This window comes from Bubalus kerabau, chromosome 3, assembly GCF_029407905.1.
Source record: "Bubalus kerabau isolate K-KA32 ecotype Philippines breed swamp buffalo chromosome 3, PCC_UOA_SB_1v2, whole genome shotgun sequence".
In the NCBI taxonomy this organism is placed as follows: Eukaryota; Metazoa; Chordata; class Mammalia; order Artiodactyla; family Bovidae; genus Bubalus; species Bubalus kerabau.
In genome coordinates, this window is record NC_073626.1 from 2841633 (window position 1) to 3412773 (window position 571141).

At 50.3% G+C, this 571141-nt stretch overlaps 4 protein-coding genes, 6 long non-coding RNA genes, 1 other non-coding gene and 1 pseudogene across 26 annotated transcripts; 3 read left to right on the forward strand and 9 right to left on the reverse strand.

Moving 5' to 3' along the window:
- Positions 1–5260: 5260 nt before the first annotated feature.
- On the reverse strand, positions 5261–10465 carry LOC129645391 (uncharacterized). Its single transcript, XR_008711304.1, has 3 exons — positions 10137–10465; positions 9683–9758; positions 5261–7488 (listed from the first exon to the last, which is right to left on the reverse strand). It is a non-coding gene; the product is annotated as an uncharacterized LOC129645391 (long non-coding RNA).
- A 128-nt stretch (positions 10466–10593) lies between these two features.
- Positions 10594–16651, forward strand: LOC129645392 (uncharacterized). The gene is made up of 3 exons (XR_008711305.1): positions 10594–10843; positions 10999–11683; positions 16514–16651. It is a non-coding gene; the product is annotated as an uncharacterized LOC129645392 (long non-coding RNA).
- Positions 16652–16723: 72 nt separating this feature from the next.
- RPP40 (ribonuclease P/MRP subunit p40) lies at positions 16724–26487 on the reverse strand. Of its 2 annotated transcripts, none has more exons than XM_055570508.1 (8): positions 25929–26487; positions 23975–24119; positions 22682–22750; positions 21922–22017; positions 21017–21142; positions 18617–18815; positions 18354–18488; positions 16724–17262 (listed from the first exon to the last, which is right to left on the reverse strand). In XM_055570508.1, exons 1-8 carry the CDS (start codon positions 26049–26051, stop codon positions 17064–17066), a joined length of 1092 nt encoding a protein of 363 aa, XP_055426483.1. In that variant the 5' UTR covers positions 26052–26487; the 3' UTR covers positions 16724–17063. The 2 variants fall into 2 exon arrangements, with proteins under 2 accessions (XP_055426483.1, XP_055426484.1); XM_055570509.1 differs by lacking the exon at positions 25929–26487 and adding an exon at positions 25063–25515.
- Positions 26488–49402: 22915 nt separating this feature from the next.
- Positions 49403–53106, forward strand: PPP1R3G (protein phosphatase 1 regulatory subunit 3G). The gene has a single exon (XM_055574520.1). It carries the CDS (start codon positions 50020–50022, stop codon positions 51055–51057), a length of 1038 nt encoding a protein of 345 aa, XP_055430495.1. The 5' UTR covers positions 49403–50019; the 3' UTR covers positions 51058–53106.
- A 10739-nt stretch (positions 53107–63845) lies between these two features.
- On the reverse strand, positions 63846–152794 carry LYRM4 (LYR motif containing 4). Of its 8 annotated transcripts, none has more exons than XM_055570519.1 (4): positions 152171–152765; positions 128645–128765; positions 72904–72998; positions 63846–64289 (listed from the first exon to the last, which is right to left on the reverse strand). In XM_055570519.1, the coding sequence occupies exons 1-4, from the start codon at positions 152254–152256 to the stop codon at positions 64115–64117; spliced, it is 477 nt and encodes a 158-aa protein (XP_055426494.1). In that variant the 5' UTR covers positions 152257–152765; the 3' UTR covers positions 63846–64114. The 8 variants fall into 8 exon arrangements, with proteins under 8 accessions (XP_055426494.1, XP_055426495.1, XP_055426498.1 ...); XM_055570520.1 differs by having other exon boundaries at positions 72904–72965; positions 152171–152764; XM_055570523.1 differs by lacking the exon at positions 72904–72998 and having other exon boundaries at positions 152171–152754.
- Positions 152795–153059: 265 nt separating this feature from the next.
- On the forward strand, positions 153060–464751 carry FARS2 (phenylalanyl-tRNA synthetase 2, mitochondrial). 8 transcript variants are annotated; one of them, XM_055570515.1, is made up of 10 exons: positions 153060–153111; positions 166805–166891; positions 172492–172596; positions 177026–177067; positions 201995–202614; positions 231803–231962; positions 241357–241488; positions 317761–317921; positions 351470–351621; positions 405739–405763. In XM_055570515.1, the coding sequence occupies exons 3-10, from the start codon at positions 172584–172586 to the stop codon at positions 405746–405748; spliced, it is 1290 nt and encodes a 429-aa protein (XP_055426490.1). In that variant the 5' UTR covers positions 153060–153111; positions 166805–166891; positions 172492–172583; the 3' UTR covers positions 405749–405763. The 8 variants fall into 8 exon arrangements, with proteins under 8 accessions (XP_055426490.1, XP_055426488.1, XP_055426487.1 ...); XM_055570513.1 differs by lacking the exon at positions 405739–405763 and adding an exon at positions 389106–392476; XM_055570512.1 differs by lacking the exon at positions 405739–405763 and adding an exon at positions 354411–354441.
- TRNAC-ACA (transfer RNA cysteine (anticodon ACA)) lies at positions 284912–284983 on the reverse strand. The gene has a single exon. It is a non-coding gene; the product is annotated as a tRNA-Cys (tRNA).
- On the reverse strand, positions 443668–445987 carry LOC129645395 (uncharacterized). Its single transcript, XR_008711306.1, has 3 exons — positions 445788–445987; positions 444673–445131; positions 443668–443814 (listed from the first exon to the last, which is right to left on the reverse strand). It is a non-coding gene; the product is annotated as an uncharacterized LOC129645395 (long non-coding RNA).
- Positions 464752–492622: 27871 nt separating the features above from the next.
- On the reverse strand, positions 492623–498029 carry LOC129647393 (uncharacterized). The gene is made up of 3 exons (XR_008712297.1): positions 497682–498029; positions 496927–497120; positions 492623–492937 (listed from the first exon to the last, which is right to left on the reverse strand). It is a non-coding gene; the product is annotated as an uncharacterized LOC129647393 (long non-coding RNA).
- Positions 498030–514260: 16231 nt separating this feature from the next.
- LOC129647394 (lymphokine-activated killer T-cell-originated protein kinase-like) lies at positions 514261–515906 on the reverse strand (annotated as a pseudogene).
- A 9486-nt stretch (positions 515907–525392) lies between these two features.
- On the reverse strand, positions 525393–527763 carry LOC129647395 (uncharacterized). Its single transcript, XR_008712298.1, has 3 exons — positions 527365–527763; positions 526425–526602; positions 525393–526006 (listed from the first exon to the last, which is right to left on the reverse strand). It is a non-coding gene; the product is annotated as an uncharacterized LOC129647395 (long non-coding RNA).
- Positions 527764–540093: 12330 nt separating this feature from the next.
- Positions 540094–543036, reverse strand: LOC129647396 (uncharacterized). The gene is made up of 4 exons (XR_008712299.1): positions 542954–543036; positions 542445–542587; positions 541931–542108; positions 540094–540291 (listed from the first exon to the last, which is right to left on the reverse strand). It is a non-coding gene; the product is annotated as an uncharacterized LOC129647396 (long non-coding RNA).
- Between the last annotated feature and the right edge of the window lie 28105 nt (positions 543037–571141).

A 571141-nucleotide genomic window follows, 5' to 3' on the forward strand; every position in this document is an offset into this window, starting at 1 on the left:
TATTTCTAGTAGGTACGAGGATCTCAACACTGGCGTAAGTGGTTTTAACTTTACGAGAATGTTTATGTAACTTTTTATAAAACACACGGGTTGGTAGAATGCTCCTTTTGTCCCCACGTCAAGAAGCATCAGCCAGGTTCCCAAAGGGGCCCAGCCTGAGTATTCAGAGACCGATGCCCCGGGACTTTTCTGGTGGTCCAGTGGCTAAGATCCACGTTCCCCAACGCAGAGGGCCCAGGTTCGATCCCCGGTCAGAGAACTAGATCCTACACGTCACAGCGAAAGTAGAAGATCCTTCCTGCCACAGCTAGGACCCGGCTCGGTCAAACAAATAAAAGTTAGAAACCGATGACCTCCGAGACGTGAGTACCAGCCTTGATCCCACTCAGGGCTCCGGTGCGACCTTCCTCAGCGCAGCCTCGGGTTTGCTGGGCTGGACCCTTTCATGTTAAGGCGGAAGCCACTCACGTACTGCAGTTTAGTTTTAGTATATGAGCCGCCGAAGCGAGTGCTGTACCGCATTTCAGATTTCCACCTGAAGCAGACAGTTCCCATCTCAGGCCCTGGGTGCCCTGGGCTGCACCACTGGGTGTCTGGGGGTTGGGTGGGGTCCCTTCTAGCATCTTCCTTGGGGCCTCAGCACTCCCCTTCCTCTTGCTCTGGAGCAGCCGCTCAGACAGTTGAGGGTTGCGCTGAGAGGATTTGGTCCTGGCGCGGGGAGCTGCCTGCCAGTCTGATCCTTTGCCAAAGACCCAAGCGGGCTGCCTCATGGCACCAGCAGTCCCAAACTTCTCGGCACCAGGCACCGGAAGACGATCCTCCCATGGACTGGGAGGATGGTTTCGGAATGATTCAAGTGCGTTACATGTACTGTGGACTTTATTATTATCGCATCAGCTTCACCTCAGATCATCAGGCGCTGGACCCCAGAGGTGGGGGACCCCTGTGTTAATCAACAGCAAGGTTGAGAGAACAGCTTAAATAGACCAGGCCACCTCAGGGCTCCTGGAGGGAATGTGAACCCTCTCCTGCAGCAGGTCGCTCATCAGTGACCCCCTAAAACACCTCTGCTAGACCCACACCGCTTCTGAGACCTGCGTGGTCTGGGTAAAATGAAGAAAATCAGCTGGGTTTACGCTTTGCTGCAAAGGTCTGTTAGTAGCATTCTGGGAGTTGTGACGGTTACCTCTGATTTCTTTGCCTCTAGAAAGCTTTATTACTTTGGAGCCTTACAGCCTCCGGGAGGGAGACGCTATCAGACAGACGCAGTCTGGGGAGGGGTCGCAGGCGAGGGGCCGCGCCCGCGGTTCCTGCCCACACAGGGTGCGGCTGTCGCGGCAGCAGCCCTCAGCTGCGCGGGACTCCGGCATGCTTTGTTCCCGTAGGGTTTTCACATTCAGCCCGCACCTCTCAACCCCCAGTTTTCTGGGGGAGGAGGCAGGAAGACCACCCCAGGGCCTGTGAGGAGGACAGGGATGTGGTCATGGGCCCTGCAGACGGTAGAGACCAAGTGGCCGGCTCCAGCGACCGCGTGTGTGGCAGTCGGGAAGAGGCAGACGTGGACTGCGCCTTTCGTTCCCGGACACGCAGCAGGCCCCTCCCGGGAATCCCGACACGGCGGTGGGTCAGCCGCCACACTGAAGCCCAGGACACTTCCAAGAACCATGGCTCTTGGACGTGACCAGTTTGCAGAGAGAAGCCTGCACCCAAGGGATCACAGTGTGACCTGAACCACTTCACGCAAACCACATGCATACGCGCCGCGTGCTCGGAGGTTTCACAGCTTCAAGGGGCGATTGTCACACAATCAGCTCCACGTTACAAGCGTAGGACTTGCTCTGTCCTGACACGTGTACAGGGGCACAGCACCGGCATAGTCAAGGGCAAACGTCCCCATCGCCGCGAGCTCCCCTGAGCCTTCGTAACCGCCCCCGGCGCCCCGCCCCGCCCCGCCTCTCCCCAGGCGCCCACAGACTGGCTTTTTGTCACAGGTCAGCTGATTTGCAAGTACTCATCCTACCAGCTCTGGGCCCAGCAGGCAAACGCGTTCTTTCTTGCGTTCTTTCTTTCCGGAGGCTGGGCCTTTCATAGTGCGTTTAACATTCGTAATTCCCAGAGAGCCGGAGAAACGGAGGAAAGGCAGGGGAAAGGCTGTCTGGGGCCACCTCCTGAGAGTCTCACCCTCACCCCAGTGCGGACTGCAGGACAGTCCGACCAGCCTCTGCCTGGTTGGCAGCGACCCTCACCTCCTTTCCCAGCCAGCTCTGGGGGACTCCGGACCCCCGGCTGCTTGGCCCCGGAACCTTCTCCCGCCTGCCTCACTCACCTGCTCCACAGCACGCCCCCCTCCTCCCTTGCCTCCTGGAACCCCCTCCTTGGGCTCTCTGCTGCACTTGCAGGGTTTTTCCTCCTCCTGCCAGGTTCGTTTTTGCCCACCGCCCAGCACCCTGACACATCAAGGTCTGCAGCAGAGAGAGGGTTTATTCAGGAAGCAGCGGAGCAGAGAGGCAAAACCCACCTCAAGCCTGCCTCCCGGGAGGCGAGGGGCTGGAGTGTTCCTGGGATGAAGAATCAAGGAGAGGGTTGGTCAAGGCTCATGGAGTGAAGGGAAAGGTGATCGGAAAAGGTGCGAACCCATCTCTGCACAGGCGCAGCTAAGGCTCAGAAGGGTGGAGAGCGGGCGCTCCCACAGGCCCAGGTGAGGCCTGGTGGTCCCTTCCAGTCTCAACCAGCTCAGCTCCAACGACACACAGGTGACTCCAAGACCCTGGAAAACACCTCAGGGCAACAGCTTGTTGAGGCTACGCGCCGCGTGGACATGTGAAAGCCTTGCAGAGACCTTGATTAGCCCTGGCAGGTGGCATGGATTTAACTCATCTCCCGGGGTTTCCCTCCTTTCCTATCCACGCAGCCCTGGAGCCCCCGGTCTATGTAAACAGACTCCGCTGGATCCTCATCTGCTTACAGAACAGTGTGTTTGATGTGGCTCTGCCCCCAGGACATCACCCCTTCTCCACGGGAGCCCCCCACCTGTGGGATGCAGACAGGGCTAGTGTGCATGCCCACCTGGCCCCCCACGGCCAGACCTCTCCAGTGCAGGAAGGCTGTCTGGAAGTCATGCAGGCACGGACAATGTCCAGCATTTGCTCCATGTCCTGCTTTGGACAAATGATGATAAAGATAATGTCTGCCCACAAAATAGACAATAACACCTGTGAAAGACCTAGTTCATTTCTGACAAAAATAAGCATCGAAAAAGTGGGGCTTAGTTCAGTTGCTCAGTCATATCTGACACTTTCAACCCCATGGATTGCAGCCCGTCAGGCTTCCCTGTCCATCACCAACTCCGAGAGTTTACTCAAACTCATGTCCATTGGTGATGCCTTCCAACCATCACATCCTCTGTCATGCCCTTCTCCTCCCGCCCTCAATCTTTCCCAGCATCAGGGTCTTTTTAAGTGAGTCAGCCCTTTGCATCAGGTGGCCAAAGTATTGGAGTTTCAGCTTCACCATCAGTCCTTCCAATGAATATTCAGGACTGATCTCCTTTAGGATGGACTGGTTGGATCTCCTTGCAGTCCAAGGGACTCTCAAGAGTCTTCTCCATCACCACAGTTCAAAAGCATCAATTCTTCGGCACTCAGCTTTCTTTATAGTCCAACTCTCACATCCATACATGACTACTGGAAAAACCATAGCTTTAATAGATGGACCTTTGTTGGCAAAGTAATGTCTCTGCTTTTTAATGTGCTATCTAGGTTAGTCATAGCTTTTCTTCCAAGCAGCAAGCGTCTTTTAATTTCATGGCTGCAGTAAAGTCTCTCACTGTTTCCATTGTTTCCCCATGTAATTGCCATGAAGTGATGGGACCAGATGCCATGATCTTAGTTTCCTGAATGTTGAGTTTTAAGCCAGCTTTTTCACTCTCTTCTTTCACTTTCATCAAGAGGCTCTTTAGTTCTTCTTCACTTTCTGCCATAAGGGTGGTGTCCTCTGGGCACATACAAATTTTTAAAACTTATCAGGACAGACAGGTAAGGATTTCTTCAGCAGAACACAAAAAAGAATAACCCAAAAGGAAAAGACCAATAAACATTTCTTTCTTCCCCCAGTTTTGTTGAGATATGACAGAGATATAACATCGTATACCCTTAGGGTACACACGCAACGATCTGATACAGTGAACGATCACGTTGTTACCATCCATCACCGCAGGTACAATCTTCTTTTTTTCTTGTGATGAGAATTTAGAAAATTTCTCTTGGGGCTTCCCTGGTGATCCAGTGGTTATGAATGCACCTTGCAATGCAGGGAAGGGGGTTCGATCCCTGGTCAGGGAACTAAGATTCCGCATGCCTTGGAGCAGCTAGGCCTGTGTGCTGGAACCAGAGTTGAAGCACTGCAACTAAAGATCCCGCCTGATGCGACGAAGATCCAGTGTGCCGCAACCAAGACCCGGGCCAGCCAAGTAAACAAACGTGAAAAATAATAATAGTTTGAAAAATCTCCTCTCTGAGCAGCTTTCCAATACAGCAACAGATGACAAGGTGGCCCACATTTTGTCATCTGTGAACTCAGAGGGGGAAGAGAGCACGCTCCTCACAGGACTGCATGGATGAAGGGAGACCCATCAGCCAGCCAGGTGCCCGGCACACAGGAGCTGCTCAGCACAGGACTTTGCAGCATGACTGTAACCATGACGACTAGATAGTGGTTCTCATCATGACCAGAGCACCTAGAATGTGATGGAGGCACCAAGACCAGCATGGGAATTCAGGGACCCCTTCCCACAGGAGATCTTAGAGGAAGAGCTTGAGAGGGTACAGCAGAAAAGCAAAGAGCGGTCGAGACAGCTGAGACAGCCAAGACAGTCCCAGACTGTGAGACAGTGGGTGAGATCGGGCAGCTCCTAGGGGCCCAGGAGGAGTGCGGAGCAGAGGAGAAGGGACCTGGGAGGGGTCCTGGAGGGCTCTGGTACCAAACCAAGGAGCTGGTGTTTCACCCTGGGACAGGGAAATGCTGATGGGATTTTTTCAAAATACCTTTGATGCGAAGTCAACAGGACTCGGTGTTGGGCTGGGGTTGAAGGAGAGAGGAGTCTGACAGCTGCCAGGCTTCTGGTTTGCAGAAGAGAGCAGTGGGCTTGGGAGGAACCAGGGGTGGTGGGAGAGGGCACCTGGGGACAGGAGGGGTCTGAGATGCCTTGGAACAATCCAGCAGATGTCCACTCAGCAGGTAGACACACCATCTAAGACTCAGGGAGACTGCAGAGCTGTGAGCTTGTGGGTGCGCCTAGCGCAGTGAGACAGCATGGAGCACAGGTCAGGGGAGAGGAGACAGTTACCTGGAGGCAGCTGGTGGCGATGTGTGCACAACGGTGAGAATGTGCCTCAGGCCACTGGCCTGGGCACGTGGGAATGGCTAAGATGGAAAGTTTTCAGTTCTGTGTATTTTGAAAAGTGAAAGTGTTAGTCGCTCAGTTATGTCCAACTCTTTGTGACCCCACGGACTGTAGCCCGCCAGGCTCCTCTGTCCGTGGGATTCTCCAGGCAAGAATACTGGAGTGGGTAGCCTTTTCCTTCTCCAGGGGATCTTCCCATCCCAGGGATCAAATCTGGGTCTCCCTCATTGCAGGCAGATTCTTTACTGTCTGAGCTACCAGGGAAGCCCTGTGTATTTTATGACGCAAACAGATATTTTAAAAAGACTTTTATAGAGTTCATTTTCCTCCTTGACATGCATATTTGAATCCTGGGGACAAAATATCTCTAGCACTCTGCATTAGCAAAATGTTTTTTAAAATGAGCAGGGACTCAGGGGAGCTGCGTCTAGGCAGTGAGATAACCTGGCTTTCCCGAAGCGCTCGGGAGGGTTGAGGAGCCTGCAGTTGGTGAAGCGGTTATTTTCAACGCAAACTCAGTTCAGTTGCCATCTACTGGGCACCTGTGGTGTGCCAGGGCTGGAAGCAGGGAGGAGGTTAGTGGCATCATTTGCATGTCTCCTGCTTTGCTTTTTCTCAGATGGTATATCTTGGTCCCTGGAAGGCAGCTGAGCGTCAGGGAGGCTGCACTTTGAGGCGCTGCCTGGCTCCCCCACATCCTCACCTCAAAGGTCTGAGGGCCCTCGGGTCTGAAGATGAAAGGCACAGGCCTCCTGCTGATGTCGCTGGAATTCCAGAAAACTAGGAACGAAACAGCACTTGCAAAGCGGAGTGGCTCTGCAAACTGCAGGTTCTCTGCCGGTGGGCTTGGGTTTGGGCAGGAAAAGTCGAAGATCTGCGGCTCAAGGATCCAAAGGGAGGCTGAGAAGGCGACGGGGAAGCCCAAGCGGGACCCCGGCTCTCCTGGCGCCCCCAACCTGGCCCCTCTGCCTCTGGCCCTGCTTGCTCTGACCCACGGAGCGCAGGCCCCTAACAGTTCTGGCAGGGCTGAGCAGGTCTGCTTCCAGCCGAACTCCGCGAACCGTGTCGTCCTGGGAGGACGGCTGCTCTTGGCTCCAGGGAGCCAGGCTTCCTCTCCCTCGTTTTGTCTCAGACGGGCCAGCAGACTGCTGTGAGCGCAGGGTCTGCGATGGAGCAGACTCCAGATGCAAATCAAGAATTTAAATGGATGTCTTCCCTCTCTGGTGGGTCCCATGCGTTGTTGCTTTTTTTTTTTTTAATTCAGGCTCCTTTACATATGCATTTTTTTCCCGTCCCCAGAGTGCTGGAGGCAGAGGGGTAGCTGCTCTGAAAGGCCTTAAAGAAGAAGGGGGCGGGTCCCCTCCAGTTCTGAAAGCGTGCTTGTGAGGGGCCAGCTCGTCCTGCGCTCCACTCGGGTCCATGCTGGGGCTGGAAGGCCGCGATCCAGATGGCTCGGGCGGTTTATCCCGAGGCCTCTGGCCTGGCCTTGTGGACACGCTTCCGCCTGCGTCCTCAGCCCTAATGTCGCTTTTTAACAAGAACCCGTTACCCATAAGATGTCCTTTGATTTTAATCACCTCTTTAAAGACCTGATCCCCAAATATATTCACCTCCTGAGCGGCGGGGTGGTGGCGGTGGTGGAGGTGACATATTAGGACTTGAGCTTGTGAATGTGGGGAGACATCACTCAGCCCTTAATAACCGACTCCTTCCAGTGACCTCTGCCCCAACACTGACTTCCTTACCATTGACCTTGACTACTTTGACAGGTGGTTTCTAAAAATACTATTCAAAATGCGGAAGGGTAAGACCAGACCCACTAGCATAACACATCAGCAAAAAATCAGCCAAAGCCTACAGGATTTTGCTGCCAGGAGCTCCCGCTTCAACTTAACTGCAAGTCACTTTTAAAAGGTCTTTACTCTTGGCTGTGTCCTCTGCTGTTGCTTCCTCAGCCCCCCGTGTGTGTTCGGCACCGGAGGAGGGGGTGTTCGAGGGGTGGAAGGAACGCAACTTCGGGGCCCAGCAGAGGCTCAAAGGCAGATCTGCAGGAGCGTGAGCTCGGCCAGGTGACGGCGCCTCCTCACCTGCAGAGACAACACCACCTGTCACTAAGGTTTACGTGTGTTAATAAGCTCTCACTAGACGACAGCACCTTGAAAGCAGGGAATGTTAAACTAATAAACGAAGAGACCAGTCACTGATCGTTTTGACAGCCTGAACATCATTATTCAAAATTTCAGCACTTACATGCAAAGGGCTGTAAACACAACATGTCATGCTAACTGGTGAGCTTTGCTATTAGCCTGGAAGGAAAATAAGGATGTTCTTCAGGCAAAAAAAAAAAAAAAAGAAAAAGATTGTATCCCACTGTGCCTATAGTCCATCTGTTACTGGTGACCCCCATCCCCACCCCAGTGAACCCCAGCTGCCAAGATCCACGCCCTGGTAGAGTGTCCCGCATTGACGCAGGGCTTGGGCACGAGACCAGCTTTGGCCACTGGGCGGTCAGCAGCTGTATGCAAAGTGCAGGTTTCATAAGCGCCGTCACAGTGGGGCTCGTCGTCCTGGGGAGACGAGAGAATGTGTGTGGGCGTTTTCACGCAGTCGTGTCCGATTCTTTGCAACCCCCTGGACTGTAGCCCACCAGCATCCTCTGTCCATGGAATTTTTCAGGCAAGAATACTGGAGGAGGTTGCCATTTCCCACCCCAGGGGATCTTCTCGAACCAAAGATCGAACCCACATCTCGTGTAGTGCCAGGCAGATCCTTCACCACCGAGCCAGCAGGGAAGCCCCCACATTACACTTGATCTTAGCCAAAAGGCCAAGGAGTAACGTCTTCTTGGAATGTTCCTTTTTAAAGGCCAGTTGCCATGCTCCGAGGAAGCCAAGCAGTCACACGAGCGGTCCATGTAGGACAGGACTGAGGTGAGGTGTCCAGCTGACAGCCAAGCCAGTGACCTGTGCTGACGGCCAGCCGTGGGAGTGACCATGCTGGAGCTTCCACCCCCCTCGCCATCAGGGCACAGAAGGCCTCCTGCAGGCTTTGGGGGTGATTAGTGACCTTGCAGTGGATGACTGAGACGGTTCCTTTTTGTTCTCCCAATCTCAAACGTGAATAAGGGAATTTGTTTAAAACCTCCAGCTACACAATCAAATATAACTTGCAATTTTGATTTCATGGCTTACTTAGCTACTGGCCTCAGGAAGATTACTTAATTTCTCTAGCCTTCCATGCAAAATGTGAGTAACACTTGCTTTAAGAGTCTTTAGTGGGCCAGACACAGAAAACAAACTCATGGTTACTAAAGGGTAAAGGTTTCTTGGGGGGAATGAATTAGGAGTTTGGGATTAACATACACACACTATTATATATACGATAACTAACAAAGATCTACTGTATAGCACAGGGAACTCTATTCAATCTTTTATAGTAACCTACAAGGGAAAAGAATCTGGGAAAAAAAGTATATGTGTATATATGTGTGTGTGTGTGTATGTATAAATAACGGAATCACTTTGCTGTACACCTGAAACTAACACCACATTGAAAATCAACTAGACTTCAATTTTTTAAAAGTCTTTAGTGAGCATCTGGGGATGGAACGTGTACAGAACGCTCAGCCTGCCTGAACACAGTGCATGGTGAATGTCAGCTCTTACTAGGAAATCAAATATACTGGCTGGTACTTTTACTCTGAGAACTTCGGAGTGGATTCGAAATGAAACAGGGGCAAAGCTGACTAACTGAGACAGAGAGACAAGTCTGGGGAGCTTGGAGCCTTCACCTGCCCACAACTTAGCCTCAGGAACAAAGATCGAACCTTGTTAGAGGCTAAAAAAAACCCCAAAGAACAAAACATGACAGACTCTGGCCGCTTGTGAACTAAGAGCCTGCCCTACATTCTTCTCAAGCCTCCCAACCTTGTCTGGGTCCTTTGCCTGAAGACTGTCAGGCAGTTTGGCCTAAAAACCAAGCGACTCAGTAAGATTTACAGGATAGGGGCCCGGAGGCGCCAACTGTTACCTGAAATGAGACCCAGCTGTGAGTGCTTCACCAGGAAAAGCAACGGGCTCCACTTACATCATTAGTTGAAAGAAACAAAGGAAATCTCCAGGAACATGCTTTTTCCTGCCTGTTGGCTCCTTGGAAGGAGCTCCTCCATCCACGGGATTTTCCAGGCAAGAGTACTGGAGTGGAGTGCCATTGCCTTCTCCATGAAGGAGCTCACGGAGCGATAACCGCGATTCCCAGAGCCCAGATTTCTCTCCATCTTACCTGCTCGCCGAGGCCTTCCTGCTGACGGTGCTCAGGTGCTGGGCAAGGATTTCAGCAGCTCCTCCCGCTCACACCCCTAAGGGGGATAAAAAGAGAAAGAATTCAGTCCTACCCCCTCTCCCTGTGAGTCCTCCCGTCCTAAACTAAGACGAGCCACTCCACTGCAGCTGCTGCTCAGCAAATGGGGCATGGGCCTGTTTAAGGCAACTGTTGTTTCTATAAAGCAGTGCTTTCTCCAGAGAAGAGTGTTCATTCCGGGAGGAAACCAGCTCCTATCAAGCTCTTTCCAAAGACAGCTGCTGTCCTGCCGGGCAGCGGCTTCACATGCTGGTCGGGGCACCCCGTGGGTGAGGGGCAGGAGAGCAGGCCCAGCAAAGCATCTGCAGGCTTCCGCCCTGGAGAAGGCCCCGGCTGACCAGAGACACCCTCCCGTTAGGCCATAGCACGCACTTACTGGGTCAGCTTGAGCCGAGAGCTGGTCGAGGCAGGGACAATCATCTTCCTTAAGTGTCTTTTCCTCAAAAGGAGAAGCCAAGTCATCGATTTCTTCTGTTCTCACAGCCTCCAGGGTTGCTGAGTCCAAGCTCCTACTGCTCACCACACCACAGGCTGGTAAAGCCAGAGAACAGGTGGTGGGGCAAGGGAGGACAAGTTTATTTGGAAAGCCAGAAGGCCGAGAGGACGGACTCATGCCCCAAAGAACCACCTTGCCTGTTAGAGTCGGGCTTCTGTGGGTGGGAGCAAAGTCGAGCATGTCCTGTTTTCCATCAGTCCCACTTCCTGTTTCCCGATGGCCCCTGGAAGGGATGGTTAAGCCCCTCCTCCCACCCACAGGTGGGCCTGGTTAGGATGTTTCCTGGGGGCTAAACAAAGGTATTTAACTGAACACTCATTACCTGGGAGGCAGGGTTCCCAGAGATGGGCCATTATGTATAATTTAAGCTTATGGGCATCATCCCTTTGGTGATTAACTTGTAGCAAAAACAAAACACAAGGGCTAAAGGAACAGAGCCAACAGAGTCAGATTTGATCTTCCTAAGCAGCACCAGTAACCACTGAGTGCAAGCCAGGTGCTCCAAAAGTATTACAACAGGCCACAGTAACCATACGAGTGTGAGAGTCAATTTATGCACCAACCAGACTGGATCATGGGGTATGAAGGTATTTGGCTAAATGTCGTCTCTGGGGGTGTCTGGGAAGGGGTTCCTAGGTGAGCTTAGCGTTTGGATCAGCAGACTCAGTAAAGCAGATTAACCTTCTCAGTGCGGGCATTGTTTAGTTGCTAAGTTGTGTCCGACTCTTTTGTGTTCCTACAGACTGACAGGCTCCCGTCCACGGGATTTCCCAGGCAAGAATACAGGAGTGGGTTGCCGTTTCCTCCTCCAGGGGAATCTTCCCAACCCAGGGATGGAACCTGCATCTCCTGCATTGATTGGCAGGCAGATTCTTTACCACTGAGCCACTAGGGAGGCTTAAAGGTGTGTGGGCCTTATCCCATCCCTGAAGGCCCGAATAGCACAAAAAAGCCAAGCAAGGAGCGGTTAGCACTCCGAGTGCTGAGCCGGGGTGTGGGTCTCTGCCCTCCCCTGGTCCCCGGGTCTTCGGACGTGGAAGGACCGCACCTGTTCTCCTGGGTCTACAGCCTGCAGACGCAGAAGCTGCAGGACTTCTCAGACCCCTAACTGCAGTAGCCAATTCATCACGGGAAAGTGGGTGGTCCCGCCGAGGTCTCAACTTAGGATTCTCCAACAGTACGATGGTGCGAAGGTGAAACACGCTCAGCAGAAACCACACTTTGAGTTTCGATCTTTTTCCGGGTGAGCAGTGTGCTCGCAGCAAGGGCATCTCTCGTGACGCCGGGCGGATCCCGGCCAGCCCCGCCACCGCGACGGTGAACCTCCGACACAGCGGCGCTCCTCCCAGCCCCTGTGCTTCCCACTTTCAGCACAGCACGTGATGAATGATACGCGGTCACAGCACCACTATAAAACAGGCTTTGTGGTAGGTAATTCTGCCTGACTGGGCTAGTTAAGCGTCCTGAGCATGTTTAAGGTAAGCTAGGGTAAGCTGTGATGTGTGTTTGGTGGGTGAGGTGTAGTAAATGCATTTTCAACTTAATTTCACATTATAATGGGCTTATCAGGATGTAACTCCATCATAAGTCAAAGAAGATCTGTATTAATAATATTCTTCATGTAGTTGTTCAGTCTAAGTTACGTTCAACCCTTTGAGACCCCATGGACTGCAACACACCAGGCTTCCCTGTCTTTCACTATCTCCCAGAATTTGCTCCAACTCCTGCCCATTGAGTCAATGATGCCATCCAACCATCTCATCCTCTGTTGTCCCCTTCTCCTCCTGCCTGCAATCTTTCCCAGCATCAGGGTCTTTTACAATGAGTTGGCTTTTCACATCAGGTGGCCAAAGTATTGAAGTTCCAGCTTCAACATCAGTCCTTCCAATGAATATTCAGGACTGATCTCCTTGCAGTCTAAGGGACCCTCAAGAGTCTTCTCTAGCACCACAATTCAAAATACTCTTCATAAATCAAACTATTTAGCAGGAAGCCAAGAGAGACCCACCCATTTCTGAAGAAATGACCAGAGATCAGAGATATTTGTTTTCATCTAATTGAAGAAATGTTTGTCTTGTTTTTCTACTGCCCAAGGTTGGAGTTTTTTTCTCCTGGTGTGTTGTCTCTAAACCCACGAGTCATTTTCACCACCACACTTCCTGGATTCTCCAAAGAGACAAAAGGATACACACACACACACACACACACACACACACACACTTATGGTACTGTTTTTATTTAGTACCTAAGGAGATCCAACCAGTCCCTCCTAAAGGAAATCAGTCCTGAATATTCATTGGAAGGACTGGTGTTGAAGCTGAAACTCCAATACTTTGGCCACCTGATGCGAAGAACCAACTCATTGGTAAAGACCCTGATGCTGGGAATGACTGAAGGCCAGAGGAGAAGGGGACGACAGGATGAGATGGTTGGATGGCATCACTGACTCAATGGACATGAGTTTGAGTAAACTCCGGGCATTGGTGATGGACAGGGAGGCCTGGCCTGCTGCAGTTCATGGGGTCACAGAGTCAGACACAACTGAGTGACTGAACTGAACTGAAGTCATGTCCAACTCTTTGCGACCCCTGTTATATAATTATTATATACTGTTTATTATAATTATATATTGTTTATTATGTATTATATTCATGATATATAAGACAAATATTTGTATTATATAATAAACATTATACATGACTATGTATTCACATATTTTACATATATATATATATATATATCCTTCTGATCGTCTCTGGAGAATCCAGGAGTTTGGTGGTAAAAATGACTCATGGGTTTACAGGCAACACAACAGGAGGGAAGAAACTTCAACCTCGGGCAACAGAAAAACAAGACAAACATTTCTTCAATTATAAGAGATGAAAATAAACATCTCTGATCTCTGGTCACTTCTGCAGAAATGGGTGGGTCACTCTTGGCTTCCTGCTAAATAATTTAGTTTGATTTATGAAGATCCAGATAGCAGTAACTTAGCACCCAAAGAAACCTTTTCCCTCTCATCTGGATTCTCAAGAATACGCTTGCAGGGGTCTTTCTGATCCCCAAGTCCTGGTAAATTACACTGAAAGAATTTGAGCACAATCTTAGCTCAGATAGGGACCTCTATAGCTTGGCTTTTTTGGCTGGTTGCCGTATTACCGACGCCCATGCTTCAAACTTAAGAAGACTGATTGGTAATTTGCTTGTTTCTTTCTTTCCAGAAACCTCCTGACATTTGTTTCTTAAAGATCTGTAAGTCTGTTTTCCTACTGACATAAATTCCTCCAGTCAAGCCTTTTAAAATCCCTTTTATACCAAATATTTAACTTTACATGGAAAATAGTTGAAAATGGTATTAACCAGCAGATACAGTTTGGAAAACCTAGTCAACCACAGATTATTCCAAAGAATTAACAGCAATAAATCTTATTTCCAGTGTTAACTACACGTGTGTGTGCTCAGTCATGTCTGACTCTTTGTGACCCCATGGACCACAGTCCATGTGGCTCCTCTGTCCATAGGATTTCCCAGGCAAGAAATTGGAGTGGGTTGCCATTTCCAACTCCAAGGGATCTCCTGAGTCTCCTACGTTGGCACCATCTGGGAAGCCCCCAACAACTAGCACCTCCTAAATTAAGTTCCTTATTACAACACTTCCTTTCTGACAGCAGGCATCCCTATAGATCACAATGGGACTCACTGAAAAACACCACCTCCTGACTTCCTGCTTGGACTGGTGGTGAAGTTCACGTTGAAGGAAGAAGACTGGGGCAGCTAGAGGCTTTGGGGTGCTGGATGGTCAAGTTCTAAAACAGCCCTGGAGGCTACTCTAGGTCCTTTGCAATTCTACAAAAATTTTAGAATCAGCTTGTCCATTTACATACAGAGTAGCCTGCTGGGGTTGTGCTGAATCTATGGTGAATCTGTATTTTGGAATGACAGCTTAACAATACTGAGTCTTCTTACCATGAATAAGGTATAAAACAGCACTGTTTACTTAGGTCTTTAATAGTTCTATGTCTAAGGCTTCCCTGGTGACTCAGAGGTGAAGAATCTGCCTGCTAGTGAAGGAGACAGGGGCTCAATCCCTGGGTGGGGAAGATGCCCTGGAGACGGAAATGGCAGCCCACTCCAGTATTCTTGCCTGGGGAATTCCGTGGACAGAGGAGCCTGGTGGGCTACCGTCCATGGGGTCGCAACAACTGGTCTTTCGCATTTTGTCCCTTTTCCAACTACCTTATTTTTTATGCTATTGTAAACGCTTTTCATTTCACTTTCTAACTGCTCGTTGCTAACGTATAGAAATGGAATTGATTTTTGCTTATTACTTTACATCCTGCAGCCTTGATACACTCCCTTATTAATTCTAATACCTTATAAATTTCATTGAATTTTCTACATAGATGATAATGTCATCTGTGAAAAAGAAAACAATTTTATTATTTTTTTCTTTCCAATTTGGATGTTCTTAATTCTGTTTCTTGTCTGGTTGCAGTCTAGAAACTCCAATACAATGATTAACAGAGACATCCCCGATTTCTCCCTGATACTGGGGGAAAGAATTCATTCCTTCACAATTAAGTTGGATGTGAGCTGTAGGGTTTCTTCAGGTGCCTTTTAATCAGATTGGGAAAAGTCCCTTTATTCCTAGTTTGCAGGATTTTTTACCAGAAGTAGATAGTGTGAGTCAAAGTGAAAAGTGTTAGTCACTCAGTCCTGTCCAACTCTTTGCAACAGTGGATTTTGTCAAATACCTTTCTAGTACTGATTGATTGCAACAATTATGTGAATCTTTAATGAACCCTGCATTCCTGGGATAAACCCTATGACCACGACATATTACATTTTTTTAGTCATATCATAGGTTTTAATTCACTAAACTTTTGCTTCAAGTTTTTGCACCTATGCTCATAAAGAATATTTGTTCGGTAGCTTTTTGTCAGGCCAGGATACCTAGGTTAAGTTTTAAACCAGGGTAACGCTGACCGCATAGAATGAGTGGTGGAATTTGTGTAGAAATGGTATTATTTCTTCAAACGTTTGCTAAAACTCACCACTGAAGTCACAGGGGTTTTAGAAAGGTTTTACCTATTTCTTCTTGGGGAGCTCTGGTAATTTATGTCCTTCAAGGAATTGATCAGTTTCACCTATGTTCCTAAATTCGTTCAAAGGTGCTCCAAACACTCCCTATTAATTGTCCATGGGGTCTTCAGTGATGCTGCCCTTCCCACTCCTCACATTGGCACCTGGTCTTTTCCCCTCACTGATCTGGCTGGAGGTTTATCAATTCTACTGATTTTCCCAGAGAACAAGCTTTTGGATTAATCTTTCTTTCACTTCACTGGTTGCCAGTTTGACCTCTATTATTCCTTTTCTTCTGCTTACGTAGGACTTACTCGTTTCACTGCTTCTTAAAGTGGGAACTGATGTCACTGATAGAAAACCTCTTTTTCTTTCTAATACAGACATTTAAAGCTACAAGTTACCCTCTAACTACTGCTTTAGCAAGAACCCACAAATTCTAGTTTTTTTTTAAATTCATTTCAAATTACATTCTAATTTCTCTTTAGATTTGTTCTTTGACTTGTGAGTTATTTCACTGACAAATATTTGGGGATATTGAAGGATCTTTCTTTATTGATTTCTAATTTAATTTCATGTGGCCAAATTGCTTAGCTTTTGAAAATTCTTAATTATTTTGCAGTTCATGGATACATTTTTAAAAACGGCTCTTGACAGGTATTGCTGGGGAAAAAAGTTCTTTCAACTTCTTCCTTTCTTTTTTTAAGTTTTTTGGCTGCTCCGTGTGGCACGTGGGACCTGAGTTCACAGATCAGGGATCAAACCTGCACGCCCTGCATTGGAAACGCAGCATCCTAATCATTTGGACTGCCAGAGAAATCCCATTTTTAAACAAAAACTGTAGTTCAGTTATGATGTCACTTTCATTTCAGGTATAAAGCACAGGGATTCAGGTATAAAGCACAGGGATTCAGTTTTACATATACACACACACATAGGCTCAGAGGGTAAAGAATCTGCCTGCAATGAGGAAGACCTGGGTTCAATCCCTGGGTTGGGAAGATCCCCTGGAGAAGGAAACGGCTACCCACTCCAGTACTCTGGCCTGGAGAATTCCATGGACAGAGGAGACTGGTGGGCTACAGTCCATGGGGTCGCACAGATTCGGACACGACTGAGCAACTAACACTTTCACTTTCCTCATAAATATGTATTATATATATGTTCTTTTCCAGATTCTCTTCCCTTGTAAGTTACTGCAACTTGCTCTTTAACCATGTACAGCATCTAAACATCCCTCCTCACCCAGAAGCAGGAACCAGCTGGCCTGAGGCCCAGTCCTGAACCCACAAGCAGGGTGACTTCAGCAGCTTATGCTCCCTCAAAGGACTGATGTGAGACTCAGGCGAAGTAACACATGAACAGCACTCAATGCAGGAACTGGCTCTGCTGAGTATGATGTAAGGACTGTCTGTTATTATTATGTGAGACAGCTAGTCACAGCGCACATCTTACCCAATGGTCCCAGAACCCCGGGTCCCTGGCCATCCTGGCCCAAGGCACCAGGCAGTCGCCCACCCCCTGGGCTCACATGGACGAGGAGACACCAGCTGCGAGCTTCCGCTGGACAGTAGGCCCGGCCGTGCACAGAGGAGGGGCCCAAGTCCAGAGCAGATGCTGGCAGGCGCTGACCTGAGAAACCTCATCCAAGGCTGAGCGAACAGTCCTCACGCCACCACGAACGATGACAAACATCGACAAGCGTGGTTGTAAATGCTGCACTTGTTACGGGGGACAGTCGTCGTTTGCCCCCACGGCCATCTGAAGCCAGTAGTCCCGATTATTAAAGATCACGAAGTTGTATAAGTGTTCTCCTCCTTTCTGAAAACCGTGTTCACTTTCTCTCCAGGAAACAGGGCTGTCTGCAAAGCCTTGAACGGACAGCGTCACCCACGGGGCCAACTTTGGTTCATCAAAGTAGCGACTGAAAAAGACAGACACTTCTTAACAAACAGGGAGACTTAGGGATGGTCACATTTATCTTCATTTTTACTTATTCAGGATCAATGGCATTTCAGATGCTCCTATGAAGCTTCCACCTAAGCTTTTATTCATAAAAATCAGAAGACAGAAATTCACCTGGTGCTATGCTGTGAATTCAGTAAAGTTTCATCACTATGCAGCGCATAGGACAAACTCTAGCGGCTCCTACCTTTACTGTGGGAGAACATATATGATTCAAAGAACAAAAAAACATCTCCACAAACTGTGTTAAGAACCCTTTCCCCTCTTTAAGAGTCCTGCTTTCGGGGGTTCTGTGGACTGAGACACTGCAGAACATCGGGTTTCTCTTTTAAAATTTTTGAAACTTCAACCTTAACTGAGAAAAATCAAAGCACAAAGCAAAAACGTGAAAAAGGGATGCTGGATTTAAAAAGGAAAAGCCTCAACAGCTACATCTTTGACATTTTCCAAGTGATGACTTCGAAGGTACCAGGCTCACTCTAGAGTCTTCTCAGTAGGGACTGGGGTGGCCTGACGCCGTTTACGTGACGCCTCCCGGAATGGAAACTCTGTGCTGCTTTACACCACGCAGCCCGGGGCGTGTCACTGGCGTCCAGGGACTCACGGATATTAGGGCTAGGCTGGCTCTTAGACGTGATGTGGATTCAGATGTGGTCAGCTCCTTTTCCCACCCATTTCAAAACGTGAAGCATTTTGCAGAACTCCAACACGTAAAACAGACCAGCATGTGATCCGTGGAGCTCCGCTGTTTTCTTACGTGATCCTGTAACTGACTGCGCTGAAACTGTCTGGGCGAGGCGGGTCAAGAAGAGCAAGCAGTCTGTTCTCAAGAAGCACAGTTCAGCTCTTCTCCTTCCGAAAGGACAAGGGTGCAGCAACATCACCAGGGATAACTAATTACATCACACAAGGTGATGACGTTACTGCACGGGAACCCAAGCAAGAGGGGAAAAGGACACGTGTGCAGGAGGACTGTGGGACCTGCATCACGAGCGCCACCCCCAGAACATCACGGAGGTGCAGACGCCAGGACAGAACGAGCGTTCTCACCACAGCTGCTCCAACAGGACACATATCCGCTCCGGGAGGAGGAAACCAGTGACAGAGCACAGGGATGCCTGGGCCACCACCGCGCTCGGCTGCGGACAGCAGTAGGTCGATACGAAATTATAAGGCTCGTTATTTCTGCAAGAAAAAGAAAAGAAAGAAGACGCCTTTATATCCATCACTCCATCACTTTCAGAGTACTAAACCCGTTAGAAATGAGAAGCCAGCCCCAGCCCGCCGGGACCTGGGAGCCCCCTCGTACGCACAGGTCTGCGTGACTGAAGACGGCGCCCAGCCAGTCGAAGAGCTCGTGGGCGCTGCAGGCCACCTCCGGCTCGCCCCCGAGCAGGCCGCTCCGCAGCACGGGGCACCGCAGGTCCGGCGTCGTGCTCAGTGCTATTTTTGGCTGATGCTCCTGAATTCCGTAACTGGAAAAGTATGACATCATCGTGGATCCTTCTGCACCTTCAGACACACCAAATAAGGCCGCTTGAAGAGTGTGAACACGCTCAGCGAGTCCCTGAGCCCACCCCGTTCCCGCCTGAGGGTTTCGGGAAGCTGGGAGGGTGAGGTCAGACCAGGGGGCGCTGTACAAAGCTTTACTCAAAGTAAAACCATTTAAGTTGCTTCCAGCTCCTAGAGCCAGTTATGTCAACATTTGTCTTCCTGGAAAATCCGAATGCTTTCAGATTCAACCCACACTGCTCTCATCATCTGCTCCACTAAGCAACTTTTGAGCTAGTAAGTAAAACCCAAAGCTTTGCTTATGCTTCAAAATTCGTGAACTCTACACACACACAGAAAGGAGCGTATCTTGCACACTCTGGAAACAGAAGACAGAAGAGGAGCCGAGTGGCAGAACCTCAGTCCAGCTTGCCTTCGATACCCAGTAAGACCCAGGGGGTCCTGAAGCATTTTCCGGTTGCCTTGGAAGACGGAAACAGTGACGCCCTGGAGCATGGGGCAGGCTTGCGAACAGTCCAGCATATTACAAAGAGTACCTCCCTCCCGCTTCTCTCCCTCCAGGGCAGAGATCAGCAGGCTCACTGCCCAGGATAAAAGGTCTGCACTCCTGAGGCTCCAGGCTGCCCTTGTGAACAGCTGCCCCCTGCTTGCACCAGTCACTGGCCTGAGCAGGCCCCCTGCAGGAACCGGGACCTGGTGAGCTGGTGCAAACGCTGATGCTCTGGCCGCTGAGACTGCTGGGAGTAATTCGGTCCTCTGCTTCTGACCCTGGGCATCTCGTGTCTCCCGCCAGTGACCAAGAGACGGCGCAGGCTAACCTCATAGCTTGCAAGTAGGGCAAAAGCCTCAGACCTTTCACAGGTCTCAACAAGCCCCTAAAATACCTAGGAGTCTTACAACACAGAGCTCTCCAGAACCCAACACACAGGAGGCCTTCCATAGACTCCAAGCCACTGAGATGCCGGCCTCTCGGCCCTGGGGCCACACCACACACACAGAAGCTGCACTGAGGTAATGCAGACCCAGGGTTCACGCTGGCAACCCTGCCGGACCCAAGGACCACGACCTTCCCAGGAAGAGCAGACAGAGGGGCCTACTTCCAAAACGGACCCAGGGCTTTCCTCTTCTCCAAGAGACAGAACCACACCACGGTAACTACGATGCTTTGATTCCTTATAATCTTGGTTTGGGCCAAAGATAACACTTCGCCAAAGAGTGAGGTGGTTGTAAACAGATCAGAATGTATGGTGAACAATGTATTGTTCCAATCAAGTAGAAGTTACAACAAATTTAATCTGACATTTAACAACATGCCTGATTATGACCCTGCAATGTCAAAGAAGAAGTTTGTATACATCACTAGAATTGTTACTTTAAAACATTCTGGCCAAGGCTGCTGGAGCTGAGCTGGAGGGAGGAAGGAGAGAAACGGGAAAGGTCAGCTGCTATGAGACCATCCTCAAGAGCTCTGGACGGACACGTAACCCAGGGAGACGAGGCAGCCGGCTGGACAATCCTGAACTATGCGGATGCCAGAGGGACCACACGGGTTCCTGAACAAAGTTTACAGGCTCCCTGCTGTCCCAAAGCACAGCGTCCCTGCCAAACCTTCCGTTAGTTCCAAATGGCACAAAGCGAAGAGGCAATCACCTTAAGACACAGCTTGCTAACAGATGCGTGAAATACATCAAGATAAAGCACAGATGCTTACAGACCCAGGTCAAAGCTCTGATGGCATGAGGATAAGACGCTGAGTGCGGTTCTGGGGGAGGGAGCCTGGGGGTGCGCTCTCCCTCCCGGGGTGCCCACCACCTCCACGGAAGTTCGCTGTGAGACACATGCTGAGCACTACTTTCACTTTTTTGGTAAACTTAAGTAATGTAAGGGTTTCCCTGCTGGCTTAGACAGTAAAGAATCTTTAGGGAGGGAGGCTTAGGTTCGATCCCTGGGTCAGGAAGATCCCCTGGAGAAGGGAATGGCTACCCACTCCAGTATTCTGGCCTGGAGAATCCTATGGAGAGAGGAGCCTGGCGGGCTATGGTCTGTGGGTGGCAAGGAAGAGGCCGACACCCATATCCATGTAGGTACGCAGCATCCCTGACCAGTAGGCTGAATCACCACGCCATTCTCACTGTGCCCCTGCAGCTAACAACTAGATTTCACCACCACTGTATCGTTATCACACAATTTATTTTTCATACCTGTTTGATGCCATGCCAAAAGAAAATCAAACTTCAACGGCTTCTTTTCTTTGAAGGCCCAAGACACTCTTTTATACTTCTTGGAGTCCAGGTTAGAGGATAAATCCATCAGATCAATGGAAACAACTTTAAAAAATGGAGAGGAATAAATAGTTCATGCATACACACTCAGCCTGCACTGTGCAATACATGCTGGATTAAAAACATCAGGAGTTTTGGAAAATTCATGGATGAAAAGAGTCACTTTGCCTCCCTTTGGTTTACCAAATCAAAACTCTGCTTGTGATGGGCATTTCAGGAACTGAGCTAATAACTGCTGCTGCTGCTGCTAAGTCGCTTCAGTCGTGTCTGACTCTGTGCGACTTCATAGACGGCAGCCCACCAGGCTCCCCCGTCCCTGGGATTCTCCAGGCAAGAACACTGGAGTGGGTTGCCATTTCCTCCTCCAATGCATGAAAGTGAAAAGTCAAAGTGAAATTGCTCAGTCGTGTCCGACTCCTAGTGACCCCATGGACTGTAGCCTACCAGGCTCCTCCGTCCATGGGATTTTCCAGGCAAGAGTACTGGAGTGGGGTGCCAGTGCCTTCTCCCGCAAATCAACCACGTTTAAATGCAAAATTTAAAAAACGAAGAACAAGTTGGGTTCATTACTTTGAACCTGTGACCTGAAACATAGGTTTCTAACAGACCAGGTCCACGTCTACGACCTTTATGAGATGCAGTTGCTAAAGTCACCATGCTGCACAGGAGGATCTCATCCTCTCTGATGAGGAATTTTAAAGACGAGACTAAGCCACACTGCTTCTACACAAAGAGAAGAGAAGCAGTTCAAACATGTAAATTCGAACTGCTACAGAAGACCACTACCTTTTGTTAGAAATTGATGGAGAGAGCACCAAACTTACTGAATCTCATGGTTTTCCTGCCAGAATACTGAGATGGACGGCCCTGAAGTCCAGTTTCTTCATAAGTGTCTTTATCCAGGGATAAAATTAATTTCCCTATAAATCAAATAATAATTCCCATAAAGAGACATTAAACATATAATGTGTTCTCATGTTTTTGGTGTTAAAAAATAAAATAAAAATATAACATGTTCTCTAAGAGAAAGCAAGGCAAATTGAGCAGTTAAATACCAGTGCACATAAAGATCTTTTTATAATACAAGTATATTATTTATCCATATATATCTTACTTATAAACAAGAGTATTATTTATAATTACATGTATAAAGACATTCTTTATTATAGTGAAACTAGAAATTAATCTTTTTATTAAAGAAAGAATAAACAAATTATGGTACACCTCTTTGGGATATTTTCAAGACATTAAAAATAGTAAATTAAAACTGTATGCACTGATATGGAAAGATGTCTAGGAGACAGACCTTGGGGAAAAAAAGATAATTGAGAAACAACAGAGTGTGATATAATACATGTTTTTTTAAAGAAAAGGAACAACCTGTATGTGTGATTTTAAATTCACAGAATGTGTCTAGAAGAATAAATACTGACCTGCTAGTAAGAGTGCCTGCTAAGAATGGAATGAGTTTGAGGGGAGCTGGATGAAGGGGTGGACCGTCACTTTACTCACACCTGTACGATTTTGACTTTTTCTTTTTTACAGTATGCATTTCCTTGAATGAAGGAAACTGAGTGTGCTTACCATTTGGCAGCAGGGCAACAGTATTATCCTCATCAATATTTGTGTTGTATGTCAGTGCATAGCACGAACCTGAAAGACAGCCCAGAGGAGAAATTAAGAAAAAAAATCTGCAAAAAGTTAGTGGATTAATTTAACATGATAACCAATCTTCCAGGTTACGGGTCCCGCTCACTCAATAACCCTAAACTGGCCAAAGTGAAGGTGGAGGACACACGAGGCCAGGCCCAGTTTGTTCACGTCCCCACCCAGGGCCGGTCTGTGCCAGCCGGCTGTCACGGCACAGCACACGCGTGCAGCTGTGCGGACGCTGCAGAGAGGCCCAGAGTGCAAGAGCAGGCGACGCACACGCCAGCCAGGCCGAGTTTCGGGTGGGACTCAAACCTGCCAAGAGCTTGTGTGACGTCAACAGAGCCACTCGGGCTCCCTGAGCCTTGATTTCCTCACCTGTAAAACAGGGGCTGCAGTCCATCTCACAGTGTCGTTGCTGGGTGACGTCGAGTCACCCAGGTAAAGTGCCTGCCGTGCCCGGGCCCACATCGTTAGCAATTAGAGCATCAGACTTTCTTTATTTTTTTTGGCTGCACCATGCATTTTGTGTCATCCTAGTTCCCTGACCAAGGATTGAACCCAGGCCCTGGGCAGTGAAAGCCTGGAGTCCTCACCACCGGACCGCCGGGGAATTCCTCAGCATCCAGTTTCAAAACCAACGAAAGGAATCAGGTCGGCGAGACCGACGACAAGAGGCCAGTGGCTCCTGTGCAGTGATGCCTGCAGTGAGGGCGGATCCTTAAAGACGCTGGAGTGGCTCCCGGGAAGTAACTGGAACAAGCCAGTCAACCCAGCAGACACAGATGGGACTGAGGGCCGCAGGGTCCAAGCGGAATAGGCTGGGCCCCTGTCAGCACCTGGCCGTGTAGACGGCAGTGTGGCTGCATCAGGAGACCAACATGCTGAGACGGCTGTTGCGGGCACTGCACGGAGCACAGCGGTCCTTGCAGCCACGCCCGACGGCAGCGCATCTGAGCACAAGGCCTGAAAGCTCTTCCTCTCCACGAGCCTTGTGTGACAACACCCCCACGGGACGCGTGCGGACCCGCGGAACCAGAAACCAAACCTGAGGATGCACAGAGCAGGCTGAGCTACTGAGGGGCGGAGGGCGGGCCGCACACGCCTGATCTCGCAGATGAGCTCCATCAGTCTGATTCGAACACGGCAGGAGCCCTGGAATTGCAATGTGGCCTCCCTGCCTTCCGCATCCCAGCATGTTCACAGACACTGTGTGGTTTTTCTTACCTTTCTTGACGAAAGTATTGATGAATTCGTGTGTGATTAACTCATAAAGAGGTAAACCCTTCACAAAGTAATAGGGTCCAAATCCCATGACCAGATCTTTCAGTTCTTTTGATAGTATCCCACATTCAGGAATCAGAAACGAAACCTATTGGAATATACAATATAAAAAACTTACTTTTTTTTATTAACAATAGAAGCATGGTTGACTTACAGTATTATACTAGTTTCATGTGTATAGCATGTGATTCAGTCTTTTTGCAGATTATACTCCATTATAGGTTTAAACAAGTTTTATTTTCACGAAGATCAACACCCAGGATTTAGTGATGATACAACATAATTAAGGCTACTAACCATTCCTCCACAACTTTCAACAAAACTCTGAAATTAATTTACTAATCTCAGGAAATGAGAAATCTAACAATTCAAGTTTTCCATTTCTGAATTCAAGTGCACAGTATAGGAAAATTGAATGAAAAAATAATTTTAATGGGAAACTCTTGCTTGCGTTTTATCTTTTGAAAATAAGCAATATATTTGATGTCCTGTTCCTCTCACTACATTAATTAATTTTTAGGGAAATAGAGTGGTAAAGAATCTGCCTGCCAATGCAAGAGACGTGGGTTTGATCCTTGGGTCAGGAAGATCCCCTGGGAAAGGAAATGGCAACCCACTCCAGTATTCTTGCCAGGGAAATCCCATGGACAGAGGAGCCTGGCGGGTTACAGTCTGTGGGGCCACAAAAAGTCAGACATGACTTAGGGACTCAACAAGTACACGTGAATATCCCCAAATCTGTGTATCCTGGTACCAGGCTGGAATCAGAGGAACTGTCCCTTAGGGCGTAAGGAATTTAGGGACACTGGTTAGTAAGAGGCTGCATGGAAGCAGAAGTCAGCTGGGTGTTCCCACTGCCTCGACAGAAAAGCTCTGCACGTGGCCTGGGGAGGACACGGTGCACCTCCCAGACGGCTGTCTGTGAACAGCTATCCATCCAGAGCAGAGACGTTCCACCCAACAGGTTTCCAGCGGTGCCCGGCTGCTCCACACCTTGAAAAAGGCCACTCTCCCAAAGCGGGGACACTAACCGGGGTCGCCACTTGTGTCTGAGACACTGGCCAGTGAGGCCTGAGTTGGGATTAGGCTGATCATCTTAAAAGTGTGAGGCTTCACGCGCTTCCATTTCAAGGTGTAGTCTGGAGCCCGCCCCACTTGCACGGGTCGGTGAAGCCTTCCCAGCAGACCCTGCCCGGGAGTCAGGGGGTGTCTCCTCCTCTCAGCAGGTCCAGTCACTAACCCCACTGACGCCTCAGCCGCGAAAAGGGCCCCGGGGCGGGCGACACTTCCAGGGAACACCAGCAAACATCGCTGCGGGCAAGGCCGCCGAGGCGAATTTCTGCCAAAAGCTGCCCAAACGCCTCCCTGGCGCCCTGGATGGACAAGGCGGAGAGCAGCGGGCAGAAGAAAAAGCTTTTCAGGGATCAAACTAGACGCCGTAAGCCGTTTAGAGGAGCAAGCAGCTCCCGGACGTGACTGGGCTCGCCGCTCCGGAGAGGCGCGCGGGCGCAAGAAGCCAGCGGCTGGGAAGGAGGGAGGCCGCCCCGCCCCGGCCCGTCCTGGCCCCGCCCCCTCCTCCCGGCCCCGCCCCTGGGGCGCAGCACGCCTGGGGCGGGGCCAGGCCACAGTAAGAGACTAGAGGCCCCGCGAACCCTGCCCCGCCCTCGACGGAGGAGCACCGCCCCGCCCCGGTGCACCCTGGGACCTGTGGTCCTGAAGCGAGCTAACACACGAGCCTGGAACCACGGAGAGACTACAGCTCCCAGCATGCCGAGCGAGGGCCCCGCCCCTCTGCGCGACGAGGACTGGCCCCCGGAGCAGAGCCCGGTTCTCCCCGAGCCTCCCGCGCTCGCGGGAGGGAGGGTGCGCGATTCGCGGACCCAGGGCCAGGACTCACCCTGTAATTGTAATAGTGCGTCTCCACGAGATGCCGGTGGCGCGACTTGTCATGGCCGAAGTTGGACTTCTCGCAGACCAGCAGGTGCCGGGGCACCTCTCGCAGCCGCCGCAGCGTGGCCATGCTCTCCCCGCGCAGACCCTCCAGGCTCGGCTCGCCCCGCCCCTTCCCTCGCCCCGCGGACGTGCGCGGTGCCGGCAGGGCGCACGTGCGGAGGCTGCCCGGATAGGGGCGGGGCTAGCTCTGGGGGCGGGGCTAGGCCTCCGGAACCTCAGCCGAAGCTCTCTGACGGATACAGGAAAGGTGCACTGTCCGGAATGAATTCTCTGGCCAGACTCCCTCCTCTGGGCCCCAGGTTTCCCCTTCCCAAACTGTCAAGGAGGTTTGTGTCTAATACCTTCAATAGGACTCCTTAAGACTCCTTCAGAACCACTTTTAAGATTCTTTTAAAAATACCCTTTTGGGGAATTCTCTAGCCATCCAGGGGTTAGTATTCAGTGCTGGAGCCAGGGTTCAATCCCTGGTTGGGGCAATGAAGATCCCAGAAGCCGGCGCAACCAAAAAAAAAAAAGAAAGAAAGAAAGAAAAATAGCCTTTTGGAACCGCTTTTAATAATTTGTTGCTATTTAAAGTTACAGTGATAATTCGTTTTTCCATCTAATCTTCTGACCAACTCCAAGTACTATACTACTACACACTTCTCAAACTGGAATCTGCACAGCCCAATTCTATGCAGAGAGAATGCAAAACAATAGAATATTTGTGGTACAACGTTCTGGAGCATCAATTTTACTATAAGATTTGGAAGAATAGAAGTTAAATAATTTAGAAGATGCATGGATGCGTGAGTACTCAGTCGTGTCCAACTCTTTTGCGACCCCATGGACTGTAGCCTGCCAGGCTCCTCTGTCTGTGGGATTTCCCAGTCAAGAATACTGGAGTGGCCATTGCTTTCTCCGGGGGATCTTCCTGACCCAGGGATCGAACCCACATCTCTTGAATTGTAGGTGGATTCTTTACCACTAAGCCACCTGGAAAGCCCAATTTAGAAGATAAGTATGTGCGAGTCTGGGCTTCCCAAGTGGTGCTAGTGCCAGTTTAACTTGGGTTTGCAGCAGACAGCAGGTGTTCAGCCCGAAGGCCTCGCTCCCCGTCTGCGCTCCAGTTCGTGAGGAGGGCAGAGGAGCCACGGCCCTCCTGTTGGGCCTGGATCAGGCTCCTCCTGAAGCTGGGGCTCTAGCCGTGTGTGCTCCGGGCCTGTAGGGCACAGCCCCTCGGGCTGGACAGGGCTCCGTCCAGGCTCAGCGATTCCAGCACTCTGGACAGCTCCATTTTCCTCCAGGTGTCGGGGGTGGAGTTTGGGATCAGGACCCTGTCCCGCGTGAGCAGAGGACTCGGGGGCCTGCAAACAAGCTGACTCCCAGGAGCTCTGAAGAGTGCTGCCCGCCGTGGCTGCTGGTCTCATCCCCCGACGGCTGACCTGTCGAGAGACATGGTCTCCAACCAGAGGCCACAGCCTGAGCCTGGGAGGCTGCAGAGCCGAGGTTTAGGGCAGAAGCTCACGGGCCGGGGAAGGATGCAGCCGTGGGTGGGTGGGCTGAGGGCGGGGGCTTCCCGTAGACGATGCAGCCCTCCAGCGGGGCTGTCCTGTGGCCCAGGAGCCTAGGTGGTCATCACTTGGTCAGGCTCGGGCCATCCGTGAGTCCTGGGCCGTTCCCACACGCAGCCCGTGCGCAATGCTGACCCAGTGTGCCGGCCCTTGGGGCTGGGGGGTGTCTCCTCTGGCTTTTGTTTGTCTGAGAAAGTGTATGTCCCTTCACTTTTGAGGGGTAATTTCACTGGATTCTAAGTGGAAGGGATTTTTCAGTTTTGCTTGCATGATTTGTGAGACATCAGGTGAAATTTTATCCCTGTCCCTGTAGGGTAAGGTGTTTGTTTCTTCTGCTTTCTTCAAGCGTTTCTTTGTCCTTGATTTTTCTGCAGTTAAGATATAACATGTCTTAGTGTAGGGTTTTTTTTGTTTGTTTGTTTGTTTGTTTGTTTGGTATTTGCCTGCATAGCGCTCTCTGAGCTTCATAGATCTGTGGTTTGGTGTTTATCATTAATTGGGGGAAATTCTCAGCCATTATTCAAATATTTCTTCTGCTCCTTTCTCTTTCCCTCTGGTTGTGCTGTTCTTTGCATGTTACACCTTTTGCCGTTGTCTCACAGTTACATTAGTTTTGACTTCAGGCATTCCTTTTGATTTTCTTTAGTTTCCATCTCTGCTTATATTACCCACCTGTTCTCACGAGGGGGCTTCCCTGATAGCTCAGACAGTAAAGAATCTGCCTGCAATGCAGGAGACCCCGGTTCCATTCCTGGGTCGGGAAGATCCACTGGAGAAGGGATAGGCTACTCACCCCAGTACTCTTGGGCTTCCCTTGTGGCTCAGCTGGTAAAGAATTAGCCTACAATGCGGTAGACCTGGGTTCGATCCCTGGGTTGGGAAGATCCCCTGGAGAAGGGAACAGCTGGCTACCCACTCCAGTATTCTGGCCTGGAGAATTCCGTGGACTACAGTCCATGGGGTTGCAAAGAGTCGGACACGACTGAGCAAGTTCTCTCAGGTCATCCACTTTCTCCATTAGGGCCCTTAGCATGTTAATCATAGTTATTTTAATTCCTGAGCCAATCATGCTGCAGTTTCCACCATATCTGAGTCTGGTTCTGAGCTTGCTCTTGTCTTTTCAAGCTGTGTTTTTTCCCTTTGTAGAACACTTTGTTACTTTTTGTTGAAAGATGGGATACTATGTCCTGGGTATAAGTAAATATGCTTTCAGTGTGAAGCTTGTTTGTATGGCTGGAAGTTAAGCTGTGTTTGCTCTCTGCTGTAGCAGGAGGTGTGGGAGGCTGAAATTCCCTCTGTGTCCTTGTTTCCCGTCCCTCTTCCTCTCTGGGTTCACCTAGTTTTTCTCTTATGAGGCTCTCAGTTCTTCCCACTGTCGTCTGTGCTTGACGTGGCGCCCTTCGATGTGGTGGAACGTCTGTTAGGCCTTTCAGCGGGGCTGTGGGTCTGTGAGCTGCTCCACCCACCCCCGTCCCAACTCAGGTGAGACCGGAGGGCTAGGAGGGGCTGCAGGGGGTACTTCCCCTCCCTCAGGACTGTGCTGCTGCTGCTGCTAAGTCGCTTCAGTCGTGTCCGACTCTGTGCGACCCCATAGATGGCAGCCCACCAGGCTCCCCCGTCCCCGGGATTCTCCAGGCAAGAACACTGGAGTGGGTTGCCATTTCCTTCTCCAATGCATGAAAGTGAAAAGTGAAAGTGAAGTCGCTCAGTTGTGTCCAACCCTCAGCGACCCCATGGACTGCAGCCCACCAGGCTCCTCCGTCCATGGGATTTTCAAGGCAAGAGTACTGGAGTGGGGTGCCATCGCCTTCTTGGGACTGTGAGGCTCTGATTATTCCCAGGGAGGCGAGGCTCCAGTGGAAGTTTCCTTGAGGCAGGGCTTTTGTGAAGCACAGAACTCTCTGGGCATATTTCCAAAGGCTACTTCTTCCTTCTCCTGTGGAAAGCAGGAGAGTTTTTCCTCTCTCCTGCGGGGCTCCTGTGAGGAGGCTCACGGAAGTGTGGGCTCTTTAGGCAAGACTGGTGTGTGTGCGTGTGCTCAGTCCTGTTTGACTCTGCAACCTCCTGGAGTGTAGCCCGCCAGGTTCCTGTCTGGGATTCTCCAGGCAAGAATACTGAAGTGGGTTGCCATTTCCTCTTCCGGGGATCTTCCTGACCCAGGGATAAGACCTACGTCTCCAGCACTGGCAGGTGGATTCTTCACCACTGAGCCACCTGGGAAGCCCAGGTAAGACTAAGTGCTCACTCAGTGGCTCAGTCATGTCCGACTCTTTGCGACCCCGTGGACTGTAGCCCGCCAGGCTCCTCTGTCCTTGGGATTCTCCAGGCAAGAATACTGGAGGGGGTTGCCATGCCCTTTTCCAGGGGATCTTCCCGACCCAGGGACTGAACCCACATCTCCCGTGTCTCCTTCACGGCAAGCAGATTCTTTACCACTAGCGCCACCTGGGGGCCAGGAAGTGAACATGCCTTCTAGAACATGGGTTATTATTTTTAAAAAATAGTAAAAAATGAAATCGTTCAGGAAGTTGAAGCTGGATTTTTTTTTAAAAAAGAGAGAAACCGTGAACTCAGGGCAGAATCAAGACTGGGAACCAGGCCAGTGAAATTCACTCCTGTGCCCTTTTCCCTGGGTGTGTCTCACTGTAGGTCCAGACCCAGAATGGCACCTGGGGTTTTGGTCACTGGGGCTTAAACCCTGTGATCAGGGGTGGGGAAGATGATTCAGATAGTGAAGAGGGTGGACCAGCTCTAAAGTTTTCCTCCAGTTCAGTAACCACCCATCTGTCTGCCTGCCGTGTACGCGGAGCCTGGCTATGAATACAATGTTTAGAGAAAAGAGAGAACCCCTGTCCTAGTGGGGCACAGAGGCTGGAAACCACTCACCATCAGAATCAAGTAGAGCACAGGTACAGGTGAGCACAGATACATGTGAGCACAGGCACAGGTGAGCACAGGCACAGATGAGCACAGGCACACGTGAGCACAGATACAGGTGAGCACAGGAACACGTGAGCACAGGCATAGGTGAGCACAGATATAGGTGAGCACAGGAACACATGAGCACAGGAACAGGTGAGCACAGGAACACGTGAGCACAGATACAAGTGAGCACAGGCACAGATGAGCACAGATATAGGTGAGCACAGGAACAGGTGAGCACAGGCACAGTGAGCACAGGTACAGGTGAGCACAGGAACACGGGAGCACAGGCACAGGTGAGCACAGGCACAGGTGAGCACAGGAACACGTGAGCACAGGCACAGGTGACCACAGGCACACGTGAGCACAGGCACAGGTGAGCACAGGCACACGTGAGCACAGGCACAGGTGAGCACAGGCACACGTGAGCACAGGCACAGGTGAGCACAGGCACACGTGAGCACAGGCACAGGTGAGCACAGGAACACGTGGGCACAGGCACAGGTGGGCACAGGCACACGTGGGCACAGGCACACGTGAGCACAGGAACAGGTAACCATAGGCACACGTGAGCACAGGCACAGGTGAGCACAGGCACAGGTGAGCACAGATATAGGTGAGCACAGGCACAGGTGAGCACAGGAACACGTGGGCACAGGCACACGTGGGCACAGGCACAGGTGAGCACAGGCACAGGTGAGCACAGATATAGGTGAGCACAGGCACAGGTGAGCACAGGAACACGTGAGCGCAGGCACAGGTGAGCACAGGGCCCTGTCTGGGATGTGAGGGGTGGGGAAGAGCGGTTGAGGGGCAGCTGCTAGAGGACACGGCATCAGAGTGGAGAAGCAGGATGGTGCCCAATCGGACGGCAGCCCGGGCCATCTCTGTGACAGCAGCCAAGTGGTTGGCCTCAGGACGACTGCTGCTTCTGCCCACGGGCCCGCCCGCTGCGGAAGCCCCACGCGAGGCAGCACACCTGGGCCCTCCTGGCGACCTCCCTGCCCGTGACTCCTGAGCTTTGTCTCCCCGTCTGGACCTGCGTCGCTCCAGGCTGCTGCTGTCCACCCAGGCGACACTTCTGGGTCCAAGGACTGGACTGCTCCGTCTCAAGCCCCAACACCAACCTGTCACCAATTCTGCTCCTTCAAAAGCTCCAGAACCAGAGGGCAGTGGCGGGAACACCCCTCAGGCAACAGAAGGTGCCCCTGTGCCAAGCAGAAGCTGCTAGCTATGATGCCCTGCGGGTCAGTGGTAGTCTTTCGGTTTTGGGGTAACACCTCAAGGGCATTCTCTTCCTTTTCCTGTACAAAAAGGAAACCGGGAATCAGATAACTGGAATGCCCAAGGGCAGGTGGGTTCAGCAAACTCTCCTTTAGGGTCTTAAAGTCTATGTAGTCCTATTCGTCCCATACAATTGGCCTGGGTTGTTATTCTTTAGTAAAACATACAGTTCAGTTCAGTCCAGTCGCTCAGTTGTGTCCAACTCTTTTCGACCATATGAACTGCAGCACGCCAGGACTCCCTGTCCATCACCAACTCCTGGAGTTCACTCAGACTCACATCCATCGAGTCAGTGATGCTATCCAGCCATCTCATCCTCTGTCGTCCCCTTCTCCTCCTGCCCCCAATCCCTCCCAGCATCAGAGTCTTTTCCAATGAGTCAACTCTTCGCATGAGGTGGCCAAAGGACTGGAGTTTCAGCTTTAGCATCATTCCTTCCAAAGAAATCCCAGGGCTCATCTCCTTCAGAATGGACTGGTTGGATCTCCTTGCAGTCCAAGGGACTCTCAAGAGTCTTCTCCAACACCACAGTTCAAAAGCATCAGTTCTTCGGGGCTCAGCTTTCTTCACAGTCCAACTCTCACATCCATACATGACCACTGGAAAAACCATAGCCTTGACTAGACAAACCTTTGTTGGCAAAGTAATGTCTCTGCTTTTCAATATGCTGTCTAGGCAGGTCATAACTTTTCTTCCAAGGAGTAAGCGTCTTTTAATTTCATGGCGGCAGTCACCATCTGCAGTGATTTTGGAGCCCCCCAAAATAAAGTCTGACACTTTCCACTGTTTCCCATGAAGTGATGGGACCAGATGCCATGATCTTCGTTTTCTGAATGTTGAGTTTTAAGCCAACTTTTTCACTCTCCTCTTTCACTTTCATCAAGAGGCTCTTTAGTTCCTCTTCACTTTCTGCCATAAGGGTGGTGTCATCTGCATATCTAAGGTTATTTCTCCCGGCAATCTTGATTCCAGCTTGTGCTTCTTCCAGCCCAGCATTTCTCATGATGTACTCTGCATAGAAGTTAAATAAGCAGGGTGACAATATACAGCCTTGACATACTCCTTTTCCTATTTGGAACCAGTCTGTTATTCCATGTCCAGTTCTAACTGTTGCTTCTTGACCTGCATACAAATTTCTCAAGAGGCAGGTCAGGTGGTCTGGTATCCCATCTCTTTCAGAATTTTCCACAGTTTATTGTGATCCACACAGTCAAAGGCTTTGGCATGCTCAATAAAGCAGAAATAGATGTTTTTCTGGAACTCTCTTGCTTTTTCCATGATCCAGAGGATGTTGGCAATTTGGTCTCTGGTTCCTCTGCCTTTTCTAAAACCAGCTTGAACATCTGGAAGTTCACGGTTCACGTATTGCTGAAGCCTGGCTTGGAGAATTTTGAACATTACTAGCGTGTGAGATGAGTGCAATTGTGCGGTAGTTTGAGTATTCTTTGGCACTGCCTTTCTTTGGGATTGAAATGAAAACTGACCTTTTCCAGTCCTGTGGCCACTGCTGAGTTTTCCAAATTTGCTGGCATATTGAGTGCAGCACTTTCACAGCATCATGTTTCAGGATTTGAAATAGCTCCACTGGAATTCCATCACCTCCACTAGCTTTGTTCGTAGTGATGCTTTCTAAGGCCCACTTGACTTCACATTCCAGGATGTCTGGCTCTAGGTCAGTGATCACACCATCGTGATTACCTGGGTCGTGAAGATCTTTTTTGTACAGTTCTTCTGTGTATTCTTGCCACCTCTTCTTAATATCTTCTGCTTCTGTTAGGTCCATACCATTTCTGTCCTTTGTCGAGCCCATCTTTGCATGAAATGTTCCCTTGGTATCTCTAATTTTCTTGAAGAGATCTCTAGTCTTTCCCATTCTGTTGTTTTCCTCTCTTTCTTTGCATTGCTCGCTGAGGAAGGCTTTCTTATCTGTTCTTGCTATTCTTGTTTGGCCAAAACAGAAATTTGGAATCCAGTTATAGCAATAACCAGCTAGCTCGAGAAAAACCTGACAGTTGGTGCTGAGTTTTGGGTTTGGGAAAACCTGGGACATTATGAAGTCTATCTGAACCTTGGTGGGGCTCTGGTTCTGATATCAGATGCCCTAAACATGGAATCTGGTTTTGGGCAAACTGCAATTTTTCTCGGACATTATGTCCCTTTAAGGCTAAAAGTCCTAGCGACTGGAGGCAGTCTTCCTGTACGGAGGTTTGAGAAGGAGAGCAGAGAGGCAACTTCACCCACATACTACAACACAGCAGAACTGCTGGGGAACCTGGTACTGAACAGGTCAGCCTCTAGGATTTGCCAGAAACGGGAAAACAGTAAATCCTGTGGCATTACTGTCCAGGTGAGTTGTTTTTCTTCCCAAGTAGAAGCAAAAAGGTACTTGCTAGGGACTTCCCTGGTGGTCCGGTGGCTAAGACTCCACACTCCCAATGCAGGGGGCCTGGGTTCAATCCCTGGTCAGGGAACTAGGTCTCACAGGCCACAGATAAGAGTTTGCAGGCTGCGACTAAAGAACCCTCATGCTGCAGTGACGGTCAAAGGTCCCGTGTGCGGCGACCTGGATCTGGTGCAGCGAGCTAGATCGAAAAGTATTCAACAAACAAACAACAAAAGCAGGCTTTGGGAAAGTCCTAGGAATGGCCTGATGACGTCACTGAGTGATTGACCAAGTCCGATCATGTAAGTTAATGGTCAAGTCTCCCAGTTGTAATCCTAGAGACCCTTCAGGATCTTGCCAGCTCGTGGCAGACTGAATGTGGAGCCTGGCTTCACTGACAAGCATGTGAACTAGCTGACATAAGCCTGAGAGATCAGGTGGATAGGTTTGCATGACTGTACGAGATTCCTCAGCAGATGTGTGAGTGCGGTCTTTGGTTACTTTAGGAAGGTCTTTGGCTGTGGCTCACAGCTGAGCTTTAAGTCCATGGAGCATAAAAACGGTGTTAGCTTCTGGGTCTTCAGAAGCTTAAGTTTAAAAGGACCAGTTTAGAGGAAAATGGAATGGGCAGAATTTCAGAGAAAAAGGGAAGCTGGACAAGAGAATGAGTGTGAGGGTATAGAGGAGGGCTGGGGGCAGGGACAGAGAGGAGGAGGACGGTGCTGGGGGCCGAGCTGAGACAAACAAGCCAGGAAGAGCCTTAGGCATCAGGAGCCGCTTTATCTTATTGTCTGTTTGCCTCAGTGAATCTTAACATCTCATTTTGCAGAGGGGCAGTTTTAGGCTCCTGACAACATTTGGAAGCCTCAAAATACCAATAGAAATAGGTGTTCCATTCAGTTCTGGAAATTTTAGAGGAATCGTTGTCCAATTGAGTTTTAAGAAAATAAGTTTGGCCTGGGGTAGGCCCCCAGGTCTGGGGCCACCATGGAGATGGCACCGGGCTGCCAGGGGCTGGGTCCCTGCTCCTGCTGTCCTCAATTGCTTCTGGTCAGGTGAGTCCATTTAGTTAGAAACGTGTATGAAGAAGGACAATGGTTTAAGACATAATATCAGACAGGCATTAGGAGGCTGTTAGTAGAAGGGCACTATTGGTAAGTGGCCTCCTTTCTTCCCAAGTAGCCTATTGGACACCTTCCAACCTGGGGGTGCTTATCTTTCGGTGTCATATCTTTTTGCCTTTTTATACTGTTCAAAGGGTTCTCGTGGCAAGAATACTGGAGTGGTTTGCCATTCTCTCCTCCAGCTAACTCACTGGCAAAGCCCTGATGCTAGGTAAGATTGAGGGCAAAAGGAAAAGAGGGCGGCAAAGGATGAGACGGTTGGATAGCATCATCAACTCAATGGACGTGAACTTGGGCAAACTCCGGGAGGTAGTGATGGACAGGGGAGCCTGGTGGGACAGAGTCCATGGGGTTGCAAAGAGTCGGACACAACTTATTGACTGAACAACAACAACAGCAAAACAGGAGGGAGGGGCACCCTCAAAATATTCAGATAACGAGGATCCAGTTCCTCAGAGGCGATTTTTGGTTCGTTTGGAAGAGAGGGGTAAGTGACTAACTTTATTTTTTTTCGCCGCTTGACTTGCAGGATCTCAGTCCCCCAGTGAGGGGTTGAACTTGGGCTCTTGGAAGAGAAAGCGCTGAATCCTAACCATTAGACCACCAGGGAACTCCTGAGAGTCATTTTCAAACAGGCTAAACAGCTCAAACAGCCCACAGGCCTAAGACTGGGAGTTCTAAGGGGGCAATCTGGTCCCAGAGGAGCCAGGGTGAAGGCGTGTTCCAAAGTCACGGTCGGAAGGCAAGCAGTGCCAGCTGGATGGGTTTGATCTCAAATCAGACCGAAGTGCCAAATGAGTCCTTGCACACAGAACAAGACCTTGACCAGAAAGGATAAAGCTTTAGCAAACGTCCTGACTAAAACCTGGAGAGCTTTAAAACTCGAAGGAGATGGGGCTCAGGAGAAAGACACACCTTCAAAATCCAGGGTCCTCAAGAAAAGCAGTGAGTGACGATGAGCTCAGGATGGGAACTGCACCTATCTGCTCAGCGGCCGGGGGGGTCTTCTCTGGACCCCGGACGGGCCACCCAAAGGTTGACCAAAAGTGGAAAGACTGCCAGGTATTTCCCAGCGAAGATGAGTCTACTCAACATCAGGAGAAAATTGCGGTTGCAGGTTTCAAGCCTGGTGGCCATGCACAAGCCCCGGCGGGCAGGGAAAGCAGTTTTTGTAGAGGGAAGAGGAAGGTGGGTGGGCTTAGTACACAGAGCCCCAGCTTCTCATTGGCTGGTCCTCACCAGACTGTCCACGTGTCCGCCTGGCCTTGCAGGGGTGAGAGCTCCCCCTGCTGGTCGCCCGACTGTTTAACTGAGGTTTCGGTTCGTGGATAACCCATATATTGTGTTTATTCACGGGTCAGCTGGTGGCCATCAGGGTTGCTTCCGCCGCGGGGCTACTATGAACGGTGGTGCTGCTTGGACATTCCTGTGCCAGGTTCTGTGTGGACACAGGTTCCCTTCTCTTGGGTGTCCTGTCATCTCTCAGTAAGACTAGTGATTAAGGTCATACATTTGCAGTTTTTCCTCCATATTAGGCTTTATCCTCCCAATCTACTCTTCAACCTAACACTAGAGTCTTTTAATTTACTAAAAAAAAAAATTTGGGGCCATGCTGCAAGGTATGTGGGATTTACTTCCCCAACCAGGGGTTGAACCCAGGCCCTGGAATTGGGAGTGATGAGTCTTAGCCCCTGGACCACTAGGGAAGTCCTAGAGTCTTTCAAAAATGTACATCTTTCAAGTGTGTAATTCAGATCATGCTGAGCCTGTATTTAAAACCTATCACTTTTTGCTGCATTGGGGAAAAAAAAAGACAGCAAAAACCTCAATGGGGCCTACCACTCCAACCTCACAGCTCAGGGTGGGCCTGGGTGGTTGCAAACACCCCTGGAGTTGTTTCCCCAACACGATCTTGGGCAAATTGAGGCTCCAGGCCCTCAGCATGTGCAGTTGCCATTGGTGCTTCTTTCCTGTCCCGAGCCTCTGCTCCGGAGCTCAGACAGAAGCCGCCAGGCCGCCGCCTCCTCTGGGGTCCTGCCTGAAAGCTCCAGCCACAGGAGCCCAGCCTGCTACGAGCTGAAAGGGGTCTCGGGGAGAGTCCCATTCCGTGATCCCCTGGGAGCAGGGTCTGCTGGGCATGCAGGGCATGGAGCTGAGTGGACAAGGCTCGTAGGGTGTGTTTTTCTTAGGGGAAGCACACTGATTGAAACCACCCACCCTGGCCAGGCCCCATAGTAACCATTTGCATGAGTTGTTTTACGACAGGAGGTCCTGGTAAGGAACACAGAACTAATAAGCCTCCACCAACCGGAAGAGTTTGGGAAAGGTCAAAAGGAGACACCACGTGTCCGACCACCTCCCAGAATCCTTCTCTCTGGCATCCATTTGGCTGAACAAGGCGCGCACCACCAGTAAGAACTCTGAGTCAGAATGATTGGCTAAAGACAACCTGGAAACTAATCCTATCACCATAAAACCCAAGATTGCGAGCCACGTGGCAGAGCTGTTCTTCTGGGTTCCCTTCCCCTCCTGCTCTCTGCCCGGGCGCCCTTTCCAATAAAATCTCTTGCTTTGTCAGCACATGTGTCTCCTCGGACAATTAATTTCTGAGTATTAGACAAGAGCCCAGTTTCGGGCCCTGGAAGGGGTCCCCCTTCCTGCAACATTTTTATTTTGTGAAACAAAAGGATCTCCTGCCATATCAATCAACAAGAAATGCCGCAAGAAATGTCGGGGATTTCTGGCCTCCAAGTGTGAATGAGGGCCCCCAAACTGCGATCCAGTGGCTGCTGCCGCCCCCACCCCACCCCCACCGTCAGGAGATTGCTGAGGAGCACGAAGGAGCCGGCGGCCACATCTGCCCGTCCCTAAGGTGGACGGGAAGCAGGATTTGGCCCCAGTAGCTGAGGTGCATGAGGTTCCGTGAGCCCAGAGGCTTGCATCGTCCCATACACAGGACACTAAATTCCTTAATTTGATACCTGATCATTGATGTTCAGACTGCGTGCTCCCTTTGTTGCAAACTTGTATATCACCTGAGTCTCCTTCCCACCTCTTTGGAGCAGTTTTCTCAGAGATACTGAGATGCCCTCTCCTGGGCTTGGAGTCCTGAACAGTCCCACCAACTAACTCTCTCCTTTCGGGTTGTGACTACATTTTTTGTCAACCAGTTTGAATAAAACCATTGAAAGAAAACTAGAATTTGAGGACAAATTGATTGAATCCAACCCTTTTCATGGGCAGAAGGGGAAACTGAGGCTAAGGCAACCCAAGCCCTCGCTGTTCCCAGCGGGAGCCAGGAAGCTGCTCCCACCCATGCGGGGGCCCAGTGCACCCCAGTCTCCCAGGACAGACGCCTGGGGCCAAGCTGGGCAGTTAGCCCAGCAAGGAACTCTGAGGCTGGAGAAAGAAAGAAAGATAGTGCTAAGTCGTGTCTGACTCTTGTGACCCCATGGACTGTGGCCCTCCAGGCTCCTCTGTCCATGGGTTGCCATTTGCGTCTCCAGGGGATCTTCCCAACCCAGGAATCAAACCCAAGTCTCCAGCATTGCAGGCAGATTCTTTACCAACTGAGCCACCCAGGAAGCCCACGGGAAGCCCCGAGAGGCAGGAGAGGGAGCAGTTAAAAGACAGATGGATAAACGCTCTAGAGACAGTCTGGCGCAAGCGTTGCGTCTGAGGTGGTAACAGACGGGGGGCTGCCCGTCGGGGCCCCGGGGGGCAGAGGGACCAGAGGGGACTCTCTCCCCGAGGACTTGCCCGCAGGCGCGGGCAGGAAGTGCCGCCCCCAGGCTGTCAGCACGCAGCGGCCACATGACCAGGCTCTCAGGGAAGCTGGGGGAGGGTCCCAGGAATGAAGTCGATGGAGAAGGAACAGACAGGGGACCCGCGAGAGAGAGCGCCCAGAGGGGCTCTGCCGACCCAGCCTGGGAGCAGCAGCGCTGCGGGATCCAGCTGCCACTTTTCAAGCCAATTAAGGAGCTGTGTTCCCGCCGGGAGGGAGCCTGTCTGTCTCTGCTGAGTCCGGGCTCAGACAGGAACCTCTGGGGACAGAACTGAAGGCTCTAATCCATGCCCTCAGAGTTAAAAATAAAAAGTAGCAGGCTTCTAAGACTGTGATTTTGGACTAGCGTGGGGTGTGGGTGTGGGGGAGCCGCAGTGTTTCCTCGGCAGCCCGCTCTTCTTTCCCTTTGTGCTGCCTCGGGCACGAGGCCCCCTGTCCCAAAGTTATCCATCGGTCCACCCATCTGCCAGAAGTAAGTGACACTGGGCGTGACGTTGCTGCTTTCCAAAACAGAGAAGCCCAGATCCCTCTGGCTGAGAGCCCTAGTTCCCCTTCTTAAGCCTGAAACTGTCTTTGGACAGTTAAGTCTTAAGTCTGTAGGATAAAGCAGAGAACTGAGCCACGCTACCCCCGCTGGTCCTTCTGCCATCCAGAGACCAAACCGCTGTCTGCTAGCTGTTGGCTTTCCATCCAGTTTGTTTGGCATCATGTAGATGTTTGCTCAGAAAACAGAGCCCACTTTCCGTGGAGCCTGACATCGGACAGGAGGTCAGGAAGGAGAGGAAATCTGAGCATTCCATGCCAGCCTTCTCGCCTCCCACAACATGAAAGCCAGGGATGCTTTGTCTGCTTTTCTATAAAAACTGGATAGCAGCCAGTTTGTCACTGGATAGAGTTTATGAAAACACATACCTCAATTCAATGTAGTCCTTATAAACACGGGGTCCCCAGGTGGCCTGGCATGGCGTCACCTTCCAAGAAGTAAGAGGCTAACATGAAAGTGCTTAAAACTCAACATCCAGGAAACTAAGATCCTGGCATCCGGCCCCATCGCCTCGTGGCAAGAGAGGGAGAAAAAGCGGAAACTGACAGATTTTATTTTCTTGGGCTCCAAAATCAATGCGGACAGTGACTGCAGCCACAAAAGTAAAAAGACGCTTACTCCTCAGAAGAAAAGCTACAACAAATCTAGACAGAATATTAATAAGCAGAGACGTCATTTTGCCGACAAAGGTCCAGCTAGTCAAGGCTATGGTTTTTCCAGTGGTCATGTATGGATGTGAGAGTTGGACTAAGAAGAAAGCTGAGCACCGAAGAATTGATGCTTTCGAGCTGTGGTGTTGGAGAAGATTCTTGAGAGTCCCTTGGACTCAAGGAGATCCAACCAGTCCATCCTAAAGGAAATCAGTCCTGAATATTCATTGGAAGGACTGATGTTGAAGCTGAAACTCCAATACTTTGGCCACCTGATGCGAAGAGCTGACTCATTTGAAAAGACCCTGATGCTGGGAAAGATTGAGGGCAGGAGGAGAAGGAGGCGACAGAAGATGAGATGGTTGGATGGCATCACTGACTTAATGGACATGAGTTTGAGCAAACTCTGGGAGATACTGAAGGCCAGGGAAGCCGAGCATGCTGCAGTCCATGGGGTTGCAGAGTCAGACACGACTGGGAGACTGAACAACAGCACCGTAAAAGTAGGATTGAAAGCAGTCCAAACTGGGAGGAAAATTTAAAGAGGAATTTTTTTTTTCTTAAAACCCAGGAAGACATCTGTGAGAAGCTGTATTTCCTCATCTCTCTCGGCCCTCATCCCCCACAGCCTGTATCACAGACTGCAGAGTGGAGGCCCCGGTGGCACTCGGGGGCTCTGACACAGGCGTGCACTGCTCTGCTTCAGCAACGTCATCCCCCAACAATTTCAGCGGTGAGGTCTAACCTCGGCTCAAGGAACCGGTTGTCTACCTACCTCTGGTGTCCATCAGAGGACACGCAGATAAACAAACACACGTTGGACTATTATGCAGCCTTTAAAAGGAAGGACCTTCTGACATGGGCAACAGTGTGGATGAACGTTGAAGATGTTATGCTGAGTGAGATAAGCCCGTCATAGCATGATTCCACTTATATGAAGCACCTAGATTCATCAGATTCATGGACGCCGGAAGTAGAATGGTTGTTGTCAGGGGCTGGGGAGTGGACGGAAGGAGGAGCCACTGTTTCATGAAGAGTCTCAGTTTGGGAAGATGGAGGGAGTCCACCTGGTGACGGTGCTCAACGCTGTGGGTGTTCTTGACGCCACTGAACTGCAGGCTTTAAAGAGGTTAAGATGGCAAGTTCATTCATGAAGTCTTCTTTTACCATCATTTTTTTAAAGAAAAAAATTTGTACATGTATAAGATATCCAGTATTCTTGGGCTTCCCTGGTGGCTCAGCTGATAAAGGATCTGCCTGTAATGCCGGAGACCTGGGTTTGATCCCTGTGTTGGGAAGATCCCCTGGAGAAGGGAGAGGCAACCCACTCCAGTATTCTGGCCTGGAGAATTCCATGGACTGTATAGTCCATGGGGTCTCAAAGAGTTGGACACGACTGAGTGCCTTTCACTTTCAAAATGTTGTAAACCATTGCTGTCTCAATACAATATTTTTAAGCAACAACAACAAAGTAATAAAATTATAAAGGAAGAAACTGGTGGCTGAAAACCACACTTTCTGACCATTTCTCATGCCTGTCAAGTTTGGTCGATTTCAGCTCCTATCACAGCAGCGTTCCCTACCGCCCCAGCACTTGCCCGCAGCACCGCCCCCGGGCAGGCAGGCTCGGAGAACTGGCCACAGGCAGCGTGCAGGAGCCAGGGGCCAGAGGAGGCAAGAAGGACCCCGCCCTCCATGAACAGGGCTCTGTGCTCTGATCAGCAGACCCAGAGCAAGCGAAAGCAAAACTCACTCAGTCATGTCTGACTCTTTGCGACCCCATGGACCATACAGTCCATGGAATTCTGCAGGCCAGAATATGGGAGTGGGTAGCCTTTCCCTTTTCCAGGGCATCTTCCCAACCCAGGGATTGAACCCAGGTCTTCCGCATTACAGGCGGATTCTTTACCAGCTGAGCCATAAGGGAAGCCCGCAGACCCAGAGATGGGCAGCATTTTTGCCACCTTCACCATCCTTGTTACATACCCTGCCTCTTCCAGCAGAAACAACTTCCAGAAAATTTAAAGAGCTGGTGCCTGGGACTTCCTTGGTGGTCCAGTGGCTAAGACTCAATGCAGGGAGCCAGGGTTTGATCCCTGGTAGGGAACTAGGTTATACTTTGGCCACCTGATGCGAATAGCTGACTTGTTGGAAAACACCCTGATACTGGGAAAGAGTGAAGGCAGGAGAAGAAGAGGGCGACAGAGGATGAGGTGGTTGGATGGCATCACCAGCTCGATGGACACGAACTTGGGCAAACTCCGGAGATGGTGAAAGACAGGGAAGCCTGGTGTGTTGCAGTCCATGGGGTCTCGAAGAGTCAGACAAGACTTGGCGACTGAACAACTATAACCAAAGATTAACAACTAAAGAGTCTGTCTGCTGCTACTGAAGATCCCAGCCGCCCCAGTGAAGATGGGAGATCTTGAGTGTTGCAGCCATGACCCGGTGCAGCCAAATACATTTTAAAAAAATCTTACGAAAAAGAACTGGTGCTTATTTTTAGATTCTGTTTTTTTCCCTCCTTTAAGTTTTTCTTTTTCCCCTTTTGGGAGTCAGACATTAAAGGATCAAAACATTCAAAAGAAACCATATATACAAAGCAATCAGAAAGTCACAGCACATACCTTGGCAAGGGTGCAGGCTCAGAAGAGGCCTGAGTAGACCTTAAGTTTTCCCCTCTGGTTGACTTCCAGCACAGAGATGCCCTACGGGGATAATTTAAAAGATTTCTTTAAACCGTTTTTAAATTGAAGGACAGCTGATTTACAGTGCTGCGTTAGTTTCAGATGCACAGCAAAATGCCTCAGATCTATCCGTTCTGTTTCAGACTCTTTTCCGTTACAGATTATTTCTGTTGAATGCAGTTCCCTGCGCTATTGTTCGTCCGTTTGATACACAGTGGCCCCCACATGTGACATCATACACGGGCTGTTTGGAAAATTCAGATTTACTGAGAAATGCAGATCTCCCAAACCTGGCGACCTGTCACCACCCGCTACCAAAAGTCCCATCAGAGAAGCCTGTCAGTGCTGGGAAGCTGTTGGTCCCACGGTAGATGCAGGCATTTCAAATTACCATTTTTCCTTCAAAGTTCAGATTTCAGGATTGGCAACGCATTCTTCCAGTTGCTTCCCTTGAAGTCAGAGATTTGCTTCAGTAATTTTAAAGAAAATGTCTATTCCACACCCGAATGTGAATGTCCATGGTTTATTCATCATTCCTTTAAGTAGAAATGATGTTTCATGAAAAAAAAAAAAGCTTCTGGCTCAGCTCACAACAATCTCCTGGGTGCCCTTCCCCAGAGCAGTCATCGCGTGTCAGGAGTAGAAGGGCTTTTTGCGTGTGGCCTATTTTGTCACATTGGATATTAAGGTCAGGGACTCAGTGTTGAGACTTAATAGTATAATTTTTAATGGTTTATCCAGGATATTCTTAAATGACGTGGGCACGGTTTTACTCACTACTGCTTCTGTGCAGTGCAGATGTCTGCAAAGTGGAAAAGGCAAGTGATATCTTAATTTCGCTCTGAAGATAGTTTTGACATAACATCCCAGGAGCCGAATGCTCAGTGACCCTGCTGTCCAGCCCACGGTAACTGAGAGCCTGGCACGTGCTTTAACCCAAAGGGGCAGCTCCAGCCTCCCCAGCCTCCCTGCACCTCCCCATTTGCCCTCTGTCCCAACCTTGGCACCAAAGAGGTCGGTGCGGGAGACCCAGGGGTGCTGCCTGATGCCCTCCTTGTCTCCATTCAGAGGTTTCAGGGACTTGCTCCCCTACATTAGGCTCCAATGCAATTATGACTCCTTTTCAAAAAATAGTTATTTATTTATTTGGCTGCACGGGGTCTTAGCTGCGGCACGAGGGATCTAGTTCCCTGACCCGGAGTCAAGCTTGGGATCCCTGCCCTGGAGTGTGGAGTCTTAGCCACTGGGCCACCAGGGAAGCTCCACGACTCCTCTATTGTGGTTCCAGTTTTCTAAGGTCCAGGTCTGCCTCGGAGTTCATGCCCCTGAAGAGTCTGACCGGGCTCTCTGCCTGCAGAGCGGAGGAGGCTGGAGTCCAGGGAGAAGCCTGGAGCCACACTTCTCTTGGCCCTGCGGGGTCAGCACTGGAAACAGGTCCTGCACGAGTGGTCTTGGATGCTGCCAGCTCTCTGCCCAGACCCACAGCTCACAACCCTCTGTGGGGATGCAGTCTAAGGACCCCGCCTTTAGTTCACACCCTACACTCAGCCCTGTTCCCCCAGCCCAGCCCCGGGGCCAGGGAGAGCTGGCCTGGACAAGGTCCTGCCCCTAGCCTGGACTCCCTCTGGTCTCGCCTTTTTCTGTTTCTGGGCCTTGCCGGGGCTCTGAGTAGCTCAGCTTCTAGGCATCCCTGGTGGGGGATTTGTGGGCACCTTGGGTCCAAGCTGTGGCCTCCACTGGGGACCCTGAGCTGTCTGCCTCCAGCTGTTACCTCTTCCTCTCTCTGTCTCAGTCCATTACTGTTATCATTCTTTTTTTTTTTTTTAATTATTTATTGGCTGTGCTGGGTCTTCTATGCTCAGTTCAGTCATTCAGTCATGTCCGACTCTTTGCGACCCCATGGACTGCAGCACGCCAGGCCTCCCTGTCCATCACCAACTCCCAGAGTCCACCCAAACCCATGTCCATTGAGTCGGTGATGCCATCCAACCATCTCATCTTCTGTTGCCCCCTTCTCCTCCTACCCCCAATCCCTCCCAGCATCAGGGTCTTTTCCAATGAGTCGGCTCTTCTCATAAGATGGCCAAAGTATTGGAGTTTCAGCTTCAGCATTAGTCCTTCCAGTGAATATTCAGGACTGATTTCCAACACCACAGTTCAAAAGCATCAGTGCTTCTATGCTGCAGGGGCTTTTTCTAGGTGTGGCCGGTGGGGGTTACTCTCTAGTTGCGGTGTGCAGGCTTCTCATTTCCATGGCTTCTCGTGCTGCGGAGCACAGGCTCTAGGGCTGGGGGCTCAGTAGTTGTGGCTCCGGGCTCCAGAGCACAGGCTCAGTAGTTGGGGCACACGGGCTTAGTTGCGCTGCGGCACGTGGGATCTTCCCAGGCCAGGGATCAAACCCGTGTCTCTTCCATCAGCAGGCGGGTTCTTTACTGCCCGAGCCACCAGGGAAGCCACCAGGGAAGTCCTGTTATTACTCTTGTTTGATGTGTTACACTTAGTTTTACAGTTCCGTGTCTCCGCACTATTTGAGTATATCAAATTGCTTCAAATGTCTGCTGTCTGTTTTCCTTTTTTTCTACTTTAATTTCTTTTAGGTTTATTCAAGGTAAAAATTCCTGCTCCCACCTTGTTTTCCTTGACTTTCCATTAACTGTTTTTCACTGGGAAAGTAACAATAGCCCATGACGGAAGTAGGACCCGACAAGAGGGGAGGGCTTCCCTTGTAGCTCAGTTGGTAAAGAATCTGCCTGCAGTGCAGGAGACCCGGGTTCGATCCCTGGGTCAGGAAGATCCCCTGGAGAAGGAAATGGCAACACAGTCTAATATGAAGGTTTAAAATTTGTATGAACTAATATGTTCATGCTTGGCTATGGGAATGCAGGAACAAATTGGCTTTCGCACATTTAACATCTCAGGAGAAGCCTACATAGATCACAGTGTAAGCAGACGCTCTAACCCTCATTCTTCCCTTTGAAAAAGACCCCACGTCCCCATCTTCCGCTTTGCTCTAGGCGTGGGCGCCTACCTCCCAACCCCGGGCCTTTGGTCAACTGCGGGCCTTTGGTCAACCGCGGGCCTTTGGTCAACCCCGGGCCTGTTGACAAGCAGGCATTTGCCCTGTGGTGCTGCTGTCTCTTGGCCCACACGCGAGGGAGATCCACGCCGGACTCTGGGATGTCAGAGTCCGGAGGGAGCGGAGGAGAGGTAAACAGCTTCTGCAGCAGAAACACGAGGCCAGGCCACACGGCTGGAGGCCGGCGCCCGGGGTCAGAAACTCGGGCCAGCCCGCGCCTCCCAGCCCCTCACCCCACACGGCCCGGTCCGCTGTAGACTGTCCTGACCTCACAGGGCAGCGAGCATTGATCCCCGAGGAATGCAAACTTGGCAGTACAAGCCTGCTCCTGAGAGGAAGACGCACCTCAAACCACCCGCGGTATCTCCCCAGGTCACGGGCGGGATGTCGTGTGGGCTCTGTTCTCCCGTGCAGCTGCCCTTTCCAGGCCTGCACCCTGGGCCGGTGCATGACGTCTACAGTGCCTGTCTTCAGAGTTTGGGCCCCACATTATACAATCTCATTGGAAACGGGATGTTGGGACTAAGAGAAAGTGGGGGATGGGAGGGTAGGGGAGAGAACTAGACTCAGTCAACTCGCCTAAGGAGTCTCTGCTCTCTGCAGGGCTTTGTATTTCCTATTGTTTAGTCACTCAGTCGTGTCCCAACTCTTTGTGACCCCGTGGGCTGTAGCCCACCAGGCTCCTCTGTCCATGGGATTTCCCAGGCAAGAATATGGAAGTGGGTTGCCATTTCCTTCTCCAGGGGATCTTCCTGGCCCAGGAATTGAACTTGCATCTCCTGAACTGACAAGTAGATTCTTTGCCACTGAGCCACCAGGGAAGCCCATATTTCCCACAGGCATCATTACAGGGATGCTGCATACTTTATTCATGTGTGTGTTGTTTCTCTCCCATCCTGATGCTAGAATGTGAGCTCCCAGGAGGCAGAGACTCACATTTTGTTGAGTGCTGTGTTCCCAGTACCTAGAAGTGTCTGGCACGGAGCAGGCATGCAATAAACATACGGTGAATTAATGGATGAACACGCTGTGCGGGCAGGTAATAACAGAAAACAGTCATTGTGCACCGAGGCCGTGGGCTTTTTGCAGAGCATGTCTCAGGCTTTGCTTCTTCAAGTGGGTGTGTACATGGTACACTTTACAGGTGAGACCACAGCTCAGAGAGGTCACAGAACCTGCAGAAAAGGCGGTACTGAAGTTTAAACTTGGCTATCCTGTCTCCCGGGTCTTTAGTTCAGACCACGCCTCCAATTCTACATCCTGGGAAAGTAAAAAAGACCAGTTAGACACAGTCCCTGCTCTGCAAGCAGAGATGTGCTAACTGGAGATAAAACTTGGAAACAAGTCAGAACGAGCCAGGGCAGGACTTGGTAAGAGGCCATCCCGGGGAAGCAGGCAATGATGCTGAGGGTTTGCAGAAGTGAACTCCCAATGCAGGGGGCCCAGGTTAGACCCCCTGGTCTAACACATGCCACAACGCAAGATCCCACACGGAGACCCGGTGCAGCTAAACAAATGAATAAAAATGCCTTCCTCTTAGGACACTGGTCTACAAGAGGCAGAAAGCTCCATCACGCTAACTGAACCAGAAGGTGGCATTTCACTCCATGTGGGAGGTGGTCCATGAGCTCTTGGTTCTCAGTGACAGTGGGGTCACACCACCCGCAGCTGGGGTGTCTGCAAACTGGGGCACGATTGCTGTGGCTGCTAACAACATTTGGAGGGTGGGCCTCCTGGAATGAAAGCCCTTAGTTTGCAGCAGATGGTCACAACAAAGAACTGTCCTGCCTAGAATGCCAGCAGCCTTCTCTGGAAACATCCCCTTAGCAGCTGGAGCACACGATGGCCTACAGGGCCCTGCGTTTCCCACGTGCAGAAACTGCCCCACTGCGGCCGTGGCAAGGCGGCCGTGACCTCAGCGTCCGTCTCCTCTAGGGAGAAAGGACACTTCCCTTGGCTGCTGCCTCTCAGATGCCCACCGCACATCCTACATCGCTCATTCCTGAGCCCGTCTGGGCAGGGAGGGGGCTCCTCCTGGACGAGACAGGTGCTGTTCTGGAGGAGAGAGGGGTCGGCCTCCCCCAGAAGGGGCCGTGTGGAGGAGGGCTGAGACAGGAACACAGGGGCCCGGTGTTGGGCACCCAGGCCCAGGCCGCTACGGTAGTCAGAGGCTGCCTTAAGGATCCTGGAAGGGGACCCCGCCTGCGGCCACTTTCGCAGGCGCCCCCCACCCCTCGACGTGGCTGAAACGTTCCTCCCAGGGTCCCTCCTGTTAACCCCACTCCCCTCCCTCACCAAGGCTCCTGGCCTCCCTAATGGGGTCGGAGCCGCCTTCTTCTATATCTACTTCCCTGACTTTCTGGTTAACCCCGACCTCCTCCCATATACCAGAGCACCCCACATTCCCACCAAAGAGTGGGACAGGACAGCTGGACCAGCCCACAGGCCCTGACAGCCAGGCCCCCTTAAGTTCTGCCTTCCTCCTGCCGCCCTGGAGGAGGGGTGGGGTGCTGGTGGGGGTGGAAGGCGGTGGTGGTGGTGGAGGGGTGGCGGGGAAGGGCTGATGAAGCAGAAGCCCAGGAGGGTCTCCACAGCCTCAAAGTCTCTGAGAAGTTGTATCTGATCTTTAAGATAGTTTGAAGACTTTGTATTTCACTCCCTAGCATGTCAGCGTTTAGTGGTGGTGGTGGTGGTTTAGTCGCTAAGTCGTGTCCAACTCTTGCGATCCGTGGACTGTAGCCCGCCAGGCTCCTTCCTCTGTCCATGGGATTCTCCAGGCAAGAATATTGGAGTGGGTTGCCATTTCCTTCTCCAGGGAACCTTCCTGATCCAGAATTCAAACTCGTCTCCTGGATTGCAGGCAGATGATTTACCAACTGAGCCATGAGGGAAGCCCTATGTCAGCGTTTGGGTAAATGTAAAAACAATGATCTTCCCCAAATCTTGTCTTTGTTTCAATAGATAGACACGCCAGGTATGTCTGGGGCCTCTTGTAAGTCCCCAGGTTGACAGGCAATCAAGGCGTTCCACGCCAGCGTGGGAGGCCACGAAGGAGCTCATGCATGTTCCTGAGAGAAATACTTTGCGGCCCCACCCCGGGCCTACAGACTGGAACCCTAGGGTGGGCCCAGTCCTGAGCTCGCACACCCCGGCCAGGTGACAGACGAGAGCCGACGCTTGGGAAACTCCGACCTACAGGCAGCCAAAGTTCGCCTTAAAAAGGAAACAAAGCGAAACCAACCAGAAGACGCTTTGGGCAGCACCCCCAGCACCCCTCCCCGCCTCGGTTCGCATCCCTGGGAAGGCCGGGACGCGCGGCGGGCCCCGCTCCAGGAGGCCGGGCAGTGACCCAGGTCCCCCTGCTCCGGCCGAGCGCGGCGGGCGGGGAGAGGGGCGGGGCGGGACGTGCGCCCGGGCCCCGCGCGAATGGCCTCCGGAGGCGCTCGGAAGCGGCCCCCGCCTGGTCCCCGGCCCCGCGCAGCCTCCGGCCCGGACCTGGTCCGGGTCCACAGGCGCCCGTGGGGCGATCGCGCCGGGCCGGGCCCGCTTCTGAGCGCATGAAACTTGGGGAGAAAGGAGAAGCCGATTCGCGAGGCCCGCCGCCGCCCAGCTGCCCCGCCGGCGAGTTTTGCGCCTTCTCGGCCGCTGCGACAACGCGCGGGAGACCGCGCCGCGACCCTCGGGAGGGCGGACCCGTCCGGACCCGCTGGGCCGACCTCGCGGTGAGAAGGACGACCGAGCTGAGCGCGCGCTAACTTCGGGGCTCGGGGGGCAGGACTGGGTGAGCCGGAGACCCAGCCCGCCCGGATTCCGCGCCCCTTGGGCGCGCCCTCTCCGCGGGCCGGCTCCAGTCCCTGCGGCCGCGCCCGGCCCGCGCCCTCCTCCCACCCCGCTCCGGGCCCCGCGGCCAAACCCCGAGCCTCCCAACTGGACCTGCCTTTTCCTCTCGGACCGAGGCGGGCGCTGCGCTCTCTCTGCACCTCCCCAGGCGTCAAGTGTCCTGAGGACAAGTCCCGGGCCAGGGCGTCATGGAGCCTCGAGGGGTGCTGCTAAGTGCGGAGGCATCGGAACCGGCGCCCTCGGAAGAGCCCTGGGCAGCCGGGGAGCCGCCCGCCGCGGGAGCGCCCCTCATGGAGGGCGGCTGCGTGGCGGCGGCCCCGAGACCCGACGCCGAGCGTGGGTCCTCGCAGGAGCGGGCCACCCCGCGGGAGCAGGAGGCGCAGCTGGAGAGCCGCCGCCGCGCGCGCTCCTTCTTGCTGCCCGCCGACACGATCTTGCAGGCGGCCCAGGTCCTGCGGCAGCGTCAGCCGCCTGCCCCGGGGCCGGAGGGCGGCGAGGCGGCCGAGGACGCGCCGCTCGGTCCGGGCGACTGCTGCGCCAAGTGCAAGAAGCGGGTTCAGTTCGCAGACGCGCTGGGGCTGAGCCTGGCCCGCGTGAAGCACTTCAGCGAGGCCGAGGAGCCGCAGGTGCCGCCCGCCGTGCTCTCCCGTCTGCGCAGCTTCCCGGCGCGCGCCGAGGACCTGGAGGGGCTCCCCAGCCTGCTGGCCGCGGTGGTGGCCGCGCCCCACCGCGCGCCGCCGCCGCCCGGGCTGCAGCCCCTTTTCGAACTGCCTGGGCCGAGCGCCGCGGCCGCGCGCCTGCGGAGACAGCGCGTGTACCTGGAGCGCGTGCAGTGCGCGGCGCCCGGCGGCGCGGAGGTGACCGGCTCGGGCCGGGTGCTGGGCTGCCCCGGGCCGCGCACCGTGGCCGTGCGCTACACCTTCACCGAGTGGCGCTCCTTCCTGGACGTGCCGGCCGAGCTGCGGCCCGAGCCGGGGAAGCCTCTGCCGCCGGACGCGCCGTCGGGGGAGCCAGGGGACGCCGAGGGGGAGCTCGACGCCGAGCGCTTCCATTTCGCGCTGTCCCTGCCCCCGGGCCTGCTGCCCAAGGAGGGGGAGGACGCGGACGCTCCGGGCCTCGCCGTCCACTTCGCCATCTGCTACCGCTGCGCCCAGGGCGAGTACTGGGACAACAACGCGGGGGCTAACTACACGCTGCGCTCGGGGCGCCCGCCCGACGCGCTCTGAGCCCGCGGGGCTGCGCTGATGGCGTGCGGCGCCCAGGCAGTCGGGCATCGTGCCCCCGGGGAGAGGGAGGCCCTCAGTGCAAGCTCCTTGGCACCCAGACAGATCCTGCCAGCAAGCACGGAGCCGGAGCCAAGCGCCCTGCCTTCCCAGCCGCTTTGGCCTTTGGAATTCTCGCCCCGCATCGAATGGGAAGAAGTCCTCAAGATTCCGAGCAGTGATTTTCTCCACGAATAAAAGACTCTTGAACGAGGCTGCAAATCTTTGGGATTTCTTTTTAACTGTGGACGCCCCCTCAGCTCTCAGGGAGAGGTGGAAGCATGGCACGGAGGGCTGGCATGGATAGTGGGTCCGCGGGAGCCTTCCCGTAGTCGCTGCCTTTTCTCTTAATTGGGATCTGGGAAGTGTTTGCGCTTGCATACAGATATCCTTTTGAAAATTTAAGGCCACCCCACTCCAGTACTCTTGCCTGGAAAATCCCATGGACGGAGGAGCCTGGGAGGCTGCAGTCCATGGGGTCGCTAAGAGTCCTACACACTGAGCGACTTCACTTTCACTTTCCACTTTCATGCATTGGAGAAGGAAATGGCAACCCACTCCAGTGCTCTTGCCTGGAGAATCCCAGGGACGGGGGAGCCTGGTGGGCTGCCGTCTATGGGGTCACACAGAGTCGGACACAACTGAAGCGACTTAGCAGCAGCAGTAGCAGCAGCATGTTTGCTACTTGATATTTCAGCTCCCGGCAGTTTGGGAGGCCTTGGCAGTTGGGCCATCTTCAGCGGATGCTGCTGCATCCATAGTGGGCTAGAGTGTTCTTAAAAATGTTTCGTATAAGTCGTTCTTTCCCCGGGCAGAAGAAGATGCTTGGTGAGTTGAAATGCCAGCGTGATCGTCAGGCCTTGGCTGTGAGCCGCCAGAGCCGGTCCCGGCCTCCAGCTCCTTTGTGCAGGCAAAGCACACGGTCGCTGCTGGACTTCTGGGCCATCAGCAGTCAGAGAAGCTGGCCTCTCAGTGGCTGGACTCCCCGGCGGGAGAAGAGGGAAGGAAAGAGCTTTCTGTGCCTCCTGGAGCCACAGTGGGGAGTGGTGACTTGAAGGATGAAGCCTGCCCACCAAGAAGATCCTGCTCTGAACCCACTGGGCACAGGCTACGGCTATGGGCACCAGTCTGGTTGGTGGTCTTCATTCACTGCTGATGGCCGTGGATGCCAGGATAAGGTGGCCATGCACGACCAGAGCCAGTGAGCCTCCTGAGGACTCGACTTCTTCAAATCTCTGTCATCCCTTGGTAATCTGTCTTTGGTTTTCACGTGTTCGGGCACATGGCTGGTATAGTCAGCTCCGTTTGCAATGCTAATCTTCAGGGACCGGTGGTTTCACTGCTGCTTTCTAAGAAGCAGGGTAGGCAACCTACAGCCCATGGGCCAAATGCAGCCTGAAGGCTGTTCTTGTAGGTCCTGAGAGCTAAGAATGTCTTTTACATTTTTAAATAGTTGGAAGAATTCAAAAGAATACTATTTTTGTGACACATAAGAAGTGTACAGAATTCAAATTTCCGTGCCTGTCAGTACAGGTTTGTAGGAACACAGCCATGCACATTCATGTATATGTTATCCACAATCATCTTCCTGCTACAAGTGCAGAGCTGAGTAGATGCAACAGAGACCTTATGGCAAATTCTAAAATATTTACTGTCTGGCCCGTTAGAGAAAGTCTGCCAACCCCTGCTCTAGAGAAGTAGTATTTTTTTTTTTTTTAACTGTATGTTGAGAGTTATACTTAACAAAGCACTTAAACTTTTAGTAAAAATTTGTCACTTGACATAAACCTCCTTTGGGTAAAGGTAAAACTGGTTGCCTTACTCTTGGTAATCTTGGTTGATTACAATAAACACTAAGACACCAAATAAGTATCTTAGTACACTTATAGGAATAAGTACAATTATTCCTATACTGGGGAGGGGACTCCATCTGCTTCTTCTAAGAAATAGCAGAGGGACTTCCCTCCCTGGTGGCCCAGTGGTTAAGAATGCAGGGAATGAGGGTTTGATCCCTGGCTGAGGAACTAAGATCCCCTCTGCCGCAGGGGAAAAAAAGAAGAAGAAAAAAAGAAATAATAGAAAGTCAAGACAGCTGACCTATGCTGCTGCTGCTGCTAAGTTGCTTCAGTCGTGTCCGACTCTGTGCGACCCCATAGACGGCAGCCCACCAGGCTCCCCCGTCCCTGGGATTCTCCAGGCAAGAACACTGGAGTGGGTTGCCATTTCCCTCTCCAATGCATGAAAGTGAAAAGTGAAAGTGAAGTCGCTCAGTCGTGTAGGACTCTTAGCGACCCCATGGACTGCAGCCTCCCAGGCTCCTCCGTCCATGGGATTTTCCAGGCAAGAGTACTGGAGTGGGGTGCCATTGCCTTCTCCATGACCTATGGCACCCCTCGGAATTAACGTCAAGCCACAAAAAACTGCCAGATATTTTCATGCCTCAAAATGGGATGTCTCAAGCTATAGAAATATTTAGTTTGAACTCTGGTTTGTAAAATATCCTTTTTGACTCTGGCAGTGTTTGCCAAAGGTAAACTGATCATGGAAAAAGTTTAAATACTGATTTATGAGTGGAAAGCCATCAGAAGTTAATGAATTACAAGTTACAGTTGGAGTAAAGCGGACTTTAAAAAATGGTCATGTGGATGACCTAATTCACATGTGCTTATAAGAAAATACTTTATAATGATAAAGTGGCCCAGCGGGTGTGGCCGCTGGACCTGGAAGCTGGCCGAGCTCTGGAGACACCGGGCAGCTCTGTGCGGGTGCCAGGACCATGGCTCGGGAGCCGTCCTGCAGCAGGGGCGGTGGCAGTGGTCATCCAGAGTCCGGCTGCAGGGCCTGGGGGACCGTCTCCGTACGGGTGTGCTGTGATTTCCCACCTGGCCACGCCCCCGCCTGCCGCACCCCTCCTGCCCTGACCAGGGGGAGGGCTTCCTGGGCGATGCTGTGGGTTTGAGCCACGCAGAGCCCGCTGCTTGTTTAATTTCTGGAGGTCTGTTTTGGACTCCTGGCGAATCATTTTATGAGTTTCCCATGTTTATGCTCTCTGGCACAGAGGTGTTTACATGTTTTAGTCTGCTCAGATTTCTCATTCCCTCACTCAGCTGCTTGTTTCTTAGGAGCATGTGGCTTGGAGCCACGTAGGGTATTGTGACCTATGTCATGTGTACTTTGTCAGGAGCGCAAGGAACAGCCTTCGGGAAGAAATGGGAGTTCTGCTCTTGTGTGACGTCACGGTACTGGGGTGCATTTCTGGCTCACATCATGGGACAGGTTTGTAGGTTAAAGGGGGCACCGTGCGTGCTGTAGCCTAGCAGGCAGCCCTGACAAACAGTGGGCTGTTTGCAGTCCAGCTTTGCCCGGCCAGCCCCCACGACGCCAGGCCTGGACGGTCTGCCAGCATGGGGGGTGTGCTTTGCGCAGTCACAGAGGCAAGGGGCTGAGCGGAAACTGGGCCCAGCCCAGTGACCCTCCTCTCCTCCTGCAGGGCCATCCTGGCCTTACTATCAGTAAGCGGGCCGGTGCCTGAAGCCCCTTTGGCAGAGGCCAACCCTGCTTCTCCTCGGGACTGGTGATGGATGGACACGCTCCACCAGGTGACCTGCCGTGTCTCCACGTCCTCTTCCAGGCTCCCTTCTGCTGATCAGCGGGCTGTCAGGACGCAGCCCTGCGTGGTCCTTTCAGCCTCCCAGGCTGGTGGCTGGACAGGTAAACACTCTAACTTTAGGCTCACTAGGACTGAAAGCCCTTTGAATCTTTTTGATGTAGTATTTGCATCCTGTAGAGTTAGTTCTTTGGCTTCACCCTCTGTGAACAGACACATTTTTGGTAAAGACAGAAATGAGTCACCTTTGGGCTGCGGGGAGATGGCAAAGATCAAGGACTCGCTGTTAAGGTGTGACAGTGAGACGTACCTGGTGAATCTAATAGAAGAGCGGAAGTTACGACGTCAGGAGTTCAGAGCCATTTCAACCCGGAAATCTTTAGACACACAAACATCTCTGGGAAAGCAAAGATGCTGTAGAGACACTTCCAGACATTTTGGAGAAATCAGACTTGTGTAATTACCCCTCCCATTGGTACTGCTGGCACTGCTCAGGTTCTCTGAAACTTGTTAACTCAAGTCATTGCTGAAGGAGAACCAGCAGCCTCCTAATGTGTCCAGAAATGGGAAACTCGGTCTGAAACTCTGAATGGAGTAAAGACTGAAAGCAGGTGTTTGGTGAACTGAGCTTGAAACATTTAACCTCCAGGTTGAAGAATTCCTGCGCAGTCCTGCAGAAGGCCTTTCTAGAAACAGCTACACGTGTTCTGTTGAGAAAACACCCACCTGAGCATGTGAGAAGTTCACGGTGGTGGGAAATTCATGGTCCTTAAAGGGCAGGGCTCTACGGTGTTTGTGGGTACAGCGCCTCCAGGGACGGCTCTGGGAGAAGAACTCCTGACATCAGGAGGTTGTTAGGATGCAGCTGAATCGGCATTTTTCATAACTGAACTGGGAGAAACAGGTGATATCTCTTGTAGGAAGTTAGGTTTTGTCTGATTTTTACATTACATAAAAAGAAATGTGCATTTACATTCAGAACCACTTTAAATGGCTTAGAGAATTCCATTTTGTATGTCCTTTTCAGCCTAGTTGAGGAGAATATGTTCTTTTGGAAAAAACAAAACCAGCCCACATTTAGATCTGGGATTCCCTTGCTTATTTTCCCATCCCAGAGCGTCTGAACCAGAGGTGCTTCTGTTAATGGCATTTGAGGCTTTGCTGGGTTTTTTTTTGTGTCATTTTTAATGACTTTCTGGGGACGTCCCTGGTGGTCCAGGTACTCAGACCCTGTGCTCCTAATGCAGGGGCTGGGGTTCGATCCCTGGCCAGGGAACTAGAGCTCACATGCCACAAGTAAAGACCCTGAATCTCTCAGCTAAGACGTGGCCAAATCCATAAATAAATATCTTAAAAGATTAACAACAACAAAAAAAATGGAATTTCTGTACTGATGTGACTGCCCTGAAAGACTAATTTTTCTGGCCGGGGAAACACTTTCAGAATGGCCTGCGAGGCCTTCGGTTCCGAGGCTGGGGGTTGCCCGGCCCTGCATGACCCGCCAACCCGGAGCCAGGAGCTGGTGCCGGGGAGAGGACGTGCCACGTGGGGCCTGGGCCCGCAGGTGGCGGGGCCTCCCTGCCCCGAGATCCTGGCCTGGGCACGGTGGGCTGCAGGCTGCTGTGAAGACCAGGGCAGGGCTCTGGGGCCTTGACCCGACAGCGTGCAGGCGGCTCAGGAGACCCCAGGGATGAGTCTGTTAAGCCAAGGGTTTCTAAAGCCATCGGCGCCATTCTCTGTAGGACAGACACCTGTGACCCGTTACCTGTACGTGACCGCGGAGGCTGGGGACGGTCCGGTAGCGGGACCCTGCTTCAGCATAGGGGCTCCCTTGTGTGAGCGATGGTCTGACTTCAGCCCGGTGTGGTTGAATCTGTGGCCACTGCGATGTCAGCAACTACCCACATCATTCCTTCAGGGTCTGAAAAGGCAACACAGCTCACCCTGGGGTATCTGGAAGCCCTGAGCTCTCAAGGGAGGCTGCTCCGGACAGCTCTGACTCACAGAGGAGTGGGGGCATGTCTCAGGGTCCAAGACGGCCGGGGCTGTGTGTGTGGGGGGCACACAGAGCCTGCCCTCCCAAGCTGGAGCTATGGGGGCCCGAGTGGTCCTTGTCGCCCAGCCTCCCAGACAGGATACTTTAATGTGCTTGTGAGGAATTCTGCAACAGTCCCTGCTAATAATGTGAGAGAAAGTAACCTCATTAACCTTCATTTTGACATTTGCCTGAGAAATGTGCCTGGTGGAAAGTCTGGCTTGAGTAACAGGTTTCTGTGAGCGTGATTCTGATACTGTTTAAACTCAGAACTACTGTAGTCCGAACCCAGCCCCTGTGTTTCTCCTCGATTTTTAAAAGGATGATTATATCTTTGTGGTTTGAAAATGTCTTTTCAGTTCTAAGGAATTTGGAGGAAGTTTTCTGTGAGCTTCTCTGCTGCTATGGTGATATTTCTGTATGTGCTACACTTGAAAAAAAGTGCTGAACCCAAAGTCCTAATTTGAATAAAGAATGTGAAGTGATTTTGGACCTTGAAAGCGGTCACTGAGTCTGGGAACGTTTTCGGGGCTCACCACTGCGGAGGGGGGCTCTGGACTGAGTGGGTCGAGGCCGTGGATGCTGTGGACATCCTGCAATACACACGCAGGCCCCCAGCGCGGCGGCCCCGAGACCTTAGCGCGAGGCTGAGACCCCGCGTCCGAGCATCGCTTTCCCGGTTCTGCCAGTGGGCCAAGGTTACAGGAGATACTATCGCTGGGCTAAGTTATGAGACGTGAACCCGGGAATTCTCTGCTTTTCTGCAAATACTTGTGAGTTTCAAACCATTTCAGATAAAAAGTTAATACCAACGCTAAACTTTTTTTTTAAAGAAAGAAAACCTGCTCCTGAGCAGCATGTGAAGCGTTGCCAGGCGCGGTGCTAGCAGAGAAGCGTGCTGGCTGCCTGTAGGTGGCCTCACGTGGGAGCGATGCACCCGCTCCAGGTGAGCCTGGCTGGCCGTGGACACGGCTCAGCCTCGCTGTCCCTGCGCTTTCAAACATGTCCCTTCCCTAGAGAGCGTGAGTTTTCACATCTGCCAAGCAGGGGCAGGATTCTTGCCTGACTACAAGGTTGTGAGCTTGAAGGGAGGCTCTCTGTGGCGCGCCAAGCACACACAATTTTTAAAAAAAGTTTTTGGCCACTCTGCATGTGGGATCTTAGTTCTCCGACCAGGGATTGACCCCACGCCCCCTGCAGTGGAAGCGTGGAGTCTTGACCACTGGACCGCCAGTAAGTCGTGTCTGACTCTTTGTGACCCCTTGGATTATAGCCCCCAGGCTCCTCTGTCCATAGGATTCTCCAGGTAACAACACTGGAGCGGGTTGTCATTTCCTGCTCCAGGGGAATCTTCCTGACCCAGGCATCGAACCTGGGTCTGTCTCCTGCATTGGCAGGTGGGTTCTTTGCTACTGAGCCCCTTGCGAAGCCCAGGAAGCTGCTGAAGAGCCAGGACTTCCTGCACCATCTCCGCTCCCTCTCACGGGGTGCCTGCCTTCCGATATGCCCTCCACCTCCTGACCCGAGTCTTCACACCCCTAGGCTACTCCAGCCCCAGGATCTCTGCGAGCTCCCTCTGCCCAGCCTGCTCTCTTCCTTGCGAACCCAAGCCACCGCTGGCTGGTTTTCTGGTTGTTCTCCAGGTGTTTAGTGGGGCTCCCCAGCCATGAAGCCAGACTCTCGGGGGTGGGGACCCCTGGCTGGTGTCAGCCTCTGCGCGCCTCAACCCCAAACTGAGCGCTCTGCCGAGTACATTCACAACTTCCTTTTGAACCTGCTGCGAAGACGTGTGAGGGGACAGTTACTGCTGGTGAGCAAGAAGCAGATGTCCCTTTTATTTCTCAACTGGGTTCAAATTCTCCTTGAGAAATCACAAAAGCAGCAGAAGCCAGGGAGAAAAAGTGCTCAGTTTAGAAGAAGCCGGAAACACACTTGTTGACTCAGTCTCTGAACTGCTGGCTGGGGAGGAACCCGAGGGGCCACGGGCCTCCCCCATGAGTTGGTTCTCTGTTGCCTCTGCAGGAGCCCAGCTGGCTTCACTGCCCAGTCCATCCCAAATCCATATTCCTGTGGGCCACGGGCTGGGCTGAGTGCTCTGGCTGGCCCCAAACAGCACCGAAGTTCCACACGAAGCTGGGGATGAATGCTGAAGATTTCTTGCTGATTGTGCCAAAAACTAGCATTCAGGGAACTCCTGGTGGTCCAGTGGTTGGGACTTGGTGTTCTCACTGCCAGGGTGAGGGTTCAACCCTGGCTGGGGAACTAAGACACCGCAAGCCACAAGGTATGGCCAAAGGAAAAACGAAAATGAGACTAGCATTCAGATGGTCTGCAGGATGGTTTCTTTCCTTTTGATTTAACCGGAATTGCAGGCTTTTAGAGCTGGAAAGGTCATTAGGGGTCTGGTCAGCCCTGGGAGAAGGAAATGGCAACCCACTCCAGTGTTCTTGCCTGGAGAATCCCAGGGACGGGGGAGCCTGGTGGGCTGTTGTCTCTGGGGTTGCACAGAGTGGGACACGACTGAAGCGACTTAGCAGCAGCAGCCCTGGGACCCTGGAACATGAAGGTGACGTTCATGAGCTGAACGTGAAATTAGACCCAAGTCTTTAGCTCTCCGCCTCAGTGGCTGGATTTTTTTCCACACCATTTGCATTCCTCCCACCACACCATATTCCTGTCTTCCAATTTTTTTTTTTTTTTAAGAAATGTTTTATTTATTTTTGCAGTCTGGGTTATTGATACATCGTTTTTCCTCTCTGAACAAGTTTCTGTTTGTAGAGTCCCACGAGGAAGTGAAAGGCTGTGTTTTTAGAAATAAAAATACATGCTAAAATCTGGCAAGTTAATAATCCTAAATATGCTCCATGGTTGAAGTGTGAGTGGAAGATGAGACTCTTAGCATTAATATTGGAGTCCTCGATCATGTATCCTAATGTGCTTCATAATCACATGCTGCTAAGTCACTTCAGTCGTGTCCGACTCTGCGACCCCATAGACGGCAGCCCACCAGGCTCCCCCGTCCCTGGGATTTCCAGGCAAGAACACTGGAGTGGGTTGCCATTTCCTTCTCCAATGCATGAAAGTGAAAAGTCAAAGTGAAGTTGCTCATTCGTGTCCGACTCTAGCGACCCCATGGACTGCAGCCCACCAGGCTCCTCCCTCCATGGGATTTTCCAGGCAAGAGGTGCACCTAAATGGAAAGTACTCCTTCCATGGAATAACAAATTCATTTTTCTAAGACCCTGTACAAATCTAAAAAAAGAAGAGTCACTATGCTGTACACTTGAAACCAACACAACATTTTAAGTCCACGTTACTTCAATAAATATTTTAAATGCAAAAAAAAAAAAATTACTCCTTTAAAAACTTAGAACCAGTTATGTTGTTATTAAACTGTCTCTGTGTTCAAGACAGACGTAGTCACCTGAATTCACTCAGTAACCGAAGGGAAGTTCTACTGAAATATTTTCACAATGTTTAACTTGACATTTATGAGGGGCTCCCTGTAACTTTCTGGCTGAGGGAAAAGGTCTCTAACTTCCTAGGAAAGCTCATCACTTTAGAAGGAAAAGGATTCGGGTCGTTTGTAGGAAGCCATTTTCCTGCTGAGCCGTGACCCCCGGAAGCCCAGCTCCTTGGGGAGGGGCGGCCCGCACGTCGGTGCCTGACACGGCCCTCGGGTGGGCGCAGGGCGCTGGGTCAGCGAGCACCGCGGTTCCAGCTCCGCTGGTGTCGTCTAACGTCAAGGCAACAGGCACCAGCTTTGTCTGCTGTAGGTGTTAGCGGCGGCGGTCCTCCCAGACTCATCTCGGAGGGCTCTGCTCTGAGGGTCTTTGGACTTAAAGCTTTGCCTTTGAGCATCTCCTGAGCAAAAGTATCTGTCTTACGCCCCATGTGGATCTCGACAGGAGAAGCCATTTTCATGAAAGTTTCCCTGCAGGACCAAGGGCTGCAGACAGACTGAGAAGGGAAGATCCTCTGTTCTCAGAGGTGAGGTGAGCCCTGCCCACAGACTCAGGGCAAACGGTCAGAGAAAAAGCCGGCTTTCTTTACCAAGGTTGAGTTTGCTCCAGATCCTCTGTAACAAAGAGACGCACCCCTGGGATCTGCGGAGCGCACGTCCTCGTGGGCTGCTCCCTTGGTTCCTAGGACCGAGCACCAGTGAGGGACCCCCCTTCGTCTGCTGACCTCCTCGGCTGTGTCCCTGCCCACGACCCATGTGCTGCTTCTCGTGGCTTTTGCGTCTCACAGAGGCCACTGTCGCGAGGCTACTGCAGTTTACCAGGCGACGGTTAAAACGTGGTCCCTACGGTTGTCTTCAGTCGAGTCTGGATCATCTGGGTTCTGACCGTGTCCATCAAGGCGCATTGTGTCCATGGCTGGGGGAGTCCAGGAGACGCCCTCCCAGTGCAGCCCAGGGAACCTGCTCCCTGGTGTGGGGAGTGCGTGCTTGTCGTCCCCTCCGAGGGTGGGGGGCACGCTAGTTCACTCAGATGAGGCCATGGGTGGAGGGAGACGGAGGGGACTCGCTTGGTGGCAGAGTCTCTGTGGACAGGGCTCACCTCACCTCTGAGAACAAATAGGATCTTCTTGTTTCAGTTGCTAAGTGAATTCAGCGGGAGGGGAAGGGCGGTGCGAGGCTCTGGAGGCTTCCTTCATGGAGTGACATCAGAGCTGACATCTGTTGGCGGCACCCTGGTCCCACGCAGTTGTTTCTGAGCGACCACACCCCTGCCTGGGCAGAGGGGAATGGGCCCCACAGCCACACACCCAGGCTGAGATGCTGCCCCCGGACAGCCAGCTGGGGCGGTGGGGAGGTTTGCCTCCCACCACGTCACCATCTGCTGAGTGGTGCTCTCACACCGTGGCCCTAAGACATGCAAAGATCTGGGTTTACAGGGGGAACAGACTTGGGGCTGAGCAGGGACGGGTCTCACGGGCACGCGCGGGCCAGAGCGTCCTGGAACAGTCGGTCAGGGCCAGACGTCACGAACCAAGTTGGGACCATTTGAATGCAGCGTCACACCACCATCTCCCATCCACAGACGAGGCGGGCAGACGCCGTCCTCACCAGGGCGGGACTCCCGTGCCCGTGAAAAGTAAAGTGACGCGGGGAGTGGCGCAGCGGCACGCCGGCGACAGTCACCACGTTAGGACCTGTGGCTATTTACACGAGCCTGTTGTGAACCCAAACACACGAGTAATAAAATCACTTAGTACTGTAGATGGAGGGAGGCGATAAGCAACAAAAAAACTGGTGTCCAAATAAACTTCCCCAGAAGTAGGTTAGTAATTCCTTCTTTTCCTGTTTTGAACTGATGTGTTTTCAAGGATAAATGCACACAAATATTGTTTCTACCTGTAACATACTCAAAGAGCAGAGTTTCCTGAACTGGCTAAACATTAAAAAGACCAGGAGAAATTTAAAAATTATAAATTATTGTTGGTGATTTGAACTATGGTTCCTCTGACTTAGAAAAGGCAGAGGAACCAGAGATCAAATTGCCAACATCTGCTGGATTATAGAAAATGCAAGGGAATTCCAAAAAGCCATCTACTTCTGCTTCATTGACTACACTAAAGCCTTTGACTGTGAGGATCACAACAAACTGGAAAATTCTTATAGAGATGGGAATACCAGACCACCTCACCTGTCTCCTGAGAACATATGCAGGTCAAGAAGCAACAGTTAGAACTGGACATGGAACAACAGACTGGTTCCAAATCAGGAAGGAGTACGTCAAGGCTGTATACTGTCACCCTGCTTATTTAACTTCTATGCAGAGTCCATCATGAGAAATGCCAGGCTGGATGAAGCACAAGCTGGAATCAAGATTGCCAGGAGAAATATCAATAACCTCAGATATGCAGATGATACCACCCTTATGGCAGAAAGTGAAGAGGAACTAAAGAGCCTCTTGATGAAAGTGAGAGAGGAGAGGGAAAAGGTGGCTTAAAACTCAACATCCAAAAAACTAAGATCATGGCATCAGGTTCCATCACTTCATGGCAAATAGATGGGGAAACAGTGACAGACTATTTTCTTGGGCTCCAAAATGATGCAGATGGTGACTGCAGCCATGAAATAAAAGACGCTTGCTCCTTGGAAGAAAAGCTATGACCAACCTAGACAGCATATTAAAAAGCAGAGACATTACTTTGCTGACAAAGGTCAGTTCAGTCAAAGCTATGGTTTTTCCAGTAATCATGTATGGATGTGAGAGCTGGACAATATAGAAGGCTGAGTGCTAAAGAATTGATGCTTTTGAACTGTGGTGTTGGAGAAGACTCTTGAGAGTTCTTTGAACAGCAGGGAGATCAAACCACTCAGTCCTAAACGAAATCAACCCTGAATATTCACTGGAAGCACTGATGCTGAAGCTGAAACTCCAATACTTTGGCCACCTGATGTGAAGAACTGACTCACTGGAACAGACCCTGATGCTGGAAAGACTGAAGGCAGGAGGAGAAGGGGATGACAAAGGATGAGATGGTTGGATGGCATCATTGACTCAATGGACATGAGTTTGGGTAAACTACAGGAGTTGGAAATGGACAGGGAGCCTGGCATGCTGCAGTCCATGGGGTTGCAAAGAAATGGACACGACTTAGCGACTGAACAACACAACAAATAAATAACTATACCTCTTCTTTCACTTATCAAGTCAGAATATGAAGTGCTAAGAAATTTCTTTTTAAAAACTCCCCTCTCTCCAGGTGACTGTGTCTCAGCGAGTGAGCTTTGGGACGCATGTTTCAGCGTACACTGGAGTCCCCTGGGGTGTGTCAGACTGAAGATTCTGATTAAAAACACGTTGGGGTGGGGCTGACGTCAGTCATCTTGAGACCACCCTGGGCATCGGGTTGTAGGACCGTCCCCAGGTGAGCAGCCACACACAGGGAACCTCTGTGGTCACACTGGGCCTGGGTCTCAGTGGTAGGATGCACCCTGCTCCCCTCCGTCCCTGGATCTCTTCCAGTGTGTGGACTTGCCTTTGCAGAGGGGACACTCGGCTCAGGGATGGACCCTCCCTGCTAGGCTCCCCACCGCCCTCTGCAGGCCCAGCACCAGCAGGACCCAAAAGCACGTTAGTCATGAAGACACGTGTGTCTGGCAGAGAAGGCCAGGGAGATGCTTCCATTTATTGTCAAGGACCGAGAAACACGGCTGGAAATGCTCTATACAGGTGCTGCGGAGCCACAGGGTGGGGTGGGGTGGACGAGACCACTGTACACGGCCTTCCCTCGCGGCACTCCAGCTCTTCATCCTGACGCTTGAACAGAGGACAGCCAGCGCCAGCCGACCTCTGTGACTAAGGCTGCAGAAGAGGGGACACGTCGCTCAGTTCCTCCGTCCCTGGAGGGCAGGCAGAGTGAGGCTATTTAAAGCTGGTGCGGAGGCCCCTCGAGGCCTGCTGGGGGCCCCATGGCAAGCGGGACGGTGCTGCCGGTGGTCCTGTTGCTGCTGGACGCTGGTCTCGGCTCCTAGGCCCGGGGCTTCTCTTGATTCTCAATGACAAGCTTGTCGGTTGAATACATTTGGCCAATGTGGACCTGGAGGCAAAGAGAACACAAAGATCAGGAATTCGGGCTCCGTTAGCTGTGAAAACTCAGAAAGAGCGTCTCCAGTGTGTCGGTGCAGACACGCATTGTTCTGGAGACCATGCTGCGGGCCGAGTGCAGTCACGGCTTTGCTTTGGCTGTGTCCTGGCACCGTACCCACCCCCCCACCAACCAGTTCCCCCGCCTTGGGGACAGTGCGAAGTTCCCATTCACACCTTCTCGCCCCTGGAACGGCCCCAGAGGCAGGCTATCCTGAGCTGGTGAGACCCAGGCCGCCTCATGCACGGTGACTCCGCACCCACAGGATTTCCGGCCCTTAGGACCGGTTCTTCCGTCAGGATGGAGTTTTACCATAAAGCGTGAGTGAGCCTCGTCCACACCGGGCAAAGCCTGGCTCTTCACGCACCTGTCTCACTGTAAGCCTGTCCTCTGGTCTCAGCATCCTCGTCTGTAAGAGAGCCCTGGCGGCTCCCAGCAGATCTTAACAGTCCTCTGCTTTGGACCCACAGCACCGTTGGTACCTACAGGGTGTGAGCGCCCCGGGACAGTCACATGTGTGCTGCGGTGTGGGCAGGTAACGGGCTTCCTGCCACCTCCCGAGGGGCCGGCTCTGCCTCCTAATGTTCCCCCAGCCGGCAGCAAACAGAGGGATGCTGGGAAGCCTGCTGCCCCCACCTGGCAGCCCACCTGGGCCACCGTCGAGGGCATGTGTCCATCCAGGTCTCCCGGGGAGCCCCTCAAAGGCAGGGCAGGTGACCCAGGCATGCTGTGGCCCTGGAGCCCCCAGTCCTATGACCACTGACAAGAGGACAAGAGAAGTAAGCGGAGATCAGAGGGCTTAGCCGCAGAGATGATTTAGGGGCATTTGTTGAGGGAAAGCCCCCAGGAGCCCTAGAGGAGGTGTGAAGGGCAGCCCAGTCCCAGACAAGACACAGATGAGTGGCGGGCACCTCCTGTACCAGGACTGTGCTCAGGGGAGACTGAGACTGATCCTGCTCTCAGGAAGCTCAGAGTCTGGGAGGGGAGACAGACAAGGAGGGAGGTAACTGTAACCTGATGGCTGGAGCACCTGCAGCCATTCTAGCACTAGGAGGTAGGTTTGGCTCATCACACTGAAGATGAGAGGCAGGAAGCAGACGCCTGGGGTTTTGATGACTGTGGAGCCACCAGCCACCTTAACTAGCTTACTGCCAACTTTTACGTGAGAGAAAATAAATCTCTGTATTTTTAAATGTGTTATTTGGGTTTTTTGTTATACACAAGTAAACCAAATCCTAACTGATATGAATGCATATTGTGAATTTTAATTGTAGACTATATGATGACTGATAAAAAAAGGTCACTGCAAAGAAGAAGGTGCGCCCAGGAGAAGTGGAGGCAATGTTACTATCACCTGGGGACGTGCCATTAACGGACAGTCGGAAAGTTTCTGAAGTTTGAACAAAGCCACACGGAGACTTAGACAGATCTCCTTTTGTCCCGCAATACCTGTTTTAGAGTGTGTGGCTATTAATATTTTAGCATTTTTTTGTCTAGTCTTTTTATTCACTTATACATTTAAAATGTATGCACATATATTGAAGCAGAATATTTAAATTTAGAATCATAACTTTTTAAAACTTAACTTTATATCCTTATGTCATGAAACAGTCTTTAAAAGGATATTTTTAATAATGGACAAAGCTGCATTGTGAAGAGGCATAATTTATTTAATCATTCTCATATGATGAATGTTTGTGGAGTTTTTGCTCAGTCTTGGGGTTACCATTCTCATGTATAAATCTTTTATAGTATCTCTGATTGTTTATAAAAGGTTTCTAAAAATGGGGTTATTGGGTAAATAGGTATGAATATTTTTATGGCTCTTGATGGATCTTGCAAAACTACTTTCTAAAAGTGAGCATTTGTTTGACAACTGACCCTCTGGACGGCCTGATGGTTTGGCAGAACCAACGCGTCTTTCCAGCTGGCCCACGGTGGACAGTGTGTGTGCCCACTGCCCTCGTGCCCAGCCTGGCCCTCCTAACAGACGCCCCGTCAGACAGTTCACGTGGTTCTTGTTTCTCAGAGCCAGCATCTACGGGGCTAGGTGCTGTCGCAAGAAATGCAGCCGTGTGAGGCAACCTGGTCCCGCTCAGCACCATGAAGGGCTCCAGAGAAGAGGGCAGAGCCAGGAACCAGGGGGCGCTCCAGAGAGTTCAGACTTGAGGAACGCTGCTGGGGTGAAGCAGGAGACCTGCTGGCTGGTGCCCACTGCACTCCCTGTCCTTCGGCCCCGGGGATGGGCGCAGAGCTGGCCCCGGGGGGACACTGGAGGCCGACCGTCTGCCGGCCAGCGGCCCCAAGTCCCCGGTGTGGGTGGGGAAGCTCTGCGAGGCGAAGGCCACCGGGGGGCAGGTCGGCACCCGCGGCTGCTGGAAGTGTTGCTGGAGGGGCTTCACCAAGCTTTCTTGGGAGTGGGCAGAACCCAGGATCACGTCAGCGCGAGAGCTGGCCCCTCCCCAGGGTGGTGACTTCAGGAGCCGGGCAAACCGCCAGAGAGAAGCCTGTGAGCGGTCACGCTGCCGCCCCTCGGGCCTGCACGCGGGTCCCAGGCCACCAGGGCACGCAGGCCCCAGGCCAGGCCAGGCCCAGGCAGCGCAAGAATCGGCCACGAGGTGAGGTGACCTGTGGCTGAAGTCCCAGGGCCGGTGCTGGGGCCAGCGGGTTCTGGCCTGCACCTTTACCCCCAGCCTGGGGAACGCTGTCCACACGTGTTCTCGGACAGTCAGGCCGCTCTGTGCTCTGCCATCCCTACAGGACCCCTTTTCCAGGGTCAGTGTGAACTGATTCAAATTAAAGAGCTGCTTTAGACAAACGTGAAAACGTCAGATAAAAAGACAAGTACTGAGGTAGGCGAAGGCTGGCTTCTGGAGGCCTGCCGCCGGGCCGTGCTCTGCAGGGTGCTGCTCTGCGCCTCACTGGACAAGGGCCACATGGGGCGCGGTCACGCACTGCTCCGCTTGGTTGTGAGTCCGACCGTGGGTTTGGGGTGCAGGGCGGTGACACCTGAGACGGCCGCACCAGGAGACTCACAACGTCCAGAGTGACGAACACAGCGGGTCCAGAGTTGGGGGCACGGCACCGGGTGTCCAGAGCACAACCCAGAGGCGCCCGGCAAGGCGGAAGGCTTGGGCTGTGAGGGTGCCCACCTCCTGGCTGGCCGGCCCAGTGTGGGCGTGATCGGCCAGGTGCTGAGAAGGCAGGAGTGAGCAGGTGCCCCCAGAGAAAAGGATGAGCACCCACCCTCTCCACCCCCCACCCCGGGCACTGCCCCCGGGACAGTCTCTCCAACCCCCACACCCAGCAGCTCCTGAGTGGATGCCATGCCCGGGGCAGGTGCCCACCTTGTTTCACGTGAGAAATGGTGGCAACAGCAGACACAGAAGGAGGAGGAACGAGCACGCCCACATCCCTACAGCCCGCCTCTCATACTCGGCACCCCTGGGTCAGGACACACACATCCCTCTGTCCTTCTTTTCAGCAGCGGCCTGCGCCCCTCAGCGCCCGCCCTGCCAGCACTGCTGTGCGAGACGCAGGGATGTGGGGACCGGCCGTCAGCCACAGCCGCAACTTCCCAGGGCTGGGAGCCTCCGGAAAAACCCTGGGGTGGATGTACCCTGGCACAGCTGAGTAATGGGGCTCCCTTCTCTCTTCCCCACCCTGAAGCCAGGCTGAAAGAACATGGCAGTGGACACCGAGAGACCACCTGATTGAAGGCACAGACCTCTGAACCCCCTGTGATGGGGGTGCTGCCCTGGTGAGTGACACACCTGCTCCCCGAACACCCTGCTGTTTGGGGGTGCCGGCATCAGGAAGCCCTACCTGTGCCTACGCCACCGTGGAGAGCACCAGGCTGCTGGGCCACAAGCTGCAGATGCCTGCTGGCGCTAAGCAGGGCCGGGACACGGGCTGTCCTCCCCGGGGCCAGCCTGCGCTTGCCCCAGAGCAGGACGGCTGCAGCGGCGGGGGACGCGGTGCCCGGGCCAGATCGCCCAGCGCAGCCTGCACCGGAGGACGGCAGCCGCTGGCACTGCTGCTGCCTGTCCCTGGGGGGGACCCTGTCCCTCTGTCACGTCCGGAACTGCAGCCATGCAGGGCAGGCTGACGACCAGACTCGAACACCAGAGAGACAACAGAAAATAACAACACACATAAGGAGTCAATCCAGTGGGCACGTATGGATGCGAGAGTTGGACTACAAACAAACCTGAGCGCTGAAGAGTTGCTGCTTTTGAACTGTGGGGCTGGAGAAGACTCTTGAGAGTCCCTTGGACTGCAAGGAGATCCAACCAGTCCATCCTAAAGGAGATCAGTCCTGAATATTCATTGGAAGGACTGATGCTGAAGCTGAAATTCCAACACTTTGGCCACCTGATGTGAAGAACTGATTCACTGGAAAAGACCCTGATGCTGGGAAAGATTGAAGACAGGAGGAGAAGGGGACGACAGAGGATGAGATGGTTGGATGGCATCACCGACTCCATGGACGTTGAGTTTGAGTAAACTCTGGAAGTTGGTGATGGACAGGGTGGCCTGGTGTGCTGCAGTCCATGGGGTTGCAAAGAGTCGGATACGACTGAGAGTCTGAAATGAACTGAACTGAAGGGAACCTAGGAGCCAGAGAGAAGGAACCTGACCTGAACGTCTGCCTGTAACAACGCTGCTGGGAGCAGCCAATGACAGGCAGTGTGGTCGGAGCGCTTAGACTCAGGGGGAAACACGCACGTAATGTACTTGTGAAATGTGCCCATGCGCGGGGACGGGGTCGCTCTGTGGGTCGGGAAGATCCCCTGGAGCAGAAAATAGCAACCCACTCCAGTATTCTTGCCTAGGAAATCCCATGGACAGAGGAGCCTGGCGGGCTACAGTCCACGGGATTGCACAATGTCATGCACAATCAGACATGACTGAGTGACTGAACACACAGGGAGATGGGATGTCTTGATGGGAAACCAAACATCCTTTGTCAAATAACAGTGAAAAGCGTACACATCTAAGTTTCCGCATTCACCTACAGGAGACAGTCACCAAAGATACAGAAGAGCAGAACAGAGTTCCCAGACCAACAAAGATCGAGAGGTGAAGAAGAGAAAACAAATCGTGATAAATAACAGGATGAGATGACAGGAACAAAGTCAGCCATATCAGCCCCTGTATGAAACAGGACCACAGGGGCAGATAACAAGACTCCAAAAGCAAAAGTATCTGATAAAGACTGAAAATCGAGGGATGAATTAAGATACACGAGGCACACTCAGGGTGAGGGGGGTCGGGGGGAATACCAGTTTACATTAACCTTAGACCAGGTAAAGTTGAGTCTAAAACACTAGATTGAATAATGAGCAACATTTACGAAAAAGCTGTAGCAGGCGTAGACCTGCGGCACCGGAGGAAGACCACGGCTGAGCACATAAAGCGGAGACTATCAGAAACCAAAGGAGAGATGGATAAAAGCAAGGTTACAGTGGGAGATTCTGATATCACTCCTCCAAAACAAAACAGAGCCAGACATTCAAGGACCTGGCCAAAGAAAATCTTAAAAAGTCTTCCATTTCTCAGGTTAATTTACTCTTGATTAGACTTTTGATTTAGTTGCCAGAGAGTTGCCCTTCACTTTCTCTTAAAGCGTATCCTCAATGTGCAGTCATTAAAAATGACATTGTAGAAGAATAGTTAATGACCTGGAGCATACAATTTGGGTGGAAAAGAAAAAGCACAATACAATCATAATTGAGAGGCAACCATCACACGTCCTGGCTTCACAACTCTGCCCCGAACTCAGAGCTGCTTCTTCGCACAGCCCTGGGCCCTCAGGGGGCAGGCCAGGACTGACCAGCAAGTGGGGGATTCTGACCTGGTTTCACCCCAAGGTTTCCATGACTGTGGCTTTCAGGACACCCCCAGGGTGAGCACAGGGGCGTTTCTGCATCTCACCCCGACCCTCCTCTGTGACCCCCGCCCCCCGCTTCACCTGCTGAGCAATCCATCATGAGGAAAGTCACATTTTCTGGGCAGGTACCAGGCTGAGTGGCCTAACTGCTTAGCTTCTCCCTTTTGTTGTTATCGTTCAGTCATTAAGTCGTGTCCGACTCTTTGCGATCCCATGGATTGCAACACACCAGGCCTCCCTGTCCTTCACTATCTCCTGGAGTTTGTTCAAACTCATGTCCATTCAGTCGGTGATGCCATCCAACCATCTCATCCTCTGTCGTCCCCTTCTCCTCCCGCCTTCAATCTTTCCCAGCATCAGGGTGTTTTCCAATGAGTCAGCTCTTTGCATCAGGTAGTCAAAGTATCGGAGCTTCAGCATCAGTCCTTCCAATTAATATTCAGGACTGATCTCCTTTAGGATGGACTGGCTGGATCTTCTTGCAGTCCTAGGGACTCTCTACAGTCTTCTCCAGCACCAGTTCAAAAGCATCAATTCTTCAGCGCTCAGCCTTCTTTATGGTCCAACTCTCACATCCATACATGACTACTGGAAGAACCATAGCTTTGGCTAGATGGACCCTTGTTGGCAACGTGACGTCTCTGCTTTTTAATATGCTGTCGAGGGTTTTCATAGCTTTCCTTCCAAGGATAAACCATCCTTTTAATTTCATTAAAAATGTCTTTTTAGTTTCTCCCTTAATTTTTACAAATATCCTATCACTACATGATACATACATCTTCTGGAGGAATAAAAGGAATCAGAAGAATTCAGTGACCTGCCTACACTTTCACAACTGGTACACGAATTATGGAGCTGACATAGTCCAACCCAGCCAGGTCTTCTGACTCCAAACCTATGGCCTTTCCAAATACATATATATCCGTAACAACACCTCGCTACTTTATCAGAGCTAAGCAAGCCTCTCAAGGGTCAGGGAATGGAGGGAGGAAACAGACAGCTCCTGGCCTGGAAAGGTGAGGAGAGGGGATCTGGGAAGACCAAACTCCATCATCTTTGTACTCCAGCACAAATCCTCTGAAAGTACTTCTGTCCCTTGTAATTAGTATTTTAAGCAGAAGCCCCACGTCATTCAAACAGAAGCACCCTCGGCCCCTCAGGCCAGGCTGCAGAGCTGAGGCAGGTGGAGAGAGCCCACCGCTGACAGTCACGTGCTGTACCCAGCAATGGCGCCGTCAAGCCCGGGGCCTGGTCACCCCCCCCATCAAAGGAAACCTCGCACCCCCAACAGTCAGCCCCCACCCCACCCCCAGCACCATGGATTTACTCGTGTCTCTCCGGGTCTCCTCATCTTGAATTATTTCCTAGAGACGGAACCGTACAGCGTGTGGCTTTGGGCCCGCTTCTTTCACTGGCGTGATGTTCTCAAGGTGTGATCAGGAACTTGCAGATCTCAAGGCTGATTTCTGCTGCATGCACACGTCCTCGTGTGTCCAGCCCTTTGCTTCAGGTGAAGGCTACTTGGGCTGTCTGCACCTCTGGCTGTTGTGAACAGTGTTGCTGTGGACATTGTTGCACAAGCTTCTGTTCAAATAACTGCTTCAGTTCTTCTGGAGTGGAAGTGCTGGGGGATGAGGTGACTTTTTGTCTAACTTCACCTAAAAACTGCCCGACTATCTCTGCACATGCCAGAGTTTCTTTTAAATTTCCCAGGTGAGTCTAGCATCTAGCTAAGTGTAAGTACCCGGCTGGTTAAGATCCAACTATCAACTTTTATATACGATAAATGACAAAATAAAGAGGCAACCAGCAAAACTCAAGACATGAGAACTGCTTCAGCAAATGACAAGGAAAAACAAGAGCGTGCGGAGGAGGATATGGGTGAACCCACAGGTAAGAGACATCATCTAAAACCTTATTTGGATCCTAAGTCAAACATACAAAGTTAAGAAAATTATATTCGTGAGATAATCTGGAAATTTAAACACTGTATATTTGATACAGAAAGAAATGGTAACACACTGCAGTACTCTTGCCTGGAAAATCCCATGGACGGAGGAGCCTGGTGGGCTACAGTCCATGGGGTCACAGAGTTGGACATGACTGAGCAACTGAACACACATACTTGATGATATTAAAAATTACTGTTAGTATGTTCATTATAATAATGGTATTGTAGTTATGTTTCACAAAATAATCTATATTTCCAAGCATGTACTAAAATAGTTTCACATAAAACATACATTTTCTCAAATAACATAGGTGGGCATATGCATTAGAATGCCGTTGGCCATGAAGATGTAATTACAAGAGGCGGGAGAAGGGCGATGGGTACTCGGAGCTCATTATACTGTTCTCTCTACTGTTGTCTTTGTTCATATTTTCAAATAAAACAAAGTGAATAATAAGCTGGTACAGGTTTATACTCGTGAAAATCAGAATGGAGGTTCCAAAACCATCAGAAACAGAACTGCTGTCTGATCCAGCATCCCCGTTTCTGGGTTTATACCCAAGGGGAATGGAACCAGTCCCGTGAAGAGATCTCTGCACGCCCACAGTCAGCGTTGCTTCTGACAGCCAGGAGACGGAAGCAACCAGTGTCTGTTGAAAGACGAATGGACAAAAGAGAATGCTGTGTATATGCGCATGCACGCACAAAGCAGTATTACTCACCCATAAAAAGGAGAAAAATCCCTCCATCTGTGAAAACGTGCATGGACCCGTAGGACACTGGGCTGGGACAGGCACAAAAGACAATATTGCACGATCTCGTGTGTATGTGGAGATAAAAAGAAAAAAAGCCAAACTCAGAGAGTACTAGGGTGAATGGTGTTTACCAGATGGGGGAGGGGACACAGATACTGATCAAAAGGTACAAACTCTGACTGATAAGATTAGACCGGTGTGGAGACCTAAGGGTGGCCATCTAATGGCGACTCCAGTTCATAAGGATGTTCTGCACACTTGCAATCTGCTAAGAGCAAATCGTGGTGTTCTCACCACACAAACAGTACCCAAAGGGGACTGTTTGCGGTTGGATTTTAGCCAGGCTGGCTGTGACAGTCATGTCGGCGTGTGTGGGTGTGAAAACACCATGCCACACACGTAAATATACACAACTTTTATTTGCATATCAAACCGTAATAAGGCCAGAAGGGAAACAAGAAACAAAAAAATCACGGGCATCGCAAACTAACACTGGCTGCAGATGGAAGCAGATGTCTGTCTGTTCAAGGGTCCTCTCTGCTCCTCACTGCCCTCTCCGAGCTAACTGCCTCCTGGGACTGTGAGCTGCGTGCCTGTCAGCCGCGTGTGCTTTCCAGGCACCGGAATCACCTCCCCAGGCGGGGTCCACTCGCGATGCCACGAGTCATGTCTCCTTCAAAGACAGGGACTTTCTTTTAAGTTTTCCTGCTGACTCCATTCAAAAAAGCTTCCCGGCTCTAGAATTTGAAACAAACCCAATACTTTCTTTTTTTTACGGTGGTAAAATATGCACAAAATAAATACGCCACTTGAGCCATTTTTAAATGTACAGTTCTGCGGCATTAAATACGTTCACACTTTTGTGTAGCCATTGCCACCATCCATCTTAACTTCCATCCATCTTAACTTTTTCAAATTCCGTGGTTGCCAGAGATAAAGCCTGAGAATTTAATCCCCAAAGAAGAGTAGTATTAATGTTCACCAAACGCCTACTAAGCTCCAGGCACTTCCAGTGGGCACGTAATACCCCGCACTGGACCTCCCGCCTTGTTAACATCCTGGGCAACAGGAGTGAACGTCTCTGCTACTGCAGGCTGAGAGGACAGGGGCCCGGGGTGGCGGGAGCCGGGGGGAGGCTGCTCTCAACGTGCAGCTGCCGAGCTGAGAGCTGACTCATCTGGGCTCCTGGCCCCAGCCCGAGGTCCGGGGAGAAGCAAAGTTCAACCCACCCCGTCAGCACGACTCTATAAACAGGGTTACTGCATCACGGCTACAGCTTCGATCAACAAGACACTTCCAAGTAAGGCTACAGAAACCAAGTTCAATTCACAGCACAGGTCACGCTGTATTTACAGAAACCACAGCCAGTGCTGGGGGCTGGCGGTTACGTAAAAGTGAATGTTGATTTTAAAATCGTACCTCTTTACTGGTTTTTTCATACTTTTGATATAATGGTGTTTAATATTACACATTTTTTTTAAAATAAAGTTTAAAATTTGACAAAATTTTAAAAATTTGTGGGGGGAGGGGAATTTATAAGCACATGACATGTACGTCCAAACCACACAAGCTTTAGTCTCGCAGGACACCTGCCTGCAGTTTCATGAGCTCAGCATCTCAGGGCAGCAAGGCTCCAGGCTGTTTGGATATTCCGAGCGGGTGGCCAAGGCCCTTCTCGGACCGTGGACTTGGCTCCGGAACAGCCCCTGGTGTGTCAACTGGCTTTGTACCTGTGGGCACGTAAGGCCTGGTGCTTCCTTGCTACTTAGGTTCTTATTCAGTCAATGCTGCTGCTGCTAAGTCGCTTCAGTCGTGGCCAACTCTGTGCGACCCCATGGACGGCAGCCCACCAGGCTCCTCCATCCATGGGACTTTCCAGGCAAGAGTACTGGAGTGGGGTGCCACTGCCTTCTCCTATTCAGTCAATAAGAGCCTGTTAAAAATCTAACACTGTGTACTTGAAAACAGTTTAGATGGTAAGCTTTGTAATGTGTATCTTACCAGAGTTTTATTTCAAACTTCCCAGTTTTTGCATCTAAAGGTTTCATATCTGAAAAATCTATACTTTATATAAAGTAACTGACCATTTTTCACATTTGTGGGATTGAAAACAAGACTGTCCAGGGCCCAGGCCCTTTGCAGGAAAGGGAGAGATGGGGAATGGGGGGCTGCGACCCAGTGCCCAAGCGGCTCCACATTTTCTATTAAAAGGACCAGTCTCACGTCTGTTCCACCCAACGCTCCACTCTCCCTTTCGCAGGTTAACGGTTAAAGGGAAACCCTGCCTGCTTTGTAGATTTTCCCTGCCCAAGTGAAACATGGCTTTCCCTCCATGACCTCACCGTTCTTCAAAGAGATAATGTTAACCCACAGCATCTTTCGGGGCTCACAGTCACGCCTGACGTCAAGAGCCAGGGACGCCTCAGCGACTCAGCCTGGAAAGAGAACGCGGTCGAGGCCCTGTGCCTGCCTGCCTCACGGCCGTGCAGCCCGCGGTCCAGCAGCCCAGTGGCTGCTGTATCCCTGCTCCAGGCCAAATCACCGCGCGGCTGCCCCAGCGGTCTTCGCCATCCAGCGCTCCGTGAGACTTCGAGGAGCTGAGACGCCCCGTGTACTGTCTCAGGGCAGGGTCTCCATCCAGCACTCTGGGAGGCTTCGAGGAGATGAGACGCCCCGTGTACTGTCTCAGGGCAGGGGAGACCTCACCAGTGCCCCTGCAGGTCCAGAAGGCCCGCGGGGAGGCTGAGGCGGCGCCTGAGACAGTCAAGCGCTCCGGGACCCCAGGGCCGTGCTGCAGATCGCCTGCGTGGTGCTGGCTGCTGCACGTCACTCAGGACACAGGGGCCATCTTGGACTGCGGTCCAACACCGACCCAGTAACCTTCACCTCTGACTTACACAGGGGAGGAAGCGACTCCTGCGGGCCGAGGGGCGTCCACCCGGGATCACGGGAGTCTGTGCTGACTTGCGGGCGGGTGTCACTGCTGAGACACTGACCCTTCCTGCTTCTTGGCGGTAATATGCTGGTGACCGTGATGGGCAGTGAGACAGACCGCTGCGGTCACAGGACCCTGTGCTTCCAGGGACGACTGAGCACCGAGGCGTCGGCCCGGTGAAAAGCCAAGCGAAGACACTGGCTCTGTCGTCTCTGCTCTGTCCCCACAGAGTTCTAAAGGGGCTGCAGTCCCTCCTGCAACCCTCAAACACGTGTCACCCCAGGAAAACCCCGTGCCCGAGGGTGTGAATGCGGAGGCCCAGGAGCAGTGAGATCCGGCAGTGTAATACCACGCTTCAGCAGCAGATGGCAACAGAGGACTTCGCGAGTGCTCGGGCAGCCTTCTGAAAACGGCTATTGTTTAAGTGATTTATGTGTTTGCATTCTGCTCAACCTTATATATGCATTGCTGAATAAAACATTCACAGCGTATTTTCCACCGGCAGCTGAGCTCCAATTCCAAGCTTCTGAATCCTAATTCCCAAGCCTCTGACAGCAGATTGCTTTCTCCAGAAGAACCATTCCAGTCCCACAAGAAGAAAAGCTTGGGGGGGGGGGGGGTGGGGCGGCACGGGGAGGTCTGGTGTGACAGCCTCACCGGAGTGGCTGACCATGTGTGTGCTGGGGGCCCCCTGCCCTCCACTGGGTCTCCCGCCTCCCCCATCCCTTGCTGCTCACTCAGCCGCATGAACCGATGAGTGGGGAGGAGAGGGTGGCCTTGGCCCGGCTCAGGCAAGGAGGGCAGAGCAGCTTGTGTGTAAGGAATGTGTCAGGTTTATAAGAAGGAAGAAATTCTCACACAGGGAATCAGATTTCCCCCCTGTCCTTCCCAGAGACCCCCTGCCCCAGCCCAGGCATGAGCAGCCTGGCGGGGAGGCCCAGAGGCGGAAGTGGCCCTTGTGAGGTGGGCGGCGGGCCGGCCCCGGCGGGCAGTGCCACCTGCCAGGTCGAGCACCAGGCGGGGCTGTCCTGGGCAGTGGTGGTCGCCAGCCCAGCATGGCATCTGCCCTGTGAGGCAGGCCCTTCCGGCCCAGCCTCAAGCTGCACTCCTCACCCGCCTTTGTCTCTATTTGAAGAGGAAAGGACATCCACTCTAATAAGTGGAGACAAGATGATTCTCATGTTCCAGGAGAGGAAAAGGAAGCTTGTAGAGATTAGGAGGGGGGCTCAGCCTCCCGCGGCCAGCATGCGCTTGCCCAGACCCGTGGGCAGTCTGTCCTGGGCTCTGCGCTCTGACAGCGAGGGCTCGGGCAGGGCTCCTCTGCCACAGCCGGGCTCTCCTGCCCCCCGAGGAACAGGCTCAGGAGAGTGGTAAGACCCTCGCCACCGGGGGTGGGGGCCCAGGCGAGGTGGCTGCCAAGGAGGAGAAACGCACGAACACTCCTCGCCTCACCCCTCTTGGTGCATGCTGGTGGGAAACAGCATCAGCCGTCGAGAGGCGCGCAGTCTGTCTGCACCAGACCGGCGCGCGGCCGCGTCCAGGGCTTCGTCACCGAGGCTGCCAAGTCCCTCCTGGGCCCCCAGAGCCGCGTGCTGGCTCCTTAAATGCCCGCTGGCTTTACCGGCTCCTCCCATTCCTGTCGTCACCACCCCCAGCCCTCGAAGGAGCTCCCGTGTGCACCACGCCTCCGACCCGGTCAATGCTCGCACACAACCGCGTCGGCCGTCACGGGAGACAGCCCAGTGTGCGGCACGTCACGTGACGGCGCACGTTCTCTGTGCGCCTGCGCGCACGCGGGGCTCGCCACCCGCTGCCCACGCCTGCCTCCTGCAGAAGGCGCGGGGCTCGCGCCGGGGGAGGGCGGTCACCCGTCTGCTGCCAGCCCGAGGGCCCTGCCGTCTGTGACCAGCGTCCGAGGAGGAGCGCGACCGCGCGGAATGCTGAGGGCCCTTCTCAAGCCCATCCCTGCGGGGACTCGACCTTGCTGGGAACCAAGACCAGGCCTGTGTGTTTTCTTACAGCTCAGGTCCTCTCCTGAGACAGGCACCGCCACCCTCATTCACCCGTGAGGAAAAAGCAGAGCTGTGAGATGCCGTGATTATCTGAGGCCGCAGAGCTGGTAAAAACGGCAAGGAGGAGTAAGTGATCGCTTAGCATGACCGATAGGTAGCACCTGGAACACGAGATAAACGCAGGGTCCTGGACGCAGGTACACAACTCCTTGGGCTGAAAGAACAGAAGACTAATTGGTTATGGAAAGAGAAAGTGTCACATCGCTGACAGGGGCTTTCCTCGTGGCCCAGTGGTAAGGAATCTGCCTGCAACGCAGGAGACATGGGTTCCATCCCTGGGTTGGGAAGATCCCCTGGAGGAGGGCATGGCTACCCACTCCAGTATTCTTGCCTGAAGAATCCCATGGACAGAGGAGCCTGGTGGGCTCCAGTCCATGAGGTCACACGCAGTCGGACGCGACCAAACGATTGAGGAAAACAAGAAACTCGACCCAGTGAGGAGACAGATACACATGAACTCGTGTGCACACGTGTGTGTACACACACACACTCGTTACAGCAAACAAGAAATCAACTCTCCCAACAATAATGATTGAAAATGACAGCCTCCTACTTAAAATCATTTTCCATTTATATGGAAGATATGTAATAAATGCTAATTAAATCTGTAAGTGTAAAGATCACCTCATTTATATTGTATTTCCAACTTTAAAATATGAGTTTTGGATTTTTTTTTTCTGGAGCTTGAGTTTAATTTTTAAATCATCTAGAATAGATCCTTTAACAAAATTTCATTTTTTTGACATGATGCTTATTTGGTACAACAAAACTGTGCTTTAAACTTGAAACTTTGTATTAACTGTTACACTTTTAAGGGTGGCAGGATGACACAATATTTCAGATAAGCGATTTGTTCAGTTGCTAAGTTGTGTGCGGATATTATTGTGACCCCTATGGTCTGCAGCCTTCCAGGCTCCTCTGTCCATGGAATTTTTCCCCACCGTCAGGAAGTGGGCTGCCATTTCCTTCTCCAGGGTATCTTCCTGCCCCAGATAAACCGCTGGGTGAGTAGTGGTTTGCCAGTTTAGCTTTCTGTTAGATGTACAGTCCTCAGTGCTTCGTAACAACTCAGTGAAACTTCACTAATATGTACAATATCAGAGAAAGAGGTACTAATGTGCTGATATGAAGCAATATTATGGGCATGTATTAAGCAAGGATAATAAAGTGAGGACCTGAAAGAAACCACACTCATATAGACACACTTGACCACAAGCTTTCCTATGAGAGGACCTGCAGTCCAAGACTCGGACGAGGAGCAGCTGACCGCCCAGCTCATCAGTTCTCCCAGGTCCTGGGGATGCAGCCACCAGGGGTGGTGTGGGGTTCATTACCACAGACACGGAGATGGAGGTGAGGGAGGGACAGCATGCTTGAGTGAGGTCACATAGCCAGTCACAGCAGCTCTCTTCGATGCTGGGTTTCAGAGCCGCAGCTCAAACCATCGCTGGGTGCTTCCTGCTTTTCTGGACATTCTCCAAGTGTCCTTCGTCGGGGCAGGGAGGAGAGAACCAGAAACTGCAAGGCCCACCTCAGCTGCCAGATTCACCTGATCTCTTTGGGTACTGGTTATCCCAGGGATCAGCAGGTGCGCTGAGGGTGGGGAAAAGCAGTCTAAAAATCTTATTATGTCTCATGGGAAAAAATACAGCCCCGAAGGCTTCCACTGCTGTGGAGATCAGGGCATCAGAGGGCTTCCTGGATCTCAGAATACAACTGGTGAGCGGTCAGAGCTCAAATAAGCTCCCTCCTGTCCCCTAAGCTATGCCTGGAAGAGTGAGACTACAAGATGAGTGCAAATTTGGAGTCAATGTTCCCCTAAAATTAAAAACAAACATTTGTAAATATAAAAACCTGATAAATCATATATGTGCAATGCAAATGTCTGCATGTGTGCAAACATACACACACACACACACACACACACACATGCGCGGCATATGAGCCATTTCAAGGATAGGTCATCTTATGCGCTCATCACGGTACTAAGTTGGTCGTTCCTGTAAATGATTTCCTACAAGTAAAACACCCATCACTTAAAAGCATGTCAATAACTCTAGGATACCTGTGAGCAAGCCGGCCAGCCTTCATGCACAGAAGCCTCCCCGAGCCCTTGCTGACTTTCAGCCGCTCGCCCTTCTTGCGGGCGGGACAGGCTGGGCACTGAGAGCCAGGCCTGGGCCACAGCTGTCTGTCCCACCGTGTGTGTGGACACGCCAGCACCTCCGGAGGAGGCTCCCAGCTGTGGGTGACTCCCAAGCTGTGAGTGACATCAACGGACGTTGGAAAAGCATGGGCTTTGAAATCACAAAAAGTTGTTTCTAAATCCTGGCTTGGTACTCCAGGTGCACAACCTCTGAGCCCTTATTTATAAAATGGGACACGAATGCTGACCTCACAGGATGAGTCCCTAGAGCACACCCAGAGACTAACTAAATACAAGTTTATCTTCCCTTGTCCTTAATTCTGCGTTCACCTTCACTTCCTCTGAGAATTACCTGTGCGGTATTTCCGCCCCCTGGATGGGGGGCTGCTGCAGGAGGGCAGGCCTTTGGGTGACACGTGGCTGGGGTCCCCGTGGCGGCTAGACCAGCCCTGCACACAGAGGATGACGCACACAAGCTGACTGAGTGCATGACCGTATGACTTTAATACTCTTGCCAATGCAAATCACTGGATATGAGAATAAGTGGACTTTAGAAATAAGTCACGAACTCAACCTCACTTTATAGACGAGGCCGCCAAAAGCCAGAGAAAGCGAGTGACTTGCCTGCGGTCAACATGCAAGTCAACAGACCTGCGGTCAACATGCAAGTCAACAGACCTACACACTGAGCTCTGAGCTCCTCCAACCACCGCGCTCCCCTAACGACATCGCTGGAAGGCAGGAGACGCCAGAAGTACTTATTAGGAGGACGTCCACCACCCAAGTAACTGATGCTGCTCGGGGAAGCATCCACCGGAAATGACCGACGCTGCTCGGGGAAGCATCCACCGGAAATGACCGACGCTGCTCGGGGAAGCATCCACCGGAAATGACCGACGCTGCTCGGGGAACCGTCCACCGGAAATGACCGACGCTGCTCGGGGAAGCACCCACCGGAAATGACCGACGCTGCTCGGGGAAGCACCCACCGGAAATGACCGACGCTGCTCGGGGAACCACCCACAGGAAATGAACAACTCGTAATCCGACGACGCACCTGTAGTAAGCACCGCAGCGCCAGGCGTGCCGGACTAAATGAGGGAGTGGAGCTGGTTTTTAATAACCCTTCCTCCTTCTAATCTATTATATAAAAAAAGCACATCCCACTGGATCTTCTTTGGTTAAAAAGACATACAAAAAGACACAAAAGAAAAACCCTGATAACTCCAAAAGAGATAACAGAGAGCTTGCTCCTCAGAAGTAGAATATCCCAGATGAAAACACTTAACTGCAGCAATTAAGCCTGAAAACACCCTCTATACGATCACAGGAAACACTCTGATTCTAAATCACTGGCTCTTCCTTAAATTCTACATAGAAGATTACCTGATAAATGTGATCATAAATGGTGTGCTGAATTTTTGCCTAAGTCATAGAATAATCAGTGGAAAAAAATCCTGTAAATGAGATAGTCTAAGTCTTTGAGCCACTAATTTGAATCACTGTCCGTCTGAAAGTCTTCAGTGGCTTCTGCTGAATGTCCACACCCCCATCAAGTATCAGAAATCCTGATCACACTCCACATGTTCAATCTCACAAGTTCATAAAACATTAGCCTATTAGGTTAACACAGAAGTGCAATTGAACGGAGTTAGATGTCATACAACGCCTGCAGACGGCGGGTAGATAAGGGAGGATTTTAATACATTCTGACACCTGCCTCCCTAGTCCCAGAGCCCTGGCTGGGATGGGAAGGGAGGTTACAAAGGGGGTGGCTTAGAGAGAGTTGAGTGGAGGACCTGAGACCATGTGGCACGTACAGGAAACATCAGAGAACAACTCCAGCACCTCACTCTACAGGCTGAAAAATCTGATTCACAACTGCAGTAACAACCCGAACTGCATACCGAGTGTCCGGCGAGGGGCTTCACAGTGCAGGTCCCGTCACCCCAGGGCTGGGAATGTTTACAATGTCACTCTCAGAGGATGGCTGGAAGGAACAAGAGGGATCCAGAAAGCTTTTTCCCATCAGAATCAGAGGACCCTGCACTGCCTGCCGCTAGACCGATTGCTGATAACACTGGAGAAACACACGACAGGTTTTCGGACTCTGTCTTCACGAGGCTTTTAATTTCTCAGCTACCAGGAACACACACACACAGAACAAATGATCGATGCTGATAAATTCTGTCATTTTTCAACAGCTGAGTCTACACAGGTGTGTCTGTGTTTGGGGCGGGAGGAAGCCATGCACACATCTGTCACTTAGTGATCTTACACCAGGATGTCTTACAACCTTCCAGGAAACGGGGATTCTAATTCTGGCTCTGCCATTACCTGCTGTTCAGTGTTAGGGCTGTTTCTCAGTAGTGAATGGTGAGTAAGCCTCCCCCAGCCACTCCCAGGTTATAATGGTAGTGCCTGCCTTGTTCAGTCGTGCAGCTGTGTCTTCGACTCTTTGCAACCCTGTGGACTGCAGCAAGCAAGGCTTCCCTATCCTTCACTGTCTCCTGGAGTTTGCTCAAACTCATGTCCATTGAGTTGATGATGCCATCTAACCATCTCATTCTCTGTTGCCCACTTCTCCTTCTGCCCTCAATCTTTCCCAGCATCAGGGTCTTTTCCAGTAAGTTGGCTCTTCGCATCAGGTGGCCAAAGTATTGGAGCTTCAGCATCAGTCCTTCCAATGAATATTCAGGGTTGCCTTCCTTTAAGATCGACTGGTTTGATCTCCTTGCTGTCCGAGGGACTCTCAAGAGTCTTCTCCCGCACTACGATTCGAAAGCATTAATTTTTGGCGCTCAGCCTTCTTTATAGTTCAATTCTCATATCCATACAGGTCTACTGGAAAAACCACAGCTTGGACTATATGGACCTTGTTGGCGAAGTGATGTCACTGGTTTTTAATATGCCGTCTAGGTTTGCGTGGGGGGGGGGCACTTAGAAGGCTGGAGAGCAGTGAGCAGGGGTCCTGGATCTGGTGCGGCCCTCAGGCTGGCTGCGCTCCAGGCCCATCACACGCCCCCTGAGGAACAAGCCCCAGTGGGCTCCGTGGCTCAGAGGACGGGGCCGAGGGCAAGGTCTCAGAGGTCTCTGGAGGCAGGCTAGGCAGGTCAGATGCTCTCTGCAGGTGACCGTGCGGGTTACAACCTCGGTCACTCAACACTGAGCTCTGTAGCACTATCGTCTGTCTTGGGCAGTGTCTGCCAAAACAGGAGGTGAAGGCAGACAACGAATAACCCTTCTCGGGTCCAAGATACCAGGTGCGCGGCCACTAGCTCTGAAGGGGAAGGCTGTCCTCTCAGGATGAGGCCCCAACCCCATCTCTGCCGAGGCTGGCGAGGCCCTGGAGCAGTGGGGCACCTGGGGAGCGGCCGGAACCCCAGGCCTCTGTGGGGCAAGGGGCAGGGACTCTGCCCGTAAGGACGGGACGTCCGAATGGAAGAGATCCGAGCGACTGTTTGAATAGGGACTCCAGTGAGCCTCGGGGCAGCAGAAAGAACACGCGGCGGGCAAAGAGGAGGTAGGAAGGGGACCGGTGGGCGCTCGTGGCCCAGAGGTGTCGTCTCCCTGGGTGTCCTCAGAATAAACCCCCACCGCCCCCGTCCACTCCACGCCACGGCACCTCGTCCCATCTGTTTCCTGCAGACAGGAAGGGCTCCACGCAGGGAGACATCTCGGGCCCCTTGGGAAGAGCACTCAGGCCTGCCGGGGGTGCCTGTGCGTCCCCACACAGCCAGCTCAGCGGCAGGGCCTCCTGCCACAGGCGCACCACGGAGGTGTTACAGCAGCGCCTCCCGCCCAGCCTGATTCCACCTTTTCCAGAGAAAGAAAAAAAGCGCCTTTCCTGCATTTTGAATTCCGCCTGATGAGTAACAGTAAAGTAATGCCCAGTCCACCTTCTAGAGCTCTCCGCTTATACTCAGATAAACAGCATAGAGTTGTAGGTTCAGAGGTTTCCAACCTTTACAAAACAGAGAAAGCATTCTCGCATGCTCTTAAAATCATATGGATATTCCCTCACTTATAAATAGATATTGAATGAAAGCCTGCAATATGGAAAAGCATCTTCCCATGAATCTTCAAGAATAAACTAATATGGCAAAAGTTACCCTTTTATTTTATGACTGATAATTTCCCTTTAAAAACAAACATTTAAGGGAACAAGGACTCAGGTATCTGCTGAGGACTAAGACGCAGAGCTCTGATAATCGGTGCTTTATTACCAGGCTCAGGCTGCCGCTTCCTTCACTCGCGAAAGTACAGACACAGCAACAATTTCTCACACGATTAGACACTCACAGCCAGTTAACATTATTAAGTGTTCTTGGTGGGAGCTCTGCAAACAGGAAGCAAGTAAATGGTGTCTACAGGTTTTTTTTAAGAATATTGAGATTTTATATTTACAAGAGTCTGCTTTAACTAAAGAAGAAATCCTGCAGGTTACTGTAAAATAGAAATAACACAGCTAAATTCCCAGAGGCGGTGTTTAGCAGTGAGATTTGCTTTTCATTTCACCTGGCTTAATCATGAAACCATGAGGGATAGCTCCTGTTTGCCCCAAGATCAACATATTAATCCATTTAAAGAAATGCCACAGGAGGCTGTTCCCACTTTTCTTCAGGAGACAAGGTTTTGTTTGTTCTTATTTAAAACTGAAGGCCTCTCTCCAGCTTAACGGTGCCTGAGCAGAGTAGGGTCACGGCTGGATTTAAATCAGGCTCATAAGCAAAGCCGCTGGTGAGAGGGGCCGGACTGGGGGCCCCGCCGTTGCCATGGCTCCTGGTGGAAAGGGGTGCGGGTCCCTGAAGAGGGGAGCTGCCCTGAATCCCAAGTCATCAGTAACACAGAGCGTGCCCCACTCCATTTATTCCTGGGCAAGACTCAGAGAAGGAAGGAAAAGCAGTCCCTACTCCCCCAAAGCTTTTACTTTGTATCTGTTTATCCATCTATCCATCTGTACGTACACATGTATGCACATGTGTGTATTTGTGTGTGTGTGTGTGAGCTCAGGAGTGTCTGACTCTCCTCCCCCAGCACTAACAACCTTCAATAGCTTACTGTGCTCAGTCCCTCCGGTTGTGTCCGACTCATGTGACCCTGTGGTCTGTGGCCCCACCAGGCTCCTCTGTCCATGGGGATTCTCCAGGTAAGAATCCTGGAGTGGGTTGCCATTTCCTTCTCCAGGCGGTCTTTCCGACTCAGGAGCTGAACCCACATCTCCTGTGTTTCCTGCACTGCAGGCGGATTCTTTACCCACTGAACCATCTAGGCTTCCCTGGTGGCTCAGACAGTAAAGAATCCTCCTGCAATGCAGGAGACTCCAGTTTGATCCCTGGGTCAGGAAGACCCCCTGGAGAATCCCCATCGACAGAGGAGCCTGGCGGGCCACAGTCCGTGGGGTTGAACTGCACAGAGTCGCACACGACCGTGAAGACTTTCACTTTCAAACAGCTTAGTAGATAAGTATAAAAATAGCCTTATGGTCAGCATTTGGAATAACTTTTGAAATCAGTTAAAGCCGTGTAATATAAAATATTAGAGTCCAGCACATCAATTAGTTTTGGTTACTGAAGAGGAAAGCAAATAAGATATCAATAACTGAGAGGAGCAGTTACAAAAGCTGCATGAATTATGTGCAAGTCCAGGCGATGCCCCCATTCGAGGGTGGTGTCCACGGTGGAGTTGAGACGTCAGCACAGCCAGCACCAGCGCTGTCTCACAGGGAGACGCTGACGGGCTGGGTGCTGTCCCAGCGCTGACCCGCCCGGGTGACGGTCACGACTGCATCTGTGTGATGGGGACGGGCAGGACAGAGGACAGAGGGATGCGCGGACTCAGGAGACGTCTTGGCCTGGAACCTCTCTGCCGGGCCAGCCCTTAGGAAGGGAGAGAATCCTGCTGGACAGGAAGTCTGCGAGCACCCGTCATTCTCTGGGCCACGTCCCCCTGGAGAGGAGCTGCTGGAAGAACAAGGGCCCCCCCCACTCCTCCCCCGTCAAGCCCAAACAGAGTCCAGAAGCTTCAGGCTAAGTGTGCCTGGACTCAGGGCCGCAGGGACCCCAGGCTGGGCGGCATGTCAGCGTACCCAGCGGGGTCCTGAGCCTCCTGGGGGCCAGGCTGCACGGAACCCAGGGGTCACGAGTCCATAGATTCTACCTCAGCAGTGTGAATTAGAGCAGAAGTCCTGTGTCAAGGTCGCACCCTACTGCGTTTACCTAAAAAAACAACCGTTAAATCGTAACTTCAAACATTTCCAAGCAGAGCACATGGCACGCCTCCTCACTCCATCTATCCTGCACTGATGTGTCCTTCTGTTGTTTCCCTAAAGATGATGCGAGTGACCAGCAGCAGTGAGCCTGGTGTGCGCACGTGTGTGTGTGTGCACGTGCGTGTGCAGCGGCGTGAGTTAGAGCTGGGGAGCAGGCGGCAGGGGGCATCTGTTTGCTCACATTTCATGCTAATGGAAAAGATAATTTCTCTTCAGGGTTATAAGTAAGCGTGAAGCCATCTGGAGTCTCCTGCTGTTGCATCCTTTAATCCTGCCTGCTTCCATGCCCGTGGCATCAAACACCATGCGCCCAAAACAGTAATGGTCAGAGGGCACCGTGGGCTGCCGTAACCACACCCCGCACTGGGCTCCATAGGTGAACCGCCACGGGCTGTTGGTACTGAAGAGGTGTCTGAATGTGAGTGGCATACACACTCCTATTGAAAGTAGAGAGAACCCCCTCCCAAAAGGGGGACCCCTCCACATCAGCCTGCCCCTGGACCCCACCTTTTGTGAAGTGAATGTTCACATTTTGCACCCATTTTTAAAAGCTGGTTCCAGTCCTTTAGGTATTCTCTTTTCAGACACTTTCTCCCATTCTGCTCTTTTATTCTCTTGTTGTTGCTCTTAATGCCACGATTTTAGTACAGCCCAATGTCTTTTTTTTCCTTTTCTTTAATGGCTCACATTTTTTGTGTCCTGTTTAAGAAATCTTTGCCTGTTTTGAAGGAATGCAGATGTTTTGTTTTCCTCTGTTGAAAACAAGATGACAGACCCCATATGGAGTTGACTGTACCAAGCCACAGGTCACCAAACTGAGACTTAATCACAGTTTTTGCCTCTCCCAGAAATGGAATCTTGAACCAGCCCATCAGGAATCACCTGATCAGCAGTCATTAGCTCATGGGCAAGCCCGTGGCCCCTAAGGAGAGGGACCCTGCGACCACATTTCTGCTCCTAGGCCCCAGCCTGGCCTGGGCCAGCCCCTCATTCTGCACAGCTCCTCAGAGCTCTTCCTCTCATCTACACGGAATGCTGCGTGATTCAGGAGTTGTTCAAAAAAGGAAGTACGATCTCCAAAATTTACTCAGTTGAATCTTGTTCTTTAATGGCTCTAAAACTTGTTTTTTCCTTTCCCACTTATATCTACAATCCACTTTTATGCATGAATGGGGAAGAGGTCAAGACACTCAACCCTCCAAACAGCTATGCACAGACTATACACCGTTGACCAAAAAGGCCAGCGCTCTGCAGCTACACATCTCTGCTCAAAGTCTGGTGGCTGTCTGTTGGTGGGTCTCCTCCTAGACTCTGCTCCACTGATCAGTTAGCCTAGCCGTGTACCAGTGCCAAACTACCTCAACTAACAGAGCTTCAGAAGAGGTTTTACGTGGGTAGTGGAAATATCCCCATTCTTTTTCTTTATGTATGCATTAGCTTTCTCTGGTCCTTTGGATTTCCATGTGAATTTTTAAATGACTATCTCAGTTTCTACAAAAAAAAAAAAAATACTGCTAGTAATATGATTGGGAATATATCACTTCTATATATGAATTTGAAGAACACCAACAGCTTTATAACATTGGGTATTCCATCTGTAAACATGAAATGTCCCTCATGGACAAATACACATAAAGGTACTCACCTTCACGAGTCAGTAGAGAAATTAAAATGAAAGTTTCCATAGCCACTAGAATGGTTAAAATGAAAAAAAAAAAAAAAAACACACACACACAAAAATACCAAGTACTGTAGAGAAAAACCAGTGGAATATACATTGCTGACGGACGGAACGCAGTCTGGTGCATCACTGTGGATGCTGGCAGCACCTTCTACAGCTGCACACACTCACACCAGTCAGCTGGCAGCTCCACCCCTGGAGTGCCATGTGCCTACAGACAAGTGTCTCAAAACAGCCCTGGAAATGGCCCACATGCCCACCAGCAGTAGAAATAAGACACATTTTGTGGTGCCTTCACAAGTGATTAAAAAAAAAAAAGCCTGGAGGAGGAGCCATGCACACCGGAATGCAACAGTATGAACAGATCTCAAGCAATGCTGGCAAGACTAGCTGGAGTCCATTACGGAAGGTGAAGAAGCAGGAAAGCCACTCCACGTGACGAGGCGGGGTACAGGTGATCCTGGTGGGGCAGGGTGACGGCAGGGGCACGAAGGGCCTCTGCTAAGATTCCTTTTATTGACCTGGGCTCTGAGTTAAGACATCTTCCGTAGATAAACCTGGGTCTTCCCAGGTGGCGCAGTGGTAAAAGAGTCTGCCTGCCAATGCAGGAGACGCAAGAGACGTGGATTCGATCCCTGGTTCGGGAAGATCCCCTGGAGGAGGGCGTGGCAACCCATTCCAGTGTTCCTGCCTGGAGAATCCCATGGACAGAGGAGCCTGGCGGGCTACAGTCCACGGGGTCACACAGAATTGGACACAGCTGAGAAGGCATACACAGCGGACAAAAATACACCGAGCTGTACTCCCATGATATGGCACTGTCTACATACACACACGTGTTTCAACAAAAATTATCTCCTTTTGAATATTTCCCCCTCCCACTCCCAGAGCATTTGCATGAACAATCTAGAGGGAGTTCTTTATTCTTGACGCTGAGGCTCAGCTGACCCACAGCACTGGTAGTTCCAGGCGTCCTACAGTGGTTGCTCCACAGAAGCTTTCAGATGTGGAAATCAGTCTAAATGCAGTACTTTGGGGGCATTTTTATCTTTCTTCTTTTTTTTTTTGGCTGTGTCGTGAATCTTTACTGAACCCAGGCCACGTCACCGAAAGCCTGGAATCCTAACCGCTAGGCCACCAGGGAACTCCCTGGGCATTTAATCATGCCGAACTCCATAAGCATCCAGTCAGAAGCACTTTCTTTCCCTTTATTTTGGATGTAAAAATGGAGAAATAAAAAGAATGAGGCACCACCACTTCCCGTTCACACGACCACTCCAGTGATTCGTCACGAGCTCTGCTAGACCACAAGCGTACGTCCATGTTTATTTTATGAAGAGACGAGGTCACGTCACCAAGAGTGAACAGCACCGGCGAGGAGCCCTTAGCTGTCATGATGCAGATCAGCTGTGCTAACGTCCGGCTGCCCTAATTTGTTTTCCTTTAGTGTCAATACTAACCGGTGGATCCAAGGACTGAGTCCCGGGACATTCATTTTTAGGTATGACGTAACAAAATCTCCCCAAAACTGGCAACAAGTGCTAGCTTGGTTCCTTTTTATCTATTATACCCAGAAAATATGCTATTAAATATGCTACTGTGATTGAGGCTCACATTTCTATAACCCACTAAATGAAAATTTAAAATGCAACTGAGAATTATGGAAAAGGCTGAAATTGTTAACAAAGGCAGTGAGCTGAAAGGCTAGATGGACAAATTCAAGTTTTTTTTTTTAATTATGAAATGATAATAAAATTATAATTCAAGTTTCAATAAAAATAACAGCAATCTTTATATCATGGAAGAAAACAAATTCTCATAGGCTGTAATATCAAGTGCTATGAAAGAGCAACCTAAAGAATATTTTGTTCAGCTTTGCTAACATACTAAACAAACAAATAAACAAGGATTTTAAAAGAAAACAACACAACCCCATCACTGCACAGCGGTTTGTGATGGTGCTGAAAGCTGTCTGTGGAAAAACTTCTCAAACCATATTAAATGCTTAAAGGCTTCACTAAAAAGCATGGAAGTTACCCAGGGGAATCGTCTTGTGACTCAACCGTGTGGCACTGAGGCAGGAAATGGTTGTTTCAAAAGCCGTGTGGTGGTTTTCTGGGTCAGTTTTCAAGCTGAACCCTGTTCAGTTTCAGAACAATCGCACAGCTGCTCCTCATTTCCCTCCAAGGGGTTCTCTCACCTCTGCTGACCCGGGCTGGTGGAGCAAGTGGGCTCTCCTGCTTGCCCGCTGTGTTCCAGGTTATAGGACAGACCGAGGAAGGGAGAGAAAAAGTTCTCTTTCCCCAGAAATGGCCCATCAGGATGCACGCTGGCTCATCAACCCGACCAGACTGAGGCGCGGGTGACGCAAGTGCTGGTCTGACCTTCAGAGCTTCTTGAATTTCCTCCTCACTTGTCCCTCTGCACCCCCCACCCTGAGACAACCAGATCGCTGTGTTAGGAGGGTCTGCGCCAGGCCTGCAGCAACACACACACACACAGACACACACACACACAGCTGTCGGTGCGAGGCTCGCCTCACCCTGTGCTCCCCTCCTCCGTTTATTCCTCTCACACTAGAAGGCCACTGCCCGGTGCTGGCTTGACTCTCCTTTCCATCGGGTCTCCTGTCCTCTGATATCCACCTGCACGGCGCTGGGCACGAAGTGGATCTTACCAGAGCATCGTTGGTGAGCGTCCTGTATCCCGAGTTATGCGCACACCTCACCCGCCTTTCTCTGCTGTCCTGGAAGATGCTTGTCACATGCTAGCAATGCTGAGTCAGAGGTTTCTTAATGGCCTACTCTTCCCCGAGAGGAAGGGCCTGTTTATTTGGGTTATTAGTTGCTGGGCTTTGATCCAGACATCCATTGCTGGAGAAATGCACTGCATTTTTTATTTTTAGCTATGAATGGAACATATAGTTTTTGTTTGCTTTTCAGAAATAGCTGGCCCTCCTGATAAGACAGAGCCATGGATAAAAAATAACAGGTGTTAATAACTGTGCCGTGTTCCCATGTCCGAGAGCAAGGCCATGCCCAGAGAGCAGCAGGCACCCATCACTGGGGGGAGCGCCTGGCCAGAGAGGGCTCCCGCCGACAGGGGTGGGGCCCTGTGAGCGCCCAGGACGCGGTAGTCACGCCACGGTGCCGTGAGTGCAAAAGAATCAGAGTCTGCGGTGATGCTCAGAAAGCGAGGGGAGGAGAGGGAGGGCCAGGTCATCCAGAGAGCGCCTGTGCAACCGCTGATGCAGGCGACCTCAGGCAGGGTCCTCAGGATCCAAAGGGGCTGGAAGACCGGAAGCCACCTCCTGGGCCTCACCACAGGAAGAAGGGTCTCAGATGACGAGCCTCAGCGACCCTGAGAGCGGGACAAGCACGCGGTGTGGGCCCCGCCCCACAGGCGGGCAGGCGGGCAGCCAGCACACAGCCTTCCTGACGGACATGCTTCCCTGGACCTCAGCAGGAGGGTGAAGAGCTCAGGACACCGTCCAAGACGGTTGGCTCGGCCTCATGAAGACCGCAGGAAGCTGGGGAGGGGCAGAGGGCGCTCTGGGTGCTGAACGGGAGGGGAGGGAGGGGTTGGCGCAGCGTGGTGCTGGGCTGCGTGTCACACCAGCGGGTACCGTCGCCGCGTTGATAACTGTCTCAGGTGTGACGCTGGCACTGTGCCTACGGTGGAGAACGTGCACGTTCTTAAGAAAGTGAAGTTGCTCAGTCGTGTCTGACTCTTTGCTACCCCATGGGCTGTAGCCTACCAGGCTCCTCCGTCCATGGGATTTTCCAGGCAAGCATACTGGAGTGGGTTGCCATTCCCTTCTCCAGGAGACCTTCCAGACCCAGGGATCCAACCCCAGTCTCCGGCGCTGCAGGCAGATTCTTTACCATCTGAGCCACCTGGGAAGCCCAGGTGTTCTTAGGAGACGTGCTGAGAAGTTTAGGGGCAAAGTGTTGTTGTGATTGTACTGGTGGGGGTTTCTACTGCTGGGTTGAAAAGAACGGTGCGAGTGGGCACCCTTCACTTGCTCCTGATCTTAAAGGAAAAGATTTCAAACCTTCTCCACTGAGTGTGGTGTTCACAGCAGGCTTATCACGTGTCTTATCATGCTGAAGTATGTTCTTTCTATGCCTAATCTGTTCAACTTTTATCAACAACAGATGCTGAGTTTTGTTAAATGCTTTTTCTGTTTCTTGACATGATTTTTTTTCTTTCTGTTAATAGTAATGTGAGGTATCACACTGATTGGCTTGCATATGGTGAACCATCCTTGCATCCTTGAAAAAGATTCCACTTGATCACGGTGAATGATCCTTTTAATGTGCTGCTGAATTTGGTTTGCTAGCATTTTAACGAGAATTTTCACATTCACGTTCACCATGGATATTTGTCTGATGAACCAATATCTTCATCTGGCTTTGGTATCAGAGTAACATTGGTCTTGTAAAATGAACTTGGGAGTGTCTGTCTTCTTCAAATTTTGGGAAGAGTTTGAGAAGGATTGGCATTAATTCTTCTTTTAATACCTTTCTTTTAAAGGGCAGGGTAAAATTCACCAGAGAAGCCATCTGGTCCTGGGCTTGTCTTTGTTGGGGTATTCTTTTGTTTGTTTTTGATAACTGAATATATTTGACTTCTGGATTCAATCTCACATATATTTGCATGAGTAATTAAAGTTGTCTCAAATGAGTAAATGTTCACAGTTGCTTGTGAGTCCAGTGGATCCCACTCTCATTCTTCATTTATGATCCCACCCTTACTCTGCTGTGTCACCAGAGAGGAGAGGTCCTTTCCTTACGGGACCATGGGGGGAAACTTACTGAGACGTGATCAGCCTCGAGTCCAGGACACACAAAGCACCACGCCCCTGGGACGGAGCCCTCAGATGTTCTGTGAGGACTCCCCAGCCAGGACCTCCACCAGCACCAGCAGCTCCAGGTCTCATACTACAGGAAAGTTGCACCTGCCCACTCCCCGAGGGGCTCTGGCGACCCATCGACTGTGTGAGTGCAGGCCCACCTGGAAGCCACAGGTTGGCCGCAGGTGGAAAAGGTGACAGGTGAAAACGTGCTACACCTCCAGGCGCCCCCACATTCTGGGAAAGCAGGCTGACGCTCGGGCTGGCCCTGCGGGCAGGAGCGGTCTGAAGGGCAGCAAGTTCAGAGCGCACAGAGAAAGGAAGTGCCAAGGGAGGGCACGGGCAGACACGGGGAGCCAGAGGAGGCCCGGACCCCCAGAGCAGGGATCCCAGCCCTGCCTACCCTCTAGTCCTTTGCTCTGAGGCAGGATCCATTCCATGGCCCCCTCCTGTTGCTCAGTGTGGGGTGCCCTAAGGAAGCCTCGCTCCCCAAGCACTGATCACCCCGGGATGCTGACATTTGGACCCGCAGGGCTGCTCGTCCCGCTCTGCAGGGTGGGGACCACACCGCAGGGCTGCACCTGGCCTAAAAGGTTCCCCGTCGTCTCACAGATACGCTGAGATCGTCACTCAGACAAGGAGTACACACCACAATCACTCTCGTGCTCACAAAGTCCAAATGCTGACGTATGTGTTAATTCTCAAGGACACGCTGAGGCCGGCCGCAAGGCTCAAATTACTTATTCATAGTTCACAAATTGGTTAGTTATTGATTTTTTTTTTAATGGGCTTTTGAGGGTCTTCAGAAATAAGACTTGGCCCTCTTCCCCGTCTCCCCGGAACCTATGGCTGACGCAGCGTGCGCTGCTGCTGTGAGCTCCCGGGCTGCAGCCCCGTTACCCGCCCTCCTCGGTGTTAGATCACGCGCTCCCCTCCCAGGTGACTGGAGCCGCCCACACAGCAGCTCCTCCACTGTCCATAAATCTGGTTTCTAATTACACGGGAAGACATGTTTGTCTTTGGACCTGATTACATTAAAAACACCAGAAGCATCATTGTTTTAATGTGCATTACAGACACATGACTCCCCAAGTGAGTCTGACCCATTAATAACACCTCTAACTACTGCCTAATGGTGTGCACAGACATGTAATGGAACGTTTTATGGCTGTTTTCAACCATCTGTCCTTTCTCTCAATATGCATTTGCCAGAGACGTAATGAGATTCCTGGTGATTTGTGCCGCTACATGTTTTTTTAATATGGCACAGCGGTTAGAAGTACCAACACTGCCACATGTTCTTCGTGGAGCTACGCTCTCCTAGGCATTGCTCAGAGAGATGGAACCTTCTGCAAGGGCCTCTGAGATGGCCCCGAGCCGGCCCAGGGTTCCCACCTCTGCGGCAGCACCACTGGGTAAGCAGACAGGGAGGGCTGAGGCACCACAGGTCTGAATCAGTCATAGAACACGAACAGCCAGCCGCATCATGGACGCTGGACTTGAGAGTTACAAGTGATCTTAGTAACTATAACCCTTTCCTTCAATTATATATCATATTTTGTTGTTGTTTAGTTGCTAAGTCATGTCCAATTCTTTGTGACCCCATGGAGTGCAGCACGCCAGGCTTGCTTGTCCTTCACCATCTCCCGGAGTTCACTCAAACTCATGTCCATAGAGTCGGTGATGCCATCCAACCATCTCATCCTCTGTTGTCCCCTTTCTCCTCCTCCCTTTAATCTTTCTCAGCATCAGGGTCTTTTCCAGGGAGTTGGCTCTTCACATTAGGTGGTCAAAGTATTGGAGCTTCAGCATCAGTCCTGCCAATGAATATTCAGGGTTGATTTCCTTTAGGATGGACTTGTTGGATCTCCTTGCAGTCCAAGGGACTCTCAAGAGCCTTGTCCAGCACCTTGATTTGAAAGCATCAATTCTTTGGCACTCAGCCTTCTTTGTGGTCCAACTCTCACATCTGTACATGACTACTGGAAAACCCATGGCTATTTTAAGCTTTTTTAATTTATAAATTTACTTTTTACTGAGTGCTTACTGTGGGCTAGTCACCTTCCATGGTCAGTTTTTCTGAGTGCAGGGCTCACATTTAAGTACATATGCCAAAGAGAAATCCATCTGGTGAAGAGGCAGATCGTAAAGCAAGGAACTAGCTCTCAAAACCCAACAGTCTGCTTCCAGAGCTGCTTTTAGCAGGAAGCTGTCCCAGGGGTGGTGGGCAGATCCCGGCAGGCCCGGGTTCCCTGAGGTAAGGAGGCCAGTCAACCGATACAGAAACTACAGATGGAAGGACCTGAGCCAAGGCGGGGGCGCGAGGGGGTCTGAAGAGGAGGCCGCATGACCACCGCCGGGGTCTGTAAGGGGAGAACTGGGACCCAGGATGCCCGACGCCCTGCCTCTCCAGAGCTCTACTGTCAGACACAAGGTTTTCCAGAGGAGAGTCGCTCTGATTTCTATGCTTCTCTCTCTCTCTTTTGTAAAAGGGAGGCCAAAGGAGAAATAGAGTCTCCCACAAGCAGCTGCCTGTGTTTAGACCTCACCATCTTTACGGGGAAGAAGGAAAGCTCTACAGCATATTGAAATCAACCATTAAAATTTTACCACCATCAAGAGACAACAACCAGTCTCACCCACTCCAGGGCCCCGGCCAAGGCACTAAGGGCAGCATCCCCTTCAAAATCAATTACTGTCACTAACAGGGGGCGGATATCCGTCTCTCCTGTGCCTGGCTCCCCCAGAGGGGATAACTGAAAGAACCCGAGAGGCTTGGCCTGCACAGGACGGTTACCACAAACCCGAGTCACAACCACGGGAATGAAGGTGGTCTGTGCTTCACACCGTGTGGCCAGGGCCCCAGGCCACCGCTTCTCGGGCGAGCGGGTCAGCTAGAAACTCAGCCAATGATACTGCTTCAAGGGCGGCAGGAGAGAGACAGACCTTCAGCCTGAGAGCCTGAACCCTTTTCCTGGTCTCTTTTCCTACACTTTAAAATTTGTCATTACAGTGATAATTAGTCATTATAAGGTCCCAAATACTAACCTGAACTATATACATAAACATACATGTATTTCTCCTGCCCCTATTTCAAACAGACATGCTTGGGACAAGTTTAAATTCTAACAAATATTGAGAAGAGCTGAGGATATGAAACACAAGCCAACCCTCCCCCTTCAGTTTTACCCAGCCCGGTGTGCTCCTCGCCGACTGGGGTCACGAGCATCGCACACTGAGCTCCTGCCCTGGGTGCGGCCACGCACCGCTGGCCGAGGCGGAGGAAGGCGGCCTTCTGTTCACTGAGAAGGACCCACACTCTCAGCCAGAGGCTCTGCAACCACTGCGTCAAGGTCGCAGTATCTGAAGGAGGGGCGCTACGGAACCCAGTGTGACGTGTGTGTGTGGTGTGATGGGCGACCTTGGGTACCGCCTTGTACCGCGGGCTCTGGCCTTTGAGGGGTTCACAGCCAGTGCAGACAAGAGCACAACCTGGAACCCTGGAGGATCCACAGGTCAAAATCAGATGCTGCCAAAGGGTTTGGCCGGCCCAGAGCAGGTGTTTAAAACAGGGTGAGTCAACATGAAAAACGCCATTTCCCATTCAAATGGGAGGATCCGAAAATGCAGACTTCATGGCACCTTCAGCTGGAACTAACAGCTGTCCCTCAAAATGTACCAGCTCCCCAGCCAGCCGAGGAGCCTGGCGCCTGAATGTTTCACCAACTTGGCCTTCTCGTCTCTGCCTGAGCCCTCGAGGTGCAGGTGGAGCTCCAGGCTCTCGGTCAAGAGCTGGCGCCGAGGGGAGAGTCAGACTACAATTAGAACACAATTCTTCTGAGGACTCCAGGACAAAGGGCTGTCTGTGAGTCATAGGCCTGCGGTTGTTTTAAAACAAGGCCACTGATTCTGTGACACTCCTGCCACTGAGAACTGGGGGCGGGGCGTGTCCCTCTCCCTTGAATCTGAACTTGTGTCCAATGGGGGCTGGGGACTTGCGAGGCAAAGTCCTCAGAGGCCAGGACGCTGTGTCCTGTTCTCTGCGGCTCTGAGCACGGGGGAAGAAGTGGAGCCAGGGTGCCCGGCCTCGTGGGGAACCCACAAGGAGCTGTTCTGTTTAAGGGCATGGCTGCTCCCGGCCGGGAAGAAGCCTCCAGGTGAGCCCATGACCAGTCACCTGCGCCATCCCCAGCTGCTTAACCTTTCCCGCTGGGGCTGGCGTCATGCGGCAGACACATCATTTGCACTTCACACTATCAGAATTTCCGAGTCACAGGAGCTGTGAATACCGTCAGAATGGTGGCTGTTTTCCACAGGTAACTTCTGGTGACGGCCACAGATCTTGGGAACCGGGCCGGGGGACCACTCAGGAAATCTCTGCCACGACTTCTTTTGTGCTGCAGGCCTGCCTGTCAGCGAGCCTCTGGTGGGTTCTGAACTGCGCCCCAGATTTTAAATTGAACACTCAACAGTCTGCTCTGTGTTCCTCTCTTCCCAGGAACCAATGGGAAGGAGCTTAACCAGGTGGTGTTCCGCCTTCACTCTAAGCAGTGCGGTTTAGAAACCAATCCTGGCTGTTCTGTGCCTGAGGGACGAAGCACAGAGGAAGTTCGCTTATGTTATGACCTGACAGATTTTCTCCTGAAAACGTGGTTTCCATCTTCACGCTGAAAACAAGGATGACGTCAGCTGACTACCTATCTCGCAGTGGCTCAAAGGCCTGGTCTGAATAAGGATCAGATTCCTGAGGGTGGGAGAATGACTTGGTCTGCATAGGTACGGGGGCAGAGGAATGATGCCTGGAACCTCCTGTGTATTTCCCCAGCTGCCCTTCACACAGTCACATCCAAGAGGGCTGTACATGAGCACATGCTTTTTTAGCGCTGCAGATGACATAGCGCAGCAGCACTCATTTTGTTTAGGGTTACTGTAAAATATCTTAAATATCCCCTACTGTGTAAATGCCAAAAATGTGTGCAAAACGAGAATGGCAACACGAAGGAGAAACATGGAAAAGTGTTAATTCAATAACTAGAGGAGGACTACCAAGATCTCCACGCCTTTGTGTGCTTGACAGGTGTGGCCGCTACGGAAATGCCAATTTCAGTAGCATTTTCAGAGAAGTTTACAAATTTTTCAACTTCATATTTCTCTGCTAGTTAATACACCTTCTTATGGCTTTCCTTAAATGGCATTGCTGATGTATTCTTAAGGAGATGAGAGAGTTTTCCTAGTAAAACAGGTCCTTGCTTGGAACTAAATCACCTGACCACAAAATCCCTGTTCCGTCTTCCTAGATGATTCCTTTTAAGTATCAATGGTCTGTGTGGCACGTGAGATCCCCAAACAGGGATCAAACCCGTGCCCCTGCATTCGGAGCCTGGAGCCTTAACCACTGGACCACCAGGGAAGTCCCCCAACCGCCTCTTTACGAGAACAGCTCAGGGGCTCTCTGGTGCCAACACAGTTACCATCCAAGTGAAGGACGCTTGTTAAGTTTAGCACGCTGTTTCTGCCCTACTGTTCTGACTCAAGGAATATTTTATTTCCGTCATTTTAGCCACAGCTGTCAAACACATCCTTATGGCACCCAGTTATTTAAATGACCAACAAAAATATAAAATCCAGCTAGAGCTCTAAGATGCTGTAATGCATCTTCTTTGATCAGTCTGTGGGGCTCAAGGCCAGGTCATCACACGAGAGCAGTTATCTGGTCCCTATTATTGCAAATATCCCAGGGGGCTTCCCAGGTGGCTCGGTGGTGAAGAATCCACCTGCAATGCAGGAGATGTGGGTTCCATCCCTGGGCTGGGAAGATCCCCTGGAGGAGGAAATGGCAACCCACTCCAGTATTCTTGACTGGAGAATCCCATGGACAGAGGAGGCTGGTTGCAAAGTGCCAGACACGACTGAGCACGAATGTAGGTGAGATGCATTTGTAAAGAGATGGTAAATGATTGTCAGGAAATGGAGTGTTCTCACATCTTCCTTAGGACTGTCATTCGGGGAGAGGATAATGCATTCTGGGACGAGGTCTCTGTTCAAAACCCTTCTGAGAGCCACTCCTCTCCTGGGCCCCTGCTCGACCACACCAGCCACCGCCGTTCACTGCATAGTTAATCATCTGTGAGAGCGTCTGTCTTCCGCTAAGATGGTCAGCAGCTTGACAGCGGGGATGGGAAGCGTCTCATCGCCTGTCCTGGGCATCCAGCAGGACACTTGGCAAGAGCAGGCGCTCAGTGTTTACTGAATGTTAGCTCAGGGGTCTTCTGCGTATCGTCTTTGTCGGCAGAGAGCCATCCTCTGAGGGTAGATTTACCTTTTGGAGACAGTTAAGTGAATCAGAGTCAAGGATGAAGAAAGAAGCTGAGACACAACTCAGTCTTCTCAGGAGCCCTAGAAACTGGAACCGAAGGCAGTTCTGCAGAAGGAAGCCTCGTGGAGCGAGCAGGCCCGGAGGGATTTCAGAGCAATGCTTGGATGGAGAGATCCACACGTGGTTCTTCACCCTTCAGGATTCCTCCGTGGAACTTTCTCAAAAGGCAGAGCTTCCGACAGCAGGCATGGCCAGCTCTGAGGGTGCGGCCGGGTGATACTCTGCCCAGGGACTGTGGGGGGGATCACCAGTGTGATTGAAAAGTAATGGCTGAAGTGGAGGTTTCCTTTTCAGAGTGTTTTCCCAGCAGAAGAAAGGGTGAGGTCGCTGCCTCTGCCCTTGGCCCTGCCGGGCCTGTCCAGGGGCGTCAGGCCTAACCCTGTTCTGGGTGGAAGGCACCAGAGGCCTAGCGCCCGTGGCCTGCCAGCTGTGCACTTATATGGCATCCTGGCTTTAAGAGGCTTTCTGCACAGTTACCTTTTTTGACTCAGAGAAGAGAAGAAATGAATAAAATGGGTGGAGCTGAAAAAGCTTCCTTTGGTTGTACCTCCCTGCTGCAAAGGGTTAAAACAGAATTCCTTTTCCTTAAGGGAGTCAGTTACTGGCAGCTCACACATGCTGCTAGAGAGGGAAATGGCAACCCACTCCAGTATTCTTGCCTAGCGAATCCTGTGGACAGAGGAGCCTGGTGGGCTGCTGTCCATGGAGCTGCACAGAGTCGGACACGACTGAAGCGACTTAGCATGCACGCATGCACACATGCTGTGCGGAAGCAGAATAAAGCATGTATTTGCATCTGTGGACACAAACACGCATGTGTCCACGGTTATACACTCGTGATTTAAAAATGATACACAAATCTCCCTCTTCTTGGCTTTTTTTCTCACCGAGAATTAAATGCTTAATTGAAAATAAAAAGGAGTGAAAAGCCCTTGGTAACTCAAAGTCAGGGTCTACGTTGGTTTTTCCTTTATTATGATAGAACATATGTAAAATCTACCATTTATACCATTTATTTAGAAGAATTTATTCTACTTTTATAAAATTGTGGTTATATCTAAAATTTATCATTTAAACTTTCCACCTTTCGGCTACTGCGAAGGATGGCGCTATGAACATGGGCATGAACAGCTCTTCCAGTCTCTGCTCGCAAGTTTTCTGGGCACAGAACCAGAAGTGGAATTGCTGGATTGTAAGGCATTTCTAGATTTAAATTTTTGGAAAAACAGCCGTGCAAGGTGAATTTTATAACACCGTGCTGCATTGTACTTGCGGCACGCTGCCGGCTACGGCTCTGCTGACAGGTAATTTCTTACGGCGCTTAATCACAGGACATGTGACGATGCCAGATGAAGTCTTATCATGCCAGCCACTCAGGCTCATCAGTTTTCTTTACTTCCAGCCTCACAGCACAGGTTCTTAGGTAGAAACACATGAGCTAAGTCTCAACACAAAGCCACAAATGGCAATTCAGCTACGTAAGCACAGCTGCTTACTGGGTTAGGCTGAGAAGGCCAGGGTCTCCCAGCAGACAGCTACTCATGGCTCTAAGGGCCTGTGGGCCCAGGGCCCCGTAAGCTCTGCATTGTGAGGTTTACGGGGCCTGCTCACCCCACTTTCCAGTGGCACCACGTACTGCAGGGCAGGAGTACAGGGGGACAGTCCCGACTTTCTCCCAGAGCTGCACCTGCGTCCTGACTGCCCTCTGCTGCTGTCCGGGGGGCCCGCGTGGTGTTCCTGTGCCCTTGCCCCGCTGCGGGCATCTGCAGGCCTGGCGGGGCCCGTGCTATCACCCTGGCTCACACACACCCCACGCTAACCCGTCTCCCTAACGTCCTCTGCCCTCGACCTCACCGCCAGCTCCAGGCCCCAGGCCGGATGCAGCTCCATCCTGCTTTTCTCCACCGTCAGCCCGAGCTCGCCCTCCATCTTCAGTGCAGCCTCCCGCTGATCGGCCCCTTCCGTTCCCACAGCCCAGCTGTGCTCCCACCTCAGGGCTGCCCCGCCCAGACGGAGCCTGGTGACCAGTCACCGTGGTGATGTCAGTGTGGGTACCCCCGCTTCACCTGCCGTCCACACTGCCTTCTTGCCGAGCCCAGCCTGGGGAAGACGGCACCAGCCTCTTCCCTTTGTGATCCTGAATGTGCTATTCGATGTTAAACTTGTCATCTCTGCACCTCTCCTCGTACCTATTTTCAACGCACCCCCTCATATTCTCTCAGTCTATGGTAACAGAGCCTGCCCAACTTTTCTCATCAGTTCAGTTCAGTCGCTCATTCGTGTCCAACTCTCTGTGACCCCATGAATGGCAGCACGCCAGGCCTCCCTGACCATCACCACCTCCCGGAGTTCACTCAGACTCACGTCCATCGAGTCAGTGATGCCATCCAGCCATCTCATCCTCTGTCGTCCCCTTCTCCTCCTGCCCCCAGTTCCTCCCAGCATCAGGGTCTTTTCCAATGAGTCGGCTCTTCGTTATCAGGTGGCCAGTTGGAGCTTTACCTTCAGCATCAGTCCTTCCAATGAATATTCAGGGTTGATTTCCTTTAGGATTAACTGGTTTGATCTTCTTGCTGTCTAAGGGACTCTCGAAAGCCTCTGCAGCCCCACAGTCTGAAGGCATTAACCCTTGGGCGCTCAGCCCTTCTTACCGCCCAGCTCTCACACCCATACGCAACTGCTGGAAAACCACAGCTTTCATTACACGGGCCTTTGCGGGCGGCAAAGTAATGTCTCTGCTTTTTAATACACTGTCTAGATTTGTCATTGCTTTTCATCCAAGGAGCAAGTGTCTTTTAATTTCATGGCTGCAGTCACCATCTGCAGTGATTTTGGAGCCCAAGAAAATAAAGTCACTGTTTCCATTGTTTCCCCATCTATTTGCCATGAAGTGACAGGACTGGATGCCATGATCTTAGTTTTCTGAACGCTGAGTTTTAAACCAGCTTTTTCACTGTCCTCTTTCACCTTCATCAAGAGGCCCTTTGGTTCCTCTTTGCTTTCTGTCATAAAGGTGGTGTCACCTGCATATCTGAGGTTATTGATATTTCTCCCCACAATCTTGATTCCAGCTTGTGTGCTTCATCCAGCCCAGCATTTTGCATGATGTGCTCTGCTGCTGTGCTGTGCTTAGTCGCTCAGTTGTGTCCGACTCTTCGCGACCCCATGGACTGTAGCTTGCCAGGCTCCTCCGTTCACGGGGATTCTCCAGACAAGAATACTGGAGTGGGCTGCCATGCCCTCCTCCAGGGTATCTTCCCAACCCAGGGGTCGAACCCAGATCTCCCACATTGCAGGAGGATTCTTTACTGTCTGAGGCACCTGTGCATATAAATTAAATAAGCAAAGTGACCTTGACATACTCCTTCCCCAATGTTGAACCAGTCCACTGTTCCATGTCTAGTTCTAACTGTTGCTTCTTGACCTGAATACAGGTTTCTCAGGAGACGGGTAAGGTAGTCTGGTATTCCCATCTCTCTAAGAATTTTCCACAGTTTATTGTGCTCCACGCAATCAAAGGCTTCAGTGTAGTCAATGAAACAGAAATAGATGTCTTTCTGAAATTCTCTAGCTTTTTCAATGATCCAATTGATGTTGGCAATTTGATCTCTGGTTCCTCCGCCTTTTCTAAATGCCGCTTGAACATGTGGAAGTTCTTGGTTCACGTTCTGCTGAAGCCTGGCTTGAAGAATTTTGAGCATTTCTTTGCTAGTGTGTGAGATGAGTGCAACTGTGCAGTAGTTTGAACATTCTTTGGTATTGCCCACATAATTATGCTTTTCTTTTTGAAGATGAATGACAAAGTAGGAAAAAGAAAACATGAGCCTCAGCTTCTTCTCTGCATCGGAACTGTCCTGCCCGTCTCTCGGTCTACCCTAGCCTCCCGCTCCTCCAGCAGCATGGGAGGCTCCTTCAGGAAAGCAGGCTCCCCCGGCTGCTCCAGGATCCGGCCCCACCCAGCCCCTCCTCCTCCGTGTGCAGGAGGCGCCTCCTCCAGCACTGGCCCCCTCCTCCTCGTCAGCAAACATAGTAAGACCCTTGCACCCTCACAGAAACCCCGGAGGGACCCGGTTCCTGCTCCCTGGCCCCTTCTGCCCTCACCGCCCGCCTTCTTCTCTGCAACTCGGTGCCTCTGCCTCTGGCCCTCGCCAGCCCTGCCCATTCCATCCTCTCCTGCAAAGCAGCTCTTGCTATGCCCAGTGGCCTCCCGCTGCCTCCTCCCGGAGGCCTCTTGCTGCTCTGAGTGTGGGACATGGGCACCCTTTCCCTCAGGCTCTGCCTGCTCCCAGGGCAACACGGCCCAGTCTCAGCGTTTCACCTCTTATCATACGCCTTCCAAACTCAGGCCTCCTGCTCCAAGAGGCCTTGGAGCTCTAGGACTGCGTTTTCACCTGTTTGCTGGATGAACCTAGACAATACCAAGCTGGCCGGCATCTCCCAGAGGACAATTCTTGCTTCACGTGAGTCCTCTTGGTTTCCTGTTGCTAACAGCATTCCTAGTGAGCAAAGCAACAGACACACACACACTCACACACACACTTGCACTGAAGCAACAAGTAAACTTTTACCCACCACAAGGCAGCTCGGACTGGTGACCAGTACTGCGAAAGGGCATCAGGGTATTCTTTTTATTGTTAAAACTGAGCAAGGTATTAATGTCACATTCGGAAACTCTAGGATGTTGTGTACAAACAGTGAAGATTTTAGTTAAACCAAACCTGTTGATATTTTATAATGGGTTTAGTAACTGGTTCTGTAAGGACTATTTTCTGTGTTGTTGCTACTTTTTAAGGTGTTTGAAGAATTTAAGAGAAGCCCCTATATGAAATTGAAAAGTGGGTTTTAATTTGGTTGAGGAAATATAATTTAGCTTTTAATCAATGTGCAAATGTTTAGCAAAAACCTATTTTCAAGTTTCAGTTACTCGATGTGTAAGATTAATGCAGTGACGACTAAACTGGGAATACACCTGTCCGTGGTCGGAAGCCCTGGGTATTCAAGGCTCCCTCCCTCACGGGCGTGCCGCGCACGTCTCTTTTGTCGGAAGGGTGGCTGGAGCCCAGGTGTGTCCAGGACGTCTTGCTCAGAGCTGCAGCCTGAGCACGTGTACTAGGGATGTGAGCCCACTGAGGAATCTCGGCTTAGGTTCTTTTGATCGTGCACAAAGCACAGTAAGCACTGTGGCCGAGTAACCCCTCAAATTACCAGTCAGATCGCCCTTTGCCCCCCATCAATGGACGATCTGTATTCTTTAGTTAAAATTCATCAGTTTTCAAGGAGGCCGTAACCCGACAGTGGGGAATATTCTATGTTATAGAGATTTTTATTGTAGCAAGATTTAGTCTGCATGTTATGTTTTATTTTTAAAATCTAGTATTGCCATGCACAGTTGTAGAAACTATAATGAAAGTGTAAATCTTCAACCTGAAGGGCGAGTGCCTGGGACACGTGTTAGTTCAGTACTGAAGGCTTCTCCTCCCTCCCTTCCTCGGTCTACACGTGTACCGACTCAGGAAGGCGTCCGCAAACCGCGCCTCTAGCTGGAAATCCAGGGCCTAAGGGCTAATGGCTACAGCCGAGAGAGCATCCAACATGCTGCTCTGTAGGCCCCCATTCCCTGGGATGCACGAAGAGGGCTCCCCGTGCGTCCCACCCAGACAGCACCCTCACTGCCCCGGGGCTGGGGCCTTGATGCTCAGCTGTGGCTGGCATGCACTGCTCCTGTTCAGTCTTAGTGAAAACAGGCTACACAAGTTTGTAAGAAGCAGAACGAAAGGTAGCGATTATTAGTATTAGTTATTATTACTATATTTGGAACTATTATATAGTAAAGAAAAGCTTTCTATCTAAAGATCAACAGGGATGTCCAGATGGTCCAGTGGTTAAGTCTCTATGCTTCCAGTTTAAGGGGCGCAGGTTCAATTCTTGGTTGGGGAACTAAGATCCCACATGCTGCTTGGTGCAGCCAAAAGAAAAAAGAAAATAAGGGCTCAACGTGTACCACTATGATGCCGCTGAGAGATCCTGGGTGCTGCAGTGACCCTGCTCGGCCCATAGAGTCTTCTGTCCCGAGCTGCGTGCCAGAGCTCACGTTCCCTCCCCCACCCCCCTTCTCCCTCTTCAGAGCTGCTAAATCAAGTGTGTGGTTAGAAGCGGTCATTTCTCATCTTCGGACTGTGAGAGGAGAAATAAACAGGAGGCAGGAAAACAAATCTGGCGACTAAGAAAGCCTGGATCTTGTTTAAAGCTCTGCTTGAGTTATTAAGAATAATAACCAAAAGTCTTATTTACTTAAGTATCAAAAGTGTTTACAGAAGGGACTAAGAGGGTAATCACATCCATTTTTGTTTTGTCCTCAGACTGGCTTGCATTGAAGACAAACGCTTTTTCGTGTATAGCCTTTTTTTTTTTTTTTTTAATTCAAGTACTTTATTTATTTGGCTGCGTGGCATGTGGGATCTTAGCCCCGCTGACCAGGGATCGAACCTGTGCCCCTGTGTGGGGAGTGAGACGTCTGAACCACTGGACTATCAGGGAAATCCTTGCATATATGCTCTTAAATGTCCACACTGTAGGGCAGTGTATTAAAATAAGCAAATTTCAAAGACTAAAGCAGGATGTGAGTGGCTTTTTGCCATTAAGGGGTCAAAGTTATAACTGGATAGTCTCTCCTCTTTCCTTTTTTTCTTGAAAGGATAAAAAGCTTTACTTTTATTTTTCCCTCTTAGAAGCCAACAGGTATTAGACAATCTGGTGTTCCTGCTTCTATTAAGGCTTGATTTTACTCTGTGGAGCTGCTGTAAAAATCCTGCCAAAACAAAAAGGACTTGCTTATATTTTATAAGGATCAACCTTATTACTATTTTAACAATTAATTTAAGCCATCTGGTGTTTGGAAAATGGGTCTGATTCTGTAGAGAAAATAAACAAGGTATAATTAGTTCTTGAGTTCATGCTTTTTTTTTTTTAAGGAAAAGGAGACCCTTGGATCACATCCCCTGCACTCTATTAATACATACTCGTTTGCCCACCAGCCCTGCTGGGCATGCGCTGTGGACCAGGCACTCACATTCTCGTGGTAAAGAGACAGCTTCTGCTCCCAGGTGCTTCCAGAGGGTGGCAGGGAGCTGCCCGGGTGCCAGTGAACAGCCACAGTCCTGTCCCAGCTCAGCTGGGCCTCAGGGCCCGCCCTCAGGACAAAGCCCACGTGTGGGATGCAAGCTCCTGGGACCCCCTGGCTCGTCTCTGACCCCTGCCCTCAGCCAGCAGTGCCCATGTGCTCCTTGGCTGGCGCTTCCGGGAGCACTGTCCCCTGCACCCGCCTCCTGCCCTGTGCCCCTCGTTACAACAGTCCCCCCACCAGCTGCTGGGGGCAGAGTCTATCTGACCACCTTGAGTTCCTAGGGCCCGGGAGGATCTGGCATGAGGGGGCTGACTGAGCCGGATAGCTGGCGTGGTGGAAGGCAAGGGGCCTGGCAGGGAGAATGGCCTCAAAGAGGATTTCCTGAGGACACAGCCTCCTTTTAGAGAGTTCTGGAGACATACCGACAGATACTGGGAAGGGGTGGGTTTTGGCTCAGATTGCTCTGGGTTGAAATAAAAAGTGAATCCAAACACATAACTCCTTTGTCAGAGACGAGCCACGTGAAATCCTCAGTCTAACACTCGACACAGAGAGAGCCCTCGGTAAGGCAAACTCTAGTCTAATATAAAATATGCTGTACCCAGTCTCCACCATGGAAACCCAAGGCCAGCAGGAGAGGCAGACCACGAGGAGGCTGGGAGACGAGCAGCAGCGCCCAAGGCCCCAGGCTGGAGAGCAGCGGCTCAGGGCTCACAGCAGGGCCCTCACTGCATTGTGTGTGCGCAGGAGGGTGTGATCGCTGAAGACACAGCTGGGAGTCGTCCTCAGGGGTCAGGGGGCGGGGCGGCGGTGATCCCAGGGAAGAGCAGGGCTGCAGCAAGGAGGAGGGGCAGGGGCTCGGAGGAGGAGTGCCCTTGAACACGGTCACAGGGTCAGACGCGCTGAGGCGCTCGGATGATGGTGGGCGGACGGGGGCTCCGGCAGTGAGGAGCCCGGGCCTCTGGAGGAGCTGCTCCAGAAAGCTGGGGTCCAGGCTGGAGCTGCGAGAGGAGGCAGGGCGTCCAGGGTGTTCTGGAGGCGGCACGATGGACTGTCTCACATGGCGAGGCCTGAAGCAGCAGGCTCCCGGGGAGCACAGGAGGCCTGAGCCAAGGCAGAGCCGTAACTGCTTCTTCACCAGGTAAAGGGAGGCTTGGAGGATCTTCTCGCCTGACAGGTTCCACGAAGACAGAAGTGTCTACTTCTTCAATAAACAGTACTGGGATAAGGGGTTATCATTTTGGAAAAAGTCCATTCTTAGGCCAAGATAAATTCTCAGTACGTCAAAAGTTAAAAATAAAAAAGCCATCTATAGAAGCGCCAGAAGAAAGTACAAGAGAACTTATCCTTCACTTGACCCATAACTAAAGAGATACTGTCCTTCACAAACTGGACTGATAAAGATGAAAACACCTGATGTTCTCAGGGCTGAAGGGTGAGGGTGAGGACAGGCTTCTGGAACGGTGAGCTGCTGGGCAGCGGGCGGATGGGGGTCTACGTTTTCAAGGCTCGCTCCCTCGGACTTTGTCCTACATAAAGACGTAGGTGCTAGGATGTCTACTCTGGCCCTGCTCATAATGGCAAAAAGCTGAGACCAATGTCATTTAAGCAGTAAGGGGCCAGAAAAATGACAACATGGTCATACCGTGGCACAGCATCAGTAGTTAAAAAGAATGCACACACCCATGACACACCACCTCGAACGCACAGGGAATTCTGGAAGGTGGCGCTGGAATCATACGTGCAAAGTCAGAGTTAGAGCCAGGAAAGCAGGATGAGGAGAGCAACTTTCTTTCTGCCTATACGTGTCTAATCTGGAAAATGCATCACTTTGATTGAAACAATGATAAGTAGGGGGTTTCCCTGGTGGTCCAGGGGCTAAGACTCTGCGTTCCCAATGCAGGGGGACTGGGTTCAACCCCTGGCCAGAGAACTAGATCCCACACATTGCAATTAAGACACAGCACAGTCCAACACACAAATCAATCAATATTTTTGAAAAAAGAAAAGTAATATAAATTTCAAAAAAGAAAACAAAACCAAAACCCCCTCCAAGTTATCTAGCCATTAAGTCACAAGATGCTTCTTGTTCCCCTTTTTTTAACACATGGTCACGAAAATCCTATCTACTGTGCTTTAAAGCCAGGTTCTCTGTCTGCCTCTCTGATTTAGGAGGGCAGGGCCACAGTGGGTATGCTAATGAACTGCCCTAAAAGGCAGTTTCCTCATCTCGAAGTATTGGCTCGAAGGCTAACCGAAAGGGTGCAGGTAAATCATTTATAGCACAGAGCCTGGTACAAAGTAAGTGCTCAAAAAAAAAAAAAAAAAAAATGTGATTTATTATCAGTATTAGAACTCTTCCACGTTACAGTCTTCCAGTGTCCTATTACATGTAATTATCACTTGACTCTGGACTTCTAGACTATAAAACATTATTATCCTATCCCCATCTCAACAGCCTTCTTTTTACTGAGTCTCAGAAAAATTAAGTAGCAAGCCTAAGATCACAACCTAGAATTTGATAGCAGATCTCTGACTTGAACAGTCTTTCCTTCTCAATCACAAGCATGGGAGGATCAATGAGCCCCTAAATTTTTACGTGAATTTATGTCAACTGTGAAGTTCCTGGCATTGTGCTCTGATGGTACCTTGGACAGAGCCAACCAAAGTGCTGCTTGTAACTCAGTTCTGTTGATGATCACATTTCTTAAAAAGATATTAAATTTTTCTACGACGGTTAGTGGTGACAGCACAGAGAGCTCAAAAAGCAGAAAAAAAAAAAAAACAAAAAACGCACAGAAGTGGCTAAATCACCTAAGAAATCAATATGTGCTTCATCTAATCTATGAATCTAATCACTGTTGTCCCCAGACTGAGGCATTTTCATTAGGGTGCTACTGTGTTCAATAATTCTTTACACAACAGAAGCTGCTCTGACCCAAAGAACGTTTTTCCTGGGCTAGAAGAGCAGACTGATACTGACATCACTGCTGACTAGACAGAGGCAAAGAGTTGACGTCCTCTGCCTGAGGTCCTCAGAGAGTTACGGCAGAACCAGACCTGAGTCCAGGCCCCTGCACGGTAATCTGCCTCAGATTCCACACAGAGGGAGCCCACTCTTCCTCGCTTTAATTTTTTCATAGGGTTTTCTAGAATCAGTTCTGAGTTTATCTTGGAATTATGAAGCATTATGCTAAGCACATGGAATAAGTATGTTGGAGTTGCAATAAATTCCTGAGTTGATGCAAAATAATTGATTTCCTTGAGTTTTTTTTTTTTTAAACAGTTTGGCTCAAACTACAAATCCTCAACACTTTTCAATAGCCTTGACGTTAAACGCTTTCCTTATATATAGATGAACTTTAGTGCAATGTAACACTAGGAAAAGTCCATTTAGAAGAAAATTCATTTGGTATCTGTAGTAGCGATGCCCCTGTTCTGAACTATCTTAAGGAGCAATGATCAGCTGAATGTGAAGGTTCGGACAGTCTCTGACACTTAAATTTAACTGAATGCTATTTAAAGTTGTCATTCAGTCCCTAAGTCGTGTCTGACTCTTTGCAACCCCACTGCCTGCAACATGCCAGGGTCCTCTGTCCTCCACTATTTCCCAGAGTTTGCTCACACTCGCATCCACTGAGTTGGTGAGGCCATCCAACCATCTCACCCTGTTGCCCCGTTCTCCTCCTGCCCCCAATCCTTCCCAGCATCAGGGTCTTTTCCAATGAGTCAGCTCTTTGCATCAGCTGGCCTAGTACTGGAGTTTCCGTTTCAGCATCAGTCCTTCCAATGAATACTCAGGGTTGATTTCCTTTAGGATTGACTGGTTTGATCTCCTTGCAGTCCAAGGGACTGTTAAGAATCTTTTCCAGCACCACAATTTGAAAACATCAATTCTTTGGTGCTCAGCCTTCTTAATGGTCCAACCCTCACATCCGTACACGACTACTGGAAAAAACAGCTTTGACTATACTTTGTCAGCCAAGTGATGTCTCTGCTTTTTAATACGCCACCTACGTTTGTCATAGCTTTTCTTCCAAGGAGCAAGTGTCTCTTAATTTCATGGCTACAGTCACTGACTGAAGTGATTTTGGAGCCCAGCAAAATAAAATCTGTCACAATCTCCACTTTTTCCCCTTCTGTTTGCCATGAAGTAAAGGGGCAGGATGCCAAGGATAGCATGATCTCATTTTTTTAACGCTAAGTTTCAAGCCAGCTTTTTAATTCTCTTTCACCTTCATCAAGAGGCTTTTCAGTTCCTCTTTGTTTTCTGCAATCAGAATCCTATCATCTGCATATCTGAGGTTGCTGATATTTCTCCCGGCAATCTTGATTCCAGCTTGTGATTCATTCAGCTCAGCATTTTGCAGGATGTCCTGTTTGTTGTTCTTGTTTAGTTACTAAGTTGTGTCCAACTCTTTTGTGACCCCATGGACTGTAGCCTGCCAGGCTCCTCTGTCTATGGGATTTCCCAGGCAAGAATACTGGAGTGGGTTGCCATTTCCTTCTCCAGGGATCTTTCCAACCCAGGGATCAAACCTGTGTCTCCTGCACTGGCATAAAGATTCTTTACCACTGGGCCGCCTGGAAAGCCCCTGTATATAAGTTAAATAAGCAGGCTGACAACATACAGCCTTGTTGTACTCCTTCCCCAATTTTAAACCAGTCCATTGTTCCACGACTGGTTCTAACTGTTGCTTCTTGACTCGCATACAGGTTTCTAGGAGAGAGGTGAGGTGGTCTGGGACTCCTATCTCTTGAAGAATTTCCCACAGACTGCTGTGACCTACACAGTCTTTAGTGTAGTTTATGAAGCAGAAGTAGATGTTTTTAAAATTACCACCCCCCCCCCCAGCAGAATACACACACATAAGCACCCATGTGTACGTGCACACAGCACGACAACCTGACCGCTTCTCACGTGACTGAGAACATCAGAGGCCAGAAAACATCATTTTGAAGTTAGTCCCCTTCCTCTGACACCTTTGGAAGCATTTTGGGTCAGACTCTTTCCTGGGACACAATTCAGTTAAAAAAAAAACAAAAACACAAACCTCCGTGCCAGGTCTCAGCCGCCTGCCAGTGTGCACTTGGAATGAATGGAGCAGACGGTGTCAGCTGCTGCCTCAGCGGCAGGGCAGAAGGGCAGCTATGGGCTTCACTGACCTCAAAACCCCCATCTTTTCCTCAATAAAAGAATTTACTGGCAAACATGTTCTATCCCAGCTGAAAGAAAGATTTAAAAAAAAAATCATCTGGGCTGCCGTCCCTGCCAGAGGATGTTCCTGGGCTGGAGTCCCAAGAGCAACGTCCAGGGCCCCGTGTCACGCTGAGCTCCAGGCCCACATGGAGGAGCCGGCTCAGAGCTGCGGCTTGATCAGTCACAGGCCTAACTACAGATACGTTACATCACAACAGCTGGACCAATGTACCTCTGAGAAGGGAAAATTCAAACCCCCAGTGCAGTTCTAGAACCGCCGTCACCCTCCGGTCACTCCTGTTCCGCTTCCGGGAGTACAAACGCGTGAACGACCGACTGTGGGTGGAGGGCTCCCCGTGTGCTGAGGTGGCAGAAGAGCTGCAGGAACCGGTTATGAACGTGAGACACCCCACCCTGCCCCTGAAAAATGGACCTCCACGCTGAGATCACACACATTGTGATCGACAAATAATGGAAAAACCCCTCGTCGTCTCACAGGTGCTCATCCGGATTAAAGCCGCGCCTGAAACCGCAGACTGAAGGGGCCAGAGGGGCCTCAGAGAGCTGCATGGGGAGGCGTCGGGCAGAAGCACCAGGCTTCGGCCGAGCGGACTGAAGCTTCTGAGCTCCGGCCCACGGCTCACCGAAGCCCAGAGACCTCTGTCTGCTCGAGGCAGGCACATTCTTGGGGGTGATACCACATATAAGGCATTATGCTTTTACCCTAAAACACAGGCAAACTTTGACCCGATAATCTTCATTTTAGAAGTTTGTCTTAAGAAAACAGCCAGGAATGTACGTGAAGGTTTTTACAGCCACAATGTCTCTAACAGGAGAGGGAGAAAAAGCAAACTGAATAAGTGTCAACATTTGGGAGATTAACACATCATGGTAAGCTCTAACATAAAATACTGGGAGTGATAAAAAGAAATCATGAGGCAAAAGAGACCCGAGTCACGTGAGATGCTGGCCAGACCTCAGGTGAAGAGGCCGGAAGCCCCGTGTGCGGCTGTGATCCCCAGGGAGCTATAAAGGCGAGCCCATGTCTCCACTTCGTTCACGTCCGAGTTCCAGGCAGGTTGAACAGCTGCCAACGGGCAGTTCACGGAAGCCCGGCCTTCTGACGTCAGGCTGATCTCCAGGCCTCCGGGAGAAACGGTGGAGCCATGTGACACCCGGGGCGGAACCTGACTCCAAGATAAACCCCCAGAGTGGGTCAGGAGGGAGCCCTCTGAGTCCTGGGCTAAGATCATGTGTTTGCTAAACTGGGAGAATCAAGACAGATGACTAAGAAACATACCTGACTGTAATTGAGGCTTACGGCCATTAAAAAGGGCCCCAAGTGATACGGAGAAGCCAAGGAGGTTATAAGAGAATTAGACAAGTCACCATCTTGCAACCACGAGGTAGTAACTGATTCAGGCAAGGCGCGTTAATGGGTCTGGAAATCACTGGGTCAAAGGCTGATGGGGAACCGTTGATTTATTAATCACGAAGAGAAATGGGATGTTTGTCATGGAAATATCTCACCTCCACTTTAACAAAGGATCAAACTGAGCACAAACCAATAACAGTTCCAGCAGCATTGTGGGCTACTGACGGCTGGAAAGGGAGAAGCCTTATCACCCACTCAGGGTTCCTGCCGAAGGGTTTGTTCCAAGTGTAATAACAGAGACACACCAACAGATTCAGACAGGCAATAGTCTAGACTAAATATGCCAATATCATGAAAAAAAAAAAAAAAAGGCAGAGGGTCTCTTCCTCATCAAAGGAGACTTGAGACGTGCCTACACCTCTTCCGTGAATGCACCTCTTGAGGCCTGAATGGGTTCTGGCTCGAGGCAGTTATAAAGGTGGGGCGGCTGGAGGTGTGAAAACGGACTGTGAGTCAGCCAGCACTCACTGATGCTCAGATCTGAGGTGTGAAAACAGTACCCTGAGACGGCAGACACATGTCCTTGTCCTAAGAAGACACCGCTGACATCTACAGAGATAGGGTTACGTCTGCAACCTAATGTCAACGTTGGTGAAATTAAGTGAAAGGCAAAATATTCATTCTTTTACATAAGCTGTTCAAGTTCCAGTAAAATAATTTTTTAAAGGAGAAAACCATCCAGAGAAGACTGATACGCTACTTTTCATTCAGAAAAAACAAGCCTGAGGGACGAGTTTTAACATCAGCCCGTGAGCTGTCTTAGGCGCCTACCCTGGCAGCTGAGTGGAGCGCGCACTTAGAAGGTGCACAGTGAACCTCTTCAAAGTTACATCTGCAAACGTCATCCATGCTGTCAGCAAGTACCACGGGTGTTATGAGATTAGAGCGAGGATTTTAACATATAGAAAAGTGTTGATCCCCGCCCCAACACTAATAAACCAAGAAGTCACTTCAGTCAAAACGCAGAGCTCATGGAAGCCTAACTTCACAGCCATGAGTGATAATGTCCACCTCTCAGACACGGTCTGTTTCCTTTGCTGAGTGAACAGGAGTTCGCTTCCCAAGGCCTTCAAATGAACGACATCTAAAGGGCATCACTTCTACCTGAACAGGACGGGTCAGGGGCCGTGAGGTGGGAGGGACAGCTCCAGGGGTGGGGAGCAAGGCCCAGGGGCGAGGCCTGGCCTTCAGATGTAAGGGCCTCGGGTGTTTGGGTACAGCTTCTGGTGGGAGACCTTAAGCTTTTTAAGTTGTTAATGTCACTAGCAAAAAAAGTTCATGCATGTAGCCTTAATGTATCTTTGTTTTTAAATTACCGACACGTGCTCCTGTGCTGCCATATGAGGCATGTTAAATTAACCTTCTTTTGCAGAGGGATGTTAGGAACACCACGAAAGCCCCCAGGAGGAGCCTCTCCTCACAAGGACCTCAGCTGGCCTCAGCCGGGATGTCTTCAGTGGTCTCAAGGGAAGGGCTGGGGGCTCACCTCTCAACATGGCTTGTTCATGTGCTGAACGGGTGTTTCACTGATTCACACGGTAACTTCCTTTCTTTCTAACACGGAATGTGAGCTTCACGGGGGAAGGGGCAGGGACAGGACCTGTCTCATTTATTATCATTTACTGCTGTATCCTACTGTCTGGAAGAGTGTCTAGCACATAAAGAGCTCAGGAATAACGGACAGAGATTGACTGGTTTTCAGAGCCCTCTTCTGCACACCTAGTTTGGCTTCACACTGAAACAACAGCAAACCCTCTAATACACACCCCACAAGCCCAGGACCACCGGAAGCACTGTTCCGCTTAACTCAATGAACCCTCAACAGCCTTACTAAGCAGGTATGGCCGTCACTTCCATTGTGACTGAGGACACGGGCACAAATGGCAGCCTAGTGACCTGCCCAGGGGCAGTGGCTGGTGGCTGACCCGGGACTTGCTGGGGACGGCGTGGCTGTGGGTCACAGCGGTGCCTCCCGCCAGGTCAGAGGACTGGCCTCGCTGCTTGATGCACAGATCCCAGGGCTAACCCTCCCGCAGGTGACAGGGGACAGACTTCCACACGCATCTTTTCCCAAGCCAGACATCCTGGAGCCTCTGGCTGCGTAACAGACACCGTGGAGTCGGTGCTCTGACACTGGGTCTCCCTCTTTGGGTTTGGTCGAGCTGGTCCCTAAAAGGCCAAGAGTCCAGCCATGGACGCCACCAGCTCTGGGGGTGAGACCCAGCCTCGCAGTCACCACTTGACTCGAGCAAGCTTCCTCTTCGGAAAATCGAGCTGATGATAACACGTCCTCCTTCCTGGAACATCCGCCACTGTTTGGTCCAACTCCCTTCCTCGGGCAGGGCCCTGGCACGCACGTCGCCCTCAGGGACTCACAGCATCACGGGCACGGTGACTCCAGGCAGCTTGACCGCAGTGCACCGCGCTGGACGGCCAGCCGTCCTGTGTTTCCGCTGGATGCTCCGCCTCTGCAGCTGGGTTTCACGCGGCGACACTGACTCAGTTCTGTCTCCTGCTGCACAGCTGCCCTTCTCGTAAGAGAAGAATGTCCTCATAGAAACAATGTATAGCACATCAAAATATTGACAGGAGCCTTAAGCCCTAATGTCTGAAGATAGCTGTGGGAATGACTTATCACAGAAGCTCCACTGTTTATAACCCGGTGATTAGGGAGTATTGACAGATGCAAACGCATTATTGATGTCAATTAGAGACGCACAGACTGATGAGGCTCCCGAAGAGCTCTGACACAGGCAGTTAGAACAGCGCCCGTCAACACACCTCGAAGCCCCGGAGGACCGGGGAAGGCGGGCGGCCAGGAAACAGAGGGCCTTCCATACTGGACGCGAGGCCACGTCAACTGAGACGCACTCGGGAGGGTATGACTGGCACGACACTGAGGCCGTGTGCACGAATGAAGGCTTGGGCGCGCATGCAGAGAAGGCGTGCACCCTGCACGGCCAGGATCTGAAACCAAACCGGGATGCGCCCCTGGGACGCCGGCACTGCAGCGCCTCCCACGGGTGGGGCCTGTGCCACTGCTCTGGCTCTTGCTGGATCTTCTTGTCCCGGCAGAGGGGGTCGCTTCCGCCTATCTGATAGAGCAGTCCATCAACAGAGGGGCGGCCGGCCATCAGCGAGCAGGACCCCTGCCAGCGGCCACGTTGCTGCCTAACGGCTCTCTAAACTGGCCAGCAGAGAACAAGCACGGTCGCTGGCCGAGAGGGAAACATGTGCTCCCTTTAAAACATGTTTTCAGTAAGAAAAGCACTTAATTATTAAGAAAAGCAGGGACAGCCACACACAATGCAGAGTACTAACCGCTATAAGATCATGGCAAGAAAAACACGGCGGCTACAGGGACAGCTGCAAACTTCACACAACAGCTGAGAGTCACTGAAAACGCGCGTGCTGAGCCTGCTTGGCTGAGACACATCGGGATCAGAGCCAGAGACAGGATCTGTGCTCTCTTCCAGTCTCCCCTCCTCACCCCACTCCTCCGGGGAGGCCTGTCCGGTCCGGTAAAGGATGTCTCCCTGGTGACGAGGTATCCGCGGTCTGTCACCTGTGTGAAGGGTGGCTTCTGTCACAGCTCACGGGTCCCCAAAAGCCGCCGTGATCCCCGCCACGTCCCTGCCATCACTTGGTGTTAAAAGCTTCTGTGAAGTGTAGCCAAGGGCTTTTCTGGACTTGGCCCCGAGGTCGCAGCCGACAGTGGGAACCACCGTTACATAACTCAGGCCGTGAGCCACGGCCCACGTCAACGCGACAGGCTGCCTGTGACACCTGGCAGCCAAGCTGTTTCAAGTCAGTTCAGTAAATGCAGAGGGTCAGTGGCAAACCTCACCTTGGTCAAAATCCAGCATTCACAGGTATGCTTCCGGGATCTAACTATCACCATCAATTACTTTCAGAATCAGAGAACATCAGGCATGGAGGGGGGCCTTGTACCCCTGCACGCCCGCGGGAGGAAGCTGGCCTCGACGGCCATCTGCAGTGGGCAGGGTCAGGAGCAGGCTGGCCTGCGCGCAGTGACGGGTGTGCACTGAGCTCTGAGGGCACATCCATGTATGTGCAGGAGACCCTGGGACACGCTCGGCTGAGTGAGTGCAGGTTAACACCGTGAAGGAAGCTCCACTCCAACCTCAACAAGGTGTGTTACAGAGAGCAGAGTCATAGAAGGAACTCCTGTGCTGTCAGGGTCTTGGAAAGCAAGGCACCCAACTCCTCACCTTTTCCAGATGAAGCCCACTGGCTCGTGAACTTGCTGGTGATGTTGCCTCAGGTTTTGACAGACTAGAAAGGCAATGCCAAAGAATGCTCAAACTACCACACAATTGCACTCATCTCACATGCTAGTAAAATAATGTTCAAAATTCTCCAAGCCAGGCTTCAATAGTACGTGAACAGTGAACTTCCAGATGTTCGAGCTGGTTTTAGAAAAGGCAGAGGAACCAGTGATCAAACTGCCAACATCTGTTGGATTATCGAAAAAGCAAGAGAGTTCCAGAAAAACATCTACTTCTGCTTTATTGACTATGCCAAAGCCTTTGTGTGGATCACAACAAACTCTGGAAAATTCTGAAAGAGATGGAAATACCAGACCATCTGACCTACCTCTTGAGAAATCTGTATGCAGGTCAAGAAGCAACAGTTAGAACAGGACATGGAATAATAGACTGGTTCCAAATTGGGAAGGGAGTACGTCAAGGCTGTATATTGTCACCCTGCTTCTTTAACTTATATGCAGAGTACATCATAAGAAACACTGGGCTGGATGAAGCACAAGCTGGAATCAAGATTGCTGGGAGAAATATCAATAACCTCAGACATGCAGATGACACCATTCTTATGGCAGAAAGCAAAGAAGAACTATAGAGCCTCTGGACGAAAGTGAAAGAGGAGAGTGAAAAAGTTGGCTTAAAACTCAACGTTCAGAAAACTAAGATCATGGCATCTGGTCCCATCACTTCATGGCAAATACATGGGGAAACAGTGGAAACAGTGACAGACTTTATTTTCTTGGGCTCCAAAATTACGGCAGATGGTGAAATTAAAAGCCAATTCACTGCAGCCATGAAATTAAAAGATGCTTGCTCCTTTGTTATGACCAACCTGCTGCTGTTGCTAAGTCGCTTCAGTCGTGTCCAACTCTGTGCGACCCCATAGACAGCAGCCCACCAGGCTCCGCCGTCCCTGGGATTCTCCAGGCAAGAACACTGGAGTGGGTTGCCATTGCCTTCTCCAACGCATGAAGGTGAAAAGTGAAAGTGAAGTCACTCAGTTGTGTCCGACTCTTCGTGACCCCATGGACTGCAGCCTACCAGGCTCCTCTGTCCATGGGATTTTCCAGGCAAGAGTACTGGAGTGGGGTGCCATTGCCTTCTCTGTGACCAACCTAGACAGCATATTAAAAAGCAGAGACATTACTTTGCCAGCAAAGGTCCGTCTAGTCAAAGCTATGGTTTTTCCAGTGGTCATGTATGGATGTGAGAGTTGGACTATAAAGAAAGCTGAGCACTGAAGAATTGATGCTTTTGAACTGTGGTGTTGGAGAAGACTCTTTAGAGTCCCTTGGACTGCAAGGAGATCCAACCAGTCTATCCTAAAGGAAATCAGTCCTGAATATTCATTGGAAGGACTGATGTTGAAGCTGAAACTCCAATAGTTTGGCCACCTGATGTGAAGAGCTGACTCATTGGAAAAGACCCTGATGCTGGGAAAGGCTGAAGGTGGGAGGAGAAGGGGACGAAAGAGGATGAGATGGTTGGATGGCATCACTGACTCGATGGATATGAGTTGGAATAAACTTTGGGAATTGGTGATGGACAGGGAGGCCTGGCATGCTGCAGTCCATGGGGTCGCAAAGAGTCGGACACGACTGAGTGACTGAAGTGAAGTGAAGGGGATTCTATGTGACTTCGGGCTGGTGGTTTTTACAACATTAAGGAGGCGAGATGGGGGGCGAGGAAAAGAGAAGCACTTGCTAGGCTCTATGAAGAGGACATGCTTGAAGAAGAAGAATCTATGTAAAAGACTAATTTAAACTGCACATCAGCATTATTGAATAAAGCTAAGATTATTATCAGGCCCCATTTCAGAGACTTTTTAGAGCCTTTCAATTATTTATAACTGACCAATCTATGAAATGACAGCCTTAATTACAAGGTTTGGGGATGAGAGAGCATTTGTGACATATCCCTTGGTTCTGGCATTTCACATACGCAGCAGGGACAAGACTAGCCTTCACTCACGAATGGTGTTCCCTGGGCTTCAGAAGACACTCTGAGTGACGATCAAGTCTTAAGAGTGATTAAATACCCTGACCGAGGAGAGAACGGGTTGATGAGGGTCAGGATTTGAATTTAGGTACATCTTGCTCGAAGCCTCTCCTCTTCCCTGCGACTCCTAGTTATGTCTCTGAGTGAAGAAACAGACACGTGACTGTGTGTGATCATCAGTGAAACCGCCCTTCACATACACGCAGGTAAAACCCACCAAAGGCAGATACCCAGCGCTGAGAAACGAGGCCCGCTTCTCACACTCGCGCTGGGCCAGGTCATTGGGTCGTCAGCTCGCCGCTGCCCGGAGAACATGGGACAGAAACACAGAGTGACATGCGCGGCCCCCCTGTCCCCTGCTCGGCGAGGGGCACCGTGCCCTGTGGGCTTGTGGGGAGCCTTGGTGCGAGCACAGGGCGGATGGACGATGATGGCGGCAAGGACGGTGGGGAGGAAGGCGACACGCGGGCTCCGCAGGAGGTCGGCAGGGCAACCGCTCAGGAAGCCCAATGGGGCTGCGGGCCCAGACCCGAGAGCAGGGGCTCTCACACAAGGCGGCCGACCTCGACCCTGCCCGACGGGGGCTCCGTGCTGCTCTTTCCCTTTGAAGGCGGACAGGCGAGAGTTTTCTGAGAAGTGAGCAAGGAGACCAGGCTGAGGGATAAGCTGTTCATGAGCCTACAGTGGAACTGCTGCCTTCCAGGGAGAGTGCTGAGAGCCAATGGAGGAGGAACGCACACCTGGCCGCCTCCTCCCACCTCCGGCCTTCGTTCACCTTTGGAGGAGATAAGGCCAGCCCGCGTGACCCCTCTTCTGAGAACTGCCCAACAGCCATGGGCTGTCCTCCTCCTAACTCTGTGTCCCCGGGAGAGCTATCCACACACACCCCGTCTGAACTTCCGCATCGAACACGGGATACCTCACAAGGCTGCTGGTGGACATTCTAAGCGCTCGGGTGAGACACGGTGTCCATCAGTGTCCAGGGAGGCGTGACGAACCCACACTGGTGACGAGCACCCACCACCGCCACCTTCACCGATAAAGCCAACCCCCCACAGACGCAGGACCCAAGGCAGCCCTCTCCGCCCGCCCAGGTCCCACAGTCAGTTACGGTCAGAGCGGAGATGAGCCCGTCCACCTCCTGCCTGTGAGGTCAGTGTTCTTTCTGCTCCAGAGCTGTTAGTATCTGCTTCCACTTAAGGCGCTTCACAACGAAACAGCTTCTCGTGGAATTCAAGAGTGAGCAGGTCTGGCCGACTAGACTAGGAGACTCATCGGCTAGACTCATCGGCTAAACGGGAGCAGGACAGACACCAAGATAAAAATTCCCAAGGGAAACTCATGCCACAGTTGTCTCCAAACAGCACTGCTGTGTGAGCTCTTGTGCGTTCACACATGCATGGGTGCAGAAAAGCCATTACTGTACGTAAAAAAGTCAGGGGTGAGACAGGCTTCCTCTTAAAGCATGTGGAGTCTTGTTCAGTGCGTGTCAACCCTGGAGGAGGGAAGCGAGTTTAATGAGTGATTTCCAACTGAGAGGCATTTGTTCTAGAAGAATGGCAACTGTGGGGAAACACGATGGCCCCAGACTTGAGGCATTTCTAGAAAAAGCCGAGAGAACACTGGTTTAAATTCTTGCATGAAGAAGTCTTTTTTTTTTTTTTTAAGCTGCTGCTGCTAAGTCACCCCAGTCATGTCCAACCCCACAGATGGCAGCCCACCAGGCTCCCCCGTCCCTGGGATTCTCCAGGCAAGAACACTGGAGTGGGTTGCCATTTCCTTCTCCAATGCATGAAAGTGAAAAAAAGTGAAGTCACTAAGTTGTGTCCAACTCCCAGTGACCCCACTGAATGCAGCCTGCCAGACTCCTCTGTCCATGGGATTTTCCAGGCAAGAGTACTGGAGGGGGTTGCCATTGCCTTCTCCTTTTAAGCTGCAGAGGAACTATATACTGAACAGGCTGAAAAAACTATAAAATAAACAAGCCTCTCACTGCTCTGCTTTCTGAAACCTTCTCAGAACGCTGGGGAACCTTTTATCCCTATAGAAACATTTCACCTTTCCAAAGACACAGGGTCCACTTAGGGGGCAATTCTGGTCATTGTTTATAAGTTTATGTAGACTTCCGGAGGACTTTATTCAAGTCCAAGACAGAGTATATAAATCTCCGTTGCCTCTGACTGCTTCATTGTTATTTTTTTTTTTAATATGTAGATTTAGCTTTTGATCTAATCTTAGTTTATCTACAGAAGCACAGGGTAAAGTACCCCTGGGCTACGCCTCTCAACTCCACGTTCCGTTCTGTGAAACGAGTGAACAGATTGTATCTGGAATGGAGAGGCCTGGCTTCCCTCCAGAAGCGTCAAAGTCAGCAAGAGCTTCTGTGAGGCTCTGACGGACCTCTTAATTCCATCCCAACTCTGCCTCTAAAAACTTACAAAATCAATTCATAATTATATGGCACAGAATGGGCGCTTGATAAACAGGGAAGGAAACGGGGGCCTGGAATAGCTAAAGTACAGTGTGTGTGTGATTTGTCTGGCAGAGAGGGATCAAAGTCCCGGAGACGCTGGCAGGGAGCAGGGAGGGGTCAATCAAACAGAAAGCAGCATCGGCCTGATGCTCCTGGGGGAGTGCTCCCATCCTTCTCCAGCCTGTGGGTGATAGCCTTACTGCTCTTCACTTGCTGCTGCCATCTTCATTGAAGGAAAACGTTCTCCTCAAAAATATGCTCAGTACCAGTGACATGTCTTTACCGGAAAGGAAGCTTAGCAGCAGAGGCACAAGCAACGCTAATTAAACAATCCTTTTTTTTTTTTTTTTTAAACTTTCTCTGTAGCGGAAAGTTCAGACCAGGAGAAGTTTTTGGAATTTATGATGGCACAAATACATGGCTGGCTTTCAACTTTGCTCACCTGGAACCTAAACTCTGGAGAGTTAAGATCCTGGTGAAAAATGGTCAAGGAAAGCTGGACAGACAGTAATTTACCCTGAAATGTATCCATAGCTTCCGCAAATACTCAAGAAGGGGACAGACACTGATGTGAAATGTTGAACCACGGCATTTCAGAACTGGAAGGAGCCTTGGAGCTACAGTATGATCCTTTGATTTTATAGACAAGAGACTGAAGGCTTGAAGTTCAAGCTCCAAAGGACCCTCAAATATCAGTCAGTGTCTGAAACACTTCCTTTTATTTTTCTCAATTAAGAAAAATTGATGGTTGGTTATAAAATTGGTTATAAAATTAGGAGAAGAGAGAATTTTTTTATTGTGAAAAAAATTAAGAATTTACTACCTTGACTAATTTTAAGTGTATATTAGTAATTCAATAGTGTTAAGCACATTCACATTGTTGTAAAACACATCTCTAGAACTTTTTTACCCTGAAAACCTGAGACTACACCCATTTAAACACTAACTCCCCTTTCCATGCCCCAGCCCCTGGCTGCCGCCACCACCTTCCTCCCCATCTCTGCGCCTGGCCCCGTGAGGACTCTCACACGAGGGGAATCAGGCAGTGCCGGTCCTTCTGCGTCTGGCTTAGCGCTCTGAGTGCAGGCTTGTAGGTCCATACACGTTGTAGCCTGTGTTAGTCTCCTTCTTTTTAAGACTGAATAATATTCCCCTGCACGTAAACACTACATTTTGTTGTTTATCCATCCGTCAGTGGGAATTTGGGTCGCTTCTACCTCTTGGATACTGTGAATGATGTGTAACTCTTTCTGTGTATTTTAAATGCCCCTCATCTACAGATCGGAGAAGGCAGGCACCCCACTCTAGTACTCCTGCCTGGAAAATCCCATGGGCGGAGGAGCCTGGTGGGCTGCAGTCCATGGGGTCACTAAGAGTCGGACAGGACCAAATGACTCCAGTTTCACTTTTCACTTTTATGCATTGGAGAAGGAAATGGCAACCCACTCCAGTGTTCTTGCCTGGAGAGTCCCAGGGATGGCGGAGCCTGGTGGGCTTCCGTCTATGGGGTCGCACAGAGTCGTACACGACTGAAGCGACTTAGCAGCAGCAGTAGCAGCATCTACAGATGACTTCCCTCTCCTCCATCAAAACGATTGCCAAATAAACTTTAGAGATTGGTCTGAGACTACCAGAACAGTGCTTCAGCTAAGAGTGAGCCAGAGGACAGGAAACGCGCAGTACTGCCCTTCCCACAAGACCTGTGGGCAAAACGCCCGCCTTCTCAGGCCGTCTGCAGGATGACATTCCGGTTAGCAAGCAGGCTGCCACCCATGTCATCAACCCCCTTCCCGGTATCTTCAGTGGCTGTGCAGAGCGTCCGCCCTGAATCGCGCACGGCAGCAGGTCCACAGTTCTGGGTCTGACACAGCCACTATCTGAATTGCTTCCTTAAAGAACATGAACAGCTAACGTGGTATGGAATCTTGTCATCACTAAACAGCTGCTGACAATAATGGTATAACTCCAACGTCTTGTTTTCCAGAATTAGAAGACAGGATATCCAGCTGACCTTCTCAGGTTGTAACTACAGCTTACAGTTAACAATCAGATCAGAGATCAGTCGCTCAGTCGTGTCCGACTCTTTGTGACCCCATGAACTGCAGCACGCCAGGCCTCCCTGTCCATCACCAACTCCCGGAGTTCACTCAGACTCATGTCCATCGAGTCAGTGATGCCATCCAGCCATCTCATCCTCTGTCGTCCTCTTCTCCTCTTGAGAACAATATATTAACAATATATGTCCTCATCTCAATACTTAAGTTACACAAACCCTGCTGAGCTGGACACATGAATACCGCATTACTGGCTCAGTAAGCAAACATCCTTTGGAAGTCCAGTGCTCAATCGCCAGCCTACACGCACGAGTGAGGGGCTGGGAACCTGTCAGCCCGCTCGGCTCGGAGCCCAGCAGAGCCGAAGGGGCGCTGTCCCAGGGCACACGCTGGTGAACGCTGAGAGCAGCACACAGCTGAACGCACCCCCAACCTTGGCACAGACATTTTAGTTTTCACCATGTTTGAACAAAAAGGTGATACACACTGAAGATTCAGCTGGATTCTCCTGAAGCCATAATCGTGACTCTCACACTCAAGGAAATCGCGGCCGAGTACAGGAACGCGGGCACGGGGCCTGCTCAGCCAGCGCTGTGGGAGGGGCTCCTGCTGCCGCTTCTCCCACAGGCGAGGGCTATCAGGCCAGGGACACAACTCTGCTTCAGAAAGCTGGGGAAATGCTTTCTCTGAGATTTCTCACAATCTCTGTGAGCTACCCAGTCTGGGCACCACCCTCCCTGCAGGCTACGGAGTACAGCAAACAGCCTTACAAAAGAAGGCTGGTTACTGCTGCTTACAGTCCTAAGGGTGCGGCATATCCTAGGGGCTTACAATCCTTAGAGCACGGAGCTCTAACTTGGGGGTGATGACAGTCTAATGAACGACTTACACAGAGGGATCAGAAGGAATAAACAGAACAGCAAAACGGAGAAAAGAACAAAGATGAAAGCAGAGTCTGGTTGACACTCTTGCTTCTCTGTCTGGCGTGAACCACCCAGATCTCTGCTGACGTCTCGGGCAGAACGTCCCCGTGACTTCTCCACGGCCCAGACGGTGAGAGCCGCGTGCCCGGGCCCCTCACTCGGCTGGCTTCCGCGCACCATCCTGGCGCCGCGGGCACCCACGCGAAGGGCCTCTCCCGCTTTTCTGACCTCACCTGAGAAGCGGACAGGGAAGCCAGGTTTAGCAGGGGCTAGTCCGGGACCTGCTTTCAGCAGAGGAAGAACTCACACAAGCTGCCAGGCTTAAGCTGTATTTATGAAACCATTTTATCTGGAAACAGAGTTTATAGAAAAGTGGGCAAATGTCTGTGCTGTACAGGATGTGAGAGGACACAGGCAGCTGGAGAGAGAGAGGGGCCTGGGGTTAGGGGAGAGGTGGTGGATAGAGAGGGGCCTGGGGTTAGGGGATAGGTGGTGGAGAGAGAGAGGCCTGGGGTTAGGGGGAGAGGTGGTCCACAACAGCGTGTCCACAACAAAGAATAAGCGGCGGCCGGCCGGCTTCCAGTCCGTGGGCCACAGTTACGGACAGTGAGGCAAAGGAGCCTGAGCTGCTTGTGCAGAGGAACTCTGCCCTGCACGTGCCTCCTGCGGTAAGAGTCACGCCTAGGGGCTGTGGGGAAGGAGAGTCACCCCAGGAGCTGTGGGGAAGAAGAGTCACGCCTCGGGGCTGTGGGGAAGGAGAGTCACCCCAGGAGCTGTGGGGAAGAAGAGTCACGCCTCGGGGCTGTGGGGAAGGAGAGTCACCCCTAGGAGCTGTGGGGAAAGAGAGTCACCCGTAGGGGCCGTGGGGAAAGAGAGTCACCCCTAGGGGCCGTGGGGAAGGCTGGTGTGAGCTGCTGATGCTGCTGGAATCCCTGGGGTGGCCACGTGAAGACTAAACATCTCGGCACACGAAGGAAAGATGACCTCTGAGGGCAGGATGGGCTAGGACGACACGGTCCTTAAATGTCTGGGGAACAACACTGGGAGAGGACTTGAAAGTATCTAGATCCTTCCATTCCTCCTGAAGCAGGAGCTCACGTCCTGGACCTTCTGAGTCTGCCCTCAGGAACGGAGGCCTGAGTGCGTGTCTGGCCAGGCGCCCCGAGACAGGGCATCCCGCCTTCTCGCACCTCGGATTCTCTGTGCCTAGACAAGAAATCTTTCCTCGGAGACTTCTGTCAAAACTGTAGAATCTCACCGTGTGACAGGGGTGTCATCAGCGTCAGAGCTGAGACCCTCTGCGAGGACGGGGGCAGGAGGCGGGCCGCGTCGGGAGGCCATCCCGGTCTGAGAGCCGCCCCACCGAGGTGCGCGCCTGGCGGCCGGTCTCCGTCCTAGTGGAGCGCCCCGTGGAGGCGCACGTGACGGGGGGGTCGCTGCGGCTCTGGGGGGGATGCCTCAGGTCACCGGGTCCCCTCCCTTCTCCCGCGGACCATCTGACGGCCCACGCGGGTTTGGGGCAGCCAGGGTGATAGCACGCTTCTGGTGGCACACGCCCTGGACTGAGGGCCACGGCCTCAGGCGACAAACGTTGTGGATTCATTCAGTCCCCAAACAGCGAGGAGCCGGGCTGGCCCTCCTGACTGAGCACCGTGGCTGCCTGAGGGCGTCGCCTGGTATCACCGACTGACTGACTCCCTGTGACTCAAGCCATCGGAGTGAAGCCCAGCGTGGCAAGGGGAGCCCAGCTCCGGGAAGGCCTGGGGAGCCCGCTCCACGCGAGGGGGACCGGGGCTCCAAGAGGGTCAGGTTGGGGGAGGGGGTGGCGGCAGGGGCAGCAAGGGCGTCACCCGGATGCTGCGGGTGGGGCAGACGACCCCTGGAGGGTCTCGGGTAGGCGTGTCACCTGCTCTGACTTCCCTTTCAGAGGCTCACCCGGCGGCCTGTGGAGAACAGAGCGCCTGGGGAAGGGAGGGAGGTGGGCCAGGTGGAGATACACAGATGCCACTTTCTCGACGGCCTCAAGGCCAAGGCCAGCCTGGCCGGCTCAGCGCCAGGCGGCTCAGGGAGACGCTGGCAGCTCGTAAGGTAACTCCGGTCAGCGTGACGCTGGGACTCGGCACAGTCTTGATGCGACAGGGAGGCCCCTGCTGCTCTGCAGGTTAACACAGAAGCCCTGTGCCCGGAAGCGGCTGCACGCCCCCTGCCCGCCCCGCATTAAGAACGGCGCCCCTGGCAACTGTCCTGGGGACCGCCCAGCCCGTGGCCCTAGGGTTTGAAACTGGTTTGTGCGGATTCACTGGGCATGTCTGGTGAGAGCCAGTCTATCCATTTTTTTTTAAATAAAGCATTTCAAACTGAGAAGTGACACAGACAATTATATAACAGAAGAAATGGTGGCAAGATTATGTACAGGCCCCTTTTCTCAGCAGTTCCTACTCTGAGCAACTTTACAGTAAAAGAGAAAACCAGTCTGTTTTGGAGGCGCCTGCCAACCTCTGTGTGGGAAAACGCCAAAAACTGCACCTTCCTGAATTTCTGCAAAATAAGGATGCAGGCTGCTTGTTTTTCCAAGTTCTGGTGCTAAAGGATCCCATAAAACTCCCCCACTGATGCCTCGGGAAGGCCATCCTAGAGTTTTCAAAAGGGCAACTCACTTCTCTGCCACTATCTGCATCCTTGGAAATCTGCAGACCAGCTTCTTTTTCTGACGATCCTATTATCTCTTCATGCCTTTATAGTCAAAGATCATTTCTTTAAAATGGCCGAGTTATTCTACTCCTAGATTACTGCAGAACTCAAAGAGAGCTATCAGAATCTGAAAGAAAGGTTATTATAGAAGGGATTGTTCTATGATGCAGGCAACATAACGAGACTATTAACTTTGACATAAGATGAACACCAGCCCTTAATACTGTTTGCTTTATGAATGGTGTAGAGTCAAGCATGAAGAAGAGTCAGAGATGTAAATATATATCCTGATACACATGTCACAAGTCATGATACGACATAACGTCAGCCAGGGTGGGATTTCCTGATGATGAGAAAGGAGCCCCTTCTAACACACTCACGGGTCTCAGGAAAATGTAAGGGTGTCCTTCCACAGCTAAACAAACTCACTGCGAGGAAGAGCGGAAAGCAAACGGAAGCAGAAATGGACCTTACGGTGGAACTCGTGCTGAATTAGAGAAAAACAGCGGAAAGGAAGGCTTTTCAGAGGGTGGGAAAACCAGCGAACAGCAGGCCGCTCCGCCTCTGGCGCTCTGATCGATTCTGCAGAGACAAGGACACGTCACTGCACCCGGAGGCCCGGCTGCGGCCCCGTCCACCTCGCAAGGAAGAGCAGAGTGAGAGGCCAAGGCGACCGCCGGCTCTCCTGCAAGAGGAAACAAAACCCTCGCCTGGTCCTTGGGGGTCGGCGCCCGCAGCTATGTTTCACACCTGCAGACATGCTGCCACGTGGCAACAAAACTCAGCTTCATCGCAATAATGCTGTCCTCAGGAAAAAGGCAGCATGGTCCTGAGTTATGATCTTAAAACACTAGGAAAAGTAGAATATATTTATACTCTGACATACGTCCGGGTTTCAATGTGTAATGCATCTAACAAAGAGATGAAATTTTAAAAAATTCTCCCATAGTTAAAGCACCATTGTTTAGTAAAGTGTGGGAACCCAGCTTCCCCAGAGGCCATGTGCTCTGGGAATTCGGAGAGCTGGCACTTCCTTCGCACACCCCTTGATTCAGTGACAGGACAGCTCGTCTCTGTCCACATGAGCAAGAGGAAGAGAGTCTCGTGATCCCGGGTGTGACTCACAAACACCAAAGCTGTGACATCCAATCACGGGAGACATGTGAAAGCTCAAGGCTCTTGGCCATCTTACCTGCCGACGGATTATGCCCAGGTCTCTTTTGGCTTTATTCACTAGGGCTTGAATTTCTACGGGATCCTTCACATTCTTGTTTTCTCTGAAGGCGTCTCTTATCCTCCGGATGGCGTAAGTTCTAAATGAATTCAGGGAAAAAGAGGAAAATCTGTCAGTGTGTCTGAAACAATGCTTTTAAATGAATTCACAAGAGTTTCCCTAGGAATCAGCTGTCTGCTGGGCCCCTGGGGAGAATCACCTTTGCTCGCTGCTCTGGGCACAGGCCCATCCATTCCTATGCTGGGATGATTGAGCAAGCAGATTTAGGGAGGTGAACTGACTCTGGACAAGTCACACGGAACTCCAGAAAACGCTCCTCACGTTATGGGCTCCTCAGAGCTGTTGGCGTCCGGCTTCCCTCCATTGACACAGACAACTGGCCCTCAACGTGCAGAGACAAGCAAGGACTGCGGTGCGGCTGGGCGCTGTACGAGCGGGCACAGGGGCACCGAGATGGCGACGGGTGCGGTCGCCGCCCCAGGGTCAGCTCTCCAGCCTTGCCCCACCCTCAGGCTGTTGCCTCCTCCTGTGGACCGCGACACGCGTGGTCCACACTGGGACCCCGCCACAGCTGAGAGTGGAGATGGCACCAAGAGGCCTGAGCGTCCATGGCGAGAGCGTGGACAAACGGGCTGAGCAGGCAGTTTAAGTTGGAATGGAAGAAAGCGTCTCAGAAGTGAGAACAATGAAGTAAGAGGGTTCATGGAGGTTTAATAACCAGACAACTATGCCAAGATATTTACTTATAAAACCCTGAACTCCAAGGTCAGAGGAAAAATACTTCCAGAAAGGATAAAAAAAGAACGCTAAGCTGGTAATAATGAATGCAACATAGGTAAGTACAACCTCAGATTTTTATTTTCAGAAATCTGCAAAGAAAACAGCTGTTTTCCAGTCATTTGCCGAACTGTACTGAGGGTCCAAAGGGACAAGAAATAACATCTACGAATCTAGGATGTGTGGCCCGGGAACCAGGCACAGGAGACTGTGCTCAGAATGGGATACACATTATCCGATTTAATACGCACAAACTACAACTCAGAGGTAATAATAATAAAAATGGCCAAGATCAAATGCCCAGTAAGTGGTAGAACTAGGTTCTGGAAACAGCTGAACAGAATCTGTGATTTTCAACTGTACCTGCTATAAGCCAAGTTGCTATCCATTCGCCAAGGCATTTAAAAGAACAAAAACTGACTGGCCTCACGAAGAGCAGAAAGATCATCTCGTCTCCTGACGGTACTTCAAGTCTTGCTACAAATAGTTCAGCTGCCAAGCAAGCCTTAGGAAGAGTGGCTGAGGGCGTTATGAAGGAAAGAGCTACTGACATAAGCAGTAAGCGTATGTGGAACAACAGCTTCATTATTTAAGGAGGAGGACACTGACCAGTGAGGAGGATATGGAGTGAGGAGGTAAAGTTACCGTCAGAAAAGCCACCCTGGAGACCAAAGGCTCTCAGTCTTGGGGGGAAGCTGCAAGTAAACCCATGACATGCTTCCCCTGCTGGTTTATTGTTACCATAAGGGTCAAATGCATTAGTGAGGACCGGGCACCCCTGTTCCTCAATCCCACCCGGCCAAGCACCATGTCCAGGAGGAGCCACCGACTCCCGCTACAAGGGAAGACCCGGAGTTTCCTGACGGCCGGCCTGCTCTTTCTCCACAGGGGGAGTGTCCTTCTCAGCCTGATTTCTTGGCTAACTCTTCCATGTCCTTAAAGACGTAACCAAGTTAGTAACAAATAAGACAAAAGATTAACATCCTGAGCACATGTAAATCAAACAGGAGAGAAGGACCGCAGTCAATGAGTGAGAGGTATGCACCAATAATTCACAAGGGAGCCTAGAGTGACTAAACTGAGAAGCATGAGATAAATATATGGATCCTCAGCCTCAGCTATAATCAAAGAAGCGTACATTTAAACAGGGCAGAATCTCCTGTCCATCAAATTAGCAGATTTTTTTTTTAAAGGGCATGTACAGCTTGATGGTGGGATATGAACTACACGTCCTGTGGGGAAAAGGGCATCATAATCTATAATAACGTTCATAATCCTTTATCCACTAATTCTACTCTTAGTGATCCTGTAGAAACAGCCTGTAGAAATAACAAAGCTGTATATAGAAAGATATTCACTACAGAACTGTTTATAAACATTAAAAATAGAAACAACCATAAATGTTCAACAACAAAGTGGCTACACAAATTATGACATCATGAAGCTTTTAAAAGAGATGCTTGCTACTGCTGCTGCTGCTAAGTCGCTTCAGTCGTGTCCGACTCTGTGCCACCCCATAGACGGCAGCCCACCAGGCTCCCCCGTCCCTGGGATTCTCCAGGCAAGAACGCTGGAGTGGGTTGCCATTTCCTCCTCCAATGCATGAAAGTGAAAAGTGAAAGTGAAGTCGCTCAGTCGTGTCCGACTCTTTGGGACTCCATGGACTGCAGCCCACCAGGCTCCTCCGTCCATGGGATTTTCCAGATCAGAGCACTGGAGTGGGCTGCCATTGCCTTCTCCAAAAGAGATGTTTCCAAACCCTTAAAGTCACAGGTACCAAAGTCCAAGGCCTAGCAAGGTGTGAGGAGAGTATTCAGCTTCCCGGCCCCGACACTCTGCTCGTTAGTTGCAGGTTCCTGTGAAGCCCCCGGAAGACACCGGGTTCACAGTCCACCCTCCACATGTATGTTCCTCTTCACAACAGTGGAGCTCTAAACACACTGTGTACCTCTACTTCCTGAACCACAATACATCATTTCCTATCAGTACAAACGAGCTGACCCACAGCACAGAGACCCACCATTAGTGGGCCCCTTACTTCCCTGGTGGCTCAGCTGGTAAAGAATCCACCTGCAATGCGGGAGACTTGGGTTCGATCCCTGGATTGGGAAGATCCCTGGAGGAGGGAAAGGCTACCCGCTCAAGTACTCTGGCCTGTATAGTCCACGGAGGCACAGAGTCGGACACGGCTGAGCGCCTCTCACTTCGATCGTTTCCCATCTTGCTGTGACAGCCAACATCCTTGTTTCCTGAAGCATCACGTGCGTGTGTGGTCAACTCACAGACATGGAGGTGGTAAGGAAAGGACAGGTGCATCTGTGGTTTTAACAAAATATCGCCCAAGTTCTCTCTGCAGAGGGACGAGCCCATGCTCCCCCAGCAACAAGTACACTGCTTGTTTCCAGCACCACTGCCAACGCGCGCGGTCAAACCCTCTGACCCCTGCGGACCTAACGGGTGAAAGACGGCCTCTCATTTCCCTTTACATTACATGTTGCTTGTTATGAGTACTGCCGACCAGTTTTTCACAAGCTTAAAGCCATTCGTGTCTCTGTTAATGCTCTCTGCCTTTTCTTAACCGAGTGATCTTTCTGATTGATTTGTAAGATGGTACTAAGGAAACTACCCCTTTCGGATGAGTCGTAAGTTCTCCCTGGACTGCCATCTGACTTTATGTTTGTGTGCTTTGTCGTGTACAAGTGTTCCGTTCCGTCAAGTGTATCACTTTTTATATTATGACTTCTGATTATACATCATAGGTACAAGTCTTCTCTACTGTGAGATCGCAACAAATACGCACCCATGTATTCCTGAGAACTTTTTTGGTCCATCTTTTTATGTTTAACTCTTTGATCTTTTTGGAATTAATTTTGGTGGAAGCTGTTGAATATGGAATCTAACTTTACCCTTTGATGTTAAGTTTTCTGAAATGAAAGATATTAAGTCTATATTCAGGATGATCTCAATTACGTTAAATACAGAAAAAAATACAAAAAGATAGCATGTTTCAAATTACTTCTGATGACTGGAGTTTATGCTTTCTAAACTTTTAAAATTTTTAAAAATTTATTTTTGGCTGTGTTGGGTTTTTGTTCCTGTGTGAGCTGTTCTCTGGTTGCAGCAAGCAGGGCTACTGCCGAGCTGCGCTGCGTGGGTCTCTCGCCGCAGTGGCTTCTGTCGCAGAAAGGAGGCTCTAGGGCAGGCTCAGCAGCTGTGGTGCATGGGCTTAGGTGCCCTGTGACACGTGGGATCTTCCTGGATCAGGGACGGAACCTTGTCTCCTGCGTTGGCAAGTGGATTCTTTATCACTAAGCCACCAGGGAAGCCCTGCTCTCTCAATTATTATAATAATTATTATTTATTAATAATTTAAAGTGCTGGTAATTTACCATAATAAAGAAAAATCAGAGAAGGTTCAACCTGTGAGAGAAGAGATTGGGGAAGGGAATATACTTAGACAAACACATATAGCCAGGAGTGCTTAGTATTAACAGATAACAACAAAAGGTTCTACAAGGATTTTTTTAAAGGCAATGCAGGGACAACAAGGCAGTTATGTCCAGCAGGCTACCAGAAACGTGGTTTTGGATCTCCGATGAGAAGGTCCAAGCTGGTAATAAACCTGAAAATCCTTGACAAAGAAGAATGAGGCAAGACGGTAGGGTAGTTAAGTCTGCTCTGGGGACAGCTGCAGAACCGGAAGAGCAGCCTGCCTGGGACACAGCCCGGGAGAAATGCCAATATTTAAAAACAAGCAAGGTGCCGAGGCAGGAAAGACGGAGACAAGGAGGCCCAGTTTAATAAGCAGGGAGGACACAGGAACACCACTTGTCCTAGAAAAGACAAGACGAAGCCTGGGAAGAGCCCCACTGGAGCGAGCAGTTAGAGCCGTCAGTAACTTCAGCAAGAACGCGTCGGCGTGTGCTCCGTGATGACGGTGCAGTACTCGCAGGAAGAGACATCCCGGATTTTCGGAAACACGCTTGTGAGTAACAACTGGGAGAAGGGAACAAAATTTGCCACATAGTAAGAAAATATTTTTAAAATAATGAAAAAGTCAATGCACAGAATCTTTGGAATGTAGTCAAAGCCATACTCAGATGACAATTAATGGCTTACCCAGCTTGATTATTAATAAAGTAAAAGCAGAGTTCAATAAATTAGAAATATTTCCTAACATTTTAGAGAGGCAGTAATATCCCATAGGAAAACGAGACAAATTATTTTAAAATGTGCCGAATCAATGAAAAGTGAAAAAAAAACCCCAGTGAAATTAGCTAAGACAATTGAGTTTGTTCTTTTCTGTTATGACTTCTGAAGTATACATCAGAAAGCAAAATTATAAGGAAAAAAAGAGTGAGGAGGATTGGAAGCTTGAGCAGAGGGGTTTAAAACAATTATTTCAGAAAAGGAGAGCCGGGACAGGCTTCCAGCAGTCGCTGTCCAACGAGAAGGCCAGTGGAGCTGGGCAGCAGCCAGTGCAGTGGGCCAGTCTGCCAAAGCGGGTGACTTTTCTCCAGCTGAGTTCAGGTGCCCAGGTGTGGCTATGGAAAAGAGAGATGTGTTAGTAAACCCACGGCTGCAGTTCTTACAGGTGAGTGGGCAGAAGGGCAGAGAGAGAGGAAGACCTAGGGCACAAAAGAGACGGTGCTGGGAATTCCTTCCCCCATGGTCACAGACTTCTGAAAGCCCAGTTCTGAGGACTCCGGCCAACCTCCTACTTAGTCCCCTTTGTGGAATTCAAACCCTGATCTAAATATCCAATAATAAACAATCAAAGAAATTACGGTAAATTTATGGCTTATAATAAGCATTAAATATTAAATATGAAAACTATGTACATCAAAAAAAAAAGTGTCCTCAAAATGTTATGACCTAAAAACCATTTTTACATAACTTCCGATTTTAGGCACAGTTCTATGGAGATTTTTTTTTAAAGTAACATTCTCTTAAAAAAAAAAAAAAGGAACTTCCCTGGTGGTCCAGTGGTTAAGACTCCACGCTTTCAATACAGGGGAACTAAGATCCCACAGGCCTCGCAGGGGCATGCCAAGAAGCACCCAGAAAAACACAAACACAAAACAAACAAAAAGCCCTCAATGAACAATGGAAAGAAAGGCACCCTAGTCCTGCAGCAGATGTCCCCTCAGGCCCTCGAGGAACAGTTTAGGAGCATTTCTATCCAGGCTTGCTTTCTGATGCTTAAAAACATTCAGGATCTTTAACTGACAATTCATCAAAATTAAACTTCCAGTTACCCCTTGGATCTATCCTCATTGCCACTGACATTTTGTTGCAAACAAGATTTTTCAGAACGTAAACCAATCTATCAGAGTAAAGGCCGCCTCTACAGTGCTGTCTGGCGCCATGGCAGAGAGGCGCACCTCCCTGCTTCTGGGTTTAGACACGGCCGTGCAGGAAGTGCGGTGCCCTGCAAGCTGGACTCGGAGAGCTCGGACCCATAGTGCCCGTCTCACCTGATCCTGGACCAAGAGGGGCGAGGGATCAACTGTCCTTCATCCATGGAGTCCTGCAAACACTCCTGTGGAGGTAACCAAGGCCCCACTCGAGCACTAACTATGTCTTCATGGAACTGGCCACGCTTCCTTTAAAAGCACCACCATGACATCAATGCGCCACAGGCAGGGATGGGATTTTCTGCCTTCTTCCCCCATGACGCCCTCATCTACCATGAACCTGACCTTGTACCAAAAAGGCAAACTCAAGCTTTCACTGTGTAATAAGAGCTAAAAGTTAGAAAACTACAGAATACAACTTTTGAAACTTTACTTTGAAATTATCCTGTGAACCGTGCCAATGTAAGACAGGGCCTTTAAATGATTTAAATTTAAAGAAGAATAACTATTTATGGTAGAATGTTCAATTACTTCTGGATTTTCCACTTTATGGGAGAAAATAAAGCATGAACAATAGAAATTCCTCTAGTAAACAACAGAAATAGAACAATTCCTCGTGGTCTAAACTCAAGTGTCATTAAAATATTCTAACAGCGCGTTAAAATGAAGCCAAATAAAGTGACTTCTGTTTATGTTATCCTCCTGCCATTACTCACCAGCAAGGATAAGTGAGCCAGGAAGAAAAGTGGACAGGGAACACAGATAAGTCACCGAGCTTGTGCTCAACACATCATTAAGGATAATTTACAGAGCAGAGAAGTGCAGAGTGGTACTTGCTCCCCCTTCCTAGGATGTGTGAAGTAGCAGAATACAGGCTGGGTTATTCAGAAGGAAAAAATAAAAACTACCTAAAAATATTCCAGAGATATAGTAATCATCTGTAAAACCAGAAACCAGGAGGTAAATATGGACGGTCTTGGGACTCAGAATTCTTGGCTGGGAAGGAAGGTCAATATCGTGGTGAGCATCCCAGGAGCATCCTGGGTTTGAAAGCACCTTGAGGGACCAGCTGGGCCTGGGTTCCCTCCATCCCTGAATAAGAAGTGAGTCCAGCACAGGGAGGCCATGAGCTACCTTTACTTTACCCACTAGGCATTGAAGGACTCTGACCTCCATATGTAAGTTTATGCAAAGAGGTGCAAAAATCACATCCCCCCGGCTTTACTCACAAAATCCAGAAGCACTTTCACCCTTCGGCGAGCTTTAATTTTGCTGTCATAGAGGAGACGCATCTCTAACATTCTGTCTGGTCTAACATTCTATGAATTTAAAGATGCAGTTAACCCCTGTGCCTCCCGGGATGTCACTGGCCGTGTGGGCATGGAAGACCCTGCATTGTCACAGGGGGATGGTTATCCCGACCTGAGTGCTGTTCTGCCTTGAGATGTTTGCTGGCTCGGTCGTTTATAGTACAAATAACCTGTAATCGGCTTCCCTGGTGGCTCAGATGGTAAAGAATCTGTTTGCATGGCCGGAGACCTCCCATTGTATCTTTCTTTCAAGTAGGTCAAAATATTTTCATGCATTACGTAATTTATTTCCATGACGTCTCTGTGAATCATCTAGTAGGTGTTTGGGTATTTCTGCGTTAAGATTTAATTTTATTTACAAAACTGGAAGACTGAAGAAAACTGAGCAAACATCTCATTTACAAGTTATTACTATTCATTTCACTATTAATACCGACTGAGTAACAGTGGAATGACACCTGGCCTGTACCTGTATACGTAACTGGTCAGACCCAAAGTGCAGCTGGAAACCCAGCCCTGATGATGAGCATAAACCCCTCTCCTCACGCTGCCCCAGCTGGCCTGCGAGTCTTCACCTGTGGGCACACTCCTCTCCCTTTGGGCCACGGTGTGGCTGAAGGATCCTGGCCACAGGCTGTCCCTGTGACCAACCATGGCACAGTCACTGCTTAGAGCTCCTGGGCCATTCTCAAAGGTGCTGCCTCTTCCTGGCCAAGTAAGCAGATCCTCAGTCACGTAAGAGCATCCTTGGTTAGAAGACACGGAAGCGACAGAGGTGCACAGCAGTGCCGGAGAGCATCTCCCTCAGCATCTGACAAGGTTCTGCTAACCGCGTAGGTCCAAGGTCCAGCTCCCCGCTCTCTGGATGTGGACCACAGCTGTGCAGACACCGGGTCTAACTGGTAAAGTCAGAAGGGCTTACTCCCTGCCACTTACATTTCAGCGGCAGTAACCTCAGGAACAGAAATCTGCAACACGCTTTCATTGTGAGGTGCATGAAGCTTTTACTACTTGGCTTAAATCCAAGTCCAACTTTTCAATACACTTAAGTGCTCAGAGCCAGGTGGTTTGGGCCTCATCACTGTCTGTAATTCCTCGATCCAACAGCCCCGTCCAGAATCAACAAAGGGCGCACTCTCAGTGGGTATGCAGCAGTCATTTTAATGTGGGGCAGACTCACTCCCAGCTTCTTTACCTACTGAAATATTCAAAATGTCCACTTTGCATCAAAAGCCACACAAGTGTGAAAAACTGCATTTACCAAAAAACTTAAAGGAAGAATTGTCAGTGGGCCCATGGTGGATACACAGAGGCACAGCGGGTAAGCTCTGCCCATTGCATTCTTCTGCAAAATGCAGGCTTCCTAGAAGAAAGGTGGTCTCGTGTATGATCGACGATGCAGGCAGAGAGGGTGACTCAGCAGATCTGGGGAGCCCTCCCGAGGTAAGGTGGTCTCGTGTACGATCGACAATGCAGGCAGAGGGTGACTCGGCAGATCTGGGGAGCCCTCCCGAGGTAAGGTGGTCTCGTGTATGATCAACAATGCAGGCAGAGAGGGTGACTCGGCAGATCTGGGGAGCCCTCCCACTGCCTGTGTGCTTTCGAGAGCCTCGGGTGAGTGGGAATCGGATGTGACACGTGGACGTCCGCCTCCCGGCATACACTGCGTGGCTGGGAAAGCCGCACGGAGCGTCTGCACGTTAAAGCAGAGAAGAGACCTGGAGACGAGGAAGCAGAGGGAGGCACCTGGGCTCCTTCAGAGTTTCCCTGCTCCACTAACACCCGTTACATTTTGGGAAATGCTGACCAAGACGAAACTTCTCGCCGGGCAGCCCCGTCAGGGCTAGAGGAGTCCCGGATGCTGCGCTGACAGTTTCCATGGGCAAGTCCTGCTCATTCCTCACAGGCTCTTTACAGACCGTCCCCTCACAGCCGCTCACGGACCCAGGACACCTGCTGCGCTTGTACCTCCTCCAGCCCTCCAGCAGCGCAGCCTCCGAGGCGCCTCAGCCGACCTCAGAGGCGCGAGTTCCATCAGCTACAGCGGAGACTGTCAGTACATTCCCCGCCCCTTCTTCCAGAAGGTCCCGACCATACAGACCCCACAGCCAAGTCCAAGGTCAAGTCGTGATGATGGGGAGCAGGACGTTCCACCCACAGATACACCACCCTGGCACTGGGTTATCTTGAGCTGAAGGCAAAGGAGAAATGATAGATGCGGAAAGCACTCTGTCCTGTCCTTTCTGCCAGAAGCGGGGCATAAGCTTCCCATGAGAAAGGTGTCCTCCTGGTACCAGGAAGGAAAGAACGTTCTTATCAGCAGACATGGGGAGCTGAGGCTGAGATGGGTCTGCACAAATCACACCCAAGTAATCCTTGTCTCCTGTCAGTTTCCCCGATGCATTTCCTAGCCAATTCCCAGTAACATCCTGTCCTTCGGTGCCCAAATCCTTTGTCTCGTCACCGTTCCACAACTTATGGCCCTTTGTAAAAATGGTATATAAACCTTAAGTCTAAGTGCTTTTTTGGGGTTGTCACTTTTCTATGAGGCACCCTTCATGTTATATAAAAATATTAACATGAAATAAAATGTGTACATGTTCCCTCCTGTTAGTCTTTGACAGTTTAATTTGCAGGCTCCAGACAGAGCACAAGAAGTAAGGTCTTCCTTCCCTAAAGTGGTCTGAGCCTCACTGCTCAGGACTGTGGGCAGTTCTGGCTCTGAGATGCTGACCCCAGATGGGGGGCCTGGTCTTGGCTGACTGGAAGAATTCTGGGGCCCGCCGTGGGCAGAGCGCTTGCGTGACGCCCCTGCCAGGAGGCTCTCTGATCAGGTCTGCTCTCACTGAGTTATATGCCCACTGGGGCTTTCCTTCCTTTGGGCGTTCAAGTCTGGTGCTAAAGCGGCAAGTTGCCGCTAAAAGCATGATCGCCACTTCAGTGTCTCCCCAGCTTAGAGACCACCTGTACGGAAGGCCGAGCTTGCTCAGTCTGGGAGGGAGGGACACAGAGCTCTGAACTCACGCACAGGACAGTGGGGCCGCCAGGAAGACTTGTTGAATCAATGCACGAGACACAGTTAGACCAGGACAGAGGGTCAGTGGCTTTTTCTGGCTCCAGTTTGGCTGTAAGGAACTCTTTTCTCATTTAATTTAGCATTTTGCTTCTTAATAAAGAGGAAAAAGGATTTTAAGAGCTGCTTGCATCCGTGTAAGTGATTTTTGGTCAACACATCACCACTTCTAGGGATTAGATGCAGGGGAGGGATAATTATACGGGAAAAATATTCGTATTTATCCTTAAAACATGGGCAGACAAAAAGAAATACATGAGAGCACTAAATGAACAACTGTGCTACAGAGTAGTATTTATCATTATAATGAATTGATCAATAAGTAACTTTGAATAAATAAGACCAAATGGAGGGGATATTAAATCTACTCAAAAAATTACCCCAGAAACAAAAGAATAAATATAAGGCTAATAGATACATTAATGACATCCAGTGAGGATAACAGCCAAGTAGTGAAGAAAACAAATAATTACTCGAAAAAAGAGTCAAATAATTGAACACCAAGGACTGATAAACTGGCACATTAGCAACATTAGTATGTAAAGGTACATAACTGGAAGAAAAGTGAGATGAACGTAGATTAACACCTATGACCAAAGAGATGCTTTAAAACTGAGCCTGAACCGTGCAGACGAGCTTCTGAGGCGACGGCCCTGCACCAAAGACGCTCCCGTCCGTCCCTGAGATGTGATGTCGCATTTCCAACAACTTCTTCCACTTACATTCTCCTGACCGAAGGTCACGTCATTCTCTCTAACCCAGCGTGTTCAACCAGCCACTGAGTCTGGCTAATCCTCAGTGTATCTCAAGACCATCCTCCCCTCCTCTGCTCTCACCACAGCTGCAGCCAGCCCTCACCATCATTCACTGCGTAACCCACCTCCAACTGGCCTCCGCGTCTTTAGCCTCCTTCTGCTTCAGGTGGTCCAGCTGGAAGGTGTTGTCTATGGTCTGTTCAGACGCCTGTGTGGCTGTCCACTGCCGGGGATGGCATCCAGCATCTCGGCGGGGCCCCCGAGGCTCTGCGTCCCTCCCCCTGCCCTGCTCCCACCGCCCCCAGGGGGGACTCCACACTGCTGGTAGCTCCACGCACTCAGCACCAGCTACACTGGTCCATCCCCACTGCTTCAGCCTCCCTCCTCCACCGAAGCCCTGCACAACCCTGACAGCCCAGGGCAGCCGCAGTTCCTTTCCTAACCTCTGGCCCTTCTGGGGCAGGCTGTGTTGCTCCCCTATCTGCCCCCACAACCCGCTGTTCATTCACTATCATGGCACCGCCTCTGCGTCTTCACAGAACCCTCAGTGAGAGAATTCCATGGACAGAGGAGCCTGGAGGGCTGCAGTCCTCGGGGTCACACAGAGTCAGACACGACTGAGCGACTACACTTTCTTTTTCTTTCAGTGAGTGCATTACTCTGTGCACTGAACCACAAGCCCCTCCTGGGAAAAGCTCACGCTGTTTGTCTCTGCACTTCCGCAGGAGCCCAGGGGCTGGCACATGGTGGGTCCCCAGCCAACGTCTGCTGAAGACTCAAGCCAACCTCATCAGAGACCACACGCTACAGTGATGGAGGTCTCTGGATGGTGAGGAAGCACCTGGTGCGGAGTGCGGCTCAACAGTTTAACTGAGTTCATTAAATGACTGCTAGCTACTATGAACTGAAAAGATTTGGCAGCTGGTCTACCAGTTTAACAGGTCCAGTGTTCTTGTCTGGAGAATCCCAGGGACAGGGGAGCCTGGTGGGCTGCCGTCTATGGGGTCGCACAGAGTCGGACATGACTGAAGAGACTTAGCAGCAGCAGCAGCAGTAATACTGGAGTGGCATGGCAACCCACTCCAGTATTCTTGTCTGGAGAGGCCCATGGACAGAAGAGCCTGGTGGGCTGCAGTCCCTGGGGTCGCACAGAGTCGGACATGACTGAAGCGACTTAGCACGCACACGTGTAGTCACTGGTTAACTTGTATCTATCTGCAGAAGGGATTCTGGAGCCCAACATTCAGCCAGAAGGTTCTGCAGCCTGTGCCTCTGAAAAGATGTGCCAGGGAGCAAATGCACTGAAGGTCAGAGCTGGGAGCTAGTTGACCTCGAACCTGGACCAAGGTTTCTTGATTCACAGCCCGGGAGCCTTCCTACATGAACACCACCTTGCTCGTGGCCCTCATTCAGAACACTGAAAACAACACGTAGAGCAAAATCAGTTCAGGAGTCACCGTATTTGGGAAAGAAGCAAGGGGGACGCGCTAGCGTCAAGTCACATGACCTTCATTTATCCCTTATTTGTCCGGAAAGATCATTTCCGTGAGCTGTTTGCTTTTAATTCCAAACTCCCTGAGTTTAAAAACAACAAAAAATTATCCTTTCAAATAGAACTGTAATAATCGGTTGCTATGAAGTCAAACAGATAATTAAAATGTCACAGTGATAATATTATTATGTTTCAACTTCAGCAATTTTAAATCTGCTTCTTAAAATAAGGGTGGCAGAGATCAGCTGAAGGAACCCTATTCAGGGTACTCCTATTATTAACCCAGACAAAAGCCAGGAGGACACTCATTAATTTAGCTGACTCCTGCTGAATCTAGAGATTCACAGGTTGGTTCATGCAATTTATCTAAGTTTATCACTTCATTTGGTTTCTAAAGGTTAGAATTTTTCTAAATTGGCTAGGTACCAGTTAGCTGAGAAAATAAACGCTAAGGCATATACAAACATCTGCCAGCTGATGAAGAGGGGTTCAGGCAGTCAGGAAGGGGGCCACGAAAGTACTAGGACAAGAAGTATCTTGCATCCACAGTAAGTGGACACACAGCTACTGATGTGAGGCCGCAAAACGCCATTTCCTATAATGTCCATTACAGCAATTTCCTAACAGAATGTCTTGTAAGTACAATTTGCATAAAAAAAAATACATTACCCTACTGCAAAACATTAATTTTAAGAGACTTTAAGGAAGTCCTATTGACTTATAAAACGAAGATCATTCAGAAAACGAAGATCATGGCATCTGCTCCCATCACTTCATGGGAAATAGATGGGGAAACAGTGGAAACAGTGTCAGACTTTATTTTCCTGGGCTCCAAAATCACTGCAGATGGTGATTGCAGCCATGAAATTAAAAGACGCTTACTCCGTGGAAGGAAAGTTATGACCAATCTAGATAGCATATTCAAAAGCAGAGACGTTACTTTGCCAACAAAGGTCCGTCTAGTCAAGGCTATGGTTTTTCCTGTGGTCTTGTATGGATGTGAGAGTTGGACTGTGAAGAAGGCTGAGCGCCGAAGAACTGATGCTTTTGAACTGGGATGTTGGAGAAGACTCTTGACAGTCCCTTGGACTGCAAGGAGATCCAACCAGTCCATTCTGAAGGAGATCAGCCCTGGGATTTCTTTGGAAGGAATGATGCTAAAGCTGAAACTCCAGTACTTTGGCCACCTCATGCGAAGAGTTGACTCACTGGAAAAGACTCTGATGCTGGGCGGGATTGGGGGCAAGAGGAGAAGGGGACGACAGAGGATGAGATGGCTGAATGGCATAACTGACTCGATGGACGTGAGTCTCAGTGAACTTCGGGAGTTGGTGATGGACAGGGAGGCCTGGTGTGCTGCGATTCATGGAGTCGCAGAGGGTCGGACATGACTGAGCGAGTGATCTGATTGACTTATAATTGCATTTTGTGGTCTAGCTTTACATCTCACTTTGTTATATTTTCTATCTTTATTTTCCCCTGGCCCTGATTCTCTCCTTTATTATTTTAAAATAATAACAATTATTTCATGCTACTACATTTTATGTATTCTTAACAGTTTTAAAAATGGTTTTAGGGGCCACTGTGCTTATTTGCTTGGTCATGTCTAACTCTTTGCGATACATGGACTGTAGCCCACCAGGCTTCTCTGTTCATGGGGATTCTGTAGGTAAGAATACTGGAATGGACTGCCATGCCCTCGCCAAGGGGATCTTCCCAACCCAGGGATCTAACCTAGGTCTCCCTCATTGCAGGTGGATTCTTTACCAGCTGAGCCACCAGGGAAGCCCCTTTGGTTAAGTATAAATAGAGGAAGTACAACTTGGAAACTTATAAATCAGCAACGACATTGATCTAATGATTCTTTTCAACACTTCCCTCCAAATTTAGGCTGCTGAATATCTTAAATGTATTCTTCCCTAAGTTAACTAGACAATTTTTTCTTACTTTTCAAAGCCATCATCACTTAAAGTGGCAGAGCTTAGCCATAAGAGAAAAAGAATTGGACAGGGAGGATTCCAAGTGTAATTAATGATAGTGAACAATCCATCTTTCAAAAGTCCACAAAATCGCTCTCCTTGGGTATAAGTAAACTGGCCGGAGTTCTATGGGGCCTGTGGGAGGGAGAGGTCAGCTGACAGTTCCATCAAAGGGCCCATTGGTATTAACTCAGAACACAGTTGAAGGCTTAATTTGGGAAGAAATTAGAAAATTTAATAGTTGTCTTTTTTCTCTTGTATTTCTCCCTACCTTCTCTGTGTTCTTGCATAGCCTGTAATAAACACAGTTAAAGCTGTTTTCATAGAGACATATGGCTTGTTCCACATTTTATTGTAGGCAAAACTAATTTTTTATATGATTATTTTTTATATATCAAAAATCTTATACAGTAGAACAGAGTTCCACCGTATCTCCGAATCCTCACAATATAAACAGGCATTTCATGACTTAAAAAGAGGGGAAACTTTGTACCGGGGGGGGAAACTCCTAATAATCTTGTCCTTGAGAATGCCAGGAAGCAAAATACTACATTTCACTGCTTCCCAGCCTGAGAGCCGTCCCAAGTGACATCTGGTCTGTGTGGCTCTAAACTGAGTTAAGGGATAAAAGGTGAAAAAGAACAAGAGGCTGGATTTTCTCACGTATCAGCAACTCCTGGTTAAAGGCATGTTTAAGTCTGAGGACAGAACAAAGATTTTCCTGGTGGGGAGGCTGGAGTTACACTTATTGAAATGAAGAACATATTGAAGGGTTTTAAGTTTCTAAAGGAGAAGAGACGTATACAGTTAAAACTGGACTGGCAGTCAGGCCGAGAGGCTGAAACGACGTCCATGGTGTCGCCTGCACAGGATATGTGCGGTGCTCTAATACCACAAATCCGCAGCGCCAGGGCATACTTCAACTTGCACGTTTCCTCTGTGAGTTTCCTGAGCTGCCCCCCGTGTCCCCATCACACGCCCATCATGAGAATATCCTGTAACAGCAGGGCCGCCCGGAGTTGGTCTTCCGTCTCCCCCAGGCCCTGGGGCAGTCATGTCCATGCTCTGGGTTCTCAGGGAGTACCCGCTCTGTTCTGGGGTGAAGGGACACTTGGCCCTGCGTTTTCTAGCCTGGCTGGCCCATTGCAGAAGGTGCTTGGAAAGGTGCTTGGATTGACACCCCACGCTGGCCTGGTGCTGTTCACCCCAGCCTTCTTCATCAGTCAGTGATCAGGGACACATGCAGCAAAAGAGGCCACCAGCGCAAAAACAAGCAGCAACAATGAACGCAGAACACGGGAGCGGAACCCTCTGCCGGGGTCCTGACTGCTCGACAAGGTCACGGCTCCAGGTGCTCAGCTCCCACTTCAAAAAGAAACCAGACTCCTAAATGGGGTCATTATCTAGTCCCTTCACCAGACTGCAAAGACTTCCACAGTGCTGCACTCGGTTGCGCAGTAGTAACTCAGAGTGGCACGCACCACCAGTTAGTAATTTAGCTCTCAGGGAACCAGAGAGCCTGTTGGGCTGCTGCAGTTGTAAGAAGAAACTGAAAATAAGCGTCTGCGGGCTCAGGTTTCTAAGACTTCTGGAGGCCGCGTCAGAGGACACCCAGGTTGTAGGGAGTTGGAACGGAACAGTGCGGAGTTGTGGAAAGCAGAGACCTGGAACTTCCCAGTCCCCATTCTGTGCTGAGCAGCCACGACCTCACCCGCTGCCCACCCTTCCAGGCATCTCCTTTCCCTCAGACCCCTTCTACTGCTCGCCAGCTAGTTCTCTCAGCTCTTGAGCATGAGCCCATCTGGGACGGAGCCCCGACCGGGGCATCCAGCACCACCTGCGGCTGGCTCCCAGTGCCCTGGGCACGTTGCCTCCTGCGCCTTGCTGGCGCACCTGGAGAGCCAGCCGCTCCCATCCACACGCCCATCCACGCAGAGGCCGGCCGCGGGCGAGCCAGCAGTCACTCCGGTGCTTTTCTCTGTCACCTTCTGCTGCAGAGGCTAGATGAGCTGCAACCTAGTTCCCCAGCCCCTGCTCAGCTAGTGTGGGAATGTAACTGAGTCCTGGTCAATAAGACCGAACCAGAAGTCTGCTGGAAAGCTTCCGGGAAAGTTGACCCTTTCCTCATGGAAGGGAAAGCCCATCCATGCCCCGCTGGCACTGCTCCTCTGTCTTGCCTTGAATAAGGATAGATTCGGAGCTTTAAGAGCTGTTTGCAACCATCAGGCATAAGCATGAGAGGAAACCTGAGACTCGAAATACCTTGACATCATGGAGCTGCTGAACCAGCTTGAGCAGCCTCATGCTCTGAACTTTTTCCGTGTGAGAAGGGCGACCCAACTGACTTATGCACCTTGTGCAGATTTCCTGCTCAGTCCAGTCGCGTCTGACTCTCTGCGACCCATGGACTGCAGCACGCCAGGCCTCCCTGTCCATCAACACCAGGAGCTTACTCAAACTCATGTCCATCAAGTCAGTGATGTGATCCAGCCATCTCATCCTCTGTCGTCCCCCTCTCCTCCTGCCCTCAATCATTCCCAGCAACAAGGTCTTTTCCAATGAGTCAGTTCTTTGCATCTGGTGGCCAAAGTACTGGAGCTTCAGCTTCAGCATCAGTCCTTCCAATGAATATTCAGGACTGATCTCCTTTAGGATGGACTGGTTGGATCTCCTTGCAGTCCAAGGGACTCTCAAGACTCTTCTTCAACACCACAGTTCAAAAGCATCAATTCTTTAGCACTCAGCTTTCTTTATACTCCAACTCTCACATCCATACATGACCACTGGAAAAACCATAGCCTTGACTAGATGGACCTTTGTTGGCAAAGTAATGTCTCTGCTTTTTAATATGCTGTCTAGGTTGGTCATAACTTTTCTTCCAAGGAGCAAGCGTCTTTTAATTTCATGGGTGCAGTCACCATCTGCAGTGATTTTGGAGCCCAAGAAAATAAAGTCTGTCACTGTTTCCATTGTTTCCCCATCTATTTGCCATTAAGTGATGGGACCAGATGCCATGATCTTAGTTTTCTGAATGTTGTTTTAAGCCAACTTTTTCACTCTCCTCTTTCACTATCAAGAGGCTCTTTAGTTCCTCTTTACTTTCTGCCATAAGGGTGGTGTCATCTGCATATCTGAGGTTATTGATATTTCTCCTGACAATCTTGATTCCAGCTTGTGCTTCATCCAGCCTGGCATTTCTCATGATGGACTCTGCATAGAAGTTAAATAAGCAGAGTGACAATATACAGCCTGGACGTACTCCTTTTCCTATTTGGAACCAGGCTGTTCCCTGTCCGGTACTAACTGTTGCTTCTTGACTTGCATACAGATTTCTCAGGAAAAGCACTCCTGATGAGATCTGCTTTCAAGGTGGCTCACACTTCTGACACCACTCACCACTCTACCCTTAATGTAAGGCTCATTCTGATTTGCAGCTCCCAACACAACACTTAGCGTGCAACAAGTATAATAGAGACTCAACCACTTAGTGAGAAGTAAGGAGTTCTGACACTCAGCTGGGTAAGCATTTGAGCATTACTCTTGCCTTCTCTCACATTTACAGCAATACATTTTTAATCAGTAGGGCTGAATGGCTGATGAAAATTACCTCTGAATACAATTCCCCCCTGCTTTTCAACAAGTATTTATAAGCACTGGGTAGGGAGGTATTGTGCTAAGCACTAGGAGTGCAGAGCTAAGATGGAATTTCTAGATTCAAGGGATAAACGGCAGAGACAAGTAGCATGGTGCACGTCATTAATGAGAACACACCACCTGAGCACCTTCCCCGTTATCCAGGAACAGGCTGCCGCACGGCACCAATCGCCTCAACTTCCCATCATCTTATATTCCAACTGAAATCCACTCCTTCTCTGATGGCAAAGGGAGTGTTCTTCCTCCTCCGTGATCAGGCCGCCACGTCCGCCGGCAGAGCTGGCGTTTGTCACTTGTGTGTGGCCTTTCTCTAGCAGTTCCCACACTCGCATATGTCAGCCAGGCTTCCTGGGGGAGGGGGTGGTGGTCTACACTCATGGTGAAGTTTTACTTCCTTCTGGTTCACTTCTCAGCGCCCCTCCCTGGGCTGTGTCCTAACCGCTTCATATGCTGCTCTGGGAAAGGTCCCCAGAGGTCCCTACGCTGGGGACACTTCTCTCTTCATCTACTGGACCTTGCTACAGCAAGTGGCCTGCTGCCCCCAGTCCCTGACTCCGGCGACACTGCTGTCTGCCTGCTTCCCGCTTCTCAGACACTCCAGCGGCCATCCAAGAGCAGCCCAGGGACTGCTGGGGCCTTGGAGATCTTTCAGGAGATCCATCAGGAAAAGGAATTTTTATCGTTTCAAACAGGCATTTGCCTTTTGCAGCCTGACTCTCTGTTAAGTGGATGGAGGAATTTCCCACGCTAGGCTGTGCGTGACCTAGCGGCGGCTCTAGGAGGAAACTAGAGCGCCTTCCACTCAGCCAAACACTCAAGAGCCCTGCAAAACAGGTCACACCGCAAAACTCTCACCGCTGGTTTTTTTTTTTTTTGGTGGGGGGAGAAAAATAGCTATTCTTCATAAAGGTGTTATTTATGTTAGCGTGCAAGGGGTTTCCCAGGGGGTTTCCCAGGTGGCGCTAGTGGTAAAGAACCCGCCTGCCCATGCAGGAGACATAAGAGACGTGGGTTCGAAACCTGGGTAGGGAAGATCCCCCAGAGGAGGGCATGGCAACCCACTCCAGTATTGCCTGGATTATCCCATGGACAGAGGAGCCTGGCGGGCCACAGTCCACTGGGTCACACAGTAGGACACAACTGAAGTGACTTAGCACGCTGAGGTTTTTCTGTTTACTTAGAAATAGAGAGGGAATGGCAAACCACTCCAGTATTCTTGCCTCAGGAACCCCATGAACAGTACCCAAAAGTAAATGCTTTAAAATGTTTGTTTTACTTTCTAATATAAATGTTGATAACTATGCCCCACATAAGCAAGGCTTTCAAGGCCCTCAGAAACATTTAAGGATGTAAAAGATTCCCGAGACCAATAAGTTGAGAACCATGTTCTTAGACTGATTTCTCTGCCTCCTTGCAGGGGAGCCAACACCTCAAATTTTTATGTTCTGTGGAACCACATCCTAAGCCCACTAATTTTCTCACCATAAACTAAGATTCCATAATCTTGGTACGACTGACATTCAGGGCCACAGAACTCTTTCTGTGGGGCACTGTGCCGAGCTTGGCAGGACCTCTGGTGGCTAACTACTAGAGGCCAGTGGCATCCTTCTGCCCACGTTGTGACAACCAAAAATGTCTCCAGACATGGCTGAATAAAACTGGCCCTGGCTGAGAACCACTGCTCTGAATACGCTTCCTGGAAATGTTGCTGCTGCTGCTAAGTTGCTTCAGTCGTGTCTGACTCTGTGCGACCCCACAGACGGCAGCCCACCAGGCTCCCCCGTCCCTGGGATTCTCCAGGCAAGAACACTGGAGTGGGTTGCCATTTCCTTCTGCAATGCATGAAAGTGAAAAGTGAAAGTGAAGTCGCTCAATCATGTCTGACTCTTAGCGACCCCATGGACTGCAGCCTACCAGGCTCCTTCAACCATGGGATTTTCCAGGCCAGAGTACTGGAGTGGGTTGCCGTTGCCTTCTCCACCTGGAAATGTTACCAAATATCAAATATCCCACCTATGATCAGAAATAACTGGACTTATTTGCTGCCTACTCTGCGCCAGGCACAATTCTGAGCACTTGATAAGTATTCATTCACTTAAACCTCATCTCCTGTGACACAGATAAGTCATTCCTCCACCTTCTAGATTAAGAAACTGAAGTACAGAGAGGTGCAGTGACTTGCCCAGCGTCACACAGCAAACGTGGTGATGGCAGCGCCAGGCCTGGCCGCTCCTCCGAGCTTTAGACTCTGGAGAATAACCGCCTCTGCTGGGGACCCCCCAGGTGACATTTACTCGAGTCCTCAAAACGAACTCAAAAGTCTCTGGTAGCTCAGCTGGTAAAGAATCTGCCTGCAACGCAGGAGACCCCGGTTCAACTCCTGGGTGGGGAAGATCTGCTGGAGAAGGGAAAGGCTACCCACTCCAGTATTCTTGGGTTTCCCTGGTGGCTCAGATGGTAAAGAATCTGTCTGCAATGTGGCAGACCTGGGTTCAATCCCTGGGTTAGGAAGATCCCCTGGAGAAGGGAACGACTACCCACTCTAGTATTCTGGCCTGGAGAATTTCATGGTCTGTATAGTCCATGGGGTCGCAAAGAGTTGGACATGACTGAGCAACTTTCACATCCACAAGACTAGCTATTTCTGTATTTCTTAAATTAGTTAATGGTACAGCTTTTACACTGACCCCTCTGTGCCTCACTTAGTAACCTGGGTGGTATTTCAGACTCTGCTTGGATTCTCTTCTTTATTCCTGAATCCAATCACTCATCGAGGTCTAACAGTTTTACCTTCTAATTATTAATCAAGTGTATCTTTCCCTGTATCTTCCGCTCCTCAGGCCCTCAGAAGGGCCCTGATCTCTCCTCAGCACCGCTGTAACCAACCCTCCTTTGGGGTCCTTGGGTCCAGCCCTCACAGTCATCCTTCCCCTGGCGCCAGCATGGTCTAGCTAAACAGCATGTCTGGCCGGGACACTTTCTGGCGTGAAGCTCTCTACTGGCCGCCTGGTAGCTGAGAATGAAGCCCCGGTTCCTCAGCACGGCCCTTGCGTGGCCCTTTCGACCCCAGCAGCTCACTTAACTCTCCAGCAGAATTCTGCTCGGTGGTGTCACCTGAGCGCACCAGGCTGCTTGGTGCCTGTGGTCCTGAGCTGTCTTCTGGGAAGCGCTTTGAGTCATCACCCCGTGCGGGCTGCCACGGCGTCACCAGTTTGTGAGAGTGATTCTACACTGCGTCCTACTGAGACCCGTCAAAGAGCCGCTGACGGTAGGTGCCTTGCTGAGCCCCATGCTCTCATCTTGCTATCCCCAGGGGCTGCGGTACCAGGAAAAGCAGTCTGGGGAGTGACTGGAAGCCCTGAAGTCAAAGACAGTAGCAATAGGACGTGTGTGGACCTGTGGGGAACACAGAGTGACGAGAACAAGGAAAACCTGCCCACAGTTACACTGGCTGAAGCTCAAAGCAAGCAGGGGAACTCAAGACAAAAGTGATTAAAGGGATGCCAGAGAGAGAGAAGTACAGGGGAGGCGTGATCCTTGCAATCCACAAGACACAGCCTTAAGATCAATACAAAACAAGGACATATTCTACAACCCATTTATTATCTTAGGGCATAATGGTGGGAATCTCAGGGTGTAGGTACACGACTGCAGGCAACAGTGAAAACTGATGACCAGATTCCTCTGGACAATGTATTCACATGTGGATAATATAAGTTTAGCTCAAAAGGATTACTCCAAGTATCATGTGAACCAATATTCTGTAAGTACGGTTACCATGTAATTTCCACTTTCTGCCTACAGAGTACAGCGCCGAGCGAATTTCCTGCATTTCTTGTTTATTAAGTAAATTACAAATTCTTCTTCCTGACTGTGGTGAAGAAGGTTCAACTTATTTACAAGCATATTTTGTTGGCTCCTTCAACAGACTTGGTTAAGTTCTTGGTACTAAGCATGGGTTAACTTTTTGTTTAAAATTCTAACAGTATATCTACTGTTTACGAACCTTAGCTGCCAAAGCCAAAGTCATTAAATGAAATAATGCACTCTCAGAAACGTTTTGTTTTTTTAATTAACTAGCTGACCAGTTGGACGTGACCTCATTCGTATGACCTAGACATTCTCAAAAGTATAGGATGACTACCTTTTCTATACAGCTGTGTAAAAATTAGGAAGTCACTGCTTGGGAGATTTAGTGTCTGTCTGGTAAACAAGCTGCACTGGGTCTACCCCTCAGCGTCCGCCAGCTCATCCACCCAGCCTGAGGCAGCTACCCAACCAGGCCTGCTCCAGGGATCCCAGATTCTGCTGCAAGGAAACCCAGTCTTCCGGCTGCTCAGTCATGGAAGGTGAGACCAGGTGTAAAGAGAAGAGCAGGTCCTACCAAATTCTTGCTTTGGGAATAAGGCTGAAACTCAGAGGACCAGGTAGTTAGTAGAAAATACCAAATGCACAAAGATGCAGAGAGAAAATCCATAAAGTACATACATTCGTGGTGAGTCAGAGGTTATAAGAGGAAGAAAAGGACAGCAGATGCTCTGAAGCAGACACAAGACGTCGAAAGAGAAAAAGGAACTCAAGAGCAGACATGAGAATGGGGCAGGCGTGCAAAAGCTATGCGCTCCAATGTGGATGGAAGAGCTTAGCCTCTCCTTCCCCTGCTGCTGAGGTCATGAAAGCTGGATCCCCGTCTGGGTCAACATTTCAGCTCCTGGAAGCCGGGCCCATCTTTCTCGGTTTACCGTTACCTGCGTGTCCTGCTCACAAACCCCGCCCCATGGCCGAGGACAACAGCAGAACGCACCCTGGCGAGCAAAGGGGCTAATGAAGACACCTCGGAGGTGCACGGAACGGCGTCTAGAGAGGGCCCTCGGTTGTGGGCCGTGGCTACTGCGGGGCGCTTCTACGGGCCAGGCTTGCGATACCACGAGGAGTTCTCACAGGTGCCCCAAGCTGGCAGGAACCCCTGCACCTCGGCGTCTGCCCTCGAAGCAGAGAGCGCCCCTACCGGAGGTGCCCGAGCAGAGGGTCCGACTCCGGGGAAAGGGACGAGCCTTTCCCGCCCCCGAGGGCGTCCCCCCGCTCACCGGTAGTTGTAGGCGCCGAAGCGCTTGCTCTCCCGCAGCATCGCGCGGTACAGGTCCAGCACCTGCGCGCGGCTGGACGCCGCCATCTTCAGCGCAACACGCAGAGGGTCCTCTCCGCCGAGGCCCCGAGTTTAAACTCGACCCGCGAAACCGCAGCCGCCGCCGCCGCGGGAAGCGCGGGCAGGACGCGGGCGCGGGGCTGCGCGCAGGGCGCGGCCCACACCCCGCCTCAGCGGGGCTCGAGCTCAGGGGCGCCCCGGCTGAGGGGAGGCTCTGGCCGCGCGCCCCGGACGAGGGGTCTCCGCCTCAGGGGGGCTCCGGCCGCGCGCCCCGGATGAAGGGTCTCTCCTCCAGGGGGCTCCGGCCGCGCGCCGCGGCGCAGGCGGGCTTCGGACAGCTAAGGGGGCGGCGCCTGCGGGAGGCGTTCCCGGCGGCCGCTCCGGGGTCCCGCGAGGCAGCCGCCCTCGGAGCACGCCGAGAGGCCGAGGCCGCACGGCGGGCAGCGGGCCGCTCTTCCTTAGGCGGAGGCGGGGGTCAGCGGGCGGCCGGGCGGGGGAGGCCGAGGCGCTCCGCGTCGCCAGGTTACCGAGCGCCCGCTCTATCCCCGCCCCTCCGCCCGGGCTGCCCTCGGCGCCGCCTGAGCCGCCGTGCGCGCTGCGCGGGCGCCGACTCCGCCGGCGCCTGGGTCGGGGTCGGGGTCGGGGGGCGGGACCCGGCCGCGCGGGGACGGGCCGCCGCGGGCGTGCGGGGCCGCGGGGCCACACCCCGGGGCTCCTCGGCGCTCCGGCTCCGCTGAGGGCGCCCGCCCGGGGCTTCCGGCGCGAGGCCCGCTTCCTGGGCAAGATGGCGGCGCCCAGGCGTCTGTGAGCGCCGCGCTGAGGAGCCCCGCGAGGCCCCGAGCCCTCCACCCCGGGCGGTCCCGCGTTTCCCAGGAGCGGCGGGTGAGTGCGCGCGGGGCGCGGCGGGCGGTCAGCTCTGCGTGCGCCCGCGGAGCTCTGTGGTCTGATGGAGAGGCGGCACCGGGCGGCCTGGGCTGGAGCCGGGGGGCTTGCGGGGTTAAGGACTCTGTTGGGACCGTGTCCGCCCCCCAGGCAAGAAGCGGAGCAAGTCTCCTCCTGAAGCTCTTCCCAGCTAAGTCCTCTGCTTTCTCTGAAGACGCCAACTTTCCTGATTCCCCTTATTATCCGGGTGGATGCGGTTTGCTCTGTTCGTGGAACGTAGAGCCCGGCGCGGGGAAGCCTCCGCTGGTTCTACTCAAAGTGTTTGCAAACCTCTTGTCTCGGTTTTGGAATCTCGGTCTGTAGCCAACGTTGGTGACAGCCAGAGTTCTCTCCTTCAACACGGTGCGAAGGGTAACTTACACGAGAGACACAAGTCTCCGTTCACATCTCTTTCTCCCACCACGCTGTTTATGATTGTGTTTACTTTATCTCATTTTGAAGTCACTCTGAGTCAATTTCAAAGTTTATCCTATTTTCAGAAACTTTAAGGGCAGACACTTCAGGGTACTTATAACCTAGGGTCCTTGCATATCTACATATACTTGTGTATTTGTTACGCTACCTGTTATAATGGCATTTTTCAAACGGCTCGGAAGAGAAAACACTTTTATTAAAAATCCTCTTATACTTCCCATTTGATTTTTGTTATGCTTCATAAGGCTCTGAGTCTCAAAATAAAGCTTTTTACAGAGTAGCCAAACTCCTGTTACTCCTGCAGGGTGATCAGTCATTGGGCATGCTTCGCTTTGGGTTAATTGAAAGCAGTTCTGATATTTTGAGTGTATCCTTTCGGTTCAGTTGCTGAGTCGTGTCCGACTCTTTGCGACCCCGTGGACTGCAGCGCACCACGCTTCCCTGTTCATCACCAACTCCCAGAGCCTGCTCAAACTACTTTGGCATTACTCAAATGATTCAAGACCAAGGGACTCGTACATTATTATAGAAGAAGATCCAGAGCTAGGGACTCGTACATTATTGTAGAAGATCCACAGCTGTTTTTCCTTACTGTGATAACACAGTTGAGTGCTGATGATATAAATTAGGAACGTGGCACTTGGGAAAACCACATGTTCGTGCAAGGTACAGATAGAGAAAGCTATCAAAGTTAGAAGAAAAAACATGAAGGTTATTTGGGCTTGTTTAAAAATAGTGCGGATTGCATTATCTTAATGTATTTTGCTTTCATGTAGAAAATGAAGTTGGAATAATTACAATATGCAGTTATTTGTCTCATAATCATTACCATATACAATTAACATGTCTGACTGACTTTAACTGTTGTTAAAGAAAACTTTCCAAATAAAGTCTTTGGAAAGTCAAAGAAAACTTTCCAAATAAATATATAAAGTTTAGTTTGGGTAGTCTAGTTGCCTATTAGTACAAGGAGTTAACTGAGGGAAGTGAGAACTTACCAGTTTCACAAAAAATAGTTTTTTTATAATTTTATTTTAAATAATTTGCCATTATGTTGACTATCATTGCTTTAAAAGACTAATAAAATCCAAGAGAGTGGCTGTAGGTACTTTTTTGATACTTTTTTTTTTTTTAATTTGCCAGAAAGGTATTGGATCAGAAGCAAGAAAGGTGCAGTGAAACTTGCTGAAGTTAAGGACCACCAACTTTAAACATTTGTTCTTAAAGTCAGATGATTTCCCAAATAACTTGTCCAGGATGTAAAGGGTGCTGGCAGTACCGAAGCTAAAATTTGTTTTTTTTTGTACTGGCAGATTATCAGAAATCCCATGTTTAGAAGTGAATGTGTTTAAGATTTGAGCGATGTTTTTGGACTTTTAAAAATTACATCTTTATATTTTGTAATTTATTCATAACTTGGAAGAGCACTGGTGTTTTCCCCGTGCGTAGCATTATTTAAATTTTTTTCAATAAAATCCCAGTATCACATCATCAGCTTTCACCCTCACTTTACGGCTTGTCCTTGTGCCCAGCCCACTGTGGATTGCCCCACAGAATAAGGAAGCCGAGCAGAGTAGGTAACTTGTGTGGTACGTTACATCTTGCTCTGTTTGTGCGAGAAGCCTAACTCTTTAAGAAGACTTTGTCTAAAGTTAGACTTTATGTGTAGTTAACTTCAAGTAAGCAGCCATTGATTTTTGACCCATTTTCAACTGTGATAGTAGATCCCTAAATGGGTGCAGTAATGACCATAACTCTGGAAGGTCAAAGGTTAGCCAGACTCTGACCCGGGTGTGTGATCTGTGACCTGATCACCTTTCCCTGCTTACCTCTTCTCTTCAGTCCAAAGCAGAAGGGAGATGAGCTGTACCCTCCCTACCTCTAGGGACTGTGCCAAGACCAGGAACGTCTTCTCTTGAGTTTGTGCCATAAGCTGAACGGTTGTGAAACTCTGCAGCTCACGCTGGGACTCTAACCCACGGCCTTTTAATTGTAATCACTCACCTGGTGTCTGGACTTACTGACGCCCAGGTTCTTTGTGTCTCAGCGCAAAAGGAATTCAGGGAGAGGGGAAGTGACAGGCAAGCAGTAGATTTATTAATACAGGCTTCTCGTGAGAGATGCAATGGCCGGGCGAGGGGGCTGCATTTTTATAATCCAAGGACAGTTGGGGAGGGAAGACCACGTGTTGAGTTCCTCCTTCACGTAGGGCTGGAGCGTCTCTGACTATGAGGTCATACTAGGAAGGTCATAGCACTTATTCAAATCAGCAGAAGGGTGGTAACATTTTTCCTTTCACTTAATGACCTGGGGCATAGGTCACGCTCTAGTTAAGCAGGCCTGCTTTGTTCTTGATGTTACGATAGGCTTTCTTGCCCTATCATTAGCTTACAGTGGTCTCCCAAAGTTCCCCTGGCTTCCCTCTCTATAATCCCCTACTGGGACTTCTGCAGCTCCCTGTATAACGATCCGGTTCCATCCCTGTCATCGGTAGTCCCCCACCCATTCCCCATCGCCCTGCAGCTCCAATAATATGTTGAGATCCTCACCCCCATGTGCTGTGTTAGGAGGTGGGCCTTGGGGAGGTGATTAGGTCATGGGAGCAGAGCCCCAGGATGAGATGCGTGTCCTTATAATAGGGACCACAGGGAGCCCCCTGGCCCCGCCTGCTGTGTGAGGACACAGTCTGTGATCCAGGAAGTGTGCTCTTGGCTGCTGCTGCTAAGTCGCTTCAGTCGTGTCCGACTCTGTTCGACCCCATAGACGGCAGCCCACCAGGCTCCCCCGTCCCTGGGATTCTCCAGGCAAGAACACTGGAGTGGGTTGCCATTTCCTTCTCCAATGCATGAAAGTGAAAAGTGAAAGTGAAGTCGCTCAGTCGTGTCCGACTTGTAGCAACCCCATGGACTGCAGCCCACCAGGCTCCTCCGTCCATGGGATTTTCTAGGCAAGAGTACTGGAGTGGCTTGCCATTGCCTTCTCCAAAGTATGCTCTTACCTGGCTCCAAATCTGCGGGCAGCCCGGGTCTTGGGCTTCCAGCCTCCAGAACTAATCAGTGACTGTTTGTAGCTTATCAACCCTCGGATCCGCGGTGTCTGAGCTGAGACGCTCTGTTCTGGTTTTCTGGAGAAACGGTGTGCAGGGGTTGTGGTCGCTGAGAGTGAACCAGGTCTGACGGGCACATAGGTTTTTTGATTGTTTCGTTTTTTGTGTTGCATTCACATAATATTCTAACACCAGAAGCTTATGCTTTCTGCAAAATAAAGGAAAATGAAGTTTTTTGTTTTTGTTTTTGTTTTTTTTACCAAGCTTTATCCAAAATGTTAATGGCATACTTTGAAAGAAACCTAATTTTAACTACTGACATATGTTTGGGTAGAAATGTCCCTTCCGGTGGGTGTTAGGGCCTGTGTGGACAGACTGCCTTCCTTAATGCTATCTCCGTAACCGTCCAACCTCACTGGGGTTTTCTGTTTACTTAGTTCTGTTATTGGCCTTTTTTTCATTAAGACAGAAAAATCAAAGCCTGACGTGATAAGCATAATGTCCACATTTGACTTACTTTGGTGTGAGAAGGCAGCCTTCCCCCCAGTCTCAGCCTTGCAGCTCATCCCAGCAGTGGAGGTTCTGTTCTTCTGTCCCCAGTGTGACTGGGGTGGGAAGGGGCTTCCTGGTGGGTGGCTCTGGCTGGACCAGGGGAGGCCAGATGCTGCTCTCCAGATGCCGCGGGCGCCCCAGAGGGCTCTGTGTAGAGGCCCCGGGCGAGCGTCCTGCAGGCCCTGGGAGCCCCTGTGACGATGCCGGGACCGTGAGAGGCACGGCCGCTTGGTTGTGAAGGAAGAGAAGGAAGCGAAGCCGGGAGAATGACGCAGTGTGTGATCGGGCCACTGAGTTGTGGGCAGAGATGTTCAAAGGCCTGGAGGGTGTGTGCAGCCCCCCAGCAGTGTGCTGTCTGCGGGGCAGTGACCCGGCGGAGGTGCCCGCCGCCTGGGAAAGGTCACCCCTCACCCACCCAGTGAGGCTCATCCTGGCAGCTGGGTCTTGCAGCTTGAGGTCAGGGTGAGCGGTCGGCCCCCAGCGGGAGCCTGTGGAAGCTGCTCAGCCTGAGATGGAGGTGTCTGCAGTGCCCATGTGGACACAGCCCGTTACGGCGCAGGGTCGCTCAGGAGCCTCACTTAGCCCCTTCCCTGCTAAGAAGTAACAAAGTCCATTGCTTCTGCCCACTCAGAAGTCTGTCCTTCCGGAAATGAAATGGCGGAAAGGCAGGTGATTTAGAGGACGAGGAACGGCTGAGGATTCTATATGGACTGCTGTCTAACTCCCCCCCCCCCCCGCCCCCCCGGAATAGATTTGGGTGTCAGTTCACGGCTTTGCTTGGTGTCTCAGGTCTGATGAGACAGGTGCAGAAGCACGAAAATCAGTTGCTGGAATGTGCAGACCCCCTCCCAGCTGAGCACATGGGTTCTTCAGCCCCTCTGTTTGGAAACTGTTTTCTTAAATGTCTTATCTTTCTGCTGCTGCTGCTGCTAAGTTGCGTCAGTCGTGTCCAACTCTGTGCGACCCCATAGACGGCAGCCCACCAGGCTCCCCCGTCCCTGGGATTCTCCAGGCAAGAACACTGGAGTGGGTTGCCATTTCCTTCTCCAATGTGTGAAAGCGAAAAGTGAAAGTGAAGTCGCTCAGTCGTGTCCAACTGTTAGCGACCCCATGGACTGCAGCCTACCAGGCTCCTCCATCCATGGGATCTTGGCTTAAAGGTGACTTCTTCAGCCAGCCCTCCCCGCCTGCTTACCTATAACTAAAAATAGTGTCTCCATTTGTATCTTGGGGTTTCTCTTTATCTCCTACTTAAATTGTTAGTTTTACTCACTGCCGTGCTGGACAGCTGGCGCCGGGCCTGTCGCATAGGTGGAGTTGAGCACACGTGTGTAAGGTGAGCGGACGGAAGCTGCTGTGGGTGCTTCAGGAAACGGCCCTTAGTGGCAGCGCAGCTCTTGTCCAGGAGACGTTCAGGGAAGATGGAAGTGTTTCTGTCTGCCTCGTCCACTGTGGCAGCCGCCACTCCCATGTGGCTCTTGAGCACTGGAAATGTGACTCTTGCAACTAAGGAGCTGAATTTTTAACTTTAGTTTTACATGGAAGTGTTAGTTAGTCGAAGTTGTGTCGGACTCTTTGTGACCCCATGGACTGTAACCCGCCAGCCTCCTCTGTCCGTGGGATTTCCCAGGTGAGAATACTGGAGGGGGTTGCCATTTCCTTCTCCAGGCGATCTTCCCGACCCAGGGATTGAACCCAGGTCTCCTGCATTGCAGGGGGATTCTTTACTGTCTGAGCCACCGGGGAAGCCCTGGTGTTTATGTAGCTGTATATAGATTAGCTGCTACTATATTGGACACCACAGTCTAGAGGATGTGATTTTATTGGCTTCTAACCTTGAAAAACATTACCACTGACTACAGACCCGTTGAGCACAGGTAATCTCACAGCCTTTGAGAAGGCCTGCTCCTGGCAGTGTGCGTGCAGCTTGTTTCACAGTGCACGACAGGCGTGTTTTATGGTCTGCTTGGGAAGCAGAAGAAGATCTGTGTCCTCGGTGGCCTTCCATGATTTAGGACTGTCGTTGCACTTTCCGCCCCTTCTTTATTTTTTTTAATTTTTAATATTTTAATTGCATTTTTTCCATAGTCCGGAGCCCTTCCGGGCTTTAGTTTGTGGGAGGATCCTTCAGGCACAAGGGCTGAGTTCTCTGCATTCCAGCCTTCTGCGGCTAACCACCGTCAGCTGCTACTTACGTAAGAATTGCTTTCTGACTACATGGCATGCACCTGACCTTGAAGGCCAAAAGCTTTTTAAGTGAGGAGTGGGATTAAAAAGGAGGAGGAAAATTAGCAGATTAAAATTTTATATGTTAGTACTTTCCAAGTGACTGTAGGGTTAGAAAAAGAATTATCAAGATAAACTTTAATAATTACTGCATTAGAGCCATAAGGTTTGCACTTTGTCTGTGTTGGTTTATTTGTCTGTGTTGTCTGCATTGGTGCTTTGTCTTGCCTTAGGTCTTGATACGAGAAAGAAAAACAACTAGTAGTTGCATCTTTTACTCATTAAAAATAAAATATTTAAAAGTCGTGTTTCATGGTGGATTTTAAAAAGTTGTGTTTATATGTTGACGTAATAAAGGTCAGCATCTTAGCCATTTTACTGTGTGCAGCAGTGGAGTGAGTGTCCTCACCGTCACTGCCAGCCTGTTGCTAGGGCTTTTCATCTTCCCAGACTCTGTTGAACCCTGACTGCCCCCTCTCCTCTCCCCTTGGCCCCTGGGAACAACTGTTTTACTTTTATTTCTATGAATTTGATGAGTTTTAAAATTCTTTTCCATAACTTATTGTCCAAACTAATATGTAATACTAATATCTACGTGTCTCCAGGAATCACCTCATTTAAGATGACCTTGGCCTACCTAATGCATAATTGCCTTACCTTGGGAAACGGCAGACACTTCTCATTAAGGACCCGAAATTATCCGCTTTAGTCCCTGCCCCCAGCCATCACTAACCTTAACATGCTCACCTCGAGAAAGATCATCTCGCTCATTTGAGAAAACAATAACTCTAGAGAATGACTTTTTAGTGACAGATGGTAAGATGGACTTCTTGAATATGTTTTTATGTACTTGGGATTCCAGACTTTTTACCAGTCTCCACTGAGAAAGGCAAAAAGAACCAAAAACAGTCACTTAGTATTTTTAATACCTCCCACCTTAGTATATAATGCTAAGTAAGAATTTACCTGCAATGCAGGAGACCTGGGTTCGATCCCTGGGTCAGAAAGATCCCCTGGAGGAGGGAATGACAACCCACTCCAGTGTTCTGGCCTGGAGAATCCCATGGACAGAGAAGCCTTTGTGTCCATGGGATCCACAGAGAGTTGGACAGGACCGAGTAACTAACGCACCTTAGTATAACATCACTGTGACCACTGGACACATCTGAATTGACGGGGTCAGGATGGCGTTTAGTCCCTTCGTGAGCACCAGGAATCTGGGGGATTTGAAGGGAAGCGTGTCCCTCACCAGATACTTTTTAGTTGCTTGGTCTGACTCTCTGTGACTCTATAGACCATAACCTACCAGGCTCCTCTGTCCATGGGGTTCTCCAGCGAGAATACTGGAGTGGGTTGCCATTTCCTTCTCCAGGGGATCTCCTGACCCGGGGACTGAACCCACGTCTCACATCTCCAGCATTGGCAGGCGGGTTCTTTAGCACCAGCACCGCCTGGAATGCCCAGAGCTGGGCACAGCGCATACGGTGCATGAGAGGAGGCGACTGTTCCGAGCGGAAGGCTCTAAAGCCTGTTCAGTTGCCCTGGGAGGATGCTGAGGGTTGTGTCGCTTGTGAGGGTGGGCAGGCAGGCTGGATGGCGGCGACTCTGTAGAGACAGTTCCGAGTCCCTGCTGACGGGCTGAAGGGGCGGGGGAAGATCGGGAGTGGTCTCAGGTCCCCAGGTTGTAACCCACATCGTGTGCCCTCAAGATCGTTTAGTGACTATGCTTGTTCATGCATCGTGTTGTGCCTGTGCAAGAAGTGAATCTTTAATTTACTGCAGGTGGAATTGTTGAATTAAATATGTGCCTTTTAAATGTCAATATGTTGTCAGACTTTCCTTTATAGATGTTTTACCGTTAATGCCCGTTTCTTAGACCCTTGTAATATGGTATCAACACACTCTTCCCCAGTCTGTAGATTTTCAAAAATCTAATTGTCGTTTTAATTTGCATTTCTTTGAGTTTGCACATCTTTCTATAACTTTCAGAGGTATTTCTGATTCCTTTCGGGGCACTTTGTGTCACTCTCTGATTGCCATTTCTCTATTCGGAAGTTGGACTTTCTGGCCTTCTTTCAGAGTTTCTCACATCACGATCCCAGAGTTTGGGTGGATATATTGGGATCTTATTAACGCAGTCGTTACCTGTTCCTATTTTAAGAGCTTGTCTTCATGAAGAGGGAGTGTCGTGTTTCTGCAGGTGCCTTCAGAGCATCTGGGGGCCGGTCATTTGGCTCTTCTCCACTGAGTGGGGGGTCAGCGAGTGGGCTGGGCCTCCCAGCCTGATTCTGTGCTCGGCAGCCCCCGCCGCCCCCCTGTGGCCTCGGTATCCTGTTCGCTCAGCACTTTCTGTTTGTGTGCCCTTCATTTGGGATAGTATTTGCATATCGTTTTAAGTGCATCTTATTCATCACTGAAACAGCTTCTGGAAGATGGAGAACTTTGTCGTGATTAAGTTACCTGACCCCTCATTTAGCCCCTGCAGTTTAGCTGTGGTGTTTCACACGTGACCAGTTTGCAGTTGCCTCCTTGAAGTGCTGCCCCCCTGTCTTAGCTTCGATGCTCAGAGCTGAGCTCTCCTCCCTCCAGGGGTGGGCTCTCCACGCACCCCCCTACCCCGTCCCGGGCCACCTCCCTTGACCTGCTCCTTCGCCTTGTGGCTTAGTCACCGAGGTGAACATCACTGAACGTGTCCATCTGCTTGTCCCGCCAGCCCCTGCAATAGTAGGTCTAAAATGATCGCATCCTTCACCCCACCCCAAGCCTGCTTCTCCACTCGACGTGCCCGCATCTGTTTGCAGTCACCCCTCATGTTTCCCTGGTGGTCCCGGCTGCGTCATGGGTGTGCCCCTGCCGCATGCCACCCAGAGAGCCTGGTGGCCTGGCGGGAGGGTGGGGACAAGAAGGGCAGGGGGCAGATGCGGACACCTCTTCACAGCCAGACGGTGGCTGCCCGTGCAGCTCAGAGTGTGCTTGGAGGGGAGGGGCGTCTGGAAGGATTATTACTCGGTCACTATGTCTCTGCAGAAAGAAAAGTTATTTAAAAGCAAAAATGAGCTGTTGAATTTTGTAATGAAGAGACCGGATTTCACTGTGTAAAGACTTGGATTACTTATAAGTCTTTAAACCCCAGTGGAGGAAAAGATATTACTTAATACTATCTTAGACATTCACTCTTAACTGAAAGAATCTCGGTAGAAGAAGACTTAGAAGCTTCAGGTGCTGCTTTTGCCTCTGCCGGAGGGTTGGGGCAAATGATATTCCTGTTCCGGGCGATTTGGAGCTTGAAGACGACAGCACTGTTGGAAGGTGAACTTGTAGAGCCGGCTTGGACCACAGCGGGGCGACCGGAAGGCCGAAGGTCAAGAGAATGATTGATTGGGTGATTGGAATTCCTTTTAAAACAAATCAGAGGTGGCAGGTTTGCCACTGGCGAAAAGTACTGCAAGGAATGAATCTCATCAGCATATAAAACTTCTTGGATCATCAAAAAAGGGTTTAAAATATAAGCACACACACGCACACGACCTGCATGGGAATCCTTGTTCGTGCTGTTTTGCAGTGTTGTGTTTAGCCTGCTTTTTCTGTTAAACAACATACAGTCACTCGACTGGGCATGTTTTTAGTTTTTACGTTAGTGGCTAGTACACTAAATGTTGCTGCTTCCCAGGTGGTGCAGTGGTGAGGAACCCACCCGCCAATGCAGGAGCGTAGAGAGGTGGGTTCAGTCCCTGAGTCTGAAGATCCCCTGGAGGGGGAAATGGCTACCCACCCCAGTATTCTTGCCTGGGGAATCCCATGGACAGAGGAGCCTGGAGGGCTACAGGCCATGGGATTGCAAAGAGTCGGACGCGACCGAGAGTCTGAGCACTAATGAACCTCAAGAGGTTCCTGTCGCTGAGCCCCAACCCTAAATGTTAAATGCATTTGTCAGCTCAGTTTATCCACTTTCTGGATTTGTCTTTATATTTGGGGTCTTCTAGGTGAGTGGATTTGTGGTCAGCCATTTGTGTTTGGGATCCCTGGCTTAGCAGAGGGGCAGGAGGAGCAGGACTGGTGTGTCAGAAGGAGGAGAAGATGGAGGGCAGAGGAGGGAGGGGGTGTGTGTGTGTGTGTGTGTGTGAAGTAAAATTTCTCAGGAGTGTCTCACATGTCACACACCGAGCTCTGCACTTTCATGTTGGTTATATCCTCACAATAACCCTGGCCTGGTAAGTATTGCAATTATTTGTAGTTTCAAAGAAAAAGAAGGAAAGCAGGTGAGAAGATACCAAAAAAGAACTAAGAGTAAAGTAGTAATGATGATAATAAGCTTCAATGTAACCATCCTGGTGTTCTTATTTCAGCCTTTTGGGGGAGCATGTTGAGTCTTAGGTAGTCAGAGAGGTTAAAGTTGGCTATGAAGTGGGATACACGGGGGCTAGTTAGGACTCTTCGCGACCTAATGGACTGCGGCCTACCAGGCTCCTCCGCCATGGTGGAGGAGCCTGGTAGGCCGCAGTCCATGGGGTCACTAAGAGTCGGACACGACTTCACTTTCACTTTCACTTTTCACTCTCATGCATTGGAGAAGGAAATGGCAACCCACTCCAGTGTTCTTGCCTGGAGAATCCCAGGGACAGGGGAGCCTGGTGGGCTGCCATCTGTGGGGTCGCACAGAGTCGGACACGACTGAAGTGACTTAGCAGCAGCAGCAGTTAGGTCTCCACCTTTGTAAATGCTTGAAAGTTTTCATAATGAAGTGACTTTTAAATGACGAAGCAAAGTAAAATAGTCTTGATTATGATTAAAGGAGAAAGAATTTTTATGAATATCAGGGCAACTTTTTTTCTCTTCTTCACTATGAGACCTGTGTGATAGCGTTAGCCTGTGAACCTATTTTTGAGGCAAAATTATTCACAAACAATTTAGGAAATAGACAAAATCATTTTTTTTTTTTTTTTTAATGTGGTCTCTCAGCTCTTATGTGTGAAGACTGCAGAAATTAGGTGGTTTCTTCATCTTCATCTGATGGCAGTGGGTTTGTCCCAGTACCAGAGCATCTGCCCTGGAAGGCGGCCCAGGGCTGGAGCTGCCCCACCGCACGAGGTGTACAAGCTCCGGGGGTGGGGAGTCAGAGTCTGGTCACTGAGCATCTGTTTCTGCAGAACCTGAAGTGGGGCCTGAAGGGGGTGCTCCAGAGACAGGAAAGGAAGAGAGAAGCTCGTATTTGGAGGAGGAAACGGCAGCCCACTCCAGTGTTCTTGCCTGGAGAATCCCAGGGACACAGGAGCCTGGTGGGCTGCTGTCTGTGGAGTTGGACATGACTGAAGTGACTCAGCAGCAGCTCGTATTCATGGAGGACCACCCTGTGCCCGACGCTCTAAACGCTTCATGGATGGCCAGTCCTCACGGCACATCTGTCAGTTAGCGGCTAGCCAATCTTGTTCATTTTCTTTTTTAAATTATGATAAAATTTATAAGACAAAAATACCATCTTAAACATTTTTAAACGTGCAATTCAGTGGCACTAAGTAAGTATAGTCACATTTTGGGTAAACCTTCACCACCATCCAACTCAGAACTTTTTCATTTCCCCAAACTGAATCTCAGTTCAGTTCAGCTCAGTTGCTCAGTCACGTCTGACTCTTTGCGACCCCATGGGCTGCAGAATGCCAGGCTTCCCTGTCCATCGCCAATTCCGAAGCTTGCTCAAACTCATGTCCATCGAGTTGGTGATGCCATCCAACCATCTCATCCTCTGTCACCCCCTTCTGCCCTCAATCTTTCCCAGCATCAGGGTCTTCATTGAGTCAGTTCTTCGCATCTGATGGCCAAAGTATTGGAGTTTTAGCTTCAGCATCAGTCCTTCCAATGAATATTCAGGACTGATTTCCTTTACGATTGACTGGTTGGATCTCCTTGCAGTCCAAGGGACTCTCAAGAGTCTTCTCCAATACCACAGTTCAAAAGCATCAATTCTCTGGTGCTCAGTTTTCTTTATAGTCCAACTCTCGCATCCATACATGACAACTGGAAAAACCATAGCCTTGACTAGACAGACCTTTGCTGGCAAAGTAATGTCTCTGCTTTTTAATATGCTGTCTAGGTTGGTCATAACTTTTCTTCCAAGGAGCAAGCGTCTTTTAATTTCATGGCTGCATCACCATCTGCAGTGATTTTGGAGCCCAAGAAAATAGTCTGTCACTGTTTCCTTTGTTTCCCCATCTATTTGCCATGAAGTGCTGTGACCAGATGCTATGATCTTAGTTTTTTGAATGTTGAGTTTTAAGCCAGCTTTTTCCCTCTCCTCTTTCACTTTCATCAAGAGGCTTTTTAGTTCCTCTTCGCTTTCTGCCATAAGGGTGGTATCATCTGCATATCTGAGGTTATTGATATTTCTCCTGGCAATCTTGATTCTAGCTTGTGCTTCATCCAGCCCTGCATTTCTCATGATGTACTCTGCATATAAGTTAAATAATGGTGAGAGTATACAGCCTTGACATACTCCTTTTCCAATTTGGAACCAGTTCGTTGTTCCATATCTGGTTCTAACTGTTGCTTCTTGACCTACATACAGATTGCTCAGGAGGCAGGTAAGGTGGTCTGGTATTCTCATCCCTTTAAGAATTTTCCAGTTTGTTGTGATCCACACAGCCAAAGGTTTTAGCGTAGTCAATGCAGCAGAAATAGATGTTTTTCTGGAATTCTCTTGCTTTTTCTATGATTCAACAGATGTTGGTGATTTGATCTCTGGTTCCTCTGCCTTTTCTAAATCCAGCTTGAGCATCTCGGTGTCCTCAGTTCACGTACTGTTGAAGCCTTGCTTGAAGAATTTTGAGCATTACTTTGCCAGCATGTGAGATTAGTATAATTGTGCAGTAGTTTGAACAGTGTTTGGCATTGCCTTTCTTTGGGATTGGAACGAAGAGTGACCTTTTCCAGTCCTGTGCCACTGCTGAGTTTTCCAGATTTGCTGGCATATTACGTGTAGTTCTCACCTCCGTCCTCACTGAACTCCTAATTCCCCAACCCTCCTCCGCAGCCCCTAGCAACCGCCATTCTCTCTGTTTCTGTGCGTACTCATATACATGAAGTCAAGCAGTGTTTTGTCTTTTCATAACTGGCTTATTTCACTTGGCATGGTTATCTTCAAGGTTCATCCACGTCAGAGCGTGTCAGAGTCCCCTTCCTTTTTAAGGGTGAGTAATACTTCACCGGGGGTGTGCACCGCATTCTGTCCATGGCTGTGTTGACGGGCACTTGGGCCGAGGCCCCATTTTGGCTGTTGTGAACATACTGCTGTGATCATGGGTGTCCAAATATCTGTCCCTCTGTCTGCTCACAGCTCTTTGGGGCATGTCCCAGTTGTGGCATTGCTGGACCCTGTGGTAATTCTGTGTTTGATATTTTTAGGGACCGCCAGACTGTTTGCCACAGCAGCTGCACCGCTGGCCATTCCCATCCGCTGTGCGCGAGGGTTCTGGTTTCTCCAGATCGGAGGTAGGTCCATTTCTTGTTCCAGGTCACGGGGGTGGGGGACCGGGCGCGGGGAGGTTACGTGTGCTCACACGGCTCACATGCAGACCCGAATCTGAGCCTGATGGTCTGATGGTCTGCCTCTAGAACCTCTGACGCAAACACGAGACGAGGTGCAGAGGCTCTGAGACGCAGTTCAGGGCATTGTGCATGGGTTCAAACCCAGGCCATCTGCTGTCAAAGCTCATGTTGTTAAACATCTTGGACTTAATATCTCTGTATGTTTTTTCCCCTGCCTTTCTAAATTTATGCTGTAAAATGTTCTCTTATTTAAACTATCTTTCAGGATGTATGCAGTATGTTTGATTTTATTTAAATTCTTGGGTCAAATTTTGCCTGTAAATGCTTTGAATAAATGCAAATTGATCCTGCCGAAGTTTTGTATATATCTCTGCTCTGCCTACCCCTGCCAGAAGTTTGCTTTCCAATAAAACTAAATAAAACTATCTAAGTTGAATTTAAATGGGGGGAGGGGGACTTGGAACAGATCAGTGGTAAACAGTGAGGACTTTAAAAAAAAAAACTCAGATAAAGTGAATTTTCCATCTTTATCAGTACAGGAGCAGCAGCTTGGAAATGTATCCGTTTCTTTGATCCTTGTGTGTGATTTGCTAAGAACATCTGCATCGTCCCTCACAAACTAAGTCATGCGGGGCCTGGTGGCGTCCTGAAACAAGCTCGTTCCCTGGGGGATGCTGGCTCAGCGGGGGCCAAGGGCCAGCTCCTGACGCGGCCTGGGCTCACAGCCCCCGACAGTGCTGCCGGGGAGGTGCCCCTTGCAAACGCCGACTGAGGGATTTTGCACCCCTCTCTTCCAGGCAGGCCCTCTGGGTGGGTAACCTCTCCTGTGCTGCGTTTGAATGGTGCATGTGTAGGGGGGAGCTGTGTGTGCGTGGCCACGAGCCCCTCCCAGGCCAGGGGTGAGTGGCTGGTCCATCATCGTAGGTGGTGGAAGTGGCCCACAGTCACACTCAAGCCGACTGTGCTCTGGACGGTGTCTGCAGAATCGTCCCGAATCCGGCGGCTCCCAGCCGTGGCCTGCACCGCAGTTCGCCTCCAGTGATCCTCCAGTCGCTGGCCTGGCGTGCGCGCTGGTCATGGGGGCTTTTAAAGAGCATCGCAGGTGGTTCCCAATGGTGCAGCCCAGGTGTGGAGGTGTTGCTATCATTTCTCTTGAGCACCTCATTCTTTGGGCTCTAATTAAGATTTTTCTCATCTCAAAAGCTACAGAACTATCTTCTCCGGAGTCCTTGTTAGCAGGGCTCCCTCTCACCCGCGGGACTCTCTTCTGTGTTGGAAGGTGGTGTTCACTCCTCACGGAAGCCGTCTCTCTGTTCCTGACTTGGCACCAGTGGCCGTAGGCGCTCGTCTCGCTCCCTCTGCGGAGTCTGGAGTTCGGGAATGCAGAGGAAGGGCAGGGAAGTGCTGGCCCAGATTTCTCTGCCGGCTCCGGGTCACTGCATCCAAGGGCAGTTTCGCCCCCGAGCTGAAGGCTCTGGTGGGCTTTGTAGGCACCCGTGTGGCCGCACCGCGGTGCCTGTTCTCTGCCTCAGCAGAGGTGACAGGTGGTTTCACCACCAAGCTGAAGGCTCTGGTGGGCTTCCTAGGCGCCCGTGTGGCCGCACCGCAGTGCCCGTTCTCTGCCTCAGCAGAGGTGACAGGTGGTCTCTCCCGCTCCCACTGTTAGGATGATGCATTTCTGGGCGCAGTCATTCCTCTTTGCTCCAGACGTGAAAATTGGAGCTTGCTTCCTTTCAATAAATGATCGAAGAGCCCAGTGTGACCCCCTATAAATCCGGTGAACAGATAACTAGGCTGGCAGCGCACATGGCGTGCCTGGGGAGTCCTCGGCCTCGTGGTGCTCGTAATGCGGGGGATTGACTGGGCTTAGCAGATGGGCGCCGATCGTATTTCCCTCCTTGCTGACAGGTGCGTGATGGCTGTGGGGGGCTCTCCTGGGCTGCGCTGCGCAGCCCTGCCCCCGGGACACCGAGCGCCCCGCCCCTCCCCCTGTGGAAGGGGGCAGCCAGGATCGCTGATGTGGACTTGTTCCCTTGTCCTCACAGTCAAGGCCTGCGTTCATTATTAGAAAGACTATCTTTGAAGGACGGAAGCTCAGACATAAGTCACGGAAAGGCAAGAAATAGGAGAAAACCCCCCTTTGCTGTCCTAAAGCAGTAGTATCGGTCTTGCTCCCGTGATTTTACACGGCTCTGCCTGTTGTTTCGCAGCTGCCTTTCCTCCCCCTGCTCTGCAGGCTTCGCCGTCACCTTTTAGTGGTCGCATACTTCCCTGTTGTGATTCCGTGCCACGGAGTCCTCGACTCTGTAGTTGACAAGTACCTTGCTCCCAACTCCTTGTGGCTGTTAATAACACCACAAGGCACATCTTTGTGCACGTAGCTATTTCCATATTTTCAATTAGTTTCTTATGATCGAGTCCCTAGTGGTATTATTAGGTCAGAGAATAGAACAGTTTTATGGCTTCTAAAACATGCTGCCAGATTGCTTTCCAGAGGAGTGGAACCAATTTACAGTGCCATCACAGACTCGTTTGTGTCCCAGACGGCCAGCCAGGATTAGGCGTGCAGCCTCTCACAGCCAGAGAGGAGGGGTGTGGGTATGCGTGTGTGTGCATTTGTGCACGTGTGTGCATGTGCTCTGTGTGTGTGTGTGAATCCTTCTGGTTTGTATGTGCACTGATTTAAGCCTCAGTGCTGTTATGCATTGTTCTTAGTAGGAATAGGCTCGGTATCCAGTTCCCATATAAGTTTTGTAGTTCAGAGTTTAATACACAGTGTGGTAGACATGGAGTTAGACTTTCCCGGTGGCTCAGCGGTAAAGAATCTGCCTGCAATGCAGGATTCGCAGGAGACTCAGGTTCAATCCCTGGGTCAGAAAGATCCCCTGGAGGAGGGCACAGCAACTCACTCCAGTATTCTCGCCTGGAGGATCCCTTGGACAGAGGAGCCTGGTGGGCTACAGTCTATGGGGTTGCAAAGAGTTGTACACGACTGAAGCAACTTAGCATATGTGCACACACAGACATGGAGTTAAGCAAGTATATATACATTTTCTATTTCCCTGGAATTTGAAATTTTAAAAAAGTTGGCAAAGGTGAATTGGCAAGCGCATTTAGCCATTGTGATGAGGTTCTGATTGGCCCCCTGCTTTTCAGGAATGCCTGACGGTTTGGGGGTAAAGGTGGACTTTGAGGAGCTTTGGGAAGCAGGAGGGGAGAGCCCTGGCAGTACCCGAGCACAAGCTCAGGAGCAAAGCTGACCTGGCTGCAGAGTTCACTGCCGAACAGTCTTAGGGTGCTTCAGTAGAGGGCTGAACTGAGGATCTGGGGTTCCGTCTAGGCTTTGTGGGAAAGGTACTGTGATTCATTAGCAGTTTGTTCTAGGTCTATGTCATTGCAATTTTCTTCAATTCTTTATATTTCCCATTGGATCGTAAGCATTTAGTGCCTTTAACTAGAGGCTGGACCTTTTGAAGTTGCCTTTCTGTCACTTCCCTGAAGGGTTGTGTATTATGCGTGCAGGCGATGGTTTTGTGCCTTCTGATTGAATGGTGAATGAATGAGTGAACGGATGAGTGAGGGACGTTAGTACTCCATCTGCATGGTTCCAGGAGAGGTTCTGAAGCCCGGCAGGCAGGCTGTGGGTCTGGGGTGTAGAGCCTGCAGTGAGTGCTCTCCAGGGTATGGGAACTTGATTTTGAGCTGAGAAATTTAGGAGAGGCAATGCTGGAAAAGACCGTAGAGGCATGTGTGCACGCTTCCAGGGCACCTGACAGGGCCTCCTCATTGGACGGGTGGGGACGCCGAGCCGGGAAGGCCATGTGTCCTGCCCAGGGGCGTCCCGGGTGGACGGCAGCCGGGCGCTCCGAGCTGCCTCCCGGCTCCCAGTGCAGCGCCCTTCACTGTGCTGTCTCAGGGAACTTGGGGAGCTTGTTTTGCCACGTCCACCCCCACCATGCCTTCACCTGATGTGTATTTGGGGTGCTCTTTGCTGTGGACCCACATTTCCCCTCCCTTGTGGCTGTGCAGATATGTGTGTGAGGCTTGTGACCTTGACACAGCAGTCAGACTGGGCTCCAGAGCGGTACAGGCCGAGAGATTTGTCCTGAGAGCCGAGAGAGGGCGCGGGATCAAAACTCAGTTTGGGACCAAATTAGAGCTTCGTGGTGTCTCTGAGTTTGAATATGAGCTCTTTTTTCTTTTGTAAGGGAAGACTGGTCTGTGTTAGTTGCGGTACATGATTTTAATGTACATTTGCCACAGCTGCGATCCTTGCAAAAGTCTCATCACGGTCCACATGCGCCGAGCAGAGACTGAAGGTCGTCAGGGAGCAGTGACCCTGGAGCCTGAGAGCAGAAGCCCTGTGGAGGGTGCTCTGCTCCCCCTCCAGCCCCCACTCCCCATCACTGACATGCTGAGGCTCAGGCTTTACTGGGAGGAAGCCCCCGAGGTGTCAGATGAGACGCGAGGACACAACGCAGGAGCGCCGTCAGCCGCAGGCTCCCTCAGCAGCCCCGTGGGGGCCGCCCGGGGGCTCGAGCGGCATGCCAAGGGGCTCGGCCGCGGCGGCCCCAGGCCCCCTGAAAGGGGCGACATTCAGCTGGCGAGCTCGGAGTGGTCCTGCTCCTGGGACTTGGGTTTGGGATTGGTGGGTGTTTACATTTCAGGAGAGCTTCTCCTCAGTTCCTATAACCTTGGCGCCCTGGGTGTGACTGCCGAGCTCTGCGGCGCTGGCTCAGTGTGTCCACCCCTTCCTCCCCGGGAGAGCACGGGGTCCTCTGGGCAGACCCGCCGCAGCCCTGTGCTCAGGGCGGTTTGTGTCCACAGCCCTGGAGACCAGCACCACCCTTCCATGCCGGAGCTGCTGACCTGGGTACTCAGCTCAGAGCAGAAAGGAGAGAGGGGCTGACCTGCCCAGGGCGTTTCGCTGTGACGTGCGGAGGTCAGCACCTCTTTACTCTGTCTGAACAGGATTAGTTGTTTCTATGATAGAAACTTGAAACTTCCACAATAAGGAGAAACTGAAAGGAGAGAAAACTTATTCAAAGTTCCTTCCATCTGAATGCCAACCACTCATAATATTAAAAAGTTTCCTTTCATTCTTTTCTGCTGTGTAATTTGTATGTGGCTCTTTTTAGACTGTTTATGAAACAGTCTAAACCTTTTTCTTTTATGTATCACATATGTTTTTCCTTGTTACTGTATAATTTCCTTTACAGAAATTCAATCTTTCATTGATTGGCCCAGACTGAGATGTATGCTTGTTCTGTTAACGTGGGGACTAGAGAGAGGCTCGCGCTTCTCCCCCAGTGAGATAGCGCTGGCTGACCCCAAGCGTTACTGTTTTTAACACAGCAGGGTTTTCTGTATTTGAGACTAGAGTGCTTTCTTTCCTTTTTAACTTCTGTGTATGAAAACATGTGCACATGTATGCAACCCTGATAAACATTACCAAGGGAAAAAATAGTTTATACAGAGTTTTCTTTATTTGTAGGTTGTTGTGTTAAACTCAGAGCCACTAATTTCTATGCCATCCTTTTTAGATTTGGGAAACTCTTTAAGATTGAGACTTTGTCAGCTTTTGACCGTGGTGGCTTAGCCAGCTAAGAAGAAGACCGTGAGCCTCTTTCTCAGTATGGGTGCGGAGGGTGAGTGAGAACCTAGAGTCTGTTGGTGATGGGGACACGGGGCTTGGGTCCCGCTGGCAGGAACAGGAGGCCAGCGCCCACCGCAGACTGTATGCTCCCGTCAGTGCGATGCATTTTTAATCCATGTTGATCTGATCTCTTCAGTGTGGCTTCCTGCGATTTACCCACTGTGGATTTGTTTGGGGGTGCAAGTTAGTAGAAATAACTTTGCATTATTGGCTCTAGTGAATGTTTTTGGGTTTTATGCATTATACATACATATTCACCCACAAACCAAGTTTAGGCGTGTAAAGCTCTTTGACTGCCAGTGAACGCTTACACGTGTGCAGCGTCTAAAGCCTGTGGGTAATTAGACACAAGCAGACAACTCGGGACCACCTTCTGGAAGTGGTTCAGATCATGAGCGACACTGCCGTCCTTCCAGAGGTGCCTTTTGAATTAAAGCACAGCGGTTTCACTCGTGGTATCCATCTGCCCAGAAGTTAAAGTTTACAATGCCAAGAAGCGTGTCTTCTGGGCTTTGCTTACTGTTACTCTGTAGTGAGTCTCGTAGCTTTTCTCTGTGGAGTGTTTGTGTGCGTTTCAGGTGCCTTCTCCCTCACACTTCGTAGCAGCCCTGGGAAGCAGCAGACGGGAGATGTCTTTATCACCTGAGGACTTAACTGTTTGACGTCTGAGGACAATGCTGCCAGCTTAGAAAAGACGTTAGCAGTGGTGCAGAATATTAGAGTGACCCCGCAGGGAGAGCCAAGGGAAATCAGGGCTTAAAGACTGGGCCCACGCCTGCAGCCGCTGGGGATGTGCTCACTGAGGAGGGTTTTGAAAAACTGGGTTATTCCCTGGATGGGGTCAGAAGTGAGGGGCTCCTTCTTCCTGTCCCCTGTTCTCGGCTGTTACTTCCTAAAGAGCTGTCACTCAAGATTTTCAAGAGCACAGTGCCCTTGACTGATGGTTGATTTATCAGTTTTAAAGGGGTCCAGCCTGGACTGCAGCAAGGAGATCAAACCAGTCCATCCTAAAGGAAACCAAGCCTGTATATTGATCAGAAGGACTGATGCTGAAGCTCCAATACTTTGGCCACCTGATGCAAAGAGACTCACTGGAAAAGACCTTGATGCTGGCGAAGACTGAGGGCAGGAGCAGAAGGGGACGACAGAGGATGAGGTGGTTGGAGGGCATCACCGATGCGATGGACTTGAGTTTGAACAAACTCCAGGAGATAGTGAAGAACAAGGAAACGGCACGCTGCGGTCCATGGGGTCACAGCGTCGGACGTGACTTAGCAGCTGAGCAACAGCAGGCCTGGACCTGAATGAGAAATCGGGTGCCCAGTGTGTTGCGACTGCTGTGAGTGCTGGGGGCCAGTGTTGGGCAGTGAAGTCTGTCCCTGTTGGCCCTGCTCCCGTGGCCTTGGGCTTAGTGGGGGAACTGAAGCTCAAGAGCAGACCCAGCACCGGGGCTCCTGTGTTGTAACGGGGGAGGTGCAAGCTGCCAGACAGCTCGAAAGCATGGCCTCTAACCTGCTCTGAGGGTTCTGGGGTTGGGGTGGGGAGTGTGAGTGTGCGTGTGTGTTGGGAGGGTGGTGGTGCCTGCAGAGTGCCTGTCACCGCCAGGCTTGTGACTCCATGGGTGTGGGGTATGCTGCGGCGTTGGCAGTTGTCAAGCTTCCCAGATCTCAGTGTAGCAAAACTTGGGCACCTCCAAGCCTTATAATGATACGTGCATATGGATTTTATCCACAGAATGTTTTTGGTATTAAGGAGCCACTGAAGGACAACCTAGACAGCATATTAAAAAGCAGAGACATTACTTCGCCAGCAAAGGTCCGTCTTGTCAAGGCTATGGTTTTTCCAATAGTCACGTATGGATGTGAGAGTTGGACTATACAGAAAGCTGAGTGCCGAAGAATTGATGCTTTTGAACTGTGGTGTTGGAGAAGACTCTTGAGAGTCCCTTGGACTGCAAGGAGATCCAACCAGTCCATCCTAAAGGAGATCAGTCCTGAATGTTCATTGGAAGGACTGATGTTGAACCTGAAATTCCAATACTTTGGCCACCTAATGCAAAGAGCTGACTCATTGGATAAGACCCTGATGCTGGGGAAGACTGAAGACAGGAGGAGAAGGGGACGACAGAGGATGAGATTGTTGGATGGCATCACCAACTCAATGGACGTGAGTTTGAGTAGACTCTGGGAGTCGGTGATGGCCAGGGAGGCTTGGCGTGCTGTGGTCCATGGGATCGCAAAGAGTCGGACACGACTGAGCGACTGAACTGAACTGAACTGAAGGACTTTAACCAGTAGAGTGGTTAAAGTTAGTTCACATGGCTCGGATTTCAGGAATAATCTTTTGGGATAAGGAATAGCCCACCTGGATGTTATTTAATCAACTAATATTGAGGGTCTCGGGCCGGTGTTATTAAGGGTTAGGAGCCCTCCCTGCCACGGAGCGCTGGATGCTGTCACCTTTACTTAGGTGCCGCCTGACCTTTGCCCTTTGCTGTACCTTTTGTGTAAAGCTGTCCCGTGTCTTTGCTGGCACGCAGAGCCTGCAGAGCTGCCTGTGAAGTCTAACCCTGTGTGTGACATCTTGGTCTGGGGCCATAAATACGGTTCTAAAGTCATAAATTATCTGTAATGAAATTCACTATAGATTTACCTAGGTAAATAAATGAATTTTGAAGCCAAAATCATAGAGGGAAGTGGTAAATTCACTTGAGTAAGAAAAAGGAACAAAGAGAAATGGTCATAATACAGTCTGGAAAGGAGAACCCACATCTGAAAAATAGACCTGCACATGAAGAATTTGCAGTGAAGGAATGCCTCTCCCCCGTCTTTCAAGGGAAGAATGACATAAGCAGCAAGAAAACACATTTCCCAAAGCACCACGGTATGTTGGTGTTAACACAATAGTATGGATTTTGAAATGGAACTGTTATTTTGAAGTGAATTTGTTTGCCTGATTTCTGAGGAGGAGACAGGTTTTCAGAGAATCGGGAAACAGCGGGCAGCAGAATCCCCAACACTGTCGTGATGGGCTGGTTGTGTATGTATGTTCAGAGGCGGGTGACCACGAAAAACTGCCAGACAGGAGCCTGCTTCATTTACAGGAGGTCGTTTCCCTCCTGCCGCCTCAACGTGGCGCCAGCCGTGAGTCGCGGGAGACAGGAGGCACTGTGTGCTGCTGAGGCTCAGCCGGTCGTCCTGCGAGGCCTCCCCACAGGAAGCGGTGCCGGGGGCTCTCCAGAGCTCCACTGGCCGCCCCGACTGACTGACGGAGCCGTGTCTCTGTTGGCTGACACCTGCTCTTAGACATTATTTGTAGAGAAAAGATCACTCATGGAAGCAGCCAGAGAGATTGTCAGAGGTCAGACATGCTGCTCCCAGGTTCATCGAGGGCGAGGGGCTCGACGGATCAGCTGCTTCTCTGAAGCGGGGTCTGTGCTGAGAGTGGTTTTCCTGTGAGTAAATAGTACGTTCAAATAACAGGTCATAAGCGACACGCCAGAAACAAGCGTAGATTCTTGAAGGTTTGAACGCTGTAAGCAAGACTTTAAAACCACCGAAACAACACAGTAAGAGACCAAAAAGACTGACAGGGAGACACTGAAGAGCTCGGGTGGCCACAGTCCTGTCGTCCCAGTAAGAAACCAAGCTTGCCAGGGTGACAGTCGGCACTTTTGTTGTTTTTCTCCTCCTCTACTATTTTTTTTCTTATTCTTCTTAAAAATTTTTCTCTTCATTTTTTTCCTTTTAAATGAACGGTCCACAGAGCTTCTCCAGCCTCCAGGGCCTGAGGCCTTGAATCACCCCAGTATCCTGAAGCTGTTTGACGTGACTGGCACCCGGGAGACACTCCTCCTGGTCGTGGAATGATGCTCGCCCCGCCGCTGGACCACGGCCGCTGAGGAGGAGGCCCGGGCAGATCCCGCCAGGTGGTGTCCGCCGGGCAGGCCTGGTGTGCGGCCACCAGGGGGTGGCGTCCTCGGGCCCCGAGCCGGGCCTCCTGCTCTCGGACATCGGCCTCGGCAGCGGCGCGGGCCGACTGTGGCCTCGCAGGGACGCCGGCTGACTGTGGCCTCAGCAGCGTTCTCCCTCAGCGGCCGGCCGGGCGCCTTCGTTCCTCTTTCCTTCCAGCTGTGTTCTCTGTTCTGCCACACACAACCGCGTTGTCCGTTTTCCTCGTGATGCTCTGTTGATTTTACAGTATTTCTAATCGCTGACGACAATGACTGTTTTCCCAATCGGATCAGAGACCCAAGACTTACATTATGGGAAAGGATCTTAGCGATTCCCCTTGTTTACATACTCACAGAGGTTATGTTACTTGCCTAAGGCCACAGCTAGTTGGTCAGAGAACTGGGTTTCAGAGGGCTGCATGAGCAGATATTGAGCGGAATATCCGACTTTTTTCCTTTGTGTTCATAGAGAGTGGAAACCTGCCTGATCACTTCCAGACCCTGGATCCAGGTGAGAGGCTTGTTAGGGGAAATCATGAGGGACCCCGAGGAGGGACTGGAACCTTACGTGGAGACACCTCCCTCCCCAACCACAGGGCCGGCAGACTGGGTCAGCGCTGTGCACGGGATCCCTTCAACTTAGAATCCAGTGAAATTACCCCTCAAAAGTGAAGGGACATACACTTTCTCAGACAAACAAAAGCCAGAGGAGACACCCCCCAGCCCCAGGGGCCGGCACACTGGGTCAGCGCTGCGCACGGGCTGCGTGTGGGAACGGCCCAGGACTCACTGATGGCCTGAGCCTGACCAAGTGAGGACCACCTAGGCTCCTGGGCCACAGGACAGCCCCGCTGGAGGGCTGCATCGTCTACGGGAAGCCCCCGCCCTCAGCCCACCCACCCACAGCTGCATCCTTCCCCGGCCCGTGAACTTGTGCCCTAAACCTCGGCTCTGCAGCCTCCCAGGCTCAGGCTGTGGCCTCTGGTTGGAGACCGTGTCTCTCGACAGGATAGCCGTGGGAGAGATGAGACCAGCAGCCACGGCGGGCAGCACTCTTCAGAGCTCCTGGGAGTCAGCTTGTTTGCAGGCCCCCGAGTCCTCTGCTCACGCGGGACAGGGTCCTGATCCCAAACTCCAGCCCCGACACCTGGAGGAAAATGGAGCTGTCCAGAGTGCTGGAATCGCTGAGCCTGGACGGAGCCCTGTCCAGCCCGAGGGGCTGGGCCCTACAGGCCTGGAGCACACAGGGCTAGAGCCCCAGCTTCAGGAGGAGCCTGATCCAGGCCCAACAGGAGGGCCGTGGCTCCTCTGCCCTCCTCACGAACTGGAGCGCAGACGGGGATCGAGGCCTTCGGGCTGAACATCTGCTGCAAACCCACCTTAAACTGGACCAGCCCCTCCCCCGGGCCAGTCCTCTATTCATGTGCAAGTTCATTTATCCAAGTAGTTGATATTTTGACTCCTGATGGAATGTTAGGATCTGGGTATGTAAATATGGGTAAGAAGTGTTTGTTAAACAACCATATTTGTGGGGCAGCTACCATGTGCTTGAATGATGCGAGAGCTGGAAAGATGAATAGAGTATGCCCCTTGTCCTTCAGGGGCAGTAACTGATTGGAGAGTTATTCACACGTATTTATTATGTGCCCAGAACCCAGCAAGTCATAAAGAAGCGTCTCTTTATTGTTAATCAGTGTATGGTGCGGACAGGTATAGAGGCGGAGCCCTGAACCCAGCCTGGGGAGGGGGGAGGTTGGGGGGTGGAGAAGGATGAGGATTGAGTGGGCCAGGGGGTGGAGGGGAAGGCAGGGAAGGAGGGGCAGAGACCCTCAGTGCCCCCTGCCCTGACAGAGCACAGGGTACCCAGCGGGAGGGCTTGGAGCCCAGAGCCTGGAGCCCTGCGCATGGTGGAAGCAGCCCTGTGTCCACCAGAAGGGCAGAGTGGCTGGGGGAAGCTCGAGGGCAGCGGAGGCCGATGGCTCACTCCACCTGCCTCCCTGGGCCGCCCAGAAGGTACACTCGAGCTGGGAAGGTTTCAGATGCACCAACTCCCTGCTTTCCAGATGTTCTGTAGGACTCAAGAAAGGCGCTTGGATGTTAATAGATAGGTCCCAGGATCTAGCTGGTGCAGAAAATGCCTGAGATTAGAGTCCACTCTGTCCCTTGGTCTGTGCCTGGCCCAGCAAATGCTGATTCACCAAATGCTTGCTTTTCTAGCTCCATGTCCATTGCCTTTCTCTCCTTTGACATCCTAAACCACTGCCCCTAACATCCTCCTTTGTCTTTAGCTCAAAGTGGCATTTCAGGGGCGGGCTTTGGCCATTTTGTTCAGTTACTCAGTTTTCCTGGGTCTCTCACGTGTTCCATGCTGTCAAACTTTTGATTCTCTTTGTTTTTCCCTCTATTAATCTGTTTCATGCCAATTTAATTTCTAGACCAGCCAGAAGAATCTAGAAGAGTAGAGGAAATTCACATCATAAGATGCGAAAATTCTGGAACTTTTTCCTCCAATCTGTAATATTATCCCTCTGAAGAAAGTTTTTTTTGTGTGTGTGTGTGTTTTCCCTTTTAAGTTCTATTATTTTAAAGCCCCACTGGGTCCCTGGAGCTGATATAGTTCTGGTGGACAGGACAGTGTTGCACTCAGCCTATCTTCATACCATCTTGGAATTGCCCTGCTCTGCCCACGAGGGATACCAGGGTTTAGCCATACAAAGATGGGGCTGCTTTTCCATTTTGATTTCAGAGATGCTCAAGACTTCCTCCTGCTTCCCTTATGCTCCAGATTATACAGGTAGCAAGTTACACGTACAAGTCATATACTTTTTACTGTGAGTCTCTGTTTTGAATATTTAGGGTGGAAAGCTGCTCTCCTCTGGATTCCTTCCAGGATTTTCTGCTGGCTCCCTGGGAGGATAGTGCGGAATGACCAGTTTGGTGATGGGCTCATCACTGCTGAGCCTTAGGGAGGAGCTGGCGGGAAGCTGGCCTCACCGAGGCCTTTCCCCACCTGCCCCCGGGTCTGCAGTGACAGCAGCTTCTGCTCTTGAGGGCCGAGACTCTGCTCAGAAAAGAGCGAGGATAACGCACGTACACGTTACCTGCTTGAAACTGATAGGCCGCTTACCTCGGATTTAGTCTCTCTACCAGTTAATTTATAATCCATTCCACCCTTCTCTTCCCTTACCTGTCAGTCACCACTCTTTTCAGGGATAATTGCAAGGAAGAAGAGACTATGGCTTTCCTTCAAAATGTGTGTCACGGTTTTACTCTGCTATTACGTGCAAAGGTGGACCACCCACCTCTCCACCACCTTTTCTTCCCTTTCTCAGTTCTTCTTCTGTTTCTTGTTTTTTGAACATGTTAGTGAAAGGCCATTTGTATAATTTTGGTGAAATGAATTTCCATTTGCCAATGTATGAAGAGCACACGTTCCGGGACCCAGATCATAGGTGCCTGATTGATTGTGTACAGAGTTTTGGAGAAAACGTGGCTGTTGGCCCTAACACTTGGATGAAGCGAAGGCTGGAATGCAGCCTTCCCCTGCCTTTCCGGGCTTGGCTGGCGGCCGCGGAGTGCTGGGAAGATGTGTGCTGAGGCTACGGGCTCAGTGGAAGGAGCATCGATAGGCTCTCCACCTGGAACACATCAGGAGTCCCCTTGTTCCTTCCCTGCCTCCTTAGACGGCCCTGTTGAGAGACGAGCCGTCCTGCTGCAGGAAGGCGCGTCAGCAGCGCTTCAAACACCTGAGTCCTTGTCTTTGCTGCAGCTCACGGGCGCAGAGCTGAGAAACTGGCGCATTTATCAGAAATGGCTTCCACCTCTCATGATACTCATTTTTAGTTTTGTTAATAAAGAATGTTTCTGTGTGGCTTGGCTGCTTCATAGATTAGTAACATATCAAGTCCTTTGGGACCTCTCATCCACCCGAAAGCTGGGAGCTCTGGGGGTGTTTTAAATTTTCCCCTCTGTCCCAGGGGAGAGGAATTGCTGACATACTGTGGGCCAGAGCCCCTAAAACAAACCTATTTCCGCCTTTTATACCAAAGCTAGGGGAGTTGCTGGCATGATGCGTTGTTGATTTTGCTTCCTGATGCTGAGTACACCTGACAGGTCTGCCGTCCGGCAGTGGGCGGGGACTCGTGGGTACTGGTGTGAGCCCAGCTGCTCTTCTGCTCCTGGGCAGGGACCAAGTTGAGCAGTGTCCACCCTGCAAACACGAGGATCGCTTCGTTGCTGAAGATCAGGGGCCACAAGCATCTCTGGTGGTCTGTCGTGGGACACATTACCTTCCTACGGCTCAGATAACAGATTTTAAAAGAGCCGTGTCAGGTAGAACTATTTTGCACACATTTTCAGGTTAGAAGTAAAAAGAACAAATTCCAGTTATTTACAAAGGTGCCTGTCACGACTTATGCTTTTTGATAAAATATTCCAAATAATCCACAATATTTTTCTTACTAAACACTATGAGAAAGATGAAAGGCAGATGACCAGATATTTCTATTATATGCAGTATACATATTGGATGAATTCCTTTAACACGGTCATCACTGTGGTAGTAAAATGTCAAGAATTTCAAGTTCAAGGGAAGAAGTCCGAAGTTTAATTAAAAAATGTGAAGCCGTTATAAACATCACTAGTAATCAGTGAAATGAATATAAAAGCGTGCATTTCTAAGCATCAGATTGGCAGAGGCGAGACGACAGTGCTCGGCGTCGGGGGGTGGGGGGGGAACGTGATTCTCGGGCGAGACGACAGCGCTCGGCGTGGGGGGAGGGGACGTGATTCTCGGGCACACCTGGTGAGTGTCGGCCGCTTGCCAGTGTATTGTGACGACTCAGGAGATGTGCGTGCTTTCTTGATGTGACAGTGACCGTCATCCACGATTGCTCAGTGCAGCTCCATTATTTCTTGTGACCATCAGTGGGGCGCTTCTCAGGCTCGGTGCCCCCGAGATGTGACTCACCGCACGGAGGGCTTGCACTTACCCCAGGGGAAGCCCAAGTTGCTGCGCTGGTGACTGAAAGGATGTTTATCCTGGATAGAACGAACACAGGCTCTAGAGCAGGGGTCTTGACGTGTTGTCAAAAGGAACACTTTTTCTTTTCCTTCTGTAAGTCATGAACATCTGCATGGGGCCATCCTGGCCAGCCAACTCACAAACAGGCTGGTAGAAGTTAACTTTCATTATCTGAGGTCGGCCAGCAAGTTTCTGTAGGATACTGATTTCCGAAATCATTCACGTTCTCCACCTCGTTCAGTTTTTCCCACCGTTGATGCTTCAAAATTGTGACCACCTGGAAGAGCTCGCCCGTGTCTCTTAATTGGCTGCAATTGCTGTCCTGCCCAGGAGAAGGCAATGGCACCCCACTCCAGTGTTCTTGCCTGGAGAATCCCAGGGACGGGCGAGCCTGGTGGGCTGCCATCTGTGGGCTCGCACAGAGTCGGACACGACTGAAGTGACTCAGCAGCAGCAGCAGCAGCAGCAGCTGTCCTGCCATCATTGATGTGCTTGTGAGCTGTTTTTGGTCATAACATTTTTGATACCAAATGCATTTTTTTTTTCCTTTCAAATTTTCCAGACACCAGCTGGGTGTCTTATAATTAAATTCTGTACTGACTACCCAGCGTTAGCTTAAACCCTGTAGGTAAAGGGCTAAGTCCCACCGGACTCCCCCACCTCCTTCAGATGCTAGTCACTCACCATCCGGGTCTCCATCTATACCTCTCACCACCCAGGTGGAAATTTTTGGTTTTAACAATGCCGTCCTCAGGTTCAACAATGTGCTAGATTGGCTCACAGAATGCAGACAGTGCTTTACTTGGGGGTTTACGGGTTTATGGTGAAAGATATAATTCAGGAACAGCTACCTAGGAGGATGCGTGGTTTGGGGGCCGGGTGGGAGCGCGGGGCCCCTCCACCCTCCTAGCACCTTGGTGTGCTTGCCACCGGAACACTCTCTGAACCCCATTGCTTAGGGATTTTTATGGAGGTTTTATCATATGTAGGTCTGATTACAACAAGTACAAGGATATTGTGGATTAGAAGAAAATCAGAAACATGTGGCATCAAAGAAATTTCATGTTCATTAACAGACCTCTTTGGACTATGCCTCCAGGCTTCCCCAGAGATATCTTCATTCATTAACTCCGACGGGATCATTAGATTTGAGTAGTTAGAACATGTGAGCATGTGAACATATGTACTTTGTAACTTCTAAAAGACTGTACAAATGTGAGTATTACTAGGTCAGTACTGTTGGTTGATCATCTTATTAAAGATTGCCAAATATTTTGGGGTCCATCATTTATTAGGAACTCTGAAGTTTTCAGGTCGCCTTTGGATAAAAGATTTAATTTTTTCTCTTGTATTGTTTGGTTGCATTAATCATGGCGGTCTGCATTTTAATGTCTCCTTTTTTAAAGTGTGTTTTTTGGACTGCTGAGTTGTCATTTTAAAGTGCTTTGTACATAGATACTCAGAATGAGAGGTTAGCCAGAGCCGTGTTCCCCGTCTTCTGGGAGCATTTAAATGTCTCCGCCTTCCCCACACCCAGCCCACCATGCACCTGCTCTGCCCCTTAGGATTTGCCAGTCACAGGTGCTTGGTGCTTTAGGCGCTCAGTCGTGTCTGACTCTTTGCGACCCCATGGACTGTAGCCCACCAGGATCCTCTGCCATGGGATTTCCCAGGCAAGAATACTGCAGTGGGTTGCCATTTCCTCCTTCAGGGAATCTTCCCGGCCCAGGGATCAAAGCCACGTCTCTTGCGTCTCCCCGCATTGGCAGGCGAATTCTTTACCACTAGCACCACCTGGAAAGTCCATATACCATAGGGGTCCAGGCCAATTTCAGAGAACACTGGCTGCTTCTCAGGGCCTGGTACTACCCCGCTATATATTGTGTTGGCCAAAAAGTTTGTTCAAGTTTTTCTGTAAGATGTTGTGGGTTTCACATCTTAAGGAAAAAGCGGGATGAACTTTTGGGCCAGCCAGTAGTCCCGGTCTTAAAGGGGACGTTGCTCTGAACCCGTTGTCCACTGTTCCTGTGTAACTCGTGTCAGGATGTCTGGGTGGTTCAGTGAAAATCACGTGCAGTTTCATCAGTCCTTATGTGCCAGCTCTTCCACAGTGACCTTACGTTATTTCTAGTTTTCACAGAAACTGTGAAATGGGTATTCCTCACCCCCATTTTTCAGAGAAGAAATTAAAGTCCTGAGAGGTAGCATGACTTGTCAGCCTCCAGGTTAGGTTTGGGAAGTTCGGGAGCCGGAAATCAAGCCCAGGGCTGCTTTGCTCTGGTTACCGAGGGACCTTGGGCACTCACAGTGCGGTGAGCCCTGGACGGGGACCAGGAATGCACAGAAAACTCCGCACCCCCCCACCCTCCTGAGGAGGGTGCTGCCTGTTCCTCATCAGGATGCCGAGGAGGTTCTAGAAGGACTTAATTGAAATCTCTGCATAAATGCATGACTTTATATTAGGTTGGCAGAGGTTTCCTGCCAATATATGAAATGCTGAGAATCAATAGGAAGAAGTTTACGGTTATAAAGTAGAAATGAGCAGAGCATGAAAGGCTAATTGGGACGTGTGGAATGTTAGAAGACCTGCAGATTTATGTATGTGAGGTTTGGAAGATGCTCCCCTAGCAGCTTCCTGCTGGTTTTGATAATGATGATGGACTGAAAGTAGCTGAGCTCCTCAGATGAGCCCAACGGCTTCATTTAAACGCATGCTCTCCCAGATTACCCTCCTCTCCTTGTACCTGAAGAGCATGCACCTGTGTTCCACTGGCTGTAAGATGATTTAGGGTCAGAGAGGAAGTGAAGAAAACAAGGCACTATTACGTGACTTCAACACTGTTTATCGGCGTCCTGCCCCTGAGGTTGTGCCTGAGCCCCTAGCGTGAATGGCAGGGGGGGGGTCAGTGCCCCCAGGGAAAGGTGCTCCCAGTCGTTACAAGGGAGTAAGACCACAGTGGTTCAGCAATGACAGCAGATCTAGACTCGCTTTCATTCAGCAAAGCGACTAATTCTGAGTTGAGTCGGCTGTCATGATTATAGGCCAAATGAAGAATGCTGTACTAACATTGAGTTTTTGATACAATTTTTAAAATGTAATCCAAAACACTTTTTTTTTGTATCAGTAACTTCTAAAATGTACCATTCTACTTTTTTAATTGTCTAGGCATTTTCTTCCATCAAATACTTTTTTTGTGCTGTTTCGATGGAATTCTGTCAGTGAAATGAAAGGAAACTAAGCCTATGAAGAACCAATATTTAAGTGATGCTGTTTATTTTTTTATTTTAGGCTATACCACACTGCACGTGGGATCTTAGTTCCTCGACCAGGGATCAAACCCACACCCTCTGTAGTGGAAATTCAGAATCTGAACCAGTGGGAAAACCAGGAAGTCCCAATGCCATATACTTTGATTTTACTTAAATAGGCGGGAAAGGAGAAGAAAGCACTTTGTGTGTGGAGCTCACACACTGTGTGCCGGCACCCTCCTAGATTCCACGTGTTTACATATATGTGTGTTGTATGTCTGTATACTGTTATACCACGTTGTCTGCCTAGTATTTATAACCATTTTGCAGATGACAAAACTGTGGTTTAAAGAGATCAAATGACTTGCTACTTAACATGGGTTTAGAATTTGAACCCAGGACTTTTTCTTTCAAAGCTCTTATTTTCGTTGGTATCTGTCTTGCGAAGACGAAACTGCAGTTATCAGAAGGTTACAGAACATGACATGGTGAAGCTGTAGCGTTGCTTTCGATCTAGTTGCTTTGAGCAGCCCGGTCTTGTTAAGTAGGTGTTTCATGAGGGTCCTAGGGTGAGTCTAGAGAATGTGTGAGGGGAGTCGGGCCTCCCTAGGGGTTGAGCGTTTTTCCAAGGATCTCATCCTCTAGAGCAGAGGAGGGTGCCTTTCTCAATTGCTGGTCTCTGGTTATAATTGATTTTTAGAAATTCTCTTTGGCAGCTGTCACTTCTGAAGCTGTGCTATTTGGCTACTGTTTTTCTTCACATGGGGCTTTCCTGGTAGCTCAGATGGTAAAAAAAAAAAATGCTCCTGCAATGTGGGAGACCTGAGTTTGATCCCTGGGTGGGGAAGATCCCCTGGAGAAGGGAATGGCAACCCACTTGTGTCCTGCCTGGAGAATCCTACGGACAGAGGAGCCTGGTGGGCTACAGCCCATGGGGTCACTTGTCCGACTTGGCCACTTAGTATTTTGAGCCGTGCCCAGCGAGCTGCCAGACCAGCAGCACAGCACCTACACGTCTGGTGTGACTTTGAGCTCGGCCCGCGCTCATCCGCCTGTGCGCCCTCTGCTGTGCCTTCCCTGGTCCTTGCTGGCTCTCCAGACTTAAGGCGTCCACCACTGACCATCCCCTCGGGGTCTCGCCTCTTCCGTGGACGCACGCCCCTCGTTCTCTGCGTTGGCCCCTCCTCCTGCACCTCTGCGGGACTCTGGCTGTCCTCTCGTCAGTGAGGCGCTCCCTTGTCAGCGTGTTTCTCTGTGTAAATCAGTACCGAGGTGCTCCAGCTTTATATATTTAAGGTCTTTGATGTTGGGGATGACTATTTGAACAACAGTATTTTACACAAAGTGGGAGTTAAAAACCCCTTTACAAATGATTTCAGTGTGACTTCATTTTAGTAAACTCACTGGCAGCATAGGGTTTGGTCAGGGACCGTATCACAAGGGGCACAGGAGGCCTGGCACTTGCACATCATTTGTGGGGCTGCCAACCAGGGCACTCCCGCTGGGAGATCCGATCGGCCCTCTCTGTTCAAGACGCGTAAACCGTTTGGCCTTGCAGTCCAGCTTGTAGGAGTTTGTCCTAAAAATGCTGTTATGTATATGCAACCATATGTGTACAAGGGCATTCTTTATAGATTTATTCATTTTAGCAAAATATTGGAAAAAGTTCAATGTTCAGTAGGGAAATGGCTGAATACATTGTGGGACACTCGTATGACGAAAGACTGCCCCGGGCAAAAGAATGGAATAGATCCACACGCACCTTCCCTGTGAATTCTTCACTGACAAGAATAAGGTGCAGAACAGACGCTAACATTTGTGTAAAGTTAAGTCTGACTCCGGAGAAGGCAGTGGCACCCCACTCCAGTACTCTTGCCTGGAAAATCCCATGGACGGAGGAGCCTGGTGGGCTGCAGTCCATGGGGTTGCTACAAGTCGGACATGACTGAGCGACTTCACTTTCACTTTTCACTTTCATGCATTGGAGCAGGAAATGGCAACCCACTCCAGTGTTCTTGCCTGGAGAATCCCGGGGACGGGGGAGCCTGGTGGGCTGCCATCTATGGGGTCGCACAGAGTCGGACACGACTGAAGCGACTTAGCAGCAGCAGCAGCAGCAGCAGCGAGTCTGACACAGTTGAAAAGACCCTGATGCTGGGAAAGATTGAGGGCAAGAGGAGAAGCGGACGACAGAGGATGAGATGGCTGGATGGCATCACTGTCTCAATGGACATGAGTTTGGGTAAACTCTGGGAGTTGGTGATGGATAGGGAGGCCTGGTGTGCTGTGATTCATGGGGTCGAAAAGAGTTGGACAGGACTGAGCGACTGAACTGAACCGAAGTCTGCAGGGGGGCGTGTGTGTGTGTGTGGGTGCATACAGCTCTACGGCGTGGAAACTTGCTTGTAGGGAGGTCGAGGAGGCAGTGGAATTTACTCTTCACTGCTTACCTTTTCATAACATTTCAATGTTATTATTATAATTTTTTCTATGAAAAATATCAGATTAATTTTTTAAAAGTCTGAAGTCTGACAGTTCAGACATATTCCCAAGTCTGTTGACTCAACAACAGTAGGTGAGATAATGTGTGTAAAGAGCTTAACATAGTTCCAGATCTAACAGCGTGTCTTCAGTAAATGAAGCTGAGTGGGGGCTGTGGCAGAGACGGTGGAGCTGGGTGAGGACGCCAGGACTTTACACCAGGAAGTCCTGGGGGCGAAGAACAACAGATGTCCTGTCCCCCAGGTCAGCCTCACCTGGGTATCTGGGTCCTCACAAAGAGATGGTCGGAAGTGTGAAATAGTTTATAGTTTTGGTGCGTTGGTTTAAAAGATAAAGTTAAGAAGTAATGTTTTTCTTTGTTCTTGTCTGCATTTTCATGTTTTTTTTTTTTTTTTTTTAACATAAAGTGATCGTGAATCACTTAATGTCAGAGAAAAAAATTAAAAGCTGTATGTGTCTCCTCAGGGCAAAAGCAAGTATTGAGTCAAACTTCGCAGCCTTGACAGATAAGCTGTGCTCTCTTGTGGTGTGGAGCCTTGGCCACCACTATCGAGCTCCTGGTGTGTCTAAGCCTGGTTTTGAGGAGCAGGCTCTCTGACTCTAAGGTTAGGATCTGATACTGCCATCTGAGGATGTCCATCGCGGGTTCACGCTTTCCGTGAAGCTGCTGGGGTGGGATCTGGCTTCTCACACGTGACCGTCTGCTGGGGCCTCTGACCTGTGAGAGCCCCGGTCCCTGGCGCAAGTGGCCACCAGCTGTGCTTGTCAGGAATTCCTGCGGCCAGTTCTGCGTCTGCACCTCGGGTGATGGTCAGTGACTCGCACACTTGCAGCTTCCTTGTCCGTTTCAGTTTTGCTCCACCCGACCCTCTGTGACGACCAAGGCCGGAGAGGGACAGGTATTCTCCTGGAAACCCTGCCAAGGGGAGGTGGGGATGACACGGAGAAGAGACCCCGGTGACCCACGGGCGACCACGGGTGTGCACGGTCCACGTTTCTTCTGAGTGTTACGGGTTTCTGGTTTGGTGGGCTGTGCTCAGAAGACCATTAATAGATGTGTTTTTAATCTTTGTGTCCTGCAGTTAGGTAATGATGTTATTTTGTGTTTTTACCAATATTAAAAAAAATCCATGCTGCTAAGTCGCTTCGGTCATGTCCAACTCTGTGCGACCCCATAGACAGCAGCCCACCAGGTTCCGCCATCCCTGGGATTCTCCAGGCAAGAACACTGGAGTGGGTTGCCATTTCCTTCTCCAATGCATGACAGTGAAAAGTGAAAGTGAAGTCCCTCAGTCATGCCCGACCCTCAGCGACCCCATGGACTGCAGCCTTCCAGGCTCCTCCGTCCATGGGATTTTCCAGGCAAGAGTACTGGAGTGGGGTGCCATTGCCTTCTCTGAAAAAAAATCCATAAGTGATTTAATTAAATGCACAGATGTCGTTCAGATAGAAAGGATTTCAAACCTTTCTTCTTCTGAACAGATATTCTTAGCTGAAAGAATAACATGTTTCTGATCAATTCGAAATTAGGAATAAATCATTTTTCTATAATATTTCAGCAGTGCTGTTGGGCGACATACAGTTACATTAGGTGATTCAGTGTGTAGAGATGTCATGAATTAGTTTTTCACTATTCCCATCAGAGATTTAAGTTTATGGAGAAATTGTGTGGTCAGTCATCAAAGAAAACATATATAACAAAGTAAAACGTTAAAAAAAAAAAACCTTAACATCTGGTATATAAACAGAGGGGCTTCCCAAATGGCTCAGTGGTAAAGAACCAGCCTGCCAGTGCAAGAGACGTAAGAGCTGCGGGTTCGACCCCTGGGTGGGGAAGATCCCCTGGAGTAGGAAAAGGCAACCCACTCCAGTATTCTTGCCTGGAGAATCCCATGGTCAGGGGAGCCTGGTGGGCTACAGTCCGAAAGAGTGTGACTGGACTGAGCTACGGAGCGCCCGTGTGTATAAACAAACATGGACTCTTACTTAGTGCCGTCGTCAAGGACTCTTACTTAGTGCCGTCGTCAAGGACTCTTACTTAGTGCCGTTGTCAAGTAGTCAGTGGCAGCGATTTTACCTACAGGGAGTGCAGTCGGCAGAGGGCGCCTGTGCCTTTAACTCCATTCTTTTCATACTTGGGGCAAGTGTTTTGCCTTTTGCAGAGAAGAGAGAGGCAGGAGAGGTGGTTTTTCGGGAGGTGCTGAACTCCGCGTTGCTGCTCCCACTGGCCGAGTGTCTTTCTAGCACAGACTTCAGGAAGCAGTGGGCCTAGCACTTCAGTACAGAGCTCCTGTGAGACTTCATAGGAAAATTACAGAGGCATAGATGGAATCGAACCATTCACTTTCACCCTTTTCCTCTATATCATTTTATTTTCATTGCCGACTAAAAATTGTCACTTACCATCCAGTTCCGTAAGAATGCAGTTGCTGGCCTCGATAGCTGCTGACCTTCACCAGCCCCTGCAGGAAGTGCAGGGTGCTGATCAGGAGCCAGGCACTCTGCTCCAGGAAAAACGGGAAGAACAGGCCTTCAGATAGTCAGACATTTTCAGGAGAAGATTGTATGAGCCCAGTTCTTGCAACTCTGTATCTAGAAAAGCACTAAAATCATGACTGCAGACACCTGTTCCTCATGACTAGCAGTGTGTGCGTGCACGCTAAGTCATGTCAGTCGTGTCCGACTCTTTGCAACCCAGTGGACTGCAGCCCGCCAGGCTCCTCTGCCCATAGAATTTCCCAGGCAAGAATACTGGAGTGGATTGCTCTGCGCCCCCTTCAGGGGATCTTCCAACCCAGGGATTGAACCTTCATTTCTTACATCTGCATTGGCAGGCAGGTTCTTTACCACTAGCGCCACCTGGGAAGCCCGTGACTAGCAGTAATGTTCTGCAAAAATACGTGTTTCATTGTATGTACCGCTTTTACCAGAATTACATATATGCTGACTGCCCTCCCCCCACCTCTTTGGAGCAGTTTCTCAGATCTATCATGAGAGGCTGTCTCCTGGGCTCATTTTGCTCCAGATAAAAACTCATAACTCCCAGGTTGTGCATTTTTTTCAATTGACATTATTTATCAGATCTATTTCCTTTGAGATTAAAACAACCTAAAAGATAAGGTAGTTCTTAGTAAGAAAGCTCATCGTGGAGGGAAACATATCTTAGTTCTAAATATTATATATCATTCTAGAGTTATAAAACAAGACGGGCTTTTTCTCTGAAAGAACAAAGATCTGGCAGTTGATGGTTTTTAAAAGTCAGAGAGACTTTATTTCATTCCTGTGTAACTGGAAGCTGGGAGTCTTCAAAGTGTTTCTAAAACCAAAGATATTTCTTCACATGTATGGCAACTCATAAATCTGTGGGCAAATAAACTGTTTTCAAAAGCCCAGATTTGTTTTTGAAATAAAATATACGCTTGTGTTTCCCAGATCTGTATTTAAAATGATGCGCAGAGCTATTTATGTGGTGTCAGACTCGAAAAGACCGCCAGCATTTCAAAGCTCTCAAGTAAACAGTGGCTGACTCTGTCACTCCCTGCAGAAATCTTTCCCAACTGTTTTTTAACCTTGCAAATTTTTTGATACTTGTAAATATCCAAAGATGGCTCAGTGGGTAAAGAATCCACCTACAGTGCAGGAGACAGGACACTCAGGCTTGATTCCCGGATCAGGAAGTTCCCCCGGAGAACTTGGCAACCTGGCAACCCCCTCTGTATTCCTGCCTGAAAAATCCCATGGACAGAGGAGCCTTGCGGGCTATAGTCCCTGGGGTCACAAAGAGTTGGACACTGGTGAATAAACACACACACAGTCTTACATTTTCGTGGGTCAAATATATGTATCATTTGTTTCTTTTATTTCCTTGTTAAACAGTCATTCCTAACCCCAGATCAGTTGAAGAATTACTCATATTTCTTCCATTTGCTTAAAAAAAATACTTTCAAAACATTACAGAACTTTCTCTTGTCTTGTTTTGGCATGTCAGATGAAGTGAAGATCAGATCATTTTTCTCCCAAATACTTAGTTTCTTAACACTTTCTTATATGAGCCATTTCTATCTTGATTAATGAAAATATAAAGTTTTTAGATATCTCTGAATGTATTTGCTCTTTCAGTTCTTGCACCAGTTTTTATTATTATTATTTTCCTATTAATTTTTCAAAAAATTCCTAGCTTCTATCACTTGTTTAATTTTTCAAATGAACATGGGGATTATTTTTATTTACTTTTTTATATACTTTATTTTATTTTTATATTTTCTTGGTCATGCTGTGTGGCATGTGGGGTCTTAGTTACCCAACCAAGGCTCAAACCCGCACCCCTTGAATTAGAAGGTTGGAGTCTCAACCACTGGACCAGGGCAGTCCTAGGGATCATTTTTAAAGTTGGAGAGTTGAACCATAAAGAAAACTGAGTGCCGAGGAACTGATGCTCTCGAACGGTGGCGCTAGACAAGACTCTTGAGAGTCCCTTGGACAGCAAGGAGATCAAACCAGTCAATCCTAAAGGAAACCAACCCTGAATATTCACTGGAAGGACTGACGCTGAAGCTCCAATACTTTGGCCGCCTGATGTGAACAACAGTGGACTCTGGGTTCGACCTGGGCTCTGGCTCTCACCAGGACCCCTGTTTTCCATGTGTTTGTACAGCCTCGTTTTCCTTTTCTACAAAGTATCAATCTTGAATTGTGCTGATGACTAGATGAGGGGATATCTGTGAAGTGCTCAGTGGCTCAAGAAATACTAGTCGTAATAATGCCGTGATTATTCTATTATTCATCTGTTCTTCCCCCAGACCTTTTGCAAGAGGTGGTGGTAAAACAATGAGCAACTTTTAGACCTTTTTCTCTTTGATCTCTTGTAAAGGTCGAAAATCTGTAAGGCAAATTGCTATTTTGATATTTTAAAGATAGCAGAAAAGCTGTGGTTTTTCCAGTAGTCACGTATGGATGTGAGAGTTGGACTATAAAGAAGGCTGAGTGCTGAAGAATTGATACTTTAGAATTGTGCTGGAGAAGACCCTTGAGAGTTCCTTGGACTGCAAGGAGATCAAACCAATCAACCCTAAAGGAGGTCAACTCTGAATACTCATTGGAAGGACTGATGCTAAAGCTGAAACTCCAATACTTTGGCCACCTGATGTGAAGAGCTGACTCATTAGAAAAGACCCTGATGCTGGGAAAGATGGAGGGCAAGAGGAGAAGGGGGCGACAGAGGATGAGATGACTAGATGACATCACTGACTCGATGGACATGAGTTTGAGTACGCTCCGGGAGTTGGTGATGGACAGGGAGGCCTGGCATGCTGCAGTCCATGGGGTCGCAAAGAGTCGGACATGACTTAGCACCTGAACAATAGCAAAGAAAGACCCAGGACTGCCGAGGCTGCAAAACTGCTAATTTACATGAGTATGTTCATCAGGACGGCGTAAATTAAATAAATGTAATTTGTTAAGTAAGGGGGCACCTTGACCTCTCCACTGCAAGGTCAGCATGGGGTTCCTTTCAGTTGCAGCATGCCCACAGCGCCTCAGACACACTGGCGCAGACGAGCGCACGTGTTCTGTGTTCAGAACAGGTGGTCAGGAAGTGGAGAGGGGAGGAATTCAGCTTTGTGCTTGAATTTTGTGTTTGAGACGGGCAGACAATTAAATGCCTAAAGCAGCACAGGAAAGCGGCTTGAACTTTAAGAATGTTCCTTCTCCTGCTTCGCCCTGAGATTTTCACATTTATATTAATTATCTTCACAGCTCGTATTAGGTTATACAATAGAATCTGAATTTCAGATAAATGTCAAAATCAGAAAACAGGCCTATTACCCTTCACAGGCAGCCAGGGAAGAAAACGCGCTTCTGTTCCTAAAGCGTGTTGTCCTGTGAAGCACCGACCTTATTTTTCAAATACCTTGTCACCAAAACAACCAGGAAATCTCATTAAAGAGTCCCCAGGGTGCTGGGGCTGTGGCGGGGCGTGGCCACGTGGAAGAGTGAGCCGTGGCTCCAAGGCTGGGCCTGCCCCCGCTGGCCCGGGATGCCCTGGGAGCCTCTCCCCGCTGGACCCAGGCCTCTCGTCCAGGGAGGGAGCACGTGCACCCGGCTGGTCTTCAGTGTCCTTTCAGGGTGTTCACTTCTCTGGGCGGACACGGGAGGCACCACTCTGCGTGTTTTTCCGAGCCGTTCCCAAGAGGTAGTGGCGCTTTGGTCCTCACTCAGGCTCACGGCGCTCATGTCGTTAAACTCATCCCCACCCTAGTGGTGTCTCTCCGTTGGTGTGTGTGTTTGTTTGCATCATTGTGAAACAGAGCAGGACCCTATGGTCCTTTTCCCCCAGGTCCTCAGCCTGCTGTTTGTCTCTGGACAAAGAATAAGTTCCATAAGAGACGTGAGACAATGCAGAAGCAAAGGATAACAGTCAAAGGAGACCAAATAATAGTAGCTCAGTCACTGAGCAGGGTCAAGGAGCTTGAGTTCCTCCTCCTGGGCTACAGGGAACATCCTGAGCCACATCCTGGGAGCTGTCCTCTGGATACTGAAACCCCCACCAGGTGGAAGAAGTCAGCTACATGACGACCAGCCTGTGGCTAAGACATAAGCTGCCACAGTCCTGAAAATTGGCCTCAGGGACACAAACTGGCCCTGTGTTTTCCTGAGGAGCAGTGGTTCAGCATCCACTGATTCCGTGCACTCAGAGATGTTCTAGATCAGAACTGCTGTGACTAACAGGAATTAACTGTGTATTATTTTCATTGTTTTCATGATTCAGGTATCTTGCAATTTGAATTAAATGCTTTCATGTACTAGCTAATCCTTAAAACTTACAAAACTTACAGAAAAATGCAGAACTATGTTTCCAGGGGGTTTAGCAGAAAGCTCAGGATGATCAGGACTGGTTGGGGCTGCTCAGGGCTGACGGAAGCTGATATGTGGACCTCAGTTTCACTCTCCATCTCGATGCAGTGTTCAGGCATGATCTAGCAGGTGTGTGGCTACCTTCTCTGAAATAAGAATTAAGGAGTGCTGCTTGATTTCCGTCCTTGTGAATGACTTGCTGAGAAACCTCAGTGCTGTGCTTTGGTTATTTTCATTAGGTCTGCTGTAGGGAGAGGACGGAGCAGTTGCGGTATCACTGTGAGTTTACGGATGGTGTCTCTTCTCAGTGAAACAGCAATTTGGAAATGCCTAACATGGGTATTCCTAGTGGGGGTTACTCCTTTGACCTGGGAAGAGGTTCTTTTTAAAGGACAGAAACATCATCCTGTTCCTCCAGGAGCTTAAAATCCAAGAGATGGGCCAGCGTCCTGATGGGTGGGCGCAGTGAGGGTTTCGTGGGCTTCTCAGGAAGAAAGAAGGGATGGGTCCTTTCTGTGTGGGCAGAGTATGAAGGATAAGACCTGGTGTCACAGAGGTGGAGCATCTCTGGGGTTACGGACCATGTCAACAGGAAGCTGTGTTTCGGTTTGAAAAGAAAACTCAAAAGGAAGTTACCGGGACTGTGTCTGTTGCAAAAGTGAGGTTGGCTGGCATTTATCAGGAGAGGACGAGCAGTGGGAACGTCAGGGGCAGCCTGGGACCAGGACCGGCCAGCCTGCCCTGACCTGGTGCTCCTTTCGGTCAGGAGGCTCGTGCGGGCCAGCCCAGCGGTGTCTGTCTGTCCTAGCGTGGCCAGGAGGAGCCAGGAAAGAGGAAGAAAGCAAAGGCTGCAGAGAAGGGCGGCACCAAGCCACCACCTGTAGGTCGAGAAGCGTTTCAGGCTGTTAGTGTTGGCCTGATGATTGCGGAGCTATCAACTGTACTTCAGGAAAATATAAAAAAGGAGATACAGCGTGGGGAGAGAGAAGGTGGGATGATTTGAGAGAGCAGCAGCATTGAAACATAACCGTTACCATGTGTAAAGTAGACAGCAGTGGGAATTTGCTGTGTGACACAGGGAACCCTAGGTTGGTGCTCTGTGACAACCTAGAGGGGTAGGCTGGGGAGGGAGGTGGGAGGCAGGTTCAGGAGGGAGGGGACATACGTATGCCTATGGCTGGTTCATGTTGATGTATGGCAGAAACCAACACAAGATTGTAACATAATTATCCTCCAATTAAAAATAAAATTAAAAAAGTACAGAAGCAGATAAAAAAAAAGTAATTATGGAGATACAAACTGGCAAAGACTCTTTCCTCCACTCTAGCCAAGACTCCAGGATTTTGTATGCAGCGACTTTATTTGGAGGATCTTAGATGAAATCAGTTTATTTAGAATATTTAGGAGAGAAGGATTTTTAACCTGGAGGCCATGTCTTCTGTGTAACAGTATTATTTCTAATTACCTAAAATAGTTTTTAATATGCAGTTTAGTGAGTTGATTTAAAACAAGTTTTAATTTTACTTGCCATAGCCATTCAGCTTGCTAATTATTTCTGGGTGAGCATGTTGGTCTTTTTCATTAGCTAAGTATTTTTTTTTTTATTTTGAGACTGTTCTGTACATGTGGGGTTATTACATTTTATTTGAGCACTGAATTTAGTGGATAATGAATTTTGCTGTCAGTCTCCAAATGTGTGCCATGTGGAACTAGTGTAAATAGCTTTCGTTAAAGACAAAAGTAAATGACGACTAGTTGATTGACCTAAGTTGAGATTAACTAGCAGTTTTGATGTTTCATTTGACTTTGATGAGACTGTGAAGAGCATTAAGGATGAATGTGGTATATTTGTTTTATGGTGTTTTACATATATATTTTTTATATGCATTGAGAAGAATTTTTTTCCCCTGGCATACTTAAGAAAGTATTCATACTAACGGGGACTAGTAATATGAACTTAATTTTAACTGATATTTTTCTCAAGTGAAAATTTGTGAAAGAGTGGTTGGGAGTTCAACTGCCATTCCAAACATGGTGACATCTTTAGATACTTATTAACCAGGCTTTAATTTTGCAGGGTCCTTCGTCTGCAGTCATTCCCTCATGTATTCGTTTAATTACAGATTTTCACCTTTTGACTTGTGAGAGCAAAACTGATTTCTCTTGGAACTGAGTCCAGTGATGTGTGTGTGTGTGTGTGTGTGTGTGTGTGTGTTTTAAAAAAACCTTTAAAAAGTTGTGTTTTTCCATTTGTCTGTGTCCATCACAAAATACTTTTCTCTTGAGGACTCCTCTATTCTTGAATAATTAAGAAGTTTCCAGCATGGCAGAACACTTTCCAATCTCTCATTCTTCAAAACACGGCATTTATGAGCAAAGAATGGTATTGCTAGTCATTTCTCCACTGAATTACAGTGATGAAAAGACATCTCTTCTGAATGGGAACGTGGCCTTGTGTATTCAGATAACCATTGTGTTTAGAATTGCCTTTGTTGCTCCTTTTTTTCTCCCCCCCTTAGACTTAATTTTAATAAAAGACGTTATCTACACACAAGGCGCCGATCACATACGAAGGCCATGCTGTCGGGGGTGTGGGGGGCTCTGATCTGTGTGCCTGGGCACCGCCTCTCCTCGGGCCTGCCCTCCGAGCGAGCTGCCAAGCTCTTGCGTAATTGTCTTGACAAGTGTGCACTCCTTCATGGAGCAGCTGGGCCTCTGCCAGCCCGCAGAAGCCAGGCACCCCAGGTGGCAGAGTCCAGTGCCACTTTCTTGCTGGTGGCTTTAAGCCATACCTTAAACATGTTGCTGAAACCAGTGGTGGATAGATAGTTATTTGAGGTAAGGATTGCATTCATTTGTTCTGGCGAGGTAAGAGCATTTGTGAATGGTAAAGGGTGGCTGGTGTTTCTGAGCTGCAGACACTCCTGTGTGCCGGAGCCTTCTCTTTCTGCCTTGGGGGCTCCCTTGTGCCACTTACATGCTCCAGAATCCATCGGAAAAACACATCTAGATGGTGCATCTTCAGAGGAGAGAGTTTGTATGCTTCATGCTGTCTGGTGTTAAAGGGCCTGAAGTAGAAAAGCAAGCAAGGTTGTTGAGCCAGTGCCCACGGCCACGTCTAGGAATTGGGCACACCAGATGCGGGGAAAATAGTCATGTCCAGACGGGAAGAGCTCAAGGAAGCAGTCCGGGCGCTCCTGGTGCCACTGTGTGTTCAGACGTTCTCCGGGGCGATCCGTGTTACTGCAAGTGAGTGACATCCAAACACGGTGTCCACCTGACCCTATACTGGTTATTTGCTGGAGGGAGACATGTCCATGTCCACAAATAGTTACCTCCAGTGGGTTCATTTGGCATGAAAAGTGCGACTCTTTCTGTTTCTGTTGGCTTCAACCAAGCCAGCAGGAGGCTGCCCAGTGAGTTCCAGAATCTGTGCAAACAGTATCTTCTCGTCTTTCTGCACATCTAGGCTGGACTCCCTGTGATTTTATTCTTTGTGTGTTGCATAAAAACCCTCCCCAAATAGCCCCCCGTTATTCTCCAGGGTGGAGCTCTCCTGATAACGTGCGGCCTTGTCCCCGGGGACAGACTTCATTTGCTCGTGGCCTTTCCCTTCTGGTCTTCCTCTCCCAGGGACGGAACTCTGCCTGCGTCCTGGTGACCCTTTGGTAAGATCTTTGCTTTATTTGAAAAGTTTCAGCTGTGTTCTTGGCTTCTTTAACTCCTTCAGTTTGGGTCATATGAACATTCTGTAACCCAATCTTGTTTGTTTCTCTAAAATGTATAAATGTCTTGATACAGATTTTCCTGAATTCAGAACTAGCTTCTACTAACACTGGAGTAGTTGTTGTTCAGTCGCTCACTCGTGTCTGACTCTTTGTAGCCCCATGGACTGTAGCCCGCCAGGCTTCCCTGCCCTTCATTATCTTCTGGAGTTTGCTCAAACTCATGTCCATTGAGTCGGTAATGCCATCCAACCATCTCATCCTCTGTCACCCCCTTCTTTTCCTGCCTTCAATCTTTCCCAGCATCAGGGTCTTTTCCAATGAGTTAGTTATTTGCATCAGGTAGCCAAAGTATTGGAGCTTCAGCTTTAGCATTAGTCCTTCCAGCAAATATTCAGGGTTGATTTCCTTTAGGATTGACTGGTTTGATCTCCTTGTAGTCCAAGGGACTCTTGAGTCTTCTCCAGCACCACAGTTCAAAAGCATCAATTATACTAACATAACATGATGTGTTTTATTTCTCTACACTATTTTATTACAGTTCCCTTCTGAGTAACATCACCTATGAGATAAGAGAGGTGAAAACACTTTAATTGAACCCATTTACTGTTTTGCCATGTAATTAAAATTCCAATAAGCCTGTTAATATGTCAAGCTGAAACTCCAGTCCTTTGGCCACCTCATGCGAAGAGTTGACTCATTGGAAAAGACTCTGATGTTGGGAGGGATTGGGGGCAGGAGGAGAAGGGGACGACAGAGGATGAGATGGCTGGATGGCATCACTGACTCGATGGACGTGAGTCTGAGTGAACTCCGGGAGTTGGTGATGGACAGGGAGGCCTGGCGTGCTGCTATTCATGGGGTCACAAAGAGTCGGACATGACTAAGCGACTGATCTGATCTGATCTGATTAATATATCAAAATTAAAGAAAATGCTATTTCTAGAAGTACCGAAAGGTCATTCCCTAACACACAGGTGCCTGAAAAAGTAAAACATGTTATTTGTCCTGAGAAGGAAGGCAAGGGGAGGCTAGAAAGGTAGCTGGGTCCCTCCAAAGCCATATGTGAATTTTCTGCTCAGCCATGAGAGTTTTTAAAGGGAAAAACTGAAGAAATAATAGCTAATCACTGAGATGGGGGAGCGGTTAGGCTGGTGTGCCAGCTGGTGGACTTCTTGTGATTTTTTTCTTTAGATGTTAGCTTGTTCTCATAATTTGTTCAAGAGATTACTGAAGGGGGTGCTAGGGAAGCAGTCTGGTCACCTGTTAATGACTTAGGCTTCATTTCTATTCCTCTGATCTATGGAAAGAACCAAAAGGTTCTTCGCATCAGGTGGCCAAAGTATTGGAGCTTCAGCTTCAGCATCAGTCCTTCCAGTGAATATTCAGGGTGGATTTCTCTGGACCACACAGTGCCTTGCCAGCAGGTTAGGCAAGGCGTTGTGTGGTCCGGAGATCTGAAAGGTGTGCTCGGGCTGGAGATGAATAGAACAGGGGGGTGTCTGGTTTCAGGTTAGTGACAAGACAAACAGGGTCCCCTCTTCAGAGCTCTTTCCTGCCAAAAGTTGCTCACGGCCTTACTTTTCAGCTTCTTGTGAAAAGCAGTATTTTGGACATTTGCCTACTCAACATTGTGACATCTGTCAAGGAGCCTGGTGACCATGGAGTTTGATGTCCCCCAAGGAATGAGTGTGAAGTCACTACAGAGTAAATGAAACTGATTACACAGTAGAATGAACAGATTCTTCCCGTTTCTGAAACCCGAAAGAGCTCAGCCTTGAAACCACTCTTTCTGCAGCAGCTAATTCTGGAACCGAGGCTGGTAAATCAACACCATGCAATGCCCGTCACTGACTCTGGACCACAGTGAGGTTTGACCGTGAACCTGGAGACGAGACACGGAAGGGTTTCATGTCACTAAAGGAGAGGTTATGCCACATGGCTCTTTTTCCGCCAGAAGCGGACCCAGCAGCGCAGTCGATAAGCTGGGTCCCACATCAAATGTGGGATTTGATGACGTGGCTCTGTCACCCGTACTTAACTTCAGCCCGCCCAGGTCGCTCCAGCTGCAGACACATGCGTGAAGTCATCTGGGCAAAATCCAGAATTCACCCTGTGTTCTCTGTCTCAGTGGGTGACTGTTTTTTTAACAGTCTGGGTTCTTTTTTTAACCTTTAATGGGCCATTTTTAACCTTTAATTTAACTTATATTGTGTCTTATACTGGCAATGAATTAAGTACATTATGAACAAGATCTTTTCCTAGGAGATAGGTACTGTTTTCTATGAGAAGCCTGAGGGCCAAAAGCAGTCAAAGGCTGTGTGCAGTGATAGCACCTTCCCCAGAAGGCTCCTGAGCATGCAGACAGCACACGCCTTTGGAGGGAAGAGGCTCTCTTGTGTCTCCCAAGGGCGCTGAGCTGGGTCGCTGACAACCCACCAGCGTGACTGAGTGCTGAGATGCATAAGGCGGCTCGGGCATATTTAAAATTTATATCCGCGGCGGTGACAAGCCCAAGCACTACGGAGGGGAAGACAGATTTCCGCTGAAGCTCAACCAAAAACACTTTCCACCACAACTCTGACAAAACAGTGCCATAAATGAACAAATCCAGAGAGTTTCTGGGTTCCATGAAAACTTCTTACGTGACGGCCGTCTCACACACCAGGTCTACGCCCAGGCGTCTAATAAGCCACCTCACAAGTGCACAGGCGTTTAATTCGGAGCTGGGTGTTCTCAGCTCCGTCATCCAGGTGGGCTGTGATGCCAGGGTGCACTCCTGGGGTGCTCTGGATGGTCACTTGGAGCAATGTTGTTCCCGTCTAATGCGTTATTATCATGAAATTAAGTGCTTTCTTGGTAGTATGATGGTCACTTGGAGCAATGTTGTTCCCGTCTAATGCGTTATTATCATGAAATTAAGTGCCTTCTTGGTAGTATGTAGAGCCTAGAAGTCAAATAACCCACCTACCTGTGGGCTTGATAGTAACTCAGTGGTAACTGCCAAGTTTTAGAAGATGGGTTTGGCTGATTTAAGCTCACGGCAATTGTTTTTTACCACCGTAGGGATTTGACATCTAAAGCTTGTCATGCCCGAGATCCCCGAGTCCGTTTAAAGCTGCTCGTGGGCCAGCGAGGGCATCCAGAACCCTCCGGTGTTGTCTTGCTGCTCCCAGCACCTTGGGTGTGGGCCCCTGCACTGGCTCTTTGTCACCTCACTTTTGATGCGCACAGCCTGTGCGAGGTGACTGCCGTGTGACTTCAGCTGTGAAGTCGGGTCCTCTTGTTAAATCCTGGGCATTAGGAAAAAGATCAGGCCACTCTCTGTGTCCCGACTGCTCTGTGTCTGTCCCCGGGTGAGGACGCCCTGCTCCTGGCTTCCCGTGGGTGTGCAGTGGAAACCTGCTCTTTTACCAAACAGACGTGTCATTGATGGGATCCTGCAATGGTATTAAGTGGGAGTGACATGACCAGATGTGAGGATAGAAGAGATTTGCATCTATAAAAATAGTTCCAGCTGTCCACTGGTGTGGTCTATCACTCTGTGTAATATTTCCTTAAGCTTTTCACTTCTGTTTTTTTAAAAAAATTACATAAAAATAACCATTACCTAAATTGGTGTATTTTATTTGAAACAGCCAAAAAAAAAAAAAAAGTGTTGTTCATGTCATCTTACAATATAGTGAACTATTCTGGAAGTCACCTTTTGGCAGAAGTGAGCAGAACTTGGTGATTATGAGGATGGAGTGGGGGGGATGGCAGTTCAAACATCCCTCCATCCTTCAGGGCCCGTTGGATGCAGTCATGGGCTTCCTTCAGGAATGACACCCCGAATGGACTCAGAATAAAAGGAGGTCGTCACATCCATAGGTTTGTTCCATGTGAGGGATCCAGGACATGACATGACATGAATAAAGGACATTTTCTTCAATTTCATTGTCTTGAGTGTCCAGGGAAGGACAACTGGAGATTGGGGATTCAAGCATGATGGTCATGATTCTCTTGATGTGTGTGTGGGGGGGTGCTGGTGGGAGACCAACTCTCCCTGATGAAAGGTGACTCTGCTGTGTGTATGTCCTCTTTCCAGAACCCGTGAAGGAAGCTGCTGCCATGGTCTGCTGGGCTCTCAGGAGAGTTGGTCTGGCGCGTGCCCACCTGGCCCGGAAGGCCAGCGGAGTCTGCCGGGGCCACGAGCATCAGCCTTTGGGCCAGAGGCCCTCTGCCCGGGGAGCCCCAGGCAGCGTGGTGGAGCTGCTGGGCAAGTCCTACCCCCAGGACGACTACAGCAACCTGACCCGCAAGGTCCTGTCCAAGGTGGGCCGGAACCTGCACAACCAGCCGCAGCACCCGCTCTGGCTGCTCAAGGAGCGCGTGAAGCAGCACTTCTACGCGCAGTACCCGGGCCGCGCGGGGACCCCGCTCTTCTCCGTGTATGACGACCTCTCCCCGGTGGTCACCACTTGGCAGAACTTCGACAGCCTGCTCATCCCGGCCGACCACCCCAGCCGGAAGAAGGGCGACAACTACTACCTGAACGCCAAGCACATGCTGCGCGCGCACACGTCGGCGCACCAGTGGGACCTGCTGCGCGCGGGGCTGGACGCCTTCCTGGTGGTGGGCGACGTGTACCGGCGCGACCAGATCGACGCGCAGCACTACCCCGTGTTCCACCAGCTGGAGGCCGTGCGCCTCTTCTCCCGCCACCAGGTGAGCCGGCCCCCGCTGCGCGGGGCTTCCCGGTTGGTCCCAGCGAGCCGTGCAGGGCCCTGGGCTTCCTCGGCGTCCGTGCGGCATCCGTCTTCGGCGGTGTGCTTGGTGCAGGCGGGGCTCCGGACATCCTGGCCGGCGTGCTGTGTTAGTAACGCAGGAACTGGCAGGCCTTCACTGCTTCTTGTCTGACTTTTGCCTTCCGGTCCCCACATGCCTGCCTCTGTTTCTCCGAATGAGTGAGCAGTCGGTGGCTCACACTTACCCTCCATCGCAGAGGGCTGGAGATGCAGGGCTGAGAATTGTGGCTGGGTTGCTCCAGTTCCCAGTGAGCAGAGGTTACCTGTACATGGTGTTTGACACCAGTGCATTTCTTAGGTAGCCCAGGGGCACTGGCACTCTCTGGCTGAGACTGTAAGGTGCCTTCTTGCCCCCAAGCTCTTTCCTCTGCGTCGCCTGCTGCACACTTGTGGCTGCTGTGCGTGTTTTTCTCTGTGAGAGGGCTTTGCTGTTCTATACCCAAGGTTTGTGTTTGGGTTCAGAGAGCTTTTTTAATCGGGAAATCTGATATTCTGGTCATTCTCAAAAGCACCCACCTCCTCGCATCTGGTAGCTGACATCCTAACATGTGCGAATCTTTTTTTTTTTTTTTGGCAATTTGCAAACATTCCTGAAAGCTTGAGTCTGTTTCCTAAAAGAGTGCAATGTCACTTGTCTTTCATTAACGTATTTTTAAACCATCTCTGTTTTTATGTAAGAAACAAATGGAATTAATGAGGTGCAGGAAATATCTTGTGTTACTCCCTTAGTGCTTCTTACAAACGTGTTCACTGAAACAGAAGGAATAATTATCAACAAAACTCCCTCCTGCAAGCATCAGGTCAGTGGGTTGTTGGAGTGAGCAGGAACAGTGTCAGCTCCTTGGGTTGTTGGAGTGAGCAGGAATGGTGTCGGCTCCTTGGGTTGTTGGAGTGAGCAGGAACGGTGTCTGCTTTTTAGGCTGATAAGTAATCATCGCTTGTTGTGTTAAATGAGTCACGTTGTAGGAGACCACTGCCTCAGGATGCTCAACTCTTCCTGGGAATCTGTGAAAATGCAGAAATAGGTATTAGCTTTGCACAAAAGTCTCCCTATGCTTGATCCCAGAACTGCTGAGATGAGCACTTTTCAATTTGGGAAAGCTGACTATTTTCTATGTTAACTGTTATAAGGATGCAGTTTTTTAGGAAACAGGTCAAAGTCTGGGGAATATGACCAAGTGGTGGAATGTCACCCGCAGTTACTGAGCCAGCAGAGGGGTGACATCAGGGAGCAGGTGTCCAGGTCACGGCAGCGGCAGGCGCTCAGCCCAGTTTATCACGTTACAAATATGAGAAAGGACAGTGCCCACTGGTTGGTGAGCCTACGAGCCATGGGAATGGCAGTGGAGGCTGTGAGACGCACGCTGGTGTTTTAATGGAGGAAGAACCCAGGGTCCCTGAGAAGGTGGGAAATGGGCGGAGAAGGAATTAACCTCTTCTTGTTTCACACTTCTGCGGGGTCCAGGCCAGGTTAGCGGGAGGCGGGCATGGCTGGTCTTCGGATGATGTGACTGTGTGTTCTGCCTTGTAGTCAGAAAGACTGCATGCACACACGTACACGTATGTATCAATACAGTAAGGTAGTTCCACACACCTTGTTTCATTTGCTCCTTGTCCTAAAACCCTGTGAGACGGGTTACTTCCACTGCAGCCACGGGCAGTCTGAAGCCCCAGCAGGTTTAGTGATGCCCAGGGTCACCCCGCCAGCTGGTGGCATCACCTGAGCATTACCCGTTCTGCCCTGTCGCTTTTCATGGAGGAGTTGCTTACGGCCCAGCCAGGGCTTCAGTTCCAGGCACAGTGTCACGGAGAGAGGACTGTGTTTTGTGGATTCCTGGCCTCAGCTGGTACCAAGTCTGATCTAACCTTAACAATCAAAAAGAGTTTTTTTCCTTCTTTCACTTTATTACTCTCTGAATAGGGTTTGTTTTTTTTTTAATCCCAATTGTTGTAATCATGCTACATACATAATTTAAAAAACTGTATGGTCATTCTTTAAAGCTTTCCTGTTATTTCATAATCTTGGTAATCATTTTATTCACTGCGTGGTGTATTTCAGGAAGAAGAGAGGTGAGTCATCAGATGTGGGGTAAAGGAAGTAAGAATAAGCATAGAAATGGGTATATGTTATTTAACTATTAGTTGTGAATAAAACCCGTTTGTGTCCCAGAAAAGGTATCAGTATTCACAAATTTAAATGTGTTAAATGTACCGATTTAAAGACATCCATCATCAGCTTGGACAGTTTTCAATCAGAGAATCCTGAACCGGAGTCACCAGAGGTTGAAAGTAAAGGGCAAGAAAAAGGCACATGGAGCAAACACTTGACAACAAAGCTGGTAACGCAACTACTAACACTGGATAGAGTACGTGGAAAAATCGTAATTATGAATAAAGGGGTAATACATGGACCGAGATGCTTGTATGACTTAGGAATTTTAATGTGCCTGACGTCATAGCCATAATACAGAAACCAAAACTGAAGAAATCCAAGTTTGAAATGTTCATTATGATAGTAGATTTTAAATGACTTCAGTCAAAGATTGATGAATTAGCAGACAAATGAGTAAAGATAGAACAAATCTGAAAAATATGATTAGCATGCTTGATTTGATTGTTTTTAACATTCTGTAACTATGTATGTGTGTTTTTGTTTGCACAGACACTCACACACACGTAAATTCTATACCCGAGTGTTAGACGTGTACAGTCACGTGGGAAAACCTAAATAAGTTGTCCATGTACTAGTTGACAGTTGAAGTTGTAAATAAATGTCAGAGACCCAATAACATTATTAGAACTGGGCCTGGCTGCAATGTAGTTGATGTGGAAAGCAATAAGAAAAGAATAATAAAGCTTTCCCTGTCACTAGCTATCTAAAAATTCACAGCTATAGATTCACGGGTTAAAGAGAAATATTAGAGTTATCAAAAGTTACTTATCACTAACTAGCAATGAAAACACTGACTTCAGACTGCTCAGGTGTGGCAAAGATAGTCACCCTACGATTCTGGTGGTAGCCCTGGCCACCGTGACCACTAACATCACAGAAGGAGGAGCAGCCAGACACATGTGTCTCCTATCGAGAGAATGCAAGGCCACCTGTAAGAAGTCCTGTCAAAAAAACCTGGACCTATATAAGCTCAACTTGCTGGATCTAACAGTCACATTTATAGAAACACAGAGGACAGAGAAGCACCTTAAACTGCATCCTTGGATGCAATGAACAAAATCCAGCCTGGGGAAATTCTCTAGCGATGCTACTCAAGGTGAGATCTGCCTAATGAAGAAAGTACAAGAATCAAAGTGAGCGATGAGAAATGATGAGGCGGTTGTATTCAAGGCTGTTTTCCGAGGATGTCTATGGGTCTGCACACAGTCTGCCAGGCCTTCCTCGATGCTCTTGGTGAGCTCTGTGCGTTCAGTCTGCGGGGTGGTTTTGCACAGCACCTGTATATCAGTTCCAGACCGATTAGAAACCTAAAACTGTCTTTGCCACAGACAGTTTGAGAAGCACTGCCCTTCAGGATAAATGATTCCCTTTCTTCAAATAAAAGCAAGGAAAAAACAATAGCTGGTGCCTATAGGTTAAAAAAAAACAAACAGATCTCAATCAATCACCACTTGCAGATCCTATCAAGGGAAAGCATCTTTCAAGAGAAAAAAGATGTGAGACTGTTGGAAACTTGAACACTAACTGAACATTTGAGTTTCAGGAGTTCTTTATTTTTAGTTTTTGAGTCTGACAGTGATATTATATTTTTATATAGTCATTCTCTCTCAGAGATACATATTGAAATACTGTGAACCAAAGGATGGATTTTCGTTAAAATAATGGGGGACAGGCATTTGGGGATGAATGTAAGAAGGTGGATCATGAATTGTCAGTAACTGAAGTCACTGAAGTGACTGTTGGATACATGATGAATCATTATCCTCTCAATTTTTGCATATGTTTGAAATTTTCCTAGTAAAAGTTTAAAGAAAAAGACTGAAGGAAAACACTTCAGGGATCAGTCAGGGATCAGTCAGTCTGTCAATCAAAAAAACTTTTTTTTCTGAACATGAACTGGGATCCAAGCTGTGAGAAGGTGTCAGAGAGAGAGAAACGGTATCAGACAGTCACGAGAAGGTTCCTGGTTTCATGGGAAAGTTAAAAATTTAGATTAAAAAGTAGCAGGAGGCCAGAAATATCACACTCTGGGGCATGAGCATAGATTATATTCAGTAGAAAACTGAAGTAGGTTAAAGCTGGAATTAATAGCCTTGCTTCCATCATTCTCAGATGATCTTACTGTGTTGTTGTTTTTCAGCCGTTAAGTTGTGTTCAACTCTTTGTGACCCCGTGGACACAGCCTGCCAGGTTCCCCTGTCCTTCTGGACTTTGCTCTGATTCATGTCCATTGAGTCAGTGATGCTATCCAACCATCTCATCCTCTGCCACCTCCTTCTCTTTTTGCTTTCAATCTTTCCCAGCATCAGGGTCTTTTCCAGTGAGTCGGCTCTTCACATCAGGTGCCCAAAATATTGGAACTTCATCTTCACATCAGTCCTTCCAATGCATATTCAGAGTCAATTTCCTTTAGGATGGACTGATTTGATCTCCTTGCAGTCCAAGGTCTCTCAAGAGTCTTCTCCAACACCATAGTTCAAAAGCATCAGTTCTTTGGTGCTCAGCCTTTTTTGTGGTCCAACTCTCACACCCGTACGTGACTACTGGAAAAACCATAGCTTTGACTAGATGGAGCTTTGTCAGCAAAGTAATGTCTCTACTGTTAAATATTCTGTCTAGGTTTGCCATAGCTTTTCTTCCAAGTAGCAATCATCTTTTAATTTCATGACTGCAGTCACTGTCCACAGTAATTTTGGAGCCCAAGAAAAGAAAATTAGTCACTGTTTCCCCATCTCTTTGCTATGAGATGATGAGACCAGATGCCATGATCTTCGTTTTTTGAATGTTGAGTTTTAAGTCATCTTTTTCACTCTCCTCTTTCACCCTCATGAAGAGCCTCTTTAGTTCTTCACTGTCTGTCCTTAGAGTGGTATCCTCTTCATATCTGAGGTCATTGATATTTCTCTTGGCAATCTTGATTCCGGCTTGTGCTTCATCCAGTCTGGCATTTTGCACGATATACTCTGCATATAAGTTAAATAAGCAGGATGACAGTATACAGGCTTGACGTACTTCTTTCCCAATTTAGAACCAGTCCATTGTTTCATGTCTGGTTCTAACTGTTGCTTCTTGACCTACATATGGGTTTCTCAGGAGGCAGGTAAGGTGATCTGGTATTCCCATCTCTTGAAGAGTTATCCACAATTTGTTGTTATACACACAGTTAAAGGCTTTAGCATAGTCAGTGAAGCAAAAGTAGATGTTTTCTGGAATTCCCTTGCTTTCTCTATGATCCAATGAATGTTGACAATTTGATCTCTAGTTCTTCTGCCTTTTCTAAACTCAGCTTGTATATCTGGAAGTTCTCAATTTATGTACTGCTGAAGCCTAACTTGAAGAAATTTGAGTATAACCTTGCTAGCAGGTAAAATAAGTGCAATTGTCCAGTAGTTTGAACATTCTTTGGCCTTGCCCTTTTTTGGGATTGGAATGAAAACTGATCTTTTCCAGTTTTGTGGCTACTGCTGAGTTTCTCAAATTTGCTGACATAATGAGTGCAGCACTTTGACAGCATCATCTTTCAGGATTTTGAATAGCTCAGTGGGAATTCCATCACCTCCAGTATCAAAAACAAGACCTGGAGCTGACTGTGGCTCAGATCATGAGCTCCTTATTGCAAAATTCAGGCTTAAATTGAAGAAAGTAGGGAAAAACCACTAGGCCATTCAGGTATGACCTAAATCAAATCCCTTATGATTTATATAGTGGAGGTGACAAATAGATTTAAGGGATTGGCTCTGGTAGACAGAGTGCCTGAAGAACTATGGAGGGAGGTTCGTAACATTGTACAGGAGGCAGTGGCCAAAACCATCCTCAAGAAAACAAAATACATGAAAGCAAAATGGTTGTCTGAGGAGGCCTTACAAATAGCTGAGGAAAGAAGAGAAGCAAAAGGCAAGGGAGAAAGGGAAAAATACACCTGAATGCAGAGTTCCAGAGAATAACAAGGAGAGATAAGCAGGTCTTTTTAAGTGAACAATGCAAGAAAATAGAGGAAAACAATAAATGGGAAAGACTGGAGATCTCTTCAAGCAAATTGGAGATATCAAGGGAACATTTCATGCAAGGATGGGCCATGATAAAGGACAGAAACAGTAAGGACCTCACAGAAGCAGAAGAGATTAAGAAGAGGTGGTAAGAATACACAGAAGAACCATACAAAAAAATTTCGTAATAACCTGGATAATCACAGTGGTGTGGTCACTCACCTAGGGCCAGAAATCCTGGAGTGTGAAGTCAAGTGGGCCTTAGGAAGCATTACTATAAACAGAGCTGGTAGAGGTGATCTTATTGTAAGGTTTTATGAAATTGGGAAGTCTTGTAGTCTTTCTCAAAAAATAGAAAAAGATGAACATATCAAGGTCATTTCATATTAGACTTGTTAATACAAATTAGGTATAAAAGACAATATCAGAGGTTTCATCTTTATGAACATAGTTTATTCTCATTTTTGATGAACAGGTAAAAATTATTAAATGAAATGTTTGCAGCTTTAGTTCACTGGCATGTTGTGCCCTTCCATGTGATCCCTGTGTGTGCACTGCATTACACCATCCTGACTGGTGTGAGTTAACGTGGTATAATTATTAAGGAAAAGCATGTGACCACCTTAATAGATGTAGGGAAACAAGTTGATGGCATTTAATGTTTTAGGACGTTAAAAAAGCATTTATCTTATGATAAAAACTTTTAGCAAGCTAGGAACAGAAGGGAACTTCCGTAACATGATAAATGGTATTTGTCAAGCACTCACAGCATACATCGTAATTAGTGGTGAATCATTAGAAACACTTCTATCAAATTAGCAACAGTTCAGGGTTATTTGCCATCAGTGTGTAGGAGGCACTGTTGCAATCTCTGTTCATCATTGTGTGGGAGGTCCTAGCTTACGCGGGAAACCAGAAAGAGAAAAGCAAGTCTAAGCTTTGGGGAACATGAGCTAAAGCTGCTTTATTTGTAAATGGCATGACGGGCTACCCAGGAAGTTGACTAGAATGTCCAGATCCATTATTAGCACTAATTAGACCATCCAGCAAAGCTGTGGGTACAAAGACAATACATACAAGAATCTGTTTCTTATCTATAGGTTATAACCAGTTAGCAAATATAATGAAATAAAGACTTCAATCATAACATCACCTGCAACTTTGAAGCATCTGGATATCATTGTTGCAGAAGATGTTCAAGGTACTTGTAGATAACATTATCAGATGTGATGGAAAGACATAAAGGAAGAGACGGAGGGCCAATACACCATGTTCGTAGATTCATGAAGATGGTAGCTCTCCCAAAATTGATCTATAAATTCATCGTAAATCTAATAAAAGCGTATTTTGGAGAAGCTGAAGAACCATTTTTCCTATTTGTAGGAAGAGCAAGTTTACCAATAGCCAGGAGAAACGCAAGCACGCCAGTGTAAGGGGCTGTGCCTTGCCAAGCACCCAGGCTCACCACGCTCTGGTCATTGGGGTGGTTTTGTGTTGGCACAAGTGTGGTCAAATAGAGAACTCTCAAAGACCTCTCCTCCTCTTTGGGAATTTGTTTTCACTATAGAATGGAACCGACTTTAAATAAGTGGGGAGCTGGTGGATTCCACAGGAGTCGCTCTTAGTTGCCCATAGAGGAAAAAAACGCCCGGTCTCTACCTCTCAGCACACACAGAATTCAACTCTAAATTGCTTCACAATCCATCGCGAATAGAAAGTCTTCCAGACTTAAGAGGAAGATGCAAGACATTACTGATATGACTGGGGGTAGAGTACAGCCTCTTGAACTGAGAATTCCTAAAAGAGAGGAATCCTTAATGGAAACAATGTTTTAAGTTGACTCTGAAGGTAAAACTTATATCTAATAAAAGAGTTATTAAAGGAAGTTAAAAGACAAGCAGTGGGCTGGGTGGGGAATCTGCTCCACACGTAAGTAACAGAGGATTTGTGTTGATCAGATGTAAAGGCCTCAGGGTGACACAATCTGGCAGGGGGAAATCTGACATACCGAGAGTTGGCTGGCATGTGAGGCAGTGAGAAGGCTCTGCGGGCGTTTGAAACCCGCGCCTGGAGTCCAGCTCCCAAGCCTATAGTTTAGACGCATCATGAGTGGTTACATCAGCAGGTAGTTAAGAATGTTCATAGCACTATGGATCTGGTATGGCATCCGTATGTCTGTGAGAATGAGTAAGTCACAACCAAATACATCAAGATGAATGAACATAGAAAGTAGCATTAGGCAAAGAGAGTTATCAAAGCTTAGATATTCTGATTGCATTTGTGTAACACTTAAGTCATGGGCAGAACTAACCTGATATATTATTTAGGGGTTCGTGCACATGTGGAAAAGTTCTGGAAAGCAAAGAAATAATTTAAACATCAGGTTTGTCGTTACTTGCACAAGGAGTGGCAGGGGATTGTAATCAGCAAGGGGCTGCAAAGTTTTTGGTACAATACTGTTCTCTCTTCTGAAAATGGGTGTCAGTGGTGAGCACAGGGCATATGCTCTTATTATTATTTAGAATGACATACGCTTTTTTTTTTAATTTTTTTTAAATTTTATTTTATTTTTAAACTTTACATAATTGTATTAGTTTATGGGCTTCCCCAGCGGCTCAGCGTTTAAGAATCTGCCTGCAATGCAGGAGTTGCAGGAGATGCTGGTTCGATCCCTGGGTCAGGGAGATCCCCTGGAGGAGGGCATGGCAACCCACTCCAGCATTCTTACCTAGAGAATCCCATGGACAGAGGAGCCTGGCAGGCTCGGACATGACTTAGCGACAAAGCACAGAGGAACCATGAATCTTACGCCCTGCTGTGTGGAGTGCATATAGTTGCCACCACTTTGTAGAGTTATTTGGTAGTTTTTCTTTTTTTCTTTTTCATTGTGTTCTCTATGTGGAGAAGGTGATGGCACCCCACTCCAGTACTCTTGCCTGGAAAATCCCATGGATGGAGGAACCTGGTAGGCTGCAGTCCATGGGGTCCCACAGAGTCGGACACGACTGAGCGACTTCACTTTCACTTTTCACTTTCATGCATTGGAGAAGGAAATGGCAGCCCACTCCAGTGTTCTTGCCTAGAGAATTCCAGGGATGGGAGAGCCTGGTGGGCTGCTGTCTATGGGGTCGCACAGAGTTGGACATGACTGAAGTGACTTAGCAGCAGCAGCAGCAGTGTTCTCTATGATCTGGCATTTTTCTTTTAAGTGTTAAAAAAAAGGGACAATGGACTATAATTGTACATTGAGTACTTTATAGCAAGTAACATAAATAAGCTAGATGTACCTATGTCAGCTTAGATGAGTTTTAGTAAAATATTGAGAGTAACAAATAAATTATGAGTGATACTAAGCTAGGACATCTTTTTAATAGCTCTTACAAAATACGCCCAGCAACGCCCAGCGGTGCTGTCAGTGTGTGCTTAGTCCAGGCTGTCTGTCTGTCTGTCTGTGTGTGTTTCACTTGCTTCTCAGCTCTTTCTCTCTCTCTCCACACACGCACACCTCAATCACACAGTTTTTTTTGGTTCCATAACTATATAGGTAGGTGTGAAAAAAGTACATGGGAAGAATAAGCACCCAAATCAAGACGGTGATTTCCCGTGAGGTGTAGACAAAGTGAGTGGTGGTGGCAGGTGCCGTCATTGTTTGCAAATGCATCGAGATCTCACGAATTTCTGGAGCGCACAGAAGGGTCTGTGAGATCAACAAGTTTGAGAGCCACTGTTCTATAGCTTCAAAACCAAATTTTTAAAAAACTTTAATTGAGACGTCTCTTTTGTAAAAAATAGCAGATTCCCTGCAGTTGCCAGACCCACCAGAGGGAGCCCATATGATCCCTGCATCTCTGTAATCTGATTTAAATATACTAATTCAGAGGAACGTGCCTGGACCAGCGCTCAAGGAAGCTCCACTCTCCGCTGGTCTCTGGAAATGCCCGTGCTGTCTCTCAGGCAGCGCCCTGTGCGGGGGGCTGGCGAGTGCTTGGGGTGGGGGGCGGCGGGGGGCAGACGCTCCAGGGTTTACCCTGCCCTCTTGGCTGCAGAGGCTTGGTTTCCTCCGGGTCTCTGCCCCGCTTTGAGGACTTCCCTGGGTCGGTGTTATCCAGGGTCTTCCTGTTACATACACTCCTGACAGCCATGGATGGCTCATGTGAGCCTTCCTTCCTGCCCAGTTCTGTCTTCATTCTTATCAAAGAAATTCTAAATGCTACTTTCCGTCTCCCTATCTCCCTTCCTCCCTCCCTCCCTTCCTCTTACTTTCTTTTCATTTTCAGAATGTGTATATTTTTCTTGCCTTTGCTTTCTTGGCTCGTAGTTCTCAAACCTGGGTGTATTAACAGTCCTGGTTCATGACCAAGTTTTGTCGATCTCGCAGGCACATTTAAACTTAAGAGCAAAGCAGCAGGTCTTGCAGACGCATGTTTGTCCACTTTAAAGGCCTCGCCCTTCCTACGGTGAAATCCTTGTACTTTCCTGAGTGTCAGTGTGTTCTTTCTCTTATGAAGTGATGGTCATAGTATTCAAAAATTTTACCTGTTTTGGCAAAATAAATTGTTGCCAACCTTTTCTTAGTGCCTTGACTTTTTTGAAGTTTTTGCTGGTCTATGGAATACAAAACTTTAAGTCTTAATAACTGAAGGTGTTGTTCTAGAGAAGTTGTAAGTATTTTATAATTATGTAGTTGATGAATATTCACATAGAAACAAAGGGGCATATTTTCATAGAAGACATGAATGAAGATATACAGAGAAGTAAGCTTTTGATATAATTTTGACCACCGTTATTGCTATATACTACTTCATTATGACCTCTGTGTCAAGCTCAGATTCCATCCCAGCCCCCTTTTTATTTTAGCTTTTTTTTTTTGCCATGCCGTGCAGCATGTGGGATCTTAGTTCCCCGACCAGGGATTGAACCTGTGCCCCCTGCAGTGGAGGCAAGGAGTCTTAACCACTGGATCACCAGGGAAGACCCCACCTCCCTTTTTAAAGTAACCCCTGTGACTCCCCATTTCCCCTGTAGGAGGCCAGATTGGGGCCCCTCCGTAGCCACGCACTTGTCTGCAATGACTTGATTCTGGTGGAGTGGACATCCTTCATTTAGCCTCCATCGTGGTCCACCCTTGTTAGAAAACCGCTCTCATTCATCATCAGAAAATTCCATTTTCCTCGCTTTGATGCTCTCTCCCACCTTGCAGATGGTTCATTAGAACCCTACTGTTCCTGGGCGGCTTTGCCGGGCCCCCCGCCGTCACTCGCACCGCGAGCCAAGGGTAGCCTCTTTATTCTTGCGCTCTCCCCCGAATCACTGTGCTGCCTTTCAGTGAATGACGGGTTTTATCCTCCACCATGTGGTTATTGGGTTTCCTTAATAGCCTCATGCGGCGGGGCTTTATTGAAGGAGTTTTCATTTGGCCTTGATAGATTATAGTCACCTTGTTTCCCTAATCTCTTCTTGAAAATCTTTTAGAGGAAGGACTCCCCCTGTCAGAGACACTTAAGCTGAAATGGCTTTTCTTTTTTAAAAAGTCTTTTTTTCTACCCAAATATTTACTTAGGTGTATCTCTTGACAGTGAAGCAGAAGGCAGCTGGTCACAGCCAGGACCCACCACACATTGAACTCGGTAACAGTTGGTTTCTGGGGGACGGACTGGGCCTTGGAGACCCATTTAAAGCGAGCCCAGTCTCTGTTTTCTGTGGCACTGAGCCCGTCAGAGGATTAGTTCTTGCTTCCCAGGTGATGTTAGTGGCAAAGAGCCCGCCTGCCAGTGCAGGAGACATAAAGATCCAGGTTCAATCCCTGAGTTGGGAAGACCCTTGGAGGAGGGCATGGCAACCCACTCCAGTGTTCTTGCTTGGAGAATCCCATGGACAGAGGATCCTGGTGGGCTATAGTCCATGGGGTCGCAAAGAGTTGGACATGACTAGAGTGACTTAGCACACATGCATGACAAGGTAGGAACTACGGTCTGATAGCCTGAGGTCCCAGTGCTGACCCCTGGCTTACTGCTCTTGACCTCCGGGAGCTCTCAGCACTTACTGCCCGGAGTTGAGGGTTGGTGCGTGTCTGGTTTCCCCAGCTGGCCAGTCAATGCCTTGAAGGTCTCTCTTCCTTGTGCCTGGTCCTGTCTCTAGCCCAGGGTCCTGCACCGAGAAGCAGTCAGTGGACGAGGCAGTCAGATGCCTCCCTTGTTCTCCAGACGTCCACCGTGTCAAGGATGGCCGCGCACAGCGTCAAGAACCTGGTGGGTCACCGTCCACTTTTCACTCCCAGAGAAGTTACTCCTGCCCCAGGCTTCCTGAGGAGGGCAGGGCTGGACTGCAAGGCAGAGGCTGACTGTGACTCGATCACGGAAAACTTAACATACGGAATTATGAAGTGTAACACAGGGAACTGGGTGGTGAGGGGCTGGCAAGTAAGACGAGAACCCTGGAGAGCATGGAAGTAATGGACCCGGGAGCAGCGGCCGCCCCCAGCCTGGGGCTGAGCCCCCAAAGGAGACCCCCACCCCCGACCACCACCCAGCCCTGGTCCCAGCTATGGCTCCCAGGATGGTGTAGTGGTCTCATGCTGATGGAGTTGCTGGATGTCTGCACTCTGGAAGTGACTGGGTATCTGCTTTCTGGGGTGCCAGGGAAGCTGTTTCAGGGAAGGGGTCTTACAGGAAGCCCTGTGCTGTGCCACTGCCTGAGATGGGTGCTGGGGGGACAGTCCGGGGCCAGGGCAGCGGGGCGGGGCTGCTGCACGGCAGAGCAAGCGAGGCCCAAGGTTTCGGCACGAAGCCCCGCGCAGCATCTCAGCGACCTCTACTGAGCTTAACACCGCACCAGCTGACGAGGACAAATGTTTCAAGAGCCCAACTTGGTTTTCGCGGAGCAGTCAATGAAGGACTGGCTTGTCGAGAGGCAGTGGATTGGTAACTGGCAGAGTCAGCTTGCTCCCTCTCCTGAGTGTCTAGAAGGCTTCAGGGAGGCAGGCTGTTATTCACCCAATGCAGGAGTGGCTGGGTAAAGTCACATTTAAGGAGGCAAAACAATTTGTCCTTGACGCTAGCTCAGGATTTCTGGGTATAGTTTCAGTAGTGGAGAAGTCCTCCAGTTCCTGGTCCTCAGAGCATGGAGTGTATGAAGGACGGAGGGTGGTTTGAAGGGTCAAAGCTCGTGCACCTGCGCCAACAGCATCCAGAGAGAATCGGGTGAGGTCTTCTGTCTCATTCCTCCAGGGTCTCAGGACAGTCATTGCCATGTCTGTTCCCCACTTGCTGTTGGAGACCAGCAGGGACCTTACTTGGTTTTACTGAATCTGCATAATTACAGTAACAGTATTTTTTGTACCAGCTCAAGTGTTGTGCGGAAGCAGCAGAAATATTTCCACAGTGATATTATGCTGTTTCACAGTAGACTTCACACCTCGCTAGAAACCACATTTCTTGGCCTGCTGCACATTCCTGAGAGCTATTGTGTGGCTGGTGGTGGAATTTCACGTCCTCAGCTTGGTGGGTGCAGGTGGGGTGGGGACAGGAGGGGGGTTCTTTGCCGGTCTTCGAGGGGCCAGCAGCCCCTGGCACTCGGGTCCCGTCAGACAGCCAGACACCCGAGTCTGCCCTTGGAAAGGTGAAGGGTGACACCTGCCGTTTAGCCAGCACCATGCCTCTTCCTTGGTACTTTAAATATCCTCTCTCTGAGGCTCTGCCCTGGAATCTGTTTTCTAGTGTCATCCTCTTGACTCAGCCTGGAGTAGGTCTCAGTGAAGTCATAAACTTGTCCATATGAATGGGTTTGGAAGATAAAATAGACTTTATTCAACTAGATATGTCATCCAAACACTGATTTTTTTTTCAGCATGTTGTTGTTCAGATGCTAAGCTCTGTCCAACTCTTTGTGACCCCATGAACTGCAGCATGCCAGGCTCCCCTGTCCTCCACGGTAACCTGGAGTTTGCTCCAACTTGTGTCCATTGAGTTAGTGATGCTATCTAACCATCTCATCCTCTTCTCATTAGGTGGCCCAGATATTGGAGCTTTGGCTTCAGCATCCGTCCTTCCAATGAATATTCAGGGTTTTCAGCTTTATTGAAACTTTGTACAATGTTGTATCTGACTGAGAGCATTTCATCAGAGCAGGGGTTTCTGACCTCCTTCTTTTACCATTTGAGACTGTGATGAGAGATTTGGACAACCTCCACAAATACACACATACTTTGTATATAGTCTAAGGGCTATTGTAGGCCCCTGGATTGGATGGTGAAATTAGAAGTCAGTGTCCAAGGAGCCATTTCAGTCTCCATGTTGCTAATTTCCAGCCTAAGTCTGTAGCAAGTTAGAAAAAACCTGTTTTCTAGTCTCGTAATAATTCTCTCTTCCCACTTCTGCTGTTTCTGTAATATTTCTCTTGGACCATGTTGCTGGGCTGGGATTGTGTTTGGTGGTGGATTTCATGGACAGACTAGTTAGAGTTAACTTAGCCGTAGGAGGGCGGAGAATGCTCCTATCTTGGGAATGACCAGATGTTAGCCGTCAGGTTGATTTGAGGATCGAGTTGAAGTCAGTTAAGGGTCAGAGGCCACCTAGGACTGGAGGGTGGGATGAGTGTATTTGGGGGATGCAAAGGGACAATTTCTGTGCAAATCTGAGAGCCTCTGTTGTGAGGCAGGGAACATTGCAGATCCAAAAAATGGAAGTAGTTCTGTGTTTAGAAAGCTGGTGAGGCCCTGGTGATTGGACTCAGGTACAGAGCTGAGAGTATGGATCTTGTAGGAAGCAGGTCTTACCACTCATCCGAGGAAAGGTGACTCCTGGAGGCCTATTACATGCTGGGGTTCAGTCATTTGCTGTATGTGTTAAGGTTCACGACCCAGGCTTAAGACAGGGAAGGGTTACACCAGACACATGGAACATGGAACAGACAGCTCTCATGAAAGGATCTTGAGTGAGAGATGGATTTTCAGAGGGAATTTGGGTTTCCACCTCCAGGGTGATCTTAGTATTTTTAGGACGTGGACTCTTAGACTGCCAAGGTCCAGCCCCGGCTGATCCAGGGTATTCGAAGCGGGGACGGCGTCGGCGAGGATAAGGATACAATAGCTTCAATTAGATATTAATTAGAGATGTAAAGAGTAATAGAATGAGGATAGCTCAGCAGGAAAATTCAGTGCAGAAAAGAGGCTGAGTAGCTTGGTTTACGCAGGAGACCAATAAAACTTCAAGACAAGAAGTTTGCACCACTTACGTAGGCCGCAGGTGTCCTTCCGTTCTCCCGAAGGAGAGGAGACACTGAGGCCTCCCCAGTCGGATCTTAGAAGCCCAGGCATAATTAGTAAGCATGGTGGGTTCCACACTCCAGGTGGAGACTCAGCCAGAGTTTGAGAGAGAGAGCAACATGGGGAGACCAGTATTTCGAGGAACTGATCCCAATTCTTTATTTTCCATGGTCTACTTTTATACACTGAGATGTTATGCAAAAGTCACGTGGGGTCAGCAGTCCTGACTTTTATCAAAGTCAGGTGCTTCATACAAATGTATACAGAGGTCTTAGGGGTGTTACATCATCTTCTGGCCAGGGGGCCTGCTGACAATTTATGACCCTCTCCTTGTGACAGCGGTCAGTCAACCAGGACACTTATTTTTCCAGGGGTGATTATTCTTAAAACAGACGCCACCCAAATAAAGTTACATTCCTATAGGATGAGGGTGTAGTGGGTTTTAGTTAAGGAAAGAATTTACTTAGCCTAAGGTCTAACGTGATTAATATCAAAGGTTAATACTTATTTCTTCTATATATTCATGAATGTGTGTAAGGGCAGGAGATGTGGAGACTTAGCAGCAAACATTGGCTCAACAAATGAAAAACCCTTCACCAATACAGTTTCTAATCAGCCCACTATACTTATACTAATGGTTTTCTAACTTTTCTAAGGAACCTGTTTTTAGAAGGTTTAAAGCATCCAGTGCCTCTCACGGTTGGGAGGCTGTGAGCAATCACATGTGGCCAGACAAGCCTGTCAGGCAGGCTAGAGAACCTTCAGAGGAGTTTGTAGGTTGAAACACTCCTATCACGCCCAGGAATTATTATTAACTGGAGCTCTAAGTTAACTCCTTCTCCGAAAGAAGTAGTGGGGCACAGCCCCCCGTAAAGTCAGAGGTGTAGGTGAGAGCACAAAGTAGTAAAGTAGGCAGGCTCTGGTTATGGGGTAGATGCTCGAGAATTTCCAGGGGGACTCCTGAGGCTCAATCCCACCTTTGCGTATGTCGAGCCTCCTTCCTCATGACCTTTGCCACGGGTGGAGTGCCTCATGCTGGCCCCCAACATTAGACGAGGTGAAAGACTCCTCGGTCGAGTTGGCCCAACTCTTTCACCTTTTCAGTGCAGAGAACTCTGTGGTAGTGATCACGTCTCACTTTGGAGGTTTGGCATCGCGTCCGTGTAGGATATGTATCCATCAGTTTTGGCAATAGTGGTGTAAATTATTCTTATTTGAACTACAGTGTCTTAAATATAATTTTAACATCTAGTTGTTAATGTTGATTCCATTATGTGTGAATATAGGCTATGCTAAGTCGCTTCAGTCGTGTCGGACTCTGTGCGACCCCATAGACAGCAGCCCACCAGGCTCCCCCGTCCCTGGGATTCTCCAGGCAAGAACACTGGACTGGGTTGCCATTTCCTTCTCCAGTGCGTGAAAGTGAAAAGTGAAAGTGAAGTCGCTCAGTTGTGTCCGACTCTGTGCGACCCCATGGACCACAGCCTACCAGGCTCCTCCGTCCATGGGATTTTCCAGGCAGGAGTACTGGAGTGGGGTGCCATTGCCTTCTCTGAATATAGGCTATAGTCTTTATTAAATAACCGGCAATAAATTCATCCATAAAATAACAATACAACCAATAATGATTTTTTGTTGAAAGGTTCCACCAGCACTCAGAATCCACAACCAACCACAACACCACTGAGGATGTAGGGGTGGTTTCCTTCTTGCAGTGATTTCAGCTTTTCAAACGTGTTCCAGGGCTTTTGGGTGTTGTCCATTTGCATAAATCACGATTTTGCAGAGGAGCAGAACCAATAGGGTGTGTGTGGGTGTGTGTGTATGTAGAGAGAGGGAGATGATGAGAGATGATTTATACAAAGAGATTAACTATAAGGAAGTGGCTCACTTGCTCTTGGAGGCAGATAAGTCCAGACCAAGGAGAACCGACGGGAGAGCTTCAGTCTGAATCCAAGTCTGAAGGCAGGAGGAGACCAGTGTCCCAGCTCAGAGACAGGCAGGCAGAAGGAAAGAATTCTTTCTTAGCCTTTATTCTATTCAGGTCTTCAGCAGACGGAATGAAGCCCACTCACACAGGGAGGGCCGTCTGCTGTGTTCCGTCAGCTGATTCAGATGTTAATCTTGTCTAGAGACAGGCTCATGGAAACACCCAGAAATAATGTCTAACCAAATGCCTGGTGACCCTGTGGCCCAGATAAGTGGACACAGGATGAACCGTCGCGCTCCTGGTCAGCCTGACCCTGTAGTGGACGCCGAGCGCCTCCAGGAGGTTCTGGTAACTCCTCACCTGTATCCTATGGATGCCACATTTCCGAAACTCCTCATACACTTAGTCAATTACTAGAAAATACTGAAAGTGTGCTTATACACGAGAGTGTTGGAAGTGTGCAACCACGCACTTCTCCCCTTCAGGGATGAGTTGAGGACCTGAGCTTTTGGGTCGTGTCTCTTGGAGCCCATCTACGGGTCTTAGCATCAGGCATGGGAAATGCTTCTGGGAGCAGTGCCTGTCTCCCGAAAATGACACCAGTGTGGGGGAGTCCAGTCCTGACCCTGCATCTCGCTGTCTGTGGCCTGAGACGAGCTCTTGGGCCACTCTGAGCCTCAGCTTTCTTCATTGTCCTTTGTGGACACAAGACCACTCCTGAGTGTGGCTGGAGAGCCTGGCTGGTGCCCGAGTCTGCTGTGCTCAGCAGGTATCTGCCCCCCCGCCATGTTTGTCTTAAACAGTGATGCTGGTTAAGCGTTCGTCTACCTGTGTATCATCAGCATGAATCAGCAATCTCGTGGGACCTACTTTTTAGGTCTGATGTACTTTCTTTTTTTAAGCCACTGCTGTCTTTTCTGTGGACTCATTAGTCATGTCTTATGTCACCTTCCTCGAGGGGAGGCAGTAGAATTTAGACGGAGCCTTGCTTGGTCCTGTTGCGTTTCACCCGCCGCTGACATCACCAATGAGCTGTCTAGCCGCCTGAAGAGGAAAATGCAGTCTCCTTCCCTGCATTATCTGTCACTGTGGCCGGGGAAGACAATGACAAGTATGATTTTCGTGGGCCCCACAATGGGTGACATTTTCTCCTCTGTTGCATGATGGTTGTCATGAGAACCGGTTCATGCCGGGTTGGGGTGTTTTTTTGTTGCTGTTACCATTGTGTTTTGCCTCAACGCATCCAGACATCTAAGTTCTCATTTAGTTTGTAGGTAACTTGCCTGCTTTGACATTTCGAAGTCCCTGATGTGTTCTCTGTATAGCCCAGAGCTTGGAGAATATTAATGTACATAAGTCTTCCTAAGGAAATGGTACCCTACTCCAGCGTTCTTGCCTGGAGAATCCCACGGACAGAGGAGCCTGGTGGGCTACAGTCCACTGGGTCGCCGGGAGTCGGACATGACCAAGCACGCACACACGCTTTTCCCACTGGAGCCCTTAGGAGAGCCCGAGAGAGAAAAGCGCCGACAGATGCCCTCCTCGAGACGTGTCCGAGTCCACCGTCCTTTGATGATGAAGCCCCAGGAGGCGGGGCCGCTCGCTGATGGCGCTCGCCACGGTTCTGCGGAGCCAGCCTCCCACGTGCCAGGGGCATGCCTCCAGGGAGGTGAACGCCGCGCCGTCCCCAGGCTCTTCCTGATGCTGGCGTCTGGGAACACGCGTCCGTCAGGAACCGAACCACCTCTCGGATAGGTTCAGCCTGAATCGTCGCTCATGGAGGCTGGAGTGAGGGGAGGTTTGGAAAGACCGCATCGTCCAGTGTGGACCTGTCTGAGTTTGCCGTGGAGGTCTAGGGTGGGGGCTCCCGAGAAAGCTTGGGCGGAAGCCACCTGGAGCTTTAGCTTCTCTACCTCGTGGTGCCCGGCAGCCAGTGCTGGGTCCCGCTGCCTGGCGGAAGTAGCTTCTCCACCTCCAAGGTGTTTTTGTAGCCTCGTTCGCCGCAGACGTTTTGGTTCCGCGTTTGTTCTCTTTACCGCCCTAGCACCAGCCTGGCGGCCGGGAGAGGGCACCAGGCAGCTAGGGAAGGTGCCGCGTGCCCTCCGCGGGGCTCAGCCTCGCCGCGTCCCCTCCCCTGCGCTCAGCCCCGCACCTTGATTAATCGGCATGTGCTGTGTCTCCAGAAATCGGGGGAGTGACAAACCCGATTCAATATCAATTAGCTAGAGCAGGAACGGACTTCCCACAGAAACCCCAGGACGGAGCTGTGCTTGGCGGGGCCCTTTCACTCACGAATTTCCCAAATAATGAAGGTCTCGCTCAGGGCCCAGTTGTTTGAAGAAATTAAAAACTGTGGAAATTAGCAGCCGAAATCCACTTGGATGAGCCTGCTATCCCTTTAATACGTCTGTCTGTTCATCTCACTAAGACATCCCAATCCTCCCTCCACAGTGATTTGAATACTTAATATTTGCTGAGATGCTTAAGTTGGATTTGAATAGTGTAATTGAATTTTTCCTGCTGCATTCAGAGGACAGGGAGGCTTGGGAGTCCCTATGGCAAGATATGTGAATGTGCTTATTTTTAGAAGTGATTCTTACATATTCCTCCGTCCCTGAGCCAAGAATTAATAAGCAGTGGGGCTGCCAGGTAGAGGAGACTGTATTCATCAGAATCCCGGCTTTATCTGTCCCTCTCCAGGTGAATGGCCTGTGCCTGGGGCCCAGAGCTGGTCTGGTCTGTGACGGGTTTGGGTTGAGCCAAACTGGGCATAGATCAGATGCCATGCAATCAGATCAGATCAGATCAGTCGCTCAGTCTTGTCCGACTCTTTGCGACCCCATGAATCACAGCACACCAGGCCTCCCTGTCCATCACCAACTCCTGGAGTTCACTCAGACTCACATCCATCGAGTCGGTGATGCCATCCAGCCATCTCATCCTCTGTCGTCCCCTTCTCCTCCTGCCCCCAATCCCTCCCAGCATCAGAGGCTTTTCCAATGAGTCAACTCTTCGCATGAGGTGGCCAAAGTACTGGAGTTTCAGCTTTAGCATCATTCCTTCCAAAGAAATCCCAGGGCTGATCTCCTTCAGAATGGACTCGTTGGATCTCCTCACAGTCCAAGGGACTCTCAAGAGTCTTCTCCAACACCACAGTTCAAAAGCATCAATTCTTCGGCGCTCAGCCTTCTTCACAGTCCAACTCTCACGTGCATACATGACCACAGGAAAAACCATAGCCTTGACTAGACGGACCTTTGTTGGCAAAGTAATGTCTCTGCTTTTGAATATGCTATCTAGGTTGGTCATAACTTTCCTTCCAAGGAGTAAGCGTCTTTTAATTTCATGGCTGCAGTCACCATCTGTAGTGATTTTGGAGCGCAGAAAAATAAAGTCTGAGACTGTTTCCACTGTTTCCCCATCTATTTCCCATGAAGTGATGGGACCGGATGCCATGATCTTTGTTTTCTGAATGTTGAGCTTTAAGCCAACTTTTTCACTCTCCACTTTCACTTTCATCAAGAGGCTTTTGAGTTCCTCTTCACTTTCTGCCATAAGGGTGGTGTCATGCGAAGCCCCTCCTAAACAGGATTGTTGTAAGGTCCTGGCCTTCGTGGACAGCTTAGTGAGAGAGGCAGGTAAATTGGATGGTCCACACCATCAGGTCAGCACCAGGAGAGAGACATGGCCATGGCACAGAAGGAAACCTGTATCCCTGGAGTAGTCAGAGAAGGCTTACGTAGCATCTTAGAGAGGACCTTGGAGCTCTCCAGGAGGGGCAGGCATAGTGCTCCAGGGAGCATCAGCAGTAGACAGGAAGGCAGGAGGACCCGGGCTGTGATGAGTCCTGGAGCAGCCCGGTCCCAGAGGAGCAGTGGGGAAGGGAGATTGACGGAGAGCTGTGAGCTGTTGGTGGAGGGCCTTCCATGTAGCCTTTTGGAGCGTTAGTTTAAAAAGAGTGAGGAGTCTTTAGTTTTAGTTTTTAAGCATAAGAGGGATGGCATCTGCAGACACAGAACAGACCCGTGGACGCTGGGAGAAGGAGAGGCCGGGACGAATCGAGAGCAGCATGGGAACATACACACCACGTGTTAGAGGGAGAGCCTGTGCTGTGTGATGCAGGGAGCTCAGCCTGTGCTCCGTGACAACCTAGAGGGGTGGGATGGGCTGGGAGGTGTGAGGGAGGCTCAAGAGGGAGGAGATATATGCATACCTATGACTGCTTCATGTTGATGTATGGCAGAAAGCAACACCTTATTGTAAAGCAATTATCCTCCAATTGAAAATAAATTAAAAAAAGAAGCAGCCAATGCAAAAAAAAAAAAAGGATGTCATTGGTTTAGAAAAATCTGCCAAATAGCTGGTGGAAATGGAGCAGGGTAGGGCAAGACTGGTTTTGAGGAGACTAGATTATTTATAATTATCTAAGAACCAAGGTGGGTCAAAGTCCCCAAAACAGGGGACAGCAGATCGGAAAGGGGAGACTCCAGGGGCAATGTGGGATTTACTGGATTTGGTGGCTGCATGCGGGGAAGTGAAGGAAAAGGAAAAACAGCTGAAAAGGAAGCCTGGACTGCTGCCTTGGGACCATTCCCAGAGTCAGGGGTCACAGAAGGAGAGGCGTTTGGGGTGGGGTCTGGAGAGCTAGTGGACTTGGGACACGTTTGCGTGGAGGTTCTGCCGGTGCGCGTGTCCAGCGGGCATGCGCGTCTTTGTGCGGGGGCTCCATCATGGGTGGTGGCTTGGCTGCGCCCATCTCAGGCAGAGTCTGCAGAGCAAGACAGGTACAAGCTGGAAAAGAGGCCTGCGGAGTAGAAATACTTAACGACCGGGAGGAAGGAGAGGAAGCCGTGAAGAGAACCACGGAAACGCGGCCAGTCTAACTGCGAAGAGAAGGGTGGTCGCAGCAGGAGAGGGGATGGAGGGCGTCTTGTTGGTTTTGCGGGCCGTTCTGTAAAGAGAATGGACCACGCTTACTGAGCAGAGAGAGCCAGGCAGAGGTCAAAGGTCCCGGGGACGTGGTGGTGGGAGGCAGTTTCCAGGTGAGAGCGGTGAGGACCGTGTCACTGCGGGGCGTTAGTGACACCTGCCGCCATCAGGAGAGGGCGTGCGTCTCGTTTCCTTGGTTTTTAATTGAAGGTGGGCCCGAAGATCCCGATTCTTTCTTCTCTGCGGCATGGGGCCAGCCCCCAGCCTGTGTCCTGGGCTCAGGCACCGCAGCAGGAGAGGTGGGGTGGTTTCCTCGGCACCATGGTCAAGCTGAGATGCAGTGAGCGTGTGCTCTTGGGCATCCCACGTGCCTAGCACATCCTCCTTGGGTTTCCTTGAGCGCCCTTGCGTGTTCAGAGCCCCCGGCCACATGGGTGTTATTTTGGTTATTCTATGCTCTGTCATCATCCTTCAGAGTTTCGTACGATGAGCAACATGACTAACCCATGTCTCTTCCTCCCGGAGGGTTTCTCCTGACCGCCTCTGGGTTTGAGCAGTGTCTCTTCCTCTTTCCCGCCTGCACGAGGATTATCGCTTTGCCTAAGTTCTCCAAGCATTTCTTTTTCTCGTTTCTCCCCCTTTTTCCTTTGCTTCCTTTGCTTTCCTTTGCTTCCTCTCCCTTCCTTGGATGAGGAGGGCAGGCTGAGATACCCCGTGTCAAGCACTGGTGTTGTGATAGGAGTCACTGGGTCACCAGCCTCCCTGTGCCTGGTGGTGCCCTCGACCTCCACGTGGCCTCCACCACCCAGCACCTCCCTGTTACTGGGGCAGCATCGCTGTAGCTCACGCGTGGTTCCAGAGCCGGCCTCCTCAAATAACCCAGCACCCTGAAGCACGTGCTCACTGGAAGATACTCAAAAAGCAGACTTAATTTTCATTCTTTGAAGGATCGATTGGCCCTTGTGCAACAATAATGATTTAGTTGGGATAAACTGTCAACTGTTTCATGGAAGGTGCCCACCGCCGCATCACCGTGTCAGGCACCACTGCTCCTCTCTGCTCAAGCCTTCTGTCCACTCCTTCATCCCATCCGTCTGACCATAGGCCCTCTGACCACTAAGCCAAGTTGACGATCATGTGTATGCTGTCAGGGGAATAAGAGTGGAGCCCAGAAGGTGGGATCAGGGGCCAGAGTTTGGTTTCAGTTCACGCTTCATCACTTGCTGTGTACCAATGGCTGGTTAACTTCTCAAAGTCTCAAGTTTCTTATATGAGAAATGGGGGAAGGAACAGGATTGTGAGAATTAAATGAACCCCTCAAGTAATAAGGTAAGCCCGCAGTAAGGTAGCAAATTAGTAAACGAGCAAGAACTGTTAGCCAAGAGCAGTCCATGCCGCTGCAGCAGCAAAGTCAGTTATAGGGTCCTCGCATCTGCCCAGGAATTCAGAGAGGCAGGCGGGGGCAGAGGGATGTTTGCATTAATATGTAACGTGGACTGTATGGATTAAACCAGTGATCAATGCATAATTTTAAAAGGTTGAATAGAAAAATGGCTGCCTTGGGAACCACAGAGCAGCCCTAAATAACTGCCTGGACTTTCGCTGTCATTCAAGCCCCATCTACCCTTGGCTGCCCATCGGATTTTGCATAGATGTATGCTATTCTTCTGACCGTTTGCCTTTTTATTTGTGTTTTAAATGTATGTTTAAAATCTGGGCCGTTTTGCAAAAATCCTTTGGCTTTCTAAATTTCAAGTTTATTTGGCTTTTGCAATCCATTTTTATTCTGAAGCCTGATTAGAATTAATTTCTGGCACCTATTCTTTTCTCATTTGTGAACTACCTGCCCTGGCTTCTGCAAGCAGTTCTAGTAGGGGTGGAATTTGTATTCTGGGTCACTGAGGCTTCTGAAAGGACACTTAAGAAAATGTCAGAGAAATAGAAGAAATCCTAGTGGAAAAACAAATGGCACAGTCTATTGTGTGCAGTTAATGGAAATCTAATTTAGTTTTATTGCCAGTGGATGTCTCTCAAACAGAAAGCTAAGTGAAAGGCAGCCACTTCAAGCTGCCTGGAATCAAGGGTGAGGTGAGTGGTTTCATCCCTGCGTGGTGATCGCTTGGCTAAGTGTCTCAGCTTCCCTGGGTCTGCACCTCTCCCGAGTCCGTTCCCTTACTGGAGGTTGGCTCGGCTGCTCTCTCATGTCCCTTCCAGCTCCAGTTTACTTTTCCTCTAGAAGTAAAAGTGCTGACTTGTTTACATGTTTGTTGTTGTTGTTTTTTTCTCCTGTGCTGTATTATGCTGATGGTATCATGAATTATTGCTTTTCCTTCTTTCAGAATTTTCCAAACTTTAGTCTTTATTGTATGTTATGAGTATTTTCTTTGTGCAGACACTGTAGATATTAGTTTTTAAAAAGTAGTAAAATATTAATGTGATTCCAAAAGTCAGAACTGTATAAACAATCTTACTTAAAAAAGGGTCCCTCCTGTCTCCGCCCCCTCCCCACCACCTCCTCTTCACTCTGCCTTGTTTCCCAGTTCCTTTTATTCTGCAGTCTGTTCCATTCCTCTTTCTAGTAGGCTGCTGCTGCTAAGTCGCTTCTGTGCGACCCCATGGACTGCAGCCCACCAGGCTCCTCCATCCATGGGATTTTCCGGGCAACAGTACTGGAGTGGGGTGCCATTGCCTTCTCCCTTCTAGCAGGGAGTCAGTCTCATTTCTATTTCATCATTCCAATGATGTTTGTTTATTTTTGTTTTATGCGAATGAACAGGTTCATTATATAGATATTAAATATATTCACTTGTATAGAATATATTTATTTAAATATACTTTGGCCACACCAAGTGGCTTGTGGGATCTTAGTTCCCCAATCAGGGATCAAACCCGGACCCTCAGCAGTGAAAGTGCAGAGTCCTAACTGGACTGCCAGGGAATTCTCAGATTCATGTATATTGTATTATTTTCTCTTCTTTCTTGCATGAAAAGTACCATAGTAAGATTGCTTTTTCCACATAGTGGGGCTTGGTAGTTCTAGTAGGGGTGGAATTTGATGATAGACGACATATCATTTCAGAGTGATTGTCTTCATATTTTAATTAATATTATGTCTTTTAAGTACTCCACAGTATGGATCAGTCAGTTCAGTTGCTCGGTCATGTCCGACTCTTTGCGACCCCATGGACTGCAGCACGCCAGGCTCCCCTGTCCATCATGAACTCCCAGAGCTTGCTCAAACTCATGTCCATTGAGTAGGTGATGCTGCCCAACCATCTTATCCTCTGTCGTCCCCTTCTCCTCCTGGCCCTCAATCTTTCCCAGCATCAGGGTCTTTTTCCAGTGAGTCAGTTCTTCACATCAGGTGGCCAAAGTACTGGAGTACTGTCTGGATAGCCAGACTTTATTTAACCTTTCTCTCTCTTTTTGTGTGTGGACATTTCTTTGGTTTTCAGTACTTTGTAATTTTAGATAATGCTACAGTGAAAACCTCGTTATGTATGTATTAATTCTGGAGATGTATTCAGGGCAAATAGCCAGAAGTAGAAGAACGAGGTCAGGAGATGAATGCAAATGCAGTTTTGTTGGATATTGCCAAATTTACCTCCAGAATGGTCCCCCCAGTTTTCACTTCCATCGGCAGTGTGTGAGAGTTCATCTTTTCCCAAGCCTCACCAAAAGAATGTTGTCTTGCTTTTTAATCTCTGCCAACGCATTGGCTGAAAAACAACGTGGCATTGCTGTTTTACTTTGCACTTCTCTGTCCTAATACCTCTTCACAGGTTTAAGGGTCGTTTTCTTTTTTTGGTGAATTATCTGTTCATGTATTTCTCCCATTTTTCTATGGAGTTTTCGGCCATTAAACCAATGAGTTTATTCCACTGCCACTCTCTCTTCTTCCTCTTTTGGGATACACTGTTTCTATTTTGTCGTGACATAGAAAAAAGAATTCATTAATAAGAAATTCCCTATGCTCTCGTATGTTTAAAGCTTTTACTATGGATTTGGTACTGAAAGCCCAGCGTTGCTGAATATGAAATTCTTGGTCCACGTATTTTTTTTTTTAAATTGAGTTGTTTGAATATGTGGCTTCACTGTTCCTCGTTTGTATGCTGTTTTGGAAGTCTGATGCGAGGCAGGTGGCTTTGCCTTTCCAAGACGTTTGATCTCTTTGCCTGGAGACCTTGAGGATTCTTTCATCGTTGAGGTCTCATGCTTCTGCTGGGACGCGTCTTCTATTTGGTCCTTCAGGGACCATCATCTGGTTCACATTTATCCTGCTCCACGGTCTTGTGTTTGCTCTTTTGCCGACTCCAGTTATATAAATGCTGTTTCTTCTTTGCCTGTCTTCCATTTCCACTACCTTCTCTCGGATTCTTCTTTGTCTCTTTGTCATCTTGGTTATTTCCTTGTTTTTCTTCAGGTCTTCTCTCTAAGTCTTCATTGAATCATTCCTTGTGTATCTTGTAATTTAGAGTTCAATTCTGAGATGATTTTCTTTTCCTTCTGTTTCTCTCTTGAGTTCACAGTTCTCTGTTTTTTGTTCATGTTTGTTCTAAACATCAAGCAATTATTTATATCCCAAAATGCTTGTTTGAGCACATCTAATTTCATTTTCAAGTATCATCTTACACTTTTCTTCTGCTTCTTGGATTTCTTTTATTGGGGAAGAGGGTCATCGGTTGAGCTGTTTTGAATGGTTTTTAAATTTTTAAAATTCTTTTGTGGTAATTTTCTTTTTTTTTTTTTGGTAATTTTCTATAGTTCTCTAGAATTATTTCTGTTCCTTTTTGTGGATTTTTGGTTTTACAGAAGGTTTTTCAGCTCTCTGGTGCCCTCTTCTGTTAGTGTAGCAAAGTGCAGAATCTTTAGTGGAATTTTTTTGTTTTAGAGGGAGGTGGGGAATGGTTTTATAAAGCCTCTAATTTTTTAGGTTTGTTTTATTTTGTGAAGCCCTAGACTTTCTCTTTGTTTCTTTTATGCCTCCTTACCTAATGGCCAAAAAAATATCTTTTACTTTCTTTTGCCCCTTTCTCTGCCATTGTAACCATGCCTTTCGAAAACTGTGGTTTCAAATTGAGCACACATTTGAATCTCTTTTCCGTGGTCTCTGATCAGATCCACCAGGACACTCTTAGGATTAGGACACTCGCTCCATCTGGCGCTGGTTTTCGGTCTCCTGGCCCCTCGCTAGTCCCTGTCTTCTCTCCCCTCCTCAGCTTGTGCTCGGTCACCTCTCTCTTGAGTCCGTCTCCCTCCCGGGCGAAGACCTGCTTTGTTGTTGAAGATGGGAGCATTTTATACGGTGGCTAAGCAGCTTCAGACCGGTGACAGCCGTGATTAGTGACTGGTGACCGTGAAGACAGTGTGTTTAGTCACTGCAATGTGCCAGGGGTTCCGTGCTTCTGCATTATTTTATTTAATTATCATAAAGTCTCTTTTCATCCCCACTTTCTGAGCCACGCCCTGAAACTTAGCTCCTGTATCACTTTTTGGAGTTTGAAAGTGAAAGTCTCTCAGTCGTGTCCGACTCTTTGCGACCCCATGGACTATACATGTCCATGGAATTCTCCAGGCCACAATACTGGAGTGGGTAGCCATTCCCTTCTCCAGGGGATCTTCCCAACGCAGGGATTGAACCCAGGTCTCCCACATTGCAGGCGGATTCTTTACCAGCTGAGCTACCAGGGAAACCTGAATTTGTTGTAGCTTATTGGACAGTAAATGGCAGAAACGCGTTTCCAGCCTTGTCCTGGCCTTTGGGGTCACAGGGCAACAAGTGCAGGGCACATCCGGCCTCAGAGGCTCCACAGGACTTCATGCCTAGACTGTCCTTTCTCACCTGGTCTCAGGTCACGTTGTAAGGACGGTGAAAACCCAGTTTGCTGGTATTTCCAGTGGCACGGAGGGTCCTGTGTCTTGTAAGGAAATGGCATGTGAATAAGTTGGTGCAAAAGGAAAAGAGGTGATCAGCACGATCAGAATGGTGTCTTTAATTTCCTAAAGACTGTCCATTACATGTGGCACAGGCCCTTGTTCAACGCTGATACCAAATGAATGTCAATTTCAGTATGTTCACGGATGAGAAGACTTCGGTTCAGTTCAGTTCAGTTGCTCAGTCGTGTCCAGCTCTTCGAGACCCCATGAATCACAGCACACCAGGCCTCCCTGTCCATCACCAACTCCTGGAGTTCACTCAGACTCAACGTCCATCGAGGCAGTGATGCCATCCAGCCATCTCATCCTCTGTCGTCCCCTTCTCCTCCTGCCCCCAATCCCTCCCAGCATCAGAGTCTTTTCCAATGAGTCAACTCTTCGCATGAGGTGGCCAAAGTACTGGAGTTTCAGCTTTAGCATCATTCCTTTCAAAGAAATCCCAGGGCTGATCTCCTTCAGAATGGACTGGTTGGATCTCCTTGCAAGCCAAGGGACTCTAAAGAGTCTTCTCCAACACCACAGTTCAAAAGCATCAATTCTTCGGCGCTCAGCCTTCTTCACAGTCCAACTCTCACATCCATACATGATCACTGGAAAAACCATGGCCTTGACTAGACGGACCTTTGTTGGCAAAGTAATGTCTCTGCTTTTGAATATGCTATCTAGGTTGGTCATAACTTTTCTTCCAAGGAGTAAGCGTCTTTAATTTCATGGCTGCAGTCACCATCTGCAGTGATTTTGGAGCCCAAAAAAATAAAGTTGATTTTAATAAAAAAAAAAATAAATAAAGATAATAAGACTTACTGAGTTTCATTTCCACATTGTGGTTTTTGATATAGACTGGTGAAGACACTGTTTTAATTTATTTGCATTATTCCTCTTGGTTTACAGTTATTTGCTGGCATAAAAGATGGAGAAAACCTGCAGCTTTTTGAACAGAGTTCCCGCTCTGCCCATAAACAAGAGACACATACACTGGAGGCCACGAAGCTCGTTGAGTTTGACCTTAAGCAAACACTTACCCGGCTTATGACACATATCTTTGGAGACGGTAGGTACTAAATGCCTTTGTCTTTGGGGGCTTAAATATTCAACAGTTATCATCTTCCTGAAATCATTAAGCCTACTTGTGTCTAGAGTTTTTGGTCTAAGTTGTAGTTAATGGTTTCAGTCCTTAGTGAGATAGAGCTTATGGATTTCCTGGTTCATTCCATGTGAGGAGCAGGAGGATATGAAAATGGAATTAGCTGGAGAAAGAAAAATGATTACAGCTTTTGATAAGAATGGTAATGAATTGAGATCAGTCTCATCAATGGAGAGGAAGTGAACAGGCTGATTAATGTCGGAATATTAATGTATTATCATTGGTCAGCCTTGATCGATGGGGCAGGATTCTCAGCTGTGTGAGCGAGCGCAGCGGAAGGTTTTCACGGACGTACTGATCATCACTGTCAGCAGCGAAATGCCCACAGTTGCTTGGAGGGAGAACAGTGTGTTTAAGATGTGGATTCTCACTTTAATCACTTGCCTTTCACTCTTTCTCTGAGAAATTGTAACGTTTCCATTTCCCCTCCAACTCTGTCTGATTTACTTGAGATAATATTTTTGTCTGTTTGTATAAAGACGTAAAGAAAAGGGGAGATTGTTCCTTAATTACGGCCTAATTTTTTTAAGGATTTTGTTCATTCGTTAGTTTGCTGTCGGCTCTGCCGGGTCTTTGTTGCTGCCGGGCCTTCTCTAGTTGCGGCGAGCGGCGGCCCCTCTGCTGCCAGTGCAGGCTGGCTTCTCGCCGCTGTGACCTCTCCGGCTGTGGCGCGCAGGCTCTCGGGCTCAGGGCTCAGCAGCTGGCTTCTTGCCACCGTGACCCCTCCGGCTGTGCAGCGCAGGCTCTCGGGCTCAGGGCTCAGTAGTTGGCTGCAGCCCGTGGGCTCGGTAGTTGGGGCTCACGGGCTCCGTTGCTCCCGTGGCAGGTGGCATCTTTCCAGATCAGGGCTCGAACCCATGTGTCCTACAGAGGCCGGCGACTCGTCACCACTGAGCACCGGGGAGACCCCTGGGATCTGCATTTAAAATGTTTAGAAAACAGGAGGCTTGCGTGGTTAGGGTCGTCTTTTATTCTCGTACTCTTGTGAGCTTTTTAAAAGAACAGGATCTTTATCGAAGTGTGATTGACAAAAAGTGAACTATATATATATCTAGAGTGTATAATCGGCTAAGTTTATATGCAACAAACAACACATTTACACAGTTTTATGAGTCTCGACATTTGTGCACACCCGTGAGACCACTGTGGCGTCAAGCTGATCAGTGGGTCCGTCCCCCAGGCCTCCTCTGGTGCCTCGTAGACGCGCCTTCTCACGTGTCCTGTGTCTCCTCACCCCGGGCAGCCGGTGACCTGCATTTTGCCACTGTGGTTAGTTTGCTTCTAGGTTTACACGGGTGAGGCCTGTGCTGCGTGTTCTCCCGCCCCTCCTGCCGGCACACTTCACGTAGCGCGATTATTTGCAGATTGATCCAGTGTTCCTGGCGTTACCTGTCCATCCACTGAGAGACATTTGGCTTGTCTCTAGTCTTTTGCTGTTACAGGTGAATCTGTGCATATTCACCTACACATCTTTGTCTGGACTAATGCGTTCATTTCTTTTTGTTAAGTGCCCAGGAGTACCATGGTTGGATCATTTGAGGTGAATTTTCACTTTCTAAGAAGCCACTAAGCTGTCCAGTAGCACATGGAAACTGCTTGTGCTCCGAGGTGGCCAGGCGCTGAAAGTTTAGCTATTCTGATAGGACAGGAGTGATTTGTCAAATAAACATTCGGTTACATAAGTAAGTCTTCCAAATGAACAAGGAAAAATCAACCTGTGAGAGAAACTGGTGATCATGAAGGCAACAGGTGACGTGGTTATTAGTAGAATGACTCTTGAATGTGTGAAGAGATGCTCACTCTCATTAGTAATCAGGAGAAGCACATGAAAGCTACCTGAGCCGCCCTTAGTCGCTCTTCATGTGTGAGAAAGCTGAAAACCCAGCAGCTGTGAGTATCGACATAGATATAAACATGGTCTACAGCACGCAGCCTGGGCCTTATCAGGCATCTGCAGCACTGTCCCCCTGGGAGCTTGGCCACTCGCTTGCTCCTCCTGTGCCCCTCACTTTCCCTACCTCTAGATTTCCCTACTTACGTGGGAGCTCAAATATGCTGTTAAAAAGAGTCTGATTATGATTTATTAAGCGAGGTTTCTTCAGATATCTTGACTGTTCATATTCTAGTTAAGAAACCACTAGGAACCCCATATATTGTGTGTATACATACTTTTTTTTAAAAAGTACATCAGTTTCATGCTACTGTCTTTTTCTAGGAGCAGAGAGCGGTACTACAGAGAAGGTCCAAACCGGGCTTTCAAGTATGTTCACAGGGTTCTACTAAAATAAAACAGAAATGCAGTTACATATGACAAAATGTGATGATTTGATAAAACTGAATAGCGAGTGTGTAGATGTTTGCTGTTTTCTCCTTCTGTCTCTTTGTTTGGAATATTTCGTGTTAAAATGGTATAATGTAATTGTGAGGCAGGTTTCAGATAGAGATTGCTGATGCAGAAATCTTTTTATAGCCAGCTTCTCTTTACTTTCGTGATAAAAGATAGGAATTGTGATATTTTTAGCAGTAATGTAATCCAGTGAACACTGGAATAATATAGGGAGATGGATTGTGCTATTCAGGGCATTTTCAAGGCAAGCAATGGTAAAGGAATTCTAACATCTCCTTGAATACAAGGAGATACAACCAGTCCATCCTAAGGGAAATCAGCCCTGAATTGCAAGGACTGATGTGAAGCTGAAGCTCCAATACTCTGGCCACCTGATGCGAAGAACTGACTCACTGGAAAAGACCCTGATTCTGGGAAAGATTGAAGGCAGGAGGAGAAGGGGAGGACAGAGCATGAGATGGTTGGATGGCATCACTGACTCGATGGACATGAGTTTGAGCAAGCTCCGGGAGATGGTGAAGGACAGAGAGGCCTGGTGTGCTGCATGCAGTGCGTGGGGTCGCAAAGAGTCAGACACAGCTGAGCGACTGAAGAGCAACAGTTCTAACATTTTAGGGAGATAGTAGCCTGTCTCAAATTGCTTTACAAAAAAATTCAGGATCATCTCAATTTTTCTGTTGTCAACCTATGAAGAAAATTGATTTTAAGCCCTCCTGATTTATGTCTTGCTACGCATTTCTATCATCACATGATCCCCCATTTGTGAGATTTGTTGTTGTTGTTAGTTGCTAAGTTGTGTCTAACTCTTTTCTGACCCCATGGGCCCCCACCAGGCTCCTCTGTCCATGCAATTCTCCAGGCAAGAATACTGGACTGGGTTGCCATTTCCTTCTCCAGGGGATCTTCTCAATCCAACCCAGGGATTGGACCCATGTCTCCTGTACTTGGCAGGTGAATTCGGATTCTTGACCGCTGAGCCACCAAGGAAACCCCTTGTGTGGTTTAGAAGCTGCCTTGCAGTTACACGGATAACCGAGTGGTTCTGAACTGGCGGATAGCTTCCTTTCTCTCACAGCTAGCATTCGTGTATCTCCTATTTCTTTATTATTTTTCATTCCTTTTGCCCCCCTCCCCTTGCTTACTTTCCTGGCCCCTCCACCTGGGTAATTCTCACTTACCTGTGATTTCACCTCCGGTGTCCTCCAGCCAGGAACTGTCCTGGAGTCTGTGCTGAACTCTGGGGAGCCGCCTCTCCTGAGCTCCTCTGAACTCCCTCGGGTGGGTTTCACTTGGCTGGATTTTCACCATGCTGCGGGCGTCCCACTACTGGGTACATGAGACACAGTCCCAGTCTTTGAGCAGCTGAGAGTGAAGTCCTCTCCTGGGGAGGCCCGAGTGTCAAGGGAGCGCGTAGGAAGGGCGCCTCCTCCGGGATCCGGCCAGGAGAGCTCCCGGTGGGGGACGTCTGAGCTGCCTTAGTCACTGAGAGAGAGCATGGAGCTGGACCATGTGAAGGATTGAAAAGAAGGAAAATATGGCCACTTGGAGATGGCCGCATAGAACCAGAGATATTACATTTAAGTTCTCTTTCCTCCACTTGCTCTGAAATCTTGAACTGGTCATTTAGTGCTTTAGGTCTTAGTATTTTTAAATACTAAGATAATAAATAGTACTGTTTCCCTTGAGAATAAAGTGAGATAACATATGTGAACAGGGCCCTTTAAGAAGATATTAAATGCATGTGTAAATATGAAAAAAAGGAATAAGGAAGGGCAGGAAAATGAAGGCAATTAATGGGGCCATACAATCAAAGAACAGTAGTTTCGTTGGCTGTCTTTGTTCTGCCTGGTAAGATGAGGTGTAAACTTGTGCCAGGCGACAGCACAGCAGTTCAGGCTGGCATTGATGGTGCCCTCAAACTCGTTCTGGGCTCCAGCAGGCAATTAAACAGGCATGCACGCCGCTCGACCTTGTATATGTTGTAAAGATGTTCCCAGGGGCCCTGAGGACATGCATGCCTCTGAACGTAGTCTTGAACTTTTCTTTGTCTCATTATTCTTTACATTTATATGTGAATAGCTTTCAAAACTGAGCATTGAGGTGAAAGTGTCCAGGTATCTGTTTTCCTTATAGAAAACCATTCCCGCAGTGTATGAGTTTTCTCATACACCTCTTATGCCCATGGCCAAGAATTAAGAATCTCAAGTTTTGAAACAGCAATGAAGTTGTGGCATCTCTATTTCAGGCAAGCATTTGCTTTATTTTTAAAATGCTACCGGCTTAGACTTTTAGGTTTTAGATTTCAGTACAGATCGGAGTTACTATTTCATAAATCTCCACACTTTCTTTTTTGTTTTGAGACCAGAGTCAGCAGAATAGTAGAGTGGCAATAAAGTAAAGTATCCACCTGCTCAGAGAGTACTTCTTGTCCCTGGCACTGAAGTTGGTCTGTGAAAAAGCCTTTTATTTTTTCTTTCCTTGGCAGCCTTTTATTTTTTCTTTCCTTCCAGCCATGCGATCATCCTTAACCCCATTCACACAGTTGCTGAACACCCCAAAAATCCTCCCGCACGCCTCATCTGCCCAGCCTCACCCAGCCTGGTGCACCTTTGCGGGGTATCGCTGAAGGGGTGTTGGGGCGTTTGTATCATCCGCTGAGATGCTTCTGGGGGGAGGGGAGGTGCCCCCGCCAGGCTCACGCTGTGAACTTGAAGGGTGAGGGGCTGTGTTACAGGGGGCGGGCTGTGTGCCCTCACGGCGCTCAGGGGGTGAGTGTTCGCAGCTCCCTGGGACCTGGCTGAAGGGATGCCACGCTCTGACTTCACGCATTTCAGGGGGTCATTTAGTTGTTTTATTTGGGGTAGGGGTGCTAGTTGCTGAGAAACGTCTCAGTAAACCGTCTGGGTACAAGCCGCCTGAACGTCTTTTAGAGCTGCAGTCCCCAGCCTTTTTGGTACTGGGGACGCGTTTTGTGGAAGACAGTTTTTCCACGGACTGGGCAGGGGCGGGGGGTGGTTTGGGGATGATTCAAGCGCATCACATCTGTTGTGCTCTTTATTTCTAATCTGGTGCCGCCACTCATCTGACGGGAGGTACCGATCCTCACCTGGAGGTTGGGCCCCTGGTTTAGAGTAATAGAGTACAGCCGTAGTAGTGATGATTACAGGAAGAGATAGTAGTTAACAGTGTCAGATGCTGCATTAAGCTCTCACAAGGACTTTCTTTGTTCTGACCTGCATCTGTGACGTAGGTGTGACTAATCTACGGTTTTAAGGTTTGGGAACCTGGACTCAGAGCAACGGAGTACCAAGTAACCACACGGCTCAGGAGTAACCTGAGGCCTGGTTTGAGCCTCTCAGATGGTCAAGAATATGCTTGCAATGCAGGAGGTCCAAGTTGGGAGGATCCCCTGGAGAAGGGAGTAGCTACCCCCTCCAGTATTCTTGCTTGGGAAATCCCATGGACAGAGCAGCCTGGTGGGCTACAGTCCACGGGGTTGCAAAGAGTCGGACACGACTGAGTGATTGACACTTTCACTTGAGTCCCCTAATTTTGACTTCTGAACCTGTGTTAGATGTTAGCTCTTTTGAAAGGAGAGAAAGACGTCATTTCAATATTATTTCTGACACTGATGTTTCCAAAAGCCATGATGTTAAAAAAAAAAAAATGGGGCCTCCTCCTGGGTGTTGCCCATGACTTTGTAGCTCTGACTCCCCTGTAGCTGCTCTGGATAAAGTCCTGCCCATGACAGCATATTCAGGTACCAAAGATCACTTAGAAACTTCAAATTCAGTCCTTCTTTAATCAGCTAATGAACAGGAACTGCCTGGGCAGGCCTCAGAATTATTCAGCAACTCTTTTTTTCATTTGTTTTTATGGTCCAAGTTTTTTACTGTTTTAAATTATTATGTTGTATTCCTTTGTTCTTGAAAAGCAAAATTAAAAATTACAACACACTATTTCCTTGTGGCAATTTGTTGTTATTACAGCTGCTTTAGTTTCAGGGTTGTTTTTTTTCCCCCACTCGCCAAAGCAGTTGATTATTTTCTGCTAACATTTCGATTGCACCAGCATCCTAAGGCTGTTATAAGAGAGGTTATCCGTTTAGAGTTGGAAAGAGAGAAAATAACCTGCAGACAGCTTTTATGCTCATGGAATTCCTGACATTTTTTAAACTTTGCTAAATTGTTTCCCTCCATCTTGTGACGTCTGTAGCAGATGGTTTCTTTAAGAGCAGCTCAGGTCGGGTGGAGAACTCCTCACATTGTGGTCTCATGTTCTGTCCTTCCGGGCTTCCAGCCCGTCTCCCTGCTGAAGGCTGACATTTCCCTGTAGGAAGCACGGGCCTCCCAGCACAGTTTAGACGAGTGCATCTGAAGAAGATGATCCCCTGTGACCCTCTGCTGCTGGCTAGATGCGTTGCTGGGGGCGAGTCACGTCTCTGTTTCGGAGTGGAGCAGGCTCGGCGTTGTCCGTGAGGCGCGCTCCCCGCTGCCTGTCCCGGGACCTAGCTGTGGGCGAGCGGTGTCTCTCAGAGCAGCCGCAGCAGTGACTCCCCGCCCGTGGGCATGCCCTTCCCAGTGCTGTCCGCACCCAAAGGCTAGCTGTGGCCGGAACCTGAAGGCCCAGCCTTTGGGGCCCAGCCCGGCGCTCCCTTCCGCCTCACTGCCCTGCTCCCCAGTTCTCAGGGGCTGCACGCTGGCCCCAGGGCCCCAAGCTCTCCAGACCTTCAGTCCAGGAGAGGTCTGGGGGCCTGTCGGGTGCACTCACACAGCCCTGATGGGGACGCGGCAGGTCTCGCACCCGGGGCTCGGCTCTCTCCAGGCCTATAGCTCCTCAGAGCCGCAGCCCCAGGCGTGCTGGTGGCGGCCTCCGTCCCCCTCCCTCTCCAGCAGGGAGCCTCTGCTGTCCCAGCACCTGACCACCTGACCGCAGGCCTCTGGCCTCGCTCGTATCCCAAGCCAGCAGCGCGTGTTCCTGCAGGTGGCGAGCTCCTGGCGGTTCTCCCGATTGTGGACCCCAAGCCCAGCAACGCGGAGCTTTGCCCTCTTTGCTCCTTTGCTTTTCCGGCCTGTGTCTGGCTGGGGGAAGTATTTCTCTCGTCTTTGATCACAGCCTGGCCTGAGCGGTTTTCTCTGTTCTATCATGCCTGTCGTGGTGTATGGGGAGCAGGAGGCTGACGGTGCGCTCTTGGCTGGTGGCGCTTGGCCTGGAAGCCGAGCAGGGTCCGTCTCCGTGGTCTGCCCAGGGGAGGGCAGCGGAAGGCCGTGCCGCCCGCTGTCTGGTGCAGATCGCATCTCGGCGTTTTCTAACTGTAAACGTCGAGGAAAGGTGTAAGCCGGCACGGTCCTGCATCTGTGAGACGGGAGCAGGGGTGATGATCGTGCCGTGTTCATGGCCGCCTGTCCTCAGCGTAAAGGCTGGATTGAAGGAGGCCCGTGAACCATCTCGTGTAGCAGCGCTGTAGTAAATAAACGATGGACGTCAGTGACCTTAGCGTGCACTTTAGGAATGTTTCTTTTTCTTCATATTTTTATGAAAACCCGAGAGAGAGTTTAGATCGTGGTCTGATTTGCAATGCATGCCTGTCGAAAATCACCCATTGAGTGTTTAAGTTTTTACACACTTAAAAAATTGTCACCAAAGCACTGCGAGATGAATGTTGTTCTTATTTTGACCAAGACCGAGGCAGGGAGAACTGAAGGAACGTGCCTGAGGCCCCTCGGCTTGAGGTGGTGGAGCTGGATTCGGTCGCGCGTCTGTGGTCGCTCTCTCTGCGCACGGGGGACCCACCCACGTCTCTGGGGCCAGACACGGAGGGTGGGGGGTGGGCCTCCATGGCACTGCATGAGAGCAGCGTGGTGTGGGATGACGTGGTGTTTCTGTGTAGAGGAGGGGAACGAGAGGTGCACGCGTGTGTTTGCTCATGTCTGTTAATAAAAAGGAAACCCTGAAAGTTTACCCAGTGGGATTCAAGGGGCGGAGGAGCCAGGAACCGGTATGCCGGTGCGGCTTGTAAACAATGCCTTATTTTTATTTCCGTTTGATTGATGTAACTGACACAGAACATTGTGTTAGTATAGGATGGAATGACTGGATATAGGTATATATTCAAAAGGATTGCCACGGTAAGTTTACTTAACTCCAGTCACCTCGCAAACTTAGAATGTTTTTCACTCATGGCCTGTTTATACAGGAAAATGTATTCTTTTTTCAGTGTTTCAATTTTGAACCCTGTGAATATATTACTTACTCAAAAAAATTTTTTTAAGAAAGCTATTAGAGCAGAGCAATATTGAGAAATGTGAAAAAAGGCCTGTCCACACGTGGTACAGATGCAGCTTAGAGGGCTGTGGGTCTGATTTAGATGTCGTTTGCTTTTATAGAAGCTAGCAGAAAGACCTGCTTTCCCGTGCGTGCGTGGTAAGTTGCTTCAGTCGTGTCCGACTGTTTGCGACCCTGTGGTCTGTAGGCCGCCAGGCTCCTCTGTCCATGGGACTCTCTAGGCAGAATACCGGAGCGGGTTGCCATTTCCTCCTCCAGGGGATCTTCCCAACCCAGGGATCAAACTTGCATCTCATGCATGCCTTGTGTCTCCTGCATTGGCAGGCGAGTTCTTTACTGCTAGCCCACCTGGGAAGCCCCCTTTCCTTGACTTAAATTCTCTCCTCTGCCAGGTGGCCACAGGGTTGACGGGTGATTGATTGAGTTTCAGAGGGTCCTGGAACTACACAAAGCGTTTCTCATATTGGATAAGATGTGCTCAGTTTTCCACAAGTTTTAAGATTTATTGCCTCCCCCTAAAGTGTTGCAAATTTATTTATTTGCTATTTATTTTACTGAGAAAATAGTCTTTTGGTGTCATCAGCCAATCTGCCATTAGCAGATTTGATCACGGCAAAGGCAAGACTGCCTGTAACTCTCCGTGTCTGTTTTTCTCCCGTGTCTTTGCAGGACTGGACGTCAGATGGGTGGACTGCTACTTCCCTTTCACTCATCCCTCCTTCGAGATGGAGATCAACTTCCACGGGGAATGGCTGGAGGTTCTGGGCTGCGGGGTGATGGAGCAGCAGCTGGTAAACTCAGGTACGGGAGGACCCTGCGTGTGGGCACAGCTCTCCTGAGACGCCCTCTTCCCAGGGAGCCCCACGTGCATGCTGCCTGCGTCCATATCTACACCCTCCTGCAGGGTTTGCCGCCCAGCCTCCGTGCTTGCATCACCGTCCGGACTTTATTGCGCTGCCCCTGGGAGAGCACCGTCTCTCTAGCCTGGTTTTGCGGGGGCTTCCTGCTCTGGGAGCTCTTCCTTGTCAGCGCCGGGTGTGGGTTTGCGCTTACGATGTCATGTTTGTTGATCAGCTGCTTTGGGATCGCCCACAAGCCTTTGAGGCATGTCCCACGAGAGCTGTCTGTCTTCCAGACTATTTAGGAACAACGCCAGCCTGTCGTCCCTTTTTTGGTTCCCGCTGCGTTTGGAACTGTGCCCCCGGTCCAGCAGGTGTTTTGTAAGCGCTGAGAGCACAGTGTAAGACACGTAGGCCCATATTGTTTGCTGGTTTGTCCTCGACCCTCACTGTTGGCTGGACCACCCAATGTGGGGGGAGTGGAAAATGGGGGCTCTGATGAAATTCTCGCTGGACTCTTTAGGTCTTCTCTGTAGGACCATTGTTTCATGAAATTGATTATTTCTAGGAATCCTCCAGGGGTCCATGGTTAGGACTTGCTCTCATTGCCAAGAGCCTCAGGTCAGGGAACTAGGATCCTACAAAGCCACAAGGTCCAACCCCTGCCCCCACCACCCCCCACCAAAAAAAAATTATTTCTAAACTTAATTTCAGAGCTGTGAATTGTTTTTTTTAAGTCACTGTCAGAATTTAAGTTTAAAAATGTTTTATCACATTGGGAATCCTCCAAGGGAAGTTGGCTAGGATTGGGCACCAGGGTAGGAGGGTCCATGCATGGGCAGGAGGAGGAGGAAGGGGGCTGATGCTGACAGCCTCCACCGCCCCCCAAGCCTCCTCCCCACGTAGAAGGACATGCCCTCTGTGGCCAGGGAGTGAGGCGGCTCGGGCTCAGGCTGGTCACGGGCTTCCTGCCACAGCAGACCGGAGGGGAGCGGGCCCTCTTGGGGACTCAGAGCTGAGGATGGACCCTGTGTTAAGGTCCAGGGGTGAGAAAATGAGGCTGGAGGGAGACAGGAGACGGGGAGTCGGCGCTGCCTGGCCTGGGCTGTGGGGCCCGCCCTGGGCTCAGACCCAGCCAGCTGTGGGGTTCCTCTCCACTCGGCCAGGCAAAGCTCACGGGAGAGCCCAGCTCTGGGCCACACCCTTCTTGGATGGTTCTCCAACGTTGAAGGTCTTTCCTGGAGACGAGGGAGCAGAGAGGTGGCCGCGGAGGGCCTGTGAGTGAACGTGGGAGGCGGGGCCGAGTGTCTGAAGCGCAGGAGTGCTGTCCGCCAAGGCTGTGTCTTCCTCAGCGCGTTGTCTAACCCCGCCAGTCTCCGGTTTTCACAGTTAAAATGAGCACAGAGATGCCTCCCTCCTAAGTTTCCTTCTGACGGTTTGTGGAGGCGAGATGAGCACAGGCTCTAGCAAGTAGCCAGTAAAAGTGCATGTCTGATATTATTAAACAGATGTTTTTTTTTTTTCCCCAAATGGTAAGAGCCACTTATTAACAGAGAGCCCCGTTAGTTAGAAATGTTTAAACAGAGGCTGTCCAGCATGTCATAGAGACAGTTTCTGGTCAGGCAGAACTAGATTTCCTCTGTGATCTTCGTATCCATGATACTAGATGGAGTGAATAACTTTAGAGGGAGAAAGAAGATTGAAAGTAGTAAGAAACACGAGAAGGAAAGATACGCATCTTAATAGAAAGCACAAAACACTGGGAGCAAATCTGTGAGCTGTGATCTCTTCTTGAGTCGGAGCTAACTTCAAAAAAAAAAAGGTGCCATTGTCTGTTTTGCTTTGTTTTTTAGACAAAAGATTTCCTGGATCCTAGGCTTCCTCCCAGGGGCACCTGGTGTCAGGGGCCAGCACTCAGAACGCAAAGCAGGGAGGGTCAGTTACGGATCGGTTGTCACTTCCTGAATCAGTTGTCACTTCCTCGAGCATTGCCAGTATCCTTGATAGGTTTTTATGAGGCTTATTCCCACAGTCATTGGCTGAATATCGTCTCTGAAACAGGTTTCCAAGTCGTTATTGTACATTAATGACACTGCTGTTCTACAATTAGAACTACCCTATCAGGTAATTCTTGGAGGAAATGGCAAAGTAGAAAAATAAAAGAAGACACCTGAGATGCAAATGTGTCTGATAGAGTCACAGGGTGGTGGGGGGTGCTTTCGGCCGTTGGGAAATGTACACATAAAATTTAAATACCTTGCGAGAGAGAGAGACGAAAGAGAAGGAAGAAGAGATGCTTGTATAAAAGAAATTCTGTGTGGGCTTTTCTGCTTGAACTTGAAGTTATTATGACAGTTCTGCTCCGTGCTGTCCGACGGGCTTGTGTTTTGACGTCTGTAGCCGTAACCCTCACACTGTGCGCCAGGCGGTCACTAGGCACGGACGGCGCGTGCAGGTACCGCCAGCTTTGTCTTCCGACGCGGCCCGGGGCTGGCGGGCTCTGGTCACACTGCCTCCGCTCACTTGGCCATTCTTGCTGTCTTTTCTCTGGCATTTCCCACCCCACCCCCGCCCCCCCAGCTTTTAAAAATAGAAGTTCCAACCAATGCTAAAATCAGTCGTTATAGGCTCCATCTTTACGGTTCTTACAGTTGTTCTTCAGTCACTAAACCTTGTCTGACTCTTTGCAACCCCATGGACTGCAGCACACCAGGCTTCCCTGTCCATTATCTCCCGGAGCTTGCTCAAACTCATGTCCATTGAGTTGGTGATGCCATCCAACCATCTCATCCTCTGTCGTCCCCTTCTCCTCCCGCCTTCAATCTTTCCCAGCATCAGGGTCTTTTCCAATGAGTCAGCTCTTCGCATCAGGTGGCCCAAGTATTGAAGCTTCAGCTTCAGCATCAGTCCTTCCAGTGAATATTCAGGGTTGATTTCCTTTAGAATGGACTGGTTGGATCTCCTTGTAGTCCAAGGGACTCTCAAGAGTCTTCTCCAACACCACAGTTCAAAAGCATCAATTCTTCAGTGCTCAGCTTTCTTTATAGTCCAACTCTTACATCCATACGTGACTACTGGAAAAACCATAGCCTTGACTAGATGGACCTTTGTTGACAAAGTGATGCCTCTGCTTTTGAATATGCTGTCTCGGTTGGCCATAGCTTTCCTTGAGGTGCTGCTGAATGCTGAAATACGTGGTGACCGAGGAGGTTGAGGGGGCAGTGACACCAGGAGGTGCCAGCAGCTCCCGAGATGCCCTGGAGGCTTGCTTCCGTGTGACCCTGCCAGCAAAGCTCGGGGTGGATGCTGTCACTCTCCCTCTTCTGGAGCCTCCGAAAGGTGATCAGCATTGAATGGCTGGCAGCACCCCTTGCCCAGATCTTGCTGACAATAGTCAGTTACTATATCTGCTGCCTGAGTAGTAAATGACATGATTTTGAAGTGGCTAGAAGTCCTTTCAAATAAATGATTCTGCTGAACATAGAATGAAGAGCTGGCACCAACCAGAGCAACAGCAAACAAAGCTCTGTTTGTCCTCTGGTTATTTATTACCCTTGCAGAGGGGCCCTGCCCCCGTGCGGGTTATCTCTGTGACCAAGTGCATTTAATTAAATGCACAGATTAGATTGCTAATTTGAACAGGCAGTGAAAACACTTCATGACACATTTAAGTTGACTGTGGCGTATGTGTGTTTGCGCACAGAGTAAGATTAGGCTCTTCCGGATAGCTGAGAGAATTTTATTTCTTCTCCCTTAAGTTACGGCGCCTTCACCGTTGCTTTCCGATCGCTGAGATCTGGTAATTGTGATGTGGGCGGCGACTGCTGTCCTGATGACTTCGTTGTTTTTCCCTTGAGGAGATGCTTTGAAGACAGCAGTGAGTCATGCGTCCAGATACTACACACGTACCTCCCTGTGGGCTGACTCAGGCCGCCGTCTTTCCAGGTACTACAGGGATCGGGAGCACGAAAACATCACTGGGTGACTGTGGCTGTCATCGTGCCTGGGAGGAATTCACCGTTTATTGAGAGATTTAGAAGACCGTACACAGGCCAGGGAGGAGAAGAGGCTCCGTCCCGGGAAGTAACTTTTTAAAAAAAACGGAACCACTTTCTTTACCTCTTCATTAAAATTTAAAACTTGACTTTTGGGGAAAAATACCTTATAAATATGCACATAAACGTTTTCTAGTTTTAAAGTCATTCTTTTGTCCATTTGTTTGTCAGGTATTTCTTGAATTTCTTCTAAGGCTGTAGAAGAGCAAAAAAGCATTCTCCTGGCCGTTGAAAACAGCGCGGCCCAGCCAGACACAGACATAAATGGTCAGAGTGCCACGTGGCGTGTGTTTGTAACAGAGGTGCCGTGGGCAGAGCTGGGGAAGGTGGTGCCAAGCCCTCGTCCTGATTACACGCAGGGTAGAAGGTAACCTCCGGTCACTTTGGGCTGCTCTGCAGTGTGACAGGAGCATCCCAGCATAAGTAAGCTTCCTGTTCGCAAGGGGTCATGTCCTTGATCTTTGCCTGGATGCGCAGTTGACACGCCTGATGCTTCTCTCTCTGTCTAGGTGTGACCCTGTTTTCAGTCTGTCCCTGTCTCTGGTAGACAGTCTCTAAGCTCCGCACACGGTTGTATCACGCAGTGTTACAGATCTAAGTTGGTGAGCTCCCAGGTGGCACAGACCAAGACCGCGCATCCCTGTGTCAGACGTGAGCAGACGTGCCACTCCTGTAATTGGCACCTTGTCTGCATGAGGCTCTGCAACAGACAAGCAGGAAGACACGGAAAATGGTGAGAGGTGACCTCTCCCGGTGAAACTCAGCCTGAGGTCGGGAAGCTGAGACTGTGTCATCAGAGCATGAACTCACGTGCCGTTTATGGGGATGCTGGGGTGTGTGAGGAGGGAGCTCTGTCCATCGGGTAGGCCAGTGGGGGTCTAACGTACAGCACCGCTCACTGAGGGGTCTCCGCCCCGCTGTCTAGAGTCAGCTGACCATAGACGTTTGCGTGTATCTCTGGACTGTCAGCTCTGTTCCGTTGGCCTGTGTTCCCATCCTCATGTCCTTACTGTTATTGTTTATTTATTTTTGCCTGTACTGGGTCTTCGTTGTTGTGGGCAGGCTTTCTCTAGCTGGAGAGCAGGGCTACTCTCTAGGTACCGCGTGCAGGCTTCTCTTGCTGCCGAGCAGAGGCTGCAGAGCACGCGCTCAGGAGTCGCTCACGGACTTAGTTGCCCTGCAGCACGTGGGATCTTCCTGGACCAGGGATCAAACCCGTGTCTCCTGCATCGGCAGGTGGATTCTCAGCCACTAGACCACCGGGGAAGTCCGAGGTCCACACTGTTTTGATCCCTTTAGCTTTGTAGTAACTTTTGAAATCAGGACGTGTGAGTCCGACTCTGTTCTTCCTCTCTTTGTTCTTTACTCTTAGCCATGACGTGCTCAAGTCTCCCTAATTAAAAATAATATTTTCCTTAAAGTTACCCTTTACTGAAAGACTTCATTCGGATACTTTGTCTGCCCTTCTGTTGTCTCTGTCTCTCTGTCTTCTAGTTCTTTACTGTATCAGCCAGTCCAGGGTCCATCACTCAGCTGAAGAGTTGGGACACCATACAGGTTGAAGCCCCCATGTGTCCCCTCCCTGTTAGCACTTCCCCCGCCCCGTGAGCATTCACTGTTCTGAATTTTGTGTTGTTACCTTGATTTTTCTCTGCATTTTGTAAACAAGTGAACTTTCCCTGGCTTTTGTGCTTTAACGAGTGGACTTGTGCTACCCGTCCTTCCCTGCGGTTCTTCACGGGGACTGTAGCTCTCCACGCGGTGCTGTGAGGCTCCGCTCTGCGGTCCTCTGTGGAGTTTCAGTTCATTCATTTTTCATGGCTCAGGTTCTAGTGGCTGAATGTGCCATAGTTTATCATCCATTCTTTAATGGACATTTGACTGTTTAAGATTTTTTTGTTGTTTCACATGCCACTTGTGCACACTTTTGTATTTCTTGCATGTATAGGACTAAGAGTTTCTTAGAGTTATGTTTTCTTTAGCTGTGGAATTGCTGAGTCAGCACTTCTGCACAGTTCGCGTGCGCTCCAAGTCACTTCAGCAGGGCCCTGCTCCCTGCAGCCCCCTGGACTGAGGCCGCCAGGCTCCTCTGTCCATGGGCTTCTCCAGACAATAATCCTGGAGTGGGTTGCTGTGTCCTTCTCCAGGGGACCTTCCGGGCCCAGGAGTTGAACCTGCGTCTCCCTGCAGCCCCGACATCGCAGGCTCTCTCTTTCCCGCTGAGCCACCAGGGGGCCCTCAGCATCTCAGCTTTGCTGGCATCACCAGGCTGCTTCCTGAGGAGCCGGGCCGGTTTCCACAGGAGCTCCTGTTGCTCCACACCCTCTCTAGCATGCGGCTTAGTTCAGTTTATTTGGCCAGTCTGGTGAGTCCAGAACAGTCTCTCACTGTGGTCTTGTTTACATGCAACTGCCATTGAGGTTGATCACATTTTAATATATTTATTTGACACATATAGTTTTTCTTTTGCTCATTTTGAGTGGGGCTCATTTTTTTCATCGTTTTTAATTGATTGGTAGGAATTCATTTATTTTGAAAGCTAATTATTTGTCACTTTTATACATTGCAATTATATTCTCTAGGTTGTGGCTTTTCTTTCTTTCTTTAAGTTGCTCTTTCAGAAATGGAATATCTGTAGTTTTTACTTGAGTTGCTTTAGGTTTCTTTCTATAACGTCTTTCTCCCAAAAAGTCGCTTTGTCGGGGAATGTGAGTGGGTGTAAGTTGACAAGTTCTGTAAAGATAACCCTTCTGCTCGTCCCGCTTGATGCTACTGGTTTAAGCCTCTGACATTATTGCTGTATCACTCCTAGTTTTCATGTGGGGCTTCTGAATACTGAATGACATCCAAGCGTCTTCCTTCTCTCTCCTAATGTTGTCAGGCTTGGTCCCGCCCTCTGTGACTGTTCTGGCGTTTGGAAGGCAGATTCTGGGACGCCCTTGTTTGACTGGGAGACACAGCTTGGAGCTTGCTTGAGCACTCCAGTTATATCATTTGCACAGAATTTGATTTGTTTCCTTGTATATTTGCAGTTCTTCCTGATCCTGCTTAGAATCCATGCCATCCCTTGCAATATTTCTGCTATTGTAACAAAAGCAAATATTTTGGTAACTTGATTCAAGCTGTAGTTTGTATATATGTTTGTGATGTTTTTGCAGCTGTAGTGTATGCTACATACCATCTGTGGCATCATTTCTGCCCATAGGAGACTTCTGGAAAGCAGAGACTCTGCCCTGTGTCTTATTTTCATCATCTAAGATCTTGGATATTTAGCAGATACAAAGCAGTTGTCCTACCTCCATCAATGCGGACTTAATTTTCTATTTTCAACCATTTTGAGGCCCTGCCATGTGCTGTGCTGGAAATCTTGGGCCAGTCCTGAGGGTCTCAGTTTCTTCATCTGTAAAATAAGGGTCTTAGATGATATAACCTCCAGATTTCCTTTTAGCTCTTGGATCCCATTATTTGGTCTCCTAAACAAACCAGTTGGTTTCCCTAGTGGCTCAGTTGGTAAAGAATCTGCCTGGAATGCAGGAGACCCAGATTTGATCCCTGGGATGGGAAGATCCCCTGGAGAAGGGAGGATCCCCACTCTAGTACTCTTGCCTGGAGAATCTCATGGACAGAGGAGCCGGGCAGGCTACAGTTGATGGGATTGCAAAGTCAGACACGACTGTGCAACTAACTAATAACTTTGAACTTGAAACAAGCCAGAGTGTGTAGTATTAATACAACCCACAGGGCAATGTGTTTTGTTTTAAAACACCATGTGGATGGAGTATTACTCAGCTATTATAAAGAATACATTTGAATCAATTCTAATGAGGTGGATGAAACTGGAGCCTATTATACAGAGTGAAGTAAGCCAGAAAGAAAAACATCAATACAGTATACTAACGCATATATATGGAATTTAGAAAGATGGTAACAATAACCCTGTATACGAGACAGCAAAAGAGACACTGATGTATAGAACAGTCTTTTGGACTCTGTGGGAGAGGGAGAGGGTGGGAAGATTTGGGAGAATGGCATTGAAATTTGTATAATATCATATATGAAATGAGCCGCCAGTCCAGATTCAATGCACGATGCTGGATGCTTGGGGCTGGTGCACTGGAACGACCCAGAGGGATGGTATGGGGAGGGAGGAGGGAGGAGGGTTCAGGATGGGGAACACATGTATGCCTGTGGTGGATTCATTTCGATATATGGCAGAACCAATACAATATTGTAAAGTTTAAAAATAAAATAAAATTAAAAAAAAAAAAAAGAAAACACCACGTGGAAAACTGCACCGAAGGACTGATGCTTTCAAACTGTGGTGCTGGAGAAGACTGTTGAGAGTCCCTTGGACAGCAAGGAGATCAAACCAGCCAATTTAAAGGAAATCAACACTGAATATTCACTGGAAGGACTGATGCTGAACTTGAAGCTTCAATATTTTGGCTAGCTGATGCCAAGAGCCGACTCATTGGATAAGACCCTGATGCTGGGAAAGATTGAAGGCAAAAGGAGAAGGAGGTGACAGAGGATGAGATGGTTAGATGGCATCACCCACTCAATGAGCATGAGTTTGCGCAAACTCCGGGAGAGAGTGGAGGACAGGGGAGCCTGCTGCACTGTAGCCCGTGGGATCGCAGAGTCAGACAGGACTTAGCGACTAAACGCCACCGATTGAAAGTTGCATAGCTCTGGCTTTTGGTATCTCTGGTTGGTTAATCAGGTCTCTTCCCCAGACCCTTTAAAGAAACTCTCTAAGACTGTCAAAAAAATTTTTAAAAGGTTGCTCATCTAATTGAATTTTATTTAAACTATTTATGAGCCGTGTGCTGCCTAGAGTCACTGCAGCTTTGCAGGCAGGCATGATGTGCTGCTGCTCGACGGCGCAGTTGTATTTTCTCCCCTGCAAAGAGGCAGTTTGGAAGTTTAGGAATTATTTATGGCACCGTGGGGATAAACACAATCTGCTAAGTTATTTTTTTAAGCTTCGTTTCTGCATTTTAGGCCGGAAGCAGTGTCTTCGTGCAGCAGCCATATTGTCATGCCCATGGATAAAAGGAAGTGACATTGTTAGGCAAAAATTTAGGCCAGATTCTCAAATTGTGTTTTTAATGGACGTAATTCAGGAGTTGGCCAAGTGTAGCATCTCTCAGACCATATGACTTAGAATGCTCATATTTATTAGGGGTTTCATAGGAAAAAGGAGGAAAAGGACATGGCAACCCACTCCAGTCCTCTAACCTGGGAAATTCCATGGATGGAGGAGCCTGGCCTGCTACAGTCCATGGATTTGCAAACAGTTGGACACGACTGAGCGACTGAACAACAAAACACAGGAAAAAGAAGACTTGATACTCAGCGAGGTGTGGGACAGAGTGAGTTGGGAAAGCCGTGTGTCTGTCTAGTGGACAGTGTCTCTGAGCTGGGCGAATGGGCAGAGCCCAGGCCTATGGGACTCAGAGTCCTGCCGGGAGAAGGTCCCTTGTGTAGGCTGCGTCCCCAGGACGCCTGGAGCGAGGCTTGTCCATCGGCTGCTGCCTGCCCGTGACCTGGGAGGCCTGCAGCGGTGTGGTTTGGGGCAGCGATGACAAAGCTCGGTCGGGTAGTTCTCTCAGTTTCAGCTTGAGCACTGCCTTCAGTGTGAAGGGAAGCAGCCAGTATCAGCGTTCATAATTGAGCACATCCGTCTGGTATTTTAAGCTATTTGTCTACAGAGTCCTAGAAATGGAGGGTTTGTGGGTTTTGAAGGCATTAGGAGGGGAAAGCTCTCAAACCCATTATTGGATGCTTCCAGGTATTAGATCAGCCTGTCCCTTCTCCGTCTGCTCCTTTAATACATGTTTGTGAAGTATCGGCCTGGCAGGCGCCACGCGAGGGGCCGTGGACACAGAGGGGTTTCCGCCCCCAGTCCGGTGTCGGGGACGGCTGGTCGTGAGCTGTGTCCCTGGGGCTGTGGGGACAGTCGGAGGAGGGGGAGGCTCCTCGAGAGACAGGCAAGGCTTTCCCAGGGCCATGACGCTGGCCCTGAGCTATGAAGGGGAGCAGGCTCTGTGATGGCGCAGTGAGGAGGGGATCCTTCCGGGGAAAGAGCTGGGCCTGGGCTGGACGCACGGGGGGGCGGCCACACTGCAGGTTCTGATACAGATCAGCGCGGAGCACTGGGAGAGCCCGGGCCGGGCACCACATTGAGGCCGGGTCTGCCCTGGAAGGGCATGGAGGGCAAGACAAGGACCTTCCATCTCACCTTGGTGGGAGCACACGGTTGAGATTGAAGCACTGTTGAGATTGAGTCCGAGAAATGCAGCTTCAACAGCAGGAGACCGGGCGCATGGTCTAGACGGAGTGTGGCGGCGCCATGGGGGAGGGAGGGGCCCCAGGGTCCCCTCCGGGTCCGTGAGCCCAGGGCCTGACCTCAGTGTGGTGGAGAGGGCATCCTGTGGGGGGCAGCGGGTCCTGCATGCAGCTTTCCCGGGCTTCGTCGACATGCAGAACATGGGTGTGCTCACCAGCGTGCGCCCTCCACAGGACCGCAGGGGGTTCCAGTGCCCACTCTCGCCCCCGCCTGCCCCGCTTTGGTACCTTCAGTTACCTTAGTAACCAGCATAGCTCCTTCCTTCATCTTGGAGGTTTGAAGAGGAGGCAGATCTCCTCGGAGGTTAAAGAGCTGACCTTTTACTCCTGTTTTAGAGAGAGCTCTTCTGGATGCTGTGGGCCGCCAGCCCTACGGAACCTGGGTTCCCGCCAAGAGGACGCGCACATGCTGGGGGCTCCGGATGGTGGCTCAGGCTCCCCTTGGCAGGCCTCCCGGGTCCTCCCTGCGCCCAGGCCTGTCTGCTTCCCGACAAGGAGTGGCATGACTGCATGCAGGAAGGGGTCTGCGGGGTCCTGGGATACAGAGACCTGTGCCTCCAAGGCCAGACCCAAAGGGGTCCTTGGGCTCGTCCTTTCTCCAGGCCTGTGGCCCTGACGCTGGTTCGTGCCATCAGGGCCCATCCTCCTTGGCCGTGGCTGGTGATTTCCGTGCCAGCCGTGGAGGGGCCTGGGCGCGGGAGCGTCTCGTTGGTTGCACGCCCCTCCTGCGTCCTGTCTTGGTGGAGCTGGAAGAGTGGCGTGGGGAGGACCCAGGGGGGAGGGGCAGAAAGACTCCCTCCTTCTGGCCTCCTGGCTGCGGCCTACTCTTCCCTCAACCGCTATGGGGAGGGTGTACACGTCCCTGCAGAAAATACCGGGAGCTTCAGACCAGAAAGAGGAATTTTCACTGACAAATCCGTTCATCTGTTACCGCCCCTGAATCCCAGTGCCTGATTTAGAAGATGGGAATAACAGCATGCACCTCACTGATCTGGGACGGAACAGATGAGCCCATGGGTGTAACGTGCTCAGCCCCGTGTCTTGGGCTCAGTCGCTCGGTCACATCCAACTCTTTGTGACCCATGGACTATAGTCCCCCAGGCTCCTCTGTCCATGGGATTCTCCAGGCAAGAATGCTGGAGTAGGTAGTCATTCCCTCCTCCAGGGGCTCTTCCTGACCCAGGGATTGAACCCGTGTCTCCTGTGTCTCTTGCACTGGCAGGCAGATTCTTTACCCACTGAGCCACCTCGGAAGCCCCAGCCGCGTGTCTGGTGTTCAGTAAATGATCAAAAAGTGTTGGATCCTTTCTCCTCTAACCTTACGCCTTCTGTCTTTTGGAGAGTAGTTAGGTTGGAAACGATTCCAGGCGTCATTCACTCCATGCGTCTCCTGAAGTTGCCCGTCCGTGTCTGCAGCTGCTTGTGTAAGGGCGGTTTCTTTCTGGGGTGGGTGCAGAGGAAGACACGAGATGCTCCCAGGCCTCCATGACTTGGAAAGGTTAGGGACCACCCGTGTCATCCAGTCCCCTGCCCTCACACAGGAGGGCTCAGGCTCGTGTGATGAGGCGGTTTGAGGGGTGTGCGGTAGAGAAGCAGACGCAAGTCTGCGTGAGGGCCTGGACCCATTCATGACTAATAATGCTGTCGCCTTGAGGACCTTATTCAGACAAGCAAAATTTGTTAGGTGAAGGCGCTTGTTCCCCAGGAGGGCAAAGCATTCGTCCCTAGTTTTTTGAGGAAAGGGCACAGGGAGCATCAGTTGGGAGGCTAGAGGCTTGGCAAGTGCAGATGGATGAGACAGCACCCCAGGCTTCGAAGAGCCAGTGGGCAAACGAGGGGTCCAGTCCCAAGCAGACCCCGAACCAGGTGGGTCATCAGGGCGGGGTCGGGGGTTGGCAGCCAGGGCTGTCGGGGGTCCTGTACCCCGCAGAGCTGCTGTCTGACCTTGATGTTGAAGGCTGCCCAGGACTCTGCCAGGACAGAGACGTGTCAGGCCTTCTCGCAGAGGGCGGCAGGTCACAGGGCTTCTGAACGGGGATATCTCTGAGGACAGCCCTGCGGTGTGACTGCGGGGGAGTTGTGGGTGGTGGGTCCAGAGGGCCCGGGGGCGATAGCCTTGGCTTACAGGTTAGGGAGGGTGGGCTTCAGGCCGGGGTCACTACGGCCAGGGGACGTCCTTGGGGGCCGAGGGGAAGATGAGTAGGAGACGACCGTCCATCTATGATGTGAGTTTATTTCTAGGTCGCTTCCTTGCTGTGTGTGCCTGTGTCTGCATGTATTCTCCCTTCTGCTGACTTCACTTTTTTTTTTTTTCTTTTTCTATTTGGATCCTTCTAGTTTATTTTTGGTTTTTTTTGGCCACACCTTGAGACTTGTGGAATCTTAGTTCCCTGACCGGTAATTGAACCCAGGCCCAGGGCAGTGGAAGCACCGAGTCTCCACACTGGACCAGCAGGGGATTCCCAGGTCCTTCCAGTGTTTAATGCAGAGGCAAACGTATGTTCATTTTCTTTCCTTCTTAATATAAAGGTGGCGTGCTAGACTGTATTTTTTTACATCTGTTTTTTTCCCCATGTCATTAAGCTTCTGGAGGTCTCTATGTTGGAGAGTCTGTCTCCATCACGTGTGTGAGCCATTCTGTATGTAACCGGTGCTAAGCTGACAGGCACTGTGTGGTTTCTGAGCTTGTCGTCCACAGCGGTGTCTCAGTGAATCGCTGTGGACGTGTCACGATCCGTGCGCCAGTCTCTGTGGGATTCGTCTCTAGAAGCGGACCTGGGGCTCCCCTGGTGGTCCAGTGGTTTCCAGGGCAGACGTGGACTTGTTCAAACAGTCACTCCACGGGTCTTCTTGGGCTGCCTCTTCCACTGTTTCTGCGCTTTTCTGAAAAGCTCCCAGGGATTTTCCTTGAAGGTGGTCGAGACACTGCCCTCACTTTGTCCGCCTCAGCTCCCCTTCAGGAAGGCCTTGGGACGAGTTTTGCTCCCCGACAGTCACGTTGTATTTTCGATGTGATTGGAGGTGCCGTCAGAACTTTCTGGGTCACTGCCGTTCTTAGATCTGCATTCAGAGTTTACTTTCATTCTGAGCTTCTTGTCTATTTCCTAGAAAGTTACTTTTGGATTAATTTACATATAAAAGGCCTATATTTTCATCTCGTGTTTATCCTGCCACTTCAGGTATAGTGAAATAAATGAAAACGTCTTCAGATGTTGACTTCTAAGGCTTTATTACCAGAGGCAGCTTCATTATGTTTGTGGAAATCCGGTGTGCTTTGAAGGAATTAATCTAGCCTTACTCGCAATCTGTATGTGTTTACATAGAATGAACAAACATTACATTGCGTTTCATGAAAATTCAATTATTCCCGTCTCCGAGACACACGCTCTGCCTCGTATTTAATTCTCAAGGAAGTCAGTGTGATGATTCTTGAACTGTCATGAGAACTGGGGCCCTCGAGCTCCCCGTTTTCTTTTCTATTCCATGGAGAAACGCCCAGTGGGCCCTCGTCACCCTGCAGCCCTGACCCTGTGTTTGGACCACATCTGTCTCCAGGGTATCAGGCTCCTGTGAGCTTAGCATTCCTGCTCGATTGTTCTTAGAATTGAGAGAAGCCCAGTGAAGGCTCACGTGGCCCATGATTAATGCAGTGGAATCCACTGTATCTGGGATCTGTTCGGAGGCTCACGTGGTCCATGGTTAACGCAGTGGAATCCACCGTATCTGGGATCTGTTTGGAGGCTCACGCGGTCCATGACTAACACAGTGGAATCCACCATATCTGGGATCTGTTCGGAGGCTCACGCGGTCCATGACTAATGAAGTGGAATCCACTGCATCTGGGATCTATCATGATTAACGCAGTGGGATCCACTGCATCTGGGATCTTAGAATTGAGAGAAGCCAAGTGAAGGCTCATGCAGCCCACGATTAATGCAGTGGGGTCCACTGTATCTGGGATCTATCATGATTAATGTAGTGGAGTCCACCGTATCTGGGGTCTGTTCGGAGGCTCACGCAGCCCATGATGAATGCAGTGGAGTCCACTGCATCTGGGATCTATCATGATTAACGCAGTGGGACCCACCGCATCTGGGGTCTGTTCGGAGTCCGCGTGCTAGTTACTCAGTTTGCCGGTTTCTCCCTGGGACCCTGGCCCCCTGGAGGGTGGGAGCCATGGTGAGTTCGTCCTGGTCGGCGACTGCAGTGTCACAGGTACTGAGCAGATGCTCTGCAGGTTTTCAGCGGGCGCAGGTGTCTGTGATGGAACCAGGACGGTTCAGCTCAGGTCGAGGGCCCAGGTGCTCAGCGTCCCTGAGGCGCAGGCACAGGGGGTGGTGCAGGGTTGGAAATGGAATGATCGGGAGGGCAGACAGGGCCATGGGGTGGACAGGGACGCTGGGGATTCCCAAAGAGGTCACGCAGAGAACTTGGTGGCCCCTCAGGTCCTTCCTGACCGGCCTTGGCTGCCCCTCCGGCCCCCACTCGCCCTGCTCTCCCCTGCAGACGCCCCTGCAGGGAGCCAGAGGTGCCATGCACACTCTGTCCAGGGCTCCTGGCGCTCGCGTGGCCTCTGGCGGAGGTTGGGTCCCGCTGTGCCTCCAGACTCTTCCTGAGCTGTTGTTTCTTTACCTCTCGGTCGCCCTGCTTCACACACGCCTCACCTCAGTAGGTGCTCAGTAGACGTTTGGGCTCCCGTGGAGGCTCAGATGATAGAGAATCCACCTGCAATGCTGAAAACCTGGGTTCGATCCCTGGGTCTGGAAGATCCCCTGGAGGAGGAAATGGCAACGCACTCCAGTGTTCTTGCCTGGAGAATCCCACGGACAGGGGAGCCTGCAGGGCTACAGTCCAGGGGGGTCACAAAGAGTCGGACATGACTGAGTGACACACTTCAGTAGATACCGAACGTGTGGATGGAGGAACGCATTTTGGTGCAGATTCCCCACGTCTGGACTGAAAGATGGATTGGATGGAGCAGGGATGGGAGGCAGTGAGTTGGCTGGGAGTGTCTTCCAGTTGCCTCGGAGAGAAATGTGAGAGTATGAGTTACATCCAAGGCAGCAAAAATCCAGGGAGGAAATGGATTCTGGTGGCTGGAGGAAGGAGAGCTGACGGCCCCGAGACGCACGAAGGAGACGGCGTCACGCAGAGTGGAGGCGCCGGGGGAAGCAGCAGAGGAGGCCCGGCGCCAGACGCGCCCCGCATCACGCCGCCCCCGGCTGCTCTTCTGGGGGGTGGGGAGGCCCTTCTGTGTAGGTTCGGTTGAAAATCACCTTATCTAAGGGTCCGCTGCCTTGGTTTGAGAAACCATGACCAAAGGTTCTACAGCAGAGTAAATAGGGGGATGCTGAAGCAGCCTGTGCCTAATTATTTGATTATTTAGATTTATTCGTAACAGTTCTACAAAGGCTGTGAGATAATAGTGACTTTTATAGAAAGAGAGTCAGCTGGTTAAAAATCCGAGGGAGAAAAGGGCAAAAGAAAACAAGAACAGGAAAATGAGGCCACTGGGCTAGGGCTGGGTCCGGGAAACACACGCTTGTCTCCATTGCTGTAAGGAGACATAAATCTGGCTCTCGCTACCTAGTGGGGAAACACAATTAGTTAACACAGTCTATAGGATAATATCTGCAAGACAAAAGCTGGCCCACCCCCCCTTTTTTTTAAGGGAAAGCACAATATTCTGGGCACAGAGAGCTGTGAGAAAATACCCCCACACCTGTGAGGCGTGACGCCTTTAACACAGTTGAATTTCATGTTTTTGTTTTTTTTTTTAATCCTTTGGTCTTTTTTCCTACTGGTGTGATACGATTTGCTCTGCTTAACATATAATGAAGTTAATTGTGAAAGATCTCTCTAACCCAAATCCACAGATTACTTCCAAATCCCCTTTTCTGTCTTTTACCAGTTGGCGACTTGACAAGTCCACACTGGCAAGCCCCCGCTGTGCAGGGCATGTCACCCAGTACCCCGGGGGGGGTACACGTGTGTGGGAATTCCCTGAGGAGCTCACAGTCCCAGTGGGCAGCCTAGGTGTACATACGTGGAAAGTGTGTTCCAGGCCATAGGCTGAGACCTTCAAGGCTGTCTGTCAGTTCAGCTGACGGAGAGGCTGGTGTGGGCTGGGGGCCCCACGGGGAGTCTGGGAAGAAGGAGTGATTAGCTTGTGATAGCCTCGATGTTTTTATTATTTAGTTTGTGCACTAAATTGGGAATTGAGTCATTAGTTGGCTCTTTAAACACTTTTTGATTTTCGGTGCAGTCTCTGGAAACATCATGTTCCCCAGTTTGTTTCTGGCATAGGAGTGTGCCTGTTAGCTCAGTCGGTGCCATTTGGGGTTACCAAGGACGCCCTCCGTTCCCCTGGCGCCTGGAAACCCTCGTGCCATCTCTCCTAAATGCTGCACAGACCGTCCCCATGTCCTAGTTTACATCCTTTTATGTCAAGCGGTTGGTACTGTTCTGCAAGCACAAACACTTGTTTTTTGAGAGATGATCTTTTAACAGTCAGGTCTTCGTCATTATAATCTCTTCGTAATCTTTGGATTTTCGATGCTTGGAGGGTGAAGTCCTGCTGGGCTCTGGTCCCGGCCGCCCCTCTGCCCCCACCAAGCCCGTCCCCGTGGCCCCTGGCGTTCCTGCCTCCCCGGCCTCTCAGTTCTTCCACGTGCCCACCCTTCTGCTGGGACCAGCCTGGCCTAGCAGGGGACCCCATGGGACATACCTGAAGCACCTGTGTACTTACTGGTCCTCAGGAGCATCCGTGTCACCATGGCAACGGACCGATGGTGATTGTGTCCCTGACTCAGCTCTTCCTGAAGACTAGGCACCGCGAGGACACAGCCCAGCATCCCCAGCCTCTCGCAGTGCCTGGTGTGGAGCCAGATCACAGATACTTTAGAGTGGTGGTGTCATCGAGAGGTTCCCTTCTCTGGTCTTGACTGAAGACTCTCTTGGTTATTGCTTATTCGTTATTTGTTTCTTACTCTGCAGATGGTTCCCAGGCAGCTTTTTGATTTTAAATCTCTGCAGAAGATTCCAAAAAGCCACTCCAAAGGTGACACAAGTCTCTATTTGTTGCCTTTCAAAACATATACACATTGGGTGCCAAGGGAAGCTTTCTGAAGCTTGGGTACGTGCTGGTCTCCAGGGAGCCAGCAGGCAGGGCCCGGTGGTGAGGGTGGTAGTCGAGGAACGTCTGATGTGGTTTGCAGAGCTGTTTCAAAGCAGAGTGATGGAGGCAGTCGCAGAAATTCTAGGCGGCAGAGCCGTGGAAGCACAGAACGCTGCTCTCCTTTCATTGGCCTGAAGTCAGAATGTCTCCCCACCCAGCTCCCTGCTGGTGTTTATTACCTTAATGTTCTGTGTCACGGAGGTTCGGTCTGTAAACTGCTGCTTTCTAATCTCGTTGCTCTCAATTATAAGGCTTTGAAAAAGTGGAAAACCGGGGGTGACTCGTGAGACAGTGTCGAGACCTTCACCCTCAGCGTCCAGAGACCGGGCGTGGTTGTGGTCTCAGCGCTGACGGAGGGGCTGCCTGGCCCCGGGGGTCCTGGGGCCCCTCCGTGTCCTCATCTGTCAGAGGAAGAGTCTGAGAGGACATTTGGGATTGTTCGCAGTCTCAGCTTTGTTCATTGAATGAATGTCTATTGTGCCCCTACTGTGTGCCAGCCACTCTCCCAGGCCCTCGGGGCCCCGCAGAGCACAGCCCAGCCAGCCCTCCGCCCCGCCACGGTCCGTGTTCTGGGCATTTGAAGGTGGAGTCGACTCCAGCTCCTCTGTGTGACGGGAGGGCCCCCTGGGCAGCAGGGCTGGAGAGCTGGCCTGTCCTGCGATGACCAGTGGACATCCCACCCCTGGGCCGAGGGGCCACCTCTCACGGCCGGAAGTGAGGGCCAGCGCCTTGGACTGGGTGGCCCTAGTCCTGCTCCCTGCCCCGTCCATCTCCATGTCCTGGCCAGCGTTCTGACTCACAGCACGGGAGATGAGGGGAGGCTGAGTGGCTCCCTCGCTGTGGCCTGAGTCTTCCTGCCACTGGTTTAAGCTCCAGTCATGGCACAAAAGTGCTCTGGGATCCCCCACCCGCTGCCCTACTGACCGCGAGCACCTGCTTTGCCAGCCGGGCCTCGAGCCACTGTCCTCGCCCTTCCCTCCCTGCCCTTGCTCATGGGGGCAGGTGCGAGCCCCCTTGCCCTGGCCGCTCACAGCTCCGGGTCCCCCTCTGCCGGCCGGTGTCTCCCCGTCAGACGTGGCTGCACCATCAGTTGGCTTGCCGGCTCCTCTGATGCTTGGGCCCCGGAGCCGCCTCCTCCTGCCCCGACCCCCGTCCGCCTGCACTGTCCACACCGTCCAGAGCAGGGCTGGCCCCCGTGTGCGGCTCCTCTGCGGCTTACCGGACTCCCTGAACATCCCCGACCCACAGGACTGGTTGCAGAGTGCACTGTGACTGGTTCTCCTTCTGTATTTCCCGGAGCTTACCTTCTGGTATCGTGTGAGGATTTTTGTGTTTAACCTTCTAGATCTGAGCTCCTTGACAGCAGGGCCTGTGTGTGTTTTATTTATTTATTTTTTAATCCCTTGAAGCACCCGGTTCCTGGACGTGATGAAAATTTAATGACTTGAAATAAATAGAATTGAATTCTTGGAGAGTTGGATTTGAGAGGTGGAAATAAGCCTATGGTTTTCCTTCCTATAAGAAGAAAGGAAAAAGAGTCAAAGAAAAATTTAAAAAACTCATGCGTGGACGTCTCAGCGAAGACCGGACATTGGGGTGTGTCGCCGAGAGTGGTAGAAGAACATGGTGGTTTTCAGGGCTTCCAGGCCTGTTCCTCCACATACAAGCATTTCCAGCCTCTTGCGCTTATCTGCTCTGCAGACTGAGCTCGACCTGCTGAAAAGCTCCCCGATGCTGATGGCGCTTGCTCTGGTGCCAGCGAAGCGCCCGAGTCACGATGGAGAGAGACTCGGGTCCTCTGCCGTGGCCTCTGCGTGGCTGTCATGGGTCCTCTGCCCATGGCCGTCGGTGAGGGCCGCTCAGTTCCAGGCACGGCTCGTGCATCTGCCCCCACGCCCCGGGCCCCTGGGGCCCTTCCGTTGGCCCTGGTTCGGCTCGACTCAGCCTCCCGCTCCTTGGGCCTGTCTGGGTGTTATCCTTCCTGAGCATGGCGAGTGAGGGTTGCCCAAGCTGGAGAGGGTTTTGCCCTGCTGTGTCTACAACACCTGCGGCTGTGCAGGGAGGCAGGCAGCCCAGGCGGACAAAGCTGGCCTTCCTGCCCGGGGCCCTGGAGCCCTACCCTCTGGGCAGGGAGCGCTCTCTCTCTGATGCCCGGGGCCCTGGAGCCCTGCTTTCTGGGCAGGGAGCATTGTCTCTCTGACTGTGGCTAGCCTTCCTGCCCGGGGCCCTGGAGCCCTACCCTCTGGGCAGGGAGCACTCTCTCTCTGATGCCCGGGGCCCTGGACCCCTACCCTCTGGGCAGGGAGCACTCTCTCTCTGATGCCCGGGGTCCTGGAGCCCCGCTCTCTGGGTGGGGAGCACTGTCTCTCTGACTGTGGCTAGCCTTCCTGCCCGGGGCCCTGGAGCCCTACCCTCTGGGCAGGGAGTACTTTCTGACTGTGGCTGGACCACCACCCTCCATAGTCTGAAATGCACAGAAACTCACAAATGCAGAGAGCTGGATGCGATCTGAATTTCTCCCCTCTCCCAAATAACTGCTAATAGTTGTGAGTTACCAGCAGCATACCCCGGGGATCTTCTTTCCCACGTGGGGCTCACGCCCGTCAGCCTGGGACAGCTCTGCGACCCACCGGGTCCACTGAAGCCGCTCCAGTGCACGTTTTCACCGTGTCTTCTGCCTAGTCAGGGTGTTTGTGGTTTCTTATTCCTGAGAAGGGCAGGGAGTAAAGGATTATTTATTTCCCTTGGTATTTTTCATTTTAAGAATCAACACGGGCAGATTTATAGTGTTCGCAAGCATGCTGGTAGCAGTTTGATTGCGGGAACAATGAAATTTCGCTCAGGCAAGCACAAATGTATCTGTTGTGGGGAGAAGCGCCACGCCTGTATACATGGCACAGTTCTACCCCGAAGATAAATTTTAACAGAGGCGCTGGTTGTGGCTTTTATTCTTTTGTTCCCTCAGCTGCATTAGATTAAAAATTAAAGGATCAAATGTATTAATTTGACTGAATGGAACCGTTGAGCTGGACGTGTTGCTTTGTGAAACTGCTGCATTGGCTGCGCCACTCGCGGAGGCGCACGTCCCGCTGGAGACGGGCGCGAGCAGCCTGCAGGGACGCGCGCCTCCCCTGCAGGCCGTCGTCCGAGCCGTTCCTCAGACCCGCTCTGCTGCCAAGAAGAAGACATCAGTTCTCTGTATTTTTGGAAACCGTGGCTCTTGGATACTTCAGAAACAAATTTGAATTTAGGAAAGCTAATTAACCTTTAGCTCAGAACGTTGGTCTTTTCACAGCTGTTTTTAGATAGAGACAGTTGCTAGTGGTTGCCTCCAACTTATTTCAGATTCTTTCTCTCTAAAAACCGATCTATGATTTTTAATTTGACCCCCCGGTGTTCTGAAATGTCGCTTTTGTATCTGATCTTTTCCTATCGCTGTAACTACAGTTTTATTTGAACTTGTCCTTCTTTTGTGCTTTTGGTTTGCGGTGACCCGGGTGGCTCTCTGGGCCCGAGAGTGAGGGGGAAGCGCCCAGTGAGTGCCGCCCGTGCTGGTGGGCCCGGAGCTGCTGTCTGTCCCCAGGGCCCAGGGCACGAGTCACGTACATCTGTACCCGCTGGGCCTCAGCCGTGGAGTGGTGGGAGAGTCCAGACCGCTTCTTTTTCTTCCTTTTGAAGATTTTTCTTTTTGTTAAAGGTTATTCACTGTGTAGTTTAGGGGTCAGATAGCTGAGCCAGGATGAGGACAAACCCCCAGCATCTCCACCCTCTGCCCCTCGCACTGCGCCCCCGCCTCCTCCCTTGGAGGCAGCCAGGTTCCTGACATCTGCTCCATCTCCAAGTAACACACCCACGTCACTACTTCCTGGTTTCTTTCCACGTTAGTCTCTCCTTTAACTGTATGATATGAAATAAGAGGATTTAGCCATCTCTGCCCCACCCTGCTGGTGGCTCAGAAGGTGAAGAATCATCCTGCAGTCAACCCAGGTTCGATCCCTGGGTCAGGAACATCCCCTGGAGGAGAGCATGGGTATTTTTGCCTGGAGAATCCCATGGACAGAGGAGCCTGAGTGACTAACACTTTCACTTTTCAATGATCGGAACAGGTGCTCTTCCAGTCTCCCAAAGGTCCCCGTAGTTGGAGTGTGGCCAGGGATAGGTCAGCGCTCTGCACTGGGAGATCATGACAAGCTAAATGCCATCCACTGGTGCAGTAGCAAACTAGGATTCTCTTCTCTATCCCACACAGCTTTTTATGCAGCTGTCTTTGCTTATTTCTCTCTATATTTTTTGGTGGCTCAGAGGGTAAAGCGTCTGTCTGCAATGCAGGAGATCTGGGTTCGATCCCTGGGTCAGGCAGATCCCCTGGAGAAGGAAATGGCAACCCACTCCAGTACTCTTGCTTGGAAAATCTCATGGACAGAGAAATCTGGTAGACTATAGTCCATGGGATCACAAAGAGTCAGACACGACTGAGCGACTGCACTTTCTTTTACTTTAGACACTAAGTTGTGTCTGACTCTTTGTGACCCCAAGGACTGTAGCCCACCAGGCTCCTCTGTCCACGTGATTTCCCAGGCAAGAATACTGGAGTGGGTTGCCATTTCCTTCTCCAGGGGATCTTCCCTCCCCAGGAATCGAACCTGGGTCTCCTGCATTGCCGGCAGCCTCTTTACTGTCTGAGCCACCGGAGAGAGCGAGGCCAGCAGTAAAAACCTACAGTCACCCAGCGTCAGAGCTGGAAGGGACCGGAAGGGGCATCTTATCCATTCTTGGCAGAGAGGCAGGGGTATTCTCAACCCAGGATTTCTGGGCAATGTCAAACACATCAGGGTAAACTCCTTCAAGAGCTGTAGTGTCATGGAAACCTTCGGGTCAGCAGCATCAAAGCTGATGCTTTTCTAAGTGGTATTTCTCATCCTGCAGTGCATTGCAAAATAGAAATCTTAAACTGTGAGACACTGCACATCTGTAATACGGAGTTTAACTCAGTATTTCAGAGCATGCCAATTAGCTCTTGTTTTCCCCTGGCTGGTAACAGGAAAAAAAAAATAGCCATATAATGAAAGGATAATTTGTGTGATGGTAAAGTAAGGTTGTATCTTATGATAACTGAATTCCCTTTCATAGTCTCCTCAAACATTTCGTAGCTCAAGAGAGAACTATTTAAGGTAATCTATAACATTACAGAAAGGGTCCTCATTTTCTAAAATACAGTTTGACCAGGAATCTTTAAATCAGTTTCAAAGGGGGGCCACTTCACTCATAAAACATAATCACGTGATCATAAATACTAGAGTTTGATCTTTCAGCTTTTTCCTATCGCGGATTCCCTGTGTGATCTGTAAACCATTTCATTTCCACACAGTTAGCAAATTATTCACACTGTTGTGTGAGTGGACTGCCCGGGATGCTGCAGGGGGTTCCTGGACTTGGACAGATGGACTGGGGAAGAGCAGTGAGAAAAGAGGGGAAGGGCCCCGGGGGGGAGGGCTGGGGGTAGGGGCCCTGTGTGCAGGCTGTGGCTCTCTCAGGGGGTGTGTTCAGGGATTCTGTCTCTGGAATTTGTGTCTGTGGACACAGATGTAGGTGTGCGTTCATCGTGGTATCTCATAACCCCCTCTCCATTCAGTGTAACAGGGAAAATGTGAAAAATACGTCTTCCTGACCATCTCAGTTTGCTGAAGTCTAGTCATTCTGACGGAGAAGGTAATGGCACCCCACTCCAGTACTCTTGCCTGGAAAATCCCATGGATGGAGGAGCCTGGTAGGCTGCCATCCATGGGGTTGCTAAGAGTCGGACATGGCTGAGCGACTTCACTTTCACTTTTCACTTTCATGCATTGGAGAAGGAAATGGCAACCCATTCCAGTGTTGCCTGGAGAATCCCAGGGACGGGGGAGCCTGATGGGCTGCCGTCTATGGGGTCATACAGAGTCGGACACGACTGAAGCGACTTAGCAGCAGCAGCAGCAGCAGTCATTCTGAGGCTTCTCCTCAAGTGGTGCAGTGCTAAAGAACCCGCCTGCCAATGCATGAGACGCAAGAGATGCAAGTTAGATCCCTGGGTCGAGAAGATTCCTCTGGAGGAGGAAATGGCAACCCACTCCAGTATTCTTGCCTGGAGAATCCCATGGACAGAGGAGCCTGACAGGCTGCAGTCCATGGGGTTGAAAAGACTCGGACACGACTGAACACAGCACAGCCACTTTGAGTCCGATGGGATTTGGGTCCCTGAAAGGGGCCGGAGGCTGACATAAGCCCTTGATGCAATGTCTTAGTGGAACCTGTCCTCCGCCATTGCCGCCTGCAGTCTGACCGCTCCTGGGGGTGCTGGGTGGCAGCCCTGCAGTCAGGGCCCCCTTCCTCACCCCCTGGGTCCCCCCATCCTCCCCAGCCCTGGGCTCCCCCGTCCGCCCCAGCCCTGGGCCCCCCGTCCTCACCCCCTGGGCCCCCCCATCCTCCCCCACCCTGGGCTGCCCCATCCTCCCCCACCCTGGCCTCCCCTGTCCTCACCCCCCTGGGCCCCCCGTCCTCACCTGCTATGGGCCCCCCATCCTCACCCCCCTGGGCCCCCCTGTCCTCACCCCCTGGGCACCCCCGTCCTCACCCCCCTGGCCCGGCTGCAGCCCTTCTCCCCATCTCCCAGCCTCCTCTGCTCTGTGCTCCCCCCATCCGCTGGACAGGCTCAGGGGCGATGAGAGGCTGATCTTGCCCCTGGACACCTCCCTGCCCTTCTCCCTAGACACTGCTCAGGGCCCAGAGAAGCCCTTCTGCGCACACGGCGGGTCAGGACGGGTGCTGGCGGCCCACGGCCACGCAGCCGCTCACATCCTCTGGGTTCTGAATGCCGGCCCTGGTGTCCTCGCGGTGGGCTTCCGTCAGGGACACTGACTCAGTTCAAGGGTGAACTGATGACGTCCTGTGACAAAATTAAGGCGATGGAGAAATGCGTGGTTTTGGCTTCTAACAAGACAAGGGCTGGTTTGGAGGAGGAAATACAGAAGCTGAGCAGAGCTTTCATAACTGCAGCTTTTATTGAAGCCGAACAGCTTGGGAATTGGATTCTGCTGTGTTCTTCAACGTGGTTACGGTGAGCCTGGCAGGTTTGGGATCCCAGGGGCCTGGGCCTGAGTTCCGGCCTCGCCCCTTGTCCGTTGTCTGGCAGTGTCGATGACGGGCTGCCTGTTCCCTCTGTGCCTTGTGCCCCTAACTCCGAAGTGGCAGTGATACTGTTCCTGACCTTGTGCCTTGTCCCCCTAACTCCGAAGTGGCAGTAATATTGGTCCTGACCTTGCAGAGTTACAAAGATTAAAGAATATCGCAGGTGGACCACTTAAAACTGTTTCTGACAGAGCAAGAGTTCGGTGAATTTTAGGCTTGAATATATTTTTATTTAGTGTATTGTTATTACTACTATCATTACCAGCATCTTTCAAGAATAATTTCTAATAAAGAAGCAGAATTTCTTTATTAAAAGAAAGTTGCTGTCCAACGTCAGCTCCTCACTGAATTTGTATTTGCAGGTGTTCAAATGTTATTAAAAGGGTCACTATTTACAGAATGGCGGGAAAATAATCATGTCAAATGGTTTTCTTTTTCATCTGTATAACTTTTTGTTCATGGTGAGAGTTAATAAGAGCATCTAGGCTCAAAAATGGATTTGTTCATGGAGTGTCATGACATGTGGTTCTGGCTTTGTTCAAACTAAATGAAGAAATGGAGGAGAGCATTAACCTATAGCTGGTGCAAATTAGGCTATAAATTAGACTCTAAGCTTCCTGATGGTTTTTGTTGTTTAGTTGCTAAGTTGTGTCCGACTCTTTGTGACCCCATGGCCTGTAGCCCACCAGGCTCCTCTGTCCATGGGATTTTCCAGGCAAGAAGACTGGAGTGGGTTGCCATTTCCTTCTCCAGGGGATCTTCCCAGACCAGGAACTGAACCCACGTCTCCTGCATTGGCAGGCAGATTCTTGACCTCTGAGCCACCAGGGAAGCTGTTCAAACTAAACCCAGAAACAAGTCAGGAGCTAATGTGAATGTTAATAAAATCTAAAAAAAAAGAGGTTCTCTGACCCCCTGACTTTTCTAGAAAACAGATGGGTCAGTGCGATCCCGTTGCTCTGCTCCGTTTCCCTCCTTGGTGTGCGTGGCTGACGCAGAGCCGGGCGCTCTGGACCCTCGCAGGCCTTGCTCACCCTGCTCTGAGCAGCCGCCTTGGGGAGAGATGCTCCACTGGTAGCCGTCAGCCTGCTCTCTGCTTTCTCTTCCTCCTCCCTTGCACCTTCCTTCCTGCTCCTACCAGTAAATGCCTTCCTCGCCAGTGTAAGGATGCCTGGGAACAGTGGGTGCGCCCGGCGGGCGGCGGGTTGCAGACACCCAGAGGCCGACCCAGAAGCAGCAGCAGAGGGCGCCCGGCCTCTCGTTTCCTGCAGCAGAGCCGCACAAACAGCTCTCATCTGAGGAGCTAAAAACGAGTGGCGCAGACTAATGAAGCCTCGCCGAGACCTTGCGCAGTGATCCACTGCTAAGTGGTTAAGATAAGTAGGTCTTATTTGAATCTTGGGGAAACGAGGTACAGAGGGAATTTCCTGAGACTCCATAGGAAGAGTCAGAATTTCAGTCACAGCCCAAGAATCCTTCTCTGGCTTTTCCCTACTCTGGCTAATATCCCAAATGTTCCTGCGTCAAGGAAGAGCCAGAGGGAAAACTCAGGAGATTTAATTTCCTCCTGACTATTCTTTTCATGCAAGATATATGAGATGGATGCCTCCAGCAGATCGATACCCATGACATCATCTGTACTGCCTGTTTCTAGAATTTAAAGTTTAATTTAAATTGTATTTTATATTGGAGGATAGTTGATTTACAACGTTGTCTAAGTTTCAAGTGTACAGAAAAGTGATTCACTTATAACTGAATCTGAAAAAGAATCAGTCGTGTCCGACTCTTTGCAGCCCCATGGACTGCAGCACACTAGGCCTCCCTGTCCACAGAATGGAGATATAGCTATATATATCTTTTTCAGATATTTCCATTTCTTTCATTCTTTTCAGATTGTTTCCCCACATAGGTTATTACCGAATTACTGAGTAGAATGCCCTGTTCTGCCACCTATTTTAAGTTGAGTCTTTTTTTCTCTAAGATAGTTATGCCAGTGGCCCTTTGCTCTTAGCCAACAAAGAGCCTTAGAAAAGGGGGAAATGAAACTAAACAGCATTCGCGGAACCCGTGTGGGCAGCTCAGACTGGGGCGTGATTGTGTTGGCTCACAGCAGGCGCGTCCCCCAGGGCAGGGTGGTCCCACCAGTGTGCCCGGGACCCGCCCGACACCCGTGCACCAGAGAATCGAGCCCCGGGAAGCTGCCCTGTGAGTCTCAGTGAGACCGTAGTTGCCATGGAGACCGCTCCTGCTGCCGAAACTCCAAGAAAGACCACTCGCTGGAGCCTGCCCGAAATGAATGAGAAACAACGGAATTTAGAATAGGCCCTAGGCCACTTGTCCCACGTGGAGTTTTAATTTCCTTCCCCCCGACCCCCGTCTTCCTCTTCCTCTTTCAAAGAATAGATGGGCACGCTCAGGCCCCTGGGGCCTCCTGGCAGCCGGGCGCATCCTGGGGCTCCGCGCGCACAATGACGGTGCGTGACTGATGGGGCTTGGGGGGCGGGGCCGGACTTGTGTCCGCCCTCCTGGAGCCCGCGAGCCGCTTGTCACCAGGGTTTAGCAGGCACCTTGGGATTTGTCTGCAGCATATGTGCTGCTGTTAATGATTGAAAAATTACCACAACAATTAGTCACGGATCGCTACCGGCAGGGCCCCCAGATGTGATGGGCAGTGTGATTAAACCCGTGTATGTGACAATTAACTCTCCCGCAGGTTTATCCACCGAGGAGGAGGGTGCCCTCGGGGTGAGAGCAGAGGGGAAGGAGGAGGGAGGGCTGGGAGAAGGAGCAGGAGGGGATAATGGCCACACAGGGGCCCGGCGCAGCTGGCACCGGGGTCATCTGATCCCGAATTAATCACAGTTTGATTAATCCTGCTTTATTGCACCTTTCTATTGCCCATTTATTTATATCTCCCCGTGATTTTATGGAGGCATGACTGATTAAATTCTGCCCATTCCATGTTTTTTATATTTTAAAATCAGGTCTCTGCATTTAAGGCGATGTCCTAGGTGATCGGAGATGCAATTATCTCGTAAAAGCTAAGCAGGCACCAGACATAGCATGTCATGAATCCCCTTATGTATCACAGCTGAGTAACCCAGAATAAATATTTGTTTGCTCGATAGTCTGCCTCAGCAAAAAAGGAGGCTTGTGATGTCAATCTGCTTGTTTATTTGGGTGGAAGAAATAAGAGCACACACACACGGGCGCACATTTTTGTTAAATGAGAGGCACACATATAAATTTGTCCAATACAAATACAGATTTGACAGTTTTTTTACACAAGAAAAAATAATGTTAATATTTGCATATACTGCCAACATATATGCATAGCATCAAAGGGTAATTCTTGTAGCCCATAGATACGTTCACATGTGGGATTATCTTTAACTAATGTGTACTATTCTTATATTTCGTTTTAGATGTTACTTTTGGTGGGACTCATATTTCTGCATTTAAGCAGTGCAATCTTTGCATTTAAACAATGCCAAGGGGCTGGTGACACAAACCGACAGGAGCAGAGCCTCGTGCTTTGTAACTCACGCCCGTTGCACATACATGTAAGTTAAGACTATCCCACTCCTCGTTCATGTCAGGGCACCTAAGGCTCCAGAAGTCAGGGATTACACGTGCAGACACGCTGTTTCTTCTTTCAGTCTTCCTTTGGCTTCTCCAGTCCATTGTTTGTTCAAAGTGAAGTTTGCAGAAGACTCGGAGTGTTTTTTTTTTTTTTTTTCCTTTTTTTTTTTAAGATTTTTTTTTTTTTTTTTAATTTTTTGACTATGGTGGGTTTTTGTTGCTGTGTCCAGGCTTTCTCTAGTTGCGGTGAGTGGGGACTTCTGTTGTGGGGCATAGGCTTCTCATTGCAGCGGCTTCTCTTGTTGCAGACCATGGGCTCTAGGGTACAAGGGCTCAGTAGTTGTAGCGCGCAGGCTTACTTGCTCCGAGGCATGTGGGATCTTCCTGCACCAGGGATTGAACCCATGTCCCTTGCATTGCCAGGCAGATTCTTAATCACTGCGCCATCAAGGAAGCCCACAGCTCAGTTTTAATTTCCAGGCTAACGTAGATTTTAGGGCTTCCCCTGTGGCTCAGATGGTAAAGAACCTGCCTGCAATGCAGGAGATCTGGATTCGAATCCTGGGTCGGTCCCTCCAGATCCCCTGGAGAAGGCAATGGCTACCGTCTCCAGTATTCTTGCCTGGAGAATTTCATTATCTTCGTTACTTGTATTTTTTAGCCTGATCTACCCAGGCCTGTAAAGATGAAGGGTCTTTGTGTGGCGTGGGCAGCCGTGTACAAGAAGGTCATCGGCAAAGTTCCTACTGTGTGGGTGGCACAGCACAGCTGCCGTTCTGTTAGATGCCCTTGGAAGCCAGCTTCCCTGATCGCTGGCATCACCACTTTTTACAGCATCAACCAAGAAACCCAGTCTCACTGTGGACCATTTGGGAACCTTAGGATCCTTCCCTGTCAGCCTCCTAATAGCCCTTCAGTTCTGCCAGGAATTAATATAAAAGTACAAGAACACTTCATTCGTGAAATACTCCTCATCGTTACCAAACCAGAGTGACTGCCATCTCGTTTGGCACTTACTCTAGGAACTCGAGCTGCCATCTCGTTTCTGTAATCTCATTCCAAGATGCCATATGCAAGGTAGACGCTGACAAGTGCCTCCAGAGGAAAACTGGGCGAAGTGATGTGATCCTTAGCAGGTGGAAAAATGACTTTTCCCCGGTTATTGGACCGTTTCATGGCATTTGTCTTGGTGTTGGGTTGGATATGTGGGCCTGAAGAGAACCGCAGTCTAGGTGTGTGCACGCGTGTTTGTAGTCCTGCCCAGGCAGAACGGGAGGACAGAATCCAATCTGCGTGTGTGATGTGGAGACAGCTGTTGGAGCTGAGTGGGGGAGGACCTTAGATGCTCAGCCAAGCAGTTTGTGCTTCACCTTCGAGCCCGTGAATTGAGTCCCAACAAGAGAATGAGAGGGCGGTTCACGAAGCATGTGTGTTCAGACCAGCTCTCTCTCCTGACCACACTCTGCAAGCTTCTCGTGGCGCTGCAGGCGAGGAGCAGCTTCTCTCCAGGGCCTCCGGGACCCTGTCCTTCTGGCCCCTGCCCGCAGCTCTGACTCCCTCGGCCGCTCTCTCCTCCCCTCCCTGCACGGTGGTTACGGTGGTCTCTGGCTTCTGAGCAGGTGGCCTTTTTCTTTTATATATTTATATATCAGTATTTTTTTAAACCAAAGTATAGTGATTTAGTGTTGTGTTAACTCCTGCTGTGTAGCGACTGTTCAGATATGCCTACATACATTGTTGTAAGTTTTTCTTTCCCATGATGGCTTATCACAGGATACTGAATATAGTTCCCTGTGCTCTACGCAGGCCCTTGTTGTTTGCCCATTCTGAATGTAAAAGCTTTTATCTGCTAACCTCAAGCTCCCTCTTCATCCCGCCCTCTAAGCCCTTCCTCCTTGGCAACCACTAATCTGGTCTCTATGTTTCTTGTTCTATTTCAGCTTCATAGATAGGTTCCTTTGTTTCATATTGTAGATTCTACACAAAAGTGATATCATATGGTGCTTGTCGTTCCCTTTCTGACGTACTTTGCTTCGTATGAGAATCTGTAGGTCCATCCACGTGGCTGCAAGTGGCAGCATTTCATTCTTTTTTGCAGCTGAGCAGCACCCCATCTGATTATGCGCCACCTCTTCTTTGCCCTTTCCTCTGTCGCTGGGCATTTAGGTTGTTTCGCTGTCTTGGCTGTTGTGCACTTAGGGGAGCCTGACGTTGCTCTCCTTGCCTCCAACACTCTTCCCCTTGGGCTTTGCAGGACCACCTCTTTCTCATCATTCGGGCTGCTGTTCTTGTCCTGTTGACCTATTTCCCAGCCTGCAGTTGCCCTCCCTCCGCCCTGACCCTAAGTGGCTCACTGCCATGGACCCCAGCCAGGGCTCCCTGCTTTTGTCCCCTCGCCTGACTGTGCACGCTGACCCTTGGTAACTCAGGAGAAGGTGCTTCCCTCCATTCTGCTTTTGCAATTCTCTCTAGAAAAGTCATCGCCTCTTGTAGCAAATGCTGTTACAGCCCAAGTCTCTGCATAATAAGTCTCAGCCCAAGCAACTGCCAAAGCCCTGTGCAGTGACCCGGTTCAGATGGTGTCCTTTATATAAAATTCCAGAAGAGTAAAGAAAACATCATTCTGGTTTGAGCTCATAGCATTGACTATCTTACAACTTAATTTTAAAGGTTAACTTAACAGCTTTACAACAGTTAGGCCGACACCACACAGCGGCACCTGGGTCTGGTAACTGCAGGTGGGCATCAGCTTGCCATCATGATGCACCCGTCCCAGGGCAGCCTCCGCTGCTGAGGAGCAGGGCCGGGAAGGATGGCTGGGAGGACCAGGGACCCGTGTCTGTTCTCTCCAATCTCCCTCCTCACTGTAGTGAGCAAGCACGCGCAAGAGGCACACGCACGCACACACAGACATATGCACGGTACACACACCCGGTATTGAGTTTTCTTGTCTGTAGCAGCCTAGGCCCCCACACCCACCCCTAAAAGAGGGACCGGGCAACTAAAGGCCAAGAAACGGCTCGTGTGGCAGGAAGCCCCGCCTCCAGCGGGGGCTCCAGGCCACGCCCCCGGTTCACGGGAAGGCCTGGAAGGCAGACAGGGCCAGGCTCAAAGCGTCTCCTGGTGGATCTGGGGACGGGCCCGCGAGACCCAGCTCAGGGCCCCTTCCCGGGACAGCAGTTCAAGCCGGCGGTGAAGGGGCCGTTGCCAAGGGCTCACATTTTAGGCTTTCACTGTTTGAGGCATGTTTTTTTTTTTTTAAAGTTGAGTTCAGATTTTGCATTTATTTTATTTCTCCTGACTTAACCTCAGGTTTTTAATCCACCAATATGCAAAAATAGGGTATATAAACCATCAGATTATCATCCCCTGATGTAGAGAGGGTGAGGTTCTGGGTGAAAAGGAGGGTATGGTTATTAACTGTTGTTTGGGTTGGGAATGTCTCGATGGCTGGGACCAGGTTGTCCAGGCCATGGTGCTGCTGGACTTGGCTGGAAACTCTGCCCTCTACCGCTGACCTTAGTGCCTACAGCCGTCTAACAGCAGGCAGAGACCACGAAGGACACTATGTATGTGGATGTCCCAGGCATGTGGTAAAGTGTCCCCAGCGGCCCTTGTGAGTGCCATGGAGAGCAGTGGGTTGGGCTTCGCCTAGATTTATATTTATGTGGATAGATCTTTCTAGGTGTGGACTATCGGCTTACTGTGGACCTGCAGGAATATCTGTGGTGGAGCCAGGCCAAGCTCTGCCTTCAGACTTGTTTTGCTCACGCTTTGATGAAGATGTGTTTATCAAGTCAGCAGTTGACACAAGGCTGGGAGCAACAGCTGATATGATTAGTGACTTGATCTTGAGTCAAGAAAATCTTGATAGCCTAAAAAGATGTACCCAAAATAACAGGGTGAGAAATAGAAAAGATAAGTAGAAAGCCTTTAAAATAGGTTACAAAAAAAAAAGAATTGTACAGCTCCAACATGAGGAGACATGGAAGACGTAATTTGTCACAAATTCAGTGTGAGTTCACTTATGACAAGAGGCTTTCCTGGTGGCTCAGATGTTGAAAGAATCTGCCTGCAATTGTGGGAGACCCACGTTTGATCCCTGGGTCAGGAAAGTCCCCTGCAGAAGGGAATGGCTACCCACTCCCGTATTCTTGCTTGGAGAGTCCCATGGACAGAGGAGCCCGGTGGAGTACAGTCTACGGGATCATGACTGAGCAACTACCACAATGATAAAGCTGTTGAAAAATGTCGATGATGTGATGGAAGCATCGTGTGGGGTTCCAGAAAAGCCTTAGCTCTGAGAGGTCGTGTGGGTCATTACAGTGAATCCTCTCCCTTGCCTGAGATACCCCAGAACTCAGAGATTACCAAGTGGTGTGTCCGTTTGAATGCGTTAAATAAAAATATTTCATCGCAAGGTGAGATACAGAACTTTGAGATAAACTCTTTGACGCAAAGAAATGACACTACTTCAGAAGAGATCTTCGGAGATTGTTAACGATCTAGAAAAAGCCCCGCCCTTGGTTTGCCCTTCCTGGCTCTCTGCCACCCCAGCCCATCCTGAAATTACAGTCTCTGTTGCTACTTGTACCTAAAACAAAGCTCCCAAATCAATATCGTCTTACTGATTGAAATCTTTATTCTTTAAACAGTGTTTAACTATATGGTGAATTTGAATTTTTTTTTTTAATGGTTCTGTAGACTTCTGCAGCCTCTATGAAGTGAAGTGAAGTGAAGTTGCTCAGTCGTATCCGACTCTTTGCGACCCCATGGACTGTAGCCTACTACGCTCCTCTGTCCATGGGATTTTCCAGGCAAGAGTACTGGAGTGGGGTGCCATTTCCTTCTCCAGCAGCCTCTGTAGAGGATTGAAAAGCGGAAAACAGCACTGTGTGTGCGCCTGAACTAGTCTGTTGGTAGAATCCGTTTTGCAAAATTAAAAATGAAAGCACTCCTTAAAAACTTCTCCTCTGCAGGTAGCCTGCGGCATGGCATTTCCTGGCAGCAGGAGGAGGCAGCCGGGCCCCCTGCACGTCTCACACTCCCTTTCAGTCCTGTCTCTTGGCCCCGGGAAGAAAAACGTTCTGGCACCAGCATGCTCCTGTCATCTCTGTTTGGGTCGGGTACCACCTGCCTCCAGAGCCCGGGGGAGCCCTGCGTGCGTTGCCCGGGTGCCACCTGGTGACGTGGTGGCCGTGCCAGGCCTCCGTGCTAATAAGCCGGGGGAGGGGGCAGTCGCGGGGGAGGGAAGTGCCAGCTTCCCAAAGCGCCCAGCCTCCACCCCTCTTTATTATATTGGCTCGTTAAGGCTGCCTGCTGTCTTAAGGCTGCCTGCTGTCTGAGGGGGAATAAAAGGCCTGGGGCACCGCAAGCTGTCAGTTGCAAGCAGGGTGCAGCTGTATTACGACCTGGGTTTCTTTCCCTTCTTGCTCTTGCTTGAGTCCCCTGAGCTCTTTACTGTCCAGCTTCAGGACGGGAAGGGGGCTCTGACCGTTGGTCGTCAGTAGCCAGAGTAAAAAGAAGGCTAAGCTGGACTCCCTGGTGGCCCGTGGCTGAGACCCTGTCTTCCAGTGCAGAGGGTGCAGGTTCAATCCCTGGTTGGGGAATTAAGATTCCACATGAAAACCGTGATGCAGTCTCCAGGCACCGGTCCCACCGTCTCTCAGAACCCCAGTCTTGCCGCTGTGTAGTGGGGCGCGGCTTGTCCAGGACCTCCTCTTACCTTTCTCACTGGATGCTTCAGCGTGCGTGGTCATCTTCCACTGGGAATTTGAGCGTGTGTTGGTACACATCATGGCGCCGCGGGCTCTCTGAAAACACTCCCTGCTTCCAGACTCGCTCCCCGGTCGCCCTTGCCTTCCTGCGTTTTCCCACCTGGAGACCACCCTCAGGGCCGGCTCCCGCTCGTCTGGTCTGGTCCGAGTGTGAGAAGGGCAGGAATTCACGGCTGCTCCCCAAAGACTGTCCTTGCAACTTCCCTCCCAGTGTGAACGAGGTCACACTGCGTTCTGGATTGGAGGTCCTGCCTCGAGAGGGAGGAGGGCGCCTCAGGACGTGGAGAGGGAGGGGGCCAAGGGAGCCCAGGCGGTCTTCCTTAGGAGCCTCCATTTCTCTTTCTTTTTAAATGAGATGTAATTCACATTCCATGCAATTCACCGTGTAACGTGTACAGCTCTGAAGCATATGCCTAGGGTTGTGCAGTCACAATCGAATTTTACCTATTTTTTGTTTTTTAACTTTTATAATGTTGTGTTGGTTTCTGCCATACAATGCAAACCAGCCACAATTACACATGTATCCCCACCCTGGCGAGCCTCCCGGCCCTCCCCCCACCCCGTCTTGCCCCTCCAGGTCATCACAGGGCCAGACTGGGTTCCCTGTGTTACACGCAGCTTCTCACCAGCTGTCCATTTTACACACGCTGGTGCATATCTGTGAATACTGCTCTCTCCGTTCATCCCACCCTCTCCCTCCCGCACTGGGTCCACAAGCCCGTTCTCTACATTCGCATCTCTGTTCCTCGATAAAGAACACGTGGTCGACATGCAACGGAATGCTGTGCCGTGGGTGCTGTGCTCAGACGCTCAGTCGTGTCCAACTCTGTGCCACCCTACAGACTGTAGCCTGCCAGGCTCCTCTGTCCATGGGATTCTCCAGGCTAGAACACTGGAGTGGGTTGCCATGCACTCCTCCAGGGGATCTTCCCAACCCAGGGATCGAACCTGTGTCTCGATCATCTTCTGCACTGCAGGCAGATTCTTTTCCCCTCAGTCACTGGGGAAGCCCCACAACAGAATATTACTCAGCCTTAAAAAGAATGAATTTGAGTAAATTCTAGTGAGGTGGATGAACCTAGAGCCTGTTATACAGGGTAAAGTAAGTCAGAAAGAGAAAGACAAATAGTTATATATTAACATATACATATGGAATCCAGGGGAATGGTATTGATAACCTCCATTTCTTTAATTGGTAAATGTGAATAATCCTATCTGTCTCAAAGGCCTGTTAACGTAAATCTTTTTTGGAATCAGATGGGAGATAAATACCACATTTTTATAAATTCTAGAAGGTTTTTTCCTCCACGTTTTTGTATTTCTGAAGTCAGTATTTGTCTTACAACTGGTATCATCTCTCGAGTATTGTGGCAGCATTTCCTAACGGTAAGTAAAGCCTGCAGCAGGATCTTACATTCGGTGGTGGCTCGGGGTTGATGAAGTACGGTTTAACCGAGCTGGGCTGTTGGTGCGATAAAGGAAGTAACTTGAGGAACGCAAAGCTACACAGAGGCCTGCTAGTTTGGAGGTATATGTTGCAGATTAAAACTTCCCGGCACGTGAGTAAGTGACTCAGTTGTGAGATGAGCGAAGGGGACCCGAGTAGGGAAGCATTCAGGAAATGATCCCGGGGAGTTGAGCGTGCAGTGCCGTGAGGGAGGAGTCAGTGCGGGAAGCCGCTGGGGTGGTCCCTGGGGTGGTGGCCCTGGGCCGTGCGAGCCGTCAGGAGTCGCAGGAAGCACGGTCCCCCCATCTCATATCCGCTTGGCCAGGGCTGTGTGAATGCAGGGTTCAGACCTCAGCACCGTCGACCAGAACTTTGAGCAGCAATGGGGATGTCCTCCGTCCTGTCAGGTATGGCGGCCGCTGGCCACACGTGGCCTTGAGCTGAGGCTGCACCTGAGCGTAACGAGGAACTAGGTTTAGTGCCACTCGGTTCTGATTGGCTCAGACTGAAGGCGCCACATGAAGCTGTCAGCTGCCTTATCAGGTGGCTCCACGCAGGGCATGAGGAAAGGATACAAAACACTAGAGGCTTGAACACAGCCCCCGGGAGAACCGGGGGGCAGGCCGCGGGCCCAGCACAAAGGGGTGCGCTTCCCGAGGCATCTTCTGCAGCTTCTCCCGGCGTCTTGGCTCATAGACTCGGAACTCCTGCGCCTTCCAGGCAGCACTGGGTCCCGTTATGGGTCTCCTGTTCTCCTCTATGAAGTGGGCTTCCTCGCTCTGCAGCCTGTTTTCAGTAAAACACGAGATAACGAATTCAGAGGCCGTCTGTAAATTATTTTGGTGGCTGACTGTGCAGAAATTAATCAGGCTCTCAGATCTTGGTCAGCATCTTTGCCTTTGCTCGGGCTCGGATCGCTTACACACCAGAATGGAAATAGGAAAGTGCTCATGTGATATGGTTTTTAATGTCGTCCTCACACTGTTAAGATTTAAACTGGGAGGCGGGTTTGCAGTCTCTTTTCCTGGGGCAGTGACTGTGGTCGAGAGGGCAGCTCGGGGCTAGGGACCACTGACTCGTCCTGGAAAGCGCCGGGTGTCAGCACTGTGGGTTTTGTGCACTAGATGCTGTCTCTGTTGCTGCTGCTTCTTTTCTAAAAAACCTTAAAAAATACAAAGCTCATCCTTAGTTCTTGATTATGCAGAAGCAGACCCCAGCCAAATGTCATGACCCCGGCTCCTGACCTGCTCGGTCCAGTCCGGGTGGTAGCTGCTCGCTGCCCGGGGCCATGGACACTTTAATGAAAATGGAAGTTCAGTTCCCGCTAATGTCAGCCATGTGCCAGGTGTCCCGTCACCACCCTGTCAGGTCTGGTGGCAGCGGGACTGGGCAGGAGGGCAGAGTCTCCCCAGAGCACGGGGAGCTCCGGGCGCAGCCCTCTTCTAGAGTTTGGTCAGCCCCCAACTTTGCCGCTAACTAGCCTGATGGCCTGAGACGAGTTGTCGAATCTTTCCGAGCGTCTGTTCACGCATCCGTAGAATGGGGAAAAGAAGAGCTGGCCTCACCCGAGGATGCGGTGAAGAGTCAGTGAATCTGAACTCCTGCTGCAGGCCTGGCCACACTCGAGCTCACTGCAAATGCTACAGTTCAGCTACGGCGCGTTATTATTCACTCTGGAAAAGCTTCACTTCAAAAGTTTTATTTAGAAGAAGGGTCATCATTCTTTTTACGGGACATTCGTGAAGTGTGATCCTACATTTGGGTAATAGTTGCCCAATGCAGGGGAAGGTCTCTGGGCCCTGAATTTCCTGTCTCTCATTCCTCTGACTTGGCTTCAGCTTAACCTTCTGTTCCCCTTGGTGCTTCTCCTGTAGTAACTGTGAAAAGTCCATGCTAAATACTTGTTGAGCTTAGCCATGGGTGGAGATACAGGTTAGCTCCCAGGGGCCAGTGCCCCACAGTCAGAATGTCGTCAGCCGTTGTTCTACTTTGGCTTATGGAGTTCAGCAACACCGTGTTGATCGGCGCTCCTTCAGGGCTGGAGTCTTCTCTCATCCAGAGCCCCAAGCCCAGCGTGACGGCAGGAGGCTAGCCTGGGGGTCGCAGGCCTCTCAGGCCCCTCCCCGTGGGCACCTGTCAGCCCGTATCCATCACGTGATGGTGTGAACATGCCACCGAGAGCCAGTCCTTTCCTGCTGTGATCTGCCTCTGTCCCCACCGATCAGAGGTCATGGTCATTACCTGCTGATATCAGCTGATAACGGTAGTACTATTAGTAATCCCAGATGATCAGTGATCACGTTGGGTGTGTGTGTGTGTGTGTGTGTGTGTGTGTGTGTGCGCGCGCGCGCATCATACTGGTAGCATCCTAGGAGGGCCCCATGCCAGTAGACATGAGTGGCTGGACCCTGGTCGTTCATGTCCAGGGATGCTGGTGGTTATTCAGAGACGTTACTGTGAGGTGCATACCTGGAAGGGCTTGGCTGAAGCAACAGAGCTTAGACAGAGATGTTCTGGTCTTTTGTTTTTCAGTTTGCACATCAAGGTGTCCCGTTTCCCTCTGGGACGTGTAGCCCTGTGTGTGGGTCTGGGCCGCTGGGCCACCGCACGGGCGATTCCTTTGCGAGGGAAGCAGATGTCTGGGCAGACCAAGAGGGGCCCTGCTGGGACCTTCCTGGCCTCAGGGGCCAGAGGTGGCATCTCTGCCCCGGGCACATGGGGTGAGGAAGTGCTGATGGCTGATGGGTGGAATCCAGAAGGTGGGGCCTCAGTGCAGGGGGCTGGAGCAGTTAGTGACTGGCCTCTAGGCAGGGAGCTGAAATTTCTGGAACTGAGGAATCTAGACTGACAGGCTCAGGAAGCGGGTTAGACTCAGTAATTCAGTGTCTCTCAATCCTGGAATGGACTTTATCAGGATCAATCCCTAACACCTGGTGGATAAAACAGAATCAGGGCAGTAGCGGCACCAACCAGCTCTAGAAGGGCTGACGGATTCCGAGCGCGCGGCACCCTGGGCCGGCGCCACCGACGGAGTCCGAGCGTGTGGCACCCTGGGCTGGTACTGGGGCAAACACCCCTGAGTGTTTACAGACCTTTAGTGTTTGCAGCGACCTGTCGGGCACTCCTGCTGCCGTTCCCGCCTCCCCGAGGACAAAGGGGCGCCCTGGAGAAGGTGACAGCCCCAGGCTGCACATGTCCATGGGGGTGTGGAGCTGGGTTCAGCCCAGGCGGTCCGGCAGCGAGCGCCCCCCCTCCCCCCGCCCTCCACGTGCTCCTCTGTTCTGCTCCCCTCACCAACTGTGCCCACGCCTGGCACACCTCTCTGGGTCTCAGCTCTCCTCTGCACACTGACTGGTTTGACTCGACTGTTCCAGCCCGTAGGTCATTACCAGGCTGAGGTTTTTAGATCCCAGCATCACAGGGATGCTTAGTCCTGTGGGTTGAGCCCTGGGAGGCCACGTGTGCGGTCTGCCGGGCACACGTGCTGTCTGCCAGGCACGTGGTGGGCTCAGGAGGTAGTGACCGAGGGAAGGATGCCCCGGCTCCCCCGTGGCCTCAGGCCGTGTCCACTCTGCAGGATATTCTCACCTTGAGGCAGCGTCTGTCACTCCTGAGGCTAATTTCTTCAAACCTTCCATTGGGAAATAGGGTCAGCGGTGTCCTGGGATGAAAGTTTTTTCCCGAGCTCTGGAGTCAAACTTCAGCTTGTATATTAGACTCTGACCTTTGCTTTAATGGTTCTTCTGAACCCTGCCCACATCTCCACGCCATCTTCCCCCAAACAACAGCGGCTGAAGTGCTCAGGCTTTGCGGGTAAAGCCCAGTGGTGGTTTGTGGCCGTAATCACAAGGTTGTCTGCCACCAGGCTGTGACTCAGTTCCTCGTGAAGAACCAAGTTCCGTGTATATCAGGCGCCCAGACTTCTTCCAGCCCATCTGTCAGGGCTCAAAGAGTCAGGAGGGCTGCAGTCTACGATTGCACCTCCTAAGTGTTTCCGCTGACCTCTGCGCCTACAGCTGATTCCGCGGGTGCAGTTACTCCGTGATGCCATCTGACGGCCGCACACAGTCATCACTGCACATGTCGTAAAGGGTGTGTTGTCCCCACACTCAGGGAGATGAGGGCCGGAGCGGCACAGTGGATCCAGCGGTGAAGGAGATGCTCTAGGCGTGCGCCTGTCTGTTCCCAGGTCCCTGTGGAAAGACAGCGGGTGTCACGGGGCATGAGAGCCTGCTTGTGGACTTGGGGCTGCGGTGCCTCTCAGGGAGCTCGTGGATCTGCAGAGCTTCAGCCCTCACCTTTGGGAAAACCAACGGCACGGGCACCCCCGTGGCCTCCAGCGCTTCTGCAGCTGTGAAATAGCTCAGACTCGGCGTGTCTAAACCCAGACCGTCATTCCTCTCGCTCTCCTCAAACACACACGCCCGCTTATCTTCCTGATTTTATTTCTTTTACTACTTTTATCCATTTCATCCAGTAAGTATTTATTGAGCTCCTACTGCGTGACAGGAACTTCTCTAGACACTGGGTATACAGTAGTCAGTAATACAGGACAGAACGCTACTTTCTGGAGCTTACAGTCCAGTAGGGCTAGACAGTCAACAAGGTGAAGGAGTGCATTACATTACCTAGTGTCACAGGATCATAAACGATGTCATGGAAACAAAGCAGAGAAGGGTGGGAAGCTCTGATTTAGAGGGGCGAGTGTTTCCATTTAAAACAGGAGAATCTGCCGATGCCTTGCTGGGCAGGTGACATCTGACACTTTCACAGTGTTGTGACCTCCAGTCGTCAGATGTGAAGCTTTCCTTTGATTGTCCTTCACCTGCAGTCAGTTGACAGGTCCGGTGGTTTCAGCCCAGGTGACACAGCTTGGTCCGTTTCCTTCTCTCTTTGGCAGTTATTACTTCTATTTTTTTTTTTTTTTGGCAGTGCCATGTGGCATATGGGACCTTGTTTGCTGAGCAGGGATCGAACCCAAGCTCCTTGCATTGGGAGCATGGAGTCTTATCCACTGGACCACCAGGGAAGTCCCTCGCTGCCGTTACTTCTGGTTCCAGCCTTCATCGTCTTTTCTCAAAATGCTCGGTTGCCTTGGTCCCCAGAGAGGCCTGCGAGGCACCAGTCCCTTTTCAATTTGATTTTCTCATTAGTCATCGCTGGCTTTTGCATTTTATGTATAGTGAACATATGACTGAAAAAATAGATTATGAAACTTTGTACTTTTCATAGACTTCTGTTTTCTTGGGAGTTGAGAAGCATATAATATTGTCATGCACATATGATAATACTTTTTATTAAGGTGTTATTTTACATAAAATGAAACATCCATTTCAAGTGTGTAGTTTGGTGAGTTTTGAAAAGTATATATAGTCCTGTAACCTTGGTAGGCAAAACATAGAAAGCTTCCCCCGTTGAAAGACTTCCTTATGCCCCTTGCAGTTGTCTGCATTCCAGCCTTGAGCAGTCACTTCACTATGCGGTCACTGTCGTGACGGCTTTGCCTTTATAAGCGTGTCACGTCAGTGGGCTCATATAGTGCAGAAACTTTCATGTCATGTCAGTGGACTCACAGCGCATAGACTTTTGTGTTTGTCTGCTTTTCCTCATTTAGTGTTTGAGGTTCATCCATGTTGAACATTTATTAGTTCAGTATCTTCTATCCTTTATAATTGCCAAGTAGTGTTCCCTAGAGTGGGTTTATCAGCTTGTCCATCTGTTCACCAACTTGTGAGCATCTGGACTGCATCCGGTGTGGGTCTGTCACGTGTGATGCTGCTGTGAACACCCACACACAGCTTTGCGTGGATGTGTGTGTACGGTTCTCTTGAATAGACAGGACTGGAAGTGAGAGGAGGGTCACTTGGTAACTTACGTTTCACTTTACAAGAGGCTGCTGTGTTATTTCCCAAAGTGACTGTACTGTGTGTGTTCCCATTGAGGATGTCTGGCTGTGATAGCTGGCCTGTACAGTGACCCCCCAGAAATCCCTGCCTTCTGGGGTTCATGCCCATGTGTGGTCTTCTCCCGTGTTGTGTCAGGGTTGGTTTGAGTGTGGAACACAGCAGAAATGAGGGACCTTACTTCTGAGCTTAGGTTATGAAGTACACTTGCTTCTTGATTGGTTGGAAGCCAGGGTTACAGGCAGGCCTCTGCAGACACCCATGAGATGAGGAGCTGAGGCCTCTGGCCAACCCCCAATTAGAAACTTATAGGTCCTGTTGACAGCTCTGTGAGTTCGCTTGAAAGCACATATTCTGGCCCAGTGATACCTCCAGATGACTGCAGCCTTGGAGACACCTTGATTACCACATCATGGGAGACCCAGAGTCAGAACTGCTCACTTAAAACTGCTGTTAGACTCCGAGCCATCAGAAGCTGTGAGAGGATTAATGTTTGTTGTTTCAAGCCCTTGGGCTTTGAGATTGTTTGTTACACAGCAATGAGAGTTCTAGTACCTCCACCTCCTGAGCAGCATTTGACATCGTCAGCGTGTTTTTTTTTTTTTTAATAGATAAGAACTTTATTTTTAAAACTTTGAAATTAGCAACCATTAGAGGGGAATCTTCTTTAACGTAATCTTTTCTTCAACATTTGAAAAGTATCTCATCTTTGTTAAGAGTTCCTTGGCCCTTTCAAAATCGTGTCTTTGAAAGGCTGTGCTCACGCCGTCGGCAGCTCTCTCTGTTTAGCTGAGGCCTCTGCTGGAGGAACCTGGGTGCACAAGGCGCTGAGGTTGCTGCTGTCTTGGTTGGAGCTTCCCAGCGTCGACTCTGGAGGAGCGCTTCAGTCCATGAGGCCGAAGTGGTCTCGAGTCAGGTTAGGAGGCTGCCGCGCGTGGCACTGAGGGCAGAAGAGCCCGTACCCCTGCGATGGGCCCCCGGCTGCCGCAGTTCCAACATCGTGGGGGCTGCTCCCTGCCAGCGGGGCAGCAGTGCAGGTCAGCAGTCTTCTCCCGAGCAACCCTGTTGGCCACAAGCCCGACACCCGGAGCAAGGCCCCCGGTCCTTCTGCCCCACATCAGGCCAGCGGCCTGCCACCCCGAGGTCACCTGAGGCTGACCGGACTGCTGCTACTGAGTGGCTTGGGGGTATTGTCAGCCTTTTTAACTAGGGATTCTTGCAGGTGTCTTGTGGTGCCTCGTTGTGATTTTAATTTGCATCTCTGACAACTAGTCATATTGGGCATCATTCTTTTTTTTTTTAAGGTCAAATTATTCATGTTTTTTAAAATATTGCCATTTGTGACGTGTCTCTTCCTGCTTTTGCGCATTTAAATATAGGGGTCTCCTGCCTCCTTGCAAGTCACATTCTGCCCTGCAGATCTGTTGCACTGTCTCCACAGCAGCTGAGGGTCCTTCCCGGTTGTGGCCTGTGCCCTTGTTGCTGAGCAGAATTGCTGTAATTTTTTTTTTTAACAGTATTTGACTGTGCTTAGCCTTAAATTCTCAATCTCCCTGTCTTTATTTCTGAAGTGACCTTGAGTTAATCAGGCACCACTGAAGCTAATTCTCTAGCCACCACTCAGATATCTTCCATGTCATTAATCACTCTCCTTTTCTCTTGCCAGTTCCTGAGAGGTGTGCTTCTTCCGTGTTGCAGGATTGCTTCTCTGTCCTTAGAATTTTTTCTCCCAGCATCTGCTTCATTTCTACACACGTGCAATGTTCATCATTTTAATTACCTGATTCATATTTTATAGTGAAGTGAAGTCGCTCAGTCGTGTCCAACTCTTTGCAACCCCATGAACTGCAGCCCACCAGGCTCCTCTATCCATGGGATTCTCCAGGCAAGAATACTGGAGTAGGTTGCCATTTCCTTCTCCAGGGGATCTTCCCGACCCAGGGATTGAACCTGGGTCTCCTGCATTGTAGGCAGATGCTTTACCGTCTGAGCCACCAGGGAAGTTTGTATTCATATTTTATAATCATCCCTAATTTTTGTTTCCATCATAATCTTATCTTCTTTCTGACTTGTCCCTCTAACACTCACTGCTTTTGTGCTTTCTAGATGTCAGGAGATGAATATTATTCTTCTTAACCCTTCAAAATCAGGCTAAAAATAGTAAGGGATTCTAGTAGAGCGATTCTCAGGTTAGCAGAATTTTCATAATATCTACCTCATGAGATTGTTGTTAAGATTTAATAAGATGATAGCATATATCCTGACTTTCCTATATTAAGAGATGACCTAAAAGTTAGACTCCAAAAAAGTAAAATCGATTCTGCAAACATTATTACAAAATTGCTATTTACTGCTAGTCTTGTTTAAATGAACATCTCACAGCTTTATGTTAAACACAAATTTTTAATTCTACCAGCAGTGGAATCATTGTTGGTTTTCAGTCACTCAGTCATGTCCAACTCTCTGCAACCCCATGGACTGCAGCACGCTGGGTTCCCTGTCCTTTGCTATCTCCTGGAGCTTGCCAAAGCTTGTGTCCAGTGAGTTGATGATACCATCCAACCATCTCATCCTTTGCTGCCCCCTTCTCCTCCTGCCCTCAATCTTTCCCAGCATCAGGGTCTTTTCCAGTGTCAACTCTTCAAATCAGGTGGCCAAAGTATTGGTGCTTCTGCTTTAGCATCAGTCCTTCCAATGAATATTCTGGATTGATTTCCTTTAGGACTGACTGGTTTGATCTCCTTACAGTCCAAGGGACTCTCAAGAGTCTTTTCCAGCACCACAGTTCAAAAGCATCAATTCTTTGGTGCTCAGCCTTCTTTGTGGTCCAACTCTCACATCCATACATGACTACTGGAAAAACCGTAGCCTTGAGTAGATGGACCTTTGATACCAGAAAATGTTTACTGAGAATCTGCTATACGTTAAGCATTGCACTAGGTCTGTGAGTGCCACATGACGCTTGGCATGTTTCCTGTGAACTTGAGTTTGTCTGCTCTTCATCTGGTATTTATCAAGCCTGTGTTCTGGGCCCAGCTCATGTATGAAAGTGAATAGTCCAGAAACCGTGTCATCCAGGAGCTCCCAGGTAAGAGGCAGACGTGGTGGAGGGTGGTGCCCACATTGGTGACTTTGAATCAGCAGGAAAGGCTCGCACAAAGCACGGAGGCAGCTTCTGGGAGCACACGCCAAGTCCTGCCTGGGGCTGCCAGGGAAGGCTTCCCGAAGGGTAACACTGGGACTGAAGTCTGAATGGCCAGCAGGAGCTCCCAGGGGCCAGGATAGGGCAGTGGCATCCCAGAGCGTGCGAGACGCAGGGGCACACAGAGAACTAAAGGACTGCACCCGCGTGCCCGCGTCCGTCCTTGCTGCAGCAGGCGCGGCTGCTGGAATCAAAGCTGGACAGATGTCATGTCTTTGGCTGAAGCATGTCTTCTTCTGTAGTTTCCAGTCTTTTGGTCGATGGGAATCCAGCTGTGAGTTGTGACTCGGGTGTGCCTGTGGGAGGAGGTACGCTCAGGGTCCTTGCACCATTCAATCTTGCCTCCAGCCTCCAAAAGCGGAGAGTGTAGAGGGACGGGTCTGCGTCAGACACTGTCCGGTCTTGTTCTTGCATCTTATTACTTGTCATCTCAGCGCCGATCCACGTTGCTTATGTTCACTTCAGGAGCGCGTTTGCTGCCTCTTCTTTTTCGGTGATTATGAAATGTTACATAATTTGATTATTTCAATGCCTTTGTTACGTAACTGGAGCCCCAATTAATGTAGCGTAAAAAAATAATTTGTTCTCACTTGGTAAATTCTGTGTTTCTAAACCCATTTGCTGTCTCTCCCTGCAGCCTCTGCTTATGTGATCTGCCAAGCAGGGTGACCACTGCGCTGGACACAGCAGACCTGGCTTCTGTCCTGTCCTGTCCTTTAAGGGTGTCATCATGTTGTGTGTCTTTGTGGAATAAGTCCACTGTCAGCCTCTGACCCCCGTCAGTGGGATCTCAGGGGTCCGCAGCCATCTACAGAGCCTCCTCCTTCGAGTCTCAGGGAGCCCCACTTTGACAGCCCTGCTGTGTCCCCGTGTCCTCAGCCCCGATCTTCCCATTAGCACTGGGAGCAAAGTGGAGACGCATTTCCCCAGTTGGAGAGGGTGTCCCCTGTGGATGGGCAAACCAGGGTTGAGCTCACGCCTGCTCTTCCTCCTCTCTGCCCGCTGCCCAGCCTCAGACTCCGGGCACCCCCACTCTTGTCCCTTTTGCATGCCAGCCTTCTTTACTTCCCCAGCGTCTCCTTTGCCATGTTGCCTGCCCACTGTCACGTGACTGATGAGGAGAGTTTCAGGCACAGTCTCACAGAGAGGCTCTGTGTCCTTTGTCTCCCCCGCCCCCACCCTCTAGATCTCAAGTCTTCAAGGTGTCCTGATGGTCTTCTGTCCAAAGAAAATGAGGAGAGGGAAAAGCAATGGAAAATAGCTCTGTTACATGCCTGCTCGTAGTTCAGATTCATCTTTTCCTTCTATTTGACCCTTGTAACCCAACGAACCCGTTGGTCTGTTTAAGGAATGACTGTTCTTCCCTTGGGATCACACCTTCAAAAATGACCAGCTGTGGGAGGTGATGCATCTGGGCGCCAGAGGTTGGAGGAGAGGGGGACTTTGTCACTTTCCCTCCCCCCTCATCACCTCGTTTTCTTCCTCTCAAATAATAAAGTCTTTTTCCAACTGTGCACTCTGTGGAGGTCAGAAATGTGATTGCAGGTTAAGCCCACAGAAAATTGTAGCCACCGTATATTAGAACGCACATTTCTAGCTTTTGACCCGAGGTAGGGTGGCTGCTGAAAGATGTAAATTTGTCACTCTTTTCTGCCCGTGTTTCATCTTTTCTTTCCTTTTCTGCATTGTCATAACTCTCTAACTTTATTATATTTTCTCTGTTTTTCCTCTCTCGGCAAACCTTTGTGCTCCCAGTGGAACCAGAAGAAATTGTACATGGGGTTTTGATATCTTGCCAACTGTTTCCTATAATTAAAAGTGCATTGGAAATGCGAACACAGCCTCTGTTCTGCTGACGCTTCTTGGGTCTAGTCTAATAGAAAGGCGAAAGGTGCAAAGAAAGAACTGGAGGTGGGAAGAGAAATGGAAGCCTGCTCTTCAGGCCAAAGGCTCCTTATGGAACATAAACCCTTAAGCCTCTGAGTTATCTGTTCCAACTCTGCTCTTTTATTTGGGTCAGAAGACCATCTGTTAAGTTTTATCCACAATTAAACCCCTAATAGGGAAGTGGCAGTTCATGTCCTCGAGATTGGCTTGATCCACACGAAATGTCTTCTCAGGCGAAGTGATCCAGAGCAGAAACCCACACAGAACTGTTTGGAACCTGCGAGAGCTTGCTGTTTAAATTCTCATGCTCGAAGCAGGAACAGTAAATAGATTACAACCCACGTGTCAGCCCTAATTGACTGGCTGCCCAGAGTTCAGGGCTGGAAGGCTCTCCAGGACGAGGCTGGTGATCTTGTTAAGCTCCTGCAGCTGGTGAGGTCCTCTCTAAGCAGCGAATCACCCCTTCAGTTTGGTGTCCCTTTCCCTTACACCCTCGCACGGCTGTGCAGCACACCAGTCAGGCTCTAAGCTCTGCCGTGACCAGGAACGTGTCTTTCTTTTCACCATCGTAGCGTCAGTGTCTAGACCTGTCCCTGGCACGTTGTTGACACCCAGTAGATGGGCAGTGAATGGATGAAGGAAGGAATGAGGTTGTCGTAAACATTCAAGTTTTGTTCTCTTTTGACTTTAACCAGCAAGGCCTAAAGTCAGGGACTTGGTCTGCCTGTGTATTGCAGTGGGCTGGACATAGAATTGATTCAGTAGTGAAAGCCCAGGACACAGACCTACAGGGGAAGGGGCCAGGGTGCCCAGAAGAAATGAAACAAAGGCCTCACGGCCGGTCACCCTCTAGTAGCTTTTTTTTAAGTCTCAATAATTGCCAGGCGGTTTTCAGATAAACAGTTGGAAGAGATGACCTCTAACTTTCATGCTTTATCAATAATTTCACCTTTTGATCACCTGTCAACTTTTAAGTAGATAATATAGAGCAGTAAATTTGGCTCAAACATTCTGAAAAGGAGAAAGTAAATATTTTTTTAGTTTAATGAGATAACAACTGGAATCGTGTGAAAATTCCCGTGAAGAGGGAGTTTATTCCTGGGGCTCCTGTGACTTACTGGGAGGCAACCAGAATCCTTACTCTTCCCTACACAGCACGCCCTTTGTTTCTTTAGCACCGTAGCGTTTACCAGGAATCGCACGGACAGAGGAGCCCGGCAGGCTACAGTCCTTGTGGCCGCAAAGAGCCGGGCAGGACTCAGTGACTGAACGGCACTTAGCCTGAAGACCTCTGTGTTTCTCTCAAGATCTCTCAGGTGTCTTTCCTGCAAGAATTAAAGGTTGTTTTTTTCTTTTCTCGTCAAATGTCGGCAAACCCTCTTTTGGCTTAATGTTGAGTTCCTTCCACTCCTGTCTCCATGTTGGAGAAAACTCATTTTGTTAAAATCGTCAGTGGACGCTCCCTCCCCCTCAAATTACTGTGACCTGCTTTTCCACTAGAATTCCCCCTCTGCCAGTTGATTCCTTTCCTGACTCTCTGCAGTGACTTCGCCGCACCCCCTCAGACTGTCTCTTCTCTCCACCTCGGAGCGGGTGTCCCCTTCTCTCTGACCCTCGGTGTTGAGGCATGCTGCCTGCCTTCCTGGCCGATCTGTGGCAAGCCGGGGCGCTCAGCTGGGTCGCTGTCTCCTGAATGGTTTTAGATGACGACTTACTTCTCTGTTGGTGTTCTGGGAGTCAGTCCGAGATCATTAAAAGTCAGACCTTATGAGATGTTCAGCTTCCAGGATATTTTGTCAGCAAAGCAAGGAAGAGTTTTGGGAAGCTGGTGAATCTGTTCTACCTAAAAGCTGGACACCTGTGCACAGCACACAGGAGATGGGGCTGTATCAGTCCACTCTGGCTGCCCTAACGGAGCCCCACAGACTAGACAGGGTCACAGGAATGTCGTCCATCACAGTCTGAAGGCTGGATGTCCAAGGTCAGGGTGTCACAGGGCTGCTTTCTCCTGAGGCCTCTCTCCTTGGCTGGCAGGTGCCACCTCCTCCCTGTGACCCTCCCAGGGTCTTCTCTGTGTGCGTCTGTGTCCTAATCTCACCAGGACACCAGTGGACTCAGAGTCCACCTCAGGGATCTCATTTCATCTCGTAACCTCTGTGAAGACCTCACCTCCAAACGCTCTGAGGTTCTGCGGCCAGGACCTCACCATATGAATGGAGGGAGGGCACAATTCAATCCATCAGGGGATAAGTAAGACCCAACCCCGTGTGATCAGAATTCAGTGGAAACAGGCTGTCAGGATGCTTGCGTGGAGCAGGCACCGGGCCCCATCCCGTCTCTCTGGGTCCTGAGCATCTCTCAAGGGTGGATCTTTTTTCCAGGCCTGTTGAGGATGAAATTCTTAATGTGAGACAAAGGACAAGCTAGACAGCATGTGGACTCACTGACTGTCTTGGATTAAATGTCAGAAAAAGGAGTGAGAGGAACATTGTGCTCTTTTCTTAATAGTAGAAGCTGACGTGTTTCACCAAACTCTATTCCTCTCCCTCAGTTTTAAGCCCGTTATAACTATTACCATGATCAGTAAGACATCAACACCGAAAATGAATGAGCTTCTTTGTTTCCTGTGTGTGTGTGTGTGTGTGTTAGTTGCTCGGTCATGTCCGACTCTTTGCGACCCCACGAACTGTAGACCACCAGGCTTCTCTGTCCATGGGATTCTCCAGGCAAGAACACTGGAGTGGATTGCCATTCCCTTCTCCAGAGGATCTTCCTGACCCAGAGATCGAACCCTGGTCTCCTGCATTGCAGGCAGGTTGTTTACCGTTTGAGCTACAGGGAAGTCCCTTCATTTCCTAAATGTATTTAAAATGTCTTCCTCAACGTCATTCTGATCGAGACGTATAAATGTGGGGGGTTTATCACCCTTAGTTTCATTTTAGGTAGAATTTTAGAAAATATCTGCTTTAAAATTGTGATTCCTTAATTTATTCTCCTCCACCCCAAATAATCTTTGTAACAGGAGCTGGAGCGTCTGAAGCCAATTAAGTGTTTTATATTGTGAATAAACGAGGCCACTTGGGTGGCTCAGTGGTAAAGAATCTGCCTGCCAGTGTACGAGATGCAAGAGATGCAGGTTCAGCCCCTAGGTTGGGAAGATGCCCTGGAAAAGGAAATGGCAACCCAATATTGGGTTGGGAATCCAGCTGGGAAATGGCACTCCAGTGTTCTTGCCTGGAGAATCCCATGGACAGTGGAGCCTGGCGGGCTACAGTCCATGGGGTTGCAGAGTTGGACACAGCTGAGCAATGAAACAGCCATTGGGAATAAACACTTCGAGTTCCCTTTCCCCAGATGCTATAACGCAGGGATCTTATAGCTGATTATACAGCCCTGGAGCCAGTTTTGAGAGGGATAAAAATCCTCCAAACACATCTCCTTGACTGCCTGTGTCAGGGACTCCAAGGGGTGAGGGGGGTCTCTCTGGGGGTGTTTAGGACTTAAATATTTGTTGACTTAGGCAATTTGAAGTTACCTGCTGTTTCACTGAACAGAATCTGGGACACATCTTAGAGGATAAGAAATAGTTTAATTTCTTTCATATTTCAGAGTTCTCTACTGGAAATGCAATCTCCTCTGATAATAAAATCGTTCTAGATTGTCTGGGAAGATACATTTATTTGGGAGACTTTTCAGGCTCTTCCTTTGTCTCCTCTTGTTCTCCATCGCCAGGCCTTTGGCTATTTCATTTCTTAGTCCTGGCTCAAGAGCACCCACAGGGGAACAGGAATGCCAAGGTCAAAATCGGATTAGCCAAGTTAGATTCTTGACAGCAAGAAGCCTGACAGGGCTGGTGTTACTTCTCATCAGGCTGAGGACCTTCACCCTTTTCATGTCTTCTCCAGATTTCAGACGGATCCAGGGGGGACCGTGTTCACCTCTGTGTCCTCAGCAGCAGAGGGACCCGCCCACACCAGCCACTCAGTCCACGGCGTCTGAGTGATTGTTGAATGAGGACTGGGATCCATGCATTGCTTTTGTGTGCAGTTCCTCCCGAGAATGCCGTTGCTTTGTCTCGCCTGCTGCTAACCCTGCCGTCCTGCTCGGAGCTGGCGCCCTCTGACACTGCCAGCAGGCAGCCCCTTTGCAAGTTGAGTCCCAGTCTTCTCGTGCAGGACCGCAGCGTGAAGACAAGGGTACGATGGCTGGGCTGAGCAGAGGGGCTCTCCATGAACTCAGGAGAACCAGCAACACGAACGAGCCCGGAGGCTGCAGTTTTGGATGTGGTCATTACATCTCGGCTGACCCAGCCTGTCAGTGGCTCATTTCCCACCTGGTTCTGGCCAGAGCGAGACCTGAGAGGCTGGAGCAAACACCTTTTTTCAGAGTCACACATCTTGGGAGCAGAAAGAGGTGAAGCAAGCCCGGCTGTGCGCTTCTGTAGCCGTGTCCTTACTCCCCGGGATGCAGTCCGCACCTGGGATTCTTCACCTCCATCTCCCGTGAATTAGGGCAGGGCGTGAAAAGGAAGGAGTGGGTAAGAATGGAGCGAGAAGGTTGATTTTTGGGGAAGAGTGGAATGAGAATGTTGATTTTTTTTAATATGTAGTTTTACTCATGTATTTATTTCTGGCTGTGCTGAGTCTTCATTGCTTCGTGGGCTTCTCTCTAGTTGCGGCGTGTGGGCTTCTTGTTGGAGTGGCTTCTCTTGTTGGGAAGCACAGCTCAGTAGTGTGGCATACGGACTCAGCTGCCCCGTGGCCTGTGGGATCATCCCGGATCAGGGATCAAACCTGTGTCCCCTGCATTGGCAGGCGGATTCTTTACCTCTGGACCCCCAAGGAGGCCCTAGAAGGTTGATTTCTAATCTCCCATCTGCCAGTGACTGGGTGTGACCTTGGAGCAGGCGTTTCCTCTCTCTGGGCTCCACCTGTTCATCCCCTAGATGAGGGAGGTCCGTGGGTCGGTAGTGATGATCGCTGCTCTTTAGTTCAGTGCGTTAAGGAAATCCACAGGCCCTGAGTTCCCCGTGGAGTTCCCAGCGGCCGCTGCACTTCCGGCTTCGGGATCCTTGCTCCCTGTCCGGGTCTCTTGGCGTGGTGACGTCACTGCATGCAGAAATAGAAACCTGGAGCAAAGCCATGTACCACTTCCGGGTGCCAGCGTGTCCTCCATGGGGTCATTCGTTGCTCTTTGAAAGACCAAGCCTGGCTCAGAAGGTTGTCACTCCCTCCTGAAACGTTGGGTGCCGCCCTGGCTGGACCTCCTGCTTGTCGGCCTTGGTCCCCAGCTCTCCCCGCGGACGGCTCCCTGCCGTCTTCCCGCTGCAGGGGTGGTGATGGGGCACCTGGGACTCTGGCGGAGGCAGACATCGGAGACGCCAAGTGAGGCCGCACTGCCAGGGCCAGCGTCCTCTGCAAACACGTCATTTTATGCAGATGCAATTTTTACACGATTCTTCGCGTCAGCACGTCTGCCCTGGACGGCGTTTTAACAAACCAGACAGGAACATGAGCCAGTCCTGTCCCGCTCAGCTGTGCCTCCCGCCGCTCCGCCGGGAGCCTTCCCTTTCTCCGGCCGGGGAGGGTGTGTGTGGTGTGGTGAGAAACGCTGGCCGCCCTGCAGCTGCACTTTCTCCATGTCTTGACGAAGAGGCCGATGTGGAGGCCGCAGAGTCTCCACCGAGAGCCTGCTTCTCTCCGACCAGGCTCTTTGAGGCCTGTGGTCTTGCTGAAGCAGGATGCGGGCTACACACGGTTTGAGGAGGAAGGCGGCTCCCTGAAAGCTGTCTCCCGGGCCAGCCAGGGGACGTCAAGGCCGGCCACGCCGCTGAGAGTGGGCCGGGCCTCCCGATGGCTTCCCGGAGAGGGGGCCGGAGCAGGCCTGCTGGCACCCGGGTGACGGGGAAGACACCCGCCCGTGCGGTCAGAGGCGCAGACTCCGGGGTCAGTCAGGCTTGGGCTCAGCGCCGAGGAGTCAGGCTGCTCAGGCTGTAAGCCCGAGGACCCGACTCTGGCGGTCCTAAGTTTTACTGTAGGAAGGCGGGTGAGGTGAGAAAGCATTACAAGGACACTGAGTTGTTCGCAGAACCAGTGAGCCCTCAAAAGGGGCAGAAGGCAGGGTGGCTCTGGGCTCTCCGAGGTGGTGCCCCTGGAATGACCTGAACTGGAGCATTTTCTGTCCCTGTGATGTTTTAACAAAACCCCTGAGACGGGGAGGATAGGTCTTGCCTTGCACTTTCTTAGGAACTGGGTGGGTAAGGGGTCCCAGTGATGAGTATATGCAGGGTTAGTTCACCCAGGGAAACTGGGCCCCATCATGGAAGAAAGGGCGTGGGGTGGTTGGGGACTCAGCCGACATGTGGGTGTGATACAAACATCATGAATCTCGGGTTAAGCCTCAGAGACTCAGGGAGGGGTCCCTCATCTCTAGACTGAGAAAGCTGAAGGAGATAGTCTCCTGAAGGACAGTCCCTATTAATTAGCAAGTCCTGCCTGATTTTCAGCTGTTTAATCCCATTTTATTAGCAGAGCCGTTCACGATGAGTGACCCAAGCATGCGTCCATTTGCTCGACAGTCCCGGTTTCAGCCTCTGCGCCTTCCAAAGTCACATTGTCTCCAGCTGCTCATTTTTAAAGTAAAGGGTCATTATTACTGGTTGCGAAGGGCTTTCCTGGTGGCTCAGTCAGAAAGAATCCACCTGCAATGCAGGAGATGCAGATTTGATCTCTGGGTTCGGAAGATCCCCCGGAGGAGGAAATGACAACCCACTCCAGTGTCCTTGTCTGGAGAATCCCATGGACAGAGGAGCCTGGTGGACTGCAGTCCATGGGGTCACACAGAGTCGGACAGGACTCAGTGAGTAAAGCACCACCATTAATGGCTGCATTAAAATAAGCCAGGGTGGGATGGGTGGGCCTGTGCTGGTGCCCAGGGGGCTCCGAATCTGCCTGCAACTTATCCAGTGACTGCAGCCTCTACTCAGCAACTTAGGGGGCTGCTCTCGGGGTCTCCAGCATGGTCCCCAGAGCCCAGCCCTGCCCCACCTGCTTCACTTCACCGAGGACACGCACCTCCATCCCCCGCGAGCGCCCCTCCATCCCAGATAGCTGTCAGCAGGCCCCGGCCATGCTGGGCCATGCAGATGTGTGCCCAGGACTCTGTCTCAGACAACAAGGGGTCCAGACCCTGCTCAGCGCCTGAGGCTGTGCGCTGAGGACCTGCGGAGCTGAGGACGGCTGAGCCTCCTACTTCAGACTAGAGAGTCAGCAGGCAGAAGAGATGGGAAGAAGGAAGCAGATGCTGAAGGCGAGGCAGGGTCATATTTAACCTCTTGCGGGGATGTTTCCCTGAGGCTGCCCTCAGGTTCCACCAGTCCCCCGAACAGTTTCATTATAAATCAACCCTTTACTTTGTAAATTCAAGTTTAATTGCTCTCAGTTGCACCCGGAAGAGCCATATCTTACCCTCCTGAGCTTAAAGCAAGTTGAGAATAAGACCCCGGAGCAGATGGAGGGAGCAGAACTTTCCCTTGATTTCTCCCAGACCGCCTCTCCGTCCCGGGGCCCATCGCCGCTTGCTCCGCCCTCCTCACCAGGCTCAGCCCTCCTCACCAGGCTCAGCCCTCCTAAAGGGCACCTCAGAGTCGGCATGACAGGTGTCCTCTCCCCTCTGGCTGAAGTGGAAGCACAGGAAAAAGGAGATTTCCAGCATTTGAGGTCTGCCTCCTCCAGGAATAAGGACCTATCGGAAACTTACTCCTTCCCCACGGTCTCAGTGACAGGCAGAGTGAGGGGGTTGGAAGAATTGCCCTCCTGGAAATTTCTCTGCAGGTGGAAACACAGGCCCGCTGGAATGAGAGCCCCTCCGCCACCCCCAGCCCCCCCCCCACCCCCACCGCCATGAGCCTGAACCAAAGCCTGAACCTCAGCTCGAGATGGGTGCACGCCAGCTATCGGATGGTCGCTGGAGGGCGAGAGCCTGGGGCAGGGCTGGGTAGACGCGGGCCGACTGCCGGCTGCCAGCCTCCGGCACAGCCGTGCGTGTGCTGCCTGCAGCGCTGAGCCTCCACCCCGTGCGCTTGTCGGGCTCTGTGAGTGGCTTCCCCGGCTGGTCTCTAGCACCCCCACCCCTGCCTGAAGCTTCCCTGGCCGTCGGCCGGAGACCAGCACGCACAGACGGCAGGTGGGATGCTTCGTGCTTGTCGGTCACGGTCACGTTGCTCCTGATGCTTCGGGCCTGGGAAGGGTCTGCTCTGGGGGACAGAGCAGATGTCGCTCCCAGACGCGGCGACAGTGAGAACAGCCATCTGCGGCCGGGGTTGATCACTTAGGCAGGTGTGAAAGCAGCTAGGTGGAGAACCTCTGAAAGGCGGCGCACGAGGAGCTAGCAGGGAGGTCTGCCCGTGACAGTAAACCCTGCATGCGGCTTGGGGCCACCGAGTTCTCCACGGAGAGGCTGAAAGGCTAAGCCTGCCCCCCTCCTGAGTGTGTGTCTGCGGTCAGCGGCTTTGATTTTCGGCCCGGGACCACTATCCTCCGGGTTTGCACGTTCGGGTGCGTGCACACTGCTGGTTGGGGTTTCAGATCTTTGTGCAAACTGGTTCTCACAGACACCTGACCTGTCCAGCCCTTCTCTGCCACCTACCTTCTCTGTGCATGCAGTGCTCACAGCCTTTCAAAGACAGGTTGCAGAATTTGGCAGCAAAAAATGGATGGCGTCCAACACTTTAGCGGTTATTTCCCCGTGCCGAGCCCGACCAGCTCTCCCCTTGTTGAGTGCGGTCCTGCCAGCTAACGTCGACCCACAGACTGGACACGTGACTCAGATGTTTGTGTCCAGGGCCCATCTAGGGTTTGACGTGTCATCTCATTGTGTGTCTTGTACCAATTCATAAAAACAGAAGCTCTTCTCTTTTTTCCCCCCAAAGACTAACGTTTGGGCTGCCTCTAACTTGTAATGGCTAAAAATGAGTTTGAAGCATGTTCCTTTTCATCTCTTCTTCCAGCTATTAATTTTTAGTACTTTCATTTACGTTTAAAAAAGCGGTTAGACGTTGAAAGTTCCCGGACAAGAATGAGTAATTGGCAGGCTGAGGTAGAAGCTGGGAGCTGGTTCTGGTTTTCAGAGATAATCATAATAGCTTTAAAGGGAGGTGAAAGCTGTAATCAGAGCTGACTGTGAATCAGGGCGTTGTCCAGTGGCCCCACTCAGCTCTCAGTGATCTCTGGGGAGGCAGGTCAGATGCTGAGGGTTGTCTCTGGACATGGAGGGCAGACCCAGGAGACGGCAGAGGAGCAGAGCGGCTCAGAACATGGGTGACGGGCTGGACGGGGCGGGCGCGAGGGACGTGGATTCTCAAGGCTAAGGCGAGGGGCCCTTGGAACTCCCAGGTGACTGACTTTCCGGGGAGGAGCTGAAGAACACGGAAGGGGTGTCGGGAGAGTAGTGAGTCGAGCTCAGCGCCGGGGCTGGAGGCAGGGGTACAGACGGACGGTGGGCAGGGCAGCAGGGCCACCCTCCCGCAAAAGCGGGCGGCTGCTTTACGTGGATACCCACCGTGGCGCACCGTGGTTTGGAAAACGGGTTAGTGGGAAGAATAGCATCCACAACACTGCATCTGTATGTAACCCGCGCCCAGCGTATGCGTATCCCTGTGTGTTTACATATACACACGGCTTCTGGTTTGTTTCTCTGTTACTTAAAATGCAGGCTGCCATCCTGTCTTGTTTTCTAATGCCCCGTGGAGCTCCGCTGGGTGGTGCTGACGGTACCGTTAGCTTTATGTCCCGTGAGGCCTGCGGGCCGGGGATGCTGGAGACTGTCGCCAGGAAGATGGCAGGGAGGAGCAGGACCCCAGGGGTCCTACAGGGGTGGAAGAGGGAGGCAGGGATCAGCGGGGTAGGTGGTTTTTCTCTCTTTTCTTTTTAAACAAAGATTTTGCCTCATTTCATCCTTTAAAAAAAAAGAAAAATTTAGTGATTCTGAGGTTATCTCAAGGGTGAAAGTTTCCCGCTCTGTTTTCAGGGATGGAGGCTCTGGGAGGTGGGCACTGGGAGGAGGTCCCCCGGGTCACTGCCCCGTCCCGGCCTGACACCGGCCTGCCCGTCTGTGTGTGTCTTGCAGCCGTGGGCCAGGGCTGTCCGTCCCCCTTGGGTTCGCTGGCTCTGCCTCTCTGTGCCCTTCCTGTGCCTTGGGCAGCCTGCTATCCCCCTTGTGGTGAGGTTCTCCTTGGCCCCCGGAGCAGTGGGCACGAAGCCTCATCCTCCATGGAAAGGATGGAGGAACTAGAGCCACCGGACCGCAGGGTCTGAGCCTGTCTCAGCTCGGTGACCCCCATGCCAGGGAGGCCACCTGGGCACTCATCCAAGGTGGACGGGCGTGTGGATTGGGGGGGCAGAGCCTGACCTCACAGGGGAGCGGGCTCCCAGCCCTGCTCCTGAGGCCATGCTAGGAGGGTCCCCCACTGGGCAGCTGAACCCATGGAATGGCATCCTGGTGAAGAGGGGCAGCCGCCTGTGCCTCTTCACGGTGGGCCAGCGCCCAGGAGCCCTCCCTCTGGGCGGGCTTCCTTCTGGTGTGTTAGGGGCCAGCCTCCCAGGTGAATCCCCTGCTTCCTGTCCTCCTCCCTGGGGCTCTGAAGGCAGGAGCCCTTGGTACACGGCTGTCCCCCCAGCCTCTCGGGCTCCAAGGGACTGAGACACAGGGCGAGAGGCACGGCGGTGGGAGTGTCCATGTGCCCCCCCCACGTGGCTGCACTTACTGACTCGGGGCGAGAGGGAGGCCAGAGGCACGGCGGTGACAGTGCCCACGTGCCCACCCCACGCGGTGCACTTACACACGGGGCAAGAGGGGGGCCAGAGGCACGGAGGTGAGAGTGTCTACCTGCCCCCCACGCCCGCCCCCCACGTGGCCGCACTTGCTGGTCAGAAGCGGCGAATCAGAGAAGTAGAGCGATGGAGCCAGTAACGAGAAAGGACGGTGAAAGCCGAGGTGTAGGTCGTTTTACATGAGAAGAGACTTAAGAAATTTTGGGATTTTTCTTGCCAAGGAAAATGAGGAGGGCGAAAGCAGGTATGCTGGGGGGAAAGGCCTATAAATTACATTTAAATAACTTTCCTCCAAAATATAAATCATGAAATTACATAAAATCATTTTGATTTCATTATGTTAACAATAATAAATTTTAATTTTCAGGTGCATATGCCTAAAGGCCTCCAGGCTCTTAAACACAAAATAATCGAAAAGCTAATTAATCACAAACGGGCAACTTTCCCAACTAACTCTAAGAACAGTTCCAATTAAGAAATAATGCCCTATCTACAAAGTAGAATAAAATACACAAACTGACAAGAAACTTAATTACAAATCATAGAAAACTGAGAAGAAAAACAGAGAGGAGACTCGTTTCCCAGGCCAGGTAGCATCTCTGGATGTGTTTGGAGGAGAAGCTGAAGGTGGCCCCAAGTGGGCTTTTCTCTTTATCTTGTGGAGCCGCTCTAGGCCGTTGAATCTTGACTCACGTCTCTCATCGCTTCCAGCTTTGACATTAAAAGACTGAACACGTGAAGGTTGTGCACACTTACTGGGCCTCCTACCTAAACCGTCCTTTATCCGCACCTGTCGATGTCTTCAGCACATTCGAATCCCAAGCACCCAGCACAGCATCTGTAACCCAGGAAACGCCAGATCGTGTTTGTAGCATAAGTGGAGGGGCACGTGATCGCTGGACAAATCCCTTCCTTGGCAGAGGACACAGTGAAATGAAGCAAGCACACAGCAATGACTCTGTCCTCGGGGAAGGCCGCAGGCCCCTTCGAGTTTCCTCCAGGATCCCGAGCTGTGTAGGTCTTGAGAGGTAGAGTCAGAATAACCTATTAGCGACCCCAGGGAGGAGACAGGCCCTCCTCGTTTCATTTTGCTTTAATTCAGCTGATATTGATTGAGGTGCCTGAAGGTAGCAGTACATAATGAAATTGGAATTGCCTGGGAGTCGGAGGAGCAGAAGTAAATTCTAGCCCTGGCTCTGCCTCTAATTAGTCCTGTGACCTGTGTCCAGCCGGATCAGAAGCCAGGTCACCCGTGGACCTCCTGGTTATGTAAGCAGCTTGAAATCCCTTTTCCTGCTTGGTGGGTTTCTGAGTCTGGAAAGTCAGAGCACTAACCCCCCTATTCTCATGGCCTGTTGTGGTTGCTTGACTGTGGTGGTGTTTAGTCCCTAAGTCGTGTCCAACTCTTTGCCACCCCGTGGACGGTAGCCCGCCAGGATCTTCTGTCCATGGAAATCTCCAGGCAAGAATACTGGAGTGAGTTGACAAGCCCTTCTCTAGGGGCTCTTCCTTGACCCAGGGATCACACCTAAGTCTCTGGCATTGGCAGGCATATTCTTTATCCTCTGAGCCACCAGGGAAGTCCCACATGACTGTGTGGGTAAGCCGAAAAAGGCCGTAGATAAAGCATATTTGGATTCTGGCAAAGCACTTGGGAAAGTCTCATAAGATACCCTTATGAAAAGTTTAGGGCTGGATCGTTCATGTAGACATATCTGAAAATTGCTGAATGAACATCTGCAAGACGCCTTGATGAATGAACATGCACGCACGGAAAGAGGCCTCTTGCTTCATTCCACAAGCCCCTGAAGCTGCCCCTCTGTTGTTCAGGGTTCTCTGCAAGCCCTGGGAAGAATGAAAGTCACGCCTCCAGCTTTTCTTCTGAGAGCCTCTTCCGTCTGTCTAGGGAGGCAGTGGGTTGGCCAGGGTGAAGAGAACGATGGCGATCCTCACGGTAACTCCCGTTTAGGAAGCGGTTCAGCTGAAGCTCCGTTTCAGCAGCTCTTGGCCAGACTGAATGAACACTGAGTCCTTGGGGCTCTTTGCTGTCTGAGTCGTCACTTGGCCCCCAGTCAGGTCCCTCCAAATCCCCAGGATGGGGAAGGCTTTCTGAACCATTACAGACGCTGAGAGTCAAGAAGAGATGATTCTGCAAGGTGTATTTTAGATTTGTAAAGATCTACCAATATGTCAGATGTGATAAAAAAAATTCTCTGTCTTCATTCGATCATCTCTGATCTCCCACGTTACAGATGGGAAGATGCTTATAGGAAAGCAAAATAGGAAAAAAAATTTAAAAAGGTAATGAAAATCAAGGATGGGGAAAATCTAAGAGTAAAGTGAATCTAGGAAAGCCCCAGATATGTTTTGATTTTTAGAAAATTCTGTGTGTTACAGATTCACAAATACTCAGCCAAACTCTTAAATGAAGCACAAGTAATCTGCCAACCATCTAGTTAAAACAAATTGTGTGAATTATAATGAAATTCTTTCCAACCAAATACACATTTTTAATGGGAGGAAATGTACTTCAGAGGAACATTAAAAAGACACCAATCTGGGTCATCTCGGAGATGTGCGGCATTCCTTGCATAGTTATTCTGTAATGTTTTGTTGTTGTTAGTTGCTAAGTCATGTCCAGCTCTTTTCTGACCCCCATGGACCCCCACCAGACTCCTCTGTCCATGGGATTTCCCAGGCAGGAACACTGGAGTGGGTTGCTGTTTCCTTCTCCAGGGAATCTTCCTGACCCACTGCTTGAACTCGTGTCTCCTGCATTGCAGGTGGATTCTTTGCCACTGACCTACCTGGGAAGCCCCTATTCTGTAATTGTATTTGGGGATTACCTAGCTCAGGCCATTGTTTAGAAAGGGCTGGTGGCATTTAAAAGTCTAAACATCTCTGAAAATCTGTTTTAAGTGTCTAAAAGTTTTTCAGTGTGAATAAAAATTCAGACATTCAGAGTATTCACCCTACAATTGGCTGAAGCTCTTCTGGCTGAAACACAAGGTAATCATGCGTTCGGTTTGCAAAATGACTGCATATTGCTGTGAGCAGCTCTGCATGGCGAAGAGTATTTTCCCTGAAATTTGGTGCCAACTCTCTCAACTCTTTCCAAATGTTTTGATACAGTCTTGCACTGACATCCTTTTATGTACAGTTAGGAGATTCAAACTCTACTTCGTTAATTCTGCCCCCAAGCCCCTCTTGACATTCCATGACACTTTTGCCGATATGAATTCCTTGTGGACTGATAGCCCGTATGGAAAGAACACCCCAGTCCTAGCCCCAGAGAGTGACCTTGGCCGATGTAGCCGCTTCATGAGAATGTTTATGGCCCATTTTGGATACAGTAATTGGTTCTAAGACCCTGGTCCAGCAGTGGGTTTTTGTGTTTTCCACGTTGACAATTGTGTGTCTCTAACCATATCTTACACCTGATACGTCTTCATTTAAGGTAGGTTTATTGTGTCATCGTAAAATAAAAATAGTAGCGGAGAATATTTTAAAGTGGATTCGCGTTTAGTAATTTAGTGCTCAATGCCATGTCGCTTCAGCCGTGTCCGACTCTTTGCAACCTTAGAACTGTAGCCCACCAGATTCCTCCGTCCATGGGACTCTCCAGGCGAGAAGACTGGAGTAGGTTGCCATGCCCTCTTCTAGGGGATCTTCCCAACCCAGGGATCAAACCTGAGTGTTACGGCTACCTGCCTTGGCAGGTGGGTTCTTTACCACTAGCGCCGCCTGGGAAGCCCTTTCAGTAATTTTAGAATAATGTTAATTACATTTGCCGAAGCACTCAATTTCAAGGTACAGGCTCTTAGATCTGTAATTTAGTTTTCTGTTGGATATTGTTCAGGGTAATTAAGCAGGAGCTGCTGCCACTGAGAAACACACTCAGAATCTGGGTAATTCAGCACCACCAGAGTTCGTGTCTTGCCCTCGTGGGGGCTGACTCTTCTGTTTGGTAGCTCAGCGTCACAGACCCTCCCAGCCTGTGCCAGGCCATCCCCACCTGGCATCCCCATCTGCATCATCTGGCTGCAGGGTCGGGGAGAGGAGCCTGGAGGTGGCGCCCCGCCTCCTAGATGCTGCACCCCTGAGCTACGTGCACCCCCCCACACTTTGTGGACGAGAACCCATCCTCGGCCCCGAGGGACGGTGTCGGGACCAGGAGGAGCCCAGGGGCAGTGTTTGCTGAGCGGTCTGTTCTCTGCCGCTGCCTGGAGAGGAGTTGACGGCAGTAATAACAAACAGCTAGATTCTCAATCGCACAGGCTTTCTCGACTTTTAAATGAATTTTAATGACAAATTTTATTTGATTAACGTGACTTGTTGACACAGCCACACAAGCCAAGCTGTGTGATAGAAAACTGCAGGGACCCAGGTTATGGTGCTGGTTCTGCCTTTGTTAGTGTGTACATTTGTATTTGCCATTTAAATTATTTCACCTCTTTTCTCTTTACACCTGAAATAATTAGCTCGTACCACGATCCCTTATAACTTCAATTTTTGAATGTCTGTATTCTACTCACGGTCTACCACAGGTAAATGTTTTCACAACCAGGTTCTGCACTGAAGTAGATGGAGTATGTTTGCAGTCTGTCTTTGCATTCTTTTTTGTTAACCAAGGATATAAAACGTTCACTCAGGAACCCAGAATTTAAACGTTCAACTCTGATTTCATTGGTTCATGTACTACTCTGAATCAGTTTAATTCAGCAAAGGTTTGATTGCCTGCTGCTATGCATAAGCGTTTTGCCGGGTGCTTGGCGTATGAAGACGAGTAGACCTGGCAGGCTTTGGTTCTGGGGTAACAAGTACTCTAGCGTTGGAGACAGGAGTGCACAGATGAGTGCAGTGTGCTCTGGGAAGGGGGGCCGTGGCTGGCCCAACAGTTAATGGAGTGTGACTCTGTGCTTGGCATAGCTCGGGGGGTAGGCAGGGGCATCTGAGCTGATTCCCAGGAAATTAACACAGTAAGTTTGGAAGAGCATGGCACGTGGGGAAAAGCGTCAAGCGCTCGTTGGCACTGGGGCTGCCCTGTCCAGCGCAGCAGCCCTGGCCATGCGTAGCTGTCATGCATGTGGAATGCAGTTCAAACGGAGAGTCCTGTACGTGTGAAATATATACCAGGGTTTCAAATACTTAATTCAAAAATGAATGTAACCTATCTCATGAATACTTTAAAAATTATCAATTACATGGTGCGATGAATATTTTAGATATAGTAGGTTAAGCATATTAATGAATTCCACCTCCCCCGGCCCTGCCGTGTTCAATGTGGCCACTAGGAAATTTAAACCGCCTGCATGGCCTGTGTTCTGTTTCTGTTGGATGAGGCTGCTCTGGGGCACAGCTTGTGAAGGAAGACGTGGCCGGAGTTGCTGGGTCCCTTCACTGTCTACCTGAAAGTATCAGAGCATTGTTAATCAGCTGCTGCTGCTGCTGCTGAGTCGCTTCAGTCGTGTCCGACTCTGTGCGACCCCAGAGACGGCAGCCCACCAGGCTCCCCCGTCCCTGGGATTCTCCAGGCAAGGACACTGGTGGGTTGCCATTTCCTTCTCCAATGCATGAAAGTGAAAAGTGAAAGTGAAGTCGCTCAGTCGTGTCCGACTCTTAGCGACCCCACGGACTGCAGCCTACCAGGCTCCTCCGTCCATGGAATTTTCCAGGCAAGAGTACTGGAGTGGGGATTCCAATACAAAATAAAAAGTTTAAAACCAAATGTCTAATAATGCAAAAAAAAAAAAAAAAAATCACACAAGAAAGTGGATTACCAATATTGAAAACTGAGTCTAAAAGATTTCACTCTGTTGTCTCTTAAATTCTTCTTATCAAATACCTAGAATAAATAGACTTCTAACTTAAAAAGTGTTGGTTACATGATGAAATGAGTATTTTAGACACATTAGGTTAAGTATATTAATATAGTTAGTGTCACCTGTGTTTTTCCCCCTTTCTTCCATGTGGCACTGGAACGTTTAGACCTCCCTGCATGGCCTGCGGTCTGTTTCTATTGAATGAGGCTGTTCTGGGGCAGAGCCTGTGAAGGAGGGTGTGGCCGGAGTTGCTGATGGACGGTGGGCAGAGGCGGTTGGGGGGGATGTGCTGCGGGGTGGCTTGGGTGCTGCTCCCTCGTCAGCTCAGCCTTTATCTGTTTAGGCTGCAGAGCTTTCCATGGCAGAGTCACGGTCGCTGTGTGCATGTTAGTCAGCCCGAGGCTTTGTGGTTGATGGGGCCTCTCAGTGGCTCAGCGGTAGAGAGTCCACTTGCCAGTGCAAGAGATGTGGCTTCAGTCCCTGGGTGGGGAAGATGCCCTGGAGGAGGGCACGGCACCCCCTCCAGTGTTCTTGGCTGGAGAATCCCACGGACAGAGGAGCCTGGGGGGCTGCAGTCCACGGGGTCGCAGGGAGTCGGACACGACTGAGCGACTAGACAGCAACGAGTGGATGGTGCTGTGCCGGCTGTCAGCTGGAGGCTGGGTTACTCGCCAGGTGGCTGGGACTGCCGTACCCAGAGGGCCAGAGGGGGGCTGCGTGCGGGCAGTGGCAGTAACAACGGAGGTCAGCAGTTGGAGTTCGGAACGAGGAGTCGGAGGGGGACTGCCGGGTCTCTGTCTTGGGTGACTGGTGGAACGGTTGTATCACAGGCTGAGGCCTTCCGGTTTGGAGAAGCAGGATCTGCACTGGGGAGGGGGACAGTGCGTGTAGGTTGACATGATTGGCCGTGGTACGTCGGCAGGTGCTTGGGTTGATAGAGCTGAAGCTCCGACAAGAGGTCGGGGCTGGAGAGAGAGGCTTGGGAGTGCCCAGGTGGCAAGAAAACAGTGGGATTCTGTGTAGTTAGCCGGAGGACTGGGGGTTGGGGAGGATGGGAGGCAGTTGTGGCCCCCGGAGCGCTGAAGGATGCCCCAGAGCGGGACCCCTGGACAGGCAGGGACCTTGCCCTGGGTGGCCCCACCTCCAGAGCCGTGAGAAGGGAGTTTTTAATGTCTCGTAACCACCGGTCTCTGGTACTTTGTTATAGCAGCCTGAACTAGGTTCCAGGAGGGAGCTTTGACTTTGGCAGGTAGGGTTCCTGTCGGTGTTGGTTTTTGCGAAGGTGAGTCCTGATAGAACGGAGTGTAGAGGCCGCAGTGCCATTCAGCTTGATCGTACCGAGGTGCTGACGGGGGCTGAAGACTGGACTCCGTGCATGTCAACTGCCCTTTCCAGAAGCTTGTCCAGAGGGAAGGGGCAACATATGCTAGAAGCAGGCTTCGGAGAGTTTGAAGGGAGAGCTTTCAACACGTAGATTGGTTGGCGAGAGGGGTGGTGATTTTGGATGCTGTTTGCTGGGTGAAGCTTGGACGTGGAAATTTCTCCGTCAGTCCTGTGCCCAAGGCCCAGGAAGGAGGTATATAGTAAGGGAGCTGCTGTGTATTCCAAGTTTCCCTTTTTCTCTGCTGTACTCTCAAAGACCACATAACTCTCTGAGCCCGGTCCCCTATGTCATTTTAAAAAACAACGAAATAGAATAGGGGTCGCCTTGTGTTCTCAGATTTAGTTGACCCCACCATGGGGTTTATTCCGTTACGTCTTGCTGGATGGATCTGGTGTGGTCTGCACCCTGAGCTCCTTTGAGAAAGTGGATGATTTGTCTGTTCATAGTTTTCCTGTGTTGCTTCGAATAAGCCAGTGAGATCAGAAGAGTGAATTCAAGCTCAGAGGCTGTAACCGTCACCCAGGTGACTTTCTTAAAATTCAGTTTTGCTTCCTGTTGGAGCGACCACTGTTGGGGTCTTCCTGACAAAGAGTCCTGGCCGGTTCCCCACGACGCCCGGCTGTTAGCAGTTTTGGGAGGAGGTGGCAACAGTTCCTCTTGACCAAAGACAGAGATGTGCTCAGTGACCTGCTGCCCCCAGGGTGAGCGGAGTCTGAGGATCCTCAAGTCAGTTCAGAGGGGAAGCTGCCTGCCGCGGTGCTGCTGCTGGTGGCGGTTTCCGTAAGAAGGTCTTGGGTGGGGTTTGTAAGGCCTGAATGCACGCATTGCAGGCAAGCCGTGGCAGGCCCCCCTCCATGTCCAGAGAGTCACACTTGCCTCGGCCCGGGCTCCTGTTGGGGACAGCCACGCCATGTCCAGAGAGTCACGCTTGCCTCGGCTCGGGCTCCTGTTGGGGACAGCCACGTCATGTCCAGAGAGTCACGCTTGCCTCGGCCCGGGCTCCTGCTGGGGACAGCCACGCCATGTCCAGAGAGTCACGCTTGCCTCGGCCCGGGCTCCTGTTGGGGACAGCCACGCCATATCCAGAGAGTCACGCTTGCCTCGGCCCGGGCTCCTGTTGGGGACAGCCACGCCATGTCCAGAGAGTCACGCTTGCCTCGGCTCGACAGCCACGTCCAGCTCAAAGCTGTCGCATTACAGCAGTACTCATGCCTCTTGCCTTTAGACCAAGTCACACAGTTCCTGCTCTGTATTTGGCAGCGGGTGACGGATGTGACCAGTTCTGCCCCTGCCCTTGAAGGGCACATTTTGAAAATTATTATTAAGAAAACTTTCAAGCATTCTACAGAGCCCAGAGAATAATACAGTAGGTTCTCTGTTCACAACACCAGCTCATGAAATGACGAGAGAGAGGCCCGGCGGCCCAGTGGCAGGGGTGACCCTGTGCCTGCCTGCCTTCTTGTCCGCGGCTCTGATTGTTGGGCCGCAGCGTCTGCCAGTTGGACGAGTGAGAAATGGTGAAGCCATGCTTTTTTGAATTATCTCTGGAGTTCCTGGGAAAAGACAACACGAAGAGGATAAGTTTGCAAAGAAATAGAGCTCCCCAAGGAAGTAAATTATTGATTAAAAATTCATGACAAATGTATTAAAACTGAAAATGAGAAAATATCGACGGATACATGTGTTAGTGACCCAGAATATTTTGATTGTCCTGTTGGATTTTGATTGGTCACTGAGGGATGGATTTGGCCGCTGCCCCCAAGGGAGGCAGGGTGGGCTTACGTTTGACAGATGCTGTTAACCAGCAAGAGTGATGGCCACGCGCCTGCTTCTCTCCTGATAGAATCACATCCGATGCAAGCTCGGGTTCTTAAAGGCTTTGCTTTAAAAACAACAAAAGCAAACATATTCTTAGGAGTTCTTAGAAATCCTTTCTTTCCCTTTGTAAATTTTTTTTTTTTTTTTGGCATGTGGGATCTTAGTTTTCTGACCAGGGCCTCTGGTTCTCCATCCTCTCTGGGTCACCTGTTTTAGTGCTAAGTTCCTTAGACTTTCAAGGGTTTTTTTTGTTTTTTCTTACATTTTGGCAGTTTCTTGTTTACTGAACAATTACACAGTTTGCTCCGTTGCTCAGTTGTGTCTGACTCTGCAGCCCCATGGACTGTAGCCCACCAGGCTCCTTTTGTCCATGGGATTCTGCAGCAAAAATATCGGAGTGGGGTGCCATTCCCTTCTCCAGGGGAATCTTCCCAACCCAGGGAACAAACCTGTGTCTCTTGTGTCTCCTGCATTGGCAGGCGGGTTCTTTACCAGTGAGCCACCGGGAAGCCCTTGCGGTGAAGGAACACTGTTTTCTTAGTAACAGTTTATAAGTAGTGGGCTCTCTATAAATCTCCTCCAGAGTTTATTTGAAGTGTTTATACTGAGCTAGCAAAATTATTTTTGTAGGACAAGGAAAAGTGGCATCGATCCCCAGAGTTTGGTGCCACTCAGAGGTTATATTGCTCTGCAGTGAGTCCAGATTCCTCTCACATCAGAAAGTCAGGGCTGATTAATTGTCAGGATAGACTGGGGCTGTGCTGAGCTAACAGAGGCCCTCCTGAAATCTTAGTGGTTTAATCCACTGATGGAGTCCTCTGTCCACAGCAACGCCATTTGGAATGTGTGGCCCCCAGATCCCCTGCAGCAGGGGAGGAGGGAGCTGGAGGGTCTCCAAGGAGTGGGGGGTCTCGCTTCCGCCCACTTCGGTTCCAGGGGCCGGAGCTCAGTCGCATGGCCCCCAGGCTCTGCCCAGGGTGCAGAGGGTGGCACAGGGCTTGATTTCCACAGAGCGTTTCCCCCATGGACACCCTTCCCACCGGCCTGGATGTGACCGGCCGGTTTGTTGATGAAAGGGACAGTCTGTGTCATCGTTCCAACGACCGATTTGGTCTGATTCACACATTATGTCACAGAACTTCCATGTGCTTACACCCGTGGGACTGTGTTTTTAGCTTTGCCAACCGATAGCTTATTTTTATCCAGCTCTGTTCCCATGTCCGTTTAAGTTCCCCCTCCATCTGCTTTTATCTCTCAGATTTTGTATCCAAATGGCTAAAAATGCCTCGGATCCCTTGGGAAGAAGAAGGGAGACAGTGGGCACATTTAATTCCCGTGCTCCTATTTCCTTGTTCTATTCCCTGTCTCTTTCCTTCGGTTTAATATTATACGCCACTCTCTTTGGGGTCCAGAATAAACTATCTGAATATTTCGACTATCTGCATTACCTAGAGGCAGGGAAGGCAAGAGCAAGTCTGGGGGTTGGGAGGCAGAGAACCGCAGGAGGCCGTTTTCCTGAGGGGAGGAAGAAGGAAGGACAAGTAAACCACTTATAACATGGCAGTCAATGGGCCGGACTCAGTAGGTGTAATAAACCCTAAACCAGTTTTGTTTTTCACACCACTGCCTTCAGCAGGTTCTGTCTAATCTTCCTCCTCATTCAGGGTGAGGTTTCAAGCAGATCTCAGCCTTCCTGGTCGTTTTCAAGGGCGGTCCGGTCCGATGGCACAGCTTCCGTCTTCTGTCCAGCTTAGTCTTCTGTCCAGCTTAACGCTGCTTCCCTCCCTGGGCTCAGAACGGGGTGCAGGGGTGGGAGCCGGAAGGTGGTGACCGGGGAGCGGGGGCAGCGGAGGGGAGCGCTGGGCGGGGAGGGGGGAAGCGAGGCGAGGCGAGGCCGGGAGAGGGCCTCTGTCACCGGAGAGCTGGAGCGCGGCGGTGGTGGCTTCTGGGAGTGGCCAGTGTCCAAATGCTGACTTTTTTTCCTCAGAGGAGTAAGATCCCGCTAGCTGCATGGCCAAAAAGAAAAAAGAAACAGCTTCGCGTCAGCCTAGCAGTCCTGAAGGGAACTGAACTGTGTGTTCGGGCCTGCCTTAAAGGCTGACTCTTCTCTGGGTGTAGGTGGTCACTAAGGAGATGGTCTCCTGCCGTGGAGACCACAGGCATGCCACTCTATAAACTGTAGACTGTGGGAGCAAGCCAAGGAAGAAAATAGCATATTTCTAAGATACTCCTATTGATTTGTTCTCTTTTTGGAAAGATCAGAGAATGCATCCATAGCACTGAAACAACCCAATTAATGCTGCTGCTGCTAAGTCGCTTCAGTCGTGTCCAACTCAGTGCGACCCCATAGACGGCAGCCCACCAGGCTCCGCCATCCTTGGGATTCTCCAGGCAAGAACACTGGAGTGGGTTGCCATTTCCTTTTGCAATGCATGAAAGTGAAAGTGAAGTCGCTCAGTCATGTCCGACTCTTCGCGACCCCATGGACTGCAGCCTACCGGGCTCCTCCGCCCATGGGATTTTCCAGGCAAGTGTACTGGAGTGGGGTGCCATCGCCTTCTCCGACACAATTAGTATCTACCCAGTCACAGCCAGTGATGAGCTCATCCAGCTCTCGTGTGTTGACAGGGGAGGTGGATGCTACGGGTGGACAGGTGCAGGACACAGCTGACGTCAGGGACTCGAGTTCCCAGCCAGTCTCAGTGGAGGCAAAGAGGTGCTTCTCAGCTTTTCCTCCGGGGGTGGAATCCTGTTGGATTTTTAGTTTGTTTTATATGTCGTCTTTTAATTATGTTTCAGATAATGATGAAGAGAGATGCAATTTGGTTATGAGAGTAAATCTTAAAAGGCTCAATCTACTGCCGAAAACAACTCCCACCAGGAAAGAGGGTTCCATTAATTGTCATTACTCGGGAATTATGGAATTAGAGCTGCTGACGTTTCTTTTATCATTTGTATATTTAAGTGACAGTGGCATTACTTACTCTAAATTAAGTTCCTTTCACGGTTAAAAATTATAACAATGTGATAAGAAATAGAGCACTATTAACTTTTATTTTGGAACACCATCTTTCTAACAGAGGTAAAGGTACAGTTTTTCAGACTAGAAGGCAGGAAGGGTTATTCCTTGGCTTTGTAACAGAAGGGAATAGATAAGTGCATCGAAGTTAATTCTCCAGGAGTTTCAATAAGGAGATGGATGGGCTTCCTGGGTGGCTCAGCGATAAAGAACCCACCTGCAGTGCGGGAGATGTGGGTTCGATCCCTGAGTCGGGAAGATCCTCTGGAGAAGGGCATGGCAATCCCCTCCAGTATTACCGCCTGGAGAATCCCATGGACAGAGGAGCCTGGAGGGGGAGGCTACAGCCCCTGGGGTCACAGGTCGGACACGACTGATGGGACTTAGCACGCGCGCCGCGCTCAGAAGGAAGAGAACACTCTCCCACGGGGCTTCCCCCTGGCAGCCGGGCCTGGGCTGGGTTACTCTCGCCACTTGGAGCTGCCCTGTGCATCTGACTCGTGGTCAGTGGAGTCAGAGCCACAAGGCCTGTGGGATCTGTGGGCAGGCCGGCGCTGGCCCGCCGTCCAAGGCCTGTCCCCAAGGCGCCTCCCTCCCGTCATTTGGGCTCCCGGGGTTACAGTCCCCATTTCTGCTCCTTCCTTCCTGAAAGACATCTCAGTTCTCGGCGACTTGTTGCCTGTGGCCCAGTTTTGATGGCTCTTGTTAATAAGGCACCTTAACAATATCTGTGAAGCAGGTGGAAGTGTATCCCAGCACTGACCGTTCTGCATGGAGTTTGACAGGCTTCCTTGAGTACCTGTTACGGACGTGGGTCAATCACATTCTGAAACTTGGTGTATGAAGAATCCCCATTTAGTTGAAAGTGATTGTAATTGATGATCATCTTAGTGCATGTAAAATGTGATTCGGTTTTTAAAAAGTCTCCCATACACATTTTGGAATTATATTGTTACCTGAAGTTCTGTGTGTAATTCAGGCAATTCAAAACAGAATAACAGCACTCAAAGAAAAGCAACTTCTGCCTCAACAATGGAAGATGAGCAAAGCCAGTGAACTGTTAAGGGGGCCCGTTTTTGCTCACTGAAAACCTGTGCTGGCAGGCCGCTGCACAGTAGTCCTTGATTCTCCTGAGTTCTAGGGCCTTAGATTGAAATGGGAGGGAAAGGGTTAAAGGATAAACCTGCTATAGTTTGGTGGCCAGTCAAAGGGAGGTATAGGAGGTAGGATGTGAGTCCTCGGTTGATTACACGCCAGTCAATGTATTTAGATTTTTGTTGTTATTGTTTAGTCCCTAAGTTGAGTCCAGCTCTTTGTGTCCCCATGGACTGCAGCGGGCCAAGTTCCTCTGTCCTCTGACATCTCTCAGAGTTTGCTCAAACTCCCGTCAGCTGAGTCGGTGATGCCATCCAACCATCTCATCCTCTGTCACCCTCTTCTCTTCCTGCCCTCCCTCAGTCTTTCCCAGCATCAGGGTCTTTTCCAATGAGTCGGCTCTTCACATCAGGTAGCCAAAGTATTAGAGCTGTTCTTTAGTTTTTAACTCTTTGTAGATGCTAAGCAAGGCAAGGCTGTTCCCTTGATATTTTCAAAAGGCTCTGGACCACCCTGTACTGCCGTCAGCTTGGCCAACTCAACTCCGTTTCACGTCTCTTCTGCCGTGTGTTTCCCCCTTGTGGGGAGGATGTGGATTTTTAGGACATAGGTCCCTGAAGGAAACTGGAGACGTTATGAGGAGCGTTCTGGCTGGACACAACCCTGCCCTGGGGCATTGGTTCAGGCGCTGCTGCTCAGCATTTGTGCCAAAAATCGCTCATGAGAACTAATGGGCCCCTCTGTACACACAGCTCAGGGCCCGCGACTCCACGCTCTGTGGTGACTGAAATGGGAAGGAAGTCCAAAAGCAAGAGGGGTGTGCGCATGCGCCGACCCCCTTTGCTGCACAGCAGGAACCACTCAGCACTGCAGAGCAGCTGCAGTCCAGTAAAACTTCCTTAAAAAATGACCCATAAAAAAAAAAAGGACGACAACAGCAAAAAAACCTTCCGTTACAATGCTGATTAGAATCCAGCCCAGCTCAGACCATACGAAGAACACGGTTTTCGTGGCCTGTAGAGGCTAGTCCCAGTCTGTTCCCGCCCGTGGTAAAGTTCTCTTCAAAGAGGGCTGCCTCTGGACCGTGTGAAGGACTTGTCGACCGAAGCGCACGGAGCCGAGGCTGGATACACCTAGAGAAAGTTCTCAGGCGGGAGAGCAGCCTCTGGGCTCAGCTCGAAAAGTCAATCATCCGGTGACAAGCCTCTGTGGAAGCGGCTCAAGAATTGTAGCAGGAACGCGGGGGGTCAAGGACTCAGTCCGTGACAGGAGGAAAGAAATCAGAATTTATGTAGCTGTACTGGCCTTCCCAGGCCTGCCTGTGGACGCGTGTGTCACACTGGGATGCTGCGGGCTTCTGTCCCTGTGTGGCTGTCTTCACAGCTAACGGTCAACGGCAGTGGAGGCCTTTTGTCCCCAGCAGCTACTCCACACGAGCCCCGTCAGCTCACGCTGCAGGCCCCATGTGTACTGGTCAGGACCACTGTGAAAGGCACGCTCAGAGTGACAAAAAGCCTTCAGAAAAGCCTGCTAATATATGTAAGCAACTACTTATGCAAATCATTTTAGTAGCTTTCATGGAATAATGACTAAGTCCATCAGGAAACTAGCAGTTACAAAGCAAAAAGCACACAAACATAAGCATAAGTGGAACGGAAGTCTCTTATGTTTTGAAATACTTTGAACAGAGCCTCTTGAAGTTAATGTTTCATTGGATATATACTTGAAGTAAAAAAAAATAAATAAAAGATAGATTTGAGTCCCAGTGTCTGTGATCTTGCTAAAGTGGTGTTTATTTTTTAAACATAGCTAAGAATACCAGTCTGACATCCCCTATAGGGTCATTGTGAGGATCAGAGTCAAGATAATTGAGGTGAAGTACTTTGTAACTGGTAAAGTTCTATAAAATATGAATACTAATTGCTAGGTTGTTTCAGCGTTTCTTGTCACAGTTATTTTGGGAAAGTGTCAGTTCATTGAGCCAAAGAATTCCTAGAAATCAGCCACTATTGACAGGGAAGTACTTAATATAATAAAAATATTTTTCCAGTATGTAATGGTTAAAAGTTTTAATTTGACCCTGGGCTTTGCCAGGTGGCTCAGACGATAAAGAATCTGCCTGCAATGCAGGAGACCTGGGTTCAATCCCTGAGATTCCCTGGAGGAGGACATGGCAACCCACTGCAGTGTTCCTGCCTGGAGAATCCCATGGACAGAGGAGCCTGGCGGGCTGCAGTCCATGGGATCACAAAGAGTCAGACATGATGGAGCGACTAACACAGTTCGCAGCAGAGCAGCCTGTGACAGGAAACGTGGGGTGCAGGGTTCAGTCACTGGGGAAGAAAGTGAGATGGGAGGAGGAGGGGTTGGTGCAGAAACAGCTCAGATGCTGGGTCCCCTAAGCCACGGCCCAGGCCTGCCGCTGGCCTGTCTGGACGAGGCCAGTGACGGTGAAGAAGGCAAGGGGAGGGGACAGGGCATTCCGTTTTCCTGTTATTCCTTCTTTTGAGTCCCAGTCGCTTCTTTCTGAGGTGTCTTTTCAGAAATAGCATCTTGCATATCGCCTCATACTGTGATAGATAACCTCTCTCACGGATTTAAAGTCACTGCCTGTATCAAAAACTTCATTTTTAAGTATGAAATTCTTCCATTAACATGACCCGTTTAAATGAAGTCAATAAGTTAAAAAGTGGAAAAGTCTCTGAGCCCCGGCTTCCTGTTGCTCACTCCCTTCCTCTCCGTGTGAGCCTTGTATGCGCGCGGGAAGCTGGTCCAGCCCCCCAGAAGTGTCAGTGATGGAAGCCAGCCCCCATCCCCAGCCCTCGGATCAGACGCTGCCCACAGAATCCGACAGCAAACAGTAAACGCGACAAACGTGAAAAGTTGTGGAGTCTTAGAAGGTGGTGTTCTCTGAAGAAAACAGAGCAGAGTAAGGGGATTCGTTGCTGAAAATCCTTCTAAGAAGGTCAGCTTCTGTATAAAACTGAAATCATATGAGATAGGAGTCCGGAGATGGGAAGTTCAAAAGCAGGAAGAGGAGGAGGAGGAGACCTAACTGCCTCCCATCTGGAACGTTCTATGTAACTGAGGGTGCTTCTTTCCAGTCAGTTTTCTGCTCCAGAGATTTTCGTTTACTGGAAACTTCCAGTTCTGGAATGTAGGAAAAAAGGAGAAAAAAAATGCTGCCTTAAAACCCTGTCAGCCCAGGAGCACCCGGCAACAGATTACCGCCGAGGAGTGCCAAAGGCCTGAGAATTAGACCTGCCCAGATGACGGTGCCTCCGAGTGTCTGGTTAGTTACGGCTCTCTGTCTTCCATAAAGAATTGAGGTGCCGTGTAAAAGTATGTGCAGGAGGATAGAATAAGTAGTTCAGATAATCAGGACGAAGACGATGTAAGGATAAGAAAATGGAACTGGAGCGAGAGACGCATGGGGCCGCGTCACCATTCTCAGAGGTGACTGGTAAGGATGGCCGTGCGATTCCACAGGGCGGAGCGAGGAGTGAGCATCAGTTATGTAAAGTCGAGATACCCTCACACTGAAAACGATCCAGTTGTTCGGGAGAAGAAAAGAAGCTTTTCCTGTTCGCATTTTCTCAGACCTGAGATCAGTGTATTTCATGAAGACTCGTCGGGACGACTCAGTGACCTAGTGACCAGCACTCTCGACAGGGAGCTCCTGGCACCTCCCGAATGTGATGGGCCAGACAGCTCAGTGGTGGTGGTTTAGTTGCTCAGTCGTGTCCAACTCTTGCGACCCTACGGACTGCAGCCCGCCAGGCTCCTCTGTCCATGGGATTCTCCAGGCAAGAATCCTGGAGTGGGTTGCCATTTTGCAGGGGTGCAATTCAGAACAGGCAGAGCTCAATGGGACCAAAGCAAAGTGTTTCAAAAATAGAATTTGATGCAGCTCAGCCCATAGACGTCCTTCCTTGCAGCCCTTCCTGGTGATTGGCCGTCAGGAGCAGGCTTTGCAGTAAGAATGAGTAGAGAGTCAGAGGTGGTGGGCAGTGGAGGAAGCTGGAGGCTGCTCCTCCTGAGGGCCTCGTCCTTGAGCGTCCACGTACGAGGTCCTGTGGTCTTAGGTGCCGATGGGATGGCCCCTCGCTGCTCTGCGTCCGGGGTCCTCTCAGGCCTGTCCTCGCTGGCAGCCAGGAGGCCCCCGTGTCACACCCACCCTGAGTTTTTGTATATTGTGATCTTCCTAAATGCATCTCTTGGTTACCTTTCAAATATGATGTGGGCCTGCTCAGTCGCTTCAGTCGTGTCTGACTCTTGGCGACCCCATGGACTGTAGCCCGCCAGGTTCCTCTGTCCACGGGATCCTCCAGGCAAGAATCCTGGGGTGGGTTACGGTGGCCTCCTCCAGGGCATCTTCCCGACCCAGGGATTGAACCTGCCTCTCTGAGGTCTCCTGCATTAACAGGTGGGTTCTTTACCACTAGCTCCACCTGGGAGGCCCTTTGTTCTTATAACCTCGCCAGAATAGACAGAAATTATTTCATTCAGCTGTGAGAATTTTTATCTGAAATGTTTCTTCTCACGCGTTAGATAAAAGGTGTATAAAAGTCTGTTTTCCATTCGCCCAGTTACTTCCCCTAAAAGGACAGACGGCTACTGCTTTTTTTTTTTTTCTATCCATAATATTCCACTGTATGGATATAGTGGGGTTTATTCAACCCGCTTCCTATTCATGGACACTTGGGTTGTTTATTGTCTTGTTATAAACAATGCTCTTGTAAACAGCCTTATACATTCGTAACTTCCTGTACGTGGGAAACAGCCTGGTAGTCAAAGCAGCAGAGTGGTGTGTCTGTGACTCTGAGGACGGCAACAGGGTGATGCTCCTTAGGTCTGGGGGTGAAAAGCCCACACGTGCACCTGCTCTCAGCGTACGAAAGGTCGTGGTTTCCCTCGGCTTTGGTGTCAAGTATGCGATGAGATGTTTTTATTTTTGCCAGTCGAATAAGTAAAAAATGGTAATCTGGTGCACTTTTGTTTTTCTTAAGTAAACTTTTCATTTGCTTAAGAATCATTTTTTTTCTCCCTTTTTGTGCACATCTTCATATTCTTTGCCTGTCTGAATAATGAGATTGTTTTTCTTTTTCTTACCTACCGTTGGGGGCTTCGTGTCGTTTTTATCTTGCTCTAGGAAAGTTTCAGCGGTAAGGAAGCTGGTGAGGGTAATGAATGAAAGAAGCAAAGCTAAGAACTAAAAACTGCTGCATGTTAAATAGATTCAAATACACTAAACCTACTGCTCTTTCAGCTGTGGGTGCTGGGCTCAGATGGTTGGTTTTATCTAAAAATTTTATAATAAAATATAAAGGATTTAATAATTAAGGAAAAAGTCTAACTCACAGAGCAACATTAATATTCCACCTATCTTTATTATTTTTTATTTGCAAAGACAGTTCAGAAACATGTTTTAAACATATTTTAAAACTATTAACCTTATAATCTTTGAACATCACACTTTATTATTATTATTATTTTTTTACATTACAACCCTTATTTGTCCCTATATTGAAGAGTGGTATCATAGTACATACTCATTTTCAGATAGACATTTTTTATAAGCTCGTGATAAACATTTACTGTGTAAACGCACCTTGCCTCTGGTCGGCACCCACTGAGGTCCTGTCTGGGTGTCAGGAGTGGGATGGACCTGCGGCCCCTCATACCCTTTAAACCTCTTTCTGGTCTCCTCTCCCCACTGCAGCCGGAGCTCAGGACCGGATCGGCTGGGCCTTCGGGCTGGGGCTGGAGCGGCTGGCCATGATCCTCTACGACATCCCCGACATCCGCCTCTTCTGGAGTGAGGATGAGCGCTTCCTGAAGCAGTTCCGCGTGCAGGACATCAACCAGAAGGTGATGTTCCAGGTGAGTGCCGGCAGGAGTCCCGTGAGCACAAGTGACTGGTCACGCAGGACATCAACCAGAAGGTGGCGTTCCAGGTGAGTGCGGCGGGAGTCCCGGGAGCACAAGTGACGGGTCACGCGCGGTAAAGAGGATCAGTGAGTTTAAAGGTAATGCGACTTTGGAAAGTGTTTTCAATAGAGATTCATAAACACACGAGATCCATGGACCTTCTAAAATTATATACTGATAAAAGGAGATTTATCAAGCCTGTTACTCTAAGCAGGGAACCAACTTTGGGGTTCATTAATGTCTGTTTTTCATGAAATATCCATCTTTATCTCTGATGATACTTTCACAGTTCAGTTTTTTGGGTTTTTTTTATGCTAATCTAGACACATTGACTTTCTTATGATTAGTGTTTGAAATGTGCATTTTTTTCATTTTATTTTCAGTTTCTGTGTTTATATTAAAAGCATGTCTCTTGTAAACAGCTGGGTCTTTTGTAAACCCATATTTAATTGGGGTGTTGACTCTGTTACACTCAATATATTACATGGGATATTCTTGGGGTTAATTTTTATTATATCTTTAATTCTTATCCATTTTCCTTTTCTGTTCTTTTTCTTTATTTGGAAATTGAGGTTTTGTGCGGGGGGTTGTTTGTATTATATTTTATTACTCTATTGCTGTTTAGTTTCTCAATTTTATATTATTTTTAAGTGGTTATTCTAGATTACAGTATGCATAATTAACTCATCACACTTTACCATGAGTAACCAAAGAGTACTACAACTCCATGAAACAGTTAATGTTACAATACTGTGATTCTGTTTACTCTTTTTCTTGTATTATTACTGTTATATTTTATTTCTCTGTATATTATAATCCCACAATACATTGCTATATTTGCTTCAAATAGCCATTGTCCTTCAAAGAAATTTAAAACTGTATTTTTCTTGATATCTGCCCATTCCTCACTGCCCTTCCTGACTTTTTTCAGTCACCATTTTCTGTAGGTCTGAAAGACTTGCTTTACCGTTTCTCGTAGTGCAGCGTGAATTTTCCCGGCTTTTGTTTGGCAATGCCTTTGTTTCATCTTTATTTTATATTAGTAATATTTTCCATGGATATAGGTGTCCAGGTTGCCAATATTTGTGCATGCTTTATTTTTTCCTCTTAGTTCTTTAAAATGTGTCATTTTGTTGCCTCTATCTTTTCACTTTGGTTTTTGGCAGGTTGACCTGTGTGTGACTTTCTGTCTGTTATCTTGCTTGGGGCTTCAGTGTGTTGAATTAGTGCTTTTCAACCCTTTTTGAAAAGCCTCACATCTCTTCCAACAATTCTTTCTTTCTATGCTTTTCAGACTGTGACTATGTGTGTATCAGCACATTGGGTTTGTGCCACAGAACTCTGATGCCCAGGGTGTGCTTTTTATTATTGACTTTTTTTCCCCACTGTGTGTTTTATCGTGGGTAGTTTTTGTCGTCTTATCTTTGGGTTTCCTCGTCTTCTCTATTGTGTCCACGTAACCACTAAGTCCCTCCAGCGAGTTTTCATTGCAACTTTGTACTCATCATTTCTCCAGTTTCTACTTGCATCCTTATGACTGATGAAATGCTCCATCTTTTCATCCATTTTGTACAGTTTTCCTTAAATTCTTCAGCCTGTTCATGATGGTGATTTTTAAGTCTTGGTCTGTTATTTCTGAGCTTTCAGTTCTCTGTTGTTCTAAAGTCTTCTTTTCTTCTTAGTTATGGGTCACATTTTGCTGCTTCTTTACTCGTCTTAGTTTTTAAATGTTGGCAACACGTATCAAGGCTATGGTTTTTCCTGTGGTCATGTATGGATGTGAGAGTTGGACTGTGAAGAAGGCTGAGCGCTGAAGAATTGATGCTTTTGAACTGTGGTGTTGGAGAAGACTCTTGCGAGTCCCTTGGACTGCAAGGAGATCCAACCAGTGCATTCTGAAGGAGATCAGCCCTGGGATTTCTTTGGAAGGAATGATGCTAAAGCTGAAACTCCAGTACTTTGGCCACCTGATGTGAAGAGTTGATTCATTGGAAAAGACTCTGATGCTGGGAGGGATTGGGGGTCAGGAGGAGAAGGGGACAACAGAGGATGAGATGGCTGGATGGCATCGCTGACTCGATGGACATGAGTCTCAGTGAACTCTGGGAGTTGGTGATGGACAGGGAGGCCTGGCGTGCTGTGATTCATGGGGTTGCAAAGAGTCGGACACGACTGAGCGACTGATCTGATCCTCAGGAAGCCTTACCCTCTCCCCGGGCAGGCAGCGAAGGCAGTGAAGCCAGATCCCTTTGTCATAACCAGGAGTCAAACTGGATTTTGCGTCTCCTTAAGTTTGTGTAAGAAACTTAATTTCTGGCGGAGGAGGGTGGGGCAGTTAGGATTTGATAGCTGAGACAGTAGATCTCTGTAAAATGCTTTGTGAATTATAGATCACAGAGAGCTACTTCCTAATGACTCCCTTATAATTAGTATCTATTGACTATAGTGTCAGTTTCCCATGGCTAACGTTACAAATTACCACAAAGCTAGCAGGTTCAACCCATACATCTCTCTTATTTTACAGCCCCGGAGGTCAGGAATTCAGTCTGCCAGGCTCAGGCTCAGGGGCATCGGGGCGGGGCCCCCAGAGGCTCCAGGGGAGACCCTTCCCTCCTCCTGCCTGGGTCAGCTTCCGGGCGGACCGCAATCCTTGACCCCTGACTGCATCGCACCACGTCCCTCCTTTTCCTTCCCTATGTGGCCGCTCTGCCTTCCCTCCACGCATTTGTCTCATCTCACAAGGGCCCTTGCGACAAGCTTATCTCCATGCACTAAGATGTTTTCTTCACCACATCCGTGAAGTAGTCTTGGAGTGTCAGGTAACAGATCCACGGGTTCCTCGGATGAGGAAGTAGACATCTTTGGGGGTCGTTATTCAGCCCATCACATACACTTTTCCTTTTTTAAACAAAGCATTGTTTGTTTGTTCGTTTAGCTGCACTGGGCCTTAGCTGTGGCACGTGGGGTCTTCAGCTGTGGTGTGTGGACTCTTGTTCCCTGACCAGGGATTGAACCCAGGCCCCCCTTGCTTGGGAGCGCAGAGTCTTAGCCACTGGACCACAAGGGAAGTTCTGCATATACCTTTATCTGTTCCATTTCCATCATGGCAAATTGCTTGCTTCAGATAGAATAGAGGAGATTTTGTTGTTAGGTGTAAGAAAGATAGATAATATGAAAGTGTGAGCAGTTTCTGACCATTTGTGTGGAGTGGTCATGGGTCTATACATGAAGGAAATAGGGAATCCTTTGTCACTTACTGACATTGGCCTGTCTGAGGAAGAACATGTAACATGATTATAAACGATGGTGAGGCTGAGCCTGAAGGCACAAAGCGTTGGCCAATGCCAGCCATTCAGTGATGGTGAGAGGTGGGTCTCCTGTTGCCCATCGTCTCTGAGGTTGGTCGTAGTTAGACTCCTGGGAAGCCATCAGTCAGTCGGTGGTCTCCCTGGGGTACCAGGCATCAGCTGCGAGCACTGCTGTGGGAGGACTGCGAGTTTCTTCCGGCCAAGGTTAGCCGTTTCCCCTTATTTTGTGTCTTCCCACGGTCATGGTTCAGTGCCCCGTAGTCTGTGCATTAATTTATTTAGTGTCTTATAACACTTGTCATTTGTTGAGTGCTGGGTACAAGTCATGGGACCAGATAGTTAGCCTGTATCATAGCTCTCATTCTTTACGATCTGCTGAGGGTGAAGTCTATCAACCCATTGTATAGACAGTGAAACTTGAGCCTTGGAACCAAAAAGGAACTCAGCCCCAAGAACTCTGCTAGCACGTCACAGACCTAGGATTTTCACTAAAGCCGATTCCAGGGAGCTCCTAGTATTGAACTGGTAAAATCTTGTTTCCTAGACGAAGCACTGCTCTGGAGTCAGTGAGATGAAATGGACAGTTTCTGACTTCAAGCTGTTTTCAATCTAGAGGAGACAGATTTATCAAGAGATGGCTTCCCCCATGTCTCAGTGATAAAGAATCCACCTGCAGTGCAGAAGACACGGTTCCACCCCTGGGTTGGGGAGATCCCCTGGAGAAGGAAATGGCAACCCACTCCAGTATTCTTGCCTGGGAAATGCCATGGACAGAGGAGACCAGCGGGCTACAGTCCAATGGGGTCGCAAAAGAATCGGACACGACTGAGCTACTAAACAACAAAATTATAAGTAATATGAAGTGCAGCGAAGGGCTGCACACAGGTGAATGGAGAGTTTTGCTAATACTGACCAGTGTAGGCAGGGATCAAAATTTTCATCTCTTTTTAATCCTATTTTGCTAGTTAATTCTCAGAATCCTTCCACGTCTCTCCAGAATTGTATCAGGACTTGAGCCTGTGATTACTTGCTAATCTCCGGGACTTGGAATAGTTCCTAGATCCGGTTTCTCTGTCATTACCATAAATGTTGTCTGGTAGAGACTCAGTGCAGGATTATGCGGTGTTTCCTCATTCTCTTCCCAGATAAATCCAGCTGCGAGAATCCCATCAGCTTCATTGTGTTGCGGTGAAATTGGTGGATCTCATTTTTCTTCCCACTGTTTCCCTGTGCTTTTTTTCCATCTTGCCTCCCCAAAAAAAGCACATAAATATTTTTCTTCTGCAGGAAGGAGGATGTTTATCCTAGAAGAAAGTCATAGAAAATCACAGGCGCTGGGGGAGATGACTAGCTACAGGACCATTTGTTTGTGCCCTGTAGTCACTGTTGACGGTTGGACGTGGAGAGATGCAGCGAGCAGGATGGACCCGTTTGCCATGGGAGCCGTCCTGGTGCATTTATGTAAATCCTTCATCGCAGTGAGCATCTCGTCCATGCTAACTGGTGCTCCTGCTGTCCCGACCTCCACAGACACTGGGCGAGGCGGCCACGGTCCCCTCGTGACTCCTGGCCCTTCCTGCCCGGTTTCCACCTCCACCTTGCTTTGCCCGCCTTGCGATGTGAGGATGTTTCATGGACCCTCGGTCTGTTGAGTCCCGTTGGATTGTGACCCTGTGTCTGTCCCGGGGCCTCTGTCGTCAGAGGCTTGTGGATTTATGACTGCTTTTTATCTTTGTGAAAGCAAAATAAAGGTCAGCCACCACACATTTCTTCTTTATTTAATACACTTTTAAAACAGTAAGAGGGAGGTCCTCAGATCTTCTGGTAAAGATTGGACAGTTACGTTGTGTGACCTTTACATGCACACATGTTCAACATCCTTGTTACAACTTTCTGGCCGTTAACCCAATGAAGATGTCCAACAGCTTCCTGTTTGTCGACACCACCGGGTGCGTGCATGCTCAGTTGTGTCCGACTGTTGTGACCACATGGACTGCAGCCCGCCAGGCTCCTCTGTCCTTGGGATTTTCCAGGAAAGAATACCGGAGTGGGCTGTCATTTCCTCCTCCAGGGGCTGTCTTCCCGACCCAGGGACCAAACTTGCATCTTTTGAATCTCTTGCATTGCAGGCAGATTCTTTACCACTCGAACCACTGGGGAATCCAAATTAAGGAGGGCCCAGTCCTACCAGGACTGATCGACTTCACATTCACTTTTCACTTTTCATGCATTGGAGAAGGAAATGGCAACCCACTCCAGTATTCTTGCCTGGAGAATCCCAGGGACAGAGGAGCCTAGTGGGCTGCCGTCTATGGGGTCGCACAGTGTCTGACACGACTGAAGTGACTTAGTAGCAGCATCAGCTGCAGTCTTACCGTAAGCATGGATTGTAGCCCACCAGGGCAAGAATACTGGATTCGGTTGCCATTTGCTTCTCTGGGGCATCTTCCTGACCCAGGGATCGAACCTGGGTTTCCTGCACCACAGTCAGACTCTCTACCATCTGAGCCACCTGGGAAGCCAGGTGTCTGGACCTGGCTGTGCCTGTTTTCCATGTCTCCCATGTCAGTGGCATGGGAGGTGTGGACAGGATGTGGCTATGGGATGTGATTTTGTCTGTTTGAAACAGTGTAGAAATCCGGGTCGCCTGGGCAGTGTAGAAATCCGGGTCGCCTGGGCACATGCACCTGAGTTAACTTACAGTGGCCAAAGGGAAAAGGCTGGACTGCCGACCTCAAGGGGCTCAGCCTGGGATGAGCCTCTCGGAGCAATCATTGGAATACCAGAGCCAGTTCAGGTGGAAATTTCAAGGTTTTTATTAATGTTCTGGGGAGCGAATAAAACCAAAGTAATTGTTCTGGGGAGCGAATAAAACCGAAGTAATTTACCTTGCTAAGTTATTAGTCATGAAAGGTAAGTGTATTGTTGTGTATGTCTAATTTGCCTCATCCTGAATGAAAGGAGAAGCAAAACTCCTCACAGTTTCAGTTAGTGGTGAGCTGAACCGAGTAACTGAATAACTCCGTTATTCAGAGGATGAGGGAAGCATTTGGGTTCATCTGTAACTTAAAGTCAGCCTGTATTTAGACTGAGAAATGAGAATTACTTTGTGATTCCATTATCACACAGCTTTTTTTTTCAACTGTGCACTTCGGTTGGCGTTTTGTATGTATAATCTTGTGATCTTGAAAATGAAGAATGGTTAATGTAAGCATTCATTTATATCGTGGATAGCTTAATTATTCCTTCCATCACTTGGCTGAGTAATGAATCAAATGTTTTCTTTCCATTTGAGGGAAGAATTTATTTTCTCAAGGGCCTCCCTGTGAGATTTATAAATTACAATCAGAGTCTGTAATTCATGACCAAGGATAGTGGATTATAAATAGATGACCCTTGTAGAGTCCGTTCGGCAGAGTGTGAACTCCTGTTTAATCAGTGGATGAAGACCAAGTAGCTATGGTATATTTATCTGTATTCATTTTTAAAATTATGAAATCTTGTAAACATACAAACATTTATTTTTCTGATTTGACTTTTTAATAACATAGAACTGTGTACCCTCCACCCAGCAAATATGCTGGGATTTACCACAGATCCTTGTAAAGAAGAAAAGCATTCGAAATGTATTTGACACACCCATGCCTCCCTGATGGACCCCTCTTCCTGCTTTCTTGCCCAGAGGTGACCTCTGCCTTTGGTTTGATGTTTGCCATCCTCAGGTTATCACTGCAGTTTGCATGTGTATATATATATATATAAACAGTTTGTAGGATTGCTTCAAAATGACACTGGACAGCCACAGTAGCTAAAAAATAGAAATTCACCTGGAACTAATGCAACATTGTAAATCAGCTATTCTTCTATAGAAAATTTAAAAATGAAAATTTAAATAAAGAAGTAGAAATTCAGGGAGATTTAATGAGGAATTTGATGAGCATATTCTACAATGTGTATTGCAATGCAGAGAATCCAAAACAGCCAAATAACTAAGCTGAAGGACTTGCTTCTCTGATGTCAAGTTTTTTTTACAGTAATTGTAAGAGTGTGGACCTAAGCCAAGGCAGACACAGAGGCCTGTGAAAGGCAGTCGGGAGCCCAGAAACACAGCTTTGTATTATTTCTGGCCTCCTGACATGGCCTGCACTATAGAACCCGCAGGAGGAGGCGACGTCTGTGCAAACCAAGCACGGTTAATTGAGAATCCATATGGGAAAAAAAATGAAACTCGACCCCAGACTCCTAATTATTCAAAAACGAATTGCAGGGGTTTGCAGATCTAAGTGGAAAAGGCAATTTATCAGCTACTGACTTTGAAAAAGTCACTTTGCCGTGAATGATCCTTTGATTCTTACTGGAGTAGATTGAATTGGGGAGATTGAACCAAATGAACTGTGATGATGTAAAATTAAAGCCTAATTAAATGTCTGATCTTGAAAGTTTGTGAATAAGTATTTATTTAAAGTGATTGCTGTAGGTTTTTTTGTAAAGCCTTTTTTTTTTTTTAATCAAATTAGGGATATTTCCTTCTATTTCTAGTTTGCTAAGAGTTTTTATGATAAATGACTTAAAATTTACAAACGCTTTAGTATATTTTGAGGGCTTCCCTGGGGACTCAGATGGTAAAGAACCTGCCTGCCAATGCAGGAGATCCCATGGTTCAATCCCATGGTTGGGAAGATCCCCTGGAGAAGGGAATGGCAACCCACTCCAGTATTCTTGCCTGGAAAATCCCATGGACAGAGGAGCCTGGCCGGCTGCAGTCCAGGGGATCGCAAAAGAGTCAGACACGACTGAGCGAATAAACAACAACAACCCCCTACCTCACAGGCCTTGGAACCCACTTCATTTCCTTTCTCTTTGAATTGATCACTGTAGGGAGTTCATCTGTGTGCATCTTTTTGTGACGTGTTTTGCTTAGTCCTTCATCTGTGGTTGGACACTTGAGTTGCCCCCTACCCTTTGACTGTTGTGAAACAATCCCACTATAAACATAGGGATATAGTTAGCTCTTCAAGACCCCACTTTCAATTCTCTTGGGAACTCTTCCCCAGACGTGGGATTGCTGGATCACAGAGTAATCCTCTTTTTAGGTCTTTGATGAGCCGTCACACTGCTCCCGCCACGGCTGCACCATGCTACACCGCCACCAACAGAGCGCAGTTCCAATTTCCCTCGTTTGCCAAACATTATTATCTTCTGTCATTTTTAATATGGTAGCCATCCCAGTAAGCGTGAAGTTGTATCTCATTGTGTTTTGATGCATTTCCTTAATGATCTGTGATGTTCACCATCTTTCCACGTACCTGTTGACCATTTCTTTTGCCTTGGGCCAGTCTCCCAAGGGGTGCTGGTCACTCAGTCCTGGCCTTGGTGACGGAAGTGCTGCTGGCCATTCTCGAGGTCCGGCCACAGTCTGCTATGGGTAACTGATGGTTCAGTTCAGTTCAGTCGCTCAGTCGTGTCAGACTCCTTGCGACCCCATGAATCACAGCACTCCAGGCCTCCCTGTCCTTGACTTCCCTGGTAGCTCAGAGGTTAAAGCGTTTGCCTTCAGTGCGGGACACCTGGGTTCAATCCCTGGGTCAGGAAGAACCCCTGGAGAAGGAAATGGCAACCCACTCCAGTATTCTTGCCTGGAGAATCCAATGGACAGAGGAGCCTGGTAGGCTACAGTCCAGGGGGTTGCAAAGAGCCGGACATGACTGAGCGACTTCACTTTCAGGCCTCCCTGTCCATCACCATCTCCCAGAGTTAACTCAAACTCACGTCCATCGAGTCAGCGATGCCATCCAGCCATCTCATCCTCTGTCGTCCCCTTCTCCTCCTGCCCCTAATCCTTCCCAGCATCAGAGTCTTTTCCAATGAATCAACTCTTCGCATGAGGCGGCCAAAGTATTGGAGTTTCAGCTTTAGCATCAGTCCTTCCAAAGAAATCCCAGGGCTGATCTCCTTTAGAATGGACTGGTTGGATCTCCTTGTAGTCCAAGGGACTCTCAAGAGTCTTCTCCAACACCACAGTTCAAAAGCATCAATTCTTCAGTGCTCAGCTTTCTTCACAGTCCAACTCTCACATCTATACATGATCACTGGAAAAACCATGGCCTTGACTAGACGGACATTTGTTGGCAAAGTAATGTCTCTGCTTTTGAATATGCTATCTAGGTTGGTCATAACTTTCCTTCCAAGGAGTAAGCATCTTTTAATTTCATGGCTGCAGTCACCATCTGCAGTGATTTTGGAGCCCAAAAAAATAAAGTCTGACACTGTTTCCACTGTTTCCCCATCTATTTCCCATGAAGTGATGGGACCGGATGCCATGATCTTCATTTTCTAAATGTTGAGCTTTAAGCCAATGTTTTCACTCTCCTCTTTTACTTTCATCAAGAGGCTTTTTAGTTCCTCTTCATTTTCTGCCATAAGGGTGGTGTCATCTGCATATCTGAGATTATTGATATTTCTCCCAGCAATCTTGATTCCAGCTTGTGCTTTTTCCAGCCCAGCGTTTCTCATGATGTACTCTGCATAGAAGTTAAATAAGCAGGGTGACAATATACAGCCTTGACATAGTCCTTTTCCCATTTGGAACCAGTCTGTTGTTCCATGTCCAGTTCTAACTGATGCTTCCTGGCCTGCATATAGGTTTCTCAAGAGGCAGGTCAGGTGGTCTGGTATTCCCATCTGTTTCAGAATTTTCCACAGTTTATTGTGATCCACACAGTCAAAGGCTTTGGCATAGTCAATAAAGCAGAAATAGATGTTTTTCTGGAACTCTCTTGCTTTTTTGATGATCCAGCAGATGTTGGCAATTTGATCTCTGGCTCCTCTGCCTTTTCTAAAACCAGCTTGAATATCAGGAAGTTCACAGTTCACATATTGCTGAAGCCTGGCTTGGAGAATTTTGAGCATTACTTTAGTAGCATGTGAGATGAGTGCAATTGTGCGGTAGTTTGAGCATTCTTGGGCATTGCCCTTCTTTGGGATTGGAATGAAAACTGACCTTTTCCAGTCCTGTGGCCACTGCTGAGTTTTCCAAATTTGGTGGCATATTGAGTATAGCACTTTCACAGTATCATCTTTCACGATTTGAAATAGCTCCACTGGAATTCCATCACCTCCACTAGCTTTTATTCATAGTGATACTTTCTAAAGCCCACTTGACTTCCCATTCCAGGATGTCTGGCTCTAGGTGAGTGATCACACCATCGTGATTATCTTGGTCGTGAAGATCTTTTTTGTACAGTCCTTCTGTGTATTCTTGCCATTTGTTCTTAATATCTTCTGTTTCTGTTAAGTCCATACCATTTCTGTCCTTTATCGAGCCCATCTTTGCCCAACATTTGTTGAGCCCATCGAGCCCAACATTTTGAAATGTTGCCTTGGTATCTCTAATTTTCTTGAAGAGATCACTGTGATGGTTAGATTTCTGTATCTCCTCCGCCCACCTCCGACAGCACTGCTCCTCCTGGCATTTGTTTGGACTTAATTTTGCCCCGGGGGGTGGGGGTGGGGGGAGTGTCTGTTGTGGAAGAGATTATGACGGCTCCTGGGCCCTTGTCCCTCAGAGAAGTCCCGCCAGGTGGTTGAAATCCCCTGACACCGAGTCTGGATTCTGAGATCCAGAGGAGCCAGGAGAAGATGGTAGCGCGGCTTTGCGGAAGGGGACCCAGCCCCTGTCTATGCAGACCCTTTCCTCTTGAAATGACTTATTGGTGGCGGAGCCTCTGGGGCAGGTTCCCCCACACCGTCCCGAGTGGCCGCCCCTGCCTCCTGTGTGAGGGGCGGCGCTTTGCCCCCTGGCGTCTGCCCCGCTCCGTCAGCACGGCTGCCCCTGCCTCAGGTGTGAGGGCGGCGGTTCGCCCCCCGCGCCCGCCCCGCTCCGTCAGCACGGCTGCCCCTGCCTCAGGTGTGAGGGGCGGCGCTTTGCCCCCCGCGCCCGCCCCGCTCCGTCAGCACGGCTGCCCCTGCCTCAGGTGTGAGGGGCGGCGCTTTGCCCCCCGCGCCCGCCCCGCTCCGTCAGCACGGCTGCCCCTGCCTCAGGTGTGAGGGCGGCGGTTCGCCCCCCGCGCCCGCCCCGCTCCGTCAGCACGGCCGCCCCTGCCTCAGGTGTGAGGGGCGGCGCTTTGCCCCCCGCGCCCGCCCCGCTCCGTCAGCACGGCTGCCCCTGCCTCAGGTGTGAGGGGCGGCGCTTTGCCCCCCGCGCCCGCCCCGCTCCGTCAGCACGGCTGCCCCTGCCTCAGGTGTGAGGGCGGCGGTTCGCCCCCCGCGCCCGCCCCGCTCCGTCAGCACGGCTGCCCCTGCCTCAGGTGTGAGGGCGGCGGTTCGCCCCCCGCGCCCGCCCCGCTCCGTCAGCATGGCCGCCCCTGCCTCAGGTGTGAGGGCGGCGGTTCGCCCCCTGGCGTCTGCCCCGCTCCGTCAGCACGGCTGCCCCTGCCTCAGGTGTGAGGGCGGCGGTTCGCCCCCTGGCGTCTGCCCCGCTCCGTCAGCACGGCTGCCCCTGCCTCAGGTGTGAGGGCGGCGGTTCGCCCCCTGGCGTCTGCCCCGCTCCGTCAGCACGGCTGCCCCTGCCTCAGGTGTGAGGGCGGCGGTTCGCCCCCTGGCGTCTGCCCCGCTCCGTCAGCACGGCTGCCCCTGCCTCAGGTGTGAGGGCGGCGGTTCGCCCCCCGCGCCCGCCCCGCTCCGTCCCCCGGGCACTCGGCGGCCCTGTCATGGCCGGGGCCGTGGTGGAGCCTCGCGTGGCTTCTGAGCGGCCGTGCTGGCGTCGGCCCTTCCCTCCGCCTCTCTGCTCTGTCCGCAGCCCTCCGCCTCGCTGTCCCCGCCTCTCTGCGGTCTCTTCCTTTGTGACGTTTTCTCGCCGCGTGTCCCTCTTTTCACACGCGGTTCTCATCCGAGGTAGGTCGTCCGCGAAGCGAGGCGGAAGCGGCGCCTCGCGGGCTGCCCGCGGCCACAGTGGGCGGCGTCTCCCTGCTGCGGGCTGAGACCGCGGATGGAGCGCGGGAAACGGCAGGATTTCCCCAGCACAGGACGTTGTCAGCGCCGCGTTGAGAGGCCCCTGCGCCTCCGCGCTGGGCACTGTGCCTGACGCCGGGGGTGCAGCGTCGGCCCCGTCCTAGGGCAGCGCGGGCGCTGGGGGCACGTGAACAGTGAGGGGCTCCGAGGAAGGTGGGCCCAGCCTCTGACCAGGGGGGAGTCAGGAGGCACGACCCCGCTGTCGTCTGTGGCTCTGCCCCCTGTGTCCGGTGTGTGTGGGGCGCTCTGAGATCGAGGGGCGTGTGGACGAGGGCAGGCTGTTTTCTCTGGAAGGCAGCTAACAGTATATAAACCATCATCATCGTATTTCCACTTTACATGATCGCCGTTCTGAAGCTTGAAGGAGGGGTGGGAGCCAGGAGGCCAGGGGTCCACTCCAGCCCTCGCTCAGGCTGGGGAAGAAATGGGGGGAAGTGGGAGGGGGCAGCAGTGGAGAGACTAGAAGGTCAGGTTTGGGCTCGACAAGTTTTAGGAGACAGAACTAAAGGGCCTTGGGGTGACCACATGGGGTGCCTGTGTGGTTTGTCATTTGAATTGAGATTCACGCCCCTTGAGAGTTGAGGGGTTCTGTTCACTGTCCTTCCAGCTATACAAGCAGACTCCTGCTGACCTGGGCACACAGGGTGTTCACACACTTTAGGTAAAGATACAGGAGAAAGAGAGTGATCCCCAGGTGTCTGGCCTTTAGAGCTCAGTGGATGGAACACAGGAGAAAAAAACCAGACCTGGAGAATTTACCTGAGTGGAAACATTTGAACTCAGGATTCACTGATGTCCCCTTTCAAGCTCTGTTTTTTTGTTGGCGTCTTTACCATTGTTTTGTTTAATTGGCACAGACAGGTCCTTGGGGATTGTAGCAGGTATGGCTGTATCCAGGTGACCGCTCAGGCTGAGGCAGGAAGGAGGAGAAGTTGGGAGCCGGGTGTTTATTTGGGAGGGTGAATCGGGGCTGAGTTCTCAGAGGGTGGATGGTCCAGGGCAGGGTGAGGTGGGGCGGGCATGTCGTTACCAGCAAATGTGGCTGGTGAGGGAGTCCAGCGCTGGTGCGGGGGAATAAGACTCTTGATGAAAGTGAAAGTGGAGAGTGAAAAAGTTGGCTTAAAGCTCAACATTCAGAAAACGAAGATCATGGCATCCGGTCCCACCACTTCATGGGAAATAGATGGGGAAACAGTGGAAACAGTGTCAGACTTTATTTTTCTGGGCTCCAAAATCACTGCAGATGGTGACTGCAGCCATGAAATTAAAAGACGCTTACTCCTTGGAAGGAAAGTTATGACCAACCTAGATAGCATATTCAAAAGCAGAGACATTACTTTGCCAACAAAGGTTCGTCTAGTCAAGGCTATGATTTTTCCTGTGGTCATGTATGGATGTGAGAGTTGGACTGTGAAGAAGGCTGAGCACCAAAGAATTGATGCTTTTGAACTGTGGTGTTGGAGAAGACTCTTGAGAGCCCCTTGGACTTCAAGGAGATCCAACCAGTCCATTCTGAAGGAGATCAGCCCTGGGATTTCTTTGGAAGGAATGATGCTAAAGCTGAAACTCCAGTCCTTTGGCCACCTCATGCAAAGAGTTGACTCATTGGAAAAGACTCTGATGCTGGGAGGGATTGAGGGCAGGAGGAGAAGGGGACAACAGAGGATGAGATGGCTGGATGGCATCAGTGACTCAATGGACGTGAGTCTCAGTGAACTCTCGGAGTTGGTGATGGACAGGGAGGCCTGGTGTGCTGCGATTCATGGGGTCGAAAAGAGTCGGACACGACTGAGTAACTGATCTGATCTGAAGCTTCCTCCTGACCAGAGGACCACACTAACAAGGAGGCGGGATGAAGAGGGCCCACAGGGCCAGACAGCCGTCCTCCTTCAGTGTCTGCTCAGCTGGGGCACTGCTGACGTCACTCTGAAGATGCTTCAGGCTCTTGGACCTGGCCTGAGAACAGTTTCATATAAACGTGGGTCATCACCGAAAGCTAATGTTACATCATTACAAAAATGGGGAAGGGGCAGGAAATCACAGTTGTTGGAAGGTTTTGGAGATCTCTTCTGGAACATTTCTGTATCCTAAGGAGAAAAAAATGTGTTTTTTTCCCTGACCAAGACTGAAAAATGGGAGAAAAAAAAAATTAAACTCAAATATTGTAGTAAATGCTATCCACATTTGAATATTTGTAAGATCTTCCTAAAGTGTTTATCTTGTTGAAAGTGTGAGGACATGAGAAGAGAGGTGATCCTGAAGGTTGGCTTGCACCATCTGTTTAAATCTTCAGCAATCCTGAATGTTATGATGTGCCCCCTGCCTCCCAGTGGAACGTTAACAGACCCTGCGTCTCCATTTTTCACTCCTGTGGACTTCAGTTTGCATCTTTAGCATTGTATTACCATAGCTTCTTCATCTTCCAGAGGTAATTCAGTTACCCTCTTTCCCAGATACTGCAGGTTTATAATTTTATAGGATTTTTCCTTTTCACCCAGTTTTCCAATTATCACCTTGTTAGCTGCACACCCGCTTCACAGAAAATTACACTGTGCCATTTAACCTTTTGAAAGAAAAAGAGAATGGAAAAACACACCTCATTACTCGGTTGGTTCAGCCTCGAAAAAAGCCATGTCTCTGGGTGTGGAGCTTCACCGAGACTGCAGAAGAGAGCACCTGAGTATTTAATAATCTAGAACGGGAGCGAGAAAGGTGACCGACAGGCTCCTGGCACCAGGCCGGGCATCCGCAGCGGCCCTGCCACTGTGCATGCCCAGCTCCACGCCAGAGAGTGCACGCACTGCATCTATACACACCCATTAGTGTGTAAATTGAACTCGGGCACCCAGCTAATGAGGTGGAGCCTCGAACGTGATTTCTTGACTAATTAGTTGATTGTGATCAGAGGAGGGGCCGTAGGAACGGGTGGACCCCTGCGTGGTGGGCCTGCAGCCATCGAGACTCAGGCCATTTTCCTATTGGTCTGACTTCATTCATGCCTTGATCGCGACATATGGGCATGATACCTGCATTTCAGAAATGACTTACATGCTTGTGTGTGCTCGGTCACTCAGTCATATCTTACTCTTTGTGACCACAGGGACTGTGGCCCACAGGCTCCTCTGTCCATGGGATTCTCCAGGCAAGAATACTGGAGTGGGTTGCCATTTCCTCCTCCCGGGGATCTTCCCCACCCAGGGATCAAACCCATGTCTCCTGCATTGGCAGGCAGGCTCTTTACCACTGAGCCACCTAGGAATCACAATCTATAGGCTTACCTACCTATTAAATAATAATAGATAATTTAATGGAAAAGATTGCCCTATCCTGTAGAGAAGGAGGGGTCATGAGGCGCGTGGAGAACCACGGCCCGTCACAGCACAGACGATGACCGGGAAGCTCCGGGGAGGCTGGCTGGTGGCTCCGGCTCGGGGGGCTCCAAGCCAGGGGCTCCCACTTCCCCACCGTCTCGGGTCTAGCCTGCTGTCCCCGCCCACACCGGTCCTTCTTGCTCCAGGAAGAGCAGCATGCCCCTGTATTCTCACCATCACCCCCGTTCCCGACCCTCTCATTTCTGCACCCTGCATGGCCAGGCCTGATCCGGCATGAACCCCAGACTCGCCTCTTTGCTGACAGAACACGGTTCCATGTTGAGCGTGCCTGTAAGTATCAGGCCTGGGTGGCCCTCCTCACTCGTGTGGGCTCTCTTCGGGATCCTGGGTTGTCCCACAGCCTCCCCCCACCACTCCTTTGACAAATAGTTGCGTTTTATCCCTGGAAAAGGCTGAGGCTGTCTAGCATGAGTCCCCCACTCCTCATTGCCACCTCTGAGTCTTCTCAGCATTAGGGGACCGTGTTGTCGTGAATATCGATCAGTTTAAATACCTGTCATGGCCTTAGCACAGTGCCTAACATACCTTATTGTTCAGCAGGTCCCAGCTATTGTATCAGTAACTGTGAGTGGATTAAATAGCAAATAAGCATGTTAAGTGCTGTATATAAACCCTTCTTTTCCTACCATGTTTGTTGTTTAATGGACTTCCCTGGTGGCTCAGACAGTAAAGCGTCTGCTTATAATGCGGAAGACCCGGGTTCAATCCCTGGGTCGGGAAGGTCCTCTGGAGAAGGAAATGGCAACCCACTCCAGTACTCTTGCCTGGAAAATCCCCTGGACGGAGGAGCGTGGTAGGCTACGTACAGTCCATGGGGTCGCAGAGTCGGACACGACTGAGTGATGTCACTCACTTGTTGTTATTTAATCACTAAGTCGTGTCCAGCTCTTTTGTGACCTCATAGACTGTAGCCCACCAGGCTCCTCTATCCGTGGAGTTCTCCAGGCAAGAGTACCGAAGTGGGTTGCTGTTTCCTCTTCTCTGGGGTCTTCCCGACCCAGGGATAGAACCTCTGTTCTATCCTGTTCTGTCCTGTGTTTCTAGCCTCTATCTACTTCAAGTTAAATGTACCAAAATTTTTTTTGGATAACTCTTACATTTTAGCCCAATGACTCTGCCCACAAAAAGGAAAAACAATGCAGATTTAATGCCACTTCTCTCTGGGTTTGGCAGAAGGAAGTTGTTGTTTTTCCCCCAAGCCAGTGTTTTTTTCTTTTACCCATTCGAACATCCTCTCCGTCCTGTGTGGAGGATCTGATTGTCTGTGAACAGCACTGTGTGTCTTGTTGGGGCAGTATCGATTTCTCCATGGTTATTTCTTTTCTGGAAACATGTAAGTAATCACCATAGCAACACGATCACTCACAGATGACACAAATACACCTCCACATCTATTAAATAAAATAGCATTTAAAAAAATAGTGCCTTCCCATTGAGGATCCAGTCCTCACCCTAGCTTCCCTATCTTTCTTTTGCGTTCTTTTTTTTTTTTCCTGCCCTTGATTTCATCTGCCTTTTTTTTTTTTTTTATTGTACCTTAATACCCACAGGTGAAAAAGGGTAGAGTTAATTTGAAGAAACTGAGGCTTCCAGGTGTTTGCACCACACTGGCCCAGTCCCCAGGAAGGCCACCGCCAGACACCGGGTAGCCCTGTGCCGCCGCCTTGGCCCGCCTAAAGCCCAGATACCTGAACGGCCAGCAGCATTGTCCGCCAGGTGGCGCTACAGTCAGATACTTATTCTTTCTAAACCTCAGTTTCCTCATCTGTGAAATGGGCATGATATCCCTCTGGCTTGCATGACAGGAGTGACTGAGACCTTGCCTGAGAAGTCCCTGTGTGCACAGGGCTGGTGCTGGACAGGCTCTCGGGGTATAAGTTGACTCTGTGCTTCTAGAGCCCATCAGTCAGGCTGCGATGGTTCAGGAAGCCGTCCTCGGGAAGGGGACCTCACCCTTTGGGTCCAGGCAGCCCTCTCGCTTCCAAATGGAGGGCTGGTGGCTGGTGTCTTTCTGTTAAGATTCATAGGTATATGGAGTATCTGTCAAGATGTGCAAACAGCAGAGAACAGCTTGCCAAAACCCACTTTTGATTAGTATGCAGGACACACAGAACCGTCGGGGAAGTTTTGTTCTCAGGGGTTCCAGGGAGTTATCCCTCTGTGGGCATAAAATTGTCGGGTACTTGGAATCGCAGCCACTTGGCAGAGTGGCTGGGACCCAGGCAAGGACAGGCGTTTGCAGCCTTCACGTGCTGCTCCATTCAGAAAGACAGGGAAGAGGGGCCATCGTCCTGACTGGACCTGCGGTGTTCACATTCGCCGTCCATTTACTGAGCATCTGGTTCGTGGCCAGCACGGGGGTGGCTCCTGCCTCGGGATCGTGGGGCCAGAAACGCTTCCCGAACTTGCGCGTGCTCTCTTGACTAGGAACACAGAAGAAGTTAAATCAGGAAATGCAACAAAACAAAAATGGAGAAGGGAGGGGAGACCATAGTGAGTAGAAATGTGGAAAGTCTTTCTACGGGCTATATTTTGCTTTTTATTAAAAAAAAAGAAAAGAAAAAATAACATAGTCATGTGTCTCTCCTGCTGGCGTTGCCGCTGGAGTAGGACCCAGCCTGTGGTTGATCTGCGTCCCCAGGGTGCCGTGCAGGCGTCCTGCAGGCGGTCCAGCTCCCAGCTCCATGTGCGAGGTGCTGGGCCTGGTTGCTCTGCACTCTGGACCCTCCTCCCGCTGACAGCTGCCCTGTGAAAACTCCGGCTCCATTAACAGCAGTCGATGGGAGGAGGGGGAGAGAAGGAGGGGGCGGGCTTAGGTGTGGTGCTGTGCACGTGGGCTGGGCTCCGGTTTCCCAAGACTTGTTACCAGGACCACAGGAAGATGCTCCCATCCAGATGTGCTCCTGTGAGTCGGCATCAGGACCAGATGTGAGCATCATCACTGCACACGCCGAGCCCCCTTTACGAAGCACCAGTGCACACAGTGCCAACGCCAAGTCCTTGTCATAAACGCTCTCTTGTTGTTAAGTCCATATGTGATGTCCGACTGCGACCCTGCTGCCCTGTCCTTCACTATCTCTTGGAGTCTGCTCAAGCTCATGTCCATTGAGTCAGTGATGCCATCCAAGCACCTCATCCTCTGGCGCCCCTTTCTCCTTCTGCCTTCGATCTTTCCCAGCACCAGGGTCTTTTCCAATGAGTCATTATTTCACATCAGGTGGCCAGAGTATTGGAGCTTCAGCTTCAGCATCAGTCCTTCCAATGAATATTCAGGGTGGATTTTCTTTAGGATGGACTTCTTTGATCTCCTTGCAGTCTGAGGGACTCTCAAGAGTCTTCTCCAACACCACAGTTCAAAAGCATTCCCTTGCAGTTCTGTGCTAAGCCTTCTTTATGGTCCAACTCTCACATCCATACATGACTCTAGGAAAAACCATAGCTTTGACTAGATGGACCTTTGTTGGCAAAGTGATGTCTCTGCTTTTTAATATTTTTAATAATACTTTTTATTAATGTTCTATAATGTTTATGATAACATCATAAAGGAAGTACTGAGAATATCCCCATTTTATAGATGGAGAATTTAGGCATTTGTCCTAAGCTATCCAGCGCTCAGGTTGAAGCTTATGAAGTAGCTTTGGCTGGGGAAGGTGGTTAGAAAAGGCAGTGATAGCCATTCCCTGCGTTCGGTCTGACCGCCTGTGGCAGGGCGTTGCTAGAGATGGTCCCTGGCTCGTGTGTGTGGCTGATGTAAAGCCCTCCACAACGAGGCGAGCTTTTACCCAGGCTCCATCCATGAAAAAGTATGACCTTTACCAAAGTTAAAGAAAATTTCTTTGGACAATCTTTTACCAAAATAGGATGGTCCTTTGTGCTAAAATGCGAGGCATGAAATGGCAAAGTTCCTGAAGTCATTGTTGACACAGGACACCCAGCCTTACAGGTTCCATGATGTAACATGCTAGTTCATTTTTGAAGGCTCTCTTTTTTTCAAGGCAGGGTAACCAGTGAAGACGTGAGAGGCGTATGACAGGTGGGCTCAGCAAGGCTTCCCAGGCTTTAGATGTGCCACAGAGTCAAGGGTTTTCCAGCCCTCCTGGGTTCATGACTGGATGCTCTAAACATGCATCTCATCCATGAAGGAGTGTTCCCTGTGCCTAGTACCAAATCCCCAGGCTTGAAGGAGTGTTTGCATGTGAGTGCTCAGTCGTGACTGACTCTTGGCAACTTCTTGGACTGTAGCCTGCCAGCCTTCTCTGTCCATAAGGTTTTCCAGGCAACAATATGGAGTGGTTTTCCATTTTCTTCTCCAGGGAATCTTCCCGACGCAGGGATGGAACCCACATCTCCTGCATTGGCAGACAGATTCTTTACCACTATATCATCCGGGAAGCCCAGGCTTGAAAAAGAGCCATTGTGAAAATGAAATGGTTCCGCATCCCAAATGTATTACTGTTCTTTCTCAGTAATTAAAATCTGTAAAAGGAATGGAATCAGAATAAGCAATGTTGTGTTCCCAGGGACGTCTCGGATCTCGCAAGAGTCCGTTTGGGCCACAATATTTATCCAGTGCCCATGGTGGGTGCTGCTGCGGGGGAAGCATGAGGTGGGCTTTGCAGAAGGAGCCTGCATGCTCCAGGTGCCTCAGTTTCCCCACTTACAACAGGAAGTCAGCTCTGCTTCCAAAGGATTTCATGTGCATGACAACTTTACACTCTCCCTCCGAAATGTGGAAGCCATGTTAAATTATTAATAAATCAGATTGTTCAGTAACAAAATCCAGCTCCCTGTCTCCTGTGTTTACAAGTAGACTGTTTGTTTAACAGAGCCTTCTGTCATGCTTCCAGGCCCTGTTAAGTACTTTACAGAAAACCTCTTCCACAGATACTACTAATTAACCCCATTTTACAGATGAAGAAACCAAGGCCCAGAAAGGACACGTAACTGGCCCAGGCCACTGGCTCCGGAGCCGGGCTGAGCAAGCTTGGTCCCTGCTGCCAGGGAGGGCGCGAGCTGACCCCACAGTCCGTCCTGGCCTTCGCCACAGCAGGCGGCTGTTTCCACTGGGGCACCTCTGTTGGATGGGTTCTCTTTTGTGTCCCTAAATGTGAGGGCTTTTGAGGAAATTAATGCTTCTGCCTCAGTTAAATCATTTTTCATCCGATTTGTGATGGAGTTCAAAAGCAGGAAGACGGGTTTTCCCAGGAGACATTGCTCTCTCTGCTTTGGAGCAGCTCCGGTTTGGCCCTGCCCCTTTGCCGCACCCCAACCCCTGCCCGGAGTGTGCAGATGAGGGTCCCAATGAGCAGGGGAGGGACGGGGCTCCGCTTCCCCTCCCGTCAGCATTCTCCTCTCGGCCCTTCCTTTTGCTGTCCCGAGCCCAGTCAGCCAAGCCGTAAGGCACAAACAGCAGCTTCACCAGACTGGCAGAGCTGGCACCGCCCCGCCCCCATCACCACCATCAAAACAAACAAGCCGCCATTCATTTTCCAGCTGCATCTTCAAGTGCTTATTACTCCCTGCATAGGAATGTCATATATTTTAAGAGAGATATGCAAGGCCTTTTTGTAATTTCTTCTTCCTCCCTGGTGTGTGTGCATGTGTGTGTGTGTGTGCATGTGTGTGTGTGTGTGCATGTGTGTGTGTGTGTGTGCATGTGTGTGTGTGTGTGTCCTGTGGAACAAGGCTGTCTAAGGGTCTGCCTTGGCACATTTCCTGGATGACTATTTTGTCAGCATGTTTTTTCTTTAACCTTCCACAAATATGCATCTGCCTCCAAATAGCATTTAATGAAGAGGTGTTTGAAATAAATCTTTGGAAACAAAAGCTACTTTATTCATCATCCGTGTGGCGATCAGCCAGAGAGGCTCCTGTGTAGAGTGCATAATTAGAAGCAGAAGACTGTGTGCGTGCCTGCATGTGGGTAGATATCGATGGTGTTAATAAAAACCTGGCTTCCGTTCCTCCTCTGATCAGAATAAGAATTAGGTTACCTGCAAACTAAATGACAAGAGGCAGCTGCAGAAAGAAAAATGCATTATTTTTTATTATTGTAATAGCCCTCTTCCAATATTCTTTCTCCTTCCAAATCACGGTACCTCAGGATCTTTAATGATAACTAGGTATAAAAAAGAAAGCAGAGTTTTGTGGGGAAAATATTTCTTTTGTGGGGAAAATACTTCTTTTGTAGAATAAAAATGAAAATCACCTGTATTATTATTTTTTTTAAAGGCTGTTGGTCCTTTGAGGATTGGCTCCTTGATTTCATAAAGCCCTTTTAATCATAAGACAACTCAGCCTCACTGTAGCCACTGTGGTTGAGGAATGGGGTTAATCAAAACATATAGCTCATGGAGCCGTATGACGTAGCGAGAAGACGAACCTTCAAATGACTGATAAATAAGAAAGCAGGGTGCATTTCAAAGAACTATAAAAACTCAAGTTAAAAACTGTACCAGGCACGCTTAGGGTCCAATCAGGACCTTAGCATCAGGCAGCACTTGATGTGTTTCTGGGAAAGAGTGGGTTCGTGTTCTGGCACCTGCGTAGTAGCTCTTTGACATCTGTCAGTGCGTCTGACCCTCGGTCTTCATTTTCTTCCTCTGTAAAATGGGGATGCAGTGGTTTCTGTCTCTAAAGGTCAAGGTGAGGAGTGTGTAGAACAGGAAGTGTCAGAATACCCCTGCATGTAGGAGTGTTTCGGTTGTCTTCCTGCTGTGAGTGGAGGTTGATAGCATTGCAGGTAAATAGAGGCAGAAGAACAGGATATATTTTCGTTGAGGAGATTTCAGATGAGTGAGGAAAAGGTGAGACCATAAGCCCGGCAGATTTCTGTAAATGAAATATTTTCCCAAAGTATAGGTTCGCACACATTATTTGGTTTACAAAATCTGTTCAGCCCTTAACTTTCAGTTTCTGTTCCTGTGGCTCCAGAACCTGTCCTTCCTGCATCACCTTGACCCATGGTGTGTTTCTGGCAAAAGATTTGATAATTAAACTCGGGGACGTGGCTTCAGTCACTAGGAGAGTCACGAAGCCTGTTAGTGTTTTAAAGCTTCTGTGATGTCTTACTATAAGAAACCTGAAGCTAGCGTGTCCCCAACTTACTGGACCATGGAACCCTTTGATTTTCATTTATTTATTTTTGTTTGAGACTTAAAGTTATAGGCATCCATTCATTGTGTGTATAGGTCACGATGGCTATGATCACAGTATTTTTCCTACAGGAATGAATAAAGCTGTTTTTCAGTTTCACTGAGATGTAATCGACAATATAGGTTTAAGATGTTCAGCATAATGCTTTGACTTGTTTATATATGTATATGTAGTGAACTGGTTGCCACAGTAAGTTTAGTTAATGTCTATCATACAGATACAAAAAAGAAAAAGAAAAATATTTTTCTTCGTGATGAATACTTTCAGGATCTGCTCTCTTAGTAAATTAACTTGGTTTCTTGTCACATTAATTTGGCATTATTTCTGATAGGCACGAAGCAGTGAATAGAATCTGAAGCTGGTGAGGACCTGGGCTCTGAGGAACCCCTTCAGGCCCCCACTGCCCACAAACATTTCCATGAAACCTTAAGAGAGATCTGTATCGTCCACGAGGTCCTGCCTCCCTGCCACCACAAGTTCACGACCTCTGAAAGCAGTGGGCTGCCCACACACAGGTCTTGGTTATTGTGACCTTGAGCTCATCCCTCACGTCTCCGAGCCTCTGGATTTTCATTTCTAAAGGGGAACAATAGTCTTTATCCCATCAGGTTGGTGAAAGTGAAAATGAAGTCACAGTCGTGTCCGACTCTGCGACCCCATGGACTGTAGCCCACCAGGTTCCTCCATTCATGGGATTTTCCAGGCAAGAATACTGGAGTGGGTTGCCATTTCTGTCTCCCAGGGATCTTCCTGTCCCAGGGATCGAACCCGGGTCTCCCGCATTGCAGGCAGACGCTTTAACCTCTCAGCCACCAGGGAAGTCAGGTTGTTAAGTGACATATAATGTATGTTTTTAACATGTTCTGTTAAATGAGGCATGATTGTAAGTGAACTGCGAGGCAACACATTGACATACATGTGGACCTCTGGCTCTGGAGGTGGGGGCAGAGGGTGGGGGGCAAAGGGCTGACGGGCCTCTTATTCCCCGGCTAAGATGACCGCTGTCTCTGGAAGCACCCTGTGTTTGAAGGTGGCCGAGCTACACAGGAGCCACAGTGGAGTGACACGTGCGTGACCCGTGTTCCTTGTGCTTGAGACTAGAGCGTGGTTCACCGATGCTCTGTGGAGCCCCCACGAGTTCTGAGAGGAGACTCTTGCGAGGCGGTGCCCCCAGGGGCATAGATTCCGTCGGTGAGGGGCTCCAGTCCCAGACACCTGTAGTGAGAACCCCCGAGCCAGAGCACGCGCCCCGCCAGTACAGGGTCACGGCCCGGGCCGTCCTCCGCCAGAGCTGTGCAGGACACGCAGGCGGCCAGCGTGCAGTCAGCCCCGTGCCCGCCTCTGAGACGCCTGCCCAGGGCGCCTGCTGACCGAACACCCCCGTCACCTTGCTCCTTCGCCCCCAGCACTAAGCAGGCAGGAACCGTCCCTCTAGACTTTATCTCAGTCGGTGGAAGAATCGCTTTTGAAAATGGGGGACCAGGAGTTAAAGGAACCCCCTCCCAAGATACCAAAACTAGTCGGGGACAGAGCCAGGCTGTCCCAGCAGAGCGATGGCCCCTAGGCTTCGAGTGAAGATGCAGGAGGTGACCGTGCCTGGCGCGCGGTGGACTCGGCTCAGTGGTAACCATCATCAGGTTGTTTGTCTGATGAATTTTGTTAAAACTTACAGAACAAAAAGAAAAGGATAATTACTCATATGTTACATTCTATAGTGTTCTGTTGTTTATAAGGACTTTTAATATATATTATCCCATTTGGTCTTCGTAATAAATCGATGGGGTGAGACTGTTCCTGCTGTTGGACAGCAGCGTCTGCAGAGGCTGAGGCGGGTGGTGCCCCAGCTCACGTGGGAGTCGGGCTGCCTGGAGCAGCTCGGGGGCCCAGCATAGCGAGGTGTGACTTGCTGGGTGGGTTAGAGGCTGGGGAGCCGCGGGCACCGTGCCCACACCCACCTCTGCCGTCCCTCACTGCGTGTTACCTGCGCCCCATCCACACTGACCGGGCCATACCGCACAACCGGCCCCACGGTGAGGACGGGCGCACGAGCCTGGAAAACCTCGTGTCCTGTGTGGTGACGAGCACAGGATGGTGTGGGGAGAAGGGAAGAAATCCCGAAAGTTGCCTTCATGGCGATCCAGTGTATGGAGTATTCTGTTCACTTTTCGGGAGGGAAATTCGTTGTTAACTGAGCTCGGTATGTTTCCTCTCTGTGCTCAAGTAGCCAGAGAGGGCAGCTGCTCAACACTGGCCATCTTCTCCCCTGGCACCAGCCCAGTGCACCTTCTGCCAGCTTGCACCTGAGTCGGGCACGGGGCGCCTCCATCAGGACCACATTCAGCCCATCCACGTACCCGGAACTCAGGCCTCCGTCACACCTGCCCTGGGCACTGCGCTATAAACAGGGCACGGGGCGCCTCCATCAGGACCACATTCAGCCCATCCACGTACCCGGAACTCAGGCCTCCGTCACACCTGCCCTGGGCACTGCTCTGTAAACAGTGTTCGACTTGCATGGATTTGTTGCGGAAGAAAATAATGCTTCACATTTCTCCCTAATGTGGAGAAGTTGAACTCATTGTTTCTGTTACTGAAATAGAATCTAATATTAACAGGTGGAATTTTATTTTAAATACAGAAGAAACCATTTCCTTTTAAAATGCGGACACACAAACTGTGGCCCTTGTTTTCCTCTTAGCATAATTTCTCTGGGTAAATGACTAAAAATAGAGACCATTTTTTCCTTCATTTTCTTTGTATCTAATATTTGGAAAGTAATGTTTGTGTAGGAAGAATAAGAACACCATAGATCCCCAGGAAGCCCCCAAGTTTTTTTGTATCTTGGGGTCTTCCCACCCGATCCCATCCCCTTCTCCCAGCCCCCCAGCCCACCCCCACCCCCCACCGGCCCAGAGCAGCTGCCAGGTTTTCTCTGAAAAATTTAGGTCCTCACAGTTAGCTTTTTGTTCCATATCTGTTTCTGCCAAGAGTTAATATTAGGTTGTTTTCTGGAAAAACCAAATCCGTAAATGTTTTCAGAGGTTTTGCCCAAATGCACCTCCCTTGGACGTTTCTATGGTCAAATACGATGGAGAAAAAGTTTCACAGACACAGGGTGGGGGTCTGCCCCGGGCCGGTTCTTTGGCTTTTCGGGATCGGGCAGAAATACCAACACGTGCGTGTGTGGGGAGAGGACAGGAGAGGAGGGGCGGAAGGAGGTCCGGTCTAAGGGAGTCTGCCCTGCAAAAGGCCTGAAGTGTGATCTTCACTCCAGGCTTGGACCAGCCGCTGGGAGTCAGACCCACTCCAGTGTTCTTGCCTGGAGAATCCCAGGAATGGGGGAGCCTGGTGGGCTGCCGTCTATGGGGTCACACAGAGTCGGACACGACTGAAGCGACTTAGCAGCAGCAGCCGCTGGGAGCCAGACCCGCTCCAGTGTTCTTGCCTGGAGAATCCCAGGGACGGGGGAGCCTGGTGGGCTGCCGTCTATGGGGTCGCACAGAGTCGGGCACGACTGAAGCGATGCAGCAGCAGCAGCCGCTGGGAGTCAGACATCTCAAGTGGTGGACGTTGGTGTCCGTTTTGCCCACTCTCCTCTGAACAGTGGAGAGTAGCCTAAAGGCCAGCTCTGCATGAGCCAGGTCAAGTCCCAGCTCCCGGCCCTCCCACATCCAGCCCTGTAAGAACGGGGACCTGCAGGACGGGCGGTGATGGGAGATGCAGCCGGCGCTGGGAGCAGGCCAGCCGGGCTGTGCTTAGAGCTCACGCTGCTTCCAGGTTAAGTGTGGGGCGAGGGTTAACACACCTATTTTCCCATTATGTCTTTTTCTTTTTTTAATCTGTAGCCCCCACTCACTCACCTCAGGTGTAAGGAAGGGAAATACCCATCCCCCAGTGAACATGGTTACCTGGAAACAGTCGTCATCGTTAAACTGTATGTGACCTCACTTAAAACACAGTGATGATGTAAGACTGTGAAGATAAGCCAAGAAATTTAACGGAAGATTTAAATGACCGTGCAAACCTTCTCTGAGAGGGCCAGCTAGAATTCAGAAGTAGTGCTGGCGTTGGGAAGGCTCGGTCTTTTAACCTGAAAATAGTGAGTTTACGGTCTTCCCTGGTGGCTCAGGGGTCAAGAATCCACCTGTCAGTGCAGGAGACGCAGGTTCAATCCCTGATCCGGAGAGATCCCACGTGGCTCAGAGCAGTGAAGCCCGTGCTCCACAAAACGAGAAGCCCCGGCAATGAGAAGTCCACACGTCACGACAGAGCAGCCCCTGCTCCCCAAAACCAGAGGGAAAAAAAGTGAACGTAAGAAATGATGTCTTTGACAAGTTCTGAAGATGAAATAAAGAGACTGAGTGGGAGATAGAAGTTTTCCGTTCTAGAGACCCTTCTTTCTTCCCTTGATGCATCTATTTATTCATAGCAATAAATTTATTGTCTTCATAATGATTTTTACTGTCTTCACAGCAATTTTATGGAGATGTAATCTGCATCCTATACAATTTCCTCATTAAACCTGTGCAGTTCGGTGGGCTTTAGCACATTCATGGAGATGTGTGACCAGCTGCACAGTCAGTTTGAGAAATGTTCCATCTCCCCTGAAAGATGCCCTTTTATTTTCAGCACTTGTCTTCTCTGTCAGCACTCCCCCGATGCTCAGAGGGAGTGGTCTGGGCTGCAGGCCCCTCCCCCTACAGTGCTTTAACCAGAAGCACAGACGAAACTGCACTTGAACAGAGATTTCTGGGGCTTCCTTTGCCCCCTTGTTTCTTAAGCTAAGAACCACCGTGTTCAGGCAGGGCCCTGACACCTCGCCCCGGGTCCCCTCTGTCCCACAGAGAACACGGGCCGCGTGCAGTGCTGTGCTCCCTCCTGCCTACCCGCAGTGGCGGAAGCCATCCTTGGTTTCTAATGCTTGGCGGCATTTGATTTGTTTTAAATAAATGTATTTTTTAGATTTTTATATGTTTGTTTCTTTTGACCGCACTGGGTCTTGCTGCTGCGTGAGGGCTTTCTCTCGCTGTGGCGAGTGGACACTGCTCTCTGGTTGCTTCTCACTGCAGGGGCTTCTCGGAGCCTGAGGGCTTCATAGCTGTGGCACATGAGCTTAGTTCTCCACGGCATGTGGGATCTTCCCAGATTGGGGATCAAACCCATGTCCCCTGCATTGGCAGGTGGATTCTTAACCACTGGACCACCAGGGAAGTTCCAAATAAAGAATTCTTAAGCTTGAAAGTAGATCAGAGAGGATTCAAAAAGACCTCAGATCCTGTTTCTGCTCTTAAGGATGTCAGTGGATAGGTGGGGGCCATGGTTTAGAAACATGCTCAATTAATCCACTCCACATTTGCCAGAAGGGCTGCATTGTTCCGTGTGATTTCCTTGTGGAAATTTTTTGTTTCCTGCGAATTTTCGTATCTAACTGAAATTCTGTCAAAAGATAAGAACAAACATGTGAGGCTTCCTTAAAGGTTGGAAGCATGCTTAGAACTCGGTGGATCTCACGTGGCTTCTTGGGGAAGTCACAGAACAAAAGTTCCCGAGTGGGAGCCGGGCCTGCCTCCGATCAGCATAGTGCACTCCCGGCGCTCGGCAAAATTAAGTCAGAATCAAAAACAAACTGTTGGAACAAAGCGACGAAATCTGTAAACATCAAGGCAGCATGGAGCCTTGAGTGAGAACAACCTGAACTTGTCAAGCACCACACCTGGCAGCCAAATTCAAGAAGCCGTTTTTTATTATAAATTGAGTAGATGGAATTGTAGTCAGGGCTGTCATTTGAATGTACGGGAAAGTCATTGGTGATGCATACTGTTTTATAGGAAAGACTGGTTTTTAAGTTCATTTAGATAAGATCACAATCGCATAGACAGTAAACAGACTGGAAGTGCTTGTAAGTCGAGATAATGAATCGAAAAGCTAAATGAGTCATTTGAAAAGGAAATGTCATTGAGGGCACCATAGGGATACATGTTAGCTTTGGTCTTATTTACACAGTTATTAATTGGGCTGAACAGACTGCTTCTGGAAACAGTACTAAGGAGCTGAGCTGCTTCCTGTGAAACCCTTGTTTTAAATGGAGGCCTTAAAGCATGGGGGTTAAGAGTACAGCCTGGCCTTGCATTTGACCTTGGCCCTGCTGCTCACTGGCTCGTCGACCTGGAGCACAGCAGCTAACGTCTGTCAGCCACAGTGTCCCTGTGGACGCCATGGGAACAGGAAAGGTGGCCACGCCACGGGAGCGCACCGTCCGTCAGCAAGGAAAGCACCAGCACCCTCCCCGGCGCACGGCACCCACGGGCGGCACATCGGTGATCACCATCAAGACCGAGGGCCAGGGCTGTATTCTCGGAGGACAGGCCAAGCCCGGGCGAACCGCACAGGGTGAACTTTGCCCACACGTGGCCGTGGCTAGAAGCTGAGTGGACGTCACTGCGGCGATTCCAGAACTATGGCAAGCCGACGGGGAAGCGGCCCGTCCCTGTTAGAACGACCGTCACAATAATCTTTAAACGGAAAAAAACATCACACTAGCTTTGCCTAAAGGGAAGAAGCCAGAGGTTGAGTGAATAATCGCTGACTAAAGCAGAAGACCTTCCTGCAGCTTTGTCCAATGCTTTTTGGAAGGCTGGCATACGCAAAGGCGGGATCGAGCCTCCTTCCTCATGACCTTTGTCATGGGCGGAGTGCCTCATGCTGGCTCCCGGCAGTGATAGAATTCCAGTTGAGCTATTCCAGATCCTCACTCAATATGCAATATGCCGGCTCCCAGCACCTTCCCTGTGGGGAAGGTAACCTGTGCCCTCCTTGAGCAACACCAGGAGACAGGTGGGCGGTCCAGTCGAGAGGGAGGTGTTGGTGCAGAAACCAATCCCTAGAGTAAAACACGCTGCACCAGGCTGCATTACCGTGGACGGGTGAGGTGGCCTTCATGGACAGCATTCCTGAACAGTTACAGCTTCATCGTGGGTAATGGGAAGGACGCCTGTGAGGTTTTCACCTTAGCAGGTACGTGGAGACGTTTATATTCTGCATATGGGCAGGGGTGAGCCTGGAGCAAGGGGCCAGCTAGGGCTGGGGAGCCCCGTTAAACCAAAATCTCCCTCTTTAGACAAGCCCCTCCCCTACTGGCAACCCACTCCAGCATCCTTGCCTGGAGAATCCCATGCACAGAGGAGCCTGATGGGCTACAGTCCACGGGATCGCAGGAGTCAGACACGACTGAGCGACTAAACCACCACCGCCTCCCCTACCCCAGTCCCTTTAGCAGCGGGGTCTTGGACGGCTGTCACAGGTGTGCGCCTGCTGAGCTGCGCAAAAAAGCGAAGAAGGCTGCGCCTGCGAGTGTTACTTGGTGTCTTCACCGCAGTTTGCTCACGTAGGCACCATCTCCGTCTGACACATGAGGAAACTGTGCGGTCAGTCTCCTCAGACGCGTGAACACACCCAGCAGGGCCAAGACCGAGGCCTGACGCTCGGCTGCAAGGCTCAGCAAAGCCGCCTCGAGGTTCCACAGCTGTTCCTCCAGAGACGGTGGAGGCGCCAGCCCCCCGGGGTCCCTCCCCCACGCCCAGGGTCCTCAAAGAGATCAGTTCAGTTCAGTCACGCAGTTGTGTATGACTCTGCGACCCCATGAATTGCAGCACGCCAGGCCTCCCTGTCCATCACCAACTCCCGGAGTCCACCCAAACGCATGTCCATTGAGTTGGTGATGCCACCCAACCATCTCATCCTCTGTCGTCCCCTTCTCCTCCTGCCTGCAATCCCTCCCAGCATCAGAGTCTTTTCAAATGACTCAGCTCTTCGCATCAGGTGGCCAAAATATTGGAGTTTCAGCTTTAGCATCAGTCCTTTCAATGAACACTCAGGACTGATCTCCTTTAGGATGGACTGCTTTTATCTCCTTGCAGTCCAAGGGACTCTCAAGAGTCTTCTCCAACACCACAGTTCAAAAGCATCAATTCTTTGGTGCTCAGCTTTCTTTATAGTCCAACTCTCACATCCATACATGACTACTGGAAAAACCGTAGCTTTGACTAGATGGACCTTTGTTGACAAAGTAATGTCTCTGCTTTTGAATATGCTGTCTAGGTTGGTCATAGCTTTCCTTCCAAGGAGCAAGCGTCTTTTAATTTCATGGCTGCAATCACCATCTGCAGTGATTTTGGAGCCCCCCAAAATAAAGTCAGCCACTGTTTCCACTCTTTTCCCATCTATTTCCCATGAAGTGATGGGACCAGATGCCATGATCTTCGTTTTCTGCATGTTGAGCTTTAAGCCAACTTTTTCACTCTCTTCTTTCACTTTCATCAAGAGGCTTTTTAGTTCTTCAAGACCATGACGAAGAAGAGGAAATTCTGAATAAAGGGCAAAAAATGAAGTGTAAATACATATGGGGAAAAGAAATTAGAAATATTAGAAATGAATAATAAATTAACTGAAATAGAGATTAAAAAAAAGAGAGAGAGAAACAGATGAGACCAGAAGTCAGTTGAAAGGAGAATGAGTAACTCAGAGGCTGTGACTAAAGAATTACACCCAGCACAGAGCACAAATACCTAAAGATTAAAAACCTGCAATCAGTCAGGTAAGAGAAACGGAAGGTAGATTGAGAAGCCGTGCAACGCGGAGCACTGGGGTTCTGGAAGAGAAAAACAGGAGTCGTGGCTGGAACTTTCCGACATGGATGAAGACATGAAGCATCTGGGTGAAGGCGCACGCTGAGTCCTGAGCAGAATAAACCAAGACGAGTGCAGGCCCAGCCTCATTAGAACCTCCAAGCTCAAGAAGAAAGCCTCCATGCAGCCAGGAAGAAGAGACCGATTCCCTGTGCAGAAGCAGCTCTGCCCTACGGCAGACATGTTATCATTGCTAAAGGGCACAGCTGGGCGGAGACACCGTGACGCTGCGGTCTCAGCCTCACCAGATGGTCTGCGTGGGCGTGTCTCAGCCAGGTCAGTTCTGAAGTCTGCCTCCCACACGCTTCCACTGGAGAGAAAAGAAAAGATGTTCATTAACCTGCAGGAAGAGAGGCGAGAGAGAGGGTCAGCCGTCAGGAGCTGTGAAAGCCTCGGGTTCCACACTTGCCAAGCTCGCAAGGCACCTGCCGTCGCTGCTTTAAACTTGCTACCTCTTGTTAGCTTGAACTATGTTTGCAATACAAGGGTCTGGGTTTTCCTCCATGGTTTAACACCTGTATTTACGGTAATATAAACCCTATATTTTGTAGTGTCTTACATTCTGGCTGTTGTCACGCTGACTGTTGTTCTTGGACTCCTGAAGCCAGTGCCTCCTCCCATGTCTGTCGTGGAAGAGATTTCACACTTATTCCTGACAACCTCTGCCTCTTAACTAATTCCCCTAAATCCCCATGTTCCTTAGAAGTGGCAGAAGGGTACCATTCAAAGGAAAAGCACTGTGTAACCAGCCACCTCCCTTCATCTCGCATTGTTATCTTAACCTGCAGATCGTTTATCACAGCATCTCAGCTCTGAAAAAAACAGGATGTTTTTCAGGAGCAGTGGTACTTTGTCAGGAGCACCTGGATGGTAGTTTTATTATGTTGGTTTGAAATGTGTGTTCCGAACCAATGCTTTTGTTTGACAGCTTTGTTGATATTGCAAGTTGAGATCATTTATGTTTGAGTACTTCAAACCTCTGACATTCTTCAGAGGTTTTTCTGTTTAAAAAGTTGTATACTTTTTCAAATCAGTGATTCATCAGTGGGTTTATAGTGATATCAGGCTTGGTGTAAATCGATGTATAAACTTGTTCTTCTAACAAATTTATAGCTTTAGTAGATATTTCCTTAGTTGTATAGATTTCATAGGTATATAATGAAGCATTTAAGGAGACATTTTTTATTGTGGAAGTACCTTAACAGACTTCCATCACGACTATCTATGCGTATGTGTGTATATATATGAGTAATATATAGATATGTATTTGTGATGTATGTATTTAAGCTGTGTAAACAAATGTGATAACTTCTAAAAATACCTAATTTTAAATTTGTATCCAATATTATGAACTAGTTAGTGACCCCTAATAAACTCGGAAGAGAGGGGGATAAAATGGAGGAATGGCTACATTTGTGTCTATCACATCCTTAGAAGCATAATTTGAAAAATAACTCCCTACATAATTAACAATTAGAAGTATTCCCTTAATAATTAGAAATACTAACAAATAATGACATTACTAATTGAAATATCAATTCTGACAGGCCCTTACTTATTTCTCTATTAAAATGGCTTCCTGAAAGTATCACAGGAAGTTAATGAATTGCTTGTTAATTAGATGTGAACTTTTCTCCTCTAGTTTTCAAATGGAAAAAAAAATGAAGTATGATGTATTCAGATTGCTTTATACTAAATTGAACATGAATGGCTATATAAGTATAATATATGGTAACGTTATACATGAATGTGATAAGGATATTCACAGGCGCATTTGTAATTTTGGATACTGACTCACCTTTTAAGTTCGTTTTGTTCCTGAACATTCGAGAGCTGAAGCAATGTCTTGCCGGCATTTTCTAACTAGCGCAAGTGAAACTTGCCTTGAAAACACTCAAACATTGACATCCAGCCAACAAATCAGTCTGTCTTTTCTTCTCTCATTTCGTTAGCCTCTCAGCAAATACCCTGCTGTGATCAACGACATCTCCTTCTGGCTACCTCGCGAGAATTACACGGAGAACGATTTCTATGACTTAGTCCGAACAATTGGAGGAGACCTGGTGGAAAAAGTTGATCTTATAGACAAGTTTGAACATCCAAAGTAAGTAAAAAAAAAAAAACGCTCTCTGGCTTACCCTTTGTTCTGTGTGACAAATAGCATGTGCAAGTATGTAATAGAGTTTTGCTGCAACATAGTATGTAAGAGACAAATGTGATCTAAATTTATAGCGAACCTTAAGCATATCAGAAAACTCTTTTATATCAGTACTTTTTGAAAGTCTTTCAAGATGCGGTTTTCATCTTTCCTGCCTTAGTAAACAAAGGATATGAAACAGAAGATTTTAAAGATCTTGGAGTTTTCCGGTGTTGTTTTGGGAAGTGATTTCTTACCCTCTCACATTCTGGGTACTGAGGAAATGGAGCCGAGAAAGCAGTTTGTCGGGAAAGCTGTTTTGTTGGTCTCTCAGTGAACGTTTATTAAGCACATACCACACGCCAAGACCCGTATTGCGCCCTAGGAGTTCCGTGTGCGTCTGGAAGTGTGCTCAAGGACTGAGGGAGGCGGTGTTCCCTGAGCGCTTGCACGCTCAGCACCGTGTCTCCATCTATGTCGGTACTCACGTGGCAGCTTGGGTGGATGTCAGGTCCTCGGCTCGCCTGTTTTTGGGGCGAGCAGGGTCTCGTAAATGTTGCTCAGTTGTCTTCTCAAGTTGAAGTTGATATAAAGAAATTTGAGGCCAGGCTTGATCTTTTTTTCTTTTCTTCCTAAAGAATTCTTTGTCTTCAAAGTTTAATAACTGTGTCAGGATCCCTCTCGGTTGTAACCTGCTCTTGCTACTGTGTGAACCCTTGTCTCTCTCTAATCAAGGTTGCTGCCTCCTGGGTCTCAGGAAAGTTTTCTTGAATTGTATCAACAAGGCTCTCTCCTGATCCTGCCCTTGGGGATCCACACATGCCCTCCAGCCCTCGTTTGTCCGACGCCTCGGGCTGCTATTTTTCCCTCTGATGTTTGAAAAACTTCTCTCTCCACTTGGTCTTGGGTGCTCCCCCCACTGTTACCTCCCCCACCGCCGTCTTCTGTGGCCTCTTCTTGCCCACATTCAGGTATTCTGTCCCACACCCACCTTTTCTAAGTTCTTCAAGCTCATATTTCAGTTCTCCCTGTTTTCTTCCTGTCTCTTCCCGGAGTCATTTCTGCTTTGTGATTTTTCCTTCTTAAATAAATTGCTTCATTTGATTTTTAAAATTCACTGCAAAATACTTGGCCAGAAATTTCATGTGACCCAATGGCAGCATTTTTCTCTGACTTCCCGTCAGTAAGTTTTTCTGCCATTTCCCTTTTTCTTCCTTCCCTGTATTTTAGTTGGTGCATCAGTGGTGTGCATGTGATTGCTTCTTGTCCCTCATATTTGAATGTGTTGGATTTTTGGAACCCGCTCTTTGCACGAGGTTGAGGGCTGAGCTGGGGGGGCTCCCTTTGACATCTTGTGAGTGACACGCCCCCCAGTCCCAATTAATGCAAGTCAGCACCCTTTGGTGGAGACCTTCAGCTTCTGTAAAAACACCTCTGGGTTGTTAGGCTGCTTTGTCGTCAGGACACAGTAGTCCCTCATGGTGACTCTTCAGGACAAACGGATCTATTTAGGGTGCGCCTGAGTCAGGGCTGAAGGCTACTCAGACCAACGCAGGTCTGAGGCCGGAGACCCTCGGCATCTCAGCGCCTCCCACAGTTAAACACACAGTCGCTCTCCGCCCCGCCGCCTCAGCCCAAGGCTCTTCCAGCCTGTCCTCTCTCTGATACCAGCACCAGTTCTGGGGGGAGGCAGGCTCAGTGAGTGAACCGTCACCCCACATGCCGGGTGGAGCCCTGCGCGCCAGGCCACTTCCTGGGGTCTGAGCAGGCTGTGGACCAGCCGCTGCTGGTTCAAGAACCTATCGTTGGTTTAGTTAGGGGGCCGCCCTAAACCGACCGGCCCCCCCTTCCAAGCAAGAGCATCCTCAGCAGAGGGGCTCACTGCACGGTTTCGGAACCTGCACGGGGACGCTGCCGTCCTCCTCCCGGTCCTCCACCTGCGGGACTCCCAGCTTGCCCCTGGCCGCTGGCTCAGTCGTGTCCTAGTCTTCACCTGCCGGCCCCCTGACGCAGGCTCCGCGGGGCCCAGGGCCCCATGCCTCCCTCCGCCTGCTCTCAGTGTTCTCAGGGGTGGGAGGAGGCTCACGGCCTCATGGCTGGTGGGTGCCTATCCACCCTCCCTCCCTCCCTCGAGGGGCTTTTACTCCATGACCGGAGGTGGTTTATGACGTTGGAAGCCGAGGCCGTGTGGTCTGGCGGAAAGAGCTGGGACTCGGGCGCCCTGATTCCCGCCTCTCTGCGCCCTAATCCCTGGTCCTGGGCCGCCAGGCCGCAGGCTCCTCCTCTGCCCACTTGAGAGCTCGGATACCGTCTTACAGCGGTTGCCGCAAACACAAGATTAGTCCGTCTGTGTGACATGCTTTGAAAACCGCCGCGTTCTAAAATAATTGCTAGGTGGTCGAGTATCAACCAGTAACTTCCACAGTCAACCCATCTTGTTTCCTAAGACAGAGGACAACCTCAGTAGAGCTAGTCCGCTTGGGTTTGGCGGTCGGTCCAGATGGTGAAGCCGATTCTAGAGAGAAAACAATGCGAGTTCACACAGCATGTCGCTCTGAAATGGAGCCTCGTCCTCTAGCAACTTGAGGAGTAAATTTTCTATCACAAAGAAAAAAAACACACAAATACTCCGTCCAGCGGCATGGATGCTGGCAGGCCGGGCTCCGTTGTCCACAGGCTGGTCTCCGGGCTGTATGCCAAGGTGATGCTGCGCACAGTGCCAGCAGGGGGGCTGACCTCTCTGGTCATCTTTCTAGAGACGGAGCCGAGTAAGCGCAGTTACCGGAACTTAAAGATGGGCCGGCAGTGAGAAGCCCGCTCCAGCTAATCTTGGAGAGCGCATCAGAAGACGCGTCCCCTTGAAATAGCACGCAGTGCCAAGGAGACGGCCTTGGAACTCCGCTGGCTACTTGCCCTTCCCTCGTTTTTATCGCAAGCCTGGTGGCATGAGTATAAGAACGTCTATTGTTGTGGTTCAGACAGCCTGGAACACAGTTCAAAGAAAATTATTTTTAGCCTGGTATTTCTTTTCCCCAATCCCTTCTCTCCCCTCCGTCCCCAAGCCTTCTTTTTAAAGCAGCCAGGGAGGGGTGTGTTCTGTCGCCATCAGAGAGCGCCTCGTTGGCCCCCAGCGGGAGACACTATAGAACACAGTTAGTTCAGTCCCCGAACCCCCCTCTTCCGACGCGCCCCCCAGGACCTCGCCGTTTGCAGAAGGATTCTTGGGGGTCCCCTGCAGGCTGACCTGACCCCAGAGGAGCAGACGTGCACAGAGCAGGGAGGGACCCGAGTGCCTCCTGGACGCCGGGGAGGCGGGGCCAGCGGCGTCCCATCCCCAGCCGCCTGCCACACCACCCCACGCCCTTGTGGAAACTAACCAGGAAGCCCCTCTCTCCTTCGGAACTTGCCGTTGGCACTTTTCAGGGAGTTCTCCAGCAGTGTCTGTGCTTGGCACCTTGTGCGCCTTTTTGTAAGCGTGGGGACTGAGCGCCCTCTTTCCAAGATGCAGGAAAGGGTGCCTCACACCCCTTTGTGGTGCCTTGTCTCACCCCCACAGTAGCGATCAGAGGGACGCCAGTTAAGACATGCTCCCCAGGCAGTGTGTGTGGGGACAGGAGGTCTCTGTCTTGCTCGCAGGGGTGGAATGAGGAGCAGAACTCCCCTCTCCCCTGTCATGGGGGACAGTTACGAGAAAGGCTTTCCATCGCTGGGTCTTTAAAGTTGTTATCTCAGTTCACAAGGTCACTTCTTTCCACTGGCTGCCACCCAGATGAATGCCCAGGGCCCGCGGTGGGAGTCGGCCCTCCCCCGCCCCCCACCGCCAGTCCCCTTGTCTGTCACCTCACTTTCCACACCCCATGGAGACTCGGCCTGTGTGCCACGGTCCTCAGAGTTGGTGATGTTGTCCTGGTGACCACGAGGCGCATGAATCCAAATGCTGCCTCAGAATTGTACAGAGCATCACCACGCCCTTACCCTCACTACAGAGTTGGGAACTGAGTCTCTAAGAATGGGTCTGTATTTGTAAGGAAGTCTCCGCGATACGCTGGTGAGACCTTTTTGAGTCAACTTCAGATTTCTGAGCAGCAGAGATGCCCTGCAGACCTGGGCCTCACCTGGCTGGCCTCCTGAAAAACCATCAAGCCTCTTGTGCCCCCAGCGCCTCTGGGCTCCAATGTCATCCTGGGCTGGGCCGAGACCTGCCGGCTGGGGCGGTTCCAGGCAGCTGACTCCAGTGTCTCCTGGCGACTTGTTTTCCTTAACTTGGTCAATCTGAGGCTCCAGCAGCAGTCAAGAGGATGCACCAAAAAAGGCAGGGGGCAGCCACCCCCGGGAGGAAGGGCCCCTCCATGGGGAAGGACCGGTGATGGGCACAGGTGGGCCCAGTGGTCCCGCCATTTGGGCATCTGCCTTTGGGGTGTTGATAGCGGGCCTGGCAGTCAGGAGCAGGTGGAGGCGTGCAGCAGGGCAGACCAGCGGTCACAGAGGATCTGGGCTTTGGGACAGCCATCCAGGCAAGTGTGGAGGGGAGCCCAGCTCAGGCTGGCCTGAGGGAGCACGGAGGCCGCTCCTGGGGTGGGAGCCCCGGATGTTGGGGCAGAATCCTTGCAGGACAGTCTGCGTGTTCTGCTGAGCACTATTGGCCCAGGGCTTCTGCGGGTCCGCCTCTCAGAAGTGGAGTCTGGTTCTGAGTCCAGAGCGGGGCAGAATCTGAGATGCGAGGTGTAGGGGGACACGGGGAATGGGGGAGTTAGAAAACCCAGTGGAAACAGCCGGTCTTTGTGGGAGTTTCTGTCTCTGTTTCGCTTCATTTTAGTAGTCCATAGCGTCGCTGTGATCATTTGTTCAGGTGTAGTTTGGAGTCTGAGAGGGTGTTATCATCGAAAGAATTTGATCAGGGTCTAGTGAGGAGAGAGCAAGGTAGAATGTCCTGAGAGTCCCGTGAAGGAGACAAGGACTCCCCAGGGCAGTGCGGTGCAGGTGAGGGGTCCCCATCACAGAGCCTCTTGTGACTCAGACGCTGGGGATGCAAGCGAAGGGGCTTCCGTCCCACCGTCCCCAGGGTCTCCACCCTCCTGCTCACACACGTCTGTCTCCAGCAGAGCCCCCTCGGGGTGTTCTGGAAGCCCCAGAGGGTGTCTTGTGCAAACCAGCACACTCCACTGAATGTGGCATGGCTGCCATCGCGTCCCGCGGCGCCGGCCAGCACACCGTCAGCTGTGGAGCCCCGTGGGGCCCTGCGTGTCCCGCCTGCGCACAGCTGGCCCGCCCCACGGCCAGCACACCGTCGGCTGTGGAGCCCGTGGGGCCCTGCGTGTCCCGCCTGCGCACAGCTGGCCCGCCCCATGGGCGTCGCCATGCTGCCACCTCTGTCTGAGCCCAGTCTCCCCGCCGGCCGTGCAGAGCCTCGCCCAGGCCCTGCCTGGTCTTTTCCCTGCCGGTTACACAGCAAACAAGGGCTGGGGATTCCGGGTCGGTCCTAAGTTTCGTTTACATGGACGTCTTTTCCATGCGTGCACAATTCAGGGATGAGGACAAAATCCACAGAATGCCAGTCATCTTCCAGAACTGTTTTATAGGATGTCTCATGTGTAATATTTCTCAGAGGAGAAAGAACACTTCACAGAAGTGCTTGGAGTCTGTGTTTGAGAGATGTGGCCACTGTTCTTAGCCCTCACTGCTCCCGAAAGGAAGTGGCAATAGTAAGATGAGGAAGGACCCTAACCTTGGAAGTTAGGCAGGTGAAGTATCTATACCGGACATGACAGTTGTGGTCTAGGTGTGCACAGAGGTTTACCGGAATCATCTCTTACCTTGTGCTATGCGTATTCACTGTCATGTCTGACTCTCTGTGACCCCGTGAACTGTACCAGGCTCCTCCGTCCATGGGATTCTCCAGGCATGAATCCTGGAGTGGGTTGCTAGGCCCTCCTCCAAGGGATCTTCCCAACCCAGGGATCGAGCCCAGGTCTCCCACATTGCAGGCGGATTCTCTACCATCGAGCCACCAGGGAAGTCCTTCTCTTATCCTAGTGTTCATTAAATATGGTGATTTCTCCTGGATCATCTGTCTGGTAATGCAGCCAGTGTGCAAGTTTTGAAAGTCTATGGTTATAGTAGAAGCAGCGTTTCTAGCACATTCTTCTGTTTCAGCAACTGCTCCGTCGCCGTATGTTTATACATTTTCCCACCCATGCTCTGTAAATCAGCGCCAAGCAGTAGGCCTTGAACTTTCCACTCTCTTTGGCCTTTAGAACAAAGTACTCAATTAAGAAATTTTGATGAAATTGATTCACCATAAAGAAAAAAAAAAATCTCTATGTTATATTTTTTTTCAGGATATAACTGACACCTCTTTCCATGTAGACCCAAAACACACCCAGTTGGTAACATTTTCTGCTTAAATGACCAGACGCTTACCTCTCAGTTAACAATGGTTTCTTTTCTTACAGGAGAGAAAAGTGTGGTGCGGATTGCTATATAGAAACAAGAATTAGGTCGCAATAAGTTGGGATGTGAGTAAACCACTGGTTTAAAAATAGTGTGGTTTGGACCAAATGTTCAGATAGAGAAAGGGAAGGAAAGAAAGAGGGTGGGGGGAGTTTTGTGAAGAAGGTTGGTCATATCCTGTATAAAATATATTTTGAAACTCTGAGCTCCCAGGATCAGGAAGCTGATGGGGGGGGCGGGGAGGGGGGGTTAGAAGTATGCAGATTATCCACGGTTACCTAGGAAACCCCTCTTCTGATTGGAAGAGGAGCGATCACAAGGCAGGAGAGAAATTCAAGGAGTCAGATTAGGACGGGTTCATGTGTATGTCTGTTTGCCTTAATGCGAGGAACGAGGAACGTCTATGAAGGAAGATGAGGTGAAGAGAAAAGCTCTCTGCCCAGGGAAGGTGGAGAAACTTCCCATCTCTTGAGACTGGAGCTCCCAAACCATGATGCCCTGCACCATCCTGCCCAGGGTGACAGTTGAAGCGGGCCCCGGCCTCCCTTTCCCGGAAGCCCCGGCCTTGCTTTCCCGGAAGCCCGGCCTCGCTTTCCCGGAAGCCCCGGCCTCGCTTTCCCGGAAGCCCCGACCCCCTTCCCGGAAGCCCCGGCCCCCCTTCGCGGAAGCCCCTGCGTCCCCGCACACTGTCTCGACAGGGCAGCTGCCGCAGTGGTCCAGTGGGACTCTGCCCTTGGACCCGGCCGACTGGTCCAGAGAGGAGCACTTCACAAGGCTGGGCCGATGGGCCTCTTCTCCATCTGGTTTGGGTGGAAAACTAGAGAGAGCTTGGGCTGTGCGTGGTCTTGCCAGGAACCGTCGCTGGCCATGTTTCCTGCAGTGGAGAGGGCAGAGAGGGCAGAGAGCCAGCGGAGGAAGCGGCCGAGAAGGGAGGTGGAAGGCGGATGCCTTTGGGGCGGGTCCTGGTCCACCGTGTGCAGGGCCCCGGCTGCACCGACCTTTCCCCGGTCCTTCCTCAGACCCCACAAGCCAGTGTAACTCCCGGCATGTAAGGTCCTTGGACGTGTGTTTCCATTACTGGAGACCAGATGAGTCCCAGAAGCTTTGGGCCCTGGAAGCAGGCAAGAAGGCAGAGGAAGCAGGCTGAAGCCAGCAGCCTCCTGGTCAGAGGACGTGAAGGGGCATGGAGAGGAGCTGCGGCCGCCTTGGGCACTTGGTGTTTCTGTTCAGTGCAAGTTTGAAGTGGTTCTTCTCCTCTGAGCTGGAGTGGCTAAAAATGAACGCTGTCTAGGTGCAAGGTATTCATTCCAGGGAACCTGCACTGAACACTTAGCGCAGGGGAGCCACCTCGCTGTGTGTAAGTCTCGTGGTCCAGAAATATCAGAGCCATTTTTAGAAACGAGCGCCTGTCCTCAAGCAGCTCACCGTCTGTTAGCAGGTCTGTTCAGATGATGTTTGCAGTCCACGTGCCATCAAGCGTCTTGGATGAGCGGTGCACCACCGTGGTTTCAAAGATGGGCTGCATCTCCCTTTGCCTTAAATGCTCAAGCAACTTTGCAGATCGTGGTTCAGTAGAGTCTTGAAGGCAAACAGGACTTAGACATGGACGGGGCCAGGGCAGAGTGGGTGGCTTGCCCAAAGACTGAAAGACAGAGGTGGGAGAGGAGTCCAGACTGACCAGCATGCAGGGTGCACGGGGCTGGGGGAGGGACTGCTGGAGGTGGGCCCCATCACAAAGACCCTGAACTCCCTTATAAAGTTGTGGACTTTCTCATCGAGCACGTGGGGAGTCACTGAGCTGGTTCACCTGTTTGCAGTTTATGAAGGATTTTCCATCTTGCCTGTGGCGACCGTGCTGGCCAGGGGTGAGGTTGGTCATAGGAAAAAGATGTATTGGGTTGGCCAGAAAGTTCGTTTGGGCGTTCCTGTACCATCTTGTGGGAAAAATCAAATGAACTTTTTGGCCAACCCAGTAGAAGCGTTTGAGAGGAGGTAAGTCCTTGCTGAGACGCTGGGCGGGGCGAGAGCCTCGTGGGAAGAAGCTGGCTGGTGGGGGAGATATTCAGGGTCCAAATCTATGGGGAAGGTGAGCCCGTTCCAGGGAGAGAGCAGGGGGGTGGGGGAGGAAGCACAGTCCCTGGGCACGTGGGACCCGGAGGACCGAAGCCGACCAGGCCAGAGGGAGGGGAGGAGGCAGCGGCCTTTGGAGGAGGTGAGTTGATTAGTTTGCACCTCTTGGGCTGAGGGGGCACACACAGCTCAGCTGACGGAGAGCGAGGCCAGGTTTAGCATCTACACTCGGGCGGGACTAGCACCCCAGTAAGTTCTAGAACAGGAGAGGGGGAGGAGGCGAGAGCCCCAGGGAAGACCTCGGGGGTGGGAGAGGGAGGGCGGGGTTCGGAGGGACGGCGCAGTGGTGGCGGAACCACAGGAGGAGCCGCCGCGAGGCGCCACCATGGAGTCCGGGAGGCGGCGCCAGGGTCTCCCGAGGGGCTGCGGTTCAGAAAACCTTGCAGATCATCTGGTTTCTTCACGTTTCATCCCCGTGCTTTCACTTACATTTATTCCACAAGCGTTCGTGATGAGAGGATGCGTGATGTCATGGACACACTTGAGGGTGGACGCACTACACAGAGAACCAGGGGCTGAGGGGTACGGGCCACAGAGAACCAGGGGTTAAGGGGGCCGGGCCCCAAAGAACCAGGGGCCGAGGGGGACGGACCACAGAGAGAACCAGGGGCTGTGCTCCGCCCCCGGCCCGCCCTTCCGAGCAAGCGTCTGGCCGTTCCCTCTGAAGCAGTGCTGCAGGAAGTTCCCCTTTCCCGTTACCCCGTGTTTGTCTTCCTTCCCTGCTTGGATCGCTTTAAGGATCCAGTGAAGCCACTGGAGGACCTGCGGTAGTTAGCAACCCGCCCCCCGGCGCGAGGGGTCCTCCGAACACAAGCCTCCTCGGATTCATTTAAAGGGGTGCAGTTAGTGTACTCAGCTCAGGAAAGGGGATGGCCTGAAAACTAGGACCTAAGCATATGAGCAGGATTTAGAATTTAAATGATACTTTGATCCACATTTCTTGAAATGGCACCGGAAGGTCGGGTCTCATGTCCTTCCGGGTGTGTCTGTGCAGCAGGGTCTGCGTGCCCCCTGTGGGGGTGGCCTCCTCCGGATGGCCGCGGGTCCACCTGGGGGATAGGGTTCTAGCAGTCAACCGCACACCTCCACTCACCTCCCAAACCCGAAACAGCCATCCCACGGTGAGTGGACAGGAGGACAGAAGTGGGAGGGACATATGGCAGGAAAAGCGGGGAAGACTCGGTTATATTTAGGATGTGATTGTTTTTGACCTAGATTCAATCAATGGATACCTATATATTGAACCTCTCCCTTTCACGATTCCTCCGGCAAGAAAACCTATTTAAATATGAATCCCAAATCATGTCATCTCATGTCTGCCGCAGGAATATAGCTGGCAGTATTAAACAGACCAAGCCCTCAAGAAGCCTAGTCTGAACAGAAGCTATTCTTGGCCTTGTTTAAGTAAAGGAGATCAATACAGATATGCAAGATGGAAAAATCCTAATAGTAGGAAACCAAAATTCAAGGTCCCTCCAACCTTCGAAGCAGAGCAAGTGTTCCTCAGGAAACAGACATGTCTTAGAGGTTTCAGTGGGGTTCCCCCAGGGGTGGTGGTAATGCATCCTTCATGCCCCACTCCTAGCATGGAGCCCCCCTTCCTGCCTGGACGTACCCCTGCAGGCCGCTCTGCTTGCCCAGTGGCTGGACCAGGTGCAGGGTAAAGTCCGACTCTGTAATGTAGGACCCACTTTACACATTGATATATTGTAATCATACTGTTAAACTATTTTTAACAATACTTTTACTTACTAAATAGGTTTTCTGCTTATTGCAATACAAGGGGGATTTTTTTTTCTTTTAGATCATGCCATAATGCAAAAATGGCAAGGCAGTTATTGTACTCATAATGGCAGATTTGTTTAATTAAAATTACATTCAGTCGTGCTGACACTCTCATAAGCAACTGTGAAAAACAGCTATTATGATCGGTTGATACGCTGCCTTGAGCGGCTAATAATTGTGGTTAGAAGGAGGTTTCGCTTCTTTATCATCAGTAAACTTGAGCGCTCATGTTTGAAAGAAGCGGTATTAATAGTTTTAAAGTTTTAGGTTTGTTTATCAGTTGGGCCTTGGCATTATGTTTTTAAAATCAGCCTTTCCACCCGTCCCCCAGTAAAGAGAAGGCAACCGTTTCTGTTAAATATCACACGGGAGTGTTTGGTGGAGAAGCAGGTTTCAACAGCCCCCGCTGGATGTGAGCGGAGGGCCTTCTCGGGTGTCGTCGCCCTCCTGAGACCGCTCGTGGTCCCTGGAGCTCGGTCTTCCTGCAGCGGACGCGTGATGTGGTTGTGTCGTATTCCGCCTCATTTCTTGACGTGTCCCGGGAGGAGAGGACCGTGTGTCACAGGGGCCGGCAGGCTTCACGGAGCAGCACGTGGGCCCTCACGGCTGCCCCGCGTTCAGGTTTTGGCTTTGTCACCAATGGGACTTTAAGTTGCCCTCTCTCTCTGAGTTTGTCTTTAAAACAGAATTAACGTCAGAACCTACCTTACAAGTTCCTTTGCAGGAGCTGGCATGTACGTGTGTAGTTTTCACTGCTGCTGGTGGTGGTGGCGGAATCCTAGTGCTGGCTTTCCTTCTGGGAGAAGCGCATTGTAGCTGGAAGTAAGCACTGACTACACGCCAAGAACGGCAGAGCTTCCCGCTGGAAGGTTTGTGTGTTGTGTTACGTGTGTAGTTAGGCGCATGCTCATAAGAGACACCTAAGTTGCTTGATGAAAATGAATGACAAAGTTGCTTTCATGAGGTCTAATTGTTTTGGATTGGAAGACCAGGAAAGAAAGTTGAGGATATCATGAAAGAAAAAAACGTGTGATAGGCTTTGAGATCTGAGAAGGAATTTTTTTAACACCGTAAGAAGAAGTTGCAGTATACTTTTTTTTCTGAGCACAATAAATTCTCTAGGATATAGGCTGTGTGACGTTATTGATAGAGAAAATGGGAAGGAATGCCGGACCTTGCAGCCAGCACATCTGTTTGTAAGGCAGTATCTGATGAGATTTCCATTCTGGGGCAGGCCCAGAGTCTGTGTTACTCAGGTGAGATTCAGGCCAGAAGTGGATCCTGTAGAGTCTTCATTCCAACACTTTGTTTTCTGATTTGGAATTCAGCACGCAGCCGATCTGGTGAAGTCAGTGACTGGAAGATCGTTGCTGTCAGTGTTCATGAAACAAGGGAGACTGGTCATTTTCAGGAGGTGGCACAATTCTGCCATCCTCTATTGGTGTTTTAAAATCTATTTCATGATAAAGTAGTCTCCAGAGCACATCAACTATTAGATGTCTATTTTAGACGTCTATTGTTACACCAATTTATAAAATTCCCTGTGGCATGAACAGGCGACTCATGCAGGGGCCAGAGGGCACTGGGCACGCTGGGGCCTCCCTGGGCAGCACGTGCAGCGGTGAGGCTGCCTGCAGAGCCATGCACCTCGGGATGAAACCCCGCTTCCTCACGACGTCTCTCTAGGGAGCGCGCACCATTGTTCTCACCTGCATCCTCGCCTGCCTTCTCTCTCATCTGGCAAGCCACTGGTTGTCATCTAAAAACCTGGTGTCATAAATCTACCTTGAAAGCAGCGACATAAAAGTCTAAAATTGAAAGGAGGTTCATAGAAGCACATCCAGCTCTTTTTTACGAAAGCAGAATGATTGCGTTTTTAATTCTAACACATGTCCTCCAGCCTCGTGCGGCTGTGGGCGTGTTCCCAGGGGCCGGTGCTCCGTCTCTGTGTCTCCTGTCCTGCCGTGGGTATGTTACCCTATTGCACGCAGGCTTGTGTTGTTCTCAGTCATTACTGGAATTTGCATATGAAATATTACAATGCTTGTACTCTGCATTTAGAGCACTCTTGAAGGTTTGTTCTCACCTGGGAATCCCGTCAGGTGTATTTGGAGTATCTTTGGGGATTTTCAGGAATGCAAAGTAGGTTGGTTCTTCTTGCTTAGGTAGAGTGAACTGGCTCAGAGTTCATCCAGCCATTTGCACACATGCCTGTAGGAAGCTCTGGGGTGCCTGGGAAAGGCCACGTTATGTTGTAAATTGGGTATCAGACCTACCTTCCCTCTCTTCTTTACTGGACGTCTGGTTCTTTATTTGCAGATGGGTGAGTGAGAGCGGTGCCTGTGAGGGGTAGGGCCATGAGGAGGTGTGGACTTGTGGATTTCACCGACTGTCAGGCAGGGTCTCTGAGGACCAGCCTGTCCCTCACCGTGACTGCCTGGGCGGCTCCTGCACCGCTGTCTGCTGCTGCAGGCCGGGCGTCGGGCTGCAACAGGGCTCTCTGAAGCCTCACTTGGTTTCTTCCCCTTGTTCCGAGCAGACTGCCCAAGGGTCGCGTACTTTCCTCAGATAACTTGTCTCTAATCAACTCTCAAATCATCTGGTGGGTTTCTGAATAATCCTTTTTTTTTTTTTTTTAAGTCCTTCTCTATTTTACTGCTATCCACTTCACTCTTGGACTGAGTTTTTAAAGGTTATATCCCCAAGATAACGTTGAGCTTTTTCATGACTGTGTCTTTCAAGTGTGTTCTTATAATCCTACGTGGGCAATTTAATTAGGATGAAGTGTATGTGTGTGGGTGGGTGGGTGCGCGCGCACGCGCATGCAGACACGGGCTATTGAGTACCTATTCTGTGTGAGCTACCGTTTTATATGCTGGTACCAGGGGAGGGTTCAGGCTTGGAGAGTTTAAGTCACTGGCCTGAGGTCACACAGCTGTTGGGTGGTCATGGCAGGGCTTAAAGGAAACACAGCAGCTTTTGCATTGCTTCATATCTTGCAGAAAAACCAAATCAAATCTGGGTGTTGGCTGTCTCTCCTCCTCCCCACCATGAAGCGTGCATGCTAAGTCAATTCAGTCATGTCCGACTGTTTGCGACCCCATGGCTGTAGCCCGCCAGGCTCTATCCATGGGATTCTCCAGGCAAGAATACTGGAATGGGTTGCCATGCCCTCCTCCAGGGGATCTTCCTGACCTAGGGATTGAACCCGGGTCTCTTGCATTGCAGCCAGATTCTTTACTGTCTGAGCCACCAGGGAAGCCCAGATTATAATACACATAAATATAAAATACATACTTTAGACACCTGTATAGGAAACTGTAAATGAAGAACAGTATAGGCTAAAGCTTGAGCTATAATTGATCCAGGATGATCCATGTATAATATGCTTCTGAATCACATGAATCCCTCATATGACTTTTTTAAAAATCACTTGTCTGTTGTTTAAGCTTTCTGATTAATTGGAATAAGGGCTAAGGATGGTTTACTCCAAGATAGAACTCTTACTCTGAACAAAGTATTTTCACTTTAAAAGCCTTTTGGAATATCTGAAGTCATTCCTTCCCCATCTAAAGCAGTCACTGAGAGTTGATTTATAATATATCCTGCCTTTGCCCCTGCGTGTAGAATCTAACCTAGCACCTCAGGAAGAACGGAAGAAGATTTTTTTAAATGTCAAAAAAAAAGAAAAAAAATAGAACTTCCTCCTTTGCATCTTCCTCCAGCTTCTGTCACCGACCTTGGATGCCTGCTCTCCAGGGCAAGATAAGAGAGTAAATTTGCACAGTTGTGAACAACTTAAAAGAAGCCAGTTCCTGAAGGCACTGGACCATGCAGGTGCTCGTCATTGAAGAGGCCAGCACAGGAAGATGGGCCCGCGGGTAAACGCATTGGGTACCCCGAGCCCCCCGCGGCCCAGTCACGTCTTGAGAGGGCTCTCTGCATCCTCGCGACAGTCGCTCTCAGCAGCCTGGACAGGCGCGTTCACTCTGACCTTGCTTGGGTCTCACCCTGCAGAGCATCTCAACCTGAGCTTGACTTCCTCCCAGGGAGATGGTACTGAAGGCAACGCCGTTACGAGTTCAGAGCATAGGCTCCGGGGAAAAGGCTTGATGAGTGGCTTTTTAGAGAAATATTTTAGACTAATGAACGAAACAAATAGCTCCACTCTAAGAAGAACTCTCAGCTCCCTTATGATCTATCTTCATGCACACACACATTTTCTTCCAGGAGTGGGGAGCAAGTGTCCGTGGGTGAGAAAAAGAACCGAAGTAATAATCCAGCTTTGATCAAAACTCTTGTGTTACAGCGTTCCCTCTGAAAATGATTTCTAATCAGTGAGCGCTTCCACAGCATGCTCAGGAGTAATTACCTTACATGTGTTTCCTCTGAGCTCTGATTAGAAGCAAGATGTGAGATCAGAGGGGCAGAAGAGGAAGGTAAGAAGGGAAAATCTCACCCAGGCGCTGAAATGCCCAGGTTGAGGGCTGTTTCATAAGCTCGTGCCCCGGGTAGGGATGTCAACCTCCGTTCACCCTCGTCCCCTTGCCGGTGAACACATGCCCACTCTTTGGGGCAGCGTTGACGATGTAACGATGGCCACTGAGGCAGGGCAACCGGCTGGCTCCAGTGAAAGCGTTTGTTCTGGCAGCACACAGGCGTGTGGGCTGCTAAACCCTCTTCTCACCCTGTGTCCTGGTGGTCAGGGCTCAGTTTTCAGCACGGACTGCTAGGTACAGACTCTCTAGCCCACACGGTAGTTGAACCTGGGCTTCGTTAGTCCAAGAAGGGACCCAGGGGCCCGGGAAGGGAAGTCAAAGACTGGGAACGATTCTGCCTGTGAAAGGAAGGCACAGCAAGAGGTGGCGAGGGCCAGCGGGTGGCGGGGTCACTGGGGCGGCGAGGACTACGTAGGGTCTGTGCAGGCAAGAAGAGGTCTGTGACCCCCAGCACTTGGTGGATGGGAACGAGTTCCTAGACTCTCGAGGATGTGTGACGAGGGGCTTCCCTGGGGTCCGATGTTCAAGACTTTGCCCTTCCGGTGCAGGGGGTGCAGTTTTGAGCCCTGGTTGGGAAGCTAAGATCCCACATGCCTCATGGCCAAAAAACAAAAAAACCATAGAACAGAAGCAATATTGTAACAAATTCAGTAAAAGACTTAAAAAAAATGGTTCAAATAAAAAAATAATTTAAAAAAGAATATGTGAGGAAAGTATAATAAAAACACACGCACAGGGAAAAGCAGACGCCTTCTTTATGGCGAGAGTCGGACCGTGGGGCAGTGCCCGGGAAGAGAAGGCTGTCCCGTTGGCTGACGAGACCGGAGCCCTCGGCCCTGTGCCACAGGAGAGCCCCCCATGGCTGCCCCTTCCCTCCCCTGAGAGGGGCCAGCTGTGCGCTTTAGCCCTGCTCTCAGATGGCTGGCAGGATGTCAGCAGGGTGGCCTCTGTGAGCTTGGCTGTTCAGCCACGTGATTCCCTTGAAAGCACCCTCTCCAGGCGGCACCCTCCCCAGACAGGAGCTTGGAGGTGCCAGCGTCTGATCTTCCAGTTTTAAACCCAGTGTCAGTGGCTTGCTCACGTGATGACCTGCATTCCCACTCCCAGTAGGTAATGATACAGTTTAAAAAATTTTTACCCTCTGCAAAAGGACTGAAAGAAGCTCAAATGAATGGCAGGTTTATTTTAGTGACTGGTTCCCTGAATATGTTTACCAATGGGAATAGCTGCAAACTCAGGTCATCTTAATGAAAACAGACTCAACAGACTCTCCGCTGACTCAGCTCTTAGGACTCTGAAGCAGTGCATGTTAGGCACAGAACAGCCCCTTTCTGAACATCTTTGCATTAAAAACCGACTTGGCTAAGGTACCCTCCCCACCTTCAAAGACGCTTCAGTTCTCAGATTCTCCTGAAGACCTTTCACCCATGAGTAAATATTAACAACCATGAGTAAATATTAACTGAGAGAGTGGAGGGCAGTCATCCTGCCTCTGCTGTAGGACAGGGGGCTGCCCTCTATACACACATATATATACATACTATGCACGTGTAGACGGGGGCTGCCCTCTATACACACGTGTATATCTATATATATACACATCCTGTACATATGTAAACGGGGGGCTACAGTCTATACACACATATATATATACCATACATATGTAGACAGGGGCTGCCCTCTATCAGATCAGTTCAGTCGCTCAGTCGTGCCTGACTCTTTGCAACCCCATGTATCGCAGCACGCCAGGCCTCCCTGTCCATCACAAACTCCCAGAGTTCACTCAGACTCATGTCCATCGAGTCAGTGATGCCATCCAGCCATCTCATCCTCTGTCGTCCCCTTCTCCTCTTGCCCCCAATCCCTCCCAGCATCAGACTCTTTTCCAATGAGTCAACTCTTTGCATCAGGTGGCCAAAGTACTGGAGTTTCAGCTTCAGCACCATTCCTTCCAAAGAACACCCAGGGCTGATCTCCTTCAGAATGGACTGGTTGGATCTCCTTGAAGTCCAAGGGACTCTCAAGAGTCTTCTCCAACACCACAGTTCAAAAGCATCAATTCTTCGGCGCTCAGCCTTCTTCACAGTCCAACTCTCACATCCATACATGACCACAGGAAAAACCATAGCCTTGACTAGCTGGACCTTTGTTGGCAAAGTAATTTCTCTGCTTTTGAATATGCTATCTAGGTTGGTCATAACTCTCCTTCCAAGGAGTAAGCGTCTTTTAATTTCACGGCTGCAGTCACCATCTGCAGTGATTTTGGAGCCCAGAAAAATAAAGTCTGACACTGTTTCCACTGTTTCCCCATCTATTTCCCATGAAGTGGTGGGACCGGATGCCATGATCTTCGTTTTCTGCATGTTGAGCTTTAAGCCAACTTTTTCACTCTCCACTTTCACCTTCATCAAGAGGCTTTTTAGTTCCTCTTCACTGTCTGCCATAAGGGTGGTGTCATCTGCATATCTGAGGTTAATGATATTTCTCCCGGCAATCTTGATTCCAGCTTGTGTTTCTTCCAGTCCAGTGTTTCTCATGATGTACTCTGTATATAAGTTAAATAAACAGGATGACAATATACAGCCTTGACGTACTCCTTTTCCTATTTGGAACCAGTCTGTTGTTCCATGTCCAGTTCTAACTGTTGCCTCCTGACCTGCATACAAATTTCTCAAGAGGCAGATCAGGTGGTCTGGTATTCCCATCTCTTTCAGAATTTTCCACAGTTTATTGTGATCCACACAGTCAAAGGCTTTGGCATAGTCAATAAAGCAGAAATAGATGTTTTTCTGGAACTCTCTTGCTTTTTTGATGATCCAGCACATGTTGGCAATTTGATCTCTGGTTCCTCTGCCTTTTCTAAAACCAGCTTGAATATCAGGAAGTTCACAGTTCATGTATTGCTGAAGCCTGGCTTGGAGAATTTTGAGCATTACTTTAGTAGCATGTGAGATGAGTGCAATTGTGCGGTAGTTTGAGCATTCTTTGGCATTGCCTTTCTTTGGGATTGGCATGAAAACTGACCTTTTCCAGTCCTGTGGCCACTGCTGAATTTTCCAGATTTGCTGGCATATTGATTATAGCACTTTCACAGCATCATCTTTCAGGATTTGGAATAGCTCACCTGGAATTCCATCACCTCCACTAGCTTTGTTCGTAGTGATGCTTCCTAAGGCCCACTTGACTTCACATTCCAGGATGTCTGGCTCTAGGTCAGTGATCACACCATCGTGATTATCTGGGTCGTGAAGATATTTTTTGTACAGTTCTTCTGTGTATTCCTGCCACCTCTTCTTAATATCTTCTGCTTCTGTTAGGTCCATACCATTTCTGTCCTTTATTGAGCCCTTCTTTGCATAAAATGTTCCCTTGGTATCTCTAATTTTCTTGAAGAGATTTCTAGTCTTTCCCATTCTGTTGTTTACCTCTATTTCTTAGACGGGGGCTGCCCTCTATACCACATATATATACATACTATACATATGTAGACGGGGGCTGCCGTCTGTACCACATACATATACAAACTATGCATATGTAGAGGCTTCCCTGGTGGCTCAGATGGTAAAGCATCTGACCGCAGTGCGGGAGACCACTGCCCTCTACACACATATATATACATACCTTGCATATGTAGATGGGGGCTGCCCTCTATACACATATGTATATACATACTGTACATATGTAGATGGGGGGCTGCCTGGGGTGCCCCTCCCTGCTCGCAGGCTCAGATGAAACAGCCAGAATGGGCTGTTACGTCCAAGGGGGAATCTGGCCAAGGCTCTGGGCCAGTGCGTCTGTTGATATGTTAGATTTATTCAATTAGAGCCACAAGCAAAGGAACCTGAGTTGTGGGGTTGATTTGAATAATGCCTCAGAGGAGGAGTGTGTAAAGCCATTAGGAAGCCCCAGGGGAGGAGGAGGGCGGACCAGGCTCCTCCAGGGTCCCCACACGGCCCCCGTACTCCGGCCCGCTTTGCCAGTCCATCCCCGGGGGACCAGGGTCCCAGCCGGACGGCAGACGTGCCCTTTGTTCAGGGCCAGGGGTCATTTTCCTGCTTCACCATCCTCTGACGTCTCCCCACGGGTGTGAACCTGCAGCAGAAAGGAAGCTGGCGGCTGTGGAGGCTTTCAAGTCGGAGGGGCCCTGAGACCCCGGGGGATTTGGTCCTGTCAGATCGGCCCTTTGTCTCGGCACCTGTGCGTCTGGCACAGTGGGCTGCATAGAATTGATCTGATGCTTTAAAAAATCAGCACGTGTGAAGTACTGGAACTAACTGCCTGGCCTCACACGTTACCATTGGCTGTGGGTTAACAAATCACGCAGTGCCACAAAGAGCCTTTTCTGGGCTCTCATTTTTAGCGCCCTGTGGCCTTTGATCTTTTCACACTTCATTAAAAGCGTGAGGCGTCTTCGCATGTTTTTTACGCACCAGCTGAAGGAGGGTCGGGAATAGGTCGCTGCAAGGAGGCTGTCCTATTCTCAGGTCCACCTGTTCCAAAGCCTCGTGGTTTGGTGGATTGATATGAGGGGGAGTTCTCGTGCAGAGTAGCAGCGGGGAGACACGGGTAAGAGCAGGAAGGTTTTCTCGGAGTTGCTTGATGCCCTTAATTCTGACGTTTAATGTCACGCTTACGTCCACGGCCTCTCGCTGTCCTCGGAATGTGTTCCCTATGCTATGCTATGCTAAGTCACTTCAGTCGTGTCCGACTCTGTGCGACCCCATAGACGGCAGCCACCAGGCTCCCCCGTCCCTGAGATTCTCCAGGCAAGAACACTCGAGTGGGTTGCCATTTCCTTCACCAGTGCATGAAAGTGAAAAGTAAAAGTGAAGTCGCTCAGTCGTGTCTGACTCCTAGCGACCCCATGGACTGCAGCCCACCAGGCTCCTCCATCCATGGGACTCTCCAGGCAAGAGTACTGGAGTGGGGTGCCATTGCCTTCTCCGAACGTGTTCCCTGCTGCCCTACGAATGGGGCACAGCATCGCGAGGAGACTTAGGTTAGGGGCGGACACGTCTGGCTGCAGGGCCACAGCCATCACAGCCGTGTGGCCCTGGACACGTCCCCGAACCCTGAGAACCCGCTTCCTGGCTCTGAGGTGGAGGTGGGGTCTTCTGTCTCCCTGTCCAGTCCAGCCTTTCCAGGGTGCCTCTGCTCTAGGAAAGAGGAAGTCTTTACCTGGGAGGGGCTGGATTATGAATCTGTTTACTAAACTTGGTACGGTGTTCCTAGCCCCCTGTAAACACATTCAGCAGAGATGCCTCTGGAGAGGCAATGGAGCCTCCATGTGTCCTCTGCTTGTGGTCAGCGCTGGCAAATTTGATAGGTAGGTACCATGCAGTGAAGATATGGACCCCGATGTACTTTGGTTTGGCTTGCTGTGTTCCTCACCCATAGTAGGAAGGGTACAGGCAGCTACTCTTTTACCCAGGAGGGTCTTCACCCTCATCCCATTCCAAGCAGGACTCTAGTCCCACCTCTTCTTTCCTCCTTGCTGGTTGGGACCAAGGGCTTCTTCACCCATGGCGGCTCAGACAGTAAAGAATCTGCCTGCAATGCAGGAGTCCTGGGTGTGATCCGTGGGTTGGGTTGGGAAGATCCCCTGGAGAGAAGGGAATGGAAACTCACTGCAGTATTCTTGCCTGGAGAATCCCCTGGACAGAGGAGCCTGGCGGGGTACAGTCCATGGGGTCGTAAAGAGTCGAACACAGCCGAGCGACTAACAGTGTTAATCTTTGTACCCTTAGCAGAGTGTTCAGCACCTAGCATGTCATCAGAGTGTATTGGTTGACTGCCTTGGTTCAAAGTAAGCCAAGAAGATGAGAAGGAATATTTGAAATTTAACACAGTCCTCAAAATAAAATGGAATTGTCACAGGTAGGAAAGACAGAGCGTGCGTCCGTTCGCCAGCCTGGCTTGCACGCGTGCTGACTAGGGTTAGACCTTGTAGCACTTGATCGATCACCTCTGATTTCTGCATCACCGTGGGAAGCGTGTCCCGTTCTGTCCCACTCACCCAGATCACGCCTCCGTCGTTCAGAACGTTAGGAAGCTGGTCCCTGTACCTGAGGCAGGACACGTGAGTCCAGCAGAACAGCAGTGGGTTCAGGATGAAGTCTGACATTTCCCCGTGGGAGGAGCGGGTGGGGAGGTGGTGGGGAGAACAGAAGCGTGCGCTCCAGCTTCCACGGAACCACCAGGGATGGTGCCCGCGCATCACGTGTGACCCAAACAGACCGCCGGGGTCCCCCTGCCCCCACCTTTTGGCCACTCCTGCAGTTAGCTCGTGAGCTGATGGTTAAGAGCTTGAAATGGGGAGCCAGACAGCCTGGGTTCAGATCACAGCCGTCTGGGGAGGCTCCTCTTGGTGGGGCAGGGGCGGGGGGGTGGTGCAGGGTTCCTGAGTCAGGGCCCCACCTTCCCTCCCAGGCAGGGGGTCGTCCACAGGCTGCAGTGCGGGAGCAGGGGTTGGGGTTGCCAACAGGGGTCCCTGCTTCATGAGGGCCAGACCTCCCTCACCTACTTCTGATAATTTCTTTCTTAATCTTTGACTTCCCCCCCATCCCACCCCCGTCTGTCTTTTTTCTGTCTCTCGGCCCCTCAAAGAATTCAAATCCTTTTAGGTTAGATTTGGGGGTTTTCTTTACCCGACTCTACTTGAGGTATATCATTCAGGTCCACTACCATTTAATAATTTTCTTTATGGCACTGTTTTGGTTGTTATATGGAAATCGTCTTCATGAGCATGTTTAATGTCCAAACTAACACTGAGGTATTACTTTGGGGATAAGATCTTGGTCCTTCCCTGCCCCATCCCTGGGCCCACACGGCCCCTGGCACTCAGCGGGTACCAGCCCATCCCTGCTGAGGGGATATGTGCTGCATAAAATAACACTGTGCTATAGATTCATGATGTCTGTGGGTTTGTAGTCAGGGCTGGGATTTCGGAGCACCTCATTATTCCGTTTCGACAGTCTTATTACAAAATGTCTTACAAAACCGCCAGAGCGCACCGTGTCCCGGTTTGTCAGAGAGCCAGTTGCTGCCGTTGCGGCGGTGCTCGGCAAGCGCCTTGAATTAACCAGTCCTGCGGGGTTCTGGCTGATGTGGAAAGGTATGTGGTTAGCATCTGTTTGTTCTGTGCATTCATCTCTCAACCATTCTCTCCATCTATTTTAAGGAATGTTTCTTTGGGTGCTGTTTTTTTTTTTTTTTTTTCTATTTATGCCTTCAGCATAAAAATATAAATAGATCATTTATCTCCGGTATCCTTCAAGTGGCTTGCATCAGCTCATGCTCTTACATAACTGAAGTTTCTGTCCCTGAGACACATCATTTGGGAGATTTGAGTGGTTGGAAATGGCCTAGGAACACGAAGGCCAGCCTCCGGGGACCTGAGGCTCCCTGCGGGGCCTGAGCTGTGCCTGCCGGCTCCCCGGCTCCCTTCCTGATAACACTGTAAGGGATACCTGTGCCATTCACCCCACCTGACACCTGGCCTCAGACCATTTAAAGATAGAGCTGAGTTTTGCTCATTCTTGGATCCTCCGCAAAGTCTAACACACACCCCTCAGGACTTCCGTGTCTGTCCAGCGGCTAAGACCCCATGTTCCCGATGCAGAGGGCCCGGGTTCAATCTCACATGCTGCAACTAAAGAGCCCAAGGGCTGCAACTGAGACCCGGTGCGGCCAGATACCTTTTTTTTTAAGTGTAGCTCTACTCTCTAAACGTAGTTGATGCTTTGATAAGGCCATAGTTGTTGATGCTAGTTGATGCTTTGATAATGCTTTGAGAAGGCCATTGCCTTCTCCGGATGCTTTGATAAGTCGTCAGTAAATTTGTGGCATAAAGGTTTTTTCTAATTGAGGTATAATTGACATACAACATTATGTTAGTCTCAGGTGTAACCCGACAGTGATTCCATGTTGGTGTATATTGCAGAATGATCACCGTAGTAAAACCAGTTCATATCCGTCGTCATATGTAGTTACATTTTTCTCTTGTGCATAAACATTTCTTGAACGTGGTAATAGCAGGAAAAAGAAAAATGAGGTAGTGTGTATTCACTGTGCATATGTATGCATATTATAATTAAGGTGTAACATACACTATCTCATTTAAACCAACAGCATCTCCATAAAGCGTGTGCATGACTATTACTAATACCATGTTATAGATGAGAAAGCCAGGCTGGAGAGCTTTCATAACTTGCCCAAAGTCCACACGAAGAGCTGAGACTGAACACCAGGCTGTGTGACTCTAGAGCCTGTGCTCGAGCCACTCGCTGTAGAGAAGGGCCTGACCTGCTTGCGGCCCGCAGAACAAGGTCATCACACGGGGTCTGGGGTCCATCAGTGATGACCGTCAGTGATGAGACCCGAAAGTGTCCCTCTCCTGCCGTTCTGGTTTGGTTAAAAAAAAAAATAAAAATGCCTTCTCAGACATTTTCTGAGAAGGCGTTTTTTTGAATTCCCAGAAGCCTTGATTACTGGAAGAGGATACAGTCAGCATCCTTACTATTAGGCAAGTCCCCCGGCCCCCACCATTGAAACCATTCCCTTCCCTGTTAGCAGCCCCTGAAAACTGAGGGCAGAGGGCAGAGCCTGGCCTGTGGGTGGGATTCAGGGGCGACAGTGAGGGGCTTTCAGGACCAGGCGTGGAATGGGAAGTGGTGACAGGAGACACGGAGAGCCACCTGGATCTCCCCGCGCTGGTGGTTTGCATGCTGCTGCCAATTTCAGGGGACGGTAGTCCAGCACAGGGGCCCCGTGCCCCTCGGGGGTGTGGCAAGCTCTCCTGCAGAGGCCGGGGCCTCAGGGTCAGGCAGACCTGATGTTGGGTTCTCATCCTTTTCTTCCTGGGTCCGTGACCTTCGACCCATGACTCACCCTCTCCTGATGCACCGTCACCTTTCATAAAAAATAAAGTTAATAGACTTTTGATTAAAGGTGGCAGATTGAACACAAGCATTAGCCTCGGTTACCTCTCAGGATGTTCTGACAGTAACAGTAAAGAGTTTGGGGTTTTTTTTTTTTTTTTTTTTTGAGGCATAAATTAATCAAGGACCAGGTGAATGGGGCGGGGGTGGAGGACACATCAGCAAATGTAAATTTGGGAGCTGATCAAGCACGCAAGCTGGAGACTCCAGGAGCCCACCAGAGGACTGCGCTGGAGGCCGATGCCTTTCACAACAAGCCTGCAGAAATATTTGACTCTTCAAATATATGCAGATAAAAATAACAACCAAATTTCAGAAAGGAAGATCTGAAGACTGTTATAAAATAGTTCCCTCTTCCTAGGAATTCAGTAAGTGTTCAGTTCAGTTCAGTTTAGTCGCTCAGTCGTGTCCGACTCTTTGCGACCCCATGAATCGCAGCACGCCAGGCCTCCCTGTCCATCACCAACTCCCAGAGTTCACTCAAACTCACATCCACCGAGTCAGTGATGCCATCCAGCCATCTCATCCTCTGTCGTCCCCTTGTCCTCTTGCCCCCAATCCCTCCCAGCATCAGAATCTTTTCCAATGAGTCAGCTCTTTGCATGACGTAGCCAAAGTATTGGAGTTTCACCTTCAGCATCAGTCCTTCCAATGAACACCCAGGACTGATCTCCTTCAGAATGGACTGGTTGGATCTCCTTGCAGTCCAAGGGACTCTCAAGAGTCTTCTCTAACACCACAGTTCAAAAGCATCAATTCTTTGGCGCTCAGCCTTCTTCACAGTCCAACTCTCACATCCATACATGACCACAGGAAAAACCATAGCTTTGACTAGACGGACCTTTGTTGGCAGAGTAACGTCTCTGCTTTTGAATATGCTGTCTGTGTTAGTTTTCCTTTCTCCTTCAAGGCTCCCCTCATGTACAAAGGTCACCGCATGGCCGTGGTGACTGCCTGCCTTCCTCAGCATCATCCAGCTACCCATCGGCCCTTTTGTTGTCTGTCACTGACGTCCAGCAAAGAAGAGGACAATGGGGGACGCTGTGGACAGAGGCTTCTGATCTGTGCTTGTTGATGCCTTTGGGCCTCATGGGGCACCTGGACTGAGGCAGTGGTGGCCAGACCCAGGGTGTAGCTGGCACGGTTAGAGGAACCTCCGGCCTTGGTGGGAAGGGCGTTAAAAGCACCTCGCTGCATGTGAGGATCTAGCATCCAGGGTGCTTCCTGATTGGTGGGAACAGACCAGCTTCCCCCAATCTGTAAGGAGATGGTGGCCCCAGAGGTCCTAACAGGTTCTTTTGGGGCCCCTCAACCTGGGGCAAGAGGCGCCCACCCTGAGAGGTAGAGTTTGGGTTTGTGTGTGTGTGCAGGAGAGAGACCAAACGTGTATATTTATAAAGCAGGCCATATGCTGCTTATTGAACACGCCTTGTATTTTTGTCTCTGCTTGCTTCAGAGATAGGGAAGGCCGGCTAATCAGTCAGTCTAGGCATGCATCTGTGTATATTCACGTACATCTCAGTTGCTTCAGTTGTGTCCAAGTCTTTGCGACCCCATGAACTGTAGTCTGCCAGGCTCCTCTGTCCATGGGATTCTCCAAGAATACTAGAGTGGGTTGCCATGTCATTCTCCAAGGGATCCCAACCCAGGGATCAAACCCGAGTCTTCTGAATTGCAGGTGGATTCTTTATCAGCTGAGCCACCAGGGAAACCTAATGTCAAAGCATACATACATATTGATGAATCGGTTGAAGAACTGATGCCTGCATCTTCTGAGATGAGAGCCTTTGTCCAAAGGAGGGCCCAGAGCTTAGGTCCCCCGGCCGCACGTGAGTGCAGGGTCGCCTGGGGCTGTGAAAGGCTGTTTCCCCTTGGCTGCCCTGATGGGGTCTCCCAGTCAAGCTCAGAAGAGGCAATGGCACGGGAGACTGGATGTGGGAATCCTTAAATATCCGCCCTCCTGACAGAAGCTCCCTGGGGCCCGGAGCTTTTCACCATGAGGATTGGATAAGTGGCTTCTGTAGAGCTGGCCCTGGAGTTGTGCTGTTTGGGAGTCCTTGGCCCCTGGAAATGAGGTTCTGGCTACAGAGGGGCTTGGGTGTATTTGTGCCTTGTCAGGATTCACACGCTTTCAGCTGCATGAAGCCTGAACCGCATTAAGCTTTTTTTAAAACCAGAGAATACTGAAAGCGAGCATGGCCATTTTCGAAGTTTGATGTTCACAATTGTGTATAGCTGTCGGTCTTTAGTAAAAGTTTACATTATGATCAGTAGCTTAACAGGCTTAGTGTCAAGTTGTGGTTAAGAGGGTGGGTTTGGAGGCGGGCTGCCTGAGTTCAGATCTGCGTGTCACCACTTATGAGCCATGGTGCCCATCTCTCAGTGTCTGTACCCGAGAGATGAGGAATGAACGTCAGCAGTGCCTGCCTCAGCGCTGTTGTGACGATCATGTAGATTAGCACACGGAAGCACTTAGGAGGGTGCCTGGCACAAAATAAGCACTCGGTCAGCACGGGTGCTTGGGCTTCCCCAGTGGTGCCAGTGGAAAAGAACCCGCCTGCCGATGCAGGAGACATAAGAGACGCGCATTCCATCCCTGGGTTGGGAAGATCCCCTGGAGAAGGAAATGGCAACCCGCTCCAGTATCCTTGCCTGGAGAATCCCACGGACAGAGGAGCCTGGCGGGCTACAGTCCATGGGGTGGCAAAGAGTCAGGCATGACTGAAGCGACTTACATGCACCCAAACAGGGGTGATTATCACTGTTGCTAAGTTCTTACTCTGCAGGGACTGGAAGCATTAATGCATTTTTGAAAGATTTTTGTCCCCAGTAATTAAAAACCAAAAAAGCATAAAAGGTGGAGACATGAAGGGGGTGAGACACTTAACTGCGTTTCACTTCAGTGCTTCTCTACTGCACGCTTGCTTCCTTGACAAGTGCTTAGTACGGGCTTTGTTGTCAGAGCCAAGGTGGCATTTACATGGTATAAACTGGAGGGAAGTTGCCGAGAATTTTGCATTAAAGAGCTCAGTTTTTCCAGATTGAGATAGATACATTGTTAGCCAAATACATGACTGGAATTTCTGCCACAAATTTTCAAGAGATGCATTTCGGGAAAAATCAAACATTTCCTCCCCTAAGATAAAACCGGGTTATTAGATAATTTTAAATTCATGTCACATTGCTTACTCATCCTTCTCAGAGATGCTGATTATATCAATATTTTATATATGTTCACATCCAGCTTCAGATCGGGGTTATTTTTTATTTGAATTACTGCCCCATGAACTGCCAAGTTAGTTGGCTCTGATGCTCACCCCTGTTTTGTAATTGTTCCTGATAATAGTTTGCAATATATTGGGAGACTTCCATGCAGATTGCCCGTATTAAGCTACAGTTCCTTTACCTTTACCCTGATCCTTGGGAGCAGTGCCTGCTAGGATTAGCAGTGGGCAATATTGCTAAAGTAGCTTGTGATTCACTGTGATCAGTACACTTGCTTAGGCCCAGGCTGTCCCCGGCCCTTCTCCACTTGTTCGGACAGTTGATAACAGGTTCATTAGGTGCTCAAGGTAGAGCGATCATGTCATCGTATTGTAGCATTTCACCCCTGAGGCCTTAGAGCCCTAAAGACAAGGCTTTTCCAGCCAGTTCCAACTCTGATAGTTAGTCCAAGAGCTGGGATTGGACTTGGATTCATTTAGTAACTAAATTAAAGGGGTTGTGATCACTCACAGCCACTCAGCACAAAGACAGATAAAATCATGTCCACTCAGCACGAAGGCTAAAAGCCCTGCCATCCTCGGGGAGTGCACAGCTTAGAGAGGTGACGGTCAGGTAAACAGGTAACCACAGAACTGAGCTGTCCGCATCCTCTCCGCTAACGTGTCCCGGGTCGGGGTCGTGCAGTTATCCAGTAGATGCTGTTTCAGTCCCTCGATGCAGTTGTCAAGTAGGCATCTTTGTTCTTGATGCCTGTCTTTCCGTTTATCCAATCATTTCTTCTTCTGTGAGTCATTCGTCAAAGAACACTCCCGGTGCCTGAGCTATGCTGGGCACCAACCTTTCTTCAGTGCCACGTGCCCGAGGGAGAGAATCAGGTCCTTGCCTTCAAGTGATTTATCGTCTAGTTGAAGGAGACAGGCATGTGAAGAACTGAGAACAGAGATGTGTCTAAGGACCTGTGATGTGACTAAGAATGACACAGTGCATCGAAGACAGCACTTCAGTCCTGCCGAATCCTCCCAAGGTGTTCACAGGCACCCTGTGCACTAGTTCACGGAACGAACTTCCAAATGTTCCCTCTCGGGGGCAGTTACACCTTACACTCGGCTAGAAATCCTGTCGGACTTACTGCCTCCTCCTACCCTTTCTTCCTCCTCGGTTGAGGCATGTCTGGAATGAATGGTTCTGGAGGAGGGCTGGCTGGTGGACCTGCCCTGTGCTCAGAACCGAGAGGACCCGTCTAGAGAGAGCGTGCCCTCCCCAGCCCAGCCCTGGATGTGCTCGGTCGGTCGCCCTCTGCACCTCTAGTTCATTTGTTTGCTGGTTCAGCTGAATGCCTACTGTGCGCACATGCTGTAGAGACCGTAGGAAGCAGACAGACCTGGCTGATGTGCTCCAAGAGCTTATGGTCTAGACCAGCTGGAGAAGCTGACTTTAATCAAATAATCACATGTATGAATGTGACATGACAGCTGGGAGAAGTGTTACAACATGGTGCTTGAAGCACAGCTGAGCACTGGAGTCGAGGGGCGGGAGGAGGAGGAGGCCGTGCAGAGCACCAGCGAGGCAGCACCAGCGAAGCTCTGGCAGGGACACGGGGGTCCCGGGGAGCCCGTGTGGCTGGACTGGAGGGGACGTGGCAACAAGGCTGGGGAGGTAGGGAGCCCAGACTGCGCCAGGCCTCGCCACATCCGAGAAAGCCCAAAGCATATTAAGTAAGCAAAACCTGCTAGGAGACTGGTTATGGTGTTCAGAAGGAGGTACCCAGGCTGCCCTGCAGAGGGAGGACTGGGAGGAGGAGGGACCCAGGACCAGGAGGAGGAGGGACCCAGGGCCAGGAGGAGGAGGAGGGACCCAAGGCCAGGAGCAGGAGGCACCCCGGGGCGGGAGGAGGTGGCTGCGTAGCTGGGAACCAAGCTTGTGGCCGAGGGAATGAGGGACGTGGACATCCCAAGATTAATAGGAACCAAAATCTCCAGAACCTGTCCCTTGATTGAGTCTGAGGTTATGGGGGATGGTACCCTGTGTACCACGATGTGCAGGGCTGGCCGGTGTGGGTGAAAGGACAGGACTGGCCAAAGCTGAGGTTTGGGCGGACTGACCTTGAAATTCACCTGCGATGCTGAGGTCAGCGTGCTGCACAGGCTTGAGGGAGCTGGAAAAGGCTAAGTCTCACAGCAGACGTGGGGACTGGAGTGTCAACTTGTGTGTGTGTGTCTGCGTGCACATGCATGTGCATGTGTGTGTGTGCATGTGTGCGCACGCGTGTGCATGCACATGCATGTGTGTATGCGCATGTGTGCACGCGTGCGTGCATGTGTGCACGCGTGCGTGCATGTGTGCACACGCATGCATGTGATTGTGCGTGCATGCATGTGTGTGCACGTGCATGTGTGTGTGCATGCGTGTGCGTGTGTGTGCGTGCATGCATGTGTGGGCACACGCATGCATTGCGTGCACATGCATGCATGTGCGTTGTGTGTGCATGCATACCTGTGTGCGTGTGTATGTGCGCATGCGTGTGTGTGTATACATGAGTGAGCAGCTGTTCTGTGACGCCGGTGGGAGGACCCTCCCAAGATGAGTGATGGGGAGGTCGGGTCAGGGTGGGCTGAGGACACAGGGGAGCCCTGAAACCGTGGAGGTGGGAGTGGGCAGCTGCACAGGTGGTCCTGCAAGGGGGGGCACCTGGGAGCTGGGCTTGGGCACAGGTCCTTCATGGGATCCCGGTGCTGGCACATCCCAGCCTGCTTCCTTCCCTGGGAAACCCGCTGCCAAGCCCTTGAGGTGTTAGTATGTTCAACTGCATGAAAAGATATTTTACGTTGAAAGAAAAAGGAAAGGAGAAGTGGTTTTTTGTTTGCTTTGCTCCTATTTTCCTGTGTGGGTTTATCTCTGCCATGAATCCAGGCCACTGTAATTTTTGTTGACTTCTTATGCGTTACTCTGGGCCTCCACAGGTTTTTAAATTCATGACTTTTTTTTTCCAATCTTCTTCTCTCTCTGTCGGCTCTTTTATTACCGCTTGTATTTTTCATGTGCTGTGCTGTCCTCGTCCTTACGATGCGTTGCTTACACTATTATTACCGCTGTTCTCTATGCATATTATTACTTGAGTTTTGCAGGGCCTTCCCTGTGAACAGCAGAATGTAATTTATGAAAGATGACAATCATCCCCATAGCGCCTCTGTGCTGTGTGTTAAGCTCACCTGATGGCAGTTTCGGGGTTCTTGCCCAGACCGCCAGCTCCCGCAGCTGCACGTGGCCTCTCGTGTCTAGAAGGAGCCTCCCGGGCTCCCCCAGGATGGAGCAGAAAGGGACCTGGCGTCCGCCCACCCGTTTATGGCATTTACCATTTGAACTAACTCTGGGAGAAGTATCTCTGGATTAATTCAAGTGTGTAAAAGACAGGGACTTCCCCGGTGGTCCAGTGGTTGAGACGCAATTCTCCTTCAAGTTATTAATCAAAATTATAATCGCCTGAGTAAGCAATGCCAACTAGTCATTTTTCAGGTCCTTCTGTGAGAAGCTAGTGACATATAATTGGCATGTGTTGTGGTCAAGAGGGAGATTCTCGGGTCAGGCCGCCCGGCTTGGAATGAGGAGGACCTGCCCTTTGCTGCCACGTGTGACCTTGGGCAGATTAGAACTTCCCTGCACCCCAATTTACTTCTCTATAAAACAGACCTAATCCTACCCATCTTATGTGATTATTGTAAGGATTAAAAGAATTCATTCACACAGAGCTCTTAGAACAATGCCTGGCCCAGGGTCAGCACTTAGCAGAGTCTACCTGCGATTAGATGGTGTGCCCTCCGGCACTGGGCACTCAGAAGGCCGGGACCGTCTGCTGCCTCCACTGTCAGTTTGTTCAGCAGACATGCGGTGCTCATCACACGCTCCTCACAAAGTAGGCGATTGTAGAGTTTTTCACAATGTCTACATATTAATCCACAGTAGTCAGATTGTATATGGTATGAATGCTGATTTCTCTTCTCCCATATTAGTAATAAGCAATACTTGCTCCCTTTGCATTGAAAACAACCCCCTTGGGACTTCCCTGGTGGCCCAGTGGTTAAGACTTCACCCCCCACAATGTAGAGGGCTCAGGTTCGATTCCTGGTCAGGGAGATAAGATCCCACATGCCTCATGGCCCAAAACCCAAAAACATAAAGCAGAAGTGATATTGTAATAAATTCAATTAAAAAAAATGGTTCACTTCAAAAATAAAAAACAACCCCCTCTCCCCTGGAGGGTGGGACTCTTGAATACAAGGGCGTGTCTTCTTTAAGCTTGGTACAGATAAAAGCATTCTTTTTCAGCCCTTTTCAACAGAGGAATCAGATGATTGAACTTTTAAGAAAACATTCCTCCCAAGTCTGTTTGGATGGACTCGTTGGCTGCAGGACCTGGTATTATTCCGGGCCGCCGTCTGCTCTCTTAATTGAAGGGCCTTGACACCAACACTGAAGAGGGATCGCCCTTGGGGCCGCCGGTGGACAGCCTTCTTTACCGTCTTGTATTGTTAATGACTCAGAGAATGTTTTCCGATGAGATCAGAAGCAATCCACGAAAGAAAAAATGGAGAGAATGCGAGCACTTAGGAGAGCAGAGAGGAGGGATGTGAGAAATCCTAAAAAAAGACCAGAGCTGGTATGGAAGAAGGGGCGGGGCTGGCTTCCATCCCAGCCTAGCTACTCAGAATCTTTTTTTCGAGTGGGAAAGGATGACACGAAATCCTGTCTTAACCAACAGTGAAGATGCCTTTGAAATGATGTGAGGGAAGCCGGAGACCGACGTGGCGTGGCGTTGGACCAGGTCCTGCCCTGCAGCTCTCGAGGAAAGATGCGTCCAGCACTGCGGTTCACCCTCAGGCCACCGGCGTGTCTGCTGGAGGCGCGGAGCATGGACCGTCCTCGCCGCCCGGACGGGGCCTTGTGGGGCCCAGGGCAGACCCCTGCTGCCGGCTTCCTCCACCTCCTTCAGCCTCGCTCAGCAGTGTAAGCATCGTCTGAACACAAATTAAGCGGCAGTCTTGGGCTTTAAAGAAAAAGGAAAACTTTTTCATTTGAGAAATGAAAAATGTAATGTCTCCTGTGTCAGTTCAGTCTGTGTCCCCTGAAACGATTTCATCTCTATGCTAATTTTATGCTGCAAATAGGAACTCTCCTGCTTAGCAAGAGGAGAGAAAGGGCTGGAAATCAAAGACTCTGAGTGGCTGGGAGCCCAGTAGACCAATCCCCGCCAATCCGTCAATTCAGTGCCGCTGAGAAGGTGTCCTCTGTGCTGGCCTGGCCCTCGAGCCCGCCAGCCTTGTGCTGAGGGATCCAAGGGCTTCCTCTCCCACCCGGAGCTGACCCCCAGGCCTGGGGCATGGACTCGTGCCTTCACCAGTCTGCACGTTCCTCCAGGCTCTCGCTCCAGTGACTCGCCTGGTTTGTCCACATCCCAAAGCTGACTTCCCTGCATTTCCTCCACTTCTGTTTTCAATGAATAATTAAGACATAAAAAGCACCATCTCAAAAGCACAAGTGCCGAGTCACTTCAGTCGTGTCTGACTCTTTGAGACCCCACAGACTGCAGCCCACCAGGCTCCTCAGTCCATGGGATTTTCCAGGCAAGAACTGGAGTGGGGTTGCCATTTCCTTCTCCAGGGGCATCTTCCCAACCCAGAGATCGAACCCACGTCTCTTACGTCTCCTGCACTGGCAGGCAGGTTCTTTACAACTAACGCCACTAAAGCACAAAGTAACCCACGAGTCCAAGCAGAGAGCTCTTTGAAATGGATGTTGTGTTATGTTCCGTTCTAGACGCATCTGCTTCTCTCACTGGAATATGAGATGCCGAGGGTGGGAACCTCAGTCTGTACCGTTAGCACTAATGTGGGACCTTCCTCCGAGCAGCCACTTACTGCATACACGCTTGAATTTTATAACTGATCTGGAGATTCCTATCGGTCTGTCCCCTGGTAGTTCAAGGGCAAGTGGACAGGGAAGAGGCTGGCAGGGTCTCGTCGTCATGGCACTTTAGCTGGTCTCGCAGAGGTGCTGCTGTATCGGCTTGATTGTGCCTGTGCCCCTGCAGCTTCCTGCGTCCTTCCACACATGACGCTGCTGGCTTTTAGCTTTCTTTATGTTGTTTTAAAGAGACGGTTCATGATGAAAAGGGTGTATGCCTGTTCACAAACAGGACTGAGGCTGTTGCGAGAGTTATAAAAGGTTGATTTCAGCTGCATTCAGAGAGCCTCCAGTGATGGGGGCTGTTTGTGATGGAGCAAGTGGCCTGAGGGTGAACCACGGGACTGGACACATCCTTCCTCGAGAGCTGCAGGGCAGGACCTGGTCCAACGCCACGCCACGTTGGTCTCCAGCTTTCCTCACGTCATTTCAAAGACATCTTGACTGTTGGTTAAGACGGGATTTCTTGTCATCCTTTCCCACTAGAAACAAGCAGGCTCCGGGTGGTCAGAGACCGTGGCCCTACGGACGCTTGCCCAAGGCTCCGCTGGCCACGATGCTGACTGGCAGCCCATCTTGAACACCATCACAGGGTGATGGGAGAGATGTAGTGGGTAAATATGGGGCGGTGTTCCCTTCAGTCCTCTCTAGGGGTGGGATGGGGGCTGGCGGCACCCCACGATGCGTGAGGCCCCCGGGACCCAGTGAGGAGAAGGCCCAGAGGACGCTGACTGGGCAGACTTGGTGGACAGGACATAACACAGCTTGTCTTCAAAGCAGAAAGGATTTCCTGGAGACTTAGTCCTCATACATTCCTGAGAGATGTGAGATAGGGAAGTCAAGGAGATACAGGGGAGTGGGCATGTATGTATGAGGTGGCTTCTATCTACTCAATGATAAGACTGCAAGTTCCGTTTCCATTGTATCCATTTTCCCCTTGCATTAGGGTGTCTGAGCCGGAAACAGCGCAGGGCAGGCATCTCAGTGACCTGGGAGAGAGAGAAGTACATTCCACACACTTTCTGGAGCATAAGGGGCTGAAATGCATTTCGCCATTTGGAAAGCTGGTGGAGACTGTGTCTCTTCCTTTTAACAATCTCCTTTGAGGTTTACATGTCTCGGATTGCTGTCTAATGCTTTCACGAAACAGACCCCGGCAGAACTCAAATGTGTAAATGACAGGCTCGTTGCAGACCCACCGCTAGGTGACGTCTTGGCCTCCGCCTTCTTTCCATGGCGTTCCACTCTTCTCAGCGGAGGGAGCTGGTGATGCGGCAGTCAGGGGGACTGGGAGAGGAGATGGCTGGGGCTGGGGCAGCGTTGGCGCTGAAGAGGCCCAGAGTGGAGAGGCATGTCTGCGCCCGTGGGAGGAGGGGGCGTTCGTCGCCACAGAAGGCCTGGGGAGCTGTCCTGGAAAAGGCTCTGGAGTTTACTGACTCCCTGAGCTGAACTGAGCTCTCAGTACTGGGTGCTTCCTGTGACACCCAGATCACGCTGTGAGCACAGGGTGCGGTGCCGTGACGGCAACGGTGTGCCTCACAAACGACCCAGCCGTTCCCTGGCTGACGTGGAATGTGTGGTTCTTACTGAAAAGCAACATAACTGGGGGGAAAACTGGTGGCTCTTTGTTGTTGTTGTTTTTTTTTTTTTTTTTTTTAATAATTATCATCCATTGCTGTCCAAGTTTCAGAGGTACAAGCACGGGGTTTGATTTACACTTACTGTGAAATGATGACCAGTAGGTTCAGTTAACATCCATCTCTTCGTATGGATTCAATAAAAAGAAAATAAAGGAGAAACGGGGGAAACTGTTCTTTTTGTGATGAGAACTCCTGGGATCTAATCTCTTGACGACTTTCTTATATATCATAAAGCCGTGTTAGCTATGCTGCTGCTGCTGCTGCTAAGTCGCTTCAGTCATGTCCGACTCTGTGCGACCCCATAGACGGCAGCCCACCAGGCTCCCCCGTCCCTGGGATTCTCCAGGCGAGAACACTGGAGTGGGTTGCCATTTCCGTAGCTATAGTAACGTTATCCATTACATCCCAGGTACTTATGTATCCTGTAACCGGAAGTTTGTTCCTTTTGACCACCTTCCTCCAATGCCCTCTCCCGCATCCCTCACCTGTAATAACCGCAATTCGGATCTCTTTTTCCATGAGTTTGTTTGTTTGGGGTGGGGGGAGTTGTTTTTAATTCCATATGTGAATTAGATCATAGAGCATTTGTCTTTCACTGTGTCACTTACTTCACTTAATGTAATGCCTCCAAAGTTCATCCATGTTGTTGCAAATGGTAGGATTTTCTCATTTTTTTATGGCTGAATAACGTATCATTATGGGCTTCCCAGGTAGGTCAGTATTAAAAAATCCGCCCACCATTGCAGGAGACATGGATTCAATCCTGGGTCAGGAGGATCGCCTGGAATAGGAAATGGCAACCCAGTCCAGTATTCTTGCCTGGAAAATTCCATGGATGGTGGAGTCTAGTGGGCTACAGTCCCTGAGGTTGCAGAGTCAGACATGACTGACAGAGCATAGTGTATCATTATATACACACACACACACACACAGATGACAACTACTTGTTTACCCATTCATCCATCCTGGACATCTAGGTTGTCCCCATGTCTTGCCTGTTGTAAATAACACTTCAGTGGCCATGGGGCGCAGATATCTTTTTGAGTTAGTGTTGTCATTGCCTTTGGATATATTCCCAGAAACGGAATTGCTGGATCATATGGTAGTTCTAATTTTAATTTTTTTGAGGGTCCTCCATACTGTTCTCCACAGTGGCCATACCGATTTATATTCCCATCCACAGTGCCTGAGGGCCGCTGTTGTCCACATGCAGGCCAGCACTTGTCCTCCATCACCTTTCTGGTGATGGCCATTCTCGCAGGTGGCAGGTGACAGTTCACGGTGATGTTAATCCGCATTTACCTAATGGCCAGTCATGTTGAGCATCTGTCATGTGCCTCTTGACTTTTCATACATCTTCTTTAGAGAAACATCTATTCCAATTCTTTGCCCACTTTTCAATTGGGTTATTTGGGTTTTTTGCTATTGAATTGCGTGACTTCTTCATATTTTTTGGATATTGACCCATTATCAGAGATACACGGCTTGCAGATATCTGTGCTTGTCATACAGAGCAAGGCACGTCAGTGTGCTCAGCTAGTGCTGGCTGGGCGTGGCCACTGCAGGGATGTGTGTTGATAGTAGAGGCGGCGTCTGGATGTGCTTTGTGAGACCCTTCATCACAGGAGAGCAACCAGGCTGCCCCCCAAGAACAGTGTGGAGTTCTATCCTGTATGGTACCAGGCTCTGCAGTACCCTTGCCAGCTAAAGAGAGAGAGGAAATTTTAATCAATGTTTAGTGTGCAGTTCAGATTTGCCATGTACCAGGTGTATGCAATGCTAGATACTAGAGATACAAATATAGACCAGGAAAGAAAATTATTAATCAGAAATATTAAGAAAATTATTAAGAAGTGATTAAGATCATGTCCAACAAGACCAAATTCCAGGGAGAGAAAAAGAGGTATCATTCGACCTTACAGAGAGCCCCTTAAAAGGAGACTACAAATACCAACTGTGGAGCCAGCAGCTGAACCCATAGATCGATGGAAAATCTCGGCGCCAAATGAGCCTGTAGAACTGTCTCTCTCCAAGGGGAAGCAGAGGGGGAGATGCTGGCCTTCTGGTCTACCTTTCTTTCTGGCCGCAACCGGACTTGACTGGGTCGGTGGAGGCTCATGCTTTCTCATCTTCAAATACTTCAGCTGCTGGTGACCGACGCTTAGAGCCAGAGAAGCACTTCTGACCTCAGTGGGCGATTACACTGGTGCTGTGCAAGCTTCTGGGGGTGCTAAGCTTTCTCACAGCCCCCTCAACATTCGCTTTACCAACCATTCATGGCAACATGCCTTTAATGCCCATCATTCTTCCTGCTCAGCTCCACTCTTTCAGAAGTCTCTACACTCAGAATAAGCAGTAAGCCTGAAAAGATGAGAGGTTTTTAAATTTGGCCTCCTCCCCACCCTAGCGAATGAGGTGGAGTTTATTAGCGGCTTCACTTATGTTGAATTTTACTTATGAATGCTGATGACTTATATATGAATGTAATTTTCTGTTTTATATGCATTGTATATGCAGCCACATAGGCAAATATTTATTTTCACTCTTGTACTGTTGGACAGTGGCTGCTAAAATCCATAATATTGTACAGATTCAAGCTTGGGTCTACCTTTGAGAAAGCTAGGGAGACGCCCGGCACACTGTTAGGATTCTCCATGACGTTGCAATAGCTGGTCAATCAGGCATTTCAGCCCGATGATCAAAGAAACCAGTGGGAAAAGAATCGCTAAAGCTTATTTAAATGAATGGTTGACTTTTTTAGTTGGTTTTTGCTGCTTGATTCAGGCAAAATGTTTAATCTGTTTTTTTTTTTTTTTTTAATGTAGCAATAGCTGAAGCAAAAATCTACAGCTTTGAAGACAAATCCAAGTTGGAATTCTAGCTTTACCTCTCAGTTGCTGTATACTTTGAGCAAGTTAATAACTTCTCTGAGCCTCAGTGTTTTTACTTGTAAAAATGGGGATGGTGATACTTACTGCATAGTGTTTTCAGGAGAACTGTGTTTTAATAATAAATATAAGGTACATAGTACAGTCACTGAAAAAAAAACAAATGTTAATTCCCTTCCTCCTAAGAGAGTGATCTTGGATGGATGGATGGATGGATGGGTAAACGGAAGGATGGATGGATGGATGGATGGTAGTCAGCTCAGAGCGCCTAGCAGATTGTGTTGTTCTGGCTCTCATGGTATTTCAACTGCAACTCGAATCCTGCCTTGTGGGTCACTCCTGCTTGTCATGGCTCCTGGTCCACACAGGAAAGGACGGGCCGTCAGGGTGGCACCCAGCTGGGCAGAGCACCCAGCAACCCCAAGCCCACGCCCTCCTGTCTGCCTGCGAGTTTCCTGTGAAGGAGGCGGGGAAGGAGTGGGCAGAAGTGAGTCTGGCTTGAGGAACGTGTTGGTCGCATCCCACCCCCCACGTGGATTCTTTATTTTTATTCATATTCCAGCATTATTTTATGGTATAGTTTCTTTCGTAAGCCTCTCTAAATCCTCCGAGGAGCTAGGCAAGATGTAAAACCATGAAGCAGCAGAGATCTGTGTGCAAGTTAACTGTGACGTGCAGAGGATGCGGGCCCCCACCTGCGGGACGTGATGCCCTGACCACGTGTGTGCCAAGGGCCTGTGGCGTTCGGCAGCGGTGGGTGGTGCAGTCACCCATCAGGTCCCATTCAGGCGTCTCCCCTCGAAGGACGCAGACCAGGGCCAACAGCTGCCATTGTGCTGGAAGGTCACCCCTTGCTCTTCAGGGCAGAGACGACACGCAGGAAGTCATCAGGGCTGTGTCTCCTCACCCACTTCCGGAGCGCAGAGGCCCTGTCATAGGTTCTTCATCCCTGCCATGCTGGACCCTCAGCTGACGCATCATAAGCACACGGGACACGAGTGGCCAAATGAGCATGTTGCACATGGGGAGAGTATTCAGAATAAATGAAGTGCAGAATTTCAGAGTGCCTGTGAGGAACGGCGTTTTGGACAAGTTGTTATTACTCGTAGGTACTTCCAGAAACACACACTGTCTGCTCACAAATGCTGCTGAGTGAGTAAGCACCTGCTTTAATAGATGGATAAGCTTGGTTTCTGATCAGCATGCCCAGCACTGAAGCCCAGTTTGTTGTCAGTGTTTAGTTGCTAAGTCGTGTCTGACTCTTGGCAACCCCATGGACTACAGCACTCCCAGCTTCCCCGTCCTTCACTCTCTTGTGGAGTTTGCTTAAATTCAAGTTCATTGAGTTGGTGATGCTATCTAACCATCTCATCCTCTGCCACCCCCTCTCCTCTTGCCTTCAATCTTTCTCAGCATCAGGGTCTTTTCCAATGAGTCAGCGCTTCACATAAGGTGGCAGAAATATTGGAGCTTCAGCATCAGCCCTTCCAATGAATATTCAGGGTCAATTTCCTTTAGAATTGACTGATTTGATCGCCTTGCAGTCCAAGGGACTCTCAAGAGTCTTCTCCAGCACCGCAGTTAGAAAGCATCAATTCTTCAGTGCTCAGCCTATGGTCCAACTCTCATATCCAAACATGACTACTGGAAAAGCCATAACTTTGATTATACGGACCTTTGTCAACAAAGTGATGTCTCTGCTTTTTAATAAAGCCCAATTACATTTTTTTAAGGCACACTTTTCAAGTGTTGCCATGCAGCTTCTTCTCTGGGAAAGCCGACTGTCTGATATATGATGTTCAGGATTTACGTTGCACAGCAGGCCCTGTCCTGACAGTGCGAAGTTCCACCAGGACCCTCCATGACTGTTACTAGTTCTTCACGAAGCCCCAAAGTCAGGTGACGTCACTGGATTCGTATGTTCCTGGAACATCTTTATTTTTCCTGGCCTTGTTGTGCCCACCCAGGACCGTATTCTCCGTGCCTGACTGTGTAAGAAATCTGAACGTTCACCCACTGGAATACATACCTCATGTCAGTGAGTGCCTCATGGTGTATCCTGAGGTAATTACTTTCTGCCTCAGCTGGGGACTTATGGAGCAGAAGCTAAAATTATTCCCGTCTCGAGACAATCCCTGAGGTGGCGGTGAGAGTTAAATATAATTCGTTTGCCTCATGTCTATTACGGTTACTTTTAACTAGCTTGGGGCCCGCTGCCGGCCAGCAGCTGAGGAGGAGGAGGAGGAGGAAGTGTCTGCGTCCACGAGCTCCTCGGAAAGGCAGGTGAGGCTCCGGGACGGCGCTTCCGGGACGGCGCTTCCGGGACGGCGCTTCCGCGACGGCGCTTCCGGGACGGCGCTTCCGGGACGGCGCTTCCGGGACCGGTGGAGCACTGCCCGCACAGTCCCGCCCCGCCCGCCCCGGAGCCGCAGGCGCTGGGCGGGCGAACGGTCCAGAGTGGGCTCGCCAGGGGCCAGAGGGGGACGTCCGCTCGGCCGCGGGTGCCCTCTGTGCTGGTTTGGGTCCAGAACCCCGCAGCTGCAGGAAGAAGCCACGTCCAGGGTCGCCGTCGGACGGTCCCGGTAGGGGGGTTAGCCCTCCTTGCACGTGTCCTTTCCTCTCCACACCCCGAGTTGTGTCTTCTCCGGCCTCGCAGCCCGGGAGAGGGTTTGCTCTGGAAACGAGCGTTCTTTAAAGAGCCGCACATGGGTCTTCAGAGGTCCGTTTGGCCACTGCGGGACGGTCCCCGGGTGAACGCTGTCTGGAGCGGAGTTGACCTCGGGAGAGGTCCCCCCGCTGCCCGCCGGCTCCTCCCCAGAGACGGCGAGGGATCCTCTCGGCAGAAACTGCTCCAGGGTCAGCCGGGGGCCTCGGGGACCATCGAACTGTGTCCAGAACAAAAGTTAAGAACTGCTGTAGGTGACCAGGGACTCCGGCAGGCGAGGGGACAAAATTCTGACCATGAGGAGAGCACCATCTTGCGTTTTCACAGAAATGTCATGCGTCTCCTCTGGACACACGTGCGCTATTCTAACAGCTCAAGGAGCAGGCGCAGCTGGAAGAAGTCAGGGAGGCGTTGGTGAGCTGATAGCAGCTGATAGCAGGGGTCCTGGTGGCTACAAGGTGGTTGTGGAGCAGCAAAGCCAACATGGGGAGCGGGGCCTGGAGAGGGAGTGAGCACACAGCACTGAGGTCCGTGGGGTTGGACACAGGATCCCCAAAGTCGGGCCAGCTTTCTTTACCAAATCCAGGTGCACGTCAGCAGGGCACACATGCCCACCATGCCCCGATGCTCACCCTGGGACCACCACCCCCCCACCCCCGGCACAGCTGCCCCACCACCCACCCTGGGCACAGCCCTTCAGACCCCCGGACTCAGCTTCCAGAGGCCAAGCGTCTGACTGTCCAACTAGCGCTCCATCCTCTGCACCACAAGTTGCTTCCCTTAGGCCCCGACTCTTCGGAAAACTCCCTTTTTCCGTTTCAACCAGATTTTCACCATGGCAGTCATTTGTGGATTGAATGAGCAAGCTGCGATATAAAAGTAAACTGTAGAGGTTACATAACTTCAGGGGCAGGTTAATGATTCCAAGTGTCAAAGTGGAGATTTAGTTTAGGCTGTTAAAATTCAGGAAGGCATCATGAAGCCTTTCTGTGTCTCCTGCCTCCCCCTCCCCCTTAAAAATAGCATCTGAAGTCTCCTCGTAGCTGAGTCACTGCTTGGTGTGATGGGGCTAGGCTGTAACCGGACCTGTCAGAATGAGGCCACAATGATTCATGATGGAGGCTAAGCCTGGTTGCCACGGACAACATGTTCCTCTCTGTTCTTCCCTGGAGTTTGGCGACGCCATATTTTGCCTTTGGAGTAGAAACCCTTTTGCATAGTGACAGTAATGGGATGAGATGGACCTTCCCGTCACCCACAGAATTGTTCTTTGGTCGCCCAGTTGTGTCTGTTTTGTGACCCCATGGACTGTAGCCCACCAGGCTTCTCTACAGGCAAGAGTACTGGAGTGTGTTGCCATTTCCTTCTCCAATGCATGAAAGTGAAAAGTGAAAGTGAAGTCTCTCAGTCATGTCCAACTCTTTGCGACCCCATGGACTGCAGCCCACCAGGCTTCTCTACCCATGGGATTTCCCAGGCAAGAGTACTGGAGTGGGTTGCCATCTCCTTCTCCAGGGGATCTTCTCGCTCCACGGATCACACCCAGCTCTCCTGCATTGAAAGGTGGATTCTTCACCATCAGGCCACCTGAAAAGCCCCACCCACAGGATTCCTCACTATTTGTTAGGAAAAAGTGTGTAATTAGCATAACTGAAGACCTGTGGAGAACACAGCTGTACGGGACTTGTATTTCATCCACCACTGCAGTCTGATATCAAGCCAGGCCACCAGCCAAGCGCCCAGCACCTTTCAGTTCACTTCACTCGTTCAGTCGTGTCTGATTCTGCGACCCCGTGGACTGCAGCACGCCAGGCCTCCCTGCCATCACCAACTCCCGGAGTTCACTCAGACTCACGTCCATCGAGTCACTGATGCCATCCAGCCATCTCATCCTCTGTCCTCCCCTTCTCCTCCTGCCCCCAATCCTTCCCAGCATCACAGTCTTTTCCAATGAGTCAACTCTTCGCATGAGGTGGCCAAAGTACTGGAGTTTCAGCTTTAGCATCAGTCCTTCCAAAGAAATCCCAGGGCTGATCTCCTTCAGAATGGACTGGTTGGATCTCCTTGCAGTCCAAGGGACTCTCAAGAGTCTTCTCCAACACCACAGTTCAAAAGCATCAATTCTTCGGCGCTCAGCTTTCTTCACAGTCCAACTCTCACATCCATACCTGACCACTGGAGAAACCATAGCCTTGACTAGCCGGACGTTTGTTGGCAAAGTCATGTCTCTGCTTTTGAATATGCTATCTAGGTTGGTCATAACTTTCCTTCCAAGGAGTAAGCGTCTTTTAATTTCATGGCTGCAGTCACCATCTGCAGTGATTTTGGAGCCCAAAAAAATAAAGTCTGACACTGTTTCCACTGTTTCCCAGCATCAGGGTCTTTTCAAATGAGTCCATTCTTCACATCAGGTGGTCAAAGTATTGGAGTTCCATGAGCACCTTTCATGAGCCCCAAACCGAGTGTCCCACTGAGGAGAGACAAAAGATGGACTAGATGTGGTCCCTACCATAGAGAGAGCTTCCCAGGTGGCACTTGTGGTAAAGAATCCGCCTGCCAATGCAGGAGACATAAAAGATGCAGGTTCGATTCTTGGACTGGGAAGATCCCCTGGAGAAGGGCATGGCAACCCGCTTCAGTATTCTTGCCTGGAGAATCGCCTGGACAGAGGAGCCTGGTGGGCTACAGTCCATAGGGTCTCAAAGAGCTGGACACGACTGAGCGACCTAGCCCACACACCACTCCCTGGAGGAACCTGGGGAGACAGAGCCAATGAAGGCAGCAGCCTGCACGTCCCACGTGGGTTCTAACCACGTGTGTCTGTTCCCAGCCAGCTTCCTTGAAGCAAGAGCCATGCCCTGTGCTCAGCGGGCAGGTGTCTGAGGGGTCGGTGAGTTTGTTGAGGAGAGCTTGTGCTGCCTGAAGCCCCCGCCTGCCCCCTTCTGCCATCAGGAGTGGGTCCCCACACGGATCCCTCCTGCCTTGCCGGGGGCATGGGTGTGGGCCAGACCACTGAAAGGTGCGAGGGTCTGGGGAAGCCGAGTGCAGTTGCTGTGGTTTATTCTCAAAGTGGGGCTTGGGCAGGAAGGAACCCTGTACTCCTGCATGCGTGCAGAATCCAGCTGCACTGCCGTCAGCCGGACCTGCGCCAGCTCTTGGGAAGTGAGGGCAGAGATCAGGAGCTCGGGCGCTTTCCAGGAAGCAGAAGGGCTTCACCCCAGCGCCGATGATGCCTATTGCCAATAAACTCAGATTTATGGGAGATGAGATTTCCAGAAGAGGGTGCCTTGTAGACAGATGTGTGCAGAGAGGCAGGGGTGCCAACGTGAGGTCTTTGGACACCTGGATATGTGGGAGCATGGGATGGATTTTGTCTATGAGCATAGATGGAGATACGTATATATAATGTACACCTACCTTCCAGAAGAGTAGAAGGATATACTGCAAGATGTTAACTCTACTTGTCTCTGGATCATAGGATTGTGGTAGCCTTTAACGTTGTTTTTCCCTTATGTATTTATTTTCATTTAAAATCATTTATATGAATCAATCTTGTGATTTTTTTTTTTTAAGTCAACCAAATACTAAGCAAAATGTTGAAGTTAGACTTTCCAAGAGTGGGTGGTCCAGCCAAAGACCTATTGTGTGTTATATTCCAGCACTGAATTAGAAGCCATTTATCCTGAAGATGTGTCCTTTTTTGGGTCAGTTTAAAGATAACTATTTTCAGGCAGTGCATCCTTTTCCAAAAAAAGAAGAAAAGAAGAAAATAGGAAAGTAGATGTCATAAATTCACAAAACAGAGAAAGTGTTCCGTGTTGATAATTGTATTTTCTTTGTATCTAAACCTAATACTGGTAACAGCCCAAATTTTCTCCATTTGTGGGTATTCTCATAAAGTTAGCCTCCTATTAAGGTTGTGTTTGATAGAAATATTAAGAGGAAAGCTTACTGGTCAGAAATGTTCCCTTGATAGAAGACTGATGGTGGGAAAGACTGAGGGCAGGAGAAGAAGGGGGTGATAGAGGATGAGATGGTTGGATGGCATCACCGACTCGACGGGCATGAGTTTGAGCAAGCTCTGGGAGCTGTGGTGGACAGGGAGGCCTGGCGTGCTGCAGTCCATCACAAAGAGTCGGACACGACTTAGTGACTGATCAACAACAACCGTTGTCCAAATGTTAGTTCTCATTGTCCTCCAGAGCCCTCGGAGGATGCTGATGGTTGACCCTTGGGGGGCATGGAAACGCACTGAGACAGCGGACTGGCCACCGGGAGGCGCTGCTCCCCCTGCAGGCACCGCGCCAGCGCAGGCGGGCAGTAGTGGCCTCACAGGTGCGCTTTGTGGCCTGCAGCACTTAGGGAGCTGTGGGCCGCCCAAGCGTGTGTTCTTCACAGGAGCGCTGGGAATGCCTGACTTCTCTCTACCTAGGCTCAGATTCTGACTGGGAGTTAGAAGGCACGATCCATACGTTTTTCTCAAATTGGAATGATTTTAACTTAAATGAGATCAGTATCCCTAAGTTCTTCTGGGAGAAGTGTTACGTTTCCCATTTCCAACATTATAAAATACTTCCATATTTGTGGCGTTTTGTACTCCGAGGAATTCTTCAAAAGAGAGCATGTGCTTCAGTTTCTTCATTATTCAAAAGAAAAAGCTGAGCTCAACGCCATCAGAGGGAAATGCCCAGAGTCCCCAGAAGAAGCTGGTGGCAGGGCTGGGGCCAAAGCCCCGCTCTCTTTTTACTCCTTTTAATACGTGGTACTTATTACCTAAGATTTCCAGCTATTATGAGGAACTACAGCAGTGTTTTCTAACAATGTAGGTGGTCAATCAATATTTGATGAAGACATTGTTTAATAAACTTGCATATTTATTGACCCATTGAGTCGATAAAAAGTGTAGCACATCTGGATATACACACATAGGTAGGTAGGTAGGGGATGGACGGATGGATGGATGGACAAATGGATGACGGGTACTAGGTAGCAGGTAGCACCAGTGTGCCTGCTCTCTGTCTGCACAAGGATTTAGTTATTGCTTGTCCTCGATCCACCCGCTCTCTTCAAAGGAAGAGGCTCTGCCGCGACAAAGACCCAGCGCCACCTAAAATAAAATTTTTAAAAAAGGAAGAGGCTCTGGGGAGGAGTGACAGAGAATTTAGGAGACAGAGAAAGTATACTCCTTTTCACTGCAAACGTGCTAGGTGGAAAGCCATACACAGTTGCACGCAGGTATTTTGGTATCAGCGTAGTATTGTCTTCAGTACCCGTTTAGTCAGAAAATATGTCAGCTGACACTCCGCAGGCACCAAATGGTGCCAAAGAGACATGTTAAATGAGGATACATCATAGAGCGTGTGTAGGAGGAACATTACCCAGTGATTATACCATGCGTCTTTGTTTTGGATTTGTGTTTTCAAGTTGCTCCTATTGTATTTTGAAATAGTAACGTAGAAAACCTTGAAAGAAGAGCTCACCTTCGACAAATTAGAGTGAAGAGGTGCAGGTAAATAAAGTAACATGGACTAGTTCATGAACACCCTCAGAAGGGACCTTGTTTTCGTGGTGTCTTCTGTTGGTTTCACATACCAAGCAGAAAGGCAAATTTCTCACTTCCTTTACGCTGTCACAGAATATGTCTTCTTAATCACCTTTTGCCCATATTGAACCACATCTTGGTCATAACTGTGGCACATGCTGCATTGAAACTATGGTGAAATCATTCTTTTTCTTCCTCCTTAGGGAAATTTCACTGCTTTATTGAATGAAGGAGGCATTTAAAGTACAAATTAAAGATAACTACTATTAATAAGTTTGGTTAGGCTCATATAGACAAATAATAACAGTCAAAACAGCCTGACTCAAGTTTGCTACAAAAAAACGTTTAATCCACTGCCTCTAGGTATACAAGAAAAAGTTCCTGGTGGAGATTCTTTCCTTATTTTGGCCTCTCTGGCTCTTTGCTGTGAGCCTGTAGGCTTTGCTGCCTGGTGGCAGGTGGGATCTTAGTTTTCCAACCAGGGATCAAACCCACATCCCCTGCATTGGAAAGCTGATTCTTAACCACTGGACAACCAGGGAAGTTCCCGTAATGGTATTTAAAGATGTCTGTCAGCTTTGGTTATCAAGGCTACTCACTTGAACAGAGGATTAGATGAACAGGGGCTCTGTCATTTCTATTATTGATGATCTATTTTATTTACTCCTTTTTCTCTCCTCCATTCTCATATTGGGCCCTTTTAGGCATTCAGTTGGATTTTGCATTTGTTAGATATAAACAACAGCATACATATCAGACTGGAAACTTATTCTGAAGCATGCATTTATATAATCTTCCATTTTTAAATCATGAGGCTAACAGCATGTTTTACTGTACATGCCTCTGGTGCCCTAGTTTGGGACCTGCTTAAATTCTCAGTAGCATCCTAAGAAAAGTATCACGGAGAGCAACATTTAGCCACAAAGACATTTATAATGTCACACTGAGTCAGAGTGTAAGTTGCGTGCTTTGTAATCATACAGTGCTACTGCTGCTGCTGCTGCGTCGCTTCAGTCGTGACCAACTCTGTGGGACCCCATAGACGGCAGCCCACCAGGCTCCCCCGTCCCTGGGATTCTCCAGGCAAGAACACTGGAGTGGGCTGCCATTTCCTTCTCCAATGCATGAAGGTGAAAAGTGGAAGTGAAGTAGCTCAGTCCTGTCCGACTCTGAGCAACCCCATGGACTGCAGCCTACTGGGCTCCTCCATCCACGGGATTTTCCAGGCAAGAGTACTGGAGTGGGGTGCCATCGCCTTCTCCAAATCATACAGTAAATGATTGCAAATAGTGTTTTATATAGAAAAGGTTCAAAGTGGTTTGAAAATTTTTGTATGGAGCCATTTTTTGATTGTGAAAGTCTCATTCTGTTTACTCGTGTAGTAAATGCTCCCAGACTTAATAACCGGAAGCTTCTGTGTTTGTATTGTATATTAGGAAGGGAAAGGCTTGACAGTCAATCTTAAGTGTTGGTGTGCCCCCTTTTGCCTTGGGGATCACGACTCCAAGGTTCCCTCCCTCACTCTTGTGTTGTCCCGTGATATTTGCTGCTTCCTGAAGTCAATATAGACAGATCTGAGCCAACCTAAGTGTTGTCTCAATATTTACCTACAGAGAAAATTCCATTTGAGAAAACCACAGAGCATGGCCCTTCCTGGAACAGCCGGGAGATGGTTATCACTGTCAGAAAGACCTGTTTGTTTTGCCCCGCTTTTCTGTAAAAGTGACCAAACGAGTGTTTTAAAAATCCAGCTCAAATTCACAGGCGTTTTGTATATTTAGAGTAGCCACATATCTAAGATTGTTCATGGTTTCATAAACTGCTTTTCTTTCAATTAAAAATATTAGAAATGTAGTATCTTAGTAAAACTTTGACACAATGTAGTGAGTCAAAGCAAATCCTTTATCAAGCAACACGTCCTGCTTTTCTTTTCTTTTTTAAATACAGATTTGGTATAAGTGCTGAGAATCAAACAAACATCATTAGAAAGGACTAGTCCATAAGAGAATCAAAAAGCAACCTCTGTATTCAGCTTTCCTGCATCCTGTCCTCCCAGCTCCTTTCAACAAGCTTTCTCCCCGCCCTGCTCTACATTGCCCCTGTGCGCCTTAATGTCTGTTCAGAATTTGGTGATGAATCGTCGTTGTAAAATTCCGTTGGCCAGGCTTCTCTGACAGCGGGGCCATCAGGATGCTCTGTTGCAAACACTTTCTCATCACTAGAGCTGCTGCACAAAGACACAGGAGCCGCCTCCAATTCCTCCCACCCGTGGCGGGGGAGGTCCTACAGGTGCCGGTGCGTCTCTGCTGCTGGCAGTGGCCTTGCCCCACTTCTTTGGGACACGCACCTGGCTTCAGTGAGGAGGACAGTGGGGAGTGGGTGCCCACCCCAGACAGAGACCCGCCGGGGACTCTTGCCAAAGCCAAGTCTTTTTCCCTTCACCCAAGTGCTCATGTAACAGAGTGTGTGTGTGCGTTTCTCGTTTTGCCTTGCACGTGTTTGAAATGGTTGTTTTCACATCTTATTTTACCCACTTGATTGTGCAGTTCCCAGGGGGCAGGGTTGTTTGTCACTCCGGGCACAGAGCAGGCGTGCAGGAAATGTGTGTGGAGTGACTGAGCGAAGGAACCTGTCAGACAGGCAGCTAAGCCTGGCAGCCGCGTGAGTCTGGGTTCAGATGACAATGGTGAAGATGGCAGAAGCAGGTGGATGCGATGTGCAGGGAGGCAACTGAGAGGCAGGTGAGCGAGGTTCTGGGAGTTGGGCCGTGCCTCAGCAGAGGGCGAGCTCGTGGGCAGAGCTGGAGATGGGGACTCCACCAGAGCAGGGTCGTGAGGGGTGATGAGGTGAATGAACGTGGAGATACCGTGTCAAAAATCTTGTTCTCAAAGAAACCTTCTCTAGACGTGCGTCCCTCCCAGCCTGCGACATCCCCTCCCCTCACCGAGCCCCACCCAGTTTCCCAAGATCACTCTTCAGATAAATGACTTTCGAGCAGAAAAACCCTCTTTGATAGAACCAGTGGAGGCACTTGTTTTAAAGAGCGTCTCCCTCTGTTCCTGAAGGTCACGGTCCTCTGTAGACTCAGGAGAAGGGGGAGGGATGGGGAACCTGGAGGCTGGTAAGAGGGCGTTGAGGATCAGCCCTCAGCCTCAGCGGCACTCCCTTCAGTTCAGTTCAGTTCAGTCGCTCAGTCATGTCCGACTTTTGCGACCCCATGAACCACAGCATGCCAGGCCTCCCTGTCCATCACCAACTCCCAGAGTTCACCCAAACCCATGTCCACTGAGTCAGTGATGCCATCCAACCATCTCATCCTCTGTCGTCCCCTTCTCCTCCTGCACTCAATCTTTCCCAACATCAGGGTCTTTTCAAATGAATCAGCTCTTCGCATCAGGTGGCCAAAGTATTGGAGTTTCAGCTTCAACATCAGTCCTTCCAATGAACACCCAGGACTGATCTCCTTTAGGATGGACTGGTTGGATCTCCTTGCAGTCCAAGGGACTCTCAAGAGTCTTCTCCAACACCACAGTTCAAAAGCATCAATTCTTTGGTACTCAGCCTTCTTCACAGTCCAACTCTCACATCCATACATGACCACAGGAAAAACCACAGCCTTGACTAGACGGACCTTTGTTGGCAAAGTAATGTCTCTGCTTTTCAATATGCTGTCTCAGTTGGTCATAACTTTCCTTCCAAGGAGTAAGCGTCTTTTAATTTCATGGCTGCAGTCACCATCTGCAGTGATTTTGGAGCCCCCCAAAATAAAGTCTGACACTGTTTCCACTGTTTCCCCATCTGTTTGCCATGAATTGATGGCACTGACTGCCATGATCTTCGTTTTCTGAATGTTGAGCTTTAAGCCAACTTTTTCACTCTCCACTTTCACTTTCATCAAGAGGCTCTCTAGTTCTTCTTCACTTTCTGCCATAAGGGTGGTGTCATCTGCATATCTGAGGTTATTGATATTTCTCCTGGCAATCTGGATTCCAGCTTGTGCTTCCTCCAGCCCAGTGTTTCTCATGATGTACTCTGCATATAAGTTAAATAAGCAGGGTGACAATATACAGCCTTGATGTACTGCTTTTCCTATTTGGAACCAGTCTGTTGTTCCATGTCCAGTTCTAACTGTTGCTTCCTGACCTGTATACAGGTTTCTCAAGAGGCAGGTCAGGTGATCTGGTATTCCCATCTCTTTCAGAATTTTCCACAGTTTGTGGTGATCCACACAGTCAAAGACTTCGGCATAGTCAGTAAAGCAGAAATAGATGTTTTTCTGGAACTCTTTTGCTTTTTCGATGATCTGGCAGATATTGGCAATTTGAGCTCTGGTTCCTCTGCCTTTTCTAAAACCAGCTTGAACATCTGGAAGTTCACGGTTCACATATTGCTGAAGCCTGGCTAGGAGAATTTTGAGCATTACTTTACTAGCGTGTGAGATGAGTGCAATTGTGCGGTAGTTTGAGCATTCTTTGGGATTGGCATGAAAACTGACCTTTTCCAGTCCTGTGGCCACTGCTGAGTTTTCCAGATTTGCTGGCATATTGAGTACAGCACTTTCACAGCATCATCTTTCAGGATTTGGAATAGCTCAACTGGAATTCCATCACCTCCACTAGCTTTGTTTGTAGTGATGCTTTCTAAGGCCCACTTGACTTCCCATTCCAGGATGTCTGGCTCTAGGTGAGTGATCACACCATTGTGATTATCTTGGTTGTGAAGCTCTTTTTTGTACAGTTCTTCTGTGTATTCTTGCCATCTCTTCTTAATATCTTCTGCTTCTGTTAGGTCCCTACCATTTCTGTCCTTTATTGAGCCCATTTTTGCATGAAATGTTCCCTTGGTATCTCTAATATTCTTGAAGAGATCTCGAGTCTTTCCCATTCTGTTGTTTTCCTCTATTTCTTTGCATTGATCGCTGAGGAAGGCTTTCTTATCTCTCCTTGCTATTCTTTGGAACTCTTCATTTAAATGGGTGTATCTTTCCTTTTCTCCCTTGCTTTTCACTTCTCTTCTTTTCACAGCTATTTGTAAAGCCTCCTCAGACAGCCATTTTGCTTTTTTGCATTTCTTTTTCTTGGGGATGGTCTTGATTCCTGTCTCCTATACAATATCACAGACCTCCATCCATAGTTCATCAGGCACTCTGTCTATCAGATCTAGTCCCTTAAATCTATTTCTCACTTCCACTGTATAATCATAAGGGATTTGATTTAGGTCATACCTAAATGGCCTCGGAGAAGGTGATGGCACCCCACTCCAGTACTCTTGCCTGGAAAATCCCACGGACAGAGGAGCCTGGTAGGCTGCAGTCCATGGGATCGCTAAGAGTCGGACATGACTGAGCGACTTCACTTTCCCTTTTCACTTTCATGCATTGGAGAAGGAAATGGCAACCCACTTCAGTATTCTTGCCTGGAGAATCCCAGGGATGGGGGAGCCTGGTGAGCTGCTGTCTACGGGGTTGCAGAGTCGGACACGACTGAAGTGACTTAGCTAAATGGCCTGGTGGTTTTCTCTACTTTCTTCAATTTCAGTCTGAATTTGGCAATAAGGAGTTCATGGTCCGAGCCACAGTCAGCTCCTGGTCTTGTTTTTGCTGACTGTATAGACCTTCTCCATCTTTGGCTGCAAAGAATATAATCAATCTGATTTCGGTGTTGACCATCTGGTGATGTCCATGTGTAGAGTCTTCTCTTGTGTTGTTGGAAGAGGGTGTTTACTATCACCAGTGCATTCTCTTGGCAAAACTCTATTAGTCTTTGCCCTGCTTCATTCCGTACTCCAAGGCCAAATTTGTCTGTTACTACAGGTGTTTCTTGACTTCCTACTTTTGCATTCCAGTCCCCTATAATGAAAAGGACATCTTTTTTGGGTCTTAGTTCTAGAAGGTCTTGTAGGTCTTCATAGAACTGTTCAGCTTCTTCAGTGTTACTGGTCGGGGCATAATAGACTTGGATTACTGTGATATTGAATGGTTTCCTTTGGAAACGAACAGAGATCATTCTGTCATTTTTGAGATTGCATCCAAGTACTGCATTTCGGACTCTTTTGTTGACTGTGTTGGCTACTCCATTTCTTCTAAGGGATTCCTGCCCACAGTAGTAGATATAATGGTCATCTGAGTTAAATTCACCCATTCCAGTCCATTTTGGTTCGCTGATTCCTAGAATGTCAACGTTCACTCTTGTCATCGCCTGTTTGACCACTTCCAATTTGCCTTGATTCATGGACCTGACATTCCAGGTTCCTATGCAATATTGCTCTTTACAGCATCAGACCTTGCTTCTGTCACCAGTCACATCCACAGCTGGGTGTTGTTTTTGCTTTGGCTCCATCCCTTCATTCTTTCTGGAGTTATTTCTCCACTGATCTCCAGTAGGATATTGGGCACCTACCGACCTGGGGAGTTCATCTTTCAGTTTCCTATCTTTTTGCCTTTTCATACTGTTCATGGGGTTCTCAAGGCAAGCATACTGAAGGGGTTTGCCATTCCCTTCTCCAGTGGGCTACATTCTGTCAGACCTCTCCGCCATGACCCGTCTGTCTTGGGTGGCCCCATACGGCATGGCTTAATTTCATTGAGTTAGGCAAGGCTGTGGTCCATGTGATCAGATTGGCTAGTTGTCTGTGATTGTGGTTTCAGTCTGTCTGCCCTCTGATCCTGTCTCTCAGTGCCTACCGGCTTACTTGAGTTTCACTTACCTTGGACGTGGGGTCTCTCTTCACGGCTGCTCCAGCAAAGCGCAGCCGCTGCTTCTTACCTCTGATGCGGGGTAGCTCCTCTCGGCGCCGCCCCTGACCTCAGGCGCAGGGTAGCTCCTCTCGGTTGCGCTCGTGCACCGTTGCAGCTGCCGTGCACCCTTGCTTAGGGTGAAATCGGCACCCTGAGCCCCACGTGGGTGTCCTCTGGGTCACGTCGCCCCAGCCACCCTTTGTGACCCAAGCACCGCCTGGACACCATCTGCACCATCTCGGGCCCCTGGAGCCTCAGCCACGTCTGTCCCCACATCCCTGAGAAACACAGAAGATATGAGCAGGGGTGTGGGGGGCCAGGGGTGGGTGTGCTTGCTGGGGTCCAGGAGCCACACAGCGGGTGTCGAGAAGGGTCCATCTTCAGTCCCAGTGCCCTGCTCTTGCACGCCTTGCATGGAGCTCCCAAGGGCATCTCCAAAACTGCCAGACGGCATGATGCCGGGTGCTCCCGAGTGTTCGTCCACTGCGTCTGCTCCCAGCGACTTGGGCTGCAGTCTCGCCTTAACCCAGAAGCGCGCCCTTCTGATTGGAGGAGCGTCTAACACCCACAGCTCTGGGGGTGGAAGAGAGAACTGGGCGCCAGGCCATCCTGCCAGAGGCCTGTCCTCAGGAAACCGTCTCGTGGGGTCGTCTGCTGGTGAAGAGATGCCTAGCAGCCGCTGACCTTCCACTGAAGCCAGAAAACAGGTGACCGGCGGGCCTTGTACCTCCTGCTCCCTCCTTCAGGCTGCACTTTTCAAGGGACGACACCCTTGATCTAGAGAGACCGTGCCTGCAAGATGTTAAACCTAGGACCTCGAAATGAGTGATCCTGGGCCTCAGAAAGGTCATTGGAACTAAATGTGCCCTCGGGTCAGGAGACTTCTCTCCCCTTTTTTAAAAATATCCGAGCACAGTGTAAGCCCTGCTTTCCTGGCCTCCCCGTTGAGGGTCTATGCAGGGTTCGCAGAGCCGTGACTTCCTGCCGTCTCCTCCAGCCCCAAACAGTTGTTCCTGGGCCCCCTCCGTCACCCCTGATCCTCGTCCCGCCATGCTGCAGGCCGTCACTTCCCCGTGTTGGTGCCTGTCTGTTCCCTAGGACGCCCTCAATGGCGTGAACACGTGTGCAAAAGGTCGGACATAATGGAAAGTATATAATGGAAAGGAGACTAATGCTGAGCCTGGGCCCTGAGGTCGTGGCGGGTTATCAGGGCGAGTGCCCATCAGAGTCAGTCCCTGGCTGCCCCCGTCTTGTCTCCTGGGCGACGCTAGGAAGCTCCGGTCTCCTTGAAGTAAACCTGGCCTCGTGTCCTGGCTCCCCCTCAGGGCCTCTCTTCCCCAAACACCCACCTCTCGGGCCTCACCCCAGGAAGCCCCCACGAGTCACTTCCTTCGCCCGAGCCCTGCGGGATCCTTTACTTCACCTTGTGGCTGGCCTCCCTTTCTCTTCTTCAGCATCCCTGTCCTCAGGGCCTCACTGTTCATCGTAAAGGATTCATCCACCTGTTTTTGCAGAATAAAGAGTTGTTCTGCCTCTAAAGCTAAATAAAGCTAAATCTGCTGACCCAGTGTGGAAACAGCTGGATCCAGGTATAGGTTGATAGCCCGTGTTTCTTTCTGCTCTACAGTGAAATCTGATTTCGGCAAGCTCCGCTCCGTGGCCATGTTACAGCACAGCTCGCTGCTGAGGCCCAGGGATGCCTGCAAACCCGCCGTGTGGCCAGAGCCCCAGGCTATCCTTGGGTGTTGCGTCGATATAGCAAAGTTGGATGCAGCCCCCTGCCCTTCCGGCAAGGAGACGCTTCACCAGGAAAACAGGACTGCAGCCCTGACAGCAAGAGAGGTCCGGACCACTGTGAAGAGCGATATGGAGGCTTCACTCATGGCTCAGCTGGTAAAGAATCCACCTGCAGGGCAGGAGACCCGCATTTGATCCCTGGGTCAGGAAAAGCCCCGGGAGAAGGAAATGGCAACCCACTCCAGTATTCTTGGCTGGAGAATCCCGTGGATAGCAAAATCTGGTGGTCTACATACAGTCCATGGGCTCGCAAAGAGTCAGACAGGACTTAGCGACTAAAGCACTACCAGAAAATGGAATACAGAATCGCCACATGACCCCAGCAGTCCCACCCCTGGGTGTGTATATGCGGGCAAAACTGCTGTAATTCAGAAACATACGTGTACTCCAACCACTCTCCACAACACTCTCCACAACAACCAAGACATGGAAACAAGGTAAGCGTCCATCAGCAGATGAATGGATGAAGAGGATGCGGCACAAACAGACATGGACTATTAGTCGTAAAAAGAATGAAATAATACTGTTTGCAGCAATACAGCTGGACCTAGAGATGATCATACCAAGCGAAGGAAGTGAGATGGAGGAAGACAAGTACAACATGAGATCATTTATGTGTGGAATCTAACATAAGACAGAGATGAATTTATCTACAGAACAGAAACAGGGTCACAGAGAGAGAACAGACTTCTGGTTACCAAAGGCAGGGTTGTGTGGGGGTTGAGGCTGAGCAGATGCAGACTGTTACATGTGGGGTGGATAAACAAGGCCCTCCTGTGCAGCACAGGGAGCTACGTTCACTGTCCTGTGATGAACTGGAGAGGAGAAGCAGATGGAAAGGGATATGTATGTGTGTAAACTGAATTGCTTTGCTGTACAGAAGAAATTAACACAATGTTGTATTTTATTCAATGAAATAAATAAAACAGTGACCCGGAGTCATGCAGTCACCCAGCCCGTGTTCTTTTTCCCCGGGGTCAAATAGAGGAGGATGCCTCGTGGGTGTCTGTATCAGGGATGGGGTGGACCAGGGAGTGTGAAGTGGGGATCGTGGTGAATCAGAATAAAGAGACGCCCTGCCCTGTGCTGCCCCACACCTGGGCTCCGGTCCCCGCACGCTTGTCCTGTCCACCGCCTTTGTCACCGCAGACAGCGCCCCGGAGCATGGCTTATTGTCCTCTTTTCATGGTGCTGAGAGAATTCAGCCAGTGCTCCTTCCACCTAATGCCTAACACGATGAGTGTTTTATTGCGTTCCCGTCTAATCTTGTTTCCAAGCTTTTTTTTTTCTTTTGCAGAGTTGCATTTTAAATGTATGTAAATGTTTTTTAGCTTTCACAAAGTAAGATTATAGTGGCGCAATCAGTGAAAAAAATCTCTAGCTTCAATAGAAAAATGGACAGTTCAATAGAAAACAGTTCACTAAGCAGTTTATCTAAACTTATAGCCCGAAAACAAAATTTAAAAGTTCAGCCTCTCCAGCAATCAACAAAATGCAATTTAAAATAATGATTTCATTTTTCATCCACAGTTAAAATAAATGAAAACAATAATGATGTAACGAGGCTGGTGCAGGGCTGGGCGCATGTGTAGAGCTCCAGGAGTGAGTGCATTCTGCCTTGTGGCTCAGTCTTTAGGCGTCCGCACCCTGACCCAGTGGTTCTGCGGTTTCAGGTCTGTGCTGGTGGATATAGCTGAGAAACACTCAAAGGCATCGGCACTGTCGCTTCTAAGAGAATTGAGGAGCACCCTGAATGAGGTAGCATCTTGTTACCCACGAGGGGACAAACCAGTCATGTGTCTCTAATCCCAACAGTGAACTATTCTGCACATATTTAGAACATCTTAAAGAATCGTTACCGACACGGATGCAGAGGTTCACTGTCTAACTGTAGGTGTAGAGGGTGGCGGGGTGTGATCTAAGTGTCGTGTGGATGGAAGCGGTTGGTGAAACACTGCGGCTGTGTCGTCTGGGCTCTCAGGACTGCAGGCGGTTTTCACTTTCTTCTCTACATCTTCCCCCATTTCCCAGATTATTTTCAGTGAGTGGGTGTTTCCCTTGCATACAGGGGAGGAAAAGTTATCTAAAGAGGAAAAAGAAGAAAACCGCACTCTGGTTGCAGCATCTGATAAGCATTTTAACCAATGCGAGATGGGAAAATCCCAGGACACACGGCGCGTGCCCGGCCCCTGACTCTGCCTCATCCGTCTGCTAAGAACTGCTGACTGTTTTCTCGAGAGATCAGAGAAAGAAAGCAGGCCCTGGCCCTGGCTGGTGCCTTTATTAACTTCTTTTCGGGTGGATGCCAGCTGCCCTTTGCCCCCTCCTCTGATTCCCCCACCTGTCCCCTCCGTTGGTGGTTTTTTCCTGAGGCTGCTTGCGTCTGGTCAGTGGTTGAAGTCATCCTTTCCTAAACAATTTGTGAAATGATTTGGAGTTTTCCAAGGACAGTACAGGGTGCTGTAGTCAACCCAGATGATCGTCAGAGCTCGGACTGCTTGCTGACAGACCACCGTGTTTGGCGAGGTTTGGATTCTGCTCAAAGAACAGGCCCAATCCTACCTTGATTTAGAGAAGACTAGACACCTTGATGGAATATTACACAGTCACTAGGCACCACAGACTAGGTTGCAACATCAAAACATGCTACGAAAGGCATAAACCAAATTAATGCCTATTTATGGTTACAAGTGTTAGAAACATATTACTCATATTGAAAGGGAACAGAGGGAGCATGGAGAAGTGAAAATGATTAATTTGGTGGCAGATGATAGGTTCCCCCCCCCCCCCAATTCTCTGTGTGTGCGTGCTAAGTTGCTTCAGCCGCGTCCAGCTCTTTGCAACTCTGTGGACTGTGGCCCGCCAGGCTCCTCCAGCCATGGGATTCTCCAGGCAAGAGTACTGGAGTGGGTTGCCATGCCCTTCTCCAGGGGATCTTCCTGACCCAGGGATCGAACCCAAGTTGTTTATGTCTCCTGCATTGGCAGGCTGGGTTCTTTACCACCAGCGCCACCTGGGAAGTCCATTAATTCTGCAGTGAATGTTTACTGAGCTCTCACTGTATGCCAGACGCTGGGCTGGGCCCATGTATTCACTTTTAAACGTGGTTATATAATATGTGAACTCCTAAAGAAATATAAGGTAGGGGTGGTGGAATTCATCCTCAGATCTGTCACCAGGGGGACTCCCCTGGTCGTCCAGGGAACTTTCAGAATCCGCCTTCCAATGCAGGTGGTGTGGGTTCAGCCCCTGGTAGAGGAAGATCCCGCATGCCTCGGGGCAGCTAAGCCCTTGCTCTGCAGCTGGAGAACCGAGCCTAGCCCACGGGTGCTCAGAGGCAGCAGTTCCATCCGGGGCACACGCTTCGTCTCCCTGATGGCCGACTCCTGTGCTCTGCCCCGCCCGCCTTTAAGAGCGTGGTGAGCCGCTCCCGCTCAGCGCAGACAGGCAATGGTGCCACCCTCCACCCGCCGTCCCATGTAGGCAGCTCTCCCGTCTGGAGTCGTGGCCCCGAGCGTGTGTGGGAACACGTCAGAGAGTCACCCCGATGCCAGCTCTGCTGCGGAGCCCGCACAGCCCATAGCCCGCTGGGCCCGTGCCCGCCCTGCCGTCCTCCCATCAGGAGCCTCGCTGGGCACTGCCACTCAGAACCAGTGCAGGGTCCCCTTGGAGAGCAAAGCAAGGTGGATCTCCTGAGCCCCTGAGGATCCGGAAGTCAGGTTTGCATTTTGTTCTCTAAGGATCCCTGCCAGCTCAGGGGCTGGTTTGTCTTCATCACCACCGCCCTCCAGGGGCAGCGATGCCAGCCTTGTTTCCAGAGACGCTTCCACCAGACTCAGCTGGACTGAGGGACACGAGACGCCAACACAGGACACCAGCCTCTCCCCTCCCGGCCTCTGCAGGTCGGCAGGCTTCTGTCCTCGCTTCCTCTCAAAAAGCGAAAGTGTCAGTCACACAATGACGTCTGACTCTTTGCGACCCCATGGACTGTAGCCCACCAGGCTCCTCCGTCCATGGGATTCTCCAGGCAAGAATACTGGAGTGGGTTGCCATTTCCTTCTCCAGGGGGTCAAACCCAGGACTCCTGCATTGCAGGTCGATTCTTTACCATTTGAGCCATGAGGGAAGTCCCTTCTCCCTCTCAAAGGCCATATTAAACAGGCCCAGGACTCATCACCTAAGGAGACACACACAGAATGGAGAGGTAGAATGGATTTGAAAGGACATTGGGGGTGCTAATCTATACCATCTCACCAGCGAGAGTCTGTTAGGTTGGCGGAAAGACTCTATGAAGAGGGTTCCTTTGACACCTGGTCCTCGATTCAGCTTCCAGTCCTTCAGACTGCCAGGCCTCCAGACAGCAAGGGGACTCGTGTGTGCTTTCCTGCAGCAATTAGAAAGATTAAGTGCAGCCGGAGATCAATCTCCTTTTATAATTTTTTTTCCCGAAGTAGAGAAACTCAGAATGCATCACCCAGAACCCGGGGGATTCAGGGAGGTCTGTGACCTGAGAAGACGTGCGTGTGCCCGCAGCCAGCCACGTGGAGGCAGGGCCACAGCGGAGTGAGGCAGAACCCACCCCCCAAAGGAGGCTGAGGGCGCAGGAGATGTGGTCCTGTCGTTTAGGAACAAAGCCAATCGATAGTTGCTTCATTTCTGCCAGTTCAGAGAGAGAATGTGTTTCCTCCTGGATATAATTGCTTTTGCATAAGAGATTCATTACTTGGGAGTCAGGTGAGGGGTCTGAGACAGCCCCCACCTTGGCTTCCTGCCCTCTCCTCCGTCCCTGGTCCCATCTGGGCTGCAGAGCCAGTGGCCAGCTTCACACTGTCCTGTCGGACCCTGTCTGACCACCCCCCCACCAGCCAACCAGACTTTAACCCTGCGGGTCTGCGGGCCTCACGGTCACATCTTGCAAGTCGCTGTTGCGATGGGGAGGCTCTCCTCCCAGGGTGGCTGACCTTGATCTGTGAGCACCATGGAAGGAAAGACATTTCCAGAAGCTCGGTGGACTCTGCCCCACAGAGAAAAGGAAGAACTTAGTTTGAGGACATGGGGTCACAAAGAGTCAGACTCAGCCTAGCAATTGACCGACATCAACAAAGTTTGAGGACCAGGTTTAGACTCTCTGGACCAGGGAGCTCCTTCTAAATTTGGACTGATGTGAGAGTGTCTGAGGCTCCGGTTGCAGGGCTGTACTGTTGGCAGGAGGCCGCATCCTCTCCCAGACCGGCCTCGATGCGGGCCCCGGCACCAGAGTGAGGCCACGTCCAAAGGCTGCCCGGAAAAGGCTTGTGTTGCATCGGGTCTCTTACTATTCAAGTCTAGTTACCTTGGCAGTATTTTCCTGGGTTTTAGGTGAGAAAACTTTCAGAACAGAGCCAGAAGAATGGAGACTGTAATTCAGAAAGGATGTCAGATCGAAGACCCTTAGAATCCAGCCTCCACCGTGTCACTCAGCAGATGGTCGGGCCACTTTCTGCTCCCTCACATGTAAAATGGTGAAATGATGCCAGGGAAGACTTGAGAGGGCCCGGGGCAGCCGAAGGAGGTGCCTGGACCACAGTGGACCCTCAGGACGCGTCTGCACAAGCCTGATAGGTTCGCTTTTGCTAGTGAGAACTGTCTTGGCTTCCATGAACCTTTTATCCCACTTAAAACTGATCTCAACTCCAGCTTTTAAAATAGCAACTAGCCACTTTCCTTTTCTAGCCATCAAAAATGGAAGCTAAGCTCTCACTTGCCACCACACCCTGAGCTGGGCGTTGTGCAGTCATGTTCAGAATTCACTTTGAAAGCAAGTTTTTTGAAAACCTGGGAGGGAGGTAAAACCTACCTGCAGAAGTTAACAGGCTTCAAAAATGTCATGCTTGAAAGTTGGAAAGTTGACTCTATTTACTGCTAACCAACCTTAGAAGAGGAATGCTAACTTGTGTTTATAATATACCTCCTCCCAAGTTTACTGTAATAGATGCCGACGTGAAAACGTGTGTGTACCAATATACTGAATCTGTGCCAGGTGAACCTGTGGGGTGAGGTGTGTGCGTAGCTTTTGTGCATCCCTACCTTGCGTTCTGGTCCAGGTGTTCAGAACGTGCTGTTCCAAAACCATGCTGATGATACTGTCCTCAGACCCCTCAGCTAGTTGCTGACCATCCCAGGTGTCGGGTCATTCCAATGCCTTATCCTATGGTCCCCGCTCTTTTGCCACCAGAAAGGAGGATCCTTATAAACTCAGGTTAATCAATACTATGTCTCCTGAGCCCCATCCCCATGTTGAACCCTCTATCAGAGAATTAGTATTTCATCTGTTTTGCAAAATAAATTGTAACGATAATGGTCAGTCACTGTTGCACTCTTTGGACACACTCACACACAGCCTGTTAGCCTTCCACACAGCAGTCCAGTCTGCATTCATCTTCAGTGTTCTCAGGATAAATGGGTTGAAGTTTTCACAGCCACAGAGACAACGGTCAAGTGCTGTCAGGTAAAAACCGATGAAAGAGAAAAATGCAGCATTTGAAGAGTGACTGGCGAGATGATGTAAATATTTTATTTTCCTTTTGGAAAGCCCTTGCCAGGTCTGCCCCTTCACCACTAATCTCTGAGCAGCCCGATGATTTACAAGGCCCTGTCGTTCAGCTTTTAGGCTGGGAGGAAAGGGAAACCGCTGCTTCCGGGGTGAGGTGAGGCTGTTAGCAGGACATTCCTGCGCAACGTGGCTTGTCTGTTTGCATCGGTCCTGCAGACAGGCGGTAGCGCTCTGGGGAGTTGTTTATCCTGAGCACGTTGCAAGAAAGCCCGTTTTTCAGTGGACCTAGAATCAGCATCTGGGCATCTCCGGCTAGTCTAGTTATCTACAGCCGTGTACAAAGTGGCCCGCCCCTCTCTGCTGACCGTGTCATCCTTGTTTGTGCATCCATGTTCCTGTTCCGCAGCGTCGGGGCACAGCTGGGGAGAAGGCACCGAGGGTGGAGTGAGGCATCTTACCTCTGGGGTCTGACAGAGGCTCCAGCAGGACCTATGGGGTTTGGGCAGGAGAACACATCCCCTCCGTGTGGCCAAAGAGTCCTCGCCAGTGGCCTCAGCTCTGCAAAGTCTTTATAAGGCGGCTGATGGCTCCAAGGGCGAGCGTTCCAGCCTCGCTCATGGTTAGAGAGGTACAAATTAATATCTGCAAGTTACACTTTGTCATCTGTTGAATTGGCAAAGATTATTTTAAAGTTTATAATAGTCGATGCTGTCAAATGTATAGGGGGTGATAGGCACTTTCATCTGTGTTATTTGTGGAAATGCAAATCGGTACAGTTCTTCTGGAAGGCAGTTTCACAATATCTATCAAAATTTAAAATACACACTCCCTTTGATCCAGATTTTATCTGTCCCATAAATATCTTAATATAGGTATTCAAAGATGTGTGCCTGTGTGTTTATTGCCGTTTCATGTAACCTCAAAAACTGTTCTTCCATGGACGACTGATGAGTTATACAGGAAACTAGTCATCATTTCATCCACCAATAAGAAAAGATGACCAGGATATATTGAAAGAACCAAGTCTTGCATAATTCTGTAGATGATTATCCCATTTTCTGTTTTAATAGACATATATACTTCTCTTGGAGAGGGAAATGGCAACCCGCTCCAGTATCCTTGCCTGGGAAATCCATGGACAGAGGAGCCTGGCGGGCTACAGTCCATGGGGTCACAAGGAGTTGAACATGACTGAACGTCTAACATTTTCACACTTTCACTTTCATTGACTTCTCTATGCCTAGAAAACATCTAAAAAGATACAAAGGTAATTGCAACCCAGTGTTATCTCTGCAGCAGGGCACTGGAATTGGGGATATCTTCTGTTCTTCAGTTCATAACCCCCTTCTGTATAATTTAATTTTTTTACTATGAGCGTATATTATTTTTATAATAAAACAGTAATTTTAAAACCCAGGGTGGAAGACATTCATTTATTAGGGCTCCCTTTGCCAGAAACAGCCTATATAAATGGATCAGCCCCTGTTGACAGAACTTACCCCACCATCGAGAACAGGTATCAACGACTTAACAAACAGTGAAGGTAATAAAAATTTTAGGAAAACCGACTAGAATCTCTTGGGGGATAAGTCTCTGCCTAGATGAGTTTTTCAGCCCAGTAGAAATAGGAAAAAATATTTGGGGAGGAAAGACACTTTCTGAGTTGTCATCTAATGCCATGCATTTTATTTTTATTTTTTTCTTTTGAACTTTTTATTTTGTATAGCCAATTAACAATGTGATGATAGTTTCTGGTGAACAGGGAAGGGACTCTGCCTTCTGTGTACATCAATGCCATGTTTTCCTGTCAGCCAAAGTGGCATATTTATTGTCAAAATTTGGAAAATACCAATTAGCTCAAAGAAAAAAATGTAATCTCACATTGGCTTTATTTTGGGGCTTCCCAGGTGGCTCAGCTGTACAGAGTCTGCCTGCCATGCAGGAGAAATAAGAGACATGAGTTCGATCCCTGGGTAGGGAAGAATCTCCCGGAGGAGGGCATGGCAACCGACTCCAGTATTCTTGCCTGGGGAATCCCAAGGACAGAGGAGCCTGGTGAGCCACAGTCCATGGGGTTGCAAAGAGTTGGACATGACTAAAGTGACTTTGGCACCCCACTCCAGCACTCTTGCCTGGAAAATCCCATGGACGCAGGAGCTTGGTGGGCCGCAGTCCATGGGGTCGCTAAGAGTTGGACACGAGTGAGCGACTTCCTTTCACTTTTCACTTTCATGCATTGGAGAAGGAAATGGCAACCCACTCCAGTATTCTTGCCTGGAGAATCCCAGGGATAGGGGAGCCTGGTGGGCTGCCGTCTCTGGGGTCGCACAGAGTCGGACACGACTGAAATGACTTAGTAGTAGTAGTAAAGTGACTTAGCATGCACACACACAGGCTTTTTTACTGTTACCATGCAGTGCTCAGTCGTGTCTGACTCTTTTTGACCCCATGGACTGTAGCCTGCCAGGCTCCTCTGTCCATGAGATTCTCCAGGCAAGAACACCAGGGTGGGTTGCCATTTCCTCCTTCAGGGGCTCTTCCCAGCTCAGGGATGGAGCCTGTGTGTCCTGCATTGCAGACAGATTCTTTACCTGCTGAGCCATCAGGAAACCCTTGGGCTATACATTTAGACCCAGAGAACAATTCCAAGATTACATCTAAACAAAAAGCTGGACTGAGGACTGATTAGAATGAATTTTGAGATTTTTTTTTTTGAAACTTTCATGAGAGGTGAAGGAAGCTGACTGATGGGTGGAAAGTTAAAACGTGTCTGTCTGAGAGAAGAACTAAAAGCGTTCTTTGAAAAGTATTCCAATTTCCAGCCAAGATAGGTTCACATTTCCCGCAAGAGGGAGTCCTGAAGCAACGTTGCAAAAACTGTAGAGATGAAAAGACATCGAAGTCCGTCCTGCAAATGAGAAGTCTGGGTTTGTTTATTCATTAATTGAATTTAAAAATATTTATCGAGTACCATGTGGTACTCTTTCTACTTCCTGAGTATTTTCCTAGGACACTGCTTATTATTCACTTGAGAAGCCGGTCTGACTTTCAATAAACAAAGACAAACCATGAGATACACGGGAAGCTGATGATTGGCCTTTGAAACCATGAGATACACGGAAGTTGATGATTGGCCTTTGAAACCATAAGATACACGGAAGTTGATGATTGGCCTTTGAAACCATGAGATACACAGAAGTTGATGATTGGCCTTTGAAACCATGAGATACATGGAAGTTGATGATTGGCCTTTGAAACCATGAGATACACGGAAGTTGATGATTGGCCTTTGAAACCATGAGATACATGGAAGTTGATGATTGGCCTTTGAAACCATGAGATACACGGGAAGCTGATGATTGGCCTTTGAAACCATGATATGCGGGAAGCTGATGATTGGCCTTTGAAGTGCTTTCAGGCCATTATTTTCATACTGTGTTCACACGGGACCTGATTTACGTTCATTTGCAGCCTTCAAATACCTAATTTCGGGCAAAGCTTGGCCAAGTGACATAGGCGGCCTCTGAACTCTCTTTGGCTGGGTGTGAAGTGAGAGGTCGGGGAAGAATCTCAAACTACATCTCAGCTTAAAAGCAACACTTATTTTTTTAATTAAAAAATCATCTGATATCATTTGAACCTTCTTAACAATAGATTTGTGTCACCCTCTTTAGTTAAAACTCTGGGTGTGGTAAAGAGGCTTGGAAGGAGTCTGGGTGGAGTAGAGAGCAGAGGTGGAAACCAAGTAACAGTGTCTGGGCCTGCCCCGCCACCATGCAGGGCTGAGGAGCCCCTTCTGAGACGTGGGCCTTGTGAAGCGTCCTCCGAAGCCCTGTGGGTCACGCAACACACCAGGACCACACTCCCAGCCTCACTGGAACTTGGGCAGCTCATCAGCGGGCTCACCAGCCACTGGGAGCCTCCAATCACCTCTACCAGCCTCCTGGGACTGGTCCCTGGGGAGGATGGCCATCGATCGGTGTATCAGTCGTGTGTGCTAAGTCACTCAGTCATGTTCTTTGTGGCCCTATGGACTGTAGCCCGCCAGGCTCCTCTGTCCATGGGACTTCTCAGGCAGGAGGAAATCTTCCCAACCCAAGGATTGAACCCAAGCCTCCTACATCTCCTGCACTGGCAGATGGCTTCTTTACCACTGAGCACCTGTGAAGCCCCTCATCAGTCAAGATTAGCCAGGTCAAGTCTGCACTGGCAGATAATGCGAAAAACACCAGTTACCAGGAGTGCATTTCTCACTCCATCTGCCTGTCTGCCTGTCCACATTGCAGACACATGGTCACTGCAAGAGAGAGGGCACAGCAGTGCCCCCACGTGCCTGGAAGGAGAGGGGAAGGGGTGGGCGCGGGGAAGGGGTGGGCGCGGAACAGCACAGTCTGCTTACAGAACTCTGGCACTCCTCCCCACGCTGTGTCTCAGTTCCTCAGACCTCGGGGAAGGACCACGCACTTTAGTAGACGCTTTGTTTTTTTTTTCCCTAAGTATGAGATATTACTAATAGCATTCAATTGATTTTTTTAATTTTAATTTTATATTGGTGTATAGTTAGGTTTACAATGATGTGTTAGTTCCAGGTGTACGGCAAAGTGATAATTCAGTACCTGTACAAGCATCTATTCTTTTTTCAAATTCTTTTCCCCTTTAGGTTATTATAGATTATTGAGCCGCGTTCCCTGTGCTATACGGTAGGTCCTTGTTGGCCATCTGTTTTAAATATAGTAAAGTAGACTCGATTTTCATGGTCTTTGAGTGCCTAGTAGAGCTTTTTACAAGTGCACCCTGGAACAGCAGCCCCTGCGGGGCGGTAATGAGTAAGACAGGGGGTGACTTGTCTGGAGGATCCATTCTGACTTGTCTGACCCCCTCTCAGCCGCTTCCTTACTGATCCCCTACTCCTTGCCGCCACTTTCAGTCTGCTTATGCCCAGGGCTGTTTGGTTCATCTTTACAAAGCTCAGCTTTGATGATGTCACCCCCGCACACAGAAATTTGTGCTGGTTCCCAACTGTCTCTTGTTCCGCCAAGAGAACAAGAGACAGTCGTTGTTTGGGAGGACCAACCCCACATCCAAGGAGCTGTGGCTGCGTGGGCGCAGGAGGGCCTAGAGGAGCTATCCCACGTTGAAGGTCAGGAAGGGCGGTGGTGAGGAGATACCCCTCGTCCAAGGCAAGGAACAATGGCTGTGCTTTTCTGGAGCAGCCGTGAAGAGATACCCCACGCCCAAGGTAAGAGAAACCCAAGTAAGATGGTAGGTGTTGCAAGAGGGCATCAGAGGGCAAACACACTGAAACCATACTCACAGAAAACTAGTCAGTCTAATCACACTAGGACCACAGCCTTGTCTAACTCAATGAAACTAAGCCATGCCTGTGGGGCAACCCAAGACGGGCGGGTCATGGTGGAGAGATCTGACAGAATGTGGTCCACTGGAGAAGGGAATGGCAAACCACTTCAGTATTCTTGCCTTGAGAACCCCAGGAACAGTATGAAAAGGCAAAATGATAGGATACTGAGAGAGAAACTCCCCAGGTCAGTAGGTGCCCAATATGCTACTGGAGATGAGTGGAGAAATAACTCCAGAAAGAATGAAGGGATGGAGCCAAAGCAAAAACAACACCCAGCTGTGGATGTGACTGGTGATAGAAGCAAGGTCCGATGCTGTAAAGAGCAATATTGCATAGGAACCTGGAATGTCAGGTCCATGAATCAAGGCAAATTGGAAGTGGTCAAAACAAGAGATGGCAAGAGTGAATGTCGACATTCTAGGAATCATCGAACTGAAATGGACTGGAATGGGTGAATTTAACTCAGATGACCATTATATCTACTACTGCGGGCAGGAATCCCTCAGAAGAAATGGAGTGGCCATCACGGTCAACAAAAGAGTCCGAAATGCAGTACTTGGATGCAATCTCAAAAATGACAGAATGATCTCTGTTCGTTTCCAAAGGAAACCATTCAATATCACAGTAATCCAAGTCTATGCCCCGACCAGTAACGCTGAAGAAGCTGAAGTTGAACGGTTCTATGAAGACCTACAAGACCTTTTAGAACTAACACCCAAAAAAGATGTCCTTGTCATTATAGGGGACTGGAATGCAAAAGTAGGAAGTCAAGAAACACCTGGAGTAACAGGCAAATTTGGCCTTGGAATACGGAATGAAGCAGGGCAAAGACTAATAGAGTTTTGCCAAGAAAATGCACTGGTCATAACAAACACCCTCTTCCAACAACACAAGAGAAGACTCTACACATGGACATCACCAGATGGTCAACACTGAAATCAGATTGATTATATTTTTTGCAGCCAAAGATGGAGAAGCTCTATACAGTCAGCAAAAACAAGACCGGGAGCTGACTGTGGCTCAGATCATGAACTCCTTATTGCCAAATTCAGACTGAAATTGAAGAAAGTAGGGAAAACCACGAGACCATTCAGGTATGATCTAAATCAAATCCCTTATTATTATACAGTGGAAGTGAGAAATAGATTTAAGGGCCTAGATCTGATAGATAGAGTCCCTGATGAACTATGGTATGAGGTTCATGACATTGTACAGGAAACAGGGATCAAGACCATTCCTATAGAAAAGAAATGCAAAAAAGCAAAATGGCTGTCTGGGGAGGCCTTACAAATAGCTGTGAAAAGAAGAGAAGCAAAAAGCAAAGGAGAAAAGGAAAGATATAAGCATCTGAATGCAGAGTTCCAAAGAATAGCAAGAAGAGATAAGAAAGCCTTCTTCAGCGATCAATGCAAAGAAATAGAGGAAAACAACAGAATGGGAAAGACTAGGTATCTCTTCAAGAAAATCAGAGATACTAAAGGAACATTTCATGGAAAGATGAGCTCGATAAAGGACAGAAATGGTATGTACCTAACAGAAGCAGAAGATATTAAGAAGAGATGGCAAGAATACACAGAAGAAGTGTACAAAAAAGATCTTCACGACCCAGATAATCACAATGGTGTGATCACTGACCTAGAGCCAGACATCCTGGAATGTGAAGTCAAATGGGCCTTAGAAAGCATCACTACGAACAAAGCTAGTGGAGGTGATGGAATTCCAGTTGAGCTGTTTCAAATCCTGAAAGATGATGCTGTGAAAGTGCTGCACTCAATATGCCAGCAAATCTGGAAAACTCAGCAGTGGCCACAGGACTGGAAAAGGTCAGTTTTCATGCCAATCCCAAAGAATGCTCAAACTACCGCACAATTGCACTCATCTCACACGCTAGTAAAGTAATGCTCAAAATTCTCCTAGCCAGGCTTCAGCAATATGTGAACCGTGAACTTCCAGATGTTCAAGCTGGTTTTAGAAAAGGCAGAGGAACCAGAGATCAAATTGCCAACATCCGCTGGATCATGGAAAAAGCAAGAGAGTTCCAGAAAAACATCTATTTCTGCTTTACTGACTATGCCAAAGCCTTTGACTGTGTGGATCACAATAAACTATGGAAAATTCTGAAAGAGATGGGAATACCAGACCACCTGACCTGCCTCTTGAGAAATCTGTATGCAGGTCAGGAAGCAACAGTTAGAACTGGACATGGAACAACAGACTGGTTCCAAATAGGAAAAGGAGTTCGTCAAGGCTGTATATTGTCACCCTGTTTATTTAACTTATATGCAGAGTACATCATGAGAAACGCTGGACTGGAAGAAACACAAGCTGGAATCAAGATTGCCGGGAGAAATATCAGTAACCTCAGATATGCAGATGACACCACCCTTATGGCAGAAAGTGAAGAGGAACTCAAAAGCCTCTTGATGAAAGTGAAAGTGGAGAGTGAAAAAGTTGGCTTAAAGCTCAACATTCAGAAAACGAAGATCATGGCATCCGGTCCCACCACTTCATGGGAAATAGATGGGGAAACAGTGGAAACAGTGTCAGGCTTCATTTTTCTGGGCTCCAAAATCACTACAGATGGTAACTGCAGCCATGAAATTAAAAGACGCTTACTTCTTGGAAGGAAAGTTATGACCAACCTAGATAGCATATTCAAAAGCAGAGACATTACTTTGCCAACAAAGGTCCGGCTAGTCAAGGCTGTGGTTTTTCCTGTGGTCATGTATGGATGTGAGAGTTGGACTGTGAAGAAGGCTGAGCGCCAAAGAATTGATGCTTTTGAACTATGGTGTTGGAGAAGACTCTTGAGAGTCCCTTGGACTGCAAGGAGATCCAGTTCATTCTGACGGAGATCAGCCCTGAGATTTCTTTGGAAGGAATGATGCTAAAGCTGAACCTCCAGTACTTTGGCCACTTCATGCGAAGAGTTGACTCATTGGAAAAGACTCTGATGCTGGGAGGGATTTGGGGAGGAAGAGAAGGGGATGACAGAGGATGAGATGGCTGGATGGCATCACTGACTCGATGGACATGAATCTCAGTGAACTCCGGGAGTTGATGATGGACAGGGAAGCCTGGCGTGCTGCGATTCATGGGGTCGCAAAGAGTTGGACACAACTAAGTGACTGATCTGATCTGATCTGATCTGATCTTGTTCCACCATGTAAACCGGTCCTCCGGCCGGGGCAGCATCCCTGGGTCTTGTTAAAATGCAGCTCTGAGGCCCGACCCCAGACCAACTGAATCAGAATCTGCATCTTCACACAATCCTAGGAACTTTGTGTGCACGTTGAAGTTTGAAAAGCTCTTAACTGTGGCCCTGCTTCTCACACTCGGTAGCACATTTGAATTACCCAGAGAGATTGAAAGAATTGCTAGGTTTCCAGGTGCGGAGGCAGGTCTCGCACCAACACTCTTAGAGCTCCCAAGTATCCATGCCGTGCGGCAGAATCTGAGAACCGCACCTGTGCGGGAACCCAGGTAACCTTCACGGCCACCTTTGGGGCCTCCCCAAACCTTCCCAGGGCTGTTTCTACTCAACTGTGCCAGACTGAACTCTGACGCGCCAATGCACCCTGTGCTTTTGAGAAAGTGCAGGTTTCACCCGTTCCCAGCAGTCCCCAGGACTCTGTAGACAACTGGAGAGGGCGCAGGGCACCACGCCTGAGTTTCTCTTTTGAAGATGCCATGACTGCAAGTCACAGGGATACAAATCCGCCCATTTACTAAACTGTACATATAAAGTATTTCCCAGACTAATGGAATTTCAAACTTGATGTCCCCAGACAGAAGGTTGTTTTACCCTGGTTCCTTCTTTGTTCTATTTTTTACTGAATGTCAGATCTAGAGTAGATAATGAAAAGAATATGCTTGATTTCATTTAGTTAACTTTTGGGGCTACAAAAGTTAACTAAATGGGAGGGATCTTTTTAAAATTTTTGCTGCAGTAGCCATGGTAATCTGCTGTCGAGATTCCCACTGCTCACTGCCCTTGCGGTGGGGGACACATATTATCAAATAAAGACCCTCCCCGTCTCTGATAACTTTCCCATAGGAGTGAGATGTCAGAGACACAGGCGCCTGCAGGGTCCACTGACGCCCGCTTCTGTCGGGGGCCGGGCAGAGACCTTGCTCCTGTGAGTGAAGTCCCCGCTCCGGTGGGGAGTTGCTCCTGTGAGCAGAGACTCTATTACTGTGGGCGGAGACTCTATTCTATGTGGGCGGGGCATCTGCTCTTGTGGGCGGGGCCTCTGCTTCTGTGGGCGGAGACTCTTCCTGTGGGCGGGGTCTCTGCTCCCGTGGGCGGAATCCCTGCTCCCGTGGGAGGAGTCCTCACTCCCATAGGTGGAGTCCCCACTCCTGTGGGTGGAGTGTTTTCCTTCTCAAATGGCTTCCGAAGAGGATGAACACACTACTTCCTGCTTCTGCTTGAGCAAGGTGTGCATTTTCAACAGACGTATATGGGCCCAGCAAGCGGCAATTGCTCTTTTTCCATGAACATTAAATGAGATCCAGGGCCTGAGAAACCTGCAGTGAAGCCTGCAGCGAAAGCCAGGAGGCTCCCTGGGACTTGGTGGCTGAGGCAGACAGGTGGGCCGCCAGCCTGTGGCCATCTTCAGGGGTGTCGTGGGGGATGGACCTGTCACCAGAGCCTGGGGTCCTCTCGTCCATCAGGGTGACCTGCTCAGGCCTGCCTATTCCCAGCTCTGGGAAGGCCCGGGGTTAGTGTGTGTGCTGTGTGCTCAGTCGTGTCTGACTCTGCGACCCCATGGGCTGCAGCCCTCCAGGCTCCTCTGTTCCTGGCATTCTCCAGGCAAGAATACTAGAGGGGGTTCCCAGGGGATCTTCCCGACCCAGGGACTGAACCCATATCTCCCATGACTCCTGCACTGCAGGCAGATTCTTTACCACCAGCGCCACCTGGGAAGCCAGGGTTAGTGTCAGTCACCTCCTCCTGTGAATACGGAGCATGACTGTAGACCTGGAGCTGCATGCACCTCTAGCTGGGCTCCGGGAACCAGACACTGCGTGCACACACAGCAGCGTCTGCTGGGGGATGCAGAGCAGAGGCGTCTCACGAGACTTTTGGAACCAGAATGATGGGTTATTTGCAGCATTTTTTAAAAACATTATTTTATTGATGTGTGGTTGATGTACAATGTTGTATTTATTTCTGCTGTACGGCATAGTGATTCTTTTATACAGATGTATACATTGCTTTTCATATTGTTTTCCACTACAGTTTATTCCAGGATACTGACTATAGTTCCCTGTGCTTTACAGTAGGGCCTTGTTGTTTATCCAGGATATATATAATAATTTGCATCTGCTCATCCCAAACTCCCAATCCTTCCCTTCCCAACCCCCTCCCCCTTGGCGACAACTCTCTTCTTCCTGTACAGACAGTTATTTAAGCACTGACATCAAGACCCGACACGTCTGGTCCTGGCAGGACTTTGGTGTCTCTTTTCCTCTGGCACCGTCCCTAAAAGAGCAGTAGAAATGAGGCAGAAATGTCATTAAGTGAGATAAATGAAAAGCAGAGAGCAGTTAACTTGATGTCAACTTGAAGATAACAGGAGTGAATACAAGGCTGATTGCAATGCTCGGTGTGTTCCAGCAAGAGCTTTTTATTAGTAGGAGTTTTGTGCTTTAATGGGATACCCATGGTGTGTGTTGAGTGCTGTCTACTGTGTAAAGCTGGGCATGATACTCTTTCATCAGGGATCTAGAAGTTTCCGCTCTGGATGTTCATTCCACCCTGCATCCCTGAGCTCCCTCTACACCAAAAGATGCTACATAGGCACAGGCTTCTGGCCTCCACTGCTTCTGGTCTCCGCTGCTTCCAGGGTCCCCCGGACCCTTGGTCCTTCCTCATGTGGACCCTGTACCTCTAATCCGGTGCCCTCTCGCCCTCCACTCACTGCCTCTCTGGGAAGGTCTGTGTCACCTCTCCTGGTGGAGCTTTAAAAACACAATGCCAGGGGACATCCTTGGTGGCTCAGTAGTAAAGAGTCCGCCTGCCAGTACAGGAGACATGGGTTCCATCCCTGCTCCAGGAAGATCCCACATGCCTCAAAACAACTAAGCCTGTACACAACAACTCCTGAGCCTGTGCTCCAGAGCCAGGGACCCGCAAGTACTGAGCCCATGGGCCACGACTACTGAAGCCCGCACGCCTAGAACCCATAATGGTCAGAAAGAGAAGACACCGCAATGAGAAAGGAGCACCACAGCTAGAGAGTAGTCCCCGCTCTCTGCTACTAGAAACAAGCTCTCACAGCAACGAAAACTCAGCACAGCCAAAAATCAAATAAGTAAATAAAATTATATATATACACATAGAGAAACACAATGCCAGGTCCTCCTTCCTGCAGTGGATGGGGTGATCAGAGTTTAAAAGTGTGTCAGCACTGCAGAGACGGGGCAGCCCTTTGGCCCTGTGCCCCCAGGGTGCAGAGTTTGGGCACGGCTCCTGCCCAGCCGAGTGGCAGCCCCAGAGAAGAGAGCGTAAGAGCTCACCTCTGTCTTGTTCTACCGTGTCTTTCAAAGCCCTGCCGTTGAGTCCATATGTTTCAGTCTCTCCTTGGCTGATCGCCTCATGCAGTTGATACATAGCAGTACAACCAAACAAAAATTTTAAATCCGTTTTGGAGCAAAATCCAATGGGAGAAAATGCTGCTGTTCTGTGCCGAGAGCACATGTGAGCGTATAAATCCCATTGTGTGCTTGTGTGTCTGAACGGCGCTTCCAAAGTGCCATTTATAAAATATTTATAGCAGCTTTACTGATTTCAGTTCATGCAGAGCTCTTTGTGACTGAAAAGGAGCCAGAGCCCTTTGCTGATTTAGGAGGTGGTTTGCGGGGCCGTAGGAGCGGGATCCAGGGCAGAAGCCGTGCTGGCGAAGAGTCAGAGTTAACAGGAGCAGAGGGACGCAGCCGCCTCTGGGCTGGGCACAGCTGAACACCAGAGGTGTCTCCCAAGAAAGGGGTCGGAGGCTCACCTGGGGGCCTCTCTCCTTTGCTGTCCCCATGTCTGTGGCCATCGGGTGGGGGGTCGGCCTTCCAGCATGGAGTTGACTGATGTAGCTAAAATTGGTTTCCTTACATCTCTAGCTGCTCTTCCTAAATCCTCATCTGTAACTTGAAGCCAAGTAGAAAACTGACTCCTTCACTCACCGAGAATGGAACCCTTGGAACAACAAGCTCATTCAGGAGAATCAGACAATATCTGTGCAGTTGCTAAGTCATGTCCGACTCTTTGCGACCCCATGGACTGTAGCCCGCCAGGCTCCTCTGTCCATAGGATTCTCCAGGCAAGAATACTGGAGTGGGCTGCCACTTCCTCCTCCAGGGGATCATCCTGACCCAGGATCGAGCCCACGTCTCCTGCCTTGGCAGCAGGTTCTTCATCAGTAAGCCACGAGTGAGGCCCTGAACCTGAGTTTGGTTACGTGTTGCATGTGTATTCGTTTGTATTGTTTTTAAATCGCACGTAAGAGATACCATCGGAGAAGGCAACAGCACCCCGCTCCAGCACTCTTGCCTGGAAATCCCATGGACGGAGGAGCCTGGAAGGCTGCAGTCCATGGGGTCGCTGAGGGTCGGACACAACTGAGCGACTTCACTCTCACTTTCCACTTTCACTCATTGGAGAAGGAAATGGCAATGCACTCCAGTGTTCTTGCCTGGAGAATCCCAGGGACGGGGGAGTGCCATCTATGGGGTTGCACAGAGTCGGACACAACTGAAGCGACTTAGCAGGAGGAGTAGCAAGAGATACCATACAGTATCATACAAGTCTCTTCTCCACTCTTCTTCTATACTCAGACAGAGTAAGAAGGACAAAGCTGAGGAAGCATCTGGAAAAGTCAGGAAGGTTCTGGGAGCATCTACTCAGTGTCCATTATCCCTGTGGTTTCTGAGGGAGATGCTGAAGAGATAGATGCTCCTGAAAGGGCTGATATGAAGGGAAAACAAACAGCAGTTTAGAATAATGGAAGTCCGCTGTTTCTTGAGCGTTTTATATGTCCCTGCGCTGCACCATGGGCTGTACATGCATGGCCCTCATGTCATCCATATAAACCTGTAGTGCCCCCATTTTACACTTAAGGAAACTGAAGTTCAAAGAAGTTAAATGTCTTGCCAAGGTTGTACATGCACACATGCAGGTTAAAATTTTAAATGTTATATTTTAAGTAATTAAGATATGCTTAAATTTATGTCTTAATTCATTTAGACATAATCATGAAACCATTACATGTTCACAAAAATCACACATGTGTATGAAAAATAACTGAAAATTTTAATGAAAGGAATCTCAGTGGTTTACATATTTTCTTTTTTTGTTTTTTTGGCTGAGCCACGGGGCTTACGGGATCTTAGTTCCCTGACCAGGGATCAAACCTCAGCCCACGGTGGTGAGAGCTCCGATTCGTAATCACTGGGCCTCCAGGGAGTTCCCGGTTTACACTTTTTTCAAATCTCTTTCGTGTCCCTGCCTTAGTAGAGAGAGCTGGCTTCTTGTATCAGCTTCTGTGTTCAGTCTGGTGCTCTCACTTGTTTTGGCTGAAGTATATGGAGGATTCGACTTTGCCACAGATACACTATTGAAAAAGAGAGATGTGTTTTAATCTCCTTTGGATTGTCTTCTTTGATATTACGCCAAAAGTCAACAATGGTAGTTCCTTAAAAGTGAGCTGCACGAGGGATCTGAAACCCTGTCGATGAACTTCTTTGTTAGTTACGTTAAAACCCGTCGGTCCATCTCACAGCCTAATGGATCTTTCACACATGCATGCTTTTTTGACACTTATGAGAGGCACTTGGAAAATATCAGTTCACTGAGTTATGCAGCTGCTTCCAAGTTGACACCTTTCATTATCCAAGATCAAAAAACATCACATTCACTAATATCACCACAAATCTCGTCAGAAACATCTTAAGTGTTGGGAGGCATTGGCAGAAATAAGTTATCCAAAATTCAGATTTTCAGTTGAAAGCTTGCAGTTTATCTTTGGCAAAAAAAAAAAAAAAAAAAAAAAAAACCACTGTCAGTTCTTGAAGCAGCAAGCTCGCTGTGTTCATTTTCTGAGAAAATCCCACCATCATCTGTCTGCAGTTCTCTCACCTGAAATTGCTTTTCCAGGAAGAAAAGTGCCTACAGCTCAGTCACAGAACTGCTTTTCCTTGAGACGACCCTTGTGCATCAGCATGTAGCAGGAATGCTCCGTGTCCCTGAACAGTTGCACAGAGTACACAAGCCTGGTGTGCCCTGGAGGGAAAAAGTCAGTAAAGGTGAAGCTTCAGTGGAACCAGATTGAGGTTTTTCCTGCAAGTGTGAGATGGTGAAACCTTCCATGAACACCAGCATAGTTGATGCCACTCCTGGGATCTGTGCTAAGGCACAAGGAGTCTTCTCCTCGTGTGCCTTTGCACCGATGTTTTAAATGTCTGTACACGGGCTTCCCTGGTAGCCCAGAGCTAAAGAATCCATCTGCCAATGCAAGAGACACAGGTTCGATCCCTGATCTGGGAGGACCCCCCACGCCACAATTAAGACTCTGCACCACAGCAGTTGAGCCTGTGCTCTAGAGCCCAGGAGCCGCAACTACTGAGCTCACGTACCCTATCAGTTCATTTCAGTTCAGTTCCGTCGCTCAGTCGTGTCCGACTCTGCGACCCCATGGCCTGCAGCACACCAGGTCTCCCTGTCCATCACCAACTCCCAGAGTTTACTCAAACTCACGTCCATTGAGTCGGTGATGCCATCCAACCATCTCATCCTCTGTCGTCCCCTTCTCTTCCTCCCCTCAATCTTTATCAGCATCAGGGTCTTTTCAAATGAGTCAGCTCTTCGCATCAGGTGGCCAGAGTATTGTAGTTTCAGCTTTAGCATCAGTCCTCCCAGTGAATATTCAGGACTGATTTCCTTTAAAATGGACTGGTTGGATCTCCTTGCAGTCCAAGGGACTCTCAAGAGTCTTCTCCAACACCATAGTTCAAAAGCATCAATTCTTTGGCGCTCAGCTTTCTTTATAGTCCAACTCTCACATCCATACATGACTACTGGAAAAAAAAACCATAGCCTTGATTAGACGGACCTTTGTTGGCAAAGTCATGTCTCTGCTTTTTAATATGCTGTCTAGGTTGGTCTTAGCTTTTCTTCCAAGGAGTAAGTGTCTTTTAATTTCATGGCTGCAATCACCATCTGCAGTGATTTTGGAGCCCAAAAAAATAAAGTCTGTCACCATTCCCACTGTTTCCCTATTTATTTGCCATAAAGTGATGGGACCAGATGCCATGATCTTAGTTTTCTGAATGTTAAGCTTTAAGCCAACTTTTTCACTTTCCTCTTTCACTTTCATCAAAAGGCTCTTTTAGTTCTTCGCTGTCTGCCATAAGGGTGGTATCATCTGCATATCTGAGGTTATTGATATTTCTCCCAGCAATCTTGATTCCAGCTTGTGCTTCATCCAGCCCAGCGTTTCTCATGATGTACTCTGCATAGAAGTTAAATAAGCAGGGTGACAATATACAGCCTTGACGTACTCCTTTCCCTATTTGGAACTGGTCTGTTGTTCCATGTCCAGTTCTAACCATTGCTTCCTGACCTGCATACAGGTTTCTCAAGAGGCAGGTCAGGTGGTCTGGTATCCCATCTCTTTCAGAATTTTCCACAGTTTATTGTGATCCACACAGTCAAAGGCTCTGGCATAGTCAATAAAGCAGAAGTAGATGTTTTTTTTTTTGAAACTCTTGCTTTTTGATGATCCAGCAGATGTTGGCGATTTGATGTCTGGTTCCTCTGCCTTTTCTAAAACCAGCTTGAACATCTGGAAGTTCACGGTTCACATACTGCTGAAGCCTGGCTTGGAGAATTTTGAGCATTACTTTACTAGCGTGTGAGATGAGTGCAATCGTGTGGTAGTTTGAGCATTTTTTGGCATTGCCTTTCTTTGGGATTGGCATGAAAACTGATCTTTTCCAGTCCTGTGGCCACTGCTGAGTTTTCCAGATTTGCTGGCATATTGAGTGCAGCACTTTCACAGCATCATCTTTCAGGATTTGAAATAGCTCAACTGGAATTCCATCAACTCCACTAGCTTTGTTCATGGTGATGCTTCCTAAGGCCTACTTGACTTCACATTGCAGGATGTCTGGCTCTAGGTGAGTGATCATACCATCGTGATTATCATGTGCCCTATAGACCCATGCTTCACAACAAGAGAAGCCCCCGAATTGAGAACCTCGTACATCGAACTAGAGAGTAGCCCGAACAGCAACGAAGACCCAGCACAGCCAAAAATAAATAAATAATAAATGTCAACACGGTATAAAGCACACGGAAAGTCTTATATAGTGAAAGTGCTTTTATTTTTGTCCTTATGAACTCCTGAAAGAGTCTCAGGGACCCCCAGAGTCTGCACCAGATACACAGCCAACCTCTGCAAGGCCTTTTTTTCGTGGAGGAGGAAGACAGATAATAAACCCCAAATGCAGGTCACGCTGTCACCAGCAAAAAGCAGGGCTGTGTGACAGAGGGGCTAGTTTAGGTCGGATGATTACAAGAGGCTTCTCAGAGAAGGTAACTTTTGGCTGAAACTTCCAGCAGGCAGAGTGGGACAGGCAGCTCAGCCTCCAAGGCCAGAATGTTCAAGAGGCAGAGGACCCAGGTGCTGAGCATAGGAGTTCATCTGGGGAGGGGGTGGTTAGGAAGACAGTCAAGGTGTCCCACCGGATTGGGGCTTAGAAACCAAGGTGAGGAGTAGGACTGTCTCCTTGGGTCAGTGAGGACTCAGAGCCCACGGAGCCCACGGGCAAGGTGATGGCCCCCTACCGCCCCCAGGAGGTTGGGTCTTCACCCGTGGGTGAATACAGCTGGATTTGAAGTCCTAACGCTAAGCCTAGCTGTAAAACTCTGAACGTGAGTGGAAAAAGTCCCACAGATTACACACAGTGTGATCCTGTTTGTAAAGGGAAAAATCGCTTCTAACAGTATTACAGTTTGTGATAAGGCCGCCTGAAAAGGAAGCCGCGGGACAAGAGACCTCAGCACTGGGTCAGGAGGGCCGCTTGGGGGGGTCCACCTGGAGACGTGGGTGCTCGTCAGGGTCCCGGCTCTGACCTTGAGTGGTGGGGTCCTGGGTGTTTACGGATCTTATCTCATTGGTGATGGTGGCGGTTCAGTCACTCACTCACGTCCGACTCTTTGCCACCCCATGGACTGTAACCTGCCAGGCTCCTCTGTCTATGGGATTTCCCAGGTTCGGTTCAGTTAAGTTCATTTGCTCAGTCATATCCGACTCTTTGTGACCCCATGGACTGCAGCATGCCAGGCTTCCCTGTTCATCACCAACTCCCAGAACTTGCGCAAGCTCATGTCCATCGTATTGGTGATGCCATCTAACCATCTCATCCTCTGTCATCCCCTTCTCCTCCTGCCTTCAATCTTTCCCAACATCAGTGTCTTTTCCAATGAGTCAGGTCTTCACAGCAGATGGTCAAAGGATTGGTATCTTGGTCTTAATTAAGTATCTTAATCTTCCCAGGTTAAGGGCAGATAAGTAAGAGAAAGCAGGCAGCCATGGGTGGACCCTTCATAAGAGTGTGTCATGGATCCGTGGAGCCATGGATCACGGCTGACCTGGGTGTGTACACCCGGGGTTTGACATAAAAGAAAGATGAATGTGGAGAAGAAACACGTCGGACACCTCTTTCCTTTCTTAACAAACAAAAGACAGCGCTTTGAGCTCTGACGACAGATGTGCAGAAATGAACACAGCATCTGGCTAAGAGCGCGAGTTCTGGGCTGAGGCCACCTGGATTCCACCCCTTGCTTTGTGCCAGCCAGGCACACACCGCCAACCCTCCAGACCTCGTTGGGGTCTGCATCCACAACACGGGCCGAGGGCAGAATCCCTCTCTTAGACTCGCTATGGAGGTGGGATAGAACAACGGCGGAAGTGCTGGTTCCCAGGCTCCTGGTCATCTGCAAAGGGCGCACGAAAATTCCCTTTCCTGTAAATTCTCCCCGTTCCTTTCCTTTTGTTCTTTATGTAGCTGGGGGAAACCAAGAATGAAGCAGGTTTGTTTTTTTGTTTTGTTTTTTGAGGAAAAGGTTGTTGAATCTATTCTTAAGAATGTTTGAATTAAATTCTCTTTGCCTGAGGTGATATTTTTATCTTATTGTTCTTTGAACAAGCAGTAAAAAAAAAAAAAAAATATATATATATATATATATATATATATACACACACACACACACACACACATATATATATATGAAATTGGGAAGCTGCATGCTTTCTTCCTGAAAAGAGGCTTCGGGCTTTGGGCCAAGATGTGGCTTGAAACAAATTTTAGCAGCAGCCGCAGCAGCAGGCGGTCTCAGTGGTGAGGGGCCCAGGCCCCGGCGCAGCTGGGAGCCGGCAGAGGCGGGCGGGGTGGGAGGCCCGGGAGACCGTGCCAGGCTGCCCTGTTGAATTTCATGGGTCTTCTGCTACTGCACGACCTCAGTTCTTCCATAGGAGCTTTGAATCTGCCCAACCAGGCGGCTTGCAGAACTAAGACCCTCCTGTAAGGAAGGGGTTGGTGCAGGGCTGAGAGCCACCAGAGACCAGGGTGGCCCCAGCACCCCCAACCCGGAGCACCCTGGAGCCACCTCCCAGCATGGCAGTTCATGGGGTAACCATCACCTTGCCCCATCGGGAGGCTCCCCCTGCAGCAGCATTGGTAGGAAGGGCACGAGGGTGGAGTTTAGCAGGCGCTGAGTGGAGGTGATTTGAGAGCAAGAGGCAGGCGGGGAGATGGGCTGTGTATGGAATGGATGAGACGGAGGAATGCCAGGGGACTTCTGTGGGTGGTTTCCATGACGCTGCCAAGGTGGGGCCTAGGTGACTAAAGGGAGGCCTGTCTTACTGGGTGGGCCACGGCCAAGGCAGGGAGGTTTTCTGTTTGTCTTACAAGTTTCCAATGGACTTGAAATGTTCAGAGTCGGGGGTTGGGGGAGCTGAGTGTCTGGGAAGGAAGCTCCTGGAACAGAAAAGCAGGTGAAAGCCAGAGCTAGGGGCGGGGGCATCCCAGGCCGGCACCCGGGGGACAGAGGCTGGGAACAGTGACCCTGGGGCCCTACACCCGGAGTCAGGCAGGTTGAAGGGGACGCATGGGGAGAACAGAGCTTGGCAGGAGGCTGTGTGGGGCCGCACGTGCCAGGCTGACGATCAGAATTGAACCTGATGATCGACAAGAGATGAGAAAAGAGATTGGGGAAGAAAATAAGTTCTGAGTTTTGAAGCACTTATTGGCTCCAGGCAGGGTCTCTCCTCCTGCTGCCCGGGTTCAATCCTGGCTGTCTCCAGGCCTCAGATTCGGCATGTGTCAAACAGGAACAATACTACTACCAACTTGTGAAGATGGGATGAGTTGAGGGGGTGAAGCTCTTGGAACAGTACCTGGCATGTGAAAAAGCACCGTAATCGTGTTCTCCTGTGTTCATCGCGGTCGTGGTCATTATTTTAGGAACACTGATCAGAAGGAAGGGGGGTGAGTTTGAGCTGTGAGGTAACTGTCATAGCAGGGCGGTAGGCCCCCCAGCCTCTCAAGGGCTGGGTCTGCCCCCCCATGCCCCCACCCCCTCCGCCCCCTGTGGCTGCTGTTCCAGGTTCTCACCTCCTCCTCCTCCTCCTCCCCTGCAGTTGAAACACGAATAGAAACTCGGCTTTTGTTTCTTTTTAAAATCTTTCTTAATCCCCACTTGGGTTAATCACCCTGGAACCCCTTAGTCAAAGTGTAGAATGGGTATGTGCGCGTGGACTTGGGGAAGGAGTTTCAGGCGTCCCCACCCAAGCCAGCAGGCCCCGTGCTGGGGATGCCTCGTTGAGGGGTGGAGCCCACCACTTAGATGATCACTGTGAAGACGGCAGCAAAAAGGAGGATGTTCAGACAGTCATGTTAAATGAAAGCTGAGGTTGCACACGCCGAACCGTCATTCCCGTAAGACTGTGGGCGCAAATGAGCAAGGGCGGCAGAGAGGGGCAGACGCAGGGCTGCACGCGGATTAAGATGGAGAGTCTGAGCCCACTGTTTTCCTGAATGTTTCTGCGGTTTTAAAATAATGTTTAAAAAGTTTTAAAACAGAATGAGGGAGCTGTTGTTTCCGGAGAGATGAGAGGCCACAAACAGGGTGGGGTGGGGACCTCGACAGTCAAAAGAAAGTCTGGGTCCCCACTGCCCTCTCTTCAGCCGAACACAGCGCCTGCTCTACTCTTGGCACTTCCCGCGCCGGCACTCAGCAGCAGACAGCACTCCCCGGGGACTCCGGCCCTGGCAGAGTGGGCTTCCGGGGTCACTGGACACGGGATGAACATGCCGCATCCTCAGACTGTCTCAGTGATGGGCACAGTTAAACAAACATGATGCCCGTTCCAGCTCTGTCTCCCACTGTCACGTGCGGATGGCGTGGCCTGGGGCAAGACTCTCAGCCTTCTTGAGCCTCACTTTTACCATCTGGAAAACGGGATTACTATTACCTTGGTTGGCGGACTGTTGTAGAAGGAAAAGCACGAGTCCGGCGCTCGGCACCCAGGAAGTTGCTCGTAAACGCAGGGGCTGCTGCCTCTGCGGCGGCGGGCGGTGGGGCTGTGTTCTCCATCGTGGGTTTCTCTGGACAGAGCCAGCATCCCGGGGTCAGCTCCCCGGCCGCCACCCCCAGGGCTTAGACTCGTTCCTCTGCCAGGGGCTCTCTCTCCCCCCGGTCCCTAGAATGTTTTATTTGTACCTGTTTCACCGCGGTCGTGGTGTCATTTGTATTCATTATCCCTTTGCAGAGGTAATGGCGCAGTACTGAGCGGCCAGAATGAAATAAAGACCAGGTCAGGGACTGTCTGTCTAAAGGCCGGAGATGCTACCCTGGGGGTTTCGGGTGGCGAAGAAAGTGCACTCAGGGACCTTCTGGAGTCAGGCTCTGTGGCGTGGGCTGCAGCCAAGTCTGGAGCAGGCAGTGCAGGGCATCATCTGGAAAGAGGGGGGCCTCCCCGTGTCTCTCACCTCATCCTTCCTCTGTGGTCCCCGGCTCCACGTGGGTGAAGGCGAGCCAGTTGTCCGTGTGATCAGAACATGGCTCTGAACAGGCTGAAGCGCTCAGCCGCCCGCTTCGTCCCTGCTTGTGTGTGATGCTCGAGGCCCTGCGTCCTCAGCACTGGGACGTGTTGTACAGGGGGGCGCCCAGAGAGGGTGATTCTCAGTGAGCTTTGCCGGTCTGTCTGCCCAAGCAGAGAGAAAGGCATCAGGTGGGTGGAGTGCCCAAGGGGCCCCATGGCGGGCCAAATCCCGCTCAGAGCTTAGCTCACCCTGGGCGCTTAACGGATGCTGAGTAACTGGAAGTGGGAGGTGGGTGAGCGGTGGGCTCATGGGCCGTGATGAGCTGATGGGGCCCTCGGACGTTCGCACGCTGGTCATTGAAGTTTCATCAGCAGCGCCTGCCTCCTGAGCGGTAGGAGGAGTTGCCAGCCACAGGGGAGGCTTCATGAGGAACATCAATAGAGGAATCATGCCTGGCCTGCAGTTCCGCCCAGGAATCCGGGTTTGTTTCAATGTCTCAGAGGCAGAGATGTCCTAGTATCGCCTGCTGATGTGCTTAAAGGGACCCGGCGCTTTCACACCGTGGCGTTTGGAGGGGAATGTGGATTTTAGAGCACGACAGCTTTATTGGATTGTTTGCTTGCTTTTTTTTTTCTTCCATGCCTATTTTTGAGGCAAGGTTTGCTAAAGCTGCAATGACTGTTTATTCATGCCGGGGAGGGAAGAATAATTTTGCTCATCTAGAAAGGATGCCTTCTTCAAAATGATTTTTTGCTGTTGGCAAAGCTGAGACTGTGCTCACATGATTCTATGCCTGCAGTAAAGTGACAGGAAAAACAGCGTGCGCCATGGGCAGCCGCAGCTGGCAGAGAGGTGGCTGCAGTCGGAAAGCACGGCCTGGACCGAGGGGAGGCCCAACCGCGGGAAGGATACGGAGGCTTGGTGTCAAGTCCTGGTTCCGAGCTCCCTGTGGTTGGGTTTCCCCAGGAGATACCAGGTGCTTGCCCCCCGGGAGCTGTGCTTTTTGGTAGGATTTTCCACTCCCTGTGGCTGCCCCTGGCTGCCATCTGGGGCCGCAGCTTCGTAGGGGTTCTGAGCCTGCTGTGCTGAAGCTGTCCCACGCAGAACCTCCCTGAGCCCAGCTGGGCTCACCACCTCTCTCCCTACTGACTTCCTAAGGCGGTTCAAGGGCCCCTAGTCTGTAGCACCAGGCGGCATGCTTCTGCCAGCACCCAGCCAGCACCCAGCCCGAGCCCCACAGGGAGCTGGCAGTGGGCACGACAGCTCTCAGGTCCACACTGCCCACTAGCGCTGCGGACGGCAGTGACTCCTATGTCTCACAGCTCAGCTGCAAAGGGCACTTAAACAAAGCGAGCCTGAGGTCCCAGGCGGCATCAGTCGCTGCGGGGACGGGTGGGCCTGTGCGGCCGGGGGTGGACTTGGTCTGCGGGCATGTACCTACTCGGCTTCCTCTCGCGAATGGCCTGTGAGGGTGAGCATGGGCCCCCCAGAGCCCCGCTATCCCAGGCCCTCCCAAGGGCAGGGCAGGGGGCCAGGCTGCCTGAGCCCCTGTGGAGCCCACCAAGCTCCAGCCTGGGCCGGAGGGCTCCCTGAGCCCGGCCCCAGGGCTGGGCCTGGACGTGGCAGAGAGCGGGGGTGGACGAGGAAGCGAGCGGGGGCGTCTCAGGACTCAAGGCGGGCAGGCGGGGGAGGGGCGCGCTCTCAGCAGAGACGGTTGTTCGGAAAAGGCAACACACATCCGATGCTTGGTGTTTCCAAAGCTGATGTCTGTGCTCATTCTTTTTCTCCTTGGAACGTTTTGGGATCTCCCACGGTGCTTGGGTTCATGTGGGTTCGGAGCCCTGCTCTTCCTCCGGGGTCGGGGGCCTGGGTCCCTTAGCAGGGGCTCCTGTCCTCACTCTTCTAAGCACCAGGCTTCCCCGTTTTCGTCTGCTTGTTTTTGAAGCATAAGTGTCCAAGGATGAAATGACTCACTGAATTCCTTCTCTTCCTCTCAAAACACCTGCCCGTTTCCCAAGGCACTGACTTTGGTCAGCCTAAAGCCAGTCTTCTCAGCCTCAGAGGTGCTGACATTTAGACCAGATCATTCTTTACTGTGGGGCTGGCTGGTGCTCTGGAGGGTGTCCACCCACTAGGTGCCAGGGACATTGCACACTGCCTCCCACCAGGCTGTGACAGGCTGCAGCATCTGCAGATGCATTCCCCCGGTAGGAACCACTGCCCGCCCCCACCCCCGGAACCGTGGCAGGGCAGCCCCCTCCCCTTTCCAACAGGAGCGTCATTCTTGGCTCTTAGATCTGCATGTTGCTTTTTCACTGGTTCACCTGCCCAGGGCGACGTGGGAGCAGGTGAGGGCTTGGGGGACGGGGAGGCGAGGGGCCCAGGAAGCAGCAGGTCAGAGACGGTGAGATTCCTAGAGCGCAGCATCCCGGAGGCTGAGAGACAGGAGCGAGTGTCAGGGCGGAAGGTGGGTGGGCTGTGCCTTCTCAGGCGGGCCTGACAGGCGGGGATGGGGCAGAGGGCGCGTCAGACCAGGGTGGGCGGCCTCGGCGGTCAGGAGCCCAGCCCGGCTTCTCCAGTCTCGGCGAACGGTCCCCTCGTTCCCGGTAACTGACCCCCCTCACCGAGGAGTTAGTCTCTTCATCATGTGTTTATGGTCCCCGAGCTTCACTCAGATCTCGCAGCCCCCGGAGGTAGAGGGGGAAACGGAAGCCCAGCGAGGCTGACTCACTTGCCCCACGTCACACAGCTGCTCCGCGGATCTGGGTCCCTGCAGGGTGGCCCAAGAACACCGCCCTCGCCTGCCCCCGCGGGCTGAGCATGCCCGACGGTCAGCTGACACGCCTGGGGCATTTAAGCAAATCCAGAATGCCAGCCGCCCTTGTGGGACGGAGCACCGCCCAGAGGCCGGGGGCTCCCTGTCCGTGTTCCCTTCCTCCATCCTGCGCCTCCCTCCTCCCCTTTGCAGGCCCCGCCCCCGCCTGCAGCCCCCTCTGTGTTTTATGTATGGATCCCATGTGCGCCCCCTTCACCCCTGCCCTCAGCTCAGTCCTCCCGCACGTAGAGCCTGATTTTAATGACCAGCTTCCCCCGTCCTGCCCTGATCTCCTGCACGTCCGTCCCTCGTGGGTCGTGTTGTGTCGGGGTGGGGTGGGGAGCAGACCGGAAGTGACGTGTACCTGGAGCTCACAGCCCCTTTGCAGTGAAATCCATCCGAGGCCAGGGAGCTTTCGATCCAGGGCGCACTGTTTGGTGTCTGTCTTCTCAGGCATCCTTTCTCATTAATAACTGAAAATCATGAGAATGGGCTTCCCGGGTCCCTCTCGGGCCTCAGCCTTCACTAGTGTGGTGGGGACCTGACCCTTCTCCGGGCCCCAGCGTGACTGATGGCGTCCCAGGTCCTGTGTCCTCTGGGCGGGAGCGGGGCCGGCCCTGCAGACCCTCAGCGACCCCGCTCCTGCCCTCCTCCCGGGGTCCTGCGCCCCCATCCCCGAGATGGGCTGGTGGAGTCCGCCCGTGGAGCGCGTGCGCCTGGGGTTCCAGCCTCACCCACACTCTGCCCTCTGCCCGCTCTGCATGGCTTCTCCACGAGCATCCTTCCAGTCACGTGCTGGACCCGAAGCCACGTAAAGAGCGCAACTCACCAGTCAGCACCGGGTGCCTCGGAGGGCAGGGACCACCCGGAGTTCAGCCCCGAGAGGCACTGGGTGTCGGATGGGTTCCTGCTGGGCCGTGCGAGAGCGGGTACGCGGCCCCTGGTGTCAGGTATCAAGGGCTCGTCTCCCTCCAGCCCACTCCTCCCCTGGTTCCAGCATCAGGTGTACTTGTGTTCAGAAAAGCTTCCAAATTAAAATAAATGAATAAGTGAGTCTCGGGCTGAGAGAGCTTGAGAAGCTGGGGGGAGGAGCGGGCGTTCCTGGAGGCCTGGGGGGGAGGGGAGAGACAGGGCCCCATGGGTCCCCCTTCCCTCCCGCGGGACGACCAGGCCCCTCAGCCCCGTCACCAGTCCCTGGACGGCCCCCAGTGAGTCTCCTCTCTTTTTCTCTCCTTATCTTTGTTCAGAAATACGGCCTTTTTAGACACTTTTTTTTTTTTTTTAAACGAATATTTCAAAGCCTATACCTCCACTCACTGTCCCTTAAATTCAGGTCACTTCTGCAAACGTTTATCAAGTTCCTCCTGTGTGCTGATCCTGGGCTCTGAAGATAAGCCCAGATGGAGGCCCTGCCACCCTCACTGGCGGGGCGGAGGTTGGCAGGACAGACGAGGGACCTTCCAGGTATGGTTGCCCAGCCAGCTGCATACCACACCCTCTAACAGCAAGACAGGGAGCCTGAAAGGTTGGGCCTGGATTCCCTTTTCCCAGGATGAGGTTTTGTGCGATTTTTAACTTATTTGCAGATAATTAACCCTCGGGTCAAAAAATCATACCCTTCTGCCTCTGCAGAGATTGAAATCATATTTTTGAAGAGCAGCGACTACTGCATAGAATTAAAAGCTTCTTGATGAATAATGCTGTCGTTACTGAGGGAGGAACTTGCAGTAGCACTTTCTGTGATGTAATTAAAAAACCAAAAAAGCAGAGATGAATGGAATACCCACCAGTGAAAATGGGATTTGGTTTTCAGCAGAGGAAATTGAAGCTGTGTCGGTCACGTGGGTTCCAGTTTCCAGTCTTAAGTGAGCCCTGACCCATTTCAGATTATAGCAGGGAGATTCATGGCACGTTTTCTTTAACCTTTGTACGACCGTGGCCTAAAAAGTGGGGATGGAGTGTTGTTCCAAAAGCATGGGGTTTTTCCCAGCCACTGACTTTTCTTTCTATGAAGGCCAACCCCGTGGGCCAAGCATCCTCGTAGAACATTCAGTCCACATTTATTCCAAGACTCATCAGCTGGACCTGTGGATTTTATAGTTGATGGATTATACTAAAATGCAGAAAGCCCAACTGATAATAATTGTGTTGAAACAAAAGCTAGAAACATATTGTCAATTTAGCCTCAAGGTTTATTTGTTTACTGTATAAAATGGTAACACACTCCAGTATTCTTGCCTGGGAAATCCCATGGACAGAGGAGCCTGGCAGGCTGCGCATCCATGGGGTCGCAAAGAGTCAGACGTGACTTAGCAGCTAAACAACAAGAGCAAACAGACCCTTGGATGTTTGTGACAGAGATGAGCACAGATCCTTAATTATAAAGCAGCATGAATTCAGCTCTTATTTATTTCAAGCTGTCAAAGCTGCTAGAATCTCCGTCATTCAGTCCAGAGGGGAGTGTTGTCTGAGAGTGATGGTAGTGCAGAAAGATGGAGATCTGTGTGTGAGTCTGTTGCCGCCCAGGTGTCACCTGTGATTGGTCAGGGAACTTCGGTATCACTTATGATTGGTCAGGGAATTTCGGTCAGGTTCCAGGTAGGGTAGGTTTGCAGCTACATCCACACAGTGTACAGATTTGTCAGGAGGCGACAACTCAGGTTCAAGTTTCAATAAAGCGGGTAGTGCACGTAGGCATGCCTAATCATTTCTCTTCCTTCTTACAGATTTTCTGGTATAAGGAGAGCGTATCTGCCCACCTCATGCTCAGCCACTTGGGCATTTGATTTTTCATGGACCGTAATGAGTAAAATTAATAATGAACTCCATGGTACGGGAAAATTTGTTTATGTTTCTTGTATATGAACCTTGTCAAAACAGGCACCAGGCATTCTTAGGAAGACCTAGGATTTATGTCTGATTCCTTATTAAAGTGTAAGAGGAGGCAAAAAAAAGAGTGATGGTAAAATGCACAGCAAAGCAATCCACTGCTGGATTTCTGTGATGTATAAATACAGTAATGTGTACTCCGTCTCTCTCTTCTCGTTCCTGTCTGTACGATTCCCATTGGTACGTGGGCTGTTTCTTCCCTCCCTCCACACTAAGCCCGATGACTCGGGGTGAAGACATTGATTTAAACCCACTCTACTTTCACTTTGCCCTGTGAATTAATGTAAGGAAATGAAATCAAACCTCCTAGCTACCACTCATTAGCAACACAATCAAGCTCTTGTGAAGGAAGATCACATATTCACTAGCTTCTTATAAGGAAACTTGAGCAACCAGAGCCTCTTATATATGCACTGAGAAGCATTCTCCCAGGGATTCTGGAAGGCCATGGAGGAAGCAAGAAATAGAACACACTTCAGAAATAAGATCCTACAGGAAGGAAGACGACTCCCCACCCTTTCTGCAGTAGTGCAAGTGGGAGGTGACGCTGCTTGGCTGTCCTGACCCGCATCCGCAGCTCTCTCATTCTTGGCCTAGCAGTGACCATGCAACCCAGTTCTGACCAATAACAATATGCGGAAGTTTCTGGATGCGGTTTCCAGAAGGCTTTTGCCCAGTATGTCCCTGCGGCCTTTTACTACCCTCCGTCTGCAATGAGGCCTGGGGCGGAGCAGCCACCTTGTGACTGTAACTTGTGAAGGCTGGTGGGGCAGAAGGAAAAGGGGTCCTGACCCCTCGGCTTCCTTGACTGCTCCTTTGGCCTTTGTTGCTGTTCAGTCCCTCAGTCATGTCTGACTCTTTGTGACCCCATGGACTGCAGCACGCCAGGCCTCCCTGTCCTTCACCGTCTCCCGGAGTTTGCTCAAACTCGCGTCCATTGAGTCAGTGATGCCATCCAACCATCTCATCCTCCGTCGCCCCTTCTCCTCCTGCCCTCAATCTTTCCCAGGATCAGGGTCTTTTCCAGTGTCAGCTTTTCATATCAGGTGGCCAAAGTATCGGAGCTTCAGCATCAGTCCTTCTGATGAATATTCAGGATTGACTTCCTTTAGGATGGGCTGGTTTGATTTCCTTACAGTCCAAGGGACTCTCAAGAGTCTTCTCTAGCACCACAGTTCAAAAGCATCAATCCTTTGGCACTCAGCCTTCTCTATGGCCCAGCTCTCACACCCGCACATGACTACTGGAAAGACCATAGCTTTGACCATATATAGACGTTTGTTAGCAAAGCGATGTCTGTGCTTTATAATACACTGTCTAGGTTTGTCCCCTTGCCTTGGGCCTCTGGAAATGTTGAACGCCTTGAAGCCAGGTCAGCTTTTTGTGCAGCATGACGCTGAACTCATCAGAATTGACACAGTTGTGGCTGTGAGCTCTGCAGATACAGAGTATGTTGTTCTGTTGCGAAAAGTCAAAGGAAATGAGATCCTACGTGAGCAGAACAGGATCCTCGAATGTACATTCCTGAAATCTAGGGAGAGCTCAATGAATAAGAAGATGTTCAGAAATTGTCTCAGAATGAATGACACAGAGCAACACATCATTTTTACTTAGAAGTGACGAGGAGAACAGAATCTTTCCTGTTTATCAGATACAAAGTTATCTACATAATCACAAGGAATGTTTTTATTGCCAGAAACATCTAACTTTTTTAAAAGCTTAAAGTGATTTTTTTTATCATTATTTCTGCAAAATGTTTTTATTAAAGGAAACACCATATGGTAACAGCAAGAAGAGTTACTTACAAGTCACGAAGCTAGTCACAGATTCCTTTCCAACAGTTAAATTCAAAATACTCATCACAGGTCCCTGCATTTAGAAAAAAAAAATTTCAAGTTTCAAGACTCCTAAAAGTGTAAAACTTTCATCAGAGTGTTGTGCACTTGTTTTGCTTTTTGTTTTCGGTTCTCATCGTCTAGAATAGATAATACAGTCTTGTGAGACCTAGGGGTCACGTTCTAACATTGAGCAGCCAGTGCGGCATGGGCACTGATAGAGCAGCCATCAGCCACGGCCGCGGGTCAACTGGCCCTCGGTGCAGAGTCTCAGGGCATCAGCCCCGAGGCCTGTGGGACAGTGTGTGGCGCTGACACGTATCTCCATTCTTCTGCCCTGCTCGGGGACCATCGACAACCCAGGCAACCTTGAGCCATCGGAGTCTAACACACTGGGAAGCAGGGCGGGCTGTGCGGCTTCTGGTTCTCTCTCCGTACTAGCTCAGTGTGGTTTTAAGCACTCTGGTGCCTGGATTTAGATGCAGTGAAAGATGGCCTCACCGTAAAAGAGAGCGATAAGACGCGGGCGAGAACCCTCACCTCTAGCTCAGGAATCTCCAATGTTGAGGACGTTAGGGCTCTGCGGTTGTTGGAAAGATCACTGTAATTTATTTTTTATTGAAATATAATTGACTTACAATGTTGCTTCTGTTGTATAACAAAGTGGTTCAGTTGTACACACACACACACACACACACACACACATACCCATATATATATATATATATACTTTTTCATAGTTTTCCACTATGGTTTATCATAGGATATGGAATTTAGTTACCTGTGCTCCACAGAAGGACCTTGTTGCTTATCAGCCTATATGTAATTTGCATCTGCTCATCCCAAAGTCCCAGTCTGCCCTTCCCCACCCCCTCCCCACTGGCAGCCATAAGTCTGTTCTCGTGTCTGTGGAGCTGTTTCTGTGTCGTAGGTAAGTTCATCTGTGTCATAGTTTAGAGTCTACCTGTACGCGATATTGTATGGTATCTATCTTTGCCTGACTCACTGCTCTTAGAATGATAATCTCTAGGTCCATCCAGGGTGCTGCACAGGCCTTTATTCTGTTGAAAGATAGCTATACGATGGCCCCCTGAGGAGCTGAGCAGAGGGTACGGTGTGTGTGCACATGTGTGATGTGTGTGCAGACCAGTGTGAGCACTGCCCGGTCTCCTGCCGAATGATGCCGTCACGAAAACCCGCTCGCCTGTGTCCTCTTTATAGTCACACCCTCTCCTCCACGCACCACCCTGCCCCTTGCCACCACTCATCTCTATATTGCTGCCATTTTTCATCTCTATAATTTTGTCATTTTAAGAATATTACAGGAATGGAATCACTCAGTATATGACCTTTCATGATTGGCTCTTCTCACTCAGCATGATGCCCTTGAGATCTGTGCACAAATCAAAAAAGTAAACACTCAAGAATCCTGACTTCTGGCCCAGCCACTTCCAACTGTGTTTATCCTCTCAACAGCTGTACAGAGTACTCACCTCATCATACAGGTGAAGCCTTGAGGCTTGGACACCGCCCAGCGGCGACCCTGGGGCCCCCACTCCCTCCCTCCCTCGCCCTTCGCCTCCCAGACAGCGGCCTTAAGAACTGACCTCTATCTGGTCGCAGGGACTCCGGGTCCCCAGGTCCCCGGGACATCTCCTCTGTGTCCATTTCTAAACTCAGCCTTGGTTACCATCTTGTTCCTCTGAAGTTTTTGTGTCCATGCGGCCTTGGGAAAGACAACCCCACCTCTTCCAGTTCTAAGATGAAGGAGCCCATGGGAGTGAGCTTTTCCCCAAAGTGTGCCTGGAACTCCAGGTCTGCCAAACCCTGAATCTCCTCCTGGGATCTGTTACCAAGATGCTCACGGAGCGACTGGGCTCCTTTCCCACAGACCCTGGTAGCACAGCTGTTCCCCCCCGCAGTGTGGTCTTTGATCATCACCCACCTCTGCCTTTGTGCCTTCTTCCTGCATTGATGCCTCCCCGGATCTCTCATCCCTTTGATTCTAAACATAGCTTCTAATGAAGAACCAAGTCACTTATTCTAAGGGCCAAGTGGGGAAAAGAGATGGCAGTTCTCAAAAACTGTAGCAGGTCGATTTTTATTTAGTACATTTCACTTGTTCTCATTATATGCCTAACCATCTAAGCATGAAGTCCAGTGAACTTTGCTGGTGGAAGCCTTTGGAAGAGTTGGAGATTTTTTTTTTTTTTTGGTCAGTACAAAGTTTCCTCTTGGTTTTCGTCTGGCAGAATTTTCCTTTGGTTGTTTTGTTTTGTGTCCGGCCTTGTTCAGCTGGTTGAGTGCCTCTTCTTACCCTCCATAACCTTCACCACTTCCTCTTCCCTGCTTGCCTCTCACTTTTTAAGTGTCTGCAAAGAAGAAGATGCGTTTGAGGGTACTGAAAACCAGGAAAAGGGACCTGAGAATAGTATTGTAAACAGGTAAACGTCCTGTCCCACAAAGGTTTCTTGAAACAGAAGCATCACGGTCCATGAAGGAGATGGGGAGAGAAGCTCAGATCCCTTAGAGAGATGGGTCCCAGAGCTACAAAGAGAAATCACGCTTGTGCCTGATGTCCCGCGAGGTGCCTGCAGGTGTGCGTGTGTCTGTGTGTGCTCAGGCTGGGGGTGTGTGTTAGATTACGGGGCGGGAACACGGTATGTGACTCGAGAGACGAGTAGAATCCTGAGTTCGCCGCCCTGTAGGCCGGGTCTAGTCGTCTGAGCTCTGCAGACGCTCCCAGCTATAATGCAGCCTCTTGGGAACCCGAGGGCAGTTCCTCAGCGATCCAGTGTCTTACCCAATAGCCACTTGTGTGCCCTTGAACCTCCCTGTCACTCATCTCTGAAGCTCTCTTGACGGGACCGTCTGATGAGTGGCGATCACCCTGCAAACTGCTCTGCCACATAGGGAACCGTGGAGGCCTCCTTCCATCCATCCCAACCCCGACACCAAAGCCCCCAGCGACGGCCCCTGTGGGGGATGCTGACCACAGGCCCGGGGGGCAGCAGATGGGCCCAAGCTCACGCATCAGCTTTCCTACGGTGGCTGAAAGGCGATGGCCCCTGGTTCTGTTGTGTCTTCGCCACTGTACAAACAGCTTGAATATTGGAAGGTGAAAGCCATGCTGTCTAATGACCCTGTCAAAGTTTCATGGGAGCATTTGATCAGTGACAAACCTCTCTCAGAACAAAACCGTGTTTCTGATGCCGTGGCCGAAAGCTCACCCTTGCTGCGCTGAGGTTGCCTCCGAGTTAGGGAGTTTGGGTCGGAGTCATTGTTGGTAGGTGCCACGGTCTGGAGGAGCTGGAAGAGGGGGTGAGTGGAGGCTGAGAAAGCGGCTTCTGAAATCATGCTGAGCCTGAAGCCGGCCGTCTCCCTCTCCTTTGAGGAAGTGAAAAACCAATGTATTTATCAGGAAGCATTGAATAAATATCTGTCATGTAGGCCACTGCCAGCGATAGTGGACTCCGTTCCTCGAGGGCTGATCCCTGCTGGGAGCGTCCCGTGTATGCGCGCATCTCTCCTCGCCATCCTGCCACGCTTACGTCTGGGCACTGAGCCCAGCCGGCTGCTCTCAGCTGCTGACGGCCGTTTCATCTCTTCCTTCTGACCAGTCAGCTCCCGGCACCAAAAGTGGCAGGGAGCAGCTTCACGTGGGCAGTGGCCCACCTGGGGCCCGCGACCTGTAGTGGAGGGTGGGAGGCAGCGGAAGGGACACTCCTGAGGGACACCCCAGACCATGCTTTCCTGGCCTGGGGACCGCAGTCTGGGGCTGAGGGAAGAGCAGGGCTGAGCAAGAGGCAGAGGAACCAGACTGGCTAAGGCCAGCCCTCTGGCCCGCCCCACTCTTACCAGGACAGCCTGACCCCGCGCTTGCTGTGTGCTCTGAGTCCCTTTGCCCTGGGGACTGTGGTCCTCATGGCCAGCCCTGTGCTGGCAGGCTGGACCCGTGTGGCACTGAGTCAACATGACAACCGTGCTCTGCGAGAGCCACTCTTAAAGTCTCTGTCAACAGGTGAGATGCACAGGCTTTGGGGGCTTAAGTAGCTTCACCAGGGCACGTGGCCACGAAGTGGCAGAACTTGGATGCAAACCTGGTTCTGTCTGAGTCCTAAGCCTCCTCTCCTTCCCAGGGGTCCCCATCCGCTCCCACCTCCCGATGGGCTTTCTGTTGGAAAGATGCTCCCTTTTCCAGGGGCGAGAGGAACCTCTCCATTTCCATGCTGTGCTCAGCGTGGGCACTCAGTGACTCCTCCAGAGGTGGCCCCAGGAGTTCCAGGCAGGTGCTGTGATTTCTGCACAGAACCCTCTAGATGGGCAGCACATGAAAACGCTTTACCTTTTTATTGCTAAATCAAGACACGTGCAGAAAAGTGTGGACCACACAGATGTACAGTATGATGAATAGTCGTAAGGAGACCATCCCAGTTGGGATCTGTCTGGATCTGGTCATTAAACATTGGTGGTGGTGATGATGTTCAGTCACTAAGTCGTGTCTGACTTTCTGCAACCCCATGGACTGTAGCATGCCAGGCTCCTCTGTCCACTCTCTCCCAGAGTTGGCTCAGGATCATGTCCATTGTGTCCGTGATGCCATCCAACCGTCTCATCCTCTGCCGCCGCTGTCTCCTTTTGCCTTCAAGCGCTGGTGACAAAGAACTGGTCATGGTGATCTTGGTCATTCTCCCCGGCCTAGTCACTCCGTTACCTTCATCTGCAGCGTCTGGCACTCTTCAGGAAAAGCAGTGGTGTTTATGTCATGATCTGTAACGTTTATGCCACAATTAACACCCACAAATAGACCCACAAGATGGTATCCTAGAACAGAGCCGTTAAAAAAAAAAATAAAACAAAGTTCTGAATCAAGGCAACAGTGATGATGAAGTTATTATTAGCCCTGTTCTACATTCTAGCTCATGTGATGCCAAATTCTTAGGGGAAAAAATGGCCTCCCCAGCGATTTCCTGGAAATCCTAAGTTAGGAGCGGGTCCAGGGCTCTTGGGGCCGTGAGATGACTGCTCCCCTGCCAGCCTCGCCCCGCGCCCTTTTCCCTTCCGTCGGGAAGGGATGAGCCTTTCCTTTGAGAGCAGACGTGCTCACGTCTGCGGCAGGAGATCTTATGTAGACGTGCTCCACTGTGTGTGCCTGTGGTTTAATGGTCTCTCTTACTTTTCAGCAGACATCCCGCCTAGATAAATACCAGTTTCTATTTGTGTATATCTCTTGTAATTGATTCTTTATTAGCTTTTCTCAAAGACAGTGGAATAAAAAGACCTGTTTGAAGAAAGCACAGAATGTCCATCGCTGCCATAAGAGAAGAAATAAATCAAGGGGTCTTTTATACCAAAGGGAGCCCTCTATGACCCTGTGTGGTGGAGTCAGAGGGGAACCCTGGGAGCGGCTCACCCTTGAAAGGAGCCCTGAAGCCTGTGATGTGGCCCAGGCTCCAGCTGGCCTGCCCTGCAATTAGGAGCAGATCCGTCAGGATGTGTGTCTCCGGTTCAGATGTTAACCCTTACTTCGTCTTCAGTTTAAAAAGACAAAAAAAAGAAATGTCTTTCAGCTCTGATGAGTGCTTTCATTATTTTAATTACTATGTAATCTGTAATATTTGCTGTTTAAACTCCCAGGCAGCCAGCGGGTAGTTGTCTGTTTCACTGCGGAGGGCAGCCCAGAGCCGAGCAGGCTTTCTTCTAGAAGTCAGGCCCACCCTTGCAGCAGAGACAATGGCACCACCGAGGGAACACACACACACACACACGCATGCACACACATGCACGCACGCACTCGTCTTCCACACCAGTGGTATCCGGTTTCTATTTGACCGCGCGGGTCCCTGTCTGCCCGCCGGCCATCCATGCACACTTGGTGCGGTTCCAGACGGCGGCTTTCTGGGTCCTGGGCGTGAATTCCAGCCACTCAGAGTCCCCAGCCAAGGAAGGTGCGTGGCCCAGCACTCTTAATTTTTTCAAACCAGAGCTCTTTGAGGACAGCACTGAGTCAGGCCGGGTCTTCAGGGAAGGGCTCCGGCCTCGAGGCTGCAGCCTGACTTGGCTGGTGGGGCTGGGGCGTGGTCAGGAGGCTGCGGGCCTCCGCCCCCAGGGCATCTGCTGTCTGCCATTCGGCAAGTGTCTGCTGAGCTGCTGCTACGGACCAAGCATCATACCGGTGCCGGCACTCGGCAAGGAACCCGGCCCTGTGGGGGCACCGGGGGGCCGTGCACAGACAAGCGACGGGTGTCACAACCCCCAGCACAGCGACGCCAGGGAGCACGTCTCAAGGGAGGAGCTTCCAAGCAGAAACCTGAGGAATGAGTAGGAATTTGTGAATGGGGCACACAGAGGGGAGGTCCCCGGACTTTGAGGGCAAGGGCACAGCCATCGCCATGCTGGGCTCAGCCTTGGATGGGAAGGAGGAGGGAAGAGAAAGGCAAGGATTCTGTGAGCCCTGGTGGGCTGTGGGCCTGCTGACGGGCACCTTGCTGATGGAGGGGCTTCTTGGTGACATCCTCTTCCTGCCTGGAAGGAAGACAAGATCATTTAAGAGATGACCGTTACTAGTAATGGGCTTCCCAAGTGGCGCTAGTGGTAAAGAACCCGCCTGCCAATGCAACAGATTGGAGACGCAGGTTCCATCCCTGGGTTGGGAAGATCCCCTGGAGGAGGGCACCCCAGTATTCTTGCCTGGAGAATCCCATGGACAGAGGAGCCTGGAGGGCTACAGTGCATGGGGTTGCAAGAGTCAGACACGACGGAGTGCACATGCATGCACGCGTGCACACACACACACACACTCACTCCTATCTGGGAGGAGGTGGTTTCGTGAAGGGTCAGGCTCGACTGATTCCTTTGCTCTGCTGTGCAGAGGTCCCGGGAGGGGGCGGGCTGCGACTCACACAAAACACTTCTGCTTCTCCCCACCCTCCTCCTCCAAGAAAACATGGCAGCCAGCACATCGGGCTCCAGCTCCGTGGTTTCTACTGCATCCCCATCGAAATCTCTGCACTAAAGCTAAGTCCCAGGGTGTATTTAATTAAAAGACAAATGGCAAAATGAGGTGGTGGTGGGTGCTTTCTAACTGTGGCCTGCTAGATTTTAATTGCTCCTCACAAACCGTGAGAGCTCCTCCCAGGCGCCACTCTGCACACCCCTGTCCTTTTTTCATCACAAAGGAGATGTTCTCAGCCGCTGACAGGCCGGGCCTCCTGTCTCCGCAGAGACTTGATCTCGCCCGACAGTGACTCAGCAACTTGCCGAATCCAATTAGCAGCTTTGCAGCTCCTTCCTCAGAGCGGCTGTAGTCAAGTCTGGCTGCAGACGCCTCCCCCAGCCGCATCGCCCAGCCCAGGGTCTGCCCACTTGTCACCAGCAATTACTGTGGCCAGAGTGCGTGCACCAGCGCGGGGCGCTGGGGGTCCTGGTGGCTTAGAAGCCTGCTTGGCCCGGGGTCCCTGCTTTTCTCTGTCCTTCACCGGAGGTTGACACGGAACGCCCTGGGACACTCATGATTAGAACAGCCAGAGGTTCTGGGCAGGAACTGAGGCCCAGAAACAAGAAGGTGCTTACCTGGGTATTTAGGGAAGGGCTACGCTTCGGGGTCCCGGGTCTCCTGACACCCCACTACGGGCCTACACCTGTAGGCCCCGCCAGGTCCCTACAGACTCTTTCCCAGCTGGCATGGCAGCGAGGTGGGGAGCCATCCAGCCCCTTGGGCTCCCAGACTCAGCACATGATCCTGAGCTCTCAGGGTCTCCTTGGTGAGACCCTCAGCACCCTAAATTCCCTTCTGTTTTGATTTGGGGACAGGAGGCGGGCCGGAGAGAACGAGATAGAGAAAATGCAGGCATGAAAACGTTATGAATCAGCCACTCCCACAAACACTGGAAAAAGCAGGTGGTCAGAGGGGCTCTGCTTTGGGGGGGGGCCCTCTCTTGAGGGGGAAGAAGGGGGCTCCCTCTGGTGTTGTGCTCAGGGACCCAGGATTACACGGGGCCTCCATCCCAGCTCAGAGCGCTGCCCGCATCTGTCCACAGATGCGAGATCCCTCTGCAGCTCTTCTGATGGACACTTGGCCGTGTTTCGTGAGTTGCTGTTTTTGTCGTTGGAACAGACCTGGGTCCACACCTGCAGGCCGAGTGCATGAGCCTATTTTAGTGGACCGTGAAATGATCGGCCACGGCACTCGGCCGTCTGTAACCTGGGCGCCGCCTCCCCGTGTTAACGTGCACGTGAATTTCATGGCTGCGTCCAGTCTGCCGAAAAGGGCGCCGCAGACCTGGCACTTCTCTCTGCCGTGTTTTGATTTTTCCTATGCCCCGAAGTAACTGCAGAGAGTGGTTTTTAAAAAAACAGAACCAACCGGGATATGTCTTCCAAGTCGAGCACAGTTGCCCCAGTGTTTCGGAGAGAGACCCACCAGCCTCTTCCCTACAGTTTGTACGAGTGGGTGGTCCAGACTGAAGCCACGCCCCCGAGGTGCTGATGGAGAGGCTGCTCAGCTGTGGGCCGGTGGGGGTGCTCACGGCCCGGGACGGCTCGAGGGTGAACGGACGCAGCTGAGCGCCTGGCGCCCAGCACATCACAACTAAAGTCAATGCCCTTGTTTGTTTTCTTTTTAAGTAAATCAGGGGACACATAACTTTTTATTAACCTAAATAAATGTATGCCCTGCTCATTAAACAAATTAATTACCAAGGCTTATAATGCTAATACTAACTATAGTAAATGCTATCTTTTATTGAGTGTTCATTTTATCTCATAAGTCTATTTGTGTTGGGTTATCAGTTGCCCAGTCGTGTCCGACTCTTTGTGCCCCTGTGGACTGCAGCCCCCCAGGCTCCTCTGTGCATGGGATTCTCCAGGCAGGAATACTGGAGTGGGTGGCCATTTCCTCCTCCAAGGGATCTTCCCAACCCAGGGATAGAACCTGCGTCTCTGGCGTCTCCTACACTGGCAGACAGATTTTTTTTTTTTTTTAAACCACTGACCCACCTGGGAAGCCTGTGTTTTATTAGCCCTACTTAACGGTGTCGATCGCTAGGCTCAGAGAGAGTCAGGAACTTGCCAGAATGAGAGCAGGTCTCTCAGTCCCTCTGCTGGCCTGACTCACCACGTGTTTCGCGAGTGGTGAGGTTCTGTGGGAAGCCCGGAGCTGATGGTAACAACCAAAACAGAAAGTCAGCTTTCCTGAGTTATTTACCCCAACTGAGGGCATCTGGAAGAGCATCCCAGATGGAGACCGCCCCCGAAAAAGGGGGGCCTCTGAGACCAGCCGCTGTCAGCAGCTCTGCTGGAGAGTGAGCCTGCTTTTCACTCCTCTGTGATCTAAGCCATCCATCCTATGATTGCTGCTCACTTCTTTTTGAGTTTGGTTTTCTTCCTGAATGATACCATTCATAGGGCTTTCATTGCAGGTGTTGAGTGGTAACTTTTGTCATTTTGTCTCACTTTGAAAATGTTTTTATTTTGCCATTATTCCAGAATAACAGCTTAGCTGAGTGTAACTGTATAGGTCCACATTTTGTTGATATTATTCCGTCGCCTCCTGACTTCTTTGGAGCCACTGAGAAGTCTCGCGTGTCTTTAACTGCTCCTTTGCAAGTTTTCTCCTTTTCCTCTCTAGCTGCTATGAAGGGCATCTCTTGGTCTTAATTGTTCTGCAGTTGCATTACCATGTGCTTAGGGCAGAGTTTTTTTTAAATCCCATTCAGAACTTACTGTGCTTCCTGAGTCTGAGGAGTTCATTATTTCTGGAAATTCCCCAGCCATTATCTTCTCAGATGTTGTCCTCTGTTCTTCTGCTGGGACTTGCATTCATCTGATTGTTCTTACATCCTCCAGGATTTTCATTTCTGTGCTTCCCTCCCTGTTGTGCTGTGCTTAGTCGCTCAGTCGTGCCCAACTCTTTGTGACCCCATGCACTCCAGCCACCAGGAGCCTCTGTCCATGGGATTCTCCAGGCACGAATCCTGGAGTGGGTTGCTAGGCCCTCCTCCAGGGGATCTTCCCAACCCAGGGATCGAACCCAGGTCTCCCACATTGCAGGCAGATTCTTTACCGTCTGAGCCACCAGGGAAGCCTCTGTACTTCCCTGCTTCGTTCTAAATAGTTCCACACGTCTGTCTTCCTGTTTTTTTAATTCTGCATTCAGTTGTATCTAGTCTATTGTTTAGCCCTTCCACTCATTTTAAAGTTATAACTATATTTTTATTTCTATACATTTTCTATTAACCTGTTGGGTTTTTTCAGATCTGCTATCATTTATAATGTTCTTTCATATCTTGTATGTCTTTAAGTATTTTTAAATGTTTAACTTTTAATCACTAGAAACACTTTTTGGATTGTTCTTGTGTTTGGAATTCTCAGGACACTGATTCTTCTGTGTTTTGCCTGGTGACTGGCATGTTCTGGGCCGCCTCCTCACGTGCTCTGTGTTTCCCAACTGAGATTATGTTCACTGGGGCCTTTCCTGAAGTGACCCTGCAAGGCCCCCGTTTCCTCCAGGGCTGTTCTGCACTGTCTTCTGCCAGGCAGTCTAGGGACCCTACAGGCAGCATCATCCCAGGACCAGTTTTGCGCTGACGTCTCAGCTTGAAGATCTGCAGCATTTCCTAGCCTACTCTCGAGTCAGGGATGCAGCCCTTGAGCTTTGTGTGGGAATTTCAAGTCCAGTTTCTTGCTTCATGTGGACCAAAGCCTCCAACTCCTGTTCTCAGGTAGACATTAAAATCTGAACTCTGGGTTACAATAGCTGATTCTGCTCCCTCCTCTGGGCAGCACAAGTTCTAGACACATATTATTACAGGTGTTTTTTTTTTTTTTTTTGCACTTGGAGATTTCCCCTTGCTTTCATAATCTACTCAGCTATCAATGTTTTCAAGTGTTATTTGCGAATCTAGGAGTATGTTGCAGTAGGATCTTTAGTTTATCATGTTTCACCATCATCCTGGACTCCTCTTGGCTCAGTACTATCTTATTCTGAGCTAACTGTCGTACATGGAACAGATTGTGGGGGAGAAAGGGACAGACTTAACTCTCTGATCACCTGCTCTAGCAATCTGTCCAAAGCACAGCCCAGCTGAGTGCCCAACACTCAGTCCCTTGCCCAGTAAAAAACTCAGCATGAAGTAAGGGAGCTGGAAGCTGCTGGCCCACACGGTACTTTCGTCAAGGCATGGCAGTGTCAGATTGGACCTCAAGCCCACGATGGAGGTGTCTTGTTGACACTTTGCCTTTGAAATTGACTCCTGAGCAGTCTTACTGAATCTCACCTAAATGTTTATAAGGAGCAGAATTCAGCTTAGAAAATGGAGTATGTTTTTGTCCTGTACACCAGAAATGTAAGCTCAATGTCTTTTTTTTTCTCTTTTTTTGAAGTAAGAAAATATCAAGAAAGGAACATTTTTTTCCCCTTGAGTTTGAAAATGGACAGCCACAACTCAATTATATTTTGATATGGTTTATTGACTCTGACTTTTACTTTATTAGTACTTTCTTCCAAGTTGCTGACCATGCTTTGTTCACATGACTTCCATTTTTCCTAACTGAGGGACTAGTTGGGAGCAAACAGCATTACTTTGGTTTTATTGAGAGCTGGAGAGGTCAATAGATTTATGCACAAAACAGAGATGGCCAGACCACCAAAAAAAGTGCTGTGCACTTGAGCGGACCCACCTCCATGGCCCCAGACAAAATTGCTTTTTCTTGGAAGTACATTTTAGAGCTATTCTCTGAAGTTTCATCAAGGGAATAGGCTTATGAAACCCACGACTGCCTTGAAAGAGCAACATGGTTGAGACCCTGGCCACTAAGTCAGGCAACAAACTGGGACTAAAAGCACAGCTTTGGACACAGCTAGAATCCCACCACTGTTGCCTGCGACCTGAGTGATCTGGGAAGACACGTGGAACCTCTCTGAGCTGTAGTTTTCTCACCTGCAAAATAGTGGGGCAGGGGGGCGGAAATCCCCATTATGATGGGACTGTGATAAGAATTAAAGGAGAGCTTGCAGCCAGGCATGCTAAGTCACCCAGAAATCCTAATGATTACTCACCTGAAGCTGCGTGTATGGAGCCCACCTAGGCTTTTCTCTGGGGTGGATTTCCTTCTCCGAACCCCTACAATCTCTTCTCCCCTTGGGCAGTGAGGACCTTGGGACTGATCAGGCTTCTTCCACCGTGGCTGCGAGTTCTAAACCAGATTTACATCTTCATTCATTCAGCTCACCACCTGCGTATCTGTGTTCCATGTTTTCCAGGTCTGACTTTGCCTTCATCAACCTTATGTTTTCCCTCATTCTGGCTTTTTTTTTTTAATCCATATTTGTTATGCAGGGCAAAGATAGAATGAAATATTCAAGGGCCTAGCACTTTATGCTCAATAGACCCTTCTTTCCTTTACAGTGTTTTTCTTTCTTGTTTTGCCCTTTCTTTCTTCGTATTTCCTATGCTTTCTCTGCTGTATAATATTTACTAACAAATCAATTTTTCCCTTTTTGTGATAAAGTCCTAGTCACGTTTCAGAAGGCATCCTGTGGTTCATCTATTAGTGGAATATCCCTTTTGAAAAGCAGCCAGCGGTGACTGTGCATGTCAACAGTCTGGCAGAGTGCATCTGGGAGGGGAGATGAGCCAAGTTTAATGCAGGGGGAGGGAGTGGGGTTCCAGCCTTGGCCCCACCCCCTCACACCGTCTCTGCAGGCCTGGCCCTGCTCTGCAAGCAGAGGCGACAGTGTCCACCTCTCAGGACTGCCCTGTGGTCACAGCCAGTGAGTGATGTCATGTGGGCGTGAGGTTCTAGAAGCTGCATAGCTTTATAATTGCCAACTTTCCTTATCACTGCTACTGTTACTGTTGACAAAGTATCTTCAGTTTTTTAAGAGGTATGTGATGCCAAGGCCCAGAGCTTTCGTCAGTCTTGTCAATATTTGGAATTTAAAATTTGTTTCCAAACCTAAGTCATACAAGCTTCTGGCACAAGTTTGTGTCAATGTGTTTCCTCCTACCAGCTTCTCGGGAGTAGACGTCTGGGGTGGTCATTTTGAGTGTCCAACAGAATACACGCCGTGTGGTGAATGTTCATTTCATTTGTTGACCGAATGAGAGAGTGAATGAATGAATGGCGCGGAGAGACAGGCAGATGTCTGACCTCCCAGGCAGAGGTGTTGAACGTTACAGGCGCTCCCCCCAAGGCCCTTTGTCCCTCTGACCACCTCTGGTCCTGGGGTCCCCACGAAGACCACCAGACTGCTTTGCTGCTGACAGTGAGCTGACGGGTCAGCAGGGCTGTCATGGGGGAGAAGGGCTGGGGTGAGCACAGGGCCGGTGAGGAGAGCCAGGGAGCCCTTACCAGTTCACCATGGGGCGAGGTCCCGCTCAGCCTGTGTGGTGGGTTCTTGGGTGGGCTGCCCCCGAAGCGATCATCACCAGGGTCTGCAGTGAGCACTCCACCCTGGACCACAAAGCCACCATGGTCCCTGATGCTGGATCCCGTGATCCCATGAAACACGTTGCTCGGATGATGCGTGTTTAATCAGCTCTCCCTGCCATATTCCAGCCTAGAGTCTACATCCAGAGGAAGCCTGTCCTCCCAGCCGAGGCCCTATTTGGTTGCTCTCGCCCTCAGCCTCTCACTGTTTGTCGAGGGATGACGCAACTGTTAGACCCAGAGGGTCTCTTCTCAAAAGCATTCGCAAAATAACCATAAGTCATGGACATATGTATACATTTCTCTTTACTAACGTGTGCTTCCTTTGTAACTAACTAGTCACCGAGTCTTTCAACACAGTCAGCCCATTTCCTCCAGGCCTCATTAAACAATAAAAGCTGTAGGACATGCACATTCACGGGGAGCTCTGCCACACACTCCTTGGTTGGGTGGCTCTTAATTCAGATGGTGACATGGTTTTTGTATAGCGTTATACCTCTGGAACCCTCCGTTGTTGGGGGCTGTAGAAGCTAGTTTAACAACCTCTAGCTGCAGGGAAGCTGCCAGGAGCAGGGCCCCCCGCCTTCCACGCACTTCCTTAGGCGCCCAGCCCTGAACTCTGCTTCTAGCTCAGGCTTCTTTGCAGCTGTTTAGTTACCAAGCCGTGTGCACCTCTCTGCGACCCCGTGGACGATGGCCTGCTAGGCTCCTCCATCCACGGGATTCTCCAAGCAAGAATACCGGAGTGGGTTGCCATTTCCTTGTCCAGGAGATCTTCCCAACCCAGGGATTGAACCCATGTCTCCTGCATTGCAGGCAGACTCTTTCCCATCTGAGCCACAAGGGAAGCCCTGAAGCTTCTTAGCCAGAGTTTTAAAGCCATCTCCCTGCAGATCAGGCAGCTTCCAGACAGCTCCCCGTTGGACCCCTTATACCTGGAGCATACACTCAGCGTCCTTTGTTAAAACAAAAGAGGAGACATAATGAACACCCCCACCAGTAACACGTGTGTCCTTCACCGCCTAGAACAGGGTCCCTGGCCTTCACCTGCCAAATGCTACTCATGCTGAAGATCAAGGTGTAAGTGCATCTCCCCGCCAGTCTTTTCTCACCCCGAAGTCACCTACAGCCTGTGGCATGCGTCTAACACTCGGCCCTAACAGCCTTGCCTGGGGGTGGCCACACCATGCATCCACGTCTCAGCCCCCACACAGGTGGTAATCTCCCACCTTGTGTGTCTTGTTTTGGGGTGCTTCTTCCCCTCACCTGCCGCTGTGTCATGCACAGAACGGCCACTGCGTGAGTATTGATGAAGCAGTGCTATCCCCCATTCTGTATCTCCTGCAGTTTCTGCCTCAACGCAAAATACATCATTGCAGGTCAACTGACTGAGTTGAAAATGTAGCACGTCACCTACCAAAAATCTTGTGTTTTGTGACCCAGCTCATCCACTGGGATGCCAGCTCGTTCAGGAAGCCACCATGTACCAACCTGGAGTTAAAGTTAGCTGTGTCGACTTGGGCTGGGCAGACGCAGCCAGGGAGGAAAAGAAAACCTCTTCCAAATTTTCCCCACAAAGGAAGAGCACGGAGCTTTGGAAATCTGTGCCACATGAGACGTTACTTCAAGTTTGTTAGAAATGTAGGAGGGCGGCTTGGAAGACAATGAAAATGTCGCGAAGAATTTTGCAAACGTGGTAAGCCTGTGACAGCATGGCGAGCTTCGAAACCGCTTGTGTGAAGGGCAGGGCGGCCCGGTTGCTAAGTTAGTGACGCTAAGAAGCCTAGCCGTCTGGGCAGGCGGAAGCCAAGCACGCCGTTCTCTTAGCACGGTCCTGCCCCTGCTGAGCAGGGGCCTGGTGGGGGTTTTCATCACTGTTTTCAATTTCTCTGTTTTTAGTATAAATTTGAATTCCCAATTTCCATGTCTAGCAATAGCCAACTAGGTGGTTTGGGCCAACTCTCCTCCAAAAGGAAATGTTTGTGGTGCTGAAATCCGCAGAACGTGAAATTTCCCCCCGCCACCGTTCTTCCCTGGCACTGATACCGTCACACTCCGGTGCGGCCGTCAACCACCATCCACCTCCTTTCCTCGGTGGAACCCTGCCCGCCTTGAACACTGAGCCTCCGTCCCCTCCCTCAGACCCTGCGACCACCACTCTCTCCTCCGTCTCTGTGAGTCTGGCTGCTCTTGGGACCTCATGGGAGCGGAGCTATGTAACCTCTGACCTTCTGCGTCTGCCCCATTTCACCGACCACAACGCCTCCCAGCTCCCCCCAGGCTGCAGCACGTGTCTTCTTAGGACCCGTTTGTACAGGTGAGGGGGCTGCAGCCCAGGTGGCCTCGCCCAAGGTCTTGGCGGCCTTTCTCTGTGGCCCCAGCTGAGGCTGCAGAATCTTTGGGTACACGAATAATAAGACCAGTTGTCGGCTGTAGCCTGAACTGCACGGAACACATGAAGTGTATTATCGTCATTCGGTCCTTCAGAAACACCATGAGCCTGTGATCTGCGTCTTAGAGTGAGAGCCTGGGTCAATGAGGAGGAGCTGGCCCGAGACCCAGACCAGGGAAGCAGTAGGGCTGGGCCGAGCTGCCTCTGTCTGCCTCCCCACGAGAGAGGCTTTTAGGAAACTTCCCCAGAGCAGTTGCTTTCATCAGAATGTGCAGTGGAGACTGAGAACTCTGGCCCCCACCCCAGAAGGCCAGGGCAGAGTCTCCTCCTCCCGACCTAGTGGCATGAGACACCCTCCCCCCGCCCCCCAGAAGATGCAGGGAAATTTCCAGGATCCTTGAGAATAAAGTGGGCGGGGAGTGGGGGGAGCTGATGCCTCCCTGAGGACTTGACAAGTATCTGATGTGAAGCGGCTCGCCTTGCCGGCAAAGCCTGTGTCTCTGAGGACCTCTTCAGCTGCCGGCGTGCAGGGAGCCAGGGGTGCTGGGGCCCGGGGTGGGGGCCGCTCTGGAAGCGAGCCTCTCTCCCAGCTCCTCCCCGCTCCGTCAGGGCCTGGAGTGGAGTTTCGTTCCCCAGGCAGTGACTGTCAGAAGAACCATCTGGCTGGTTTCTGATGAATGACTCCAAGGAACAGAAATCCCTGTGGGCAGAAATTGCCGCTGCAGAGGCTGCATGAGGCAGTAGTGTCCACCTGCGAACACGGGGGTGCACTCACATGGCCCCTGGGAGTGGCAGGCCTGAGACCGTCTGAGCCTGAGACGTAAACGACACTCAAACCGTGTGACACAGGGCGGGGTGGCAGACAGTGGTGGACGGGGCCCCAGGACGGCCCGGGGGGTCTGCTCCGACCCAAGACCCACCTCCTGCAGGACGTCTCCCTTGGCCGGCCCGCCCAGCCCTCACCCGCCCCTGCAATGCCAGCTACTGCCCCTGGCTTCCACCACCGGTGGCCCCAGGGTGGCTGCACCCCAGCCCTGCCCTTCCCTGAAGCCCCTCAGGTAGGCGCCCCTTCCGCTTCGTCCACGCAGGCTCAGCAGAGGTTCAGCCCAGCCGGCTTATTCCCCCGGGACCTCCGCTCTTGCCCAGTGTCACCTGGGATGCAGAGCCGGGGTGAGCCAGCCATCGCTCGGTCCAGCCCGCCCCCGGGAGGTCTCATGGCCAGGCCTGGGGCCCGGGTGCTTTCTTGCATTAAACCCACGAAACCTCTGTCCCCGGAAAGCCCAGAGCAGTTCATTAGGAGCCAGGCACACAGTCCCTGGACCCGAGATCTTGTGACCAGGATTTCATTTCTCCTCTCCCCTTTGGCTTTTTTAATATAGCGAAGGTCGGAGAGGGGGAGGGGGCTGTGGTTTGCTTAGTGTGCAGAGCACTCATTTAAATCGTGTCCAGTTCCGAGCAGTAATTCTTATCTCTCCCTGATTCCCAGCCCACTCCTCACCAGCCTTCCTAGCCAGGCCCCGGGGGTGTTCATGCCCTATTCCCTCCCCACCCCTTCTCTCCCCATCAGCAGCAGAGTTTGGGGTGGGGCAGACCGCCCGGGCCATCGGGGTCTCATCAGCATTTGTGGGCCCCACACTAGCAGACCAGCCCAGGAGGCATGCTTCACTGTCACACTGCAGACTGGGAGCCGCATCCCAGGGACTGCAGGGGCTGGGGGAGGGAGTAGAGGCAGGGCTCCAGCTGCAGGTCCGGGTTCTCTATGCCTCATGCCCCGACCCCTCCCTGATCCCCTTCCCACCGCACTGTTCCCTCTCCTGAGCCTCCCGGTGGGGCAAGGGATCTGCTGCGTGGCCGTGAGGCTGGGCTTCAGCATCACTTGAGCCAGGAGTGAGTCTGGGGTCACACTGCCTCTTACCCCGAGAACCGCACCTGCCCCGGGACAGCTCGTCGCCTCTGGGAGCAGCCCTGCAGGTGGAGATGTCCGTGTGCACTGCGCATGCGGTGACGCATTCTGGGTGGCGTCCAGCGCACCACCGAGAACGGAAGGAGCTGGAGAGCAGCAGCGAGCCTCACAGTACCTTCTTCCCACTGACGGATTGTTGGTTTACAACCTGCCGTTAGTTTCGGCTGTACATCACAGCGATTCAGTGTTTCTTGTAAATCGTACTCCATACGAAGTGATTATAATATATTGGCTGTTTTCCCTGTACTGTAGGTTCCAGTCTCACCGTTTATTTCTTTTATGTCCAGCAGTCTGCTCCCTTTCATCCCCCTTCTCTGTTTTGCCCTCCCCCACCTCCTCCCCTCTGGTAGCCACTGGTTTGTTCTCTGGGAGCCTCTGTTCTCTGGGGTGTGCACCCAGAGTGAGGTACACGTGGCAGTTCTGTGTACCCAGGTCACATGGCAGCTCTGTGTACCCGGGTCGTGTGGCAGCTCTGTGTACCCAGCTCACAGGGTAGCTCTGTGTCTCGGGTCACATGGTAGCTCTGTGTACCCGGCTTGCGTGGCAGCTCTGTGTACCCGGCTCACGTGGGAGCTCTGTGTACTCAGTTTGCGTGGCAGCTCTGTGTACCTGGGTCATGTGGCACCTCTGTGTACCTGGCTCACAGGGTAGCTCTGTGTCCCCAGGTCACGTGGTAGCTCTGTGTACCTGGCTCGCGTGGCAGCTCTTTGTACCCGGCTCGTGTGGCAGCTCTGTGTACCTGGCTCGCGTGACAGCTCTGTGTACCCGGGTCGTGTGGTAGCTCTGTGTACGGGGCTCGTGTGGCAGCTCTGTGTACCCGGGTCATGTGGCACCTCGGTGTACCTGGCTCACAGGGTAGCTCTGTGTATCTGGCTCACGTGGCAGCTCTGTGTACCTAGCTCGCGTGGCAGCTCTGTGTACCCGGCTCATGTGGCAGCTCTGTGTACCCGGGTCATGTGGCATCTCTGTGTACCCAGTTCGCGTGGCAGCTCTGTGTCCCCCAGCTTGCGTGGCAACTCTGTGTACCTGGCTCACTTGGCAGCTCTATGTACCTGGGTCATGTGGTAGTCTGGGTACTTGGTCACGTAGTATCTGTGTCCCCGGCTCGCGAGGCAGCTCTGTGTCCCCAGGTCATGTGGTAGCTGTGTACTTGGCTCACAGGGTATTTCTGGGTACTTGGTCACATAGTATCTGTGTCCCTGGCTCGCATGGCAGCTCTGTGTCCCTGGCTTGCGTGGCAGCTCTGTGTACCCGGGTCACGTGGTAGCTGTGTACCTGGCTCACAGGGTATTTCTGGGTACTTGGTCACATGGTATCTGTGTCCCTGGGTCACAGGGTAGCTCTGTGTACCCGGCTCACATGGCAGCTCTGTGTACCCGCCTCTCATGGGAGCTCTGTGTACCCGGGTCACGTGGTAGCTGTGTACCTGGCTCACAGGGTATTTCTGGGTACTTGGTCACATGGTATCTGTGTCCCTGGCTCGCGTGGCAGCTCTGTGTACCTGGCTCACGTGGCAGATCTGTGTACCTGGCTCACGTGGCAGCTCTGTGTACCCGGCTCACGTGGCAGCTCTGTGTACCTGGCTCACGTGGCAGCTCTGTGTACCTGGCTCATGTGGTAGCTCTGTGTACCTGACTCACGTGGCAGCTCTGTGTATCCGGCTCTCATGGGAGCTCTGGGTACCCAGGTCACATGGTAGTCTGGGTACTTGGTCACATGGTATCTGTGTCCCTGGTTTGCATGGCAGCTCCGTGTACCCGGCTCACGTGGCAGCTCTGTGTCCCCTGGCTCGCGTGGCAGCTCTGTGTACCTGGGTCACGTGGTAGTCTGGGTACTTGGTCACATAGTATCTGTGTACCTGACTCAGAAGCTTTTAGGCTGAAAGAGGCCACATTAAGAGGATGTAGAAGAATCAGAGAGGCCCTATCCAGACCTTTGGGGCTGGCTCTTCCAGGCGTCCCTCCCGTCTGGGGACTCCATCTTCTCACCTGCTCCACGCTCAGCCGTGCAGACCCTTCAGCTCTGTGGTCTTCATGGCTGGGCCACTCCCCGGGGGTGGGAGATTCGGTCCTACACTCAGACAAGGCCCAGGTTTCCCCGCCAGTAAAAGGAGGACCAGGTGCGTCCACCGTCTGTAAGCTCCAAATACAAGTCTCTAGGAAGCAGACAAAAGGCACTCCTTTCTCCGTCTCACCAGCGACGCCAGGAAGAGGCAGACCTGGTTGGTTTTCAGTTGAATCTACTGAATTATCGCCAACTATTCTGCCAAATACTGTTTCTCTCCATTTTTAAAATTAATCCATATGTTCATGATTCATTACACCCAGCTCCTTACAGTGTTTTATAAAAGTTGTTTGAAGCCCAAGAATCCTTACAGGGGCCTTCTCAGAAGCACTCAGGAGCAAGGAGATAAAACTTTTCCCACTTGTCTCTGGTGGAAAATCTCAGCCTGGCAAGTCTGCGTTTCAGCTGAGAGACAGAGACCTGCGTGAACCCCTGGAAAAGTGTAATAACAATGTCATGAGGACACTTCAATCTTGCACTCGTGAATCTTGAGAGCTTCCAGGCCCCGGCGCCTTCTGCCCACGTCTCCTCTGTGGTCGGGAAAGGTCTTCAGAGTCTGCACTGTTGCCCCGTCGATGGAGGAGACGCTGGGAGTCAGGACGTGTGTTGTAGCCTGGAAACGAGGCGCTGGCTCGAGGCATCCAGGCTTGCGGGGCCTGTGTGGTCGGGGAGGGAGGAGGAAGATGGGCCCCACGCAGGCCTCGGGGACCCACCTCCCTGCAGGAGATTGTCCTCCGACCTCGCTGGGGCCCCATCTGCTGACAGCCTGGGCCCAGGCCCCGTCTCCACGCCTATTCTAGTAAATGTTTGCAGCCCGCGGTTTCTCTGCCCTTTTTCTCCTCCTTAACTAACTGACCCTCCCCTAGAGCCCTCCGTGTCTCAGAACCCTGGACCCAGGAGCCCCCAGCGGCCGCGGGAGGCTGTCCAGCAGGGCCCAGCTGGGCTCCACCTCTGCAGGGACGCGGCTGCTCGGGGACCTGGGCAGTTCAGACCTAGCCCCTCCAGCCCCACTGCGAGACCTGCCCAGAAGCCTCCTGCAGCTCGCACACAGCCTCTGCATCAGGCGCCATGGCCTGGGGTCCCTCGAGGGCTCCACAAAGGCTTTGCTTCTGGGAACCAGGAGGCACAGTGGAGACGAGGCTCCTGCGGGCCGAGAGCTTGGGGCGCCCTGTGTTGAACCTCCCTCCCCTCTGCCGTCCCCTCGGGATGCTGACATCATCGCCTCCATCACCGTTAGAGGCAGGGGTGGGAGGAGGGAGGAGAACACGGGCAGGGAGACCCAGCGGGCAGGGCGAGGCTGGCCCGCCCCCATGAGGCCTGAACGCAGACGGCCGCCCCAGGGGCCGGTGATTGTACGGGAGTTCGTTCAGCAGCTTTTATGCAGCTCCTGCTGTATGCCAGACACTGCTCTGGGCACCAGAAGAGCAGAGGTGCAGCCCACCAGGAGCACACGGTGTTGGCATGGGCCCGCCCATGGCCCACAGGGCGAGTCTCTGCTTCTGGTAGGACAGCTTTATTGAGATGTGCTTCAGACATCATGCCCCCATTTAAAGTGTTCAGCTCAGCACTTTTATAATATTCACCGCCATCTCACTCCAGACATCCCATTTCCCTCCACAGATACCCGGACCCCGTTAGCAGTCACTCCATTGCCCACCTGCACCCCTAGCCTGGGGCTGTCAGGAATCTGCTTTCCGTCCGTGTGGACTTGCCTATACTGGACATTTCATTAGATGGAGCCATATAAGGTGTGGCCTTTCATGCCCGGCGCCTCTCAGTAGAGCTCGGGGCGTCCAGGGTTCATCTGGCCCGTAGCGCTAGGACGCCCTTTCTCTCCATGGCCGCGTAATTCTCCACACGGAGGGAGAGTGTTTGTCCACCCACCAGGTGAAGGGCACTTGGGTCGTTTCCACTTTGGGCTGGCGTGACTGATGCTGCTCTGAACATTCACATGTCGGTTCATGTGTGGACACACGCTTTCGTTTCTCTTGAGCATATACCCAGGGAGGCGTCACTGGACCAGAGGGTGACGGTGCGGTTCAGCGTTTGAAGGACTGTCGGTGTGTGACCCTCGGGTTCCTCCAGCTCTTTGCCCAGCGGCTGCATGACTTGACGTCCCCACCAGCCGGGGGTGTGGAGCGGCCACCCAGAGGCCCTCGGCTCAAGGGTCTGGGCCGAGGGCACATGGCACGTGGTCCTGGGCTGACGTCCCCAGGCCCTCCCCGGGACCACTCGTCGCTCCAGCTTTGTCACCTGGGGGACGGCAGGGCTGGCTCAGCCAGGGCTGGAGAGGAGGGATTTGGTGGCTTAGCTTCAGGAGACAGAGGTGTCTGGGGCAGGTGCGGGGGCTGGAGGCCCAGGCTAGCCAGCTGGCGCCCAGGCCTCCCTGCTGAGGTGTTGGGCACCCGAGGGTCGGCAGCTACCGCGCTGCAGACGTGCTGTTGCGATCCGCGTCGCGGCGTACCCAGCTGCGCCGTGAGGCCAGGCCCGCGGCCGCCTGGTGCAGGCGGGGATCGGTGACTTGTCTGCACAGCACGGGGGGGGCACCATCGTCTGTGTGCTGCCCGTGGCCTGCAGGCTCCTAACCCGCCGCTGGTCAGAGGCCCCGGGGAGCCCGGGCCCCCTAGCTCCGACTCAGGCTCCAGGAAAGCCTGCTGCTCCCTCAGGTGGCACACCTGCCCACACTCACACCTGCCTCACACTCACACCTGCCTGCACTCACACACTCACACCTGCCTGCACTCACACACCTGCCTGCACTCACACACCTGCCTGCACTCATACACCTGCCCACACTCACACCTGCCTCACACTCACACCTGCCTGCACTCACACACTTACACCTGCCTGCACTCACACACCTGCCTGCACTCACACACTTACACACCTGCCCACACTCACACACCTGCCCACACTCACACACCTGCCCACACTCACACACTCACACCTGCCCACACTCACACTCACACACCTGCCTGCACTCACATACTCACACACCTGCCCGCACTCACACACCTGCCCACACTCATACACCTGCCCACACTCACACACCTGCCCACACTCACACACTCACACCTGCCCACACTCACACTTACACACCTGCCTGCACTCACACAGCTGCCCGCACTCACACACCTGCCCGTGCTTACCGCCTTTCTCTCCTATCCTCCAGGACACACAGGACCAGCCACTGCTACCGCATCACCTACCGCCACATGGAGCGCACGCTGTCGCAGAGAGAGGTCGGAGGCATCCACCAGGCCGTGCAGGAGGCAGCCGTGCGGCAGCTGGGCGTCGAGGGCAGGTTTTGAGGCCCCCCTTCCCGGGCGCGGCACTCCCGGGGCTCCAGGGTTGCTGAGTGAAGGAGAGAAGGATCCCGTCTGTGGACTGAGGCATCCATCATCCTGCAATAAACGGGTCGGTTCCAGGACTCTCAGAAAATAAAGCGTTGCTCTTGAGAACCTGTGGACACTTGTCTTTCATTTGGGAAAAGCGGGGAGGCACAGTGAGGCGAGAGCGCCCTTCCGCTCCTTTTAGAGACGCTTTGCCTGTGGGCGCTCGGGCTGCTTAATCGGTCCCTGGAGTCCGCTAAAGTGTAAACACCAGACGTGATTTCTTGCCTGACAGCCTCTTCCCGCCCCGGAATGAGTGAAGCCACACCGAGGGACGGACTGCGGACCCCGGAAGCTTTCCGATGTGCATCGGCTCCCAGCCCGTCTCCCTCCTGTTCCGCGAAGGGCAGGAGCGCGGGGTACAGAGGAGACCCCGGGCTCCTCAGAGGCGGAGGGAACAGGCAGGATTTTATTTCCTTTCCACTGGAGCCCAGCCTTTGGCCCCCGGGCCTGGGTGGAGTTGTCCCTTGTCCCCAGGGAGGAGATGGAGCCTTTGCCACAGGTCTCGAAGGCCCGTGACCTGATGGGACCCGTTCTGGAAGCCTGGGAGCTTTTGTTTCCTGACCGGCGGCCTCTGCTTCCGAGACGACCTTTATGGGGGACTGCGGTGCTTTGGCATCTCCCCGTTTCCATGCCCAGCGCTTCTGTAGTCTGCCTGCCCTCCTCCTGACCACTTTTCCTAATCAGATTCCCTCCCCAGCGTGATGCTGGAGGCTGATGGCGGACCACCCGCGCCGGGATAAATATCTGATGAGCGCGCCCGTTCGCAGCTGGCGGTGGGGGGCAGGCGCTGCAGCGGGAGGCACGGCCCCAGTGTCACTTTGCCCTGTTATCCATGGATACATCGCTTCCCATGGACTTTCCAGGGAATCCAGTGCAGGCTGCACCCCAGCCTGGCCGAGCCACGGGCCAGGGCCCAGGAGTGGACGCGCGCAGTGCCCCACGGGACTGCTGATCTTTCCTCCGGGGGCCTTCGCTTGCAGACATTCCTGACCCAGCCTGGCATCCCTTTGAGCCCCCAAACCAGTTAGGTGTTCATGGAAATGCTCCCCCCAAACCAGCTGAGGGGGTAACGCTCAGAAAACATGCCGCTGCTCATTGGCCAACCACCAGAGCTCAGAGATGTCTGGGTCCAGGCACTGCACGGGGGCAGGGAGGGCCGACGTTCGGGTGGCTGCGGGGCTGGGGGGTGGGGGTCTTACAGAGGGCTTTCCTGAAGGTTCCTCTCAACATGATGAGATGTAGTCAGCCCTCTCATGAGGGGACTTAACCAGGAACACGCCAGGCAGGGGAGGCCTCACCTGAGCCTGCTGCCCCAGATCCAGAACCTGCAGCTACACGGGGTTGCCAGGCCCCTCCTGCTCCCGGCCTTTGTTGTTTCCACAGGACCTCAGCCCCATGAGCTTATGCGACCCCTCAGTCTGCTCTGGGTACTGGCGCTCCTGCCAAAGGTGGGCCCGCCTACCAGGGGCACAGGGGACGCCCAGCTCCTGACTTCTTCATGGGAGTGAAAAAGGAGAGTAGTGAAGAAGGAAAAAAGAAGAAAGAAAAGAGATGGCCGGCACTCTGCAGCTGGGGACACACGGCTGTGCTTCGGGCACCGTGGTGACCACCACCACTGCCATAGCCACACCCGCTGGGGGCGCCTCCTTCGTGGACCAGGCACCATGGTGCGTCCCCCTGCGAGCTGAGACCACAAGGCTCAGGACAGGCCCAGGGTCCTCCGGGCAGCAGGGAGCAGAGCTGGAACTCGAGGCCCCCGCTCTGGAAGACCAAAGCCTTCCCGCCACGCCCTGTGCCTGCCAGGACGGACGGCGGACGAGCACACGGTGGCCACGCCTTGCCCTCTGCAGCCTCAGGCCTAAGACAAGGGGTGCGCCCTCCACGGTCTCCGCTGCTCAAGTGCAAGCCAGCACATGCGCGTGTTTGTCTACTGGGACACAAGCCTTATGGAGGGCTTGGTGTGCACATGCTTCCAAAGGGCGGGGTGACCAGGCCACACTGAGCTAAACCGGAGACCTCAGGAGGGCGCATGAAGCTGGTTAAACTGCAAGGATCCATCAGTGTAACCAGCGGGTTCCGCTCTAAAGCCGCACGTCCAGCTGGGCCCCAGCTGCACCCCGGCTGCCGGTGTCCGTGGGCAGGACGGGCACCCAGGGCCGGGGCCCAGCTGGCTCACTAACTGGTCGTCACCCTTCTCTCCCGGACAGGAAGGGCTTTCACAGGCAGGCGTGTGAGCCTGGCACTGTTACAGAGCACATTTTGAAATCTGTTTTTAACGGCTTCCAGTCACCTGAGTGGCTCGTTGGAAGTCATCTTTGCTTAATAAGAAATAACGAGGATGACAAGCAAGTCAATGGAAAAAGGAAAGTCTTTTCATCAGGCATTGCCAGAGCGACTGGCTCTCCATGTTAAAAAAAAGAAAAAGAAAAGAAAAAGGGGGACTTCCCTGGAGCTCCAGTGGTTAAGAATCCGCACTTCCACTGCAGGGGGTGCGGGTTTGATTCCTGGTCGGGGAACAGAAATCCTGCATGCTGCAGCCAAAAAATAATTTTAAAAAAATGTTAAAGACGTTATTTAAAACGAAAATCATCTTAACCCCAATTCCACACTTCACAGAAAAATTAATTCAAGATGGAACATAGGCCTAAATATAAAAGTCAAAAACTTATCATCGAGCTTAAAGAAGAAAACATAAGGGATTATTCTTGGGACCTTGGGTAGGCAGTGACTTCCTAGAGAGGTCACAGAAAGAGCTAGCAAAGGAAAAATTGATACATTGGGCTTTTTCAAGGTTTAAAACATTTACTGTTTGAAATGCATCATTAAGAAAATGAGTAGGAATGGATGGACCTAGAGAGTGTCATACTGAGTGAAGTAAGACAGAGAAGGAGAAATAGCATATGACATCCCTTATATGTGGAATCTAAAAAGAAGTTATACAAATGAACTTATCTACAAAACAGAAAGAGGCTCACAGACTTAGAGAACAAACTTAGAGTTACCAGGAGGGAAGAGTTGGAGGAAGGGATAGGTCGGGAGTTGGGGGTGGACATGTACACACTGCAGTGTTTAAAATGGGTCACATCAAGGACCTGCTGCACAGCACAGGGCACTCTGCTCCAGGTCGTGTGGCGGCCTGGATGGGGGCGGAGTTTGCAGGAGAACGGCTACCTGTACGTGTGCGGCCGAAACTATCGCAGCATGGTTAATCAGCTCTACTCAAATACAAAATGAAGAGTTAAAAAAAAATGAATAGGAAACCCACAGATTGGGAGAAAAATCTGTGACACACGTACTCAACAAAGAAATTTATATCCAGAATACACAAGGATTTACTACAATTTAGGAATAATTTCTTCAAAAAGTCTTTTGAAAAATGCACAAAGATTTCCTACAATTTGATAATTAAAAAACTAAAAATAAAAAAAGAACAAGCACTTCATGAAAACATTTATAAATGACCAATAAGACGGAAAGGCTCAACGTTGTTGGTCACCAGGGAAATGCACCTATGAAGCTATGAGCAGACAGGGCTCGTCCGTGGCCGCAGAAAGCAGACGGAGGCGGCCTGCACCTGGGGAGGGACTCACGGGGGCGGCCCATGGGGATTTGAGTGACGGCAATCGTCTCCGTCTCAATCTGCACGCAGGTTACGCAGACGGTGCGTTTGTCAAAACTCCTCCAACGGGATGCTGTAAGATCTGTGCCTTGCGCCACAGATACATTACACCACAATGAAAAGGAGACAACCAACGCGGGCTGCGTCTCATGACCGGGTGAGCATCTACAGCTGCACCGAGGAGACGGCAGCTCGGAGCCGGGGGCGCAGGCAGAGAGGTGGGCGTAGGAGGGGCCGGGGGCGCAGGCAGAGAGCTGGGCGTAGGAGGGGCTCTGGGACTGCGGGCACAAGGTCGCACTGGGTTAGGGTTAGGCTCTCCAGGAAGTTTGGGCGGGGAGAGGGGAGGGGTGGGGGCTGGAGCAGCAAGGTGCCTGCACATCTCTCTCCCATGGGGGGAGGGTAACACGTGGCCCTGCTGAGAATCAGAGCCCATGAGGCTCCCTCCCTGCTTGTCATCAGCCCACTTCCAGCGGATGCTATGAGGACCACAGCCCGGCCACACGAGCCCACCCCTCAGCCCTTCTGGACCACGTGTCTGAGCCACCCGTGTACCACCAGCCACCCACGTATGCGCCCTGCTCCCCTCCTTCTCCGTCCTCCCCCTCCCTCCTCCCCTCCCTCCATCCTCCCCTCCCGCCCTGGAAGAGGCCGCTCTGGCCTGGATTAATACAGACCCAGATGATGAGAATGAAGCCACAGGCTCGCTGGAGGGAAACACGCCGAGTCTGTTCACGGGCTGACCCCCTGGATGAGGGCACAGTGCCTGGCAAAGGGCCCCTCCCTGGCGAGGACTGCAGTCAGTGCCCCTGCCACTGTGTGGCGGTTCCTTCTCGGGCCAGACTGGGCGGGCAGCCCGGCCTCCTCCTGGCTCTCAAAGCCCCTCCAGCCCCACCAGCAGCACCAGGCAGAGGGGAAGCAGGCCACCTCCCTGCAGGGCGCCTCGGGGCTGGAGGCTCTGAGGCCTTGCTCTGCGGGCACAGGGTGGGCCGGGCGCTCAGATGACCGCCCTCACCTCCTCTGTGCCAGCCCCTCCAGCAGGCTCCCGGTGGTACTCGCTTCAGCTCGGCCCAGGCCAGGAGAGCCTGTTAACTCCTGGACTGATGCCGCGTGTGGGCCTCGGGGCCTGAAAAATACTGTTGAATGGGGTCACTTCAAGCATGTTTTCAAGAAGACAGGCAGTTTAGCAAAATGGTTGCAAACGTGGGCTTTGTCCTCAGGCAGAGGCAAGCTCAAACACGGGGTCCATAACCCCTTAATCTCTCGGGGCAAGCCTGCACTCGGCGTTGTAAGGATGACATGACCCTGTGTATGGGAAGCTGTTCGCACGCGGCCGGGTACGCAGACAATGGAAGGAGAGCCGGCTGTGGGTTCCGAGAGGGCCACCCTCCCAACTAAAGTGACCACGGGGTCTGGGAAAATGTGGCACGGGGAGGTATCCCAGAAGATCTAGACTCAAAGGGAACTTAGGGATCATTTGTCTGGTGGCCCCATTTTAGGGGTGAATTGCTGAGGCCCAGAGCGGTAACATGATTTCTGTACTACATGGAGGAATAACCACTGCAGACTGGCTTAGACAGTTACCTCATAGAACAGCGAGTCTGGAGGAGGCAGGGCGGGTTCACGGGCCCAGTGCTTCACTGAGACCCCAGGCTCTTCCTTCTGCTCTGCCAGCTGCAGCAGATGGGCGGTGTCTCCCCCTCATGGTTACAGTATGGCTGCAGGAGCACCAACCAACATGTCCCCACACACCCTCCAACAGAAGAAATGGAGGGGCCAAGGATCTCGGTTTCCCTTCACAAGTTTCTTTTTCTCACAGAGAAAAACTGCCTTCCCTTCAAGCCTCATTGGCCTGGATTGGGTCCACAGTCCAACTTCAAGACTTGGGAAAGGAAGTGTCTATCATTTCTAGCCTCTATTGTAGGGAAAAAAAGATGCTACCATAAAATAAATAAACATAGATAAGGGGAGTGGGAGATGGCATTTCATAGGCAAACCGCATGTCACCCAGACTGGCCCCAAAGTCAGCCAGCTACTTACCAACCAGAGCTCGCAGGGCCCGGACGAGAACCCGCTTCTCTCGGTTCCAGGCCGTGTCATTTCTAGGGTCTCCTCCTGGATGTCGCCACCTTCTTGCTGAGCAAGGGCATTAGGAGGTGCGTGGTGAAGGGCCGGGTGAAGGACAGCTAGTCTCTGCCAGAGAACTAGTTATGCTGAGGCTTGGAGTCCACACTGAGCAGGGCACTCGGAGGCCAGGCTGAGAGGCAGCGGGGCCACCCCTGTGTACACAGGAAACCGCTCAGCCTAGAGATTCCGCCCCATCAAACCCCGCTGTCTGGATATCTGTCAAGGAGGGTGGGGACAGCACCGGTGGATTCCCCGGGCAGGGGCGCTGGTACCCGTGGCCTGGGGCTCCGTGTCCCTCCAGAGCTGGATCTTCACCAGGTACTTTAATCATGGCCGGGCGCCTGCTTCTCTACTGTCTTTTAGTCCTTTGAGTGCGTGTGCCCAGTTGTGTCTGATTCTTTGCGATCCCGTGGATTATAGCCGTCCAGGCTCCTCTGCTCATGGAATTTTCCAGGCAAGAATACCAGAGTGGGTTGCCATGCCCTCCTCCAGAGGATCTTCCCAACCCAGGGATCGAACCCAGGTCTCCCATATTGGAGGCAGATTCTTTCCCATCTGAGCTCCCAGGGAAGCCCTTCAGATAACTCATTTTTGAGTGTCTGTAATGCATGATTCAGTAGATGGCAACTGTGCTTTCCAGACAGGTGGATGGACTGGTTCAAAGTCACACAGGAACCCAGCATCCTGGTTCCCCGGGACTCACCGCATCTGCTGTCAGGAGCACTGCGTGTCACCAGAAATCAAAACGCAAAGCCCTTTGTCACTTTTCCAAGCCAAATGTCAGGAAAGCAGTTATGGAAGCCCTAAAGGCTCGGAGGCAGGGCACAGCCACTGGGTAGGCTGCACATGCCTGGGCCCAGGTTTCCAGAAAGCTGGTGAGGGATGGACCCGAAAGGGCAGGAGCCATGGCTGCCTTCAGTGCCAAGGAGTGATGTGGCCACAGCTCTGCAGGCAAAGAGCAGAAGAGCATACCTGTGACCTGAGAAGCTGGCCGGAGGAGCAGAGGGGGGCTGCCAGGAGGAGCCAGCTGCAGTCCCTGCAGGAGCCAGCTGCGGGGAGGACAAGGCTGCATGGACAGGAGGCTAGAAAGAGAGAGGATGTTTCTGGGGCCTGGCAGGCCCAGCTGATGAAGACAGCCAATGGCAGTGTCCATCTGTGAGCTGGAAAGACAGCAGGGGTCCGGAGGGACACAGCTGTCCTGGGCCTTGTCGCTTGCAGGACCTGTTGCCACTGATGATGCTGAGATGCTGGCAGAGATCAGACTGCATGGTCTCCCCTGGAAGGCATGCATCTCTCACCTCCCACCATCATGGGTCAGAATCCCAGGTCATGGATCCCAATAGGGGTCCCCGGGCATCCCTGGGGTACCTCAGTGAGGGTTCCCATCTGAGAACCCTTGGAATCCCAGGCTCGCATGACGAGTCACCCCTTCATGGGAAGAATGAATGGACTGAGGCCGCTGTTTGCCGAGCAGCCTGACACTTCCATGAATTTTTTTACTAAGAAACTCATTTGTGATTTTTCTCCCCCAGGACCCCATGTTTTAAGAGATTCTCATCTACCAAACAAGTGCATTTACCAAGCAATAATTTATTCATTTTCTCATTTTTAAAATTAATCAAAGATACACAAAACTGCCAGCCAGAGCCTCTGATCTGCAGGAGATAACCCTTATTACCACCCTGGGTTGATTTAATTTCTGCCCAAAGCAAAGGAACTTAACATTTTTGATCACCCTCACAGCCTCGCTGGGGGAATGTGGGGATTTTCACTTGGCTCTATGATGTGTTCACAGCAGCTCCCAGACTGCCCCTCACTGAGGCACCCTGGGACCCCTATTGTGAACCACAGCGCCATTTCAGCAGGAAGTGAGACACGCAGAGAATCTCACCATCCCATCGCAAGCACGCACTGCATAATCATCAACTATTTCATAGGCAAGCCGCTGTCCACCTGTCACGAGTATAAAACACGCTGCCGTGAACATCTTCAGGTCCCCAGCCTTCTATATCTTGGGGGTTAGTTCATTCAGCTAGATTCCCAGGTGGGAATTTCTGGGTCAAAGGATGCAGTTTTATATCCAAAATCATTTCTGATGATCCAGACAGAGACTTGAGGATAAAACGGGGGGAACCCAGATTTGCAGCCGACCATCAAGAGCAGATTTAGGAATCCTGAGGGAGAAGCAAGGGGCTGTGTCAGGCGGAGATGGCCCCCTGAACCCCAGGGGTGTTGGCACTGCCTTTCTCCAGCTTCCTCGCTGGCTCCAGGCAAGGATGCTGACCGTGGGCGCACGAGCAGTAAAGGAACACGGGAATCAGGTCCTCCGGGCAGGGAGCTGCAGCCACTCCAAGTCTCCCGTTACCAAGGCGACCTTCCCTTTCCCCTCTTCTTTTCCGGGTTAATGGTTCTGAATCTGTGCTGGATGGTTGGAGAGAACTAGGGTTAGGGTTAGGGTTAGGGTTAGTTTAAAAGGGGGGAGAAATAAAGAAAACAGCTCTAGAAGACAATTTAACGGCGAGCCTGAAGAATCGGCACCAAGCGCAGCACAGAGCCCTCTGGTTCATTCCTGTTTCTGCAAGACTTCATAGTTTGATTTTTTCTCTGCGGTGAATTTATTTCCATTTTCCATTAATAAAGCAGAACCACTGCGTGCTCTGCCGTCTAATGACTTGCAGCCTGTGGCTGTCGAATGTCCCTGTCCCGATGGGAAGTGTACACAAGCATAAGGTGATGGTGATTACGCCGGGGAGGAATAGGAACAAGGAGGCTCAAACTCACCCATCGGATCCGGATCCCGCGAGGACCCGCTGCTGCCAGACAGGTTACCCTGGCGATGCTCGGGGCCTGGGAGCGCATGGCCCTGCCGCTGGCAGGAAGCTCGGAAGCTTCCCGCACCCTTCTCACCGCCGACTTTTCACAGCCTTAAAAGCCAGCCTGGTGGGTTCTGCCCATCACCAGGTACCCGCATGTGAGTCAGGCGCTCCGGTGGCTGCTGCCTCCTCCCGGGGTGCACCTGCGATTTGCAGCCGCACGCCCATCCCAGCCTGCGCTGAAGCTGTGGGCTGACGAGGCCTGCAGAGCAGAATTCTCCGCTTCACGAGGTGTGGCGGGCGTGTCTAGTGGCCCGTAGACCGGATGACCTTACCGTGTCCCAATTTCCCCAGTGCGTTTTCCAGTCCTGAACTTGCACACCGGCAGACGGTCTGTGTGACTGAACTCATCCCCAGGGCCCCTCCCCTCCCGGCCTGGGTTCACAGAGTGCGGATGCGCGGGCATCCATCTGGTCCGCGGGCGTGCACACACCCAGGCTGCTGCGGATAGCCGGCCGGGGCGTCAGGGGCGGAGGCTCCTGCAAGGTCAGGTGCCCTTGCGGCCCTTTCCTCTCCGGGATTGGCCCTCTGGGAGAGGCAGGCCTGGGTGGCTATGGTGGAAGTGGGCAGGCCCCTCTTTTAAGCCTACGTGATCCCTTCTGTTTCTTCAGGGCGCTCTGAATCCCCTCTCCCCAGGTGTTTGGGGTTTCCCACAGATAACAAAGCTGGAAGGAGCTCCTGTGATGGCAGAGGCAGGCCCCGCCTCATGCTTCCCCGAGGGCATTGAGCATCTCGCTGCTGACTTGCTTGAAGAGAGCAGCGGCTCTGAAGAGGCAGGTCCGGAAGACCCCCTCCCCGCTCAGCTCTCTCTCCTCTTCCCCCTCATCTTTAAATAGCCCTCTGCCAAATTACCTCCCTTAAATATATATATATATGCCAATTACCTCCCTTAAAAAAATATATATAAATATATATGCCAAAGTACCTCCCTTAAAGGTCTTAGCATCCTCCAGCCTTCCCTGGTGGTCCAGTGGCTAAGATTTTGCCCTTCCAAGAGGGGATGTGGGTTTGATCCCTGCCAGCGAACTAAGGTCCCACGTGCCAAGGGAGTGCCACCAAAAGAAATTGGGAACTTCCTGTACAGTCCAATGGTTGAGACTCTGCGCTTCCAGAGCAGGGGGCCTGGGTTGACCCTGGTAGGGAAACAAAGATCTTATGTGCTGCAGGGCAAGGTCAAAAAACAAAAGCCTTGCAGTGTCATAAAGAAGCTGTGCTCACCAAAGCGTGCCATCCTCTCTCAGTAAGATGTGACCTGTGTCTCTGTCTCAAGTTGATTGTCCAGTATTAACCTCCACCACCTGGTGTGTTGGTGGCATTTTCTCCTGCTGCCCTAGGGGTGAGCGTGGACCCTGGGCGGATTTGGGCCCTTGGAGTAGATGGCCAAGTCTCAGGTGGGACAGGAGGAGGAGACAGGCCCACAGCCTGGCAATGACCCAGCTGGGCGGGGCCTCCGTCTGGCAGCTGCCATCTTACTCGGCTCCACAAGGAGAGCAGACGTCTGCAGGGGGCCTGCAGCTGGGGGTGGGCAGCCACAGGAGGCGGGAGCTCAGCAGGAGGTGTGGGGCAGGTGCCTGGAGCAGTCAGGAAGAGTCAATCACGCTGCCCACCCAAAGTTACCTGGGGCCCTTCAGCAATGGTCCTGACTTTGGGACTGGCCACCTGCCATCCAGGAAGGTCCCCTGGAGAAGGGAATGGCAACCCACTCCAGTATTCTTGCCTGGGAAATCCCGTGGACAGAGGAGCCTGGCGAGCTACAGTCCAGGGGGGTCACACAGTCAGACACGGCTGAGCAACTAGCACTTCCCTTTTTTTGGCCTGCCACCTACGACCGAGTGAGGGCCTCCATATCACTGTTTCCTACCAAATCCAGTAGTTTATAAAAATAAAGACATTTTGAGCAAGTTGGGTTTCTCCCAGAAATCCAAAGCTGGTTTAACATTAGAAAATCTGTTAAGATGATGGACCACAATGAAAGATGGAGGAAGATCTGTCCTAGAAGGTTCATAGCAGCATTTCTTTAAATGTTCATCAGTAGAACAATGGATTCACAGATTGTGATATATCCATGCGCAGAGTACTATGCAGCCATGAAAAATGCAAGAGCCGGTGTGTTACGTATTAACATTGTTGGATTTCAAAAATGTAGTGTTGAATAAGGAAAACAAGTTGCAGAAGATGACATATACTGAGATTCATTTACATTAAAAATAAAACAGAAAATGGTGCTACATCCTGTGTAGGGATGAATGCATATGTAGTAACTGTGTAAAGCAAAGAACAGTGATTGTAAGGCCTGATTTCACAGTTCACCTGTTCAGGGGGAGCTGATACTGTGAAAATTTCAAATGTATGGGCAGTGTTTTATTTCTTCATTCAGATGGTGGGCGCAGAGTAGTGCATTGAATTTATTCTACATACATTGTGTACATCTTAAATATTTCACCACACCTCAAATAAGTTTTGAATTAGCGATGAAATTGAAAAATGAACAAAGAAGCAATAATGGGGACTACTACCTAGATTAAATTTTGATCTATGAAGAATCAGTAAAAATCTTGGGAGAAAGGAAAATGTTATTTGAGGATTCGTGGTGCTGGACGTATATGCATATACTCTAGATTTTAGGGGAGATCAGTCCTGGATGTTCTTTGGAAGGAATGATGCTAAAGCTGAAACTCCAGTCCTTTGGCCACCTCATGCGAAGAGTTGACTCATTGGAAAAGACTGATGCTGGGAGGGATTGGGGGCAGGAGGAGAAGGGGACGACAGAGGATGAGACGGCTGGATGGCATCACCGACTCGATGGACGTGAGTCTGAGTGAACTCTGGGAGCTGGTGATGGACAGGAAGGCCTGGCGTGCTGCGATTCATGGGGTCACAAAGAGTCAGACACGACTGAGCGACTGAACTGAACTGAACTGACACAGAGGAAATCAACCCTGAATATTCATTAGCAGGACTGATGCTGAAGCGGAAGCTTCAGTGCTTGGGTCACCAGATGAGAAGAGCCAACTCATTGGAAAAGACCCTGATGCTGGGAAAGATTGAAGGCAAAAGGAGGAAGGGGCGGCAGAGGATAAGATGGTTAGATGGCATCACTGACTCAATGGACATGAACTTCAGCAAACTCCAGGAGATGGTGGAGGACAGGGAGGCCTGACATACTGTAGTCTGCTATGCTATGCTATGCTAAGTCACTTCAGTCGTGTCCGACTCTGTGCGACCCCATAGACGGCAGCCTACCAGGCTCCCCTGTCCCTGGGATTCTCCAGGCAAGAACACTGGAGTGGGTTGCCATTTCCTTCTCCAATGCATGAAAGTGAAAAGTGAAAGTGAAGCCATTCAGTCGTGTCCGACTCTTAGCGATCCCATGGACTGTAGCCCACCAGGCTCCTCCGTCCATGGGATTTTCCAGGCAAGAGTACTGGATGGGGTCGCAAAAAGTCAGACACAACTTAGCGACTGAACAACAATAAACCACCACCATAGTTGCCAGGCCAGGGCACGACATTGCATAAGGACATAAAGTGGGGAAAAGTCTGGAGGGTGGGCAAGACAATGAGGCAGCGGGCGAAACGCAGGCACCTGATGGAGTCCAGGGCCAGGCGGGCACCATGGGGAGGAGAGCGGGGAGAGGCCTCGGGGGCACCTCTGGAGGTAGACTCCACAGGGGCTGAGCCCTGTGGATTGAGGGTGAGAGGTGTGATGCCTGGTCCTGGCTTGGGTAACTGGGAGAAGAAGGGGCAGCCGGCAGAGGGGAGGCACGGAGGCCAGCTGCAGACACTTAAAATCCTAGGAGCCTGTAGGACTTGTGAATGGTGGGTGGCTAATTGCCTGTGTGGAATCACCCTGACTGAGGCATGGGTGCCCAGATCGTTGGTCACACTTACTCTAGGTGTGTCTGTGAGGGTGTTTCTAGACGAGATTTGCCCTTGAACTGGTAGACTGAGTAAAGCAGATCTCCTTCCCCCGATATAAGTGGGCTTCCCAGTAAAGAACCCGCCTGCCAACACAGGAGACATAAGAGACACAGGTCTGATCCCTGGGTCGAGAAGATCCCCTGGAGGAGGGCACGGCATCCCACTGCAGTCTTCCTGCCTGGAGAGGCACGTGGACAGAGGAGCCTGGCGATCTGCAGTCCTCGGGGTCGCAGAGTCAGACACGACTGGAGCGACTACACACACGCACACCCTGCGGGTGGGCCTCGTCCCAGCATCTACAGACCAGACGAGCGCAAAGGCCGTGGGTGCGGGGGCCTCGCCCTGCCCACCTGACCGGGTCACCCCGTCCTGCCCACAGGCTGGCTCTCCTGGGTGTGGCGCAGAGCCCACGGTGGCTCAGTCTCAGCAGCTGGGACCTGGCGTTCAGGCACGAGGGCTGCAGGGAGGAGGGGGCTTCTGCTTCTGTGCCCATGAGGGTTCGGCCTTCTCACCTGGGTGGGGCTGGTGGCCCCACCTTCATCACACAACCATGGGCGCCTCCCTTGTGCCACGCTCGCCCCTCATCTCAGACAGGCAGATGCAGCAACTGGTTAACAGACAGGAAGAAAGACTTCACTCACCCCTTCATCCATTCATTCATTCATTCAACGTGTCCATTCATCCATCATTGTCATAAGAGTCCAGGGAAACACACAGGGGCTTTGCCATTTTCACTATCTCAGGAAGTTTCCTGAATTTCATGAGCTTAAAAAAAAAAAATACGTTAACACTCACAAGATGATGTCAAGTGTCTGGCACCCAGCAGATGCCCAGTGAATGGTTCTTTTTAATATTGATCTTGTGCCAGACCGGGGAATCTGTAGATGGATTAACTGCAAACCTGTCCTTGGGAAACATATTCTGTGAAATCTTTTGTTTCTTTCCAGCAGATGTCGTGGGAGCAGACGTCTTGGACAGAAGTGCAGTGGTGTGTGTCCAGGGCTCAGTCCTCTGGGAGCTGCCCACCCCGCCTGAGAGCAGAGCCCCCAGCCCTGAAATCGCTGAGCCAGGGCCTGGCGGGGCAAATCCCCTCTGCCCTGTTGGGCACCAGTGCCCCGGGCGCTCCCATCGAGGACACCAGGGTTTGCACGACAGGGCAGGAGAAGAGGAATGCGTTTGGTCGCTGGTCCCACAGGGGCCTGGAAGCCCGGGGAGGAGATGGAGGCCCGTGGCCTGCTTCCCGGGCTCCAAGTGAGCAAGTGTTGCGGAAGGCGGCTGCCGGAGCGGAGCTGACTTCACTGTCGTCCCAGCCCCTGTTCAGCTCAAGTCACACGTGCGAACAGGCTTCTGGCTCCAGGCGGATGGTAGACTCCGGCTGACAGATTTGGGATCTGATAAGAGACTGTTGATTTCATCCGCGTGTGCGATGTCGGAGATGGATTTTAACAGTTAAAACGGGGAAAGGCAAAAAAGAGCCCTAGACCGTTGCCAGCTTTGCAACACTGGCTGTTGCTTCTAACGGGTTCTCCAAACTGTTAACTCCCCGACTTGGAGGTGCCTGTGTGTGAAGGGGCACTATTGTGGCGTGCCGTCTGGGGGCGCCGAGAGGGGCGTGTGCAGCAGAAGCGAAGAGAGTGGTCCACGTGGAGGGGGCGGCCCTGTGCAGCTCCGCGCCCCCCTTCCTCTGGGCCCGCTCTCCTCTTGCACACACAGGCGGTCCCCCGGGCCGGCCCAGCGCTGTCAAAGCAAGCAGGGCTCTCTGCTGAGGAGTGCCATGGGATTCTAGCCCAGAGGGTCCACCCATAGACCCAGGGATTTAAACAGTATCATTAATTGTCTGCTACAAAAAGAGACACCAAAACTAAAGCTCCCTTTCCCAGGGAACTCTGATGAGAAGCTTACAAGTTTATGTATTTAAATTTAACATCAAAGGATTGGTTGTTTTGGAAGCCACTCAGACATGCCTCATGCCACCCCAAAGAATGGCTGCATGTGTAACATGGGGGGTGGGCACAGATGGCCGCCACCACCAACTGCCCTGTGTCTTTTTAATTAATCTTTATCAGCGTTTTGGACTTCCCAGGAGGTGCAGTGGTAGAGAATCCTCTTGTCAATGCAGGAGACGTGAGTTCCATCCCTGGTCAGGAATAAGCTGTATCGCAGTGTAGCTGATTGATAATGTGTTCATTTCTGCTTACAGCAAAGCGAATCAGTTACATGTCTACATGTTTAGATTCTTTTCCCGTCCAGGTCTTTACAGAGAGCTGGGTTCCCTGTGCTGTATGGTAGGTCCTTACGTGCTGTGGCTTGACTTCTCTGCCAGTTGCATTTGGTTGAACATGAATCCTGTTGCCCACACTGGCCAGCGGCAGGTCAGACAATGATTCAGACAATGATTCCTTAAATCCAGAACTCTATGCAGTTTCCAGGGGTTTCCACCCCGTCTGACCTGAAAACACTCCAGGATGCAGACACGGTAGGCATTTGCATTCGCTAAGGGGTGTCTGCGTCTTGGAGTGTTGTCATGTGAGACGGGGTGGAAACCCCTGGAAACTGCATAGAGTGTTCTGGCCAATGTGGGCAGCAGGGTCCACATTCAACCAAATTTGCATTTGCTAGGAGGTGAAGCAGCTGAGGTCTAAGGACAAAAATCCCAGAAGCAAAGACTCGACTCCAGACCTGAGGCCCTCTGCACTACCTCCCCAGGGAGAAGGCGCCCCAGTTCCCTTCCAAGGGGGAAGAGCGCTTTCGGCAGGAGCTGAGCTCACACCCCAGCCGTCCCGCTCACCCACGCAGGGGCCGGGAAGGCCCTCCGAGCCGCCCCCTGCGCCCGTGTGCAGAGCCCTCCGACCTGAGCGTGCCTTGCACAGGGTGAACGCCCTGCAGGGCTAGGCGGCCTCCGCCTCCAGGGGGGCCTCAGCTCCCCTTTCAGTCACTGTCACTGGCGTGACCAGCTGGGTCCCTGTTAGGGGAGGTTCGGACCAGACAAGGGCATGACTCGTTTACTGGGGACGCGTGGCAGGTGTGGAAATCGGGCCTGGAGGGCAGGAGCTCTCCAAGAACAAGCCTCCCCGGGCAGTTCTGAGGGCAGAGGGGCAGAGACAGGCTGGTGACAGGGCTGGGCTTATCCTCTCGGCAGGGGGAGCCAAGTCTAGAGCCCTGGGGGGCTGGGGAGTACCCCTGGATCACTGCCGGGATGGCTCCATCTCCCATCATGGCTGCCTGAACCCGAGGAACAGGGCCCCGTCCACCCAGCACAGCTCCTCCTCCAGAGCACTGTCCCCGTGTGAGCGGGACGGCTGGGGTGTGGGCTCAGCTCCTGCCGAAAACACTCTTCCCCCTTGGAAGGGAACCAGGACACCTTCTCCCTGGACAGCTGAAGGCATCTGCTAATGGAGCTGCTAATGGAGCTTCTCCGTGGAGCTGAAGGCATCTGCTAATGGGGCCCTGACCCTTGTGGGGTGCGCAGGACTGAGGGGACTGTGATCCCGAGCCTGGTCTCTGCCCGTGGTGCGCGTGATCAACCCCGGTGTGCCTGACTCCAGTCCGGGGCTCCTCCGGTCAGCAGCGCCCTGCAGTGTCCCCGGGAGGGGGCCCGCCTCTCCCCCACATGCCTGTGAAGGGCCCTCCCCTGTGCCACACCTTCCAGAGAGTTCCTGCTGCCCTCCAGGGCAGCCAGGAGGAGAAAAACCCTCGGATGTCATTTCATCCAGATGAAAACCGGGGCCAGCCCCCCAGCCCAGGGGACCAACATCTGAGCATATCTGGGCCAGCAGGGCTGGGGGCAGGGGTCTCTCTCTCAAACCCTGAAGGGCAGGTGGACTCTGCACTGAGCAGAAACCGGAGCTCAGCCAGCTCATGGCAAGGCCGGAGCCCCAGGGCAGCCTTGAGGAGAAAGCAAGGCGGCCGCAGGGGAAGGAGGCTGGAGACCCCGAGGAAGGAAGCCCAGGCCCAGGACACGGAGGCCGGGCTCTGAAAACCGGGGCGGGAAAGCTGCCCCTCCGGGTTTAGAGGTAGAGGACGCTGGGCAGGCAAACAGACGCAGGAGGCGGAGGGAGAGAGAGAAGCTGAGAGAAGCCGGACCCGGGGTTCAGATGTCCGGGTGATGAAATATTTATGAACGGGGAGGCTGCCACATGCTGCAGCGCTGCGCCAGGGAGAGCGAAGTTTCAAGAAGACCGTAATGGCAAAGCCCTCCATTAATTATCGGAAGCAAGCTGTAACACCGGTTCCTATGGCAACGGGGTCCCCGATGGATTTTGTGCTCTTTTTTTTTTTTTTAAGCTGCTCCCATTTACTGCAGTCCATGCATTTGTTTTCCACCAGAGACTCGAGTTCGTCTCTGCAGATGGATTCCTCCCGTCCTCACAGTGGCTGGAGCGGAGCCGGCAGGCCAAGCCGGGGCGGGAGGGCGGGGGGACAGCAAAAGCTTATGCAACTTTGGGATGAAAGTGCCAGGAGGATGGCACTGGGGGCTGCGAGCCTTTCGCCGGGGTGGGGGTCGGGTGGGCAGCAAGGAAGGCAGGGGCGAAAGGCCGCTGCAGGCGGCTGGCAGACAGCATCGGTCACTAGGGGCCTCTAGGCCGGCACCTGCTCCCCTAAGGTCTTTGCAATCCAGGCTGGCACCAGGAAGGCGTCCTCGGAGCCTGCTGGGTCGTCCATCAGTGTGCCTGCTACAGCCCAGCGGAGTCTAACACTTGCCCGTGGAGAGCTCGGGGGGAGGATGGGAGAGAGAACAGGGCTCCGGATCCCGGGGAGCAGTCCGGGCCAAGCAGCCACCCTTCCCCCGCCTGGGCCGCGTCCCCTGCATCCCTTCTCCATCATCACAGCCCCACAGCTCCCCCCGCCCCCCAGCCCCCACCGAAATGTGGGTTTGATTTGGTGCCAGCTGGAAAGCAGTTCTCCTAGGGGGGGACAGTCCTGAGACTGCCTGCCCTGGAGTGCTCTCCTGAAATGCTCTGTCCCAGGCCACATTCCCCGGGCCACTCCGGGCGGGGTCAGAGGTCAGTCCAGCTGGTGAGCAGCTCTGACCCTCCAGCGCTGCTCCTTCAGGAGGGGGCACGTGACTTCCCCACTGCAGGCAGCAGCGTGGGCCCCGGGGGGCTGGTGTGGGTCGGGAGAAACGGCCTTGACTTGGAGACAGCACGCCTCCACTGCGCCATTCAGGCCAAAACTAAATTCCTACGGCTCCTGGGTGTTTTTCTGGGTCTACTCTGCTTTCTAAGTTGCCAAAGAGACTTATAGGCACTTGTGGAAAAAAAAAAACTGGGAAGATGCCGAAAGAAGAGGCAAACCAAAGCAATGTCTGTGCTCTCACGGGCTTCGCTCCGCCCGCCTGCTCATGCAGCTGCAGGGGAAGGTGTGCCCAAGAGCCAAAGGGGACCCTAGGGGCTTTGCTCCCGGGCCATCTCCTCTTTAGATCCATCCCCAGCACAGCATGGGCTCCCCAGGTGGCGCTAGTGGTAAAGAACCCGCCTGTCATCGCAGGAGACATCAGAGACGCAGGTTCGAGCCCTGGGTCGGGAAGATCCCTTGGAGGAGGGCATGGCAACCCACTCCAGTATTCTTGCCTGGGAAATCCCTTGGACGGAGGAGCCTGGCGGGCTACAGTCCATGGGGCCACGAAGAGTCGGACACAACTGAAGCAGCTGAGCACTCAAGACTGATTTCCAGGTACCTGGGCAGGGTGGTGCAGAGGGCTCCTTGTCCACGTTCTGTGTGCCCACACATGCCATGCCCTGCTGCCAGCGCCTCATCAGTTCTGAGCAGAGGTCTGTCTCCCTCATTTAAGTCGGGAAGCTGAGGCTCAGAGAGGAAGGTCATCTCTTAGGCCACTTGGCTCCTCAGAGGTGGAGCTGAGCTCAGAACCCGCTTCTGTCTGACCCCAAAGTCTGTGCTTCCGAAGCCTCACCCACCAGCCTCCTGTGGGGAAGGGCCTGTCTTGCAGGCTGCCCCTCTCCTGCCCCGCACTCAGCCCCCGGCTTACTGCTGGCCCCACGGGGTTTCTCACCAGGGTCCATAAGCTGTGCCCACCAGCCTAGAGGGGCAGCCTGGGACCTCAGGGCATACAGGGAGAAAACATCAGAAATCAAGTCGGAGTTCTGTGTTCTTCCTTTAAAATGTTGACCTCCGTGTCTGCTTTGCGATGCTTTCATTAGCTCAGGAGCACATTTGTAGAATTTATAAATCATATTAGGGTGCGTGCCTGAAATTATTTTACTGATATTGAAAGTAAGCAAAGAGATGGGGCCTGATGTTGGAGAAAACGACCAGGTTCCCCCCTACCCCATCTCTTGGGGCTATAGATGGCCTCTGCCTTCACCTGCAGTTTTGTGGTTCTTAGGACCCTTCTTGGAGAAGGCAATGGCAACCCACTCCAGCCTCTTGCCTGGAAAACCTCATGGATGGAGGAGCCTGGTAGGCTGCAGTCCATGGGGTCGCGAAGAGGACTGAGCGACTTCATTTTCACTTTTCACTTTTCTGCATTGAAGAAGGAAATGGCAACCCACTCCAGTGTTCTTGCCTGGAGAATCCCAGGGACGGGGGAGCCTTGTGGGCTGCTGTCTATGGGGTCGCACAGAGTTGGACATGATTGAAGCGACTTAGCAGCAGACTTATCAGCAGCAGCAGGACCCTTCTATGGCTTCCCAGATGGCTCAGTGGTAAAGAATCAGCCCGCCAATGCACGAGACTGGGGTTCCATCCCTGGGTCAGAAAGATTCCCTGGAGGAGGGCATGGCAACCCACTCCAATATTCTTGCCTGGAGAATCCCATGGACAGAGGAGCCTGGAGGGTTACAGTCCACGGGGTCGCAAAGAGTCAGACACACTGAAGCAACGGATCACACACAGAACACACGAGCTCTCCCCACAAGTAAACGAGCTAAATACCCATGACCTGACCTCAGCCACCATTTCCTTTGCTTTGCTTCCTTGGATGAGAACACTTGAGACCTGCCCTCTTAGCACACTTCAAGCACACAGTACGGACGGCACTGTGTTACCCAAGGTCACCACGCTGTCCTCTGCATCCCCAGAACTTGCTCATCTTGCGTAAACGAAGCATTGTCCCTTCCCAAGCTCCTGTTTCCAAGCTTCTCTGCTTCTGGAAGTTGGGCCGCGTCAGAGCCCACATGTCTAAAAGTACCACTCACTTTGGGTTTCTGTGTCTGCTTTTCTGACTAAGTGTAATGTCCTCCAGGTTCATCCAAGTTATTGCAAATGGGAGCCGTCTCCCTTTTTCACGCCTGAGTAATGTTCCATTGTAACCAAGCAGGACCCCATGGGGCCTTTGGGAAGGGGGTGCAGAGCCTCCCCACATGCTCTGCTTTAGCGCTTCTCTGAAGTACCCAGACTATAGCATTTGAGACACATGTCCTGAGCGGTTTTGCAGATGTAACCACCCCCGCCACCACCAAACGGAAGATGTTGTCTACTTGATGACCTTAAGCACAGAGCCCCAGGTGTCCTGGAGCCTAAGGACTGACACAGCTCCCCCTGTGACACCACCGGCTGCATGCCATCAGCCGATCAGAGACGTGTGTATGAGACGGTCGCAGGCCCCGCGACCCGACCCCCTCACGTGGCTTTTAGAAGTGCTTTGCCGAAACCCTTCCGGGAGCTTGGGTCCTTTTAGGGTTTGGGCCACCTGTCTCCTGGCATGGTCCTGCAGTAAACCTTTCTCTGCTGCGAACCTCCTTTAGGTCTGTTCGACCTCACTGTGCATAGGCAACAGGCCTTTGCGTTAACGTATAAAAGTTCCATTCTTAGCTTTGTGAGGCCCCTTCGTCCTGTTTTCCACAGTGGCTGTGGTCCCCTTGTCCGTCTCATTCAGGTGAGACCTCGAAGGGGCCGCCGGCGTCCGCAGCCGTGGATCCACACGGGCCTCGTGGGTCCCCCGGCCCCAAGCGCCTTCCTGCCAGGCTTCAGGCGCCCTCCCTGGAGACAGACTCCCTTGAGTCTTGAGGGCTGGATGGACGGTCCAGGCCACCAGGTCAAGCGTTCGGGCGCTGGGGCGGAGAGAAGCTAGGTTCAGATGCTCAGAGCTCGGCTGTGGGACCTCAGGAGACAGGACGTCTCTGGGCTTCAGCCCTTCCTCTGTAACCGGGGCCGTGGTGGGTCCCACGTGGTCTCCACACGTGGTGGACGGACTCGAGCCTGCAGACACGGTCACGTGCTGGAGGGCGCCACACCCCTCAGCTCTAATTTCTGATCATAACAATTTTTATTTGACATTGGTGGTGATGGTGGTTCAGTCGCTAGTCGCCGTGTCTGACTCTTGCGACCCCATGGACTGTAGCCCACCAGGCTCCTCTGTCCGTGGGATTCTCCAGGCAAGAACACTGGAGTGGGGTGCCATGCCCTTCTCCAGGTGATCTTCCTGACCCAGGGATTGAACCCAGGCCCCCTGCTTTGCAGGCAGATTCTTTACCAACTGTGCTACAAGGGAAGCCCCTATATAATATTAAAAATAGGTATAAACAAGTTTGTTAAATAATAATTGCTCTTTGTAAGAGAGAGAGAGCCCTGGGTGGAGTGCCTCACAAATATTTGTTGATGGGAGGTTAGCTGACAGCGGAGGACAGGGCCTGCAGGAATAGAGCTGGGGGGGAGCTGGGTGCCGGGGAAGTGAGGGGTCGGTGGTCATCGCATGGGGAGACGGGAGGCTGAGGGAGGCCCAGACCCCCTTCTCAGCCTCTGGTTCTGCCTCAGGCAGTCCTGGGCCTGCAGGGCAGCGGGAGGAGGGCTCCAGACGTCCCTCCCGGTTTGGAGAGAAAGACACACCATCCTTCTCTCGGGTCAACCACACCTGTCAACCTCGGGCTCCACAGGTGACCCGCCAACCAGGCAAGGGCCTGGGAGGGCGTGTCCTCCTCCGGGCCCTGTGGTGTGGGGGCTGCACGGAGGCTGGAAACCCTTTTCCGACCCCAGCCACTTCCCACCTTCAAGGAGGGACCTCTGGGGAGCCTGGCTGTGTGCCCACTGTCCCCCCCCAGCACCCCCCACCCTGAGTGGTCCTCGAGATGTGAAGACAGTTAGCACCTGCTCTGCGCTCCCAGGAAGACCCCCCATCTGTCTGCCAGGGGACCCCCTCCAGGGAGGCTTCCCCAGATGAGCCTGCCTGTTGGGCATTTGCGGTCAGGAGCCACATGGAGCCCAGGGCGTCCCTCCAGGGCAGGGAGTGAGAAATCGCCTGCAGGTTATAGTGCGATGCTGGGAGGGGAGAGGGCAGAGGGGGGTCGGGGCCTGAAGCGGGTGCAGGGCAGACCCGCCAGAGGCCTGGGCTCCACGGCTCTTAATGGGAAAATGAGATATTTCCCCGGCAATTTCTTTTAAGTGACTATTGAAATTAATGCCTCATTCCAGCATCACATCTTTGTTTGAACATTTGCCTCTCAGAGGGAGCAAAAAAAAAAAAGGAGGGGAAAAAAAAAAACAAACCCGAAAGGAGCACAGCGAAGCTGCTGGAATGGCTGAGGACGGGGGTGGGGGCGGTGGGCCGGGGCCGCTGGGCCAGAAGCAGGCTCTGGGGTTCCATCAGCACCACGCGAGACACACAGGGGGCCCGGGCTGAGGTTCCTCTTGGCCATCAGAACCGCGTGGTCCAAGCCTCGGCTGGGAGGCTTGGACCCTGGATGCGGCCTCTCACTGGCTCTGTGGCCGCGTTCCAGGCCTCAGTTTCCCACGGGTGGGCTCACTGGGCGGTCAGGGCCCACGGTGATTTAACAGCTACAGTGTTTGGGTGCGTCCTAGGTGTTGGGCCTGGTCCTGCGTGGGGTGGGGGGGCTCCGTGGCTGGAGGCCCTGAGCTGGGGTGCTGGGGAGGGCTCTGAGCCCCAGTTTGAAGGGTGGGACTGGTACCCAAGTTTGTCGTGAGAATTTCTCTGAGCTGATTCACAGGCCTGCCTGGCTTCACTTGAAGCCGGATAATATTTGTATTTGACTCCTAAAACTGTTGTCGTTCAGTTGCTCAGTCGTGTCTGACTCCTTGTGACCCCATGGACTGCAGCACACCAGATTCCCCTGTCCTCCACCATCTCCCGGAGCTTGCTCACAGTCATGTCCATTGAGTCGGTGATGCCATCCAACCATCTCATCCTCTGTCATCCCCTTCTCCTCCCGCCTTCAATCTTGCCCAGCATGGGGGTCTTTTCAAATGAGTCAACTCTTCCCATCAGGTGGCCAAAGTATTGGAGTTTCAGCTTCAGCATCAGTCTTTCCAATGAATATTCAGGGTTGATTTACTCTAGGATGGACTGGTTTGGATTGGACCGTAAGTACCCTTCACATGGACCACCCCCCTTCCTTGTGCGCCTTGAATCACCTCCTGAGAGGAGACCCCTCCCACCGGTTCGTGGCCCACTTGCTCCCTGGGGGCTGGGATGTGGGGAGCCCCCCTCCCAGGGAGGCTGCTGGTTGGTGAAGGGCGGGCTTTGCTGGCTGCAGTGGTGATCTCCTGAGCTTGTTGTCCCTGTGGTTTTAATGACACTTCCCCGGGCTGTGTGCCTCCAGGAAGAGCCGAGCCCCTGGTCCCACCTGCTCTGTTGGTGGCCCTTGCTGGAGCCGCTTCCTAACCCAGGCCCACTGGGTGGGGTTGGCAAAGAGGCCAGTTTTCCTGAGCAGAGAAACAGGCCCTGGGTGATCAGAGCTGTGTGGACAGCAGGGGCCAAGTGGGCCCCCGGCAGGGGGAAGCCTGTCCACTTGGGAGGAGGTGGGGCTGGGGGTGGGGGTCTCCAGTCTCCAAGGGTCCTGGGCTAGCAGGCTCTGAGCTCCATCTCCCAGATCCGTGAGGGGACAAGTCAGGACCACCCGGACCAAACCGCGGACTGTGCAACGCTGGGCCAGTCACTGAGCGTCTCTGGGCTTGTTTTGGTGAAATGAGCAGCAGATGCCTCTGAGGTTCTGGCCATTTGAGCTGAATCTCTGTGACTCCTGCTGGGATCCCGCGGGAGTTTTCCCTCCAAGGATGAGGCAGGCATGCCAAGTGCAGAAAGTGGTCATGGGGTTGGCGGGGGCGGGGGAGCCCTGGGCACAGAGATCACGCACGGGTGTTCACGCTCCCCCAAGACTTGCCAGTTTGCTGTTTCCATGACAACACCGGGCACTGGGGGGTTGGGGTCAGCGTGCTCCCCCGGGGTCTGGACGAGCAAGCCTGGCAGAAATTCCAGCTCGAGGCTGAAGCGAAGGATTTGGGGTGAGCTGAGGGCCAGCAGCTCGTTCCCTGAAGCTGAGCTGTGATCACATCCCCGGGCAGGATCAAGCCTCCCCCAGTTCATTCCAGGTGGCTTTACGTCTGCAGAGGCGGTGCTGTGACCGGCAGGGCGGACACTCTGGACAGCCGGGCTGTGCCGTGGACCCTGCCATCAGGCTGCCCAGGAAATGTGGACGGCCAGCGTGGGCTGTGACCCGGGTAGCATCTGCGGGCCGGGCACCCAGAGCAGACCCTCCCCGGGGACTGCACCGGCCGGCTGCCTGCTCCACCCACTGCAGAGAGCCAACCCAAGCTCTGGGGCTCCCTCTCTCTCCGGCAGAGAGAGAACAAGCAGGCCTGGAGCTTGGCGAACCGCTCTTGGGCCCCCAGGGATCTGGGGAGAGACGGGGCCTCCAGCAGGTGCAGGCGTGTCCCGAGAGTCGTCCCAGGCCCTGGGGTGGAGGGGATGAGAACAGAGCTCCCCACGGGTGGCGGGCCGGCTGCAGTCTGTCATTACTTGCACAAGGAAGGGAGCCAGTCAGGGCAAGGAAAACCCCAGAGCCAGGCTTCTCTCAGAAACAGCAGGCAGGGTGCTGATGCTGGAGGCCGGCTGGATCCGGAGGCCAGCGCATCACGTCACAGGGTGAGGCCTTTTGAGTGACGCTTCTCAGTTTCCTCCTGGGCGTGGCTGAGGGAGCATGTGGAGGTGATTCCAGGCACATGATAAATGCTCGCTTCCTACAGGATGGGCACCAGTCTCAGAACTTGTTCCATGACAGAGTCAGAGGAATAAGGAATCCATTACAACTCAGCACTGTGTCTTCTGAAGAATCTTCTGGTCAGCTGGGCATGGAGGAAGGGGTGGGGTGGAGAGGAAGGAGAGTGTGAAACCCAGCCGGAGGGCATGCCATGGACATGCCATCTTGTATCACGGATGATACGAGAAGCACAGGATCCAAGGCCCCCAAACAGCAGTGCTCCCTGAATCCCAGCTCATTCCCTGTCCAGCAGGGACAGTGAATAAATGAACACAGGGTGGGAGGAACGACACTCGAAGCAACTGCACAGCCGGGGTGCATTTCACTCTGGATGAAACGTGATTCTAGAAAGTTCCGTGCGACATGGAAATTTTATAAATTGAATCATACCCCAAGAAAGGTTTTTGGTTTTTTTTGTTGAAGTTTAATAAAGAACTTCCCAAGTGGTGCAGTGGTAAAGAATCCACCTGCCAAGGCAGGAGATGCAAGAGATTTAGGTTCAATCCCTGGGTCAGGAAGATCCCCTGGGGAAGGAAATGGCAACCCACTCCAGTGTTCTTGCCTAGGGAATCCCATGGACAGAAGAGCCTGGCAGGCTACAGTCCACAGGGTCACAGAGAGTCAGACATGACTGAGCACACGCATATACATTCTGAAGAGTTCATATATCACAAGCTGAGCACACCTATGAAGACCCCTCCCTATGAACCCTCCATTCACTTATCCCCTTAGGACAACCTCTGTCCCAACTTCTAGGAACATAGGTTGATGTGGCCAGGTTTCACTTTATTTGGAGGGATTCGTATAATTTATACTTTTTGTCTGCCTTCTTTGGCTTGCCTTGTGTTTGTAAATTTCATCCCTGTCGTTGCATGTAGCTGTGGGTTAATTTTCATTACTGTGGAACACTCCATCGTGCGGCTATATCACTGTGTGTAATGAGCAGGTTTATTCTACAGCGAACGGCGCTCATCGGCACATCGTAACCTGTGTGTCAGCGGACATACGCGTGCGTTTCTGTTGGGTGGCACCTTGAGTCAGAGGTTATGCGTATTTTCAGTTTTAAATGTGCTGTCAGTTTCTGCAGAGGCTACACCAACTCCCCAGCTCACGAGCAGTGAACGCGAATCTCAGCTGCTCTGTGTCTCCATCAGCACTTGCTATTCCCTGTGCCTTTCGTTTTAGTCATGCTGGTGGGTGTCTGTTGATATTAGATTATGGTTTTAATTTGTATTTGCATGATGACTAATGCAATGGAGCATACTTTTCTATGTTATCAGCCACTTAGATAAACTTTTAAAGAAAAAGCTTGATCAAATGTTTTGTTCATTTTTGTTCGGATGTCTGTTCTATTACTGATTTGTAACAGCGCTATGAGAACAATTCTTTTGAAAATGGGAGAATTCTTTTGTGGTATGAGTAGTGTTTGACTCTACATTTAGGAATCTGAATATCAGATTTTCTCAGAAGTCACACAAGTACTTACAAATTTCAACAGGGAGGTCAATCTAAGCGTGGGGAAATTCAGCGACAAACTTTCCCAGCTACAAAGCCTCCTCTTGAAACATCATAAGACAGTTGCTTTTCCTCCAGTTCATTTCATGCTAGTTTGCCAAGTGGGGACAGGCATGGTCATCCGTTAGGGGCTGGAATGAAGAGGACAGTGGGCTAGTGGACAGAGGAAAAGGACACAGTGGGGTGACCAAGGAGGATGCGAGGTCCTGAGGTGCTGGGATGTGTAACCAGGTGAGACAACACACTCAAAAAGAACACCTGGGATGAAGCTTCATCTGAGAAATGAAGACGGGTGGAGGCCTCCTGAGTTAGATGGGCAGGTGCCTGGAGAGTCAGTGTCAGCCCAGCCAAGAGAAATGCTTTTGCTTAATTTGGGGACAAACCAAGGAGCCAAAACATGGAAAAAAATATCTCTGGCAGCAACCACGCCCCTCCCCGGCCCAGATTGGCACAGGTGTGCCACTGGGCAGCTTTAAGGCCCTGCTCCTGTATTTCTAGGTGTGTGAAGCACATGGACCCACACTCACCCCAAGGCCCCATGTCAGAGGATGGCCACCAGCTCTGCCCCACCAGCCCCCTGCGTGTGCAGCAGGTCCTGCAGCCTCTGGACACTGCGTGAATGGACTTGCTCCTTTCACTTCCACTTTACACAGCGCAAAATAGGCACGTCTGTCCTTTGTTGAATTGAAATGAAGGCCAGGAAAATTTTTCTTGGTTTTTATTCTTTTCACTCATAAACCTATACTGAGCACCTATGCTATGCCAGGCATCCTGCCTGAAGACAAAGTTTTACCCTCAAAAATCTCACAGTATTGTGGGAGAAATAAACAGTAAACAATTAACGTCAGGATAAAGTAGTGGTTGTGAGACAGAGGTTTCCGGGGTGTTAACAAGGAAGGGGTCCTACCCAGTGGCTGAGGAGGGGATCATCGGGGCGAGAAACCTCGGGAAGGTCTTCCTGGAGGAGTTGCTGCCTGTGAGTCTATTTCTTTCCATCATTTGCAAAGGGGATATATTTGAGAAAAGTCAGGAGTTCACAAAACCCCTCCCTGCATCAGAACAGAAGGGAAAGATTTCCAATTTCCTATCCTATTTAAATACCCCATGCTGTTATACCTAGGGTTCTTGTGACTTATTTTAATAAACCCTTTTCCCCATTTTGAACATGAACTCAGTGAAAGTTAATTAAAATGGTGTAAAATGTGACCTTGTGTGAATTAATCAATGTTAGAAAAAATGAGCCTATTTTCTCTTCCTTCCTGTTCCTTACCTATGGAAACCCAAGGAAACATTCATCGTCTGTGTACACAGCATTGTCAGGACTCACAGTTTTCAACATCCTTCTCCTGCTCACAACCACAGGAATGGACAGCTGGGTGACCAGGTGCGGACTGGAGGGCCTGTGGTCTTGTAATTCAGCAGAGACTCCGTTTACCAGGTGGGGGTAAGACGAGTGGACCCCTGAGTAAGGGAAGTGGGCGGGCATTCATTACAGATGAGGGTTGGGCGTGTAAGCTAACAGTCTATCCCAAAGCCCACTGAGCCAGAGGCTGAGAGAGTCAGAAGCTCACACGTGCTCTTCTGGATGGAGTCTTTGACATCAGCTGAATCTATTGAGGTGCAGATGGGCGCAAGTGACAGAAACCCTGATTCGCCATCATCTCAGCAGCAAAGCGGTTTATCATCTCACATAGTGAGTCCAGACGGACAGCCGCTCTGGGGTTGGTTAACGCACCAGCTCACCAATGTCTCAACGACCCAGGTTATTTCCATCTTTCTACTCTGCCATCCAAAATATTTTGGCTTATCCTCATTGATTGTTCTCCTGATGGACCCAAGAAGACTGCTTTGAGGAACACTTTTAGGAAGACTATTTTAGGAACAATACACAGACTCCAAACCCAAAGGCTTCCTCGGCGGATTCCCTGCTCAGGTCCATTGGCCAAAACGGCACCCCACACCCAAGCCTAAGCCAATCATTTGTCAGGACAGATCCTTCCAACACATTGGCCTTCCAGCCAAGGCCATGGACTCTCACCCCTGGTAAAGGCGATGGTCTAGATTTCCCCAGAGGACTTGAATGAGGATGAACAAGATCAGATTCTGTTACTAAGGCAAAACAGAAGGCCACCAAGGTGTCCATGCAGAACAAGAGGTTCCTGCTTTCCTCTGCCTGGAGCTGAGGGCGCAGACTTGGGGTTCAGGGTTTGCCCCTTTGAGCTCATTTCTTCTTTTCAGGAGCAGGTAGGCACTGGAGTCACAAGAGACAAACGAGTGTAGTCAGTCGTGTCCGACTCTATCCAGTCCATGGAATTCTCCAGAGCAGAATACTAGCGTGGCTAGCCTTTCCCTTCTCCAGGGGATCTTCCCAATCCAGAGATCAAACCCAGGTCTCCCACATTGCAGGCAGATTCTTTATCATCTGAGCCACAAGGGAGGCCCAGGAATATTGGAGTGGGTAGCCTTTCCCTTCTCCAGGGGATCTTCCCGACCCAGGAATTGAACCGGGCTCTCCTGCATTGCAGGCAGATTCTTTACCAACTGAGCTATCAGGGAAACCCAGTGTATAATGAAGAAACAGCTTTATGAGAGTGAGAACACTGGGGACCAGACCCAATATGAGCAGGTGGGGGAAGCCCTTAGCAAGATTGTGGAGTGCCCAGAACTCAGCTTCTGATGCCGGGGGGCCTACCTGTTCTGTGTCCTCCATCCCCAACCCAGATTCCACCCAAGGGACCCAGGGAATCCTTCTCCCCTCTGTCCCATCAATGCCTGCAAGCGGGAAAGCATCAAAGCCCACACTAAGCTTTACATAACAATGAGCCCCTGAGAGGCCTAAAAACAGACTTGAGTCCCAGCTCTGCTGTTTGCTAACTGCTGAGCCATTTTGAGCCTCAATTTTCTCACCTACAAAATGAAAACAGTGATAACTACCCAACGGGCTGCTGCCTCTGTGGTCATCACTGTTCATTGTAAGAGGGCAAGCTAACCGCTAACAAATTGAACATCCCCATGCCTGCAATGCAGGAGACCGCCTGCAAGAAGGAGATGCAGATTCAGTCTCTGAGCTGGAAAGATCCCCTAGACAAGGAAATGCAACCCACTCCAGTATTCTTGCCTGGAAAATCCCTTGAACAGAGGAGACTGGGGTAGCAAGAGTTGGTCATGACTTAGCAACTAAAACAGCGCCACCACCTCTCCTTAATAAACATTTATTTCTCACCAACACAAAGTCCAATGGAGATGATTCTGGTCAGCCAGCTCTCCTGCGACCCAAGGACTCAAGGATTCCTCAGGGCCTTCCATTCTGTGGCACCAGGATCTTCAAGATCCAGGGGATCTTCCCAACCGAGGGATCAAACCCAGGTCTCCCACGTTGCAGGCGGATTCTTTACCAGCTGAGCCACAAGGGAAGCCCAAGAATACTGGGGTGGGTAGCCTATCCCTTCTCCAGTGGGTCTTCCCGACCCAGGAATCGAACTGGGGTCTTCTGCCTTGCAGGTGGATTCTTTACCAGCTGAGCTATCAAGGAAGCCTGAAGGTATCTAAGGGAACGTCGTATCTGCTTTTACCATCTAGACCCAGACGCAAATTCCTTGCAGTGAACTAGGACCTTCTGGGATCCGAGGGAGCTGGGATAGAAAACTGCTGTGTGCCAGGAAGAGGAAACGCACGTGCTGGGCATCAGGCCGGTCCCAGACACACCGCTGCCCCTGTCGTTGCAGTTATCAGTAGCAGTTACTGGAAGGTGGTCATTTCTAGAGTAACTATGGCCCGGGATGGTTCACTGATGGTCCCCGTCATGACCCCAGGGAGCCAGCTCTAGGAGATGATGACCCTTAAAGGCTGGTTTGGGGTGTCAAAAGATCAGACCCCACTACTGATGGAACGGTGAGATATGGTGGCTTCTAACTTCTCCGAGGTACCAAGCACAGTCAAGGACACAGCGGGTGTCTGGAGGCAGGAAGCACCTGGGATGCTCCTCCATCTGAGACAGCCCTTCACTCCCGACAGGCAGGTGGGCTCCTGCCCCACCCTCGGGCGGGTGAGCCGGTCACCTGCGGGCCCAGGGCCGTGCTGTCTGCACCTTCCCCCGCCTCCGTCTCTGTTTCATGCTTCCCCTCCCCCGCCCGATGGGTCACCGTCACCCCCACCCCCTCCTCATCTCAGGTCAGCTTCTGGGGAACCACTTGAAATTTCAGGTAAACTGGAGCAGCAGAATCTCCAGAATCCCAGGCCCTGTTGAATTAAGTAGCCAAGAGGGGCCTTGGGGTACATCAGTATTCACCTCCACCTCAGTTTTCACATTCACAAATCAAAACGTTACAGACGCAGACTTTGGTGTGAAATATAATCCCTGAGCCGTGCAGGGACTCAGAGAAGTTCACGGCATCTCATCAGCACACACTTGGCCTTTAAAGGGTTCCGAGAGCGGGGCTCAGCCCATGGGCAGCCAGGTTCTCTGAAAACGAAATATGAATCAGCAGAGAGGGCCCCTGTCAGCTGAGTTAGACTTGCTTTTCTCAGCAAGTCTATCACATTGTGGATGGGGAGCTGCTGGATTGAAGAATAGGAATTTCCCAGGATCTGTGCTCAGATCACACTGTCTGCCCAGGGGGGTGTCTCAGCGCTACGCTGACCACACGGAGCCCTTCCTCTGTCTTCTGCCTCAATGTACTGTCTCCCTGGCTTTGCCTGGGTCTGCCCTTGCTTATGAACTCCTGATTGCCCCCAAATGTGGAGGTCTCTTCACTGAGGACCACAGAGCAGGTGTGTACATGGCTGTAGCTCCAGTCACCTGGGGGGCTTCTGTGGCAGGGAGCAAGTCTGTTTGTGACCTCAATGGGGACCCCGTTCTCAACACTGCACTTAAGGCGTCCTTATTTCAATAAACAATTCTTGAATAATGTGTTGCTTACACTTCTGCATGAGACTGCATGTAAAGAAAGGATTCTTAGCTAAACCCAGTTTGGAAACAACTGCAAGAAAGGGCGCCGTATCAAACGAGGAGCAAAGGATGCTCCTGGTGCTTCTACTCAGATTCCGTGGGGCAGAGGAACGGTCGAGGTTTCCTTCAGACCTGCCCGCGCCTGCAGGAAGCAGCCGGCCGCTGTCCTGGGCTGACGCTGCAGCCTGGCTTCACCTCGAGGACAGGGAGCTCATTTTCCCTCTGAACTCACAGCCTGCTGCCAGCAGGGATGGGGTGGGAGGGGCACCTGCAGAAGCTGCTGCAGGACCGTTTGGGCATCAGAGGAGGCCATTCCATTATTCCCTGAGTCCTGGGGGCTCAGCAGGTAGGAGGCAGACAACCGGAGGGCAGGCGGGTGGCTGGACCCCTTTGGAGTCGCCCCGCCCACTCCATCAGCACTGCCATGTCATCTGCACCCATCTGCCCGCTCTTGGCCAGTGGCCGCAGTTGGTACAGGACCATCCAGAAAAGAGGATGCTGTGACTCTGAGGAGGAGGGGCGCCGGGATCACCGCTAACCTCCCCCCCTCCTCTTGCAGGTAAATGAGCTGGTCAGGAGCGGAGATGATGCCCAAGGTCATGCCAATCACAGGGCACTCCCTGGCCCTGGGCCAGCTGCCCTCTCCTTGCTTCCTCCTCTCTCTCCCCCAACTCCTTGTGGCCCCATCTGCATTCCACCTTCTCTGACCACTTCAGTCCCGACCGCAGCTGCAGGGATACCCAACACACTAGCAACTCCCATGCCTGTACCCTTCTCCCCTACCATGAGATGTGCTTAACCCGGCTGGGGGCCTGGTGGCCTCTGACCATGTGGCCATTGCCTGACTGAAACTCTCTGTGACATCAAGTAGGAGCTGCAGTCTGGAGGCCAGGGGTGGGCCTGGCCGGGGCACCTACAGCAGCCTGGACTTGCTGACCCTCTGCGCAGACACTGGCATCAGTAACTCCCAGGGTGAGGGTGAGGCAGGTCCTTGTCCCACAAGCCTGATCTCAGACGCCAGACCTGCTTCCCTGGGATAAGAACACTTTAGAGGCCCCTGGGCACTGTGTGGGTTTCATCTGACAAGCTTGAGGGCTGACTTTTGTCTCCAGCTTCTCCTGCCTTCCTCCTCGGTGCCACCTCCCTCCCCCATCCCCCCAACTCCCCTCGCCCAGAGCGAAGTTGTCGTTCCCTTCTTTCGAGCCACCACCGTACCTGGTATGACTTACGCCCTTATATCCTGCAGCTGTATTGCAGCAACCTGCTTAGTTCTCTGCCCCAGGTTTTCTCACCTGAGACACTTTGAAGGCAGAACCTATCTTCTCACCCAAGGATGCTGGTGCTGAGAAGGGCCTCGGTCACTGCGGGCTGACTGGGATTCTGGGGACCTGGGATCCACATCAGGGTGCAAAGGGCAGGCTGGGAGGCAGAGTGAGGCTTCCCCCTCCAGCTGGGACCACGGGTGACCAGGGCAGCTGCTGATTTCCTGTGGCATCAAAACCCTCAATTAACCAATTAATTGAGTTAACCCTCAATTAACTGATAAGAAGACCTCAGGGTGCGTATGAGAGGACCCTGGAGCGTGCCTGACAAGCTGGATTTCTGGAGTGACCCGTCCAGTAGGAGCGTTTTCTAGAGCCTGTCTGTGGAACGCTGAGTCCCCACGCTCTGGGAATAATAAAAGGTTCTGAGACCATCCAAGCGTAAGAAAGGCATATCCCTGTGAAGCTTCACAGTGCCTTTTGGTGTATTAAAAGCTCCGAGTGATGCTACAGTAAGAAATGTGAGTTGTAAAACTATAAAACCAAAACCTAAATAATATGAAAGCAATCCCTCCCCTGACCCAGAAGTCAAGTGAGTGCCTGGAAGCTGAGCCTTCTGTCCTCACAAACAACACTGCACTCCGTCCACCCATCTGGGCTCAAGTCAGTCCCTCTCCTCTGTAATTTTGTTTATGCCCACTTTCAATTTCTAAAAAAATAAGAAAAGAAATAGTTTGAGCCCCAGAAAGACAGCCGGCCAATGAAATGCCGAGCCGGAGCATTACCGCATCAGCGAGGCCGCTCATTGGCTGGCTGGGCCTGAGGAGATGGCTGCAGCTGCCTGGCCCCGCCCCTCAGCCCCAGCCTCCCGCGGCTTCAGCGAGGACCAGGGGTGCTGGAAAGGTCGCGATGCCCTTGGCCGTGGGCCCCCATAGCCTGTCAGCCTGGCCATCGTCAGCTGGCAGCTGCCGCTTGCAAGCCAGTGGCAGAGAGAGCCTGCCTTCCAGCCCTGGCCTCACATCACAGACTCCTGGCTTGTCATGCTGTCACGGTGGTTTTTCAGGCTCACCCTGGGGCAAGGGTGCTGCGATTTCTTCCTTGAGCGGATTAACCCTCCCTTCAAAGGTAGCGCTTTCCTCTATGCAGTCCAGGATGACAGTAAGCTCCTCCTAATTCTCAGTAACTCATTCGTGTTGGCACCCATCATCTGGCACTTGTTGCGGATGTGGCATTGTGGTGCAGTGCGACATGCATTCCTGCTTTCTACCATTATACACCACCTTCTGATTTTTGCCGGGAACACGTATTCTGGAATAAAGACTACCTTCCTGGTTCCCTTACAGCAAGAGATGAGTAAGCTCTGGCCAATAGGAAGTTCAGCTTCAGCTTCAAGAAAGTATTCGTAAAGGGAAGTGTACTCTGTTATGTACCTTCCACTCTGGCTGGCTAGAATGGAGATGTGATATCTGGAACTCAAGCAGCCAGCTTGACCCATGAGGTAGCACACTTGGATTAGGGAATAGTAAAATGAAAGACCCTGATGCTCGGAGGGATTGGGGGCAGGAGGAGAAGGGGACGACAGAGGATGACATGGCTGGATGGCATCATTGACTCGATGGACATGCATTTGGGTGAACTCCGGGAGTTGGTGATGGACAGGGAGGCCTGGCGTGCTGTGATTCATGGGGTCACAAAGAGTCGGACACAACTGAGCGACTGAACTGAACTGAACTGAACTGAAGATGAAAGAAGCCCGGTCCCTGATGATTTTGGAAACCAGGTATCAGTCCTGGATTGCCTCCTCTGGACAAACGTTTTTATATGTTATTGGGTAACTTTGGAGTTTATGATTGTGTTAATCAGGGCTCTCCAGAGAAATAGAACTAATAGGGTATGTATGTATCTGTAAAGAGATATTTGTTGTAAAGAATTATCTCACACAATTGTGAAGACTGAAAAATCTGAAATCTGCAGATCTAGGAAAGAGCTGATGCTGCAGCTCAAGTCCAAAGCCAGTCTGGAGGCAGAAATCCCGCATCTTCAGGGCGCCACACTCAATCTCTTCTCATACAGACCTCAACTGATTGGACGAGGTCCACCCACATAATGGAGGGTATTATGTTTTGCTCACAGCCCACTGGTTTAAATTTTATCTGCATCTAAAAAATACCTTCATAGCAGTGTCCACGTTGTTGTTTGACCCCACAGTGGGTACCATGGCATTTATGGGCGGAATTGTGTCCCCTCTAAACTTTTACATTGAACTCTTAGCCCTCTGTACCTCAGAATATGATGGCATTTGATGATAGTATCTTTAAAGAGGTAATGAAGTTAAAATGAGCTTGCCAGGATGCATCCTGATCCAGTCTGACTGATGTCCTTAGGAGAAGGGGAGATCAGGACATGCAGAGGGACAGCAGGTGTCCAAAGGGCTGAGCATGTGAGGACACAGCCAGAAGGCGGCTGTCTGCTCCCCGAGGAGGGGCCTCAGGAGAGACCAGGCCTGCTGCCGCCGTGACCCTGGACTCCAGCCTCCGGAAGCCGGCCAGCCTGTGGTACTCTGTATGACAGCCTGAGCAAACCAACACACCAGGCCTAGCCGAGCTGCCAACAGGATGAGCCCTCACAGTGTTGCTTCTTTACCGAGACTGTGAGGACTCAGGAGGCAGGTCCAGGCTGTCCATCTCTGGTGATCAGGCAAGTTCTTATACTGTGCAAGGAGCTTAGGCTCCAGATTCTTTGCTGGTGGGTGATGAACTGTGGTAAGGAGGGGCATGCCATGGTCAAGCTTGGGCTTTGGAGAGGTCGCCCAGGACCCACAGATGGGTAGAGGAGGGTGAGCCTGCAGTCAGGAAGGTTGGTTTAGAAGCTGGCACAGAAGAATAAAGAGATGCCAGGGGCGGTGATGGAGGTAAGAGGACAAGAGAGCAGCAAATTGACCTGCTAAACCAGGGAGGGGAGTCTGGCAGGAATTCCACGGGTCCAGTTGGAGAGGCTGTGGGGATGGTGATGCACCAACCCAAGAGGAGCCTGCAGGTGACAGTCTCCGTGGTGGGCATGGCCAACAGCTTGTCTGCTTTCAGGCATGCTGAGTTGTGTGTGTTTGGGGGACGTCACTGCGGGCTTCTGAGGTAGTTTCACATGCTCGTTTGGAACTCAAGGGGCAGTCTGCTTGGAAACCCAGATTTCTATGTCCGTTTCTCCCCAGCAATTAAATTTTTAGGAGCTGTGAATATTCCCTCCATGGGTGCCTGTCTCAAACCTGCCCCAACACACATGGCTCTGTGGTTTTTCTCTTTTCTTTAATACTTCCCTAGTTGTGATTTTGTTTCTATCTGTAATCCATATGAGACTTATTTTTGAAATGTACTAAAGTAAGGATTTATGATGGATATAGCCAATTGTCCCAATATCTTTATTCCTTTATTTATCGTCTTGGCTGCACCATGCGGCATGTGGGACCTTAGTCCCCGACCAAAGATTGAACCCGTGCCCCCCGCAGTGAAAGTGCAGAGTCTTAACCCCTGGACCTCCAGGGAAGTCTCTTCTTTTTTTATTTATTTTTTCATTGTCAATATAATGAAAACTTTAGAAAAGCATCAGACATTTTGAGGACTCCCTGTCACGTGGGACAAGCGCACTGTCATACCAAACACAGCTCACATTTTACTGGCGTGGGGTCTTTCTTTCACTCCGTATCTTTGACTCTCTCCTCCCAGTATTCGGGACTGCTGTGTTCAGAGGGACCTGCCCTTGGGCTGCATGAAGCGGCCTGGCTGCTCTTTTAAAGGCAGATTACCCTAGAAAAAGCTTTTTTTTCCCCCACCTGGAACTGTTTCCCAGGAGCCAAAACCTATTCCTGGTGACGTCCTCCCTGCCAGGAACAATCGTGTCGGGAAAGAACGGAACGCGATCAGGAGCGGCTTGGACCTTTAGAGCCTGCAGTTGACTGTCCCCGCCGACTGTGACCCGGGCAAGCCCCGGTCACTCTCTTGCCACTGGGCACCTGCTCTGAGCCAGGTCCCCGAGCTCTCTGGTGACATCTGGGCCTCGGCATCCTCATTTAACAAAAGCGGTAAATATACCTGCCTTGCGGGGTGATTGTGACGCATAAAAGGAAGTAATCCATGCAGAAGGGCCTCTCACCATGCCTGCCTCGGGGCAGGAAGTCTGTCAATATCAGGGTATCCTGTGGCTGGAAACCTCGCCTCTAGTTACCCTCTTTCCCTCCCCAGTTAAACACACCCGTGGCAGCAGCGGCACCAGCAAGACGCAGTCTAGCTACTTGTTCTAACTGTTTCCTGCTGGAGGGACGTCCATCTCCCTGGTTAGTTGGAAATGACAGGCTCCTGGACCTCGTGGGAAGCCCCGAGCTACTCGATTCGTTGGTTCCCATCCATCCATTCCGTTCTGAAGGCTTCTCATCTCGGGAATTCATGGGCTCAGGCAATGGGGTGTCACCCCCAGTCTAGGAGATGTGACAGCCACCCCGCCTGGCACGAAATGAAACAGAGTGGGATTAACTCTTTGTTGCCCAGCAAGGACCTCTAGTCCCCAAAGACCTAAAAATCTGGGGTCTCCCCTACAGGGGGAGGGCTCCTCGTGGGGAGGCCTTTGTTCCCTCCAGCTCCCCAGGGAAGACACAGAGATCTCAGGGCGCCCCTGCCGGGCCCCCTGGGCCAGCTGTCGGGACCAGGTTCCTGCCGGCTGTTCTGCTGGGTGATGGGGCAGCCGCCTTAAGGCCCCTCTAGCTGCAGACGCCAGGCCCCGGATGAGGACGCTGCAGTCTGGCTGTTTCTTCTTGCGAACACTGACGGCATCCTGAACATCTTTGCAAAGTGAATCTTCACTGACTAGCAGCTGAAGGAGAGCCGCACGGGCTGGTTCCTGAGCTGTTTTCCATCCAGTCCTCAAGGTGACAGCGGCGGTGATGAGGGTGCTAATGACGCTTGTAAAGCTCTCAGAAGCTCCATTTATTGCCCTGTTTGGCCAAAGACCTGGACGATCATCAAGGCCTCCTGGCTTTTTACTTACTGCAGGCGGAGGCCGGCTAAGTGGCTTGTGCGCGTCGGAGCACTTCCTCTCCCCACTGTCCAAATATCTCATCATCTTTAGAAACAAGCATTCAGAGAGGTGAAGAACTTGTCCAAGGCCGGGCGGCCAGCAGTGGCAGAGCCGAAGCTGGTACCGGGTCTGTCTGCGTGAAGGGGGCACTTGGCTGCGCTCCTGACCCTCCGTGCCCGTGGCGGGCTGCCTGGGCGCCCTGCCGGTGTCCTTCCTGCTGGGCCCCTCGGGCAGGGGTGGAAGGAGCGGGGGGCCTGTGTCAGCCCCGCCAGCAGGGAGGACGGAGCCGGGAGGCGGGTTGTCTATTGATTGACTGAAATTGGATTTGTTGACACAAACTGCCAGCGTTTCACTGTGATGAAAGGATTGCCCACCAGCCTCATAACAAGCTGAGATTTCCCTGAGGGCTGCCCGAGCTGCTGGTGCGGTTCTTTGTCAGGAGAAGAAAGCAATTAGGAGGGTGGGGGAGGTTATTAGGCCTTATTGCTTCTCTGGGCTCCTGCGTCCGCGCCGGGGAGGGGCGCGGATTTCGGGCCCCCAGGCTACGTGCTGTGGGTTCTGTTTTCGACGCATCCGCCGCGTGCAGCCGGTCGGGGGGCAAACAGCTCGCGGACGCTGACTCCAAAGCAGGTAGAGAAGGCGCACACAGACCGGGTCACCCAAAGAAACCCGCAGGTGGAACCAGCGTTTGCTAGCTTTAAAAATAACATCGTTGTATTCTAAACACAAACCCGGGAACGTACAGCACACACACCTCTCTGCTGTGCTTTGTGCATCCCGCTCCACGTTCTGTCACGTTAAAATTATTCAGACTGGCATAGTTTAAAAGACATATTCAGGGAAGATGGCCCGCTCTACGGCTCTGCAGAGGGGCGGGTAAAGGAGGAAGCAGTACTTCCGTGGGGGGCGGGGGGCTTTTAGCGACTGTTGCTGGGATCTCAGAGATGCCCGGGAGTGTGGGTGAGCAGGTGGGGGGCGGACCATTAGGGATATGCCGCCTGACATTTGTGCAAATATTACACCCACCAGAGCACTTTCACTGACACTGCTTTACTTTTTGTTGTTGTGATAAAGTGGACGTAATATTTTCCATCTCAATCCTTTTTAAGCATAAAAATCTGCTCCATTGTTGTCCTGCGGTCATCACCGCCATCCATCCACAAACATTTGTCCTCTCTCAAACTGAAACTCTGCCCGTATTCAACACTTCGCTCCTGTTCCCGCAATCCCAGCCCCTGGCAACCACTGTTCTTTCTGCCTCTATGAGCTTGGCTGTTGGCGACTCAGGTAATATTGGCTTTTTGCTGATTGGCTTATTGCACTAAGCATGTCTTTGGTTTCATCCACTTTGTAGCATGTTCCAGAATTTCCAGATCTGAACGATGTACCATGGTACCCACGGACCACATTTTGTTTATCCGTCCATCCATCAGCGGGCTGTTTCCACGTTTTGGCTGCTGTGAGTAATGCTGCCATAAACACGGGTGTACAACAGGTCAGGTCTCTAGTTTCACTTCCTCTGTGTCTATACCCAGAAGCGTAATTGTTGAATCGTATGGTGATTCTATTTTAATTTTTTGAAGGACTGCTGTACCATTTTCTACGGCCTGCACCATTTTACATTCCTACCAGCACGGCACAAGGGTTTACCCTCTGCACGTCCTCACCAACCGCTACTTTCTTTCTTTTCTGATAATAGCCTTCCTGGGGGGTGTGAGTGGTGACTCACGGCGATCTTGATTTGCATTTTCCTGATGATTAGTGACGTCGAGCATCTTCTCTTATACTTGCTGGTTATTTTCATCTCTTCTTTGGAGAAATGTTTATTTGAGCCCTTTGCCTGTTTTTTGTTTTTTGTTTTTTTTTAATTGTTTTAGTCACGTTGCTTCATTTTTATTCTTACAGTGGCTGGGGCTAGAGTTATGGATAAACCCCATTTTACAGAGAGGAAAGTAATCACAGAGGTCTGGAAACTTGCCCGAAGCTTCCCAGGTGGTTGGCTGTCAGCTCTGTGACTTTTGGAGCCTCTTTCTCTTGGCCTCTGGAACTGCTGATCAGGGTAGAGCATCCCAGGCTGAAAAAGAGCAACTGGTGGCCACACCTGCGGGGTTAGGGATAGGTGAGGAGGAACCGGGCAGGTGAGGGGGGAGGAATGTCAAAAGCAAGGCACGTGCGTCGTCTGTTGTGCCCACACCCACATCCGCGCATCAGCAAATGCACGCGACGTGTCGGCCCTGTTCCAGGCTGACATGTGGGAGGTGAGCAGGAGAAGAAGGCGTTGCCTCCAGCCGCCCTCACGTGGCTGCGGAGCCCTTAACACGTGGGTCATCTCCACGAGAGGTGCTGTCAATGCACCAGAGACCAAAAATGGAAAGGACTTCATGAAAACTTTTCCCAATTGGTTACATGTTGGAAAGATAACATTCTGGGTGTCTGGGGCTAAGTAAAATATACCACTGAAGTTGATCTCACCTGCTTCCTTCTGCCCTTTGACGTGTGGCGACTATTAACTGGACGATTACGTGTGAGGCTCATGTTGCATTTATACTGAACAGCGCTGTTCCAGCCAAAGCCAGGGACAGCAAGTAAAGAAGCGAATAAGCAGCTATTGCCACATCAGGAAGTGAAGGATGGAGTGGAGTGGCACAAGCTGGGGTGGAGCGGAGGGGCTCCTCTCAGGTTGTGGGCCCTCTGTGGAGATGGTGTCTGGGCAGAGACCTGAAGGCCGGGCACAGGGCAGGCACGCTTGGTGGAGCAGCAGGGCAGTGTGGCAGGGAGGGGTGAGCCTGGGCTGGGGACGGAGGCTGGAGAGGCCGGCGGGCAAGGTCCTCCCGCAGCTTCGAAGGCTGGCTGGCTCACCTGGGTGACTGACAGAGGACCCAGGGAAGAGTGACAGCAGGAACACAGTCCCACGAGGTGCTGAGCCAGTCAGACTGGGGGGACGTCAGGGGCTGCTGGTTTGGGATGGAGGAGACCCCGTGATGGGGCCAGAATCCATGTCTGCTCCTGAATCTGGGACCTCGTTTTGTCGACAAAGGTCCATCTAGTCAAAGATGTGGTTTTTCAGTAGTCATGTATGGATGGGAAAGTTAGACCATAAAGAAGGCTGAGCACTGGAGAACTGATGCTTTTGAAACTGTGGTGCTAGAGAACACTCCGGAGAGTCCCTTGGACTACAAGGAGATCCAACCAGTCCATCCTAAAGGAGATCACCTTTGAATATTCACTGGGAGGACTGATGTTGAAGCTGAAACTCCAATACTTTGGCCACCTGATGTGAGGAGCTGACTCATTAGAAGACCCTGATGCTGGGAAAGATTGAGAGCAGGGGGAGAAGGGGACAACAGAGGATGAGATGGTTGGATGGCATTACCGACTCAATGGACACGAGTTTGAGCAAACTCCAGGACATAGTGAAGGACAGGGAAGACTGGCGTACTGCAGTCCATGGGGTCGCAAGGAGCAGACACGACTGAGCCAGTAAACGGCAAAAACTTGAGTCTGAGTTTTGCTGCAGCATTTGGATGGAGACGTGCAGTTCTTGTTTGGAGACAAAGGTCTGGAGCTTGGAAGAGTCGCTGAGAACGAAAGGACACGGCATTAGAGGTCACGTTGCAGGACACCCTTGGATCCTTGCGCACAGATGGGGTCATGAGTGGTCCCCGGGGGGTGATAACTGGTCAAATCCGGTTTGAGTCCTGGCTCTGCTGCCTCTCGCTACCATTCGCCTCTTCATCTGGGGATGGACCACAGACCTGTGGGTCCTTGTGAGGTGCCTCCCGGTTCCTCACTCTCAATGCGGCCTGGCCCTAGGTCGGCCTGGCCCTAGGTCGGCCTGGCCGGGGGCGGTGGTCCTCTGCTGGCCCGAGCCCAGCCCTAAGAGGCGTGGCAGCAGCTGCCTCATCTCTTGGCGCCCCAAGCCCTTCGCAGAGACTCGCCTGTCCTGAGGTCGTCATGTTGGGAGAAAGCCCCCCGCCCCGTGAAGGGGCTGGATAGGGGGACAGAGAGAGAGGCCCAAACAGCCCCTGGCCTTCCAGAAATTCTCACCAAGGCCCCGGAGCACAGACTGTCTGTCTTTGCCCTGCCTTTTGTGACCCAAGTTTATGACCCACAGAAGGGCGAGGTATAAGAATAGTAAGTTGTCGGTTTACGCTACGAAGTTTTAGAGTAGTTTATTCAGCAGTAGATAAACAGAACAATAGATAAAATGGGAGAATAATACTTATTTGGTTGTTGGGAGGATGATGTGAAATTTGAAGCACAATTTTTGGCTCTGGGTTGGTACTAAATAAACTTCCCTTTTCTTTCCATTGTATAGCTTATGCTATAAAGTAAAAAACCTGTCTTGTCTTAGTTCAGCCTTGCAGAATGGCAGAGAGGAAGCTGAAGTCCTATTTCATGTCATATATATTTTTTAAATGTATGGAAATATTAATCATGAAATTATAGTAGATAGTCTCTATGTGCTAGTCAACTCTTTTCGACCCCATGGACTATAGCCTGCCAGGCTCCTCTGTCCATGGGATTTCCCAGGCAAGAATTCAGGAGTGGGTTGCCATTCCCTTTTCCAGGGGGTCTTTCTGATGCAGGGATTGAACCTGGGTCTCCTGTGTTGCAGGCAGAATCTTTACCGTCTGAGCCACCAGCGAAGCCTGATATTCCCTACGTTTGATCGAATATCTCACCTTGGTTACACTGGTTTCGAGCCCCATTTTGCTTTTCTTTTTTGACACCTGTGTTGAAGGTGCCAGACATGCCCAGGGAGCTCTTGGATGACTGAACCCGTCAGTCAGACTGCCCGATCGATGTGTCTATTTTCTTCTCTTTTTAATAGATCATGCTTGTCTTTATTTTGAGTCTTCATTTTTTATTGCAATATAGTTGATTTACAATTTTTTTTGTTTTAGTTTCAGGTGTTCAGCTAAGTGATTCAGTTTAAACAGTGATGCTGTTTAGTCGCTCAGTCATGTCCGACTCTTTGTGACCCCACGGACTGCTGCATGCCAGGCTTCAGTGATACATATGTATCTATATATATATATAATCTGTTCTTTTTCATATTCTTCTCCATTATAGGTTATTACAAAATATCGAGTAGAGTTCCCTCTGCTATGCGGTAGGTTCTTGTCAGTTATCTATTATGAAATAGATTGTAGAGTGTCTATGTTAACCCCAAACTCCAAATTCATCTCTCCCCCTATCTTTTCCCTTTGATGACCATAAGTTTGTTTACGACGTCTGTGAGTCCATTTCCATTTTGTAAATGAGTTCATTTGTATAATTTTTTAGATTCCACATGTAAGTGATATCATGCAATATTTGTGTTTCTCTCTCTGACGTCACTTAGTATGATAATTGCTGGGTCCATCCATGTTGCTGCAAATGGCATTCTTTTTTTAAATTCTTTTTTATGGATGAGTAGTAGTCCATTTTGAATAAATGTGTATATATATATGCCTATTTTATTATTTATGCCTTTTCTGACCCCACACATATTTTTGCTCATAATTATTTAATATGTGAAGCGAAAGTTGCTCAGTCATTTCTTACTCTTTGTGACCTTGTGGACTATACAGTCCATGGGATACTCCAGGCCAGAATACTGGAGTGGGTAGCCTTTCCCTTCTCCAGGGGATCTTCCCAAGCCAGGGATCGAACCCAGGTCTCCCACCTTGCAGGCGGATTCTTTACCAGCTAAGCCACAAGGGAAGCCCAAGAATACTGGAGTGGGTAGCCTATCCCTTCTCCAGGGGATCTTCCCAACCCAGGGATTGAACTGGAGTCTCCTGCATTGCAAGTGGATTCTTTACCAACTGAGCTATCAGGGAAGCATGATAAAAAACTTCAATTTGATTTAAATTCTTTATTAAAGGGAATCCACTATGCTTCACCCAGGTTGAGTCTTTAATGAGAGGAATTATAGAGAAGATTATGGCCGAGAGGAGCAGTTTGCTTTGCTTCTCCAGGAGGAAGCTCTATGTAAAGACGAGAGAGGAAGTGCAGCTCCCAGAAGTACACCTGCCCCCTGAGAGCAGATGGAGCTGACCAGGAGGCAGCTGACCAGGTGGCCTGTGAGTGCACAAGGGAGTCTGTGAGCGCAAGACTTCTGTTTCCATGCTGTTTAGTTGTGAGAGCAGAGACAGTAAAAGAAGAGATCATTTTGGTGGTTATAAATCTGTGTTTGTTTTTTTATTCTATTTTTATTGTTTGATTTATTCATGACCGATAAATGAATTTTTAAATTACTGATGCTGGAAAAGATTGAGGGCAAGAGGAGAAGGGGGTGACAGAGGATGAGATGGTTGGATGGCATCACGGACTCGATGGACATGAGTTTGAGCAGGCTCCGGGAGCTGGTGATGGACACGGAGGCCTGGCCTGCTCGAGTCAGTGGAACTACAAAGACAGACACAACGTAACAACTGAACAACACCGGCACTTCAGTACTTAAGACTCTGCTCTTCTACTGTAGGGGCACAGGTTTGGGAACTAAGAGCTCACGTGAGAAGTGATGTGGCCCTCCCCCCAAAAAATTAAAAAAAATTAAGGAAATGCTTTTTGTATTTCACCACTTAGTGTAATGTATGCATGTATATTTATAGACTTGGAGAAGGCAATGGCACCCCACTCTAGTACTCTTGCCTGGAAAATCCCATGGACAGAGGAGCCTGGTAGGCTGCGGTCCATGGGGTCCGGAAGAGTCAGATACGACTGAGCAACTTCACTTTCACTTTTCACTTTCATGCATTGGAGAAGGAAATGGCAACCCACTCCAGTGTTCTTGCCTGGAGAATTCTAGGGACGGGGGAGCCTGGTGGGCTGCCGTCCATTGGGTCGCACAGAGTTGGACACGAAATGAAGTGACTTAGCAGCAGCAGCAGTGTATTTATAGACTAAAATATCATTTTAAAGAAATTTTCTACCGTAAGAGTAAAAAATAAAATGCTATGAGTCTTTCTTAAAAATCATGAGCAATTGTTACTAATTAATTTCTAACTTACATCTGCTTTAAAAGATTCAAAAGATTATGTGGATTCTTCCCCTCTTCTTCTGTCCTTGAAGCCTGGAGTACTGTTTTCAAAATTAGATAAGTAATGCTCACACTCATGTGTTCATTCATTCACTCACCCATCAAAACTCTATTGAATGCCTACAAACTCTGAGATACTAAGATAAGAAATAGATCAGCAATTTATAGAGATTTACCAACAGCACATCGTGATTCCTTTGGGTTTTGGCATTGCTTTTCAGAGCCAAGGAGTTAGCCAAAGAAATGATATTCTAAGTGGCCCTGAGATCATAGGAGATAAAAAGGATTACTGTACTGTGGAGAGATCTCTAGCAGACACCAAGGAATAATGAAACCAGGGAGCCAAGACCTTGTTCCTGGAGGTGTAGGCACTTAGGTTCCAGAAGACACCCGAGGCCATTTGTTTGAGCCAAATGACGCTCTTTTGGACAGCTATCCAATTGTTGCTTATATAATTCCAGCCAAGGAGAGAAAATTCCATAGATCATCACTGTCCGCTGTAATTGTTAGGATGATTTTTCTTAAACCAAGGTGAACTCTCCTGCCTGTACTCTTTTCCAGTGATCTCACCACGCCCCGTGCTTCCACTGAATGTCAGCCTCTTTCTTCATGGGCCTCGGCCTAGGAGGATCCAGGTATGATGCCTCCTCGAGATTTCTCCAGTGCACACTCACCACCCCAGGTCCTTCATCGCCTCCTCACGAGGACGCTTTCCTAACCGCCCACCACACTTCCTTTGCACACACCACATTTGTCACTGTCTCCCCTCGAACTTAGTGCCAGGGTCACGTGGCATTTTCCACGAGCTGATCATGGTCAGTGTCAGGGGACGATGACATCCTCCAGCCTCGTCACCTCCACCTGTTCCACCTTCCCCACCGTCGTTCTCTGAATCAACCCTTACTTGTCTTTCAACACCTGGGCACCTTGGAGAGTCTCGTCGGTGTCCTTAGAATGAAGGTGGCCCAGAAGAACATACATCCATTTCTCCAGAGGGAGGCTGCGTGCGCTGTGTGAACAGGGACACACCCAGCCCTGTGCTCAGGAGAACAGTTCTGTTTTTAATTTTTGTTCATTTTTAGTCACTCTGGGTCTTCATTGCCGTGCAGGGCATCTCACTGCGTGGCTTCTGCTGTTGCAGGGCACGGCTCCAGGCACGCGGGCCACGGCGGTTGTGGTGCACAGGCTCAGTTGCTCTGCAGCATGTGGGACCTTCCCTGGACCAGGGATTGAACCCATCCAGGGTTCCATCTGTCCCCTGGACTGGCAGGCAGATTCCTAACCACTGTACTCCCGGGGAGGTCCTGACAACAGTTCTTTATGTGCTAAGACATTAAGAGGCTTCCCTCCACGGTCCCAGGCAAGAAGACACTGTGGGACATGAGCACTGTACAAAATAGCTCTTAATAATAAATAGAAAAATGAGTGTGTGTTTGCTGTGACATTCGCCATTCCCTGTGAAATGCAAAATATTCATAGTGTCAAAATGTGGTACCGGAGGAGCTGTGGGGCCCTGGCTGAACCGCCCAGCGTCTCCCGTCCTCAGTCCTTTTTCAGCTCCCTGGCAGGCATGGCAGTGACAGTCACTTGCTAATCCGCCTCCCAGGGAGAGAGACCCGTGTTGGGCCTGCCGGACGCATGTGAGCGTCCTTGTCACAGGGACTGTGGTTTTGGCAGATGGAAAGAGAACATTATCAAAACAGCACAGCCCAACTCAGACGTGTCCTGCCTTTGTATTCTTCAATTGTTCCCATTATCCCATGCAGAATTTTTAGATGCAGAATGCTTTAGAGGCCACCAAGACTCTCAGAAGAGCCTGTTGAATGTTGTCACACATTATCCTGGTTCTTCATCAGGGGTGGTCACCTTACAGCCTCCCTGGAGCAGTATTTAGTTTCCATTAGGCAACAAGCTTCATTTTCATCAGTCCCTCCATTAGTCACTCACCCCCAAGCTGGTGGCCTGTCCTCTTATCAGATGTGAACACTCTGAGCATCCAGGTAGCAAAGCCCCCAGAAACCCAGGCTCTGCCCCGAGGTCCCAGCTCCCACTGTGGTCTCCGATCCCCACTGCCTCCAACTATGGAGTTCTGTGCCTCAACCCTCTTTAACTTCCAACGGCTGAAGAATAAAAGGTACACAGACAACCACAGAAAACAGTAGTTTATTAACCTGGACTGATCCAGAAAGGACTATAAAATGAACACCCTAGCCTATGGAGGGTCATAAATAACGAGGATAATTTTCCCATGTTTTACACAAGTATAATTTTTGGTGGTAAACAGTAAGATGATATATACGTGTACTTCCTATCCCAAACTGTACGCAATTAGCATTTAGAAGATTGTAATTATAGCTTGGTTGGGCTTTTGGTAGGTGCTAAAATTGATTTCTTGGCTGAATTATTTTGCAATAGACTTAAACCACTAATTGTACACCTAAACGAAATTGAGTGTGAACAAATCAAATAACTTTTATTTTACCTTGGATAATAATTTATTGATGCAAATAAAACTCCTTAATTAAATCTGGCATAGCCAGGCCTGTGGAGGCCCACATAAAGCCACTCTGTCACCCAGCTTTAGTGGTGATTTTAATTTTAGAATAATGCTCTGCTATTCTTAGAGAGAATTGTGTATCTATTAAGGACTGTGGAGGTAGTGAGTTGTTTGAAATCAGTGCCTCTTTGAATTTCAGATGGATTTAGGACAGATCTTTTTGGGAGAAGTGCTACTGATTTATAAATTACAATTAAATATAGCCAAAACTGAAACTTAGGTTACTATTCCTGAAAATAGCCTCTTAATTCAGGAGCTTCCAGAGTCTCTCAAAAAAGAGAAGAAATGGGTCAATTGTGGAGACACACTTTATTCTGATCAATACGTGTTAGATACTTGATCAAAGAGAAACGGTTAATACAAGTACATTACTTTCCTAGGGCTGCCAGAACAAAGGGCCGCATACCAGACGGCTTAAAAAAAGAAACATCTTGTCTCACAGTTCTGGAGCCTAGAAATCCAAAATCAAGGTACCAGCAGGTGCCTCCTGTAGCTTCCGGTGGCTGTTGCATTCCTTGGCATCCTTGGACTTGTAGCTGAATGACTTCCCTCTCTGCCTCCATCATCACATGGCTCCTCCCGGTGTGTGTCTCTGTCTCCACGTGGGATATAAAGGCACCCGTCATCCTGGAATATGATGCAGTCCTCCCACTCTGCTGCTGTGTGACTTCATCTTCACTAACTACCTGAGTCCAAATAAAGTCACATTCCCAGGTACTGGGGGTTCAGACTCTGACACAGATATTTTGGAGGGGGACATAATTTAACCTTTAATAATAAAAAAAATCATTGCTCAGTTCTATGTATCTACTTGGGGAGGCAAACAGAAATTTAATGAGCAACTCACGCAAATAAGAATTGCTTGATACGTATATTCTCAGCCTTTTTTAAATTCCCCTTAATCACATCCTAAAGGAGATCAGTCCTGGATGTTCATTGGAAAGACTGATGCTGAAGCTGAAACTCCAGTACTTTGGCCATCTCATGTGAAGAGTTGACTCATTGGAAAAGACTCTGATGCTGGGAGGGATTGGGGGCAGGAGGAGAAGGGGACGACAGAGGATGAGATGGCTGGATGGCATCACTGACTCGATGGACGTGAGTTTGGGTGAACTCTGGGAGTTGGCAATGGACAGAGAGGCCCAGCGTACTGCGATTCGTGGGGTCACAAAGAGTCGGACACGACTGAGCGACTGAACTGAACTGAACTGAATCACATCCCAATCGAATATAACAACCATTATAGCCTGAGGGATGTAAAAGAACATGGTGAAATGAAGGCAACGTCTTCCTGTTTCCCTTGAGACTAGAAGAGCATGAGGATTCACCTGCGGCAGGAGAGCCTTAAAGCAATATCCACTTGTGTCCAAATGGTAGAGCATCATGGTTACTGGGAAGCTGCACCGGTCCCCTTCTCTGGGGGTGTTAGTACCGTGGACGGTTCTTCCCTGCCAGAGATGGATGGACTGGAGGCATTTTTGGAAGAAAGTGGTGAATTGGCTCAGGCTTTCAAACTGTTTCCCAGAGCCTTGAAGTTGCATAAGGCACATATGTGGGGTTCGTTCATGCAAACCCCTTCACTCTGTAGATGAAAAAGGAACTCGCTCTGTCCTGTGATTCTCCAGACATAGAGTATATTTGAGTTCATCAGGTTATTTATGTACTTCAAAGGCTTTTTCCTCTCTAATCTTTGGCTCGTAACTAGTCTCTCACCTACTGGCAATGTCTTGATAATGTCTTTTGTGATCCAGAGAGCGAGCTTCTCCTGTGTGGCTATAGTGGCATTTTCTTTACAGTTGTGTGTGTGTATGTGTGTGCGCACACGTGCATGTGTGCATAGACATTGTGAGCACATGTTCTCATAGCACAGGACCTTCTGGAAGGGTCTCCCCTCAGCACTGTCCCTAGGGCCGCCCCAGACGGAGCCGCAGTGTCGACAGCGGTCCACTGCTGGCCAGCACTGCGATGGGAACCGATCCATCCTCGAAGCAGGAACAAGCTGTGTTTCCCCGCCTTCACCAGTGAACCGTAGCAGCCCCCGCCACCCCCTCCCATTCTTATAAAGCTGAGAGAAGTGTCAGGACAACACAGGGAGGTGACGTGCAGCCCTGGGACACCTTGTGCCCTCTGGACTTGCTCGGGACTGATCCTAAATGTACCGTTTCCATCAGATGCCTGCCTGACTTGGTGGATGTGATGATGTCCTGCTCGTGATGAGCAGTTCCGGTCATATAATCACTTGATGTTCCATTTTCAGCTTGATTTCTATTATCTATCATCACTTCAGGAGCTGGTTTTTATTTTTAAAAGTTTTCCAAGTTCTTCCTAGTTTCTTTTAATTTTTTTAAAATTCAAAATCTATATTATTATTTTTTTTAATTTCTTTATTTTTTAATTTAATTATTATTTTTTGTTGCTGCACCACACAGTATGCAGAATCTGCGTTCCCCAACCAGGAACTGAAACTGTGCACACACACACACACACACACACACACACCACCCCACCCCCCGACCCCCCCACCCCCGACCCACCGCCCTCTGCCTTGGGGTCATGGAGTTTTAACCACTGAACTGCCAGGGAAGTCCTGGAGCTGTTTTGTTTTTTGTTTTTTTTTAAACTTCCACTCAGTAAGTTTAATGACAACACTCAATTCAGTAGAGTACAAAATAGGATAACACACCTTTGGGTAACTGACAAGTCCTTTATTCTGTATTGTCCTTTTAGGGTTTTATTTTTATACCAATACTATGATATGCTTAAGATATAGATCAGTAAATGAAAATATTAAAGATACAAGTACAGAAAATACATTCAATAAATTAAAGCAAAAACCAAAGCTCTGGAACAAGATGAGCCTTAACCAAAACTGTTTGGATATACCCAGGGAACCACTTTTTTGAGACTTATCCCAGGTCTCTGGTCTCAGCGACCATATTTAATTTGCACATCAGCCAAGAAAGGCCAGCAAAAGGTTTGTTTTAAAAGGTAAGCAAATGTAGACTTATTTTGTAATACACAAAGTGCTAATTTCAGTAGATCCATTAAAATAGAGAACATCTGAGAAAGATCATCAATCAAACAGTCACTCAATCCAAATTAATGTTAGACATTAGTTTTACAGCACTCTCTTAAAATCTATATAAAGTTCAAATTTTTGCATAGTTTCTTAAACTTTATAGAAAACTCTCTACAATCTCAAATGCTTATTAACATAAGCATACATGAAATACCTTGTAATAGAAACAGTTGGTCAGATGTTACTAAGGTACTATCTATGGTCCTAAAATAGGCCACTTCCAGCTAATAATTATGGATCATCATAATAGCTATGTAAATGAATTGTGGTAAACAGAACCGCTGTGTACATGAGCCGTGCTCGAGGCTCCAGCAGTCATGGGTATGAGGTGGCCACAGGCATCTATTTCTGAAGCCTCCAGTGTGTGCGTGGCCGAAGGACGGCCTGTAGGATCTTCCTCAGCGCACACGGAGAAGAGCTCAATTATCCTCTGGTGCGTTTCATCCAGTTCTTCCATGTTAACAGGCGGCCTCGTTCCCAAAGCTGCATAGTATGCGTCATCATCAAAGTCACCTTCATCAAAAGTTTTATCATCATCATCATCTGGAAGACTGATGTGTGGAATAGATAAAGTCATCATTTCCACTGAGCAAGGCCAAAGGCAAGTATGTCTGCCTTGTCGGTAATAATCCCATCCTCCTCCAGAGCTTCCTTGGGTCTCCAAGGCTCGGTGCCAACGGAACAGGTCTCGGGGCAGTCACAGTCATGTTTTCGTCCAATGGTAGAGAGACTCCTACATCACAGATTTTAATTGTTTCAAAGTCACCTTTAATAACAACATTTGAAGACTTTATATCTCCACAGAGCAGTTTCTTATCGTGGTGTAGATGCTTTAACCCTCTTACCATGTTCAAAGCAACTTTTAAAATTATGGCTGCTGGAAAAGGATCTTGGCTGTCTTTATTTTGTTCTTCTATTAAGTCATTCAGAGACTTTTCACCTCCATATTCCAAAGCAAGACAGACAACCATCGCCAGCTTCAGTGAAAGCTATAATGCTTGGATGATTGAGGCTTTTCAAATTCTTAGCTTCATCAGTCTCTTTAGATACATACGCTGATAAACATCATTACATCTAGGATTAATCTTTTTCACAGCCCAAGGAGAATGAGACAAACCTCTTGGAGATCTTTTCATAAGGTACACATTTACTCCAGTACCACAGCCAAGCCTCTGCATAAATGGAGAGGCAGGGATATTTATACATGGACTTAAACATCATGCAGATTTCCTTTTTTCACATCCTTTGCTTGGTGTCTTGAAATTATTGGTTTCTTCCATTGTGGTAATTGCTCAAGGTCTGGAGCCACAAGGTAGGATGACGAGACGTCCAGGGAAAGGCTGTTTTGAAAACTGGTCCCAAGTGGCCCCAAACAGTCTGCGGCCACCTGGGGGGTCCCACCTGCCAACACATGGACGCGGCAACTGTCGTTGTGAATCCACCGGGTTTTTCCCAGGAGCTGGTTTTTAAATAGGAGTGTTTTCACAGTAAATAGTCCCCGAAATGGAATGGCCGTGACCTCGGTCTAGAACCCTCGATATTCTGCACTGCCAATGTCCTACTGGGGCTTGTCTAAGGTCCTTCACAGCATCTTATTCTACTCTGGATGCATCTAGCACTGAGGGAGCTGATAAATTACGTGGCCTCAGTGGCAGCATAGGCTGCACTGAACCCTAGAATTTCTGATAAATTACGTGGCCTCAGTGGCAGCATAGGCCGCACTGAAACCTAGAATTCCTGGAGAGCCCCTTATGCTGTGGGCCTCACTCAAGCCCAGCACTCAAGAAGTAGTATCAAGTGCAATATAGGCTGCCCCCCAGATCCAAAGTGTCCCCAAGCCATGGACCATTTTATACGAGGTGATCATTTACCTTAGAGAGCATCCCCGTAAGAGGCACCGACCTCTTAGATCTTCATCAGTATGGCAGGACTTGGGAAGCTTAAAGAATTGTTATTTCTGACACACGCGTTTCACTCTAGCCTCCAAAGCCCTCACCACTTCCTGTCTGCCCTTCCAATTAGCATGATGCCAGGAGCACAGTAGACCAGCATGGTATTCTGGGGACTGTCAAGACGACAGCGAGCAGGAGGGTGAGTGTGCCCTTGGGGTAAGGCGGTGAACCTGCACTTCGGTCCCTTTGATGAAGCGCAGCTGCTTTTGGCTCCCTCTCCCAAGAAGGTTTTAAAAGAACTCACTGCCAGATGGATAGTTGCAACCCAAGTACCAAAGGCAGTGTTGATCTGTTCTGGTTTAGATTAGATACCAGCTCTAATTCAGCAGCTACATTTGGGACTACTCATTGGGTAAGTTTTTGGTAATCTACAATCATTCATGAAAATCCAGGGCTTCCCTGGGGTCTCAGTGATAAAGCGATAGCCCACCTGCTCGGACTTCCCTGGTAGTCCAGTGGGTAAGACCCTGAGCTCTTGATGCAGGGGTCTTGGGTTCAATCCCTGGTCAGGGAACTAGATCCCACATGCCACAACTAAGACCTGGCAAAGCCTAGACAAATAATTAAATAAAATATGAAAAATAAATGCAGGAGCTGCTGGAGACTTAGGTTTGATCCCTGGGTCAGAAAGATACCCTGGAGAAGGAAATGGCAACCCACTCCAGTTTTTCTGCCCGGGAAATCCCAAACATGGGCAGAAGAGACTGGCAGGCTATAGTCTATGGGGTCACAAAGAATCGGACACATCTTAGCAACTGAGCATGCATCCGTGAAAATCCATCTGAGTTTTGCAGAAACCATAACAGATGGATTGAATGGGGGTAAGACGGCAACTTTCACCCGTGTTCATTAGATTCCTGAGGGTAGCGCCTATCTCAGCCATTCCGTAGAGATTTGCTGTCTTATCTGAGGGTGGGGCTCACCTTCTGCAGTTTCCACTTGTTCCTTCCTGTTTTCTTGGTTGAGTTTCTGCCAGCTGCTCAGCCTATACATTCCAGGCGGCATCCTGGGACAGAGGAAGTGACCACAGGGTTCTCAGACCCTCAAAACCACAGGGAAACGAGCCTGGGTGCTCTGCTATTTTTCTCTTGAGCTATTTGCCAATTTATTTGCAGCAGAAAAGCTGTGAAGATAAGCAGGAAGTGGCTGCTCTGAGGCTGAGAAGCGCAACAGAGATTTCAGCAGTCTGATAGTACTGGGAAGACAGAACTTTGGATTCACCGTCTACCCACGAGGAGGGGTCCTTGAAGGAACCCCTGGCTGGCAGGTGGAAGCCCAGCAGTAAGGGCGAGTGAGAAATGAACCCGCCTCTGGACCATGATCTGGATCAGCTCAATCCCAGATTAGATTAAAGTGCTGTGTTTGCCAGAAGCACAAATAAATCCTTTCAGGAAAAAAGACATCATTCACAGCTCTTTCAAGTTTCCATGCACAACACTGGTATCCAGCCCAAAGAGCGAAAATAGACGATAGAAAAAAACCTGCCGCTAGCAGATATGCAGGTGCATCAGACGTGAATTTTAAATAACAGTGATTAGTAATAAAGAAAACAGAGTAAAATGGTGAAAATAGAGTAGATGGTGGAAATAGAATGGCTGGAAATCTGATGACACGAACCAGCTATTGCTATATACTGAAATGTCACTGAAAAAAAGCCAGACATAAAAGACTCGTATAATTCCTCTATAGTCATATAAATTAAAAAACAACAGCTGGGGGCTTCCTTGGCAGTCCAGTGGCTAAAAGGTCACCTTCCAGTTCAAGGGCTGTGGGTTTGATGGGAAAGCTCAGATCCCACATGCCTCAGGGCCCAAAAACCAAAACACAAAGGAGAAGCAATATTGTAACAAATTCAATAACAAATTTAAAATTGGTCCGCATCAACCTCCCAAACCACCCCCCCACCCAAAAAAAAAAAAAAACCCTTAATCCACACTGCTCAAGGCTACTCACCTTTGGAGAAGAGGGTGGGGGCTAGGAGGCACAGTGAGGCCTCTGAGACTCCCATTCGGGTGGCAAGTGTGTTCTTTTTGAGAATATTTATCAAACTCTACATGGAGAACTTATACATTTTTCCATAAAAGTTAGCCAAAAAGAGAAACAGAGAAGCAGGTGCGTGGCTTCAGGCTTGAAGGTACAAATAATTGGTATGTTAGAGAGAGAGTTCGGAGGGCCCTTTCCACTTCAATTGTTCCTGGTCTATTTCGAGCCACCATCGGCTCTTGTCTGGGTTCACGTGGAGCCTCTGACCTGACCTTCCTACCCCAACCTCTGTCCCCTGGAGTTTACTTTCAACACAGACACAGAGGATCCTTCTGAGACGAAAGTTTGTGGTGTGGCCGCTCTTCTGAAACCCTGCAGTGGGCTCCTAGCTGCCCCCGGAAAAAGGCAGAGGCTTCCCTGGGGCATCCGGCCCTGATCACTTCCGGCCCCATCTCTCACTGCTGGCCCTGGACCCCTGGAGCAGCCACCCCGGCCTCCTCCATCCTTGGATGTGCCAGGCTCCACCCTTAAGGCCTTGGTCCTGGCCCCTCCCCTCCTGGCTCCCTCCTGCACGTCGGGCCATGGTCCCTACACTCGTCCAGGCATTCTTGCCCCCTTTTCCTGCTCGACTTAATTTTCCTCTCCATAGTTACCACTTTCTAACATGTTTTACAATGTCCTTTTCTTCTCATACTCATAACTCATTATCTCTCTCCCCTGCAAGGCGGTGGACTTCACAAGGACAGGATGGTTTTTTGTTCACTGGGTGTATTCTATGCATAGAACAGCACTCAACACAAAATAGATGCACAATAAATATTTTAAAATATATGTTGATGATGCAGAAGCAAACGGAGAAGCAATCCGAGGATAAACAGGTAACTCCAAAAGAGAACTGGGGCCAGATATTAGATTTTTTGTCTCTAAGCTACTTGTAGTTGCAAGCAGTGATTAAAATGTGCATGTTTATGTCAATACATCTCTGCATTCTCAATGGTCTGTTTCCGCAGTAAACAATCCTATTCAGTTTTGCATCGTTGTAAGAGATTGGACACTCGATCAAGCTAAGTTAGGGGCTTCCCCAGTAGCTCAGAGGTGAAGAATCCACCTGCAATGCAGGAGCCACAGGAGAGGCGAGTTCGACCCCTGGGTCAGGAAGATCTCCTGGAGGAGGTCATGACAACCCACTCCAGTGTTCTTGCCTAGAGAATCCCACAGACCGAGGAGCCTGGTGGGCTACAGTCCATGGGATCACACAGAGTCAGACACGACTGAAGCGACTTAGCAGGCACGCAGAGCTAAGAGTGCATCCTCTGCGTTGTTCCCCCCTCGCTGGGCCCCGAGGAACCTGCGGAACCAATGGTGCCTCAGTTTCCTTGTCGTGTGGGATTGAATGCCACGACACGCGTAAACCCACAGACCCCTCGTGCGTTCAGCAACGGTCTCTCGGGTACCTGTTGGGTTCCCGGTGCCCTCCTAGACTCTGGGGCACTTGAGTTATTCCTCACTACATATTTTTTGAGGTCCACTTGCCCAGCTAGTACAAAACAGGGCAAAGCGCCTGCCCCAGAGCTCACACTGCAGGGAGGGGGACAGTGTGGAGCAAGACACAAGAAGCACACGTTTGGCAAGCTAGAGGGAGACGGGGCTTCCGGAAAAATCCAGAAGATGGACCAGGGCCAGAGGGATGCATTGGGTGGGGGTGGGGAGGGTGCAATCTTTCCATCACAGAGTCTTTTCTTTTTTAAAATAAAGTTACTTTCCTTTTTGAATTATTTTTAAAAATTTTATTTATTTACTTATTTGTTTTTGGCTGTGCTGGGTCTTCATTGCTGTGCGGGCTTTTCTCTAGTTGTGCTGAGTGGGGGTTTCTCTCTAGTTGCAGTGCGTGAGCTTCTCATTGCGGTGTTTTGTTTTTTTTTTTTCTTTTTTTTCTTGTTGCGGGGCACAGGCTCCCGGGCTCTGGAGCACAGGCCCGGTAGTCGTGGTGTATCGCTGCCCTGTGGCACGTGGGATCTTTCCGACCCAGGGATCCGACCCACGTCTCCTGCACCCGCTGCATTGGCAGGCGGATTCTTTCCCTCTGAGCCACCTGGGAAGCCCCTCATCATGGCACCTTGAGCTTGGGGATGAGCCATGGTGCCTGCCTTCTAGGGCTCACAGCAGAGTGCCTCTTCCAGGACACATGGGCACAGCGTGGACTCCAGGGCTGACCTCTGCTGTGGTTGCAGACGGCGCTTTGCTACGGAGGGAAAAGTCTGAACGTGAGGCCTTGTGAGCCTGCAACACGCCTGCCGGGTCAGGGGTCGCTGACTCAGCTGCCCACAGTCGGCAGGCCTGGGCAGGTGCCCTGTCCTAGACCAGGGGACCGCTTCCTTCTCTAGTGAAGGCGGTGACAAAGGCCGGGCATTTACAGGATGGGAGAGAATTAGCCTCGTGCCGATGTCTAAATCTTCACAATTTGAGAACTAGAGTAGACTCAGGTCCAGAGAGGATAAAACGCTCATTTCGTGCCTGTCATAGTTGCAGACTTCGCAGAAAAGGAGAAAAATCCGTTGTCTCCTCTAAAGGGCGGCGGGCAGTTTCCGCTAAATATGGCATCAAAGAAACTTGAACAAATTCTCCACACTGAGTTTATGGCGCCGTCTACGGCTCCCCTACGAGAGTAAATGATGATGGAGTGAGGAATATTTACCAAAACCGAAAGTGGGAGCCATTTATTTAGTCATTAACTGTGAGACTGGCAATGCTAAAATTATTACGCTGAAGAAACTCATTTCTTCAACACATAAATAACCTCCAGCACACCATTTAAAGGTTTCCGTTTTCACTGTTCATTTAAAAGGAGAGGATTAGTTAAATAATCCTAACTCTGTTAAGGTTTTATTTTAGGGAGATAGGAACATTTCCATAGACGAGGAGCCTGGGGGGGCCGCCCCCGTGCACCAGGAGTAATAGAGCTTCCTGCGAAGAGGGGGCTTGAGTCTTCCTCAGGGGGTTTCTCCAGAGAAGCTGTCGTCGTTCACTGAAGAGCGGTAAAGAGAACAAGCTCCTGGAACGTTCTCCTCTCCTCTGTGCCTGCCTTCATCTGCCCCTTTTCTTTCTTTAGGATTGAGGTCAGCTTCTGCAACCCCCAGGCTTCGAAATCCCAGCACGCCCTTCCATCCTCCTCGCTCACCTGTGACAGCCAGGGTCTGAGCTGCACACGGCTTTCCTCCTTCTCCCCACCTGAATGTGCTGCCTCTTCTAGGAGCACAGGAGACAGACCCTCAACAGCAAGCTAGAGCCGATAGGTGTCCCCAGCGACTCTTTTTTAGATTAACTTTTATTGGAGTATCGTTGCTGTACAGCACTGTATTATTTCTACTGCACAGCAAAACGAGTCAGCCACACATAGACACGAGTCCCCTCCGTCCTGGACTTCCTTGCCATTCAGGTCCCCGCAGAGCGTTAAATAGAGTTCCCTGTGCTGCACAGCAGGTTCTCATTATTTATCTATTTTATATACAGGATCAACAGTGTACATGTGTCAATCCCAAGCTCCCAATTTCTCCCACCCTCCCCTTTATTCCTTGGTATCCATATCTCTGGAGAGGGTGTGGAGGAAAGGGAATCCTCACGCACTGCCGGTGGGAGTGTAAATGGACACAACCACTATGGAAAACAGTATGGAGTTTCCTTAAACAACTAAAAATACAACTAGCCTATGACCCAACAATCCCAGCACTGGGCATACATCCAGAAAAAGCCATAATTTAAAAAGATACATGAGCCCCAGTGTTCGTAGCAGCACTGTTTACAGGAGCCAGGACACGAAAGCAATCTGAATGTCCATCATCAGAGAAGTGGGTAAAGAGGATGCCGTACCAAGTCATTCTGGATACCATTCTGGGCACTCCCTGTGTGTTAGACATTTTGATATGAATTACCACTAAAACTTTCCCAAGCGTCTGCTTCCTCTGAGTCCACGAGGCATGGACCCTCTTCTGCCTGAGATGGTTTCTGGGAAATAAAGTAAATTTCCATCTCTTTGCTGTCTTCTCTCTTTGAAACTATAACATCTTTAGTAGCTTTAATTACCATCAGGACCACAGAGAGCGTCAAGGATTGACCTGGAGGAGGGTTCTGTAGCGATAGATGCAGGGATAAAATGATTTAAATGACTTGCTTTATTTTTACTAGTTAAAGAGCCTTGTTTGTACATATTGGGAAATGTAGAAACTAAAAATAAGCAAAAGGAAAAATAAACTCTATCATAAGCCCTCTCAAGGGAACAGTTCAGTTGACAGCCTTCTCGTATTTGTATCCACACATATGTCTTTTCCTTTTTCCAAGAATGGAATCATTTTGGACCCACCAATCCACAGCATGCCTTTTCACTTAGAAACACATCTTCAGTGTTTTCTCATGTCTTCGCATTTTCTCCTGCACGTAGTTTGGACTGATCTGCTCTTCTTGACTTCGGTCTTTTTAAGTCCTGGATCCCCTGTGGGGGCAAATTCTGCCAGCCCCACCTTCACAACTGACCCAGAACCCCACCTCTACTTGCACCCTGGTCCAGGGCATGCTCATCTCACGTGTGGAATAGTGCAACGCTTTCTTGGGGCGCTCCACTCTCTGAACCTGTTCCTTGAGTCCGTCCCAACACTCAGCACAGAGTGGCCTTTGGAAAACTGGACTTCACGTCGCTCCTCTGCACAAACCTGCACGGCTTCTCCCTGTGTGGAGGAGACAGCGAGGTCGTCACTGAGGTCAGACTTCCCACGTCCCCTCCCCGCCTCTTCCCTCTCACTCACTCCACTTCACGGCAGTGGTTCCCCTGTTCTTCCTTGAACATGCTCCAGCCTTAGGGTACGTGATTGGCAGTGGCTTCTTTCTAGAACATTCTCTCCCCATCACCTCCCCATCTGCTCCGCAGAGAGGACGTAGGCATGAAGAGCATAAATGGACGATCCCCTGGCTTGCCATCTGGGGCATAATCATTTCCCCTCAGGCTTCTTGGGCACTGCTGCTCAGACCTCTGCCCCCAGCACGCTTCCCACGCAGAGACCCTTGCTCTCCCTGGGAGCTGGGTGGTGAGGAATTGGTCCTCCCACAAAGATGCTTGTCTCTGGCTCCTGGGAGGTCACCTCCCTGCCTGATCAGAGAGTCTTTGCTGTTCACCGCAGGCTCCTTGGACCTCACGTAACCATATATGCTAATGGGGGTGGAGTGGCTCACGACCCTCGGGCCAAGTGATACCAGCCCCAACTCCGCAGAGAGGGGAACTGGACTGGGGTTCAACCTCGGGCGCCACTGGTCCATTGCTTTTGCTTTCGTAACAGGTGAGCGTCCCAGGCTGGGATACCTGACGCAGACTGTCACATGCTGATGCTGTTAATAAGAGGGTGGGAATCCTGAGGACAGTGGAGGCCTCGTGTTTGGGACCCCAGCTCTACCTTGCGTGTGTCTGTCTGGTTGCAGTCTTTTCCCTACAACAAACTATAGTTGTGAGGGTAACAGTCCAATGAGTGCTGTGAGTCCTTCCCGTGACCTGTTGTCAGTAGGGGCTGTTTCGGAAAGCTCCTGACCTTGAAGGTGGTGTCAGAAGCCAGGGAAGCCTTGGGGGCTGTTCGCTCAGACTTGAAGCTTGACTGGCTCCAGGTAAGGCCCTGTCTGCCTCTGAATCTCCTTTAGACAACAGACAACCCTCCATTACCTTGTGTTAATAATCCAGGTGTTCCACCGTCATCCCAAGAAATGGTCACATGCTCTTAACAAAGGTCCGTCTAGTGAAGGCTATGGTTTTTCCAGTGGTCATGTATGGATGTGAGAGTTGGACTATAAAGAAAGCTGAGCACCGAAGAATTGATGCTTTTGAACTGTGGTGTTGGGGAAGACGCTTAAGAGTCCCTTGGACTGCAAGGAGATCCAACCAGTCCATCCTAAAGGAGATCAGTCCTGGGTGTTCATTGGAAGGACTGATGTTGAAGCTGAAACTCCAATACTTTGGCCACCTGATGTGAAGAGCTGACTCATTTGAAAAGACCCTGATGCTGAGAAGGACTGGGGGCAGGAGGAGAAGGGGATGACAAAGGATGAGATGGTTGGATGGCATCACCGACTCAATGGACTTGGGTTTGGGTAAGCTCCGGGAGTTGGTGATGGATAGGGAGGCCTGGCGTGCTGTGGTTCGTAGAGTCGCAAAGAGGTGGACATAACTGAGCGACTGAACTGAACTGAACTTATGTTGTTCAGCCACTCAGTAGAGTCCCACTCTTTGCGACCCCATGGACTGCCACACACCAGATTTCCCTGTCCTTCTCTGTCTCCCGGACTTTGCTCAAACGTAGGTCCACTGAGTAGATGATGCCATCCAACCATCTCATCCTCTGTCACCCCCTTCTCCTCCTGCCCTCTGTCTTTTCCAACATGCTCTTATAGCTTATTGTAGATATCAAAGGTATTTCTTGGAGGAAATAACGAGGTCCCTGTCATTGATGCAATTCCATAGTATATATCATAAACTTTAGCTGTGCATCTACCCGTTGATGCAGTTCCATACTATATATCATATACTTATTAGGTACCCGACTCCGTGCAGGCAGGTGTGTGACCTGCCTTCTGTAAGCAGAGGTTCTCACTTGTGTTTGCCACGGGCAAGTTCATTTTTGCTCATCCTCAGACAGAATATTTACAAAATAAAGCCAAACGCTTCTATTTGTGCTTACTCTGACCTTTCACATGAAACAAATCCTTAACATTGGCAAAGGGCTTGACAAGCATTTAGTATTAATTAATTCTTGCAAGTCTCTGGGGAGCAGGCAAGCATTCTTGGGAACTGACAATATGGATTGTTTCATTAGGAAGGTAAGCCGTTCGCCTCGAGGCTGCATGTGCCTTGAGGCTCAGGCTGCTCTTGGTGTCAGGAGTCCTCTGGCCCTTGGAGGCTGGGTGTGGCCTCCTGTTTCCAGGCTTGGAGGCAGGGATGGACAGGGCCCTGCCCTGAGACTTTGTCTCTTTTCTTCTCCTTTCACTGACAGCCTCACGCCAGACTTTTCCAGTTCTAGCTTTTTCCCGACTTAGGAAATGAATTGGACTACAATTCCCCCAAATTTACATGTGATGATCAAAAGAAGGTCCCACTGGGGTCTGTGTCTGACATCATGTAAACTTTGCTTGGGCTAAATGTCTGTCCTTTGAAATCTTCTACAGTTTCCCAGGTAATTATTTTGTTATTTCTAAAATTTGCACCATGACTTTTGCCTGGAAGGCTGTGTGGGCTTTCTTCTCTTCCATCCTCCCTGCTCCTCCCCCGTAGGTCCATGTCTCTCTGTCCAGACACAGGCTGGAGGCACTGATGGAGCATGGGGGTCGGGGGTGTCCTTCACCAGACCCTAGGTCGTCCAGATCTTCCTTGCCTGCTGGAAGTGTCTTCCCAGGCAGTTCAGTGGTAAAGAACCAGCCTGCCAATGCACAAGACATAAGACATAAGAGATGTGGGTTCATCCCTGCGTCAGAAAGGTCTCTTGGAGGAGGGCATGGCAACCCACTCTAGTATTCTTGCCTGGAGAATCCCATGGACAGAGGAGCCTGGTGGGCTACAGTCCATGGGATAGTAAAAGGTTGGACATGACTGAAGTGACTTAGCTCTGAAAGTGTCAATAATTAGAACACCCACCCCGACAGCCTTGTCAGATGTTGTGTAGCCGTCCATTAGATTGGAGGAGTATAGTGATTTTAGCTAAAGAGACAGCAGACCCCTCTCCCCATCACCCCCTCTTCCCTGCTGTTCTCGCGGGCATAGCTGTCCCACCGTCAGGAAGAGGCCTGCTTGTAGTCCCTTTCTTCTCTCAACGAGGGCTTTGCATATCCCTAACGCACCGTGTGGTCGATAGTACTCTGATTCTCCAGTAGGCAGTTCTCTTCTGATTTCAGACTGCAGTCCTCCGAACCTTTGAGTTCAGGCGTGGCTGGGTGATGAGCTCCAGAGCAGGATGTGAGAGTGAAAATGATGCACGTTCTTCCTGGGCTAAGGCCTCCCTCTTCTGCCCTGGAGACACTGAAGCACCCCCATAGAGACGGCGGGGTTTTGAGCTGGGGTAAAGTAACCTTGGAGCAAATCCCTCCCCACCACCAGCCCATCCTGGACATGTAACACGAAGGGAAATAGTCTTTCAGTGTTCTCAGCCTCTAAGATTTGCCGGTGTTTGTTATTAGAACCCAGCCTAGCTCTTGGTTTGGAAAACGACTGCTCCTGGGCTGAATCTGGCCCTCCACTTGTGTTTATAAATAAAGTGTTATTGTAACACAGCTTCACACATTCATATACACCCATTACACATACATACAGCTGCTTTCAAGCTGCAGGGACATTGGGGAAGAGTTCCGACCGAGGTTGCATGACCCAGGAAGCAGAAAATATCTACTATTTAATATTTGACCCTTTAGAGACAAAGTTAGCTGATGCCTGCCTATCCCGATACACTCAATGAAAGCTTCTTGAATTATTACATTGACAGTATAAAAGGTAGAAGCCCCAAAACTGATTCTAAATTAGCATCTGATTATTTTGCATGATGATCAATGCAGCTTAATTGGCAAGCACTAAAGGAATGCCATTATGTGTCAGACTTGGGGGCTTTCTCCTTGGGGCACTCTGGGCTTGCGAGTAGGGGAAGTTTCTCCCTCCTTTGCAAATTTGGGAAGTAAGGACTCAAAGTGAGAAAGAGAAGATAAGAAAATAAAAAACCCAAGGACTCTGTGTGGGCTGAGGGATTTCTCACCATGATCTCCGTTAAAATAAATCCATTCATTCACTCACTTGCTCATTCATTCATTCATCAAGCATGTCGTAAGCTGCTGTCCCTAAGTCCATGACTGAATAGAAGGCCCATAGCAATCATGAGGCAATCACACTCTAGGGTGATGTTTGCAGAGCAGTGGTACAGTCTGCCAGTCAGGGTCTCCCCTGATGTTTACCCCACCCTTGATCTAGCCAACGTGGTAGCTGGTGTCCCTGAGGCTGAAGCCAGGCAAAGTGTAAGAATTGCTGATTCATCTGCCAGAATACTTGGGAATTTTCCTCCCTATGAAGTAAGGCCTGAAACAATGTCTTCACACCCAGCTTCTCATGGGGGCAATTCCTAGATCATTGCTTCAGCCGGGACCCCACTGCTGAGGCTAATCACACACAAGAACTTGGCCCAAGTGCTTCTGCCTTTAGCTCTTTTCGCCTGATCCTCCCCTAAAGACAGCCTAGAAAGAAGCATCATCCTGATGATAACAGAACGATTGAAACTTGGGTTTTCTTTTGGAGGGGGAAAGTCTGGGGAGGAAGGAAGCGGGTAGGTGAGCCAGGTGGGAGGTAAATTAGAGGAAGATACACAGCAGCTGAGGTGATAGTAAATTGGACAATGCGGTCTGCAGTTTTATGTGAAGTTTGCCTTCCCCACATTTCTACCTCCAGCGAATTGATTCGCTACCCAGTTCCAGCCATCGTCTTACTTCAAGTTCGGTTGCCTAGGAAACAGAGGCACACCGCTGGGACAGTCTGCCTGTGTCCTGTGCCGACTGAGGCCATTAAAGCCCATCAACCCGGCCTCCGAGAAGCAACTGAACACGGAGGGTTTCAACTTCCAGCCGGGCTCTTATTTATTTATTTTACTGCCTCGGCAGCAAAATGAGATATTGAACCATTCACTCTATCGATTGGGGCAGCTTTCCCCTGCACCCCTCGAATGCCCGAAGCCCTCCGGAGCTGGTGGCAGCCCAGAGGCCTTTTGTTGACGGTGGGTCCTCGCCAGGATAGTAGGCAGCTTCCAGCCTCTGACCCCTGGGGCAGGGGCCCAAGCGAAGGGGTACACGGACCATCAGGCTTACGGAGCCTTTGAAGATGTGAAGAAAGCCACTCATGGGCCTCTCACAGAAAAACACAGAGGCACACAGAGCTTTGCATGCACTTTAAGGAAGGAACTGGATTCCCAGGCTAAACAAGTCTGTTCTGCTTTCATTTGAAAAAAAAAAAAAAGTAAATACAGGTCAAAGGTGTCCAAGATTTAACAATCCACTGTCCTGGGGACTATGTGACCCAAAGAAAGAATTGCACTTTGCTGCACCTCCTGGGGGCTCTCAAAGTCCACTCAACCTGCTCGAAAAACAGAGGACTTGATGGACACTGTACCTCGGTGTCTCCCGCCTGCTGTCTGGTTTTGTGATCTAAGAATGATTTTTACATTTTTAAGTGTAAAGTGGAAAAAAAAACTATTAGGTTTTTGGGGAGACTGGTAGCTTGAAGAATTGAGGAAACTGATTCTTGGCTTCAAAGCCTAAAACATTTACTGCCCAGTCCTTTATAAAGACTGGCACGCTTGGCAAGGGGAGGGGCAGTGATGTCAGGGACACAGCTTGGCTTCATCCACTGTGACAGCGCTCAGCCACAGGCCACGGGCCCGGTGTGGACGCTGTGACAGCCTCCAGGTTTGTCCACCCAGTCAGACATTCGGGGGCAGGGAGAAGGGGCACCAGGGGCCATCTGCGGGCCTGGGCCCCACTGCGAGCCAGACTTAGGCCAGGACTCCCTTTTTGGAGTCTGATTAAGGCAGACAGACGTGACATTGATTTGTGGCTCTAGGCACCCCACTCCAGTACGCTTGCCTGGAAAATCCCATGGATGGAGGAGCCTGGTGGGCTGCAGTCCATGGGGTCGCCAAGAGTCAGACACGACTGAGCGACTTCACTTTCATGTCTCACTTTCATGCATTGGAGAAGGAAATGGCAACCCACTCCAGTACGCTTGCCTGGAAAATCCCATGGATGGAGGAGCCTGGTGGGCTGCAGTCCATGGGGTCGCTAAGAGTCAGACACAACTGAGCGACTTCACTTTCACTTTTCACTTTCATGCATTGGAGAAGGAAATGGCAACCCACTCCAGTGTTCTTGCCTGGAGAATCCCAGGGACGGGGGTAACCCTAGTGGGCTGCCATCTTTGGGGTCACACAGAGTCAGACACGACTGAAGCGACTTAGCAGCAACTTAGCAACATCAATTCAGACCCTTGTTAATGGCCCCCGAAGCGCTTGAGTATTTGACTTTCCTCAGTGACCAGTCACCCACATAAATGACCGCGGCTCTTTGGGGGAAGACTTGGGAAGCCATCACCCTTACACTTGCTGCTTGTTGCAGCCTTTCCTCCCTTCCTCTCTCCCCCTCCTCCTCCTGGGGACCAAGACTCTCCTTCAGTCCCTGGACTCTGGACCCCAAACCTGGATCCACTCTGGAAACAGAGCAGAATGGGGCCTGGCCCTGAGCCTCCAGTGCGTCCACCCAGGGCGTCTTTGGTCACGCAGACGGGATGCTCGCCTTACCGGCTGCCCATCTGTTTTGCCTCTAGGGCCTACATTGCTGCTACTGCTAAGTCACTTCGGTCGTGTCCAACTCTGTGCAACCCCAGAGACAGCAGCCCACCAGGCTCCTCTGTCCCTGGGATTCTCCAGGCAAGAATACTGGAGTGGGTTGCCATTTCCTTCTCCAAATGTATGCATGCATGCTAAGTCGCTTCAGTCGTGTCCAACTCTGTGTGACCCCATGGACAGCAGCCCTTCAGGCTCCTCTGTCCACAGGATTCTCCAGGCAAGAACACTGGAGTGGGTTGCCATTTCCTTCTCCAATGCATGAAAGTGAAAAGTGAAAGTGAAGTCGCTCAGTCGTGTCTGACTCTTAGCGACCCCATGGACTGCAGCCCACCAGGCTCCTCCGTCCATGGGGTTCTCCAGGCAAGAGCACCGGAGTGGGGTGCCATTGCCTTCTCCGATCTACAGGCTATCTATAAACAGCAAGGTCCTACTGCACAGCACAGGGAACTGTATTCGATGTCCTGGGATAAAACATGGCAGAAATAACTGAGTCACTTTGCTGTACGGAAGCAATTAACACAACAGTGTAAACCAAATAGTGTCCAATAAAATGCACTTCTCAGAGAATAGGTGTCGGTGGTCTGCACCCTCCCCATCACCCTACGAGAAATGCCCCCTTGACTTCCTCTCTGTGGGGCCTTCCTTGGCCTCCCAAGCAGAGGTCGCCATTTCTCTGCTAAATTGCTCCCTGGCTCTTGGAAAACAAAGACGCAAACATCTCTGTTACTGCAACCAGCTCCCTCCTAGGTTACATCTTCCTGGGAAATTGACCTGAGTGACAGAAGAGCAAGTGATGGTGGTGATGGAGGTGGGGATGGAGGGAGGGGAGGAACCGCTGATTTTGATGAGAAGGTTGAGACCATCTCTCACTTAATCAAATGGTCACATCAGAAGGCACATACCTGGGGGAAGAGGGTCCAGGGCAGGACTAGCAGGTGTGAGAGGTGGAAACAGGCTCGGCGTTTCCAGGGAACCCGAAGGGCTGCAGTGATTTAAAGGATGACAGGGAGGCAAAGATGGGAGCTGAGGCTGGAGAGGGGTCCGAGCAGACGCGGTTAAGGTGAGAGTTTGAGGGAAATGCTGGGAGAAAAAGCAGTTAAGGTACTGTTAGTCGCTCAGTCATGTGACCCCATAGTCCGTCCACAGCATTTTCCAGGCAAGAATACTGGGGTGGGTTGCCATTCCCTTCTCCAGTGGATCCTCCTGAACCAGGGTTCTGTATTACAGGCAGATTCGTTACCATCTGAGCCACCAGGGAAGCTCTGGGTTAAGGTAGACACTCAACAGAAGGGAGTGTCTTTTGTTTTACAGTTTTTTGTTTTGTTTTGTTTTGGCTGCCCCACTCGGCATGCGGGATCTTAGTTCCCTGACCAGGGATCGAACCCATGCCCCCTGCAGAGGAAGCTCACAGTCTTAACTGCTGGACCACGAGGGACGTCCAGTAGTTGTTTAAGGATAGTGGGAGGCTGGGAGAGGCGAGGGGCATGGAGTGGTTCTGGGCTGATGGGGCAGACTTGGGAAGAGAAGTAACAGCATTCACTCCACTTACTGGAACAGAGAGAGTTTAAAGAAACATGAAAACAAGGGAAAAGTCCTTTTATATTTCCCCAAATCTTCCTGTCTTTAGGGCTCTCTTTCCTTTGCGTGGATCTGAGTTTTCACCTGGCATTGTCTCTCTTCTCCCTGAAAAGCTTCCTTTTTTTGTAGAAAAGCTGTGAAACTTCCTTCAACTTTTTTTTTTTTGTATCATAGGTCTGCTGGTGACAGTCTTCACTTTTTTTGTTTTTTTTTTGTCTGAAAAATCTTTGTCTTTATTTTTGAAGAATGTTTTCAGTAGATACAGGATTGTAGCTTGACAGGTTTTTCTTCCAGAATTTGAGAGGTGTCGCCCCATTGTCTTCCGATTTGCACAGTCTCTGACAAAACGTCTGTTTTAATTCTTCTCTTCCTCACTCTTCCCATAAAATTCGTCTCTTTTTCTTTGACGGCCTTTAAAATTGTCTTTTTTTCCCACAGTTTTTCAGAATTTCGATTCTGATGTGCTTTGGTGCAGTTTTATTTATGTTTTTCTGATTGGAGTTCATCATGCCTCTTAGATCTGTCGATTCTTGGATTATTGTGGCCTTCAGTGAACTTTGAACCACAAAAAGGCAAAGATAGTTTTCTCCTCTGTAAAATGAGGATGAGAAAGTGTTGTTTTGGGGGCTTCCCAGGTGGTGCAGTGGTAAAGAACCCACTGCCAATGCAGGAGACGTAAGACACGTGGGTTTGATCCCTGGGTGGGCAAGATCCCCTGGAGGAGGAAATGGCACCTCCCTCCAGTATTCCTGCCTAGACAATCCCATGGACGGGGAGCCTGGCGGGTCACAGTCCATGGGTTGCAGAGTCTGAGGCCACTGAGCATGAAACCAGGTGCTGCACTCAGCTGGAAGCAGTGACTGATGATGAGATGACAATGAGATACACAGAGAACTAAGCGCACGGCTCTCTTCCCGTCCGGAACAGTTTTCTCCACTGTGGTCTGCCGGAGGCTGGGGTTGGCCCCACACCAGGATGGCGGGGCCGCCACTCCCACTGTAGGTCAAGGTTCCTGCAGCCTCTGTCCTGCATCTTCAGATCGATTATTTTGTTTCCCTCCACTCTGCTTCTGTTAAAACATAAAAACTTGTAAATGCAACCTACCCACAAATTATTTTTATAACTCTGATTTTATACAGTTTAAGGAAGATTTTTTTTTCTTCTGATATCCCTTGCCATTTTCACTTGACCAAGGGAACATGTCCCTGTTGACTTTTATAAGCAAACTTGGCCATGACTTTCCCCGACAGGCCGGCCACTGGGAGGTGGTTAGACACTCAGCAGAAGATTCAGACTGGGGAGTCTAACCTCCCCCTCTCAGTGTAAACACAGCTCAGCATCACCCCACAGGCAGGCGTGGAATTCCACAGTGTGCTGGGGGCTACGCCAGGGCCCACCCAGTGCAACTTTCCGGTTGGAGGATGCAGATTTGGTTAATATAGTCCCCTGCTGCCATGGAGCCCTTCAGACCGTGTCCGTGGGCTGTGAGGATCCCTAAGAGCAAAGACTGCTTGCAAATTGGGTCTAAAATCTGAAGCCACTTGGCCCTGGGACACTCTTGTTTACGGACTTCTACAGTGTGAGTTATTATAATGAGTAGACAGCGAACCACCGAGCCGTCCCTGTTGGGACTGTGGCAGCCAGACCCCAGGGTGCTTTCCAGGGCTCCCACCCCATGACGTGTATGCCCTCTGCACACACCCCCTCCCTCGGAGTGTGGGAGGGCCTTTGAGCTTGCTTCTAGCCCACAGGATAGCAAAAGGCAAGCAATGTTGAGATATGATTAAGCTCCCACGTTAGTAGGTTTTGAGTTAACTGAGAAGGTGAGGCTGACTTAACTAGGTTAATGCCCTTGAAGGAGGCACCGGCCTCTCGAGGGCAGAGGCTCCCTGGAGACTCCAGGAAGGAACCAGCCACATAGGAGGGGTCCCCGTGGCAAGGACTCTGGGCCACCTCTTGGCCCTGCAGGTGACCTCGAGGACTGAGGGTGGGCTCCAGGAACAGCCAGGGAAAATCAGGCCCTTTGCCGTACAGCTCCAGGGAAGGGAACTCCGCCACCGACTCGCAGGGTGTTGAAGGTGGTTTCTTCCCTGGGGAGCTCCAGGTGGAAACACAGCCCCACCCGGGCATGTGGGATCCTCCCTGGAGAATCCGCGGAGGCTGGGGACAGTGAGACACTGAATATGTGCTGGGTTAGCACGCTAGGTGTGCAGTGATGCGTCACACAGCCTCAGATGACCAACACAAGGACTCGGACTCTTGTTCCCGGAGCCCCTGTGGGGGTGGCTGGTCTCTGCCTGGCAACTGTCCTCGATCAAGGAAAGCCACCTCCCCCAAGGCTGTGGCCCTCCTCTGGCTGGAGGGATCGCGCCAGGGCGCTCCGGATGGACAGGCCCTTTGTCTGACCGCCCCACAGTCCAGCTCCTTCCTCTCCCAAGTCCTGCTTTCTTTACTCCCCTGGGTGCAGGTTTGAGATCACTGCACAGAATCCTTCCTACACGCCCATCTCCACCTCAGATCTGTCCCTGGGGGAGCCTGACCTAAAATAGTCGTCATTATTTTAATACATCACTCATTGTCACGGGCTGTGCCCTAAAGTCTGAAAGCTAAAGGAAGAGGCAGTCGAGACAGGAACAGGTGCTGGTGACCTTGTTTTCATTTGCTTTCACTCTGTAAGCACAGATTCCCCTATTAATTTTCAATAGCCTTCCCTCTGAAAGACTATTGATCTTTTTTTAAAAAGCAATTAGTAAGAAGGCACTAGGATGGTCTGTAGAAATGATTAAGGTTCATTCTTTTTATTTTTCCGGAATGGAGCATGGAGGCCGGGTGTGTGTGTGTGTGTGTGTGTGTGGTGTGTTGCTCGCCCCGCTCATTCTCTCATTCACTCAACAGATGTTTCTCAGGACCAGAGCCGGCCCCCTTGCAGGCTGCGCACCACGTAGAGACACACGCACGGAAGTCCCCCCACCGCCGCGGGCTCCCGGATGTGACGTCACTAGTGGCCGAGCCGGGCTGAGCCGTGAGACCCTAACGCTCCAGTGCCCCACCTGCTTGAGGGACTGACTTACTTAGCTCCGGTGACTTCTCTTGGGCTGTGAAGTTGCACAAATCTGACTTGGACCCACCAAAGCATTGCTTAAGCCCTGGTGCGTCACTGCATAGATGGGAAGAGACAGAAAGAGCCATGCACTATTTTGGTCTCAGGTTCTAAATAAGGCGGTTTACTTTGACAGTCATGGCCAGTAACACGCACACGGTGCCTCCATGCGCCGGGCACGGTCTGAACGCTCCGCAGACACTAAGTCAGGTAACCCGTCCAACCATCCCAGGTGGTCGCTAACAGTAAAGTTGTGAACAGATAGATGTCCATACGTGCGTTCGAATTGCATCAGCTTTCTTTTCAGAAAAGGCCTGGGCTCATGAACGAATGCTCGGAAAAGATAAGTGAAACTTATTTAAGTTTCCAGGAAACCCTGAGTTTGCTAATAATTCTTTCTCCCTTTGGAAAAAAGGTCGCTCTTAGGTGTGGATGTTACATAAAATGTGTGTCTATTCTTGACCACCCAGCACCAATTACCAAAGTTTTAAAATAGCCCGGGCTTATCACTTCCTTTCCCTGTCCTCCCCTGCCCACCTTCTGATGTCCTCTGTTCCCGCACTTATCTGCAATAGGAAGGAGAGATGAGCAGAAACTCACATCTGTCAGGCTCAGTTACACGTTACCAGCTCTGCTGAAGACCAAGCGGGCCAAGCGCTAGAAACTAATGGAGCACCTGTCCAGGGCACTCCCCACCCCCGCCACGTGCCCCTGCACTGGAGACCCAGGCTCCCTCACGGTCTCCTGATTCCAAACTGCCAGGCAACAGGAGAGCATCATTACATTATTCTATTTCAGGTTGCCAGCTTTCCCTTGTTACCAAAAAGTTCCTGGAAAAACACCAATTTAGTTTGTTTCACTGAGGAACAGAATGGGTTTGCACTCCACCGTTTGTTTCTAGGGTTTCCCAGGTGGTGCTAGTGGTAAGGAACCATCTGCCAATGCAGGAGACATTCGAGATGAAGGTTCAATCCCTGGGTCAGGAAGATCCCCTGGAGGAGGGCATGGCAACCTATTCCAGTATTCATGCCTGAGCAATCCCACGGACAGAGGAGCCTGGCAGGCTACAGTCCCTGGGGTCACAGAGTTGGACAAGACTGAAGCAACTTAGCACACGCAGGTGTTTCTAACCCATCACTATTTCCTGGCTACTTTCTATCATGTGATGTCACTCTGTACTGAATTCTGAAAAAGCCTGATTCCCAGTCTGTGCTGATGAAGAATGATGGGAGAGGAAAAAATACACACAGTTCTGATCGATTCTGATTTATTGAGGGTGCTCACTCTCCTTAGCTTGTGGCCCCTTCCTTCTCCAAAGGCAGCATTGGCCAGGCAAGCTTCTCTCCACTGACCCACCAGGACACTGAGGCTTCTGCCTCCTACTTCCACTTTTAAAGGATCCAAGTGATCAGGTTGGGCCACCTGGGTAACCCATGACAACTTCCTGTATCTTAAAGTCAGTTGACTAGCAGTTTACTCCCACCTGCAACCTTCATTCTCCCATCTCCATGTAACAGAAAAGGTTCTGGGGATGAGGATGTCTTTGGTGGGGGGCATTATTCTATCACACCCAGCGTGCACGTTCTTACAGGATGATGCCATGGAGACCAAATGTTGTGTAGACCAACAGATAATATATATTAAAAAAATAATAGAGTCTTATAATTTTTAAATAATTTATGTATTACTGTTGGTTGCACTGGGTCTTCGTGGCTGTTGCTAGGGCTTTCTCTAGTTGTGGTGAGTGAGAGCTACTCTTCACTGCAGTGTACAAGCTTCCCGTTTCCATGGTTTCTCCTGTTGCAGAGCACCAGCTCCGGGGCCCACGGGCCTCAGTAGCTGTGGCTTCCAGGCTCTAGTGCTCCGGCTCGGTAGTTGTTGCACGTGGGCTCATTGCTCCCCAGCATGTGGAACACGCATGAGGACACCAGTTCAATTCCCAGACCAGGAATCCAACTGGTGTCCTCTCCTGGGCAGGTGGATTCTTATCCACGTGCCACCAGGGAAGTCCTGATAATACTACAAAAACCATAAAACAAGAGAAGGAAAATGGAAAGCTTATCTGACATCAATGCTCGCTAATTCCAGAGCACAAAGATCCACTGTACGCTTTGGGTGAGGCCATTGTGGACAGTCGTTTGCGATTACTCTTCCCTCTGGATAAGTCAGATGAGTTAGAATCGCCATCCAAGTGACATGGAAACAAGCATGCTGATTCTGTGCACTGTCAAATAAGCTCTTGGTGTGCTTTAATTGCTGAGTTATGTGGTATAGATGGGGCTTCCCTGGTGGCCCAGACGATAAAGAATCTGCCTGCAATGGGGGAGATGTAGGTTCGATCCCTGGGTTGGGAAGATCCACTGGAGGAGGGCATGGCAAGCCACTCCAGTATTCTGGCCTGGAGAATCTCCATGGACACAGGAGCCTAGCAGGCTAGAGTCCATGGGGTGGCAAAGAGTTGGACACGACTGAGCAACTAAGCATGTGGTGTAGACTGTGTTTTGAGAAGAATGATTCTTTCCCTTTCTGCTGTTTGTAACAATTCACAGTTGCTTGAGATGGGCAGAGAACCTCCAATCCATCCATTCATCCAAAGCCATCGACTCACTCAGCATGTATTTTTTCGTGTCTGACAATTTCCAGGTATAGTGCTAGATGCTGGGGAAGTGATGACAAGACCAAATGTGTAGTCTTTGCTCTTAGAAATTTTAACCTGCTGCTGCTGCTGCTAAGTCGCTTCAGTCGTGTCCGACTCTGTGCGACCCCACAGACGGCAGCCCACCAGGCTCCCCCATCCCTGGGATTCTCCAGGCAAGAATATTGGAGTGGGTTGCCATTTCCTGCTCCAATGCATGAAAGTGAAAGTGAAGTTGCTCAGTCGTGTCCGACTCTTAGCGACCCCATGGACTGCAGCCCACCAGGCTCCTCCATCCATGGGATTTTCCAGGCAAGAGCACTGGAGTGGGGTGCTATTGCCTTCTCCGAATTTTTTTTTTTTTTTTTTAACCTAGCAGGGTCCATGTGGGACCTCCCACAAGCCTTATAAGAGAGTGAGGGAACCCGGCCTTGAAGCACTAGGAGGTCTGAGAGGCAGAGAGGAATGAGGACGTTTCAGGAGTAGGAGGGAAAGCTGAACACAGCCACCTGCCCAGAACTGCGCTGGAGACCATCTCTGCGTTTTCACCTCTTTTGATTCCTGGTTCCTTTGCTGGTTGCCCTGACATCACTGTCAAGTCCCCAAACTCAAAATCAGAGTGGAAGCGGTGAGAGAAACGCATTTTCTGGGCTCAGAGGAAGACAACCAGACATCAGACTTCAGGAAAGAGACGACTGTGTTACAGTGAACAAAGGAAAAGCTTTTTGGTGCTGAGGTTGGGAAATGCTGAAGGTCAAAAGGCAGCTCATGACATTTCATCAGAAAGGACACAGGGACACACATTCCAGACAGCTGATGCAGAACGTTGGGGAGATCAGTTCAAGAGCTGAAAACAGGCTCAGAAGAGCAAATGGAAGGATGCTCTCCCCACAAAAGGTAAGCAGTCTTCTGACACAGATCTCTGTAACTTCACGTGAATGGCAGGCACACCAGGCTCTAAAGTCCAGATTCTCATTTTGAGTGATTAACTGCCACGTTGTTATCTTGGTTTAGACCTTTAAAACGGATTTCCCATTAATAATTGGTGGACAAATGCTTTCCTTGTTTAGTTGCTCAGTGGTGTCTTTTTTGCCACCCCGTGAACTGTAGCCCGCCAGGCTCCTCTGTCCACGGGATTTCCCAGGCAAGAATACTGGATTGGGTTGCCATTCCCTCCTCCAGGGGATCTTCCCGACCCAGGGAGGGAAACTGCCTCTCCTGCATTGCAGCAGAGTCTTGACCATTGAGCCACCAGGGAAGCCAGGACAAAGGCTTTGTCCCTGATAAATTCATCAAAAGCAACGGCATCCACCACATCGCTTTACCAGGTACATCCTGATGACTTTCCTGCATGTGTCTCCCGCGTCGACGCCCAGCCTCTGAGCTCTAGACCTGCTTATCCTCCTGCCTACGTGACGTCTCTACCTGGAGGTCTCAGAGCTGCCTCGAATACAACGTAGCCAAAATCAACCAGTGTTATTTCCACCCCAGACCTGGCCCGGTTGCTGTGTTTGGTGACTCAGTGAGTGGCCCTGCTTCCAGGAAGTTCCCTGGGAGGTGACCTTGACTCCTCCCTCTGGCTCACCACCTCCTATCCAGTCAAGCCTGAATCCAGCTACAGATTGCCATCACAAAGCCACCGTGCTCCCCTCGGGGCTGCTGCTCTGGCCCAGCCCATTCTCCAGATTCTGGAAAGTTCTTACATTTCCTCTCCTGCATCAACCTCTCTTCCTCCAGCATCCACTTCCTGCCCCAAATGTTGTGAAGGCCTCCCCCTGCTCTTAGGATGCTCAGATGGTAAAGGACCCGCCTGCACGTGCAGGAGATGCAGGTTCCATCCCAGGGTCGGGAAGATCCCTTGGAGAAGGGAATGACCACCCACTCCAGTGTTCTTGCCTGGAGAATCCCATGGACAGGGGAGTCTGGTGGGCTACAGACACGACTTAGTGACGAAACAGCATCCACAAAGACGACCTGCGAGTCCTCGTGCAGGTGGGAACAAGCCCGCCCTCTCCGTGAACCTCCTGCCTTGTCTCTCCTCTCTCTTGGGCCCCAGACTCGTGGGTAGTTTTAATTCTCGGAAGGCACCACACTCCTCCCACCTCCACCTCCAGGCACCTCCGCTGTCCTTCCTTCAGCATACCCCTCCTCCACTCTGCTTAACTGACCCTTGCTCACCCACGAGACCTCACCTGGGAAACTACCATGTTCCACTGGTTTTAAACACACGTTCCACATACTAACATCTCTGAAATTGGGGTGCTCTGCACTGCGGTGCCTTTGGCTCCTGTTGGCAGCGGCGGGGTCTCAGCTGTGTGCTGCCCGTGTGTGTGCACGTCAACAGGGTGAGCAACCAAGCCTGAATATGGGGCTGGAGGCTTGGCAGCAGGCCCCTGACACGATGTGAGCGCTCTTTTAACCCTTGTGAACTAGTGGCTGTGGTGTGGGGTGGGAAGTGGTGGTCAGATCTGCTTGGCACATCCCCCAAGCAAGTCAAAAATAACCTTGCCTCTGCGTGACTGCAAGCCTGGCGCAGGAGGACGCAACAATAGCTTTTCGTTCTTTAAGAGTTTCTTTTTAGCAGTATCAATTTACCAACGGGCTTGAGGGCGCAGAGAGGGGTCATGCCTGGAGAGGCGGAACCATCAGCTCTGAGTCGAAGGTGATGCAGAAGAGCTGGACTCTGAACAGGAAGAAATGCTAGTGATTCCTTAAGCATCTGTCTGACTCGCATTTTCTGTCTTAGCTATGCACAAAGTGACATGTAATTAAAACCTATGTCTAGTTGAAAATAAAAGAAATATTCTAAGTCATAAGAGAGCCTCATGTCATATTTAATTGGAGGTGTTATTTTCCTTTCTTAGCGTACATATCAATAGAATAACGGCGCGGCTTGCAGTGGGTGACATCTTAGATGTGATCACACAGTAGTTTCTGAGAGTAGGCTTCACAGGCGCCCCACATTAAGCCAGGCTTTCATATGCTGCCTCATATTCCCGCACTTCGTAGCATCCTCACTAATAGCTGTAAAAGATAGTAAAGTGTCTAATTAGCCCTTTAAAGCCCGCAAGCGTAGGAGCTCCAGGTGAGAAAGACTGCACCACTGAGAGGTACCACTTTCCCCGGAGGCTAGGATGTGTATGCACGGATGAGCGAGCCTGGCTGGGACTGCGCTCCTGTCTTCAGGGGGCCCAGAAAGAGACACTGTCCCCAGACGCTGGCAAGGCCAGTGCTCGGCCCCAGCCCCAGTGGCAGGGTGGTGAGGCTGAGTCCCTGAGAAGCGGCTGGACCTCCTGCAGCCCCAGTGCCCCTGAGAGGCGGCTGGACCTCCTGCAGCCCTGGTGCCCCCCACCCAGGGGCACTGGCACCACCCTCCCTCCTGGCACACCTCAGGGCACAGTCACAGTTTATCTGGAGATGGGACAGTGCCCGTCCCTGGAAGGGAGGCCTGAGAGTGCAGGGGGCATCGTGAGGAAAGGACAAACACAGATGGAGCAAAGGTGCACCGCCCCCCTCCCCAAGGAATCCCTTCCCTGTGGAACAATCTTCTGACAAAGAGGCTGAAAAGACCCGTCAGCTGGCATTTCTGCAGGAGAGGGGGCTAGGGCTGTGGGAGGGCAGGGAGCACACGGGGACAGGACCCCCACGGGACGGTCCCCAGACTGATTCCCCAGCAGACCCCCCAGGCAGGACTGGCCGGGGCAGGGGGTGCTCCCAGCCTCTGTCAGCAACAGCACGTGCCTGAGAAGGGCGATCTCCCGAGGCCCTGCACTCCCTTCACTGTGCCCCAGGCAGGTCCCTCTGCCTTCCGTTTCTGCATCTGAAAAGCAGAGAAGTCACTTCGAAGTGCTTCCTGCCAGCTCCCAGTCAGAAACGTCCATGGACAGGGTAGAACAGCAGGCACACGCTGGGATCCCAGCTCCAGGTGAGGGGGCCCTGAGTCTTCCCGGGGTTGGGGGCGCAGAGGTGGGCTCATGTTTTACTCCCACTTGGCCCCTGCTCCTCTGAGTCAGTCCTGTTTGTGAATCGCTCTCTGACCCGTGAGAGCAGCTGTGTGCTGACAGCGAGGACCAGCTAGCCAGACCTCAGCCCCTTTGAGATTCCCCCTCCCCACGGAAGGGCTTCCCTGGGGGCTCAGATGGTAAAGAATCTGCGCAGGAGACAAATTTGATCCCTGGTTCTGGAAGATCCCCTTGAGGAGGAAATGACAGCCCACTCCAGGATTCTTGCCTGGAGAACCCCATGGACAGAGGAGCCTGGTGGGCCACAGTCCATGGCGTCACACAGAGTCGGACAGGACTGAGTGACCGTCACACGTTTTGAGTAGACCACTACACCACGTAAAGCCATTCCTGAAGTGTGGATCGGGCACTCATTTTGTTGAAAAACTCAGTCATTTCTGCAAACCCATTTCCTCCCAGATTCTGATTTGGAAAAGCTCAGCTGTCTCCCAACCGCACATCCAGACTGGGCTCCGAAGCTTCCTTCAGGCATCTGATGGGCGAAGGCTTCGAGCCCTGCCCCCGCCCCGTCCCGCCCCCAGGCCTGGCCCCAGCCTCTGCAGGGGGAGTAAATGAGCACTGAGACCCATCACCCTCAGACGCAGCCTCCTGTCCAAGCACCTCCCCAAATTCCTCTCTGCAGTGTCCAGACCCCACCTCACCGAGTCCACAGGAAAGGGGCCCCAGAAACTCTGGCCTGAAAGTCCCGGGGGTCCTGCCTGTCTTTGTCTCCCCAGCAGCTCTCGTTCTCAGCACTGGTGAGGTTGAAAACTGGTCCTTAAGTCGTGTTTCTGAATTCGCCGGGGACCACACCAGAGCCAATCACCAGTCAGCCAATGCCTTGGGACATAGGAATCGAACACAGATGTTTGCCTTATGTAGACGTTACCGCCATGGTCATACGAAGTAAATGAAACAAAACTTATAGTTAAAGAACAAGCTTCTTTGCATTAAGAAAGCCAGGAGTCTTTCTGGCATGTTTTCCTAAGTATTAGAACAGTTCCCAGAAACAGCCCGCCCCGCACAGAATTCCCATTGACTGCTGACGGCACACGTGGGTTCACTGGTGCGACCTTGCCCTCCAGCAGGCCCTGGGGTAAACCTGGGGTCACAGATTTAGGCTGATAGTAAGCCTACAAGCCTGAGAGGTAAGCTGCACGGGACAGGTAAGCTTACCCGGCAGGTAAGCTGCACGTGATTTTCTCAAACTCACTGTCAGCTCCTTGACCGCAGCCGTCACGACTTGGCCATTTTTGAATTCCCGTCGTCCCTGCGATTCCCCTTTCAGCCTATGATCAAGTGCCAGTGATGGATGGATTCTGACAAGTACAGGTTCAGCACAAGTTTGCTGAATGAAATTATGATGGAGACTTTTGGTTTCTTTGGTGTCTGTGTTCTTTGAGATCAAGAACTGAATAAAGCGAATGTGACGGCAGACCCAAGCACTTTTCCCTCTGGGCTTTGACTTCAGCAGGATTTACTCCCCATGAGCCTTGCAGGACTGGTCACAGTTCATGGCCATTCCAGCGAGCGGACTAGAGAGCTACTTAGGACCCAAGAGAGGCCCTTGTAAAGCAGTCCAAACCCCTTCCACAAAGCAAGAGACAGAAAGGCCATGGATGGGTCACCTCCCCCGACTCCCCAGCTCCTGAGCTCATAGGCATGGTGGACATGGGCCTTCTCACCTGCCTCTTGGACAGTGTTAACTCAGTCACTTGGTGAGACTAAGACGTTGGTCCTGGAATAAGCTTCCCCCTGTGGCCTGAACCCTGGATGACAGTGGAAAAGAGGAAAAGTTAAAATTTTACATAACCTCCGGCTCCTTCTGCCTCTGTAACTCAGCTTGCTCCTTGTGAAGTCTGGATCACGTAGGTCTCAGAAAGCTGAGACAATACTAGGAACTGGGGCTTATCTCACCCACCTTTGTCCTGCTCTTTGCTATCACCCGGCCTCTACAAACCCACAAATCCGCTTAATCATGCCTGTCCCCATATAAAAACTCTGTAACCCCTTTGTTCGGGGCTCAGAGCTTGGAGCGTTACCTTCTCTGGGCCTGCCGGTATAATAAACCTGAGTTCTCCAACTCGCTGAGGGTGAGGCTTGGTTCCTCTAGCACCGGTTTCTGCAACAACAGCTGGAAGAAATTAGGAGCGTGCTTGCCCTATGAATAGGGCCCTGCAATACCAGCGTCTTCCAAGGGGCATGCCTTAGTCTGCACAGGCTGCTTAACAAAAGGCCACAGGCTGGGTGGAATGTCTAGGTTGCATCTCTGGAGACCGGGAGTCCAAGGTCAGGGTGCCAGCAGGTCAGGTTCTGGTGAGGACCGTCTTCTGGGTGGAGTCTTCTCGTCGTGTGCTCACATGGAGCAAAGGGTGAAGTCTCTCCGTGCGGTCTCCTTTATAAGGCCTCATTTATGGGGGGGAGGGCACTCTCATGACTTAAATCCATCCCGAAGGCCCTGCCTCTTAATACCACTATATTTGGGTATTGGGATTTCAGCATACGAATTTTGTGGGGACAGAAACATTCATTCCACAGCAGGACTGGCCGTCACTGCTTTAGCATCTGCAGCAACTTGATGCTGAGAGTAATAAACATCTTCCTTGGAAAAAAGAATCACAGATTAACTTCTGCCCTGAACTGTTCTAGAAGGGCTTTTAAAAAAAATATGTCTTTATTTATTTGGCGGTGCCAGGCCTTAGTTGCAGCACGTGGGATCTAGTTCCCTGAACGGGGATCACACCCAGGACCCCTGCATTGGGAGCATGGAGTCTTAGCCACTGGACCACGAGCAAAGTCCCCTCGGTAGGCTTTTAAAGTCAGCAAAAGCTAAAGAAGACAAGGAAGCTTGGTGGGCTGTAGCCCATGGGGTTGCAAAGAGTCAGACATGACTGAGCAATGGAACTGAACAGAAGCTAAATACTTCCACCAACCTCACTGCCCCATTCTCACGAGAATCTGGCTCCAGCGATCCCTGTTTTCAAGAGGATTTCTGCTGTAATTATGGGAACACAGGCTGACCAGCCCCATTTCCTTGCTCTGTTAGCAAGATGCTCAGTTATCATTTGAGTTCAGTTCAGCTGTGGAATCTTCTAACTGTAGTTTGGACCCTGGAGGGCAGAGACTTAACAGGGGCTGCCTTTTCCACATCCTGTAAGAATTGCAAAGATCCAGTAAGTCAACTTTTACACAATGGGATGGGAAGGGTCTATCTGGGCTAAAAATGTACCAGGAAAAATCATGGGTTGTTTGTTCCTAGCATGGTGGCTCAAAGTAAACCCCGTTTTCCACCTTGATACCTTGTTAAAAAGTTGGAAAGTCTCTATCAGGGTGAGAAAGACAACTTTTACTTGTTCAGTGGGTGGTTTTTTAAAAGCCCCAGGGATTCAGTCCTAACACAGGTCTATTCAAAAGTGTCAAAGACACTTACCGCTCACCCACACATGCAGGGAAGCCAGGAGACAGAATATAGAAGAAATTAGAGCCTCCGGGGTGGAAGGAGGAATTTTCTCTGTCGGCAGCAGGAGCCCTTGGCGCTCTGCTGGGGTGATGTGAAGACAGCCCCTGTAACCCATCTCGGTGCACCCGCTCTGCGGGGGAGTCAGGCACGGCCCTGGGTTTTTCCTAACATTCAAGTTCTCAACAAAAACCTTCCTGAATTCAAAGCACTGACTGTGGCTGACATGAGACAATTATGGCTGCTAATTGTTTGCCATCCCAAACCAAGAAGTATTAAGTAGTTGAATAACTAGGCCACCTTCCTCCAAGCCTGCACTCTGGGCTTGGACACATGGGACAGATGGGCTGTTCAATCTCCTGGATGACACTGATGTCCAGGTACTTGCATTTCCAGCCAAAACGGTGGGGTCCTGGAGACCAGCCCCTGCAATCTCTGGTCTCACTCTCCATGTTGCTGGTGACCCATTTGGAAAGCATCATTAAACTTGGCATCTCCTGGCAAGCTGAGGTGACTGCCGCCTCATTGAGCCCTTCCCAATCAGGGTGTGTCCAGTTTCATTTCCAGTAACCTCAGCTCTTGACTCCAGGCTGCTGACCTTGTCTTCCTGCAGACTTTTGCTTGGGTGGTCCTTCAGCTCCCAGCATCCCTTGCTACCTGTAAAGGCAGAGATCTCCTGCCTTAAGGCTGATCCCACAGAAAACAGCCTTTGACCTTCGAGTCCCAGCCTCAGCCCTCGTGAGGGGACAAGGCCAACGGCCACGTATGTATCAGAGTAACAGGTTCGTTGTTGGGCTGGTCCCGACAGCAGCTGTCCTTCTAGCTCCCTTCTCTCTTCGCACCCCCCCCAACCCTGTTTTGAATTTACCCCTTAGACTAATAATAAGGCTTCTGAGGTGGCACTGGTAAGCCTTATTATTAGTAAAGAATCCTCCTGCCAAGGCAGGAGATGCAAGAAATGTGGAGTCCAACCCTGGATCGGGAAGATCCCCTGGAGGAGGAAATGGCAACCCATTCCAGTACTCGTGCCTGGAGAATCCCAGGGATGGGGGAACTTGGTTCGCTGCCGTCTATGGGGTCACATGGAGTAGGACACGACAGAAGCGACTTAGCAGCAGCAGCAGCAGCAGCCTCCTGGCAAGGCAGGAGATGCAAGAAATGTGGGTTCCAGCCCTGGATTGGGAAGATCCCCTGGAGGAGGAAATGGCAACCCACTCCAGTACTCATGCCTGGGGAATCCCATGGACAGAGGAGCCTGGCGGGCTGCAGTCCACGGGGCCGCAGAGTTGGGCATGACTAAGCGCACACACCACTAAAAGTCAGGAGTTTGCAAATACTGAGCCAAACAGGTGGTCCTACGAGGGCTCTGGCAACGAGTGCCCCCGGGGTTCTAAGGAATCGGTCGATTCCCTTGCGTTGGTATTACATCCTGGCAAAAGCACAAAAGCCTGGGTTTCGTTAAGCTTCCCGTACCAATTTACCTTTATGCTGAGGAGAAAATTCATCCCAAAGGGTAATTTATTCAAAAAACTGCAAGTGTCTGGGAAGAGGGACTTCTAATGAAAGTGCCTTTTTAACCATAACTATATCGTGTCCTGACATTTATAATGAAGCCTAGAGCCAGAAATAGATTTTCCAGAAGCGCGGGACGTGTCCCAACAGATAGATGAAGTCCCTTCTGCTCCAGCGGTGCCTGTGCCTAGGAGGAGTCTGGGGGGCTTGTGTGTTCGTGTGGCTTGGGGGGTGTCTGGAACTGCTCAGGGGCCCCCTCGAGGGGTACAGCGATGGACATCTGTGACCACAGCCACACGTGCGTTCTTGCACAGACAACACAGAAGGAAAATAATTGCCTCCGTTTCTGAGCAAGGCCGAACGCTAACCTTTCACGGTCTGTTTTATTCTCCCTAGAAATTATATCGATTTGGTCTTTCGCTTTGTGATTAAGAGAGAATTTAGTTAGCAGCCAAGGTGCGCCGCTCACATATTTATCAGTGTCCTTGAAACCACCTTGGCATCATCCGAGGGAGAGTTGGAACAGTTTGGGAAATTAGTTACAAGAAACCTTGAAAGTTTCTGGGACTTGAAGAAATCAGGTCGGGTCACAAAGAGGGCTCACAGGCCCTCCTTACTCAGTGAGAGCCCTTTAGACGTTTTCAGAGGGGAGACTAAAACCTGTGAAGTAGCTGTGAGAAAAATCAGTATGCAATTCTGCTTTAAAATGGTGGTTTTCCAAATGTCGCCTGAAGAAAACACAAAAGGAAGAAATCGTCCGCTGTGAACTGGAGGCACGAGGGCGGACGGCAGGCGGTGGAGACGTGCGCGCTCCGTGCACGCCAGTGGCCACGGTGGGGGGCACGGTGGTCAGATGAGGGGCAGGAGGCGGTTTTCCGGTCGACCATCCCAAGCTTCTGTGCTGATGCAGGAGAGCAACCGTCTCCCCTTGGAGGACATACCGGGCGAGCTGCCCAAGAGACCGAGGGGAAAATCGGATCAGTCCCACTTGGCAGAGGATGCTGCGCACAGAAATACCACGTGGATTAGAGCGACGCCACCATTCACGCAAAGACGGCTCAAAAGTGGAAAGCGGGCTGACACCTGCGGCGGCAGGTTGGGGGTGTTGGGGGTGGAGTGCAGGGGGCGGGGCAACGGGAGGGTGAAGCGCAGCCTGTAGGGGGCAGCACTGTTCGGCCCCAGTCAACCTGCAAAGGCAGCTGCCGCGGTCAAATGAAAAGCCAGGAAACGGGATTTTTATCTGAAATCTCACCTGCTTTAAAAGGTCGGCAACACCCCTAAAACCTCTTTAAAACATTGTTCCAAGAGCCTCTCTGAGACCGAGTCTCTGCGCTCCGGCTCCCGTATAAAAACCTCTCATCAGGGCCGGGAGGAGGGAACTGTGTTATCCGCACAGAAGACAGAAGGAAGTGGGAAGTCGCGAGGGTTTTTATGAGAAAACTGCTCTGGAGCCTCCAGGTTGGAGCAAAGCTCTGAAGCTAATGTGTGTGTGTCAGAAGGTTACTCACTTCAAATCTGGAAGTTAAAACCAGAGTTCTGGTCATTAAATAATAAGTGATAACAGTTGAAGCCGAATATGAAATCACTTCCACGCAGCAAGAGGTTAAATATTTATGCTGTTATTTGAATCAGAAGTTATATCTGGTAGAAATTCATGAATGGCTGAGTGATGTGTTTTCTGCTGGACCTGTCTGTGATCTGCAGGCTGAGGGAGTTGGCCCACATCCTTACGAACCAGGCGCCACTGCTTACGGATGGCAGGTACTGAGATTTTGGACCCAACGTCTAGAAAGGAAGAGCAAGCTTTAGGGCAAACCTTCAGCCTCTCACTTGTGTAACACGATGGGAGTATTCACCTGGGTTGGAATTTCTTCCCAGACTCTGCTGAGTTTGGATTGTGCTTCATCTCTCAGCAATCTTGCCTGAGGTAGTATGTTTATCCCCCTTAAGAAGCTTCACAAGCTATAATGCTGTACCCTGAAGAATTAAATAGGGGAGAAAAGGCTTCTGTTGTCTCCTGGGGTGGATCAGAGTATCCTCCAGAACTGTTTATTCCTGCCCACCTTCACCCTGGTGGGCTGAGTATATGTTCCTGACCTTTGGTTTCAGGTGTGGCCTTTGTTGTTCAGTTGCTCAGTTGTGTCCGACTCTCTGCAACCACATGGACTGCAGGACACCAGGCTTCCTGTCCTTTGCTGTCTCCTAGAGTTTGCTCAGACTCATGTCCATTGAATTGGTGATGCCATCCAACCATCTCATCCTTTGTTGCCCCCTTCTCCTGCCCTCAATCTTTTCCCATCATCAGGGTCTTTTCCAATGAGTCAGCTCTTCACTGCATGCGGCCAAAGTATTGGAGCGTCAGCTTCAGCATCAGTCCTTCCAATGAATGTTCAGGGTTGATTTCCTTTAGGATTGACTGGTTTGATCTCCTTAGTATTTGCTTTAGGGGCGTCTATGCTAAGAGACAGAATGTGATCAAATGCTGAAAAGCACTTGTGTGACTGGGCGTGTTCTGCCATCTCCATGAGATGCCATTTCTCCAGGTAACTACAGCCTCTGCAGCCTGGGGTGGACACGTACAGAGCGGAGCACCGCCACCCACCCCACCCCAGCCAGACCCAGCTGGGCCCATGGTGGATGCAATATGTGTCCCCCCGCCCCGCCCCCATCCAGAGCCCAGCCTGGTGAGCTGCCCTGCCAATACACATATCCAAGAGAACAAATAGATGTTCTTTTAAGAAAGCAAGTTCCAGGAGGATTTTATTATTTAGCATTATTCGAGCACTGACTCATTGATTCCATCCTTTCAGAGTGAATGAGGCTTTTTGCCTTTTAATTGGTCCTTATAATCCGTTTGCTTCTCCAGGGTGTAAGCATTTCACTCAGCGGGAGAAGAGTAGGCACTTTAAAGGGAGAACTGGACAACACTCAGAGGGTCTCAGCTTAGCAGTGGGTCTTCTTGTGTGCAGGTTACTGAAGTCCCACTTGCCATCATCAGTCAGCAGTTGAAGATCAGGTACAGTTGGAGAAGGGGAGAAGGGCATGGCAACCCACTCCAGTCTTCTTGCCTGGAGAATCCCACGGACAGAGCAGCCTGGCGGGCCATGGTCCATGGGGTCGCAGAGAGTCGGACACGACCAAAGCGACGAAGCAGGCACGCACAGCGGGACCTGGGCGTCATCGTCCTCTTAACCCTCTCTCCCTTCTCTCCTATCCACCTTTGGGCCCCTCACTCAGCATGCCAGGAGAGGTGGTCCTCACCTGCCTCTCAGGTCTTTGCAGGGCCCTTGCCCCCGCGATCCCCGGCCGGTTCGCTGACCTCTCTGCTTGGATTAGTACAGTCGCCTCCACGTTGCCTCCTTCCAGCCGTGTCTCATCTTGCGTCCCCCTTCCCACCAGCTTTGAAACACTTGCACTACTTCCAGGTCTCTTTCGGATCATGAGGGATTCCTAACTATGGCTTCCAAGACCCTTTTTAGGATCCACTTCCTGCCTACCATGCTACCGTCTCTCACCACCTGGTGTAAGTATGGAAAAATGGAGTTCAGAAATAGACCCGCATATGTTAATATATAACCAATTAATGGGCTCCCCAGGTGGCTAAATGGGTAAAGAATCTGCCTGTAATGCAGGAGACACAAGAGACGCAGGTTCAGTCCCCAGGTCGGGAAGATCTCCTGGAGGAGGGTGTGGCAACCCACTCCAGTATTCTTGCCTGGAGAATCCCATGGACAGAGGAGCCTGGCAGGCCCCAGTCCATACCGTCACAAACAGTTGGACACAACTGAAGTGACTCAGCACACATGAAATTATAAATCAGTTATACATATATATATATGTTCTTTTTCATATTCTTTCCCATTATGGTTTTATATCAGGACAGTGAATATAGTTTCTGTGCTGTGCAGGAGGTCCTTGCTTAGCCATATACACATACCAGTGTGCATCTGCCAGTCCCAAGCTCCTACTCCTCACCTCCCCTGTGCCCCTCCCTGCTTGGCAACCACAACTCTGCTCTCCGTCTGTGAGTCTGTTTTGTCAGTTCAGTTCAGTCGCTCAGTCGTGTCCAACTCTAGGCGACCCCGTGGACTGCAGCACGCCAGGCTTCCCTGTCCCTCACCCACTCCCACAGCTTGCTCAAGCTCAAGTCTATCGAGTTGGTGAGTCTGTTTCGTAGAGAAGTTCATTTGTGCGCTATTTGAGATTCCACGTATCAGTGATGTCATGTGGTTTTTGTCCCTCTGTGACTTACTTCACTTAGAATGATCGTCTCAGGGTCCTGCCACGTTGCCTCCAGCCTCTTTTTCATCTCCAAGGCTCTGTGAGGGCAGGACAGGGTATTCGGGCAGTCCTACAACAAGGAGTCGCCTGAGTAATAAGACCCAGGGCTGGGAGAATGGAGTCTGCCTCTTGTGGCTCCTCACCTCTCAGATGCTAGTAGATGAAACAAGGTCCAGCGAGTGTTTCTGGTGTTTGAGTCCTTGCCCCTGTCCCCAAGCGTCCTTCATGATATCCAGCCAAGTCACTTTGAATTAAGGGTCAAGTGGGCATCATTTAAGAATTCAGTTTGAAAAGCTGAAGATAAGGGTCAGGGAAGGTACAAGCCCGTCTCCCCAGGTTGAGCAACGCTGGTGTGATGGGGGGCCCCAAACCCAGCTGGAGGAGGGCTGACCACTTGTCACAGGACCTCGTGCTCTTTCAGTGCTTTTTGGAGCAGATACATCCTTCCAAGCCGGAGATGAGGGGCAGGGCCCCAGGTCGGGCGGGGGCAGGGACAGGTACTGAACGTGGCAGAGCAGCCAGAGGTGGCTCGTGCGCATTTGCGGGGTGCTCCGCAGAGCACACGTTGCCACGTGCCTCGCCAGGGACACAGCCTGCCTGTCACAGGGCAGCCCCACGCAGCATGTGCCCAGCGACAGACGTGTGTGTCAGACCACAGCGGGCAGCAGCCTCAACAGACCTGAAATAAGACATCAGACTCAGCCCCCAGCAGCTGGGGACGCCAGCCCACCTCACGCTCTGCTCCTCCGGGAATCAGCTCTACCCTGCCGCGTGAACTGGGCTGGCATCCGCCCTGCCCACTGCAGAGGTGCTGAGAGAGACTGGGCCTCCGGGACCGTGCCCCGCTGGTCCTAATGAGGGTGGAAGGGCCCACTGGAGCCTGGCGAGGGGTCAGGATGCTGGACTCCACATCCTCAAACACCCGGCCGTCTTCTCTGGAGCCTCCGGGGGCTGATGCAAGGGTCAGGTGGTAGAGGAGGGACTGTCTGCTTTGCCATCACTGTGACGAAGCCCCCCCACCTGCGAGGGGTCCAAAGTCATGGCATCGTCCTTTCTTAAAAGTGTTCTTTCTTTTTTAAAATGAAGTGGAGTTGGTTTACAATATTGTGTTATTTCCAGATGTAGTATATACGTTATTATATAATCATTCAGCAAATGATTCAGTTATATATATATTATTTTTTCAGGTTAGTTTACATTATAGATTATTACAGGATTTTGAATACAGTTCCCTGTGTTATACAGTAACTCCTTGTTGCTTATCTATTTTAGATATGGTAGTGTGTATCTGTTAATCCCTGACTCTTAATTTATCTCTCTCTCCTCCACCTTTCCCCTTTGATAACCATAAATTTGTTTTGTAGGTCTGTGAGTCTGTTTCTGTTCTATAATTAGATACATTTGTTTTTAGATCCATTATTTTTTTAGATTCCACATATAAGTGATATGCAATATTTGTCTTTCTCTCTCTGTCTCACTTCACTTAGTATGGTAATCTCTAGGTCCATGCATGTTATTGCAAATGGTAATAGTTCATTCTGTTTTATGACTGAGAAATGTTCACTGCATATATATATACACACACACGTATGTATGTGTGTGTATGTATATATACGTATATATACATATATACATATATATACATATATATGTATACATATATATACATATATACACACACATATATATATATATACATATATATACATGCATTGCTGTTGCGTTGTTTAGTTGCTAAGTCGTGTCTGATTCTTTGCGACCATGTGGAGTGTAACCCACCAGGCTTCTCTGTCCATGGGATTCTCCAGACAAGAATACTGGAGTGGGTTGCCATTGCTTTCTCCAGGGGACATATGTATACCATATCTTTTATATCTATAAATATATAGCACATCTTCTTTAGCCGCCCATCTGTTGACGGGTGCTCAGGTCGCTCTCCTGTCTCGGCTCGTGTAAGCAGCGCTGCTTTTGGTATGTCATTTCTACTAGAGCAGTAACATTAACAAAGAACATACTGAATGCCAAGTGCTGTACGAAGCCCTTTATGGGAATTTCTGATTTAATTCTCACAACAGTCTTATAGGGTGGGTGATCTTATTATCTCCATGTTACAGATAAAATGATTAAGGTTTAAATTAGCTGAGTAACCTGCCCAGGTTCACTCAACTAAGACCACAGGACTGAGGCAGGGACTCAGACACGACAGTACTTTAGCCTCACTGTACTTTGTCCACCCAAGACCTGGAGGGAAAACGGGGAGCAGGACCACAGGGCCGTGGTCGGGGGGGACCAGGTAACACAGGAGTGCTTGAGGAAGTCCCTTCTGAGGTAACTCTTGTTTATTCCCAACCCAGATGGTAAGAGACCAACGGGGAAAACTTCTCAACCTGCACCCCCAGGCTGAGAGTTCAGAGTATGGGGCTCACACAGGTAGGGTCCTTCTTGGACCCACATGGCATGACCCAAACCTCAAGGAAGGGGTTGTAACTACAGCAACCATGTGTGTGCTAAGTTGCTTCAGTTGTGTCCAACTCTTTGGGACCCTGTAGGCTCGCCAGGCCCCTCTGTCCATAGCATTCGCCAGGCAAGAATACTGGAGTGGATTGCCATGCCCTCCTCCAGGGGGTCTTCCCAACCCAGGGCTTGAACCCATGTCTTTCACATCTCCTGCACTGACAGGCAGGTTCTGTACCACAAGCACCACCTGGGAAGCCCATAGCAACTATGATTTACCCTAATCTCTACCCATAGAAAGAAGAGAGTTTTATCTTAAAAAGAAAAAAATCAACTGCCAGGATGACTTACGACTGACATGCAACTTGGGTAGTGAAAAGCCAGTGGAGAAATTTGGTGACGGAAATACAGCCCTTCAACTACGCAAGTCTGAAGTTGTAGGCGCAGGAGACTCAGGGGTCAGACAGCTCAGGTCCCTTCCCAGGGGCCATCCGTGCTGGGGTCAGGAGGTTTGGCGTCTGTCAGCATTGCTCTGTTCGCTAAAACCCTCGAAGCCTTTCCTTGTCACATCCCTTTGAGAGCTACCCTTTCCTTCCTTTTGCACTGGCTCACTTACAATGTTAGTAAGCAATTTAAGAAGTGAATTATACTAATTTTGCTTATCCCTGAAGTGTGAAATTTTAGAAGATGGTGCCAAATGAATGATCATGTATATTTCTCAGTTCCTTCAAGCCTTTTTTTTTTTTTAGTTTGTTCATTCTTAATGACACTTCTCTGCTGTGTAAATTTCACTGAGCAAAATGGAAGATGAAAACAATTTTAAAATTATCTAGAAGTACAGGTTTTGGATGCTGATAAGCAGAAGAAACAAACTTTTATGCATACTTTTTGTTCACTTAAATTCTAGGTCAGTTGTTCATTGGGCAAAGATACCAGCTAGATTATCAGCTACCACAAATTTCTGCTGATGAGATGAGACTGAAATAAAGCTGTGACTGAAGGTAAGATGGATTCTCATCTTGCACATGCATTTGAGTCTAAAACTACATTAATGGTGAAAATCAAATGAGGTCAAAGCTAGCCTTGAAAATTCTTTAATTATTCCACAAATAGCATCTATGGTATGATATGGGTGGGGCTTCTCTGGTAACTCAGATGGTAAAGAATCTGCCTGCAATGCAGGAGACCCAGGTTCAATCCCTGGGTTGGGAAGATCCCCTGGAGAAGGGAATGACAACCCACTCCAGTATTCTGGCCTGGAGAATCCCATGGACAGAAGAGCCTGGCATGCTACAGTCCGTGGGGTCATACAGAGTCAGACCTGACTGGCAACTAACGCTTTCACGTTTTCTTTCTTCATGATATGTGCAACTGTATCATGTAGCCACTGACAGGAGTTCACTGTGTAACAAACACCCCACAATCTCCAGGGAAACCAACAGTGAGTATTTAATGATGTCTCCTGTGCCTGTGGGTCTGTGGCATCTCTGCTCTGGGGCCTGGCATGGAGAGGCCTTAGCCATCTGTCCAGGGTGTGTTCTTCCCATGCTGATGGCAGATGAGTGGGAGAAGATGCCTGAGCACACAAGTGCATTTGAAGCATCTCCTTACCACAATGGTTACTAACATCCCATTGGCCAAAGCCAGTCATGTGGCCAAGCCCCAACTCAAGGGGCAAGGAAGCGCCTGTCCACAGTGCAAGGCCATGGCCAAGTGTGGTTCTCTACTGCCACGGAGCCAGGGGACAGGGCAAATCATTTGTTACCACACGTCCTTAAGGTGTAGTACTTAATTATATAAAGGACAGGTTCTAGTTCAGTCGTCTGAGCAAGTGACATCTGTGTGTGATGCCGTTGCCCTATGAGGACAAGATCTTTGCTCAGCTTCCAGGTCTGTGTCCTTGTTCTCCCTGCCCTCTGATGGCGAGCGGAGCCTGTCTGTGAGAACCAACCCAGCAGCCTAGTGGCCAGCACCCACCTAGAGACCCTGCAGAGGTCCTGCCTCCCGGCCGTCGTTTCTGCAGAACTTCTGGGCTCCCCGTCTGCACCCCATCCCTGCTCCCTGCTGCCAATCCAGCCCTCTGGTCCCCTCCTGCCCTCCCCTGACTCCTGTGGACCCCATGCTTTGGGCCTTCAGTCCCAGGTGGGACTTCAGTTTATCCCCAGGAGCTGGACAGCTCCCCTCCAGGCCTCCCAGAACCCTGGGACTCAGGATCACCCAGAAGTTAGGTCACCTGGGACTCAGGATGACCTAGAAGGGAGATTGGACGACACAGACCTGAAAATTTCACTTTTCCCTAAAATGTCCAATGAGATGAAAATGTCCTAATAGTCAGAATTCATTCAGGAAAAAAAGCAGACATGACGTACAGTAGAATAGATTTAACTGGAAGAAGCGCATGGAGTTGAGTAGGGCTGGAGAAGTCTGCTCCCAGAAAATCTGGTTGAGCAGGAATCCCAGGGAAGCTGCAACTCTGGCTGCCGGGAGACCAAAGCCGGCGGTTCTCCCAAGGGCGTCTCAGAGTCCAGCAGCTGCTACCAGCCACTTCCGCTGCCTGCCCGCAGTGATGGCTCTTGAGGGGACTTCCCCTCTCCCTGAAACTGCAGCAAATCATCTCAGCCACTTGACAGAGGGTTTTTTTCCCCCCACCTGTCACTGGAAAACCCTAACGCTGACCCATCCTGGGAAAAGAAACAGCAGGCTTTTCTCTGCCGGTGCACAGGGAGCAGCAGTGATGCTGGTTTGACACAGACTGTGTGGAAAATCCATTTTACCACCTTCCCATTTTAAGCTTCCGAATGGCAGCCACCACCACACCAAGGCCCTGTCGCACACGATGTAAGTGAACATGTGCTCAGCCTGGTCACAGGGCGGGAGACACCCGGATGCAGGTGCCACTCTGTCCTGACCGAGACAGGGGGTGACATTTAAAAAAAATTCTCCAGATATTTACATTAATTCTAGAAGACCCATTTTTATATTTATTTATCTCAACTGAAGAAGAATACTTACAGTAAAGGGGTTGTTTTAAATAGGATACTAAATTTTTTTTTAACTTGCTGGGGTGTTATATTACTTCAGCTGAATGCAATAGAATAGCATATTGGAGTTTTTACAAGACTCTCCTGTATGGTAAAACCTGAAAAAAGCCTCCTTAAGTTCTACCTAAGCAGAGGAGAAAAATTCTTCTGGCATTTGTTTCTCTCCTGTCTGGTTTCTTGCCTTGGTTCACATATTATTTTATATTAAAAAAGCCTTACGCTCTAGGCATAAATCCTACTGGCAGATCTTAGCAACCATCAACAGTAACCACTCCATCCTCTTCAGTCTTGGAAGAATCTATAAAATATATAGAATATGGAGATAATTATACATAGCTTCCCCCCAAATTCTTATAAAGTAAAACTTAAGAAATTTGAATTCAAAGCCCCCTTTGAAAGATCCTGGATTTTAAGCAGTTGTTCATTTGCTCATTCATTCAACAAGCACACATTCAGTACATACCCTGTGCCTAGGGAAATTGTCTAGGGTCCTACTCTCAGGGTCTCTGTCTGGCAGAGGAGCTCACAGTTGGGTATCAAAAATCTCAGAATTGCAGCAATTTAAATACCAGCAGCTAGCACAGAAGCATTCCCCTCTCCAAACTGAGTTAGAGGGAACTATCCATGTCGCCACACGGGCTCAGCTTCCCTCAAGGAACCACCAAGGAGCTCTTTCAAACTCGCGATGAGATTGTACTTTTTTCCGAAACTGCAGCTACACTCGAGTCTGCAGAGAAAGCGGTACTGCCAGCAGGCGGCCCCGGCAAAGCCGGCTGAGGAAGGGATGGCTGAGCGCACGTGGTCTTGATTGAGGGCTCTTGGGTGCCCCTCCGGGTCACCTGGCTTCTCAGGGGGCGTGAGCAGGGCACCCTGTTATTCAGAAGATGTGAATGCCTGCATTCTGATGATTCTGCTTTCTCAGAAACATCTTATTGCATCCACTGCTTAACAAGAAGTTGATGTTAATAAATGCCGTAGATTGGGTTTCCCAAGATAGAGAAGGGTTTTTGTTTTTAGAGTAACATTACAGCCAACAGTGAAGCTGTACGATCATGAAGCCGGAGGATTCTTCAGAGTCACTACTGTACCGCCAGCAGCTGCCCAGAGAAACACAGAAGGCTGAGGCTGCAAGACCCCTTGCCTTTTAGAGCAGGAACTCAGGGCTCTGTGCCCCATGCAGAGCTGAAGGCTGAATGCACTCTGGTTCTGGGCTGCTCAGATGACTGACTCCGTTACAGAACCCCCCAGCACTGAGAGAGGTAGTCAGGGCTCAAAGATCTTGAGAAGAAATGATTTCCCCATCATTCCTCCTTCGCTGATTAACTGTCACTGACTGCAAATCCACCTGAAACATACCAGTAAGGGCGTTTTACAAATTACAGAGTGAGATGGGAACACCACAGTGCTATCTATAGGAAAAGACACTCCAATACACACTTTTTAAATCAAAGCTCAGAGAGAATGTTGCCAATAACTGCAATATGAAAAGTGGCCACTTTAATATACAAATCAGCTTACGATTGCTTGTAATCAATGATCTTAACAATATAGTTAATAGGAGCATAGGGCTCAAGGTACGTCTAGTTTCAAGTACAGTTTCTGTTACACACCAGCTTGAAAACGTGTGCAAGTTACTTCACCTCTCCGGGCCTCCGGTTTTCATCTGTAAGATGCGGGTGTCAGAATGAGAGGTAATCTACGTGAAGTCCTTAGCCTGGGGTGGCTGTGTGCTGTGCAGTCACTGAATGTTAATCGCAGAATACGTAATGCCAGTTAAGGGCCACTATGGGTAACCAGCAAAACCTTAAGAGATTCATTGTTCTGACCATTATTGTGACCATGCCTCCAGTTGGCACTTCCAGCAGTTCTGGCATAGTTCTTGAAACGCAAGCCCCCCGCCTTCTGGATTTTTCGAAGCATGCCAGAATCCCCTCTCAGAGTCTTACATAGGAACTTCTGATGGTTTGTAAAGTTTAAGTTCATTACCAACACAATTTTTTAAGTTTTTTCTGACAAAAAGTAGAAATCATGGAGCTTCAATTCTTCGGGCACATGGAAAACTCAAAGGAGTGGAGAGCATTTTCAGTTGGCCGTATGAATTGAAATAATGTCAATATGAACGATGTTAGGAGTTTGGCTAATCAAGCCAACGTGACCACAAGTTGGACCTCCCATTGGTCTCGGCACCAAGACTGCAAGGCTGGGCTGGCCAGGAACGGCAGGGAGGAAATTAGATGAAGTCCACAGACACGGCTGGTTCTGAGACTCTTTTCCAAAAGAGATGCTTCAGCCCCTGGGAGGGGCACAGGTGGGAAGCGGGGAAAGGTGGTTCAAGGGCTGAGTCTGAACCCTACATGGGTCCAGCCCCACCTCTTACTGCCTTTGTGACCTTGGGCTGGTCACTTAACCTTACTAAGCCTCAGTTTTTCTAGTGGTAAAGCCAGATGTTCTTAATGTACGTGGCCCAGAGCAAAAATGGCCCATAACAAATGTGGTCATTGTTGTGATTAAGAGAGAATTCAGTGAAGACACTGAGGACTCCCAACAAAAGCCCCAGCAAACCAGGAGGCAGTGGGTAGGATGGGCTCCACCAGTCCTGGGCCGGCTCCACGGGAGAAGATGGAGACTCGGCTCCCTGCTCTCCACGTCCCTGACGTTTGCCACAGCCCCTGCCTGTTTCAGGCTCCTGTCATCTCTCACCGGGATCTCAGTGGTCTTCTGGCCAGTTTATCCTCCCTGGTGTTGCTGTCATTTAGTTGCTAAGTCATGCCTGACTCTTTCGATCTCGTGAACTGAAGCACGCCAGGTTCCTCTGTCCTTCATGATCTCCCAGAGTTTGCTCAAATTCATGCCCATTGAGTCGGTGATGCTGTCTAACCATCTCATCCTCTGTCACCTGCTTCACCTCCTGCCCTCAATCTTTCCCAGCATCAGGGTCCTTTCCAATGAGTCAGCTCTTTGCATCAGGTGACCAATGTACTGGAGCTTCAGCTTCAGCATCAGTCCTTCCAGTGAATATTCAGGGTTGATTTCCTTTAGGATTGATTTGCTTGATCTCATTGCTGTCCAAGGGACTCAAGAGTCTTCTCCAGTCCCACAGTTCAAAAGCATCAATCCTTCTGTGCTCAGCCTTCTTTATGGTCCAACTCTCACATCTGAACATGACAACTGGGAAAACCATAGCTTTGACTAGACAGACCGTTGTCAGCAAAGTGATGTCTCTGTTTTTTAATATACTGTCCCTGATGTTACTAGACATCATTTCCTATGACCAAGTTGCAAACCCTCAGAAAAGCCTTCAACGAAGGTTTTAGTAAGATCCAGCCCAGATTTCTTGGCACAACCACAGCCTTCCATGACCTGGCTGCTGCTGCTAAGTCACTTCAGTCGTGTCCGACTCTGTGCGACCCCATAGACGGCAACCCACCAGGCTCCGCCATCTCTGGGATTCTCCAGGCAAGAACGCTGGAGTGGGTTGCCATTTCCTTCTCCAATGCATGAAAGTGAAAAGTGAAAGTGAAGTCGTTCAGTCGTGTCCGACTCTTCGCGACCCCATGGACCGCAGCCTACCAGGCTCCTCCTCTCATGGGATTTTCCAGGCAAGAGTACTGGAGTGGGGTGCCATTGCCTTCTCCGTCCATGACCTGACAAACGCCTCCGTCTCCTGTCTGACATGCACCACAGCACATGGGAGAGTCTGGAAGCCAGAGAAAGGCAAGCTGTGCTCTGCGGCTCCCCAGGTGATAAGATACCTCCTGGGGGCAGAGGAAGGACATTTACCTAAGCATTTACCTAGGTCAGCTCTCACCTGGGCCGCACAGTAAAATCACCCTGGGGACTTTCTAAAATGTGCCAAAGCCCAGACCACACCCCAGACCAATTGTAGCAGAGTCTTTCGGGGCGGGACCCAGACATCAGTATCTTTAAGCTCCTCTGGTCATTCTGATCTGCCATCAAGATTGTGGACCACAAGTATACACTCACTCTCATCTTTTATTCATCTGTTTTTGAAATTAACTTTTATTGAGTATGGTTGATTTAAAATGTTGTGTTACTTTCTGCTGTGCAGCAAAGTGAATCAGTTATACATATACATATATCCACTCTTTTTAAAGATTCTTTTCCCATGTAGGTCATTACAGAGTATTGAGTAGAGTTCCCTGTGCTCCACAGTAGGCCCTTACTGGTTATCTATTTCACGTATAGTGGTGTGTGTAGAATGTGTGAGAATGGCATCATTCTCATCTTTTAAAGGAAGGAGTCTTCTCTCTTATTTGAAGTCCAAATACATCAACCTCAAATTTTAAGATCAGCCACCTGCTAATCACTGCTTACTTTTGGGAGGAGCAGTGACCAATTCTGGCAAGTGGGTGTCAGGGTGGTGAAGATGCATGATCAAATCAGGAACTGGGAGGTCAGCCAGGCTCCTGCCAGGCCTGTGGTTTTATGAAAACCCTCCTGAATGTCAAGAAGCAGGGGCTCTTGTGGCCTGGGCAGCTCTGTGGCCAGCCTGGTCCCGTCCAGCTTGGCTCAGCAGGACCTGCGAGGGGAGGGAGGAAGTGACTCAGGGCTGCCCTCTCCCCGACAGCAGGACTGGGCTGCAACCTTTTGCAAGAGGACAGGTAAAAATAGCAGCAGCACTTGAGGAACAACTCAGAAATCTCCGCTTCTGAACCATCCGGTTATGTAATTGAGGGTTAGTGATCCGAAGAAGGGTGGGTACTAATTGTTGGTCATCTGGTACGTGTCCTGGGCTGGGTGCTCTAAGCAGGTCTCGCTCAGTCCTCGCCAGGACCCAGGGAAGCTGCTGTGTCATCTTCTTTGTGCCCACCAGTGATGGCGAGAACTGGCAAACAGCAGAGATGCAATGAATCCTGGCGCTCGTGCGTAGAAGGCCCGCTGTGCACATTTGCTGGTTGGCTCCCCACCTTGCCTGCCCCTGGCTCTGGCCCAACTCGGACAGTGAGGCATGGACTTCTCCAAGGGCCAGCATGCTCCTGGCTGCATCCTGGGGCTCATGTGAGGATGTGGAGACGGTGACAGCAGAGCCTGACACAGACGTTCTTCCTTCTCAGCCCTTTTGTTGGCTCCTTCTCTCTCCCCAGGTTCTTAATGTCGGGGTGCAGTGGGGCTCAGTCCCACATCATCTTCTAGGTCTAGACGTCTTTTGCCTTCAGATCCACACGTGTACTGATCCTTTCACTCCTGGTCTCCAGTCCAGGTCTCCTGAACCCCAGACTGTGCTCTACCTACCCCCCGACACACTGTCTCCCTTGGGCACCTAATAAACCTCTCAGATCCATGTGCAGGAAAACTGACCTCCCCTCTAACACTATCCCCGCCTGCAACCTTCCCCATCTCAGCTGATGGCAACTCCATCCTTACAGGTGTTCAGTCTCAGGAGTCTGGACTCTGCTTTCTTTCACCTTCTTTGACCTACCTGAGTCCAGACCCCAAAACTATGAATTTCCCTTCCTCATCTCCCCCTACTCAAATGGGCAAGGTCGTGTTCTCCATGACTGCAGCCAGGCTAACAACAGTAGCTTTGCTCAACAGCAGCGTTCCTGGTCATCTTTAGAGATGTGGATGATCTACAAGATTAGTATCGTTTTGTGAAAGGACCTTCAGTTTTACATGTGTCCATGCATAGTCTGCCTTTACTGGTAAGTAACATAAAATGTATTGCAACTGTGAGCAGCAGTAAAAATTTTCAAAAGCCATGGGTTAGTTGCTGTCTTCCTCTGCTAGAACACATTTTCTCTTCTCTACCTTAAAAAAAAAAAAGTAAGTGAGATTAAGCTACAAAGTTCAGTAAGTTGGGGTATTAAATGCTCTTTGACTTAACGAAATTTTCAATTTATGATGAGTTTATAAGGCCATAATCCCGTCATATGTTGAGGAAGAGCTGTGTTTTTGTCTGGGCCAACTCGGCAGAGAACATCTGATAAAAGTCGTGTTCATTTTCCATTGCTCCCGTAACAGTGACCACACACCGAGTAGCGGCAACGGCGTGCATTTCTCATCTCCATTTCTGCAAGTCGGAAGACCAGCACGGCCTCACCTGCTGAAAACCCACGTGTGGGCAGGTTGCGTTCCTTCCTGGAAGGTCAGGGTAAGTCCGTTTCCTGCTCAGTCAGGTTGTTGGTAAATTCAGTTCCTGTGGTTGTGAAACCAGGGTCCCTGTTTCCTTGCCGACTGTGGGCTGAGGGCCGTCCCCAGCTTTTAGGGGCCACTGCGGCTCCTGTCCTAGGGCCCCTTCCTTCACCCTCAGCTCCTGCAGCCCTCACGCTCTGAGGGTCTCTGCCTTCCTTCCCATCTCTTTGACAGCAGCTGGGACATGTTCTCCACTTGGAGGGACATTTTTGGACCCACCTGCATGACCAAAGGTTCTCAGTCTCTCTTTCAGTCTTTGACCTTGTCTGCAAAGCGAGGGCCACATTCCAGGGACGAGGAGGCAGCCATCACTGAGGGACCACGGTTTTGCCTTCTCAGAAGTGTTCATTTGATTTAGGTGTGCTGGGCGTTGAAGAGATTTTCTTTAGCCACTTGAGCTTTTCCGTGAACAAAAAAATATCCTCGTAAAGCCTCCAGCCTTACGCTTCTGATATTTCAGAGGTGCAGCTGTTGGCGTTTCTTGGAGGACGCCTTTCTGTTTTAGTAAACTCTCAGAGAACATTATTACCCTCCCCTGAGCTTACACACAGCCCCGATACCATTATTTTATTTCTCACACTGCCTTTTGGCCTCAGCGTCATCAACTGTAATGCAACTTGCTTTTCCTTGTTGTATACATTTATTCTCTTTCTGTTAGGTCCTTGGGAGAGGGCCCAGATGATAATATTTTTCCTATTTTTCCAGAAGGAAAGAAGTCTCCAGGAAAGAGAAAGCACTGTCTCAATTGCCTTCTATTTCATTTCCCTAGATTTTCAAATTTTTATACAGTGCTCGCATCTTGATTTTTCCTTAAGGATGTATTTTTACAGAATTGTTGGTGCAATTTCCTTGCACCTTCACTTCATGTCATGAATATAACTGTAGATTTTTTTCTTAAAAATTCAACAAGAAACATATCTAACATGTTTCTCTTTATAATTACTGGATTTTTGCACAGTTGATATAATTCAGCCGTTAAGAAACCATAACGATTGGGCTCCAAAACAGCTGAGTTGATAAATACATCAATAATCTGACCAATTTGGGATTAGGTAATCTCCAGATGTTTTAAGAGCTGACATTAAAGAAAGGAAAAAAATATCCCATCTTTATCACTTTAGTGAATTAATAGATCCTAAATTTTAGATTCCATTTCTGGCCGTGTAATAAATTTACCCATGGTGCTGTCTCATTTTTACATTTGAGAACAGTTCAATGAAGTTTTTTAAATAGGAAAATGTTTAAACTATAATATTAGGTGAATAAAAGACTATAAAATAACTCATACAGTCCCAACCTTTGTGTCAGTTCTGGTGTGATCAAAAAGCACTGGAGTGTTATGCCATGCAATCAGCATAAAAACACAAGAAAGATGAATTAGACAGCATTCGGTTACACTGTCAGTATCTGAACAGTCAATCAGAAGTAAGCTCTCTGCATATAACTTTGGGTGAAAGCCTTCTTATGGTGCTTTATATGTTGAAATTCCATTGTCAGCTGATGAGAAAATAAGTATTTATTATTTCAAGAGTAAACCCCTGAATTTCTAATGATTCCTTTGGAAACTCTTAATTTTACGTATGAAAATGATTATGAAAAGCTTTCCAATTAACCCAGCTGGTGTGCCATAAGCCTTCGAGTATCTGAAATTTGAGGAGGCTAAAGGGTTTGATCCCTGAGTTGGGAAGATCCCATGGAGGAGGGCATGACAACCCACTCCAGTATTCTTGCCCGGAGAATCCCCATGGACATAGGAGCCTGGTGGGCTACAGTGCATGGGGTTGCAAAGAACTGAAAATGACTGAGCAACTAAGCACAGCACAGAAAGACATGACAAGTGGTTGCAGACACGATCCTAGATGGATCTGGCTTGAAGAGAAAATGAGTATGGGGGGACCATTTAGTCTTCTCATCTGAGGTTGTTGACGTTTTTCTTTGCTGGGACCTCCAAGGCGATGATAATCCCTAATTAGAGACTCACTAATCATGCAAAGGTTTATCACAGAGAAAAAAAATAAGGGTAAATTACTGCCCACAAGAGAGGAATTTGGGAACCACAGGATGATAACAATGCTTGACACTGATGGATCACTCTGGAAAGGAAGTTTATAAAGTCCTAACTGCTCATAAAAATCAATGTATTCACCATAGAAAGAACAGGAAAGAGAAGACTGTCACAAGGCTGTTTTTTCCCTTTTTTTGCCTCCTTTAAGACATTTGAATCATCAGATTTCCCATATTACTAACTTACACCACATGAGACATTCATCCTTTGATGGCAGAGTGCCAAAACATTCTTAGAAAGTGGTTTGGAAGGGAGGGGAGTAAGTGCTTTCTTGATTTGGGCTTGGAGTTCTGCTAAGAGCCACCATGTCTAGGACCCTACCAACACGCTCCTCTCTGACTCCCTGCGAGATGGTTCTAACGAGTGGGACTGGGAACATGAGGCAGCAAAGCCCTCAATGCACTGTGAGTTTACAAGTCCCTTAAAGTAGCATGCATGCTCACAGAGGGACATGGGCACGGAGATACTGGGCTGTTTGTTGATTCATTTATTCTTTGAATCGTGATCATTGGTTGGTGCACTCAGCAGTCAGTACTGAGTTTCTTCTCTATGCAAAGGTCCTAGCCAAAACTGTAGGCACAGAAACATATATGAGAGATATGCTCTGCTTATAAGAACCACCAGGCAGGCCCTAGCTGCCTGGATTCATTCATTCAAGGCATATTGATTGCCTACTCTAGATTAGGCAATGATCTAAGAAGCTTCTCTTCTAGTTGGAATGATTGTTCAGTCACCAAGTCGTGTCGGACTCTTTGTGACCCCAAGGGCTGTAGCCTGCCAGGTTCCTCTGTCCGTAGAATTCTCTAGGCAAGGACACTGGAGTGGTTGTCATTTGCTTCCCCAGGAGTTGGGATAAATAGTCAGCAATTAAACAAGTTAAAAAGGGTGTTCCACTTCGCAAGGAAAAATGAGCCTAGTATGAGATATGTAGTCATGTTATTTGACCAAATGGAGCTTAAAATACATTATCTCTGGAGACATTTTAAGCAAGATGTTAATGTCAACCTATAAAACCTTTTCAGCTTGGGGCCTCTGCAGCAGAGAAATTGTGGTGAGGTCAGAGAATAAGGCAGATGCTGGGCCAAGTAGGGACAGGCCTATTATAGAAACAGCAAGTGAAAATTCAAACCCTGAAGGGTCCTCCCATCTCTTTGCTTCCCTTCCCTGTAGCAGACATACATCTGTGACTTGGTATTTTTCACCCCGTTTCGTAATGTCGCACCTGCTCAGAAATCACTCTCAGCAGTGCTGAGCCAACTCCTTTTCGTATCGACAGTGGCATTATAAAAAGACCCTAAGGAGAAGACTACCACCTGCAGTGCAGGAGACACAGGAGTTTCAGGTTCATTCCCTGGGTTGAGAAGATCCCCTGGAGGAGGAAATGGCAGCCTTCTCTAGTATTCTTGTCTGGCAAATCCCATGGACAGAGGTGTCTGGCAGGCTATAGTCCATGGACTCGCAAAGAGTTGGACACGACTGAGCAACTCGGCACACAATGAGAGGATTACAGAGAGAGGGGCAAAACCCAAAGAGGCTAATTTGGTATAAGCGAGCGTGAGCTTTGGAATTACCCCCTCTCTGAGTTGGGTGTTCAGAGAGAAGACGTGTCCTTTGCATGAGCAGAGATGGCGCCTGCTTGCTGGGGTGCAAGTCTGCAGCAGAGAAGGCTGCTTTGTTGTAGCTCCACACTTGCAAAGGAAGAATCACATAATCTTTAAAACATGCCGTTCATTCTGACGTGTATTAATTCTTCTTTCCATGTACCTCCATTCATAACCACACAGCCGCGTGGCTATCAAAAAATAGGTTTATAAAATGATTAATTTTCTACAAGCTACTTGAAAATCAATCCCTTTCGTTACAGTCAAAGCTAATGGAAAAGAATATAAAAAAGAATGTGTTTATGTATAACAGAGTCACTTTCCTGTATAGCAGAAATTAACACAGCAGTGTGAATCAACTATATTTCAATTTTTTAAAAAAGCTTATGTAATTCTTTACGTTACCCTGTTGCTGTTTTCTGTTTGAATGCCCCTCTTGGCAGTCAGGAATTGGATCCATTTTGGTTCACCTTAAACAGTGCAACCCAGCACATAAGGATGCTTGGAAGTATTTGGTGGTGGCTCCTGGGCACAGTGACACCTGCCCTTCCACCCTGCATGGGCCACTGATGCTGGTTCAGAAGAAGCATCTGTGCTCCTGGTGTTGGACTCAGAGGGACTCGGGTACTGTGACATCTAAAGTCATTTGGGAATACAAACCTTCCACTACTGGAAGCACTCCAAGTAGGGCCAGTGTGCAGGCTCCACGAGAGAAAGAGCATCTTCAGAAGATAAGGGTGGGAGGGTCTGGTGTCACCACACGATGCTCTCTGTTCTCCTCTCCCTTCTGCCTGGAATCGCTCAAGGTATGACGACCCTGTCACTCGTTATTTCAAAATGGTGCAAGTCACCGGCTGTTTACAAACAAGAAAAATACATATTGTACACCTGGATGTAACATAATGTTGTATATATCAATTATATCTCAGTTTTAAAAATGAGATTAAATCCTTAAAGTGTGAAAAAAATAAAGTTGCCCCAGATTCTGAAATAAAGCTTCTGAGGATCCAGTCTCTTCCTCCTCTCTGCCCCTCCAGCAGAGGAACTGAGATGATCCTGTTGAAATGATCAGGTTTTTGCAGGGGTGCAGGCTGGATGGAAACAGTCCCCTGAGTGTAGTGTTCTTCTGACTGGAGTCTTGTCACTGCCCAAGCACACGGCTCTCTGTTTTACAAGCCCTCCCTGGGTACCAGTCAGTAACCAGCTCCATATTTGGGTCTGTTTTACAGGCCCTCCCTGGGTACCAGTTACTAACCGTCTCCAGATTTGGATTGGATATTTCCAGACTCAAAAAGCTCTGAGAGACCCGGGTCATTCCATAACCATGGTCTTTCTAATTCTAAAGGAGTCCATGGGCTGCACTGTAGTAGAGTGGACATTCGCACCAGCGTGGTCAAAGTTTGGCCCTAAAGCTCAGGGGCTGAGCTTTGACAGGCCTTGACTTTTGTTCCTTTCAACATTATTATTATTTCATATTTCATATTTTATAATATTTATATTTCAATATTATTATAATTTATTATTATTATTTTGAACACTCTGGGCATAGGCACAAGCAATGATGAGTAGCCCCCGCATTGTAGGCAAGCTGGTGAAAGCATGAGGGACATGCCGTGGAATCTCTGAACCAGGTGACCATGTTGGGACCCTGACTCTGCGAGTCACTGTCTATGGGACTTAATTCCCCTGGGATTGAGCTTGCTCCCCTGCAGAATGAATCCCACTAGGACTGACCTTGTGCAGATGTGTAGCCGGTAAATGAGTTAACGACTGTAAGGTAGTTAGAACAGTGCCTGGCCTGTATTTTGTGCTCCCTGTGTTAGCTCTTCTTGTTAGATGTGCTCTTCTACAATTAACAAAAAGGGCTGTGATGTGGCAGCAGTTTAGAAGAATTTAGAATTTTGACCCTATTGCTACTGAACAATGTCTCTTTTTTTAAGATTTTTAAGTGGACCATTTAAAAAATCTTAATTGAATTTGTTAAAATATTGTTTCTGTCTTATGTTTTGGCTTTTTGGCCATGCGGCATGTGGTATCTTAGCTCCCCAACCAGGGGTTGAACCTGCACCCCTGGAATTAGGAGGCAAAGTCTTAACCACTGGGCCACCAGAGAAGTCCCTGGACTATGTCTTGGAAGATGAATGTGGGAAGACCTGAATTTCTCTTTCTCTCATCACAAATAAGGACCACATGTTGGACATTTTATTTTTGAGTGAACTTGTCAAATATATACACCTTTATTTCCATTTTTCTGCTATTGTTTCCAGTGGCAAATAAGGCCTATGGATTCTCAACTCCTCAGCTGCTCTGTCTTTATCTTTTCTCTACTGATAGGGCCAAAGGCTCACAAACTACAATTCCCAGACTCCTTTGCCTACTGCTTCCTATCTGTTTCTGCCAACGGGAGGCTCTGGCAGGAGACCCGAAGGCAGGAAGGAAGCGTCACAGTCTTGGTTGTCACAGTGGCCAGGGGCTCTGCATGATGCTGTTTCTCCTTGGCTCCTTCAGACCTGAGCATTGCAGTGGTTTCCTCGGGTGACAGCACCTCTTTTCCTCTTCCAGCCTTTCTAACACATTTTAACTATTCCCTTGTATTAAGGTACCTCTGTCTGAAACACAAGCCGATCCTAAAGGAAGTCAACCCTGAATATTCACTGAAAGGACTATTGCTGAAGCTGAAGCTCCAATCTGTTGGCCACCTGACGTGAAGAGCCGACTCATTGGAAAAGACCCTGATGCTGGGAAATATGGAGGGCAGGAGGAGAAGGGTGACAGAGGATGAGGTGGTTGGATGGCATCACTGATTCAGTGGATATGAACTTGAGCAGACTCCAGGAGATAGTGAAGAACAGAGGAAGCTGGTGTGCTGCAGGCCATGGGACCACAGAGAGCTGGACATGACTTAGCGACTGAACAATAGTGGCAACGTCTGAAATACCTGGACTCCTCTTTTTTCCTGTTGGGCACACTGATATTCCTAAGCGGCCTTGTGGTACCTGCTTCCTAGTTGACAGCAATCGTTGTTTAAAGTACTCAGATACTTGACAGCCCAGCTGAAGTACTTTGCTGTTCACTATACAATACTCGATGAAGTCCTTTCTTTTTGAGTCTCACAAATAAAACCTATCAAGATTCACATAAACATATGGACAAACAGACACTGAAGAATAAAATGAAAGAAAATACCAAATGCATTTTATTAGCTCTCATTGCATAACAAATCATCCTCAAACAGCATCTTAGCAACAGGAATCTTTTATCATCCTTCATGGTTTCTCTGGGAATGGAGTTTGAGAGCAGCTTGACTGGGTGGTCCTGACTTGAGGTTTCCATGGAGGTGCAGTCAGAGATCAGCTGGGGCTGCAGCCATCTGAAGTTAAGATTGGCTGGAGGACCTGCTTCCCAGGGGCTCCCTCATGGGGCTGCGAGTCAGTGCTGGGGGCTGTGGGGAGGATGTGGTTCCTTTCGATGTGGACTTCTCCGCAAGGATGTTTGAGTGGCCTCATGGCATGACAGCTGGCTTCCCCCAAAGAAAATGATCTGAGAGATGGAGGAGGAAGCTGCAAGGCCTTTTCTGACCTCGCTTTGGAAGCCATGCATCATTACTTCATTGATATTATACTGGTCACATGAGGCCAGCCTTGGTTCATTGTGCAAAGTGACTACACACTACACACAGGCATGTAGTCCGGCAGTTGGAGATCCTTGGACGTCATCCTAGAGGCTGGCCACTGCATGCACGGTCATCGTCTACACTTGAGGGGATAAGCTCATAATTTGGGTGAAAGGGAAGCATGGAGAATTCTCTTTTTCATCAAACAAGGAAGCAGGAACTGATTTCAAGAGTTCCTTGGATGAGAGGGAGGGAGTGAAGGGAAGAACATGAGACTTTCATGTCCCCCTGTAGCACACGAGAGAACATAAAAGCTAATGAAATGTGTAGGAAGCTGTTCTGAGAAGCACGGAAAGGATATACCAAGGAGGAATTGCTTCTTTTCTCTTTCTTATTGTTGTTAGTCACCAAATCATGTCTGACTCTTTTGAGACCCTATGGATTATAGCCTGCCAGGCTCCTCTGTCTGTGTTTCCCAGGCAAGAATATTGGTGCGGGTTGTCATTTCCTTCTCCAAAAGATCTTTACAACCCAGGAATTGGACCTGCATCTCCTGCATTACAGGCAGTTTTGTTTTGTTTTTTTTTTAAAAACCACTGAGCAACCAGGGAAGCCCTTTCTCTTTCTACTCTGTTTTAGCTATTTTTCATTCATTTCATTTTATCCACATTGCTATGGGAATGTCTGTTCCTTTGATTCTAATCACTGGATGGACTTTATTGCACGTGTCCAACAGTTTTATGTCTCTCTTCTCCCAAGGATAAATACCCAGGTTGCCAGAGAAGTTTCTGAGGGAGAAAAGGCATTAGCAAGAAGCATCTCAGATGGACTGACAGCAACAATACCTTTCTTTATCCTTCCAAGATTATGGCGTGCAACCACATGTGTGTGAGGCAACAGGGGTTGGAAATGTTCTTTCCTCCATAAACATTTGAGCCAGGTTCAGTGCTAGGCATCGTGGGAGATGCAAAGATGATTGAGACACAGTCCCTGACCTCAGGAAACTTCTGGTTTAAAGACAAAGCTGATCAGCAGACAGCTAATTCTAGTACAAAATTAAAAACAAGCAGAAGTCAACAGAAGGGATACCCAGTAATTCTGACCAGGGGGTCAGAGAAGGATTCATGAAAGATGGAGCCTGAAGGAGTCTTGAAGAGTAGGCTATCCATGGGTGGAGGGAGGTGATGGGGGAACTAAGTGAGCAAAGAGTGCCCCTGGGGAACAGCTCAGGGAAGGGCACAGAGTCCTGAGTGGCTGCAGGGCATGGGTGGAGGTGTGGAGGACTGTGGATGGGGAGGAGTCTGGCAAGATGAGATGGACCAGATCCTGGGTGCCATGCAGGGAGCCTGAATCATTGGGCAATGATTCAGCAAGGGGAAGGAAGTGGAGCTTCCTGAGAAAGGAAATGCTGTGATCACAATCATGCAGAAAGAAGAGAATCATGCAGAAAGAAGAGAATTCAAGATACACTGAGACCAAAATGCATATTACTGGCTGGAGAAAGGACGGTTATTTTCATTTTCCCCTTTTGGGTCACCTGCGGTTGCTAATTTTCCTACAGTGAGTGTGGATTCTTGGTAAATTTTAAAATAGAACACATAATATAATTTTTATATGGTTAAATGCAAATGGGGTGAAGGAAGGAGGCCAATGAGAAGGATGTTCTGTAGTTGAAAGGAGAAAAGATGGAGGTGGG

Bases quoted from the DNA above. Each gene is read 5' to 3' on its own strand.
- FARS2 (XM_055570510.1), top strand. From the start codon at position 202,018: ATGGTCTGCTGGGCTCTCAGGAGAGTTGGTCTGGCGCGTGCCCACCTG. The intron at 231,963-241,356 runs GTAGGTACTAAA...GTGTCTTTGCAG, and splicing joins GACACATATCTTTGGAGACG to GACTGGACGTCAGATGGGTG. The intron at 317,922-351,469 runs GTGAGTGCCGGC...TCATTTCGTTAG, and splicing joins ACCAGAAGGTGATGTTCCAG to CCTCTCAGCAAATACCCTGC.
- LYRM4 (XM_055570519.1), bottom strand. From the start codon at position 152,256: ATGGCGGCGTCCAGCCGCGCGCAGGTGCTGGACCTGTACCGCGCGATG. The intron at 128,766-152,170 runs GTGAGCGGGGGG...GAATTCATTTAG, and splicing joins TTCGGCGCCTACAACTACCG to AACTTACGCCATCCGGAGGA. The intron at 72,999-128,644 runs GTAAGATGGCCA...CATACACACGAG, and splicing joins TGGGCATAATCCGTCGGCAG to ATCGTGCAATATTGTCTTTT.
- RPP40 (XM_055570508.1), bottom strand. From the start codon at position 26,051: ATGGCCACGCTGCGGCGGCTGCGAGAGGTGCCCCGGCACCTGCTGGTC. The intron at 22,751-23,974 runs GTAAGAAAAACC...GCTGTCTTTCAG, and splicing joins CAATACTTTCGTCAAGAAAG to GTTCGTGCTATGCACTGACA. The intron at 18,816-21,016 runs GTATGAAAAATA...GTGTGTCTGAAG, and splicing joins TTTGGCATGGCATCAAACAG to GTGCAGAAGGATCCACGATG.
- PPP1R3G (XM_055574520.1), top strand. From the start codon at position 50,020: ATGGAGCCTCGAGGGGTGCTGCTAAGTGCGGAGGCATCGGAACCGGCG.